Here is a 482429-nt window from a genome sequence, read left to right on the forward strand (position 1 = left end):
TCTGAATCTGTAAAAAGCAACAGAGGGTCCTGTGGCACCTTTAAGACTAACAGAAGTATTGGGAGCATAAGCTTTCATGGGTAAGAACCTCACATGCAAGGCACTGCATTTAGCCGTATGGAATGGAAATCTATCAACCTCATGAAGAAACTTGCACAAATACAGACAGACATCATCTTCCTTTCCAAATGCAAACGGATGGACATCATACCAATTGATTACTTGCATCTGAAGAAGTGAGGTTCTTACCCACGAAAGCTTATACTCCCAATACTTCTGTTAGTCTTAAAGGTGCCATAGGCCCCTCTGTTGTATTAAGTTTATGTGTCATTGTAGGCCCGGGATTGCATGTAATTCATCAGTTGAGGTATTTCCAGTAGAGATAAGGAGGTGTTAGTACCATTATACAAGGCACTGGTGAGACCTCATCTGGAATACTGTGTGCAGTTCTGGTCTCCCATGTTTAAGAAGGATGAATTCAAACTGGAACAGGTACAGAGAAGGGCTACTAGGATGATCCGAGGAATGGAAAACCTGTCTTATGAAAGGAGACTGAGAAAGAGCTTGGCTTTGTTTAGCCTAACCAAAAGAAGGCTGAGGGGAGATATGATTGCTCTCTATAAATATATCAGAGGGATAAATACCAGGGAGGGAGAGAAATTATTTAAGTTCAGTACCAATGTGGACACAAGAACAAATGGATATAAACTGGCCATCAGGAAGTTTAGACTTGAAATCAGACAAAAGTTTCTAACCATTGGAGGAGTGAAGTTCTGGAACAGCCTTCCAAGGGGAGCAGTGGGGGCAAAAGACATATCTGGCTTCAAGACTAAGCTTCATAAGTTTATGGAAGAGATGGTATGATGGGATAGCCTAATTTTGGCAATTAATTGGTCTTTGACTATTAGCGGTAAATATGCCCAATGGCCTGTGATGGGATGTTAAAATGGTGTGGGATCTGATTTACTACAGAGAATTCTTTCCTGGGTGTCTGGCTGGTGAGTCTGTGGTGCTCACATGCTCAGGGTTTAATTGATCGCCATATTTGGGGTCGGAAAGGAATAGATTGGCAGAGGCCCTGGGGGTTTTTCACCTTTCTCTGCAGCGAGGGGCAAGGGTCACTTGCTGGAGGATTCTCTGCACCTTGAAGTCTTTAAACCATGATTTAAGGACTTCAATGACTCAGACATAGGTTTGATACAGGAGTGGGTGGGTGAGATTCTGTGGCCTGCATTGTGCAGGAGGTCAGACTAGATGATCATAATGGTCCCTTAAATCTGACCTTAAAGTCTATGATTCTATGATTAATTCCATGGGGCAGGGTAATCACAGCCCCTCCAGGAATTAAGAACAGTGGGAATGATTAGGCAAATTCACTCAGGATGTAACACCTCCAGAGAAGTACCATGGGGGAGGCTTACATATAATAGCTCAAACTGAATTCTTCAGAGACCAACAGACAAAGAAAGGACTTTTAAATAGCCTGAATTTAAACTGACTCAGGGCCTCCTTTCTGATCTTGCAAATGGACAAAACATTCTATCCGGGGGAGGGCAATCCTTTCTAGGAACAATTAGAAGGACTTTGACCCCATAAGACTGAGGGGTGACCTCTGGGAAGCTTTTAGCGTGCATCTCAGAAATTGTATTGTTTTTTGTTTTTTCTGTAATGCTTTTACCTTAAGAATAAATGTGATTGCTTATAAAGGGCTGTATGGTCATTTATAACTGCTGGCAATTATGCTGTTCATAAGTCTTCAGAGAGAAAGTGATGCACAGACACTGGCCTGGTTAGGCAGTCTGGCTTGATGTGGGTATCACAGTATAGGCAGGGAACTGTGCAGCCTGAAAAAGCCCTGGTCAGGAGGGAGAAAAACATGGGTCTCTACTCAACAGAGGTGATGGCTGAGGAGCTGGGAACCTAGAGTGGGTGCAGGTGCAGTTGCCCCGAACTGTGACACTGGCTTCCCTTTAGTGTTTTCTTATTAAGAACCACCCGTGGAGCCTGATAAACCACTCACTGAAATCAATGGAAAGACTCCCATTGACTTCAGTGAGCAATGGATCACGTCCTTGATATGCTTGTGTCCATGGCTTGCAGCAAGTAGACTGCTATGCTGACAAATGCCTGTGATACAATAAACGTTGTTGGAGCAGCATTAAGGCTCTGTAGGATGAGTGGTGGGGCAGTGTCAGAAGCATATGTCTAGAGACTCTTCAAGCACTTCTGGAGGGAACAGTCTGTGAACCAGCTAGAAAAGACTGTCAGAGCAGCATGAGGAAAACCACAAAGCAGCAGCCAGTTCCCAGTTAAACCACTTTCATTAACCTTCACAGTCGCTGTTTGGTAAAAGAGAAGTGTTTACTGGATTCTCTAAAGCCAGTGAGCCAGAGCATTTGTTTGTGGCTATTTTAAGAAGAAATTTTGTTATGAATTATGTAGATTTGCATATAAACATAGCTTCTGACATGTGTACTGAAGTAGCCAAAATATCTATGTGCCATTATTCAGCATTAAGTGGATGGATATGAGAACAGCAGCAGTTCAAAATGTTGGCAGGCTATGTCTGTACAGTATAGGAAGTCATTCATAAATTCAACACAAGTAACTTTGTGGGAGTGATCTCCAAGAGATCACAAGTCTGTAACATTTTTCTTGTGCAGAGATCACAAGTCTGTAACATTTTTCTTGTTTGTCCATTCTTTTGCAATGCCACTTCTTATAAACCAAGGCCTTCAATAGGAATTCTGCCCACATATTAGATGAAAGAGGGTGTGGGCCAACCCATGTGGGCATGAGACACTTTCTTCCAGTCACTAGCATTGTTTACACTTAATACAAGCATGATTCTCTCCGCCCTTCAGATTTAAAGTGGTCATATTTCCCAGCAAGCAAAATCATGATGTGATTTCACTAGATTAGTCAAAAATTTCTCTAGCAATAGTTCTGATAATTTCCAGAATGTTTGAACACTGAGGGTTTGAAACCAGAACCTGCAGAGCTAAAATATGAGCCTCAAAAGCACTTAGTAGTAGGCTCACTAATCTCTTATATGAACCAGTCACTAGAGAGGAAAATGGCTCCATGTTTTCCAAGCAGGGGTTACATGTGCACAGATTCAAATCACATGGGACAAAACTGATCAAAGCCCTCTACATTTTAAATAAAAGGGCAAGGGATTCAATTACTCTGTACTTGATGGGCACATGATGAAATGGACAAGCTGCAAAAGAATTATTGTGGAAGCTGGGGTCTAATGTACTTCACTCCCTGTGGCTAGATATCACATATAATCTTGCTGGAGAAGTTTTGCTTTGGTTTAGGGATAATGTGACTGATATATGGTGGTTTCCAGTTTGTGATATAACTATTTTATATGGTTATGTTAACCTAAAGTGGTTTGGATTTTAGCTCTTTCTCCCTCTGTTTAAAAGCATGTATAATTTAAGCATAAGTGGAACAGAGAATATCTTCTATGGAACTTGAAGGAGAAAAAACCCACAGCATTAACTGAAAAGAGGATTTGAAAGGGAACTGCTCAGTATCCATGCAGACTCACCAGCTGAGTGTCTCCTCATTTGCATACAGAAGCCTAAGTCCATGTGTTCTGTAAATGCCAGAGGCAGCTGGCGGGTGGAAGGAGATCACCAATCCTGGGTCTCAAAGCTCAACTCAGGCTGCTTTAAACAATTCCTATGTGGCTATGCTCAAAGGGACTGCTCTACCAACTGGGGCTCACTGGAGGGCAGTATCCTCAGGCCACACCCTCAGAATGTCCCTCTGCAGTAGGTGCTTGGAATTGGAAAGGAGTAGACTAGATACCAGCTCTGTGCCACCCAAGAATGCCCCCACGCCAGGAGAATCCCCATTTGGGAAGAACCACTGGCTTTCCTGCCCCTTTGCACTGCTGTTGGAGCAGCACAAAGGACCTGGAGTGGAGCTCAGGACTGACCTCAGAGGGTATGAAATACTCTGTGTTTGGGATTGAAATCAATGGGACTTAAGCATGTATTTAAAGTTAAACACATATTTAAGTGTTCTGCTGAATCAGGGCCTTGATCCTGAGCTTTAACTATTTTTATTTTCAATTCTTTTCCATTTTTTAAAAGTTCAAATTTTAGGTACAGCATTCCTGTGGTGATTGACTTTTATTAAGATAAGTTTTTTGGCAGTACACATATATCCTAAGACCAGGAGAAACAGATTTCAACTTGGGGCAATGGGTTGCAATCGAAAAACTTCATTTAATTTATGGTTTAAAAATGGGCAAAGACATCGGATTTAAGTGTTTAAATAGGAGCGGAGCTTTCTGAAAATCTGATCTAAGAGCCGGTGTGTCAGAGATGACATTCCTAATGGGTTAGAAATACTGTGATTTGTAGCTTTCTCCCAGTTCCTTCTTGTAAATGTGAGTCATTATTGTCTCCTCTTGGAATGTCACCCAAGAAAGTCCAATGTGGAGTTACTTGTATTCAATAGGTGGCAGTCAATATGTGAACTGGTTTCTGGCTGTAAAATTGACTTTAACAATTTAGAGACCACTGAAACTCTGTAGATCTTTGGGGGAGGAAGTAAAGAAAAATCAAACTGCGGTATACTGTATATTTGCTGCAGACCTGAGAACAAAGAAAACAACCTTGTGGGACAGAAATAATTCATTACTGCTAACTTCCATTTGTTTCAAAGTGTTTTGTAAACGTATTTGTCAATGCTCTTAAAAAATCCTATGTGGACTAACTCATGCTTCTCTGCACCAGAGGAGCAAAAAGGAAAACACGCTGGGTCAGATTCTGCTACTCTTGCTCATGTAGGGTAGCATTCAAGTCAATGTGACTATTTATGAAGGAAGGTGGTTCGCAGCATAAATAAATATATCAGATTGGGGGCATTTGTACTCTTTAATTTTGTGCAATACTTAGATTGCACAGGGATTGGTGCATTATAAAAATGTAAGATTAAATAGATAGGGGCATGGGATTATTTAGAATGGAATGAATTATAATGTTCATGTATCTGAGGGAGTGATAGCACTTGGTTTGAGCCAAGTGATAGTGAACATTATGGAAGCTTCTTCCATACAGCTCTTCTAAGGGTACGTCTATACCCAGCCGCTAGTTCGGCGGCTGGCAATCGAACTTCTGGGTTCGACTTATCGCGTCTTGTCTGGACGCGATAAGTCGAACCCGGAAGTGCTCACCGTCGACTGCGGTACTCCAGCTCGGCGAGAGGAGTACCGCGGAGTCGACGGGGGAGCTGCCTGCCGCGTGTGGACCGAGGTAAGTTTGAACTAAGGTACTTCGAACTTCAGCTACGTTATTCACGTAGCTGAACTTGCGTACCTTAGTTCGATTTGGGGGTTTAGTGTAGACCAAGCCTAACAAAACTCAATCCAAACCCAGGAGACCCTATTATTGTGATTTTTTCCCCTGGGCATACACTAGCAAGGTTTCCAATCATGGAATGGCTGTGTGACATGGAGAGGCTTGTAAAGTTACAATTTATATAGACTTCTCTGTCACAATATGACATTTTACAAAGCTAGAGATGTCATCGTGGAGAGATTAGGGCTTGTTTTCCGAAATCCAGCTTGAAAATGTTGAAAAGTAATTGAGTGACTATGTTTTAGAGATGAACATATATTAAAACCCATGTTATGACCCCAAATCTTGATCTGGACCTCAGATCTGAGTTCATAGCTTGTACTTATTTAATGGGCTGAATCTAAACGCTGGATCTGAATATCCAATTCTTTGACAAATTCTGGATTCAGATCCAGATGTAGAATTAGTATCTAGGGTTTGATTCAGGCCCATTTCTACTATTGTTTCCCCAAGAAGCCTTTCCATTACAAAAAGTTGGAGCCAGGGTAATTTTCCAGTGGATCACTTTAATGTATTTACAGGAAGGTCCAACATAAAGGGATTTTAGGAACACAAAATGCCATGTAGCACACTAGCCTTCTTTTTTTTTTTTTTTTTTTTTTTTTTTTTTTAAGTTCTAAGTCTTTTTCTCTATCCTCACAGATTCCTTCCTTCAGAAAAGATCTAGATATTTCTTGAACTCCTTTAGGCTCTTTGCTTCAATCATGTCCCTGGTAATTTACTCCATATATTATCCTTTGTGAGAAGTGGCCCTTCCCTACTTATTCTGAAAGCCAAATTCTCGACTAAGTTCCATCAGTTTTACACAGGTGATTCTTGAGGAGTCACACCAGCATAATACTGACGTAATACTGTGGATAATCTGGCCCTGGATTTTTACTTCTTTTTAATCCCCCTCATCAGAACATCTTTTTCATAAACTTTGAGTGAAGAGCTGATAAACATAGAAACTGAACATAACAAATAGCAGGGTTAGTCAACTTGTCAGCAAGGTATGGAAGCAAACTCGAACCTGGAAATCTGCTCATTCAGCATCTGGGTCAGTTTAAGTAAAAACTAGGCAAGACGAATTATCAAAGGGATCTCTGGCCCATATGACCTTGTCCTTTTCTCTAAAAACTTTCTGTGAAAATCTATTTAGTGTCATGAAGCATATAAAATGTAAAAACTGCCTTCCCAAGACTCAGAAGTCTTAGATTTAGAAGTGCATCAGAAGAGGACTAAGGAAAATGAAAGCCAGATGTTACTTCAGGAGCTACAAAAACAGTATGATCATCCATATGGTTTCATGAAACTTCAAAAGATGGCTCAAGGTAACAGGTGGTTACTGTGTCTCAGTGTTCCATATTTGGAGCTAAAATAAACACTTCCTACGCTTATCCTTTAATACAGGAACTCCATTTATAAAATGGACCATATAAATCCAGTGATCTGATTGGTCACTGACTAAGCTATTGAGAGGTCAGCAGGAAGGTTTGGAATTCATTTACTCAGTCACACAAAATATCACTTTGCCCAGTTTCAAAAAACAGATTTTAGTGGTGAGGAATGAGCTGTCAGATGAAAGCACAAAACAGAGAATAACAGTTTTGGAAATTTTAAAAATCTTTTTCTGTCTCTTCAGGAGCAGGATATAGATGGGAAGCGGAAAATTGTATGTCAGGAAGATAAAGGTGAAAATGCGTGTGGAACAATTTCTTTTTTGGTAAATGACTCGTAACAGTTTTAAAACTCCCCATTGCTGGAAAGGAGAGTTGACAGCCCACTGGAAGGACCTGGCTTCATAGTTATCAGAGAGGGAGATTTGGAATACTTAGGTTCCCGAGAACAACAGGCTCAGATCCTGACAGAGTGATATAACATGCTTCTGAGACACACACAAGTGCTGGCAAGACAGAATGAGTTTATTTCTTGGCTCTAGTCACCTGACCTGGGTCAGGGATTCAACGGTTAATGCCTGTCAGATGATAGAAGTCAATACTAGAACAAGTGGGAAGAATGAGAAAATGTATTGTAAAAAAAAATCATCCCTTTTTTCATCAAAAAATCAAAATTCAGATTTTTTCAGTGAGCTCTGGTCAGTACCACACATCTTACTGTGTCCAGGGTTTTTAGGTGAACCCTTAAAACCTGTCAGCCCTTTATTGACATGAAAGATCCCAAGATACTTTTGACAAAAGTATCGGGGTTCTACTGATCGCCATATTTGGGGTCAGGAAGGAATTTTCCTCCAGAGTAGATTGGCAGAGGCCCTGGAGGTTTTTCGCCTTCCTCCACAGCATGGGGCAGGGGTCGCTAGCTGGAGGATTCTCTGCGACTTGAAGTCTTTAAATCACAGAATTTGGGGACTTCAACAGCAGAGTCAAGGGAAAGGGGTTGGGTCAGCTTTTGTGGCCTGCATCATGCAGGGGGTCAGACTAGATGATCATAATGGTCCCTTCTGACTTGAAAGTCTATGAGTCTAAGAGCAGGCATTTACTTCATGACTTTGACCAAAGAATCATCCATTCCTCCCCACAAATCCACAGTTGACTGTCTGCTGGTTTCCCACCCAGAGGTGGCTCCATTTCAGAGGAGCTATAAGTAGATACATTACATGAAAGGTGCTCTGTATCGGTGCAATATTATTACTCCAAGTTTCCTGGGCATAACTCAGGTCTGGGAAAAAAGGGCTCTTGTGCTAGAGAAATGGGACCGTTATTCAGAACTGTTGTTCTACCTCCTCTAATAATGTGCAGAAATTACCTGGGTAGCATCAGTTTGTCAGTGAGGCAGGCAGGAAATCGTTTATTTATGACAAGAATAGTTCCCATGCAACCCCATCAGCTAAAAGCAGATTGTATTGGGTGTGCGTCTGGCCAGAATTTGAATCTGACTGTTTAATGGGAAAGTCACCATGGAACAATGAAAATACATTTTTTTAAAACTGTAAGACAAGGCAACAGACTTCTCCAACACCACCTACTTGCCTAATTGCTCACAGTGCTCATGGAGATTATGCATTACATCACCTCTGCCAATCCTTGGTAACTCACAAAGTACTTTAGCAATGCTTTAGAAATTGAAACACAAGAGAAAAATCATCCATATATTTTTTTCCTTGACCTAAATCTCCCATCCAGCAGACGTTTCAGGCTAGTTTGCAGGGAACTGGAATACAAGTTATCTCCTCACTGCACAAGTAAATGCATTCAGGCACTCCAGGTCACGCATTGCGTTATGTAGTGTAATACATCTCTGGTGCTTGAGACTCCAATGCACACCCTGTCATGGGTTGTTATTAATTACCTATAGCACACACAAGCACCAAGGGAAACTGGGACACTGTGCAAGGCAGTGTCTGGTAGATCCAATGAGATAGTACTCTGATTAAATGAGATGAAGGTCACTGAACACAGCAGGCTGCATTCTCTACTTGATGCATGCTCCTAACTCCCATTAATAGTAATCGAGGGGAAGCTGTATTGCTGGCCGGACTAAGCGAGTCTTAACTGATAAGGCAAGTTTGTTGTTGTGAGTGGGAAAGTTCAGGATTATTTTTCTATACAGGCCAGATCCCCCCAGGTGTCAATTAGTACAGTTTCAGTGAAGTCAATGGGGCAAGGCTGATTGACACCAGCTGAGGATCAGGCCCTTACTATATAAATATGTACTCCAATTTTCCTGTCTGATTTACACCTCCTAGAAGCCAAATTAAGTCAGTGGGATTGCATGCGTTGTAAATCCAAAGGGTTACTGTTTTTTCCAGAGCATTTCCCCTTTCCATTAATTGCAGTCATAGCCAATCCAGAATTACTCCTAGCGTATGTGTGTTAGTTAAAGATAAAGGAGACTTAACTGCACATGGTAGAGCTGCCCAGAAGATTAAACTCTCCTGTAAGGTTGTGTGAGGGAGGGAGTAATTTATGTATGTGTAGATTGTGGTATGTAACCACGGGTCTGCATTGCATGCACCGGGGAGCTGCCCTGCCCCGCCCCGCCCCGCCCCAGGGAAGCTCTGGGAGGGGTAGTGTCTGAGAAAATGTGCGAGCAACAACATTTCTTGGGATGGTGCCGCCTGCTTCCTGCAATGTACCTCTGCAGGTCTGTGAGGAAGGAGAAAGGAGGACCAATGTTTCCTCTGCCCCTTCTTTGGGATGGACTCTAGGGCATAGAGCGAGGTTGACTAAAATAGGTTGAACAAGTTGAATCTGAATCTGAAGGAAGGATTGAAACTGTGCAGTTCCCCTCATGCCTAACCCCAGTCTGTTCATGTGCCCAATTGCCCTGCTTAATAGGGTTTCAACCTGTGGTGCCATCAGTGGAACCCACAATCTTTTGACATATGCATTATTTTCTAGCCTGTATTATTATTTCTTATGGGCGTTATGGTAACGGTTAGATGCCCTAGCCAAGATCAAGGCCCTATTGAGATAGACTCTGAACAAACACATTGTAAGAGACATTATTTGCCCTGAAGAATTTACAATCTAAATAGACAAGACAGACAAAGGATAGGAGAAAAGAAATATTATCCCCATTTTATTCATGGCAAACTGAGGCAAAAAGAGATTGTGATTTGCCCACTCTCACAATGGAATATGTTAGGAAAAGTCAGTAGGCTCTACATACTTAATGTATCATGCTGGTGCATGTGCAAGGTGGAAACCTCTCACAACTCATGTCCTTTCATGATCTGATTGACTAAATGCAGTTCACTGGGGAAGTGACATTACCTACAATGCTTTAAAGACTCCCAGAGTTTAAAAGGCACTATATATAATCCAATGCTGTTCTTGTTTACGTACTCTGTGCCTAGTCATGCACAATCTTCACCAGATAGTGTGTGGACCGTGTTCTTGACTTTCATATGGCTGGATACTTAGAAATCTTAAGCAGATAACTTCTTATCTCCAGCTTTGTTTACCTACTTGAAATTTAGTCTCCAGCTAAAAGGTAGTTAACTGGTTGGTTGGTTGGTTGGTTGTTTTTTCCATAAAGAAGCTTAGCTAGTTTGTGTTTATCTCACACCTGAAGGCTTTACATTTTCTGGTAGACTTATTTTCTTCTCACACAGAAATGGGTTTGAGCTGCCCATGTAAAAACATATTCTTTATAATGAACTATCATGCCTTGGGTGCAAATAAAAATCAAACCATTTGGGTTTAATAGATGTTTAGTGAAGAGATGTGCGTGGTATATATATATATAGGCTGAGCATATGCATATGCATCCGAAGAAGTGGGCTGTAGTCCACGAAAGCTTATGCTCTAATAAATTTGTTAGTCTCTAAGGTGCCACAAGTACTCCTGTTCTTTTTGCGGATACAGACTAACACGGCTGCTACTCTGAAACCTGTCTTCAAGCATTTAGGCTGCTTTGTCCCACCTTCACGAAAACACAGACAGTGTTCAATACAATCCAAAGTATTCAAAAATCATGAGATTGGTTTAATAAATAATAATATTGACACCTAGCTTTTGTATAGCATTTTTCATTCGTAGATCTCAAAGCACTTCACAATCTTTAATATATTTCTTGTCACAACACCTCTGTGATGTAGGGAATTGCTCTTATCCCCATTTTATTGATGGGGAACTGAAGCACAGAGAAACTAAGAGACATGCCCAAGGTCACACTAGAAGTCTGTGGCAGAGCAGGCAGATTTTTTTAACATTAATAATTGCTGGGGTTTATTTGCCTTCCAGTTTTTTGAAACTTTGTGGTTCACTTTTTCTTCACAATTATGAGGGCTAGAAACTTTGTTTTTTACAATGAAAGCTGAGTTTCTCACATAGTCATGTGACTCCAAGAACTGGGACCTTAAGAAAAACACCAAATATCATGGAGTTAGAAAAAAAGACACCCCCTAGCATTGTTTGGCTGCTTTTTGCAGCTTAAAAAATAAACACACTTTTCACCCCAAAACCCAAACCAAAACAGAAAAACAACCCTGTGGTGATATGAAAGAAACACGTGTGTACTATACCGGCCTTTCCTTGTAATGCTCTGTTTCAAAAGCCTTATTATTCAAGAGCTGCTAGACCAGCCTGACACTTCCAAACTACTTGTCTCTCTAAGGGTAGCAGTGTGGGAAGCCTCCCTGTTCCAGACATCATGTTCCAGTTAACAAGAGTCAATCTCCCCTCCTGCCCATATCTAAACAATTGAGGAAGTTGAACACAAAGTTATGTGGTCAATTAGTCAAACACAACATTTCAAAGGACCTCTTGACCTCTCAAAACTGGGCAGGAAAGTGGAGGGATGAAGCAGAACAAGTAATAAGAGACCTCTACAGGTTTTAATGCCTTGCTCCTTCAGCTAAGTTCTGCTCTCACTTGCACCAATGATGGTTTATTCCAGAAAGTACCCTCACAACTCTGGCAGTAAGATATTAAGTGAACTCAACCAGTGAAACACGAATTAACATATAAGGACAACTTCCCTGAAACTCCACTCTTTGGCTGAGGGCAGCACACTGTTCTCTCGCAACTTCTGAAAACGGCTGGCCTTACAAATTAACCTTTGCATTGGTCTCATACTCCACACTTTGCAGCAGGAGTTTAAAGCTGCTAACAGGAACTGCCCCTTGAGAACAAGGACAGTTGGTGAAGACAGTAACAGTCATCATTTTTCTCCAGGTGGCTTGTGTATTCTTTTTTATTTCTATTACATTTTCCTCTGGAAATTGCATTAGTCTGTTTTCCTGTGTCTATTCTGAACCTTTCTTAATTATATTTTATCAGTGTCTCCAGTTAAGTGTCCACAGTTATCTGAACGCAGAACCCCAGTGTAGCATTCCTCATTTTCATTTACTGTCAACAGATGCATCTCACTCATGCATAACTTTGCTTTTGGAAAGTGACTCCGCACTTACTACATGTTTCCCAATGTATTTCATTTCTCTCTCCCAGCTGTATCCATTATTTCTCCACTTACAGTAAATATGAAATGTTTTTATTCTTTAATGCCTAGCCCAGTTTGGGCTTTTGCCTTAAACCTGATTACTTTTATGTATGTAATATGTATATTCATCAGCATTTGATTCACTTACTTGAGCTGGTATCTGCAACAGTTCACTGGCCAGGCTTACAACTCAGAGTCTGGGGCTCACACGCCCAGGTTAGACTGTTTTTTTTATTATAGGTCAGATTATTAACAGGAAAGTTGTACATGTATTGTATTTTATATTAGAGGAAATTGGGAAAAGGTCTGCACTCCAGTAACAATCAGAATGCTGATCTGGATTCTACTCCAGAATATATCAACATCAGAGCCAGTTTGGGGATCCTTCAGTAAGACTACTCAGAATTTTTGTCCACTATAGCCCGAAAGCCTTCACTGCCCCAGTACAGCAGAACGAGTCAGTTATTCTAATGGGTAACCACTCAGCAACTATCCCAAATAACCCGCTTACTCCTCTTGGTGACAGAGATGAATTACTTTGGCAGTTTTATGGGGTGACATCTGTTTCCCCAGATGTCCATGGTGGTGGAGGGAAGCCAAGTGCTGACTCATTTGCTTTATGACGCTGCCGCTCAAAGTAAAATCTAACACATTTTTTATGTTGGGTTTAACGAAAACGTCAATCAACAAAGCACCTACAAGCAATAAAAGGTTTTTGCAATGGAAACGCACCCTACCCTTTAAAAGACAATTCCCCACTATGATTGTTCATAGCATCTGAAAACAATTTATTGACCTGACCACCAGATGTCATTGCAGTATCAGTTTGAGAGGAGTTAGCTGACATTCTTGGACATTTCTGAAATAATCATAATAAAAAAAGAATCCAAGGAATAAAGGGAAGCCCATCTGTGTTTTACAACCAGAGTGGCACAGCAAAACAATGCCAACTGTGTTTATTGGCTCTGAAGCAAGTTGCAAATTATTTTTGCTGGTCTCTTTCCAGTGTAAATCTGAGACCCAAGGCAGGCTAAGCAGTCAGAGCCAGGAAGCATCACTAATGCAGCCACGAAATCCAAGCAACTAAAATTAGACGGGTGAGTGACAGAAAGGCTTTGGTAGGGTACACCAAGGGGATATGAATTGCTGACCTCTTCAGAAAGCAAATTTCACTAAATGTACTTGGTTTGGTTTTACTTAGTTAATCTGATGCTAGGAAAGAAGCAGCCTTGTCAGCCTTTGAGACTTAAAGTCCTCAGTTTCAATGGTGGATTAACCACACTGCTCCCATTAGTGTGCTCCAAACCTCAGCTTGAGGCATCTCTAATAGGGTGACCAGATGTCCCATTTTTATAGGGACAGTCCTGTTTTTTGGGACTTTTTCTTATATAGGCGCCTATTACCCCCCACCCCTGTCCTGATTTTTCACACTTGCTGTCTGGTCACCCTAACCTCTAAGAATGCGTGGAGCTGGTTGGATCGCCAAGTGTCAGAGGAACTGGGGACAAAGTATTCCCAGCTGAGAGGATCTAGCTTCAGAATGAATTTCCAAGAAGGTTAGACAAATGCAGAGTGTAACTACCTCCAGGAAATACTGCACAATCTTCCTTATTTGACAAAGCTTTTCTACCATAACCAGAATGCTATGCAGCATGTCTGCCCTTGGGAGCAACATGCCCAGTCTTTGTTGTCCATTACTCCACTGTTATATAATTAGTAACACCCCTTTCGAATCATCAATTGATTTGAGTACCATCAAAATTCACAGGGCATCCAGTACACAAATCAAACTCAGAAGCCAATTACATTGATATTCTCTTCCTGAAGGATTTTACTTTGCAGACAATTTATTCATATATCCCCATGAATAAAAACAGGAGGCCTGATTCTCTAGTCTTGCACCTTGTGTTGTTATTTACCCCTTTCCAAAGTGGGGTAAAATGCTACCATTCTGCTCTGACAGCATTTTATACCCACTTTGCACCAGTGCAGGGGAGAAACAGGCTCAATAAATGCAGATACCAGTTGCCACTCCAAACACACTACTAGTAGTAAATCTTTATATTATTGTAGCACCAAAGGACACAGCATCCTTTACGCCACTAACTCCTGTGGTAGATTGTAGCAAGGGGCATGCACTCTGTGTTGGAGACTTCTCCATGCAGGTAAGTAGATTTTATGGTTACTTGAAAAAAAGTCTTACAATGATTTCTTAGCATGCATTGGGCTCTGCAGTGGATTCTCTGGAGGGAGTAGCTTTGTTAATTTGTCTGTCTGGGAGTGCAGAGGAAACGTCCCTACAACAGTACACATATCTCACTGCATTTGGGCCAGATAGGTAAACCCTCAGGGCCCGATTCTCCTCTCTTACTAGTGAATATAAGGAGGAGTCTGGCCCTAATCCAATGCCCTTTGAAGTCAATTGGAGTCTTTTCACTGACTTCAATGGACTCTGGATAAGGCTTTGACAAGCATTTTTTTTAATACCCCCTTTCCCTCCCTCCTCCCAGCCAATACAAAATTGCTTAGGAGAAGTCAAGGTTATACTGTCCATTTGGAACTGCGGAGGGGACGTCTACATTAGCTAAATTGGAGTTTGGCCTAGACCAGGGGTCAGCAACCTTTCAGAAGTGCTGTGCCGAGTCTTCATTTATTCACTCTAATTTAAGATTTCGTTTTTAGAAGGTCTCTTTCTATAAGTCTATAATATATAACTAAACTGTTGTTGTATGTACAGTAAATAAGGTTTTTAAAATGTTTAAGAAGCTTCATTTAAAATTAAATTAAAATGCAGAGCCCCCCGGACCGGTGGCCAGGATCCGGGCAGTGTGAGTGCCATTGAAAATCAGCTTGCGTGCCGCATTTGGTTGCCTACCCCTGGCCTAGACTTTAAAATACCCTTCTTAACTGTCTGGTCCTTGATTTTTGCCTATCATCTCAAAGATACCACTTTCTGTAGCCTAATAACCTCTAGCTCTATGCTGGGCCAGTGACTCAGAAGGAAGAGTGCCACCCACTGACCCACCAGCATTATCAATAAAGTGGAGATGGGCCCAAATAAAATAATCCAGTTCTAAATATACAGTACCCGAACTTTGGGAAAGTTTACCTCAGAATCCCCTGCTTGGCTTCTACCTCTAATAAGCGGAATGAACTGGATCTGAACTGGATCTGAACTCAGGAGAAGTTTGGATCTAAATCCAGGTCTGAACTTTGAGGTTTGGAAACCTCTCTGAAATAAAGTAACTTTATTTAAATAGCACCCGAGGCTTATATGTGCAGCTATTCAGAGAAAAGGAGTATGGTGGGGCTGGAGGAGGAGGGTGATCTAATTTTTAAGCAGCTGAAAAAATAAGATTAGCTGTCTCTGTTGTTGATTCTTCTGTTACCCTAGCACTGCCTTAAACATTATAAAGTACAATGAATCAGACCCTTCCCCATATTTATTGTTCTTGTCTCTGCTCTGATCACTAATGGTCAGCACTGTTCCTTTGGTCTGAGCAGTGATGCATGGAGATACAGTGGCCAGCACTGAGGTCTGCCACTCTGTTGGAAAACATCCAGGCTTTCTGGACCTGCAGTTACTCAATAAACTGTCGCTTTGCTGTTCCTAATGTTTTGCTGCCCTGGGCAACTACCTGTTCTGCTTATGTTGCAGAGCCAATCTTCCATGGAAACGCTACCAGCCCACCCACAACTGCAGCTGCATTAGACCATCCACTGTTGCAACATGAATCACAGGAATACGGATTAAGAATCTGCTTTGAGTTTAGACCATCATCTGTAAATTTATGGTCAGCAAAGCTGAGGAGGGAGGCAAAGGTCAGCCGCCTTCATTTCTCTCTCCTTCCTGAGCGCCAAACTGGCCCTCATGCAAGTAAGAGCATCTGTGGGGCTGCTCTAAATTATGCCAACTGCAATGGTCCCCTAGTGGTGGCTCAGGATGACTGGAGTGCATCACACACTGGCTCCACCTTCTTCCCCACACCACAATATATCTGAACTGTGGATGTCTGTGGATGCTTTAAATTCCCTCTATGCTGCTAGAGTGGTGCAAAGTGGATTTAGTCAGGATTGAAGTGCTATGTGTTTGAACTGAATTGTCTCTCTGAGAATGTGTAAGCTTCTGGAAGCAGGGACCAGATTTTCCCCTATGTTCTGTAAAGTCTTGAACACAATAATGATGATAAAAATGCAATTATACTTCATGACCTGGCTTTACAAATGGCATTGTGAGTTAGCATGGCTAGTGGCTCAATAACAATTTTGCTCTGTCTACAAGTAAAAAGATGGCCTTTTTCTAACTGCCAGCCCCACAAACTCCACCTCGGATCTAAAAGTCCAGCTGGAGTCTTTCTTGCTCTGACGCCACTAGTAGCTAAGTTCCTGTTGCAGAATCCTTAACAATTCTGTTAATTATGAAGAAGCTGATAAATATTACAAGCATTGTAAGGTGCATGAGCCAGAAAAATCCAGTTCAGTCTCTCTCCATTGGGCTCTGCAAAGCTATCAGGATTGGAATAAAATATATTATTGTCAGAAAAGTTGGTGTACACACAGTCTGCTGAGTAAGGAAGTGTTGTTTCTAACATACAGCTTCTGGGCCAGATTTTGATTTTTGTTACATAAAGGGAAATCTGGAATAACTCCTTTGGGTTATTTGAGTTTTACACTAGCCTAAGTGAGGGAGCAGAATCATGCATTTTAACCATAATTGCCCTTTATTAATAACAATACTAAATGCTGCACAAATTAACATAGTGACAGATTGAGAGTCCGATGTGCTTCTGTATAGAATTCTGGGAGGGGTGTGTCATCTGAACTATCATACAGAAGACTGAAAGGCATAAGGGATGATATGTATGAACCATACCTGCAGTGTGATAGGAGTCATTGCTATAGGGGACTGACAGCCATGGTCAAGAGCAACAATAGAAGCTGAATGGAGACTTGGCCCGTTGCTTGTGCACGTATCTCACAACCTTTTAAGGCTACAGTGTGAGACTTAAATGAATCAACATGATGGACACTAGCAAAAGAGGAGATGGAAAACATGGTGCAGAGAAACAGTTGTGTCTAATGTAAAAAGACTTCTCCCAGAGGACCAGATTCTGATACCCTTTACTCACCTTGAGTGGCATCTTCCTCCACAAGAGGTAGCCACCTAAGTCGATGGGAAGTAAGGTGCTATGTATTGTATGTGTATCAGAAGCAGGCGCACGCAGATAGGAACTGAAGCGCACTGTACATTTCTGTGCGGTATTTCATGTGTGCACAGGATATACAATACATCTGGAATAACTTGTTTCTCAGCCTGTTATCTCCTTGTGGGTGAGAAGTTTGCTGTTTTCTAAAGCCAGTTGACTTCATTCAAAATGTCTTCTGACTCTGTCTCTTTAATTTTATTTCCCCCTGTTTTTTAAAGGCGATCTTTTCTCTTGAAGCAGAGAATTTGCCGGGAGTATAGATGAGTCACAGATACTGTATTTCCTCTTCTCCAGAGCACGTTGCCATTCATGCCAATTACAGCTGCCTGTGATCAGCCGTACATTCCAAAATATCCGAGGGGGGAGGATATGCCAAATCAGCCTGAAAGGTAAATGACTGCAAACAAGAGAGAGAGAGACTCAGCCAGAAACAGCGAGACAGAGCTTTAGCAGGACAGCTAGATGCAGGCACTTATTGCACAGCATTTGATGGTGCTGTCTCAGCTGATAATGTTCACATACTCAGAGGCATTCTGGCATACCTCTCAACACCCAGTCGGGTGTACTGCAGGCAGCACTAAACACAAATATCAGAAACAGGAAGGGCAAATGTCCAGAAAGCTCTATTAGTTTTATGAGTATAGAACTCCCTTCATATAGGGCTGTTCTTTGAGACAAGCATTGTGTAAGGGTAATAAGGTGTATTCATAATGGATTCTGAGGAACAGCTGTCAAGGTTGTGGTAGGGCTTCAAATCAGTGTGACTCAACAGATATCCCATATCTTGGAACTCACCTTAAGGATTGCAGCTGTGTACATTTTAAATCTTTATTTTAATTTTTGGAGAGTTTACTTAAAAAAAAATCAAACCACTCCCACAGCTTGCTTTGTGTCCCAAATTCCTGCATGTGTGCAGTGACAGCAGATAGGGTGCATACCTGAGTTTGCTTACATGTAAGATACTGTGATTTCAATGGGACTGCTCAAGGAGTAAGGTGCTACTCGGTATGCATGAGGGTATCAGAATCCAGCCCATGGGGAGTTTTTTAGTTGTGTGGGTTTTTTTAATTTAATGCTGCAGCAAAGGTGGGTTTAAAATATGTCTATTGCTGGAGTCCTTAAGGGACAGAGTTTTAGGACCAGATTTTCCTAACCTGAGCTCTCTTTTTGTGTCCAAAGTAAAGTATGTAGATGCAAGTAACTGCAGGTGTGAAATGTGAGGCCCAATGAACAGCCAACTGAAAATCAGGCATGCATATAGGATAATTGACAAGATATGGTAAGTCTGATTGTATCACTTTCAGTGTATCTGAGAGCTTTATGTAGGGGCCCGTCTTGTAACAGAGAGCACCTCTGCAGTGATTAGTAATTCCTCTGAATAGGCAGCTGGCGCCCCAGCAACAGTCTGTGTTTGACCTTCATCCATAACCAGAAGGAGATGCTTGTTACGGCCTCACTGTACTGCACTAGTTATTCCAGCAAATCCACTGGCACTTCAGCCCAAAGTAGGCTCTGTACCTGTTATCTGGAAGGAGGATAGCAACTAATTTTATGGTTTGACTCCCTCACCAAAATAACCTATCATAGTTCAGAGAGGTAGCTAGGCATTGGAAATTTGTACACACTCCCTGGCTTCTGCTTTCCCCCCACACTCAGTATAGCCAGAATACCCAAGATAGACCTACCAGTAAACAAAATTCTACCTTGTACCCTATGGGACCCTCTCCTCTGGGGCTATGTGGGGCTTGAGGGGAAGAGGTGGGAGAAAAGAGGAAGGAACCACAATCCACAGAATTCCCCTCTCCATCCCCCTGGATATCACCACCTGAACTAGGGCTGTCGGAAGGAGTTTTACTAAATCTCCATGCCTGAGCATACTTTGGAAGGGTGATGAGGGGGGAAAAGGTTGCTTTGGCCTTTGTTTGGCTTTTTGTGCAGGTGCAGGTGCAGCATCCCACTGGATTCCAATCCTCCATGTCTCCCTTCCATGAGATCTCCTGGTTCTTAGAGAAGGTACCACCCAAGCCATCCCCAGGAGGGCAAGTTTTGAAGGTAACCCTCAGATTCATAATCGCTGTGTATCCTCCATTTGTGGGAGGGAACAACTTGGTTTCATGTGACCACCAATGCTATGGGTACAGCAAGCTGCACGTTATCCAGCCAGCATGTTACTCAGAGGCCTTGCTAGGTGCTAACATATATTGGCCCTCAAAAATTAAAATTGTCCGATGGTATTTTGCGGACTGCCAACCAAACAAATGCTCAGAAGGATGCCTGCAGTTTCCAAAGGGTTGACTCCCAGGCCTGGTCCACACTAACCCCCCACTTCGGACTAAGGTACGCAAATTCAGCTACGTTAATAACGTAGCTGAATTCGAAGTACCTTAGTCCGAACTTACCGCGGGTCCAGACGCGGCAGGGAGGCTCCCCCGTCGATGCCGCGTACTCCTCTCGCCGAGCTGGAGTACCGGCGTCGACGGCGAGCACTTCCGGGATCAATCCGGGATCGATTTATCGCGTCTAGACCAGACGCGATAAATCGATCCCAGAACATCGATTGCCTGCCGCCGGACCCGGAGGTAAGTGTAGACGTACCCCAAGAGTGCCATTTGAAGACAAGACTAATGAAATCTAAATGGGGAGAGGACGGTTTGAAATCTCTAAACTGTGGCTGGAGAGCCCCAAATAACACTGCATGCTCACAGGTCACAGGTCACAGCCTGAGAGATCAGTTATTGTCAATTACTCCTTTGTTCAGCAAGAGACTTAATTTCAGACTTGACTCCATCAGCCAGAGCCATGGGACTGTTTCTGACAGTATAAATGGCAGAGTTATCAGAAAAAGTGCCCTGTAGCTGCGCAGAACTTCATTCCCTGGGCTCTCCTCTCCCCTTCAGAAGAGTTCTCACTGTGTAGCCTTTTTATGGACCCTTTTCTTTTAAAGGTCTTTATGGAGCTATGGTTGGCTTATGCCAGCTGAGGATCTGGCCCTTAGAGTTAATTCTTTGGGCCAAGTGCTTGAAGCCATACTTGGAAAATGGGTTAAACCTGCTGTAAAATAACCTAGTGGATGTAAAAATCTTTACTGAGTCCCAGGAGGGGAGGGGAGCCTTATCTAAAGAACAGCTAAGTTCAAAGGAAAGAGAGTGAGTTAGAAACTAGCATGTGGGTTTGAAAAAAAAAGCTAGACAGGCTATGAATACAAGCGAATCCTTAGCTACTAGTACAAAGGTAATACTCAGGGACAAGTGCTGGCCTTCAAGGGTATTTGATTTGTTAACTCTCAGTTCTTTAACTCACCCACAAGAATGAGGCCGTCCAAGTTTTCAGGACATCTGCTATAACCTTGTACTGTACGTCTATGGCTAATGGCTGACACATCTGACTTCTCACAGCCTTAGAGCAACAGTGTAGCGCTAACGGCAGCAGGCTGTTACAAATCCAACTCCCCAGTCAGCTTGAGTGTCAGTCAAGGATTTCACAGGAAAATGAGTAACTTGGAAGCCGACACCACTCATGGCTTCTGTTTTTCATTTTGGGTCAAAAGCTTCTTTAAACCCTCCGTGTATCTCAGAGCCAGCCCCAGCCATCTGGATACCTTATGGAAACCTCCCATTAACCTTCCACCACACTCAAAATGGACTGAAAAGGACAGTGCCAATGCTCTGTACAGGGAAAATCATTGTAAAGCAATTGTATGATATGTTGAAATCCTACATTGATCAACTGTGTGGAATGGAAACATTCTAATTTGTGCAAAACTCCCTGCAAATCCACCATACACAATTTAATGTCTCTCTCTCTTTAAATCATGAATCATAGGCTGACATTTTCAAGCTTGGGTGTTAGGAACCTAAACAAAAGTGGCCTGGTTTATTTTCACAGTTGCTGAGCAGCCACAAACGCCCACTGACGCCTCTGAAAATCAGGTGACTTATTTACATTAGGTGCTCAATTATGGATGTACATGTCTGGCTTAAGGTATGTGCATTGGCCGCAATACTGTTTCCCATTATTATGCCATTCTCCAAAGCTTTACTGCTTGGCAAACTCATCCATTACATATTGTTACTGAAAAATCAACATTGCAACTACTTTCTACACAGTTGCTACAGGTGTTCACACTAGTGAACTATGTCTTTTATTATTAATTACAGCATCCACAGTGTGCTAAATGCAGACAGACATGGAAAGTGACAGTCCAAAAGCCTATGTTCTATGAAGAAAGAAATGGGGTTAGGTCTGGAAACAGATAAAACATACAGACATTTTATATAGGATTACGATTATATAGGATTTATATAGTGTTCCTCTATCTAGTCATTATTAGTTGGCTAGTTTCTTGTAAACATACCATCAGAAGTAAGTCTCTCAGAGACAGCTCAGGAAGGATATCTATGCCTAGGAAGCAGTGTGAAAGACAACATGGAGATGATGATGGCAGAAGTGAACAAACTGGATATCAGACATTTGTTGGGCTGGAGGTGGGGTGGAAATGAGATAAGTAAAGTAGAGGGGGGGAAAGCTATGCAGGGCTTTGAAGACCAGGACAAGAAGGTTGGTCGAGAAAGAGGGAACCAGCTGAGGGTTTCAGAGAGAGAGATGAAATGGTCAAAACAACAGGCAAGGATGAAGATCTGAGCAGCTGGTTTTTGTATGCACAAGGAGGTCAGTGTGGATGTCAGGGAGTCCAGTGGGGAAGAAGTGATAGTAGTTAAGATGGGAAGTGTTGAGAACCTGAATGAGAGTTTTAGCTGAAGGGGCAGAATAAAGATGGAGTCTTGAAATGGTATAGAAGAAAGACGAGTGAGATTGGGACCCAGAGTGCTCAGACACCAGGGTCATAAATGCCTGAAAAATGCTGGTAGATGAAAGAGTCAGTAGGAGCTTCAGCTACTCGTTATCTCTGCAAATTAGTTGTCTGATTTTCAAAGCTGTGGAGCACCGGCAGCTTCTACTGACTCCCAGGGGACTGTGGGTGCTCAGCACCAGAGGCCAGTTTTAATAAGTGTCTAATTTGGAACTCAACTTTGAACATTTTGGCATTAGTGCCTGATTCTGCTCTCATGCTTTTCACCATGACTCCAAAAGGTCAGTATACCTACTAAGTGCTTCTAAAGCCTTTAGGCACCTAGGAAATGTCTGGAACATCAGCAGGATCCACAACGTTGAATTAGATGCCTCGGCTTCCGATACAATAAATGGGGAGAGATAGGCACCTAAGAATGGGATCCCCAAAAGCCAGCACACTAGGCCCCACCCCTCTCACAGATTTAGGCACCTAACTCTGGGCTGGAGAAAGGCCCCTATCTCTGCTTCTGATCCCCAGTCAGGAACCCCTCTCTGGGAGTCAGGCAGCTTAAGTACCTAAACTGTTTCTTGCAACCATGAGCTAAGTGCCTTTCTCAATCAGGAGAAAACCCTAACCACTGAGCTATGAGATATTCTGATGTGGAGTTTGTGTCGGTGTCAATTGGCAGAGACACAAGGGATGTGTAGGGTTTTACATGCATCCCCTGGGTCAGATATATACATAATAGTTCTCCAAAGGCTGCTATGTGAGGTCTCTACCAAGAGCCATGAGCCAATTGGTCATCATAATCATTGTGAAATGTATGGATGGATAATATTTAAGGAATTATGTATCTAAAGTAAAAATATATGTTCTTAAAATCTGGGATGCCTATGTGCATAATGAGCCAGATACCAGCTGAAAGATTGCAAAATCTACAAGAAAGAAAATCTACAGGAAACGGCAATCTACAGGGGGATGTCCTGTTTATGATAAAAACCAAAGGTATATCAGGAAATACAAAGAAACACAGGGTATCCTTCACCGAGGAGACAAGCTAACAGCGTGTTTGTCTTCTGAAAGGAGGGTCACTGGCTGGAAGGACTTTGGGTGAGCATTTCTCTATGAGACATGAGAGTATCTAGTTTAAGTCTAGGCTCTAGAATGCATGTTAGGATTTCATTTTATATGTAACCATTTGTTTCCAATACCTCAACTTGCTGTCACTGAAATCTCTCTGCTTTGTTAAATAAACTTTTACTTTATTTCACTATAAACACCTCTAAGTGCTGCGTGTTAAGCGGATCCGTGATTTGGGGTGGAACTGGTAAGCTGGAGTGTTCCTTTGGAAGCAGCAAATCTGTGACTACTGTGAGTGTCCAGTGGATCAGGGGCTGGACATTCTAGGGAGATGCTTAGAGGGCTCAAGGGTTGGAGTGTGCCTATGGCTAACTTGTAGAGGGACAGCAGGGCCTGTGTAAGTACAGAGGTGAGTGCATGGGTTGCCTGTGGCCAGTGGAGTTGGGGAGCTGACCCCCAGCAGACACAGTCAAGGCTTCTTCATGCTAAGGGAAGGTGGCAGGTGCCTCACAGCCACAGGTACCCCTGGGAATCATCACAGGTCTCCCTTACTCTCACCTGTTGAAGGCATTCTACTCTGGATAAATAATTAGAGTCATTAGAGCAGGGAGACTGGACCCTGGGTCAGGATGTACAGTGATTCTCTCTCTCTCTCTCTCTGGCCCAGTGACTATGTAAGTATTTACATAGTGAAATAGCCTCAACTTTAGAGATTGAGAGAGAGCCCCAAATCAGAATATCCCATAGCCCCGTGGTTAAGGCACCCTGATGGGAGACCCCTGTTCAAATCCTTTCTCCCCTCAGACAGCAGGTGGAATTGAACCCACCCACATCTACCCCAGCCTGGGTGAGTGCTCTGACCATGAAGCAAGAAGGTATAAGGGGGGCAGTGGCACCACCACTATCTGGAATGGACAAGAAAGGCACACGAGTACCTAACTCGCTTGGATCATGCTGGGGCTTAGGCATCAGAAAGGTGTCTGGACACCTAGAGGGAGGCACCAATGTGCATGCCTGCAAGCAGAAACATAAGCAGCTGGGGAACTTTTACAGGGGAATTATAAGAGCCAAGTGAGTTTAGGCACTAGGGATTAGGTGACAACCAAGCAGGGGTTTCTTGGATCACAGTGCTACATAAAACTGGGACTTAGGTATCTACATCTGGGCTGAGGCATCTAAATACCTTTCTGGATCTTGGCCAATGTTTTGACTGAAAGGAATCTGTACCCTAATCAAAGGCTGCAGCTAAACTAATGTGAAGGCTTTAAAAGGTAAGGAGCTTTCTGGCACTATCTGTTGGCTAACAGGAGGAATTATTGCTACAGAGAGAGAGCTTCATTTGCATAAGCTTTCTACCCAGAATTCCTCCAATCACAGTCACAGTCACCATAACTATTCACAAACTCAGAACGGGCTGGGTACTGGAACTGAAGTACTTGCAAAGAAAAAGGTTTCTATGATATATTAAGGATTATGATGAAGGTTACATAGTACTGAGGCTTGTGTGTTATGGGAAGGACTGTTGATATTGCAGATTACTGTAGTAGAACTGGCTGAGCTCCAGTTAGGTTCTTCCTAACTAGTTGCTAAATAAAGCTATAGTTACTATAACTGGGTTAGGTATTGGAGCCTGAAGATAGGACCCAGCAGTACTTTCCAAGGAATTGGACAGAGGCCTTTCAGAATGTACCTCAAGACTTTTGGATTATGCTATCTACTGACTCCAAACCGTGAGTTGGGGTTAGCAGATGTAGAAGGGGGAAGTGATGTGGTAAAGGGATGTTTGCCTATTCGATGTTCCTACTGGTGGGTGGGGAACTGGGTTATCAGCCTACTGCAAAAGTTACTATGGGAGAGTATTTTACCTATCCTTCATATATACATATTGTTGCTTTATTTTCCCAAATAAAGTTTTCCTTGTTTCATACACAGACTCAGTACTTGGAAGTGAGGAAGTTTTGCCTAGTAAGAATGCCCAAAGAAGGTATGTAGTGATTCCAGAAATTCTACCTTAGGGCTTGAGCTAGTGGTGTTTGTGAATTTTAGGAGGAACCCATAGCTATTTGATCCCAGTCCCTGCTGCTCCCAACAACACCTGGCAAGAGGAATATGTAACAATTGCTAAGTGATAGTTTCCTGCCAATACTTGAAATTTGGCTTTGTTCACTAAAGAATCCTTTATTTACATAGCATTCAAATTTATTGCTACTATTTTATTTTATTAATTTCTTTGAGTGTGAGAATAAGGTTGGTGCTCATGAAGGGTGCCAGACTGACAGCCCTAGAAACTGAAGAAGTAAAGCAAATAAGCACTGGCAGAGTGAACTTCCCCACATTGCCAGGAAAATTGACCTCAACCTTGAAAAAGAAGAACAATTGTCTGCTCTGGTGATCCTGCTACAGCTATAACAGTCCCTTTGGACCATGGGAAGCTAGCACAATTTAGAAGAGCTTTCAGGTCCCAGTATAAAGGGGTTCACGGGTGCAGCCAAGAGAGAATCTGCTCCATAGTTTGTTTTTCCATAATCCACTCCTCTGTAGAAAAGGCCAAGCTATACAGACTTAAAGAAAATCTTCAGATTAGCAAATCAGCTGTCCCTTTGGCTCAGGCAGTAAAATCAACACTTCATTCCTTCAAATAGCCAGTCATCTAGGTACATCTATTAGTGTGGATTATCTAGGTCTCACTGTATCTCCAGACTGTGTATTATTACAGCTTTTACTCTGATGAAAATACGATGAAGCTGATCACTGTAGCTCACTCCCTTGCACCTCTGCTGCCCCTTTCATTCCCTGGACACTATCTTTAAGCCTTGGTGGTGCATTAGCAGCAGTTTTCTTCAGTGTTTGCAAGTGTGAAGTGGAATCCCAGTGATCCCAGAGCAGTGGATTTAATATTTCTCCAGTGTTAGCAGTGATGGAAGCCCAAGTGAAGACCAGCCACCAGCATTTTAACCATTCTTTCATCTAGGCTACTTTAACAGTGGTTAAAACACCAGCAGCAGTCAGTGCCTTTTCTACACTACTGCTACTGCAGGTGAAGCTGCAATGGTGGGAAGTTTTAGGAAAATAAATCTAGTGAAGACAATGCCAATCGGTCAGTGACTCAGCTGGGGTTTAAACTCAGAGGTCCCAATTCCCCTCTGCTGTTATGCTGGCATAGTTTCAAAGTAACGCCATTTAACTCAATGGGGCTACAGTGCTGCAAACACAGTGCAAGTCAGAGGAGAATCAGGACCAGGACTTCCAAGCTCACAAGCCCTTTGCTCCGGCTCCTTGAGCATTGGCTTCTTACCACTTTTACCACCTTGGATGCCTCGTAACTGCAAGGAGACAAAATGGGGACTGTAGCTTTGTTTGAGATGAGGGAGATGGATTCCAAACAGGGTCATCCCATGTAATAAAGCTAGGCAGATAATAGGGGCATTCATGTCAGCAAATAGTGTCCTCTCAGTGCCAGGTGATTGATGCAATATATTGACCCTTGGACACTCCAGGATTGGCACCTGGATGCTTAGATACCCCAGATGAAGGCAGGATTTGGCACACCTTTTCCCCCATCCCTGCTCACAGCCCCTTCATGTGGTGTGTTTGTGTCTCATGCTACTAGTTGCTGCTGTAGATGCACCACAGAATGAGCATGTGAAGGATCTCATGTGTCAGGTACCTGTCCCTTTAAGACTTTTTGTTTATATACTGTGTGTGTATCTATTGTCATGAACCCAAAGTTCTCAAACTAAGATGCTTTTAGAATTCTAGAATGTAAGAACTTTTTGACCTTCCTGTTGTGTGTTGATTCTATTCTTTTCTTTCAAGTGAAAAATTGAAGCATTGATTAAAAATGTACATATGAAATGTGGAGATCTCCTTACAGACTTTAAAGGTTGTTTGGCACAGGAAATATTGCTTCCTGTAATTGAATATGGTGATATAATTTATAGCTGCTCAGCCACAACTTTGCACAAATTATACATATTACACCCCTGCTTAATTAGATTTGCTGTTTGGAATTCTTTGTGATCAACTCACATCACCATAATCGTTTGACCAAAATCAGATGGATTTACCCCTTGAGCCAAAGTGACTTGATGAAGTGCATTTATAGATTGCTAAGTATTGCTCTGGGAACGGTATTTTAGCAATATCTTTCTGAATGTGGATTCAGATCCTCTGATACGCTACCATTCAACGGTGATGAGGATAAGGGCCGTATCCTCAGCTTGTGTACATTGGCATAGGTCTGTGGCTTGACTTCAGTGGAGCTATGCCAGTTTAAATCAGCTGAAGATCTGCTGATAAAGAACAAGTGAACATTGTGACGTTGTGCAGTCTATAGGGTTTTATAAAAACTTGATAATAAGTCAATATAATGTAACTGAGATAGTTTTAGAGAAAATACGGTAATAAGTGAATGTAAGTAACTGGGATATGCCTCACGCAAAAGGTCTCTTGTAAGGTATCATTACAAAGCTTATAATCTACTGAGTGTGATCATCTGATTTGTATAAATGTACCACTCTTGTATCTAAAACTAGAAATATAAAATGTAACTCTGAGGGCCTATTGTAATTGTGTAAAGTGTGGACCATTAATGATGGTTTGGAATCTTGATGACTCCCATTGTCTGCAGATGGCTGTATTTACCTGTGAGTCTTCCTGTATATGTGTGTGCTGGCAAGTGAGTAATGAAGTCTTGCAGTGACATGTGATCATGTCACCTGAACTGGAATCCATCTTTAACCTGGTGCTTTTCCAGTGAGGGGGGGGTGGAAACCCAGAGAGACAAAGAGTTCCCGCCTTATGCAAAAGATATATAAAGGGGGGGAAGAGAACAGAGAAGGAGAGAAGCCATCATGAAGAATCCCCCAGCTACCACCTGAGCTGCAACAAGAGCTGTACCAGGGGAAAGAATTGTGCCCAGGCCTGGAAGGTGTCCAGTCTGAGAAAAACTTACTGAAACATCTCTGAGGGTGAGATTAACTGTATTTAGTTTGATTAGGCATAGATTTGCGCATTTTATTTTATTTTGCTTGGTGACTTACTTTGTTCTGTCTGTTACTACTTTGAACCACTTAAATCCTATTTTCTGTATTTAATAAAATCGCTTTTTATTTAGTAATTTACTCAGAGTATGTATTAATACCTGGGGGAGCAAACAACTGTGCATATCTCTCTATCAGTGTTATAGAGGGCGAACAATTTATGAGTTTGCCCTGCATAAGCTTTATACAGGGCAAAACGGATTTATCTGGGTTTAGACCCCATTGGGAGTTGGGCATCTGAGTGCTAAAGACAAGCACACTACTGCGAGCTGTTTTCAGATAAACTTGCAGCTTTGGGACAAGTGATTCAGACCCTGGGTCTGTGTCTGGAGCCAGACAGGAGTGTCTGGCTCAGCAAGACAGGGTGCTGGAGTCCTGAGCTGGCAGGGAAAGCAGAAGCAGGGGTAGTCTTTGCACATCGGATGGCAGCTCCCAAGGGGGTTTCTGTGATCCAACCCGTCACAGTGGCGTAGTCGAGCAGGGTCTGTGCACAGCTGATTGCTTTGAGATACTGGTAGTGATTTTAAGTGAGTTTTAAGTGTGGTGGCTGGAGAACAGACAAAGTGGTTACTGGTTTGTTATTTTCTGTTTGCTTATTTCGGGAAAGGGAAGTAGGGACAGAAAAGGAAGCAAAATAAGTAAGAATGAAGATCAAAAGAAGTTAAAACTACACAAGTTGCAAATTGCCCAGAAAGACTGAACAATGGGCGCTGGGAATGTCTCTGTTAACTAAGAAGCCCCTGAGCTGAGTGCATCTCAGTTTCAGTGAACTGCAGATGGGTGTGGCCCAACCTCTGTCTGTGCTGAAGCTGACTGGGGTGTCTAATTTAGCAAGACAGGAGTGGAGGGGTGCCTGTTCTGGCAGGAGGGTGTTCTCTGTGGTATCCCAGCTCATCAAGTGATGGTCTCAAGGGAAGACAAATGGAAATTGATGTACAATTTGCCTGTGGAAAGCCTGACCTGGAAAAAGAAAAGGCTGCTCACCAGCCTGGACTTAAGAGACAAAGCAATTAAGACCCAGAAGCATGACCTGACTGTAATGGAGTGGAAGAGGTGCACAGAGACATGTATCCTGGAGCTGGAAGTTGGGGTCCTGGTGACTGCTGCGGTGGGAACAAACCCCAAGGACTCTAGCTGGAAGCAAACCCAACCTGAGTGAAAGGGGGGGGATTTTGCTGGCCAGCGAAAGGTCCCTCATAGCTGGAAGCTGTGAGCCTACAGCTGGGTCAGGGTCTCTTTCCCTTTTGGGGGACACAGGAGTGTCTGCCCCATAGGGGAGCCCAAAAACGAATTTTAGGTATACTGCCTCCGCCATGGTCAGTGTCCAAGTCTCTGGCAGTAAGTTCAGGAGGAGGGTGTGACGTTGTGCAGTCTATAGGGTTTTATAAAAACTTGATAATAAGTCAATATAATGTAACTGAGATAGTTTTAGAGAAAATACGGTAATAAGTGAACGTAAGTAACTGGGATATGCCTCACGCAAAAGGTCTCTTGTAAGGTATCATTACAAAGCTTATAATCTACTGAGTGTGATCATCTGATTTGTATAAATGTACCACTCTTGTATCTAAAACTAGAAATATAAAATGTAACTCTGAGGGCCTATTGTAATTGTGTAAAGTGTGGACCATTAATGATGGTTTGGAATCTTGATGACTCCCATTGTCTGCAGATGGCTGTATTTACCTGTGAGTCTTCCTGTATATGTGTGTGCTGGCAAGTGAGTAATGAAGTCTTGCAGTGACATGTGATCATGTCACCTGAACTGGAATCCATCTTTAACCTGGTGCTTTTCCAGTGAGGGGGGGGTGGAAACCCAGAGAGACAAAGAGTTCCCGCCTTATGCAAAAGATATATAAAGGGGGGGAAGAGAACAGAGAAGGAGAGAAGCCATCATGAAGAATCCCCCAGCTACCACCTGAGCTGCAACAAGAGCTGTACCAGGGGAAAGAATTGTGCCCAGGCCTGGAAGGTGTCCAGTCTGAGAAAAACTTACTGAAACATCTCTGAGGGTGAGATTAACTGTATTTAGTTTGATTAGGCATAGATTTGCGCATTTTATTTTATTTTGCTTGGTGACTTACTTTGTTCTGTCTGTTACTACTTTGAACCACTTAAATCCTATTTTCTGTATTTAATAAAATCACTTTTTATTTAGTAATTTACTCAGAGTATGTATTAATACCTGGGGGAGCAAACAACTGTGCATATCTCTCTATCAGTGTTATAGAGGGCGAACAATTTATGAGTTTGCCCTGCATAAGCTTTATACAGGGCAAAACGGATTTATCTGGGTTTAGACCCCATTGGGAGTTGGGCATCTGAGTGCTAAAGACAAGCACACTACTGCGAGCTGTTTTCAGATAAACTTGCAGCTTTGGGACAAGTGATTCAGACCCTGGGTCTGTGTCTGGAGCCAGACAGGAGTGTCTGGCTCAGCAAGACAGGGTGCTGGAGTCCTGAGCTGGCAGGGAAAGCAGAAGCAGGGGTAGTCTTTGCACATCGGATGGCAGCTCCCAAGGGGGTTTCTGTGATCCAACCCGTCACAAACATGAACAGGCTTCTCAGTGATACTAAAAAGAAATTGTTTTACTATTTAAAAAAAAAAAGAAATCCACTCCTTTATTGAACAATATGTAGATTTAAGCTAAGGAGATTCACTTGTGTATTAAGATTATTTTATCAGTTTTTAGTGACTATATTTGGTGGGAGGCCATTGTAACCCAGCTCTGCTACATTTAATCTGCACTGCTTTCATTGCTTTAATGAGCTCAGTAAATAAATGTGACTAGAGATAGCCATCAGAAATGTTAATAGGAAATTATTCTAAGAAAATTACTAGCAGGATAGGGAACCTTTTGCACATTGGTTCAAAATGTGGTCCAGGTCACGGGTTCAAATATGGTCCAGGCTGATAGAGGATATAGCAGGATATGGTGGCTATCCAGATGCCAGGTTGAGAGGCGCTGTAGAAAAATCAAAGACCGTTAGATCCATATCTGAAATGAGTTGGGGGTTTCAGTACAGTTCCTAATGGACAATCCTATGTATTTAACAGAAACCCGCGTTACAACTAGTAAAGCTGCTTTGTTCACGCTCCAGCAAACAGGCTTGGAGACTGCACTATAGTTCACACCTATAATTTCCTTCAGGGCAAGGGTCAAGTAGTTTGGCAAGGGAGTGTAATGAGGTTTGCAGTGCTGCTGTGTAAAGAGAGGACTTTGGTCCTCAAGCCTGTCATTCAGGCACCTTCCATCAACAGTGCACTAATTTTATGCTAACAAAGGGAGTGCCTTTTCCAAGCCAAAGTTTTGTTTACAGAGCTCTGAGAGATCAAAGTGCTTTAGAAAAACCTGGAATTTCTTGGATTCTCCAGTCCCTTGAGATAGCTCCCAGTCAAAGGTTCTGCCCTTCATGTTACAAGTTTTGTTATTGTTTGCTCAGCATCGTATGTCACACGCTGAAACAGCTGATACATAATCCCTTGAGATCCTGGTGCACGTGTACATACGCACACGCACACACAGAGTTAAGTTGTTGTTTTTTAAAAGAGCTATATAGGTAGTGTACATTAATTACATTAGCATAAGTATAGAAAACAGTTACTGGGCTATACAAGTGGCTCTTCATTGGCTCTATTCTGTGTTAGTTGACATATAATGAGTCATAGCACAGTAATCTCTGAAATAAAAGAGTACATTGTTTGTTCTGGAACAAGTTTCCTTTAGCTCAACTCTTCTTACATTGTAGCAGAGAACTGTTATGATAGATGCTTTATCTATTATTGTTGTTCTATATTTGTTAAGCAGCAACATGGTGCTCAGCATTGACTAAGGTACAGGGAACCAGATCCTCAGCTATCCCAGACTTCTGCTCAGCAAAACTGAGGCTGGGGTGGGCAAAGGTGGTCAATTCAGTTCCTATTCTAACTCTGTGCAGCCTCGCTTCCTGCTGATTTGGATCAGTCTCCTAGGGGCCATTCTGCTGTTCTGGGATGGCTGGAGTGTAGCATGCTGTGGCCGTGCCCCATGGCACCCTGGCACATATCCTGTGCAAGAGGGCCAAGAGGGAGGAGTTTGATAGCCAGATGTGTAGTGGCTGGGGATGTAGGTCCTGTAAGGGAAAAAAAGAACACAATAAATACCAATCCCCTTCACACTTTGCTTCTTTGTTGTTCATACAGGGCCTCATACAAAGCCTTTTGCAGTGTAACGACACAAACAGCTCCCTCTCCCAATTCCCTACTGTAGCCCAGTGCTGCTGGCAGTCGGGCGGGGGGGAGAGAGGGGAAAGCCGAGAACAGCAGAGTGCTGCGGGCAGTCAGAGGAGATTATGCACCCTCCCTTAGCTATGCATACCTTCAGCCTCTGGTTTTCAGGATTGGGGGGGAAAAAAACCAACCGAGAACAGCTGAGTGCTGCCGGCAGTCGGGGGGGGGGGGGGGGGGAGAAAGAGTGGAGTGCAGCGTCCCGACCGAAGATCAATCGGGATGCGGGACAAACACCTAAATATCGGGATGGTCCCGATTTTTATCGGGACGTCTGGTCACCTTAGGCCCTAACCATTGGCTTTGATGGGTATTGGACCAGCAGGACCTGAGACTTTGACCTCTTTGGCAAAAGCACTATTTCCCCTCTGCTTGGAAAGCACCTAGTACTTTGTAGGTTAAACAGCCATACAAATAATAAATAATGATCGTAACAGACGAGACCAGCAGTCAAGTGTTTATTTACTTGTATTTGTTCTGAGTTTACTTCGGCTAAAGAATTTGTGCAGAGGAAATGGTTGTTACGTTATCCTCTGGAACCTGGACATAGGGAAATAACAAATTATAACCGTGTACAAAGTCTGCTACAGAGCCAGTAACATTCTGGGAACAATATCAGGCTGTAATCTGACCTTTTTTTTTGGGTACAGGTTCCTTTTTATTATATAGCAACTTTATTCATCATGACTACATTCTGTACTGGCTCCTTTTCTTCTGTTCATGTTGATTATTTTTTTTGGAAAAATGTATTCATACTTAGTTTTTATATAGCACTTTTCATCCTTCGCGTTCAGAGTGCTTTACAAAGGCAGGTGACTATCAGCCCCATGTAACAGATGGAGGGGAAAAGAGGTACAGAGAGGTGAAGTGCCTTGCTCGAGGTAACACAGCAGAGCAGTGAAAGAGTGTCCCTCTGCAGTGGCCTTATTCAGTGGCCCACAGCTTTCAAGGAACGTTATGCAGACAGACCTTTATTGTTTGCAGACGATACTAAATTGCTCAAGATAGTTAAGACCAAAGCAGACTGTGAAGAACTTCAAAAAGATCTAACAAAACTAAGTGATTGGGCAACAAAATGGCAAATGAAATTTAATGTGGATAAATGTAAAGTAATGCACATTGGAAAAAATAACCCCAACTATAGATATAGTGGCATTAGAAAAGGTTCAGGGAAGGGCAACTAAACTGATTAGGGATTTGGAACTGGTCCCATCTGAGGAGAGATTAAAGAGGCTAGGACTTTTCAGCTTGGAAAAGAGGAAACTAAGGGGGGATATGATACAGGTATATAAAATCATGAGTGGCGTGGAGAAAGTGAATAAGGAAAAGTTATTTACTTGTTCCCATAATATAAGAACTAGGGGCCACCAAATGAAATTAATAGGCAGCAGGTTTAAAACAAATAGAAGGAAGTTCTTCTTCACACAGTGCACAGTCAACCTGTGGAACTCCTTGCCTGAGGAGGTTGTGAAGGCTAGGACTATAACAGGGTTTAAAAGAGAACTAGATAAATTCATGGAGGTTAAGTCAATTAATGGCTATTAGCCAGGATGGGTAAGGAATGATGTCCCTAGCCTCTGTTTGTCAGAGGGTGGAGATGGATGGCAGGACAGAGATCACTTAGGTGTTAGGTTCACTCCCTCTGGGGTAAATGGCATTGGCCACTGTCAGTAGACAGGATACTGGGTTGGATGGACCTTTGGTCTGACCCAGTATGGCCATTCTTATGTTCTTGGTGGGCGGAGAAAAATGTACCTGGAAAATGGAATCCTATTTATTCTTATGATCTTTCCCCAAGAGTCACAAGCCACGTGTTTATTGTTAATGGCTAAGAAACAAGCAGGAGTCACTCTCTACCTAAAAATTATATAAACTAGTACTGCAGGGCGCACACAGTCAGTCTCTGCTTTCCCCTGCTGTTGAATAAGTTCCTGACTGAGTTGTCCAGTGTCATGTGGGTAATACTAAATTCTGGAGCAGCCCCAAGACTGAGGCCAGGAGATGCTGGGGTATTACACTGCAAAGCTTTCTGGTGATGGACAGCTTCCGTTGCTCTGATTGGTCTAGGTTTACTTGGTCCTGCCATTGCACAAGGGGCTGGACTTGATGACCTCTCAACATAGGCACCAACTCCGTGGGTGCTCTGGGGCTGGAGCACCCATGGGAAAAAAATGGTGGGTGCTTACCACCCACCGGCAGCCCCTTTATCAATCCCTCTCCCTCCCCATAGTGCCTCCTGCCTGCCGATCAGTCCATCCACCTTCCTCCCAGCGCCTACCGCCTGCTGTAGATCAGCTGTTTCGTGGCGTCTGGAGGCATTGGGTGGGGAGGAGGGAAGGTGCAACATGCTTGCAGGAGGGGGCGGAACTGGGCAGGGAAGAGGCAGGGTGGAGCGGGACTGGGAAGAGGCGGGTGGGGCATTGGGGAAGGGGTGGAGTGGGGGTGGGGCCTGGGCGGAGCCAGAGGGAGCATCCCCAGGCAGATTAGAAACTTGGTGCCTATGCTTCTCGAGGTCCCTTCCAGCCCGACATTGCTCCAATTCTATGATTGTCATAGGGTTAGGGGGATTCAGAGTAGTATTTCTCATTCAAATATTTTTTTCAAGAAATGTTTTCCTTTCGGATCCTATTGTTTTGTACTTTATGAGCATTCACTGCATTTTGTGTCCATTCCAGGCCCCCAATGGAAAAACCCATTGAGTTCACTAGGCATTGGATGAAGCTCTACAAAACGAGAGCAGTGCAGAACAACAGTCAAAGGGCCAGAGTGAGAAGCACTGGTATCAGTCTGACCAGTCTGTGCAAGTTACACCACTTGGGTGGGTGCAAGTAGACAGTGGCATTTAGGAAAACCTAAATTTCCATTGTAGGTGGTTCAGTGTCCCATTCGTGTGTAAACAGGGATTTCAATTGAAATCTATTCTCTAACTAGTAATCTGATTGGTATTTTGGTGGTATCACTGCAGTATCTATACACAACATGAACCCACATGCAGTTACAAAGTGGTTAGGGTCTGCAAATGTCTGACAGCACATTATCTAGCTGGTCATTTATATTACACTGCACAAAATCCACATCGACTTCCCTCTAACCTTTTGTCAGTCACAAGGTGTGACTGTGTATGGCTCTGGCTGGCTAAAATATGTGCCCGTAGAATTTTAGGTTATTAAAACTGAACTAGTCACACTATTGTACCTTGCTTTTGAGTATCAGTTAGCAGAGGAGCTGCCAAAGAACATTCCAGAATCAGACGAAATGGAACAAAGGTGGGCCAGCCTGAGTTTCAGGTTTTATATTTTGTTTAATTTGAGGATTTTTTTTTAAAAGGTGAAATCAGGTAATAGTAAAATCCTACTATCGGAATAAAAATAGGGTGGGGGTTTCCACCTAGGTTTCACGTCAAAGTTAATGACTTTCTGTAGAAGTTTGTAACTTCTTCAAGGAGCTTACAAACGACAATTAAGGTGCATTTCTAGTGTATAATGAGCTGGCATGCATCATCAGTGGCATTGACTATGACCACGCTGGAATGCTGCTTTAGTCACGCTCTAACTTTGTAAACAAGATTTCTATACCACATGAGGTGGAGGGACTTTGGCAGCAGAAAGGGCTCAGGCAGCTCCTTTGTCCAATGACCATTTGAAAACCTTTTACTTGCAAGCTGGCTATGAGCTAGATGTTAGAAAAATTAAACAAATGGCTTTCTGATTGGACAGCACTGTCAGGAGGCTGCCCGCATAAAAGTGCAGATGTTTGCATGGGACACTTGCACCCCACCCCCACCCCCAATGATTAACCCTAGTTTTGACATTTGGATATGGTAATATTATTCCTGTATTTAACCCTAAAAACACAAAAGGGATTCTTTACAATTACAAGCCATTCTGATCGACATTCATTATGGCAAGCTATTGGTAATTGCCTGCTAAATCAGTGCTTATCAGTGACCAGGCCCATGGTTATGCTACCTCTGTGGCTGCTTGGAGAACTACACATCCAGGCACCCCAGAGGTGCATACATGGGCCACGGGAGGGAACAGCTGCATGGTGCCGTGCATGTGCTACTCAGCCTACTTGGGGGCTTGTGGTAAACCTCTGGCGATTTCTGCTGCCCGTTCTGCAGGGAAGCAAAAGCTCTGCCCCCCCTCTTAGCAATCCCAACAAACTCTTCCCTGAGGTTTGACTCCTGTGGGTATTTCCCTGAGAGGGGCCCACCCTGCTTTGGGAAATCACCCCAACTCCCTGCCTTCAATGGGGTGAGAGAATTTTAGCAAGGGACTTCCTGAAGCCACCAGGAGCTCCCTTTCAGCATATCACAGACAGTGCAGCTGTGGGGCTTGGGGACATTTCTCCTCTAGTCTGAAGGAATGTGCTGATGGCCATAGAGATGGAAGTAGGAGCGGGAAGGAAACATCAGTGCTTCATGGAGAGGACCAGAATTAAAAGGGTCCTCTTTTCACATTATCTCTGATAAACATGCCATACAACCCACTAATGGCCTGATGGTATAAATGAGGAGAAACCTGTTTAGTTTAAATGTAGTTAGGAATTCATTCTGGATCTTGAAACTATTCCATCTGTCTTCTAGCCATTCTCCTCCCTCCACCTTGTCCTTCCAAACTGTCCAAGTGAACCTTAAGCTCAGGGAGCTTCCCTCCATTTTGGCTACTCCTTAGCATCGCTCTGGTGTCTGGGGCTTTAAGATGTGAGGCAGCACTGTCAATGATGGACCGTCGCTGCCTGGAATAGTTGTTAGCAGATGTGTGCATTTTCTTATTGCCACATTTACACTAAGAGGGCTGCTCCGTGAGGTCTGAGCATTATGGAAAGAGAACTCCTACTGGGCATAGCAGGGCAGTGCACCCATTGTTATTCCCCTCTATGTGCTGCAGTACCTCACACATGGCAGGCCACCTCTCATGCGTAGGAAGTGGAGACATAACATAGCCCTCTCTGGAGTGCCAGGCATCCCTGGGGGAGTAGGGATGGAGCAGTCCCTGCATTATTCTGAGTGCCGGGAATGTAATTCTGCCCAGCCCTCATACACGCCATGAAATGGGGCTCCTTCCCACCCATACACACTGCACCCTCTGCATAATGGTCAGGCACATGTGGCTGAGGGGTAGGGGAGCAATTCAGCCATTTCAGTCCTGTGATGAACGTCCTCTTGCAGGCAAGGCTGAAGCTGGGGCAACTGCAGGACAAAGATCTGACTCATATTTTTGGTGGCCAAGATCTCTCCTTTCTCACTGATTTTAGGACAGAATTCTTTCTCGTATGCTAAGATTGCATGCTCGTTGAGACAGGGACTGTCTCTTATTCTGTGTGTGTCCTGCTCACAATGGCATGGGCCCTAACCCTGGCTACTGCACCAATAATACTTTTATTACTGCTAATGGGCTGACAACTCTGGTTCCAGGCTAGGGAAAAGTCTAGGTCGCCACAAGATGCTCAGGATGGATGAGTTAGTGTCTGGTGTGTAAGAACAGAACACTTTTCTCTTCTTGGAAGATGAACTATGTCCCATATGGTTTATTATGTTTGGGCTTTTTGGATGAGACTTTAAAAACCAACAGGCTGATTTTTAAAGGTATTTAGGCTTCTAAAGATGCAGATAGGTGCCTACTGGGATTTTCCAGAGTGCCAGGACGCCTAACTGCAATTTAAGTGCCTACGTACCTTTAAGAATCTGACCCCAAGCTGCTATTGGCTCTGCATAGACACTAAGGATTCCATGGCCTAGTTAACAAGAATAGGGCTTGTCCCATCATCCTTAACCCAAATCTTCCTTTCTCACCCCCCACCCTGTTGTTCTGGATGAATGTCACCCTCACCCCAGAGAAGGCTGCATTTCAGTGGTGTAAGTGGCCCATGTATAAACTAACCATTGCATATGAATATGCAAGGCATTGCATAGGACTTGGGGTGAGAAGTGCTATAGAAATGTAAATTGTTATTGCTAAGTGATTATTGCTTACTAATATATTTACCTCTATGAATTAGGGATGGGTGAACCACTCTTGGTAAAATAAGAACTGACCCAAACCCAATCTAAATCTGAACAGAGCATTTTACCCAGAGGAGCTGATATTCCTGCTTTCCTGGCCATATGCCAGCTCCGGTAATTGCATTTTGCTTCCCTAAACTTTCCCTGCAGTTTCAATTTGATATGCTATTCTTCTTCACTTCCTTCCCTAAAACTCTGCCTTGTCCCTTGCATTGTATTTCAGCAGTGAGTGAAGTATTCCCTGTCTTTCATTTACTTATCTCACAAGGGTTTGCGAGGCTTAACCAGTTAGCACTCAATCCATCTCCCATTAAAGTCCATAGGAATTTTTCCAGTAACTTTGAGTTGGTTCTAGCCCTTGTGTGAGTTGGTTCTAGCCCATCCTTAACTCCTATTGATTCCAATGGGATTTGAGGGTACTAAGAACCTCATAGAACTAGATCTTTAGGGTGTGTCTACACTGCAATTAAAAACCCATGGCTGGCCTGTGACAACTGACTCAGGCTCACGGGGCTTGGGCTAAGGGGCTGTTTAATTGCAGGTGTTCGGGATCGGGCTGGAGCCCAAGCTCTAGGACCCTGCAAGATGCCAAGCTGCAGATTTTTAATTGCAGTGTAGACATACCCTTAGTGCCTGTAACGCACTTTGAGATTCTGGAATTATAGGTGCTCTAGATGCACCTCTTGATGGTATATAAGTAGGAACAAAAGAATAATCACACTGCATCAGATCAATGTCCATCTAGTCCTGTATCCAACACTGGCCAGAAAGAAGGTGTAAGAAACCCTGCTATTGGTAGCTATGGGATAAACTGTTTGTCCTGATCTCCATAAACTAGAGGCTGGCTTATGCTCTGAAGCATAAGGGTTTATATCCCTTCCAAAACTCTTGTTTACTTGTAAAATATTTACTGTTCTAACTCTGCATATTCCTGTGATTTGTATAAGTGACCAAACCTCTTGGCCTCAGTGATATCTGGTTGCCAGGGGTTCCACAAGCTAATTGTGTTTTGTGTGAAAAAGTATTCCCTTTTGGTACTAATTACAAAATATTGATACATCATTAAAATAATCAATGTGAGTGCAGTCATACAACACCAAGTGGGGGAAGGGGATTCATTAGGAAAACAGTTTTCAGTCTCAAGATTCCAAGAGGTGATTCATTATAAACACAGTGAGTGGAAAAAATGATTTAATTAAAAAAAAATACCTTGCCTATATCCCCTTCCATAAATGCAATTCAGATCATTTCCCCCTCATGAAATAATCATGGGCTTCTTCTGCTGTACATGCCAAACATGTTCACTCATCACCAGATGAAATTTACCTATTAGTTCAACTTGCACTAGAATATTATTCAGTGCAGCCAAGTCCCCCCCTTTGCCCATTTTGTTCCACAATGCTCATTACTCAAGGTGAATGATGTTGTCTCTGTGTGTAGGATAGCATGCCAATGCTTTGTCTCATTTTCAATTTGTATCTCATTACAGTCCTCCAGGTTTCTGTTTGTTTGTAGTCACCTACATCCCCCGATTGTTTGTTAACTTTTCTTTTAGCTTTCTCTCCCTGTCTTTCAAGGATGCAGGAAACATCTCGGCAGTGGCAGAGCAAGGATACCAGTAGTTAGATTATTTTGCCAAGGGAAATGAATACATGGAGTTTAACATTAATGAGCTGATTCTGAAGAGTTGCATCTAAATCAGCACTTGGAGGCTGGGGGGGGGACGGGTGGAGAGAGATAAAATATGCATTTGGATAGCAAAAGAAGTCATATTAAATAAGGGAGAAACTACTCTAGCTAGAAAGCTTAAATATTTGAATTGTCCTGTGTCTTAACATCATCCATGAAAAATTATGGATATTACTGAGGTGCCATAGAACCTGGGATCTGGATTTTTGACCAGGCTGGGTTGGCTCATCCCTCCCCCAGCTATGACTCTTCAGACGCTTTCCTTGTCTATGGCTTTGTTCTATCCTCCCTTCTTACAAACAGCTGAGATTTCAGTCTTCCTCCGTCCCACCCCACAAGCCTCTTGACGCCTCCCTACATTTGTTGATCCCGCTAGGGAAGGCCCATCTCTGGAAATGCTCACAGCTCTGCACTAGCCTCTTGTCATTTCCTCTTCTCCCTCCCGCCCCCATTATTACAGAGGGTATATTTTTCAGGTGTGCTGAAGCTCTTTCATAACAGTGCCCCCGGTTTGAGAGCCTGTCTTGTGGACTCCCCTGCCTTCCCATTTTCAGTGGCAACAAGAGCTGTTGCTCCCAGGCAGAAGTAGCGAGGGCAGTATTTATTCATGTTAACTCCTTTAATACAATGAGGCCCAGACTTTCAAATGTGACTAGTGATTCTGGATGCCTCCATTTTTAGTGCCCAGCCTGAGACACCTTTAAAGGGTCCTGGATTTTCAGAAGGGGAGTGCTCAGCACTTTCTGAAAATCTGATTTCTGGAAGGTGTCTCGAGTTGGTTGTCCAGAAATTGAGGCAACCAAAATCATTCGTCACTTGAAATCTGTGCGTATGTGGTTTTTTTTCAGAAAGTTAATCATATTGACTCAGATCCTCAAAGGTATTTAGGCACCTAATTCCCATTGATTTCAATGGGAGTTAGGTGCCTAAATACTTTTGAGGATCGGCCCATTGTCCCCTCCTATTTTTTCTGTCCCTGCCACCCTTCTTCTTTCCTGCCCTTGGTCAGGCCACATTCCCATCTACTCCTCCCTCCCTGAACATGCTTATTTCGCCTTGCATGCAAATCCCTGCCACTTGATTCCCTTCTGCCAGACACCTGAATCTCTTCTCCTCTCCCGACCCCTCTCACTCCTCTGAACATCCTGCCTAGCTGCACTGTTCCCTTCTCCCCCGGAAACCTGGTGGTTCCAAACTTTCCAGGAAGTTCCTGTTTTTTCTCTTCCTCTTCTTGTAGCAACAGCCCCTAGCAGCTTTTACAGCATTTTTGCAGTGAGGAACTTGGACACCTGTAGAAGCAGCTGGACGGGAGGGGAAAACAACAAACTTCATCACTATGTGCCTGCAAATTCTGCAGATCACCAGCATGTGGTCCATGCACAAGAATTTGGGAGTCTCTGTTTCAGCTTCCTTAGGAGCTCTCCGGGTAAGGGAATGCTCTGGAGCTGCAAGATGTAAATTAGACACGGGCCCAAACCAAAACTGTAAATCTGTAAACCCTGCATTTTGGGTGGGGTTTAGAATCTGAACGTATGTCTGGATCAAAATGTCGTGTCTGGCCTTATCTCCATAATGAGCTGAACCAACCCCTCAGATCCATAACCCCAGAACATGGGAAGGTTTCAGAATTTGAACTGATATCCAAATTCTCCTGTTCAGGCCCATTTTCTTTAAATCAGTTGGAAGCAAGGCGGAGGAACTGGCCTGGCTTGAGAGAGCAGCAGATGTACCAGAGAAGAAAGCTGCCTCCATGGGATCAAAGATATGGGGTCTTTGCAAGTAGTGTCCTGGGTGGAAGGGAAATGGAAATTTCAGGGAGATAAGGGGGTTACTGGGAGGAAGAGACCTGGAAGCCAGGGTCACAGAGAAGGATAGAGGTCACCAGAGGCCTGTGGTTTGGTCACAGTGTAGGGGTTGGAAACATGCTTGAAATCACAGAAGGTGATTTCTAGGCCCCAGTTTGGGGTTCTGTTCTGACTCTCTTATGCTGCTTCTGCAGCTTGAATGGGCTGACAAGCAGCTGATCTTCCCCCAGGAGACAGAATCCACACTTGGGGCTGGTCTACACTCGAGGGGCGAGGGGGGGCGGGGATCGATCCAAGATACGCAACTTCAGCTACGCGAATAGCGTAACTGAAGTCGAAGTATCTTGGATCGAATTACCTGGGGTCCAGACGGCGCGGGATCGATGGCCGCAGCTCCCCCGTCGACTGCGCTACCGCCGCTCACTCTGGTGGAGTTCCGGAGTCAACGGTGAGCACGTTCGGGGATCAATATATCGCGTCTTAATGAGACGCGATATATTGATCCCGGATAAATCGATTGCTACCCGCTGATACGGTGGGTAGTGAAGACGTACCCTGTGTAAGGATGGGAGAAGGGGATGTTTCCACTCTGCTCTGCACTCCAGCTGTTCTGACCTAACTGGTGGTTTCTCACAGACCATTGCACCTCAGACTTGTTTGAGGAGCCCCCTGAACCTGTCCCTGGCAGGATCCCCAAAAAGTTCTGAAAAGCATCCTGTTCATATTTGTGTACATCCCTGCGGCATTACCCAGTGAAGAAGCAGTAGGATAAATGCTATAATTTCATCTCAAATGCCACGTGTGCACCATTTTGCAAAAGACTAACAGAAAAAACTGTCCAAATTGCCTTTTTTGGGGGTGGGGAAAAAATTGTCCAATGATGACTTATTTAATCAAGCCTGCTAAAGAAAAGGCAGAGATGACACAGATGATGAAAACCCTGCTATAATTTAGATTCAATAAAAGCTAGGGGAGGGAGGTTCTAAATCGTTTTTCAAGGTTAATGGAACAGAAGTAATTTTTCTTTTATCCTGTATAAAGCTCTTGTCTCCTGCATTTGAGGCCTCTGCTGCCCTCCCGGCCCCACTTATAGTGCTATACAAAGCCAACATGTCTTCGCCCCCTTAAACAGAGGGAACAGACCGACCCCAACTATAGATTTTCTTTTAAAATCTATATTGGCTCTATTCATCCCACTGGACTGTTATCAGTGTACAGTCTGCAGTCACTGCACATGGCTGGGACTGGTCTGACTCAGAGACGCTGGGAATAGGGAATGTGTTCCTGTTGCCTCTTTTGTTTCTTCTTGATTGGCCTGAAGCCGAGAGTTGTGGAAAGTGTCTGGCAGCTGATTTTAATTTCCCACTGCCCTTGTCAGGATGGTTTTACAATAGAAGAGCAGCCAAGATATGTATCTCTGTTCTCCTACTGCAGCTCGTGTTGAGATAAAGAAAAGAGACTACTTCAGCAATTAAAATGGGAAGACATCTAGGAAATATATTACATCTCCGTAGCTCCTGGCCTCAGAGGCTCCATATGGGCTCTCCCAGCTGGGCATCTGTGGAGTTTTGGCTCTAATTCAAGAGACACAACTGCTAGTCATTTGTGTGTTTCTAGGTCTCTATCTCTCGCTCCTCCCCTTCATACCACTAGCCACTCAGGACATCCCCATACAGGGTGGTTTAGTACCTACCAGCCACAGATGAAAGTTGGCTGCCAGCTCCAATAGCTTCAGTGGATTCTGCTGGTAAAGCATCTAGTGACAGTGGCAGAAAACCCCCAAGGGAATTTTGTGTGTGTGTGTGTGTGTGTGTGTGTGTGTGTGTGTGTGTGTGTGTGTGTGTGTGTGTGTGTGTGTGTAAAATCAACAATTAGAAATGGAGGTTGAGGTAATTGGGCTTGATTGAAGGGAGAGAGACTTTTTCTAGTGGAAAAATAAGCACTTAAAAATGTTCAGCCAGCCAAGGGCAATTATCTGGCTAGTGATGCACAAGCATAGGGGGCAGTTAGTCCAGTTTAAGCTGCAGATGCAGTCAGGAAAGTGACTGGAAAATGGTATCAGGTCTGTTTCTGCTCCCTCTGCATAAGGAGAAGTTCCATGATTGGTCCCTGTCAGCATGGGATCAAGCTCACTGTATGCTATCCCCCCTCATTATTATCCTCTCATGGGCTTCTCAACAAATTTATTCAGTTAGCAAAAGTTGTTTTCTTCAGAGCTGCAGCTCTGCAAATGCAGCCTGGGATCTGAAAGTCAAGCTGGTTCTTTTTGCATCTTACAGCGTCGCCAGTAGTAAAGAACTGCTGGCAGGACTTAGCTGACAAATCTGTTCACGTGAGAGCCAAAACAGTTCCCAGTTTGCTCTCCTATAGCTGTATTGGCCCTAACACAAGATACTCTTGTTTCTGTTCTGAAAGTAAGCAGATATAACTTGAAGACACATGCAGAGGATAAAGGTTGAGTAAGCTGATATTAATTTTACTGTCACTTTTCCCAACACAACCAAGAATAATCATAGTTATCCCCATTTTATAGATGGGGAAATTGAGGCACAGAGAATTTATATGACTTGCACAAGGTCAAACAGCAGGTCAGTGGCAAAGCTGAGAAGAAAATGTAGGCCTTCTGAATCCAAGTCCAATCCTCTCATCACAGTTCCTCGGCTTTACTCCGTTCTTTCTTCTCTGAAATTCCTACTGAGGTAAAAGTAATTAAATAACCATTAAGAAAGGACCTATGGATTTATCTCCTCACGACAAGGCCAGGTACGTCGCTAAGGTCCAAGCCCCTCCTCAGCTTTTGTGCTGCATAAAGCTGCATGCCATTTTACTGGGAATGGCCTTTAATCTTTTATTTCCTTTATGGCTGTTATTAATAGAGTACTGAAGTCTCTCTTTTTTTTTTGGTCTCACTGATGCCGCTTTGTTTGTTTCCTTTTAAGAGCAGCACAAGGGTATTGAGAGCAGACAAATTACATTATCCTGATAATTAACCATCTCACCAATGTAGTGGCACCACGGCAGTGGTAATGCTCTGTAACAATTTGCATAAATTAGTTTCTGAGTCCCATGAAAGCAATTTCTGTAGCATTTAGGAGGAAAATAAGAAAAAGGGGGGCTGGAGTGGGTGGGTCGGGGGATAGATTATTTTAATTCAGAACAGCATTCAGTAAAAAGGAAAAGAATGCATCCATGAAAGTGCTGTGAGCCTCATTAGAGTGGATAAGCTACTGCAGAAATGGGTAGCAGCCAATTTGGATCTGATCTTCAGAGGTACTGAGCATGACATTTTGATTAAAAAAACTAGAATAATATAAAATCAACATGGCACATATTAAATGGATTGAAAACTGGCTAGCTGATGGGTCTCAACATGTAACTGTAAATGGGGAATCATCAATGAGCAGGAGTGTTTCCAATGGTGTCCCATAGGGATCCATTCTTATCCTTCTGCTGACTTGCTTTGTGACTTTGGGCAAACTGCTTAATTTCACTCTGCCTGAATTTGCCCACCCGTCACATGGGTATATTAATAAGCACCTATGTCAAAGAGATGATGTGAAGATTAATGAATTAAGGTTTGGAAAGTAATTTGAGATCTTCAGATGAAAGATGCTGTAGAAGTGCAAAATATATTATAATTAGAGACCGCAAGGATTGAAGGGGGCGGGGGGGAGAAAGCCTGAAGCTGTTTAGCACCAGGAAGGGAGAACTTCTATATTAGAAATTACCTTTTGAAACTAATAAAAGGAGATACTACTTCTAAACTACAGTCATATTTCTTAGGCTAGCTGGAGAAATAGCTTTGCTAATTATTTACTCCAGTCAGTAGACCTGATACTAATCCTACTGATACCACCTTCACATTGGTGTAAATCCATTGATTTCAGTGGCATTACCCAGAAGCAGCCCAAAATATTTCAGAACAGTATACAATGGTTGTTAAAGGCATGGGCCCTGGTACTGCAAAGGCTTTCACTCACAAGTAACTTTACTCTTTGAGAAGTCAATGGGACTACTCACATATGTAAAGCTACTCACATCCATAAGTGCTGGGGCCATGGTATGCAAAAGCAAATGAATTCAAATGAGTTTCACTATTGCCATATAACCAAAAACAATAAAGCAACAAATCCTTGGGGAGGAATGCAGCAATAAACAAAAAAATTGAGTAACATAAAAAAGCTTAATAACTGAAAGCCTGCTGTGATACGTTTCATTATGTAACACAAAACACAGGGATTAAGCTTGACCTTATATGCCTCTGTAAATCAGTTTAATAAAATGTAGGATTTTTTTGCCTGTGTCCAGTTCAAAGCTGAGAGGATAAGATACTGACTCTTTGGAGGCATTTTAGAGAACACAAGTGGAGAAGAGATGGTATAAAAATGTGCAAGTACAGAATAGAATGCGGCTCCATACTCCAGGCATCCCAGAGTGAGCAAGGGACTCATGTTAGGTACGTCTGTGAACAGGGATCCTGTTAATTTTAAAATCTTAATTAGTCTATAAAATATGGTCTTCACTGCATGTCTTAGAGGGCCTATACTCATTGGCCATAGCAAAGGGAGGTTGAGGTTAATCAGATTCCTTAGAGGGAGGAAAGAACCTACCACACCCTGAAAAGCTAGTACAGCCTGTCAGTCCTGGAAGGAGAGGCTGACAGCTGGGCCTCATTAAAGAGGAGAAGCCAAATCCTCATCTTCTGTAAACTGTCATAAATCCATCGAAGTCAATGGAGCTATGACTACACCAGAGAGATAAATGACTAGACTTTTAAAGAAAAGAGGTGTGCTTGCTAAAGTGGGAAGGAATGCATTCTACCCATTTCCTGCCTACAGAATTCAGAGGTGAGCAGTTCTGGCCTATGACTTTTTTTTTTTTTTAATTATGGAGATATATCTATTTATCTCCTAGAACTGGAAGGGACATTGACAGGTCATTGAATCCAGCCCCCTGCCTTCCCTAGCAGGACCAAGTACTGATTTTACCCCAGATCCCTAAGTGGCCCCCTCAGGGATTGAACTCACAATGCTGGGTTTAGCAGGCCAATGCTCAAACCACTGAGCTATCCTCCCCCAACTGTTCGGGGGCTCTTAAGGTTCATGTAGTTCCCTGGGGTAGCTGGTTAAGATGGTTAAAAGTAGCATTTTTCTTCTGCATAGTATAGTTTCAAAGCTGTATTAAGTCAATGTTCAGTTGTAAACTTTTGAAAACAACCATAATGTTTTATTCAGAGTTACAAACATTTCAGAGTTATGAACAACCTCCATTCCTGAAGTTTTCTTAACTTTGAGGTTCTACTGTCCTCTCATTGTAGAAACTAGGTTACCACCTTTGAAATGTAAAAAATCAGCACGCCTGCCACACACAAGGCAGGCAAGCCCACCTCAACTCCATCCCCCCAACTACAAGGCAACTCTGCAAACTCCCCCTTCAACAGCCACTTAAAGTATCTAGAGACATAACACATATAGATAAGATTGATAACATTGCATGTCTCCTCACTTTCATATGACTCAAACTCTCTCACACACACACATTCATGGTCCATTTTGGTCAATTTCATGGTCACAGGATTTTTAAAATTGTAAATTTCATTATTTCAGCTATTTAAAACTGAAATTTCACTGTGTTGTAATTGTAGGGGTCCTGACCCCAAAAAGAGTTGTGGGGAGGTCACAAGGATATTGTAGGGGGGGTTGCGGTACTGCTACCCTTTCTTCTGCGCAGCTGCTGGTGGCAGCTGGAGAGCAGCGGCTGCTGACGGGGTGCCCAACTCTGAAGGCTGCGCCCCACCAGCAGCAGCGCAAAAATAAGGATGGCCTGGTATGACATTGCCACCCTTACTTCTGCGCTGCGGCCTGCACAGCTGGGCCCTCAATCAGCAGCCGCCACTCTCTGCCTGCCCAGTTCTGAAGACAGCAGCGCAGAAGTAAGGGTGGCAAGGTATGGTATTGCTACCCTTACTTCTGCGCTGCTGCTGGTGGGGCGCAGCCTTCAGAGTTGGGCACCCAGCCAACAGCTGCTGTTCTCTGGCTACCCAGCTCTGAAGGCAGTGCAGAAGTAAGGGTGGCAATACCATAACCCTCCCAAAAATAACCTTGCGACCCCCCCCCCGAAACTCCCATTTGGGTGAAGACCCCCAATTTGAGAAACGCTGGTCTCCCCTGTGAAATCTGTATAGTATAAGGTAAAAGCACACAAAAGACCAGATTTCATGGAGGGAGACCAGATTTCACCATCCATGACGTATTTTTCATGGTCGTGAATTTGGTAGGGCCCTAGTTAGTGCTTAAACTGCAGCAGTGGGATCACTGCAGCATCTTTAGCTGGGCACTGAAACTTTTAACATTAGATATCCCAGTGTATTGTGGTGATAATGTAAATCTTTAGACCCATGTAAAAAAAAACCCCCAGCAGATTGATTTATTTTTATGGCAACTGGCAAATCCATAAAAAAAAAACCTGACCAGGCCGGTCAAATAAGGGCAAGTAGGGGTAACCCTAGTAGAAACACATGAAGGGGATGGGAGGAATGCAGAAAATATTCTAGCTCTGTGCTACCCAAACTATTTGCTAATATGATTTGTTAATCTGGAGCAGTTACAACACATTATGACCTGTTTAACACCTAGTCCGTGACTGAAATGTCCAGAAAAGCAAGGTGTTGAAACTGTGTTTAGAAATGCATGACATTGAAAACATATGTTTAAGAGCCTATTATATTCTAAATAGCTTCTTGTCTAGTTGTTTACAACCGTAAACTATGAGATTAATATTGCTGTGGGGAGCACTCTCCTGTCTGAAGGTTGTCTGAATTTTCCACAGCAGTGCTATTGAACTGATCACATTTTTGCTTTCTCCTGGCAAAGACAAACATACAGATGCTTTTACTCTGACAAAAATCAACTTCACAGAAATAATAATTTACACCTACCATGACAGAGTCCCTTTCCAATATTAATCCTTAGAACATTCCTTTGTTAAGTGAAGGCTAGGACTATAACAGAGTTTAAAAGAGAACTGGATAAATTCATGGTGGTTAAGTCCATTAATGGCTATTAGCCAGGACGGGTAAGGAATGGTGTCCCTAGCCTCTATCTGTCAGAGGGTGGAGATGGATGGCAGGAGAGAGATCACTTGATCATTGCCTGTTAGGTTCACTCCCTCTGGGGCACCTGCAATTGGCCACTGTCGGTAGACAGGATACTGGGCTAGATGGACCTTTGGTCTGACCCGGTACGACCTTTCTTATGTTCTTATGTAAGTATTAAAAAGGAAATTGCTTTCCAGTTGGATAATGACTTGCCTATGTATTTCTCCAAATGCTTTACAAAGGCGAGTAAGCATTATTTCTCCCCATTCTTACAGCTCTGGGGGAGGGGGAAACTGAGGCACAGAAGTTAAGAGACTTTGCAGTTTAACAGGGAATCAATGGAAGGAGTGGGAAGGGAACCTAGGTCTCTTAACTTTCTGTCTAGTGTGTATCCATTCTGTTTCCCCATTCTAATGTATCCATTTTGTAGATGGGTAAAGTAAGGCCTTGTCTACATGAGCACTTATTTGTGGCAAGCTGTAGTGTACATCTACCCAACATTAGCCTGCTGCACTCTAGCTGTCCATGTGGATTCCGCTGCTTTGCACTGTAAATTCCCTAGTGTGCTAGAGCGGTGCGGGAGTAGAGCAAAGTGCACTACGGAACTGTCACTTCACAGCAGCAAGGTCCACATGGACGATTAGTGTGCAGCAGGCTAGTGCAGGGTAGATTTACACCCCAATTTGCTATGAACTAAGTGTTTGTATGGACAAGCCCTAAGTCTGAGAGGCCACGTATGATGTGACCCCAAGGTTCAACAACGAGTTGGAAGCAGCATTTGAGCTATAACCCAGGAGTCCTGACTCATTGTCCTGCTAAGAACCAGAGCCACTTCCTTCTTCATTCTTAGAACTTTTGAAAAGATGCCAAAATCCATTGTTTAAGAAACTGCATTTTGAGAGATGTTGTAGCGAACATCTCTATAGTATATGGCGCATTTACATCTCAGAGCTGTATGGATTGTACCATTGTGTGGGGGTACATTCAGATTTGATTGCTGTTCATTATTTCTGGGATGCAAGCTTACCAATCACGTTCTTTGACTCCCCTCAATTAGTGGTGTTGTATTATAGTTTCATAGGTTTTTAAGGCTAGAAAAGACCATAACTTATCCAGTCTAATCTCCTGTATATCACAAAGGCCATCAAATTTCAGCCCGTTACCCCTGTATTGTGCCCAATAACTTGTTTAACAAAAGCATACCTTCCAGAACTGGATCCAGTCTTTATGTGAAGACATTAAGAGATGGGGAATCCACCACTCCCCTGGGTAGTTGGTTCAATGATTAATCATCCTCACTGTTAAAAATCTGTTCCTTGTTTCTAATTTGAAATGATCTGGCTTTGACTTCTAGCCATTGGTTCTTGTTATGCCTTTTCTGGTAGATCAGAGAGCCCCTTTGTGACGGGTTCGGTCACAGAGATCCCCTTGGGACTGTCACCTGATGTGCTGAAACTACGCCTGAGCCCATTTTCCCTGCCAGCTTGGGACTCCAGAACCCTGTCTTGTTGAGCCAGACATGCAAGCCTGCTGCAACACAGACCCAGATCTGGTCTGTGCCCTCCAAAGCTGCAGACTTTAACCAAAACAACGCAGCAAGTGCTCCTGTCTCTAGCACCCAACCACCCAGCTCCCAATGGGATCCAAATCCCAAATACATCCATTTTTACTCTGTATAAAACTTATACAGGATAAACTCATAAATTGTCTGCCCTCTATAACAGTGATAGAGAGATATGCACAGCTGTTTGTTCCCCCAGGTATTAATTACTTACTCTGGGTTAACTAATAAACAAAAGTCATTTTTATTAAGCATAAAAAGTACGATTTAAGTGGTTTCAAGTAATAACAGACAGAACAAAGTAAGTTACCAAGCAAAATAAAACAAAACACAAGTCTAAGCCTAATACAGTAGGAAACTGAATACAGGTAAATCTCACCCTCAGAAATGTTCCAATAAGCGTCTATCACAGACTAGACTTCTTCCTAGTCTGGGCCCAATCCTTTCCCTTGTACAATCCTTGTTAGTTCCAACTCAGGTGGTAACTAGGGGATTTCTCATGATTGCAGCCCCTTTGTTCTGTTCCACACCCTTTTATAGCTTTGGCACAAGGCGGGAATCCTTTGTCCCTCTCTGGATTCCCACCCTTCCTTCTAAATGGAAAAGCACCAGGTTAAGGATGGATTCCAGTATCATGTGACATGTTCACATGTCCTTTGAGCCCCCTTCAATTCTTTCAGGACAGGCCCGCAGGTATGCAGTGGAGGCTTGTAGGTAAACAGAGCCATCTACAGTCAATTGTTCTAGTCCAGGGGTCAGCAACGTTTGGCACGCGGCTTGCCAGGGTAAGCACCCTGGCGGGCCGGGCCAGTTTATTTACCTGCTGACGCAGCAGGTTTGGCCGATCGCGGCCCCCACTGGCCGCAGTTCGCCGTCCTGGGCCAATGGGGGCAGCGGGAAGCTGCGGCCAGCACATCGCTCGCCCGCGCCGCTTCCCGCCGCCCCCATTGGCCCGGGACGGCGAACCGCGGCCAGTAGGGGCCGCGATCGGCCGAACCTGCCGCGTCAGCAGGTAAATAAACTGGCCCGGCCCGCCAGGGTGCTTACCCTGGCGAGCCGCGTGCCAAACATTGCCGAGCCCTGTTCTAGTCAATGGGAGCCATTAACATTCCAAGCCACCATTAATGGCCCACACTTTGCATAATCACAATAGGACTTCAGTGTTATACTTCATATTTCTAGTTTTAGATACAAGAATGTTACATACATGCAAATAGGATGAACACACTCAGTAGATTATAAGCTTTGAATTGATACCTTACAAGAGACCTTTTGCATGAAGCATATTCCAGTTACGTTATATTCACACTCATTAGTATATGTCCATAAAACATGGAGTGCAACATCACACCCTTAATACTTGGTATTTTCTCCCTATGAACATACCTATAAACTGTGATCAAGTTGCTTCATAATCTTGTATTTGATAGGCTAGACAGATTGAGCTCTTTAAGTCTCTCACTACAAGGCATTTTCCCCTCAAAATATTTTTGTGGCTTTTTTCTGCAGTCTCTCCAATTTTTCAACATCCTTTTTAAAATGGAGGTACCAGAACTGTATGCAGTACTCCAGGATCTGTCTCGCTAATGCTGTATACAGAGGTAAAATCACCACCTCATGCTCCTCTCTTTATGCATCCAATTATCTACTAGTTCAGCATCAAATGCAATGTAGATGAAAAAGAGGGTTCCTCCCCTACCGCCCCAAAGATATGTCATAGCTTGGAAACAGTAAGATGCACACTTTTTAAAAGCAGAAAATAAAAAACTACTGTATGGGTTATGGAAACTAAACTAGCACACACAAAAGCCAGCTCTTCTAAAATAGCCCTGAGGCATTTCATACTTTCCCACACGTTTAAAAAGTATTCCAATGATGATAGTTTACTGGCTGAACTCTTAATTCTCTTACAGTGATAGCTCTTCTCTCTAGCAGGTTCTGCCATAGTGGCACCCAGTTCCCAGCAAAGCTCAGTTAAAGGGGCTTTGAGTAAAGATTGGCTGAGCCACAGCCCACCCTTCCCCCACCTCCCCAACCAAAGCAAAGGAAAGCTCTGTAGCCCATCTGTGGTCACATCAGTGTTGGAGTCTCTGGTTATAATCCATGAAGTTCCTGAACTTCTGACCATGCCACTGCCCACCCCATCTTCTGACCTCCTCTTTTCACTGACCAGTGGGTAAGTGGTATGGAGCTCACCTCATGCTAAGTCTCAAATGCCTCTCCATGCCTGCTCTCCAGTCACTTAATAACCTCATACAGTAGAATCGGGATTGTTTTACTGCACTGGGAGCCTTCCACTTGTCCTACCCTCGGAATTACTTAGTATCTAGTGATGAAGTACTAACAACAAAGGAATCCAGCCATGACCAGAAGCAACAAATTCAGCGAAAACTACACTGTTTCTGTCTTGTCTCAAGCATTTGACAGCAGGCTTCCAGAAGACCCCAGAACCACGGGCACAATTATGAAATGGCCAGATTTTCAAAAGAGCTCCCCACTCAGCAGCTCCCATTGTCGTCAGTGGAAACTGCTGAGGACTTTTGAAAATCTGGCTATTTCATGATGGTGCCTAAATCGGATCTAAATCCTTCTGAAAAGCAGGCCAATAAGCACCAGTCCCTATCATATCCAGGGGACTTCTTGGTTTAACTGGAGGTGGGCAAAAATTGATAAGGATGCCCATTCTCATGAAATTTCCAACCCAGATTTATAGCCATCAAAAGTGTGGGTGCTTATCCAGTCCCTGAAAAGATACAATTGGCACAAATAAAAGTTAAGGTCACTTTTTAAAAGAACCACCAGCAGTCTCATTTTGCCCTCATCTTACTGGTTTCTTCCAGAGCCCCAAGTTCTTATTTCTCTAGAGTTTATGAGTCAGAAACGTGATCCAAGCAGACTATTATTTATTACAGGGAATGATGGCAGCTGTTGGTAGTTGTTTTTCATTAACCGTTAAATAAAACCAATAAATGCTCTGATGCACTATGAAATGGCAGATGGCAGCTACAGGGAGAACACCTCAACCAGTGCTCTGTGTTCATCTGTCCTTGGAAAAACCATCCAAATGTGAAAGAGAAGAAAAATATTTCCCACCCACATACCCCACTCCCATATAATATGTACATGTCTGAAAATGTAACACAAACTACAGCAGCCAGACTAAGAAAGGCAGCTTGTCATCACAGCGAGGACAAAATTCTCCCCTCCAATTCACAATGCCCGCCCTGCTCTTTCCATAATCTATTCCACATTCAACTCCTGTCCAGAGCTTTCATTGATACCTCAGGCTGGATTAAAAACTTTAGAGTGGGCCTGGGACTCCAGAAGTTTGACTCCCCTTTTCTCCTCACACCAGTAACTTAGGCTACTTTAGAACTGACCCCATCCACATCCAGACCCCCACCTCCCACTTGGGCTGCTTATCTTAATGGTTAGACATACTTCATGCCTCTTAATTCAGTGATTTTTATTGGATGGAATATGGGCTTCTTGACTTTTCTGTTGCTAGATCACTGATGGCACTGAAATGTAGTTTCTTGTGCAGATGATTTCCTAAACCAAGAGAGTGAGGTCACACAGATGGATTTGTCTCATTGAGGTCAATTCTTTCGAGTACTGAAAAGGAATATTTGGCACTTGTGATGTACCAATAGGAATAGAGTAGTATAATTTCTGTTTCTACCACAAAATACATTATCAATATAGAGCAGGAAGATATTGCTGGTACAGCAATACCAAAAAGTACAAACACTGTTCTAAACACTGTTGTGATGCTTACGAGATGTTATCCAGAGAGAGGCTGTAAACCACTTCTCAGACTTATTTTGTAGCATGTTGATATTTAATGATGTAATGAAGTTATGACTTTATGTTCTTTTTACATTAAGGGGTGAGGTGTATGTAGTATATAGCAATGAGGTAGTATCCCTTTAAAGAGTTTGTTAACCTGGTAGTGGCGCTCACATCGTTCTATCTTTTGGAAACTGCCAGAAACTAGTCAGAGCAGCAATGTGTATGCAATTAGATCTACTGTATCTGTGTACAGCTGGCAAACGTGGTTATTTGGGACCTGACTGTGGCAGAGTGGTTTCTTCATATTGTCATTGTTGTGAAATGATCAAATGACACAACAATACCAAATTGGATTTCCAAATGTATTTGTAGATTCATCAGGTCACTAGTTTCTCTCTGATGGAAGGGGCAGAAACTAAGTTAATCACTGAAACTTTCTGAAGTTTGCTTGTACAAAGATGGCAAGTGAACAGCGGCATTTCACAGTCAAAACCATGATGCTGAGTGGTATTAATCAATAAAATGGGCATAGAGGATGTAGGGCTGCAGTACATACTGCCCCATTGTGGCCACTAGTCCAACCCTGGGTCAGAATAGAAGCTGTAGCTCTTCTTCACCCATTGCATGTGAGCCATTAGATCGGCAGAATTTGTGACACCACTAACCTGGGCCATCCCCATTGCCATCCACTGTGTGGCCACTCTGCCAGGGGCTCCCGACAGACAACCCATCATGCAGAGGGTCTTGCATGTCCCCTGTACATTACAGAGCATTGCTCTCAGTGTGTTCACTAACACAACACGTGAAGCTAGATAGAACATATAGGTAATTAGCATGATGTCTGTAGCACTAAAACAACAAGCCTTCTGGTCCCTCTCAGCTGTTCAGGAGAAATGGAGACCAGCTGATGGCAATGCGGTCAATGTATAAGGGACTGTGAGGGTCACTAAGCCCTCAGCCACTGAAGGGTTTTGTGTGTGTGTTCCAGTGAATCTTAGCACTTTACACACACCAATGGCTGTAGCATCCCTGTGAGGTAGGGAAGTACCATTATATTGTCCGGCCCACGTGCTGGGGGCAAGTGGTGCTGTAGCCCTCAGAAGACCGAATCTTGAACCACTGCAGTCTGAGAGATTAACCAGTAATCAAATCACCCACCCATCAAAAAGGCTACAATTATCCCCATTTTATACTAGGAAAAACTAAGGCAGTGAAGTTAAGGGCAACAGTTTCCTGTGTCCATAAATTTTCGTCTTTGAGCGCTCAAGGTCTGATAGGCCTAGAACCACAAAAGTATTTAGACTCCTAACTTTTATCTGAGCCTTAGTGCCCGATGTTCACAGATGCTGAGCACCCATAATTCCAATTGAAGTCAAGGTGGGTGTTCAGCACCCCTACAGATCCTGAATTAATAGATAGGCCTGATGATCACGGCCTAAGTGTCTTGAATAAGGTAACAAAGAGAGCTGGTGTTGGAGCTATAATTAGAACCCAGGAGTCCCCTTTTCACTGATATTACTCGAGTGCATCTTCTTGTGGTCAGAGGTTGTGCTGGTTGCTTAGCAGAGCCAGCTCATTTGGAAGGAACTGGCTAGGAGAGAACATTCAGTGGCCCTGGTGCTACCAATGGCAAGTTGCGTGGAATTACACTAGCTGTGAAATGATCCGGGGTCCTCTCAAAAATAGAAAGGACTTGTGACCCTGGTTTTCAAGATCCTTAAAGCTGGGCTGTAGGAGGTTGTAAGTGTGAGAAATAGCGATTATTCCATTACTTTTAGGAAAAATCGGTGCCAAACTTTCAATCCTAGCAATATGTTGGCTTGCATTTTTAAGGCTATCTCTGCAAGGAAAAGGATAGAAATTTACTCTGGGGGGGAAAAAAAGAAAGCAGAGCTTAACAATTTCTCATTATATGAGCCTAGAGAATGTTTCACAGAACAATACAATTGCGTTTCTCTTTGTACTTGGTTCTCATTAGCTATAAGCCTATGTTGTAAGTAGCTATGAAACAGTATGCCTTTGTTTTCTGAATACTGCACCTTTAAATTTCTAAGAACTTTGAATGCATGTAGAGACAGCTGCCATATTTTCATCAGAGATGCTGCAGCTGTACACAGTGTGGGTTGCACAAACACCCTGGGTGTTCTTTCACGGAAATTTTATTATTGTTCTAATAGTTCCAAATCAGCACACTTCTCATGTCTTTCCATAACAAAGAGCAACTTTATACATTTTTGTAGGTCAAGGTTAACAATGAGATAACAAAATAAAGTTTCCCTGAGGGAGAGCACAGTGAATGTCTGTCCTCCATAACAGGCTCTCTGAGCACAAAATGGTTCATAGCAGCAAAAAGGGTTGCTGTCTTTAAATTTAAAAATACCCCCCCCCCCCCACACACACACACACACAATGCATCAGTTTTATAACTATCTTCACTCCACAAGCAGAGGTGAAAGTAAGCCGGTACGCCCCAGTACGGCATACCGGCTTCCCCAAGTGACAATTTAAAGGGTCTGGGGCTTCCAGCAGCGGCTGAAGCCCCAAGCCCTTTAAATTGCCACCAGAACCCCACTGCTGGAGCCCTGGGGTAGCGGCAGCGAAGCTCTGGGGGTTATTTAAAGGGCCAGGGCTCCCGCTGCCTCTACTGCCCTGGGCCCTTTAAATAGCCGCTGGAGCCCTGCCGCCGGTACCCCAGGGCTCCGGGGGCTATTTCATGGGCTGGGGCAGTAGAAGCAGGGGGGTCCTGGGCCCTTTAAATAGCCCCCAGAGCCCTGGAGTAGTGGCGGAGCTCCGGGGCTATTTAAAGGGCCCAGGGCTCCCGCTGCCTCTATGGCCCAGCCCTTTAAACTGCTGCCAGAGCCCCTGGCTGCCGCTGCTACCCCAGGGCTCTGGCAGGCTCCAGCGGCTATTTAAAGGGCCTGGGGCGGTAGAGGCAGGGGAGCCTTGGGCCCTTTAAATAGTCCCGGAGCCTGCCGGAGCCCTGCGGTAGCAGCGGCAGCCGGGCGCTCCGGCAGCGGTTTAAAGGGCCCAGGGCGGTAGCAGCGACTGAGCCCTGGGCCCTTTAAGCTGCTGCCGGAGCCCCCAGCTGCCTCTGCTACCCCGGCGGGGGAGGGCACTTACCGGTACAAGGCGGGCCAGGGCTGGCTCTGACCCCCCCATCCCATCCCTTCCGCCTGAGACCCCCGCCCCTTCCGGGGGCCAGAGCCAGCTCCAACCCAGCCCCGTACCGGTAAGTCCCTATTTCTACTTTCACCCCTGTCCACAAGTGATTAAGTTCAAGCATGCTTGGGTTCAGGTTATGGCCTATTATAGAGATGGTTCTGCACTGCAATATTTGGATCCAGATGTCAATTTTCAGAGGGTTCAGGTACAGGGCCCATCTGTTTCCTGTTATGTACTGAGTTACAGCCCTATTACATTCCTACAAAATTATACATTCAATCTGCATCTAAAAAGCTCATCATGATCAACATTACATTAGTACAATGAAGACCCAAAGACAGGATTCCCGTCTTATTAGAAAGTATTGCTCTTCCTTTTATGTAGACCCTTATCAGACTCTCTTCCTTCCCTAGCATTTAGTTGCTGACTCTCAAATCTGAGAGGTAGGAGACCAGCACCAAACAAAACACGCTTTACTTAACAGCCCCCCTCATCCCACTGCCATCTGATATAGTGCAACCTGTCTGCACCAATGAAGTGTGCAGCCATAAACCAGAATAATGGTGCTCATATGACTACCTGCATGAATGAGGGCCATAGAAGCCTATGGCCTCCATTAGTGTTGCAATTTGTTCAAAGCATGTTAATGCATGATAACAAATATGCTGATCTGAGCCCAGCTCATAACTCTTGGGTTTAAAATTGCTCAAATGCATTTCCTCTGCTGTGGCTTTTTGGTTAAGTTTGGTTGAAGGTGCTTGTGGTTGGTTTTCACAATTGGGAAATTCCAGCCTGCCATTTCCTCCTTCCAGTCTTAAGTCTCCAATCAGGGGCAATTATGATAGCACGTTATGTAAATATTAAAGACAATCACAGGGTTTTAATTAAAGCCAACTTTGTATCTTTCCCCCACCCCTTTCAACCCCCTTTATTTTGGCAAGAACACTTAATCAGCTGCCCCACATTATGCATGCACCAGCCCGTGAGATTCAGCAAGGCCAGGATTCTCAAGGACAAAAGAATATACTGAGCTCCAGCACCTCACTTTGTTTTCTCCAGCCATCTTTTGTGGTGTGTCATGGGAAAATTCTAATGAGTCTCTCCATGTTGCTGAAGGAATTCCTGTCAGTCACAAGTCAGTGGCTTTCTCTACTTCTTATTTTCAAGACATGACTACTCTCTCTCTCTCTCTCTCTCACCCGTGCCCTCTCATGAAGAAGGAAAGTTACTTTCAAAATGTAGAGTATTTGGATGGATTGGAATGGCCCAGGCTGATATCAATGTATAATCATGCCCTTTGATTATGAACTCATTTCTCTCCCTTACAAAAACAAACAAAAAAACTCCTTTCAGTTTAAGAATAGGCTTATTGGCATCACAATATACTGAAAAAATCCACTTTCACTCTACCTGGGCTCCGTTGTATTTATCATTCCATTTAAAAAAAAATGTTTCGGATGTGAAACTTTGCATCTGACGTGAAATCTTAAGCATCCAGGGGAATTTCGGGCATGGTGGAAATTGGAAGGGATTTGGTATTCCTTCCCCTCTGTAAATTTCAAAGCTAGCCAACACCCTGCTGAAATGTATGGGAGTTTCAAGAAAGAGGAATATACTGTATTTCTATGCTCCCCCTAGGACAGGCAGCTGCAGGCTGACTGAGATAATCTTTTGTCCTACCTCTCTGCTATTGGTTTGAGACAATGATCCTCATTTCCAGCTCCTGGATCCCTGTGTTGTAACATAAGTAGCACTGCTCCATGCTCCATAACTACAGCTAATGGGCTAGAAACTATTTCAAAGAAGAATGATTCCAGCATGTTTCAGATTAGTGTGGTGTTGAGGTTCAAGACAAATGAATTGTTTCCTGTCTTTAGTGGAGAGCTGCTTCTGATCTGGGAGTTGGCTGTGTGTGTAGTGGGAGGAGGGAAAGTGGGACCGCAGAAGGAATAAAAAGTAGATGGGGGAGGGGAGTGTATGCAGGGAAGCTGTTTTGCTCTTTACAAGCAACTTTCTATGTAAAGAGATTCCACTGCCAGAGTTGCAAGGAAACAGAGGCTGCTCCCTTAGGGTTTGACTGAATCTCACTTACGTAAGTAACAATTTGAATGAGTACTGCATTATACCAACAGGAGTCTGTCCCAGACAATCAGCTTTTTTTTATTAGCTGACTTGTAAAACGTAGTGGTATATATATTTAAAACCAGCTTCTAACTCAGCCATTCAGAAACCTGTTTATTCATAATAATGCAAGATCCTGGATTAAAAAAAAATCCAGTAATTCTCAGTTTTGGTTGGCTAACGCACACACTAGCTTTGTTTCCCAAGCAAATCAGAATGCAGCAGTGTAATGATACAGTGGGCTTTGGCTTAACAGGGATGAAGTCCATGCAACAGATCACTGATTCTGAAAGGTCTTCCACACTGCTTTTGAAAATAAACAGTTTGGCTTTGCCTTGCCATTTATGTAGCAGCATCATGAAACCATGGGATAATATCCTATGCACTAGACATGGGAAACTAGAATTTTACTGCATATATCTAGGATACCAGGAGAACTCTGCTCTGGCAGTTGGTAAACACAGGGCGAATAAAGAAGGGAGTACAGCACTGGAACAAAATCTACAGATAATGGGCAAAACTCTGCTTGGAGTCTGCAACCCATGTAAACCAATCAGTGTCTGAGAGATGAAATCAAGAGATGATATTAGTGTAATGAGGCAGAATTTAGCTCAAATTTTCAGTGCTATTGTAATTTTTTTACTTAGGTCTTGTCTTCACTGACAAAAAGGTCTGTTTTCACTGCAGGATAACTACTGTGTGTTATCTATCCCACGGTAAAATCCTAATGCATAAAGGGCACTGACTGTAGTATTACCATAACATAAACTAGGAGAGGTCAACCATGGGTGGAAGTAGACTGAGTGTTGACCTCAGTTAGCAATCTCATGGTAAAAACTACAGGTGCTTTGTCTCCACTAAGATTTCACAGCATGATAATTATTGCAGGTTAATTATTCCATGGTTAAAAAAAAAATACACCTTTTTTTTTTCCAGTGAAGACAAAGTCTTGGTCTCTCCAGTGGCCAATCCTAGCAAAGATAAGTGTCTGCCCCTTACTGACAGCTAATGGAGTTACTACTTTAGCTGTAATGGTATTGGCTGGTTCTTAAGGTCTGAGGTTTTGATCCCATTGGTCTTGTGTTTATTTGGATAGACTCTTACAGATATTTTGCTGAGACTGCTCTAACATAGGTAAATATTATACTTCTCAATAGAAAATGTCAGACAAGGGAGAATAAGTGAAGAATTTAATTTATAATCAGAAAAAAAGAGTTAAACAAAGATCAGTGAGACTAAGCTGATCTAAAATATACAGTCTGTAGGCCTTTCACGTGTATTTTTTGGTAAATGACTTTCTTCCTTTGAAAGGGCAGATAAAAAAAGATTACAACCACTATTAAGTCTTTTCACAGTCTTATCTTTAGGGCTAAAACCACTGCCACTCGCTCTCTACACCTAATCTGATTTTTATGGAAAGGTCCTCAGAATTAAGTTGTAAGGAAGAGAGAAAATCTCTATCTCAGTAATAAAGTTACAAAATGGTTAGCCTTTCAGAACTTGGCAGTGCCTGCCTGCAATGTATTAAACTGTTTGGTTGGGATTTTAGTGCTTAGCTCTAGCTAGCAGGTCTAATGCAATGAGACCCAGAAGAATTTTCTTTGTTGCAATAAGCCAACGCCTCCACTGCAGGGAATAAGGCCATGTCTACCCTACAAAATTAAGTTGACCTAACTTATGTCGGCATACAGCCGCCGCAGTAATTACATCGCTTTGCTCCTTGTGTCAGCAGTGCATGTCCTCACCAGGAGCGCTTGAATCGATTGTACTGTCAGTGTGGGGCATTATGGAATGGCTCCTGCAAGCCAGTATCAGTCGATGCCAGCAACATAGTATCTACACTGACGCTGTGTCAACCTGCCGCTCGTGGAGGTGGTTATTAAGTTGGTGAAGCAGGGCGGTTACATCGGCGGGAGCAAAATTTAAGTGTAGACACTTCTGTAGTTAGGTCGATGGAAGCTGCCTTGCATTAGCCTACCTCTGTAGTGTCAACCAGACCTGAGTTTTGGAGTAAAACTGAACACAACAGCTTAGTGAAGCTTTACAAAAGAGGTTTATTCAAGTAATGCAATTAGGAATAAAATCTATACATTGAAATCCAAAAGGGATCACTGCGATCATCCACTATGACCTCCTGCACAGCACAGGCCTAGAATTTCCCTGAAATAATTCCTGTTTGAATTAGAATCTCTCAGAAAAACATCTAATCTTGATTTTAAAATGGCCAGTGATAGAAAATCTATCACAACCCTTGGTACGTTGTTCCAGTGGGTAACATTCCAGTGGACTGTCACATAGCTGGTGTATGAAATCCTCTGTGCCCTACCAAAAAGACAATCTAAATGAAAGCGCCTCAACATCCTCTGCTGAATCAGTAACAAAAAGGTGCCCCATAGAGAAAACACAGGTACAGCTTACAAGTAGGCCACTATGGACCCCAGTATGAGGATAAACTAGTGGTGAGGGAACATGAGGAGGGCAAAGGAGGAGGGAAAAGTGGTCTGTGTGGGGGAAAGAGAGAGATGTTTAATTGGCATGTGTTTGGGATAACCACATTAGTATCAAGCAGACCATCCCAAATTCATACCAATAAGAAGTCATATCCCCCAATATCTGTTTGTTTAGTTACATGCCACAGATGTGGTGAGGAAGGAGGGGGGATCATTTTAATAATAGTTTTGAATTTTAAAACAAATATAGCCAGAACAATAGAAATTTGTATATCCCTCTGCTTGTAAACCCAGCCTGACTGAGGGCTCTTAGGGAGAGAAATTATAGCTAAGGAATTTGGGAAACCTGACTGGGTAGCACCTTATACACACATTACCGAGGGCCAAATGACTGCACTGGATACAACACAGATGAAAACTGAGGCTGTAATATGTATTAAATAGAGCTATCTGAAGAGAGTTAACAGCTTTTAAAAGGATTTCGATATTTCAAAAATTGGTTTTGTTCTGATTCCAAAATTTTTGAAATTCCCTGCAAAAGGGAAGGGAGCCCCAGTTCCAGGGCAGTCCATCTGGCTGGCTGCCCCAGAGCTCTGGTCTCTTGAAGCCCTGGCGACCCAGATTCTAAGGCAGTCCAGCAAATGGACTAGACAGGAGCCAGGCAGTGAGCTGGCAGGAAACCAGCCAGATTTCCAAACGTGCCTGATATGCAGAGTTCTTTCAAATCCCTACCCTGGGTTCCATCAGAACGTCATTGAACTTGAACCATCTCCACAGAACGCTTCAGTTTTGATTAACTGGCAAATACCAATGAAACATTTTTTCATTGGATTTTTTCCAACTAGCTCTAGTTTACATTTTAAATCAGTATTTCTTCCTAGACAATTGGGCCCCCACAACTCAGCTGTTCACCTCTCGCTAATATCAGTGTAATTCCATCAACTTCACTGTAGTTACTTTTGGTAGAACTTGGTACAATTGAGAATAGAATCAGGCTCTTGGGGATGTAAAGCTACTCTCTCCTTAAAATCCTGCAAGCCCTACTCAGAACAGTCTCCCATTGATTTCCATCAATGGGATTACGGAGTGCAAGATTGAGTCTGGCATCTAAATCTAGGATTTACAATCCTTTCTGAATATAGATAATTACTACATGTATAAAGATAAAAAGAATGCACAACATTTTGCTTCAGAGTTCTTCATTTCGTGCTAGCAAACTGCAGCTACGAAGGGTTTTTACAAATACCTACTTGTGAGGGCTAATGTATTTCTTCCAACTCAATAGCAGGCAGATTCTGAACTATCTCACACTGGTGTAAATCAGAAGAAACGCAGTCAAAGCCAATAGGGATATATCGCTGTAAGGGAGATCACAATTGGACCTTCATTTCTCACTTGTTTATTTGCACAATTAACACTTTTCTCAGCTTCAAGTTCCCGCCTTCCAACTTCAAGAGCTGAACAATCCAAATTCCTCTGCTATGATCCCTTTGCTCTTCAAAAGGTGAAAACTGGACGCTGGTGTTGGCAGAAGTCCTTTATTGCAGCCATACAAGACACTTAGCGCGGTGGCCGTGCAGTGGCACATAGAGGCCAAGTAACATTTGCAGGACTGACGCTAGGTTTTGGAGGCTCCCACAGAGGTTATTCCTTGTGGGAAAAAGTCTCATTCCTCCAATCTCCTCCCACCTTCTCACCTTCAATCCCCTCACTCCCCTTCTTCCCTTCTCATTCCTTTCTCCACTTAGCATCCCCACCTCCCATGTAAGACCAGGAGTCCCTTGCTCTCACTCCCATGATTACTCCACCTAGTCCTCACTGCCTCACCTTCTGTTTAACTGTTATTCCTTGTGTCCAAAGATTACAATGGCTGCTCATCAGAGCAGCCTATGTGCGGATGACTGGGAAGTAGCTTGCCAGTGGTTCTAATGCCACCACCACCAGTAATCTGGATGGCACAGTCTCATATGACTACAGGCTGACTGATCCAGCTACAGACCTGTGGTTTTTAGACTCCGAAGACCATCCCTAGGTGGCTGTAGGTGAAAACTATCAAAAATCTATGACCTGGGGGGGAATCAAGCCTAGCAATCAGCCTTGCAAATATAAACTGTCTTTGTCAGGAAACAGGCCGGAAGTAAACTTGTAAATGAGCAAAAGGAGAGAACACTGAGCTTTTACATCCCCCCTTGGTGCTTATACTTATCAGGGAACCAGGACTGAAGACTTTGCAGGCCCCAAAGACTGCCTTTCATTATACAAAGAGCTTAATTGTTGGCTAAGCTTTTACATTTCTGGTTCACAGGTACAGTGTGTCTATGCTGGCCACATTTGATGAACAGGTGGCTCATCAATATTTATATTGGAGGTCCTTATAAATAACCCATCAGATTTCCATGCTCATTCACTAAGCTTACAATTCTAGCACCCACAGTAAACCCGGAACGCTCCCATTTGGATACAGTTTATGGAGACAGATTTGTACATTGCCTGAAATAAACAGCATCCAGGTTGCAACCAGCTTTGAATGCTGTACAATCTGCCTGCAGAACTATTCTGTCGTGTCACTGCTGTGCTGTATTGCTCACAAATATGTCCTTTGGGCATTGGGTACCTAAGAAAACTCACTAGACCTGAATAGCCACTTTAGGCTTTAACATTGTTGACACTATAGAAATGAGTATATTAGCTTTCCTCGTTACAGAATGCGCAACACCAACACAAAAGTCAATGACAATTGTAGAGAATAATTAGCGTGCTCTATGCTCTATGACTCTATTTATTTTGTATATGGTGCACTTTGTTAGTTGACAAGGGGCTCTCAGTCTCCTACTGATGTGCAGATGAGGGTAATCTATTGGGGTGACTCCTTTACTCTTAACAGGAAATGCCAAACCAAATCCTAGTGCATCAACTGGGAGAGTGGAACCAAAGGGCCAAATTCTATTCTTAACTACACTGGTGTAAATTTGGAATAACTCGTTTGAAGTCAATGGTGTCCCTCCACCTTTACCCCGAGTCAGAGGCAACGGTTAACTCTTGATAGTGGGAGGGGGCTCATGATCACGTCTGAGTATGAGGTGGCTTGTATGACCTTATACCCAGCAATTAAACAAGAAATAGTAATTACCTGGAGGAGAAGCTTAATTCTCATTATAGAACTTCACATTACTAGCTCATCACGGGTCATTTGAGCTGAAAAATCAAGACGCTTATGTTTGATCAATACATATTAATGACTCTAAGCATCTACAGGTTTCATTAAAACACTGAAATAATGATTTCTGTTTAATTAGACAATTATTTTTCACTATGAAATAGATTTTCCAGTTTCAATACTGTAACTTTCCACGGTATAAATCACTTGCAAATATTTTTTGCTTAAAGAATTAATTTAAGCTGAAGAATTGAAAGTTCTTAACTTGAAGTGCATTTCCCTCAGGAGGAACAGCAGCAGAGCCAGGAGCGCCAGGGCAGCAGTGGGAGAGCGAGTGCCTTGGGGAGCAGCTCATGGCAGCCGAGCTCCGCGGGCACGGCCAGCTCCAGGGGGCATCACCAACCGGCACTGGGCTCCTTGGACAGAGAGGCAAGAGAGCATCAGTTTTGCAGTTTGGAGCTGTACTGCCCGCCCAGCTGGGGAGCATCCGGCTGTGCAGAAGCAACCCGGCTTGGGGAGCCAGGTAAAGAGGGCTGCCAGGCAGCCAGCCAGCACCCTGGCTCCCACAGCGTGGCGAGCCAGGGGCCCGAGCAGGACAGGTGGCTCCCACCAGCTTCCGATCAGCTGGCTCCTGGCAGGAGGGAATGTTTTTCAAGCAGTTTGAGAAACTCTGTACTAAAGGGAAGGCAGAAATCTGGCACGTGACCCCCTATTCTCCCTCCCTCCCCCCATGCATTGCCTCTGCACTGAGTAACTGAAATCTACTTCTCTGAGTGTTTTCCTTGAGGCTTTGTTTACACTATCTATTTTGTGGTTAATGTCTATGATATCTTTCTGTCCCTTGGCTGAAGCCCCTATCCTAATTCTTACTGACTGCAGCAGCACCTCCTGCTGTGTGCAAATCTGACCAACCTTGTATGCCCTTGCTGTTGATCTCAGTCTTTTCTCTCTCCTTCTCTGTTTTCCATTCTACACACTAGCACAGCCAGCTAGAGTTAATCTTAAGGACTTTTCCCCAGAATAGCATTGAATATATCCTTCAATGTTGCCATATAAAATGTACTGTAAGTATGTCTACTTCAGATACATTTGGATACACAGTAAGCAGAAACCAAAATGCATAGTTTGCATCATAAATCTATAGCTTACACCCAATAGAAATAACATAAAGATTGGCTTACAGAGGTGGAAAAGCTTGGATATACACACACATGCACACGCGTGCACACACACATGCACACACACACAGAGGAGATAGGCCTAAGCTGCAGAATTTGGGTTCAGATCTGGATCCAAGATGCCTCAGATTTCAGCGCTGTATGGAGCTGGCACATTTGTTTGGCTCACTATTGAAATATGGGCCAGCCATGAAGTTTGGATTTGATCTTTCTTGAACTTTGGAGGTGTTTGGAATCAGTTTTTGGTGCTAAACCATCTTTACTGGCAACATATATGCAGGGACCATTTTACACCTACTCTATACTCATTTTGCACTGATGTAAATGACATTTCAAGGTGTATTGCAATGGTGAATTGTAATGTCTTCACGTCCAGTGAAGGGTAAGGGCCCAGGCAGAGACAGACACATCCTGGAGGTGACTCCATGGCTGCGCATCCTAAGTATCACCAGATGGGCTTCAGCTTCCTTGACTATGGGATGCTGTTGAGCAGAGATGGGGTCCACTTATCAGGGAAGGGGAACACTATCTTTGGATTCAGACTGCTAAGCTAGTGAGGCGGGCTTTAAACTAGGTTCAACGGGGCAGGAGACAAAAGCCCACAAGTAAGTTCAGAACATGGAGACCAGGGTGAAGGGTCAGAATCTGGGGGGAGCATGGGTAATCATAGCAAGGACAAAGAAGAGACAATAGGGAATATAGAAGGGAAGGCTAATGAACATCTTAGATGTCTGTATACTAATACAAGAACTATAGAGAACAAACAGGAAGAATTAGAAATACTAGTGAATTATGACATAACTGGCATCACAGATTGGTGGGATAATTCACATGACTGCAATATTGGTAAAGAAGGGTACAGTTTGTTCAGTAAGGACAAAGCGAGGTGTTACCTGGTATATCAAAAATATATACACTTGCACTGAAGCCAAGGTAGAAGTGGGAGGCAGCCCAGAGGACTGTAAGAGGGCAAATATAGTACCTATCTATAAAAAGGGAAATAAGTACAACCCAGGAAATTATAGACCAGTCAGCTTAACTTTGGTACTTGGAAAGATATTGGAGAAAATACTCAATCAAAGTCTCTGGGTAAGAATAAAAGGGATAAAAAAAAAGAGGGAAGGTGATGTCGTGGTGGGAGGTTTACTATAGACCAGCAAACCAGGAAGGAGAGTTTGATCAGGCTTTTTTGAAACATCTAACAAACTCATCCAAAGCACAAGGCTTGGTGGTGATGGGGGATTTCAACTATCCAGACATTTATTGGGAAAATTACAGCAGGGCATGGATTATCCAACAAGTTCTTGGAATGCGTTGGAGACAACTTCTTATTACAGAAGGTGGAGAAAGCAACTAAGGGGGAGACTATTCTAGATTTGATTCTGACAAACAGGGAGGATCTGGTTGAGATTTGAAGGTGGGAAGCAACTTGGGTGTAAGTGATCATGAAATGACAGCATTCGTGACTCTACAGAATGGTAGGAGGGAAAACAGAAGAATAAAGACAAGGGACTTCAAGAAGGCAGACGTTAGCAAACTCAGAGAATTGGTTGGTAGGATCCCATAGGAATCAAGCCTAAGAGAAAAAAGAGTCGAGGAAAGTTGGCAGTTTGTTTAAAGAGACATTATTAAGGGCACAAGAGAAAACTATCCCAGTACGCAGGAAAGATAGGAAGTATGGTAAGAGGCCACCCTGGCTTAGCCAGGAGACCTTAAACAACCTGAAACTCAAAACAGAGCCATATAAAAAATGGAAACTAGGTCAAATTATGAAGGATGAATATAAAAAAACAACACAAGCATGTAGGGACAAAATTAGAAAGGCCAACATACAAAATGAGATTAAACTAGTTAGGGATATAAAGGGTAACAAGAAAACATTTTACAAATACATAAGAAGCAAGAGAAAGACCAAGGACAGATAGGCCTATTACTCAATGTGGAGGGAAAGACAATAACAGAAAATGCAGCAATGGCCAGAATGTTGGTTTTTTGTTTGTTTTTTCTTTTCAGTTTTCACCAAAAAGGTTATCAGTGATCAAATGATTAATATAGTGAACATCACTGTAAATGGGGTAAGATCTGGGACTAAAACAGGGAAAGAACAAGTTAAGAATTACCTAGACAAATTAGATGTCTTCAAGTCACAGGGCCTGATAAAATCCATCCTAGAGTACTTAAGGAACTGGTTGAAGAGAGCTCTGAGCCATTACCGATTATCTTTGAGAACTTGTGGAGGACAGGAAAAATCCCAGAGGGCTGAAAAAGAGCAAATATAGTACTTGTCTATAAAAAGGGAAATAAGTACAATCCAGGAACTATAGACCAGTTAGCTTAACTTCGGTACCGTGAAAGATATTCGAACAAATAATCAATTTGCAAGCACCTGCCTAGAAAATAAGGTGAGACGTAACAGTGAACATGGCTTTGTCAAGAACAAATCATGTCAATCGAATATAACATCCTTGTTTGACAGGGTAACAAGTGTTGTGAGTGGGGAGAAGTGGTAGATGTGAAATAGCTCAACTCTAGGAGGCCTTTTGATACTGTCTCACATGACCTTCTCATAAGCAAACTAGGGAAAATAGCCTAGACGAATCTACTATAAGATGAGTGCACATCTGATTGGAAAATAGTATTCAAAGAGCATTTATCAATGGTTCACACTCAAGCTGAAAGGTATATCAAGTGTATTCACACAAGGATCTGTCCTGGGTCCAGTTCGATTTAATATCTTCATAAATGATTTGGATAATGGCATGGAAAGTATGGTTATAAAGTTTGTGGACAATATTCAGTTTGCCAGCACTTTGGAGGTCAGGGTTAGAATTCAAAATGTTCTTGACAAACTGGAAAAATGTTATAAAGAGGAGGGTGATAAATTATTCTCCTTAATCACTGAGGACGGACAAAACATAATGAGCTTAAATTGCAGCAAGGGAGGTTTAGGTTGGACATTAGGAAAAGCTTCCTAACTCTCAGGGTCGTTAAGCACTGGAACAAATTACTTAAGGAGGCTGTAGAATCTTTGTCATTGGAGACTTTTAAGAACAGGTTAAACAAACACCTTTCAGGGATGGTCTAGTTCAGTGGTTCTCAAACTAGGGCCGCTGCTTGTTCAGGAAAAGCGGCTCCCACTGGCTGCGGTTCGTCGCTCCAGGCCAATGGGGGCTGCAGGAAGGGCGGCCAGCACATCCCTCGGCCCCCATTGGCCTGGAGCGGCGAACCGCGGCCAGTGGGAGCCGCGATTGGCCGAACCTGCGGACGCGGCAGGTAAACAAACCGGCCCGGCCCTCCAGGGGCATTCCCTGAACAAGAGGCGGCCCTAGTTTGAGAACCACTGGTCTAGTTAACACTTAATCCTGGATTAGTGCAGAGACTGGACTAGATGACTTATTGAGGTCCCTTCCAATCCTACATTTACCAAATTGGGAGCATCTGATTGATCTGTGGATAGTACTGTGTTATTATTTATATATTTATTTATTTAATTCATTTGTATTACCATAGGGCCTATAAGCCCCAGTCAAGGACCAGGACCCACTGTGCTAGGTGCTGTACAAAAACAGAACAAAAGATGGTCCCTGCCCCCAAAGAGCTTACAATTGAAGAAGAAGATAGGAGACAACAGATGGATACAAACAGGGACGTGCGAGGGAATAATGAGATAATTTTGGTCAGCATGGTTGGCACACCAGCAGCCTAACCATTGTCAAGTTTTTTGTAGGCAACATGTCAAAGGAGAGTTTGAAGGAGGCTAATGAGGTAGCTTTGCAAATGTTTACGGGGAGTCCACCCTCTCCCCCACCAAGAAACAAAGGAGAGAAGAGTAGATCTCTTACCCCCATACTGCATTTCTCCTCTCTTCCAGTCTATCCATTTGACTCATCGTTCTGCAATATGCCACAAGGTTGTCACATGGAGTCTATGCAGCCTGTCATTGTGTCATGGGGAAAGGGTTTTGTGGTTTGAGAGGACATTGGATGTGAACCTCCTGACAGGAAAGATCTTCAAAAGGGGGAAACTTCACAGGGATTCATTGAAAAGAGGTCTTTAAAGTAGTAAAAATAATGATCACTCTGACGTTTTAATAAGGTCTCACAGCCTCTGGCAGTATCTCCACTGATAAGCGCCACCAACAGAACCACTTCTGAGAGAGCAAATTGCAAAGAGCAAACAAGGTCTGTCCATTCTCCTACCATACATCCACTTGTGAATTGTTCCTTCTGGGGAAGGGTCTTGTAACAGAGGAGGCCATACGCTGTCAGTGTAGACCCCATAATAGTCAGCATCAGGTCAGCCAATCAGGAATAAGCCTTGGTTCCAACAGGCTTTGATTATAATTAATTAACATGATGCTGAACATGATTTGGCCTGGTCTACCCTGACCATTAACCTGTGGTCAACATTGTGACATCTAACTCAGTTGTTCACATGTATGTTTAAACACACTAACATCCTGTACTGTACACAGGGTCAAAGAATAAATCAAATCTCACCCTGCCATAGAATTGCTTTTGTGAAATTTGTGTAAACACACACACGCGCACACACACACACACACACACACACACACACACACACACACACTCCTGCTCAACATACTGTCTCCTGTTCTGTGGAAAAGGGCTAGATCTGCCTTTCAGGCAGCTCTCAGGGTTTGAGACAGCTATGAAGTCTATTTTCTGGGGACCTTTCTGAAAGATTGATCAGAGGTGATCCATTTCACCCTCCAGTATGCAAAGTTGTAAGCTCTCTGGGGCAGGGAACGTCCTTTTGTTATGTGTGTATGGTGCCTAACAAATTAAGGCCCTGACCCTTGACTAGGTCTTAGGTGAAGCTGCAATACAAATAATAATGATACATTTTCTAGCAGACAGATCTGAGGGAGCACAAATCTGTGTGGCAAGTCCTGAAAAACTGATTAAAACCCAGGAGATCTTAATCAATTTAGAACAACAGCACAAATTTAAGACCACTGAGGGCATTTTGATTTGTAGGTTTGGGAGAATGGGGGTTTCCCTGCCAATTTTAATCTGAATGCTTTATGGGGAAAACAAAAGGTACTTCGGCTTTTGATCATCATGAAAGTTAACTGTTGTGTAATGCTGGGTCAGACAGATGAGGAAATATAGACTAGGATCTGTATTCTGTGTATGCCGCATAAATGTTACAGCACCTGTTATGAGATGTATGTGCTGGCTTAGGCAAATATACAGTGTTTGCTATTTCTTTTCAAATGATTACTAGTAAATCAAATATATACAAATGGCATGTGGGTTCTGATTCTTTAGCAGAGTGTATATATGTCATCAGCTGGCTTGTTTATTACAATGGCAGCATTGGTGCTAGAAAGAAAACCTTCAGTACTTTGAATGTGGAAAAGCCTGTAATATTTCAAATATTTCTAACAAATCTAGGGAGCAGGGAAGACTTGAGTTTGATAAAGAACAATTCTATTGTCCTCTGAGGCTTCTAGTGGCTGTATGATAGGCCAAGGCACAGCTGAGAAAAGAACTGGAGGAGTGAAAAATTCCCATTAAAGAGCTCTGGCCTGGCCAGAGCTTTCTTGCTTCTGGTGAAAGCAAAGAACAAGTCAGTGTCAGACATTAACACATCATATTCAGGGCTGACTGGGACACTGCTACATATGGCAGACCCACCAGGCAGCTTGTCTAAATGATAAAACAAAGGCCTATACACGCGTCTGCCAGACAGCTTTCTGACGCATTACCATCCATCCCTTCCACACTGAATCAACAACTCCAGACATCCCTGGAAAATACTGTACGTGTCTACAGTGGCTTCTATCCTAAAAGAGAAAAGTCCATAATACAATTGGGGGGGGGGGGGAACTCTTCTAAAATAGCTGAACTGCTGTTGGATTTGACACCCTCAGCACTTGGATTTGATACCCTCAGCACTTACGTGGGATACTGATTACGAAGAATCGTTCTCTTCCATCATCCATTCTTTTTGTACTACGTTAGGGTCTAATCTTGCAAGCTGCTCAGCATTTCCTGCAAGGTGCTGAATATCCTCTATTCCCCTGGGCTTCAATGGGACTTGATGATGCTCAACACCCTGCCGAAGGTGCCCAACCTCTCACAAAATAAGATTCATTGATCAGGCGAGATAGTCGAAACACTGCAGTGTTCTGTGCTTAAGGCTTGTATTTCTGTTGGGCTGGAACTCCTTTAGAGAGGCTGCATTAAATATTAAACAAGTAAAAATCCATCCTTTTCTTTGAGATGGGGTAGGAGAAGGGAAAGAGAAGCAAGCTCCGTGGTTGGCTACATTTGGGTAATCCAAGAGTTTAAGCTTGACTGTTAACCCTTGAAATGCCAGTCTCAGGAAACAAGGAAATGTCGTAGGATCGGGACTTGTATGAAAACAAAGTCTCTGCCCTTTCAATCTAGGTAGCCCCCACTACATGATCCTTCTGCTCAGGTCATTCTTAAGTGAAGAAAGACAACAAATGTTGCTTTTTTTAAAAATTGCATGTAGAGCAGCTGAGTCTGTTTTTCAAAGCTGAAGAAAATCATTCTGGGTAAAACTTTCAAAAGTACCTTTATCCTATTTTCAAAAGCAACAGGCACAGAGCTAGCTACGTTCCATTGATTTTCTGTTAGAGGGTAAAATTTTCAAGAGCACCTATCTAAACCTGATTAGAATCCAGTTTCACTCCCTTAGCTAACAGTGTTGGTGGTTCTGAAGACATAAATGACATCAGTGGGCATGGAATTCCCATTTTATTTAGTTGAATAACAAACACAAATGCCATGGTCACCGTTAAATTGCTTACTTGTAGCATATGAAAGAAAACTTATGACCCTTCCTCTCCAGAACCACTGGTCTCTGCATTTTGTGCTAACATGTGCTCCCATTAGTTGGAAGTCACATAAAGGTGCTTATCTACTTTCTAGGTCAGCCACTAAATGGTGGCAAAGGCACAAACATCTGGGTATGTCTGATTCCAACCAGCAAAGTGAAGGAGTGGAAGTAAAATAGCTAGTCTCTTAGCCGTGGTCTACACTGGGGGAGGGATAGATCTAAGTTACGCAACTTCAGCTATGTGAATAACGTAGCTGAAGTCGACGTACTTAGATCAACTTACCGTGGTGTCTTCACCGCGGTGAGTCGACTACTGCCACTCCCCCATCGACTCTGCCTGCGTCTTTCGCATCTCTGGAGTACAGGAGTCGATGGGAGAGCACTCAGGGGTCAATTTATCACATCTAGACTAGACGCGATAAATCGATCCCCGCTGGATCGATCGCTGCCCACCGATCCAGTGGGTACTGTAGACATATCCTTAGTGACCATTCAAGACACTTAGAACTTTCTGCCCAACATACTTTGGTTTTAGGCAAGAATGGCATCGTCTGTGGTGAGGACAACTGCATCCAAGGGGAGCTCAGGAAAAGTGGAGAGTGGCGGCCACAAGGAGCGATTGCAGCCCTTGATCCTGTGCCAACCAAGCCTGGCAAAACTTAAAGCAGGCCTTTAGCTGCTCTAACTTGTGCCACTGGTGAAAGGCCTCTATGGGACCTTATGCAGGTGAAAGATAGATGTAGGGGAGCTTTGCTGTCCCACATGTCCCTCTTCCCCCTATGATATGGGGAGGAGGGGCAGCTGGCACAGGACCTGGTACCAGTTATGCCAGTGGGAAGTTCCCATGTTGGAAAGGGAATTCTGCTCTGGTCAACTACAGCCAAAATCCACCCATTCTGTGCCACTTGATCAGCTCAAAGTGCCAGAGTCCAGTCCCCAGAAAATTAGGCATTTGTCCTAAAAACAGTGCTAGCAACAATGGGATCTTTAGTGTAGACTGGCCGCAGGCAACTTTATACTATCATTGTCTAGATCTGTTCTGAGCATGGTTAGATGAGACAGTGATAAAAATGTCTATGGTTTGCCTACGTTAGCACTCCTATCATTGTTAGCAGGAGTGGAGCTGCACTGGTTCTAGAAATGCCTAACATTTTCAACATAGATGGAATCAAAGAAACCAAGTATAAGTGAAGAATGGTGACAAGTGGGGAAAATGCTAATCATTGTTCATACTTCTGTGACTTCCTGACTGACGTCTGCTGTTTTTCCTTTGAGATTTACTCTAATATGCTCTTTGCTTTCTGCATTGGGTATTGTATTGCTTTCATTTAGCATTGTAAGTGATATATATTTGCTTTCTTGTTCATATAGAATGCAACTCTTAAGGACAAGCGTTGTCTAGCTAGGAGGAAAACTACTTAGTGTTTTTGGTTCCATTCTGCTAATGTTCTATAGACTTCATGGGTTTTTGTTCTCTTTTAAAATCTGTGGGTCTAAGTTTGGCTTGTAACTCACATATAATATAAGCTGACAGGAGCTGTGTTTTCAGGAGAATGATTACACAGAATAATTCATAGTTTTTTCTTCTAGGCAAACAGACACATTTTCAAACTGCATCTTTCTTAAGATGACTGATTTCATTCAGTGTCCAGATCAGTAATGAAGCATTGTGATATTCAGAGTCCAGAGGGCCCCTGACAGCTGCTCTGGTCATTTTGGACCACAGATGTATGGAGTACAATTTTTTTGTCCATAGTGATGAATAGTTCAAAATGATATGTAGTTGGGGGGGAAAGTAACATGCGGCTATGTGAAGGGTGCACCTTAGTGGACCGATCACAGGATTCAAACCCTAGCTCAATGGTCTTGAGTAAATAACTTTGATTCTTCCTCAAATCTGTAAGCAGGGCTCACAATATCTACTTGCTTTCCAAAAGTGTTGAAAAGATCAACTAGTTAATCTTTGTGTAAAGCATCTAGAAAGTGTAAATGTGAACAATTATTTCCCACAGGAATACTGTGTGTTGGGAGTCCTTCAGCTATTCTACAGGGCTAGTCTCAACTCAGTACATATACAGGCTTGTTTAAGTAGAGGGAAGGGATTTATAACAGTGTGTTCCATGAAAAAGGGAATTAACGCTATGCTATGGGAATACTGGAACTTGCTGATGGTGTTGTGTAAGTGTGATGTCTATAGAAACTAAATATGAGTGGGCAACTTCAGGAGACTGGCCTAAGCATTCATCCAAAAAACAGACTCTCAAATATAAATAAAAATATATGGAGATATACCTATCTCATAGAGCTGGAAGGGTCCCCAAAAGGTCATCAAGTCCAGCCCCCTGCCTTCACTAGCAGGACCCAGTACTGATTTTGCCCCAGATCCCTAAGTGGCCCTCTCAAGGATTGAACTCCCAATCCTAAATTAAGTTTAGTAGACCACTGCTCAAACCACTGAGCTATCCCTCCCCCTAGCTTTGCTAGTGTCTGAAAAATTTTTGTTTCATTACTTTTTCCTTTCTTTACATGGTGATGGTATTTCCTGTTTGCAACACAGCTGGAAGCAAGAAATGCCTGAAATTTTGTTAAAGTCAGGTGTCAAAAATCTCCCATCAGAGTTTTGTAGACTTTCTAGGATAAACCTTTTCATGTTTATCCAAACCTTTGCTTCATAAGTTCACCCGTCACTAACAGGAGCATTGTCAAACAATTATAATTTTTGTTTGTTTTATTTTTAGATAGTCACCTGCAAACACACCCAAGTCCTTCCTTGTGTCCTCTTCCAGGTGTATGTATAATAAGTATGTATTAATAATACTTCTAAGGCATTTGTGCCTGCACTACCTGCATGCATTTTTCTGAATTTAAACGTGCAGTACCTCAGTTCCCACAAGGAAGAGGAACAAAGTTCCTCTCTCTTTCCCCTTCAAATAAAGCAGTTTAGTCTATTAGTCTTCCTTGTAAAAAGAGTGGTGGTGGTTGTGTTAAGGGTTTGGTGGAGGAGGATATACTCAATTAGTGTCCACCCAACTTTGCTTGGCCATGTGTTCAGCCAGCTAATGCAGCCTGTGAAGATGCATGTACTCATGGGAACCCCTGTCAATGGAGAATGGGAAATGGGAGGGAAGAACAAGAAGGAAGAATGTGCTGCTGGGACAGGTTGAAGGAAATTCTGCTACCAAAAGGGTTGAATGCCTTTGAATGGCTACTGCCACCCTGAGTCTGTCATGCTGTTGGTGTGCTGAAAGTATGGCACCTAGGCTCACAGTCAAATGGGCTACATCCCCCATGTCTGTGGGAGACTGCACAGGAAAAAAAGGAGGCACTTAAGGAGAGTTGGCTGACGGAGAACCACCTAGTGGTGGACTGAGGATCCACATGTTGTGAGGGCCCCAGAAAAAGGGGTCTCAAAGCCAGGTGTATCCTAATGGTATCCCCACTGTTGTCAGTGACTCGTGTAGCTAACCATCTCTTTCATTGGAATGAACAGAATCTAATTCCGAGGGGATGACAAAAATAGAGCTATATCGGCCCTAGGCAGCTGAAGGTCCCGCTGCCGAAATACCGCCACGGTCGCCTCCCCCCAAACTGTAGCGCCCTAGGTGACTGCCTAGGTCGCCTAATGGGTTGCGCTGGCCCTGCTAACAGGACATAAAATAAAGATGACGCCCTGGGCCTGTATGGGTGGAACAGCCTCTAGTAAGCGAGGGCTTGGCTTGCAACAGTTTGTTTGTTTTGTTTTGTTTTGTTGTTTTTTTGTCCCAGAGTCAACTGAGTCAATATATAACAGTACATGTAAATCCAGGAAGCTTACAGGAACCTACTACCAGTGGAAAACCTCATAAAAAAATCTATGTTGGTCTTGGAGGTTAACACAATGCAAAGCAGAAGGCAGTGGAGTTACTCGAGATTTACCCTGGTGTAACTGAGAGCAGAATGTGACCCACTGTATCAAGACCATGGCACTGGGGATTGGGGCTCTGCATTCTAGTGTCAGCTCTGCCCTAGACTAAATTTGTGACGTTGGGCAAGTCACCTGTCTTGGCCTTATTTTCTCTATCTCCCTGTAAGGTTTATCCTTGTATTTCCTGTATAAGGGACATAGAGACAACAGCACTTTTTCAAAGCTCCTTGGCTACTGAGCATTGTTTGGTGCCTTTCACCCCAATAACACATAATAATGCATGAGACTTTCGCTCATTAAATGTACCCTAGATCACAGCTGACAATAACTTGCCCCCTAAATTAGCCTAGGAGCAAATACAGCCTTATCATTTTATTAAATGTAGCAACAATAGAGAGAGGAGATCACTCAGCTACAGCACCTCCCAAACCCATCACATGAAGATTTGGAACTACGATAATAAACTGATGTCCCACAATGGGAGGTAATCTGCTGTTGGCAAAGAAACAATGTCACCATACAAGTTATTCAGAAGGTGTGGCACTGTTTCACAAAGATGAATAGGAGTTGCTCTTTTTTTCACCTGTCCTACCCTGGCCAGGTTGTCATGCTAGATATTTGGAACATGACTACATGGTTATAGTCGATGGCATAACCAGGTGATGCAGACAGATGAAATTATTATGTAAATTACACAAGTACAGAGGAAACTGGGACTGAAACACTGAGCCTTCAGCTCCAAAAAGCTGCAGGTCTCTACCAGTTAAACTGAAGGAGAAATCGTAAAGCACACACTAGTAGTAGGTCTCTGATCTTCTCTGTGACCAGGCTCTAGAGGGTAATATGGCTTGCTTATATACAAAGAGCCAGTGTATTACTACAGGAAAGATGGACAAAGGCAGCCTTTCTGGAAGGGACAAAAAGCAGCTTAGAAGCACCTAGAAAGACGGACATGTGACACCAAGTGTCAGATGGTGCAGGCAGTAAAATTCAGCTACATCCTGAAAGCACATGGACCACAAGGTGCAACTAAATGCTACATTTAGATGGATAAATTTGAGGAGGCCTGTGCTAACCATTCCAGCATAAGAGATGACGTGAGTGATTCAAGATTCTGCGGAAAATATTTGGAGCTAGATTCAAACCAAAATACAGTTTCAAACGCCCCTGAACTTTGGATTGTTCAGATTCAAATATGGATCAGACCTAGGCAGCTGAAGCCCATGTCTAACACACATATCTAGTTTATACAGCATATTTAATTTCTATACCTTTGAATAGCAGAAGAAAAATCTTTCTTCAAAATTTATATTTTCACTGTTAATTTTATGGGCTTCAGTATGATGGGGTTTTTTTTTTTTAAAAATCCCCTATAGGGGGTTATTAACATTTTTTTCTGCAGACACTTTAGTGACAGTAAAGACTAGGTTTGCTTCAAACTCTGCTAAAGACATAAATTACTCCTATTTATAGTCAAGGAGAGAGTGAATTGTTTTGGCACAAGGGCCTTACAAATTTCACCTGAGGCCAGCTGTAAAATGATAGGTGATAACCCACAAGTGAAAAGTATCAGAGGGGTAGCCATGTTAGTCTGAATCTGTAAAAAGCAACAGAGGGTCCTGTGGCACTTTTAAGACTAACAGAAGTATTGGGAGCATAAGCTTTCGTGGGTAAGAACCTCACTTCAAGTGACTTGAAGTTATTTAAGTTAAGTGCTAAAGTTGATACAAGAACAAATGGATATAAACTGGCCATCAACAAGTTTAGGCTTGAAATTAGAGGAAGGTTTCTAACCATCTGGGGGGTGAAGTTCTGGAACAGACCTTCCAAGGGGAGCAGTGGGAGCAAAATACCTAACTGGCTTCAGGACTGAGCTGGACAAGTTTATGGAGGGAATGGTATGATGGGACTGCCTACAATGGCGTGTAGCCAATTTGCAACTGCTAGTAGCAAATATCCCCAATGGCAGTGATGGGACATGAGATGGGGAGAGCTCTGAGGATTCTTTCCCAGGTATCTAGCTGTTGGGTCATTCCAAAATGGTCAGGGTCCAACTGCTCGCCATATTTGGGGTTGGGAAGGAATTTTCCCCTGGGTCAGACTGGCAGACACTGTGGGGGAGAAGGGGTTTCGCCTTCCTCTGCAGCATGAGGTACAAATCACTTGCAGGTTTAAACTAATGTAAATGGTGGGTTCTCTGTAACTTGAAGTCTTTAAACTGTGATTTGAGGATGTCAGTAACTCAGCCAAAGGTTATGGGTCTATTACAAGAGTGGGTGGGTGAGGTTCTGTGGCCTGCAATGTTCAGAAGGTCAGACTTGATGATCATGATGGTCCCTTCTGGCCTTAAAGCCTATGAGTTAGGTTCCTAGGCTCCCTATACAAGGAATGCAGAGAGAGAGAGAGAGATGCCTTGGAATAGGATCCAGAAAGCCAGCGCTGGGAGAAGGAGCTGCCTACACTAGCCAATGGGAGATGCCAATGAGAGGGATGTACCCAAATAATCACCCCTCTTATGAAGATAAGTGCCTAAATCTGGGCTGCAAGGAGACACCTAGCTTGCTTGCAATCCACAGATCCTGGGGAAGATGAGCACTCTTCCACTGAAGTCACCTGTGGTGCCTGAAAAGGTAGGCGTTTGCAGACTGTTTAGATCTGCTTAAAACAGCCAAGGAGGCGAACCTCCTTTATAACCTTTAGCCCAGTGGTTAGGATACTCACCTGGGATGTGGGAGACCTCTGGTTCAAGTCTACTTTCTGCCTGATAAGAAGGGTTTAGAATAGAGATCTACCACCTGTCAGGTGAGTACACTGGACTATGGGACATGCTAAGGTTGGACTCCCTCAATCTCTCCTACTGAAGTTCCACTTTCATTAAATAATTGAATGTTAATTGGGCCAGAGAAAGAGCTCCAGTGACTCTACAGTCATTGTTCTCGTCCTTCTCCTTTCCTCCCCTCCCCCCAAAGCTGTTTTGTGCACATCTAGGTAGCCCCTGAGCAAACCTACCATATCAGGCCCCACAGGCAGGTTAGGTGGAGGAACGCCCATCTTCTCCCAGTGTGTGGATGGCAGTGGGGGTTAGATCGGAGATAGGCATCCGGACTCCTAGTGGGAAGCAGAAACGGAGGCGCTTAGGGAATTTTTACGGAAAAGGTAGGTGTCAAGTGAGTTTAGGCACCTACAGGGTTAGGCAGCAGCCAAGTGAGAGCTTTGTGGATCACAATAGAGCCTAAAAACAGGACTTAGGTGCCTAAATGCCTTTGTGGATCCAAGCCAAAGATACTAATTAGGGAGGGGGGTGGCAACAATCAGATGTGAAACTAGATCCAAATCTGAATGCTCCCCCAAGGGGTTGTTTGAATTCTGGATCTTGCTCAGGCGCTTATAGAGAGAGCTCTAAATTGGAAAGTTTAGATCCAAATGATCTGCCTGTCCATTAGTCCATGGATTTGATCCAGTATGAGCATTCAATCCTGGGGTTCGTCTTTAATGCTGCTGCATGTAGGTGCATTCTGTAACAATATATAGGATTGTAGTGTTTTTACCCTTCTGGTCATTGATATATCGTGAACTGCAGACTTCAGAGGGGGGAAACTGGACAAAGAGGAGGAAAATGTCCTTGCCTTTCCCTGAATGGTGGCTGAGAACAAGCGCACGCTGCCATGAAATGTAGGTGCTGCTTGACTGATAATTCTAGGCACTTGAAAGGGCAGCTTGCGCTTTTAGTTCACATGTGGCCACCTTTTCCTGACCTTGCCTGGATCTCAAAGCTGCCTTAATCCCCTCCTCAGGAGACTTCTCTAGCAGTGTAATCACTTAATTTACGCCCACCCAGGGTTGCTGTCAAAGGGAGTCTGTGAGGAGTGACTCTTTACTGCTTTTGTTGGGGAGTGGGAGGAGAGACCGCTTTAGACAGGAGAGAGAGAGGGAAGGAGAGAGAGAAAAGGTCATGGAAAAGAATTGCCCAAATATGTCCTTTCAGTGTCAGTGTATTCCAGGGAGTGATCATTATAATCGCTGGGCATATCTGGACGTGACTATACAGTGCATGCATGTGAGATTTATATGTGGAAAGATGGAGGGCTCACAGAGTGAAGAGGAAAAATCAAGACCCCATGCTCATTACCACCCGAATGTCCTCATCTCTTATAGAAAGGGAAGCAGTCTGAAGGACTTGGCATTGTCTATTCTATATGCGAGATACTTTACATGCCACACACCATATGTCTCAACTGTGTATTATTTTACAATTAATCCTGGGCTTTGAAAAAAAATAGTTGTTTGTTTGTACAAAAGCTTCTTCTGTCAGGATCGATATGTGGCAGCACAAATTGAAAAACAAACGTAGCCTAAAAAGCAATCATTTGCAATGGCACTGGGGCACACACAGAATTGGAAGGTCTGCCTGTATTGGAGATTAATTCATGAAAAGAAAAGAAAAAAAAAACCTTCTGAACCAAAGAGCCGCTTGCCTTTTAAAGTTTCAGAACAAATGTGTCCTTGACAGACATATTAAGGGTCACTACAAAAGAGAAGTTACCTTGCCAGAACAGGCAGGCAGCTAGAAATATGAGGAAGCATAATTTCCCCATCTGCAAAGATCCACAAGAGGGATGGAAGAGTGAGTGACGGGGTCAGCCACCTGTGTGGTGCTGTCACCTTTTGAGGGCACTCCATGGAGTCGGAATCGGTGAAGAGCAAGAAGAAGGGCTACAGGAATTGAGCAGATTGGGGGTTGGATGAGCAGTGGGCAGCCCTGGGCTGGGTGGAAATGTACATTGTCACAATCTCATTGAGCCCCCTCCAAGATAGGTATCCCTCTGTACAGAAGCCTGAGGAATCAGCCATGGTCAGAGGAGTCTCTGCTAGTAGAAGCTGCCAGGAGCACAGAGCCAATATGGAGACACAAGGCCTCCAATTGATGGCTTAGCCTGCAGCAGGGCCCTAAAGACCAGGCTCATTCCATGGCACAGGGTGAGGAAGTAAACTCCTGCCCCCCCCACCCCTTCTCTTTATGAGAAACTCTTGTGAGCAGGGCCCTCATAGATAATTCTTCCCCTTTATGTCAGGTGCTGTCAACCTCAGCCTATGGAGTGGAGCTGTCCTCCACACACCTGTGCTTGTCTATAAACAAGTTAGATAGCTATTCCTTCTCTTGCTCTAGTTCTTGCCCTGCAAAGGAAGGGGGAGAAAGTCACAGACAATAAGAAATAAATCAAAACCATTCCAACCCAACATTCTCTGCTTTCCCCTCCCCCCCACCCCCCCCAGTCCAAACTACCTTCCAAATATCTGTATAGTCGGATTTCATGTTAATATATGGTTTATAAAGGGGGCTCAGGACTGCAACAAACACTGTGCAAAACTACCACAAAAGGCTCCTGAAAGGGAATTCGCAACCCCAAAGAAGTGCCAAGACACTCCTTAAACAATGACCATTAACAGCTGCAACTAATTTCTGCAGCCCACACAGTGGATTTCTCTGCAGCCTGGATATTTCTGTGTGAATGGAGAAAAGCTGGGAAAGGAGAGACCTTCTCTCTGCATCTGCTCAGTGTTCAACCATCTTATAATCACATTTCTGACTTAGGCAAGGTAGGACAAATTCAATGGAAAATTAATTGGAAGAGGCCTTCATGTCACAGAGCTGAAATTAACCAAGAAGTTTTAAATTCATCCTGTTTCCAAAGGCCTTCTCTCCGTACTGCTGCTCCCTATGGCCCTGTACAAACCCTCAGTCTGTGGACGGGATGAGAAATACCTGATTTCTCTTGTGGCTCATCAGACTAGACTAGAACTGCACATACTTAGCTGGAATGGACAGACATCCCCCACAGAACTCTTTCCAAGGGCCAGACTGTGTGAGGTCCTCGTTTCAGCTCAGCAAGTAATTAAATCCTTGTCGGCCAAGGATGCTTAGCTCACTGCAGCCTCCTACCCTTGTTTTTGTTTTTGTTTGTTTGTTTTGTGTTTTAAAAACAAGTAGCAATTTTCTATCCCTGTTCTGCTTTAAAAAAGCAAAGGGATTATATGGAATTAATTTCCCCACCATTGCCACCGTCACAGCAGGAAAATAAATGTGAATCCTCCCCAGAATGCAGTGGGGAGTGAGTAATATTTTTCCTACCTTTGTTTGGGCATCTTTCAAAGGATTAATGAAAAACATTGTTTTGTTGTTGTTGTTTGTTGTTTTTTGATAACTGGTCATCAGCATCAAAAGTTGTTTACTACTAGTCAATGTGTTTTCTCCTAGAGCCCCTGCTTTGCTTTCGCACTTTTAGAAATGTGACAATAACCTGGAAGGTATGTGTGTGAGGGGGTGGGGAGGCCATAGAAATGCCGGCGTCTTCAGTCGCCTTCCTCCTCAACACTCCCCTTCCTCCATCCCTTGAGGCTTCCACTGCTCTCATCACTTCTGTTTTAGGCTGATTTAAAAACAACACAACGCAATTTTATATTTCGAAATGGGCCTATATCAAAATCCTGGGCCTATATCAAAATCTGAATGCTCCCACCGAAAACAACTTTGAATCCTAATCCAAAGCCAAACTTTTTTGCTTAATTCCCTCTCTGCTTAAGGTGGGGGAAGACTGAGCGAGTGGTTGAGGTGGTGGACTGAGAGTCAGGAGACCCGTGTTGAATTCCTGGATCTGCTACAGGTTTCCTACGTAATCTTGGGTAAGCAACTTTGTCCATGCCTCTGCTCCCTGCACCTAAAATGCAGATAATAATCCCTACCTCATGGGGTGTTGGAAGGATAAATTCCTTCATCTTTTGTAGGGCACTTGGACACAAAGATATGGGGAGTGGCCACATAAGAAGTTAGTTCAATACACTTACTCTGTCACCATTCTCTTCCCTAAGAGTTTGAACAATATGGGGACACCTCACATAAGGAGTTCAAGCAGTGCTTAATTCTTGAAACCAGCTTTGCTTAGAACCAGCCAGGTATAGCAGCAGATACACAAGCTAATAACCCTGATATGACTGGGCATTAAATAACAATGGGTGAACTGCAAAACACTTGGCCATTGGGATTAGTTTAGCTGCACTGCAAATTTGAATATTCTCTAGGTCTCTTCAAGTCCCTAAAATTGGAATGGAAATCTTTGAGGACAGCATGTGTGGTTGAGATTTCTGATGCTTTCAGTATTCAGTCATGGAAAGAATACCTCATGTATAGCCTTTCCCCTCCCCCCAGTATTTCAGCACTTCTCCTTCTTGGGCAGGCCAGAAACCAGAAGCCATATCTGGTTTCAAAGGCTGATTTTCTGAGTTTGATTCTAGAAACTGGTTGATGAGCATGGAGTACATTCTTATTTTTCCTAAACTAGTTTTGAGCCATAGAACCCCCTGCAGCAGAGGTTCTCAACCAGGGTATGCGTTTCCCTGGGGGTATGCTGAGGTCGTCCAGGGGGTACATCAACTCATCTAGATATTTGCCTAGTTTTACAACAGGCTACATAAAAAGCATTAGCGAAGTCAGTACAAAGTAAAATTTCATACAGACAATGACTTGTTTATACTATTCTATTTACTATACACTGAAATGTAAGTACAATATTTGTATTCCAAAGGATTTATTTTATAATTACATGGTAAAAATGAGAAAGTCAGCAGTTTTTCAGTGATCGTGTGCTGTAACACTTTTGTATTTTTATGTCTGATTCTGTAAGCAAGTAGTTTTTAAGTGAGATGAAACTTGGGGTACGCAAGACAAATCAGACTCCTGAAAGGGATAAAGTAGTCTGGAAGGGTTGAGAGCCACTGGCCTACAGGAAACACGTACTTTTCACAACCTCAATTTACATCAATCAGCAAACAAAATAACAAATGATCAACATAAGATTCAACTTCAGAAGCTCCTTTCTAGCTGTGTTTACTGGGCTTTTGCATGCAATTGTTGAAGCTCCAATAATTGTTTTCTTTCAGGAATTGCTCTCCCTCTTTCTTCTCCGTTTTTCAATCCACTGCATTGTTCAGTAAATTAAATGTCCAATGAAGCTGCTTTTTCACTTGCTTGTAAAATCACAATCCAGTCCAAGTTAATATTTCAGACAGCCACTAAACATGTCCACACCAGTGATTGATACTGGGTGGTTTTTAAACAACCTAATGAATACATATATTGAGAGATATGCATTTTATCACATCAGGCTTTGCACCAGTTCCTTTGGGATACATTTTATGGATGCAATAAGATTTTTACAGCATCTGGAAAGCCTCAGGTACAGAAAAGTAGATTTATATACAATCTAATTTTACAAATGTGCTGCTCAATCAGTGGTCACCAGGTCACCAGAGCTGAATATATGCTGCAAGGATTCAAAATAACCTATTTAAAGGAATTGTCCAGGTTTAATTGCAGAATTACTAGTTAAAATCTGGAGAGTGCTGCAGTAAAATATGTGGTACAATACACATTTTAAAGATATTTTATATGTGACTGATCATGCCTATCAATTTAATTCAGCTATTCCCTCAATAAGAGATAGGGGTATTATCAAACTTGGAAGGTCCAGGTATGACCTCATTTCACATTTGTAATATGTCATAGATTGACATTTTTATCATAAGCACAGATAGTCAAATACGAACTTACATTCCCATTATAACCTAACCTTTCTCAGTTGCTCATAACTTTCTTGAACAAAATCTTTTTGGGTTCACTCAATAATGGAAATTCCTTGAACTAGAGATACTTGCCCTGTAGATAACACAAAGACTGACCCTGATTGTCACTTACACTATGGCCACTTTCCACCATTCTAGAAGTGTAAAGGGATTTTTAAAGTGGGTACAAATATAATTTACTCCTACTTTAAGATCCCTTTGCACTGCCAGAGTGGTGGAAAGTGGCTTACTATTAATGACAGTCAAACCCTCTGTCAGGGTCATCAGAACTAAATGGACCAAATGCTGCTTTCAGTTGAAATAACTGGGAGATGCATTTGTGTAATTCTACAGCAGAATTTAGTCCCAGATAAGGCTGGGCTAATCAATGACTATGCAAAATTGGAAGGGACATAGCAAGCTATGGATATTTAAAGGCCTGATTTGCCTTTCATGTTAGTATAACATCATTGACATAAATAGATTTCTTCCTGATTTACACTGCTATAAGTGAGAGGAGAGTCAAGCACCCCAGAGAGAGAGAGAGGGGGATTGTTTAGCAGAGTGCAAGGGGTTGCTAGGAATAATAGGTGGGCTTCTCAAAATTGCCTCAGTGATTTGTGAACACAAGTCCCATTAAAAGTCAATGACATGCCAATGTAGAACCATTCCCCACCCTACAGAGTCATAGAGTTTCAGGCCAGGAGGGAACAGCAGTTCATCTAATCTGAACCTCCTATAAATCACAGGCCACCAATGCCACCCAGCACCCATACACTGAACCCAACAACCAAAATTAGATCAAAGTATGAGAGCCCACAGGAGCCTAGACTGTTATGTGCCACAGGCAGAGCATGGGGAGTGGGTTTGGGAGGCTCTTTCTAGTAGTTGCCAAACAGATTACACTTTAAGGTTGTTAAGAGACAATGCCAGAACAGGAAGCTTTAATGGCTGTAACCTGATCTTCTTGAGAGAGCTCCAAAACTCAGCTGAACCTGGAGGGCGTTAAGTGGTTGGTTTAGATAGGACAGTGGACTTGGGCCCTAGTCAGCAAGATTTCACCCCACACACAAGCAAGAGGACAAATCCTTGAGGCAGATGCATTCACAGGGACCAGAAAAAGGGCAGAGGTGCAGCTAGCCCCATCACCATGACACCCTTCAACTCCCCATCTGTTTTGATTTAGCTAGTTTAGATGAAGAAAAAAAACCTCTGCACCTGCTGCACAGCTGTTTTGTGCCTTGGAGGGAGAGGATTCCAGCCACCAAGCTTCCCTATAGAAGTTACTCATTCAGGCTGCACCCAGGGCACGGGATTTTGCACTAAAATCAGAATCAGAATTCTGAATTTCTAAATCTACTGATTTAAAATCATTCATAAAATTAATATCAATTATTGAAATCACATGCACACAGCCCTACAATAACAAAGTAATGTAGAAGACTGCAACGTAAGAAATAGAATTTATTTCAAGATTCCAAGGGGTTATTATAAAACACTATAGGTAAATAACAGTGACTTCTTTTAATTATGGTAAATACCTTGACAGTGCCCTTATAACAGTAAAATACAACATACTGAATAATCCATTTTGATCAATTACATGCAGCTAAGACACCCATCTGAAATTCTCCCATGGCTTCAGTTACTCCAGCTCTTCCATGTTAAGGCATTTCCCATCCTATTCCGTGGATTCTTCTCCATGGACAAAATCTTGGCCCAGAGAAGTCAATAGGAGTTTTGTCACTGACTTCAGTGGGACCAGTATTTCACCCCAGATGTTTTCTTTGCTTTAACATCTTCCTGCTCTGTTGGGTTCCTTGTAATACTTTATTCCATTCCCTGTCACACACTCCATTAATTTCCCCCGTCACTGACAAACAACTATTTCTGGCATAGACAGGAGGTGGCAAAGGATGTTCAAATCCTTGCCAGGCAATGTTTTCACACAAGTGATTGTCTGTCGCGACTAGTGCAGTCATTGTGGGAGATACTGTGCCCGCATTCATTGCAGCAATCAGAAGCTAAAAATCCTTCACAGAAAATGGTTGGTAAAAGCCTCTGGTTACCTCTTGTTTGACTGCGAGCTGGTACAGATGAGTCTATTCATCCACTCCTTATGCTAGACGAGGCTGTGCTAGGATTTCAATTTAGTTCTCGGATTGATTTTTCTGCTGTGCTAATCTAATTGCTGCCCAGATGTATAGCTGGCTTTTCAAGTAGCAATGGAAGAACCTAGATCACTTTAGAGATTTAAAGTCACTTTAGGACAGTCTCTTCCCCCCCAAAAAGTGCTGCTAAACTTTTAAAACTTTTGTAAAAATATTGATCATCACAGGAAACTATTTGGACTGTTATACAAATGTGTTAAAATCCAATCATGGTACATCTCATGGCAACAAACTGATGAATATGGATTTTAACAAGTCCTAGATTTACAACAGTAAATTTTGCTGGCTTGATCCCCCAGTGTTAAATCCTTCAGCAATGCGCTGTTGCCTTGGCTATCTCTTTTTAGCATCCTTCTCCAAGGATGCCTCATTAATCTCTCTCCACTCCTAAAGGTCTCCCAGGTAAAATCTGTCTCTGACATTTTCTCTCTGCCTCCTTGGACATTTATCTTCAAATCATGGCTCCCCCTTTTGTTTGGTCAGGACAATACAACAATCTGACTGAAGACAATGTCTGGTACAAAGAGGAGAAAAAATAGATGTCCTGGAAGAATAGGGTCCCCCAATATAACACAGTTTAGGAACCAAATGGTTAATTCCACTCTGGATGTAAGGGAGGTAGGAGTGGCTCTGAGGGGAGAGAGGGCCTACATTAAAAGTTACTGAGCACTCTTGATCAATAATTCACATAAACAGTAGCTTCTAAAAGATACAGTAGTAGTATATTTTTAGCTGTGTTACTTTTAACGCTTAACAACTTTCTCACCAAATTCTGAAATGTTTACATTCAGGTTCTGCAAATTCTGATATTTTGCAGAACTTTGGTCAAAAGCAGAACCCAGATCCACACTTGAATTTCTCTGGGTTCTCTTAGTCCTAATCCAGACACACTCCTAGTCTCCTGACTCTGGCACAGACCAGAAACATTGTACATACCGTGTTTTGACTGGTGTAGAAATTCAATATGTGACGGGGTACAGAATATATATATACACATACACACACACAGTCTAAGATTATTGTTGCTATTATAGTATGTTTGCTATTTTCTTGATCAGCTTGTCAAGTTCACACATCTATTTTAGTACAAAGAACCATATCCTAAGATATCAGGAGCAGATGCATGCAGACAGCTATTTCCTCTTTGGGCACCCATTGTAATTGTTGCAAATAGCGTGTGTGTAATTAAAACACTATTCTTAGTAATTAATTTCTGTACCTTGAAGAACTTTGGAGTGAGACATTTTAGAAGCTGTATAGGCACAACTTGCCCTTTATCCCTTCTAGGAGCCGGCAGTGAATCTCTAAGAAAACTCCATGTGCTTGTTAAAACTGAAAATCTCAATCTGTCCACAAACTATTCACACACACAAAGCTATTATACAATGACCTCAGGTTGAGACCAAAGCAATGAATTCAGGGAGAGGCCACTGAATGAGGAAAGACAACACATCTTGTAGTACTGTAGTGTTCTGCAGTATTTAGCGCATGAGAGGGTGCCTTAAAGAATAATTAAGATGACATCCTGTCAACGCTAAATACTGCAGAACAGCTGGCATATTTCCCCCTGGACTGTGAATTTCTGAACGTTAGTGCTTTGTCATCCCAACCTTACAGTACTCACTCTCTCTCCATCTCTTTGTAAATTACATTAGAGATTGATCTTCATATGGAAGCCAATATATAAATGCATTTGATTATTAGCTTTCATTTTGTCAAACTAACTTGATATTTTTATGAGATTATAAATTTGGTTAATAAAAGTAATAGCATTGACATAATGTACTTAGACTTCTGTAAGGTGCTGGTACCGCATAACATTTTGATTAAAAAACTAGAAAGATACAAAAATTAACTTTGCACACATTAAACTGATTAAAAACTGGCTAGCTGATAGGTCTCAAAATGTAATTGTAAATGGGGAATCATCATCAAGCGGGTGTATTTCTATTGGACTCCCACAGGGACCAGTTCTTGGCCCTATGGCATTTAACGTTTTATCAATGAGAACATAAAATTGTCACTGATAAAGCTTGCAGATTACATAAAAATTGAGGGAGTGGCAAATATTGAAGAGGACAGGTCACTGATTCAGAGCAATCTGGATCACTTGGTAGGCTGGGCATAAGCAAATAATGTGTGTTTTAATATGGCTAAATGTAAATGTTTACATCTTGGAACAAAGAATGTAGCCTGTACTTACAGAATGGGGAACTTTATTTTGGGAATTAATTAGCTGAACATGACTTCCCAGTGTGAGACTGCGACCAAAAGAGAGAATATGATCCTGGGATGCATGAACAGGGTAATCTCAAGTAGGGGTGAAGAGGTACTTTTACCTCTGTATTTGGGGCTGGTGTGACCGCTGCTGGAATACTGTATCTAGTTCTGGTATCCACAGTTCAAGAAGGATGCTGATAAACTGGAGAGGGTCCAGAGAAGAATGACAAACTAGGGATCCGTTTGCACTGATGGGCATCCATTTACATTTTCAAGTCTATCTCTAAAAGGAAAAGATATAGAAGCTTAGGACCAGAACTTCAGCTGGTGTAAATTGCCATAGCTCCATTGAAGGCAGTGGAACTACTCTGATAAACACCAGCTGCAAATCTGGCCCTCAGTGTTTTAACAAATAAAAGCTGAGATTCTCCTTTACAATCCTCCAAATTAGGGTTGGTCCCATAACTATAGTCACTGTGGCCTACAATGGCCTGCTCTGTGGCCCCGATTCTGCATAAGCAACAATCCTCAGTTTCTATCAGTACATTTTTTGTCAGGGATGGTCTTCTACTGTAATTCATTTTGTACAAATCAGGATCTGGTATCTGTAAAGTAATTAAACACCAAGGAGTTAGAGGAGATAAATATTTCCAGTGAATTACATGTTCAAAATCCTCAATTAACCTGTTAGCTCCAGGTCATGTGGAAATAGTCTCCTAGTTATAACCAAAATATGGCACTGCTATTCTCAAAAGTTACCAGAAATTCTATGACTAGGATATAGGACTAAGAAGAATGAGTGAATATCTAAAAGATTAGCAATTTGGTTTGGATAAGCTCCCACACAAATCTGGCTGCTTATCCAAAATGTATCCAAATTACTTTGGTCTGAAACTCTTGCAAAAACAGGCTCTGCCAAGAAATTTGCAGTAGCTTTGGTGTTGGTTCAATCAGAAGTAGAAGTGTGGGAAATATTTCCAACAAGAGGAAAGGACTGAAAATTAGAGGGGGGTTTGATTTGATTTGATTAGCTCAAGTTTGCCACTTTATTTTTTTGGCTTGAAAATAACCCCTTTCCTAGGGACAATGCATCCCTCCTGACCAAATGGTCTAATCTTTTTGAGGCAGAGACTGTCACTTATTTATATTACACATAAAAACAACTACATTAAAAGAACATTTTTAAGGTTGCAAAGTCAAGCACTCCAAAATTAGGAAATGTCAGAATTAAGGCAACCTTAATTCAGCCCCCTTCTGTTTATGCATTATAATACAGACTTTAAATACATGTTCACATACTGTTTTTTCTACGGGACCCTGGCCTCATTCAGTGCACAGAATGGATGACACTCACTTACTGAGCAGCTGTTCAATACTTTCTTTTCTCCTCATTGTTCAATGTGTGTGACCCTAGACCTTATTTACTGCACACTAATCAAACCCTGCCTAGATGACAGAACTATTAGTTTTCTCATGGGCTTTTCACAGTACCCCTGTGAGATGAGGTAGTATTATCTCCATTTTACAGGTGGGGACTGAGGCACAAAGAGATTAAGGTCAAAAGCAACCACTAATTTTGGATGGCCGAGATGCTTAGGACCTGATTTTTCGGTCTACTTCAGGGGTTCTCAGACTTTTGTACTGGTGACCCCTTTCACATAGCAAGCCTCTGAGTGCGACCCCCCTTATACATTAAAAACACGTTTGTATATATTTAACACCTTTATAATTGCTGGAGGCAAAGCGGGGTTTGGGGTGGAGCCTGACAGCTTATGACCCCCCCCCCCCATGTTATAATCTCGCAACCCCCTAAGGGGTCCCGACCCCCAGTTTGAGAACCCCTGGTCTACTTGGCATTAGATAGGACTTTATATGTTCAAACCACAGCTCTCATTGACTTCTGTTGCAGCTGTGAGTGCTCAGCACTTCTGCAAATCAGACCCCCGGGTCTCAAAACAGGTACCTAGAAAATAAGAAACATACAACTAGTGACCAGTTTGATTTAAGTGACTTGCCTGCCCAGCACCACAGACAAACTCTGTGGGAAAGCCAGGGATAGAATCCAATTTCTAGGGCAACTTTCAACCACCTTAACAATGAGACCGTCCTTTCTCTTCCTGCAGTCCCTGCCTCATTCACTACACACCTTCCCACTACTGCAACAAATGAGTTGGGGGGTACTATAGAAAGCAGCCTCCCTCACTATACAACTCTGATGCAACCGCAGATGCTGTGCACTGAATGAGGCAGGGATCCTGCGGGAAAAGTAATATTTGATCATGTTTTCCTTAGTCTCTTGGAAACAGCGGAACTGTTTTCACTGAAATTAAAATAGGAATAATAATAATAATTAATCATTAATAATGCAGCTTGAGACAGACAGTATGGGAAATGATAGCCCAAATGCCTATAGTTTGGCTAAGTCTTATAAGTAACTTAAAAAAAAGGGTTATTTCAGACAACCTTAATAATAGGGGGTTCTGTCATCATCATGCGCACCAACAAGAGAGACTAGTACAATGAGGTTCCAGTCCTTATTGAGGCCTTAGGTTCTACCATCATACAAATAATAATTCCAAAATCAAAGGGCCAAATTCTGCTCTAGTTTCCACCAGTGTCAATCTGGAGTGACCCCAATGGAGTTAGTCCAAGGTTACTCTGGTGTATCAGAAAGCAGAATCTGACTTAAAATAAATTAACTTTTTGGCATATTTTCAATAGCAAAATAATCATTTTATCTAATTTTATCCTTTACTTTGGAAATTGCTCTTCCCATTTGTCCAAATTAGCCTCAGTTTTCTCATCCATCAGGTACACAATAAAACATAGTTAGTTTCCCATATATGTGTTGCTGGGGGGGATGAGGAGTGGACATAGGCGCCAACTTCTCCTCCTCCCCGTGGGTACTTGACTCCACCCCTTCCTTGAGGGCCTGCTCCTGCCCCGCCTCTTCACACCCCTTCCGTGCCCCCATTCCAACCCCTTCCCCAAAGTCCCCGCCCCAACTTTGCCCCCTCCCTGCCCCTATTCCAACTCATTCCCCAAATTCCCGCCCTGGCCCCGCCTTCTCCCCTGAGCGTGCCATGTTCCCACTTCTCCCCCTCCATCCTGGAGCGTGCTAATGCTGCTAAACAGCTGTTTGGCGGCGGCCGGGGGGAAGCACTGGGAGATAGGCGGAGGAGCGAGGACGAGGGGGAGTCAGGGGTAGCTTGGCTGCTGGTGGGTGCAGAGCACCCACTAATTTTTCCCTGTGGGTGCTCCAGCCCTGTGAGTGGAGGGGTTGATTGACTATTCTGGAGGGGACTCATTTATTATTATTTCTGTGGTTAATTTATTTCTTGGAATGGGAGGAGTGGTCCGATTTCATGTTCGCGTGGAAATTAGTTATGGAAAGGCACCCCAGATAGAGCACACTTTTTAACATTTTCTAATGGGTAAGTAGGTAAAAAATTAGGGAGCAGCATGAGGCATTTTTTCCATCTAATCCTTAGAGGACTTAATGTGATTCCTTCAGCTCTCCTAGCCTGTGCCAGCCCAAGGATGAGAAACTACACACAAGATTCAACCTGGCTTCTCTTGAGAGGCCCAGAACAATCAGCACATTGCACGTAGCAGGCTGGGTTTAGTACTTTACACTATTTTATGTTAATATTGTAGATCCTGATGATCAGAAGGGAGAAGAATCACGTGTCCGAGCTGTAACCAGGCAACTGTATCGAGCCGGGGATTGTATCCTACATTGCAGTGACTCTGCAAAGGATTTAGGAATCCTTGTGGACAAAGGGTTGAACATGAGCTCCCGCTGTGATGCTGTGGCAAAAAGGGCTCATGCAATACTTGGAAGTATAGACAGGATTTGGAGGAGGGAGGTGATTTTATTTATGTATAGGACATTGGTGAGATCAATACTGGAATACTCTGGCCAGTTCTGGCATCCACATTTTTAAAAGGGTGTTGAAAAATTGGAGGGCGTGCTGAAAAAAGCCACACAAATAGTTCAGGGGCTGGAGAAAACACCTTGCAGTGAAAGACTCCAGGAGTTGAATGTTTTCCGCTTATCAAAAAGAAGACTGAGAGGTGATTTGATTACAATATTTAAGTACCTTCACAGGGAGAAAATATAGGGTACTAAAAGCCTCATTAACCTAGCAGGGAAAAGCAGAACAAGAACCAATGGCTGGAAATTAAAGCCAGCCAAATTCAAATTAGAAATAAAGCACAGTGAGGGAGGTTAACCATTATAATAAACTACCATGAAAAGGGGTGGATTCTTGGTCTCTTGAAGTTTTCACATCAAGACTGGATGCCTTTCTGGAAGATGTGTTAACCAAACACAAGTTATTGGGCTGAATACAGTAGTGATGTATTCATCATTCATCAGTAAATCAGAGGACACTCGTGCAGTTAAGAATCCCTTCATTAAAGAGTCTTGCACCAGTTTCCAATCTTGGCTATTCTGAGACACTGATTGAGCCTGACTGTATAACTATTTTAATGCAACAAATATCGCCATGGTATAACCCTTAGCATTTCATTAGCTAAGGAAGGAATATCAGAGAGCAAAGCAATGTTGAGACAAACATCTTCACAGATACGTTGAATGACAATTTTGCCCATTTCAAAATTCTCTGGCCCTTTATCCATGGGCAGCAGCATTCTCTGGGAAGGGAAATGTTGTTTTTTCTTTCATTTGGCTATCCCCTTCCTTTTATTTAGGCTCCATTTTTGTTAAAATAGGTGGAACTCTTTTGGCACCAGCACATTAATATTTGAAGAAGAAAGAATGTGGACTTTGCCTCCTTGTTTTGTTGCAGTCAGTGAGCAGTGCTGTTAAAAGCCCACATGTGCCAGCTCACTGCTGTTGCAGAACAAGGAGAATGTCTGGCAGCTTTCACTATAATGAGGGAGTAAGAGGTGCCTCCAATTCTTCCACTCCTGGTACAGGTTTAAACTGCTACCGGAATATTAGATCAAAAATTCAGGGCACACTGACCCAAACCATCCCTACCAGCATTGGCAGGAGCTGGGTACCTCTGCTCAGCCTAGTTCTGAATGTATTTTAGTTCTGCAGCAGACTGCCTACTGCGCTAGTTACTTCATTACATTATGGACACTGTTGATGTAGAGCATAATGGACCGTCATAAAGATACAATAAAGGACATTAATTATCCTATGAGATATTATATTATGCATTTTATCGCCACAGACCCGGGATGGCAAGTTGTGTCATGCAGTGTCTAAACTCCAGTCTCCTGCTGAGTCCACCATGACAATGTAACTGTGCAGAAAACAGGCCAGATTCACCCCTGGCGCAACTCCATTGAGTACAACAGAGCTACTCCAAGGATGAAACTGGCCCAATGGCTTTAAGGAAATTTCTTAAGCAACAGCCTCCTCCTCAGAATAGAAACTGAGGGGTGTGTGCTCTGGGACTGAAGACTATTCCTGTGTAACGGAATAGTACTGTATGATATTGTCTCATATTGTTCCATGTGTTATGCAGGTACTGCCTCATAAGGAAAGAACTGGCACAGTAAAAGAATGCTTGTTGCCATATGCAAGTAATTGAATATTGTCTCTCCCCGGTGTATAAAGAGGATATAAAGTATGTCATCAATACAGCAAGAGATTTTGCAACATTATCTATGGTGGGGAGACACCCTGACTGTTTTCTCTCTCACGTGATTTCACTTTGGGCCATGTGATTGGATGTGTAGGTGCAGGGTGGGGGAAGGGAAAGAACAGTCAAAGCTAGCATGCATTAATGATCTTTTTAATTCCCCCATTAATGTCTGTCACCATCACTCTCTAATGCAGTGCAGTCATTGCTCATATGATGTGATGAGTGATAAGCCAGTGCATGGCACTTTGAAAAGCAGTGAGGCAGATTCTGAACATCTGAATAGAATTACAGGCAAATTGGCTGAAGCTTGGCAGTATTCAAGCAGCAATCTGAACAGCTGTGGCCGGCATTCTCTGTTGTGACTACTTTCTGTGGTCCTATGTGAACAGCACAGGGCTGGAAGTGTATCTTGCAGATGCAGAAAATCTATGTCAGATTTTTTAAGTGGGTCACTTGTAACAGTCTAGAATTTCACTTCTCTTTTTTCAAACAGTCGCCACAGCTTTGAGGCTTTCCTTCAAAAAGATTGGTAACTTGCTCTAATGTCAGCTTTCTCCCACAACATCATTTGAGGATGTTATCTTTGTAGTATGCCTGTTTCAGAGTGTAACAGGCCATGTCCATTAATGCTGTGCCATTTACTCTAACATGGCTCAAAACAACACGAGCATCCTACTCTTTCAAGCTTCTAAAGAAATATTGAAATTTAAAGGGAAGAGGGGGACCAAGCTTAGTCCACCCAAGCCTAGCTTTTTCTCCCCACCCCATCCGCCATCCCAGAACACTGCCTGTTGGGGAAAATACAGCTGCCTGATCTTAACAGCTGAGCCTCACTTAATGTTCTGGAGAAAGGAGAACATGTTTCATTAAAGGCTGATGGAAATATGAAACAACTTAAACAGGGAGGAAGTTTTATCATGATGGGGAATGACAGAGTGAACCCAGGGCCCACTGCAAGCACAGGTAGTTTGGGTATACACAACATACTCATGCTGCTTCCAAAATCCACTGAAAATAAGAAGCGCAATCACAGAATTGGGTTTGTTCGTTGGTCCTAGAAGAATCACCCTCCTCGCCACTCTCCCCAGTCTCAGTGAGCCTGACTCTGTTCTCGTTTACAGACTGTGGTGTAAATCTGGAGTAACTCCATAGAAGTCAAGTACACTATAAAGGTGTAGGGAATTGGGCCCAGAAATAACAGATGTGTTACTCTGGCTGCTGCTATGATGTAATTCCTGGCACTGCCACTTCATTCAGAAGGAAGTGCTAAGATGCTACCACAGGAAACATCAATGTATGGTGATAAGTTTGGAAGAAGAATAGGTATCTTGCATCACAAACAATCCCCAGATTAAATGCCATATAGGCTTCATTGCATGAGCTAAGGGAGAGATGTTATAGTGGGCTTTGGTTTTGTCCCCTCCAGTGCAATAGCTTGGTTTCAGAGGCTAACCTAATTGCCCAGGCCCTATGTGAATCTATGTGGTAACAGGTTTTAGAGCTAATGTCATGTAAAGCAACATTAATATTATAAAGCCTGTCTTTGTAGTATTATTTTATTTATTTGTTTTGTGGTAGTGCCAAGAGAGACAGACTACATCAGGGCCCCATTGTGTTAGGCACTATACAAACATATAGTAAATGATTATCCCTACCCTAGGAACCATGCAATCTAAAACATTTATACTAGGTTTATGTTTAATGGCACAGTTATACAGTACCTTTCATCCCAAATATCAGAGGGGTAGCCGTGTTAGTCTGAATCTGTAAAAAGCAACAGAGGGTCCTGTGGCACCTTTGAGACTAACAGAAGTACTGGGAGCATAAGCTTTCGTGGGTAAGAACCTCACTTCTTCAGATGCAAGTAATGGAAATCTCTAGAGGCAGGTATATATCAGTGTGGAGTTCACACCTCAACTGCTAGCAGAGCACCTCACCCTCCCTGATTGAACTAACCTCGTTATCTCCACACTGATATATACCTGCCTCTAGAGATTTCCATTACTTGCATCTGAAGAAGTGAGGTTCTTACCCACGAAAGCTTATGCTCCCAGTACTTCTGTTAGTCTCAAAGGTGCCACAGGACCCTCTGTTGCTTTCATCCCAAAGAATCCCTAAGTACTTCACATTAGACAATATCAGTGAAATGCAGCCCGGTCTTGGGTGGAGCGCAGCAACCAGCAAATACATAGCATGCTGCACAACAGCAAGGAGATTTTGGCCAAAAGGTACAAGAGCCAAAAGAGCACTAATATCCATACAGTATAAACAATGGTAAAGTATTTAAGGTCTCATCTGAAAAGCTCTCACATTGTAAACTTGGCTCCATCTACCTCAGACAGGTGAAAGGAGTAATTGGTCCTGCTGGGAATTGAAAGACTGGGTACTGGATCCCTGTTGCTTTCTGAAGAGTAGCCCATCAAGGCACATCTCTAACTTACATCCTTTCCCCACTAGCATCTCTACCATTCAAAATCTCTCTGCATTGTAGTCCCAAATCACTGTTCAGTGGTTTATGTAACTATGCTTCCAAAAATGGCTTAAAATGCACTGTAAGCTGAAACATTCAAGGTCTGAGTCTATTACATAATAGACTAATAGATTTCTGTATTATTGTAAAACGCTCCCTCCAACAGTGGCTGTCAGGTTTCAGATGATCCCCCATCTCTCCCCCCCCCCCACACACCCCATATCTTAAAAACCAGGTTGAGGCAATGTCTGCAATCATTCCAGGTGTCAGACAAAATTGGTCTGAAAAAGTAACATGACTGATACTAGTATATGTCATTCTTTTTTCAACTAACAGCAGAATATGGAGGCTGGGTTGAAATTCATTTGAGATGAATGAATTATTATTAATAATGTTCATTGAATTAAAAAAAACAGATTTGTAGTTCTCATGACAGAAGGATTTCAGGAGGAAGATGAAGTTTTACTAAATGGTAAATTTCTCCCACATAGGGTCAAGGGAACTCTGTGAATCTGGAATACTTTTGTTGGATAATGTAGGAGCTACAATTCCCTCCTGCCTCCTATGGACCTGACCAGGGGTTCCAACCTAGCCCATAAACTAGTAGATCTTGTGGTAGCCATGAACACAGAGTAATCTGCATGAACACCCTGTACCTTTGCATTGGTCCTGGTCCCTACCAGCTCCCCTTAGAATCCATGTCACCCTCACCATCTGCTGACCTCAGAATCCTCCCTAACAGGGTGAAGTCTAGTCTGTGGAAGGGGAACGGTGATAATGCTGATCCTGTCTGTATTCATTTAACTTAACTACAAAAGATCCATAGGTTTGGGGGAAAGGGAGGACATGGCAAGAGAGTAAAGCCCTTTCTGGTCTTCCTCACATTCCGCCCATGCATGGATCCCAAGTCTATGGAATCTGTGCAGAGGGGCTTCTGTAGGGTCATTAGAGGGAGAGAATAATGTTGCAGAAGCAGTGATCTCCCTTCCCTGCCCCCTGTAGCCTGAGTTGGAACCTGCTAGATCCTTGTAATCTCCTCTCACAGAACTAGAGGGTACAATGTGGCCCAGAGTGGTCAAGAATATGTCATATTTCAGGTCAACAACTAAACTTGTACAGAATAAATAGCTTCACATAGTCTGAAAACCTCACTGTTAGCCTCATTCGCTTGCCTTTCCATGAAGTCCTGGCATGTCAGTATGGGAGCTGGCTTCTTGCCGAGTTTGCTGAGAAAAAGCCACGTACTATCACTGCAGAACTTCAGTATGAATGATACGTGCATTTCTGGGGGCAGCAGTGCATCCTTAGATTTGATCTGTATTTATTTGGATTGTCTTTTGAGATTATGCTATGGGAGGCAACCATAAACACATCTGGCAACTAGTCCCTACCAGACTTTGGCACTATTTTAAAATGTAATAATTGACTGTATTTATTGTTAATTTGTATTATTTCTTTGTTACGCATCAACAGCATGTTTAGTGCTGTACAAGACATACCAAAAGGCAGTCTGTGGCACAAGGAACTGACAGTGTAAAAGGCACACCCAGAAAGGACCAGATGAGACACGCTAGATGATAAGAGCCCACATTAGATTGTAAGTGCTTTGGGGCAGAGACCATCTTTTTGTTCTGTTTTGTACAGCACCTAGCACTGTGGAGGTCCTGGGGGCCTCCAGACCGCAGTTATGTAACATTGTGAGTAGGGAGGACATTGGAGTGGTGTAGGCTAAGTTTTGCTGGTCTTATGAAGAAGTGAGCCTTTAGGAGGGATTTGAGTAAGACGTGGCTGAGGGCCTGGTGTAGTGGGGTTTACGTGGTCATTCCAAGCACAAGGGGTAATGTGAAAGGCAGCACAAAGAGCTGTGTACCTTGTGCAGGTACTTATACCTGTGAAACCTGGCCATGCAGTGTGCTACCAAAAAAGAAAAGTAGCATTTTATACTCAGTTTGCACAAGGGGTTAATAACTACACATGGGGCATGATAAGGAGCATTAGGGCCAAAGATGAGAGTGGCAGAAGGAAACTAAGGGGGTTCTGATGCTGGCACTGACAGCGCAATAGGAATGAATCTATCCCTCCTCTTCTCCCTCCCCCTCACATTCTCTCCCTTCCCCTGCTTGATTGTGCTACAGCAACACCTGTGAGATGTAATTAATGACTAATGCTTACGTGCTTCTTTGCCATAATGGGTCCATTCTTTGTTCAGCAGCGGAGTGAGCCTGAGACTGCGTGCGTGTCAGTCACGGCAGTGTGGGGAACGCGATGGTCCTCACAAACAGTTTGGTTTCAACTTGCGTAAGTTTTGTCTTCAAGCCCTCCGCAGTATCCATCGTCCTCACATGCAAACCCCTCAAAACTGCCTCTAAGAAATGTCCCTTAATTGCAAACACTCCTACCTTTTAACAGAGTTCTGTGTTACAAGACTCAACATACTGACATTTCAGCCAAAGAGAGCAGAGATTAGCATTACCCACCTTCAAATGCTCCATTCCAGAGAATATGGGCTTGATTCTCCTATCCCACTGATGTAAACCAAGAGTAAATCTACTGATGTCAATGGACTGTAAAAACTTTGTATGCAGGGCAGGATTAAAGAATTTTGGGGCCCTGTGCACTATGGAAATTGCCCCTGCCACCGTCACTCACATTTGGCCCAACTGTCCTTCCCCCTCCACACACACACACACCCCCCCCCGCATGATAGAGGGGCGGCCTGGTCAAACCCGAGCCATGCTGCAACCCTGCATGGCATGAACAGGGGCCACTCAGCAAAGCACTCCCACCTCATACATAGAGCCCGAGTGCCCTTCTCTGCCCGCCCCACACACAGACCTCTCCCCAGAATGTCCTCCCACTCCACATATACCCCAACAACCCTCAGGCCCCACATGCATCCTAGGAGTCCTGACATACATTCCGCTCACCACAACCCCCAACACCAGTCCACCAGCCACAGCCCCCAACATCCTGGCCCCCAAATTCATCACCTCCAACATCCCCCATTCTCCCCACAACTCCCTCCACCTCCCTCTAATCCCCCACTTGCCTGCAACCCCTCATCTTGCAGCCCCCCAATGTGCCCCATTCACCCCAGTCCCTCCCCAGTTCCCCAGGGACCTTCCTGGCCTCTCACCAGCAACCTGCTCACTCCACCCCCCACCCTGCCAGGCTCAGTGCTCCACTCCCATCCTGGGCTAGGAGGGCTCCTCCTGGTCCTGGCTTCCCAGCAGCTCCGCTTGCTCCCATCACCTGTCCTGTACTCCCACAACACAGGCCAAATTTGAGTGAGTGGCACTGTGGCCTGGAGCGTGTGGAGTCACAGCACTACTCAGGTTTGGCCCGTTGCAAAGCCACCCATAGATCTGATGGTCAGGGGGCCCCCTTGAGATGGGAGCCCTGTGCAAGTGTACTAAGTGCACATTGGTTAACCCGGGTTGTTTGTATGGGAAAGAAGAGGTAGGCCTGTGTTTGTATATCCAGGCTGCCTGCTGTACATTACCACTGTGGTCCCAACAGCCTGTAACCCAGACTCTTGCAAAACCTCAAGCAAGGCCTAAGGGAGTAGTTCATCCTAAAAGGGTAGAGCACAAACCAGTGCAGCTGTTTTCTTAATCTGATGGAAGGGCTGCAAGCGGCCCTTCCTTTGGCTGTCACATGACTTTCTCAGTGGGTGGCATGGCAATCAAGTGCTTGATTGTTTGTTTTATAAGAAGCTTTAAACCCCTTTGCCTGACTTTGTTTAAATGTTTGAGTTCTTAGCACCGTCTTTCTTGCCATGTGATTTATGATTGTGTGTTGACCAGATACATCAGTATTAGCATTATTGCACACTACCTAGAAAACTTAACAGGCTGCTGAGATGAGCGCCAGACACACTTCCTTTAGAATTGTCTATATTCTGTTTTTCAACAAAACCAGGTTTGTCTGTGTGTGATTTATAAATGTTCTTATTATTGAAACTGTTCACAGCAAAGGGTCAGTTTCAACCAATTTGCATTTTGAAAAGTCTTTGGGGAAAAAAACGTTGTCAAAACATCCCATTTTTACACTTTCAATACAAAGCGTAGCATTTTTCAGGTTAAAACACCTTTGTTTAGAAATTTCAGTTAATTGATAGTAAAATGTGTTTAAAAATGGTAACAAGCCATTTCAAAATTACCAAACTGAAATATTTAGATTGACCCAATGCTAATTTTTGTTTGGATTTTTGGTTTGGAATATGTTTTTTGATTTCAACTTTTCATCCTGATTTTGGGGGCGGGAAAATTTTTGAAATCTCAAAAATTCTTACAGGAGGGGAAAACAGTTTCCTGACCAGCTCTAGTAAGTAGTTCTTCTAAGAAAAGAGCTATATTTCCTCTGGGGAGGAAAGGCACTGAAAAGGCTTTCTCCAAGAAGTGAAGTGGAGCCAGACCTGGAAGAGGAGGTGCTCTTAGACTTCGAGGAGCTAGACTGGAGCCAGCCCTGCCTGGAGAGGAGGGTCTGGATCCAGACTGTATAGGAGAAAAGTCCACTAGACCAAACCTGCCAGGAGGGAAAGAACTGAAACAGAAGGGAGAAGTCAGTCACATCTGTCCTGGCTGACAGGGAGGAGCTAGACTGGAGAAGACCAGCCCATCCAGTTCAATTGAAAATGGAATGAGACTTGATGGGCATGACAAGCTATATAAGTGTTCCACAGTGTAAGAAAAAGATAGACCCCTCAGGTGACTGTCAGAGGTCACCCAAGTAATCCAGACAGACCCTCTTTCTCCTCCTCCTCCTCTTCCCCCCAGGTGGAGAAATAAGAGAGAATTGTTTACAAAGTTTAAATTTTCATTTGATTTGGAGGTTCAAAGCCGTGTGTTTTCGAGGTACCTGTGAGTATCGAAAAGAGTTTTAACCAGAAAACAATAGTATTCCATGCAATAGCTGTGTTGTTCTTTTAAATAAGTCTATGATATTACTATAAGTCACTTAGAATGTATTTGTATGTTCTACAATGGGATGACTTCAGGCTAAAGCTTTGTATAGAGAGGTGACTTGACCACCTGTACAGAATTCCCTTTTGCATGTGTTGGTGTAGAAGTAAACCATGGTACATGAGAGAAGAATATACTCAGTGAATACTTGAAAAACTGCTTTTTTTCTTCTTCTTTCCTTCTCCTGCAGTAAAATGTAATCAGAACTTCTGTGAATGCTCTGGCTTTTAAAAAAAAAAAAAAAAAAAAAACCCAACCCTATGGATCTGTTTTCATGAGAAATGATTTGAGAAGGCTGGGAGCTTGTTCTCTACATGTTATCCCTTTATAGATCACACTTAGTTTAACTTTTTTTATGAATTTGATGATTCTCTGTCCTTTAAGAGTTTGTAAAGCAACCAGTGAAATTATAGACTCCGATCTTGACCATGGTGCTGAGACATCTAGTTGCTAATTAGAATGTTCTATACTGTACTTTGTTAGTTATTTTTCATTTTTCTTGTGCATTGAAAACATCCAAGGAGTTGTAAGAGTCAAGTATTACCTTTTATGGGAATTGCATTTTCTGATACGATCTTTCCTTCTTTTTTATATACAAAACCTATTCATTAATTTGCTTTATGAAGTGAGGGCTTTGAAGGGATATGGTCAAGTCATTTAGGCCCAGTTGTAGGATTTATTTTTAAAATGGTTTTATGAAACCTAAAGCAAATGGAAATATTTGTGTCACCATGCCTTAATGGGTCACAACTGAGAATACCAAGCTGCTTGGAAAAAAGGCAGACACACCCCAAAACTGGTGGTTATTCTTCCATGAAATATACCAAACCAGCAACAAAAGTAAACTTGTGTCTCACCACACTGGCTATCAAGAAGTCAGAAATGCAGCCTCCTTAGCTATTCCAATCCTGGATTCAACACCCAGACACTAGACTTAATGATGAGTGGTTATTTAAAACCAATTTCATCAAACAAAAGGGTTCGTCTGATCCCAAAGGAGCAGCCACACACCCAAGTCAATATACAACTCAGATCTTGCCCAATAATCACTTTGTTGCCAATCCTTTAGTATCTAATATTTAAAGGTTTATTTATAAAAAGAAAGAAAGGTAGAGTTAAAATTGGTTAAAGGAATCAAATACATACAGTACTTGCAAAGGCTTGTAGCAGCGATGAAATAAACTGCTGGCTTGTTAAGTCTCTGGTTGCTTCCAAATCATTGGAAGGTCCTCAGTCCTTTGGTTAGGCTGCTCCCATTAGTATAAGTTCATAGTCCAGAGGTTTGAGCAGTAAAGAGGCAAAATGGAGATGTTTCCTGGGCCTTTTATAGCTTCTTCTGAGTGAAGGGAAACCCATTGTTCTACATTTGTGGAAAATTACAGGTAACCAGATGGAGTTTGGAGTCACACGGGCAAGTCATATGTCCATGCATGCTTCGCTTAGTCATACCAGAAGCCATTACCCATACTCTAGTAAAAAAAAGTCCTCAGGAAAGTCCATTAAGTGTAAATAGGTGTCTTCCATGGTTCATTGTGAGTTAAGTGTTCTTTGATGGGCTATTCAAATTGAATAGTCCCTTCACAATGTGCTGGCTAAATACCTTGTTGGTGTCACCACAGGAGCAAATATTTGAAACAGAGGTACATAGTTAATATTCATAACTTCAGATACAAAAATGATGCATGCCTATAAATGGCATAATCATATTCAGCAAATCATAACTTTTCCATAGACATCTCACATGCCACACTTTGTACAAGATTTGTTGCAATTATATAACAGTGGCAGCAACAGTGATCTACATGGTCAGATTTTAATCAGATAATGTCACAATTTCTATGAGCAAGTCTTGTGACACTGTAGTAAAAGCACCAGCAGCGGCTGGGCTACATTAGTTGTTAGTGCCAGTGAGAGAATTCCCTAAAATTCCCCATGTAGACAAGGACTAGTGTTCCCAGTATGACAACTTTCATCAGAACCAATTTCACCATCACTACCCTTAGGGCCCATCCATTATGACAACTTTCCCTCTCCTGAGGAGACAGAAGTACTGTAACCAACATGTTTGAATGTGCAGCCTGTATAATGCTCCCAAACCAGCTTGGAACAAGGGACTGAACATCCGACTCAAACCCCAGATCTGTATTATTGCTCGGCTAATGGGCCAGCTGTGCAACTGCTTTTCATACAGATTTCCCGAGTGTATTGAAAACTTGTCCCAGAGAGACTTTTCTTTTTATCCACAGAACAGGCACAACTGCAACAGCAGTGGCAAAAGCCTCCTAATGGCATTGTAACTCAGACACCTTCAGGAATTAGAGGGCACTTCAGTCTCCACATTCATTCAGCTCCTTTCGAAAAGTCCTATACAATTCAGTAGAAAATGATAGCCTTGCTATTGGGTTTCTGAGCCATCCTATAGAATTTAATGGAGACCTATCTCTTCTATAGGATGGTTCAAAACCCTATAGAAAAGTTATAATTCTCTATTAAATTCTACAAAGGTTCTTAGACCGATTGCTATAGATTCCTATTCAATTTCTATACAACTTCATTGGTCTCATTTACTTACTTATAAATACATTTATTTATTTACCCATGGAGGTCTTTTCCATCAGTGGAGTCCTTGGCATTTCTGCTGTTCATGCCAACAAGAGTACCAGTGGCCAATTGTAATAACTTTTCTGTGACCCCTGTCCACTAGAAACTGGACCAACTCTAGAGTCCACCAACTCAATTTTACCTAGATTCCCAAAGGGCTGTCATATAGTAACAATTTCGGGCCACTGCCAACCAGGCCACATTCAAACCAGTGACTTAGGGTATGTCTGTACTGCAGCTGGAGGTTGTAATTGCCAGCTCGAGTAAACATACCTGCATTCGTTCTAAGGTAGTGCTCCAAAACAGTGTCGCTTTGGCAGTGCCAGGAGTGGGAGGGGATAGCTGCCCCAAATATGCACCTACTGTCTCAAAGGGATCATACTTAGGGCAGCTAGCTCCTCTTGCCCCTTGTGCTGCCACAGCTACATTTCTATTTGTAGTGTTCTAGCTCGATCAGAACTAGTTCAGGGATGTCTCCTAGGGTTGGTAGTCACACCTTCCAGCTCTAGTGTAGACACACCCTTACAGGTAAAAAGCTCTGGGCTCAGTCCTTCTCCCATTGAAGTCAGTGACACAATTCTGACACCGTTGGGGCCCGAATCTCTGTTCTGTTCTAAATCCCTGACCCTTCAGTTATCCTTTTGCCACACATTTGAGCCTGATCCTAATTTATACTTAGGCCCCTTTATACTGTTCTGAGAGTGTAAAGAGGCCTTAGTTAAATAAGAATCAGGCCCATCTGTGCCTAGTACAAAATCCCAACAAGAAATGGAGGAGAGAGTTGGGGCAGCTCAAGATGTAGAAAACTGCCATAGTAAAATATATTTCTTTTGTGGAATGGTGAGACCAGGAAATGTGCTGTGACCGGAGAACCGAATAAAATATCCCTAGTGTATGGAATCTAATGAAACAAGCCAATAAAAACACAGCATTTTCTTCATGTTTTTCTTCATGTAATTGAACACACTTTTCTTTGAGCTCTTTTTATACCAAATCAGCACTGAAATACAAACAGCCAGGTGCGTTAATCAATCTAAACAGCTCACCAGACTTGGGTTGTATGTATAAATGTACCTTGGCTGAAGGGATGAGATAAGTGAAAAATAAATCTTCTAAAACTGGATGCTGAAATGGAGTATCAAAAAAATAGGCCTTTTAGCCACTCCCTGGGTTAGAAAACTATAGGGCTGTTGTAACTTGGCATAGCTCTTTTGAGTCCCTTAGAGCTACACTGATTCACACCCCAGTTGCCAACTTTCATGTGGTAAATAAGCACCCCGACTTTCACAATAAGCCAAAAATCAAGCTAATCCCGTTTCAAAACAAGGCCAAAACAAGCCAATCCCTAAGAACCCCAACACTCTATGTGACTAGATCCCCCTGGCGTGCAGTCTGGGACTGTGGTGGGCCCACTGTGCATCCCTGACTCTCTCCCTGCCTTGCCCCTGCTTGCCGGGAGCTGATAAAAAAAAAAGAAGAAAGCAACAAGCTACAAGCCAAACAAGCTACAAGCCAACAAGCAACCCACATGCCAGTTAAGGCCAAAACAAGCCCAATTTCTGCATTTTTTTTTTTTTTTTTTTTTTTTTGCGGGTTTGGCATGTCTGATTCACACTCAATGAGGATCTGGCCCGTGGATTCCAAATTTATTTATTTATTATTCATCACTTAAATATGCTCAGCACATTATTTCAAATCTCATGTACAGCAAATTCCACTAACCAGAATTTCAAAACTCTATCAAATGTTTTTCAGCTAGGTTTTAACCTTTTAAATAAGCTCCAAATTCCTTAACGTATACTATTATTGTACCTTACAAATACTCTCATAGCCCAAACCAGAAAGGCATTGGAAAAAATTAACATAAATTTGAGGGCCACAATCTAACTGCAAATAAACATTGGCCTCAGTCAGAGTTATGGGTCTGCTGCATCTGAGCACAGACTTTATTTTTAGGTGCTTAAGTGGTTTAGTTGTAGCTGGTACTCACTGAAATACTACCCCGACAATTTTGAGATGATAGGGACCCTTTGGAGGAGTTATGAACAGAACAGAGGTATGCAGGATTACAAGCAGTCAAACAATCAACTAGGGTTGCACCATTTCAGGGAAACCCTTCCTCCCCAGTCTGCTGGAGAGGAATCTAATAACACTTAGCGTTTATATAAGGCTGTACATATCCAAAGATATAGGCAATTCACTTGGCCTAGGTTCAAACCCACTCGAACATTTTGAGTTCAAAGATTAGACTTTAACACACTGCACGTAGGAGAGACTACAAGAAAAGACAAGAAATCCCATGAAGAAATTGGGTGAAAAATGGAGCTGCGAGAAAAATAAATACAGAGGGACTGGGAAAATGGAGCCGAAAAGATGGGTGAAAAAAATCATATGAAATATGTAGCACACGACTGCCTAGCTGTAGGGGTATGTTCTATCCCTAATACTTGGCACTGTCTTCCTTTTAACAAGAAGCGTATTTTAATTGACTTAACCCCGTTGGCAATGGGAGGGGGAGGAATGTGGGTTTACATTAAAAGAAGAAAAAAGGTTCATGAACTCAAGCTAGTTTTGTGAAGAGGGCATGAGGTTAGCAAAACTCTGTGAGGTTCACCCACCTCTAGTACAAACATTAGCTACTGATAGTGACCACCAGTCTCTTCCACCTCTCACCCTGCTGCCATGATTGGAGGTGAGATGTTTTCCTCCTTCAGTCTGGTTGCTCCAGTGGGAGGTAGAACCGCAAAAGAACCAGGCCACAACTGTAGTAGCTTAATGACAAGCAGAGTGGTGTCAGGATAAACTCTTTATTATGAACAGGAACTATGTACAGAAATGAGATAACAAACTTCCTACTACTCTGCGTAGGTGCAGCCTACAACTGCCCTATCCTGAGCTCATTTATTTCTGCCCCAGCAGGAGTATCCCAGGGAAACCAAAGACTGCGTGAAGAGTGTACAGGAAGCATCTCTACACTTCCTGGAGGACTTATTCTATAACCCAACAGCCCCTGGCTGGTTTCTGAGGCTGGCCCTGACTGTGACATGGGAGAGTAAGAACAGGATGAAGGGAGTTTAGCAAACAATAGAGCTTGTGCACGGCTTGCCATAATGTCAGCAGTTCTTCCTGATTCTTGGGGGGTGGGGGGTGTTTCAGTTGGCAAAAGGAGACTAAACTATGGAGGATCAAGGGAAGGGGAGTGGGAATGGACACTGGGAATGGACACTGTTTTGGAGACACGTTAATCCCTGACTCTGAGCTAAATAATGCGTTTTTGAGGCACCTCTTCTGTTCCATGCACTATGGTTATCGGCATTCTTTGAGGGTGCAAAGAGTACCATTCTGCTGCTCTTAAATGTCTCCCTGGTTTATTTCTAATGGCTGACTGCCAGGGAAGGACAGCAAGTACTCCAAGGGCCCTTCAGAGACTAAGCTGGATGTATGCTTTAAAAAAAAATTAGTGCTTGGTATTTAAGATAATATCACTCCTTATTAAGCCCACACTCAGACCAAATGCCTTCCTTCAGTCCACATGTCACTGCTAAGATGGCAGAAGGGCATCTTTCAAGTCTCTCAGTAAGGGCCTGCCAAATTTAATGTGTGCGTAGCAGCAGCAGTGACAAGAGAATTGGGGTTGTATATGAGCATACTTGCAATTCTTTGAGGATTGGGCTCTGGTTTTGTTTTGTAAACCACAAGTAACACTTTCCTGACACTGCAGAATTTCCACCGACAGTCACCTTTCTCATTTGCATGTGTTCCAATAGCAATTCGGCCACAGAGACCTGGGTTCCGAAGTTGAGATCACCATTTCCCTATTGACTGATTGCAGTAAGCCCACTAATAAGTAGTAAAAGCTATAGATTGATTAATTAAGTTAAACATTTAGTGAGAAGTTTCTTCAAGTTGAAAATTCTTTCTCCTGGGCCAAATTCTGCAGTCCTTTCTCAGGCAAAACTCCCATTGACTTCAGTGGGGGCAGAATTTCGCTCAGTGGGAATACTGCCTGTGCAAGGACTACAGGATTTGGTCCCTTTTAAGCTGTCTATAAGTGTTTCGTTACTAATGACAAAGATGGCCACCAGTTGGCCTCTGTTGACTGATTGCCTCTTTGAGATAGAACTGAGGACTTTCTTTTTTCAATATCCCCCCTTTTTCCTAAAGAAATAAAGTCTTCTATAAAAATGGAAATTAAATACATAAATAGTGTCTTAATACAACATTGCCGGTGCACAGTTAAGGGCCAAGATTTCTAAGGTTACTAGTGACTTGGATGGCCAACCTTAAAAGAGCCTGACTTTCAGAAAGTGCTCATCGCCTGCCCTCTGAAAATTATGCCTGTTTCGGATGCTGTATGTTGGGCAACCAAAAATGAAGACCTCTAAAGACCCTGCTCACTCTTGGCCAAAGAACCAAAAGCCAGGAAGTTCTTGCTACACTGCCTACATTTTCCCTTTCTTACCTTCTTCTCTTTGCTCCAACTTAAACCTCAGGTATCACACTAAATATCTCTTCTAAATCAGGGTTCACACTCTTAAAATATTTATGTCCCCCACTTAGTGTGTATACTTGGCTCTTTTATTCTCCCTTATTAGGTTGCTGATTCAGCAAGGCACTTAAGCAAGTGCCTGACTTGGAGCATGTGTAGTCCAATTAAAATCAAAGGGACTATGTCTATGCTTAAAATTAGGCACACGCTTAAGCACCTGACTGAATCAGGGCACAGTTAACCACTCTAGCCCTGATCTGTCTGTTGTTCTTGTCTGATCTTTCTCCAGTTGCCCCATGGTGCCCAGAACTGAATGCAATGTATTCCAAGGGCAGCTGCACCAGAGCTATAGAGAGAGGGGCTGCTTCCTCCTTTTCCACAGAAGTGAGGCTTTTGCTTATGTAAGTTAAACTGTAAGTAACTTCCCCAATCTTTGGACATGGGGAGACAAAAAAAATTTTCTTTATGGAAGATCATTACTCTTGGCTTATTCAGACTGAAAGTACCCTTACTAATCAGGGTGTCTGCTGACTCAGAACTCGTTGTACATAGCCCTTTGTTTATTATCTGACTGTTTTGATACAGATCTGATGTTCTTTTTCTTTCCCATCTCAAAAGCATGCTTTTCAAAGACCACAGTGTGTTGACAAATTAACAGGAGAAAATGGAATTATTTAAGCAAAAACACTGCAAACCTTTGTCATGTTGGTCTATAAATACAGCACAACAGTACACAGCATCTCATCGGATCAAATGTTTGCAATGAAAAGATGTCTGTGAATCTATTTAAAGGGGATTAAGATTTTAGCTGTCTGGATTCTGGGTCATTGGTTTACCATCTATATTATACTGTGCTATACTGTCTATCTGCTAGACAGATTTTGCTTTAACATCTATGCTTTGTCATAGTGGGCTGCTAATGCTTACCAGCCTCTGTAAAACACTTTGAGATCTATGGATGAAAAGTGCTATACAAATGCTAAGTATTACTATTATACTATATGATCTGCCTGGCTCCCATTTCTCTCTCACACACACACACACACACACACACACACACACACACACACACACAAGCTTAACATCTATATGATATTACAACACAGACACACACACAGTTAATATCTATATGGTATTGCAACACACACACACAGAGTTAACATCTATATGGTATTGATGTAACATCTATATGCAGCCCTTTGTGACACCCAGGAAGGGGCGTTCCTCTAAAAAGCCATTGTTTCTATTGCCAGGTTAAACTGGGATGGAATTATGGATAGCAGCGCCAGTATTGCATGTTGCTATTATAATATGCGCACACATGTACTGTCTGTTTTCTGCCCTACTGAAGGAAGCTGTAGACATGCATACATTCAAATGTTAAAACAGTAACTGATTATTCCATTGTGTGAAACTCCAGTCAGAATAAGAATTGCTCAATAGAACTAAATATTTGGTTTTCCTCAAAGAATGTAAACAACAGGTGATAAATAGAGAATAATGCATCCTGCTGAATAGAACAATGTAATTACATACAAGCTGCCATACCATATCAAGCCCTTGGACAACCTAGTCCAGTAGCTCTGTCCTTCTGCAGTGATCGCAGCTTCAAAGGAAGGTGAAAGAGAACATAATGCAGCTGCTTTTCCAACCCTCATAGACTGCCATCTTACACTATTGCAATAGAACCTAACCCTACCAAGCTCTGAGCACTCTCAAGTCCTACTCATTCCAGTGGAACTAAGGGTGCTCAGCACTTGCGGACTGGGCCCACCCGTTGAAGTTATATAGCTATTTTGCATCCTAAACTATCACCAAACATGAGGGAAGTAGTATCTCTATTTTACAGAGGTGTTAACTGAGGCACAGAGAGGTTAAATGAGTTGCTCACACTCAATCTGTCAGGAATAGAAGCCAGGTGTCCTGGTTGCCATCCCCATGCTCCCTCCACTAGACCGCAGCTGCCCCTTGCACAGCTCCCTCCATGCACACACCTTTTTGGGGGGGCATTCAAGTGAAGCTCAGGTAGGCTGTATCATCCAGCATAGGTCAGAGGAAAAAAAGGTTCCTGCTTTCATTGTGATGTGTTTCATCCTGTAGACCAGGGTAATCAATTATGTTTTGTCAAGATACAAATTTCTTGGTCAAGGTATAGCCAAGGTCCAGACTCCAGAGAAAATAATAACAAAAGAAAATTATTATAATAATAATTAAATAAAAAGAAAATGGGGTCTGTTCAAAAGCATTCAGTTGGCCAGATTTGGACCACAGTCTCCCTATTGACTACCCCTGCTGTATAGCACACTTAGGAGAAACTTTCCCATGCACTTCACTGGACTTTCTTCTGATCCCTTTGCAGAGGATAGTTATGGCTCATAATAGGAGTCAAATATGAAAACAGCACATTAATTAAATATAACCGCACTACCCTTAGAGTAAATAGCAAAAATTTCTAATTACACCTACAGTCTCTCTGAAATATTGAGAACAAATCTCTTAATACTATGACTGCCACCTGGATATTTCTTTCACTGCAATTTCCAGCAATAGCTACCACCTGGAAAGGGGTCATCCTATTTTCTAGAAAAGGGAAGAGGGAAATGCTCTTATGCAGTATCTGTAATATAAAGGGGCCAAATTCTGCTTTCAGTGCAAATTGCGTGTCCCAGGGAATGAACAGAGATTGTCATCACAGTGAACAATGGAATAGAGTTCTGAGTTTCATTTGTTTGGGGGAATGATCTGATCCAAGAGGCACACATATCCCCTTCGCTCTGACACATAGAAGTTATGAGATAACGAAAAACAAATTAAACAGCCACAACCCACGATAGCGGTAGCTGAGACTTCTGCTTTTCTGCTAAACTCCGCTTTACTGTTACTTCAGTCTCCCAACCCACACCTATTTGTCTCTTTCATCCAGGGCTGGCTCCAGGCACCAGACGAGAAAGCACGTGCCTGGAGCGGCACATTGTAAGGGGCGGCATTCCGGCCAATCTTGGGGCGGCACATTCCGGCCGCCCTGCCGTGGTTCTTTTTTTTTTTTTTTGCTTTGGCAGCCCAGTCTGCAGCTCCGGAGCCCCCGGCTGGCTCCCCACTCTCCGCCAGTCCCAGCCCAGCCCTGCAGGGGCACGGACCCCAGCCCAGGGGGGCAGGAACTAGTGATCCCCGCCGCTCACTGTGCCACCGGACTCCCCGGGACGCGCCACTCCCCACTGCCTGCGCTGGCCTCCGCCTCCCACACCGCTCTGAGCCCAGCCCGGCCGAGCTGCCTTTAAAGGAGCAGCTGAGCCAGCACCTCCTGCAGCCCCCAGGGGCTCTGTCTGCCCGGCCAGGAGAGGCACCCCAAGGCCGGAGGGAGGAGCCCCTCTCGCCTGGCTGCGAGAGGGCTGCAGCGCCTGGCTGCCCACGGGTGGAGGGAGCGGGCGGGCACCGCCCTTCACCCCCCCTGTGAGCCGCCTTGACCGCCCTCCACGTGCTCCCTGCGGCTGCCATTTTCTTTTTTTGCTTCGGCAGTCCGGCCGCTTTTTTTTTTTGCTTGGGGCAGCAAAAAAGCAAGAGCTGGTCCTGCTTTCATCCACCTGTTGCATCCTGTCTGACATTGAGATTGTGAGTTCTCTGGGTCAAGGACTCTCTTCTTTGTTATTTGATAAGCATGTTTGTATTGTATTTAAAAAAAAAAAAAAGCCACATCCTACCAAACCAAGGTACTTTGCTGCACATGTTTCTCCCTTGGGGGGGGGGGAGGGGGGAGAAGAGAGAACAAACATCACATGACAGATGTGTAGTCATGTTATTTAATGTATGACTGGAATGCACTCAGATACTACAGTGATGAGCACGGTATAAAAACCTATACAAAACAGAATAGAATTGTCCTTAACTCTAAGGAGCCCTGATCCTTGATTAGGATTCATAGGTGCTATCATAATATATTTTATCTATGCAAGCTGAGGCAACAATAAGAAAAAGTATCTCTCATATTTCAGGCTTATGGACATGTGACTCCATGGCCAGAAGTCACAGCTCCCAATCCTTGTAAAATCTTTTGACTTTTTCTAATCTGTTTTCTACTTTTTCCTAGTTCTCTTACTTTAAATGAGAAAGGGATTTTAAACTACAGTTCCTTCCCCCCTTGCTCCAGGACTTGCCATTAACTGCCAAGCTACTCATTTTCTGTCTCACATTAGTGACACTCAATTTCAGATTTCTGCCTCCCACCTCATTAATACTTTTACCCAAGGTCTTTGAAAAGTTCAATGATTGCTACTTAAACACAAAGACAGACAGGTTCCTTGCATCAGGCATACTGGCTTCATTGTGAATATGTTTTAATTCATGATGATATGCTGGGTTAAGATAATATAACAGGCCCATGGCCACCTATTATAAGAATTTGACAGTGATAGAAAAGACAGAACTCAGATCTTATTTATAATACCACTTGAGCTAAAGGATTGGTGACCAACAGAACTGAGCCATTAGCTATGACCAGTGTACAACCTATGAGACAGGATCTGCAGTTCTCATTCCAATGCGCAGTGGGCAATGGTCTGGCCATATGCACACCCGTGTGTGCACACACACTAGCCAGCTCAATACAATTCCATTCAATTGTCAAATTATTAATTTGCACTAATAATACGCCCTCTTCCCCAAGTACTTCCTCACAAGACGGGAAAATCCAGTCACTGGCCTGGGAACAGTGCAACCTCCTTCCCCAAGCACCATGAGGGTGATCCAGGTTCAAAAAAGACCACAGCACACTTGTCCACAAACTAGAATGGACAGCCAGTGATGATGCTTGTAAGCTGCTTGTACATTTTGTGGGAGGAATGGAAGTTCTGTTTGCTATGTTCTTGGCGCTCCAGCTGATGAGCAGCATGGATGACATTCACACGCCTTCCACACCTCGCACGGAGTTGAAAAGAAATGTCTGTAGCGCTACCTTTCTGTAGTACTCCTTGTGCTTATCCCCTGGTGCTTTCAGATTATTCTCCACACCCATATAGATCGTGGTATACCACATCTTTCCTTCCTATCACCTTCGTTCTATCCCTTATCTACCTACCTCCTGCTGGTTGAAGCTGCTGGGAAGAAAGAGCCAAGGGAAGAAAGAGGGGTGTGAGCACAGACATTCCCAGGAAGTGGAGAGTAACAAGGAGCAGGCAGAGTTAAGAAGCAGAAAAGGGTTCTGTATGCAAAGTGAGTAAAAGCAACTTGAAGCAGAGCGAGAGAGAGAGAAGCTTCTGGAATAAGAAATAATTCCAAAGAGCAACTGAAGAGAAACATGAAAGAAAGACCAGACACCTCAGTGTTGCAGATAAGTGCCCTGGTCATGTGTAGAGCAACTTATCAGGGATGTTGGTTTGAGTCTAGGGGTAATGCATCATCCTGCTATAGTATAGCTAGCGAGCAGAATTTAGAAATGTGATATTGGATCCTTTACTGCCTAAAATGGCAATATTATTTAAAATGTTACTGGCCACTTTTTAATTAAATATGAGTTTTAAATAAAGACTTTTAAATGCAAATGTTATTAAATTGTTCAGTGACAATTTTTTTTTTTCAACCTACGGTGGGGACGGTTGCATCTTTGAAAAGGAGGCCCCGATTACTGCTTAGAGAGAGGGGAATTCCTGGTTAACCTAGCTGTCCTATTTCATGGTAAGAGATTCCTGCATCAGTGGTAACAGTAGCGAGATAACAAATAAATAAAGTCATTCTGGTAAAGATAACATGTCATTCTGCTATTTCTTGTGCCTGGTTGTGTAACTCAAGAGATCATTAAGGGCCAGATCTTGTGAAGTGCTGAGCATCTAACATTGTGCTGTGCGTCATTTCAGGCCTGCAGCAGCCTGAACATGGGAAATGTGGGAAGCCCGCTTTGTCTTCCCTTCCTCTGGGCTGAGAGTTCTGGCCTGTGCTTCCAAAGGAAGCCACATGGAATCACCTCCATTATTTTTTTACAGGTGAACAGTAGCTTTACTGTGGGCAGAGCTCTGCTCTGACAGATGTTCTATGGGGCGGGGGGGGGGGGGGGGGTAGAAGCAGAGTTAAAAAACAGTGAGGCAATATAAAGAGGTGATACCTTAAAAATAATGCATGCTTTGGGGAGCATCAGAGCTCATTCGTAGTGGTCCTATCTGCCTGATGAAAGCTCCTGAGCAGGTGCAGCATCAAAGACAACAGGATGCTTCTAAAAGTGAAGAGAGTTAGTGAATTTCTCTTCAAGGGCTTCAGAAACCTGAAGAGATACGAGACTTAAAATGCCCAATGAGAACAAAAATAAAGAGAGAAATCACACTTCAGGACCACAAGCATCAGGAGTACAAGTGGCATAGAGGACATTATTTCATGCACCTAGCATATACCCTGCAGATGAACCCTGCAGAAGAGTCAGCTCTCCTAGATCTACTGGAACCTCTGCATTCACAACTAAATACATTTGCAAGGCTGGCTGATGAGGCCAAGGTAAAAACATGGCAGGTCAGCTAGAGAAAATGGGAAGAAGTTTCATTTGAAAATCCAGGCAGCAAAGAGGTTTGATCACATTCCTGAGAAACAAGAAAGGCTTCCGAATTTTGGTTCAGTATAAGGCAGCAAGTGACAGATGCCCACGGCTTTTAGAATACGAGACAAAGATGCCACAACATCAGAATCCATCTGATCCCAGTAGAGAATGAAGGCAAAGATGCCATAACATTGTTGGAACTGTTAATAACAAGACCCTGAAAAGTGGGGAGTGTTTTAGACTTAACATGAATTGAGGGTACTCAGCATCTTGCAAGACAGGGCCCTAAGGTATTAGACACTGACCCTGAAGAAGATCCCATATATGGCGAATGCTCATATCCCCAAAAGGGGAAAAGGCAGAGGAAGGGCAGACTGGGAAGGACTATTATTGTGATGTTGCTAGAGTTAGTTGATCATGACTGAGTATTCCATGAGACTACAGAAAAATCTGAAATAAAATAAGAAGCTGAGAAACTTAATTGTTTTTCCTCCAGATCTCAGCCTTATTGGCTAGGGGACAAGAGGTGAACTAACTGTCTCTTATAAAACTATTGTGTGGATGAATGTGTCTGCATCAGTACTCTAGCCTGCTTCCTTGTGAGTCATACAGTGTATATTTATTAGAAATAGGCCCAAGGTACATAGTTCAGATGAAAATCTGGATGAAGATCTGGATATTCCTGACTTTTGAGGGGCGAGGATAAATGGATTCAGGGTTTTCATTCATTCTGTTATAAAAGAGATATGGTCCAGCTGGGAAGTTCAGATCCAGTTTTCAGTTTCCACAAAGTTCGAGGGTGTTAGGATCCAGGGTTTTGCACCAATCCGTTTTCTAATTACACCAAATCAGATTCAGTGGGCCAGATTTTCAGCTGCTATAAATTGGCACATCTCCACTGATGTCAATGACCAGTTTAGACCAGCTGAGGATGTAGCCCAGTATGTTCTGGAAAAGGGAGTCAGCAAAGTAAAACAAGAAATGGCTCTGGCTAGTTCTGAGAGGGGAAGGCCTGGGAGCAGTATTCAGATGGTGCCGGGGGGGGGGGGGGGGGGGGGGGGAGGGGGAAGGGATATAGGATGGAGATCACACCTCTCTGTTAGAGCTGGTCACATTTTTCAAAGAAACATGGGGTTTTGAAAAAAAGATTTTATTTTTTTTTAGTATTTTTGTATATACATTGAAAAACCTGAAAACAAACTTTTTCAGCTTTTGACCACGGAAAATAACAACAAAAATCGTTTTGGGGGCATTTGGGTTTTTTTTATTTTGTTTTGTTTTTTACAGAAACCTGAAAAAATCAATGATTTTTTAATGAAAACAAACAAATAAAATGTTTTCAATTTTTTTTTTTGTGTGTGGAAAATAAAATACATTTTTCACTGAGCTCTTCTCACTTTATTTCCCCAATGCAAGCACTACCAGGTAGACTATTTATATTATATTATTATCTTGTTTTAGTACATTTCTGTGCAATGTGAAAAATCCTAACTGTTTATCTCTGCCCCAGCCCCCTCTCCCTAGTTCCTGCTGCCTGTGCAATGGGGGAGGCAATGGTTTAAATCCCCTTATTTAGCTGTGTTGATAACAATTGTGTTGGCGTTAAAGTGTGACTTGTATACTTTGAGCAAATAAATCCCTGTACCGGATTCAGTGCAGTAGTAAATTATTAGTGATGTTTACATAATGATGGAGCAAATAATGATAAAAATACAGTTAAAATGAGAAATTAAACCATATACTTTTTTTTAAAGTTTTCCATTTCAACTATTAAATTCAGACTTAATTAAGGCTTACTTTAGTCCCTAACTTATGTTTTGTAAACCCAGCTCTAAGAGGTTCACATTGGAGATGGGTGGGTCTGACTTTGTGGCGTTTAGCTTAGAAATGGGCACAAATCAGAATGCTGGATCCCATGCACCCCAAGCTTCACAGCAGCCTCTCTCCGTGCCCAGCTACACAACACTTATCACCATGGCAGGGGACCTAGTTACAACACTGTTGACTCATGACCCCGTCATAACATGATTTTATTTTGCTACCTTAACTGCTAAAGCCTTGGTCATGAATAGAGCCATGTCATAACTGGTTCTTAGGCCACAATGTTTTAACCAAGTCCCCTGCCACAAATATGTACTTGCAGTGTAGGTAGGCCCTTAGTTCTGACTTCTTTGGAGCTTTCACCCCATATACTCTGCCTCTTCAGTGATTTTTCTCATCTCCCTCCACAGCTGTAGCCAACAGTAGTTGGCTCTGCCGTTCCTGTTACAATAAATAAGCCATTGAAAACAGCGTTTTCTCTGCCTTATCTTTTTGACAGATCTGAGAGTTCTGCAGGCCAAGTAAGCCTGGCAGATGCAAAGGGTATTCCCAGCACACTGAGTCAGAAGACAGAACCAGTAGCCCCAAGCTGCAGGCAGCTCCTATCCAAAGCAAAAGCACAAGGGGAAATGGCAATCTGCAAATGCTCCCTCGACAGTATTGGTTTATTTTGGGGGAGGCTCTCTCTGCATGAGACTCCAGACTGTCAGTATTCTAAATCATGCATAATAATGGCATTGTACCCATCCAGGCAAATTTTTCTTTGCTGTAAGAAAGGAATTGTAAAATTTTGTTTCTAAATATAGCAAAAGGCTCGACAGCAGTTAAAGTCTCTCTGTGTGTACATTCTAAAGAATTGCACAAGCTCTGAGCAACATAAGCAATGACATTACAAAAGTCAAATGTCTGCTACACATTAGCTACCCCTGACTGACCACCTTAATCTTGCTCAGACATATGACAAGCTAGCTAAATAATCTTGGCCCTCAGTGAAATGCTACACAAATTAAACTGAAGCCACGTCCCACATCCCAGGCCCCCCAAGATAATCATCATGCTATCTCTTTTGGGTATTGTGGAAGCAGAGAAAAGAACTGACAGAAGGAAACTGCAATGCATGACGTTTGTTAGCAAGAGTCAGGCTAACTGTAACCCTGTTAACGCGAGATTTGTAGAAGCGAGGATTGTGTGAGGCGGGTGAGAAAGAACTGTGTAAGAAGTTATGATGACCTCAGCATAGATAAAGTGTAGAAGACCTTGGGTAGATAAGGTATAGAAAATAATTGTATGTTGGCAAGAGTCAAAACAACTGAGGAAATGAGATATCAAGATGGCCTATGTATAAACAAAATGCCGCTGTCCCTCATTATTTCTGTAATGAAAGGTATAAATGCTTGCTGTAATTAGTTACCAGAGAGAGAGACCTGTCTGCTCTCCCTCTGCACATGTGAGAGTTAATAAACATCTGACTTGTTGTACCTAACAAAATAGTGAGAACTCCGTTTTTCTCCGACAATTTGGGGGCTCGTCCGGGATGGCAACGCCCGCAGAGGCACCGGCAGCTGCTACGGATCGTTCCCCTTTGAACCCCATGGCGCCACAATAGAGGTAGGAGACCTTTTGAAATCTCTATTGGGGTGTCGGAGGAGGACTGTCCGTGGGGCCGTCTGCCCCTGTTGGGCTCACGCCATCCGAACTTATTGACTGTGCAGCAAGGTCAGATGCTGAGCGGCGTAATAGGGGAATTGTTTGCCGCCCCCTGTAAGCATATGCTAGGTGCATAGGGTTTGCACCTGTGTTGAGGGGTTGTTACCGCCTCAAGAGGGGTTTTTACCGCCTCAAGTGATGCATCGAGGTACTTGGGAATAGTACCTGGAGGTACTCAGGAGTAGTACCTGGTATAAGGCCTTGGTGTGTGTGTGGTCTGTGTGTGTGTGTGTACACAGTGTGAATTGAGTGTTACCGGAAGACGCCCAGAGTACTCTGCGAAGTCTTTTGGCTCGTGACCAGAACTACTCTAACGCAAGCCCGGTAACTAGAGGATCTTTTAGGAGATCCGACCCATGTAGGTTGACTCGGCCTGGCATCGTCCGGCGAGGAGGCTACCTGGGTCTAGGAGTGTGTGCACCCATCTTCCCTCCCCTTTTCCTCTCCGTGTGAGCCACTGACAGTCTGACCATCTCACTGGATGCAACAGAGTAAGCGGCGCTTTCTCTCTGAGATTAGCCGACGCTCTTTGCTGAAGGGAGGTGTAGGGGGTCATGGCTATCCTCGTTAGTCACTCCTGTGTGAATACCCTGTAGGGAGAGTCCTTAGTTTATGAACCGCTAGCGCGGACAGGGCATCCTTCCCCTTTGAGTGTGTGATTGGAAAAATGGGTGGGGGACAGTCTAAGTCTTCCCTTTCACCCCCTAAGGGTACCCCAGCTTATTTCATGTACGTACATTATGGTACTAAAACCTGCAGGTATTTAGAGAATTGAAATCATTACACGCGTGAAAATTCATCTAAACAATGCCCACTAGAAGGTACCTTCAATCTAGATAAGATCATACATCTCAGAGGAGCTTTTAATCACAAAAAAGCCTCTGACACACAATGGGAGCAATTTGTCTATTGAGGAAAGGAACGGGTTAATTTGAAATTCAGCTTGGTCCAGAGATAAAGAGAAAGTTAATCTGCGTTCAAGGTCAAGAATCAACGCAGACCAGGCTAAGTACAAAGAAAAACTGCTTTCGGCCCCAGCTGACTGTGAAAAAATATAGACATAGTCAAACCAAAGGCAATACAAGTTACAGTGCGGAGATTACATTTGCAAAGCTTAACTGTCCAGTGAGATCCAACAGTCTGCCTTTGCGACCCTGGAGCTGGCGTGGTTTGGGGAAGCTGAAGAAGCCACAGGCAGCCGGCCTGGACTGGAATCACTGAAAAGACGCCCCAGGAGACCTCAGGGTGTAAAAGAACTGCCCTCCCAAGAGAGGAAGCAAGTTGGAGATTGCACAGCACCTTCTCTGAACGTTATACACAGATGTGGCCAGTCTGGACGTACGTGTGTGAGTATGAAAGTGTGCCTACTCTCAGCCGCAGTAAGTCTGAGAACCGGAGAGGGATTTAGCATTCCTCTTTCCACCCCGGCTGACCGGGAAGGGTGTCAGGTGGATCTACCCCAGTCGTAGCAGGACTGGGCAATAGAGAAGTTGGAGAAAAGGGAAGAATTGTTTACTTGATAACTAGAATTGAGCAATTAAGAGCATAGATCATGAACCAGGCAGCAACTCAAACCTACGCCCAGGGCAAGTTGCAAGCCTTGAGACAGGACTTCCAGGCAGAAAAGGAAGCACTAGCTAAGCAAGTACCGGTCCTTCAGGGACTTGTCAGAATTTAACCATTTGTGTTTGCATATGCTGTAAGAGCAGTGTGATTGCCACAAGAGAAAATTGAATAGTTAAATGCCAATGGGTCATGCGTTTTGCCCAAGTGGCAAGCCTCACGAGGTTCAGCGAGAAAAGCAGGATCGGGCCCAAGCGGGCAGGCAATAGATAGAGAGATTGGAGAACAGGTTGGAAACTTTGAGGGCATAGTGGAAGGAAAGGAGTAAGTAATTATAAGCATGGGGGATTTCAAATCCCCAGGATAATAATTGAAATGGTAAAATGTGTGTAAGACAGAGTCTTTGTACCAAGGTGCAAGGCTCTCCTTTCTTCTGCTGAATAAAGCAACTCTTCCTTATCCCTGTCTGGCTGTTATTGGCTCTCAGCTAGGTGGACCCGATATTTTGGTGACAGTTACTGGCGACTCCGGTTAATGAATTTCTGTCTTATACATTTAGGTGTTAGGTGTGTGGATGGAACTGAGCCTCTCATTCGTAATTCCTCAGAGTGGAAGCCATCACGTGCAATGAAGCTCTGAGGTTGAATTGGGATCCTTCTGTCCCGTCCCCTGTAGCGGTCAGTATTAGTAGAAATTCCTGTAATAGGATCCTATTAGGCCATAATTCCCTCTGTTCTCTGTGTAATTCTCTGTTAGAGTGTCAGCAGGCAGATGGGTGGGTCTCTGGTAAAACCCTCTAAGGATAGCCCTTTGAATTATATGTTAAGTAAATGGCTTTTACCCATTGTTCAGGAAAGAATAAAGATTTGAATTTGTTTTGGGGTAACAAAATAGCAGATAAAAGATCTGGTAAAAAGAGAGAGAAGGACAGTGCTCCTGGCTCTGTGTGGTCGAGCTGTCACTTTACTAGGGGTGCATGGAGATTTTGTAAGCACAAAAGAAACAGTTACACCTTGTGTAGAAATTGATGTGGCTAGTGTTGTGGAAATTGAATTGTGGATAGGATGTGCATTTTCCCCAGAACATGTGCAGTGTATATTGTAGCAGAGGTAAAAGAAATGCAAACCTACCAATATAGGTTGTGTTGTCTCTTTCAGATCACTGGGTGTTTGAAAGCAGGAGTTAGAAGTAAAAGGCAATCAAAAGTCTGGGAAAGTTAATTGTGTCCCTTTTTACATAAGAATTTTTAAGCTGTGGATAGCTTTGAATCTGGAAGCAAGCCAGAAAGCATCTGTATTAATGCAATTTTCTAACTAATAAGGTAGAAGCCACTGAAACCTGGGCTGCCTATGAAACAAATACAAGGAAATATGGGATAATTCCTCTGTTTTGTCTAAAATCAACAAGAGTATGTGTATATAAAGGAAATATTTTAAGCAATGACTGACTACCCAGAAGGGGTAGACCTCTGTTCTTTTGTCTTTCAGATCATCAGAGAAAACGGATGCCAGCTGAACAGCATTCAATGTACCATGCATTTACTGGTACAATAGGAATTATTTTTGTGTTCTTTGTCCTGTCTTGTGGTGTTTGTCTTGTGGCCAAAATTGTTGGGTTTAATATTTTCATAAGACCGTCTAGTTCAAAATTAAATAGAAGGGTTAAATCAAAAAGCAGATACTTGTTTTTATTCAACTTGGAATACAAAAAGTGTTTGGATAAATCAGGAAAATGTGATATACTAAAGTCTAATACAGTTGCTTAAGTAAGAAAAAGAAACTTCATTGGCCAGATTTTTTTTTTTTTTTTTTTTTTTTTTTAATTGAAAAAATTGTTGTTAAAATTTGCATACCAACAGTCTTTGGAAGCAAGGACATGGAAGGTTAACCCACTCCCCATATTGCCCATGGGATCCTTCTGGCTACTTCAGATTTCTAGCCAGAGGGCTGGGGAGGGAGGAAAGCTATTGGACACCTGAGGTTGTACCGAGTGGACTCCTCAAAAGTGGGTGTGCTTGTCCTGGTTTGTTGCTCCAAAGCTCTGTAATAAAGTTATTTTACTGGAAGGGTGTACATGGCATACATTGAATAATAAGACTAATGTACTGTATAATGGCAATGTGTATGTGTTCATTGTTGGGAAAAGGTGTATGAGTGAAAAGTGGAAGTTTCCTTTGTAGGTTAAAAGAAGCCAAGAAGGGGAGAAGGAAAAAGAACAGAATGAGTTAACTGAGGAAAAATAGCTAGCAAGCTCAGTCCAAAGATAAGATGCTGGCACCATCCAAGGACACTGCCCACAGCTAAGACTTGGCTGATAGCCAAAAAAAAGGGGGGCCTGAATGTGCCCAAGCAACTATGAGATTTGCAAAACACTGCCAGGCATTAATGAAATGTGTTAGGTTTCTTTTCTCACAGGTAAGAGAAGTGCTACCCAAAAACCCTAGCACCCCTGCCATTTATTGAAACAAGGAGACTGAGTCTACGTAAAGTCCATCAACGAAAGACTGCTTTGGCTCCACACTGGAAAGGCCCTTTCCAAGTCCTGTTAACCACCAACACCGCTGTGAAGTGCCAAGGACTACCTGCCTGGACCCATGCTTCTCACTGTAAAAAGACCCCTCCACCTCGGGAGGACTCTCCGACTGATGATAAGCCTATTTCTCCTTCTAGCTCTGCTGTGTCTTCTGGACAGCAGGAAAAAGAAAGAAAGAAAAAAGACAAGGTGAAGTGCTAGTAACCTCTCCCTTGTCCACTGACAGACCTACTGTGCCTCTGGATTTTTCTAGAAGAAGCAAAACCATTACAGGGTGATGTGCTAGTAACCTCTCCCCTGTATGATGCTAAACCACACTGTTTCAGGAAAAGAGAAGAAGGAACACTTGCTTAATTGAAACCACAAAGTCCAGGGATTCCTGACTACAAGAGACATTAAGAACTGACCCTGGTGAAGAAACAAAGAATTATACACTGGCAGGAAGAAACTTGTGGGACCCATGCTTGGGAACGTGGTATTGATTGGATTTTGGGGTTTATTCTACAGGCTGCGCCCTGTGTTTTGGATAAGTCCTTCAGCATGTATTGCCCTCCCTAATTGGATTTTAAATGATAAGTACCAAAGGCACCTTGTTGCCATTGCCCTTGCCATCTCCTCCATTACACTATTACCCCTGTAACACATTCAAATACAGACAATGCCATATATTTGATAAAACCAATGACTAAGGCCTTCACACTTTAGTGATTTATTTAAATATTGTTTGAAAAAATATATTTTTAAGGTTCAGGATATCCCATATAAGCGAACAATTGAATGGATCAGTGGAGATAAAAGTATATGATATCACTACCAGTGAACCCCAAGAATTTATAATTGTTCACAGGGGGCTGCCATTAGATTAGCACAACAGAGGGCTTGGGTTATTTCCTCTAGAAAGAAGAGAGACTTGACCGGATCCCTGTGGGATGGGGCCAATAGTGCAGCAGCAGTTTGGAATATTTTTAAGAACCAGGAACATGATGAGAAATTGGGACAACTAGAGAAGGCCATAGGCCTTGTTTCTGGAGCACAACTAACCCAGGTACAGGCTGGAGTTGATGAGTTACATGTTATTTCCGCCCTTAGTTCAATGACCCAGAAGTTGCTGACAGAGATGGTATTGAATATCACTGAGGCTGGGAAGGCATTGCAGTGGGATCTAGCAGGCTCAGAGATTCAGGATTTCTTGAATGACCAGCTAATGGCCATTCGGAATGATCTAGAGCACCAGGCTTGGCCCACTGCCCTTACAGACACATCAGGAGTACCATCTGATCTGTGGCCATGGAAACATACTTGGAAACTTTCTGGGTGGAAGTGCGGACGTTCTCAGTGCTCCTTCCAAGCATATGGACCGGTACAGGGGTGTGGGCTCCCACAGACCGTATCCTGCCGGGTCCATGGGGAGGATGCATGTGGGATTGGGTAATTCACCTAGACATCTGGGAAATTAGACCTCCTGGTATGCCCAATCGATTTTTAGTCAGTGCTCCTGGGATTACATCTGACATTTGGATGGGGTTAGGGAGTCAATGGACATTTTGGCTGTTACAACCCCCACAGCTTCAGTGTACACGTAAACTGAAGCCAGGAGAAGTTGTCACTGTCTATGACTACGTTTGCTGGGAGGGTAGGGGACAAGGAACTACCCTGACAGGACACTTACTTTTTAAGCTAATGATAGCTGTGTGTATGTTAAAGCCACCACATTGCAAGACATACATTTTAATCTCATTACCACTGCAGGCAATCATATCATTTACTGGCCTGCAGATAGAGTTTTTCAAATAGCCCTTAGGTTCCAGATACCCTTTAATTGGACTAGCTTACTATCTGATAGATTTCAAAATTTGCTTTCATTGTTACCTGAGATCCAGAAAATCTCTGAGGTACAAGGGCAAATTCACATGCTTCAAAATGTATATCAAGTAGAAAAGTATGCCTTTCACACTGCTTATAGAGTATCTATCTTATGTACTAAATATGATGTATTGTGCTTTATGACAAAGGCTGTACAACAACCCCATTATAGTATTGCTATGGGAATGTTATTGCTTGTATTGTTATTAGTTAGCTTAGGATTATGTTATTGTTGTTGTAAAAGACGTAATAATAGTAATACCTTTCATGTTCATGCTAATCATGCATTGTCATTGCATCCAATCAAAACCCCTAAGGTTGAAGCATCTGATTTAGAATCAGAAGTCCAGGACTTGATGCAAATAGAGATTTGAGAATGTTTGTTGTACTAGAAGTACAAAAGGGGGGGTTGTGGAAGCAGAGAAAAGAACTGACAGAAGGAAACTGCAATGCATGACGTTTGTTAGCAAGAGTCAGGCTAACTGTAACCCTGTTAACGCGAGATTTGTAGAAGCGAGGATTGTGTGAGGCGGGTGAGAAAGAACTGTGTAAGAAGTTATGATGACCTCAGCATAGATAAAGTGTAGAAGACCTTGGGTAGATAAGGTATAGAAAATAATTGTATGTTGGCAAGAGTCAAAACAACTGAGGAAATGAGATATCAAGATGGCCTATGTATAAACAAAATGCCGCTGTCCCTCATTATTTCTGTAATGAAAGGTATAAATGCTTGCTGTAATTAGTTACCAGAGAGAGAGACCTGTCTGCTCTCCCTCTGCACATGTGAGAGTTAATAAACATCTGACTTGTTGTACCTAACAAAATAGTGAGAACTCCGTTTTTCTCCGACAGTATGCATTTCAGTAAGAGACACAGCTGTGTTCTTGTGATCTATACAGGCTTGATGCTAGATGGTACTAAGCACCTCTTGAGAAGTGATGAGTGCCTGCAACTCCCATTGAAGTTAGTTGAAGGCACTCAGCACCTCTCAGGAGACATTCAGGATCTTACAGGATTGGCCCTTTATGATATAGGTATGAGTGGTAGGGGGATAAGAGGACAAATTCTGCTCCCTGTTATGCCAGTGCAACCTCAATCCCAGTTAGTAGAATTGCACAGGTGTGACAGCAGAATTTAGCCCAAGCGTTCGAAGCTGAAGAGTTTACGGTATCATTGTAGATCAGAGCAGGGCGGGCTTTAGGCCAATTGCACCAATTCCCCCGAATCGGGCCCCGCGCCTAAGAGGGCCCCGCGCCCAGTGGCAGGGCTGCCGGGGTGGGGGCAAGTGGCCGAGAATCCCTTCCCTGGCTAGAGGCTCCTTTTTAATTTTTACTCACCCGGCAGCGCTCCGGGTCTTCGGCGACACTTCAGCGGCCTCGTAGTCTTCAGTGGTTTGTCCTTCACTCGCTCTGGGTCTTCGGCAGCACTTCGGCAGCAGGTCCTTCAGTGCCACCAAAGACCCGAAGCGAGTGAAGGACAAACCGCCGAAGACTACAAGTGCCGCCCAGTGAGTACAAGCCCTGGTTTTTTTTTTACGTGTTTTTTCTTTTTTCAGTCATCCTTGCCGGGGCCCCGTCAAAACTGTTCGAATCGGGCCCCGCACTTCCTAAAGCCGGCTCTGGATCAGAGTCATAGCGAATGGGCAACAAATAAAGAAGGTGTGGGTAAAACAGTAGTAGCTATGTGTAAAACAGAGGTTCTCATTGCCCTTGGGGGTGCAGTGAGAGAGATATAAATACTGGGTGCACTGTTGATTTTTAGTGAGATACATTTGTGGAAGGGGTGAGGTGGAATTTATGAAGAGGTGAGTAGTGTTGCAATAGAGGGTAAGAGGTGGTAAACTTGGTGGGAAAAGTGATTTTAAAGAAAGGGTATGAATGTATATTATATATAGTTTATCATTTAATTTTGTGTAACATGGAATTACAACTACCTTACAGTAAAATTATGTTTTATAACCTAATAATGTTTCATATTTTTTCAAATTATTAGCCTAATGTTTTATCAGAATATAGATTTTATTATAATGGTAAAAAGATAATTATACTGAGGAGCACATCCTAAGTTATTAGGTATTGCTGCCTAGAGGCGTTATGCATAATATTACAAGACATGGAGAAACTAAATATGACAGAATATAACTCCAGATAAGAAAAAGCAACATACGACTAGCTAGACCAGCACTGGTCTTATTATCTGGCCTTTATATTTAATTTCTGGCCTTTCTGTGTTAATGCTTTTGGATAAATTGAAAAGTGTATATTATTTAGTTCACACTTTTATATTCATGAAACCATAGGGGCCAACTTAAAATGTAGTAAAGTTGCATAAAAACTGAAATTATCTAGGAGTGGGGATGAGATTTTCATTGATTTTTATCTACTCCTTCCTCACTATCTTCTGCTCCATCCTCCTTCTCCTCCAACCCCTATCACCTCTTCTTATCCGCCAAAGAACGCTCTCCAATCTCCTGATCTCAGCCTAGTCCCGCTCTCTCCAGAAGATAACCCCAGTGTATTCTCCTTGACAACCATTCTTGACCCCCCAAAAATATCCCATTTTCTGTCAAGAACCATTTTGTTGAAAACTCCCCAACCTGCACTAGTCATTACAATGCCACCAAACAGCCATATTGCACATACTGCATCTGTATACAGCAAAATATGACAATTATTAAATATAAAACTCCTTTGATAAATGATGGCTGGCTTTACACACTATACAATTGCATTAAGTGACACTGAAAACCAGAGTTTCTTTGTCATTTTGGGCAATAGTGCAGGAGCAGTAACCTATCTCAAGCACTCAAGGTCTTAAATCTCCTTCAAGCCAAAAGATATAAATCTCCCTTTCAAGTGGTTGCTGGCTCATTCTGAAGCATTGTAGCATATGTTCCCATTAAGGGCAGCATGACTCACAGAACAATATTTGTTGGTATAAGGCGTGATGTCTGAATTGTAGAGCCATTTGGATGAAATTGCATTTAGCAGAGCCATGGAAGGTGTTGGGAGATATTGCTAACTATATTGCTGTGGAAGTTCACTCGGTGTTCTTAAATTACTACTGTCGAGATTCTTGCTCTGTACACTGAAACATTTCTGCATTATCCATGCAGCAGGGTAATGGCTTTAATGAACCACTGCTCCAATCTAGAATGATGATTTGTCTTCCTAACACCCATCAGACCTTTGTTAAGCTAGTCCTATGAGGCTTATGTAGTTTTTGCTATGTGGCAAGAATAAGGAATGTAAATTGTTTTTAAAACTCTCCTCATTTTCAGAAATGGCTGAATTAATTTTGCTCAAATTTGCAAAAATATATTCACACGTAGACAAAGACTAGATTTGGAAAGTTTCAGCTTGACATGTGAAAAGTTCACAAAGTTATGAGCAACTGCAACGGGGGTGATTATAATGAAAAAGCCTGGGCAACCTTAACTATAGCTCTTGCAAAAGCACCAGCTGTATTGCTGGTATAGTTTTAGCTTGGTACTGTTTCATTGTTTCTCTGTAAATATATATAGAAAGAAAAGGTGTAACATCTTTATTTTAAAAATTATTAGTAGTAAATATTTACTCTGCAGTAACACCTAGTGCCACCTCCCAAAATTGGACTTCCCATTGTGCTAAGTACTCGACATTCATATAGTCAGAGACTGTTCCTGCCCCAAAAGGAAGCGTCGTTTCCCCCCATTTTACAGATGAACTAACGCACAGAGAGGTTAAATGATTTGCCAGAGGTCACACAGGAAGCATGTGATCGAAACATGAATTGCACTCACATTTCTCAAGTCCCAATCCAGTGTCCTTACCAGAAGACCTTCCTTGTTCTGGAATGTCATCAGCTGAAGTGGAGCAGATCTGCCTTGCTTAGGACAGCAGTGCATTCATGTACTCCTACAAACCATGAAGCTTGGAAGAGCTGAAGTCCACCAAAGGATAACACACTGCATCACAAGACCCTTCCCTAAAAACACTAACCACCAAACAAAGGTCATTCAACCCATAATATACAATCATTATTAAAATCCTGGGTGAAATCCTGGCCAATGCAGTCAATAGCAAAACTACCAGGCCAGTATTTCATCCCATGTCTTTTACATGTAAGACAGAGGATACCAGTATGATCTTTTCTTCTAGAAGAGCAAAGCAATTTTTAATCCAGGTGGCATTTGTAATTTAAAAGACAAAGCTATATTTTATTATTTATGCAACTAGGTAACATTTTGACCCAAATAGAGTCTTACTGGGAAAGCAGCTGCCTCCAGAAAAAAGAGGGAAAACTGGCACTTCCGGGCAAGAATTGCCTCTTTTCTGTGTTCCCCATTCATCAAATGCAGGTAAAAGTACTTCCCTGCTTCACAAGGACATTGTGTAGTGCTCTGAGACTATGGTGACAACTCCTGTGTCTAATGAATTTATGAGCAAGAGCTGAATGGGATTTACATCATTTGTAATAATTCTGGGCCAAAGGAAAAAAACGGGCAATTAATAACTAAGACCAGGAAGTCAGTCATACATACACCTGATATATTGTCTGAGTTTTGCTAATATGATTTTTATGGCAATATATGATTGTGTCCTTTCCCAAATAAAAAGTGTTTGTGGTTTCCTATTCCCAAGGACGCCAGAGAGATGAGTGGGGTTACATCTCAGGTTCCTAAAACCTGGGAATGGCTAAGGTTTTAAGCAGCAGAGTGAGCCAATCTTTGTATATATTATAAACAGAACCTCTAGACATCATCTCAACCTGGCTAATGACACTTGGCAGGAGGGTTACACAAATAACTCCCATCGAAGGCAAAGCTAGTTCTTTGCATTTTGTGGCGGAAGAATCGGGGGCCCCTACCTTCTGATGCTACACGTCTACAGAGCGATTTATTGCACATCCAGGTGGGGTGTAAATCACCAGCACTCTAGTCTGCCGCACACTAATTGGCTGCAGGGACCCTCCTACCAAAGACTAAAAGCTCCATAGTGCTCTGTAGAGTCACACCCCGGCTTGCCGCCCACTACACCGCCATACAGACAAGCCCTAAGCCTTGTGCTCTAGCTACCAGACATGCTTCCTCCCTGAAGCCATTCTCAAATATGGAAGGATGGTCTTGGGGTGAAGGCATAGGGCTTAGCGTCAGTAGGTCTGAGTTCTATGCCCAGCTGTGCCCCGGTGTGACTTTGGGTTACAGAGTCATTTAAGCCAAAATTATTAAACATAGGTGCCTATGATTAGTCACTTGAGTACAGGTTTCCATACCTAGCTGTAAGCACTAAGGATTGAAAATATTGGCCTCACTGCTTCCATTTCCTCCTCTGTAAAATGGAGGTAATAACACATCTGTCTTACAGGACTGTGGTGAGACTGAATAGCTACAAAGCTCGTAGACATCCTTGGCTGGAACTATTATTATATACACAAGATGCAACGATGACGCTTGTAGGCCTGTGCAGGTTTATATAGCCCGGTTCAGAAGCGCAAGAGCAACTTAATACATATGTCTATGAAAATGAGTGGGTTAAGCCATAAGTTAGTGTTGCTGCTGAAAGAGCTGCTATTTAGCACAACCTCCCACCTCAAGACTGGAACAGGCAGCCTGAATGTCACATACACTGTATTTATATTACTACATTAAGCTTTGTAGAAGGTCATCTTTATGTGCAGATGCTACAGACAGAGCAGCACAGATGTAACTGTTGCAAGGCACTAAATAGAACCGAGATGATTATTTTATAAAAGCAAAAAGAACGAGGAGTACTTGTGGCACCTAAGAGACTAACAAATTTATTTGGGCATAAGCTTTTGTGGGCTAAAGCCCACTTCATCAGTGGAAAAAGCAGTATTTCAGCTTCAAAGACGCCACGCTCATTCCAACACTGGCAGCAAGCCAGTCACAAACAGCAGGCAATTAACACTCAGTCAGGGATGCCCAAACTTTGTCCAGCCAAGGGCCTCATTGGCAACTCACCAAGAGCCTCAGGCTTGCACCTGGTTTGCATAAAATAGAGCAGATTGCAGTTGACTTAGTCTTTACTGTAGAGAGGTGATCCACAGAAACATTAGGTCCCAGCATGCAATGCTCTATCGCGATCAAGCCACAGGACACACTGTAGAACCAAGCTTATATTGGTTCTACACATTTGGTCCCTAGCCTATATTCTGGCTATCAAGGACCTATGTTAACTATTGACCAGAGGTACAAGGCTCTTAAATATGAGCATGGAATTGCAGCAATAGTTAATCCTCTATTTTTATACAGAACTTTGGACCCATACAGTGGGGAGAATGCTGCTCAGAATATTGTTTGCAGTGTTGTTGTAGCTGTGTTGGTCCCAGGATATTTGAAAGACAAGGTGGATGAGATGACCTGCAGAAGAGCTCTGTACAGGTCCAAAGCTTGTCTCTTCCACCAACAGAAATTGGTCCATTAAAAGATGTTACCTCAATCACCTGGTCTCACTCACAATATTTATTTGTATTACCATAGTGCTTAGGAGCTCCAGTCATGAACCAGGACCTCACTGTCCTAGGTGCTGTACAAACAGAACATAAAGATGCTCCCTGCCCCCAAAAGCTTACCATGTAAGTAAAAGACAAGAGACAACAAGGGGAAACAGACAGACAGTGAAGCACAAGGGAACAATGAGACAATATCAGTCAGCAAGATAGGCAGTGATCTCAACACAGCTGCTGCATAACCATTGTCAAGTTTTTGTAGACATCACCACAAAAAAGAGAGAGTTTTTTCTTTACTCCTTTTCACTGCTCCATGGCCACTCCAATTATTTCCATGTGGCATGGAATGTCTGTAAGGGGGAAAGTTAGCAGCTATCTAGAGAAGGGGAATATTCCATGTAGCTGTGTAGTATTTTCCCTCTGCATGGCCTCATGGCCCATCTTCATGGGGCTTTTGCTGTTTTATAGCCAAAATCTGCCTCATTTACACCCATGTGAAGTCAGTCTGTACCAAATTATGTTCTGTTTCATCTATGAACCCCACTTGGAGTTGCACTTGTGTAACTGAAAGAACAATTTGCCCATTGGCCAGATGAATCCTTGCTGTAACTCCACTGCTTTTCATGGACTAATAAATCCACAAGTCTGGCCCATTATGTTTAAAATGGCTGTACCATCCTAACCATGTTATTTAGCAAATATTCCGAATTATATGGCTCCAACTGCAAAGTTTCAATTTTCTGTTGGTTTCTGCAGCTCAACTGCAAATGTAAATCAGTTTTCCTACAGAAACTCTAATTACCTTGCCTGAAGTTCATTGCATCACAAAGCATGAAGGCCCATCCCCTTCTACACCCATCTGTGGAATATGGGTTTCCTGGTTGATTTCCTTGGAGTAGAACTGAAATTATGCCAAGAAGACAACAACTTGATGTCCCCAGAATCTCAACCATGATGCTTAGAACATGCTCATTGTTCTATCTATCCACTGAGTCATTGACAATTGTGATGAGCAGAATGACTCATTTTCTCTGTTTTTGTCACTTACCTATACTAGCCCAGACAGACAAGTCATGGTTGACGAATGAATGAATGTGAACACTCCCAAATGCAGAAACAAGTAAAGGACCTGGACTTGAAGTCAATGGGAGTTTTGGCATTCACTTCAATGGGAGTAGGCTCAGGCCTAATACAGATGAAGTCTCAAATTCTTCTGTGCTGTTCCTGGGAGGATTTCAAATGCATTGTGGGGGAAAGAAGTCAGGATAGCTGTTTGCTCATTTTTTAGGGTAAGTAAACAGGCTGACCTTTGGATGCTCTCAATCTGGCTCCACTGTGTTTAGCCTAGTGCAGGTGCCCCTCTGTGGTGGGACAGGCAGTTTTAAGTGTATTCTGGTTGTGCATCTATCCACATACATGCAGGCACTCCACATTTTCTTAAAAGGTTTGCCATGGCAAAATATATGTTTATAATGCCTCTTTTCACCCCAGGATCTCAAAGTGATTTGCAGAAGTTAATTCCCACAATACCTTGTGAGGTAGGTAGGTGATATTTTATAGATAAGTAAACTGAGGCACAGAGTGGTTAACTGGTAAACTGAGGCATAGGATTTTCCCACGGTTACACAGCAAGTCATTGGCAGAGTGGGGAACAGAATCCAGGAATCCTGACTGTTAGTCCTCTGCTCTAAACACTGTTTCTGCCCAGCAATCACTTGCAATCCAGTTTTCTTCATCTCCCTCTCTGTTTACAGTAGGCATTGCCATTTATTTTCTTGTGTAAATGTCAACATATGTAATCATATGTTAAGAACATCAGTGTCTCAATGTTGCCACAGACAAGGGTCTTTCTATGGAACAGATGGTGCTTCCATTATGATTAAACCTTCCCATCTAAACTCATTTTGTGGGCTTGACCATTTGTCCTGGTAGGCGGGTAGAATACCCAGCTGTGAGTGGGCACAGTGCCAGCTTTCCTAACACTTGAGTGGAATGATCCCACACCAGCAGCATCAACTGCGTGTGTTAAAGACAAGCTTGCCAGTCATCAGTACGTCTGTCCATCCTGAATGTCTCTTCCATAAGCGTAGATACAGCCCTTTCCGATCAGAGCTGATTTAAACTTTGCAAGACAAAAGGAAACTTGCACAGTCAGGTAAGGGAAGATTTTGTCTCTTGTGAATGATTGTGTCAGTGAAAGGGAAAGGAGTATTTTAATGAATTATTTACTACCCCTCTTCCCTGTGGAACTGGCTAAGCAATGGATATGCTCCCTGCTGAAGAAGTTGAAAAGAACGCTGTTGTTCAGAAGGATTGTGCAATGTTGCTGCTGAACACAAGCAATACAAGCCTTAGATTTGTCTTTAAGGGCTTTTTACTCGTAATGTGGGCTATGCAATTGTTGGATGCCTTGAAGGAAATTTGCAAGCTGATAAGTGATGAGGACACACGATAGAGCTGGATAGGAATCCTAATGGTTTCATGCATTTTAATTATTTCATTGATATTAATATGAAAAATACATCTCCCTTTTCCTCAAGGTTAAAAAAAAACACTTCAGAGGAGTCCATGATCTTCAGAGAAATGCAGATTTTCTCAGTGGAAGAACAGAGACATTTCCTGAATGCAATGGCCCTGCACAAACTTGACCCCCTCAGCCCCACCCTCCCAGGAGGTAAGCTGAAGGCAGCAGCAGCAATGCTGAGAGGCAAGGAAGTGTGTTACCGAAGGAAGCAGCTTTCAAAAGGATGAATTTCCAGAACAGAGACAGACTGCACAGATTCAACCTCTTGCACTGAACTGTCACAGTGATCTAATTATTGTAACTGACGTGTGTGACATCTGGAGATGTGCCAGAGCTTCAAAGTGACTTAGGCAGTCAGTGAACCATACCCTTCACCAGCTCATGACTCCTGCAAACACTTACCCATCCATCAGCTACAACAGTGCCAGGAAAGATAAATTGATTTATCCACTGGTAATTTTATCAGCTGCAAACACAGGATGTCCTATGACAAAGTGGTAGCCCTGGTATTACTACCCACTGAGCCTGGGATGTTTCCATACGCCATTTATAATGGGAACCAAAGTCTACTTCAGGATTTTCCTATTTCACTCCCAAGACAAAAGTATTAATTAGCAAAACATACATGCCCTACTGTGATGCAGCAGCAGATACCCTCCATGCATTTATTCATTTGGAATAAAGAAGGGTGCAAGTGAAAATGTGTCTCCTGGCAAGCAACTCCAGCCTAGCCCTTGCCACTGCACTGAGGCTGGTAACTACCTAAGAACAAACACCCCCCCCCCACAGCTTTCTCTCTACATTTCTGACATGTGAGTTCCCCACATAACATGCATGTTACATATTACAACATGTGATGTATATCATGCGATACAACTCAGTACCTTCTCAGCCAGATTTTCAGACATGCTGAGCACCTGCACCTCCCACTGACTTCAGCTGAAGTCGTGGGTTTTCCGAAAGGTAATGATGTAAATGACGATCTTTTTGAAACAGGGATGGTGTCTTCCTCCTTATAGACAGTGTTAAGGACACTGTCAGCATGCAGCAAATAAATGACATTAATAAATGATAATACCTGTTATCATGAGCCACGGCCTGCTCTTGACTTGAGTAAGATTGAATGGGGGGTGAAGTCAGGATATAGACTTGACCAATCTGTCTTCCGTACGAGTCAGTATGATTCACTGTGACATGGCAGAAGTGAGTCTCTAAGAGGGACTTAAATGTGGACAGGATAGGGGCTTTGCAGGCGAGCTCAAGGAGGTTGTACATGGGAAGCTATCTGGATGTAGGCATAAAAGAGATTGTGTGAGAGACTGACAAATGGGCAGAAAAGGATGGGAGCACTAGCAGAGTGGAGGGCATGGGGGGCAACACAGTGCTTTCCAATGGCGGATAAGTAGAGATGGGCAGATATACAGAGAGCTTTGAAAGGGGTGACTACAGCCAGTTGAAAAATGAGACGTAATCTCTACAAAAATTTCAACCAGTTTTTTCATCAAGGAAAGTATCATCGAAATTGTGAACTTTGAAAAATGCTGACCAGCTGTAGTGGTGACAAGAAGCTTAAATTTGATGTGACATTGAATGAGGAGCCAGTGGAGGGATGTGAAAGGAAAGTTGCATGATAAAATAGGCTGGCAAGGAAGATGTGTTTATTGGCTGCATTGTATAAGGATTGAAGGGGGATAGAGTGTGTTTTTGAGGGACCAGAGAGGAGGATGTTGCAGTAATTAAGGTGCGATAAAATGAGGCTCTGGAACAAGAGATTTGGCTGTGGGGGTGGAAAGAAAATGATGGATCTCGGAAAGTTGAGAAGGAAGAAGCAACAGGGTTTGGATATTACCTAGATGTGTGGAGCAAGGGTGACGTTATCTTACGCTCCCTCTTAAAGACAACAGCTCAGTTATATCCTACTGAACTTCCTTGTAAGGGGGTGACCTATCCCTTTTAAGGGTAGGGGGCTCAGGGCTAGCTAACCCTGTCCAAGGCATGGCCCTTTAAGAACAGGTAGTTCAGGAAAGGATCACTTGACCAAGCTGAAGGAGGTGCCTGAGTCACGTGTCCTTAAACTAGCAACATAAAGGGAGGGTGCTAAGAAGGTAAATGTAGTACAAATTCAACCTCAGCATGTCATGAGCAAATTGAATTGGTGTGACAGAATGTGAGGAGAATGTATTTTTCAGGTGCTTCTATACCAATGCTAGAAGTCTTGGTAACAAGCAAGAGGCATTGGAAATTCTCATTTATAAGAAGAAATTGGATATAATTGGTGTTACTGAAAGCTGGTGGGATGATTTGCATGATTGGAATGTTAAAATCTCTGTTATAACCTGTTCAGGAAGAATTGAGTGGATAAAAGATCGGGGGTGGGAGCACTCTGCATTAAAGACACTGGTACCTGTTCAATGTTATTGATAACTTCGGACCATAGGATGTTGAATGCATATGGATCAATGTGCTAATTCACAAAGCCCAGGAGGGGATACCAGTGGAAGTCTGTTGCAGACCACTGAATCAAACCAGTGAAAAGGATAAATTATTCGTTAAACACCAGTTGTTACGGGGGACTTCAGTTTGGGAGACATGCTGGTGATCTCATGGATCCAGCAGTAAAATATCATTAGAGTTTCTGAAAATTATAGATGGCTGACTAACACAAAAAGAATTGCCCCCAACATGCGGTAACTGTATTTTGGATCACATGATTACAGACAAAGATTAATTAATAACTGAACAGAAAAGTTGGTGATTGCCTAGGGACCAGTGATCTTGACTTGATTACATTCAATATGGGGAAACAGAGGACAGTCACAACCAGTAATATATATATACTTGGTGCTGCAGAAGGGCTAATTTCCCAAAGCTAAGGAAAATTATGAGCAAAATTGGGAGGAAAAATTTAGACAGAAAAATGCCAATGAAAATTGGGAGCTCATTAAGAAGAGTTTACTAGATGTCCAAAACGCCATGATTCCAAAATGAAGAAAGAGAACAACGTTGGCTAAAAAGCCTATCCTGATTCAGTTGTGAAATGACAATAGCGATTAGAAATAAAAAACAATATATAACACATGAGGAAAGGGGGAAATAGTAATTGATATGTTAGAGATTATGGAGAGCAGAAAATCAATAAGAGAAGCTAAAAACATCAGGGAAAAAATCCATGGCTAGCAGGGTTAAGGACAATAAGAAGGGGGTTTTAAGGATATTCGAAACAAAAGAAATACTAGCAATGGTATCGGACCATTACCAAATATAGATGGTAAAACTGTTAATGATGCAGAAACCACAGAAGTGTTCAATAAATATTTCTGTTCCATATTTGGAAAGAAATAGGATAGTATACTTGAATCATATGAGGATGATGGAGTATCTTCCAGTCCATTAGTGAGCAGGAGGTTGGGCTAGATGACCTCCTGAGATCCCTTCCAACCCTGATATTCTATGATCTCATTTCTATGAACTGAGGAAGATGTTAGGCAATATCTACTAGGGATAAACATTTTAAAATCAGCAAGCCTGGATAACTTGGTACTCCGGATTCCTAAAAGAATTGCCTGGGGAGATCTCTGACCTGCAGATGTTCACTTTTAATAAATCTTGGAATACCAGGGAAATTCCAGAAGGCTGGAAGAATGTTGTACCAATATTCAAAAAAGGGCAAGCGGGATGACCTGGGTAACTCTACTCCGGTTAGCCTGACATCAGTTCCTGGCAAAATAATGGAAAAGCTGATATGGGATTCAAGTGATAAAGAATTAAAGGATAGGAATGTAATTAATGTCAGTCAACATGTTTTTATGGAAAATAGGTCTTGTCAGACAAACCTAATTTCATTCTTTAATGAGATAACAAGTTTGGTTCATAAAGGTGACTGCATAGATATAATATACTTAGGCGTTTCTGAAGTTTGTGACTTAGTACCACATGATATTCTGATTAAAAAATTACTGCTATACAATGTCAATAGAGCACACATTAAATTGATTAATACTGGCTAACTGCCAGTTGTCAATGGTGAATCATCATCAAATGGGGGTGTTTCTAGTGGGGTTCTGCAGGGATCAGTTCTAGGGCCAATGGTGCTCAATATTTTGATCTGGAAGTAAATATAAAATCACTGCTGATAAAATTTGAGGCTGACAGAGTGGTAAATAATGATGAGGACAAGGCATTTATATGGAGCAATTTGGATCACCTGGTAACCTGGGCCCATTCAAACACAATGCATTTCCACACGGAATGCAGGGCCATACCTACAAAATGGGGGACTGTATCCTGGAAAGCAGTGACTCAAAGAATCTAGGAGTCATAGTGAACAAGCAACTGAACAGAAGCTCCCGGTATGATGCTGTAGCAAAAAGGCTAATGTGTTTCCTGGATGTATAAACAGAGGAGTAGCAAATAGGAGTAGGGAGGTGAGTTTACCTCTGTATAAGACTGGTAAGACCAGTATTGGAATACTGTGTACAGTTTTGGTGTCCACATTTTAAAAATAATGTTGAAAAATTGGAGCAGGTGCAGAAAGAACCACAAAAATGATCTGAGGCCTGGAGACAATGCCTTATAGTGAGAGAGACTTAGGGCTTGGCTACACAAATGCTTAAGTTACAGCAAGCTGGGGTGTAAACCTACCTCACACTAGCCTGCTGTGCTTTAACTGTCCGTATGGACCTTGCTGCCATGCACCAAAACAATTCCCTCGTGAGCGTTGATCTAGTCCCCGTTTCAAAGAAGGGTAGATCAAGGAACTGTTGGTGCAGGGCAGCAGGGTCCACACAGATACTATGGGGCAGGCTAGTCCAGGGTAGATTCACACCTCATCTTGCTGTGAACTAAGTGTTCATGTAGACAAGCACTTAAAGTACTCAGTCCATTTAGCGTATCAAAAAAAGGTTGAGCTGTGACTTGATTACAGTGCATAAGTACCATCTTGGGAAGAAAATACCAGGTAGTAAAGGGCTCGTTAATCTAGCAAAGAAAGGCAAAACAAGAACCAATGGCTGAAAGCTGAAGCCAGACAAATTTCAATCAGAAATTTTTAACAGTGAGGGTAACTGATCCCTGGAAGCAATCACCAAGGGAAGTGGTTGATCCTCCATCTCCTGATGTCTTCAGTCAAGACTGAATCCCAATTTGGAAAATATGCTTCAGTCAAACAAGTTATTAGGCCCAATGCAGGGGTAACTGGGTGAAATTTAATTGTGATATACAGCAGCTCAGACTGGATGTTCTAAGGATCCCTTCTGGTCTTAAACTCTGTGAAACTATGAAAGTGACTACCTGGTGGGGACTACAAAAGAGTGCTCTTAGCTCAGTCGGGAAAGCCTAGAGTTGGGAGAGACCCCCATAGAGGGTCTCCTGTGGTTGAGCCAGGCTGAGGCTGAAGGTGATTGACAGATTGATGGTGGGTTGGAGAAGCCTGCCAACGTTCAAGCACAGCCTAAAGAAGGAGGGTTGGGGAGACCCTGCCGCAACGGCAGAGTGAGTTTGAGCCTAGGAACCAGGGGCTAAGAAGAGACTTAGGGGAAAGTCTCACCAGAGAGGCCTAGGGCTGGAGTTGGATTGGCAGAGCTCCCCTGCTCAGAGGAACTGAAAAGCCAAGTGAGGAAACTCTGAGGAAGGAAGGGACTAAGCCTGGAAGGGCCATAAGAAACTGTATGTTTCTTTTGTGAGGAATCGATCAATCAGACCCTCAGAGGAAGAATGTTATGTTTACAAAAACTCCTGGCTGTGTGTGAGTTAACTGCAGAACCAAGGGGGGAACTGAGGCGAGGTGATTGCAGTGTCGCAACACAGGATGCCATGTTCTGGGATCGCACTCTGCACCATTTCCCATCCCAGGTTTGAAGGTGCCTGTTACATTTGTAGATGTCCTAAGGTAGTTGGACCCAAAATCTGGAAGTCCTTGGTTCAGTTGTTCCTCAAGCAAAACTCAAGTACTGCATAGCGGGAATATTGTATGAGAAAGTATTTTCCTAATTAAACCCAACTAGTTATTAAAGAAGCTTCCATCTTCTTGCCATGGAAACTAGATCTAAATGGGCTCCAGTCTCTAAAAGTTTCCTTTCACCTCAGATAAAATATATGTTTAGAATGAATGTATGTGTTATATGTTTGCCACAGTAGATTATTACAATGGGCTTTAAATATCACTAGGCAACGCTCTTCCCCTATATCTGGAGTAGTGCTTTATTGTTCTGTTCAATTCTTATGAGGTCATCTACTTGAAAAGAAGTTCCTCTCTATTCAGTAGTGGTAATTACCTGTACTGTCATGTGACTTGTTCCTCCATTCACAATCCAGGACTTTTTTGCAATGTCTATTGCATAGTTAAGGAATGAGAAACAACACCCCATGTAGTTGTGATTAGTGGGAAGGAGAGGAGAAAGAACATGATCTAAACTCCTCTGATTCCATGGGAGTCTTTCCATTCACATAAGTGGGAATTAGATGAGGCCTAAGGATCTTATCAAATTAGGAATGTGAGATAAAAAGTCCTAAGCAGAGTGAGAAGGGGAATGCAGGAAGAGAAGGAGAGAGCGGGAGAAGACCAGTGGAGAAAATCCCACCCAACATAAAATTAAAATAGCAAGTTAGCAAATAGCAGCATGAAATTTTTTTAGTGTCTTATATTTTGTCATTTCATACAGCGATTTATACTCAAATACAAGACATCTCTGTAGCAAGCTAAACATTCCTACCAACGGGGTTTAAAGTTTGCACAGCAGGAATCCAGACTAACAGGGTCACCTCACACCTGACCCATGTAGCAGCAAGCCAAACAATTACTGTTTGGAGTAAAATCTCCCTAGAATCTGAAAATGTGTGAAGTGGAATCTTAAACCTTGCTTTCTCATCTCGTTTAAAAAAGAAAAGAAAATAAATCCTCAAACACATAGAGAGACAAGTTCAAATGCCCACTGTCATTTCTGCATGCGCAAAAGCTCAGGCCTTCTCTGAAGGGTTTATTTTATTCAACCAATAGGTCTGATTTTTAAAATTAAAATAGTGTATCTCCCTCACACTTAAAATGTTGTAAAGATTAAAATGTGACAATAGCTCAGAATACTGTAAGCCTTTGAAATGCAAAATATCAACACCAAATATAATAATTTGCACTTCTGCACTGACTTTTATTGTAAAGTACTTTGCAAACATTAATTAAATAAGCCCCCTCCATATTAATGTCCCCATTTTACAGATTGAAAATAGAAGCTCACAGAAATTAAGGCCATGCAGAGAGCTGGTGGCGAGTGGGGAATGGAATTTGAATCCTGACTTGCAGTCCTTTGTTCTAAGGCCTAGACCACATCTCCTGCACAATTTGGCTACAGGTTTCCTGCCAAACATTGCCCACTTTAAACACTATGCTGGCCTCCTGCAGTGTCCACACTGGTTAGCAAGAAAGTTGCAATGTTGGAAAGTGGCTATAAATGCCCTGCAGCAGTCTTTCTGCCATTGGGGACCTTCAACTGAGTTTATGCCACCAGAATTCACCTCAAACACAGGCTGAATTGGAGCCAATGATTATATTCATCTGCAGAGCTTTTGGAGTTAATCTCACCTCAGGGGGAGTTTTGTCTGCAAAAGGATCTCAGGATTTGGCCCCTGGTAAGGTACAGCAAGAATGTAAGATGAGGTAGAGCTACTGGCTGATAGTGTGGCTCTTGATGTAACTGCAGTGTGACCAAATGAAACATGTTCTGTGAGAATGGGTTATAGTCCAGCACTGCAGTTTTTAGAGCGTTAGCAAAGCTGCTCTACAAAAATGTCCAAAGCTTATGCAAAGGGTCTCGATCCATGCTGCTTCCCCAGAAAAAAAAATACATACTGCTCAAAACATTTTCCAAACCATGAAAAAAGCTATTTTATAGCCTCCCCCCGCCCCCCCCCCCGCATGGAATCGGAATGGTATAATTTTTTTCCAACACTTGTCTCAAACTTTCACATGTGGCTGCTCTTTCTCATTCCTAAATTCCACATCCAGCTGCTATGGCTGTACCTTATTTAAAGTCAGTTGGATGCAGTGATGGGTATCTTCCTACACAAGGGAAAGATATGAAGAGGTTTTCAATAAGTTGAGCTGCCTCAATGTGACTACAGCCCATGTGGATCCCAGAACACTTTAATAATAGTCCATTTTAACCCAGAGCCCAATAGGACCCCTAAAAGTGTCTGCAATTGTATGTTCTTGATCCAATTAAGCCCAGGTGGAGTTGGAGATCAAAGAGACAATAAATTACATGAAAACTGGCAAGCTTGTGCTAGTGGGAAAATACTTGCCACTGTGTACCAAGGATCACATCCAAGAATTGCCAAATTGCTAAGATGACATTTGTTTTAGCCCAGTGGTTCTCAAACTTTTTGTATTGGCGACCCCTTTCACACAGCAAGCATCTGCGTGCGACCCCGCCCCCTTATAAATTAAAAATACATCATTTAGCATTTAAATAGTGTTAAATACAAATATACAACCCTATTGTTTTAAATGAGTTTATCTTTTCTCACCACTCTTCAATTAAAACTAAAATACATTTTTATTGAAGTATTGTTATAAGCAGAAAAGTTATTTTTGATAGTTACTGTTTAATACTTGGTGGGGGGAAGAAACTTTGTCAATATAATTTTTCACAGCAGATTTAGTGCCCCATTGACACCCAGAGTTGCCCATCTCTCTAGGGCCCTGATCCTGCAAAGACTTATGCATGTATTTTATATGAGTAGCCCCATTGAAATCAGTGGAACTACTCACAGTACACATATGCGTAACTCTTTGCAGGATGAAGGCCTAATATGTTTAAAAACAAAATGCTCTGAATCTTTATTTTTTAAATTGTCCTTTTATTAACATATGAAATGACTGATAAATCTGGTGGTGTTGATGGGGGCAGTTCCATGGATTTTTTTGCTTCTGGAGAACAAGATGTTGATTTCTTTAATGCCCTCATGTTGAAGAGTTCAGTTTCAGAAATGTACCAAACAATGGGGTTTTTTAATCCAGATTTCAGTTCTTGTGAGTTCACACTCCGTGAATCTAGCTTTCAGTCCCTGGACCAAACTGCAAAACCCAAACTAAAAAACAACGAGGAGTCCGGTGGCACCTTAAAGACTAACAGATTTATTTGGGCATAAGCTTTCGTGGGTAAAAAAAACACTTCTTCGGATGCATGGAGTGTAAATTACGGATACAGGCATAAATATATATTGGCACATGAAGAGAAGGGAGTTACCTTACAAGTGGAGAACCAATGCTGAAGGCCAATTCAGTCAGGGTGGATGTGGTCCACTCCCAGTAATTTATGAGGAGGTGTCAATACCAAGAGAAGGAAAGTTGCTTGTGTAGTGAGCCAGCCACCCCCAGTCCCTGTTCAAGCCCAAATTGATGGTGTTAAGTTTGCAAATGAATTGTAGCTCTGCAGTTTCTCTTTGAAGTCTGTTTTTGAAGGCTTTTTGTTGAAGAATGGCTACTTTTAAATCTGTTATTGAATGTCCAGGGAGATTGAAGTGTTCTCCTACTGGCTTTTGCATGGTACCATTCCTGATGTCTGATTTGTGTGCATTTATCCTTTTACGTAGAGATTGTCCGGTTTGGCCAATGTAGATGGCAGAGGGGCATTGCTGGCACTTGTGACATATATCACATTAGTAGCCCCTGATGGTGTGGCTGGTGTGGTTGGGTCCTATGATGGTGTCACTAGAGTAGATATGGGGACAGAGAAGGCAACGGGGTTTGTTACAGGGATTGGTTCCTGGGTTAGTGTTTCTGTGGTGTGGTGTGTAGTTGCTGGTGAGTATTTGCTTCAGGTTGGGAGGCTGTCTGTAAGCGAGGACTGGCCTGCCTCCCAAGGTCTGTGAGAGTTGGGGATTGTTTTCCAGGATAGGTTGTAGATTGTTGATGATGTGCTGGAGAGGTTTTAGCTGTGGGCTGTACATGATGGCCAGAGGCATTCTGTTATTTTCCTTGTTGGCCCTGTCCTGTAGTAGGTGACTTCTGGGTACCCGTCTTGCTCTGTCAATCTGTTTCCTCACTTCCCCAGGTGGGTATTGTAGTTTTAAGAATGCTTGATAGAGATCTTGTAGGTGTTTGTCTCTGTCTGAGGGATTGGAGCAATTGTGGTTGTATCTTAGGGCTTGGCTGTAGACAATGGATCGTGTGATGTGTCCTGGATGGAAGCTGGAGGCATGTAGGTAAGTATAGTGGTCAGTAGGTTTCCGATATAGGATGGTGTTTATGTGACCATCACTTATTTGCACTGTAGTGTCCAGGAAGTGGATCTCTTGTGTGGACTGGTCCAGGCTGAGGTTGATGGTGGGGTGGAAATTGTTGAAATCCAGATGGAATTCTTCAATGGCCTCCTTCCCGTGGGTCCATATAATGAAGAGGTAATCAATGTAGTGTAAGTAGAGGAGGGGCGCCAGGGGACAAGAGCTGAGGAAGCGTTGTTCTAAGTCAGCAATAAAAATGTTGGCATACTGTGGGGCCATGCGGGTACCCATAGCAGTGCCACTGACTCAAACTGAAATTCACACCCAAGTTTTTCCTGGTTTATAATCACAATTTTTTCAGGCTCTGCTTGATATCTGGCTCCGACATGCTCAAAATTCAACCCAAATTCATCTGAAACTGCTTGGTGAATTTTGCCTGATGGCAGATTTCATTACACAGGCTCTAATTAGAGTATCAAATGTGATTCATATCCATGCAATAGTAATAATTATTATACATTTCCTTATTGCTAGGGACCAGTCAGAGCCTAGGAACTTCAGAACCAATTTTAGACTGTCCCATCCATCCTACCACACATGCAATGAAACAATGTTTGGTGGGACTTTGGGGGTTAACTGGAATAACAAATGCCCTGTGTATGTGACAGGTGTGCTGGAGAGCTGTTGTTTGATTGACTAAAGCTGACCACACAGGGAGGTCTGTTGCTGTTTTCCTGCTGTTTGTGTTGAAATGAACAAACGGGTCTGGATTGTGAATGAAGGAAAATAAAACAAGCTTGCTTAGGGCCCTGTCCTGCATTCTGAATATTCCCACCGCAGTCATTGGGAGTTTGAGGTGTTAAGGAATGAAGGGTCAGTTCTTCACTGTATCCTTTGCTGACAGAAGATGGATTGGGCCTTGGTTTGGGCTAAAAAACTGCTTACAAAGGGCTCACTGTGTCAAGGTCAAAAGTAAACATCAAGCTGGGATTTTTGGGGGGGGGGATTTTTCAAGAAGTTTATAGAGCAGCAAACAAGTTTCATGGGGCATTATTTAAACAGTTAGCTACCTCTTTAGCAAATTCATTTATCAGGACTCCTCCTGAGTGTCATTGTTGCTGGAGAAAATATGAAACTGCACTTCATTCAAGTTCAAGAGGCTTTTGAAACTTGTTTAAATAAATAGGCTAAACTTCAACAGGTAATCACATACCTAACCTCTTCAGCACCACACCTGATGACCGGGCTCACAATTATTTGGACGTCCTTTAGAAGAGGATGGTTTTGAGGCAGCTACACAAGGTTGCTTCATATCTGGTGAACAGATTCCTACAAAGTGCATTTCAAAAATGTCACTGCTCTCACATGTGTCATTGCATGTTTTAAGTCCCCACCAATTGTGTAAACATGGACCACCACTATATGTTTGGACCACAATATATATATATTTTAATTTGCTAGCATATGAAATTGTACCTTATCAAAGACACGTACATATAAATATAAAACAATATTGATATGAAAGTGAATCAAATAAAAACCTTCTGTGGAACTATAAGCATTTATAATAAATATATAACATTTATAATGTTTATAACTTTTATAACATATATAATAAATATACAACATTTATAGGTTATATTAATCAAATTCAAGTCAAGTATGGGTCTGATATTTTCTTAAATATCTCTGGATGTTCTCTAAGGTAACAAAAAAAGATGAATGCAGGAAGAAAAAAACATTCCTTCCTATTTATAATCTAGTCTTTCCTTTCTCCAGTGCCTTATGGATCTTCTTGCTTCTGATAACGCTACTTCCATAAAAGTCCTTTGATGTGGAATTACATGGCATTTCAATGGGTTGTCAAGTGTATCGTATGGGTGTCACTTTCTTTGATGTCCACCAGACACAAGGCAAAGGAAACAATGACAGGTACTACCACCAGGCAATCAAGCGCTTCATATAGGAATTCACCCAGTTTGGGATTGTTATATAAAGAGTGTAGCCTTGGAACTGCCACATTTTTTTCTGGCTTTTTTAAAACTCCTTTTACTGCCTTTAGTCAGCATACATAACATATTTTTTTAATCTGCCATTAAAAGAGATTGTAACAGTACAGTACGGTATAACAGGAGGGGACTCCATCCTGCATCAGCCATAGGGCAAGTGTTTTGCTGCAGTGAAAAATAATTTCATTAAATATCTTTGCATACTGTCCACTTGTAGGAATACTTATTCCATACAAGCCCACTGCAGAGATTCTTGCATTTCCCACTGAAGCAGCTGGGAGACGGGAGTTTGGATTAGATGGACCATTATTCCAATCCAATCTGGCAATCCTTTGTAAGTATATAACTCGGATGTGTTTGTGAAGCACGTAACTCTAAATATACTGGATCCAAAAAGAAAAGTCCATTTTAGCATCTCTTTTCAATGAGTATATGTGTTAATCTAGATCCAAAACCTAAGCAGCAATGGGCAAGTAGAGAAAACATGAAGATGATTCTCTGAGCTGTCCATGCTCTCACGGGTACTTAGAATTCCCTTAGTTCACCTGACACTCAGTACCTCTATACTGAAGAAAAAAAGAAAAAAAAACACGGTGGCAGCAAATCTCAGAGCCTGGGTTAACTCACTCAGGCTTGTGCTACAGGGCTAAAAATAGCAGAGTAGATGTTTCTGTTTGGGCTAGAGCCTGGGCTCTGAGTCCCACCCCCTCTGTGATTTTCTGGGGTGTATTAAAAACAAAACAAAAAAGCCAACTACTTCATTATAATCTTCCACTGCTAGTCTTACCAGGAGAAGCTAAAATAATAAGTCTCATCTTGTCTAATAAAAAAAATTACACAACTATTGTATTCTCTACTAATAGCCCAAACACTTTATCAGCTTTGTAAACAGTAGTGTTTGGAGCCATTACTCTAGATTTTTCTAGTACTTTTTATTTTATAAGGGTAGATATTGAGTCCAAAGAATCTCCCCTGATTTTATCTGAATGCTTGAATTTCTACTTTAAGATTTTCCCCCAAGTATTGAGAGTTCTCCAAGAGAACAGAGGCCTATAGATCAAAGCAGTTACTTTTAATTGCACAGATGATCAAGTGGCTGTGTAAGGTTAAGAGAACGTACAGAGTGCCCTGGTAATTTAGCTGGACATATATGAAAATTAAAAGCTTGAGTCACTACTTATTAGCCTTAGATGTTCATTCTTTTCCCAGGGAGAAAGTAATTTATGGCCTAACTGGTCTGAACAGTAAATCCAAGTAACAAGGATGCAGCCAGAGATTCCTATTACAGGGTTTACTATCCCTCATAATTGGCTGATGGGGTGTGTTGAAACTACATTAATCATCACCCTGGCAGAAAGCAAATTAGAAACTCTGTGTTCTATAGACAGGCTTCCCATGTTACTGAGTGAGTTAAATACAAAGCATGTGTTACTGGCATCAGTGATTTCAAAAGTGGGTGTTTCCCTTGATGTAAATGGTACTTAATAATGTTCCACCTTTGACTGAAACTAAGGCACACCCTGCCATGTGGTTCTTGTCATTTAATTAAATTTACTCAACCTGAGCTCATTAATATCATGTAATTTTCAGATTAACTCTTGAAACAGTGTTGGCAGAATGCAATAGCCCAGTAAGGGAAATCCCACAGCAGGTGCTCCTGAACTGTGTTCACTACAGATTGACTGAAACTGAATTACCTAGAGAGAGAAGGTGGGTGAGGTGTTCTTTTATTGGTCCAACTTCTGTTGGTGAGAGAAACAACCTTCCTTCCACAGAGCTCTTCTAGTACTCACATGGCTACAACTACAGTGGCTGCCCACAGAGTTACTGCTCTCTCTTTGTTGTACCAAATGTATTTGCAGACTTGAGACAGACATTTTGAGGGGTAGAGACACAAAGCCAATGGTTTTGCAATTTGACCAGTTTGACCTGGCTAAAGTTAGAATGCCAAGCTAAATTCATCCCTGTATAAATAGGTGTTTGCTTTAAGGGAATTTGCAGCCATTTGTGAATTTGAATTGGTCATTTCTAGAAATACCACCCTAAGCAGTAGTTATGGGAACAGCCTCATATGAGATGATCATTCAAAGATACTGTAACTCAGGCATTCATAATAACAACTGGCCTTTTCGAGACCACGGTAGCCCATCTCTCATTTCCCTATTTCATTAATTTAGTCACACACACACACACACACTTTGATGTAAATTTCCATGTTGACAGTTCCTGATAGGGTGACCAGATGTCCCGATTTTATAGGGACAGTCATGATTTTTGGGTCTTTTTCTTATATATGCTCCTATTACCCCCCACCTCCTGTCCCGATTTTTCACATTTGCTGTCTGCTCACCCTAGTTCCAGAGAGTGGAGTCTGTGGTTTAACCACAGAGTAAGTGCTGTTACCCAGCTTGTAATGCAAGCTTCCCCACACTGCCCTCCACCCATAACCCTCACGCCCTATGCTACAGTGACTTTTTTTAGTGATGAGAGGGTAGTTCAGGCTCCAGTCTCATTCAGTCCTTGGTCTCTGTGCTGAGGCTACCAAAAGTACAGCACCTTCTATCCAAGGGTCTCAAATGCTTCCCAGGGCAACATTAAAGGCTAGATTTTACTTGTCCCTGTGTGGGTGGGAAAGGAGGAAAAGTCACAAGTAGATGCTGCCAGCCTCCCACCCCGCTTTGCAGATGGACTGATCTGGGTATGGTGCTGCTGTTGCCACTAGCCTCCGAAAAGGCTATGGGGAGAAGGAATGGAGGGGTGGAGCCCTGACCCCACTGCCTCCACAGTAGCCAACAGAGCTATCCAGGCACAGATGTCCTCCTGAGTTCTAGCAGGCATTGTGCTTGGATCTCCCACTGGCATGGCTGCACCCCTCCTCCAAAGAGGGGCTAGAGCTTAATGCTGCAATGCACTCCTATTGGTTTAAACTCCTGTGAGGTAGATGTGGTGAGTATTACTCACCCCATGGAGCAGATGGGGAGATTCAAGCACAGAAAACCTAAGTGACTTGTCCAAGATCACAGAGCCAGTTAGCGCGAAGGCTGGGCTTACATCCCCAACTCCCTTGTCCCCCATTCACATGCTCTAGCTACTGAACCCTATGACCTCCCTGTGACGAGATGGGTGCTTGTCCACGGGGAAGAAGGGTGACAGCACCAGACTCCTTTCACCTAGGCCTCCTAACAGACAGCAGATGGCCACGGTTTTTGGTCACCACCATTCTAAGCTGCAATCAAGTCAGCAAACAAGAGGTGAAAGGCATGATGGCTCATTACCAGCCATCCGAGCAATCTAGTTAAAAACTGTTCATTTTTCAGTGTCCCCCTCCCGCCCCCACGCCGCCTTCTCAGCAGTTCACAGCATGGGGGGGACAGGCTAAAGAACAATGTGTGTCTCATACCCAGAGCTGACATTTTCACTGAGAAGTCTCTCACATTTGGCCTTCATCTTACATTGTAGCTGTTATTTATGGAGATAATGGAAACCATGCTACCCAAAGCAAATTTGCAGGTGCTCTGGACCTGTAAAGGTATTCTGTGACTAAATGCCTTGTTACTGAAAACTGCCCCGTGTTGGCACCGTAACACAGAGGTCCTGCAAATCATGTGCAAACATCTTTCTTCACAATGGTCTTTCTGGGTGGGAGAGGTCAGGCATAATTTCCCCTTCCTTCAGAAGATACAGGTGCCCTAAAAATTTATCCTCAAAATTACAGCCATCCCTGTCGGAATTTCAACTCTAGATGCCTAATCACCATCATTATAATACTTTATAATTACATTTGGCACCTTTTATCTGAGGCTTCCAATTTACTTTACAAACATGTAACTAAATAAGCCTCCCCAGCACCCCTGCTGGGTAGGTTGGTATTAATATTATAGCCATTTTACAAATGCATAAATTGAGTTGCAGGGAGATACGATCTTCAAGTCAAATATTGGGCATATGTAAAGAAGGCCTAGACTCACAGGCAGCGCGTCAGAGAGAAGGCTGCAAAGCATAATCTGTTAAAGGGAATTTCTGCCTTCACTGAACAGGCAGAACTAGGTGTAGCGAGGGACATAGATGTGACAGGTTGGATCATAGAAACCCCTTGGGACTGCCACCTGATGTGCTGAGATTACTTCTGAGCCCATTTTCCCTGTCAATTTGGGACTCCAGAACCCTGCCTTGTTTGAGACAGACACGCTTGTCTGCTGCAAACCCAGACCCAGGTCTGAACCACGTCCCCCAACAGCTGCAGGCTTAACTGAAAACAGCTTAAGAAGTGCTCCTGTCTCTAACACTCAGATGCCCAGCTCCCAATGGGGTCCAAACCCCAAATAAACTCATTTTACCCTATATAAAGCTTTATACAGGGTAAACTCATAAATTTTTTGCCCTCTATAACACTGATAGAGAGCTATGTACAGCTGTTTGCCCCACCCCCCATGTATTAATGCATACTCTGGGTTAATTAATAAGTAAGAAGTGATTTTATTAAATACAATAAGTAGGATTTAAGTGGTTCCAAGTAATAACAGACAGAACAAAGTGAATTACCAAGCAAAATACAATAAAACACACAAGTCTAAGCCTAGTACAGTAAGAAAACTGAATACAGATAAAACCTCACCTACAGATAAAACCTCACCCTCAAATGTTTCAATAAGCTTCTATCACAGACTGGACACCTTCCTAGTCTCGGCATAATCCTTTCCCCAGTACAGCCCTTGTTCAGCTCAGTTGGTAGCTAGGGGATTTCTCATGATTGCCACTCCTTTGTTCTGTTCCACCCACTTAAATATCTTTTGCATAAGGCAGGAATCCCTTGTCCCTCTCTGGGTTCCCACCCCCCTTCTAAATGGAAAAGCACAAGATTAAAGATGGATTCCAGTTCAGGTGACATGATCACATGTGACTGTAAGACTTCATTACCCACTTGTCAGCACACACATATACAGGAAGACTTACAATTAAAAGAGAGCCATCTACAGTCAATTGTCCTGGTTAATGGGAGCCATCAAGATTCCAAACCACCATTAATGGCCCACACTTTGCATAATTACAATAGGCTCTCAGAGTTATATTTCATATTTCTAGTTTCAGATACAAGAATGATACAGTCATACAAACAGGATGACCACACTCAGTAGATTATAAGCTTTGTAATGATACCTTACAAGAGACCTTTTTCATGAAGCATATTCCAGTTACATTATATTCACACTCATTAGCATATTTTCATAAAATCAGAGTGCAATGTCACAATAGATTTAGGGTTCGTCTACACTGGCAAGTTTCTGTGCAGTAAAGCAGCTTTTTGTGCTCAAACTGCAGACGTGTACACACTGCCAAGCCACTTTGAGCGCAGCAACTCTTCAGTTGCAGCGCTGCAAAAAAACAACCTTGACGAGAGTCGTAAGGGTATTTGCACAGAGGCTCCAGCACTCTATTGCCAGTGTAGACCCTTGATTGCTTTCTGCGCTGTAATTGGCCTCTGGAGCTGTCCCATAATGCCTCACGTGACCGCTTTGCTAATTGTTTTGAACTCGGCTGCCCTGGATACATGTGCCCCTCCCCTTTCAAAGCACCATTTCTGACAGCTGTTGTGTGCTGTGCTGATCTGCTCCAGGACACAAAGCAAATCATTAATGTGGAATGCTCATGCTTGAACACAGAGGCAGGTGTGTGTGTGTGTGTGTGTGAGAGAGAGAGAGAGAGAGAGAGAGAGAGAGAGAGAGCCCATGGAGGGAGGTTGAGGCTGATGTTGGGGTTCCCCCCCTCTCTCTGCCTCAGGACTGGTTGCTTCCTGCTACTGTCTGAACTTACAAGACAGCATTCTGACACACTCTCTCTCCCGCTCCATACGCAAACACACACTTCAATTGAAAAGCAGCTGGCAATCGTAGTAGGATTCCCATGGAACAATGGGACTGGGAAACCTGCATCATATGACCCTGTACCTGCCCCATGAGGCATTGCAAACCATTCCCAAAGCACCCTGTGGCCAGTTGTATAGTGGGATAGCTACCACAATGCACTGCTGTCTTTGCTGTTGCAAGAGCTGCTAATGTAGATGTGCGCCACTGTCACAAAGAGCATAGTGTGGACACGCAACAGCAGTTTAGCTTTTTAACAAAAGTGGTATAGCTTGTGGTGCAGAAACTTTCCAGTGTAGACATACCCTTACCCTTGCTTCCTTCTGAAACAAAGAGCTCTGTGTGGGTGGAGTCAGCCAGCACTTTCTGTGGAAGGCAACATATCCCCTGTGCTCTGCAGTTCACAGTAAGAAGTGAAAGCCTCAGCTTACTTGCCATGCTGTGCAAAGTGCTCAAAAGAGGTGCCCATGCTGCTTCTCAGTCTTGGGCACAGGGTGAACCTCACTGCTGTGCACTGCAGCTGCACACATGGGGCCTTATCTAGCTAAGAATATGTTATTCCCAATTTTCAGCAAAGGTGCAGATGTACCATGTGTAGTGTAGAGAAGGCTCAGGCATATTTACTGAAATGAAATGATAATCAGACTCTGATGATACAGTGATAAAAACACTTGAGCCCTCTCTATGCTAGCACTTAAACCACTGCTATTAGCAGTGCATCAGCACTCGTACTGGAAAAAACAAGTATACCGCCTACAGCAGATGCACCCACAAGACATGTTATCAAGAAAAAATGGGTACGGGAGAACTGAGACAACTAGAATGCCAGGAGTCCAAGTGAATTCCATGCAAAAAATATGGAGGTATTAGTACTTCCAGAAATTGTGGATGCAGGAGATCATCTAGGCTATGTGTAAAAATGGGTTCCACAGATTCTTAACCTGGATACAGCTGATATATGCACAGGGCTGGCTCCAGCATTTCTGCCGCCCCAAGCAAAAAAAAAAAAAAGCTGTGATCGGCGGCAGCAGTTCAGCGGCAGGTCCTTCGCTCCTACAGGGAGTGAGGGAGCTGCCGCCCCCGAATTGCCACAGGTGCCGCTCCTCTCCCTTGGCCGCCTCAAGAACCTGCTTGTTAAGCTGGTGCCTGGAGTCGGCCCTGTATATGCATAGTGAGCTTGTCATATTGCATGTAGATCACCTGAGAAAACTGAAAATAATGACTTCTGTGCCAACAAAACCATCTTCATCACTGTCACAAACATATGAAATGAGAGTTTTTTAATTGCACTGAAGAATGTAGATTCTCTCTGCATCCAGTCAATCAGTGCTCATAAGCACTGATAGAGGAATTTAAGTGCTAGTCCTTTTCCCAGTTAAACTGGAGATCTACTACGAGTGTTCACATTATTTTTTTATGCTATGAAGACTTCACATAAAAAACTGCTAGAAAAAGTGCAAACTTTCACATCACGTGTGCAGGCCCTGGAGAATTCTCTCCGCTTTGCATTAGCAGCAGTGCAGTTCCACCACCGGTAGCAAGGTTGGGAACGCTAATTTAGACCAGTCACGGTATTTTTATATGTTATCTAACATTACTTGGGACAGGTGTGGTAGACGCAGTGGCATCATTCCTCCTGCCAGTGGAGGTAAAGGAGTTGTCAGGTCTGAAGCTGGCCATTACAGAGAGCCTATTCCATGAAGGAGCTAGGATGTACTTTGGCCAGACTGTCATCTTCGTTGCATTCGTCAAAGCTTGCAAACGTTTACCTTCTGTTATTTGACATTACTATTTCTCCTTCCTTGCTTTCACTTTCCATGCTATGGTTCAGGTTCTGCTTTTCCACTTCTTCCTGCTGACCACTGTGTGGTGCTATTTGTCTCTGCCATAACTGCTTGGTACCATATGGCCTGATCCTGCAACCCTTAAACACCCTAATAGCCCTTACCCACCTGGAAGATTCTAATAATAATTTCTCATGAGAGTAAAAGCGTTGTAAGTCTGGGCCCACTTTTGTTTGTTTACCACATCTCCTTCTATCTGCATGTAGTACAGCCTGCTTTAGGGACTGCCCATTGACCTTATATGGTCTACCTGCAAATCTACATTCTGCATTGCATAATTATTTCACCACCTTTATTATACATTTATGAGGTACAACACCACACTCAGTGCATGGCTTCTTTCAAGTCTTCCTTTCTTCATATGTTCTACACATATACACTTTAGCGCACACATGGGGACAATCAAACTCAAGGAGTATAATGAGCAGCATCTGTGCTGCCACTCCCTTGTCTGCTGACAATACAGGAGTATTGCATTTTTGAGGTTTTAGCTTATATTCAGAACTAAAATTACACAGCACGAAGGCTTTCAGGATAATGCACTGGGTTCTCTAGTCATTCGAGGGACACTCGTTTCAATCTGTTTAGATATGAAAATATCTTTAAAGAAAGGTAAATCCCATGCAACATGCTTCATGTTAAATAAAAGATTTCAGATAGAATTAGGCCCAATCAAAATCCTAAAAACAAACAGATCATTGAGGAAATTCAATTCCATGTCTGGATCCAAACCTGGGTTTTGCTTGGGCCCATCTCTAACTTTGGTATTTTGGGGGGCTGGGTGAAGGAAAAGGAAGGAGAAGGTATCAAAGAACTAGTTGTGTAGCTGAAGACCCAACCAATGGCATCTTCTGGGGATGTGCCATGAAATTTACTTCCCTCTAAAGGAATGTAATTAAACAGATTGTCATTGTTTCCCTAATTAGATTAGTGCTGAATTTTTTGCCACTCACTTTAGTGGACAGTAGGCAGACTTGCAACTGGTCTATAGAATGGATGAAAATTTGAGTTCAATTGTAGATTTAAAAATTCAGTCTCCTAAGGTCAAACTAGCCCTGGTATCATTCCATTACATCAAGGATGAATCTGGCCCCTTTGTTTATTTAATAGATTGAGGGACTCAGGTAGACCTAAGTATAGTAAAGGTAGTTTACAATCGCTTTGGTCCTTTGCTTTTCAACAAAACAGAGTAAACCATATTTTCATGGATCTCCAATATTTTTCCTAATACACTTTTAATGGACTCCAGCTGTTAAGTATGGCAATGAAGCATTTGAAGTTGCATCTGCCTCATTTTAACCCTGCTCCTATATATTTTGAGCATACTTCAAAGTTTGCTAACGCGCTTCAATAACATTTATAAATGCATAGCATGTCATAATTACAAGTGGCTAACTAATTTCTTAGAATATTCCAGACAAACAATGTCCAAGCCAGGATATTTATAAAAGCATAGAGTCATAGAAACATATGGCCAGAAGGACCTTGAGAAGTCATCAAGTCCAGCCCCGCTGTGCTGTGGCAGGACCAAGTAAACCTAGACCATTCCTGACAGGTGCTTGTCCAACCTGTTCTTAAAAACTTCCAGTGATGGGGATTCCACAATCTCCTTTGAAAACCAACTCCAGATTTTAACTTCCCATACAGTTAGAAAGTTTTTCCTAATATCTAACCTAAATCTCCCTTGCTGCAGATTGCCTTCAGTGGACATGGAGAACAATTGATCACCATCTTTCTTACAACAGCCCTTAACATATTTGAAGACTCTTATCAGGTCTCCCTTCAGTCTTCTTTTCTCAAGACTAAACAGGCCCAGATTTTGAACCTTTCCTCATAGGTCAGGTTTTCTAACCCTTTTGTCATTTTTCTTGCTTTCCTCTGGGCTCTCTCAAATTTGTCCACATGTTTCCTAAAGTGTGGCACCCAGAATTGGACACAGTACTCCAGCTGAGGCCTCACCAGTGCTGAGTAGAACGGGGCAATTACCTCCCGTGACTTACATATGACACTCCTCTTAATGCATCATAGCATCACATCCAACAAAGCAAATTCACATTTCTAGGGCCACTCCCAAAATGTTTAGGGACTGAATGAACTGAAATAAGCAAAGTTCTATGTGTAAAGTACCCAGTTAGATATAAGGAGTGAGGTCAACTGAATGAATGGCTCAGATGGGATCATCTTTCACCTCTAGGTCACCAGCTCAATTCCATCAGATGTTGGCATTGTTGCCTCTGCCATGGCGGCTTGGTATCACAGATCTCAATCCTGCAACCCTTGGTTGCAGTTGGTTGTTTCCAAGTTGACACCTAGAAAGCATTAGAAAGACAGAGAATGCAATGTACAGCTGCTGGTGGAGAGCAGTTCCGCTAATGAATACTGAAACTAGCACTAAATCACACCTTTGCTGGCAGCCACGACAGAGAGGCAATGAATGGGCGTAGGGATTGAGCTGCTTTCTCACACAGAGGTGGGTCCTCAAAGTAAGGGTTGCAGTATATCAGCCAGGCAGTCTGAGGAGTGGGAAGGCTAGAGTGGCTTCACTTAGTGTTATCATCACTGTACTTTGGTTAAATGGAGTTCAGCCTCCAGGTTGTTTCATAGGCAGTGTACATATAGAAAAGAAAAATATATTACAGAAGAATCCAAAGGGACTGCTTGCAGTAGTTCAAGTTAGTTTATTCTCAAGTAGCGTTCTCTTCAAATTCTTTTTATTGTACATGTTAACTAAAATGAAGAAACCAGGCTTAATTCCAGAATGAACATTCAAATCATCTTTGGCCAGATCTTGAAGATCTCCATTTTTATTCAGGCAAATTTCCCTAATGGCTTCACTGGGACTTTTGCCTGAGCAAGGGCCAAAAATTGAGAAAGTTCTGCAGGATTTGGCCCCTTAAAACAGCAAAGCTGGCCTTAAACTTTCATTAAGAAGTACACTCTGGTCTGCCGTCACAGGCATGAGCCCCCTGTGCTTTCCACTTTCTTTTCTGCTGATGTGCAGTGTTCTTATGCTTGCCAATGTCATGCAGCTGGAAAAAGAGGCATCTTAAATAAAGATGTGAAATTTCACGCTTCCATTACCTTCTTGACATAAAGCTATTTAAATTGGCCCAGTGAGGCAGGGGAGGAAAGCCTGAAGTTGCAATCCCTTGGGTGGCATGTATCTTCCAACTCCTCAGGGAGCCTTCAAAAGGCGCAGGTAGCCATCAGTTCTGTGCTGCTGGCTTTCTGAAATGAACAATGGAATGGAAATGTGACACTTCCACCTTCTCAAGGGGATAAGGCTGTCAGCTGATGAAGAGTGGGGACACTGCAGAGGGACACACTGCCCTACCAAGATCAATGCTGGGTATCCCATTAGCGGAGACAGATTGACAGACTGAAGGGAATTCAGAGAAAAACAATAAAACCGACCATGGCCTGGGAGGAAGTTTTATGATGACAGGGTTAGAAGAGCTAAATCTCTCTAATTTGGCAAGAAGACTGAGGTGGGTGTGGGGAGAACATTTTAAAAAAAACATATTGGAAAGTGTATAACACCAAAGGCCCAATGACAGGGCACACAGATCCTTTGATGCCCCCTGGTGGGGACACTGCTGCTTCACTGCACCCCAGCCCACTTAAGGGATGCCCTTTAGGTCAGGTCCTGTGGAGCCACTTTGGTGTTTTTGCCGGGCGGGAGGGGGGGTACTCTTTCTCAGGCAAGGTTCAGAGTCAGCTCAGGCATGCACTACCATCTGGGAGATAATTAGGTGTAGCTGAGCATAATTAGGCTCAACATCTTAAAAGGAAGTTGTGTGCCTCTCAGCAGAGGAAAGGACATATGTATGTGCTCAGCAGACGTCAGGGCAATGAGCTCTGAGGAAGAAACTAAGAGCGACCCTATTTGCTTTGTACGTTGAGTTGACTGTCTGTAAAAGCAAGGGGAAGGCAGTGTAGTAAGAGATCCCAGGCTCTGCCACAGGCCTGATTCTCAAATTTCAGGATATGAATAACTCCTGTGAAAGGCAATGGAACTTCATTTGTATCCTGTGGGGAAAAGGAGCCCCAAGAAGTGGTGAGGTCTGGTGGTGGTAGAGTGGAAAAGCAGAGTGGGACAATGAAGTGGAATAAAGAATAACAGGCTGAATTTAGGAAAAAGGAACACTTGGGCTGACTATCATCCCAAAACTTCTTGATAGTGAGGCATAATGTATTAGAGTGAGGAACGGCTCCCAAGGGCTGTGGCAGACACACACACCCCACCCCCACCCCCACCCCCACACACATTGCATAGGACTTTTAAAATTAGCAGATATAGTTTGGAGAACCATTCTGTAGGGAGAAGGGCTTGATGACTTAATAGGTCTGATTATGTAGATTAACAAAAGCCAAAGTAACAAGCACTCATTGCTCATTGACTCATCAGACAGCAACATTAGCAGCACCTGTCTCAGGTTGCCACTAATACCATGCTGTATGTCATGTGCAAGATGTGTTTTTTTTCTGAATAGTTCCTTGGTGACTGCATATGCTAGTAGCAGGAATAAGTCAGCATTGTGCTTCTCTTATTGGGTTTTGGCTGATGGCTCAAAAGCTGGGGAAGTAGGGATCCTAGTAGTAGCTTCAGTCACAAGCCTCCCTTCTCTTTCTATTCAAGTATCTGTGCAATGGTGTCTAAATGGGGCCCACAAGTACTTTGGGGTCCCTCTTGGCTGGGTCTCCTCAACAAACTTTTCTTTCCTTCCAGTTATTCCTACCCACCAGGCCCAGCTCCAGCTTTTTTGCCACCCCAAGCGGTGAAGCCAAAAAAAAAAAAAGATAAAGCCGCGATTGGAGGCACTTCGGCAGCAGCTCTACTGCACTGCTTCATTCTTCCTTTGCTGGTGCCTGGAGCCGGCCCTGCTACCCATTACTCCACCCTCCTAGATCTCTTGCCTTCTCCTCTCCAATTCTACTTCTCTCCTCCAACTCAAACCCAGAGCTCTCTCTCACACAGCATTCTTACTCTGCCACGTTAAATGAGAGATGGACACCAGGACTTAATCTGAAAGGTAACCACTCGCAGGGTAGGGCAGAAGTGGAGATGGCTATCTGAAGAAGAGACAGCCATATGGAATGCATGCTCTGGAATTCCCTCTTGCCCCCCCCCCCTAGTTGCTGGAGGTGTATATTATGTGGCTAACAATGGCAGATGGAAGAAACTGCTGTCTTTACTGAGCGCAGGTGTCGAATAGTTTTCCTCCTCTTCCTTCTCCATATCCCTCTACTGCCAATGAGACCTTCCCCTGTCCCTACTACTCCGTGTGTGTGCATGCACCAGAGGTGCAATATGCTCTCAAAAGGAAATGATCTAGTTGCCCCTACCGTGGCAGAACTCATGTCTTAGTGACACACCATTGGGCATTAATCCACTACTGGACCTATAGCAATGGGCAGGGGGAAGATACCAACAATACAGGAAAAGGGAATGTCTGATATGGAGAAAAGACCAACGTCCACCCATGTCTGTCCCTACCTGCAATTGCAAGAAATTGACCCTTGTCCGGTACTACAGAGAAAGCTGAAGGAAAAGCCCAGGTCCCTGTGTATATGCCATAGGGTACACCTGTGTCAGTAGCCATCACTGAGGTCACTCCCTCCAGCATCCATAAAAGCATTGTGCCTTCCTCTGCCCCTGACAGACATCCTGCCTCTGCCCTTTGCTGCTTGGGCAGTTCATCTCTTTCCCCCCAGCTCTGGCTCTTTGAACCATGATCGATTCCTTAACTGGTTCAAAAACTGCAAAGGCAGAGGTATGTTAATTATGTTTGATTCTACAGTGAAACAAAATCTCTGCCCAGTGTACCTAGGTGACAGGAACTGCAGAGGTGGCAAATTCAGCAGGCACCAGAGTGGAGCCCACACAAGATATTCAACCAGAAATACCAGCTGCTACCAGCACACGTGACATAGTATATATGATCTCTTCTTATGTCCAAAACAAATATTTCTTTTGGAGTGTGTGTTTGTCTTTCTTGATTGTTTGGAGATGGTGTTAAACAACTAGGTCTCAAGCAGTGTAAGGGTCACATGACATGTGGAAGCTTTGGCAGCCACGTCTGCTCTAGTGACGAGCATAGTGGAGGCCTCATTCTCCATTGCCCTGTATCTTCGACAGTCTCTTACACCAATGCAAAATGAGGGTAAAAATGCTGGTATCCAGAGATGGTGGTGTTTGTAGTTGCCTTGTGCTAAAGTAAATGACTACATGTGATGCTGAGCAATGGTCCAGAAAATCTGAAGGTATCAGCAAAGATGTGTCTTGGAGAAACTCAATGTCATTCCCTATAAACAGAACTGTTCTCATATGGCTATAAAAATACGGTTATGGGACTCAGTGGCGTTGCTGCAAGTATTGGAAATGAATTGGAACTGCAACTGATGGACCGAATGGACGGTGTCAAGCTTTAGAGGCGCCCAAGGTCACAGAGAGAGAAAACCAGGAAGGTCCAGTCAGCCCTGTCATGCTCAGAAGTCTTAAGACAACCTAAAAATTTTAAACAGATTTTTAAAAATATCTTCTAAGTATTTTCTTCTTTCTCCTGGCCTAGCCATCTGGCTACAGTGTGTAACAAGATGGCCCTTCCTCATAAATATTAATGGGGGACTGGTGCATCATACCTGGTCAGCTAAATTACACCACTTCTCCATTGGTATGTAAATAGTCCTATGGTCTGAATCACTCTGTTTGAAAAGAAGGTGGCTGCAAAAATGCTGCTTGTTGTTCCGCCCAAAGGTCGAATCCCTCCTAGGGCAAAAGGGGCGAGGCTGCTCCAGGGAGCTATGATTTGCACCTCCCTTTGCCAGTGGGGGTGAATTTGGCCTCAAATTCTACTCCATAGTGGAAGGGGAGGAACGCAGCTTTTTTCGCCCTTGCATAACTAATTGTCAGGTACAGTGACATAATGAGAGAGACCAATGCAGGAATTTAAAGAGGATTCTCAATCTTAAATGTCACTTGTGGTTAACCACAAAATGCTGAAAGCCCTGCATTGCACAAAGCCACTATAGTAGCATATCTGGGGCTTTACCGAATGAAACCTGCTGTTCTGTCTGAAAGAAAATCCTGGAAATCCATATGTGTTCTTAAGCGCTAGGTTCTCTCCCAACACGTCATTGTTTGTTCAGGGACCATTGCAGGCAGGGAGTGGTAGATACTGAATTAGAGCAAATAATGCATCTTCAATTCTGGGTCTGATTTTTCTCTCACACCACTTCCATGAAGCGATACCTGGTTTATGCCAATGCAAATGAGAGCAGAATCTGGCCTCTTGGAGACTGATCTTGATTATGAGTGTGAGCCATCCATGACTTCTCTGAAATTTAGAATGAAATCCTGTGGGTGCCCCATGCTGAAAGTGGGTTTAGGGAGTTCCATCCCACCCAGATGCTAACAGCTGCCTGAGTGTGGGAATCGGAAGCTAGAACTCTCGGCTGCAGTCCAAGGTCTATGCGGTTGTAATCACATGGGGGCGTGGCCACCAGGTACACTCTAGCACACCTGCTAGCTTTTGGCAGCAGAAACTGTGAGGAGCACATATTATATATTTCATCGACCTGTGTCAGGAAAACACTCTGTGCAGCTGCTCCTCCACAACACTCTGCCTTGTATGTGCAGAAAACGTCCTCCGAGCATCTTGACTGGTTACTGTGGTTCCACTCCCAGCCTTCCAGAGAGGAAAGAAGCCACAGTCTAACCCTTCATATTGTAGGGACTGAGCTCATATTACCGGTGACTGCAAAGGGCCTGATCCTGCACTGATTTTAACGGGACTACTCATTACTCAAGGTGATAGCGTCAGCCCGTTGGACCCAGGGGAAGCTGTATCCACACATCCAAAGCAATCTTTTAAATGTAATATTATTTAACATGTTTGTTTACAGTTGCGCCTAAAGACAAACCAAGAATGGAGCCCTATTGTGCTAAGCACTCAACAAACAAAGAGTACCTGACAGTCCCTGCCTCAATGAGCTTACAATCTAAATAGACCAGACAGACACAGGGTGGGGGAAGGGGTCTAATACACAAGCAGAGTGAGTAATGTGATGGTGGCAAATGTCATGTTAGTTCCACAATTTTGGTGGAAAGGCAGTTGGGTTTACTTAGGAGGGGATCAGCTAAATGGAAAGGTATGGGATGGAGAGTGGGGGTGAGGAGGACAGTGCCGGGGAGCAGAGGGTAGGACAGATAGGTGTGGGGTGACGAGACTTCTAAAGTTTGAATTAAGCTAACCAGAATTAAGATGACTGTAATCCCGAATGAGAGTATCCACACAGGTTTAATGCAGTTTAACTAGTTCACTTTTAATTCACCCCTGTGTTTAATTCAATTTAACTTTCCTGAGTGTCCCCATGTAGACAAGCCCTGGGGGTGAGGAGTGGGGATGATTGGAGCAAACATCCAATCAGCACAAGGCAGAGAGAGTCCAGTCAACAAACTTCTCCAAAGGTCTTTGTTTTGGCTGCTTCTGCCCCTACCAGCTGGAGTTCCTGGCTGGTTCCTCTGCAGTTTTCTCCCATATAGGGTATGTCTACACTGCACACTAAGCCTGGGCTCTGACTCAGGTTTGAGCCCAAGTCCCACTTACGTCCACACACAGATCAGTCTGACTTGGGTCAGCAACCTCTCAGGACTCGGTTCCTAGGACCCTCCTGGGAAGGTGGGCTATGTTCCCCACTGTGACTCAGGTCCAAGCCCTGTCATTTTGCTGAGGGGATGCAGCTCAAGCGGCAGACCTCAGTGAGAAGGTCCCTGGAGTGCAGTATGGACATGTTAGCATGGCTATGAGATCTGGGTCCAGCGACTGTAAGCCCAGGTTTACAATGCAGTGTGGATGTTCAAACACTGGCTTGGAAACACCAAGCCCACAAGACCAGGTCCCAAAGACCCAGGTTTACAATACAGTGTAGATATACCCCTGGAGGGGAGGAACCACTTGGTCAAAGTGCCCTCCAGTGGCGGAGGGTCGTCTCTGCACATTTCTGAGTCCAGAGGCGTTCTGTGGAGCGTGCGGCCCCTGCTGGGCCATACTTTATCACCAGCTCACCACTGCAGCAGTCTCTGCTTCAGAGGCTTCTGTCCCTACCATCTGGATACTAGTGGCCTGATGTTTTTAAAGGTGCTAACCATCTGCTTCTTCCATTGACGTTAATGGGATTTGTAGGTGCTCAGCACTTCTAAATATCAAGCCACAAAGCATTAATCTTCACTTACCTTTTCCTATTTTGTAGCCTGTTAACCAAGCAGGACCTCTCAAAGACACATTTCATTTTAAAATGATACTTTTGTGCCATCTTTTCCAAAGCTCTTTTGGATTTGAAGCTTTCTAAGGAGAAAACATTTCTCCTGCTTAATGCTCTTTTTCCAGCATAATATACATTTGTACCATTCAATTTCTTTTTCAAACTGTTTGAAGTTCAGCGGGAAGGAGGGAACCTTCACCACAAGGGAACATAAAATATCTTGAGAATTGTGGGGCTGAGGCAATACAGAAATAAATTACTTTGACATATCTACATGAAAGGTTAGAGCTTGCTTGGTCTAAACCAAACTCCAGTACATGAAAGCAAGAATACATCACAAATCAGCCTTAACCTGATGGAAACTCAGGGAGGGAGGAGAATTTGGAATAGAGAAAACACAGTTAGACGTGTCACAGCAGCCAAGTAATAGACAAGATTACAAAGAGATAATTAAGGGTCTGATCCTGCACTCTGTACTCATTCAACACTCTGCTTGATTTCAGTGAGGAGTGTTGCCTGAGCAAGGTCAACGGCATTAGGGCGTAAGGGCTATTCCTAGGCTTGAGCAATCCAAATACGGATCCCAGAGGCACCCCTCCCCTCCCCCATTCTTCCACACCCGCAAGGCAGCAAGGAAAACAGTAAGGAAATTGGCTGGAATCACTAGAATCCTTCCCCATCTTCCCAGGCAGGAAGAAGAATTGGGGAGCAGGGGGGAAGATGAGAGTAAAATGGAGACAGACAGAAGTCAGTGTCCTTATGTGATGGCCTGATCATCAGTATGTTAGGTTGCTATTTGACAGCATTGGGTTGAGATGATGCATTATCACTACACAGCTATGACAAACATGGCACAAGGATGTCGCTATCAGTGCTGTGCGAATAACTTTTTTTGATGCACTGGCAGTTGTGAAAAATAATTTTAAAAAAACTAATTTGAGGTTGATCCCAATTTTTTTATTTTTTTTTAATTTTCAGGGAACCAAAAAGTAAAAATAAAAAAGTTTTGGGTTGAACAAAATGTTTCATTTTGATTTTGAGTTTCTGTTTTTTTAATGAAATTGAAGGAAATTTCTAAACAAAGTTGTTATGAACTGAAAAATCAAAATGTTTCATTTCAAAAAAGTCAAAGGAAAACTTCTGAACTTTTTCAAAAACAAATTTTTTTACATGAACAATTCAGCAAAACTGACACAAGTTTGTGAAAGTTTTAAGTGTTCCCGACTATCTTTTGCAACAACAAAAAAAGTTACAACTGAACATTTTACCCAACTCTAGTCTCAATATGATTATTTTCTGGTTCACCTGAGACTCTGTTTGATGATGAATTGGCTCTCTGGCTCCTTGAAGCTCAGTGTCACTACTTTAGTGGGACGAGGTAGGTGAGGTAATATCTTTTATTGGACTAACTTCTGGTATTAATAAAATAAAACACCAATAAAAGATATTACCTCACCCACCTTGTCTCTCTAATATCCTGAGGCCGACACGACTACAACAACACTGCATACAACTGCTTTAGTGAGTCAGTTACAGTAACTCTTAACACAGCCACAGATAGCTGAGGAGACAGAAGTGAGGGAGAGGGTAAGGGGGAAATTCTTGGGAGGCTGGAAAGAAGGTATGGAAGGTCAAGGGCAGCTCTGAAATCCAGAGACGTCAAAGGTCAATATCCAAGCTGAAACAGGGGAAGACTTGGGAAGCTGAATAAAAGGTTGTGGCAGCCCTAGATAGAAGTGATGTGAAAAGAGTGTAATGCAGAGGAAAGCTTATAGAGGATGTGGGTCAATTTATACACAGCTCACCCATCTTTTGTTAGTTTCTTTATCAATGGTCTTACGTGAGGGTCAATTTATATGCCAGTGTGTGTGTATGTGGTAGTCACTCTCAGTGCATGATGCTGCACTTAAAAATAAGTTTTAGCTCTTATGTGGCTGTGTGATGTGGCTCTTTACATACAGCAGTCCTCAAACACTGCACTTTGTAGGAGAAACACTGACACATTCATATCAGATTTATTAGAAGAGTGCACAAGGTAATAGGTAACATATTTTCTATGGTTAAAGCACTTTGCTCACATTCAGTGACCAACCCTGCCTTATACACCTTGACTTTTCAGTGACTGTGTTGCCTGTGTAGCCTATAGGAGGGTCAGGAAACCAAACGTTCAAGTAACTTGTTGGCTACTAAAACAAAACTGTTTTACAAATGTGACTAGTGGTGAGAGTGGGGAACCAGGAGACAGAACCCAGAATGCCTAGTCCTAGCTCTCTGAGGCAGGTCACCTAACCTCTCCGTGACTCAGTTTCTCCAATTGTTAGATGTGGCTGTTTGAGGACTAATCAGCTAATCTTTTTAAATGTTTTGAGATCTCTGGATAAAGGCACAATTATTATTATTGTGCTATTTAATAATAGAAAGAATAGATCACAGGTATTGGTAGTGAAACTGTTGAAATTACAGGTGACCTGCACTTTAGAACAACATTTGAAGCCTACTGAGCAGGTTTGTGACACCAGCCTTATCATTTTTCATGTCTTTCCTTAGGTCCATTCCACTGCATTTAATGGACTTTCAAAACACAACAGAATTGGCAAGTACAAGGAACTTGAGCAACTGTGCCCTTAAAATCCCTGTACAGCTGTCCAATCGAGTCTCTCTAGGCTCAGATTAAATACAAAGATAAAAAAGTGTCCATGTACCACTCTGTCTTTGGAATGACATGTAGAGAATCTGGGCTGAAATAAATCAAGAGATGATTCGTACTCCCAGTTAGTCAGTGCCAGGATATGTCCTAGCTGAGTTTTTGTGCCAAGATCCTAAGTATTTGTTATTTAATTATTTATTTTATGTATACAGGTGACTTCATAATTTCTACTGCTGTTATCGAATGTGGTCTCCCAATTTAAGGCTGGTGATGGGCAAATCTAAGCGGCTGATTGATGCAGTTCAGATGCTAATATGAATCTCAGCTGGACCTACTTACTCTGGAAATCCACCCAAAAATCTCAGGAGAAGAGATTTTCTTGTGCAGAGCCAATCTTACAAAACTGAAGCCAATCACTAATGAGGAGGCTCGTAAGAAACTTTCCCCAAATTATCCACTATATGGTTTCTTGCACCTTCCTCTGAAACTGGTCACTGTCGAAGACTGGACTAGGTGGTATCATCCTATCGGGCAAGTCCTATGTTTCCACGTGTGGGAATTTCCCAGGGATGTGTCACAACCTCCCTGCCCTCACCAAGATGCCCCCACACATCCCCACTCAATCCGCTTGAGGCATTGAGGCTTCCTCCCCACCAGTCAATTTCCTTCAGGCCTCCTTCCCTTCTGATATACACAGCAATCACCTACACACCAGCTCTCCTCTACACATCACTTTCCAGAGCAACTCAGGGTTGCCTCCCACAATCACAATCCATCACCTCTGCCAGCATCCTCAGGAGATACAATCTGTCCCTGTGTTGCATGGTGTGCCTGGGGGATGGGAACTCTGTGCCAGCCATTAGGACAAAGGTGCAGATAGCGCCCCCCAGTGCACTGGTCCCACTTCACAGGTTGCTGTGGAAGCCATCATCCCATCTCTTCCTTGTCCCTGCCTGCCCCTTGTTTTTGTGTGATTGGCTCAATGGGGATGGAAGGACACAAAGTCCCTGCTCAAAGGGACAACTAATGTGAGCAGCCCTCATGCAGGTTCTGGGTGGCAGAGACTTCTTGTATACCCCTCTGCCTTACTGCAGTTATGCAAGGGACCCTCTCAACCTGGTCTTCAGGAGTTAAGGCCTTACCCAAGAGACTTCAGGAGGTCAATGGGACTATTCTCTTGAGTATGAGCTTCCAAAATGGGACCTCAAGTCCTCGTTGCACTCAAAGTATCATCCACCTACAGATGAAGAAGACTGAGTCACATGGTAAGACTGCATCTAGGGCAATTAGGATGGCCTAATGGCTAGGGCACTGCTATGGCACTTGGGAGACCTTGGTTCAATTCAAGGATCAGCCCAAAACTGCCTGTGTAATCTTGGGTGAATCACCTAGGTTAGGTTTAATTTGCACTGCATGTAGAGTACAGATGCTGCACACCCAGCTAACGCTGGTATAAATAGCCATGTAGACAGTGAGGCATGGCTTTGTCAAGTTGAACAGAGTGCCCGCCAAGCCTCCCCGCTGCCAGAGCCTTTTCCCACAGCAGTGAAAGGCTCCAGCAGTGGGGAAAGGCTCTGGCAGGGAGGAGGCAGAGGGAAAAGGCTCCAGCAGCTCCCCACTGCTGGAGCATTTACATGCTGCCTCCCACTGCCAGAGCCTTTCACTGCCATGTGTAGCGACACACCACAGTGACAAGCATGGACGCAGCCTGCCTTTCACAGCAGCATGTAGCTACACATGTAGTTCATGTACTCTACATGCCACCATAAGTGTAGACGTAGCATTAAACTCTCTGTGCCTCAGTTCCCCACTTGTAAAAGTGGGATAGCACTTCCCTGTATGATGTTAAATTTCATTAATGATTTTGAGGTACTATGTGATGAGGGCCATATAAGTAGCTAGCTAGATATAAAGAATCCGGGGGCATGCATGCACGAGGGAGAGTCCCCCAACTGTGCATCCCTCCAGGAACTCTCACTGGAGTGGTGCACCTCCTCACTGCCCTGCCTGTGCCTTAAATTTAGCCTTCATGTGACTTGCCCAGGGTCACACGAGAAGCGTATGGTGGAGCCTGAACTAGGTCTGGCTCCCGACGCTGTGCTCTAACCACACAATCATCCTTCCCTCCCTATATAAATAAACCACTATTATAAATAAACTAAGATCTTGCAATCTAATCCTGTGGTCTACAGGGAAAACTTCCATTGAAAATAATGGAGTTTTGCCTCAGTTAGGATATTTTTGCATAGATAATTTGACAAATACTTTTCCTTGCCACCCACCCCAATTTTCCCAGCTTTTAAAGTTGGTGAAATAATTTGCTAATGCATTCACAGCATAGTTTTGATGAATTTTGCAAAGATTTTTTAAATAAAATATCAAGGCACTTTTCCCCAAGATTTGCAGCGAGCTAGTGACTATTTTACACTGTGCTATGTTACTAAGAATAATTCCTTACTCCATCACGCTTTGCAGGAAGGGAAGTAATGTTGGCTTCTGAGGCTTAAGAGGGAGTTACCTGTTTATTTTGAAAACAAATATTTATCTCTGCTATTCCTGACAGAACATCAGCTTTTCTGTTCCACCCTTAGAATTTAACGTAGGAGGTCCATGCACTTTTGCCCAATTTTACTGAACTGCTGCACCATGGAGCTTTATGTGACATTTATTTAACAATATTTTTAGGTCAAGCCAAGCCAGTTCCACTGCTATCCTGAAGGCTAGATGGAAAGTCATATGACTGTTGTTTCTGTAAACATGCAGTTGATTGAAAAATACTCTTTCTTCTCACGTATGCTAGGCCAGTAATACAATTGGGATTACCTTAGCTCTTTGTCCAATCTCTCTTTTGTGCTTACTATTTCTTTTCTGCAACAATACTCACTCTGGGTCAAATCCTCCTTACTCCTCCCCCCAGAAGGCAAAATCCAAGTAAATGGAGGAGGTCTAAATAGAAGTGGAAAGGGAATTAATCCTCTTCACATCTTTGGCATATAGCCATTGCACTGCGGCCACCACTATGCATCCCCTGGGATGAAGGATGGTGTTGTGGTTACACACAGGACAAAGAGGCAGGCAATGTGAGCTCTATTCCTGGGTCTGCCGCTGCTGACATCATGGGCCTGGTTCCACACTGCCTTGAAACCTGTGGAATTACTTTCGCCTTTGCAAAGTGTGTGTGACCTGCTGCCATTCCAACCTGGTAGCCTTTTGTACAGGTGCAAATGACTCCTCAGGCTGCAAGGCAATAAAAATCAGGATACTTGTGTGAACTTGAACCGCTAAGTAGCATCTACAAACTTAGAAATCCAAAATTACTGACCGCTTTTGAAAATGTGGGCTTAATCTCCTTGCCCCTCTGTTTCTTGCTCTGTGTAATGGAGATATTTCCATGGAAATGGCAGTAAACTAATGGACTGTAGTAGCAGCAGGATCCCTTGTATACATGCTGCACGAGGGATGTAGGTCTCTGAATCTGCAGTTTCACTGTCCATTTTCCTACCCCTGCCTAGTGCATTTCACTGCAGCTTCAAATCTGTGTTGCCATGGAACATGGAAGCAAGGACGCCCTGCATGGCAACTTCACACCCTCTCTCATACAATGGAATGGAACCTGTTCCACTGCATTTAGGCCTTTTGCACCTGTGGAGCTTTTAACTCTATCCTAGTATTTTCCTTCTGCACGTCTCTTTAAGGGTGGGGTCTGCTTGATCACTGTCACTGTGGACACATTTTGTGTAACACAATTGTACTCTGGGTAAAGATGTGTGTATCAGCGTGTGGTATGTCAGGACATCAAAGGAAGTGGGAAAAGAAATTCAGGTTTCTTTCTTCCTTTACCTTCTTGCCCGAGGCTTTTATTTCTCTGTTCTAGCAGCTCACTACTGTGACATTCCCCTGGTGCTTTCTGGAACTGTGATCTGCTAGGTCACTCCAATCCTCGACTCTGGGAGCCAGCCTTACGCTGCTCTGCTGTGAGAACCCCCACTCCTGGGCTGTTCACGCACAGTCTCTAGCATGTAAGCTGCTCCCAGCTACGTGAGTGAGCACTTTTGGCCAGCCGCTGCTTGGATTGTGCAACCAAATAACACGAGACAATATCTCTGGTCCCAGACACAACCCTAGGAACCTCCGTCTTGCATTCTAAGCTGATCTTAATACTTTCAGTGCCCTTACAAACTTAGATGCTTCTCACCACAGGCTGGCTCGTTGCCCTTCAGCCAGGCTGTCCTCTTTGATCAGCGCTTCAGTTGCTTGGTGGTGATGTCTGCAGATGGAGATGGAAGAGGAGAGCATGGCAAATGTCTCTCCCTTTTATCATGTTCTTTCTTCCCTCTTGGCTCTGCCGCCCCACTTCAGAGTCAGGTGAGCATTACCTCATTGTAGTCCCAGACTGCCGAAGGGAAGGGGGGTGACTCATTCGAGAGTCCAATAGATCCTTTGTTGCTGCCTAGGCCAGTGTCCTTTGTTCCTGTGAGGCTGGGCTGGGTTTGTCCCATACATGCCCTGATGAGGTGTGAACTGCCCCTCTGCTCCTGGAGAGTTTTGCCTGGGCTCGTTTTAAGCCATGAGGACACATTTTCAGCCTCATAACTATATACATGAAATTACAACCTATAACATTACTATGACAACAATGCTCAGTGCATCATGAGCCTTCCAAAGACACCCGACATAACAAACTTTACACTGGATACCACACAGTCATATTATAAGGATGAACATGGGGGTGCAGGCTGTTCCCCTGAGGTACAGAGTGTCACAACTACTGAACTCTCTGCCACTTTCCAAAGATCAAACCACGGGTCAGCATGTCTATAGTCAGACAGTGTAATGATGCGCACTCACCACCAGTGCAGCCCCCTTGTGTCAGGGTGCAATGTTGCAGTGATTTTAGTTTTGGTGCCCTCTGCAGGCCATCTGTCTTTGAACCCCACCCATCCCTCTGGCTGAGAAGCAGCTAGTCCAAACCCCTACTGGGGTAAGAAATGTCCAAATGAGGTCCATATCTCAAAGAATCCACCTGTCCTTGGGGCACTGTGCTCAACCCTTTCCTGGAGATCCACTGCCTTTTCCTGGCTCTGGTATCAAACACTGTCCCATCCAACCTAAGTCTTCCTGAGGCCTCTGGCCTCCATCCGTCTCTGGTTCTTTGGCCCCTCACAGGAGCCAGTCTGCCTGCCTGTGGCTTCTCACTCCTGACTGAACTCTCAGCCTATTTATCAGGCCCAGGTGTCTGTTGAATTATCACCTTATCCTGCCTTAGTCCCACCTTCTCTGGCTGACAGGTAATGATCTAATTACCACCCAGGTTACGTGAATATGACTAATTGGGCCTTTTAGCCCTTTCTTGCCCATGATGGGGGGTTTCATTCATCCACCCCTCCAATAGGATACTCTTCAGGAGTTACTGTGCTGGTTAGTGCAGCCTTTTCTGTCCTTTCACAGAGGATGTCCTTTTCCCAAAGATCTGTCCAATTTCTTTCCTCTTCAGTCCCAATGGGTGTTTGTACCTGTCTAACAGGGTCTGGCCTCCAGTTTTTCTGCCTGCCATGTGGCCAGCTCCTGTTCGAGCAGTTGGCAAAAATACTTTTCCTGTTCCAATTCTATTTTTGTCTGGACTAATTCCTGTTCCCATTTCTCTGCTTCCATCATAATCTTCTGCCAGGAGGCCTTCACTTCTTCCTGCTCTCGCCTCCTCTCTTATATAATTGCACCTCCAGGCTTTGAAGGCACCTTAAAGTCTCTGGTTGGGCCTTTCAACATCTCCTGCAAGAACTGTCTAATCTTCCCGCCTGTTCAGCAAAGCTAACCAGTCCCAAGCCTATCAGCTCAGTGGGTACCCTGTGTTGCATCAGGGCCAGGAAACTCCACTAGTCTCTGCTAGGGTGACCAGACAGCAAGTGTGAAAAATCGGGACGGGGGTGGGGGGTAATAGGAGCCTATATAAGAAAAAGACCCAAAAATCAGGACTGTCCCTATAAAATCGGGACATCTGGTCACCCTAGTCTCTGCCCACAGTTCTGGGCCAGGGAGTTTCCTGACCACCTCAACCTTCCGCCAGCCCTGCTGACCTCATACATTAATGTCTACCTCTGTCATTGGGTACGCATGTGTCTCACCACGCACACAAGAATTATGTATTGGCAGAAGTCTGTCCGCCTTTATTAATTGGAGACTGTTCCCCCAGACTAACATCTGCTTGCAGCTGGAGTTGACTTTTACTACCTAGTGCCCCTAGTCGAACAGGTACTATATATGGTAGGGTTCAATACCTATTAAGGGAGACTTGTAGGCACAGACTTGGCTCTAACACCCTGGATAGTTGCATTGCATAAGGGGTGTCTCTTTTTATATGGACAGACTTACTCCAGTGAAAACAGACCATATAGTGTTCTTGTTGGCCCCAGTGGTACTTTGCAGATTTGTGGGAACTGCTGAGATGTTGATAGGTCCTTGCAACTTAGAAGCATCTCAAAATTTCTCTCCTCGTACGTCACCTTTGACCTCTGGCATTTGAGGTTCTCCAACAACCCATTTCCCACAGTACAATATGCTTAATTTAGGCCCTCACTTGGGCAGTTCAATGTCATCTGAGAAATAAGGAGTCTCACCATGTTTCTAGATAGGCTTCTGTCATCTCTACAGCTTCTTCGGAGGGGAGTGGTTGAAACCTTCTGATACAACTTTGGGTTCCAGCAGGCAAGACCCTTAGAAACTGTTATAAAACATCAAATCCAATGCTTTATTCAATCAGTTAATTTTGGGAGGCAACCGCTGTGTTTCCAAGTCCTGTAGGGACTGAGCCACCACCTGGGTTGCCCTCCCAGAGGGAGAGATTCTACTCTAAAGTGGTGTCTGTAGGTTTCCAAAATTAGACCTAAACAGTCTAAGATGGCCTCTTTTACAACAATATGAGGCTTTGCTTGTTCACATGAAAGGGCATGGTACATAGCTTGTGCCTCTCGACAGAGCCCCACCCCCACCTGCCAGCACTGCCACCTGCTCAAGCATGTCTAAAAACACCTCTGGATTATCTCCAGGGCCTAATTTCGACAGAACTAGTACCAGCCTACTGGGGCTCTCTTCCCCCAGAGCCACCCATCTGCCAGGGCCCCATTTCTCAAGGCTTTGGATAAAACACTCTTGCTGTAACTGTTGGGCCTCCTGCTGCTTCTGTTGCCCTTGTACAAACCATAGTAACAACATGTGAGTCTGTCTCCTGCTGTGCTACTGGCATGTGAACTACTTCCTCCATTTAACCAACTGAACCTCCAATAACATTAATTTTTTTTAAAAATCTCAGACTATCTCTCATTCCTCCTTCTTGGGGGGGGAGGGGGGTCACAGTCAATCCCACTCTGGTACCATGTGGAATGATGCACATTCCCACCACTCCTTATGTAAGGGAGCAATGTTTCATGGGTTTTAGTCTCCAGTGCTCACTGGAGGCCATCTGTCTTTTAGCCCTATCACTGGCAATAATTCTGCATAGCTCCTACACTGCTTTATCTTACAGCTTTTTCTGACTTCTCACCATGTAAATTATACCCACTTAGACTCCCTTGCATGTTGGGGAAATGACTGTAAGGAGCTCTGTGGCATTCTAAGCTAGCGTAAAGGGTTGTAACTTATACCACTGTACAAATGCCCTCTGAATTTGGCCCCAAATAAGTCTCAGAAATCAGATGATGTTTATATCCCTTATTATTCAAAGTGCATATGGCTACTCATGCCATGAGTAACTTGCCATGTCTTTTTGGTAGCAAGATCGATCTTGTTGTCATGCAAGGTGCCATAAATAGTAATTTTTTCTCCCTGATTCCTCCCAACTTTTGACAGATTGCACCCCCCACATATTTGGTTGGCTGACCTGGGCAATTTTCTACCTAGCGCCATCTTTCTGTTCTAATCTGGAATGGTATCACAATAAGTACAAGATATTGGCCAGTGCTTTGGCTTTTGAGGCTACTTGTTCTAGCTTTCTGGACCCACCCCAACAAGGTGATGAGCTTCTGCTGACTTCAGTGCTCAGCACCTCACAGAACTGGAATCTTTATCACTCTGGGGCACACAAGCCATGAGACCACATGGCCCCATGAAATTATTCATGTTTTGCCCTTGACAAGCCGGGCTCTTCAGTCTTCATTCTAAAGAAGGCCACACTATTGAGGATTCCTTGTCAAGTGTCACATATAAAAAGCAGTAGGACAAGACAAACTTACATGTATCCAGTTAAGCCAGGTGCTCAATAAAATTTTTCATTTATCATCTCATTGTTCTGTTTGTGAGCTATTAACATAAGCAGTAGGTCAATGAGTTTAAAAAAAATTACCCATTGCAGTCACAAATTGCCTGAAATAGCCGTTAGCTAAATTGAAGCCTCAATTTAGCTGAATAATTCCTGAGTACTAATGAATAGCTAGCCTACCTTCCTACGGGATCCTGTTTCTCAAAAGAAAATTGCACTTGAGAACGGGTAAGCGCCATCAAATACACTCATGTAATCACAAGCTAGCTCTGCTATATGTTGGCTTACGGCTGCTTCAGGCCATTTTGTTTCATTGGTCTATTTGTCTCTAAGGCCTTTTTCATATCACAAAAAATAACAATGTATTTTGTTCTGAAATGATTTTTAGTGTTGGCTTTGGTGATGACAGCTATACCTCCTGATACATGATAATATTATGCATGAACCAGGATATAAATTTTTCCCCACAGGCTAATTTATATTTAACAGTCTTTGCTTCTCTTCCTTCCCAATTTTGGTCCTATTTACTGTCCTCCATAACAAATTCTCTTAAAGTGATAAAAGTAAAGACCAATTCACAGCAAACAGATGCATATAATAACGCTCTGAGTGTGTTATATATTTCTCTGCTGCCTGTTCTAATATATTTAAGAGCACAGGACAAATCAGAGGAGTGTACTGAAAACAAGGTGACTCAACTCTGTAGAAATTCAAAAGTTTAACTTCTATTCCCTTCCACCTTGATCTACCGCCTACTCCAGCTCTATTTCCTCATTCCCCACATCCTCTTCAGCAACTTTCCACTAACTGAAACCTTGCATTTGTACAGCATTTTGACTGCAAGGATTATTTTTAAGCAAGGGTGGATATGGAAAGGGGGGAAATAGTGGTATTCCACCAAGCTCTCTCCCCGCCCCAAATAAGCTCCACCTACTTGAGACACCAAAATGAGATGCCACTGACAGTAGGTCATGCAGATATTCACAATATGATCTGCTAGGCTCTAGGCTCTTGGCTGGCACTCCTCTGTGGGTTTTAAATCCACCTATGGATTCTGCTAAGTTCCTCAGGGTCAGCTCTCCACTGGTGTAGGGTTCAGATGTCCCACTGGACTCCTTGAGCATGGATCCTCCTCACTGGAGCTTGATTCCTTTATTGGTGAAAAAAATAATTAGTAGTTCTTCCCCAAGTGCCCCGCACTCGTGATGTAAATACCAGACACAGTAGATTGTGTATATCTTCATAATATAAGCTGCCGTTTCCTTTCTTACATGCTTTGATCAGCAATGTAATAGTTAACAATCTTGACACTTAAATTGCCATAATTGGGGCATCTGCATTCACAACTACTGAGATGAAGGGCTAGTTCACACACCACTCAGAATTTTTCAGATAGCTTACAAACAGACTCAGGCAGATACGGCTGCATTGATCATGTCTGGGTCACATTTGAAGAGTTGCTTTGCAACCATGCCCTTATTTAGATGAGAAACAAGGTATGTTTTTCACCTGAGTTAGCTCAGTTAGCTCTGTTCAGTTTAGCTCGGTTGAAAATCCCACTTGTCTATATTGGTTTTCAATGTGGGGTTTTCAGCCTAGTTAAGCATGAAAACTGCATAGCTTACACCCTACCAAATGAATGCAGATTTAGGCTAGTAAAAGGATAGATGAATGATCTTGTCATTCAGTCATGAGTCTGGAAGTAAGGAGAGCTGGATCTCTTTGTTGCTAAGATACAGATGCTCCATGTGACATTGGACAAGTCACATAAACTCCCTGGGCCTCAGTTTCCCATCTATAATACAAGGATAATATTTACAGTAGAACCTCAGAATTAAATTAATGGAGCTATCCTATCTCCTAGAACTGGAAGGGACCTTGAAAGGTCATCAAGTCCAGCCCCCTGCCTTCACTAGCAGGACCAAGTACCAATTTTGCCCCAGATCCCTAGGTGGCCCCCTCAAGGATGGAACTCACAATGCTGGGTTTAACAGGCCAATGCTCAAACCACTGAGCTATCCCTCCCCCCTAAACACCTGAGTTACGAACTGACCAGTCACCCACACACCTCATTTGGAAACGGAAGTACATAATCAGGCAGCAGCAGAGACCAAAAAAAAAAAAGGCAAATACAATACAGTACTGTGTTAAACATAAACTACTAAAAAAATAAAGGGAAAGCAGCATTTTTCATTTCTGCATAGTAAAGTTTAAAAGCCGTACTAAGTCAATGTTCAGTTGTAAACTTTTGAAAGAACCACCATAACATTTTGTTCAGAGTTACGAACATTTCAAAGTTGTGAACAACCTCCATTCCCAAGGTGTTTGTAACTCTGTGGTTCTACTGTATCTATGTCACAGGGATATTTTGATGATTTAAAGCTATTTGTTAGCCTTAGATAAATGGAATTACAGAAATGCAAAGCATCCATAACATCCCACTTCTGCCTAGGAGCCAGCCACCCCTAAAAACCACAAGCAGATACACTCAGAATCCACTCCCACGACTGCCTATTATTGTTGCTGCTCTGGTGCCTCAGATTCAAACCATGACATCTTAACACTGATCTATGAAATGCCAGTAAACTGAAGCATATCATTTGTTATTTTAACTGTGGTGATGAAATGCATTTTTAAATCAAGCAGTAAGGTGCCACCATAATAGAAAAATTATATGGCACTTCTTGGCCTAAAGAAAAGATGCTGTTTGTGATGGTAAATCAATATAAATGCAGGAATACTGAAATTACCTGTGGAAAACATCTGCAAGTTTTTTGCTTGCTACAAAATTATATTCCTATAAACTAGTCTTTATTATCTGTCATTTTCCCAATTCAGTTTTAAAGGTCAGGATTAAAATGTTCAGCTAGGCTGGGTTGTTTGGAAGGTAGAATTTTCCACAGCAGATTTATTTCTACATTGTCAATAAAAGATGAGCAATAGTGTCCAGATCCATCTTAAATTATGGGAGCCTTTCTCTTGAAAAAAGCATCCCTGCCTAGAACGGTAACATAAATTGCAGTGAGTTACATCAGAGCTAAGATCTAGGGAGAATATGTTCTGTGAGATTCTCCAATCCTGAACGGCCTCAGACCATAAACAAAGGAATTGGAGGGGGCATCTCAATATGACCATGGAGAGAGTGATTGCTGCAGAAGAAGCAAAAGAACTGAGCGATGCTCTGAGAAATGCACCAAGACATTATGGATTTGCTCAGGCAACAATTTCAAATGTTGCAGTCACAGAATTATTGATCTACATGCCCAAAGACATCAGACTCAGCAGCCTTTCCAAACTTTGGAGAACTACACTTCCCAACATACCAGGTGGCAGCATAGTATACATCCTTACCCCTACTACTCCACTCCTGACAACAAAGAGAACAATAGCCACATGTGAAAACCACAGGTTGGTTTATATGTAATCACAGCCTACTACACTGTAGTAGCTTTTACATACCTGGACATAAATGTTCACTGTTTACTTCCTGTTTTTACTTGGGATTTTAAAGTATGGCTCACCCTGTTACAGTGTCAATAAAACTTTTTTACCTTTGAAAAAAAAACAAAAAAACCCACCCCTAAATCTGCTCTGTAATTTGCATTTCACTTCTGTCCACATATAACTTTATACTCACTGCCACTTTCTGTTGTAAGTCAGCTAAAAGCCTGATCCAACTTCCACTGAAATCACTGGCAATATTCCTGTTGAGTTCTGAGAGAGCTGGATCATGCTCTAATGTGATTGAGGAAGGAGGGAAAAAACCCTGAAATTATATCAGTGCCAGTTTGGCTTGAAAGTGACATTTCCCTCATAAATCTCAGTTCCTCATATTCCCATATGGACCATTCTGCCTGTGCCTTTCTCAACTCCCTGCCTTAAATGTAAAAGCAGGAGAATAGGGGGGGTTACAGTATTTTAGGCATACCATTATCCATGTTTATAATGCTTACATGAACTATGTTAGGAGCCCATTGACATGGCCAGAGGTTCTCATGATTGCACTCAGCAACCATCGAATTATTTAAATATTTACTCCAACGGCCATTTTTTGGAGGGAACAGGAGCGTTAGCAGAGGAAAAAGTAACTTCCTGCAATAATTCCTTCAGAAGACCTATTTCCATGTTTGAACCACAAAAAAAGTTAGTTTTGTTTTGAGCAAAGGTCTGGGGTTGTTGTTTTGTGCAAACCAGTCCAACTATCCCACCTTTAATCCAATAGCACACAAAACTATGCTCTCATTGCTGACAGTCATGCCCACCTTTCTGAATGTGCTAATTATTAATCCATTCCCATTTTCAGGCCAAGACTCTAACTTCAGGTGTGTGGTGCACATCACCATGTCATTTAAAAACCTGCTTCACACACAGTAGTGAATTTGTCAAAATCCTGCTCTGTATTCTTCCTTGCTTGCACAGGTGCACTGACCAGGGGGAAAAAGGAGGACTGTGCAGGAAGCCTAGACACCCAGGTCAGGAACAATGCTCCCTGAGCCACAAAGAGTATGTCTACACAGCAGAACCAAAAAAACCACAGCAACAAGTCTCAGAGTCAAGTCTACAGGATCAGATTCATGTTATGGCACCAAAAATAGCCCTTGGTGCTTAGGTTCTGAAGCCTGGCAAAAGGGGTGGGTCTCAGAGCCTAAGCTCCAGCCCAAGCAAGAATGTCTACTTTAAGCACCATAGCACGAGCCCAAGTCTGTAGATCAAGGCTCTGAGACTTGCTGCTGTGGGGCTTCTTTTTTGGGGGTGGGGGGGCAGTGTAGACATACCTAATGGCTGGAGGTGATGCTACTGCATCCAGCAGCACTCCCTAGGCCCAGAGGGGCAATCACTTGAGGCACAGTCAAAGACAGGCAAAGGAGGAGCTCACAGTGCACCTGTCTGCCGGGGGTGTTAGAAGCCCTGCTTTGACTATTCCTCTCCCCTACGCCCCATAACCATTCTGCCTTCATCTGCCCTGTGTAGGCAGAATGCCTCAGAACTCTAGTACTCTCCTTGCTAGCTGGCTATCCTGGATGCCACAGCTAGGCACACACATAGTCCCAGCACATCTCTGGCAACACCAGTTATTTACCCCAAGGTTCCCATCTGGGCTTCAGCAATTAATCTGTGCCTCTAACTAAAACACACATTGTGCGATAATTCTTTACGTTAATCCTCAGTGTCAATAAGCTAATTAAAGACTCCCAGGCTCCTAGGACACAACATGCACCTTCCTCTTTTGAGGAAAAATTAAGTGCTACACACTAACTTATATACAGATGCAACCAAACACTCTACTTTTCCAAATCATGGAAAGGTACAAGCATGTAGGGTTTGATTACTAACTGTATCTCTAGCGTATTACGCTCTTAACATATTTTATATTTGAAACAGTATAATCAGAGGCACATGATTACGTGTTTGAACCTGCAAACCTCCCCTCTTCTCTTACAAGTGCAAACCTCTAGAACAGTGGCAGAAAAAAATTAAATGCATTTATAATATACAAATCCTGCAACAAAGTCATAATTCTTCATAATAATAACCTCTACATCAACTATTCAAAACTAGCCCAGAATGATGGTCCACTGGTCAGGGCCCTAAGCTAGCCCGCTAGGAGACCTGGCTTCTAGTCCTGCTTGCCCACAGCCATCCTGTGTGACCCTGGTGAGTCGCTTGGAGTATGCCTACACAGTGAAGAAAAACCAGCACCTGACCTGCTCCAGCCAGCTTGGGTTCATGGGGCTCAGGGTGTGGGTCTGTTTCACTGGTGTGTAGACTTCCAGGTTTGAGCTGAGCTTGAGCTCTAGGACCTTCCCACCCCACAGGATCCTAAAGTGTGGGCTCCACCCTGAGCCCAAAAGTCGATGCAGCAATGAATCAGCCCTGCAAGCCCAAGTCAGCTGGTATGGGCCAGCCACAGGTGTTTAGTTGATGTGTAGACCTACACTAGGTGTTGCTGTGCCTGAGTTCCCCACTCTGCCTAACAGGGGTGTTTATAAGGCTAAATACATTAAAGATAGTGAGGTACTATGGTGATGAGGGCCATACAAGTACCTATGACAGATATGCCAATAGTGACCAAAATATGTTGTTGAATTCTTCTGTGGCCTTTGTGGAGATAGCTTGCAGACTTGGTCCACCGCCAAAGTGTGCAATAATTGGTGCCCCTGTAGAGTCATGGCAGAGAAAAGAAGGACTGGGATCCCAATTCAGCAAAACTTTTAAGCACATGATTTACTAAACTGGGGGCCTGAATAAGAACAGAGATGGAATTATTCTCAGAAATTCTTGAGCTAGTTCCTTCAGGTCAGGGTTGAGATACATTGACAGGGCAGGGTAAGACGCTTGTGCTGCCACTGCCCATGCAGTTCTGTGGACACAGAGGACTTCAGTCTCAAGGGCACTTCCCTGGGCTCTACATTCACAGAATCTTTATTTTAAAGCAGAAAAAAATACCTTCTAAAGGCCTATTTCAACCTCAGTGATGTCAGTGGAAGCCTTTCCATTGATTTCAATGGCTTTGGATCAGGTCCTAATAGAGCAGGGGTTCTTAAACTGGGGGTCGCGAGGTCATTATATGGGGGGATCGTGAGCTGTCAGCCTCCACCCCAAACCCCGCTCTGCCTCCAGCATTTATAATGGTGTTAAATATATAAAAAAGTGTGTTTAATTTTATTAGGGGGGGGTCGCACTCAGAAGCTTGCGATGTGAAAGGGGTTGCCAGTAAAAAAAGTTTGAGACCCACTGTAATAGAGCAACTTTTCTGTAGCTAAAATACCAAAGTAATATATTTGACTAGCTTCGGTAAACTCTCATCACAAATGCAGAGTTAAACATCTTTGTGTGACTCTCTGCGTTTTTGGTTTAGATTGCCATTTTCTCCCCGGCACAACCATTGCATTGATAGCCCACAATAAAGACAAGGGAACTGCAAGAGGTGCCACGCATTACTGGATTCACAGAAAACAAGCAGCAAATATTTCTGGCATATTGAATAATATCTAAACTATCCTGACTTTCACGGATTGGAAGGTGAAGGGTTGGCTCAAAACTGCAGGAGGCTAAGAAGAAAGCCAGTGACCTGCAGATATCAACAGATGGGCATGGCGGGCCTCATTTATAAGAACACTGAGCAATGCAAGGAATTCAGAATAATCAAATCAACAACCTGAAGAATAAGGGAGAGGAAGGAATGTCTTGATCTGCAGGGAAGAATTCTGAAATCGACACACAAACACAAGCCTGACTTCCTGCATTGTGAGAATGTTATTCTTCCAGCATCACAGTCCTGATCGACTTTGTTCTCTTCCCCCGTTCTCCTTACCTCATGATATTATTGGACAAAAAGGAGGCAAATAGAGAGGGGAACTGGTTTGGGATGAGTCTGACACTTACAAAGCACCTTACTTTGTCATTGAGGTAGCTGGAAGAGTTGCAAGCAGTTACCACCATTTTATTGTAGAATAATAACAATAAAAATTATCATAATTCTTATCACTTACAAAATGTGTTTATAGTCTGGTCATTTAGTAAGTGAAATGTGCTTTATTTAATAATGTATAGCAGTGTATATAACATAGCATTGGTTACAAAACCTTGCTACAATTGTTGCCAACTAGCCCCACTTAAATAATGTTCATCTGGCAAAATAGGAGCATCTGTTCTAGTCTGAAGGCCAAAGATTTAGCCAAAATTTAAAAACAGTCCTACAGCTACAGTAATTGTCTCCATTTTGTTTTTAGATAGTGAGGCTGGAGTTATTTTCACTCCTTGAATGTAGATCTCTCCTCTGCTTGTATGACAGCTGGTTCTGCCAGCCCTCTAAAGCTTCTACAGAATTAGAGTCAAAATGCATCTGCAAAACACAGGGAATTACCTATTTTCTGAGTCTTTGTGATTTGTTTTGAATCCAAAAGATCAGTATTTGTTCTGTGCTCCATGAGGAATTTTCCAGATTACTTTGACTGATTGTCTATACAGTTACATAATTCTTGTCCCTATCCTTCTCAGAGTTACACTCACATCTCTGCCTTGTGCTCATAAGTGCTGCTTGAGTCCACAGATATGTACTGTGCTTGGAATTCTGTCTTTTGGAATAATAAAATGCACCTTTGATTCAGTTCATAGTAGGACATTAACACAGTGGGCCATAGACTGCCATCAGTCCGACTCCATGGTAGAACTTGCATCGATGTCAGTGGGAGTTGTGCCTGTGGATTGGGGGAATGGAAGCATATGGCGTTCAATCACCATGCTAGTGTTAGAAAAATGTTTCATTTCAGCAGTGACAGCTCTTCTCTGCTCTCTCCTTTTCTGTACAGGAAAGAAGAACAGGTGTAACTTGTTCTGTGGGACAATCCTATTCCAAGACGAGGAGATGCATGCTGATTTTTCCTCAGGACAGTACCAGTGTAGAATAATTTAAATTAAATTACTGATTTAGCTATGGGTGGGGGAGGGTTTCCTCTGCTTGGAGAGTGGAATTCAGCCAGTTTCTAATAGTCTAGCTCCGGGGGTAAATTGCTTGCTCCAGAGCTTGCTACCTTTTTAGAACACAGGCTGGTTGTTACATGATAGACCGCCAGTGTAAATCCCCCAACCCCCGCCACTGGCTAGCATAGGCAAGGCAAGCTATACATACGCAGACCATAGACACAGTACCTGGGGGCACACATGTCATGTAATTTAAAGAGGATGTCAGGATGTCATCTGCCCCCTGACAGATATAGCCCAGAACTCAGTCTGCCTTCTCCTAAGTATGTACTACAGCAGCTATGCAGGCTTTTTCCTGTGTTTCAGAATATGATTTATGGCTTCTCAGAGGTTTCAAAGGTCCCTGAACGGTTTTTCTGTTATGTAGTGTATAGGCCTTTTATTTTAATGTAATAAAGCTACTAGGTAACTATTTATTTCTGTGATTAGCTTTATACCATCTTGCAAGCTTTTAATTACTTAATACCCTGCTTAACTCTTTAATTCAATGTGTTTTGTCCTTTTGGTTACCTGGGGAAAAAATCCTTCTTAAGGGTCCTACTCTGGCATTGACAGCCAGAGCTTGCATTGGTGGGGGAAATGTGGAGATAGTAATCAGGGCATTTGGGCTGACTCAGGAACACATGCCAGAATGGAAGCTATGGCCTCCTTTTAAAAATGGAGTTTATGATCTTCCCTATGCTGGTCCTGCTGTGCTGCTAGGTCAGGGGTGGGCAAACTATGGCCCACGGGCCGGATCCGGCCCCTCAGGGCTTTGGATCCAGCCCGTGGGATTGCCCCCCCGTGGTGCCGCGGGCCCCGCGCCGCTCTGCAGATGCAGCCGGCACCACTTCCCTGTGGCCCCCGGGCCAGGGGGCAGAGGGCTCCATGCGTTGCCCTCCAGGCACTGCCCCCCACAGCTCCCATTGGCTGGGAACGGGGAACCACGGCCAATGGGAGCTTCAGGGGAGGTACCTGGAGGCACGGCAAGGGCAGCGCATGCAGAGCACTCCGCCGCCTCCCCACTCGGGCCGCAGTGCTTCTGGGAGCGGCGCAGGGCCGGGGACAGGGCAGGCATGCAGGGATCCGGCCCCAGTGCACGCCGCTGCCACCCCGGAGCCGCTTTAGGTAAGCGGTGCTAGGCCAGAGTTCGAGCCCCCCAACTCCCTGCCCTGAGCCCCCTGCCTGCACCTTGCACCCCTCCTGCACCCCGACCCCCTGCCCTGAGCTCCCTGCTGCACCCCTCCTACACCACAACCCCCTTCCCTGAGCCCCCTCATACACTCCGCACCCCTCCTCTGCCCCAATCCCTTGCCCTGAGCCCCTTCCTGACACCGCACCCCCTCCCACACCCCGCACTCCCTCACGCATGCCAACCCCCTGCCCTGGCCCTGCATACAATTTCCCCACCCAGATGTGGCCCTCGGCCCAAAAGTTTGCCCACCCCTGTGCTAGGTGTTGAGGGAGTGGAGGAACTCTGGCCCCACTGTTGTCCACTTTGAAGCAACTTAGTGCTTCTGTGAGCACTAGAGACTGCTGTTCCTTGCGCATCAGGAAGGCAAGGACTAAGATTGTGGCTGCCTTTTGTGCAGGTGAGAAATTCTTGGCCTCCCTTCCCACTTTGTCCATTCACACAGAACTAGCTGCAATCCAGATCTAAATGTGTGGCCTAAAATGATACTCCTGTACAAACACATTATAGCAGTCCAAGCTGCAGTGCCAGGCACCATAGAATGGGCAATCACCTAAGACACTGAAAACTAGGAGACATCCTTGGAGTTACAGGTGAATAATTATCCCCAGCTATTCAGGGCACCAAATCCTGGCTTGTCCAGGAAATATCTGACATGTCAATCTTACAATACCTGGTCAAATAGACATTTGGCATTGCTGATTTCCCCAGATTGAAGCATATTTGATTATCATCCAGTAAGCATTGTAGCCAGCCAGGTTAGCTTTTAAAAAGTATTTTCCCAGATTAACAACCTTAGAGCTGACAGAACAGGAGCAACAAAGCAGTGGCAAGACAAGCTTCCCCCACGCTGCCCTGCCAGTGCACCTGAACCCCGCTTTAGAAAGCCCATCTCTTTGGGTGGAAGAGCAGCTGGTCTCCTAGTTTAGTCAATCCTTAGCTTCCCTGCTGACACTGCCAAGAAGGATGGGTGATGCTGGCCTTTGTGGTATGTACTAGAAACCAGGCTGAGCACAACAGCTCATTTCTTATAACCCACTGACCAGCCATCAGGTAGTAAAGAGCCAAGTTTTTCTCTTGGTTACGTAAGTGAGAGGAGAATTTTCCCTTTTTCCTTTATGTGGTGGTGTTTTGGAGTGAAATATATGTCAATTTATTGACTTCATTTTACTAGGTAAAAATCTTCCTAGTTTGGCTTCCAGGACGGGAGGCTGATGGAGGAAGGTGAACATGTAAAGGCAGCTTTTCCGTTATTTAAAAAAATCACTTCTGGCAGAACATGTCTTTTGGAGGTGATGTGTTGAAGGGGGAGGGGGAGAGGGGGTTGAATAAATAGAGGCACTTACCTTTGAAGCTCTCCCCATGAAAGAGCCTGTTAATGAACTGCAGGGAAGATTGCTGCCATGCAGAGCACACAGAGATTCAGCCACACCCTGGCCCTGATTCTGGGTTGTGTCTAAGCTGCATTCAGAACAGTTCAGGGGAGGGCAGGATTGACAGGTGGCTTTAAGATGATTTTGCATCGTTTCTCCCTGTCCCTTTTCCCCCACTCCTACAAAACAGTGGGCTGCTTGCTGGTGTAAAGCAGAGTACATTCAGGGCTGCTTTATTTTAAGGCTGCTGCAGTGCCAACACACCAATGAGGCTATGGCAGCAGCCGGGAACAGTTGACCAAGCCCTCTTTCCCCCACTCAAGACCACTATGCTGGAGGTTATGAGGGAGGTGAAGGTACAGTCTGCTCTGTGCTGCTGAAGGATTCCCCAACACAGGGGAGGACCTTTTACTGGCTGGTTCTGCTGGGATCATGATTGTTTGGCACAAGTAGTTCAGCATGAAACAATGCAACACAGCTGATAATCTGGCCAATAGGCAGCAGTGTGCTACTATGGACTCATAGACTTTAAGGCCAGAAGGAATCATCATGATCATCTAGTCTGACCTCATATTAAATCCCTAAACAATTTCTTGGTTCCTAGGTAGACACACTGAAGTTTGAGATTTAAAGGGGACCATGCAGCATTCAGGCACTTTCATACCTTTTTGACTGCAATAGGGTCTGAATTCTTCCCTCCATTACTCTCAGAGTCTACATTTTTAAAATAGTCCTTCCTGATTTCTTTCCGGAGAAAACCCAAGCTACAAAGTTCTGGTCCAGATCTCAAGCGTCAAGTAGATTTGAATCTGATATTCTAGTTAAGATCCATCTTAGAGAGACAAGCCTACAAGGCAAAGTTCAGATCCAAATCTGGATCCAAACTCCCCCAATGTTTGAGGATGAGTGGGCTCAGCCATTCCCATTTGGGCCACCTCTCTATCAAACAGAGCCATTAATCCATATCAATTCTACCCTAGTATTCGTGTGCATGCTGACCATCTGAAATAGTCTTAATGCACAGTACAGTATTAATTGTATATTGATTATATAATGTATGAACAATGAATCAAGAGAATTGGAAAGGAAGATTCTTAAGAACTGACATAAGCTACAGTTTCTCCAACATTGTCACAGTACCCTCCCCTTAGATATGGAGAAGGTATTCACGCTCCCTGGGATGGAAGGGTTCTAATGCAGAGGACTCTTTCACAGGATTGTTTTCATTTTGCATTGCATTTTGATCTTGTGGTCAGAGCTGGCTGTTAATTGTTTCTTCTCTTTTTGGCTCACTTCCACTTACAACTCAGCAAGAACAGAACACTGCACGGAATATTCAGTAGGCAGTAAATGGCTCTGCATTTGATGAGTCCTAAATAAAATTGATGGAGGGATATTGTGATGAGGTGTGGGATCCAAGGAAACAACAGGCTCACACCCCATTCCTGAGCTAAGGTCCCCTCCCTCTGCTTGCACATTTGCTCAGGGGAAGGGCTATAACCTAAGAGTGGCCAGCCGTGCGGCTGGTGGAGAGGCGCGTCCAGCAGGGCAGCTGGCAGAAAGGGCCAGAGCAGAGCCCTGCAAAGAGACACAGCAATCAGCCATTGGGGCGATGAGTGAGTACCCAAGCAGCGGAGCATGTAAGGTGCCTCCTTAACCCCTCTTCCACCTAGGGTGGGAGGTGAACTCTGCAGATGAACCTCCGAACTGTGGGGCTGCATTGGCCAAGGACAGCAACTGTGAGTGGGGTGCAGAGGAGGGACGGGCACATGAAAGGGACTTTTGAGTTGCTGGACTTAAGAACCTGAGGGGAAAAGGACACTGCCCAACTTACTTGGCGGTGGGTCTTTTGCTCATCATTTATGTTTATGAACCCTCTTTGCAGTGTTTCCCCCAAATTAATGCTACATTATTTCCCTTTCATTCAAACAGTTTTTTGCTACACTCAGACTCTGTGCTTGCGAGAGGGGAAGTCTGGCCTCTTAGAGGCGCCCAGTGGGTGATGTGTAATTGTCCCAGGTCACTGGGTGGGGGCTCAAGGCGCTTTTGGGTTGTATTGTTGAAAAGGAACCCCTAGATACTGAACCCGGCCCTTGTTGCTGCTGGCTCCACCTGGCAGAAGGGTTACATATATAGGATGAGCAAGAGCAGTAACAGAAGGAAACCTTGCAGTGTAACAGAACTGAGCATATGTCTACACAGGGCTACAGAGCAATTTTTCAGCCCCAAAGCCCAAGCCTCGTGAGCCCAAGTCAGCCAACCCAGTCCAGCCGGGGCGGGGTGGGAAGGGTTATCCCCATGTAGACATATAAGGGCAAACTTCTACCACCCTCTGGGATCTTCCTGAAAGAAAAGAGCAAATCCACTTGAGTGACCCACAATCTGCAAACAGGTCACAAAACCTGCTGGCCAATGGTCAGCAAAAGCTCATTGGTTTCTGACAAATCTGAAAGAATCAGCACAAAAAAGAATATCTGAAATTTAAACATATTGCTTTGCTTGAAAAATTACTAAGGCACCAATCCTGCCAAGAGCTATGCATGTGCTTTAATTGCACATTGGTGACTTATTGACTTCAGTGGAGCATTGCATGTGTGTAAAACTAAAAACTTGTGGAAGTGTTTGCAGGATCAGGCCCTAACTGTGGAACTGCTAAAGTGACACTAACAATTATCATTTCTTTGTATTACCGTAGCACTTAGAAGCCCTAGCCATGGACCAGGACTCCACTGTGCTAGGCAGTGTACAAACACATGACAAAAAGAGAGCTCATACCCCAAGGAGCTTACCGTCTACGGACAGGCCACTTCTCACTGCGTAGTTCATAAAGTTATGGAGAGTATTACTGAAGGAGAAATTGCAGTACCAAAAGAGGCAGAAATTAGGAGATTGTCTAGCAATATGAATGTCCTTTATCCGATACTCAGAAAAGAGTAGCTCTTCAGCAGCCAAATCCTCCTCCTCCCCCATTCAATGTTGGTGGACTTAACGCTAAAGCATATTTCTGAATGCTCCAACTCATTGTATATGGGACATTGTCAGAAGTAGAGATGGCTGAATACTGGGTAAAAAATTCAGATGCTAGGACATTGGTTCATTTCTTACTGCTGTGCATTGATTGATGACACTTTGAAACTGGACTTCATGTTTCCATTGAATACACGGAGTCAACATTGAATGCATGTATTTAGTTCCTAATATACATCTTCAGCATCACTTATGGGTACTGATCATGAATGCCAGTATTCAAAGTAGAGTGTGTGTGCTCTTCCTTCTAGAGTAAATATGTGATCAGTTTTGAAATTGGAATATTGAACACCAAAAAGCAATATCAGATACTTCACCCATAGATTGCCATTTTGTCACTTGTGATTTCCTAGAATGTTTTGGAACATTGACTAAATTTGGGAATAAAGGGATTGGTTTGCAAACGTTTCAAAAAGCCAAACATTTTTATTTGCTGATTATTCTTTAACTAACTCTGGTTGGAATAGAAATTGACTGAATATTTTAAAGATCACATTACCAACACCTGCACTGTCTGTGTCATAGGCTCTCATACTGTAGACAGGGGAGCACTTGCTGGTTGTTAATGTGTCTGGTTAAAATTGGCTTGTTTCTAAAATACAGAACGCAGTGGGCACCACTGGAGGTCTTACAAATTATTTAAAGAAGTACTATCCTATTTCTATATAGTGCTAATCATGTAAGCTCAGATCCATAAAGGGACTTAGGTATCTAACCCCAGATTTAGGCACCTACATTCCATTTTAGGCACCATTGTGATCCACAAAACCCCCGCTCAGCTGCCACCTTTCCTTGTAGGTGCCCTAACCTCACTCAGCACCTAAGTTTCCAGGTTAAAAGTTCCCTAAGTGCCTATGTTTCTGTCTCTGGACACCCATCTCCTGCCTAAGCCGCAGTGTGCTCCATGAACCAAGGCAAGATTGGGGTATGTCTGCCTATTGGGCCTGATCCTGTAGGCATGCTCAGATGCTGTCTAGCTCTACGCAAGACCTGCTGTGGGGGAGGCCAACACTAACCTCCCTTATAACTTTGTAGAGGATGTAGGAGGTCCCCCTCTGTCTGATGACAAGGGATTTGAACAGGGACCTGCCAGCTTTCAAGTGGGTGCCCTAACTGCTGGGCTATAGAGTGAGTCTCACTCTTTCTGTGGCCCAAATAATATCTAATTATTTAATTAAAGCTGAACAACTTAACCAGGAGAGACTCAGAGCGAGCCACATTGGACTGTCCTATAACGTAGGGGTTAGTTAGAGCATTCACTTGAGAGCTGCCAGAACCCTGGTCTAATCCCTTCCCCGCATCAGGTAGAGAGTGACTTAAACCAGGGGACTCCCACATTCTGGGTGAGTACCCTAATCTTTGGACTGAGGGTTATAAGGGAGCTCTTCCTCCTTTCTTCCCCCCAACTGCTCCTCCCCAACCCCTGGGCCATTTTGTGTGGCGTTAGATGCCTGCCTAACTCAGTCTCACAAAAAATGACTGAGCACCTAAGTCATCAGAAAGAGGTGCCCCCCTGCAGCCCAGAACTCCATGAGAAGGGCTGGACTTAGGACATGTCCCTCTCACCAGTATCTCTCATGGGGTTGCTTAGCTGGTGCCCTGCCTAGTGTGCTGGCTTTGTGGATCCCATTCTGAGGTGCCTATCTCTCCCCAATCATTGTATATGGAACCTAGGCACCTAACTCAGGCTTGTGGATCACAGAGTGGTCCTGATAATTTTCTAGACGCCCAAGACCCTTTGTGGATCCAGGCCATGGTGCTAGCTGCACCTTTTCCTTTACTGTTATTTCTTCTGTTGTCCAGGGTCAATGAAGATGCAGTGTCAAGTATCAGAGGAGTAGCCATGTTAGTCTGAATCTGTAAAAAGCAACAGAGGGTGCTGTGGCAGAGCACCTCACCCTCCCTGATTGAACTAACCTTGTTATCTCCATACTGATTTATACCTGCCTCTGGAAATTTCCATTACTTGCATCTGATGAAGTGGGCATTCACCCACGAAAGCTTATGCTCCAATACTTCTGTTAGTCTAGGTGCCACAGGACCGAAGATGCCGTGGTGACTGAAGAAGACTGATGGAAGTGAGTGGGAGAAAAGAAGCCATCAGAATTAGAATTTGGGGAAGGAAACTAGTTTGATAGTTAGTGACAATAATAACTGTATGTACAAAACCATCTACAGCCTGGTGCAAAACCCTTGAAGTAAAAGGGAAGACTCCCATTGTCTTCAATGGGCTTTGAATCAGGCCCCCAGTTCTATAATTGCCCACAGGGATAGGGTGGGATCCTGAAGAGGCTAGTGATGAGAAGGCTGGGAGGTTATCCAGGAAAAGATTTCTCTTTTAAGAAGTGGTATACACTGTGATAAACCTTGAGGAGGCTTGGTCCAACTGGACAACCGTTGTCTCCCTATACTTCATTTCCTTCCCCACTTTGGGCCACTCAGGAGGTGTTCATGGTTGCTATCTTTTTCTATCTCTCTGTCAACTTCTAAATCCCATACAGAATGAAGTTAACATGTAAGTTCTTCTTATCCCCATTTGATGGTGAAGCTCTGCTATTTTTAGCCACAGTTTCTCACTCTCTGCAAACAGCTTTCTCACATCTCACAAAGGTGTCATTGGACGGGCACCAGTTCCATTTAGACACTGCATGATAGCAGCCCATCCACACTAAACTCTCTAGGACACCCTGTTTAGAAAAGTATTTTTTAATGTGAGCTGGGTTCTAATGTGTGGTGTTATTGTTTGTATTATTTGAAACAAAAACAGGTTTTTCCCATTTTAATTTCTATCCTTTAAAAGCAAAAGATATGAAATTACCAACAAAACAAAAAGAAAAGCTGCTGAACAGAGAGGGCAAAGTGTTCACATATTAACTGAATAGAAAAGTCGCTCTGTTAATATAAAATAAATCAGTGTTATTGTTTATCTGCTATTAACCTTGTAACATCTATCCTTAATAGGATTCAGTTATTGCAGTTAACTGGAAAAAAGATCAGGTAGAAATCCACCCAAATTAATTTTACTATTGATTTATTATTATTTATTTATTTGTATTGTGGTATCTCCTAGATTCCCCTGTCAGGGACCAGGGTTGCACTCTACTAGGTACCATACACACAGAACAAAAAGATGGTCCTTAAGTCTAGAAGATTTGTCTAAGGCACCAAATCTGCTACAATGATTAGTCCCATGAATTTCAAGGAGACTGCTCGGTGTAGTAAAGTCAAGCACAGCATAAGTAGTTGCAGGATCAGGACCTAAGTACCAGAGAACAGACAACAGCTGGATAAAATAAACAGATAGGTGGAGCACAATATAACAACAAGGCCAAATTGATTGGCTCAGTAAGCAGCAACCAGAGTGCACTAACTGTAGTAACTGAAAGTAAGGATCAAACATATACGTTCTATTACTTGTTTTATGATCCTTATAAGCACATGAATTCTATGTTTTATATTTATGTTTATATTCCATATTTTATATTTTTATTCTGATCCAGCCAGCCATATCTACATAGTACTGAATCATAACAAAAATGAGCAGACAGCATTCATCAGGGAAATAAATACTTTCCTCTAATGTCCCTAACAAATAAAAAGATGGGCATAGTGGGGGACCGGGGGAAGATGGAATAGACTCTAGCATATTTACATAAAGTATTCTGGCAGCACATCAAAGTCATTTCACTGTTCTGTAGGCTATGCCACTGCAGTAACAATATTTATTATCCCACAGATTATGAACTCACTTTTGTTTAGGAAGTACTTGATTTTTACAGTATACATTAGACAAAACTCAAAGTGAAAGCACAGTTCTAAATGTACACTTTATTATTGTATATTTTAGTGGTATAGAATAAATGATCACTCAGGGATCAATTGTTAAAGGAAAGACATGTCTCTTACCTTTACAAAGTTCAGGGCAGAGAAAGGGGTTGTGGTATAAATATGTCCTGTTCAGATTTATTTTTTATTCAGCTGGCCCAGCCTGGAGGATGAATTTCAAATCCCATCATCTCTTCTATACAGAATTCTGACAGATTAAGGAATGAGAGAGAAACTATTCTGTCATAAGAGAAAAGAGCTCATGCTGGCTTTGCAATGAAGATGTGATAAAGCTTTGGGAGGGATGTGCATTTTTATACTAATCCTTGGCAGGGAGACCATTATCAGGGAGGGATCAGCATACATGTAGTCAGATGAGATGCAAGGCTATAATCAAGCTGCCAGGTGATACTTGTAATACAAATCACATAAGGAAAGATCTCCTTGTGTAGGTACATGATTTTTTCTATTCTATGGGAATCATAGACATTAAAAATGGGAAAGACATATTTGATCATCTAATCCATCCCATCCGCCCCTGAATTGTTTACTACAGCATATCTTTGTCCACTTCTGAATGATATGTATGTGTTGCCACATGGGAATTTGCATTTTCAAGAAAACTTTCCTATGAACTTAATCATATGCTTAAAAAAATAATATTTAAGAAAAGCATCAAGACCTAGAGGATATGTCTACACTGCATTAGACACCTGCAGCTGGCCCGTGTCAGCTGACTCGGGCTTGCGGGGCTCAGGCTCACAGGCTGTTAAATTGGAGTGTAAAAGTTTGGGCTCAGGCTGGAGCCCAAGCTCTGGGACCCCGCAAGAGAGAGGGTCCCAGAGATCAGGCTCAAAGTCGAAGCCCAAACGTCTACACAGCAATTAAACAGCCCTTTAGCCCGAGCTCCTGACACGGGCCATTGGCAGGTTTTTAGTTGCAGTGTAGACATACCCTGAAAGATTATACAACTTGACCTAATTCTGCCCTCAAAAACCCATTCAACTCCATTGACTTCAGTGGAGTTGAACAGTTTTAACTGAGGGTAGTATTTTTCCCCCAACTTGTATATGGCCATAAAATAATAACAATGTGTTTCAGTATCTAATTCAGAAGTAGGACAGTAATTGAAAATGACAGTTTCATGTCCGAACACCAATTGGATTTCACAGACATGCCCAGAACACGTTCCGCAGCTCTGTCTTTCTTGTAAAACGTGTTGATAGGGTTCCTGAATAGAAAAAGCTTGTAAATTAAGAATGTTTCTAGTCTATTGTTACAGAGAAGCCTCTCTGCTTCATCATCATTCAGTATTTGTTTAAGCAGAGTGGTGGACTGGCCTTTTGTACCTTGTGACAACCCTGGTGGTGTAGTACTGGTGCCAGATACCTCAATGAAATTTCTGCACTGGGGGGAGCACTCCATGAGGCAGGAGATGAAGGTGGAGAACTGGAATGTTCTTTAGACAGTTCTGGATGTGCTTAGAAGATAAGGCTATTTAAGATGTACTCTTGAGGCAAAGGGAAATTAGGGTACACTTCTTGGGTTTATTTTCATAGTCACAGATTTAAGGCCAGAAGAATTTAGCTAGTCCAACCTCCAGTATATCACAAGCCATCAAATTTCACCCAGTTACCCCTGTACTGAGCCCAATAATTTATGCTTGGCAAAAGCATATCTTCCAGAAAGGTATCCAGTCTTGATTTGAAGACATCAAGAGATGGAGAATCCACCATTTCCCCTGGTAGTTTGTTTCAATGTATAATCAACCTCACCTAAACATGTGTACCTTATTTCTAATTTGAATTTGTCTGGTTTTAACTTTCAGCTATTGGTTTTTGTTATAACTTTCCCTGCTAGGTTAAAGAGCTCTTCAGTACTTGGTATTTTCTCCCCATGAAGATTCTTCTACACAGTAATCGAGTCATCTCCCAATCTTCATTTTGATAAACTAAACAGACTGAGCTCCTTGTGTCCCTCACTGCAAGGCATTTTTTCCAGCACCCAAACAAATTTTGTGACTTTTTTCTGCATCCTCACCAATTTTTCAAGATTCTTGTTAAAATGTGGATGCCAGCACTGGAGACACTATTCCAGAACTGATCTAACCAAAGTTATATATAGAGGTAAAATCATCTCCTTGCACCTACTCACTTATAAATGGAGACCTGAGGTTGAGCAGCCTGAAGCAGCAAGTCAGCATGCGTCACTCAATACTCCCACTCTAGGACTACCTATGGTTGCCCACCCCAACTATTCAAAAAATCATGTGTCAGACCCCCCAAAATCATTAGATTTTTTTTAAAAAATAAACGCACGGTCTTTTTATTGGCCTTTGTTTTTGAGCCTGTAGGGTTCACATTTTCAGGCTTTAACTGCAACTAAGAGGGCTAAAAACTTAGGGTTTTTTTCCCTCATTGAAATGAATGCGAAGATTCTCATGTGATCATATAACTGTAGGATCTGTGGTTTTAAGGTAAATACCAAACATTACAAGATTCAGGATAAAATCAAAAGATTTGGCAACACTGCAGAGACTTATACACTCCATGAAGAACTAGCTTGACTGTGGAGGAGTAACAGCTTCCTCCTTGCTGAAGGTCAGAAATAAAGCAGTAGATAATTATGTCTTGCAGTGGAGTGGATCACCTCCTGTGGTGGAACTGAGAAGTACACAAAAAGATCTGATAACATGGGGCAGCCAGTCAGGTCATAAATTGGAGAGAAGAGTATTTGCAGGGCATGAGACCAATGCGAGAATGGGAGGAGAGAGATGACTGAAGGAAGCAGTAGGGTCTTGGAGCCAGGACTTTGATGGGGAAAGCAGAAGTTGTGAAAATAAATTAAATAAATAAATAAATTAATGGAGATATCCCATCTCCTAGAACTGGAAGGGACCTTGAAAGGTCATTGAGTCCAGCCCCCTGCCTTCACTAGCAGGACCAGTGATTTTTCCCCAGATCCCTAAGTGGCCCCCTCAAGGATTGAACTCACAACCCTGGGTTTAGCAGGCCAATGCTCAAACCTGACTTTGGTTCTGGCCTCTGACTCAATCTGTGACCTTGGGCATCTATTCCTGGCTACCAACTAGTGCTTTAATGCCTAGGTGTACCTTGTGGCTGGAGCAGGAGTCACAACCACTCACTCACAAGTGATTAGATCACTCATCTGGGAAATGGGAGACACCCCCCTCCCAGTTCAAGTCCCATTCTGCCTAATGAGGAGAAGGGATTTGAACAGAGGTGTGCCACCTCTCAGGTGAATGCCTTAACCAGTAGGATAGGGAATATTCTGATGTGAGTTTCCTTCAATCTTGCCTATTCAGGTTGTTCTACTTTAATTAAATAACTGAATAACTCTTTAGCCTTGTAGTTAGGGCCCTCACCTCAGTGGTGGTAGATCCTTATTAAAATCCCTTCTGAACAAGCAGATGGTGGAATTGAACTAGGGGTCTCCCACATCCAGGTGAGTACCCTAACCACCGGGCTAATGGTTATAAGGAGGGGCCTCCTTCACCTCCCACCCCCTGCCAGCTATTTTGTGTGAACATGACAGAGGCGCTCAATCTGATAAGCAGCCTCTGAGCAAGCGTAGTAGATCAAGTCCCTCATGCAACTTAGGTGCCAAACACCTCCCTTCCCCCAGTTTGTGAATCACAAGCAGAGATCGGCACCTCCATGTAGCCAGGGCTTAGGTGCCTGTCTCTGTGAGAGGGGTTGGGCTTAGGACACGTCCTCCCATTGGCTAGTTTAAGTGGGGAGCTGCCTAGCGTGCAGGCATTTAGATTGTATTCTAAGGCGCCTAACTCAAGGTTTGTGGATCACAGTGGCGTTCCTGTGACTTATTTTTTTCTAGGTGCCGAACTCCCTTTTGTGAATTTGGGCTTTAGATATTGTTGGCAAATTAGCCTTTCACAGATCATAGAATCATAGAATATCAGGGCTGGAAGGGACCTCAGGAGGTCATCTAGTCCAACCCCCTGCTCAAAGCAGGACCAATCCCCAACTACATCATCCCAGCCAGACTTTGTCAAGCCTGACCTTAAAAACCTCTAAGGAAGGAGATTCCACCACCTCCCTAGGTAACCCATTCCAGTGCTTCACCACCCTCCTAGTGAAAAAGTTTTTCCTAAAATCCAACCTAAACCTCCCTCACTGCAACTTGAGACCATTACTCCTTGTTCTGTCATCTGCTATCACTGAGAACAGTCTAAATCCATCCTCTTTGGAACCCCCTTTCAGGTAGTTGAAAGCAGCTATCAAATCCCGCCTCATTCTTCTCTTCTGCAGACTAAACAATCCCAGTTCCCTCAGCCTCTCCTCATAAGTCATGTGCTCCAGCCCTCTAATCATTTTTATTGCCCTCCACTGGACTCTTTCCAATTTTTCCATATCCCTCTTGTAGTGTGGGGCCCAAAACTGGACACAGTACTCCAGAGGAGGCCTCACCAATGTCGAATAGAGGGGAATGATCACGTCCCTCAATCTGCTGGCAACGCCCCTTCTTATACAGCCCAAAATGCCGTTAGCCTTCTTGGCAACAAGGGCACACTGTCGATTCATATCCAGCTTCTTGTCCACTGTAACCCCTACGTCCTTCTCTGCAGAACTGCTGCCTAGACAGATGTCTCCTGTCTCTTTTAAATGAGAATTTATAACTTACAACTGGGTATCTAGGTTTTAGGAATCGCTCATCACCATGGTATCTGGGCCCTGGGTGGTTGGTAGAACTAAAGCCTAAGTCTTTGTTCCCACTCTTACACCTGCAGTGAGTTTGAAGCCAGCTAGAGAAGTGTAAGTGGTTGGAGGGAGTGGATGCAGATGGAGTTCATTAACCTACCAAGTCTAACTGCCATGTGTAAAAAGAGTAAGACAAAAGTGGTGAATTTGGGATTGATGAGACTAGACTCAACTCACAAAAAGACTTTGCTAATTTTGTGGGGCCTGAAAAGCGGGGGGAGGGCCTTCCTTTGGACCTTTTCTAGCCTATGGAAAATACAGGGCTTTTAGCTGGATTTTGTTTATACCCCTGAACAGGAGAGGAATTAGAACTTTTGGTTTTCTTCTGGTTCATTCCTCACATCACTGAGAAGAGAGAGCCAGTTTTGTGGCACACCTCATGATTCCGGATTCTTTATCATTCATTCAAAGTGCTGAGAGACTTGCTTAGCCAGTTCTTCAGCTTGTGCTCATTGGTGTGAGATACTAGTTAATTACTGTTAAATTAGTAGGTGATGAATAGGTTAGATAAGAGATTTAATAAGTACTACTACTCCACCCAAACCAGTATTCCAGGCATTTCTTCTAAAGATACTATTATAGTCAAGCCTAATAAACATCATCTAGCAACTTTAAATGGTAAAAATGAATATTTATTTATTTAGTCAATGAGAACTTGGTCAGTGCAACTACTAACTGACAAATGAGTTCCCACCAAGCAAATAGGTAGACACTTGTGCTCATCCAGGGTGAAAGTAGCACATTAACTACTCATTAAGTTAAATGGTTTAAGGTTTGAATGTTCTTTCCTACAGTACATTAAGGTTCCTGTTCAGCAAGGTATTTAAACATGTGTATAAGTCCACTGAAATCAGTGAGGCTACTTATGTGTCTAAAATTATGTATGAGATTAAATAATTGCAGAGTTAAGTCTTAAGAGACTAGAAGTGATAGTGAACTATAAATTAGTTATAAGTTTCTATTTTAATATAGTGACAAAAATTACCAATGTAACTTTGGATTCCATGGGTGATATCCTGGCCCCACTAAAGCCAACAGGAGTTTTGAAGTTACATCATGTAATCAAGAGGTATAGCTTCTCTCTATTGCTCTAGTGCAACTGTGCTTGAGTTATTGTGCTCAGTTCTGGGTACCTCATGACCAGAAAAACATGGCTGAATTGGAAGGTATTCAAAGATGCATAACAAAAATTGTTAGTAGAGTAGAGGGATTAATGTATGAGAAGGTTGAATTCAGTTATATAACTTGGATTAGCAATGAGCAAAGGAGCACATGAAAATGGTCTATCAGGACTTGAAAAGTATAAACACAAAAAGATAGGAATTATGTAAGTATAATAAAAGCATAAGACACTTGAAAGCTACACCAAGTTAAAGTAAGACCTTAGAGCTGTCTCCTGCTGACAATGAACCCCACCATCCTGTCAGCCTTGCTGAAATATCTTCACACTTCTCTGATGCTGCTGCATCTGCTCCTGAGGTCCCTGTAGTAGTAATTGAATCAAAAGGCACATACTATATTCAAAGCCATTATTTACAGCCATTAACTAATTGACCTTTGAGCACCCTTGTGAGATAAGTAGGTATTATCATTATTATTACTCTGTCTCTATTGATAGTAAAATGGAGACACAGATTCAGTAGTTTGCCAAAGCCACATAGCAAATCAGACCTCAGGAGCTCCTGGTTTCCAGCCTTATGCTCAGTCCATTGGACTGTGCTGGTAAACATTCCTTTCCCCCGTAGCTCTGCCAGTAGTATTTTGGCAGCGGCTGTAACTGCTTTATGTTGACATTGTCCAAAATTGCTGGCAAGATTGGGAAGGGATGTGGGACTTGATTAAAATACAGGAGTGCTATGGATTATTCTTTGACTAGTCCAACTCCTCCTTCCACTATTCCAAACACACTTTGTGGGTTTTTTGACAATCATAGGTTATCTAGCCAAAATGATGGAGAGTCCTGCTTCTGCCTGTAGAAATCTGTTAAGAATGTCTGTGACATGGTTGCACTCAGAAGTTTGCTGGCATCACAATGTCAGTTAGGATTGTGTTTTTATATATATATTAAATATATAATTAAAAAAAAAAAAAACACATCCCAAATCAACATAGCTATGCCAGCAAAAGCTCTAAGGTAGATGCAGTTATAGGTAGTCCCAACCACAAGAGATCAAAAATCATGAGTCAGATCCCCCAGAAGCATGAGATTTACTTTACTGATTTATTGTCTTGGTTTTCTTTGCACTCCTTCTGCAAGAAATGTAAAACACTCTGGGATGTGTCCTTTGGCCAGATTGTGGCTACACGTGGGCTGATTCTTAGAACGTAATTTATACAGAGATAATATTTATCTGTACAGCATTTTATAACATTTGAGACACAACGGAAAATATGTGCACCAAGTGAACCAGCTGAATTTTAATTTGAAAACAAATGGGCTGCAGCATGAATGCCACCACTCACTACTGAGGGCAAAAAAGTGTGTATGAGACTTTCACCGAGTACCTCTGTACTCTACGGAACGCTACCTGAGCTACAAAAGAGGTAACTAAGAGTTCAGATCTGCTCTCTTCTGACTGCTGTTTAAGTCCCCATGCAATTCACTACTAGCAAGTTAAAGAAGCATGGTTTGGATGAATGGACTATAAGATGGATAGAAAGCTGGCTAGATTGTCAGGCTCAACAGATAGTGATCAACGGCTCAATGTCTAGTTGGCAGCCGGTATCAAGAGGAGTGCCCCAGGGGTCGGTCCTGGGGCCAGTTTTGTTCAACATCTTTATTAATGATCAGGATGATTTGGATGAATTGCCCCCTCAGCAAGTTTGCGGATGACACTAAGCTGGGGGGAGAGGTAGATACGCTGGAGGGTAGGGATAGGGTCCAAAGTGACCTAGACAAATTGGAAGTTTGGGCCAAAAGAAATCAGATGAGGTTCAACAAGGACACGTGCAGAGGCCTGCACTTAGGAAGGAAGAATCCCATGCACCGCTACAGGCTGGGGACCAACTGGCTAAGCGGCAGTTCTGCAGAAAAGGACCTGGGGTTTACAGTGGACGAGAAGCTGGATATGAGTCAGCAGTGTGCCCTTGTTGCCAAGAAGGCCAATGGCATATTGGGCTGTATTAGTAGGAGCATTGCCAGCAGATCGAGGGAAGTGATTATTCCCCTCTTTTCGGCACTGGTGTATCCACACCTGGAATATTGTGTCCAGTTTTGGTCCCCCCACTACAGAAGAGGTGTGGACAAATTGGAGAGAGACCAGAGGAGGGCAATGAAAATGATTAGGGGGCTGGAGCACATGACTTACGAGGAGAGACTGAAGGAACTGGGGTTATTTAGTCTGCATAAGAGAAAAGTGAGGGGGGATTTGATAGCAGCCTTCAACTACCTGAAGGGGGGTTCCAAAGAGGATGGAGCTAGGATGTTCTCAGTAGTGGCAGATGACAAAACAAGAAGCAATGGTCTCAAGTTGCAGTGGGGGAGGTCTAGGTTGGATATTAAGAAACACTATTTCACCAGGAGGGTGGTGAAGCACTGGAATGGGTTACCTAGGGAGATGATGGAATCTCCATCCTTAGAGGTTTTTAAGGTCAGGCTTGACAAAGCCCTGGCTGGGATGATTTAGTTTGGTGTTGGTCCTGCTTTGAGCAGGGGATTGGACTAGATCACCTCCTGAGGTCTCCTCCAACCCTAATATTCTAAGATTCTACCTTTATTAATGACTAAGCCTATGGACTCCAACTTAAAGAGTTAAGGAAAAGCTATACTCAAAACTTTAGCAGTGTTCAGGCAGAATAACTTCCCAATAGGGTGACCAGATGTCCCGATTTTATAGGAACAGTCCCGATTTTTGGGTCTTTTTCTTATATAGGCTCCTATTACCCCCCACTCCCTGTCCCGATTTTTCACACTTGCTGTCTGGTCACCCTACTTCCCAAATGCATGGAATGTGTGACAGTTAGATGTGCTGATCTGTTGATATAATTGATATAAAACCACATGAGGTCACCACTACGGTTTTTCATTAGAGTGCAGGTTTGGTGGAGTTTTGGGTGCATATTCCTTTTTGATATCTGAAGATGGAAGGAAAAACCTTATGGAGTGTTGGAGTGTATCATCAACAGCATTGCAGGCAATGTGAGGGTGAAAAGGAATACACAAGTCTTTGCTCTTCTTATTTCCATTCTTTAAAAGTTTTGGGTGGATGGAGTGTATCCTGCCATAATCTTAACTGTCACTCAAGATAATTTTTGTTAGCTAATATTGAAATAACTGAACCTACTTACATTTTTCTACTAGTTTAACAACCTCCTTCTACTGCAGAATTTGTTTTCCTTCCCTTCACTTTGTACTCCAGAGATTATTCACATTGTATCAGATGCAGTGGATTGCTCTTATAAGGATAAATCTGGGTCTGCTGTGAGATCTTCATAGCCAGTCACTACAGGCACATGAAACTATGAGCCTCCTAAGTCAGACATATGCAGAAAAGCAAAATATCCATTTTTGCAAGGACAGAGTGAATTCTGTGAGGCATTTTAATGCTAAGGCAGGCCAGTCAGCTTCTTATTAGCTCTAGCTGGCATTCTACAAGCTGTAACATCCCTTACCTGCAGTCAAATGGCTCTCGCTTGAAAAAGATGAGTATCTTGTCTGATCACATTGGACGAAAAGCCTCAATTACCAAAAGAGAGAGGCATAAACAACATCAGCAATCGAAAGTGCTTTAGAAAGTACAGTTTGAGTCACTTAAATACTCATGGCGTGAAATCCAGAGTTTTAGTGGTACATATAAGTAAATTTCTACCTACAAGTGGCAATCAGTAAAACCAAAACTAAAGCAGAAAGTAGTAATTAAGAGGTTAATTATGAAATGGTATATTAACCTAAATGATAAAGAGCGGGGGGTTAAAATTAGTATTGGTACTTGGAGTATAAGAGAAAGAAAAGTTGCTACAACTGATTAGTAGGAATAATAAAGCCCTCTTACACTCAAAATCCAAAGGAGTTATTTCAGAAATAATTGATCAGATCATCCATCCACTATCAGTGAAAGATTTTTGTACCATTTCTCCCACATTACATCAGTGAAAAAAGGTGACAAGGAGATGAGATGCCAACACAATTTGTGAGTTAGACCCTCAGCTGCTCCAGCACAGTTGTGCTTCTGTGTTGATTACTAGAAGCTGAATCAGCTGCCATGCAAGTGTCCCTTGCCAAGAAATGAAGATTTTCGAGCTACTTTAAGATTAGTGCTATGGAGCAGAAGGATCATTTCCCATGGCTCAGGGTAAGAGTGTACCCTGAGTGGGAAAACACTAGTAAAGGCCAGGAAATTCATCAAATTTCTATTTGTGGAGTTTCCATGTGCTTATCCCATTGGGGAGGGTGGGCAGCATTTGCTCTCCATGAAGCAGAGAAGTGGCTTTGCTCTCCAAATTTGCAGATGTCCCAAAGTCCAGAAGGAAATAAAGAGTCTCTTCAGACATCCACCAAAGTCTGGGGCTTTTACACTTAGGTCCAGTGCCATCGCACCGATCACTGGGTTTCTCCTTGCCACTGGCCCAAGTATGCCCACAAGTATGCCCACACGCTCCCTCCTGAAAAATATTGCTAAGCCCCCCTATGTGGTCAGTATTACTCTACACTGAAAAATCCCTAGTTCTGATGGGGAACTGATGCCACTGGGAGCAGCCAGCCTCCTGGCTCCTACACTTCTCCACACCCAGCAATAGTTCCTCCCAATCCATGGACCCCCATCCTCACAGCATACGTGTGCTATGGGATCAGGGCTTCTGTGGGATCAGGGAAAGTGGGGAGGCAGCTGAAATGCTACTGCTCCCACCCTTCTAAATTCCAGAATATAGCCCTCCTCTTCTCCCCTGGGATTTGTTGCCTTTCACTCTGATGGTGAGGAGCAGAATAGGGCCCGTGGGAAGGACTCTGAGCCACATTTTGTATTAGGCACGTAGTGGGATTTTTCAAACGCACCTAGGTGTCTAACTCCCTGGAAATCATGGTCCTGTGCTAGTGTCTTGCTGCAGCTAGCAGATGCAGCAAAAGACTCCAAAACCATTTTAAAAACAACTGAAGCACCGAGAATGAGTCTCACATAGTTTTAATTAAAGAGGAAGTGCACAAAGTGTTGCATTTGCAAGAACTGAATAGCTCACCTGTACTATATTAAATCTACACAGCGATTATTTCTGATTTAGAGATGAGTGGAAGAAGAAGGCTGGTGGTCTGGCACTGAGGAGTAAAGCCCAGTCCATCATCAGCTAACGAGGTATTGAGAAATCACAATGACTTCTCAGAGAAAAGATCTGAAGTGCTGAAAATGGTAAGTTTCAACTAAGAACTCAAATCAATAAAGGAGCTCAAAGATGAAAAGGGAAAACTGGGAAGTGACTGGAGCCAAATTTGCTTGCAGGCCACTTGGAAAGGGCCAGTCTGCTTTGCTAGTCATCAGAAGAAATTCCTCAGGACACCCAGATTCCAGGCAATGAGCAGTAAGGGCAGGCATTTGTCTTTTGGAAAACTAGTGTAACCATTCTGGGAATTTCAAATGAATAAATAGTGTTGGTTATATATACTTCTCCTCAGGGCCTGTCCTCCAGCCTTCTTGTAGCTTCAATTTATAGTCTGGCTCTAATGAGCTCTTAATTAACTCCTCCTCTGCCTACTTTAGCGCAGAGTTTGTTATAAAGCTGTTGGCGCTATAGAGTCTATGGGTTCTTGTATCACACTCATCACTGTAGTAGCTGAGCAACTTCCAGTTGTGCATTAAGCAACATGACTACACATATGGCATGTGGTGTTTGTTCCCTCCATGTTAAGGGCTGTTACAAAGAGGACTGTGATCAATTGTTCTCCTTGTCCACTAGAGGTATGACAAGAAGTTATGGGCTAAACTGCTGCAAAGGAGACTTAAGTTAGATATAATTACAAATTTGTTCCTGATAAGGGTAGTTCAACTCTGGAATAGGCTTCTAAGGGAGGTTGTGTAATCCCTGTCATTGGAGGTTTTTAAGTATAGGTTAGACAAACAGCTGTCAGGGATGGTCTGGGTTTACTTGGCCCTACACTGCTATGATTCTATGACCCTCCCACCAGGGGGAGAAGTGTGTGCAGTGGAGTGTTTATTATTTGGTAGGGTTTAAAGTTGTTTTAAAATATACATGTTTTTATTGGAAAAGGCAAGGTCAAAGAAATGCATCTTATTCCCTTGGAATGGAAACTGGTGAGGTTTTGTGAGTCTTAGTTACTAGGGGAGTTCATTCCACAGTCTCAGACCAACCCCAGAAAAGGTTCCATCTCCTGCACAGATGGTATTGCAGAGACTTCTGTGTAATTTCCCCTCTATTTCTCCCCCCGCCCCTGCAAAAAAAAAAACCCTAAAAGACCCTCCTCAGACAAACAAATATGAAGTCGGTAGGCCAAACCATTTAGATACTATGTGCTAAAAAAAGTTTGGTTTTTTGGTTTTTTTTTTTAGTCAGCAGACATTTTGAAATAAATGCCATACACTTAAAACCTCTTTTCTGATTTCCACACATACACACCCAAAAAAATGTTCCAGAAAGACTGTACCCTTGAATAGATGTGGCATGTGAGATTTTCAGTGGGATCAGTTTCTTTTGGGGGAAGTTGCAGTTTAGAAAATCAGTTACAAACCTAGCTTCAGCTTTAACTATGCAGTAGCTATGCTGTCCTATAATGCCCAGATCATTTTTCTTATTGCATGTTTAGAAGCAAACAGTAAAGAATTTCAATACCTGCAGTTAGTTTTACTTTGTTTTGCTAATGGCATTGCCCTCTTGCTCTGTCCAACTGTACAAATTTTAATTGTTTCATTTCAAGTTTATTAATTTTTCTGGTGAAAGGAACAGTAACCCCTACCATGTGTTGTGGATGCATATATCTGGCAGATACATATTCCAGAAGGAATTCCATTAAATGTGGCCCTATAAGTGAGACTCTACAAACCCACTGATGTAGTGCAGAAAAGTATACAAAAATTAAAGTTCAAATAACCATTGTATATCAAGAGTACTGTGCAGTGTAATGGAAAAACATACTTGTTTTCTCTTCTAAATATTTAGTAGTGAGGATAAAACCATTATATCTCTACTCAGAACTGCATCTTTATATATCTGCTGTTTCATACTACAGTGCTGAGAACATAATTATAAAACAGAAAGGATGAAGTCCAGCAACATATTCAAAGCAGTGTAAGTATAAATATGTCCAGTGCATACTTCTCCTTCTCTTGCCAAATGAGGTGTTAGTAAAATTCCAATTCAGGTAGGGTCAAAATGATCTTTCTCCCCAAATTACACAACAATTTTAAGAGAGGGAGGGGAAGAATCTAAACTCTTTTCCTGACTTATGTCTACAATAATAACACAGCAGTGAGGATCTCTTAGGGGAATACTGATAATCATAAACAATAAGCAGGTTCTCACTAGCTCAGTAAAAGAATCATAGTTTGGACCACAGAAGTCAAACCTTAGGATTACATGAAGACCCAAGAAAAACAACTGACTAGCTGGTCTAAACTTGATCATGAACCTTGGATAATTGTGGTGTTATAATAAATATGCTTCTAGTTTGCCTCATCAACTTTCAGTCCATTGGAATCTTAGCCGAGCATTCTGTTTGTGCCTATTTGTGGTTCAAAAATACTAGTCTTTGCTTCACTTTGTCAAGTCTCTATCAGAAGATCTTAACATAATTGCTATAACTTGACTTAACTATGTAGCAAGTGGCTAGTGAAATGCTTGCATTTTGAATATCAAGATATTCAATTCATAAATGAGTCTTTATAAATATATATCTCATTAAATACCCAGCACTTTTAAGTTATAGTGAGTAAATTGTTCCCCATTCTGTTTACTTATTGTCTAGCCCCCCGCCCCTTTTTTTTTCTCCATTTTCATTTTTAAAGGTCTTTTTAAGACAGATGGATATTTAAATATTTCTAAAGCTACCTCTATTTTGTCCACTGTAGGTGGGGAAAAGGGAGATGAAATGTACATCTCATTCACCAAAGTGTCAAACTTTTCTTTATCTAAAATATAGATTTTTATCTAGTAGAGAAGAGTAAGAAAAAAGATGTATGCATTTTTGGAGGTGGAAAAGACACAAACTTCAAAATCGTTTTCCTTTATTGCTCCTGCCATGTGATTTGTGTGGTTTTTTTATTTTGTTTTGTTTTGTTTTAAATACATCAATACTGAAACCAGGCAGCTAGAGACATGATTATAAATCTGAATCTGTATATCCTATGTATATCCTTAGTTGTGCCTGAGTAAGCAGTTAATGTTAACACAGCTGCTCTGCACATATGTAATGTTTTCTGATCCTAGTGTCTTTACCATTAATGCATTCTATAAAATGTACTAGACATGCATTGTGCCAAATTAATATTACTGGGGTAACCTTCCCTTTTGGAAGTTCCTGATTCTTGAGCGCTTGACTCAACATTGTGTTATCACTATTCTGTTGCATTTAAATTAAACAATTGATTGATCTAGCTTTTTATGTACATTAGAATCACTAAGATCCCTCCTCACTTTGCTAGCAGGCTACAGAACAGGTTTATATGCCCAATGACTTAATTGGAGGTCTGATTACCGTAAATATGAATGTATTTCCCTAGGTATATGCTAACTAGAACAGACCTTCTATGTTCCCTGCAGTGTAAAGGTATATTCTCAAAGTTACTGTAGTAGTTATCTCCAGTGGTAACCCTTCTGGGTGTGCTCTTTGTCCTTACACAGCTCATGCCCCCCTTTCTCATTTTCAAAATCAGCTTTTCAATATTTTATGTGTAGTTATCTCAGCCTAAATGTCTTATTTGGCAGGATTTTTTAAAGAACATATTCAGAAAACATTGTATTTAAGCCAAAAGCACTGAGGAAACAAGTTAAATTAACAAAATATCTGTCTATATAATCACTCTTGGCACATGCCTCTTAGTCTCAATGCAGACAAGCCTATCCATTTTATTTGTATAAAAGGTGAAATCCTCTCCTGTGCCAAGGGTCAGTACAAGGCCTATGCATCATTTAAGACCATGTGCTGGCCCTCTGAATAGGGCTGCATTTCAGTCAAGCAGCATTTTTATGGCTCAGCAACATTATTTGTTCTGTATAAAAATACCAACATTGAAAGAAGCTGGCTAGTTTGCCAGGTCTAGATTGGTTTTCTTTTTCACTCAAATTACACATATGAATCATGTTGCACAGTAATTTTTATCTAAGTCCTTCAGGGCCCACTTCTGCTTCCTTTGGAGTCTATGGCAAACTTCCCATTGACTATAATGGAAGCAAACACTTAAGCAGGTGGGAGTTATAAGCCTATGGAAAGAAATACAATTATAAGAAAATTATAGCTTGACATCTGTGGAAACTAAAAAGAACAATTCAGATAAAAATGAATTAAACGTGAAAAAATCAGATCTGAAGGCAGAGCTTACTGAGAATTAATATATTGTCTCTTTAACACTTAAACATTAGATTAGATAATAAAAATTGAATCCAATAATAAGTCTGTCTTGCACAAAATCTGATACATTTTAAAATCCAGCTTCATAAAATGTCTTGTTGACTCTCTACAGAGATTGCATAGGCTGTAAAACACCCTCAAGTAGGTCATCTTTTTAGGAATTTTGTCTAAACTTAGTCTATCTGACATTTCACATATGACATCATAAGCTTCTTAAAATGAATAGAATTTTCTTTCTCTCACACCCCTTTTTTGGGGGGGAAGGGGGCTAAAGGCCAACAAATAGCTGATATCTTGCAATTTAAAAGTGTAGACCAAGATTTTCAAAAGTGACTAGTGATTTTGAGTGTCTCCCTATTTGGGTGCTCAGTTGGAGACACCTTAAAAGACCAGCTTGGTTTGTATTTGGGGTTCTTCCCCCCCCTCCAGAATGTGGATACTCCCCTCCTTCTGAAAATGAGACCCCTTGTCTCAAGCAGAGCACACACAAATTTCACAGAATGACCAGTCACTTTTGAAAATCTTGGCCATGGTTTTTCATTTGACACTATATAATTCTACTTTATTTACCAAAGGAAGAGCGTCCTACTGGTAACGAACAGGTGTGAGTTTAAAGTTCTAATTTCTAGTTTGGAGTCTGCTACTGACATCCTGTGTGACCTTTAGTAAGTCACTTAAAGTGGGATTTTTTCCAAAGTACTCACTGTAGGCAGAACCCTGTTCCCATCAAAGTCAATGGGAGTTTTACCAGAGACTCCAATAGGAGAAGAATTAAGCCAACTTTGAGTGCTTTGTAAAATCCCACTATTAATCTTTCTGCGCCTCAATTTCCTCCACTATAAAATTGGGATGTTGGTACTGATCTACTTCACAGGAGTGTTGTGACATTGTTTGCAAAGTGCTTTGACATCGCTGAGTGGAAAGTGCTAAAGAAGTGCAAAGTATTATAACAATACTTAAATTATATTGTGATGGTGCATTAGAAGTCCTTAAATAGATTTCAGAGTAGCAGCCGTGTTAGTCTGTATCCGCAAAAAGAAGAACAGGAGGACTTGTGGCACCTTAGAGACTAACAAATTTATTAGAGCATAAGCTTTCGTGGACTATAGCCCACTTCTTCGGATGCATATAGAATGGAACATATATTGAGGAGATATATATACACACATACAGAGAGCATAAACAGGTGGGAGTTGTCTTACCACCTCTGAGAGGCCAATTAATTAAGAGAAAAAAAAACTTTTGAAGTGATATGGTTGGGCCATTACAAACATTGAAATCTATCTCCCCTTGTAAGTATTCTCACACTTGTTATCTAACTGTCTGTCTGTGCTGGGCTAGCTTGATTATCACTTCAAAAGTTTTTTTTTTCTCTTAATTAATTGGCCTCTCAGAGGTGGTAAGACAACTCCCACCTGTTTATGCTCTCTGTATGTGTGTATATATATCTCCTCAATATATGTTCCATTCTATATGCATCCGAAGAAGTGGGCTATAGTCCACGAAAGCTTATGCTCTAATAAATTTGTTAGTCTCTAAGGTGCCACAAGTCCTCCTGTTCTTCTTCTTAAATAGATTATCATTTCTCCAAAATATTTTGATAAGTGGACAAAATAAAAAAAGACTCTCAAGAGGAGGAGCCCAAGTAGCAGTTTAATGGAATGTAGGGGCTGTTAAAATCTCTCCTGTGGCATCTCCTTACATGTTTTCTCCCATCTAATACATTTTGACTCTTCTGTAATCATAGCAAGAGGAGCAGGATTTCACTCAGAATTTACATTGCTCCCTGTCACTAGGGAGAGAAAAAATAGAACAAATTAATCTAGTTTATGGTAAACCAATAATAACTCAACAGAATTTATTAAATTAAAATAAGCATCTTTGTATGAGGTCTCATTTTACATTAGTGAAATAGCTTAATTTTCTAAATGCATAAAGTCATTATTGGCTATAATTAAATAGGCTCAAGGAAAACATCCTTATGGAACGTCTTTTTTTTAACTATAATAATTGGAGAGAAACCAATAACAAATGAATAACTGTATACTATTTATAAATGCTGCTTATTTGTATTTCCATTCAATGTTTAGTATGTTCCTTGAAACCTTTGTATATTCATTCAAACTTTTAATTCTACAATAGTCTTATCGCAGCATCTTATTTACTTGTCTGGAGTGGTTTCCCCTCTTTGACCAGAAAACTAAACATCTAATTGTTTTTAGAGACTTTCTGGACTTGCCAAAATATCAACTCCAGCACATGAAAGGGGGCAGAAGTTCACATTGTGCTATGGCCATCTGGGGCGGCATGTGTTATAATAAACTACTTGAGCAAAGTTATTCATCTTATTTGCTCTCTAGAGGCTCTTTTTATTGGGATAGAAAAGAGATCTCCTTGCCAAAAAGGAGAGTGATGCTCTCTGCTGAGATTTGTGCCAAGATTCTGATAGAGAAAGCAGAGTTATTTCATTTTTATTATTGTCTCTACCAGTCTTTTAAGGGACTATTTCAAGAGTAAACAATATGAACAGATTAAAATTGTGGAAAAAATCTGCAATGCCATGGCACCTACTGCTATTAAGTATACACAAATTTGGATCCTTAGGTGATGAAAATTGTGCCTTCACTAAAGTCAATGGAGCTATGACCATTTACACCGGCTAAGGATCTGCCCTATATCTGCTCTGTGCCCTCTTATATCAACTAAGGATCTATCCCAGCCCATTCTTCAATATTGTTTCTGAATTTTGGCTCTCCTGGAGATTTGGGACCCCATGTCTTGAGGCAGGGGATAATAGGTCTCTTCTCAAATTGGCCACAAGCAAATTAAATTAGGTCAAACACACACTATTTTGAACAAAAAAAAATCTAAAATACAGAGTTTTTGAATTCACAGATTTGACTCTTAGGGCTTGCTATGAATGTCTGATGCACACATGCATATCTTTTTAGAATGAAGAATAGTGGGCATTACAAGGCTCCCCTCACTTTACATCTTTAGCTGTCTCTGCGCTGGATTCTTGTCATGCTACAAAAAGAATGTCAGGTGACATATGCAAGTCCAAAAATGTGTCAGAAAGACTCATGGTTTACAAAAACATGCCAAGTACTAACCCATGACACCATTCAGTCCCACCTTTCTAAGCCGCCACACTTCTGATGAGTAAACTGGCAAATTGTACAAGTGCTACCTGGACTAGGAAAAGGCACATGAGCCATTATCTATGGACACTCCATGCACCATTCTATGCACTAGGCCTTACCAGTGACGTTCCTTTTTGTTTTTCCTGGTGAACAATGAAAGGCTACAAGATGCTTGGGAAAGACTGCCCAGAAAGACAAGCTTCAGTGTAATGAGTCATCTGAGCAATATCATAGGGCAATGTCACATGGATATGTGAAATTCCACTGAAAGGAACAGCTGCAGTCCTGTGCCACAGAGGCATTTACTGCTCTGAAAAGGTTCTATTTCAATGACATGTGCAAACTCATCCATATGATGTGGTAAGTGAATTTAAGGGTCAATTTTACTGAGTGCTATATGTATTGCACTGATGACAGAGACCCACTGCCTATCCTGCACATTCATGAGGTGGTGTTGGTTGGTTTTGAAGGTATTGATAAAACTGCTTGACTGCTGAGGTTTTTGTGGCAAAGAGGCTAAACTATGGTAATGCCCTTTATTTTGACCTACCCTTGAAAGCTGCACCCCAGAAAGCAGCTGCTGCAGAACATGGCAAAAAAGCTTCTCAAGATCGTTGGCTTTCAAGACTCATGATGCTTTCTCTCCTCAGACTGCACTGGTTGGCTGTAAGTCAGCAAGCGCACATCAGTTTTACATTTGTATCAATATTTAAAGCCCTAAATAATATAGGGGCAGCTCAAGTAAGGACTGTGGCCACTGAGATTAGTAGAACTGGTACCACCAACTGCCCCAAGATACAATCCTGAAAAGTATAGGGGAGAAAAGAGGAAATGTGGCCTCTTCCACTGAGGATCTACTGCTCTCTTAGGTCCTGATCCTGTGAAGTGTTGAAGACCTCCTGAGGTGATTAGTGCTCTCTCTCCTCTGGATTTCACTAGGATTTGAAAGTACTCAGCATGAAAAGGACCAGGCCCTGGTTCTCTCTCTCCTGTATAGCGAATAATGTACATCTGTTATTTACCAGGGAAAAACTGAAATTGTTTCCACTTGAATTCTGACTTTATTTTGTTGAGTTTTAATATTTTGATTGTGTGTGTGTGTGTGTGTGTGTGTGTGTGCGCGCACGCGCGCGCGCTTCAGGAAAGAGATGTAGGGGTTTGTTTGTGTTCCTCTTCATTGTGGAAGTTGTAGCCCAATCTATAGATTATGGATTCATGGGCGGCAGGTATCACAGGCCAGGGGAGTCTAACCCCCCCCCCCCCCAAACAGCCAGGCATGATCCTGCCCGCACTCTGCCCCGAGAACCCCTCTTGTGTCCTGCTCTTCCCCCAAGCTGCTCCTCTTCCTGCCCTTGCTCAAAAGGAGGTGAGTGTGAGGCCCAGCTCTCTGAGGGCTGAATTGGCTGGGGCAGGGCTCCTCCTCAGGACATGGGGGAGAGGGCAGAAGGGCTGGGGGAGGGGAGGGGACTTGGGCAGAAGGGGTGGGACCAGGGGTTAGCCTTCCAGAAGGGGAGCTTCACGCACTGCCCATGTATTGATTATTTAAGAATCCCCAGTTGTCACTTTGAGGTTTGACAGGTTCTTGTCCCAATATCAGGCCCAGTATTATTCAAATTATTCTATAGTTGGGAACCCCTATGTGCACAGTTGCAACATTCACACTACATGAACTATATATAGTTTATTAATAATACATTTAGCACAGTCACAAATATCCCAGTAAGGTAGATAGAGATACTACGGAATGTACATCTGCACATCCATCACCATCCCTTGTAGAACAACCTGAACCGTTAGCCATCATCTTCTTCATCATCTTCCCCCTCATCAGCAGTGGCCATCATTCTAGCATCTCCCAAGGACTGCATCTCCTTCTCTGACTGCCCCTAGGCTGGGATGCAACTTTTATAATATGTTACGCTGACGCCACTATGTTTGATGCATATTCAGTAGGGGATTTTTCCCCTTTTCCTTATTTGTATATCCTCCCCTTACTAAGGTTGGAGTGTCCTTCTCCTATAGGTTAGTACAGCAATGATCTTCAACTTATTATCATATATGTCAACTTGTTGCCATGACATTCTTGTGGTTGGGTCATGTTCCCGTGGTCAGAAATTCCCCTTAAACACTCTATTTTCAGCTCCCCAATACTGGGGGTTTTCCGTTGGGCCGTTTATCTGTTCAAAGTTCATAGGCCTCAAGCCTTATGCTAACTTGCTGAAGCTAATGTCTAACAGCATACAGGCCTGTAGGTTCCTTGCATTACTGCCGAATATAATAAAAGCAGAATATAACGCAAAGCAGTGAATATAATAAAGGCAAGCTAGCCCACTGGGCTACAAAGTGTATGAGGGCATGTTGCCCAATTACTTGTGATTTTGTTTTAGTTACGTATTTAGGGCACGTACAGATCTGAGGGTTTGGATGGCAATGAACTGGACATACCGGAAATTATATCCACCAATGATAATTACACTAATACCACATAAATGATTACACCTAACTTTGAAGGTGCTAGAAATTATATATGAAACCTCGTTTGATACAGTAGGGAATAGCTATGATTTTTGCCTCATCAGAGCCAAACTCATTCAGAAAACATAAGCAGGTTGCCCAGTGGTGTCTGGTGTTGAGATACTAATAGAACTATGTCCCCTTGATTAAATCTCCCCCTCCTTTCTTTAAACAAACAACCTGTTGTGGCAAATGCCTTCTTTTCTCCCTTTGCTCAATGGAGACAGCTGGGGGTGGGGGGTGAGGGAGACGTGGAGGGGTTGGAAGCCTTCAGTACAACACTATGGAGTGCAATCTCAGAAGGAGAGGCAGGTCAGGCTGCTGGTTTCTAGACACTAAGAGCTCTTCCCTCTATAGGAAAAAAATAGAGCAGTGCTGACATTGGAGGCTGCTCATGGGCTGCCTTTTCAGTTCCCTGTGGGACAGAATTATAGCAGCCCCGGTGCCTAAGCACAGGCAGAGCTCCAGGCACAGTAGGAGGGACTCTGGAGAGCTGAGGCAGGGAGTGTGGAGCTGGCTGCTTCAAATTGTAAGGAGGCAGCAGGTAGGAAGAGTGTCTGTAACCAGAGAATGAAAGGAAGGGATAGCATAGAGGAGAGAGCAATGGTAGGAATTACAGCAGAGGCGTGATTGTGGTGGTAACATTTATTTTTGGGGGAGGAGGGAAGGGCCCCAAATGGTTTAATTGACTTTTTTGAAGGGAGATCACATGTGATTTTTGCATACATATGGGAGAGTGGGTATTAGAAATATACAGTTAGAGAGGGAAAGGTTATCTAAATGCCAGCCAAGGCCCTACTACTTATTTTGAGCACCAGCTGCTACCGAGATTGTCCAGGTTGCTGGATGCTCCAACTTCACACCTGCCAACGTCTTCTGCAGGGGCAAAACTCCATTATTTGCCAGTTGTGTTTCTCATACCAGTGCAGCATAAATTCAATGGCGTCTGAGGTCTGATGCAGAGTTGCTATTGGGTTCCCGTCAATAATTACAATTTTACACCTCCTTGCTGTGCAGAAGCCCACAGAAAAGTGCACTTTTCTGACTTCTGCACCCTATCAACAGACATTCTCTACACAGGCATACATATCTTTCAAACACACACTGTGATTCTTCGAGAGACCATGGTTTGTAGTACCTGCTCACTATTAATATTGTTCCCAGCTCTGCATTGCTATTGATTGACTGAGTGCTTGCTCTCACTGCCTTAAATAGATGGCCTGTTTACCGCCTTTAATTGATCGCTAGTTCATCATCATTTGCTCACTGTCCTATGCCGTTAGCTGACTGCTATTAATTGCCATTTATCTACTGTTGCTATTCATTGCTGTTTACCAATTCTAACTCATGTGCCTGTTTATTTAATTTTCTTTCCCCTACATGTCTGCTGCCTTTCCACCTTGTCCCCTAGTCTCTCCCTCTGTCAGCCTCTGCCCTTTCTTCCATGTTGTGCATCTACTGCTCTTCACCCTGATTGATTGTCTCGCACACCCCCTCCCCTCTAATTGCTACCTTCCTTCCTTTCTTCTTTATATCCTCTTATCTCCCTTCCTCTCCTCCCCTTTTCCCTCAGTTGCTCCCACAAGGTGGAATGTATGGCATTTGGACAATCATAAGCAATTTGATAAATGATTGAACAAGATATAATCATTTGTCATTTCTATAGTGCTGCTGCTGATGTTCCCTGTAGTGCTTGCAGGTGAAGAAGAGGAGGGGAGGAAGGAAAAGGTTTGACTACAGTTCCAAAGTCTATAAGGAGAATTTATAATAAAACTACAATGTTAGTGGTTTGTAACTGAAGCATTTTCAGTACCTAATCAACTCGTTTGAGTGGTGAGGAATAACAATAGTTCAATGCAGGGACTGTGATTCTGATTAATATAATGGTCTCTTCTAGCCTTAAAATCTATGAATTGTGTGTGGTGAGTAGCAAAGCACCTAAGAAGAATCTGAAGTGCATTTCCACACCTAATCCCAAAAACATAATCTAGTAGCAGAGAGTCTTCTATATAGTTTATTCCTGCAATCCTTCAAACTTGTCTCTAAATTGTAAGCACATAGCCCTCGTAGTTTTAAATAGGCAGATTGTAAAATCTTGTAGAAACCTTCTTTTCTGCAGGGAAACTACTCTTCAGCCAGATGTCAGAAAATAGGTACCATGGAAATGCTGCCAGCAGTGGATTTGGGTAAACATACCCTTCTATCAGGTGACCTCATGCAACACATGAAACCACACAAGAACAAATCCATCAGAACTTAAGGGCAGGGCCGGCTCTAACTTTTTTGCTGCCTCAGGCAAAAAAGAAGAGTGCCGCCCCCTCGCGAGCGCCACGCCGCCGTACCCCCACCGCGAGCACCGTGCAGCCGAATCCCCCCCAGCGCCACCAAAATCCCCGCTCCCCCGAGCACCACGCCGCCTGAAGCCCCGCCCCCCAGAGTACCACGCCACCCAAAGCCCCGCCCCTCCAAACGCGGCGCCGCACGAAGCCCCCGCCTCCCCTCCAAGTGCCATGCCAAGCCCCCACCCCCTCCGAGCGCCAAGCCTCTGCCCCCCTTCCGAGCGCCGTGCCAAGCCCCCGCTCCCCTCCGAGCGCCGCGCCAGCCCCCACTTCCCCTCTGAGCGCTGTGCCAACCCCCGCCCCCCGAGCGCCACGCCAACCTCCAACCCCCCAGCGCCACGCCAAGCCCCCCTCCGAGCGCCGTGCCACCCGAAGCCCCCCCCCGAGCACCACGCCACGGAAACAAAAAAAAAAACCCCAGTGCTGCCCCGACGAACCAATAAATAAAAAAATAAAAACCCGAGCGCTGCCCCGCCCTAAGGTGCCGCCCCAAGCATGTGCTTGGTCGGCTGGTGCCTGGAGCCGGCCCTGCTTAAGGGATGGGTCAAACATTTGTTGCACACAGTGGGCTCCCAGCTGGAAGAGCACAATCCAGAGCAGTCAGCACCAGCATGTGTGTGTCTCTCTCTCTCTCACACACACACCCCTTCCTTCACATCTGCTCATAGCAATACAAGATTGTACCAATTTTTTCTGCCTGAAAATTAGCCCTATCTAAGCAAAAACACAGACAGAGAGAAGAGTCTTCTGTACTTTTAGTCAGTCTGTGGGTATAGCAACACACAGCAGGCTACAGCTAGCATGAGGCAGAGCCTGTGCATGATTCTTAAGAGAGCACAGCCCAGCTTAACCCACAAAGTTGTGTATTTCTATGTAGAGCTGCTTAGCTGCAGGGAGGTTGTCTCCCACATCCCAAGTGGTCTCAGCTTTATAAGGTGTTCACAGTGACGCGAATAGAGTGTATTTGCAGGCAATGACTGTCACTGCAGTAACGCATTGTCTGTCGTGCAATCATTTCACTGTCAGAAAAGAAGGAATAAAGAGCAAAGATAGCAGGCAGAGAAAGATACTCTGAACACTTCCCTTTTGCCTTCCAATAGTGTCACCATCTAAATGGGTCATGCCTGCCACAGTCATGCCACTGAATAGAACAGCCCAGGCAAAGGAATCAAGTAGGTCATCTACCCATGAATCCCTGCCAAACTTAAGGTGCTTTTATTAGGCTACAAGTTTTAGGATGGTGTGGATTGTCCTAAAATACCAGTGCAGATCTATTGCTCACAGCATCTTTTTAGATCTTGCAGTTCTTTCTGAATATACTCATTATCATGGGAGTCAGTCAGACACCAGTATATGCTATCTTGTATGTGTGGAAAAAGGAGATCTTTAACATGTTAAACTGATGATGTGAAAGCCCCAAGTCTGAGTACTATAGTGCCAATACCAAGTAGCCTTTAGATCTCAAAGCACAGGGTAGTAGTTTATGAAAGACACTGGACCCAGATCCTCAAAGGCAGTGAGGCACCTAAATACCTTTTGAGGCTCTGAGTGAGCCCTGGTTACTCTTGGCCAAAATGAGAAAGAGGGGTTGATTCATTCATGATACCCCCTCAACTTACACTCTGTGTCTAGCTGTAGCTTCAATTTCTCTCCAGTCCAAACCTTTGAGAATAAAGATTGTTTCTACACTGAAAAATTGGCATAGCGAAATATCAGATAATTCTTTGTGAGAGAATGATAGTTGGCATGTACAAAAAGGAGCAGACTAAGATACTGGTAAAGATAACTTGAGATCCAAGGATGAGAAATGCTATACAAGAGCTTAGTGGTGGTGGTAGTAGTAGTATTTTTATTATTACTGAAGGACAGTGAACTATTTTAACTTTATAAAACAAACGAGAGTAAACTATTTGTGTATAAAAGCCTAATGCTTATATGTCATCACTTCCTTGAGTATTAAACCTAAATCATCTTGTTAAGGTAAGATGCTTGAAATGGAATGATCCCTGCATTCACAGAGTAATGGACTAGATAAATGAATAGGACTTCTCCATTTCTAACTTCTAGAACTACTACAATAACCTCCCTTTCTGAGGAAAAGAGGCAACGTGGACACTGGGTGGAGTTTTTTGTGGGTTGTGGGGGATTATATCTTGTTCAATCATTTATCAAATTGCTTAGGATTTTTGCTATTTTTTATGCACTGTCTTGTTTTTTGCATTTATAACCCTGATTTAGAATAAGGCCTCAAGAGTACAAGTCTATGTTCACTATTCCTTTTGATATCTGGGATTATCCTGACTTGACTGGGGCAGTCCCACACTATAAGCCTAGATCATGGGGCATTAGCAGGTCCCACAACCTCTTTCTGGCGCCTGTGAAATATCATCACTCATATTGCAATTCATCATGATAACATTTTGATGCAATGTCATCACACAGTTGATGCAATGTGGTCACATTTTAATGTAACACAGAGGTGTGTTGCACTGATAAAGAGCATCACATTGTACCATGATGTGCAGGCTCAGTGTTGACATCTTGATTCATGAGCGTACCCCTTTGGAGAAATTCAAATGAGTGGCAATGCTAGTACAGCGTGTAACATGCAATACTCCATCTTGATCTGGAAGGTCTGTGCTTGGATCAGAGTGGAAGATTTCATGCAGGACCTGAAGTCTCCATGGCTCTCAGATTTTACTTATGAAGGGCTAGATTCTGATATCCTCACTCATTTAGAAGCACATCACTATGTGAGCAGAAGCAGTGGAGTAAATGGGACAATTCATGAGGTAAGGTCCTTCGCCATATTGAGGTGTGCATCAGAAGCTAGTCCTACACAAGGAAGAATGGACTTGTGGTTAAAGTACAGGCAGAGCCGTCAAGAGATCTGAGTTCTGTTCCCACCAATACCACAAACATCCAGTGTGATCTTAGGTAAGTCATTTAGTATCTGTGTGCTTCAGTTTCTCCATCTGTAAATTTGGGATCAACAATGCTTCCACGCCTGGCAGGGGAGCTATGAAGTTTAAATAATGTGTTTGTGAGGTGCTTGTATTCTGTAATGGTGGGTGCTCAAAAATGCCTTATAAATAAATACAAATGTAAAATGAGGTTGTCTTCAGTCTGATCCATGGTACACAAGTTAGATGCAGACCTCAGATTTTTGAAATTGTCAATGCTCTTGTCAATAAAGCGCACAGAAAGATTGATACTTTGGAATTATTTATGTGAGGCTATGAAACTGGTAAGAAGAAATATCTGTCACTGCCAAATAACTATATATCAGCATTTTGTTAACTCAAGGAGGTCTTTGTGGCTATAAAAAAAATCAGATATTTTTGTCATAATGCAGGTATTTAATTATTTTATTATGCATCTAGCACTGTGGCATCAGGGCATATAAACAGAGCAGTACATTAGTTTAAAATGCCCACAATAGACAGCAAAGCAGTCCTCCCTTCCTTGAATTCCTCATGTATACGTATTAGTTCTATGTAAAAGTTTTGCACTAACTGTTGTTAATTCAGTGACAGTACTATTTAGAAAATGTCATAACTTAACTACAAGTGTGATTTCTTTTTTCAGGCTTGTAATGGCAAATAATACAGGTTTTTTAATTCTATATATTGTAACATGGCTCTCCTAGTTTAATTCAGTCACTACAATTTATCTCCATTCTATACAATTGTGCCATATGCAATCTACAAGTATCAAATCAATTTATGCCTTAACAAGCTTTCTGATAGGATGACTGAGTTTCCCATCCTTTAGAGTTCAGTTCTGCAGGTGTGGGCTTCATCACATCTGTATGCCCTTGATAAGTGTTATGGCACATCTCCAAAAAGATGTGTTTTAACCAAAAGGAGGGAGTTTTAGCCAACTGGGCTGTTCTTATCTCTCATCTGAGACAAACAGATCTTGAGATATGGATGCATTTATACAGATAATGCGACAAACCTCCATCTTTTCTCATCCCTCTGATGTCAGAGGAAACTACAACAGATCAGGCTCATCTCTTTTACAGAATCTTGGATATGGCATGTGCTGGATTAGATAGCAAGTTGATAGGCCCCATTTAAATCCTAAATGAGACAGATAAGATGGATAGGTCAGAACTTTCCGTTGGTCATCAATATCCCATGCGAATATAAATTGTGAGCTGTAAGATGATGTTTCAGTTGTATGTTTAGCTTTTTCCTCTAGAGCTGTTCCTCTCAGTACCATGTGTCAGAAAAAAACATGAACAAACAGTGTAGTTCCTTTGCTAGTCAACTTATGTCTCTTCAAAAAATGACAAATGAGTCTGTTCAAATGAGATAGCTAGAGATACAAAAGGAAAATCCCATCCTGGATATACTGCTGGATACTACAGGTCAGGTGCCAGGGAGTAGAACTGGCCAGAAAACAACATTTCTATTTCCTTTTGCTCTAAAGTGGAACAAAAATGAGACTTTTTTGAGACAGAGAGAATGACACAGACCCATCTCAGAATAGTCAATAGCTCCATGGTTAGGGCATCCATGAGGCTTGTAGGAGACCCAGGTTCAAGTTCCCACTTCACTTATTCCATCTTGGATATGAGAAACCCTCCTGGTGAAATTTTTGTCCAAAAAGATATGTTTGATATGGTGTTGATAAAGCAGCATTTTCCCTCAAAAAAAATTGGTTGAAAAATTTCCAACCAGCTCTACTGGAGAGGCCTGGGAGCAGCAGGAGGATAGTGAAGTACAGTAGGCTGTGGAGCACAAGTGAAGCCACTCTGCCATCTCAGGGCTGCACTACTCCAGCAACTGCTGTGAACAGCTGGTGTAGTTGTGAATCCACTAGCCCCAGCCTACCCTCAGAGCCTTCCAGTGTGCTACAGTTCAGTTCTATTATAGTAAAGAACAGAATTATCAGACACATAGATACACAGGTTTCAGAGTAACAGCCTGTCTGTTACTACTTTGAACCACTTAATTCTTACTGTCTGTATTTAATAAAATCACTTTTTATTTAGTAATTTACTCGGAGTATGTATTAATACCTGAGGGAGCAAACAACTGTGCATATCTCTCTATCAGTGTTATAGAGGGCGAACAATTTATGAGTTTGCCCTGCATAAGCTTTATGCAGGGTAAAACGGATTTATCTGGGTTTAGACCCCATTGGGAGTTGGGCATCTGAGTGCTAAAGACGAGCACTCTACTGTGAGCTGTTTTCAGGTAAACTTGCAGCTTTGGGACAAGTGATTCAGACCCTGGGTCTGTGTCTGGAGCCAGACAGGAGTGTCTGGCTCAGCAAGACAGGGTGCTGGAGTCCTGAGCTGGCAGGGAAAACAGAAGCAGGGGTAGTCTTTGCACATCGGGTGGCAGCTCCCAAGGGGGTTTCTGGGGGTTCTAGCCCGTTTTGGGGTTCCTGGTCCCCAGATGCTTGCAAACAGGTAGGGATGTAGTATTGCTAACAGAATGCAGGCAGCAATACTCGTTAACGTGGAGGTATCTTGGCATTTAGCCACCAATGCCATGAGGCGGTGTGCCTCAGTTTCCCCTTCTACACAGCAGCATAGGCCTGTTATGCTTTTGCTGCTTTTTACAGGTATGGGCTGTAAAGTAACATGCTGGTGGGGCTGTCCTGTCACCATCCCCAGCATGTATAACAGCTTATTCCACAAATCAGATATGTTCCACATCTTTAAAGGGTTTACCACTAGTGTGAATTCTTTTGTTTTAACCCATAGGTGAATTAGCAAAAGACACAAGGTTAACAGCAAATCTACAGTGGACAGGCTCCGTTCACTCAATTTGACTTGTTTAGCATCTATTGCATTTTCCCAGTTCTCTGTGCCCTCTGGTAGACCCTCTGATGGGAGCTGCCACCCGATGTGCAAAGACTACCCCTGCTCCTGCTTTCCCTGCCAGCTCAGGACTCCAGCACCCTGTCTTGCTGAGCCAGACACTCCCGTCTGGCTCCAGACACAGATCCAGGGTCTGAATCTCCTGTCCCAAAGCTGCAGGTTACCTAAAAACAGCTCACAGGAGTGCGCTTGTCTTTAGCACTCAGATGCCCAACTCCCAATGGGGTCTAAACCCAAATAAATCCGTTTTACCCTGCATAAAGCTTATGCAGGGCAAACTCATAAATTGTTCGCCCTCTATAACATATTCTTTTTGTAGATACACAGGACATGCTGGGGAAGAGTCAAGGTGTTTTTTGGTGAGGCATGATTTCCCTTTACAGTCTATTAGAATTCTTTAAAGGGGTCAATGTGGACAAGCATGATCCAAGTATCAGAGGGGTAGCCGTGTTAGTCTGAATCTGTAAAAAGCAACAGAGGGTCCTGTGGCACCTTTGAGACTAACAGAAGTACTGGGAGCATAAGCTTTCGTGGGTAAGAACCTCACTTCTTCAGATGCAAGTAATGGAAATCTCCAGAGGCAGGTATATATCAGTGTGGAGATATATGAAGCATGATCCAGTGAATATAGTGTACTTGAACTTTCAGAAAGCCTTTGACAAGGTCCCACACCCAAGGCTCTTAAGCACAGTAAGCAATCCTGGGGTAAGAGGGAAGGTTGTCTCATGGATCAGTAATTAGTTAAAAGATAAGAAAGAAAGGATAGGAATAAATGGTCAGTTTTCAGAATGGAGAGAAGTGAATAGCAGTGTCTCCCAGGGATCTCTACTGGGACCTGTGCTATTCAACATATTCATAAATGATCTGGAAAAGGGGGTGAACAGTGAGGTGGCAAAGTTTGCAGATAATACAAAATTATTCAAGCTAGTTAAGTCCAAAACTGACTCTGCTGAGTTATGAAGCGATCTCACAAAACTGGGTGACTGGGCAACAAAATGGCAGTTGAAATTCAATGTTGATAAATGCGAAGTAATGCACACTGGAAAACATAATTCCACCAATACTTACAAAATGATGGGTTCTAAATTAATTTGTTACCACTCAAGAAAGAAACCTTGGAGTCATCTGCTGTGCAGTGGCAGTCAAAAACACTAACAGACTATTAGGAACCATTAGGAAAGAGACTGATAATAATGAGACAGAACATATCATAAAGCCACTATATAAATCCATGGTACACCCACACTTTGAATACTGTGTGCAGTTCTGTTGCCCTATCTCAAAAAAGATTTGGAAAAGAAGAAGAAGGGCAACAACAATGATTAGGGGTATTGATCAGCTTTCATATGAGGAGAGATTAAAATGACTGGGACTGTTCATCTTAGAAAAGAGATTACTAACGTGGAATATGATAGAGGTCTATAAAATCATGAATGGTGTGGAGAAAGTGAATAGGGAAGTGTTGTTTACCCATTCACATAACACAAGAACCAGGAGTCACCCAATGAAATTAATAGGCAGCAGGTTTTAAACAAACATAAAGAAGTATTTCACACAACACACAGTCTATGGAACTCATTGCCAGGGGATGTTGTGAAGGCCAAAAGTATAACTAGATTAAAAAAGGAATTGGATAAGTGGATGGAGGATAGGTCCATCAATGGCTATTAGCCAAGCTGGTCAGGGATGCAACCCTATGCTCTGAGTGTCCCTAAACCTCTGACTGACAGAAGCTGGAACTAGTTCTGTTCTGTTCATTCCTTCTAAATCATCTGGCACTGGCTACTGCTGGAAGACAGGACACTGGGCTAGCTGAACCATTGGTCTGACCCAGTATGGGCGTTCTTATGTTCTTAAATACAGCTCCCTGGTATACATGGGTGTGAGAGAGAGTCTAGCCAAACTGCCCAAATCTTGCAAGCCTCTCTCTCTCTCTTTCATACACACATAAACACAAACACACACACAAACACACACACAGAAATTGCATTGTCAGGGCTGGTGTCCAAGCTCAAAGATTGTGTTTCCAGGAGAGATTGGGTTTAGCATTTGCCCCCAAAGTTGTAAACTTATCCCTGTGGGTCTAAACTAATAGACTGTTGTTGGAAGACAGTAATGCAGATCCTGTTTCTATTCTGAATTATTACTGGCAGCATGTAACTATGGAAGAAAATCATGATAAAATGAGCAAAACCTCTGGAATCAATTCTAAGCAACAACAGCAAATACCACAACCTCTAATTTAAAAGAAAAATACATAGGGCCAGATTTTGCAACCCTTAGTCAAGTTGAGTGATACCTATCTCTGCTATTAGTTCCCATGGTTTTCATGAAATAATCCCACAGGGACAAACTGTTAACTCCTTACTCCCATTGGTGAGATCTACTCCCTCCCACTCTACGGATGTTTAAAGAAGGTTAAATTGGTGTAATTTACATGACAAGAAGCGGGAAGAAATGTCAGGTGTTACTTTCAACCATAGTTGGTTTAAAAAAAAATATTTCAGACAAATATTCAAGAAAAAAAGTACATCCACGGCACCAGAAATAATGACGGGGGGAGGCGGAGATATTCCATTTGATAGGTCTTTTCAAATAAGTAATCAAATGAAAAAGATTCTACACCAGCTACATGTTGTGAGAACTAACCACTGTAGACAGGAAGATTCAACACAGTTGGTTTTGATGGTTTCCTGCTGTGGTTTTCACTTCTACATTTGGTAAAGTGATGTAACAGTGATTTGTTCTTGTTCCAATACCTTTTAACATTTTTTCAAAGGTATTTGTTTTGCTTTTTTTTGTGCCGTATGCATTTTGCAGTTATTGAGTATTTGAACTATTTAAGACTAAACTCTAACCAAATTGGGAGGTATCATTTTGAGTTGTCAATCCTTTACATAAGCAATCTTAAATGGCATACACAAGCCAAAAAGTAGGTGTGTGACATGTCTGTCACATCACTAAAATGCAGGCAACATTTCTACAAGATGTTGAAGCCCCTCTATCATATCAGGAGAACAATTTCCTGTTCACATGCGATATTCTAAAGGAAAACAAAACAAAAATTGCACCCATTTTCTTCATCCAGAAGCCAGCAACTAAGAAATATATAGCAAAGGAATATTTCTCAATATACCCTTCAGAAAAGTGTTAACGTCTTAAATTACAGATTCTGCTACAAGGAAACTGGATACAATTACAGTTTAAAGAGTATGAAAATTTCCAGGGTCTGATTGTGCTACTCTTACATTGGGAAGCACTTATGTACAGGAGTAGTTCAGCTGACTTCATGAGAACATGATCATTAACGTGAGGAAGGGTTGCCCAAGCAGGCCCTTAGTGTAAGTACAGAATTCCACTTTCTTAAAATCCCCAGAGGCCAAAATTCATATAGTGTTTCTCAGTATCAGTGCTTGCATTGAGACTGTTGCACTACATTAGAAAACATGTGTAAGTACAAATAAGTCCAGACATTTCTATAGTAAAACAGCAGCTGAGAAAGCTTTTGTGTTGGTGTTATGATTTGAAATTTTTAAAATTCCCCTTTTCCCCGGGCTCCCTTTAAATTATATTGGGACAGATATGGCAATTTCTTGCAATATCCTGGACAAACCCTATTGAATTAAGTTTATGTATCATTGTGGGCCAGAGATTGAGTATATTTCCATGAGAGGAGAAGACCACAGCCCTCCAGGAACTAAGAACAGTGGAGTGTGATAAAGCAAATTCACTCAGCTTGTAGCACCTCCAGACAGCTACCACCACCTGGAGAGAGGCTCACATATACTGGATCAAACTCAATTCTCCAGGGGCCAACAGACAAAGAAAGGACTTTTGGTTAAATAGCCTGAGTTAAAACTGACTCAGGGCACTCTTTTCTGATTCAATAAAAGAACAGGACTTGAGGTCCAAGGGGGACCCTAGTCCTTCTGGGAAAGGTTGGAAGGACTTGGTCCAGTCTGTGTGCTTATTCTGAGCTAACAGCTGTTATGAACTTGTAACCACAGAAAAAACCCTTAGTAGGGTTTGAATGACTGTTTATATGCCAGGGCCCTTGTTGGAATGAAGGGTTGATCTCTGGTAAGCTTATTAGCATGCATATAGCTTTCTTTATTGTTTTTAGTACACCTCTACCCCGATATAACGCAGTCCTCGGGAGCCAAAAAATCTTACCACGTTATAGGTGAAACTGCATTATATCGAACTTGCTTTGATCCACCGGAGTGCGCAGCCCCGCCCCCCCCCCCGGAGCGCTGCTTTACTGCGTTATATCCGAATTCATGTTATATCGGGTCGTGTTATATCTGGATAGAGATGTATGTTTTTTCTGTAATGTTTTTACCTTAAGAATTAATGTGCTTACTTAGAAACAACCATGTGGTAACTTGACTGTGGCAATTACACTGTGTGCTATCTCTGAAGGGAAAAGTAAAGCAGGCCAGCTTAGGAAGTCTGACTTTGCTGGGGAATTCACAGCGAAGGCAGGGAGGAGTGCAGCCCAGGCAGGAGGGAGAGAGATGCATGTCTCCACCCAACAGAGGTAACAGCTGCAGAGCTGGAGATCTGAAAGTGAGTACCCTTGCAGGGGGAATACAGGTGCAGTTGCCCTTAACTGTGACAAATATATACATATATTTAAAATATATCTGTTTTTCTGCTCCACTGGTGATGTTTAGAAGGGTCTTGTGGGTGTACACAAGAACAGCGACACCAAATGGGCTTGGGCCCACCTCCCTCTTCTTCTGCTCTGTGCACATCTGCCTTCAGTTTCCGCTTTGCTGCAACTGTTACTGGTAAACACCCTCTGGCAGAACTTGGAGACAAGAACATGTACATGAGCTTTCTCCAGAGCCCTCTACAAAAATGCTGTTGTCAAGCTGGTGCATCAACACAACAATACTGTTAAAAGAATAATCTAAACAAACTGAGAATATAGAGAAGTTTCTTTCTGCTGTAATGATCTTGGGGTGACTTGTAATAACAGAAGGCACAAAATGTGATTTTTTTTTTCAGATGATGCCCCTTTATTCAAACAAACCCACAGTAACTAGATATCACATGTATTCATTTCTGATTCTTTGTCATATTCCTTGCATGAGTTTGTCTTGTTAATAGCTGTGTAATAAATGATATAATTTTAGAACTGTGCATGAACAATATTTAAGGGAGAAATCTCTTGGAAAATTGGCACCGTTCCTTTTTAAATAGCCTGCCACATGTGGAAGCAAGGTCATATCTGTTCTACACTGTCAGTTTGGACTTGGAACGTAAAACGATTCAAGAATGTCCAAAGTCCATATAATTATTATTTGTTAAATATTGACTAATAGCTCAACCCCCTATAAAATGCCAGGAACGTTGGGCCCTGAACCATGGAGCTTACAATCTAAACAAGGTCTTGTAATTTTTCTTAAGATTATGTTCACATGTGCTACTGCAGCCTTGCAACATTTTCATACAAATTGTACTAGCCCAGGCCCAAAATTGACTCACCTGCCCTTTGTCACAATGACTGATGACAATGGAAAAACTGATGATATTTTACTCTAAGTAACTTGCATATCCAAGAAAACTATTTGTCCTGCCCAAGTGGGCAAATTATTATTTTTCAAGCCTATGTTGTTGTGAGGGCATAGATGGTCTATGGCTAAGCACATTTGTACCAGTTTAATTCAACTAGTGAAAACCTCTGTATGGAGATCCTTACTTTGATCTAAGAGTGATTTATTTTTGTTTAGCTTAAATCTGTTCCTAATTAACTTAAATCAAAATAAGCTGTGTTTGAACCAAAGTAAGTGTGTCCACATAGCCTTTTACACTGCTTTAAATAGGTTTCAAAATCACAAAAACTTAAACCGGTGCAACAGTACGTAGAAAAGCCATAATAAACAGAGCTGGGGAGCAGGTGTGAGAACCAAAGACTAATTAAGGGGAGCTGGAAAAGCTTTTAGGTTGATCAGCTGATATCCACTCAGGTCCTCAAAGGTTCTGTGCAGAGATGACCCGTGCCTGACAATAGTGGGGGGGAGGGGCAAAGTGAGGGCAGCCAGCATCAGCAGTGTTACTACAAGCCAAGCAACAACTCTGGTGGGCCACATGACCCCCCAGAACCCCTCCACACATCGCCTCTGGAAACTTCTGTGTGAGGTGATGAGTCATCCCTGATCTAGAGCCTAATTAAGACATATGCAGTGATGAGCTATTCCTGTGTTAGGCTCCAGCCAATCCACAAGCCAGCAGCTAGTCTGGAGACTCTCAGAACAGACATATAAACCTCTCAGGCTAAACAGCAGCTCAGTCTGCTCAATGTCATTTTATGACCTAGAACTCTTCTCTGCTAGATAATGGTGACAGACTCCATAGGCCTCAGCCTGCTTTAGCTATGGTCTTCTTCCAGTCTTGTCCCTAGTCCTGATCTGGCTCCAGCCTAGCTCCCAGCCCTATTTTTGCCTTGTTCCAAACCTGCTTTTGACCTCTGATTTTAGCTATGACCCTTGGCTCTGACCCCTAGGACTAACCACCATCGCTCTGACCTCTAGGCCTGACCATACTCATCTTGGTTTCTGATATTCTGGACCCATGTTGCAGGAAATATGACTCAATTTATTAAGCACATTAAAATACTTACATTTTCTTGATTTTATCTTTTATCACAAGCTAAGCTATTAATATTAAACATAACTGGCCATAAAGCATTACATCTATCAACTCAAAATCAGCTCAAGATAAACTAAGTTAGTCTTGATACTGGTTTGGAATTACATCATCAAATTAGTTAAATCATCAAACTAACACCAAAGATAATCATACTTATACATTCTAAGAGTCTCAGAAAGTAGCTGTCCTTGTTGGTTATAAATGCCAACTAAATAATTTAATCATAGTAAATAGAATCTTTAATTTCAGTAGTTGAGTATCTTTTACTGAAATCAAACTGCCTAATGTTTAAATCACAACCTCAGAGCCAATTATAAATCATCCTTTTTAGAATTCTATTCTTAAGTGGTGGCTAAGGACCAGATTTTCAAAGGTATTTAGGTACCCAAACATGCAGAGAGGCACCAAGTAGGATTTTCAAAAGCACCTAAGTAGGTTACATACCTAAGTCCCAAGAGCTACTTCATAGCTTTGAAAAAATCTATCTGGTCCTAACCCTTTCCTCCCCTACCCCCAATTAAGATATTTTAATACAGACTTTAATAAAACACTCTTGATACGCAGAAGTTTGACAACTCTTATTCACCAGAAATTGGATGACTATTTCAAGGGTGTCAGGACTTCTAAACACAAAACACACTCTGATGAATGATCTTATCAGATACTATTTAGGGCTGTTTAAATCTGGGGAATTTTCCTTTTTGGTGCCTTCCCCATGTGAACTTATAGGTGCTCATACACACATGCATGCATATAACACCTTCACACCCTAATATTAGCAACTATAAAAAGGTTGGGACATCTCCCAGCCAATAAAAATAGAAAAAGGAAAATAAGATACTTCATATAACAGGGTTTTGCAAACGATTCTGCTTTTCAGATGTCTGGGCAATGTGGGCACAGGGAGAGACTGGTCAAAGGTTGTCATAGCCTATTTGATGAGGTTTTAATTTCCTTTCCTCAAAGGGGTCTTGGGTACTGTAGAATATCATTCTTCCCAGAGGCAACTTGCTCACCTGAAAAGAGAGGTTTCTCAGCTTTACCCTTGATTCTTATAGTTTGTCTTATACTTCTTATCTTATTCCACCTTGCAGATCCTCCCTTCAAGGTCTTGGACAAATCATATGCAAGGCCTATTTTGGAGTCCTGCAACTTGGTCCAATCAGGTTCAAATTAGGTCATCCTTAGCTATCATCAACTTGGAGAAAAAAAACACTTAGATCAGCAAGTTAAAAAATATTTGGTGTTTTTGCATACCACAGAGACTGACATTTGTGACCTGTCCCTTCCCCCAAAACTATCAAAAATCTGGACACAGGAGACCAGTTTTGAGGATGTTGGCATGGTCTGATCCAGGTGAGATGATGTGTCACAAGTTTGACAGAAAGTTAAACATAAAAATTGTATAAAAAGAACTGATTGAAAAAGAATCCTAGCAGCAGCGAGTCACTCAGCATTCTTCCACAAAATTAAAAATAGATTTGAACAGTTATGATCAGTTATCAGTTTCATCACCTCCATTAGACAAAGGATTTACAGTAATTTTTCTGTTTTGGAATTGGGCTATAAGTCAAACTGTTTATCTTCTGGAATCTTTATGCTGATAGAGGAAAAATTACAAGCCCATCAAGATTAAACCCATTTAAATAATAATTTTTAAAATGTTACATAAGATATATAGTCCTATATAAACTATTCCTCTCACTCAAAAGATCTAGGTTCCATAGCTAGTTCTGCCGGTAATGACTGGGAATAGTTGTAACAGGGACAGTAGAAGCTTCTCCTGTCATGGCATTCCGGTTGGGAACTGCCTTTATTGGGATGTCACCAATTTCAGGTGCCTGTTGTAACAGAATGTGCTGTTGTTTGCATGAATCTGATTAGCTTGTTTTACACCACTTCTTTATAGAAAGACTTACGTTTGGAGTTAGAACGAGCAGATGAAAATAAAATCAGTTCTAGTAAGAAATGTCACCCTAGGGGCTTAAGCAAGACATAAAACATAACACCTGTGGCTTTTTTAAAAATAAGGAATGGAAAGATAAACTCCAGCTAATTATATGTACAGTCTAAGTAGCAGAGATAACTGAAGCTGCTGACAGGGCTGGGCTGCCATAAGTACCTTTATGGGGATCCTAAAGCACCAGCAGATTAGAGGGCAAGTTTCTTCCCTTATACGCAGTGGGAACAGATGAGCAAACAAAAACATGCTCATAGTCTGCCAAAACTGAGAGAGAAAGAATCTACAGGATTGGGGGACCCAGACAAGTTGTTAGAGGAGCACAGCTAAAGGACACAACCTGAAGAAGTCTTTAAAGTAGTGGTTCCCAGATGTTTTTGTTTGACCCTCCACTTGAGATAGCTTGGCAGATGGGCACCCACCATTGCTTTCTTGTACCATGTCCTGACACAGTTATTACCAGCTCTTCTATTTCTGCCCATTGCCTTTCTGTTTTTCTTTCCAGTTGCTTCTCCTTTTGTCCATTTTCTTCATTCTTTCCTGTCCTATTTTTAGCCTTTTTCTTTATTGTTTTACTTTTTTGCATTTCTTATGAGTCTTCTTTCCATTCTTTCCAGCAGCTCCAATTCCTCTCGCCATTCTTCCACTCACTAGGAGGCCACATGCTCCATTGGTACCCCTCAAGACTGAGCCAAGTGACATTGCCATAGTAGCAAAGACAAGAAGCTTGGACTGGTGGGCTACTGAATGAACCTAGAGTACTATACATGTGAGCTTCCACAGCTGGCTATACTAGGGTCTCAATAAGGATAGGGAGGCAAGGTGGGTGCCTTACAAGAAACTACCCGCTGCTTTACCTGCAGTAGCACATTGCAGTGTGTGTAGTGGGTGGCTCTGTGGTCCTTCAGCTTTCCTCAGTCATATTAGATATTAGAAATGTATATGCGTGTAAATATATTTTTTCACTTTATGTGTGTATGTGTATATATAATGTATATGTATATATATGATGTGTATAAATATAAATACACATGTTAAATTTATATATTAAAATACATGTTACAGGAGTAGCAATCATTTCTCACTGGTTTTTCACTTTAGCTACTAAAGAGTCACATCAGATCTTCAGCTGGTGTAAATCCATGTAGCTCCACTGAAGTCTGTTTGCCTTTTATTTTTATGCATAAATATAATTCAGAGCTGAGTCATTGAAAGTTGTACTGATTTACAGCAGCTGAGGATCTGAACTAAAAAACATAAATCTACACTTACTCTGATACTTATTTCCTGGTGTCACAACAAGCTGAGTCTAAATTAGGCTAATGAATCTATCTGTATATAATATTTTACATTTGGTTACTAAAATTAATTTTTAAAAGATGCTGGTAATGTATGAAATTCCTCAAGGGAGAGAAACAGAAAACTGTTAAAATTATTACTCTGTTGCTAATGACTTCTTCCAGTGCTTATCTACAGGACTATAGCTATGCTTATCTGATGATAGACTCAGGGTACTATTATGTATTGGTAAAGTAATTATTTTTATTGAATTAGTTAACAAAATAACAGGCTGATTTGTTCCAGGCTAAAGGACAGGTCAATTTGTATTGAATTCACATACTTTTTTTTTTCTTCAGAGCTTCGTAAGTTAGCACATTCTCTTTATAGGGAGCCATAAAATAAATAAGAAGATAAAAGCAGCCATATTGGGTCAGACCAAAGGTCCATCTAGCCTACTATCCTGTCTTCTGACAGTGGCCAGTGCCAGATGCTTCAGAGGGAATGAACAGAACAGGCAGTCATAGAGTGATCCGTCTCCTGTCATCTAGTCCCAACTTCTGGCAGTCAGAGGCTAGAGACACCCAGCACAAGGGGCTGCTTCTCTGACCATCTTGGTTAATAGCCATTGATGGACCAATCCTCCATGAACTTATCTAATTCCTTTTTTAATTCAATTGTACTCTTGACCTTCACAATATCCCCGTGCAATGAGTTCCACAGGTCGATTGTGCGTTGTGAGAAGTAAGAAGCGCAATAAGACAGTGGTGACCCAGCCCTCTTAAATCATATATTCAAATTAATCCAACAGGCTACTGTACAAACATCTCAGAAAGCCTGGTTAGAGTGCAAATTTTTCCAGTATGCTACTAAAGAAAAATTGTAATTTTTTAGAGGGAATAATAATTAATGAATAGCTTATTTCTCTCTTCTGGAGTCTAGCAGAGGCCTTGGAGCCCAACACTTTCTTTTTATATGACCGTATTAAGCTTTTATTTTCCTAAAATCAGTTTCAAAACTGGTGTAGCATGTTGTGAAAACTGAAAAGCTAAGGCTCTGGCTCTGTATATCTGCTTTCCAAGGATACATTGAAATAACTAGGGATTCAGAAGATCTTGTGCCTTCAGAAAGTATTTACATTTTCATATCTCTGAATTCCCCCCTTACTGTACATGGGATGTAGCTTTTTATGAGATTGGAGGCCTAAAACTTGGCAGCTGAGCAATACTGTGAATTGCAGTAATTTTTAAACAATGACAGTACTCTCAGATCTACAGTAATTCTTGTACTGTGTTTAACAGGTAATAAAGCATCCTATAATCCCTGACAAAAGAAGAGTTGTCATGCATACACAGTCTGCATGGTCACTGTAGTTTGTGATCCATTGAAAGTAACTATAGCAGCAACAAACAGGATGGCTTTCATTAAGGATCTCTTAGCATTTCCATTATAAATGTCACTCAAGTTTTAGAACTCATTTGTAAAGAGTCTATCTCACAATGTAATTTGCCATACAAAGGCTCAGCCTAAAAGCGTGACATTTTAAAATATGTTTGATCCATTTTTATTTTGACTTTATGTATTTATTTTATATAATTATGTACAAAAGAGAAGTTTGTCGGTTTGAGCCTTGTCGCACTTCCACAATTTCAAATCAACTCTGATTTTAGAATCAAATTAATTACAGTACTGCAGATACAACCCTTTAAATATTTTAAATTATTTTAAAAAGATGCTTTATATTTAATACTGTATTTAAAAGTCAGTTACTGCGCACATGCAGTAACATTTTAATAATATATATTTCTGTATTAATCTTATAACTGCACTGTACTCTGGATGGAAACAATAACATGCGTTGTAATGGTTCAAGAGGAGAGTTACAGTCAATGGAGTAAATTATATGGCCTTTTTAATCTAGCAGGGAAAGGCATAACAAGACCAAATGGCTGGAAGTTCAAACCAGACAAATTCAAATTAGAAACAAGGCACAAATTTGTAACGAGTGCGGATAATCACTGGAACAAACTACTAAGGGAGTTAGTCCATTGTCTATCTCTTGAGGTCTTCAAGTCAAGTCTGAGGCTATGTCTACACTAATACTTTTGTCGGTATAACTTATGTTGCTCGGGGTGTGAAAAAACACACCTCTGAGCGACATAAATTACATGGACAGAAGCGCTGGTGTGGACAGTGCTGTTGGCGGGAGACACTCTCCCGCCAACATAGCTACCACCACTCATCGATGGGCGAGCTCTCTCCCATCAGCATAGAGTGGCTACAGCACAATCTTACAGTGGTGCAGCTGCATCGGTACAGCTGTGCTGTAAACTTGCTAGTGTAGACATGGCCTCATCTCTTTCTGGAAGATATGCTTTAGTCAAACATAAGTTATTGGGCTCCATACAGGAGTAGCTAGATTAAATTCTATAGCCTGTGTTATACAAGAGGTCAGACTAGAGAATTAAATGATCACTTCTGGCCTTAAAATCTATCAATCTCTGGAGTCAATTTTCTAATCCACCCCCTTCCAAGGGATACTCCTGCTCCGCGAGAGGAGTACGCGGAGTCAACGGGGGAGCCTGCCTGCCGCGTGTGGACCCGCGGTAAGTTCGAACTAAGATAGTTCGACTTCAGCTTCGTGAATAACGTAGCTGAAGTTGCGTATCTTAGTTCGAAGTGGGGGGTTAGTGTGGACCAGCCCTGGGAGTCAAGGATAGAAATCTCCCAGCACTTCCTGGCTATTGACTTCAAGGGTGGCTCTAGATCTCAGTAATTTTAAAAAATAAACAATCTTTGTCCATCTGCCATAAGCCATACATTGAATGCAGTGCTGATGTAACAGTGTTGGTCTCAGAATATTAGAGAGACAAGATGGGTAAGGTAATATCTTTTATTGGACCAACTTCTGTGATGAGAGAGAGAAGCTTTCCAGCCTATACAGAGCTCTTCTTCAGGTCTAGAGAAAGGTTCTGTGTAAGCTCGAAAGTTTATCTCTCTGATCAACAGAAGTTGGTCCAATAAAAGATATTACCTCACCTACCTTGTCTCTCTATAAACCATACAGTCATGGAGTGGAGAGTTTCCACAGTGCTATGCACTGAACTCTCATGGCTTTGAGCAGTTGCTGCTTGGAGACATAGGCCAAATTTTTCAAACTCAGGGGTCTATAGTAAGACATCTAAATCCATATTGAAGATTCAAAGGTGACTTCAAGAGCTGCAGGTGTTCAAACACGTCTGAAAATCAGGCCATTAGCACAGATACCTAAATATGGATGTATGGCTCAGACTCTGAAAGGTATTTCAGCACCTAACTCCCATGGAAATCAATGGGCATTAGGCACTCAAATAGCTTTGAGGACCTGGGCCCAAGTTTGAAAGTATTGGCCTTCCTGTCCTGAGAACTGGGAGGAGTGTAGTTCAGGAGATCCTTCACCCAGAAGCTTGGATAACTCTACAGTTTTTGTCTAGAGAGCAGTGGTTTTTATTTTTGACTTTTACAACAGCTTGGCCTTTCCTCTGAATAGCTCAGTCTGGTGCAGAAGCAGGTTGAACAGCCTCCTATGGGTTGTGCAGTTTAGAAGATTGGATTGTTTGAACTGGATCAGATCCTAACTCTGTGTGTGTGTAATTTTTTAAGTGACTACATACATTTTTACAATGTGAACTGCAACAGCATCTAAGTCAAACAATACATTTAAAAATGTGTAAATGCATGTTTACATGATAGGTGTTGATGATTTTGAAGGCACTTGTAGAATAGAGTACGTAATCTGTTTTAAAACTTGTATAAATAAACCATAATGTATCCTTCAGCAATATCAAGTAAGTACAGTACTACCCATTTTAAAAATTACCTATGAATCTATATATTGTACATGACAGACTCTGATGGCTATTAACAAAAAGATCTAAGAGCCCTGGTGTAAGCTTTCATGTACTTCCAGGAGATATTTTGATTTTTCTAATGGATGTTGTGGCATATATTGTAACATTTGCAGTAGAGAATACTATAGTTAATGACACAAGTGACTATCATTATAACAGGATCTGGTGGCCGCACCAGATTACCAGAAAACATTATTAATTATTATTATTATTTATTTGTAATGTGGCAATGCCTAAGAGGCCCAATCAGCCATTTGAGCTCCATTTTGCTCGGTGTAACACACACATATAATGAAAAGATGGCCCCTGCCTCAAAGAATATGCAATCTGAGTGTATGTTGAGACACAACAACAGACAGTGTGTGTGTGGGTAGGGGTGGGATGACAAGGTAACAGTGGAATACTCATGATTAGCTCATGGAACCCCAGCTACCTAGCCTTTTGTTAAGTGGTTTGTATGCATCTGGACAGAGATGAGTTTGGAAGATGACAATATAGTAGCTTTGTAGATTTTTACAAAGAGCTCCTCCCATGATTAAGGTATGGCATGGGAAGAAATGTGAAGATGTTTGAAGATTAAACTGGACTAAATTGTATTAAAGGCTGGGATAATTAACAATGCAGAGTCAGGGGGCAGCCAGTCGAAAGCACATAAGAGATAATCACTAGGATGGGACTAAACTGTGATGTTTCATTAAAGTTTGTGTTTGATACAGTGGAGCCAAGGAGGAGTGAGTGGAGACATTTGAAGGGGGAGAGAGTCTGCTGTAATTGAAGTGGCAAGCTAGGAATTCCCTTCTTTGCTCTTATGTAGATGTAGGAGGCCATGTGATCAGGTAAGCCCATTGGCCTGAAAACTCAGTCATGTTCTGTGAGAAATTGCAGTAGCAGATTTACCATGGAGCCACTGGCACCATGGAGCCGGGCCCACACTCCAAGGGGGCCCCGACCAGGCCCACTCTTTTCCGCCCCCTGCTCTCTCCTGCGGGGGGCACAAGCTTGGTGCTCCTGGCAGTGAGGCTCCTGTTGCAGTAGGGCAGCCAAGCTCCCCCTCCCCTGCCTCTTCTCACAGCTTGCTCCCTTCCCGCCCTCCCCCCCCCCCAGCGCCGATCAGCTGTTTGCCGATCAGCTGTTTGCTGGCAGGAGGGTGGGGGAGGAGCACAGCCACAGCATGCTAACCTGGGGAGAGGAGGCAGAGAAGAGGTTGGGTGGGGCCTTGGGGAGGGGGGGGTAGAACGAGCAGACATACTCTGACTGCAGAGCTGCACAGCCAAGCTGAAAAAAGAAGATGCTGCTCAGCTCCCGGGACTTTGCAGCTGGACACCACCTTCTGGGTCCTAGTGCTGGTTGAGCTCCCTTCTGTGTGCTGGGAGCCATCCTTTATCTTGTACAACAGTGAGTGCCCATGGTTGGGCAGGCAGGGCAGGGGGACAGAGGCAGTGGGGAAGGAAGGGGGTGGGATGGGGAGGAGATGGAGTGGTGGGGAAGGGGCATGGGATGGGGAAGAGAAGGGGATAGGGCAGGGATCAGCAACCTTCGACACATGGCCTGCCAGGGTAAGCCCCCGGTGGGCTGGGCCAGTTTGTTTACCTGCCGCGTCCGCAGGTTCGGCCGATCGCGGCTCCAGGCACATGGGGGGCTGCAGGATGAGGGATGTGCTGACCACGGCTTCTCACAGCCCCCATTGGCCTGGAGCAGCAAACCACAGCCAGTGGGAGCCACAATTGGCCGAACCTGTGGACGCGGCAAGTAAACAAACCGGCCCGGCCCACCGGGGGCTTACCCTGGTGGGCCACATGCCGAAGGTTACCTTTCCCTGAGATTGGGGAAAAGGGGGGCCCAGCATGCGGATTCCCTTGGCAGCAGCTGGGGCTCCCCTGTTAAGCAGGCCCATCAAACCTCACCCTGACAAGCCCCACCTTGAATCTGTACAACCCCGATGAGCCCCACCAGACACCCTCCCCACTGAGCCCCAACCACCTACACCTAGATCCCCACCCAAATGAACCCTGTAGATAAATCTCTGTATTAATCTTCACATAACTTTCATATGACTTTGTATTATGCCTCTCTATGTAACCTTGTATTAAGCCTATCCATATATAACCTCTAATTTTCATATGACTTTGTATTATGCCTCTTCATATAACCCTGTATTAAGCTATTTTCATATAACTTTGTATCAAGTCCTTTGATATAGGAACTTTGTATCAGATCCCTATGTAGAAAAACTTATATTCAACTTTGTGTTAAGCCTTGGTATAATGTTATAGCCCCTAAGGATAGTTAAAGTAGAAGAAAAATGTCTTTTTGCTAGGAGTAGAATAAGATTCCCCCTCCCCACACTCCCTTAATCAATTGGCATGTTGAATGAATGAGGTGTGAATGAGCAAGGCGTGGAACGCAAGCACCTCCAGACAGCTAGTTGGAGAGGGGATGGAAGCCAGACCCAAGGACAATCAAACTTGTCAAGTGGGCTCACTAAAGAAGAGCAGACATATTGACGGCCTCGGAGGGGGGGAGGGGGATGGTTTAGAATCAAGCACCTTCTTTTGGAAACACCCTCTTTGAACAGCACCTTCTTTTGGAAACAACCTCTTTGAACAGTATTGGGACAACACCCAGAAGGAAGCAGCACAAAGGACCAACGGACACAGATTTTGAATCTGGTATAGATTTGCATGAGAGGGAAGCTGCTCTAAATGTGAGGTGTCTTGCAGAGGACCCTGGGGTCTTGTCAACATTGGAGCATTGATCCAGATCGGCAGAAGCCCAGCTCCACCTCTCCCCTATCTAACTCACCTGGCCAGTGAAGTTAAGGGGAGCAACTAGTTGGCAATAACAACAAGACAGAGTGTGTTTGTGTGTGTGTATGTGAGTGTATGAGTGTAATATAGATCATATGCCTATGATAAGTGTTGATTGATGCATGTATTACCAATGAATGTGGTGTTTGCCTTATTCCCCCTGAAAAGATCCTGTGGGGGAGGAATAGCTCAGTGGTTTGAGCATTGGCCTGCTAAATGCAGCATTGTGAGTTCAATCCTTGAGGGGGCCACTTAGAGATCTGGGGCAAAATCAGTATTTAGTCCTGCTAGTGAAGGCAGGGGGGTGGACTTGATGACCTTTCGAGGTCCCTTCCCATTCTAGGAGATGGGATATCTCCATTAATTTATTTATTTTATTTAATTTAACCCCACCTCCCCTGCACCCAGATTCCCCACCCCCACCCCCACTGAGCTCCAACCACTTTCACTTGGTCCCCCCGCAGACTCCCATTGCCCCTGCACCTGGAACCTCCCTGTGCATCCAGATCCCCCACTGAGCTGCCTGCACCCAGACTTCCCCTCACAGAACCCTCTTACCCCCATCTGGATCCCCCCACACTAAGTCCCTCTGCACTTGGATCCTGCTGCTGGGCTGAGCCTCCCTGCCCACATCTGGTGTGCCTGGCGCAAAAGGGGCAGGGCCCCAGGGTGTTTCTGTGGCAGGCATGGCCCTTGTGCTGTGTCAGGGTCAGGTTCAGTCTCACTGCCAAGTCTCTGTTCCAGGGGGGCGGGGGAGGCTGCAGGGTATTCTCCCTCCTCCATGCAGCCAGTGGCCTGTGCTCCCCACTGCCATGGTGGAGCTTCCACATTTATTTATTACTAAAAAAAAATCAGAATTTTAAAATATTATGCACAGAATTTGATGCAGAATTCCCTCAGGAATATGGGGCGCTGTACAGCTGTGATGGTGGGGCTGTGAAGGGGGTGCTGGACAGTAGGGGATCTGTGGGTGGGCAGGGGGTATGGTTTGCAGGGTGCTGTGCAGTTGTGGTGGGATGTCAGCGGGAGGGGTCTCTAGGCAGGGGGTGCTGGGCGTAGGGATCTGTGGGGGAAGTCTCTGGGTGAGGAGGCGCTGGCATAAGGGCAGGGCACTGGGCCCAGGGGCAGTGTGGAAGGGGCACGCTGACAGCGCAAGGCTGGGCGGGCCAGTGTGTGTCTACCAGTTTGGGGTTTGTAAACAGTGCCCTTGTGCTGGGCTGAGTGGGGCCACTCCTGCTTTGCTGCGTCTCATTGCCCCCAACCACCCCCTCGCTCTGCAGACCTGACCACCCCCCATCACATGCCCTATTTCCCCAATGGGGGCCCACAAATATGTTTGGCACCGGGCCCACAAAAAGTTAATCCGGCCCTGAGAAATTGTATTAGGATACGCTAAAAAGAAAAGCTATATACTTTGTCAGGGGGTTGGGGGAAGTCTTTAAGAAGGTAAGACATGACACCAAGTTGTTTCATGCGTGGGGTTTCCCTGGAATTTGTTGTTGTTGTTCTTTTCTAAGTATGAAAACAACCTTTTGTTACTCTTGTAACCAAAACATTCTAAGACCTCAAGAATGTTTAAGGGATTATTAAGGAAAATTTGCCAACTGAAGGACAGTTCTTTTCTTGCTGAACCAGCTGATTCACTCCACCAGTTTACACCTATGATTTCACATATAATAACTTTCTGAAACATTCTCTTTTGAGGCTAAAACTATGCTCAGGACCAGATCCTGCAGTCCTTAGTTGAGCAAAAGTATCATTGACTTCCCTGGGTGTTTTGCTGGAGTAAGGAGTTCAAGTCTTGTCCTCATTCTTAGGCCAGTGGTAAGTTATTTTTGAAGAAAATCCCTTCAGTCACTTTTGGGTTAGCTGTTGAAGGAACACCCCTGCTTCCTGCCCATATTCTACCCGCTCTCTCTCTCTCACACACACTTTTTCTCCATTAAAAAGATATGTACGATTTCCTCTTGCACAAAGAACTCAAAAGCTGCTGAGCTTTCGAACTGCACATGTTATCACTGTGTGAGTATATAAAATGCTTTTAGTATTTTCATAACGGCATGTTAGATACAGTGGGTGCTTTAAACAGCGTTATATTTTAGTCAAGTAATTCAAGAGCTGACAGGAAGCAGGGCAACCTGGAACAATCATACATTGCTGCAACTAATAATTTAATTTGACCTTATTGACTGATGTGTCACTGTCAATTTAAAAATAAAATCTCTGTCTAAATATTTTTACCTACTGTTGTTACAAGTAGCACCTAACATAACACAGAGATTAGAGGTTATATATTTCTGGTGGGTTTCTTCCCTAGTTTGTTTACATTGTGTGTTTGACAGCACTGTGTATAGAGTCTTTCTCTCTTTTCCCTCTTCATAGTCACCTAATTTCCTCTGTTGTTTATATATGTCTTTCACAAAGCAACAGGGGAGAGTAAAACATTTTAAAATAAGAAAATTGCAGGGAGCCTTGGGAGTAAGGGGAGTACTTGAAACTACTTAAACATTTGTAAAAATAGATTCATAGAATTTAAGGTCAGAAAAACCATTAGATCATCTAAACTGACCTCCTCTATATCACAGGCCATTCAATTTCCCCCATTTCCCCTATATTGAGTTGAAGGGATAGCTCAGTGGTTTGAGCATTGGCCTGCTAAACCTAAGGTGTTGTGAGCTCAATCCTTGAGAGGGCCACTTAGGGATCTGGGGCAAAATCAATATTTAGTCCTGCTAGTGAAGGCAGGGGGCTGGACTCAATGACCTTTCAAGGTCCCTTCCAGTTCTAGGAGATGGGATATCTCCATTTATAAAAGAATAACTTGTGTTTGGCTAAAACATATCTTCCAGGAAGGCATCCTGACTTGACTTGAAGACATCAAGAGATGTAGAATCCTCCACTTCCTGTGACAGTTTATTTCAGTGGTTAATGACAATGAATAACTAGGATTTGAGCCATTAAAGGGCCAAATTCACCAAGGTACTTAAGAATGTTTCTGCTTTCTAACTGTAGTCCCACTGAAGTCTGCCATGCCCTTAAGTACCTTGTTGCAATCAATGGAACTATTCACATGCGTAAGGATAGGCACATGCTTAAGTGTCTTGTGAATTCAAGCCAAAGAATTGACTTCAATGGCAAGCAGAATTGAGACCTTGGACCCTGATCCTGCAAACACTTACATGCCTGAGATGTGCCATTGCCAATGGGATTAATCAGGTGCATAAATCCTTTCAGGGTGGGGCTCCTAGGCTAAAGCCAGAGCTGTGCAGAAGAGCTTTAAGTGGTCTTGAGTTAGGAGCTGTTGGAGAAACCAGCTTCTGGAAGTTGGTGAGACTGCTGTTTTTATCTCTAAACTACCTGGGATCTTTTTTCTTTGTTTCATAAAAGTTAAGCATTTTGCTTAGGGAAATCCATTTGACTGCTTTGTGGTTCTTCAATGTACAAAACTAGGTATGATATTTTATTAAGTTGTGTGATTACCTGCAATTGTATGGCATTGCCCCCCCCAAAAAGTGAGGATGGTTGAGTTTAAAACCTAGAGTTCCACAAAACACAGTTGCATAACTTGATTGTGGTCACCCCCTCCATTTAGTTATTTAAGAAAAAAAAGTCAAATTAAATGCAAGCCCCTACATTGCTAGAAGCATAAGGCTGCAGATTTAGACATACTAAAAAGTCACACAAAATAAGAGATTTTTAATGCAATATTAACTTGCCCACATAGCACATATGTAGTACTCTTGTTTAGTAATTAGGCTGATAACTGATACTTTGATGTATACAGTGTGTTCAATTAATGTAGGTGAGTTAATGTTGCAATGAAAAACACTTTTTCCCCATACCTGACTTCTGTAAATTTATACTGTCCAAATGTGCAGTCCTTACTCGGCTCATCTATTGACTTCAGTGGATGTTTTGCCTAAATAAAGGCTGATGCTTGATGCCCTAAGTTTGCAATTTAATGTTGCTTTAATGTAGGAGTTGCATTTCATTATATAAATTACAGCACAAACACAAAAGTGGGTGGCTTCAAGTAGGGTTAGGTCATAGTTTCACTCTGAATTTCTTCATAATCTCCAGCAGTGTACTGATTTATATGGTATGGCACTAGTGTCTGAGGTTCTGTGCTAGAACATCTCTTAAATATATGTACTGAATTCTGACCACTGGCACTATGGCAGCTGGTGACTAGCAGACAGAATCTCAAAAAGTGGGCAGCCCTCCAAACAATGCCCTACTCTTACCCAGTCCTTAACTGGCCCCCAAGAACTTACAAGTAGCAGAGAGTGAGCAGCAAGGGGCAGGAGCAGAGATGCAGTTACTCCACCTACACAAAAAGAAGAACAGGAGGACTTGTGGCACCTTAGAGACTAACAAATTTATTAGAGCATAAGCTTTCGTGGACTACAGCCCACTTCTTCGGATGCATATAGAATGGAACATATATTGAGGAGATATATATACACACAGACAGAGAGCATAAACAGGTGGGAGTTGTCTTACCACCTCTGAGAGGCCAATTAATTAAGAGAAAAAAAACTTTTGAAGTGATAATCAAGCTAGCCCAGTACATACAGACAGTTAGATAACAAGTGTGAGAATACTTACAAGGGGAGATAGATTCAATGTTTGTAATGGCTCAACCATTCCCAGTCCTTATTCAAACCGGAGTTGATTGTGTCTAGTTTGCATATCAATTCTAGCTCAGCAGTTTCTCGTTGGAGTCTGTTTTTGAAGTTTTTCTGTTGTAATATAGCCACCCGCAGGTCTGTCACTGAATGACCAGACAGGTTAAAGTGTTCTCCCACTGGTTTTTGAGTATTTTGATTCCTGATGTCAGATTTGTGTCCATTAATTCTTTTGCGTAGAGACTGTCCGGTTTGGCCAATGTACATGGCAGAGGGGCATTGCTGGCACATGATGGCATATATCACATTGGTAGATGTGCAGGTGAACGAGCCCCTGATGGTATGGCTGATGTGATTAGGTCCTATGATGATGTCACTGGAATAGATATGTGGACAGAGTTGACATCGGGGTTTGTTACAAGGATAGGTTCCTGGGTTAGTGGTTTTGTTCAGTGATGTGTGGTTGCTGGTGAGTATTTGCTTTAGGTTGGGGGGTTGTCTGTAAGCGAGGACAGGTCTGTCTCCCAAGATCTGTGAGAGTAAAGGATCATCTTTCAGGATAGGTTGTAGATCTCTGATGATGCGCTGAAGAGGTTTTAGTTGGGGGCTGAAGGTGACAGCTAGTGGTGTTCTGTTATTTTCTTTGTTGGGCCTGTCTTGTAGGAGGTGACTTCTGGGTACTCGTCTGGCTCTGTCAATCTGTTTTTTCACTTCAGCAGGTGGGTATTGTAGTTTTAAGAATGCTTGATAGAGATCTTGTAGGTGCTTGTCTCTATCCGAGGGATTGGAGCAAATGCGGTTATATCTTAGAGCTTGGCTGTAGACAATGGATCGTGCTCCACCTACACAGTAGGAACACTCTCCAGGTGGAGCTGATTTCTGAGATCTTGGCCAGTAGGCAGCTCTCTTTAAACCACTGGTTAGTCTGTTTTACTCTGTTCCCTGCACAGACCACTGTAACTGCATTTGTCTTCAACCCTGCATATTTGATGACTTTAGCTACATGTATGCTGCCAAAACTTAACTGCAGCTGCTTATTTTTTCTTCCCAAGCCCCTCTGCCTTCGCTCTTCTCCATTATTGTGGCTAACACAACTATTTTCTTACTCACTCAGCTTAGGGGTAATCTTTAACTTCTCTTTCCTTACCACACACCAGGACTGTTACCAAGTCTTGCTGCTTTCCCCCCTTTAATATTTCAAAAATTCTGATGCTTGCTTTCTTTCCCTCTCAACAGCTCAGACACTTGTCTACACACTAGTAATCTTGCTTCTGAAACCACTACCACCGTGGCCTCCCTAATATGCACACTAATTCCCTGTCAATTGGTCTGAAATGCAGCTGCTAAAATCAGACCATGGCACTCCCCCCTCAAATATCTCCATTATCCACTGTATAAGTTTTTAAATTTCTTGGTCTCACCACCTTCAAGACCCTTCATAAATCTGCCCTATTCTACATCTCAAACCTCATTCTTATTATATATCCCCTTAGGAACCCCTTTTGCTACCCCAGCCTTGAGACCTGCATCATGACTTTCTTCCATGCTGCTGCTTTGTGTAAAATGACCACTCCACCCCAATGTGCCAGGTTGCGTGCCCTCTCTTTGTTCAAATCATTCCTAAAGACATTTCTTCTGAGAGTCTGACAAACAAATTTGAGGGAGAAAGAAAATAATAATCTAATATAAATTAACAGAACCATAACTGCCCACTTTCAATATTTCAACCATCATCATTTTTAGTCTCCCCCCCCCCCCCGTTCTGTTTATTGTGCTCAGTCTTATCAGGACTAAAATTAGATTGTAAGCTCCATGGGGAAGGGCATGTGTCTTATTTGTTCAGTAAAGTGCCTGTCACACATTGGGCACTGTATAAATAATCACAACAATGGCTTTTTATGATAGTTTAATTACCTAATCATCTATGATTATTTTTTTTTTAGTAAATCAAACATTACATTGTTCATGTAAGGGAAAACAAAATTTGAAAAAGCAATTTTACATCTTGTAAAAAAATACTCCCCTTAGAGCAGTTTTCCTTTTCCCTTTTCTTCTGTTGTTTCTGCCAGCTTTGCTCCATTATTTGTCATCAACTGTTTGATGATTTGTCTAATTTAGAGTCAAATCCAGTTGTCCCATTGACTTAACTGAAGCTATTTTATGGGAGTAATTTTAGCAGGATTGGGCATTAAGCTATAATATCCTCCAGCAGGGACCTTGTCTTCTCATTTTTGTATGAAGCATCATGTCCATTTATGGCATGATATAAGTGATAAAGGAAAATAAATCTCAGAACAGATTCCAGAAAATTGTTTTAATAGTCCCAAATAACAGCAGGTGATATTTAAAGGAAGATGACTTTTGATAACAGCTCTGAAACTCTGTTAAATAATTCCATTTATTATTATTATCCTTATGGTCTGGCACAGCAATATTGGGATCAATTTACACCAGGCACAGAACAGCCTCCTTCCTAATCCTGAAGTTAAACAGTCACTATTACTCATTGCAGGTCTTGAGAACAACTTGGTTTCATGAGCCTGTAGGAGGGGTGCAGACACAAAAGCAGCACTCCACTCAGCAAATGTAATCTGCAAGCAAAGCATACAGCTGTCTGCTCAGGCAGTGGTGGGTGCACAACTACTCTAGCATGAAGTTTATATGGTCTCTAGCTCTCTGCAGGCACTGCCAGAACATCCTCGGTTATCTGGTACAGCTGGGCTGCTTTTTTAAAAAAAAGCTTTTCTTGCTGAGAGCTAAATTTTCCATTTTGCTAAAGGACTAAGAAAGGTTGCTGGTATTAGCAGATTTATGAGAGTTTTATAGTGGACTATGGAGCTTAATTTTTTCTCTTACAATTCACCAGAGCTTCCAGAAAGCCTTCTAAAATCTCCCAGAGGTCACTGCTTCAGGGCCCTGTCCTGGGCACAAGTTCCCACAGGGCTGTGCAACTGCAAAGGTGTGAAACAGCACAAGTATAGAGGTAGGGCAAAACTGTATCTGACCTGCACCTGTAAAACCACCATAGACTACCCACCATTGCTTGTACTTACATTGGTACCATCGCCCACTTGCTAAAATCACAATTATTTAATTCTCTGAGTACTAGAATCTCCACTTTAAAATAGGCCAGCCAATGAAAACCTCATCAACAAAAACAATCTGAACTGTTTAGCTAAGGAGAGACTTGAAATACTCTGGCAAGTACATTTCACAGCTCTAGCACAACAGATACTATATTATTTTGTTATTTTAAATATTGAACAAAACTGAAAAAATGTTTTGATAATAGGGCCAAGAGCGGACATTCAAGGTAGGGTTTTGTTTACATTTTCCAGTGCAAAATAAATAAATAACATTGCAGTACTGCAAACACACAGTACAGTATGGATTGTAACTCCACCATGAAAGAAAATGTGCTGGATTTCAAAATCTAGTACAAGTACCTATTGAACATATATATCCAATAGATTTTGCAAAAAAAAAAAATATATATATTATTTTTTAAAAACAAAAACCTGGCCCTTTAATGTCACCACAGATTTCTCTCAGGTTGTGAAAATTTATATCAACACTTTGCTCTTATACAACTGCGTTCATGCAAGGCTACCAAAGCTGGAGAAATGTTATTAAACATTGCAACACCGCTGTGGGCCAGCAAAGTATCATTCTCCTCAATTTACAGGGGAGAAAGGTTGATTGAGAGAGAGGTGAAGTGACATGCTCAGGGCCACATGGGGAGCTAGTGGCAGAGCATCAAAGAGAGTCCAGGGATCTCCCCCTCTCTCCCAGCCATGTGCTCCAATTGCTGGGGGGCTGGTTTGTTCAAAGCGTGAGATTGCCAACAGAGCCAGGAAATACAAAGACCAAAACTGTTATTCCTTCTGATAAGGACACAACCACTCTATAAAACCAATCCTCTCGGTGATCGGCTCAGGGAAAGGGGTGGGGTGGGTCCGCCCTTTATCACTAGGAGTTAAACACAGCGCCCCGATCCTACCCTGAGAACTGGGCGGCGGATCCCTGCTCCGCCCCCGTCGTTCGGGTCGCGCACCGGGAGCGGGCCCTTGTTACCAGGCGCGCCCTCTACCCCGGCGCCGGCCGGCACGCACCAGCGGCGCGGGATCCCGGCCCGCGCGAGCGCATCACCCCAGCCCCCGCCCGCTGCCCTGGCTGCAGCGGGGCCGAACCACCCGAGGCGCGCTCCCGCCGCAGTCGCCGGGCTCGGGGCCGCGCAGCCGGGCGCGGGGAGGTGAGCGGCGTGGGAGGGGAGTGCGCGCAGAGGCGGCGGCGCGCACGGGACGGTGTGTGTGTGTGTGTGCGAGGGAGACACCGGGGCAGGGGAAGCGGCTGCGCTCGGCTCCGGGAAGACGCTGCCGAGCAGGAGGCGCCGCCCCGGGTCCCCCCCTCCCCGCGTTATCCCTGAGAAGGAGGGAAAGCGCCGGGCGCGCCCGGGGACTGGGATAAAAACAATCAAATAGCGAGAAGCGCCCCACACCCCCCCGGACCAGGAGACCCCCCGGCGGAGAGGCCCCGGCACCGAGCGCCCCGGAGGCAGCGGCGGAGGATGTCGGGCGGCGGCAGCCGGGAGGAGGAGCGGCGCAAACTCGCCGATATCATCAACCACTGGAACGCGAACCGGCTGGACCTGTTCGAGATCAGCCCCCCCACCGAGGTGAGACCCCCCGCGGCCCCCCGCCAGGGGAGGGCCCGGCCCCTCCGCTCCCAGCACCTGCGCCCGGCCCAGCCCCGCGCCGAGAGCGGACCCCCCCGCCCCATGGCCCGGCCGCTGGGACCCCTCCCCCCGCGAGGTGAGACGCCGCGCCCGGCACAGGCCGCGCCCGCCCCGCCCCGGGTCAGCCTGGCGCGCCCCTCCCCGATACCCCGGCCCCTCCCCGAGACTCTCCTGGGGGGACACGGGGCAGCCTCCCCCGGCTCTGCCCAGAACCGCGGGGCGCTGTTGGGAGTGCTGGGGTTGGGCAGGAGGAAAGCGGAGGAATGACATAGACCCCCGCCCCCTGCCCGAAGGTGACTCTTCCCCTGGCCGAGGTGGGGCTGTGCCCCGGGGGGGACGAGGCGGGAGTGATTTTCGCTTTTAAAATGCCCCGAGAGTCTCTGGGGCGGGGGCAGGTTTGCGACGGAGAAGAGACGGGAGAGATCACAGGACACCGCACCCCCCGGCCCAGTGGGAACAGGGAGGGACCCTCTGGGAGAGGTGCTGCCAGGGGCTTCAGGGTGATGCAAACAGGAGGACTGGTTTGGGGGGCTGTGCTTTGTAACGCTTAGAGATGGGAGGGCAGCGACTGGCGAGGGAAACGCTGGGAGTGTGTTAAATGTTTCGCTTTGTGCGGAAAATGCCCCTTTTAAAACGCAGCTTCCTTTACTTCACAGCTCAGGGTGAGCTGTTGGTGAAATCTCCTGTGTAGCTTTCAAAGGGCGTGACGATGGAGCCTTTTTGGCTCAATGTGTTTGAAAACTTTGAGGTTGCCAACGTTCAGTTTAAAGTAAATATCGGGCAGATTCCTAGTCCTGAGAGTTCACATGTTGTACCGGAAAAACACAGTGGGTGATTTCTTCCTAATGAAATGGGCGTTTTTTAATGACTGGAATGAAGCTGGAGTTGTTTTTTAAAAAGTAACATTCAAGCCACACCCCACCGCTACCTCTTGTCATATTCACATCAGCTGGTCAGTGTTGTGTGTCTGGTTTGAAAGGGTGTGGGGTGGGGGAGGGTTTGGGTAGGTAGGTTATAGTCCTATTTGTCTGACAGTGAGGTCCCTGCTCATAGGGTGGAGGCTGATCATGTGCATGTTCCCAAGGAAAAGAAGGAAATTAACACTAGCTTTTGGCCTGGGCCTGTTTGTGGTTGTTTATTAACAAAGGTCCCAGAAAGAATCTTGCCTTCTTTAAATTGCAGTCCCATTTTGAGTTCCAAGTACAGACTAATATAGAGGTGGGGAAACCATGAAAAAGCTAAAAGCAATCTAATATCTTTAAATTATTAGAGCTTGAAAAAAGTAATATATTTAATTGGACGTGGTCTGTTCTATGCACTGCTGTGAACTTTTCTTGTACTATTAATATTACCAAGATAAGTGTTCTGTGTAATTTGTGGTATCTTGCCGCGTTTATCGTAATTCCAGCTCTTTGCTTTTTATTCACTAGGTATTACAAAACACATTGATATCCTATAAAAAGAACAGGAATACTTGTGGTACCTTAGAGACTAACAAATTTGTTTGAGCATAAGCTTTCATGGGCTACAGCCCACTTCATCGGATGTATCTAAGTCTCTAAGCCACAAGTACTCCTGTTCTTTTTGTGGATACAGACTAACAGGGCTGCTACTCTGAAACCTGATATCCTTATCCTTAAAGTAGGTGCTACCACTAATGCAGTTTTCATAGCTTGTTTTGGGAGCAAAGCACTCCTCCAATGTGGACCTGTTTATTCCTGGGGCAATTCTGTGCACCACGCAATGCAGAATTTGTGCAGAATTAATGTTCTGCACAGAATTTCATTTTTTCCTCACACAATTGGCACAGTGGAGCTGCTGGTCGCCTCTAGGGGCTGGTGGACCTGGCAGACCCCGGCTCCCCAGCTCACAGTGTGCCTGCGCGGGAGACCAAGACAGGTTGTAGTTCCTGAGTTTGCCAGCCCCGCTTGGTCACATGATGAGGAGCTGGAGCTGGCACGCGGTGCCCAGCGGAGAGAGGCAGGAGCAACAGATGGGAGCTGCAGGGAAAGGCTGCTACTTTCTGGGAGGGGAAACTAAGGGTAGGTGTGGGGGGGCCTGTTGGAGGTGGGGGGCATGACTTGAGCTGTTCCGCAGGCGGCCGAACCTTTAAATTGTGCCGTGCGTCCCCCCCCTTTGCCCCCCCGCACCCCCCACTATCAGCAGGTATGGGTCATCTCTGCCCGGTGGGACAGTAATGAAGCTGTGCAGAGTAGAGCCTGTTGCGGGGCTCTGGGGGAAGGGGGAGCAGGAGTCTGGGATGGAGGGGCCCCACACAGCCCCCCACCCTCCTTCTCCGCTATACCCCCGTCAGAGCTTGAAATATGGTAACTCTTACGGAGGCAGGGTGAAAAAACAAGAATCAACTAAAAGACCCAAGGGGCAGAGTTTTCCCCCCAGGTGTGCCTAGCTGTCACATGTAACACACCCAGACTGAGGTGCCCAACAAAAGCATAACAGAAACTGGGTTGTCATAGGGGTTTCTTTAACTCTCTACTGCTGGGGCAATCTTTTTTTGTTGTGTGCATTGTTACATACATACAGACAGATACTTTGAAATAAATTACCAAAATAATTGAAACTGGGGAGATTATATTGCGGTGTTTTGACAAATAAGATATGCAGATCTTCTGGATGCAGAGTTTTTAATTTTTTGTCATAGAATTCCTCCAGGGGTAACCTATAGGTTGACACAAAATATCAGTAGTTGATTTTTTACCTATTCCCTGTTGTCTCCCCCAGTGTTTCATATCTCATCTTTCTTCCCATTTAGGGCAAATTATGTTTGTGCAGTGTTATTGTGCTAGTGACAGCCAGCTTGAAAAAATCATTTCTTTAGGTTGGCTTTGCACATTTGCCATGGAGATTTACCAGTCCTTGCATATAAGCTATTTGATTGCCCTTTACCATGATTGTAATGAGAAATTATATTTTACTCACTTTGGACAAATAAATTTGCAGTTTAGGCCCAGATACTGCAAATGTACGTGCTTAATTTTACTACTGTTAGTAGTCCCATTGATTTGATTGTGAATTGTAGTGCTATTTTATAGACATGTAGGCTGGGATTTTCAAATGAGCCTGAAGACAGTACAAGCTCGTGTGTGGACCAGAAATAATCAGTTTTAATTCACACCTGGTGGTGTTTCGGTGCAAGTCTGGGTGGACACTCTTATTTTGGAATGTATGTTATTTCAGTGCAAGTTTGTGTGGATCAGTCCTAAGGGGATTAGCTGTCCAAATTCCATTGACCGTTTTCACTCCCTTTGGGCTTTTTTGAAAATCCTAGTTGTAAAAATGAAACAAGTCATCCACAGGGTTTTGGACAGTGTGATCCATTGGGTAGGGTATAGAATTTGGGTTCTATTCCCAGTTCTCCCTGGCTTGCTGTTTGATCTGAGCAAATTACCTTAACTTCTCTTGGCTTCTGTTTCATAGACATGCTGTATAGATTTTTTTTTTTTTTTATGTGTGACGTTTTGCTAAAGGGCTTTAAGTTCTATAGATGAACTTTTACTATGTGAAATACAATCAAAATACTTCACAACTTTCAAGATGTTTTGCCAAGTAAAGTGAATACTGCACACTTAGGGGTTCATATTTTGTTACACTGTGAACAAGCCTCTTTAAATACAAATGTTTTTACAGAAATACTGTGTGGACTTATTGAAAGTAAGGTAACATTTACACCTAATAGCATTGTAGGTATTTAAATATCTTTTTTAAACATTGTGTGTTTCAGAAATCTTTTAGTAGTCCATGTTACTTATTAGTGCCCCAGATGTACAGCATGTGACACTTATAGGTATCAAATAAGATTAGGTTCCTGACACAAGAAGTTTACAAATTAATATAAAATACTACATGTTATGACTTAATTTAATATCAGTGCAACTAACATAAACTGAATTCTTATGTTGTCAAGATCGATGGAAATAGTGGAATGCTATAATTTCATAGTTCTAAGGAATTTTGCTTTGCTGTGGTTTATGAAACATTGAGAGACTTGCTTGAATTTGGATTAAACTACAATTAATAATTGCTTTTAAAAATATAGTTTACTATTCAACAACATTTTAAAGAATGCTAGGTCATCTAAGGCATGGCAAGTTGGTTGAGACATCTGGACCAAATAATGTGTATATTGTGGTTTGAGGAAATCAACAAAGAATCAAGAGTCAAAAACAACAATTCTCTTCCAGAAAGAAAATGGAACTAACAAATTCTTGTACTCTTAAAATTTTGCTTATTTGTTAGTCTATTGCTTGGTTTCTGTCTTATCTATTTAGAATTTGAGCTTTTTTGGTTTGAGCATTGGCCTGCTAAAACCAAGGATTGTGAGTTCAATCCTTGAGGGGGCCACTTAGGGATCTGGGGCAAAATCAGTACTTGGTCTTGCTAGTGGAGGCAGGGGGCTGGACTCAATGACCTTTTGGGGTCCCTTCCAGTTCTATGAGAGGTATATCTCTATATATTATATTTTGTGAACATGTCACATTATGTGCTTGGCTATCACCCAGCACAGTCGTGCTTTGAGCTTGATTTGGTACTTTGGGTACCATAAACCAGATAAAAATATTATTCAGTAGCAAATATATATTTTTTAAACTGTGTGTAGGTGGGGGGGGGGGGGGTGCCATTACTTAAATTCACTTCACTATAAGAATTTTTCACTGCTAAGCAGCAGCGCAGAGTGGTAATACCATACCTTGTCGCCCTTACTTCTGCGCTGCTGCCTTCAGAGCTGGGTGGCCGGAGAGTGGCAGCTGCTGACTGAGGGCCAAGCTCTGCAGGCAGCAGCACAGAAATAAGGGTGGCAGTACCATACCGTGCCATCCTTACTTCTGCGTTGCCCCCGGCGGAGGCTCTGCCTTCAGAGCTGGGCTCCCAGCCAGCAGCCACCGCTCTCCAGCTGCACAGCTGTGAAGGCAGCGCCGCCACCAGCAGCAGTGCAGAAGTAAGGGTAACAGTACCGCCACCTCCCCTACAATAACCTTGCAAACCCCCCCACCTCCTTTTTTTGGGTCAGGACCCCTAAAATTACAACACTGTGAAATTTCAGATTTAAATAGCTGAAATAATGAAATTTACAATTTTTAAAATGCTATGACCGTGAAATTGACCAAAATTGACAGTGAATTTGGTAGGGTCCTACCCAGTGGTTAGGACACTCCACTGAGAGGTGGGAGACCCTAGTTCAGATTCCTCCTTCACATCAGCCAGAAGGGGGAACTGAACTGGGTCTCCCACATGCTGGGTGAGTGCCCTAACCACTGGGCTAAAGGTTATAAGAGAGGCATCACCACCACCATCTTGTCATTGTCCTCCTCTGGCTATTTAGTCAAGCTAGCCAGGGTCAAAAGAAATATTTCATTTAACCAAAATGAATTTTTTCTTGACTTTTTTGATTCAGTGACACTTTTTTGAATTTTCAGTTTTGGTTTAGCTTGACCTGAATCTTCTTTTGATTTTTTTTTTTTTCGTCAGAACTGCCAGCAAACTGAAAAATCAGTTATTTGCCCAGCTGTAATAGTGTACCTCCTTTTTTGTAAAGCGCATTGAAATCTACTGATGAAAAGCAGTATGTGTAAAAACTAGACATTATTATCGTCTTGATGACAATACATCTTTAACTTTACTATGCATTTTATTCTCAAATTAAAGTGAAAAAGGCTAAAAGGATTGTGGTTTTCATAATATTGATAATTCAGCTTTCTTATCCTACATAGCTATGTTACATATTGAGTTAGATTTATTTTTGGAGAAACGTTTTAGAGCAGTTTTAAGCTTGCCCGAGGGCTGCTGAGTAGGATGGTTGTCATGAACCAAAATTTATTTTATTTAGAATTTCCAGAAAAACTATTTTAATCTAATGACATTTTCATTCATAACATATATTGTAATTTTCATGTGTGTAAGCTTATGCACAACTTTGGTTAATCTTGTATTTGTTTTATGTTAAATCTAGCTTCTGAAGTCAAATAGATGGTCTTCATATTTAATAATTACTGTTTTTAAAAAGCAAACTTCTGAAAAATTGTCTGGTTTCATTTAAGTCAAATATTAGAGACTTTTTGCCTGCAGATATCAAATCTGCCTTTGTAGGTTCAACAGCAGCATATGTTAGGCTAACTCTGACTGGTTCAGATCTCAATATTGAGGGGTTTTGTTGTTGACTTGATTTTTGTTGTTGTTGCTCATTTGGAGACCATGTAAGTGCAAACAGAAACTTGGTCTAGGCCAGGGGTAGGCAACCTATGGCACGCGTGCCGAAGGCGGCACACAAGCTGATTTTCGGTGGCACTCACACTGCCCGGGTCCTGGCTACCGGTCCAGGGGGCTCTGCATTTTAATTTAATTTTAAATGAAGCTTCTTAAACATTTTAAAAACCTTATTTACTTTACATACAACAATAGTTTAGTTGTATATTATAGACATATAGAAAGAGACCTTCTAAATACGTTAAAATGTATTACCGGCACGCGAAACCTTAAATTAGAGTGAATAAATGAAGACTCGGCACACCACTTCTGAAAGGTTGCTGACCCCTGGTCTAGGCAGTGTATATATGTGTATATATGTGTGTATATATAATATAAAAAAATAATTAGGAAAAATGGTGAGATGTTGATTGGATGGCATGGGGAGGGGATTGGAAATGAGATGTAATTTTTTACTTTTAGGCGATGGATTCAGATCTGACCCTGTGTGACTGATAGAGGTTAAAAGTCATTATCATTTGAGGGATGTCTGATAGAGCTTATATGAACGTGAGTTGATAGGCCTTTAGAACACTTAAGAATTTTTCAAATGCATAATTCCCAATGCATGCAGCTCCATTAATGGTAGCACCGATGGAAGCTGAATTATAGACAAGTCTTGTGCATTTTTTACCACTTTGTTATCCAAACCTGTGGAGAACAAGATAAGACAACATGGTGTCAAAAACATTTGTATCTTTTTTGTGCTTTGTGTACACTATAACTTCCACCCCTTCTACCACTTGAGGAGCTTCACTAGCTAGAAATTATGGGTCTGAAAAAGCTTAAGGCTGTGTTTTACTTTAAGATTGCTTTCAGAGATTTCCAAAAACAGAATGAACATGGAAAATGAATTCTCTTTGCAGGGAGTCGCTGAAGATTGAGTTTTAGAGAAATTGGCAAAGTGGAAAATCTTGAAATGCAGCTACCTGTGCTGTACCTATTCTTTTAATGAATAGAAGACTTTACAGAAATTTCAGTCTGACCTCTTTTACCGTTTTACAAAAGATAAAAGTGGTGATACCTTTTAAATTTATTGTTTAATGATTTTTAGCTCAGTTACATTTAAACTTGTACTATGGAATTACTCATTTGGCTCACCATTGATTCACAATTTTGCATGAAAGCTGGGTTGAAAAGCTAATTTAGGGAAAAACAGGTGATGATAGTCTGCTTGATTACATTACACAAGCTTCTTATTAACTGAGTAAAGTGAATGTGTAGTCTTTGCAAACCTAACATTATTGTAAGCTGCCTTGAGAACCATAATAAGTGTAAGTTCTTGACCGCTATGTAAAGCATAGCAAAGGCAACATAGCAGTGGCCTGAAGGTTTTTCCTTGTAAGAAGATGCACTATGTGTCTCTCTGAATATTTCTTATGTAAGTTACTTCTTGGGTTAGTGGCTAATTAATTCTGTAAGGTTCAGACAAATACTTCTTTAAAGAATTCCCTCCTGATGGGTGAATCTGTTATTGACTAAAGTGCTACTGACTCAATTGAGAAAAATGAGCCCTTTTGAAATATTAGGGTGTTATGTTTGTACAAATGTGCTTTTTCTGACAATAAAACATGAGACTTCTTGATGTCTTCTATTTAAAGCAGGCTTAACAAAATAAAGGAAATGGAAGACACTTTTAAATTTTATGTATAACTGTGCCCCAGTAATGCAAAGATATCAGAATAACAATTTTTATGTCCCTCCTAATCAAAAAGAAATGTGCCCAACCAGATGGGTTATGAAGATCATCTGAAACTTAAAATAATTTTAAGAATTGAACAGACTGACCATATTTCATCTTGACTTCTTTTAATTTTAGTAGTGTAGATAGCGAGTATATGTCTGTGAAGGAAAACACTCTTGCATTTAATGTTGTTGTGTCAGAATATTTTTTTATTTGAACAGATGCTTTATTAACTAAGGAAAGTAAGGGGGTGACTCACAAAACCCAGAGAGGTGTGTGAGAGAGAAATTCCAGTTTGGCAAGTGTTATGTTGCTGAAGGTGGAGTAGGAAGCCACAGGATGAAGTAGTAATTTAATGATATGCCATGCTGTCAGTGAAGTTAGGTATGTAGGAGGGCAGATCTGTTTAAAATAAATAAATAAAAAATAAAACATAAGTATTTTAAACTTCAATGGAAGTCTCTTGAAATATTTTTAAGCAAAATATACTTGTGCCTAATATATGGCAGAATTTTTATGCATAATACAGTTGTGTAAAGTTCATTTCGGTGAGCTAAAAATATAGGAAATGTATGAGAGATTTTACTGTTAGCTTGTAAATGAATTAGTAGAATCTATTGACTTCTACTATTGAAATTGTTGCCCCATTGTTGATATGGTCATGCATATACCACTTTTTCCTCAGTATCCATTTTGCGTTAAAGATATTGCTGATAGTCAGCTATATTAAGTGTTAAAAGGATGCTTAACCACATTAACTGAAGACGAGAAGAGATTGCTAGACATGTGAAAAGGTTCAAGAATTCCCAAATAGCTGGAGATTGAAATTTCACTGCTTCTGCTCATAATGGCAAATATGAAACTGTTATGACTATCAGTGTCACTCCTGCTTTTCAACATACAGTGTCACCCGCTCCTCAGATATGCAGTAGTCATAGTTCTGTGCCCAAAATATGGGTAATTCCAGGCAAACACCAACACAAAATTTAAGGTTGAAAAATAAAATACTCCAGAGTCAAGAAATGCAGAGGTAAGGCAGAGTGTTCAACCTTAACTCTGCCCTGTTAGATAATTTGTCTTATAAAATATAATCTTGTGGTAGTGCTACAGTCAACTTACTTGTCCATGTTACCACACCCCTGTTATCCTTTCTGAATCACACTGCTGGCTCTTTCTGCTCCACTGCATTAAATCCAAGCTGCTTGTTGTCCCATTCGAAGCCCAGCACAATACTTGCCACTACAGTAGAACCTCAGAGTTATAAACACCAGAAAGCAACAGAGGGTCCTGTGGCACCTTTGAGACTAACAGAAGTATTGGGAGCATAAGCTTTCGTGGGTAAGAACCTCACTTCTTCAGATGCAAGTAATGGAAATCTCCAGAACACCAGAGTTATGAACTAACTGATCAACCACACACCTCATTTGGAACCAGAAGTATGCAATCAGGCAGAACTAGAGACCAAAAAAAAAAAAAAAAGCAAGTACAGTACTGTGTTAAACATAAAGTACTAAAAAAACCCCAACGAAAGTGTGTTTTTTACAAGGTAAGAGAACTCTATGCCTGTTTAATTTAAATTAAAATGGCTAAAAGCAGTGTTTTCCCTCTGCATAGTAAAGCCTTTAAGCTGTATTAAGTTGTTCAGTTGTAAACTTTTGAAAAAACAATCATAACGTTTTGTTCAGAGTTGCAAATATTTCAGAGTTATGCACAACCTCCATTCCCAAGATGTTCGTAACTCTGAGGTTCTACTGTATTTACTTACCTGACCTAGTCTCTTATTGCCTAATCTCCTCTACCCATTCTGTTCTAACCATTGCTGTGTCAATATACAATTTGTTTTGATTCTTGCAACTGTTTGTACCTTTCCCTGTGCTGCTCCCTAGGTAAGGAATTACCTTCCTGAACTGCTGTCATTCTTTAATTGTTTAAATCCCATCTTAAACCCCATATTTGCCACAATGCCAACAAGAAATGAATTGACCAAGACTCCTATTTAATGTTAAAAAAATATGCTACGCATACACTTTCAGGAACTATGTAATCTTGTCTGCTCTCTCCTTGTCCTCTACTCTTTTGTAACATCCTTGTTATAGTTAGATTGGAAACACTGGGATGGGAACAGAGATGTATTTGTGCCTGGTTGGTTGGTGGGTGGCTTTTTTTTTTTTTTTAAATGGGACTGTATGTTGCCTTGTGAACGTCTTGAAGATGATTTATTCAGCATCTAGGAGACAACATATAATCTCTCAGTGGAAGAACGACGTCTTCACAGTATGATTTAACAGCGTTGCTTACCCCTCAGTCATTGAGTTGCAGCCAGACCTCAGTTTTTCTTCACTGGTATGGTAGTCTGCCCCCCTGGTTAAACTACCCCTTTAGCCCAGTTCCTTATCCTTGTTCCCTCTCAACCGGGAACCACACCTCAGGTCCTACCCAGACCTTGGTCACCACATCACTGGAGAAGCCCTATGAACAAGCTACAGTTCCCCAGTTGTCTATATTGAGCAGAAGAGAGTTCTTTTATTATTCTCTGTTCCAAGAGGCCTTTCTGTGGTCACATGTTTTCTCTGGAAACTACAGCCTTCAGAATACCTGTCTGTAAAGGACCAAACTGAGTAACAAAAGTGCTCACCCTACGGCTGTGGACTTAAACGCCTCAACATACCATGTTATGTAGGATAACTGGAAAATCTGCTGTGTCAGGAAAGTAACGTCAAAAATGTTCCCAGAGTTTGTCTGAAGTTTTAAATAATTAATATTTTGACTTGTTTTTATTTTTGGGTGAATCATAAAAAAAGAGAAACTCGATGAGAGCATGTTACTGTGTGATTAAGGACGTTATATACTCTTCTCATGTAGACTAAGAAACCTATAACATCGGTTCGAGTCATGAACCTTTCTGGAGCAGAGATTACTACTCATGGCTACTTAGTTCTTGCCAAATAATCTAGTTGCTTCTTAGTGTGGTCCAGTATATTTTTGGATTGGATGTAGTCCGTTACACATAGGCTCCTGTGATTCTGCTGCCAAAGATTCTGCCATTTGCAGAATCAAAGTTTCATATTCCTAATGCACATTCTAAACAGAGGGGCTAGACATTTACATTTTTTAAATGTGATAGTTTTTTTTTCTTCTGAATCTACAGACAGCTGGGAACAATAGCTGTGAGCTTTATGATCTGCCTAACTCATTTCAATTTAGTGTTCATTCTGAAACCTAATTTCCATTTAACTGTCAGCATTAATCATTTCACTCTCCTACATTTTAACAAATCACCCAGATAGTGTTTATGTAAAACTATTTATTTTTATTGTCGTGCCTAGGAGCCCCAGTCATGGATCAGGACCCCATTGTTGGATACAGTGATGGATGTTTGGGGCAGGAGTGGTAGTTGAGTAGCTGGTTGCTGTCAGAAAAGATTGAGGTGGGGAAATATTAGTTCAATCTTCACAAAAAATGTTCTTGTTTATTTGCCCAAAAAGTAAAGGGGAAGCAAATATGTATTTCATTTTTCTGATGTCAAAACCCTGGGTGGTAAAAATAGAAACTGTCCCTTACTCAGTAGATTAAAACCTCCCGATTTCCTGTGACAACTTATAAAATGCAGTTATGTGGTGTTAATATCAAAATCTTCTTTACATAGAAAATTTGAGGGTGCAGGAAAACATTTTCAAAAATTGAAAATTTGTTAAAACATTTACTGTACTAATTGTTTTATTATTTCTTCATACAAGTTCAAAACCAAAGGATTTTATTTTAATTGGAAGCAGAATAATTATTGCAGAATAACAATTACTCTTATTCTGGAATAGAGTGCCCTTATGGGAAGCTATTCAGGAATAGATAATGAGGAATAGTTTATTTCACAATAGATATGTCGGTCATTTCCCCCATGTAGACAAGGTCTACATATTTGCAGGATTAGGACCCAAGTTGTTTTCTTCGCTCATATGTCTGTTTATTTTTACTTTTTGTTTTTAACATTTTGTAACTAGAGTTAAGTAGTAAGTTACTGACAGATCTTCCATTAGAATTTCTTGATGACCTTTTTTTTTTTAATGTTTGCCCTTGTTATGTTCTGTCTTCCAGTGCATGGGTGAAAACACTTATCTGCCCAAAGGTGAGAGCACCTTCATAGTAAAACAAATGAAATAGCAAATGATTCATTTGTAGGTTAGGCAAGTATATGTTGCCAAAATAAGTTGTCCTTGGTTGTCCTAGCAAGCTAGACAGAATTTAACTACTTAATTTTAATGGACCCCCCACCCCGCCTAGCATTTTTAAAGTAGCTGCCCCCCTCCCCCGCTAGCTTGACAAGCTGCCTTTTGTGTTTAAGTCCACACTGAGATGTTTTCTTACTGTTAAATGTAATCTTATTGGTGTTTTTAGACTTTTAAACAGTGATTTATTATTTTGCATTATGTATACTATGGTATTGCCTGGGAGCCCCAACCAAGGCGCAGGGCCCTGTTGTCCTAATAGCTGTACAAAAAAGTGAGAAGGAAGACATTTCCTGCCCCAGAGAGCTTATAGTCTACATTTGGTACAAAAGGACACAATCTAAGAATTATACTCTTACCAATAACTTAGATTAACATTTTGAAAAATCTTTTTTCTTAATGCCATATAGTCTGTTTGCTTGCTTGTACTCAAAATGCACATTTTAATGACTGGTCACTTCTGCTTTGTGGTTCACAAGCATTAGAGCAATGCTGTTTAGGTCCAGACCTGGAGAAGGATATTCAATTAAAAGTATTCACAATCAAACGGAAGAAAAGAAAATCTTTCTAATATAAAACACTGTAAATCTTTCCAAACATTTTTGGTATAAACTACGTGAATGTATATTTAATCTAGTAAAAAGCCAAATCTTGTAAAGAGCACAGGTGAAAGAGATACTTCTTGATATATTAGTAACTATTCTATCAAGCCCACATTATTAATCTTGGCTCAATTAATAAAAAAGTGTCTGAACAGTACATATTTCCTAGAGCTGCATTCTCTGAGAAATGTGGAAGGCAGGAATGTAGTAAATAAGATTTTTTTTCCCCCCACATTCCAATTATGGAAGAATTAAATGTAAGTATCTCTTCTATTTTATCCATATTTAAGATATAACTTTTCATGAGAAATGCGTTCTATAGCAAGCTACATTTGTACGGAGGGCTGTCTCTTCCTGGGAGAAGTACTTTTCATACTTACAACCTGAAAAATTAGTCAAATTGTGTAATGGTGTTTAATTGGCATTTTAAAGTTTACATTTTTTTAAAAGATTATTTTATAAATCTGGCAATTAAAACAAATCACTTAACCCTGATAATTTCTGTTTTGGTGGACTAATTTTTTTTTCCTTTTGTAGATTTAGGGGCAGCATTGTAGCTTTTAACTTACAACAAGGAAACTCAAAAGATAACATGAGTTACCGTATATGCTCGATCATAAGCTGGTTTGTTTATAAGCCAACCTCGTCCCCCCTCCCCCCAACTGAAATAAGTAAAAATGGAAAATTTTTTATAACCCGTTCATAAGCCGACCCTATAATTCAGGGGTCAGCAAACTTTTTGGCTCTCGGGCCATCAGGATAAGCCACTTGTGGGCCGAGATGGTTTGTTTACCTCTAGGGTCCACAGCCACAGAGGTAAACCTAAGTAAAGAAAGTGTCCCGGGGCGCGCCAGCTGCTTACCCTGATGGGCCGGGACAGCAACTGGTGGGGAAATTTTATGGGGGGGAGGAAGCTGGGAGTCAGGAGTAACCCCTGTAACCACCCCCCACGTGACCCCACCCCTAGCTTGGGACCCCCACACTCTCCTCATCCCTTCCCACTTTATCTGGGGAGGATGCCTCTGGCCTGGCTGGAGCTGCTCCAGCAGGCTGGGCAGTGCGGCTGCAGTCTGCTCCGGTGGGCTGGGTGGCGCTGGGCTGGGCCGGACGGCGCTGCACAGCTGCAGCCTGCCAGCCCCGGAGCTGCAGCTGCTTTGGAGGCTGGGGGAGAGCAGCGTGGCCAGAAGTGGAGAGACTCTGGCCCCGCCTCTTCCCTTCTGGTTCTGCTGCCTCTCCTTGCTCCCTCTGTTGGGGGGAGGGGCTGTGTTCCACCTCTCCCTCTCTATACCTGTTCATAAGCTGACCCCTTCTGTGGTGCTTCCCTTTTTTACTAAAAAGATTCGGCTTATGAACGAGTATATACGGTATTTAATCTTAATGTGACATACACTGTCGTCTAATTCCATTAGTTTTGTTGAACACTCCCTTTTTAAATTAAGAGGAAAGAATTTAAAAAAGAGCTGAACAATTCCAAAGCAAGGAATGAAAGACGAGATCTCTCTATCTAAATGAATGGTATGGAGTTGTAGAATTTGTTGAATATTTCAAATTGTGTGTAGTATATGACCTTAGTCATTGCAGGGCACACAAGGTGTAATTCAAGAGCTTTATGTTGGCCTTGATGCTCTAGTCTGTCATTTTCAGACAGGTAAGGATTGATATACTGTGATGTTTTGGGGGTCAGCCCAAACTGGTAAGGTGTTGTCACTGCCTGCCCTGTAGCCTTGGGTGTATTTGTGCTGTGCAGCCTTGATTCAGACTCCTGGCCCCAGCAGGTCACCTTGCTTACAGCACAATACCCTCACCCAGGTTTTGGTTATTCCTCACAGGGTGACCCCAATACCCTCCTAGTCCCAGATTTCCCCAAAGCCATCTGTCTTGTAGGGTCCAGCCCTCTCGCAGAACACTTAAAGAAGTTTAGTTCGCTGCTCCCTTAAAGAGATGGTACCCAGCAGCTGATTACCTTAACTGGGGTTAACAAACCCTCTCTTGTAATCAAAACACTGAGTTGGTTTATAGTAAAAGTAAAACAAGTTTATTAAACAAAAAGACATAGGTTAAAGTGATAGAAAGTATAAGGAATAAAGACAGAAAGGGTTACACACAAACAAAAGTAAAAATATGCTTCTAAGACTAAAACCTGATATAACAAACTAGATTCTCTTTTTTCAAAGAAATATTTCTCACCAAGGCTCTCTTCCAGCATGGCTGACCACACTATCTGGCCAGGACCATTCACAAAGCTCAAAGTGCTCAGTTTCTTTGTCACTTTAGGTGAAGGATACCAAAATGGCTTTTTCTCTTCTCATATTTTCCCAAAGTTAATTGACCCTGCTTCAAGAGGCAGGAAGGCTGCCTGGGGGTGCAGTCTCCATCCCTCATTGAGATTAAATGGTCATCTTTTCCCACTTGCTCTCCTGATGGCTCGTTTACTTTGCCCGTAAATATGCTTTTCTTTGTCTTTGATCATACCTTGCTTAATTTACATTGGAGATGCATTCAAGCAGGTAGAACGACATTCTTCGGTCTGGAGCAGGTGTGGCTTAGGCTTTACTTGCCAAATACATTTTAAGAACCTACTTCCAGCACACCTCTATAAACTCATTTGTGCATTTACCATACATCTGTCAGGCAAGAATACTAATGATCAGTGAGTTATTTGCTTTCCAGTTATATATTACTACTTGCTACCTTTTGGGTATATACCATGACAACAGTTCCCCAGCTGTCGTAGGGGGGCCGTTAGCATCACACATGCATTCTATAAAAAAACCATAATAGGAATAAACTAGTTTTATGCTCTAGCTTGGAGTACTAGTAGGTGTAATCAGTCCACTGGAACCAGTAAGAAGCATCTGTAAAGCTAGTCAACCTTTTGTAGAGTAATTGACACACCTCCATTAAGGTATTTTTGAAGTTGTTGAAGTTTAGGTTGCAATCTACCATTACCTTTTAGCCTTTTAACAGGAAAAATGCAGTGTTTTTTTTTAATCTCTTGTGTCTCCTAGACCTCTTGTCAGGATTTGCAATAAGAAAGGAAGTCTGGCTTGTTCCTGTGTGTTCTGGTTATTGTCTCTGTCTAATCTGAATATAAAGGGCTTTGACCAAAGGTGGTCTCCAGAGAGAGGATTGTTGGTCATTAAAACAACAGTTTAAACAGATTTATAAATAGATTAGAGTTGCTATTACAACATATTATTGATTCTTCTATACATAGATTTTTCTAAATATGTAAAACTGTTTTTAGTGGAGATGTAACCCACTCAATTTGATGTTGTCATAGCATGGCCCTGCCTATTGGCATATAACATTGGAGGTAATCCTAGCTCTTACTTGTTAATTAGTAATTCTTTGATGAAATGATTGCAATTTTTAGTATAGCAAATTCAACAGTATTCTCCATATGAGATACCACATTTGTATTCTGAAAAACAGGTTTCTCAGTGGAAACTAATCAAAGGTGTGTAGTTCTAGAATGAGAACAAAATTAAGGTTATAAATAAAGGTTAAACATACATGAATTTCTTCAAGCTTGAGCTTTTAAGGTGAGACTGAGTTGTGTTCAAATACCATGATGATGGGTGGCAGAACAAAACTTTGATAGCAGTAGACCCATTCATAAGTGTAGTTTATATATGTTGTAGGTAAAACAACTGTATCTCACAAAAAAATGTATAAGCTAATATAACTGACTAGGAAGTAATTATTTACAGAAGTAATTATTTATAATTTAAATGTGGGATAATTGATGTGAAAAGCAGTACAGTATTAACATGTAGATTTAAAACGGAAAACTGAGTACTGTAATAAGTACCGAAGGAAAATGTACTGCAGCAGTCTGCATGTGGAAATGTGAGGTTTTAAAAAACCTATTAAAACTCAGTTATTGGGGAAACTAAGTGTCTGTTTTAATTTAAATAAATGTGCCACTTCCTAGTTTCCTGATGAACTGTTTGATTGTGCAAGCTGTATATTGTTTATATATCTCCCCATGTGGAAACTCTTATACTGGAATTGTTGTATCCACATGGAAGTTGTATCAGTGTATTTGTACTGGTTTGGTTCTGTTGGTAAACATCCCTGTGTAGAATTAGTCAGGGTGAAAAATAGTTGCTGGCATTCCCCTGCCTGCATTGCCATATCCTACAAATGTGCACATCCTGCAGCTTAAAGAAATAAATACTTGTCCAGGACACTGCATGGGGGGAAAAAAAAAAAAAAAGACAGCAGGAATGTGGTTTAATTAGGCCACACCTGTATTAAATAAGACATCTGGGAACTATGGACCAATAACTTGTGCAGGTCATCCTTCCTTTGTAATCCACCAGGTCCCCATGTCATTGTTGGGGACCACACTACTTTCCCTATGTTCTAGGATTACCGTGGTGTGGCTATGTCCTTGCCGTAGCAGACCTTAGGAACCCCAACTCCACTCCTCACTTTGTTTGGGAGATCCCTTTTCCTAATCCACTTCCCGTTCTGGTTTGTCAGGGAGCCAAGCCCTCTGCACTGGGCACTGCCAAGTTCTGGCAAAATGGATTTTACAACCTAACCTACCCACTGGGTCCCTTGGCTGCTGAGAAGAAGGCAAAAACCCACAATGCCCAGGCTGATTTGGCAGCGAGGGAACAATTCTTTCCCAGCCACAGAAAGAAGACTTGCTGTGGTGCCCACTGCAACATCCCCAAATCCAGTCCTACTCTCTCCTCTTCCCCATTTTGGGATTACATTTTCTTCCCAGTGCAGAATGGTGCCATAGGGCAGTGGGGAGAGTGTATAAGCCCTGTGTGTCTCTTGCTCTTGAATCTTTTTACGTTTCCTGGCTTCTCTTTTCTCTGCGCCCCCCTCCCCCCCCGGCCTTTAATAGATCATGTTGTAACTTTTCTGATATTCTTTTCAGTGTTTTTCCTCTCTCTTTTTTAATTTCCTCTCTGCCCCCTACCTCCCTGTATTTAGTCTCATATTTACCCTCCTTCTTCCCCCCCAGAGTATCTTTATCAATATTTCTCTTTTCTAACTCGCACCTAATTCTCTGTTTGCAACCATCACCTCATATAGAGCTTAGAAATGTTACGACAGATGTGGCAACTAAATGTCTAAATCTACAAGCCGAAGAAAGATATGAAAAATGACACACACCCCCCCACATTGTCTAGGGACAACAACTAGTTCAGGGGTCAGCAACCTTTCAGAAGTGGTGTGCCGAGTCTTCATTTATTCACTCTAATTTAAGGTTTCGTCTGCCAGTAATACAATTTAATGTTTTTAGAAGGTCTCTTTCTATAAGTCTAGAATATATAACTAAACTATTGTTGTATGTAAAGTAAATAAGGTTTTTAAAATGTTTAAGAAGCTTCATTTAAAATTAAATTAAAATGCAGAGCCCCCCGGACTGGTGGCCAGGACCCAGACAGTGTGAGTGCCACTGAAAATAAGCTCACGTGCCATAGGTTGCCTACCCTTAAACTAGTTGAAAACACTCTTCCCTTCCCCGCCTCCCCTGCCCCAAACTGCTGTCAAAGGTTTTTGGGTTCATATGAAGGTGCTGTCTCTGGGCTGTCGTCAGGAGTTTCATGTTTCATATTAGTCTTTGATTAATAGGTGGCTAATGAATTTGAAGCGCCACCAAATCCCTTTGGCTGCTAGAAGGAAGGAGGAGCATTTTCACTCTTCTGCTCCTACTCCCAGAGCTTTTGGACCACAGCGCGAGTTGGCAAAGAGTTTCTGCCCTTTCTTAGCTTTGATTGCTGTACCATGGTGTCTCTCTGAAACGCTAAAACAGTGATACTCAGACCTCAGTGGTTCAGGAGTCAAATTAGCAATCAATGTTACCCAAAAGCGCTATAGCAGTGTGAATTCATTCTTTCTTAAATATATATATATATAAAAATTATTCTCAGAGCAGAATGACTAAGTATTATTTTATCAACTACAATTGGTTAATAATGTTGTAAAAGCATCCTGATTGGTTAATAACGGTTAATAATTAAATCAGTGTTTTAATATCATATACTGCAAAGAGCCATAGGAGACACATTAAAGAGCTGCTTGTGAGCCTCAGTCTGAGTATCACTGCTCTAAAGCTTCTCCCGTCCTCCCTTTTTGAATTTCTTCCTTTGTGGATAGCTTTGTTGTCTGCCTTCATTGGTGTTAATAGCTTTCTTAAGTAGCAGAAATCATATTGACCTGATTCTTGTCAGTGTTATGGCCTCCCAAGGGTTCTGAATAGTAGCAGTAAAAACTGACTAGTATCTTGTCAACATTTACTCTTTTGCAGCTTGGGAAAATAATGAGCAGCAATAAAGATACTGGAACTGTCTGCCTGGTGACTTAGAACTTCTGGCCTTGGAATATATGAATCTAGTCTTCAGAGTCTTAAATTTCCCTGTTGGAGCCCTAATAATTGCTTGGCTGCCTTGCCTTTGAGTTCTCCTGTTTTGGCCAACCTGGGTATTCCCTTTGGCGGTTCAATGAAACTATTATAACTCGGAGCAGTTGAAATGGTTACTAATTTGTCTTCTACTTAATGTTCTGAATTATTTAATCAAATATTGCTTTCTGTGAAGTGTTCTAAGTCAAAGCTCCTTTGTGACCCAAATATCACTTGCAAATAGATAAAGATCACGGAAATTGTTAAATTGAATGCTCCTGAACTTTGCTTTCTTCAGGTGATTCTCATGTGTATTCCACAATAGGTGTGCATGCACCAGTGTCGGAAGTTTTTTCTCCTAGCAGTATCCGTAGGGGAGCGCCCCTAGCAACCCCTGAAGTGGCGCCTCCATGGTGTGGTATAAGTGGTGCTGCGCGCTCCTCCCACCCTCAGTTCCTTCTTGCTGCCAGTGAAGGTGCTTCGGAACTGCTCTGCTCCAGCTTTCTGTAGCTCATCCCCAGAACTCTTGTTCGTTCAGTGTATGGTACCTGTAGTTAGTTAGTTTGAGTAGTTTAGTTTAGCTAGTGCACCCGGGTCGGGGCATGCCCCATGCCTTGGGTTTTAAGTTGTGCGACACTTGTAGGTGACCTATGCCAGTGAGTGATCCGCACGCGGACTGTTTACGCTGTTTGGGGGAACCCATCTCAGCGATTGCTGCAAGCTTTGCAAGTCGTTTAAGTCTGACTGAGAGAGAGAGACATTAGGCTCCGGGCTATCCTGATGGAGTTGGCGTTGACCCCGACTCTGGCGTGCTGCTCTGAGTTGGCACTGGGCACCGCGGTGTTGGTGCGTGATGACCCTTCGGCGCCATCTACTAGTCGGCACCACTCCCCGTCCATGGGGTACGCTAAGAAGAGGCCTTCTTTGCCGCGGCATCCGAGTAAAACTGGGGCAGAGGCTAGATCCATATTGGGCAGTCCTCGATCCACATTGGTCTCTAGGCCTCTGACTCAAGTCAAGCAGAGTAGCCTGGCCTGTTTGGAGCAGGCTTCCCTGGATGCCTTGTAGGCAGCCAGGGACGTTATGTCCATGCCGGTACCAGGAGCACCGTCAACGTTGGCCCCACGCTCCAGAGGCAAGCCGCCACTGGGCTCTCCGCAGTCACCCCCGATTCGGTACCGGTCTCGGTCGAGGGAACGTTCCCAACACCGTTCGCCGCTCAGCGACTGTTCCGTGCGCAGTCCACGTGGGTCGCCATCGACTCCCCCCAGGTTGTCTGTCTGGGTTCCGTCTGAAAGAGTCTCCTGGCACTGCTCCGCCACAAGGAGCGAACACCAACGGGACCGAGGCAGATGACGCCGTAGGTCCTAGTCTCAGAGGGCCTATCGTAACCGGTCGCTACACGAATGTCAACGCCCGTTCCTGTTCGTTATCTCACTCCAGGACCCTGCCACGGCACCGCTCCTGCAGCCCTCAGTGTCGATTGCTGGCGATTCGCCATCGCGGATCTGCCCGCTGGAGCTGATCGCTGAGCAGCTGTTACTGATGGTACTGAGGTCGCGGTCTCGAGGTTGGCACCGCTCCCGGCGCCACCGCTCCTCCCAGTCCAGGGACAGTGGCAGCTCATACATCAGCCTGGCCTCCCCATCCATAGATGGGTCAGGCCAAACAGCCTGCTCCGCTGGTGCCACAGCAGGTGCAGTGGCACTGGGCCCCGTGGCTGCCATAATGGTACCAGTGTGCACCGTGGCCACTGACTCAGCCCCCGGTGGGGGCTCGCTCGGTGGCCGGAGCCTCAGAACAACCGTCAGCATCCCTCTCCCGGCCTCCGAGGAAGTAGTCGGTGTGACGCACATCCTCAGCGCCATGCCCGAAGACCGACCAGGTGGTGGATCCTCCGGTGACGGTGGACACGCAAAGTACTGCGCCTGCCTCCTCGCCCTCCCCTGATGAGGTGATTTACGGCCCCTCCTTCCCACAGGAGGACTCTAAAGCCCACCAAGAACTATTGAAAAGGGCGACATCAAGCCTCCTCCTTCAGGCAGAGGAGGTGGAGGAGCCCTCGGACTCCCTGTTTAATGTCCTATCCGCCTCGGTACTGGGCAGGGTGGCTTTGCCCCTCCATGAAGGGGTGGCGAAAATTTCAAATGCTCTGTGGCAAAACCTGGTGTCGTTGGCCCCCATCTCTGAGAGTGGAACGCAAGCATTTTGTGACCGCCAAGGGGCACGAATACCTATATACTCACCTTGCCCCTAACTCCATGGTAGTCGAGTCAGTCAACCACAGGGAACGGTGGGGCCAACCAGCCCCTACTTCAAAAAATAAAGATTCAAGGAGGCTGGATTCATTTGGAAGGAAAATTTATTCGTCCTCGAGCTTCAGGTTATGGGTGGCGAACCATCAGGCTCTCCTGGGCCAGTATGAGTTCAATCTGTGGGGCTCTTTGCCCAAGTTCGAGGACTCCCTCCAGGAGCATGACAGGAAGGAGTTCAAAGCGCTGGTGGAGGAGGGTACAGCGGCTGCCAGGGCAACCCTGCAGGCAGCGTTGGATGCAGCGGACACGGCCGCACAGTCCATGGCCTTACCCGTGTCCATGAGAAGGGCGTTGTGGCTCCTGCTCTCTGGGCTGTCTAGTGAGGCGCAGATCTCCTTGCAGGACCTTCCGTTTGACAGCAAAACTCCATTTGCAGAATGGACGGATATAAAACTGCATGGCCTGAAAGACTCCTGCACGACTCTTCAGATTCTGGGTCTCTATGTTCCGGCTCCGGCTCGACCTAAGTTGAAGCCACAGCAGGCTCCCGCCCAGACCACCAACTCTAAATACGAACCTCCTTATAAAAAGTCATGGGACTATAAGAAGCGCCCTCGATCTGCAGGACGCATACTTCCACATCCATATATTCAAGGGGCACAGACGCTTCCTCCGTTTCACGGTTGGGCAGGAACACTACCAATTCGCGGTCCTCCCATTTGGCCTGTCCACTGCCCCCAGGGTATTTATGAAGTGTATGTCAGTGGTGGCGGCCTACCTCAGGCGCTGTGGGGTCCAGATCTTCCCCTAACTGGACGACTGGCTGGTCAAGGGCAGCTCCCGGTCGCAAGTGTGGGATCACGTGGTGCTTCTGTCCATGTGCGCCACTTTGGGCCTGTTGGTAAATGACACCAAAGTCCATGTTAGTCCCGGTACAAAGCATGGAGTTTATCGGGGCGGTCTTAGATGCCATGTCAGACAGAGCTTGCCTCCCTCCCACCGGACAGGTGTTCGAGACCCTGAAAAGGCTCATTGACACGGTCACAAAGTTTCACAGCCAGAGCGTGCCTCCAGTTCTTGGGTCACTTGTCGGCGTGCACATATGTGGTTTGCCATGTCAGACTCAGGATGAGGCCCTTCCAGCTCTGGTTGGCCTCGGTGTTCTCCCAGGCCAGAGACAGGATGGACAAGGTCCTCACTGTGCCAGAACCGGTGATCATCTCCCTACGATGGTGGTCCTCTCCCAGGAACATGCTCCACGGGGTCCTGTTCAGAGGCAGGCCCCCGTCGATGGAACTGGTGCCCCATCATCGGATCTGGGGTGGGGAGCCCATGTGAGGGACTTTCAGACCGAAGGTTGGTGGTCTGCGCAGGACCTGGCCCTTCACATAAACGTCAAGGAGCTCAGGGCGTTGCGGCTGGTGTGCATTCACACCTGGAGGGCTGGGTGATCAGGGTTTTCGCGGACAACACGGCCTCGATGTTTTACATCAACAGGCAAGGCGGGGCCTGATCCTCTGCAAGGAAGCCCTCAGCTGTTAGACTTCTGCATAGCCCACAACATTTGCCTACAGGCCTACCACCTACTGGGCGCCTGGAACTTGTGGGCAGATCGCTTGAGCTGGGACTTCTCCTCTCAGCATGAGTGGGCCATTCACGCAGAGGTGGTGTACAGGCTTTTCCAAGAGGGGGGAACCCCAGGTGGACCTGTTTGTGACCTGGCAGAACTGTCGCTGTCCTTGGTTCTGCTCTGGGGTGGGGGCTGGAATGAGGCGCTATCTCCGATACCTTCCTCCTGTCCTGGTCAGGCCGGTTTCTATGCCTTTCCCACTGATAGGCAAGGTCCTGGAAAAGATAGAGATGGACAGGGCCCGGGTCCTCCTGATTGCCCCAGTGTGACCCAGGCAGCATTGGTAGGGGACCCTTGAGCCTGGCGGTCACTCTGTAACTAAACAGTTTGTATTCATATTTATCATTTAGTTGATAACATTGATCTTTTTGTTGTATGTGATAGTTATCTAGGACAAAAAGCAGCCGTGGGCCCTTCATATTTAGAATGATTTGACAATTTATCATCTCATGTTTTCACTTAAGAAGAAGAAAATTCTCTTCCTGACTCACAAAAGAACAGTGTTCTGCTTTCAAGTGTGTTAATTTATTAAATTCTAAAAAGTCACTATTAAAATTTCATGTTGGTGGCTCACTAATTAAACAGTCATTTAATTGCTAATATGAAATCCTAACCCTTGTTAAATACCTTGAAATTAGGGCTGTCAGTTAATCGCTGTTAACTCAAGTGATTAAAAACAAATTAACTCGATTAAAAAATTGTGATTAATTGCAGTTTTAATCACACTGTTATACAATAGGATACCAATTGAAATTTATGATAAATATTTTGAATTTTTTTTACCTTTTCAAATATATTGATTTCAATTACAACATAGACTGCAACGTGTACAGTGCTCACTTTATAGTATTTTTGATTGAATATTTGCACTGTAAAAAGATAAAATTAGATTTTTTTCAGTTCACCTCATACAAGTACTGTAGTGCAATCTCTTTATTGTGAAAGTGCAACTTACAAATGTAGATTTTTTTGTTTGTTACATAAATCAAAAACTAATCGCTAAGACAAAGTTTGTTTACATTTATGAAGATATGCTGCCTGCTTTTTATTTACAGTGTCACCTTGAAAGTGAGAACAGCCGTTTGCATCGCACTTTTGTAGCTGGTGTTGCAAGGTATTTAAGTGCCAGATATGCTAAACATTCATATGCCCCTTTTTAAGCTTTGGCCACCATTCCAGAGGACATACTTCCATGCTGATGATGGGTTCTGCTCGATAAAGATCCAAAGCAGTGTGGACTGACACATGTTCGTTTTCATCATTTTGAGTCAGATGCTGCCACCAACAAGAAGGTTGATTTTCTTATTTGATGGTTCAGGGTCTGTAGTTTCTGTGTCAGTGTTGCCCTTTTAAGACTTCTGACACTGTAAATAAGAAGCAGGCAGCATATCTCCCATAAATGTAAACAAACTTGTTTGTTTTAGCAATTAGCTGAACAAGTACACCTCTACCCCAATATAACGTGACCCGATATAACACGAATTCGGATATAATGCAATAAAGCAGCGCTCCAGGGGGGTGGGGCTGCGCACTCCGGTGGATTAAAGCAAGTTCGATATAACGCAATTTCACCTATAATGCGGTAAGATTTTTTTTGGCTCTCAAGGACAGCGTTCTATCGGGGTAGAGGTGTAGTAAGACCGAGAGGACTTGTAGGCTTTAAAGTTGTACATTGTTTGGTTTTTGAGTGCAGTTATGTAACAAACAATATTTGTAAGGGTATGTGTAAACTACGAAATTAGGTCGATTTTAATAGAAGTTGATTTTTTTAGAAATCGACTTGATACAGTCGATTGTGTGTCCCCCCACTAAGCGCATAAAGTCGGTGGTGTACATCCACAGTACGAGGCTAACGTCGACTTTCGGAGCGTTGCACTGTGGTAGCTATCCCACAGTTCCCGCAGTCTCTGTCGCCCATTGGAATTCTGGGTTGAGCTCCCAGTGCCTGATGGGGCAAAAACATTGTAGCGGGTGGTTCTGGGTACATGACGTCAGGCTCCCTTCCCTCCCTCACTCCGTGAAAGCAATGGCAAAAAATCGTTTCTTGCCTTTTTTCCTGGGTTACCCGTGCAGACGACATACCATGGCAAGCATGGAGCCCGCTCAGCTCACTGTCACTGTATGTCTCCTGGGTGCTGCTGGCAGACGTGGGACCGCAGTGCTACACAGCAGCATCCCCTTGCCTTGCCTTGTGGATGGCAGACGGTACAATACAACTGCTAGCCGTCGTCGTCCCGTGGGTGCTCCTGGCCGACCTCGGTTAGGTTGGTCAGGGGTGCCTGGGCAGACATGGGTGCTCCTGGCTGGCCTTGGTGAGGTCGGTCGGGGGCGCCTGGACAAAAATGGGAATGACTCCAGGTCATTCTCTTCTTTAAGTTTTGTCTAATGGAGATTCAGTCCTGCCTGGAATATCATGCCAGCTGGAGGCTTCTGCCTCAGGCTGCTCTCCCAGTCGGCAGCACCGTGCGGTCGCACCTATTCCAGCCACCCCTTGCTCCCGTGGCTCATGAAGCCTGGACAGTAGTAAGGAGCAGTTCAACTATAGGCTGAGCAAGTGCATAATGGTGGTAGAATGTGCCTTTGGACGTTTAAAAGCGCGCTGGTGCAGTTTACTGACTCTTAGACCACAGTGAAACCAATATTCCCATCGTTATTACTGCTTGCTGTGTGCTCCACAATATCTGTGAGAGTAAGGGGGAGACGTTTATGGCTGGGTGGGAGGTTGAGGCAAATCGCCTGGCCGCTGATTATGCGCAGCCAGACACCTGGGCGGTTAGAAGAGCACAGGAGGGCGTGCTGTGCATCAGAGAAGCTTTGAAAACCAGTTTCATGACTGCCCAGGCTACGGTATGAAAGTTCTGTTTGTTTCTCTTTGATGAAAACCCGCCCCCTTGGTTCACTCTACTTCCCTGTAAGCCAACCGCCCTCCCTTCCCCTCTTTGATCACCGCTTGCAGAGGCAATAAAGTCATTGTTTCAAATTCATGCATTCTTTATTAATTTGTCACACAAATGGGATAACTGCCAAGGTAGCCCGGGAGGGGTGGAGGAAGAGGGAAGCACAGGGGTGGGGTAGTTGTAGGGGAACCTCTTAGAATGGCATGCAGCTCATCATAGAAGCGGCATGGCTGGGGCTCTGACCCGGAGTGGCCGTTTGCCTCTCTGGTTCTTTGGTAGGCTTCACACGGCACTGCTGCGGGTCCCTGTTATAACTTCTGACCTTCATGCCCTTGGAGATTATTTAAAATATTCCGGCATTTCGTCTTTTGGAACAGAGTTTGGATAGCACAGATTCGTCTCCCCATACAGCGATCAGATGCAGTACCTCCCATTCGGTCCATGCTGGAGCTCTTTTGTGATTCTGGGACACCATGGTCACCTGTGCTGATATGCTCTGCATGGTCACCTGTGCTGATCAGTTCGCTACGCTGGCCAAAAAGGAAATAAAATTCAAAAGTTCATGGGGCTTTTCCTGTCTACCTGGCCAGTGCATCTGAGTTGAGAGTGCTGTCCAGAGCGGTCACAATGGAGCACTCTGGGATAGCTCCCGGAGGCCAATACCGTCGAATTGCGTCCACACTACCCCAAATATGACCCAGCAAGGTCGATTTCAGTGCTAATCCCCTCGTCGGGGAGGAGTACAGAAATTGATTTTAAGAGCCCTTTAAGCCGACAAAAATGGCTTCATCGTGTGGACGGGTGCAGGGTTAAATCGATCTAACACTGCTAAATTCGACCTAAACTCGTAGTGTGGACCAGGGCTCAGTTGCACTTTTGTGGTAAAGAGATTGCACTACAGTACTTATGAGTTGAATTGAAAAAATTGATTTTATCTTTTTACAGTGCAAATATTTGTAATAAAAAATACTATAAAGTGAGCACTGTACACTTTATATTCTGTGTTGTAATTGAAATATTTAAAAATGTAGAAAACATCTAAAATATTTAAATAAATGGTATTCTATTATTTAACAGTGTGATTAAAATTGCAATTAATCACAATTTTTGTAATCGGTTGGCAGCCCTACTTAAAATGCTTTACAAAAGAAATACTAAAACCAAACTATAATAATTTGATAAACAGGCAATCAGTTCAAACAGTTCAGAGTTTATATTTATTTGAACTTAACTGACGTAGAGAAATTAACCTTCAAGAAAGCATACTTTTCTTGGTAGTATCCAAAATTAGTAAAGATCTACCCCCAGTATTGCTGTAGTGCTAATTGAAGATACCGCAACAGTCTCAAAGCTGTAGCAGTTTGATATACAAAAAAGGCTTCAAAAGTCAGTCAGAAATAAGCTTCTTTGTATTACAAATTCAGGCCAAGTCTACCATCTTTTTTTTGGAAGACTCTTTGGACAACTGGTAAGGTAATATTGCAGCTACCAAGCAAGTGAAACATGAATTGATTGGCGAAGTGACTGCTGTTCAGGTAATTTAACAAACAGAAGAAAATTTTTTTGTTAGAGCCAACACTTTCATCCTTACAATAAGTGCTGAGAAGGCTCCTGATCAGCAATATAAAGTCTCCTGGTGAGAGCCCGTCAAGGAGAGACAAGTGATCAGGAGGAATTCCTGATTTTCAACAGACAAACCCACAGAATACTGTGTGTGTGTGTGTGTGTGTGAGAGAGAATATTGTTATGGCCACCTTTCTGTATTCTCAAGAAGCAAAAAAGAGCACAAACTCATTGTTTTTCTTTGTAGATTACGTTTTAGTGCTAATTTAAAATGCTTCACTCTATTGATGGGGAAAATAGACCTATGATGGTTTAATCTTGAGACCCCCTTTTCAGCTAAAGTAACCTTGGCTTGCTGGTAGGATTCCTTGGACAGTGACACAGATTAAATTCCGAATTACTTCATGATGCATGAGAAGATGCTGTAAGAACTTGCATGGTAGCTTCATTGAGTAAAGTGGAATTGTTGTTTTATTACAGGGTGTATCTGGTAACTTGGGCCCTGCTTCTGTTTACACTTGCCTTGTCTACACTGCCACTATACAGTGCTGCAACTTTCTCGCTCAGGGGTGTGAAAAAACACCCCCCTGAGGGCTGCAAGTTTCAGCACTGTAAAGTGGCAGTGTAGATAGTGCACCAGCCCCAGCACTGGTAGCTACTCCCCTTGTGGGGGTGTCTTTTATTTAATTATTATTATTATTTTTTTTAAAGCGCTGGGAGAGCTTTCTCCCAGCACTGGTGCCGCAACTACACAGTCATGTTAAAATGCTGACGTCGCTAGTGAAAACATACCCTAAGTGTTTGCAGGATTGGGGCCTTGGAATGTAACTTGTCCTTGGTCTACATGCCATTGAAATGGAAGTATAATACTTTTGAATAGAGGGTTATTTAATAAAACCTTGGCTAAAACAATTTGTTTATTTATTAAACATTTTCTTCTGTTTACATATGATAAAACTTTAAGAGCAGATTTATTATTTTAGGTTGCATATAATATAGTATTGTGCTAACAAGTGAAATGGTTTTCAGATCCCATGGAGCTGAGCAAACCAAAGATGTTACTAGTGCAGCTGAGAGTAAAATCACTGGCAGGGAAGAGTTAAGCCAGCTGCTGAGTTCAGGATTTAATACACAATGGGCACTGGCAAACATTTTCTTCTGGTGGCTCCTGATTAACTTGGCTGCTGTTTAAGTAATCTGTGCTACATGATAAATCATGTAATTGACCTATGTTGTACCAATTACACAGATATGTTTTATGAGATTTTTCATGTTAGTTTTAAAGTTCACAACTCATGCAATAATCAAATGGGCAGTTTTTAGAGTAAATGCTTTTTCTTAGAATTAAGGATATCCCAGCACAAAATGATTTGCGGGCTATATGTAAGTTTGTGAGAGCTATGCAGAGGAACATTCATGAACCTCTTTTTTTTCAGCTTATCATTAATATGGCTGACATCTGTCAAAAGGGGAATGTTCCAAGAGTACATTAAAATTGCAAAAAAATAACTTCTAACACACCGTGTCTTTGATGCATTTTTGATTCTATGATTTATTCTTAAACATTTGTGTTAAAGCTAAAGTATGTTCCATAAATGTTTTGTTTATAGAATTGTTTAGTTTCTTTGTCTCATTAAAATGAAAATATGTTTAGACTGGATTCTATTTCTGTGTTAGATTCTATCTTGGATTCTCTGAGCGCACATTTTGTTGATGGAACAAACATGGAAGCTTCCATTTCATTGTCAAAAAAGTGTAAAAGGTAGATAAAGCACATGTCATCTTAAATGTGAAAAGCAACAGTTTGGGATAACATTGGCAATGTGTAGAGAAGACGACTTGGGGAAGTCTTGTATGAGGATCATTATATGGAAGTATCAGTGAATGGCCTGATACTGCAAGCAACTCCATGTGCACAGGTCCTCACATTTGTGGGGAGCCCCAATAACACAATTGGCAGGGGGCTACTCAAGTAGAATTGGGACCTGGGTCCTTACAGGTGACCTGTAAGGGAAGATCAAGCATGTACCTGTTGGGATAAATAATACATTCAAAGTTTTTTTTTTTTTTTTTTTTTTTTTTTGGTGATGGGTGGTGGAGTGTTTTTTCCTGCTTGTTTTTTCCTTTAGTGACTTAATCTCGTCTACCCAAGATGATGGGAGAGCTAATGGAGTTATGACATCACAAGAGGCTGAAATCTGACCAATTTGAAAGGACATGGGTCTTTTAGTTTGGCAAAAAAAACTTAGCCTGACCATACCCCTCAACCTGCCAAGGATCAAATATGGGCTACTGTGTGTAATAGACCCAAAGTGATGGACACAAGAAATTGTAGCAAATTTAAAATGACATGGTATTGCATTCTGTTAGCATAAGCAACACTTTCGTTAACCTGAGTTTCATAATTTTTTGTTTCTGGTGTAAATAATATTCAATAATAAAAGTGAGAGGAAACTAAATTTTTGTAGACCGTAGATAATTTTGAACATAAGAACGGCCATACTGGGTCAGACCAAAGGTCCATCTAGCCCAGTATCTTGTCTTCCGACAGTGGCCAGGTGCCCCAGAGGGAATGAGCAGAACAGGTAATCATCAAGTGATCCATCCAGTCACCCATTCCCAGCTTCCCATTCCAAAAGAGGCTAGGGACACCATCCCTGCCCATCCTGGCTAATAGCCATTGATGGACCTTTGCTCCATGAATGTATCTAGTTCTTTTTTTGAACCGTGTTATGGTCTTGGTCTTCACAACATCCTCTGGCAAAGAGATCTGCAGACTGACTGTGCATTGTGTGAAAAAATACTTCCTTTTGTTTGTTTTAAACCTGCTGCCTATTAATTTAATTTGGTGACCCATAGTTCTTATGTTATGAGAAGGAACACAAGTTTGGGGCTAAAATGAGTCACCCCCCCCCCCTTGAAATCAACATTTGAAAAGTATGATTCTTGACTAAAAATTCCTTCACCTTTCAGTTGTTCAGCTTTATCTCTTGTGAAGTCACAGTTTCACTAGTTCTGCAGTTGCCAGTGTTAGTTTAAATAATTAAATCACTTAGGAAGATAATGTCACTTTTTCTCTCTCTCTTTTTTTTTTTTTTTTAAAGACTATTTGAAGAAACTGATGTGAAATCCTTTATGGTAGTAGCTTTTGTGCTCAGATACGATCTTCTAGTTACCCAACTGTTTTGTAGTGTGGAGTCCCGTGGACCACTTCATCTCTTATTCACTTTCATGAATATCATTTCAACGTTGACCAATTGAGGGTGAGGTGAACGACATCACCCCGGGCACAGTATTCCCCGTGGCACTAGAGCCAATGTGCGAAGTGTCTACTTCTGCACCCCATGTCGAACTGGCTAATTTGCTGATTAGATTATTCCTGATCCTTACTTTTGCAGCAGTCTTTTAATGATCATGGTGTAACAATGCAGTTCTGGTGGGACCCAACTGAGAGTGCCAATTCAGGACAAATCGCTTAAAATAGGGCAGTTACTAGGGCAGCCCTAGACTGGGGTTTTTCCACCTCTAAGGCAAACCAAACCAGCCAGACAAAGAGGACTTTGGTCTCATCCCATTGGCTAACCACAAGTCACACAAGCAATTCCCTTAGACGCTCCAGTTTCCCAGTATCACCACCAGTGCCACTCGTTACGGGGACAAATGGTTATGAAAACCAATATCCCAATAAAAGAAAAAGGGTTCTCTGGATCCCAAAGGACCAAGCCCCAGATCAATATACAAATCAGATCTTACCCACAAATCACGCTGTTGCCAATCCTTTAGAATCTAAAGGTTTATTTATAAAAGGAAAAAGATATAGATGAGAGTTAGAATTGGTTAAATGAAATCAATTATATACAGTAATCGCAAAGTTCTTGGTTCAGGCTTGTAGCAGTGATAGCATAAACTGCAGATTTAACTCAAGTCTCTGGAATACATCCCCAGTTGGGATGGGTCATCAGTCCTTTTTTCAGAGCTTCTCTTTGTAGCAAAGTCCCTCCAGAGGTAAGAAGCAGGATTGAAGACCAGATGGAGGAGAGGCCTCAGCCTCTTATAGTCTTTTCCAGGTGTAAAAACATCTTTGTCCTTACTGTGGAAAATTACAGCTAAATGGAGTCTGGAGTCACATGGGCCAGTCCTTACATACTTTGCTGAGTTGCAAGGCGTATTTGTTCCAATGGGTCAGTTGTATAGCTGATGGTCCTTAATGGGCCATCAAGCAGGCTAGGCAGAGCTAACACCAACTTGTCTGGGAAGTTTCCCAGAAGCATAGCGTAAGTTTGAAATACAGACAGTATAGAGCCAGTATTCATAACTTCAACTACAAAATTGATACACACATATAGACAGCATAATCATAATCAGCAAACCATAACCTTGTCTTAAACACCTCATTTGACCCCCCCTTTATACAAGATTTAGTGCCACTACAGGACTTTGGTTGCAACCATGTTCTATATGGTCCCAGTTCAAATAATAACGTGACACATGGAAAGTCGAAGAGTGGTCCATCGTGACCTCAAGATAGAGCAGTTTTACTTCATGTTTCAGTCGTTTTCTGTAGAGGAAAACATCTAACTCACATTTAGCACTTGCATTGTGAAGGTGGAAGATGCTCACAACAGTCTTGGTCACACTTGGTTGGAGGTGCCAACTGCTACAGTAGGCTGGCATCTTGGCCAGGTTGGTGTTCAAGACGTTCTCCAATTTGGTGAAAGAGTGCAAACGGGTTCCACAGCAGATGTCATCTGCTTAGATAAACTTCTAGGATTGTGTCAGTGGTAAATTGTTTATGCAGGGATTGAAGATGGTGGGCACAAGCATGGAGCTGTTGGATTGTCCTCTCCATGCACCTGTTCAATCTCCCATATGTATCACAAAACGCCAGTCATGAAGTAGAAGTTCAACCATGTCCACCATCCATACTGGGAGAGCTCTTGATAGTTTAACCAGAAGACCAGAGAGCCATACTGTATCATAGGGCACTGTCAGATCCAAGAAAACAGTTCTTGTCTTCAAGTTCTGTTGAAACCCATTTTCTATATATGTAGCAAGGGCTAGGACTTGGGTGCATGTGCTTCAACTCTTCTGCAAGCCAGCTTGGTCAATGCCGGGAGTTGTCTCCACCTCTAGAGATATACTCTGGAGGATAAGCTGCTCCAGGACTTTGAAGATGACAGCAGAGAGATTGGGCAGTAGTTTGCCACATTGTGTGGGTCCTTTCTGAGTTTTAGATGGGTGATCAGTTTTGACATCTAGATTGTTAGCAGGTTACCCTCATTAACAACCCACATCAGGAATTTGGATAACCATTGACCAGTGTTGGTTCCAAGGTGTTTCAGGAACTCTGGTGAAATATTGTCATATCCCGCCGTTGTTCCAGGTTTGGTGTTGTGTCTAATTCAGAGCTTATGAATGGCGCTATTAACTGACAAAGCGGATGTAGTCTGTATACATCCAGTAAACCACAGTTTGGGAATTACTGTCCAAGATAGAATGGATCTTAGATTATCAGGTAGGCATATAATATCATTTGGGTTTTGAAAATTTTAAAAGGTTATAGCCATAGTATTCTATGCAAAGGTGAATAGTTCTAATCTGTACAAAAGAGTTCCATTTACTTGATTTTCTTCTTCCCTGCAAATTATTTTCGTCTGCATTCACCTTTGGTGTAGTTGTTTGCATATTTGGTTACAGCAAATACGTTAATTAGCATGGTGTCTGATTCATGGATTGATATTGATTTTCCTGCAAAATACAGCAATCTAGAGAGGCTGAAAGCATGTGTCGAAGAAATGTCAACTTTAACTGTCTGTTAAATAGTGTAGTCGTATTTCTGTCACCTTTAAAATATAAATTGAGACATGAAATATACATTTTAGAAACAGTTTTATAGACCAGATGTTCTCAGTTGCTCCTGAATGTTTTTTATTTAAAATGTTAAATACAGCATATTAGCTGCTCCATCCTTGGGTACTTTCAAATGCTTAAATCATTGTCCTAGAATAAGATGGTAGTTCTACTTTACTGTAATACTTTAAAGTGGTGGAGGTTTAGCAATTTAAGGGGAGTCCGTTGAGTTGATTGGCTAGTATTTCAAAGTATGGGGTTGGTAAATTAACCTCATTTCTTCCTCTAAAATAAAGCTATTTATTGTCTCATACCCCTCCCTAACTTATTTCTGCTGGTCTCTCTCCATTCTTTCCTTCCTTAAAAGCAACACCTAGCAGCCATCTTCTCTCTGATTCAGGAAGGATGGCCCTTCGTTGATTGGTCTTACTCTTTCAGTTGGTCTGAGGTCCCTATAGAATAATGTGAGAAACCTCTTTCTAGTCTGTGTCTTAATATGCTGCCTTAGTAACAATTCAAGTGCTCCCTACTATATGAAGTGAAAGAGCAAGTTTGGTACTCAGTTGATGCTGTAGCTAGCCTAGTGTGTGTTAATCCACCCTTTTCTGTGTTCTTCCTCTTTCTTTCCTTATCCCCACTTCATTATCCCTTTGTTCCTGCTTTCTCAGCTTGTCTCTTGTGTTTATCATGTCCCACAACTTTCCTTCCTCTTCTTCAGGATCGCTTGCACTGCTGCTCTTTCATTCAGATTTCCCTATGTCCCTGGAAAACCGCACAGTGAAGCTGTGTTACACTCTGTTGCTGAGTCTACAAGCCATCAACTAAGTGCTGTGAGCAGAAGTAACAAGAGCATTCCAGGAAAAACTTGAATGAATGGTGAGGGGACACTGGGGAAAATGTGGCAAACGAAAATACGCATCAGTTGTAAACCCCCCATTTAAAATGTTATATTTTATTTTGTGCTTTTTTAATATCTTGAGGGAACCAGGTAGAATGGTCTCGTATGACCCAGCCACTTGTCCTTGCCCCTAAGATGGAAGAAAAATGGTATTTTGTTCCAGCAAAAGGGGCGGAATTTCTCTTTTTTGCCCTCTTGCTCCTAACTCTTTAGTTGTCCACACTGTTGTGGAGAGGTCTAGACAGTAGCACACTAGATCTACTCCAGTTGATAAAGAAGGCAAATGGCTCGATTTTGTTGGGAAGGAAGATGTTTACTTTTGCTAGCCTCAAGTTCAGGGTAGCCAACTACCAAGCACTGATGACTAAGTAGGACTATCTGAACTATTCCAAATTCTTGGCGAGAGGCGGAAGGAAAGTCGGGGGAGCGGCGGCCGTCGATCCCGCGCCATGAGGATGCGAAGTAAGTGATTCTAAGTCGATCTAAGATACGTTGACTTCAGCTACTCTATTCTCGTAGCTGAAGTTGCGTATCTTAGATCAATTCTCCTCCTCCCCCCACCCCCACCCGTGTAGACCAGGCCTTAGAGACAAGGTCTCATTGCAGTTACATTCTAAATTCACCCCCAAAGTAGTTGCACAATTTCACTTGAACCAGTCAGTTCTCTTACCTGTATTCTTTCCTGTGACAGGGTGGACTAGGCCCAGAGGCTGCCCTGCTGGAGGCCTCCGGGTCCTGCCACACCCGTCCTAGGAAGGGAGCAGTAGTGGAGTCTTCCAAGCAGCCTAGAGTGGCTGCAGTGGAAGCAGCCACATCAGGGTTCAGGAAAGCCATATATAAAAGGAGCTGCAGCGCTAGAGACAGTCAGTCAGTTCCTTGCTGGAGCCAGAAGTGTGCAGATGGTGCTCCTGGCTGGTCAAAATGAACTGCAGCACCACAGACTGCTCAGTGTTGGCAGAAACTGGGGCAGTGAGAAAGAACTCCTGTCTGGCTGCTGAGCCTGAACACAGAAGATCACTGAGCTAAAGATGAAGCATTGATAAAAGATGGGGCCATGGGGAAGTGGCTCAGGGAACTGAAAACAGTCGCATTAAAGGGTCATGGCAGCACGTGCCTGGTACCTGGGCTGGGACCCCAAGAAGTGGTTTGGCCCAGGTCCTCCACATTAGCCACTGGGGGAAGGCCTGAGTATTGGACTTTGACACACCTCTGGAAGGGGACCTGAACTTTTAGTGGCTCCACAGGGGCCAAATAGGCCCAGAGAGTGTGAAACCGTTGCCTCTGGGAAGGAAGCCCCGGGGATATGGCTCAACACCATGGCTGGGACTGTGTAAAGACTGAGACTGCTTAAAGACTGAGAGGTGCAGAGACACACTCGGCCAGGGGGTGCTTGCAAGAGGTGGATGCCACACTGTTACATTTCCAAAACGGTATACATCTGTGGAAGAGAGGAGGCTTCATTCCCTCGATGTGCAGTGAGCATAAAGCTTTTTACCCAAAAAGAACAAAACCAATCAGAAAATCTCCCAGATTGCTTATTGCCATAGTGGAAAAAGCTTGAGGTCAAGCTAAGTCCTCTCAAAGAATCTCTAAATGGATCTTGGGCTGTTTTTTACTGTCAGCTGTCTAATTTTCCCCTCATGGTGTGTGAGCTAACTCCATAAGAGCATAAGCAACGTCAGTTGGATCATTTCAATACTTGTGTCTACTTGACATTTGCATGGAGTTCCATCCACACATTTGTAAGGCATTATGCTTCAATACAGGACTACTCCACTGACGTATCCTTTGGAACAGTGATCCTTCAGACATCTGCATCTTCACACCCTTTTCCTATTTGAATATTTCTAGTCAGACACCGGCAGCAGACTACACATAGGGATCTGCACTAAAAAAGAGAAAGTTGCTTACCTTTGTAACTGGAGGTTCTTCGAGATGTGTGGTCCTTACCTATATTCCACTATCTTCCCCCCCTTCTCTGCCTCAGATCATCCTTGGATTTGCAGTAGAGAAGGAACTGGAGAGGCGGTCGATCCGCCCCACCCTTCTTCTTCTCAGTTGGAGGCATGAGGAGAATAAGGGTGTGTGCATGGACTAACAGGCACTGCTTTCAAGATTCTCCAGCTCTGGGCACATGAAACTCATGCACACCCACAGTGGAATACAGAGAGGGATCACTCATCTTGAAGAACCTCCATTTACAAAGATAAATAACTTTCTCATTATCCCTGTCTTCTCAGCATCTTTTTTTGTCTTAACTAGACTGCTTTCTAGCCAGCCAGCCTTCATCTATACCTCAGTTTTTACCAAATATTTGGGGAGCATTTGACCGTATTAGTTGTCAGGTGAAAGTCGTCATAGTAATTTCCTATGATTAGTGATCAGACCATACCAGATTATATTACAGTATATGTATTCTATCCTTTGGAGTAATAAACTAATTTTCTTATTTCTGTCAAATATTATTAAGAACAACTACTGGACTTTTAGATGTTGAGTATGGCTCTTCAGCTTTGTTTGATGCACTTATTTTTTTTCTTACTAAGATTTTCCAGTATAGTCTGTGTACTTACTGATGACTTACCTGGTTTTTCTTGCAGTATTTTGGAAGAATAAGTATTTGCCTTTGTACTGAGTGTATTAATCTACCTGTAGATTATAGCTAAAAATTTAAGAGGTTCTATTTTTGTCAGTTACACTGATTAAAATCTCAGGGTTTCACTGGCTTTTTTTTTTTTTTTTTTTTTTTATTTAATTTGTTTCTGGAAAGTGCTGAATTGTTAGCCTCCATTCATTTACAGATCAGGTACAGCAGAGGAAGTGCAAGCTTCCATATACAACACCATTGGTGTGCCCTGTTCCCTGACATTGGAGGGACTCGCTCTAGGATTTAGACTAGTTCGGTTTCTCTGTGTATTCATTCAGTCTTTGGTATCTTACTTGAGCATTAGGGTGCCAAAAGTAGCAGGTGTTTTTTTTTTTAAATTGGTGATGTGACAAGCAAGCAGCCATGAAGTGGTTACTTTTTGGCTCACATGGATTTGTCTGCTCACCCTATTAATGGTAATTAAAAAAAAAAATCTTTATTTAATAAAAAAAATCAAATACTGAATCAGGCTACTTGCTTAGTTTAAGCACCCAACTTTATAATTGTTTTAAAGATTTTGTGATTAATACTGTTAATGAGCTAGTTAATTTCTGGGATCATCTTTACAACTCCCCAACATATTTATGGACTAATATCAAACCTATGTTCTCTTCCTATCCAGTGACACAACTAGGAAGACAATTGGCATAAGACTAAACAAAATATAAAGTACAGATTAACATATAAATGGAAAGGAAGAGAGCCATTTTATTACATTTTGAAAATAGACATTCTTATTTAAAAATTAGTGTCTTGCATGGCTATTTTCTTCCTCCCATCTTATAATCAAGTCATTTCAGTCTTTCAAAGAAATTTTGAGAGGATTTTAACCTGAACAGGCTTTCAGTAAGAATACTTTCTAAGTGCCGGATCTGCAAATAATAAACTTCAGGCCACTATTAATTAAAACATTTGCTGTGCAAATACCTGAACTCCAGTGTTTGAAAAGCTTAGGCCAAAAGGTTGTTATAATTTCTGATGAAATATCATTTGACAAATTAGTCACTAAAAATGATTTGTGTATGCACACCACATGATGTCATTTTCTAGATTATTTGTACAAGTTATGGAGAGAACAGCACAGGAAACCGGGAGTTTTCTATGTAATCAAGTGGTCAACTGCTGTTTCCTCTTTAGGGAATAGATGTGGCCATTACTGAGTCACTAAATTTGCAATGTTGCCTTGAGTTTGGAAAATAGTCTTTTAAACAGTAGCTTCACTAAGGGTGAGAAAATGTAAGGTCATGGATGAACTATTGACGATTTAAAAAAAAATTAAATAAAAGGTTTTGATTAGTGTAGTTACGGGGACCTCTAAGTTCTCTTGTTGATTTGTGAAAGGTTTCTGATGGTTTGATGTCTAGAAACTAGGCTAACAGACTTAATTGACTATAGATGTAATAGGTTGTAGTCCAAATTATTTGCAGCAGGATGCACCTTATTCATCGTGTTTTGTTTTTTTTTCTATCAAGCCTGCTTTCCTCAAATCACTGAATATTCAATGACCTGTATTAACGTTCCTCTTTTTTTTTTTTTTTCTTTTCTTTTCTGTTGGACTCTTAGTACCAACATATCCTGGTGTTGCAGGTAAATGAATACAAAATCATATACAAGTAATAAATCTAAATAATAAAAACAAATTCGGTAAGATAGTGCATAAAATAAAATGTATGATGATGTGACATCTTACAAAGTTTTGTCGGTATCATGAAGTAATTACATCACATGACTGTTATTTGAACTCATGTCAATAAAACCTTTTTATATATAAGCCTTGAAAAATGTGTTTGTGTGAGACACAGTAAGGGTAGATATTAATAGCAGCTTTGTTTTCTGCAGGTCTTAAGATATGAAGAAGGGCTTCTTATGATAGAAAACATATTTTTCTAATATTCTTCTGTTGTAACTACCTTGTTACACAACATTTTAAAAATTTCTACCTAGTAGTTGAAGCAAAATTTTTAAATAATGCAAGGATAAACTTATTTCTTGTAATGTCAGTATTACACCTTTTTGTTCTCTTTGGCAATTAAATATATACTACTATGTTCACACAAATATGCTATTTGTTTCCCATTCTTTTCACATAAATCTGCAAATTTAGTAGCATACTATTTTTAAAAGAAGCAGGATTGTAAAAGTCCATAAATAGAAATGAAAGATGATCGATCTCTTCTATTGCAAGATTCAAATTGTGTATTTTAACTTCTGTAATGTTATAGGTAGTTTCTGACTGGTGGAGTAAGTATCAATCTGAAGTTTGCTAGTCTTTCATCAACAGGAAAATGACTTGTTTTAGACAGTGGGAAGGAGGATCTCTCACATCCAGTTTGACAGTTCCTCTTGAAAACTGGCCAGATATTGATCAGACTCAGTAATGTAAAGGATTGCCCTAAGGGCCACATCCTCAGCTGGTTTAAATTGCTGTATCATCATTGCCTTCAGTGGAGCTGTACCATGTCTCATCAATAGTGTCTCTAACACAGAGACTCCAAGGTATCAAAATCCTTGGTTTTCTTCCTATCTGTTGCTAGATGGGCGGTCTCCTTGTCATGTAGTCCTTTAGCTTTTATTTTTTTCTACCTTGAGTTCCATTCCAGTATCACCTCTAGATTTTCCCTTCCTTTCATTACTAACTCCCCAAATTGTCAAAATATTCCTGAGTGAACTTGGATCCATCCCATAAAATGAAGCTATAGAAGTTTTTAGGAATATTTAAGCTACAAGGTGTGAAATGTATCTGACACCTTCCTGATTGGGGAAACTCAACGAAGGCCTCCACTGTTAACAGAAATAATCAGCTCCTATTTTGGAGACGCAAACCTGTCATCCACTCAGAAAAATACCATAGTCTACCTGACCTTTAAAAAGCCCCTACTTGATGCAGAAAACTGCTGTAACCTCTGTCTCTTCTCCAGCCTGTCCTGTCTCCAACCTCCTGTTACTAGACAGAATCATTGGGAAAGTAGTGCAACTAATCTCTGACAGCATGTGGCACCAACATCCTGGATGCTTCAGCCCAATACACAATACAGCAGCAATGGATGAAGACTATCTCTCAGTGCTCATGTTGCTTAACTTCTGCGTACCTTGCCGCTCACTTGCAAGCAAAGTACTATTAAACATGTTTTTTTTGACCTAGCTGGATTAAATGGTGCAGCACTACACCGAGTGCAGTTATTTTTCTCCAAGAGGGCCCAGAGTGTGGTGTTAGGCAATGAGAGCAGTTCTCCAAGGTTTTCACATGTGAAATTTTGCAGGGATCTTTCTGTCCCACCTCCCTCCTCAATATTGTCATAAGACTCTTTGAAGAGGTGGTGAGACATTACTTTTGCCAGTGATGGGCTGATGATACCCAACTGTGTATCTCGGTTTCCACAGTCCCACACCATCAAAAGGATATCATAATGCTGACAAGAAATCAGCTCCTGGATATAAATCTAAACCCAGGCAACATAGAAATGATACTAGTCCCAAGAGACACATTCTATGAATTAGCCAGGACACTGACTTTCCCTTCCATTGAAAGTTGTTGGTTTCCCATTGTCAAATAGTGCAAAGCCTTGCGGAGTTAATCTGGATGTGGTCATCTGGTGTAGCTGATTGGGAAACAAAACTTTGCTTTTTTACCTCTAGATTCCTAGTAAACGATTACTATTAAATATTGACATAATATATGAGTGCTGAAATACAAAATAACCTCTTAGAATTCACAACACATGAATGGTTATATTTATCAAAGGATATGCTTCTTGGCACTGCATTACCTTTTTGTTTTTAATACAGATACGTTACTGGAGCACTAGCTTCCAGCAGCATGGCTCAGTAACAAATACTTTTTAGTGAGGAAAAAAGTGTAATTTTGCTTTTCTGACCAGTACTGGTTAAATGACAGACCTTCTACTTCCCGGTCTCCTAAATTGGGAATTACTGGTTTTCTCTTGGTTAGTAAATAGGTTGACCATAAAAAAGTGAAACTAAAAAGCTGACATTGAACTGCATCGCTAGTTAATAGATTAGTGATGTAGGTTATGCTCTGTGAAGAATTCTGATTCCTATCATGTGTAGGTATATAAATTTGCCCCCCTCTTTTCATTCTCCAACTCCCCCCTCCCCCCAAAACCACCAAAAACATATGGTTCTAGCTTGATTCCTACTGGCAGAGAGCAATAAATACCAATATGTAATTTCCTCTTACCTTAAACGAAATCAGAAGGAGCAGTACTATTTTTAATGCTCTTGAAGAGTGCACATTTCCTTTTAACATGGTGCTAGAGTGTTTTTTTTTCCTGGAAACCTATTCATCTTGCATAAATTGATACGAGTAGGCCAGATTCATGTTGGAGTGTGAATACTTGAGGATTCATGGGGTGTGTTTTTATTTTTTTAAATAGGTTTCTCTTAGTTTTGTTAGTCAGATAACACAAAATGGTTTAGCATGTCATGGCTTGTCACTCATTCCTTCTTTCAGCAGATCGCCTCTAATGTAATTGGTCTCTCCTAACATAATCTGGGAAGTCTAAAGTAGTTCCTGAGCTTGTTTTGCTCTGTGGTAGTTTCATGACTCGTTGAGCTAACCCCATAGCTAAGCAGGTTTAATGTTGCTTGACACAAAGGCGAGCATCATATTAGTTTACATGCCGGGGCCTAAAAGGAAAATGTCTAAGCATTGAGAATGTGTTTTTTAAATGTAATATCCTCTAGAGAAGAAAGCCTGGTTGGGATTCACTGGAGAACCTTGAGATGTATTGTGGATGACGCTAAGCTTGGGGTAGTAAAAGTACAAGATGAAATAACTTTCAAAAGCATCAGTGCTCCCTAAAATCATGTGATAGGTGGTATTATTTATAACAAACTATCTCTTATATAATTCTTTTCATAGCAGATCTCAGTGTTTTACAAAGGAGATTAGTATTATTGGCCTCATTGTACAAATGAGGAAACAGGCACAGAGAGGGGAAAGCCTGGATCCACAAAGGGACTCCTAGTCACTTAGTGGAATCGGCAAACCCTGAGGTAGGTACGTAGGCTGCCTATACAATGCTATGGAAGTGATAGGTGCCTAAGAATGGTATCCACAAAAGACAGCACACCAAGTAAGGAGATGCCTGAACTAGCCAGTGGGCAATGCTAAGGAGAAAGGTCTGCCCTGAGCCCTCCCCGTATTAGGGAGTTAGGCACCAGTCTCTGCTTGGGATCCACAGCTGTGAAACCCTCTCCTGAAGTCAGGCATTGTATGTGCGTACGCCATTTCTTACATGGACAATAGTGATGCATGCCTAACTCCACAGAAAATGGCCTTGGGTGGGGAGGAAGAGGTGGCCTCCCTTATAATCTTTAGCCCAAGGGTTCTCAAACTGGGGGTCGGGACCCCTTAAGGGATCATGAGGTTATTACATGGGGGTCACGAGCTGTCAGCCTCCAGCCCAAACCCCGGTTTGCCGCTAGCATTTATAATGGTGTTAAATATATAAAAAAGTGCCTTTAATGTATAAGGGGGGTGTTGCACTCAGGCTTGCTGTGTGGAAGGGGTCACCAGTACAAAAGTCTGAGAACCCCTGCTTTAGCCCAATGATTAGGCTACTCACCTGGAGTGTGGGAGACCCAGGTTCAATTCCCCTTTCTGCTTCATGAGGAGACGGACCAGAGAGAGTGACTCCATAGCCAAGAGGTTAGGGCACTAAAGAGGAGAAAAACCCCTATTTGGCCCAGATCCGCAACGGATTTCAAGTAACTTGCCCTAGGTTACCCAGTAGTTTAGTTACAGAGCTAAGAATGGAACTCAGGTTTCCTGAGTCCCAGTCCAGTGCTCTGGACACTAGGGCATACTTCTTCCTGTATAGATAGTGCATGTTAAATACAAATTGGTTGAAAATGAATGAGTTTATCATAAATTAAATTAATAAATTGTACTGCGCTCTTGTGGTTGGCATTTGATATTTACTAGTGTAAATTACATTTTTCCTTCTTTTTAACACAATTTATAGGAAGAACATCTAAATATAATAGATTTAATAAATAGCATTCTCTGACTTCGGCATGTTTGAGGGTTTTTTCTTGAAATTGCTTATCAGTACTATTTAAATTTTCTATTGAACAGAAGCTATGCTTGAAACTAGCAGATAATGGGAGATTATTGCTCCATCCGTACTTCTGTTTGAAAAACTAAATATTAGACCTACTCAAAGTAACTGTCATCATCATTTGAAATCTTAGCCAATAAAAAGTTTGGGAAAAGGTGTTAGCAGAATTATTGGATAGCCTTCTTGGCCAGCTGTCTTTTCCAGCAAACAAATTGGAGGTCAGTATGCAAGGTTCTGAAGTAATGGGCGAAGTGTCACTTCAGTTATTGCATACATAATTAGAAGAGTAACCTGAACTTTGGCTTGAATAGGTTATGGCCTTACAGAATTCCCAATCCCCTCTAATATAAAATCTGCTGGTAAATATATCTGAGTAAGATATAGGACACAGCCTGTGGGATTTGTTAGGGGAAAGAATTAGGAGCCATGGAGATCTGAATGCAAAAGAAGTCCATTGATGAGTAAGATAATCAGCTAATGAGACTTGCTCCTTGTCTGGAGAATTTGAGATGGTCATTGTAATCAACAACCAGGGGATAGTTTTTAGGACAAAACATTTCTGGTGCAATATGGAGAGTAAAAAATATTTCATTTATGGCCGTGAAATAAAGAATGCCAAATCAAATACACAATGCTGGTATCCTGATATGTTGAAGATTATACAGGTAAGTATCTGGGGAATCTTGCAAAAGAAGCAGAACTAACTTAATATTTTTTTTGTTAAATAAACAAGTTAATTGGTAATGTAAAGGGAGATCTTTTTAAATGATGTGTAAGATTATATAGCATAATTTCATTTGCTTGAGATTAGTTTCCATGTTGGAACTGCGGAATTTATTTGGTTTTAGCATGATTGAATAAGAATAAAATGTACAATGCTTCAGAGGAGTGTGGATTGGGAATTTAGAATCAGTAATAAAGCCTTTGTAGTCACTGTTTAAAACAGTTGTTGAAATGTAAAAAAACAGGAGCCCTTCTTGGGGTAAATATAATTAACTGAAGCTATACAGTATTAATCAAGTTGATGCAGAATGACTGAAGAAATTGCTGCCAATGATTATACAACAGGATTAAGTAGGTTTATGGAGGGAAGGCTATAAGCAGATAAAATTTGCTAAAGTATTATAGCTACTGTATTAAAGATTTTTCAGGCTAACTCTACCCTAAGGTACTCTAGTATTGATATCAGCAACCAAAAAATAATTTGATAGTGAATGACATTTTACTATTTTGTGCAGGATGGGGTGTGACCTTACTTATTTTAAGTATGATTAGTATGTTAAATTCCTCCAGTTGATGTTTACTGTCGGGTCACTGTTTTTAAAAACCGTCTAAAAGCATGCTTACTAGGTATGTCCCTAATTTTTAGTAATTGTAATGGAGGAAATAGCATCTCTTTTTCTCTACATTCTATATGTTCACATGGTGACCAGAGCTTCCAACCATGTTCCACTGCATATTGTGTTCAGGAGAGAATAAACCTGGTTCCCCATCTCAGCAGTACCTCCCTGCCTTCACTAGCAGAACCAAGTACAGGTCTGTCTCATCTTACGCGAGGGTTCCATTCCGTTCCGCGGTTAGCACGTAAAGCGAAAACCGCGTATAGCCAAAACCCCATTGAATTCAATGGGGGGCGAAATCACCCGCACTACAGGTAAAACATTAAAACTGTTGTTTTTCTCTTTTTTTGTTTTGTTTTTGCCGACCGTGTAAAGTTGAAATCGTGCATGTTAAATGTGCGTAAGATGTGACAGACCTGTACTGATTTTGCCCCAGATCCCTAAGTGGCCCCCTCAAGGATTGAACTCACAATCCTGGGTTTAGCAGGCCAGTGCTCACACCACTGAGCTATCCCTCCTACCTCTGGACTTGACCTTTCAAGGTCCCTTCCAGGTCTAGGAGATAGGATATCTCCTTTAAAAAAAACAAAAACACAAAAACCAACTCCTCCTTTTTCCTTTCCTCAGTTTGATGTCTGAAAGAGGAGGTGGCATGCCTGTCTGTCTGATTTGCTGTTGCTTGCTTTGTGTTTAACGTTCAGGGAGTCATATCTGCATAGAAACAATGCCTGAACCTGTTTGAGTGAGCTAAACTAACATAACTCAATCTTAATGAATTTCACTTAATGGTGCAGATCTCAGGGTGTATGTTTGTATGCAGAATTGAAATTATACTACTTTTGTTTTGTGGTTATCATGAACATTGAGAGGAGACCCACAAAATCAAAGGGAGATACAAAAGACGACAGATTTTAGATGTGGAAGAAAGAAAGCAGTAGTGATTCTAAAGCATTTTTCGGAACTGTTGCTAACACAATTTGTGCCCCAAGGATTGTGTAGTCAAAATATTGGAGTGGTATTGCTTTTGGGAGCCCACTGTACTACCAATTACACATGTAGCTATCAATGGTATAGCTTTTACTTGGCTCTTTTTTTAACTAGTTCGGAGCTGAATTTGAGCCGGAGTGTGGTGTAATTGGGTCATCAGAAATATGGGAATCTGACGTCTAATTGTAAACCACATTCTGACCTGCTAGCACACAAGTTTTGCAGTTTGAATGAAGTATTGTACATAAATGCCTCTTCAGATAGTTAAATCAGTAAATAATAAGACTTAATGAAACTGGCTAATAATATGGCTCTTTGTTAGATTAGTTTTTGGCAAGATCTTGACCTACCGCATTAAATGGTGAAAGCTTATGTTACACTTTAACAGTGTGAACAGGGCAGTGGCAACTTGTTCTCAAAATAACCTACACACTTTAGAATCCTGGGGAATCCTGGTCCACCTTATAGCTAGTCATCAGGTGGAAAGAGGCAACCTATGACTCAAGTCTCAAACAGAAGAGGCTAGGACTGCTTAGAGCCAAAGCCACAAAAGAAAAAAGGATAAGACATAGTTTACACTTTGTTTCATGAACTAATGTATTTACTTAAAATACACGTTGGTATGCAAAAGTATGGAATTTGTGATAAAGTATAATGAAGGGATTAATCTTTCTTAGAGGTCCACACTCCAAAGGAGTGAGTGATTCAGTATATCTGGTGTGGTCAAGCCTTCAGACCTTTTTGAGCTCACTCCCTGCTGCTGTTTGTTCGGTCTACTCCAGGAAAGTCAGGTGCTTGTTTATTAGGCTTGTCAGCATTCCTCCGTGGAACTCCTGACTAATTAGGTCTGGCTGCCAGATAGCTTACAGCCAGAGTGTCAGGTACCAGCTTCCATGCAGGTCATTAATGCTTGCAGAATGTCTTGCTGTACATTTTAATGCACTGTAATGAAGAGTCCAACCTGTAACACATAGATATTTGTAATTCACATAAAATTAATATACTACTACAGACTTAAAGCTCTGATCAATCACTCTGTTTTCTGAGTGTCTCAGTGGAAAAGAAGTGTAGTTGTAACCAGAGGTCAAAAGAAAACAGTGCCACTTACTCATGAGGACATCACATCTGTGCTTTGTCTTATTACAGTACTGTTGCATGTAATCTAATAGTCCTGAAGCTAATACTGTAAAAATATATAGTGCTGGTTACAAAGAAACTAAATTATGTGGTGCAGAATTAAAGGACTACTGTCTTCTGAATGTTTGTCAAACCTATGATATTCAACTTATTTCATATATTAAAATATAATTAAAATATTGAGAATGAAATATTGATCACTTGTGAGTGTGTTGGTGGAAAATTAAGTTAATTTGAGCTATTTTAGGAATTAATTGTAAAGCACAACTAGCTACACTGGTACTAGCAGCTGCAGTCACTCCTGACGAATGAAGCTGTAGTATTGCTGCATGCTGTAATTTGTATTTGAACAGTGCCTGTAAGCTGGATATGTGGTGTGAGATGTTCTGTTAATGCTATTCGTTCCCCCCCCCCCATGTAACTGGTTTAGTTACTTGTGCCCTCCCCCAATCTGCTATATTTGAACCATGTTAAGATTGTTTTTAAAATGGTAGCAAAGGTTTGAGAGCCTATAATGTCCATCAAGTACTGAGATACTCTTTAAGACTCCGATCAAAAAAATAAGGAAAGATCAAAGGAAATTCTTAGACTGAAAACTAAGTGACACAGTATGCATATTGGTAACGTTTAATCATACACAATAGTTTTTAAAAGTCAAAGTGAGGAAATTCGAAGTTAGTTATGCTGAAAAACAGAACAATTTCTGGGAAGTATGAAAATGTAGATTTAAGGTACCCTGAATAACTTTAATTCTGCTCTTGTATCTCTGCTTATCCTCCACCAGTATGCCTGTGCACTTTATATTTTTGGCATTCATAATAAGAGCCATGTGGCCCTAATACAGTGAAATAACCACCCTCTTGTTTTTGGGAGGCTGAAAAATGGTTAAGGGATGGATTTTTGTTTTTCCCCAGGATATCTTGTTTCTGTTCCTAACTCTGACAGTCTGTGTGACCTTGAGCAAGTCATGTAACATCTTATAACTCTATTTTCTCATCTGAAAAAACAAGGTAATGAATTGCAGGGGGCATCTTTACTGCATTAATATTTGCAAACTGTGTTGAGATCATTGGATAGAATTAACTGTATAAGCACAAAGTAGTATTGTGCTTCTGATATACCAGAGACCCAATCACCTTCCTCATATGCTCCTCACACATCAGGGGTTGGAAGTTTTACAACCATTTTAACCCTTTACTATCCACAGAGTTACTTGCAGCTGCAGACATCTAAAAGTCTCTATGCTTTTAAGTTCCGTTACCTGTATTCTGCATGGTAAACCTCACTGAATGTGGTTTCATAACTACAGCTGCAGGCAAAACACTGACGCCACACCCTTGAGTGACATAGTTAAACCGACCTAACCCCACGTGTAGACAGTGCTATGATGACATACAAGATGTTGTCTTGTTGACGTAGCTACAATCTCTCGGGAAGATGGTTTATCTATGCTGACTGGAGAACTTCTCCCGTTGGTGTAGGAGTGTCTTCACTCAAGTGCTATAGTGACATAGGTGCACTGTACGTGACGACAAGCCCTGAGATATAAAGGGTTTAAAATATTTTGCAGTTTTGTTGGAAACCTTGGTGTGTGTAAGGCAGTGGTCCCCAAACTTTTCCTCTATGTAATAGAATGTGTCTACATCCCCCTGGGCCGGGCATAGAGTTGCTGTTGTGGCCAGGGGCCAGCAGCCAGGCTGCAACCGGGAGTGGAACTGGGGCTGCAGCTGGGGGCTGGAGCAGAGCTGGGAACAGAGCAGGACTGGGTGGTGCTCCCTCCCCACCCTCTTGTGGGGGCTGGCCTGTGCCCCCTGATGTTCCTCCACACACCCCTAGGAGGGCGTGCCCCACAGTTTGGGGACCACTGATCTAGGTAGTATCTTCAGAGCTTATGGTGGCATAAGCATATGCTGACACATTTTCTGCTAGTGTAGGAACTCCACCAGCCCAAATGATATTAGCTGCGCCAACAGAAGCACTTAGTCTACACTGGGATTTTTGTAAGCATAGCTGTGTCACTGGGAGTGTAGTTTTTCACACCCCCTGACACCTATGCTGATACAGGTTTTAAGTGTAGACTTGGCCTAAGTGTTTGGGATTTAACAGGTTACACCTGTCATAGACCTGTTGTGCTCCCCTTCCCTCCCTCCCATGAAGAACACCCAGGGTAGTGCATATCTGGTGGCAAAGTTAAGATACACTAGTTTTGCATTTCCATACTTTCAGTGTTTTGTGGGTTTTTTTGCAAGTGTAAACCAACTTTTCTGAATTTTCTTGCTTTTGTGTTACTGTATCTGCTTTAAAGTAGTCTGCTTTTTTCCTACCGTAAGTTAGGCTTTGTCTATGCTACCACTTTTGTTGGCAAAACTTGTCAGTCAGAGGTGAAAAAAACACTCCCTGACCAACATAAGTTTCACCAACAAAAGCACAGGTGTGGACAGCGCTGTGTTGGGAAGAGTTGCTCTTTGCCAACATAGCTACTGCCACTCGTTGGGAGTGGCTTAATTATGCTGGCAGGAGAGCTCTCTCCTGCTGGCATAGAGTCGCTACACAGGAGACTTTACAGTGGTGCAGCTACAGCAGTAAACCTGTTTCACTGTAAGGTCCATAGTGTAGACATAGCTTTAGTGATATATGCTTTAAGTGCTTTACTCCAGTTTAATGGAAGTTTTTTGTCTGGGGAAATTAAGGAATAAAATCCCATAGTAGCATGAGGGTTTGCAGCTAAAAAAGTGTGTGTAATCAAAACTTAAAATATGTATTTGTGGAATTTTAAGTAAGAACAAAATAATTACTCTTTCAAATTTTAGTCTATTGATACTGTGTATGTGTGATAAAATTCTAAGAAAGGAATGTGGTTTATGGAAAAATGATTGCATCTGCATAAACTGTCAAGTCAGGTGTGTTAGTCTAAGGCCTGTTCTACACTACATAGGTCAACATGAGGCAGCTTATGTTGACCTAATTATGTCAGTGTCTACACTACAGCCTTGTTCTGCTGATGTAAGTGCCCTACAACACCGGCGTAATAACTCCACCTCCATGAGAGGCGTAGGGCTTACGCCTGTATTTGGGGCGCTGCAATGTCTGTGTAGATACTGTTACTTACCTCTGTTAGCTCTCTTGTCAGTTTCACGGGAGCTGTGTAGTTGACAACAAAGCTGGGCAGCTAGAGCCCAGCTGCCCCCTGCTCCTTTGGAAAGCAGGGCGGCTGGACCGTCCTCTTCCCTTTCCCCACTCCCAGCAGGGAGGTGAGAGCAGGGGGAAGCCTGCCAGGAGCCTATGAGAGTAGGCTCTTAGCTCCCCTCACTGCCCCTCTTACTTCAGTGAAAGCGCTACTGATGAGGAGACGCACCATGAACCCACGGAGGGTAGTTGTGGACATGCACTGTGGCTGTAAGTTGACCCTAATGTAGGTTGACTTAAGTTTTTAGTGTCGATATGCCTTTCCTTCAGCTATTGAATGGTTAAGATACTTAAGGTATTGTGCAATGCCATGAGGGAACCAGGCAGCCTTTGCTGATGGGTGCAACATTCAAATATGTGGCCTACATCTTCTAAATGGCTGCAGTGGCAAAGAGGGAAAGTCACGAAGGCCCCACTTACAGTCACCAGCAGCAGTGCTTCTGCAACACACCACCTCTCCACACCTGAAGCAACTGAGCTTGACCCAAAGATGGCATGAAATGTCAACGCCAAGTGGCTGAGCTATTGGGTCTGTAATGAGATTAAAAATGGCTGTGTTTGAAGCTTGTTCTTGCTACCTGGAGGTGATACTGAGGTTCCTTAAGGAAAGTGTCCAAACGAGGAGCCTTGAGTTGGGATGGTGGGTTGATGGATTATAAAAAACCTCTTTAAACAGGGGTAGATGTGGCATGTCTTGCACCTTAAGGAGCAGAATTCTGCAAGGCGACTTGTTGCCTGTGTCCGAAGGGGCAGTGTTGAACAGGACCAGCAATCAGGTCAGGTGGGTCAGTCTTATAGTACTTGTTATATGCATGGTTTCATTTAGCTAAGCATCTACCATACTAGCTAGTCCTGGGTGAAAAGAGCTGAAGCACCCCATGGAGCAATACTCTGCTACAGAATAGCACAAGGCAAGCTCAGTTTCTCAATACCTGCTTGTTGGCTCCCCTAGGTAGAATCAGCTAATTTGCTGATCAGGTTGTTTCTTGTCTTTATTTTCACTGAGATCTCACTGAGATGTCCTTGAAAGTCAAGGTACGGGCCATTGTAACACCTCAGTACATAGGCTTTGGGTCATGGTGCAGACTGTCCATTCAAGCAGATGTTGAGCTGTTTGTTGGCCTTTGTGTGATATAGATGGAAACAGCTGGAGACTTATCTTTTTGGTACTAGATTTGTCTCCGTTTTTTACAATAGTGTGCCATCTTTCTTGTCAGCTTTCAGGACTTTCTCTAGGTGGCTGAAATCTTGGTCTTGTATTGCCACAGAGATGTTATCTGTGTAGATAAAATGCCTGGCAGCGGGTTTGGGAGGATCATTTGTGAAGAGATTGGAAAGTGTTGTTGCTAGAATTGAGCACTGAGGGTAGACCATTGTTTTGGGACCTCCGGGGAGCTGTGTGATGTTTTGTTTTTTGTTGTTCAAAGTGAAACTTGGACCAGGCAGCCTCTTACAACAGTTTCAAAGTCAGGATGACCCACTTTAAAAGGACCTGTATGCCAGATCATGTGGTATGCAGCAGTAAGTTCTAGAAATATTGTGCCTGTCTCCTGCTTATCTGGAATCCATTCTCTGTGTTGTGCATGGTCTCGGCACCATTTAGGTTTAGCACATCCACTACTTTGTGGATGGAGATGGGTGGAGGACCAAACCTGAGTGTCATTATGACCCCATGTGGTAGGTAGCAACATGACACTGGTTTGGCCCTCTACCTTTGTTTCTATCTATAGAGGGAGGATCTGCCAAACTTGAGAGGTGCTACAATCATGTGGGTCAGTTTGTAGTGCCGATCGAAGTTGGCCCTCTGCCTTTCATTCCATCTACAGAGGGACTTGTCACAGTTCAAGGCAATTCTACCTCTATTTCCTCTCTGTGGTCCAGCAAGGGCACCCTCTCTAAGCTTCCAGCTCCTCAGCTATTGCATCTTCTGTCCATGGTATTTCCATGCTGAAGAGTTCCCTGACGATACTGTGACCTTTGCAGTGAATGACAGACTCCCTGAGAAGGACTTTTTTGCTTCTTTCCTCAGTGATGGTACACAGTATAACTGCCACAGTAAATTTAACACGCAGCCATTTATAAACAAACACATTTATTCTTAAGGTGAAAGCATTATGGAGAAAATATATTAAAAGCAATAAAACAACCTACATGCATGCTAATAAGCTTACCAGAGATCAACCCTTCACTCCAACAAGGGTTCTGGTTGGTGATTAGTTCTTTAAACTCCACTCGGATTTTTCCTGTGGCCAATAGTTCATAACAGCTTTCATAACTTTTGCTCAGAACTAGTCCCCAAGTCTTATGGGGCCTCAGTGGGCAAAAGACCTTCCTACTTTTCCCAGGAAGAATTGGGGACCCTCTTGGGCCAAAAGTCCTGTCTGTTTGTTGGATCAGAAAGAAGGCCCTGAGTCAGTTTTAACACAGGCTGTTTAAACAAAAATCCTTTCTTTGTCTATTTGTCCCTGGAGCATCCAATTTGAAACAGTATATGTGAGCCTTTCTCCAAGTGGTAGTAACTCTGAAGATGTTACTTTCTGAGTGAATTTGCCAATGGCTACCTGCTCACTCCTTTATCTATCTTGGAAGACAGCCTTCCTTGTAGCCATCACTTCAGTAAGGCGTGTTTCTGAAATCAGAGCCCTCACATCGGAACTTCCGTATACAGTCTTCCATAAAGACAAGGTGCAGCTTCGCCCCCACCCTGCCTTTCTCCCCAAGGTGGTATCAGCTTTTCATGTGAACCAGGATATCTTCCACCCGGTCTTCCATTCTAAGCCGCACGCTATGCGGCAAACTCAACATATGCACTCTCTGGACGTGTGCAGGGCCCTCACATTCTATATCAAGCGTACGAAGCGGTTTAGGAAGATGACTCAACTCTTCGTTGCAGTGGCTGACCGGAAAGGCCTACTGGTCTCCTCGCAACGTATCTCCTCTTGGATCACGTCCTGTATTCGTGCTTGCTACGACTTGGCCGGTGTTGCGACGCCACGCCTCACCGTCCACTCCACGAGGGCTCAAGTCTCCTCGACTGCTTTCCTGGCCCAGGTTCCAATCCATGAGATCTGTAGAGCGGCAGTTTGGTCATTTGTTCATATCTTTGCTGCTCACGATGCGTTAGTACAGCAGTCTAGAGACGATGCTGCATTTGGCTCAGCGGTTCTGCACTCAGCGATGTCTCACTCCGACCCCACCGCCTAGGTAAGGCTTGGTAGTCACCTAATTGGAATCGATATGAGCAAGCACTCGAAGAAAAAACGGTTACTCACCTTTGTAACTGTTTTTCGAGATGTGTTGCTCATATCCATTCCAAACCCTCCCTCCTTCCCCACTGTCGGAGTAGCCAGCAAGAAGGAACTGAGGGGGCGCTGGTTCAGCTGGGGTATATATCCAGTGCCATGAAGGCTCCACTCTACGGGGCTCCACAGTCGACCCACCGGGTGTTGCTAGGATAAAAGTTCTCCGGAGATTGTGCATGCGGCACACACACACCTAATTGGAATGGATATGAGCAACACATCTCGAAGAACAACAGTTACAAAAGTGAGTGACTGATTTTTTACCGGGTTTTGGAAACAGCATGGATATTTTAAGCATTAGCCTTGGTTCATTGGATTTGCTGTTGGTACACACAGCATATTAAAATTAAGTTAGTACAGTGAGTAGGTAGCATAAAAATAACTTAACGAGGCTTCATACGTCAAATTCTCACTATAAGAACAGTAGAGTATAACTTTTAGTGGGTTCACAACTTGCTGAGGTGGTAATTTCATTATCGTCCTTCATCCAGTTTAATGATGATTAATTGAAAAAAGCACTGTTCCAGAGGACACTAATTCCCTGTCATTACTTCTAGATTTGAGATAAATTAACTGTTAAAAACTATCAAAACTTAATCATTGTGGAAAATAGCTTTAACCAACCTGTTGGTTTTTTTTAAATTTACAGAAAGTCATCTGTATTTAGTAATTTATTTCTTTGACAATATGTGAAAGTTATAGGAATTACGGGGAAAAGTATACGTGTCCAGGAAACAAATACTGAGATTTTAAGCTTAGTTGATTCTCTTGTATAATTCATAAATAAATATTATTTCTTTTGACTGGGGAATGATCCTCTAGACCACTCTTTTTTATTTTTATTTATTTCCCCCCCCCATATCCAGGTCTGCCACTTCTGCAGTGGGTTAAAGTTTCTGCTCAACAGTTTGTCAGTCAAAACTGTTAGTCAGTGCTAGGACTTGGTTCAACCTACCATGGAAACTTCTTGAGGTGGTTCAGTACAGTGGCACAACTTAGAGGCAATTATGCAGCCATTTGTTTGGCTGCTTAATTATATAATAAGATGCAATTAAATAGAAATAAATGGTGTCCCTGTCCTATTATAATGTGCATACATGCAAGGGGTTGAAACTAAGGTTGCTGTATAGGTTGCTGGGTAACCAAGCTGTTGTGACTAAAATCTCACCTGGCATTGCATTGGATAACTTAAGTGACGGAGCTAGATTTAATCAAACTCCAACACCATTTAAAAAAATTAACAATCAAAAAATTCCTCATTTATATTAAACTTTAGAAATGTTTGTTCAGTAGGTAATGTGGCGGTGGTTGAAAAAAGATATAAGCAAGTAAAATAGAGCCTTAAAATGAATTGCCAAAAAAAGTATAAATATTACTACAATGCTATAATTACTCCTTCAGGAATGCACACAGTACATCAAGAGGTAGAAATCTAATTTTTGTCACTCAGGTATTGTAAATCAAGTGAAAGCTGTGTGGTGATGAAAGCTCCATATTCAAAAGATGTGAAATAGACTGCAGTTTGCAGTTGGTAGCTTTTTTCAAAGGGGTGTTGGACATTAAACTGGATCAGAAACATTGAGCAGGTTGTTGAGATATTTCTTTTCATGTTCGGATTTACTATTGGGATAGATAATCAAATGCTTACAGAATGTAATTTTAACTTGCTGTACTTGTTTAAAAAAAAAAAATCTTGAGTACCAGGGTTACAGCTCTTCAGGTGAATGACAGGCAGTAGTACCAAAGAGAAGACAAACTTTCAGTACCTAAACTAATTTTTGCTTTCTCTGCCTGTTTCCCTAATATGATCTGGCTTGAGGCATACCCGTAGCTGTTGCAGTACCACTTTTCTGACACCTGAAGCTCTGTGACAATATCTTCTGTCTGTCTGCAAAGTGTAGCTTCTGTCCTGACTATGTTTCCATCATCCTCTGTGATGAAAACTGATGCAAAGAAGTAGTAGTTTAACTTTTCTCTAATGATTGTATCCTCTTTTTTGAATGTTCTTTTTATTCCCTGGTAGACCAGGAGAGCAGATGACTGCGACCTGTTTAGTAGGCTTTCTGCCTCTGAAGTTAAAGAATTCCTTGGTTTTCTCTTCAGGTGCCCTCTTAATTTCCACCTTGCATTTTGCCCTATCGTGGTATGTTGCTTTCTGTTGGTATCTTTTCCACTGTTTGAATAAACTTTATTTTCCCGATTAACTATATATTTTCCTTGTCTTTTCTGCTTCCTTTTTTTTGTCCTGTCTGCATTTATATTGTGCAGTTACATTGGCATCTAGGCACCAATTTTTTTTTGTAACTCTGATATAGTATTTTTAGCCTCCATACTTATTCCAGGGTTTTTGATTTCCTAACTCTAGTCTTCAAACTTTAACTAGCTTCCTTCTCTTTAAAGGATATGTAGCATACAGTGCATTGTATTTTTATTTTTGTTTTTCAATCAAAATATAGCTAGATATGCGTCTGCTATAATAACTTGGTAGAGATAATATTTTTAGGTTGGTCATATGAACAGAATAAGAACTACTTCATATTTAAAAATTGTATCTAGATTTCTAAACAATATTTTACACCTTTTGTCTGCTATAATCAGTTTCCTTTGCTATGTACTCTGAGATTGAATCACGGTGCACTTGGCTATAGTAAGCTACTTTTCCTGTTAAAAGTATAATGTTGAAGCTGTATTATTTTTTGATTTGCTGCTATTGGGAGTACTGTAGTTTACAACTGAAACTGCAGTTTAACAGGAACAACCCCTAGGTGGCAGTCAGTCTTCATATGTTTAGTACTCCTTTATTGATGCGTCCTTGTGTGTCAAACCTTCTTTGGTAAAAACAGGCTTACCTCAACTAACTTAAGCTATGGTGCCTTAGATGTTCAAACTTTATTGAAAATTGTTTGTTATATAATCCCTTCCTTCTTCAAGGATGCTAAATCAGACATTTGTGGACTGATTTCTAAATGGGCTACATCACCAAAAAATGCAAAGTGAAAACTGACCACATGCCATAGTGCCCCTAAATTTGGCTAAAGGATTTTGTCTGTAGTTCTCTTGAATAATTTTTTTAAAAAAAGGTTAAATGCTTTATGAAATTTTAAGGCAGAATTTAATCAAGAAAATAATTTTATAAAGTGGATTTTAAAGAATGTGAAATAGAAAATACTCTTCTTATGAAGATTGTCAAAAAGATGTGTAATCCTGTGAGAATAATGGAAGAGCCCATATAGTACTCTCTATCTTTAATAGGCATTGTATCTTGTATTCTGGATTGCTTCTGGGGTGATGAAATTTTCTGTTTGAAGATGTTTATGTTCAGCTGTAGCTTATATAACACTTAAGTTTTTGGTTGAAGTTCTTTTTGAAAATGATTTTCATAACTCTAGGGTCAGTTACTTAATACGATGATGATTGTTGTCTCTTGTATATAGATATTTCTGCCAAACTATTATCATGAAATAAATTCTTAATATAATGCGAGGTACATGGAAAACAGCCCAATGTCGCTAATGATTGTGAAGCTGAACGGTGTTAGCAATCGTATGAAATCTTTGCCGAATTTACCTAGTTTAGGCAGTTATATTATGAACCTGGAATTAAGAACCCCCAAATAAAGCTTTATTCTTTGATACTGCTTTTAAACCAAGATGAAATTGAATGTTTAACATCACTGTTGATGGCTTGACAGAGCAGTCATGATGTTTATTTAATTACAATAACTTACATTCTGTTGTGCTTAATGTTGCAAGCTTTCCTATAGAGCAACTAATTAGTACTCAGAGGGAGAAGGAAGACAAACAAGGTGTACCTTTAAGATGACATTTGTTTTAATCCATTGTAAATATTAACACCTGAAAAGACGTAAACAGCTGGAAGATTTCATGTGTGTAATTCACATCAACGTTGTATGCAACTTCTGTTAGTAACAACACCTATGTAACTGCATGAATAAAAAGCTGCATTTAGTGTTTATGCCTTAATGGGGGAATCAAATCAGTTTTAGTATAGCTGTTCTTTTCCATTATATTTCACTTAAACCAATTTATTCTCCATGACTGTAATTATGATCAAAACGCATCAATATTCATACACCCTTGTCCAAGAGCTCTAAGAAAGTTGAAATGAAGAACACACCTTGAATTAAAGTGATGTAACTTTAAGCAGAAAAGGTCTTAAGTACCAGTCCCACAATTGAATCTTTATAGAGATAAACCCTTGTGTCCATGCAGAACCTCGCTGTCTTCAGTGGAGCTGGATTCTGCTTCTGTGGGTCTAACTGGCAGACATGGTTTCTGAAAGTTGTATCTCTCTTCAGAAAAGTGACTATTTAAAAAATACCACCTTCTTATTTAGATGTGCTTCCTGTATATTTTGGGTCATATCTAATGATTTCACTTCCCCCACCCCAACAATAAAATGAAAAAAAAATGCTGCTAGTTAATTCTGCTAGTGTTGCACAACATGTGTGGTTATGTGGGAGCAAGTCAAATTCTGTTGTGGTGGTGTGTTTGGTGACCATAATGTCTCCCCATAAATACAGTGCAATAGACCCTTGGGAAAATCTGCAGTAGTGTTACTGCTCTCATTTTGGTAATCACTGCAGTATATTTTTGTATTGATAAAATCTAGTACATCCTATGTTTCCCTTCTGTGCTAGGAGTGATTATTGTGTTGTAAATTATAAATAGCAGTTTTGGAGCAAATCAGCTTTGTGGAGATGGCCCTCTTTTTTTGGGGGGGGGGGGTCAACTTTAAAAATGTAGCTGAAGCTATTTCTGCAGTTTTACTACGTACCAGCCTTTTGCAGGGGAAGGAGGCTAACCCCGTCTCCTTTCAAAAAGAACGGTTAGATAGGCAACTAATAATTTTAATACATCAAATAGATGACCAAAATGTTTTGACCTTACTACTAACCAAAGAGAATATAGTTTAGGAAACTGGGAGGGGAAAAAAGAAATGACTACAATTCTATTTTAAATCGTTATTTTCCTTTAAAAGTATTGTTAAAATTAATGATTTACTTCATTTTAAAATCAGTCCACCTTAGTTGCATGGAAAAAAAAAATGATGTTGAGTATTTTGAATCCTGTGAATGGGTTCAGAAATATCTATGTAAGAACTTTTAAAGTCACATTTTGAGACTTCTGGTTGTTCAAAAGGTCTCTAGCTTGATAATAAAGCTGCATTGTTTTTTAAAAGCTGGCTGAATGCTACAGGTAGGCAAAAATCATTGTTTTAGATGGAAGAGAGTTTAATGCAATTACCACAAATAGTACTATCCACCTTTTTTCAAGTCCAGTTAGGATTTTTAAAATACTTGAGTTTAGAGATGGTATACACTGAAATCTAGCCTGTCTATGAAGTGATGTAGCTGCTGTTAGTGAATGCTAAAAACATTCTGATTTATCCATGATTCAAACATAAATGTTGATGCATATGATGGCTAAACATCCTTAGTTTTAAAATCTTGTAAAGATCATTCCTTTTTCCTCTGTATCGTCAGTGGTAGTCTGAAGGTCGACTGAATCAGTGCATATTTGTTGTTACGGAGAGAGGGAGGGACTAATTCCGTTGTAATCTATCAAGCATTTTTTGACAGGTCAGATATAGTGCAGGCATCCCATGAGTTTTCCCAGCAATTTCTCCAATAGGAGTTCTATTGTTATGCCAGGCTTTGTATGTGTGGTGTGTCCTGAAATTAATTTGTATTAATTTTAAATTAAGACTAATTGTCAGTTAAAAAGTTTGATTATTGTATTTATATTAAGTTTGCAGAATATTTGGAAAATATATTTGTCTGAATAACCGTCATAGATTAGAAGTTTGGATTTTAGTCCTGTCCTGTTTAGATCTCTGCAGAGCCAGAATTAGGGGAATGGATAGAGTTGAGATTAATGCTGTCATTGCAGTAATACTTGCATGATTACCTGTTAGATACTGGGAAGAAAAAATGCTTACTATGACAGTTGGGGCTAGGAAATAGTCACCTAGGAGGCAAAAATAAACCAACCAAACAAAAAACAACTCCGCTCGCCAGGGCTGATGCCAAAAGTGTGTTCCCTGAGGGGCGTCCCAGCAGGATTCTGGTGGCAGTGTCCCAAAGGGAAACTCATACGTATATGCTGTGTTTTAAAGGAATAAAATTTTGTCCAAAGTTTGATCTTGTATGTATTAATCTCTAGTTCAGATATCATTTAATGATACCGTTATTGTTTTGTAAGTAAAAAGTGATTTTTTTTTTTTTTAAATAGGCCTATTCGTTCCCCATTATTTCCATTGGCTCCTTGGAATTATGTGCTCCAGTCTCCTTATTCACTATCCTGTTCTAGCTGTTGAGAAAAGAGAACATCCTTGTCACATCAGTTGCTGGAATGGAGTGCTCTGCTTTCTCATACATGAGCATCCAGAGATACAGATGTGCGATCATAGAATATCAAGGTTGGAAGGGACCTCAGGAGGTCATCTAGTCCAACCCCCTGCTCAAAGCAGGACCAATCCCCAAATGGTCCCCTTAAGGATTGAACTCACAACCCTGCACTGCTGAGTATAATCAGTCTGACTGCTGAAGCCTTTTTGTTCCACTTTTTGGGAAGTCCAGGTTCCCTCTACAGCTCAGACCACTGTATCACATTTAGACTCCTTTCAACTCCTGCCTCAGAGTGCAGACATTTATTAGCACCATTCGCTCCTAGAATCTCTCTTTTTCTGGCTATTTGCCTATATTTTCCTGCTCCAAAGGAGCAAGGGGAATTGGAAGACCATCAAAGACCTTTTTCCCAACAGGGTTTTTCAAGCAGGGAAATATGTTGAACATACACAAATTCAGTTAGCTATGAAATATCTCAAAATCATCCATTGACTTGTTAATAGTTTATTTACACTGCATATTTAACACACCTTTATTCCTAGATTTCATACTTGACCTATATTCTCTTGCAGTTTTTTGGGGTAGCATCTCTTTTAATGACTGATATCTACATTGCCATTGGCTGTCCCCAAGAGCACAGCTCACCTTTCTGCTGAAAGTAAGGCCTTGTGTACACTGCCACTTTATAGCAGTGCAACTTTCTCACTCGGGTGTGAAAAAACACTCCCCAGAGCCCTGCAAGTTTCAGCTCTGTAAAGTGGCAGTGTAGACAGTGCACTAGCACTGGGAGCTACTCCCCTCGTGGGGGGTGGGTTGTGTGTGGTTTTTTTTTTTTTTTTTTGGTACACTGGCTGCCCTAGAGCACGGCTCATCAGAGATGGAAGTGCTGCTAATGTAAACACTCTCTGCCACCTGAGGAATTAAATGAGTCCACAAACCAGCGCTTTCACCGGTTCCCTAATACCGGTGAAACTTGCAGCGCAAAAACTCCGCAAGTGTAGACATAGCCTAAAGCACAAAGACGAGATGCTGTTTTTATGCAAACACCCATGGTAACACAACAAGACACCCCCAAAATTGTTTCTAAACAAAATATTTTTAAAGCCTTTCATGAAGCTTCATTGTGTGTTGAAATCTTTTCTGTTGTAGCACAGCTAGCTTGTATGTGATCTTTTTGTTGACACCTGTACATGCTTTGTCTATATAAAGATACTGATCTTTTAAAAAATATTCTCTCCTGTGGCACATAGTATTTACTGCTGTTTTTATTTTGCAGTAAAAAAGTCATAACTGAAACTATAAAATATATTGTTTTGAATGTGAGAGGCAGAGCTGACTGGCTGTGGCAATATTAATCACAGTCACTTTATTATACAGGAAACAGGAAGAAACTTGGCAGATAAATGTTACCTACGTTTTTCTGTGCTCATTGTAGGGGACATGGGGTATATATTTTTTTATTTTTACTTGAAGCAGTAAAATCCAACATTTGTGTTCACATTATCCATGTCTCCATTGTTTTACTAATATTATGGTGTGAATTTTGAACCTTTTATGGAAGAGGTTAGTAAAACATTTTGTGCAAATTGCTGTGGTTTTTTTTTTTTCTGCTTTGTAAAGGAAGGTTATTAGTACTTGATGTATATCATACTTAATTAGATTTTGGCTTTATTGGGAAAGCAAAACTTATCCATTGTGGGTGTGAGTGGTTTAAAGCAAGCCAATTTTAACTCTTTAGATCGGGGTAGGCAACCTCTGGCACGCGGCTTGCCAGGGTAAGCACCCTGGCAGGCCAGGCCAGTTTGTTTACCTGCCACGTCAGCAGGTTCGGCTGATCAGGGCTCCCATTGGCCAATGGGGGCTGCGGGAAGCGGCGCAGGCTGAGGGATGTGCTGGCCATGGGTTCCCGCCGCCCCCATTGGCCTGGGATGGCAAACCGCGGCCAGTGGGAGCCGCGATCGGCCGAACCTGCCAATGTGGCAGGTAAACAAACTGGCCCGGCCGGCCAGGGTGCTTACCCTGGCGAGCCACGTGCCAGAGGTTGCCAAACCCTGCTTTAGACAGTACAAATAGACTAATCTTCAATACAGTTAATCACAAAGTGAAATTTTTGTGGAAAATCAGTTGCTTTTGTGTTGAAGGCATAACTCAATAACAAAGAGTATCTGTGGAAGAGGCCACAGATTACTTAGTGTACACTTAACAATATGGTACGTTACTTTGTCCATTGGCACATTTACTTTTTTAAAGTTCTCATATACACATCTGGTACACACTTTTGATACACTATTTTTATTAATTTCTCCATCTAAAGCATTGCTACCGGAGAAGTTTAACTAACTTTGTTGATAGTATACAATATATCAGCTAAATGAATGAATGGATCCAGATAGAGAAACTTTCTCTAATCCTGCTGGAAGAAAATTGAAGTTTGCCAGAATGTAGGAGAAGAGATTAAATTTGAACTGGAATGATAAATTTGAATAGGAGAGGACCCCTTAGTGCACAGACTAAAAGGCTGTGCAGCAGTTAAAACGCCATGAGAGTCCGTGCTTTTCTCAGGTAAATGGATATGAAAAAATTCCTGCTGATCTAAAAACAAAACAATCTTTTGTGGCAACTATTTTCATTTTATCTTTTCCTCTTCCCTTATTCCAGGCCAGAAGTATATTTCAAGAGGGAACTTATCAAACTAATGTGTTTGCATGGACAGGCTGATGGGGGGTCCTTCAGTTTTAATCTGTCTCCCTCCTTTTATTAGGGGCTGCCATTTTTCTCCTTTTAAATCTACCTTTTTACGCTATAATTAATATGGTGCTTTAAAAGCTTCAAAAAAAGCTTTCCAGTTTTGCGTTAGATAACATTACCATAATATTCTGTTTACTTATATAGAATACCTAACTCTGGGTGCATCACAAATACAGAAGTAATGTTTATGTGTAAGGCAATTGACATTAACCACTATGCCTATGTTAATTTCTGTAGTGCATTAGGTGTGCATGGTTCTTTACAGACAGATGAAGGCATGTCACTACCCGAAGAAGCTTAGGGCTTGGCTACACTTGCAAGTTAGAGCACATTAAAACAGCCCCAGGCGCCCTAACTTGTGACCCGTCCACACTGGCAAGGCACTTAGAGCGCCTGAACTCTGCAGCTGGAGCGTTCCTTGTACTCCACCTCCACGAGAAGCATAACGCTTGCTGTGCCTCGGCTGAAATGTCCCGGCGTCACTGTGAAAGAGGTGTTGCATTACTGCGCTCTGATCGGCCTCCGGAAACGTCCCATAATCCCCTTAAGTCAAATGGCCACTCTTATCACTGTTTTGAACTCTGCTGTAGGAATGCGGATGTGCCCTTTCAAAGCTCCGTTTCTGACATCTGGCACGCTTATCTGTTCTAGGACAAAGCAAGCCATTAGTGTGGAATGTTGCTTGTTGTGAGTGTGTGAGAGAGAGAAGTTGGGGGAAGGGGGTCTGCTGCTGTCTGAATTTACAAGATGACATGCTCTCAGCCCCCGAAAAATCCACTCTCCCCCTCCCCCCCCCACACTCCTTGTCACACTCTATCCCACCCCCCCCCCATTTGAAAAGCATGTTGCAGTCCACTTGTATGCTGGGATAGCTACCACAATGCACTACTCTTTGTGGCGTTGCAAGAGCTGCTAATGTGGCCACACCAGTGCACTTGAATCTGACAGTGTGGACACACTGCAGCGCTTTCCCTACTGTGCTGTCCGAGGGCTGGTTTAACTCACAGCGCTCTATATCTGCAAGTGTAGCCATGCCCGTAGTCTGTTAATGGGGGTGGGGAAGGGAAGGGAGAGCAAGGGGAAGTGTGCTATAGAAAGAATAATGATCACAGAAAAAATTGGTACTCTCTGGTCACATATACATCTTGTTGGATCAAGTTTTGTCTTTTACAGGTCTAGAGCATAACACATTCTCTGCCACTAACATCTTAGAATAAAAACATAATTTTCATGAGTATTTCAGTCATCTGTGATTCAGAGAAAATATCACCAAGGTTATGACTGTTCTATTTCTACCATGGTGTCAGTGGAGGCTCCTGTCAGTTTATTATATAGGTTTAATGCTACATTTAGGTTTGTCTTGGTGGTCATCTGCTGTTAACTCTTTGGGAGCTAAAAGTGCAGTCAATAGTTATATTAAATTAATTAATATTCAAGGTGTAAACTGGCTCTTGGCTCAAAACTTTAGACAACAGCCTCCCAGAAATTTTTTGGCAAGGACACCTGGGAACACACTCTGTTACAAAAATCATTAGGATTTTAATATCCATGCAAAACAGACAGGACCTTGGTGTTTCTCGTTTGCATAAACTGTCTATTACTCAGCCTACTCTGGAAGGAAGAAGGGCTGAGTTAATTCTTCTGCATTTAAAACTGATGATTCTTGGGTGTCTATGTATTTAATATCGAAGGCATAGCTCATAAAACCATCCCTAACAGTATGGAGTATTTAAAAAATAAACACCTGCATTTCTAGAATATCCCAGGCTTTTCCAACTTTCCTTTCCTCTGCTTAATGAAATGCAGTGTGCTTAGAATACTTCAGGAAAATTTTTAATAAATTATACAGACATAAATCAATGGTGTATGGTTGGAATAATTTTCTCCATTCCCCAGGGAAAAAAAGCCTTTCAGTCACCAATCAGAATTACATTCACTTCTTTTCATTACAGGATTTGGAGTTTCATGGCGTAATGAGATTTTATTTTCAAGACAAAGCAGCTGGAAACTTTGCAACAAAATGTATTCGTGTTTCTAGCACTGCCACAACGCAAGATGTAATAGAAACCCTTGCAGAGAAATTCCGACCAGATATGCGAATGTTGTCATCTCCTAAATACTCACTTTATGAAGTGCACGTCAGTGGAGGTTAGTATATGCTGTCTGGGTCTCGTTCCTGGGTGGGTGGGGGTGGGGGTGTGTGTTCTGTGTGTTTTAAAGGATACAGAAAGATGATAAATGTTTCCTACTAATTACCATAACAAATTATTTCGGTTTCTTTGGCACTTAAATATAAAACTGCAAAGGGTTCTCAACTGGTGGTGGTAGTATTTCAAAATATAATGGGGTGTAACATAGACACAATTTGTGTAAATTGTGATAGTGTGACCTTTTTGAAAATATTATACTTATCCTTTAGGTGGGTGATGTCAGTGGTGTGGGAATACTCATTTCTAAATAAGACCTTCATTCAAAAACTACTAAGTTAATATAAATGCAATACACAGCACAGCTATAGTTAAAGGAACACAATCTAGTGAAGGGACACTGTTACGTTAAACACATTTCTCTCAGAAAAGGTTTATCTGCTTTTACAAGTAGTATCAAATTTTACAGCAGGGGTAGGCAACCTGCGGCATGCGTGCCAAATGCGGCACACGAGCTGATTTTCAGTGGCACTCACACTGCCCGGATCCTGGCCACTGGTCCGGGGGGCTTTGCATTTTAATCTAATTTTAAATGAAGCTTCTTAAACATTTTAAAAACCTTATTTACTTTACATACAACAATAGTTTAGTTTTATATTCTAGACTTATAGAAAGAGACCTTCTAAAAACATTAAAATGTATTACTGGCATGCAAAACCTTAAATTAGAGTGAATAAATGAAGACTCGGCACGCCACTTCTGAAAGGTTGCCGACCCCTGGTTTACAGTAACTGAAATACGGGGGGGGGGGGGGACGGGGGACGTTTGTTGATGCATTTGGTGTATCGTCAGTTTTCCTCTTCCAGTTGTATACTGAGATTCTCCTGTTGTTCTCCTTTCAATAGAGAAATAGTGCAGCGAAGTGCTGCTGGTCGTCCTGGGAATTAGCTCTTTCCAGCACACAGAGTGCCCTCTGCTGGCCGGTGGCTTGCCTGCGGTTGGCCCTGTGTCCCTCCTGGACCCTTTACCTTGGGGTTCTGCCCCAGAAGTACCCCCACGCTCTGGGTCTCCCCTCCCAGGGGAACCCCCAACGCTCTAAACCCACCTTGCCTAAGTGGCTACTGCCAGTCACCATCTAGCCCCCGCTCACTGGGGCAGACTGCAGTTTGTAATGGCCACTCATCATTGGCAAGAGGGTAGGACTTGCTGCCTTTGCCTATCCCCAGGCCACCCCTCCACAGCCTCAGTACCTTTTGTAGACCTTCCCCAGCCTGCAGCCTGGGGGTTTACCAGGCTGGAACTCCCAGCTCCCTTTGCCCTTCCCCAGCACTGCTCCGCTTCAGGTACCTTGCTCCCAGGCAGCTAGCCCTTCTCACTCCAGGGCTAGAGTGAGACTTCGCCTGCCTTCTCCCCAGGAGCCCTTCTTATACTGGCTCAGGTGGGCCCTGATTGGCTGCCTCAAGCCCACCCATGATTGGCTCCCCAGGACAGCCTTTTCCCAGGGCCGTTTTAACCCCTTCAGGGTCGGAGTGGGGTGACTGCCCCACTACAAATAGCAATAGAGGAAAGAAAAGATTTTTAAATAGGAAAGGTTGGTTGATTGATTTAAATCAAGGCAATTTAAATCATCAAGTGGAAAGCCTTTTTAAATCAGTTTTAATTAACTGTTCCATTTGTACTTCAGTTATTTTCTAAATAAAGGTGCATGCTCATTGGTTGACAAAAATATTTAAATATTTTGATTTACAACTAAATAGGGCCTTTACATTAGATTTGGCACATCTTTTTGCCACCTAGGAGGGAACACTATAGTTGTATACATTTATTTAAGCAGTTACATAGCTTAATATTTTCAGATTCATAATAATTGTACATTTTAGTATGTTAAAAAAAATGGTGTATGATATTGTGATGGGTTAGGACCCCCTCCCCCATATTCTGGGATGCCACCTGATATACTGGGGTTTCACTGAGCCCCTCCTGCACACACAGGTAGGTCCACACCTAGCTGCAGACACTGACTGAAATCAGCACTGTGTGAGAGGATTCACCCAGCACTCAAGTGCACCTCCCCCCCCCCCCCCTTGGGGAATAAACTCAAAATAATACTGTCTTGCGCTGTATAAAAAGATCTGCACAGCGCAAGATCATAAAAATTCGCTCTCTCCCTCAATGTGAAGAGAGATGGACAACTTCTTGCCCCCTTCCCCCCAGTTAGAAATTGCACAAACTGGGTTTAATAATCAAACACATTTATTTACTATGAAAGGCAGATTTTAAGTGATTATAAGGGATAGCAAACAGAACAAAGCAGAAACAATGAGGAGTCCTTGTGCCACCTTAGAGACTATCACATTTATTTGGGCCTAAGCTTTCGTGGGCTAAAACCCACTTCAGATGCATGGAGTGAAAAAATACAGTAAGCAGTATATGTATTACAGCACATGAAAAGATGGGAGTTGCCTTACCAAGTGGGGGGTCAGTGCTAATGAGGCCAATTCAACTAAGGTGGAAGTGGGCTATTCTCAACAGTTGACAAGAAGGGGTGTATATCAGAGGGAAAATTAATTTTGTAGTGCTAACAAGGCCAGTGCAATGAAGGTGGACGTTGCCCATTCCCAACAGTTGACAAGAAGGTGTGAGTATCAGCAGAGAGAAAATTACTTTTTGTAGTGACCCATCACTCCCAGTCTTTATTCAGGCTTAATTTGATGGTGTCCAGTTTGCAAATTAATTCCAGTTCTGCAGTTTCTCGTTGAAGTCTTTTTTTGAAGTTTTTTTGTTTGTCTCTATGCAAACGAATAAATGGACATAAAGCAAACATTAAGAATTGTAACATTAAAAAAACAGTAGGAGAACACTTCGATCTCCCTGGACACTTAATAACAGAATTAAAAGTGGCAATTTTTCAAAAAAAAAAAAAAAAAATACTGGCTACTGATGTCAAAAGCTGGTTTAGCACTTCCAACAAACTCTGGTTCCAGATGCTTACTTTGTGATGTCTACCAGTTCAATTGGTTGTCTTTCTTTATGACTCCATCAGCAAATACGTACTGCTTGAATGGTTCACTTGCAGCCTTGAAATTTATTATGGTTGGCATGAGTGTATGTATGGGTGATTATTAGATGCCCATGTCATAGTAACAGCATCTTCAGCAATTAGGCATTTACCCCGATACTTTGGGTTGAGAATATTGTCAAGAAAATGCAGTGGAGTAAGTGCTTGATCCAGCCACTTCTTTACTGCATGCAATTAACTTTGTTGTTGGGTATTTCTTCTTGTTGAAATGTGTGACTCACCTAAGCATCGGACACACAAGTAGCGACCATCAGCGATTGAAATGTAGAAAGAACATCATCAGCAATACAACAGCAATTTTTCTGCAACTTGTCCCAGGCTATGGAAATAGATTTTAGTTTCTTCTTCAAGTGCTGTCCCTGTGGATATTCTACTTCAGGTGTCAGTGCATCCTGGCGCCATCAAACAGATTTTTGGTAGCAGTGTCTTGTCGGGGTGTGCAGTAGCAGTCTTGTGGTGCCACTGGTGCCTCATCTAACACACGCATGTCCGACCCCCTTCAGTTCCCTCTCAACCGTCCTTGGCTTGAGACTGAGTTTGTTAGCAGTGTCGCTGAAAACCTTAAAATAAGATTAGATTAAGTTAGATATCTTCGTTTTTACCCTTGTTTATTAACAGTTTATTTTACCTAGTATAGTTAGCATTAGTTAAATCTAGTTAGATTAGCCATTTAAAAAAAAACCTCATTTTTCCCGTACCCCCAGTTTTCACAACAGGGACGTCTCAAATATGGCTGGCTCTCCAGGCTTTAAAAGATGCACTTTGTGCAAGGATGCAGTGCCAATCTCTGATGGCCACTACTTGTGTGTCCGATGCTTAGGTGAGTCGCACATACCACAGAAGTGCACTCACTGCAAGAATCTTAAAGCTAGAGCAAGGAGAGACAGGGATCTTCTCCTTAAACTCATTTTAATGGAGAAATCCCTCACTCGAATATCGGACCCCAGAGAACCCGCAACAAGGGACTCCCCAGGCACATCCTCCATGGACAGATTAAGTCCAACTCCTCTACAAAACCGAGGAAAAGGGCCACGTCTCCACCAAGCCGAGAGCCCTTGAAAAAGAAATGGTCTCTGTCGAGATCGCTGCCTGCGGTGCCAACTTCCTCCAGCGTGAGCACCTTTGATGCATTGGGCACCTGCGACACCGTCCACTCTGGGACCTCTGCTGGCAGGAGAAAGGAGTTGAGTAGTAGGCATAAAGTGACCGCCTCCACCATGGAACCGACTACCCCTAAAAAGGGCATGGTACTGCAACTTCTCCACCTGTGATGGCTCCCCCTCTGGCATTGGTCACACTTTCACCTAAGGCAGTGGTGCAGAAGGGTACGGTATCGCATACAATGGCATCGATCTCCCTTATGCACAGATCAGATATGGAAGTGTCCTCTGCTCCCAGATCTCCGCTGCTTTGCACCGCCTGCTCGCCAGTACCGATGGCGCCAGACTAGCCAGAATCCCCCAATGCTTCACCTTTTTCCAGCGATGAGGACGATGACATGGAGGAGGCAGTTTTCTCATCTGGACATTGCTCCCCATCAGGCATGGAACCTCATTATAGATCCAGGGAACAGAGAACCAGGGACATGCCCCCAAGGCTCGCTAACTCTGGATGTGTCCTCCTATGCCATTCCCCATTCAATGGCCACAATGGAGACCCAGGGGCAGTCTATAGGTCTCAGTTCTACAGACCTCCCACTTGTCACAGGAAACCTATATGTTCTGCAATGACATCAATACCCAAGCCCTCTGAGGCGACAGAGGAGGTGGGGGAAGACAGGGATGGGACCATGGAACATGAAACATCCCCTCATCATAACTCTTCCTCCCCTGATGAGGCAGTAATGTCTCTGCCCCCCACTACTCCAGATGACTTCAGACACTTTCAGGAATTATTCAGGGGGGTGGCACAGAGCCAAAATATTTTTCTTGAGGCAGAACCAGACACACAACACCAACGCCTCAAGATCGTGCACACTTCTTCCATGACAAAAATAGCATTGCCCATAAATGACGCTTAATGGAACCTGCAGGAATGGTGTGGCAAACAATGAGCGTTTGGACAGGTAATACTATGTGCCAAATAAAGGTGTGGACTCCTCTTCTCATACCCACAACCTAACTACTTAGTGGTAGAGGTGGTCAACCAATGGGGTAAACAACCTCAATTCAGGTCCATGTCCCAAGAGAAGGATTGGAAGAGATTAAACCTCTTGGGGCGAAAAGCTTACTCTTCAGCTACTCTTCAATTACACAGCGTTACTCACTAATACAACCATGACAATTATGCCAAAATGAACAATTTCATCCAGGAAATTCCGGAGGGGAAAAAAGACCAATTCCAAGCCATCATCAATGAGGGCCAACGTATTGCTAGAACAGTGCACCACGCATCACTTGACGTGGCAGACACAGCAGCATGCACGACGGCGACAGCAATTGTCGTGCACAGAGCATTCTGGTTACACTCATCGGGTATCCCAAGGGAACTTCAGAACAAAGTATAAGACTCCCGTTCAACAGGGACAAGGTCTTCTCCACTAAGACGGATGAGGTCCTCCATTCCATGAAGGACTCTAGAGCAACACTGAGGACCCTCGGGATCTACATTGCCCTACCCAATCTCAGGCTATGATGTCCCAAACACCACCAAACGAGGCAATTTTGAAAAATTGTTTGAGGGTCTGCCTGACCTCACCCACCACCAGCGCCAATAAGCTGAGTATCACAAACCTTTGGTTATCAGTATAACTGTTATATCATACATGGGTTTCTATCACCACAGGCCACTAGGTTTTAGAAATCATTCGAATAGATTATACCATCTCCCTTACCTCCATCCCACCTACCCACTCCCCTTCTCACAAGCACCCTTTGAGATAAGAAGTACATTGCCTTCTACAATAAGGGGCCAGGGAACAGGTTCCAACAGAACTCAGAGGAAAGGGAATTTATTCCCATTATTTCCTTACTCAGAAGGAAATGTCCATGTCTAGTTGGCAGCCGGTTTCATGGCGATCGGGGGAGGTCCCAGATGACTGGAAAAAGGCTAATGTAGTGCCCATCTTTAAAAAAGGGAAGAAGGAGGATCCGGGGAACTACAGGCCAGTCAGCCTCACCTCAGTCCCTGGAAAAATCATGGAGCAGGTCCTCAAGGAATCAATTATGAAACATTTAGAGGAGAGGAAAGTGATCAGGAACAGTCAGCATGGATTCACGAAGGGGAAGTCGTGCCTGACTAACCTAATTGCCTTCTATGATGAGATAACTGGCTCTGTGGATGAGGGGAAAGCAGTGGATGTGTTATTCCTTGACTTTAGCAAAGCTTTTGATACGGTCTCCCACAGTATTCTTGCCGCCAAGTTAAAGAAGTATGGGCTGGATGAATGGACTGTAAGGTGGATAGAAAGCTGGCTAGATCGTCGGGCTCAACGGGTAGTGATCAATGGCTCCATGTCTAGTTGGCAGCCGGTTTCAAGCGGAGTGCCCCAAGGGTCGGTCCTGGGGCCGGTTTTGTTTAATATCTTTATTAATGATCTGGAGGATGGTGTGGACTGCCCTCTCAGCAAGTTTGCAGATGACACTAAACTAGGAGGCGTGGTAGATACACTAGAGGGTAGGGATCGGATACAGAGGGACCTAGACAAATTAGAAGACTGGGCCGAAAAAAACCTGATGAGGTTCAACAAGGACAAGTGCAGAGTCCTGCACTTAGGACGGAAGAATCCCATGCACTGCTACAGACTAGGGACCGAATGGCTAGGTAGCAGTTCTGCAGAAAAGGACCTAGGGGTCACAGTGGACGAGAAGCTGGATATGAGTCAACAGTGTGCTCTTGTTGCCAAGAAGGCTAACGGCATTTTGGGCTGTATAAGTAGGGGCATTGCCAGCAGATCGAGGGAAGAGTCCAGCGGAGGGCAACAAAAATGATTAGGGGTCTGGAGCACATGACTTATGAGGAGAGGCTGAGGGAACTGGGATTGTTTAGTCTCCAGAAGAGAAGAATGAGGGGGGATTTGATAGCAGCCTTCAACTACCTGAAGGGGGGTTCCAAAGAGGATGGAGCTCGGCTGTTCTCAGTGGTGGCAGACGACAGAACAAGGAGCAATGGTCTCAAGTTGCAGTGGGGGAGGTCCAGGTTGGATATCAGGAAAAACTATTTCACTAGGAGGGTGGTGAAACACTGGAATGCGTTACCTAGGGAGGTGGTGGAGTCTCCTTCCTTGGAGGTTTTTAAGGCCCGGCTTGACAAAGCCCTGGCTGGGATGATTTAGCTGGGAATTGGTCCTCCTTTGAGCAGGGGGTTGGACTAGATGACCTCTTGAGGTCCCTTCCAACTCTGATATTCTATGATTCTATGAGAAGGAAAATGGAGGTTGGAGGCCCATTTTAGATCTCAGAAAACTCAACGAATTTGTCCGTACCCACAGATTCAGAATGGTCACACTGAACTCAATCATTCCTGCACTGGAAGAGAGGGACTGGTTCTCAGCCCTTTACCTACAGGATGCATATTTTCACATTACCATCCATATCGCTCACAGACAATTCCTACGATTTACAGTGGGACAGGATCACTTCCAATACAGAGTATTGCCATTTAGACTATCGATGGCTCCATGAGTTTTTACCAACCTTAGCGGGGGTAGTGGTGCATTTGCGCAAACAGGGAATATTGATTTTTACCATACCTGGATGACTGCCTGCTAAAAGGCCCTACCCAGACAGAAATGTTGCACATCACTCGACAAGCTATATTTCTTTTTCACTCCTTAGGACTACAAATCAATGAGCAAAAATCTACCCTAACTCCAGAACAACAACTGGACTTCATAGGCGCACCCGGAGAAACTTCACCTGAAGGTGTGGTTCCTGCATGGCTCCACCAAGACGAACTAACCTGCTCAAAACAAGTAAAATAGGTGTTAATAAACAGCAGGAAATCCAACATGCATACCCTACTTGCCTCCAAAAATGGAAAAGATTCTTCCTATGGTGCCAGAAACAAACAAACATATCTGCAAGCCAGGCACCACTGCAACTAATTGTGGAATATTTATTATCCTTAAACTCAAGGCTTGCTACAAGCTCACTTAGAGTTCAACTCGCTGCCATCACGGATTTCCATCAGCACGGCAGATGGTACTTCGATATTTGCTCACCCAATTACTAAGTGATTTCTCACTGGAATACAGAACATGTACACAGAAATCCGAGAACCCATGCCAGCATGGGACTTAAATCTGGTGCTCAGAAGTCTAACCAGAGCATTATTTGAACTCTTTGCCATATTCTCATTACTTCGCTTATCTATGAAAGTGGCATTCCTCATCGCCATTACATCTGCGTGCAGAGTCAGTGAGGTAGGGGTTCTCATGGCTCACTCCCTATACACAATTTTCTTCAAGGATAACTTAGAACACATCCTGAGTTTATGCCTCAAATATTGTCTTTGTTGCATCTCAACCAACTGATTCACTTACCTACATTTCATCCAGAACCACACACTAACACTCTAGAGGCGGTCCCACACACATTAGATGTTTGCTATGTCTTATCCTTTTATCTAGACATAATAAAGCCCTTCCAAAAATCACCTAGACTTTGTGTCAACAACAGAATGATGAAAGCTCTGCCATATCTATGCAAAGATTATCTAAATGGATATCCAACTGTATCCATATGTGCTCTTCTCTACACAACACTGAAGCCCCTCTGGGCACCAGAACCCACTTGACGAGTGTTAGCTATCTCCTTAGCTGCTACCAAAAATCTCCGATTGACGGTGCTGGGATGCACCGACACCTGAAGTGGAGCACCCACAGAGGGACATATCTCAAAGAACCTCAGTTACTTCAGAAGGAGAGTAACCCTCTCATGTTCAGCATTGAAGTTGATTGCTTTGCGTGTGATAGTTTCATCTGTTTTTGTCACAATTTTCTTCACAAATTGTAATCAGAATAGGTCAGTTTTAATAAATAGCTCAACACAGTCAACCACCGAATTCCAGCATACATCTTGGGGAGAATTAGATTGGATCTTCTTGCTCTCTTCAGCGAAGCCTGGAGCAAAGTGGTTGTTACAGAAGCATTACAATTTCAGCAACGTTTTCTTTTATCCCTTGAGCTGTATTTAAGTCTTTGGTGAAAAGATGCATCAAGTGAGCATGGCATCTATATGTTTTAAGTTTCAGGGTCCCTTCATTATCTTCTTCTAGATTCTCCTCATCTTTGCTACATTTGCAGCATTGCCTGACAAAGCTTATACACTGGACACTTGAATTTTTGTTCACAATTTGAAATAGCGTTTACTGCTATTTCTTTTTAGCATTCTTCTGTATGGGCATTTCCTGATGTATCAGATGTTTCTGTAAGATAGACAAACCCATCTTCTTGTTGTCACACAAGCACGCATTGAATCTTTTTGTATATTGCTTTATCCATCAAGACGCAGATCAACAAATTTACCATCAATGTTTTTCGCACACTGTTCAATTTCCTTCTCATATGCTGTATCCAGCAACCTTCCAGGAATGTCTGCTTTGCTGGTTGGAGTGTAGTCTGGTCATAATGATTGAACCACATCAATGAAATGTTTGTTCTGAACAAGATGAAAAGGAGAATTTGTTGCACAAATGAACCAAGCAGTATTGCTGGAATTTGCTGTTCCTGATTATGAGCTCATTCATGATTTTTACTGGATGATGAAGAAAACTCTTTACCTTATTTTAAAAGAAAAAAAAAATTACTGTGACATATGTGTAGTTACAGCACTGCTGTCTCTGAAGTTGTAGATATTGCAAATGATGCATGTTCATACTCCTATGTCTAAGCTTGACCCTGAAACAAAAAGGTAAAGTCACACTCACTCACTATTACTTAGTTCACTGCCCTTTTTTTTAAAGGATTTGTACCATTATGTAATGGTAAATTATTCTAAACCCAGTTTTATAGGGAAAATAATGAATAAATCATAAGGATTTCTAAATGTTAAAATTCATAAATCCCTAATAAAACTTTACTTTTTAAACAGAAAATCTTTACCTAGAATGTTTGTTTATACTGAGCAATAAAAATCAATTTCAGAAGTCCAGCAGTAACAGTAAAAATGTAATTGACAAACGGTCCCACCACAAACTAACATGCTTAACAAACTAATATTTTGAACACAAACATTTTGAAATTCATAGGCAAGTAATCCACCCAAAACACAGATCTAAGACAACAAGTTAGAGCGACAAGGTGGATGAGGCAATATCTTTTTTTTTTTTTTAAACCAACTTCTTGAGAGAGAGAAGCTTTCTAGCCGCACCTGAAGTTGGTCTAATAAAAGATATTACCTCACCCACCTTGTCATAGACTCATAGACTTTAAGGTCAGAAGGGACCATTATGATCATCTGGTCTGACCCCCTGCATGCTGCAGGCCACAAAACCCTTCCCTGGACTCTGCCGTTGAAGTCCCCAATCCTGTGTTTCAGTGACTTCAATCGGCAGAGACCCTCCTGCTAGTGATCCCTGCCCCATGCTGCGGAGGAAGGCGAAAAACCTCCAGAGGCTCAGCCAATCTACCCTGGAGGAAAATTCCTTCCCGACCCCAAATATGGCGATCAGTAAGACCCCGAGCATGTAGGCAAGAGTCTCTAGCCTGACCCCTGTTGGCCATTATACTATTTACGTACCATTGCTTGGTTTTCCTTGGCTACTATGTTTTACCATTAAACCATTCCCTCCATAAATTTATCTAACTTAATCTTAAAACCAGACAGGTCCGTCGCCCCCACCGTTTCCCTCGGAAGGCCGTTCCAATATTTCACCCCTCTGACGGTCAGAAACCTTCGTCTAATTTCAAGCCTGAACTTCCCCACGGCCAGTTTATATCCATTCGTTCTCGTGTCCACATTAGTACTAAGCTGGAATAATTCCTCTCCCTCCCTTGTATTTATCCCTCTGATATATTTAAAGATAGCAATCATATTCCCCCTCAGCCTTCGCTTTGTCAGACTAAACAACCCAAGCTCCTCTAGTCTCCTTTCATACGACAGGTTTTCCATTCCTCTGATCATCCTAGTAGCCCTTCTCTGCACTCGTTCCAGTTTAAGTTCATCTTTTTTAAACATGGGAGACCAGAACTGCACACAGTATTCCAAATGAGGTCTCACCAGCGCCTTATACAACGGAAGCAGGACCTCCTTATCCCTACTAGATATACCTCGCCTAATGCATCCCAAGACCGCATTGGCTTTTTTCACCGCCACATCACATTGTCGACTCATAGTCATCCTGCGGTCTACATTGTCTTTCTAATATCCTGGGACCCAACATGGCTACAAAACTGCATACAATAATTTGTCATCATTTACTAATATAGTAAGACATGGTAGGCAATCCATAAGAATGGTGCTGTCAAGGTTCCTTCACCATTCTGAACTTTAGAGTACAGATATGGGGACCTGCATGTGAACCCCTAAACTGAATTACCAGCTTAGATCTGGTTTTGCTGCCACCATTCCCAAGTACTAACTCCCTTCCCTGAGTAGCCTTGAGAGACTTCCTCACCAATTTCCTGGTGAACACCGATCCAGACCCTTGGATCTTAACCCAAGGAGAATTTCCATCCACCCACCAATTCCTGGTGAGTCCAGATCCAATCCCCTTGGATCTGAAAACAAGGAAAAATCAATCAGGTTCTTAAAAAGGCTTTTAATTAAAGAAAGAAAGGTAAAAATCATCTCTGTAAAATCAGGATGGAAAATAACTTTACATGGTAATTAGATTTAAAGAGCCCAGAGGAACCCCATCTAGCCTTAAGTTCAAAGTTACAGCAAACAAAGGTAAACTCTCTAGGAAAAGGAACATTTACAAGTTGAGAAAACAAAGATAAACCTAGCACACCTTGCCTGGCTGTTACTTAAAAGTTTGAAATATGAGAGACTTGTTCAGAAAGATTTGGAGAGCATGGATTGATGTCTGGTCCCTCTTAGTCCCAAGAGCGAACAACCCCCAAAACAAAGAGCACAAACAAAAGCCTTCCCCCCATCAAGATTTGAAAGTATCTTGTCCCCTTATTGGCCCTTTTGGGTCAAGTGTCAGCCAGGTTACCTGAGTTTCTTAACCCTTTACAGGTAAAAGGATTTTGGAGTTTCTGGCCAGGAGGGATTTTATAGTATTGTACACAGGAGAGCTGTTGCCCTTCCCTTTAGTTATGACAGGTGAAAAAATAAGTTTACTAACCAGTTGATCCAGATTGTTCAGACATGTCCTCATAATCATCATCAAAGTTATTGCATTGTGAGGAGCATTTTTATAATGTTTCATTCTGACAACCAGGCCTTGTATCTCTTTATTGCATTGTTTACATTTGGCACTGTTCCTTTCTTATGTAGAGGTATAGGAATTTCTTTAAAAGATTCCCAAATAGGATCTTTATTATGACCTGCAGCCATGGCAGTTTTTTCCTTCTAAGTCCGTTCTAAGTCTAAATCAACTCTAGAGGCTGCACACTGAAGAATGTTGTATCTTCTTCCCACAGTGTCCTGCCTTGACACCAATGTTCCTCCTGTCTGGCTGCACATTCTGCTCTTTCTCCCTTGTTACATAACCCCTAGCCCTACCCTACCCCTAGAAAAATAAAAACAACAATCCAAGATTTCTGCTCTTGTAACTGCACTGCAGTATAAATAAAACAGAGCAGAAGGCAGTTGAGAAATTAATGGATTTCTGTTTGTTTATATATGTATTGGTGTACACATGCAAGGAGACAGATCAAGGCTGTTTCCAAGTGCCCCAAACTATCCAGAAGCAAAGGCTGGTAGTCACTGGGCAATCACTGTTTTTCTATAAGCTGGAAAGTGGGTTTCCAAGATGGGTGAAGTCATAAATAATACTCCATTTGAAACTGAGCCAATCAGAGCTCAGCTAGGGAGAAAGTATAAAATAGGAGTATGAGACCACTCAGGTGGGCTCAATGGATGATCCTGATGATGAGATATATGATGGTGTCTCTTGGAGTCAGAGGCTGGGTCCCAAAGCCTGTGGTGACTTTGCCAGTCTGTTGCACAGCTCCTGGATCTCCTACTAGGTCAAGCCCTTAATACAGTACATGACCTATTGTGCCATATTGATAAAACTTGACCTCAAAAGTTACATGTTTCCTCCCCACTCTTCGCTGCACCCTCTCCCCCCAATTTTTTATTTCTATAGAAAAGCAACTTTTAACTCTGTTTTCGACAGAGGCACGTGGATTTAGCATATTTTATTTTTATTATGTTCTAAGAAATCATAAGTTTAGACCAGTGGTTCTCCAACTTTTTTTAAGTTAAGCTTTCATGTGCAATTTAAACTCTGCCCCCTTACATATGTGCATAGTGGATTTTTCACTTTTTTTCATACTCTAAAATGGCTTGGTTTATTTTTGTTCAACCTTCCCAAACATATTTGTGTTTGTGCAGATTGGGTAAATTTCAGTCTGAAAGGTGAATGTTTGTTTGAAAAAGTTAAAAGGTCTTTTAAAATGGCAGTGCTTTTTCTTCCTGAGGCCGCTCAACATGCTATAAAAACTCCATGGCCCACCTGTGCCACAATAACTGGTTTTCTACATATAAAAGCCAGGGCCAGCGTTAGGGGATAGCAAGTGCCTCAGGCTGTGGGGCTTCTGCGAAACTATATTGCTCAGGCTTCAGCTTCAGCCCTCAGGTTCTAGGCTTCAATCCCATGCGGTGGGGCTTTGGCTTTCTACCCTGACCCCAGCGAGTCTAATGCTGGTCCTTGTTGGCGGCCCCCCTGAAACTTGCTTCTGGGCTTGGACCCCTGGTTGAGAACCACTGCTTTAGGCATTCTTATCTATAGATATTGCTGTGTGTTCCACCTATAGTTACGCATGGGAAGTTTGTACGTCCCAAATTTCACTGTCTGTCCTACAAGTTCCACAGATCTACTTACAATGGATCTTCAGTTTGTGCAGCTACAGGAGTAAAAAATTAACCTCTTAGTCACTGGAAAAGGCATAGCTCCCTGAATTGAGAAGCCCTCTATAGCTGCAGAAAAGCATAAGCAGACTTGCTGCTGCACAGCAAATCTTTTTTTAGAGAGAGAATCAGTTTAATCCTAATTTTGTCAACTCTAAGACAAAGTAACACACCATAATTGTCTTGAATCTTGAGGTGCTGAATTAACCATTAGTTATCAATTTTCTCTTTCATATTTTGAAGAAGAAAGAAGATTAGATATAGATGAGAAGCCTCTTGTTGTACAGTTAAATTGGAACAAGGATGACCGAGAGGGGAGGTTTGTTCTCAAGAATGAAAATGATACACTTCCTCCAAAGGTAAAGTAATATGCAAGGTGATGGTTTTAGTTCTTAGGAAAGTGCTGTTGTGATTTTTGTGACTTGTTCAAATTCAGTAAATATTTATTTAGATTTATAAAAGTGTACCTGTTCATATCATAAGTTTAAAAATAGCTTAAGTGCTTCAGTATAACTTACATTAACCTGCTAACAGTACAGAGAGACTGAATTCTAAAGCTGTGAAGATCTTTCAAAGAATTCCTTGCCAGTAGTCCCTTCTGGTTTACACCACTGGGATCCCAGTTTGAGCATTTTTGCTGCTCCCAACTGTGTAAGTATGGCATGACAAGAGAGTTAGTTAGTTACTCTCAAACTTACTTTAAAGGCCAAAACAACTACTTAAACTTTACCAGCAAATCTAGTGGCAGGCAGTGTAGATTGTGGAGAACTAGTTTAATATCCTTGCACCCAGAGGTCTGCCATTATGGGCGGCTGGTATAATAGGCTGGGGGGGGGCGCTAAGCCTCCCCAAATGGGATGCGGGGCACTTCAACAGCTGCAGGCCAGTGGGGTGCTTCGAAAGTGGAGTGCTATCGCTGAAAGCGCGCTCATGGCTCCACCCACTCTTCGCACTGAGGCCCTGCTCTAGGCTCCCACTTTTCCCCTGTGGCCCAACCCATACTGCTCTTCTTCCTGTCCCTGCTCCACCTCTTCCACTGCGGGCCTGCCCCCCCCCCCCCCCTGTGTCTCGTACTTCTTCACACACACACCTGTCTCTCGCGCTTCACCACTTCTCTTCCCCCCCACCCCCCCACCTGCTGCTCATGCCTGTTTGCCCCCTGAGAAGCAGAGACGTGTGGGCAGCAGGCAGGGGAGGGGGCTGAGAGGCGCAGGCAGGGGAGCCTCTTAGGGGAGGGGGCCGGGCTTGGGGCGGTCTGGGGGTGGAGCGTGGATGGGGCCTTGAGGGACAAGGCCAAGTGGGGGTGGGTCTCGGGGCAGAGCAGGGCGTGGGCTATGGTCTGGGTGCCGGTGGCCCTCCCCACTTCTAGGGAGCCTCCGGTGCTCAGGCCCAGCCTCACCTGATGTGAAAGTCACGGGTCGCGCATGGTTGCCATGTTTTGGACTTGCTTCACCTAGTTTTAAGGTGTTGGTTCTTCTTCAAAAGATGGTCCCTATGTGTATTCCACACATGCATATGCATGCGCACCATGTGCCTGAGTCCAGATTTTCTTCAAAGCAGTGTCTGACCCACACACACGCAGTAGCTCTCCTCGCTCTCCTGACAGAGGGTATAAGAGGCTGTGTGGGTCGACGTCACTCCAGGTCCTTATTACTGACACGTGGCTTGAGTTGGAATTATGTCCTCCTTTGCTATTGCAGAACCTGTACAAAATTTAATTGTAAATAGTTTATATCTTAGCTTAATTCTAGTCAGTACATAGTTTAGTGCAGAATAAAATACCCCCGGTCCCAGGACTGTGCCTAGGGTCCTGGGATTCAAGAGCTATCTCCTGCCATTGCTCCTTTTCTCTCTGCAGCAAGCGTCAACGGTGCCTGTACCATCTAGGGTAAGACACCTATGATTGCTAAGTGCAGATTCACTCCCACCTAAATATATGAGCACTCTGACCAGTCACTGATGAATTACATACAGGGTGACACCCGCAAATTCCTGGTCCCAGTTTTCCCCCCAGAAATGTGTGTCTTGTACTCTCCAGCACACTCATGAACAATGCAAGCTCTTGGAAAGTCTGTCATTTCATCAAAAGAAAATATTGCACCAACCTTGTTATCCCAAATGGAATTTCCCAGACACTTTAATCCAAATATGTACTGGTTAAGATAAAACATTAAGATACGTTTATTATCTACAGAAAGGATTGGTTACAAAAGAAAGTAAAAACGCAAGCTAATTCCTAAACTTTAACAAGCTAATAGGATTTAGAGCAATATCTTTCTCTCACCACAAGTTGTAATAGTTCACAGGCTGGATTTCCTTTCAGCCAGGGACCCTTCTCCCAGTTCAGAGTCCTTCAGGTGTTCATTGATGTCATGAGCAAAGAGATGGGAGGAGGGAGAGGTGAGTTGGAGGTCATTGTCTCTCTCTCTTTTATACCACCCTCCCCTTTTTGAGGATTGCCCTCCACCCGGCCCCCGCCCCGGGGTGTAGGCAACACATAGTCCCTTGTGGACGCGAGGGTTGAACGTTCCTGTGATGCAGTGTACATTTCTTGTTTACACCTTCCCATTGCTGAAGAATGGCTGCTTAAGCCAGTGATCATTCTTTAACACCTGTTTCGGATGCTAGTGTGTCTTTGTCTCTGAAAAACTGGTTTGGACTTGCTTGTCTTCACCTTGGAGCATGTTATAAAAGTGATACATAATAGCTTCTCATACAATGCTGGTAGACACATTTTCATCAGTTTGAGTTTTCAAATATCTCACAAGGCGTACTTTGTACAAAATGTATCATAGTCTTGTAAAAGTGGTCACCATAATAGTATATACCAGTGGTCCATGTACCTCTGGGGGTAAGCAGAGGTCTTCCAGGGGGCACATCTAGATATTTGCCTAGTTTTACAACAAGCTACATAAAAAGCATAAGCGAAGTCAGTACAAACTAAAATTTCATACAATGACTTGTTTATGCTGTTCTACATAGTAAACACTGAAATGTAAGTATATTTATATTCCAATTGATTTATTTTATAATTATATGGTAAAAATGAGAAAGCAAGCAGTTTTTCAGTAATAGTGTGCTGTGACACTTTTGTATTTTTATGTCTGATTTTGTAAGCAAGTAGTTTTTAAATGAGGTGAAACTTGGGAAGATGCAAGACAAAACATTCCTGAAAGGGGTACAGTAGTCTGGAAAGGTTGAGAGCCATTGGTATAGAGCATCACAGCTTCCTATGAGAGTAAGAGCCACTTGCATTGGCATAAGGACAGATCCCTGCAGCGGACTGTCCAAAAGAAATGCTTTTGCTCCCCAATCTGGTCCAGATCGTTTCCTCTACCAAACCTTATTAGCAAAATACTATTTTAACTCTTACATTAGGCTTGCAGAATTTAAAGGCCAGCTACCCATGAAAGACAGAGCCCAGTTCCAGTCCTCTCTGGGTGAAGGGAGGTTGGTAGCAAGAGTGGTTCTGTCTTCAGGATACAGTAGATGCTGCAGGTACAGCATCCAGATCTTTAGCCACAAGACTGGTCATGCAAAGTGACTTGTCTTCAATCCTCGGGCTTTCTTAGAGAAGTCTTAAAAGTAGGGTGAAATGTAATAGTGCAAAGTGCTAGATCATACATTTAGGGACTAACAGCAAGAATTTTTCTTGCACACTGGGGACTTATCAGTTGGAAGTGACAGAGGAGAAAGACCTGGGTGTACTAGTCGATCACAGGATGACCGAGCCGACAATGTGATGCAGCCGTGAAAAAGGCTAATGCAGTCCTAGGACACAGCAGTTGAGGTATTTCCAGTGGAGACAGGGAAGTGTTAGTACCATTATGCAAGGCATTGGTGAGACCTCATCTGGAATACTGTGTGCAATTCTGGTCTTCTGTGTTTAAGAATGATGTATTCAAACTGGAACAGGTGCAGAAAAGGGCTATTAGGATGATCTGAGGAATTGAAAACATTACCTTCTGGGAGGAGACTCAGAGCTTGGCTTGTTTAGCCTAACCAAAAGAAGGCTGAGGGAGTGAGATGATTGCGGTCTACAAATACATCAGTGGGATAAATACCAGGGAGGGAGAGGAGTTATTTAACTTAAGCGCCAATGTGGACACAAGAACAAATGGATATAAACTGGCCATCAACAAGTTTAGGGTTGTAATTAGGCAAAAGTTTCTAACCATTAGGGGAGTGAAGTTCTGGAACAGTCTTCCAAGGGGAGCAGTGGGGGCAAAAAATCTAACTGGCTTCAAGACTCAGCTTGATCAGTTTATGAAGGGGATGGTATGATGGGAATGCCTATGATGGCATGTGGCCCATCGGCGACTCCCAGTAGCAAAAGTCCCCAGCTGCTGGAGATGGGGCACTAGATGGTTAAGGCTGAGAGTTATTATAGGGAATTCTATCCCAGGTATGTGTGTGGTGGGTCTTACCCACATGCTCAGGGGTCTAACTCATCGCCATATTTGGGGTCAAGAAGGAATTTTCCCCAGGTCAGATTGGTGGAGACCCTGGGGTTTTTCGCCTTCCTCTGCAGCATGGGGCACAGATCACTTGCAGGTTTAAACTAGCATAAATTGTGAATTCTCTGTTACTCAGTCTTTAAACCATGATTTGAGGGCTTCAGTAACTCAGCCAGAGGTTAGGGGTCTATTACAGGAGTGGGTGGGTGAGGTTCTTTGGCCTGCAATGTGCAGGAGGTCTGACTAGATGATTATGGTGGTCCCTTCTGGCCTTAAAGTCTGACTGAGGTCCAAAATACTATCCAAGACACTCCCTCCCCCCTTTCAATAAGTCCAACCTTTTTAATGAAAAGACAGACAAGTCTCTTCATTCTCACATGGACTCAAGATCCACCTTGTAATCCCTTGGGATTTATACTCCAGCCCCAAAGAGGAAACACCAGAGACAGCACTTTCAGCTGTGACCACAGGCGCTGGCTTCCTCTGGGCCCTGAGGGTGCTCAAACCCCCCGCTCTGCCCCAGGCCCCAACCCCACCCAACCCCTTCCCCCAAGTCCTCATCCTGCATCTTCCCGCCCAGTTCTATCCCCTCCCCCGAGCACGCCCCATCCCTGGTCCTCCCCATCTCTTCTAGCGCCTCCTGTACGCTGTGAAACAGCTGATCACGACGGGCGGGAGGCGCTGGGAGGGAGGCGGAGAAGTTGAGTGGTGCGGTCAGATTATATAGGAGGCAGAGCTGGCTGCTGGTGGGTGCCAGCCTATGGCTATGACTACCCCATTCATATATCTTATTCTACCAGCATCCACCTGAACCTCTTCGTAAGTGACAGAGGATTCAGAGGTCCCGTTTCTCAGCTCCATCCACCCTACACCCTCCACATCCTCTCAGCCTCAGGTGAGAGGATAGTTTTGACATGCACGTTGAGATCCATGTATCACCACCGATGCCACCTACATCTCCTCCTGTCATCTTTGGGGGGGGTCATCTTATTTTCTTCACCCACAGTTGGAACAAGATCACCACAGGCAGTTGAGTTCTGCAGATTGTCCATTAGGGATACTCTATAGAGTATTTCTCCTTCCCTCCTCATAAACTATCTTCCCGAACCCCCTTCCAGGATCCTTCTCACCAATTGATTATTCAGTAGGAAGCAGAATCCTTTTTATTCCGGGGAGGGATAGAGAGCATCCCTCCTCAGTACCGGGGGAGAGGGTTCTACTCCCTATATTTCCTAATTCCCCAAAAGAACATAGCGCAGAGACCCATCCTGGACCTTTGGCAGCTCAACAACTTTATCTGAAAGCTGAAATCCAGGATGATAACAGTAGCATCTATAATCACCTCCCTTCAAGAGGGAGTGTGGTATGCAGCTCTTGATATGAAGGATGTATATTTTCACACGGGCTTTCACCTATCACACAGGAAGTTCCTGTGTTTCATGATTGGTCAGCAGTGCTACCAATTCCACGTCCTTCCCTTTGAACTCATGATGGTGCCCAGGGTGTTCATGAATGTTTTTGCAGTGCTAGTGGCCCAGATGAGACATTAGGGATATATGGTATTTCCATACCTAGATGACTGGCTTCTGGTAGGCCAATCCCACTAAGAGGTTATATCAGCAACAAAGTTATTTTGGGGCCTCCTTGCCATCTTAAGTGTTTGCATAAACGAAGACTTACATTTGTCCTGCACAAGGACAGTAAATTTTATAGAAGCATGGCTGGACTCAATTTCTGTGAGAGCTTTCGTTCCTGCAGACAGATTTTAGGCAACGAGCAACCTGATCTCTTGCACCACCCGCAAACCTCGATCTACCGTGTGTCAGTGCCTCTCCCTGTTAGGCTATATGCACCTATCTGACATCTTTCATCAGACTCCATTTGCGGTGCCTACAAGCTTGGCTCCACTTGACTTACACCTGGGCAGGGTTGTCATATCTTTCAATCAATCCCCTCCCATGTTGAGAGGAGAGGAAGCCAGTATTCATACTGATGCCCAGCCATAAGGGAAATCAGTACCTCCCTGTATAGGTGTTTTGGCCTCACCAGATCTCCTTTCTAGAAATATCAAAAATTGAAGTGGTTTTTGAAAAGGTTCCCAAGCAATTTAGTCAGCCTGCCACTCGCAGTGGCCTGCAAGGATCTCCTTGTCAGAGGCAGTCTGGGAGCCTTTTATTACTGATTGCTCCTGACATATTGTTTTAGTATTACTTGTTAATGCTATGTTGTTTCCCCAAAAATGCACTTGGGTACAATCTTATCAGGAAAAGAAGCTGCAAGAAATATAACCTCTGCTGCAGGGAGCCATTGAACCTATGTCATGTGGTGAAAGAAGGAAAGAACTTTTTCAGATCCTTCTAAATAAAAAGACAGGAGGGTATATTATACAAGGGGGGAAAAAAATTCAAAGTATGCATCCAACTTCATATTTCCATTAAAGTATAAAAGAAGAGAGTAAAATTAAAATGCCAGTAAGTACTGTAAGTTAGTTGGGAAGGTGGTAGTGAGTTGCTGCACCTGCTACAAGGTTTGTAATAATTTCAGTCAGTCTTTGAAGAATGTGTTTAGTTGTTTATAACTTAAAAATCAAATGCTTAATTGCTAATGGTTCCTTCCCCTTCTCCCCGCCCCCGGTAATGGGGGGTGGGGTGGTTGCTTTTCCTGTATCTATTTCCAATATGGCGTTACTAAGTGTTTTAGCTTATGCTTTACAAACTTGAACTACCAAATCTAGTTTGTGATGTAATTAGAGATCATTAGTGACTTTGCAGTAGACCAAGTGACAAAAGCAGTTTAACTTGATTCATTTCAGAAGGCTCAGAGCAATGGGCCTGAAAAACAAGAAAAAGAGGGAGTGATCCAGAACTTCAAACGGACTCTATCAAAGAAAGAAAAAAAAGAAAAGAAGAGGCGAGAGAAAGAAGCATTGCGGCAAGCATCAGATAGAGATGATAGACCTTTTCATGGAGATGATATGTAAGTTTATTTTAATTTTGATGAGTTAATTATGATATAAATTGGTTTTATTATTACCTCTCAAAAAATTAAATAATAAGTAACCACTTAACATTGGGGGTGGAGAGGGAATAATTTAAAATAAGATTTGGCTACCACAACAGGACGAAATTTTATGGCAGTAACTCCTAAAGTGTGCAACAACCTGTAAATTTCGCAGCGAAATTGTTTGTTGTCATGAGACATCTTTCACTCCTGACTCTCTCTTCCCATACGAAAATCCACAGCTGTTGCTCATAGGTGAAAATACTTTTCAGGAACTTCTTTTGAAATGATTATTTTCAAAGATGAGTTTCTCCTTTTGCGCTCCAGGTAGCCTGGATCCACTCCCTGGGCCTTCACTCTTGGGATCTTGTCCAGGTGATCCAGCTCATGTGCTTCCGTTAGGAAACGGAGGAGCTTGTAGCAGGCTTCAGCGGCTCATCTCTTTAGCTCCCTGGTCTTTGGCTGTTCACTGTTCTCCAGGCTGCTTACCTCACCAGCCTACAATTCTGGCTCCTGCAGTTCTCTAACTGCAAACTGGACTCCATCTCTAACTCCCCCATATATTGCTGCCTAGTTCAGTGGAACAGTGCGGGGAGCATACACTATTAATCCTTGTATGGAACTTAATTTGTTGGAAAAACTGGAGAGCAAAAGGCAACGTAGGCAGGTGCCTGTAGAGCTCACAGACAAAAGAAAATGTTGGCTGTGATGACCAAGAAACTTAAGTACTGTAGCTTATGTCAATGTGATAAACTTAAGGCTAAAAGTTTTAGAAATTAATACCAAAAGTTAGGGTTCTGAACTCTCATATTCTGGCACCTAAATAAAATGCCTGATTTTCAAAAGTGCTGCGCATCCATCATGTCCTATTGAAGCAGCAGACAGTGATTACTTTGAAAATCAAGTCACTTGTTCAGGTGCCTAAATATAGATTTAGGTGTCTAAGTTTAGGCATAAATTTTTGAAAACGTTTGCCTTCCGCTTTGCAGACTGAAAACTTGTAAACCTAATCAGGGATTTACAGGAAAAATAAAATCCAAAATCATACACTTATAACCTTTAGTGTTACATTAGCATATAGCATTAGCTTTTGAATTTTCAAACTATGAAATGAAAAAGTTAAGGTTCTCTTAGTAATGTTAATTCAGTCAAATTTCACGCACATACGTTGTTCTGAAATCCTGTTCTTTAAAATGTGTGCCATAACATTTCTCATGTTTCTAATCCACAACTATTTACTTGCTACCCATTTTATTTTGTCCAGAGGGAGCTATGAGAGTTCCTTTTCCATTGTTACCTGCTACAAATGCGAACCCATTGCTTGATTTCCTTTTGGAGCCCCAGTCCACATCTTCTTTGGAGGACAGCAGCAATTTCTTTTTTTGTTGCCTCAGAACCTCATGTCCTGCAGAGTTGTTTTTTCTTCTTTCCTTTTTCCCAGTTTTTGGACCTGGATATTTTGTTGGGCATAAACACTTTCATCTAAATAGAATATTTGGGGTCATTCACTTCATAACAGCACTTTTCTTCCCGGTCAGTAGGAGCCTGAAGTACCTCACAGTGGGATTTAAAAGCACCAGTTTTCTCCCTACTCCTGCTTTGCAGCTTTATTTGCTGCGGAAATTTAATAAACACCTTGTGTATTCACGTAAGCCTCATTGTGGACATTTCAAAGAAAATATTTGCTCAGTGCTCACCTTTGATGAAGAAGCAAAATATTAGAATGTGTAAGGAATGGAATAGAAAATAATGCTGGAATATTATTCCTTTTTATATAGGTATATGTATGTGTATATATGTATGTGTGTACGTATAGTAGTATATCTTCCCCAGAATATCTTGTTCAATTCTGGTTCTCTTATTACAAAAAGGATAGAGCAGAAATAAGAGTTTGAGAGGGAAGTGGGGAAATAGATGCCTGGTGAATGCTATATGAGGCGTGATTGAAAAGACTTGTTTAAAGAGGAGTTAAATAACAAGAAACATGAACTAGGTACACAAAAATAATGAATGGTATAGATGGTGAATTAGGCACACCTATTTACCCTTTCTCATGATACAAGGACCAGGGACAATCAGTATCATGGAAAGGCAAATTTAAAACTGCTAAAAGAAAATTTTTTACACTATGGATAACTGCTGTGTAATTCACTGCCATAAAGTATAATTGAAGCAAAGAGCTTATGAGGATTAAAAAAAGGATTGGATACTTATATGGATATTAACATCCACATCAGAACAGGATAAAAAAGGAGATCTAAACTCTCATGCTTCAGGGTGTAAGTCAGCTACTTACTGTCGGATGTTAGCAAGAAACTTCACCTGTAGACATGTTTTCATAATTATTCATTATGATGTTTCTTGCACTTGATTCTGAAGCATCTGGTATGGCCACTGACAGAAACAGGATACTGGAGTAGATGGACCTTAATCTGATACGAAAACTTCTACAAGCACTTTGTGAACGTCAGGAATAACTATATGATCTCAGAGATAAAGCTCTGGGCTAACATTGTGTATGGGGAATAAATTTGGCTAGTCAGATGTAGTTTGTATTGCATCAGAGATCTTTGACAAAATCGTGGCTACTTTGTAGAAGACCAGAATCTTCATGCATTTTGTGGCAACCAGGATCTTCAACACCTGCTTTTCTTGTGAATCAGTTGAATAGTTTCATGGCAATCAAGATCTTTTAACATATTCCTGAATGAATGAAAATATATAGGTTCATGGAATTGTGCAGAAGGGACAATGGGATTAGAGGGAAGAGCCTGATCTGTGTACGGGGTAGGCAGGATGTGTGGGTGGGATTTGGGGAGGAGGTGATGGAATGCCGGCATTTTTTCAGAGACAGGTTTTAGTGGTGCATTCTCTGTGGTGTATCGGTGCTTGTGGTATTGATGAATTTTGTCTCAGGGTGAGGAAATATACTACTGTTGGTCATCTTTAAAGCCTTGTTTTTTTTAGGCTTTCATAGATTTTTAAGGCCAGAAGGGACCATTGTGATCATAGTCTGACCTCCTGTATGCCATAGAACTTCCCCAAAATAATTCCTGGAGGGATATCTTTTATAAAAACATCCAGTCTTGATGTAAAAATTGCCTGTGATGGAGAATCCACCAACCTAGCTTCAACCTCCAGTCATTATATTGTTATGCCTTTCTCTGCTAGAACGAAGAGCCAATTATTAAATATTTGTTCCCCATGTAGGTACTTCTAGACTTATCAAGTCACCCCTTAACCTTCTCTTTGTTGAGCTAAATACATAGATTCAAGGAGGTCAGTCACTATAAGGCGTGTTTTCTAATCCATTAATCATTGTCATGGCTCTTCTCTGAATCCTCTCCAATTTATCAACATCCTTTAATTTGTTAAACATATTATGTAGAGAGCAAACTTATCTCCACAATACACTATTCTTGTGTATTAATATTGGAGTTTTGTTAATAATGCAATTTCTTAGCACAATTTTAATGTTTTTTATATTAATATAAAGAAATTATTGGTTGACATGTCAGTGGATTTAATTGTTCATTTGAATTATTAGTAGAATACAAGTGTTTCATTTTGTCCAGAGTTCTCTGGGTTTTTTTTGTAGTTTTGCCTTCACATTCAAAATAATCTTTTTAGCATTCCCTAATGCAATTTTGCTTGAACTTGGTTTTGTGATTCAAGTTGAATGCAATAAAATGAAAGTTGAGTAGCAAACACATACCAACCCTAGTTGCTTCCAGATGATCTACAACACTTGCAGACCAGAATAAAATTAAATATGTGAAAATCTGACACGCATTTCATAATTTAATTTTTTTTCTAGAAAGACCTTGATTCTCTTGTCTTTGTAAGATGACTAGTACTAATATACAAGACTCTTGGTTACTATTTATTGTACATGAACGCAGGCATGTGAATAATAGTCTAACAGAGGCATAGTAAGTGAAAACACTGTCCTTGTATAGTGATGTACTCTGACTGTCACGGTACAGATCTGATTGTTTAATAGTTCATGTGGTAATTAGGATGTGTTTAGATATTTCAAAGTATTGAATAATATATTTCCTTTTTTTCTTTTTCTTTAAATTAATTTTACAGTGAGAATTCTCGTCTCGCAGCAGAGGTGTACAAAGATATGCCAGAGACCAGCTTCACTCGAACAATATCCAATCCTGAGGTAGTCATGAAACGACGGCGACAACAGAAACTAGAGAAGAGAATGCAGGAGTTCCGCAGCTCTGATGGCCGGCCAGACTCAGGTAGTGATTCAGATTTGCTTCTTGTATGTTTTAATTTAATGATATACTACTTAAAGGAAGCTTAGCCCTTTTTTCACATGGCCAACAATTCTTGAAACTTTCTTTTATTAAATTAGTCCAGTGAAATCTAACTTACTTACTCATACTAAAGCCAGTTTCTATATCTGGTAACTGATTGTTTACTTTGGTCTCGTTGCTAGTAACATCTTCCCAAACAAAACAAAACAAAAAACACTTGCTAGAGTTTGCAAAAAAAAAATACTGCCAAACCATTAAGTAAAAATTAGTTCTGTAAAATTCCTGGACTTCAGTGTATCAACGTGTGTGGCAGTGTTTGGGGTTTCAGGTAAACTAGGACACTGAAGAGCTTAAATTATATCTGTTTATCACAACTCTCCTGTGTGTAACTGGATTTAGCTGTCAGAAAGGTTGTAAGATCTATTGTTAGAATGTGTGGTTTCCCATTCATGTCATTTATATTTCAGAAAAGGTTTCTGGGAAACAGTTTTAGTTTTGATGCAGCGATTGCATGCTCATTCTGATCTCAGGCCTTTTCTTTAAAAGGAAGGAGAAATGGATCTCTCAGGGAAATATGGAAGAAGCTGTATACTGTTGTTTTATAAGCAGAGTCTTTCTCAGATACATGAAATCAAATATTTATAGTAACAAATGAGAATCCCTTTATATAATGTGCTAAAAGATAGCTTTTGCTATTTGGGTGAGCACAGCATTTGTATGTAGGGATGGGCAAGAGATGGAATCTATGAAAGGAGGAATTTGTAGAGTTTTGGTGTTAAGGTATACCAAAGAAGTCTGTTCAAATGTTTAGGACTCTTAAATCTGTGATTGCATATCCCTTTGCTCAGATAAAATAGTAATTACATATATTTTCAAGGTGGAACCCTGAGGATTTATGCAGACAGTTTAAAACCAAATATACCATACAAGACCATCCTGCTGTCCACTACAGATACTGCAGACTTTGCAGTTATTGAAGCACTGGAGAAGTACGGTCTGGAAAAGGAAAATCCCAAGGATTACTGTATTGCTCGGGTAAGTAAAGCTGTTAACATCAAAACACTCCTGGTGCTTATGTTTGAGGGGTTTTTCTTTCTTAAAGCAACTTTTAAAAAATCAGCACAGTTTATCAAAGTTTGTTGATATTTTAATCTTAGAACTTGTATCTTGTCACTTAGATATGTTAGTAGTTCTTAAGCAATTCAATTATTTTCATTTTCATAAATCTTTAAAACGGACCTAAACCTTCCAGCTTGATAACATTTTTATTGCTGCTTTGTTGCAAAGCAGTGTGTAACTGATGGAAATATATTTTTATACTTAAATTGATACTGCAGTCTTATGCAACTATATCAAATAAATTTTAGTAAAGTTTATAAATTAAGGCCTCAGTCCTGCCAACACTTAAGTTTGTGAGAAACTTTGTGAAAGGTTGGTTGCACGGAACTAAATGGAATACTCAATACATAAGTGTTGGCAGGATCAGGCCCAAGTCTGACAAAGTAAACATTTTGAGATATATTTTCAGACGCTGTTCAATAATGTATAATAAGAGAGCTGTTCCTGAAGCTAAAATTGAATTTCAGTTTGATATTTAATTTTTAGAAGTTGAATATATATTTTAAGGATGTCTAATTAAAAAACACCCTCAGCTCATTGAATGATATGAAAATGAGACAAATAGGTTTCTTTTAATTAATTTGGAAAAAAAAATCAAACTTTATATAGAATTTGTTTTTAATTTACCTATTAGCTGAGTGGTGTAGCTTCACCAGGGAGTGTCCATAGGCAACACACTGATTAAAAATACAGCTCCATCTGCCCATTCCAGCTGTTGGGTAAGGAGAGGATGGTGGTGGGATTTGAAATAAGGTGCTACGTCTGGGCCTTGTTTGTGAACTCCATCCTGTATATCGGCCTCTGGCTAGTACCTGTTTGATTTAAATTTGAAGCTGTTACTCCTCTGGTTGGTAGAAGGGACAAAAGGCTTTTCTCCATTCTTCTTGCCTTCCCCAAGACTCACTGTTTTTTGATGGGAAGGGGGGAAGGTGTCCTCTCTGCTCCACTTTTAGGCCTTGTCTACACTGCCACTTTACAGTGCTGAAACTTTCTTGCTCAGGGATGTGAAAAAACTCCCCCCTGAGCAATGTAAGATTCAGCACTGTAAAGTGGCAGTGTAGACAGTGCACCGGTGCTGGGAGCTGCGGTCCCAGGACTGGTAGCTACTCCCCTAAGGGGGTGGGGTTTTTTACAGTACTGGGAGAGCTCTCTCCCAGCGCTGGGGCCATGACTACACAGCCACATTAAAGTGCTGCCGCAGCAGTGCTTTAATCTTGGTAGTGAAGACATACCCTGAGTCTCCTAATTGTTGTGAATGGAGAGTGGGGAGTGATCCCTGCCATTCTAATCTTCTCCAGGCTCTGCTTTTGGTTTTTTTTGTTTGTTTTTTTGTCTAACACTGCCATGCTCATAGCTCTCAGTGGCATTATCAGCTTGAAACTGATTTGTGACAGTTTCATGTGTTTCTACCTGGGTCTAAATAGCATCAAGGAATCTGACTAGAGATTTTTGATTCGATTTTCTGATGTTTGAGAGAACTGTGAATAGCTGCAGAGATACTGCAGCCTAAGACTGCAGCTTAGGAAGATGGCACTGAATCAGTTTCTCTTTGGTTCACTGTGGAGTGTCTTAAGAAAAAAAAAAAAGTTTATATTTTGCAGAAGTAAGTGTCTTAAATCTTGTATGCATGCCAGAGAAATATTCCCTTACGATGGTGAATTTTTCAAGCCTTATCTTGTATGATTAAAATAAAGAAATGTAGTCTAAGGACTTTTGCATGAAGTTCAGCAAAGATTTTGCTGGTCTTACCAAAGAAGCAAATTGCTGCTTTAATTTTGTAGGCTTGTGGAAAAGCATTAATGTGGAAAGTGGAAACTTTCCCCAGAAACTCGACTCTTCTTTGTATATCTAGTATGCTTTCATGTGTTTTTAAGGAGGTAACTGGTGATTTCCATAGATAATTATATAATTTGTTTTGTGCTGTATCCTTATAAATGTGGCAGACCTGCTTTTCTGACTCTTTAGAGTCATTGTGGTTGGATAATATATTGTACTCTTCACTAACTGTTCTGAATCTGCCACACTTCTGACACTATAGTATATGAACTTAAATGTGGAAGTGATTTACTATTAGACTGAAATAACTTGAAAACCTAATTCTAGCTAAATGTTTTATGAAACTGAACTTTCCTGTAAAGAATTGCTTGAACTCTTTAATTAAAAAAAAAAAAAGTCCTTGATTCAGCTTAGACTACATACATTATTATTTTCCTGACGGAGAGACATGTGAATAATGTGCTAAATAGATTAAATAAATAGATTTGGTTTCATTGTAACTTCTTTAGTACTGTTTATAGGAACTTTTAGTGAAATCACAGCTATCTGTCAGCATCCGGTGAACAATTTCTCCTCTTCCTCCAGTGTTGTAAAAGATTGTGCTATATTGAGATTTACCTTGAATTTATGATCTTCATTTAAAGCAATCTTTGAAAAGCTGCATTAAACTGAACTAAAGTAACATCACTTTTTTTAAACGTTTTCCTCTCCTAGTGTTTAGCATTTTGAAAATATGGTTCTTTGTCTTTTTGTTGATAGTGTTGAGATGTCTTTGGGGAGGATTCAAGTGGTTGACATTTACTTAGCTATCTAATTGGATTTTAAATTATTTTACTGAGAAAAGACCCTTTATAATGCTTCATAAAATATCCATAATAAAGTTCATTTCACTTGTTCTGAAGTTTCACTTGAAAGACCAACTTCCATATTTTGCCAGTGCTGACTTTTTGTTGGACATGGCTCCTTGGGGCTGTATTTATCATTTTTCTTCTCACATTTTGTTAGCCTATCTCTATACTGCAACTTTACCAGGTACAAGAATGGTGCCGTTCTAACTAAACATTAAGTGAATATAAGTTTTTGTTTCAATACTAATTTTTCTTTGTCTTTCAGCATGTTAATTGTGAGGTTCATTGCATATCATGAGATTCATTGCACACCTCTCAAGGTGTCTAATTAGACAATTTTGTCTAAGCTACCTGTGCACATTAATTTGAATGTGACCTAAAACTTGGAAAATATTGTGTGGCATACAAGATTCTATTTTAGGATGTATCTGGATTATATCCTTAATTTAGGATGCTTTATTTCTTTTATTCCTTATCCTCAGATAAATTAACATTTTTTTGCCTGTAACGCACAAAATGAAAGCACACACATGCTGAGGGATCATTTTCAAAGAAATTACACTTTTTGTAGATGACATGAAATGTTTTTGTTCTCCAGCATGTGAATAACATAAATGTTAGTGGCTGTTTTTGGGTAGCAGAGTCAGTGACCTTTAATTCTATCATAGTGATATGAAAAAATCTTACTATCACTGAGCTGATCTTTGTGATGATATAAGATTATAAATCAAAATTTTAATTTATTTTTAATAGATCACTAGTAACATGGCACACTGGCTTGTTGACAAAAAGTGGCAGGGCAAAATAACAGTCTGTGGAAACTTAGTTACATTTTTAAAAATATATATATTAGAGCAGTGATCCCCAAACCGTGGTATGCTCCCCCTAGAGGTGTGTGGAGGAATATTCGAGTGGATGCAGCAGGACCTGGGCCAGCCCCCCACAGGGGGCTGGGAGGGAGCACCACCCAACTCTGCCTCTAACCCCCTCTCCTCCCTCACCCCACTTTTGCCCCCAGCTCCACCTTCAGCCCAAGCTCTTCTGCTGAGCCAACTGTGCATTAATGGAGGGGCGTGCGTACAGATTCCATTGCCGGTAAGGGAGGGGTGACAGGAAAAGTTTGGGTACCACTGTATTAGAGGTATAACTAGTAGCTTTTCCTGCAGCTTAAGTTGCCGAACACATCCTATTATAAGACAGTTTTTTATAACTTCATCAAATTTTGGCTGTTCAGGTTGAAATTTTCCATGCTGGTTATTTGTTTTAGGCTGAATATTTTGGGGGAAGTTTCAGCTAAAATGGTTCAGACATTTCAGAAAATGAGGTTAGGAAAAAAATTATTTTGTCCATGTTAAAAAAATTCTTACATCCATTTCAATGAAATGCTGTAATGCTGCTTTGCTTTGGAGTGGGGGCTTGCCACAGGGGATACCCTGGTATCAGTGATGTACCTCTTGCTGCCCCCATGAAAATCCACTCAAATTTGACCCAGTTATACACCTCTGAAAAAACCCACAGTTAGCACATGATAGGTAGTGGTTTGTTAGTGGCTTGCAGTGTTTTCTGAAGATTCTGACAAAGGTAATCCTCCACCAGACTATCAAGCAAACTTTAAGATTGCTTTGCATTGCCAGAGTGGCACAAAGTAGCATTAAGAGGGCCAAAGATCTAGTGCAGTACTGTACATTAATTGTGTTGGTCAAGATAATTATATGGTGCGTGTGTGTAGGGGGAATTGTGAAGTGAGAAGTAAGAGTGTGTGTGGGAGAGGATAATAAGCATGTGTTTGATTCTGATTTACAAACTGCGAAGACAAAATTAATTGCTTTGTCAGAGGATGATAGTGTATCGTGAGTGAAATTTGTTTTTCCTTGGTGCCATGAGAAGTGTGATTGACCCTAGTTCAGCAAAGGGAGAGAATCAGAAAATAGGTTAATGTGTTGCTTGCTAAGGTTTTTTTTATATTTCTAGTTGCATAATTCACTATCTCAAAATAGAAGCTGTAGTGAGGAAAATCCATCGCTAGGTCCTCGGTGCAAATCTGATAATTTTTCAGTGGAAACTCATAGTTAACTTTCCTTTATAGGTTATGCTTCCTCCTGGTGCTCAACACTCTGATGATAAAGGTGCTAAAGAAATTATCCTTGATGATGATGAGTGCCCACTTCAAATATTCAGGGAATGGTCTAGTGATAAAGGTATATTTAAAATATTATACAGAAATGTAAGATAGTCCAAGCCATCTGTGTAAAGTAGGAGGTTCATTTGAATTATATTTTGCAGTGTTCAGTTGTATTGTATTTGTTCTTTTTTTTTTTTAAATAATCCATGTCCAGAATTTTCCAGGGTGAACTTCAAGGCCGACAGTAAAATTTTCTTATTCTTTATGGTTAAATACATTCTCAAAATGTACAATAAAGTGGAAGAATTTACTAAAGTCCTTAAAATTGACTAGTGGGGTAAAATAAATGACGCATTAAAAAAAAATCTATGGTTTCATGAACCTTAAATAATTTAACTTAATAAAAATACAAGGAACATATTGAATATGCTATGTTATAAGCAATATGAAGAACATTTACTGCTTTATGGATGTTCTATTTGTTTACTCATTGGTAGTAGGACTCAGTGGACGTGTATAATGTTGTGTTGTTTTAGGAATACTAGTCTTTCAGTTGAAAAGACGGCCTTCTGACTATATCCCAAAGAAAACCAAGAAACAAACTGATGGAAAGCCATTAAAGGGGAAGGAAAGAGTTGACGGGTCTGGCTATGGCTCTTGCCTTCCTCCTGAGAAACTACCCTACCTGGTGGAATTAAGCCCAGGTAAGAGTTCTGATTTATAACTGATGGAGTTTTTGTAACTGATCTCACTTCAGATTGAATTATAGATTTGTTATATTGAGCTTTCAGATTTGGTACTTTAAGTACAGTGATTAAAACACTTAACGGATATCACTTCAGTAGCAGATTTTCTCTGAGCTTTTACTAGCTAGCTACAAAAATGAGCTTTAAAGTGTTGCAAAGGAACCTTTGTTTGATATTCTTTAACTTTCCATATTTTTAGAAGATTCATCTAAAAAAATAAGTTGTTCACTGAAGGCAGATCACAAAGTATTAAAAAAAAGAAAGCATAAACTGGAGTTTTGTTTGGATTTTTGAGTGCCAAACTTGATAGATAAATCACTGTATTTAGATTTCTTATACACTTTTATCACCTTTTAACACCTTATTTATAGATGTCTTTCAATATTACAACTTAATATGAAAAAGTAGTTGTACATAGGGTTGCCACCTTAAGTAGAATAAATTGAGACTTTCATAGAAATGTATTCCTTTTGTGGTTTACAAGTGTATAGATTGTATACATATTTGAGGCTTCAGATTGGTAGAAGTAGTATCATGTAACTGGTTCTACTGTAAACACGACTTCTTTTAAAAAGTTGGTTGCTAAAATCTGAATTACCTAATTGCTTTACCATATACTGCAGCACAGTTATTAAATCATTACTATGGACTGTGAAATACTATACATAAAAGTATACTTGCATGTATTTCTCTGATTTTTCTTTAAAATCATTTGTTTTATTTTCTAATATACAAAAAACATCTACATTCGGTCTCCAAATGATTAGCAAAAATGAGGTTTTATTGTGCAGATTTTATTGCCACTGTTCAGGCTGCTCCATGAACAACATCATAATTTTATGAGAAACATCCTGAAGTGCTGGTATCTGCTGTTTCTTCTTTGAGTAGTGTCCCTATGGGTGCTCCATGTCAGTGGTTGTGCACTCCATGCACCTTGGATCGGAGATTTTCATTAGCAGTGTCCGTTCAGCCTGCACATGTGCCATTGATATCTTTGTGCCCAGCACCAAAGCTATATCAGGCTGCCCGGGTGAACTGCCTTCTGTTCCTTATCAACTGCCTTTGCTGGTCCACTTGGTGTTTGCCTTGGCTTTTGCTGTGCTTTTTTTTATCCCAACTTACTAGCTAGTTGGTTCTTAGTTTGTTGAAGTAGTTTGTAATTTCTTTTGTTTAAAACAAAAAAAAGTGTCCACCCCCCCCCCCCCCCCAAGATTGTTGTGGCATAGCTGGGCTGTGAAGTTCTTATAGCATGTTGGGGGGGGCCTCAGAAAGAAAAAGGTTGAGAACCCCTCCTCTAGAGCTGTGCGCAGACACAAAATTGGTATCCACATCCGATGTGCGATCTGCAAATGTGGTCCATGGATATCTGCGGATTTGCAGGGCTCTAGAAATCTTCCAGTCACTTTTCAACTCCTCTTCCAGGACACCAGTTCACTGCTGCATCCCAATCTGAATGTTCTCTGCCTCAAGGTTTGTCTCCTTGATGGGTCACAGGACTAGAGTTATCCTGTTCTGCAGAGGTACAGCACATATCATTATATAGTAGGAAGAATTCTACCAGATATACTTGCCTTCAGAAATGGAGAAGTTTTGTTCACTAATGTGAACTCTAGGGCACTGTCCTGACTTCTGCCCCTCTTCCACTTGTTCTGGAATACCTGTTGCATCTAATGAAAACAGTACTGTCACTTAGTTCTCTTAAGGTTCATCTGGCAGCCCTAATGGCCTTTCAGACCACTGTTGAGGGGTTCTCCCTATTTGGTCAGCCTGCAACTGCAAGGTTCATGAAAGGCCTGGGAAATCTCTTTCCACCTGTAAAAGTTCTTGCCCCTATTTGGGACCTTAATCTGGTTCTTTAAAGTCTCATGAAGCCTTCTTTGAACTGATGGTGACCTGCTCCTTACTGAATTTATCTATGAAAACAGCTTTCCTAGTGGCTATTACCTCAGCCCATAGAGATGGAGAGACTAGGGCCTTAATAGCAGACCCTCCTTTCACCGTTTTCTACGAGGATAAGGTTTCCTTATATCTGCATCCAAGGTTCCTTCTAACGTGTCATTAACCTGCCAGTTTTCTTTCTGAAACCGCCTGAGTCCTGTCTGGAGACTGTGCTCTGTATGCTAGATGTCAGAAGGGCGTTTATCCTTCTACCTACATAGGACTAAACCATTTCCTCAATCGCCTAGACTGTCTGTTTTGTTTCCAGACAGATCCATGAGCTCTGCTGTTTCTACCCAGGTGCTAACGAAATAGATTTCAGGGTGTATTATAGCTTGTTACAGTGTTGCCAGCATTCCAGCTCCTGCCTGTGTGTCAGCTCACTGGATGACTCTACTTACATCTATGACTCGACTTAAAAATGTAGCAGTTGCTGAGATCTGTGAAGCTGCTACATGGTCTTCAGTACATACCTTCTTCAGACATCATGCTTTAGTTGATGCCTCTAGATCTACTGCGGCAGTTGGTGGTGCAGTCCTTTCCTCTGTAATGGACCCAACTCTGAAGTGCTCAGGGCAAGTCCACACTACCACTTGAGTCGATGTAACTTATGTCACTCAGGTGTGAAAAAGACACCCCCCAAGCGATGCAAGTTACAGCGACATAAGCACTGTCCACGCTTGTGCTATGTCGGCAAGAGACACTTTCCAGCAGACATAGCATCTCCCTCTCGTGGAGGTGGAATAATTTGCCAATGGGAGAGTTCTCCCCAGTTGGGATAAAGTGTCTTCACCAGACCCGCCACAGCGGCGCAGCTGCATTGGTGCAGTTGCGCTGTTGTAGCGCTTCTAGTGTAGACCTGCCCTCAGTGATGGAGAAAAGGAACTAAGGGCAGTTTGCCCGTGCAGCCTGTTATAGCCTCTGTGTGGGGCATGAGCATATCAACACAGCACATGGGCATGCTGAACGGACATCATTGCTAATGAAAATCTCCGATCAAAGGTGCATGCAGCGCACATGCACCTGAAGTGGAGCGCCCATCGGGGCACACATCTCGAAGAAGTACAGTTACTGCACTGGGTGAGTTACTTTTTCATAGCATATCAGGGTTTTTTTTATTATTATTATTAAATGTATAATTTGTTTTTTCAGTGTATCTTTAGTGTTTTAGCCTTTTAGGGATTAAACCTAGATTTAAAAAAAATATTATTTTTTGTTAGTATTAGTTATTTGTAGTTCTGTTTTACTGGTTATGTAATTTGGCTGTACTGTTTGTGTATTTGAATTGGTTCTTTCAGTAGATGTAATTTGATGTATTTGTTCTGGAATTTGAAAGTTGTAGTGGATGGGACACTTTGTATTAAGTGATTTTTGAATCAGTTAACCTTTTGGCTGCAGTATTCCTGTGGTACTATTTTAAATTATGATTGTGTTTAAATTAGTAAAAATTCAGATAATGGCTGGTGAGGTCAGCATAACATGTGGCACATGCCAGAAATGTGTGTTTTGTTTTTGTTATTTTTAGGACTAAAGTTAATGAGACTTGCCTTTGAATTTCATAAGAAATTAAAATGCTTAAAAACAATCCTTTTTTTGGTTCTGATCTAAATTTTCTGCTTATGGAGCCTAGTTGTTTTAGTATTAAAATACTGTGCATCTGGCCAGTGGAACGAGACATCCAATAATCAATAGATAAAGAATCTTAAAATGAGACAGGTGGCAACTCTGTATACAGTTAACTAACTACAGCCTTTGCACTTTGCTTGGACACTGATCTATTGTTTGTGCTTTCTTCTAACAGCTAATTGTTGGCTTCTTAAACAATAATAGAAATTAATCCATCCACTTACTTTTCAGGATTAAAGTCCTTGTAGGTTTTCAAGTTGAAAGAGTTAAATGCACTGCATCCTTTTAAATTGAATAAGCATTGTCTGGCTACAGTTTCACCCTTTCCTGTCTTTTCTTTTCCTGCCTTCTTCCGCATGTTCTGCATGGTATCTGTCCTGCTGGTGCTGCCTTCACCTGGGTCCTGTGCATGTGTTTCTAACCCCAGGGAGAAGGAATCACTTTGCCTACTACAACTATCACACTTACGAAGGTAATGCTGTATTTAATACTGTTCTTTCTCCCTACTCGCTAAAAACAGTGCTGGCAAAAAATAAAAAAAAAACATTTTTTCTCAAAGAATGAAAGAGTATCCTTTTTTTGAAATGGGCAATTTATTATATGAAACACTGATTTTCCTGGATATATCAGATTAATTTTAAATAGTCTAATTACTGGTGAAGAGGTGTCAAATAGGTCTTCAATTAATCAGATACTATTAACCCAAGAGCTAAACCTTCCAGCTAAGGCTCACAACTGGATTTCATAAGGCCTTTCCCTGTGGTTAAAGGGCAGCACTCTACTGTGAAGGAAAATGCTCCCTTATTTAGCTTGTTGCAGAACACAAGGGGAGTGATTTTTTATTTTTTTTTTAAACCACCTTCTCCCTGACTGTAGAGGGGGGAAGGATTTTTTCTGAATGCTCTCTTGGCTGTCCGAGTGAGGATGAAGTATTCAGTAATCTTTGCTGCTTAGGCGGATGCTTGGACCACTGGAAGAACTCTCTCTTCTGTCTTCCCTATAGAGTCCCAGTGGCAATCTTTGGTATTTCTCAAAAAGCTGGATACGCTACTCCCTGCTCTATATGATACGTCTATTAGGCAGAGCATTGATCAGAGGGACTCACCCACATAGATTCCAAGGCCAGAAAGGCCCTGATCATCTAGTCTGATTTCCTGTTATTACACAAACCATAAAACTTCCCCAAAATAATTCCTAGAGCATATATTTTTAGAAAAGCATCCAGTCTTGATTGAAAAACTTGATTTGATTTTAAAATGACCAGTAATGGAAAATCCACCTTAATAGTGGTAAAAATGTTCCAATGGCTAATTACCTTCAGACTGTTAAAAATTTAAGCCTTATTTCCAGTCTGAAATTGTCTAGCTATTGGATCTTGTTACACCTTCCTCTGCTTGATTGAAGAGCACAATAGCAAATATTTGTTGCCCATGTAGCTACTTTTAAACTGTAATCAAGTCTCTCTTTCCCTCCCCACCCATTAACATTCTTGTTAGGCTCAAGGAGCTCAGTCTATTTAGCTTATCACTATAAGGCATGTTGTCTAATCCTTTAATCATTCTCATGGCTTTTCTCTGGACCCTTTCCAACTTAACATCCTTCTGGAATTTTGTACACCGGAACTGGACACAGTATTCCAGCACTGGTCGCACCAGTGCCAAATATATGGCTAAAATAACCTCTCTACTCCTACTCAAGATTCCTTTGTGTATACACCCAAGGATCTCGTTAGCCCTTTTGGCCATAGTGTCACATTGGGAGCTCATGTTCAGCTGATTATCTCCAAATCTTTTTCAGAGTCACTGCTTCCCAGGACAGAGTCCCCAATTCTGAGCTAAGGGAAATATATCTAAACATACGGCCTTTATGATTGCTGCCAAAAGATTTTTGAAAAAAAAAATTCTAATTTAATAATTACTCAATGTAAAATTCCATGAGGGATGAGATGAGGAACCACAGCAGGGCTGCACTCAGTTATAAGTCTCCAATTTTAAAGCTCTGCTCATAACCTGCTTTACAAATCATTGCAGTGTTCTTTGATTCTCCTGTTAATGTAACACAATATGTAGTTACAGCCTATTTTGCCAAACAGGAGAAGCGTGCAAAGCAGCTTGCTTACTACTTGAGAAACTACTATGGTAAAGCCTTTACTAATACACCATTTCCCAATTTATTTAGCAGTTCTCTTATTTTGTCTTTGTTCCATAGAGTACTTTAAAGACAGTAGTGGTTTTTTGTTTTGTTTTGTTTGTTTTGTTTTTTATCAGCAGTGATATTACAGTGTATAAGTGTAGTATCTTTGCTTGGTGAAATAATAATCCCCTCTGCAGACATTTGGCATCTGGCTCCATTGTTTTATGGAGCTTACTCCAGTTTCACAGAGAGCATTGTCCCATAGAGTTGAAAAGCCTCATGAAATCTTGATTACAGAGAGTAGATTTCATCATGGAGGAATAACTCGTATTACAATTGCAGGTTTTCCACTCAAGCAGTTTTTGTTCTTTAAAATATATTACTTAATGTATTTTTCACCAATTCCTACTATAGGAAACTATATTTAAGATTGTGGAAGACGCCTTTCCTTTGTTGAAGCTCTTCGTATATTATACGAGTCTGTATATTAAGCTGTTTTCCAATGTTCAAAGTCTTCTGTTTTACAGTAGAAGTTACCTCCTCACTGGGTGTGTACTATTGTCACAGTCTTAGCCATCTAGACTGTTTTGCCACAAGGGCCTGGCAGACTTTATACTGACTAGATTCACGCCACAATTGCAATTACTGCCTGATAGTTGTGCATTTTGCTGCCAGACGTATCCCTCACATTCTGTCTAGTGTATAATCTTGTTAGCCTTACAGCTGTTGCATTCACAAGAGCAGTTGACTAATCAGTTGGGATGCAAAAATATACATTAATTCTATCTTTGGTACCATCCCTGGTGCTTTTCCTCACTGTATGTTTCGCAAATATAGCTCTCACATAAACAATGGGAAGCTATTAAGGATAAGGGCCCAGTGACCAAATTAGAAGTGGGAGGTTGGGATCTGGAGCCAGATGGGCACAGGGAGTAGTTGATGTAGCTGAAGATGCAGAATGACTGGTGTATATAGGAGACTACTGTATACCCTCTGAAACCTGGATTGTGATTTTGCCAAGTAATTCCTTCTCCCACCCAAAGAAAGAATTTGCAGATGAGTCTCCAGTTCTTGGGACTCCCTCACAAACCCAGGATTCGATTGATGGGCACAGGTCATCCAGGCAACACCAGTAGCTCTCCAGAATTCTTCCATAACTTGTCTCAATTTACCAGAACCATTTATATTGTAATTAAACATCTTGTAATGGTGAATTGAGAAGAACTATGGTAATATTGTTTGCCTGGTTCCATCAGATACAGCAAAATAAGAGGAGGAAAAAGACATCTGACTGCTGCCTTGGTTCAGGTCTCCTGACCAGGCTGGTCTCAAAGACCAAATTTCCTAGCTATGAATATGCTTGGTGCTGTGGAGAGAAATATTGTCAATCCCAGCAGCTCAGAAATCATGATTTAAAAAAAAAACAAAAAACTTTTCACTTACGAGCCTTTAGAATTCATGTTTTCAAGATTTGCTCTGCCTCCGGAGGTCTAGAAACTAGTTTTAAATAAAAGCTGAGACTCTTATATAATAACTGAACTCCAGGAGTTCAGGCTTTAAGAAAATCATGAAATATTGGGAGAACTGGCAACACTGACAGAGGCAGGAGGTAGAACTAAGGAGAAAGCAACAGAGGGTCCTGTGGCACCTTTAAGACTAACAGAAGTATTGGAGCATAAGCTTTCATGGGTAAGAACCTCACTTCTTCAGACGCAAGACTTGCGTCTGATGAAGTGGGCATTCACCCACGAAAGCTTATGCTCCAATACTTCTGTTAGTCTTAAAGGTGCCACAGGACCCTCTGTTGCTTATTACAGATTCAGACTAACACGGCTACCCCTCTGATAAGGAGAAAGGGACGTACCGTGGCTGAGAAAAGCTGCAGAGACAGCCAGGCATGCTACTATCAACACCTTAGCTCAGTGGTGATTCTCTGTTTACAGTTACATTTTGAGGCCTATCAGGTAGACCGTGTTTAATCCATTTAATATGTTACATGTAAATTGTATAGCATTCTATCTTTTAATCAAAATATTTTGATGTACCAAGTCAAACAAATTACAGAAGTCTAAATATATTACATCAACACTATTCCTTTATCAGCCAAACTTATAATCTCATTTAAAAAAAAAATCAAGTGGGGCCTGGTTTATACCTAAAACTTGCATCAACCTAGCTGTGTTGCTGAGGGCTGTGAAAAATTTCACACCCTAAGCACCATAATCAGGTCAACATAATCCCTGTTGTAGAAGTAGCTAGATCCACAGAACAATTCTTCCATCAACCTAGTTACTGCTTCTGAGATGTTGACTGCCTACATTGATGGAAAAACCTCTTCCGTCAATGTAGAAACATGTACACTATGTGCTACACCAGCAAAATTGCAACACCATAGCTGTACCACCATAATGGCTATAGTATAGACATACCCTTAGTTTGACAGGATTAGCTGTAGTTGATGAAAGAGATTTAAGATAATCAGAAGTAAGACACACTTCAATTGAAATAAAAGTATCCACACAAGTTTGAGCAGTTACATTTACAACTAAATCTGTATGTAGAATTTAATCAGAAAAATATGAATGATGATTGGAAATTGTTTAAGAACACTTTATTAGGTTCCCAAAAAGTCTCAATGCCACAATCAAGGAAGAAGACCATATTGGTTAAAAAATGCAACCAGGTTTAGAGGGGATGTGAAGGCAGCTATGCTAGAGAGATAGAGATATAAAACAAATGGAAGAAAGGGGAAGCTGATAGTAATAAATATAAATCAGAAACAAGGAATTGTAGAAAACTGATAAGGAAAGCAAAGGGACACAAGGAGAAATTGATGGTCATCACAACTTAAAACCAATAAGGAGGTGTTTTTAAAAGTATGTTAGAAACAAAAAGAATCATAACAATTGTATTGATCCCTTACTAGATGAAAATAGTGGAATTATCAATAATACGGCAAAGTTAAACACGTTCAATAAATATTTCTGCTCTACATTTGGGGAAAAACCAGGTGATGTAGTCACATATAACACTCTTTCCAGTCCACTAGTATCTCAAGAGGATGATAAACAGGTGTTTCTAAAGTTAGACTTTTTTTTAAATGAGCAGGTTATATAACGTGCATCAAAGAGTATTTAAAAGAGCTAGCTGGACCATTAATGTTGATTTTCAGTGAGTATTGGAACATCAAACAGGAATATCAAGGTGGTTGGTCCCTCAGGGATTGGCTCTTGTCCCTGTACTATTTAACAGTTTGAGTAATAACCTGGCAGGAAACATAAAATCATCACTGATAAAATTTGCAGATGACTCAAAAATTGGAGTGGGGTAAATAATGAAGAGGACAGGTCACAGATACAGAATGATCTGGAGTGTTTGGTAAACTGGGTGCAAGTAAACAATAGGTATTTTAATATGGCAAAATGTGTGTGTGTGTATATATATGTGTGTATATATGTGTGTGTGTGTATATATATATATACACACACACATACACACACATACATTTTTTTGTTTATTATATATATATATATATATATATATATATATATATATATATATATATATATATATATATATATATATATATATATATATATATATAAGCCATACTTACAGAATAGGAAAAGCAGTGACTCTGAAAAAGATTTGGGAGTTGTAGTGATAATCAGCTGAACATTAGCTCCTGGTGTGATGCTGTGACCCAAGGGCTAATACGATCCTGGAATTGCAGCTGGTATTGGAATACTATGTCCAGTTTTGGTGTCCACAATTCAAGAAGGATGTTGATGAGTAGAGCCACGAGAATGATTAAAGAATTAGAAAACCTACCTTATAGTGGTAGATTCAAGGAGCTCAGTCTAGTTAGTTTAATAAAGTGAAGGCTAAGGATGACTTGACTGCAGTCTACAAGCATCTATATGGGGAGCAAATATTGATAATTGGCTCTTCTGTCTTGCAGAAAAAGGTATAACATGATCCAATGGCTGGAAGTTGAAGCTAGACAAATTTAGACTGGAAATAAGGTGTAAATTTTTAACAGTGAGCGTAATTAATCAGTGGAACAACTTAGCAAGGGTCATGGTGGATTCTCTGTCACTGAAGATTTTTAAATCATGTTTGGATGTTTTTCTAAAAGATCTGCTTTAGAAATTATTTGGGGAAGTTATCTGGCTTGTGGTTTATACAGGAGGTCAAACTAAATGATCACAATGGCCACTTTTGGTCTTGGAATATGTGAATCAATGAAGTAAACCTGCCTGGTTTAAACAGAGGTGTGTGTCCAACATTGCCTTTTGCACTGGTCTAACTAAATCAGTTTAAAATTACACCTTTAAACTGGTGCTATTCTGTGCATAGCTAGCTAAATAATGATGTATATATCCAGAGTATGTAATACTGAATGGTAGTATACTTTGTTTCAAGAGTCTACCTTCCTCAAATTTATAAATTCAGTGTGTAGTATCTTTGAATTGGTAGTTATGAAAGTGGCTATATATCAGTGGTACAGTGCACTGATTTTTTTTGTAGCATGATTAAACAAATATATGAACATTTTGATCAAAACTAGTTTTGCAAAACAAATAGTGTATGAAGTTCCATCTTTCATTTTATATTTTTAAGCTAAAAGATGAATGACAAAGCAGTAGGAAAGTTAATAGTGCCTTATATGTTATCAGCTTACTTGTTGCTATATTTTAATAAGTATCCGTGGTGGGCATTGTTGTGGGTTTTTTTTAACTGTGCAGTACATGCTTATTACAACTGGAGCTGGTCAGAATTTGGAATTTTGTCAGAACAAAATCAATTTTTTAAAGATTTCCCATGAACCAGGGGAAAAAAAAAAACAAACACAACAAGAAACCACTGAAACATGGTGTTTCTGAAACTAAATATGCTCCACTGATCCTGGACAAAATTAGTTGAATCTGAAGTGTTTTGTGAAACTTTCAAGTTCAACAGATCAGTATTTTCAGCAAACTAGTTCATCAGAAAATTTCCAACCAGCTCTAATTACAACTTTATCTTGTTAGGCAGTATGTTAATAAATCAGAAATTTTCATAAATGACTATTCCCTGAATAGTTTTAGGTGACAAGATCACGTTTGCAGATTTAATTAGCTTTCTAGTTGTGGGCACTTTGTAAGAATGTGTGCATGCAAATACAAATCTTTGAAGAAATTAATACTATTAAGAAAGTCATAGAGAAAATATCTTACCAAGACATTTGAAACGTGTAAAATGCCAAGTTAGAAAAGATATACAGGTTCATTCCCTACACAGTGATCTAGAAAGGTCTGAGCCACATAAATAACCAAGTTTAAAATACACAAAAGCTAATTGGATCTCCCTTCCTAAAGTTTATACTTTCATGTTGGCTTATGTCTGTATATGCCAAGTTAGCTCTAACCAGCGGTCTACAGTGAAAATCTGTAAGCATTTTTCTGCACCAGTGCATCTCTGCTAGTGCTACCAATTATGGCAGATGTAGTGCAGATAGGGTGCAGACATCTTTACCATGCTGTTTATTTGTCTACACAAGTAAAAATTTTAGACTATACCATCATGTATCTGTATGTGTATAAAATAAAACAGAAATCAGTGTTGTACATTTATTTATTGTGCACCTTCTACTATTTGACATGCAGTGTGCCCAATAATGCACATCTCCCTAGGAATTTTACATTTCAAATTTCAGAGCTTCAAAAAAAAATTGAGTTTTTAAAATTAGTATCGTGCCAAATAAATATAATTTATTATTTCTCAAATGTATAATTCAATCTCAAATGTATAATTCCACCTTGACACACATGCGTCCCTCCCACCCTTCCCCCAAAAAACCTGCATGGTCTGAGTTCCAGGATGAACCATATTTCCATTCTGGATCAGTGACAGGTTTAAAGTTTGATACCTTTGCCCTATTAGGGAAAGGAACAACTTTCTTAAACTTAAGTTTTTGGGAGCAGGGATTGTATTTTATATATGTAAACTAGACCTAACCCATTGTAATAATGAACACCATTGGAATGGGACTGTTACTCATAGACTTTAAGGTCAGAAGGGACCATTATGATAATCTAGTCTGACCTCCTGCACAGTGCAGGCCGCAGAATCTCACCCACCCACTCCTGTAACAAACCCCTAACCTATGCCTGAGTTATTGAAGTCCTCAAATGGTGGTTTAAAGACCTCAAGGTGCAGAGAATCCTCCAGCAAGTGACCCATGCCCCACCCTGCAGAGGAAGGAGAAAAACCTCCAGGGCCTCTGCCAATCTGCCCTGGAGAAAAATTCCTTCCCGACCCCAAATATGGCGATCAGTTAAACCCTGAGCTTGTGGACAAGACTCACCAGCCAGCACCCAGGAAAGATTTCTCTATAGTAACTCAGTTCCCATCCCATCTAACATCCCATCACAGACCATTGGGCATATTTACCTGCTAATAATCAAAGATCAATTAATTGCCAAAATTAGGCTATCCCATCATACCATCCCCTCCATAAACTTATCAGCTTAGTCTTGAAGCCAGATATGTCTTTTGCCCCTATACTCCCCTTGGAAGGCTGTTCCAGAACGTCACTCCTCTAATGGTTAGAAGCTTTCCAATGAGAAATGCTGTGTTTGCTTTTATCTGTTGAAAATCCGAGTTAGACCTTAACATTGTGGAATTACGATGAATGGAAAAGTACTCTTCAGAGATTTCTAAAGTTTTATTAAATCTAGTTTTCTCTCTCTGTGCAGCCTGTAAAGTTGTTCTCGTGATAACCAAGACACCTGACTTTATTAGTGGATGGATTAAAAAAAAAAAGTACTAATTATTTTTTTAAGAAACTATAAAATATGTGGCATATGCAAAGTGATATAAAAGGTTTTATTGGCTTGGACACTCAGTGAGTAATGAAGATTTCTGTAATTTAGATAAACGAAAACTTTGAACTCCATACCTTGTATTTGTGTGTGTGTGTGTGTAATTATATTTTATGGTGTGTATGTCTATGTAGGAAATACCTGACGGAATGATGTAAAGTTTTACTAGTAAGAATGTGTGATATGGGTTCACTATTCACAAGAGAGAAAATCATGAATGCGAGATATAGATCATCCCAAGCAAGTGCCTATGTTTATGCCTATAAGTATTTTTTCTATGGCATACATAACAGAAGAACTATTTTAGAAATATCCTAAATAATAAATCTCTAAAATCCTTTTTCATTACTCCCTGCATGAAAATGTAGGTGTTTTTGTTAGCATGATTAAAATTCTGGCCGCAGATGACATCAGTAGCAAACTTTCATTGACTTCAATGGGGCCAGGATTTCATCCTGAGTCCAACAGTAGTCGGCTCAGCGGAAGCTGTAAAAACCTTTAAGTAAACTAGCACTGCAGAATATTGAGTTATTGGTCTTTAAAAATGTGGTATTTTTAGGTGTAGAATAGTTGCCACTAGTACACGCCTGAAACTTGCATCTTCAGGGCGTCAGTCGGTGTCATTTGGAGCTGTGGTGTTGGGAATTCTGAATTTGGGAAGAGGAAGTGGAAACACTTGTAGATTTCAAAACAAAACTTTGCTGTTTTGAATTTTGTAATGTAAAAATAAGTCCTCGGGAGAAGTATTAATGGGCAGAGTGCAGGTGAGATGATCAAAGGTGTATATGATAAATACTATAAATGCTTGTAGTTTTCCTTGAAACATCATATGGTGAAATTTTAGATTTCTGTGATTTGCTATTGTGTAACTTTTCCCCATTTAAATTAACAAAATGTGCACCTTCAGAACTACTGTAGTTACCAAAGTTAACATAGTAAATTTCAGTGGGATGCAGTGACTTGAGTTGTGCATTCCTAGTATCAAACATATGGTTAGCTTTTTGCCAGTTGTGCATGCCACATTTGAAGGAATGTAAGAGGTAAATGAATGTTCTCTCCTTTTTAGCACATTGTCTTGTTTCTTTCTATTCTGCTGTTTCTCTCATCCACCTTAACATTTTTTCTCTCCTCTTCTACATTATCACTTAACCCTTCTCCTGTGTCTTCCTTTTTTTTTTTTTGGCCTGAATGTGGCTTTCATCAGCTGCTGTGCTGTCTTCTGTGTGCTGGCGGATAAGTGTAATTCATTAATATCCTGTACAATAAAGCACTGGCATATAGTATTTCAAAGATGTGTATGTTTGCGAACTTCGTGGGCAGTGCAGCTAGCAGTATAGTGGAAGTAAAGCACCTTGGATGAGGAGAGCAACCTAAGAAGATGAATCTGCAAGGGAAGTGCCCTTTAAGGATATGGGCTTCTAAAACAGTCATATATTCAGTGGTTTGCTGGTAAAGAAGAACTTGGATATCAAGAGAAACTTGAAAAGAAGTGAGATTGTTTACCTTAAAAAAGAGATGACTAGAGGGGATGTTATAAAAGTATATACACTGAGTGGTAAAGAGAAGGTAGATGAGGTGCTGCTGTTCTCTGTATTTCAAAATGCAAGAACAAGGACGTTCAACTAAATTGAAAGGTAGCAGATTCAAAACTGATAGAAGGAAATACTGTCTCTATACAAAGCATAATTAGACTATGGAATTTATTGCCACAAAATGTCTTTTTGCTCTATTCTTGGTTTCAAAAGGGATTAGACAGTCATGGATAATAAGAATATCTGAAGTTTTGATAATTAATGTGAAACAAAAAAATGGAATGAATATATGATTTCGTGCTTCAGGGCTTAGACCAATATCTATTGGAGATTGGGGATGAGAGGGTAATCATCCCAAATCTGCTTACATTGGGGCTTCTTGCAACTTTTCTGAAGCATCAAGTACTGGTTGCTGTCGAAGACCGAATACTGGGCTAAATGGATTGTGAGTTGATCTAGTCTGGCAGTTCCTGTATTCCTAGACAGAGACCTGAAAATGTAAGTTAACAAAAGCTCAGGAATTAGGAGTGATTTTTAAGGGGCTTTCAGGAATCTGCGCTACACTGTAAAACTTAGTTCTGGACTATGAATAAATTTTCAATTTCTGACTGATAAAATGTTGTCAAATTAATCATGGGTATGGAAGAATGTGGATAAACACTATACCTACCTCTTGTTTTCAGATGCTGAAGCATAAAATTGATTTGATTGCTATAAAAGATGTGTAGTGGGGCTGTTTAAATGACATGTATTCTAGACGTACAATTGTTCCCCAAACTGAGTTTCAATACAATAATTTTGAGAGATTTCCAGTGGCTTTTGTCCCCATGAAGATCCCATATGTATTGGTTTCCATTTTAACTTACAAAATCACCACTCCCCCATTGAAGAGCATTTCTACGTGTGCTGTAATTTGAATAACATTCTCTAGTGTTTTTGTGTACAGACTGAAATTAAACATAATTGGTATGCTATTTGTAGGCAACAATATTTTTCATCTTGTGGCCCGCTGTGTGTCCCATTCTAGATATCAGACAGAGATTTTGAACTTATGCACTCGTTTTTTGGGGGGGAAAGTAAGATGCATAAGTTGCCATTAGCATTAAAAGCTGTAATACTTAGCTGTAAAATGAGTTTGTGTATATGCATGAAAATCAATGGTAGATGGCTAGAGGAGATGGCAGCTAAGTTCTCTCCTCTTCAATATGTCTCACTAAAAGGGGTGCATATGTATGTGCGCACATTTGGTTTTCTTTGGTGGGAAAGGGAGAGTAGGGGCTAGTGTGTACATTTTAAAGAGAATAATATTCTTAGGGTCTCAAGTTCCTCTTTTCTCCCCCGTTTCATTTTCTGCAAGATCAAAATGTAGGTCGCTGGGACTGAAGATAAGCTCAGGAGGAACATTACTGAGGTCATAGTTCTCTTACAAATGTATCAGAATTATCATTTCTGATCCATGAGGAAGAAGCTGACTCAGGCATATGTTTAGTAGGGTAACCGTTTTTACAAGGATCTTTTTTATTTTATTTATTTATGTATGTATTTATTGGCTTTTTGACTTGCTTCAGCATCTGGTAAAGGGGAAAAAAATTGGTCTCACAGGCTACCTGATACAGTGATGGAGGTATTGATGGCAATATGCATTTCATTAGAGGTGCTGTGATAGACAAGGCTTAGACCTATATCTGTGGTGCTGACATCTACACATTTCATTCAAATATTTTTGAAATCCTTATTTTTTTCTTTCTCTGTTCGTATATATCAGAAGCCTGAGGAAAATTTCTTCCTCTATACTGTAAGCTACTATTTAAGCACAAATGGAAATATACAGGAATATGTACAGTAGAAAGCTCTAATGAAAAGATTATTTTCCTTTCTGCAGTTGCTAAAGCAATTTTCTTTTGCATAGGCTTTCCTATTTAAGATTTACCATCCATATTATCTTTTTTCACATAAACGTTAGCAACTCTTCAGTGTTTCTAACAAAGTTTAAGGACACAAATTAGATTAATTTTTGGTGAACATTAATTCAGAATTAGGTGTTTTGAGTTTTGTTTTATGAATTAGAAATCAAGCTATAATATTTGCAAATCAAGTGCTTTACACTTACTCTACAGATGGTTCTGACTCCAGAGATAAGCCAAAACTCTATCGTCTACAGTTAAGTGTCACTGAAGTTGGAACTGAAAAATTTGATGACAATTCCATCCAGGTGAGGAAAAACAGCCTCAAGTGAAAGAGCTGATCTGAACTTCAACCAGTCACGTGTGTAATCCTGGGAACTAGCTCAGCTCACTGAGGACCATAACTATTTAATTATTTAACCCCCTCAGCATGGGCCTCAGGCTTTCCTGTTAGTAAGCATTAATTCAAAATGCATTTAAAAAAAGCCACTCTGTACCTACCAGTTTACTTCATCCTGAGCACATCTGGCCGAAGTGACTTACCTTTACAAGTCAGAAGAGCATATAAATCTAAATGCAAACACAAATGATTTTCTGTTGATCGGAATGCTTTGATTTGTTTTTTCCGTTTTGCTTAAAGAAGAAACTGAAGGCGTGATCCTTTAAACACAAAAATGAATACAGATAGTCCTTGGACTTGCGACACAATTGGTTCCTGAAAATTGCGTCGTAAGTCAAAACGTCGTAACTCGGAACCGCAATGCACTCCATTGCATGCCCGAGCATCGTAAAGTTGAAACCAATTGTTGTAAATGAATCAGAATGCCTCAGTCTTTAATGTATTTATCCTCACAACAACCCTGTGATCTAGGGAAGTAAAATGGGGAACTGAGGCACAGAGAGACTGTAACTTGTCCTGAATCACACATGATGTTTGTGGCAGAGGAGTCTCTCATGTCCCAGGCTACCACCCTAACCACTGAACAATCCATCCTCATCCACTTTACTAGTGTGTAAGTATTTGCAGGTTCAAGTCTTTTATCCACAAAAGGCCTCGGGTGTTGCAATGTCTATCTTTTAGACCTCTTGAAAATTACTAAAAAGAAGAACAGGAGTACTTGTGGCACCTTAGAGACTAACAAATTTATTAGAGCATAAGCTTTCGTGGACTACAGCCCACTTCTTCGGATGCATAGTGGGCTGTAGTCCACGAAAGCTTATGCTCTAATAAATTTGTTAGTCTCTAAGGTGCCACAAGTACTCCTGTTCTTCTTTTTGCGGATACAGACTAACACAGCTGCTACTCTGAAACTTGAAAATTACTGGAATTCACAAACCATGAGTTTTAGTTGCCTAAAATGAATGGGAAGATAGAAGCACCTGGAGAATGGGATCCACAAAAGTCAGCTCGCTAGTTGGGGAGCTACCTAAGCCCCGCCCCTCTTGGATCCGGGCTGCGGGGAAATGCCTATCTCTGTCAGTGATCTGCAGCTGGGAACCCCTCACCAGGAATCAGGCAGCTTAGATATCCAAGCAGTTTCTTGCAAGCAAGACTTAGGCGCCTGCCTAACTCCACACAGATGGCTGGGGTGGAAAGACCTCCCTTATCCCAGTGACTAGGGTACTCACTAGGATGTAGGAGGCCTCTTCTCAATTTTCCCTGCTGCCTGATGAGAAGGCATTTGAACAAGGATCTCCCATATCTCAGGTTAGTGCTCTAATCACTGATCTATGGGATAATCTAACATGGGCCTTCTGTCTCTCTTGTTGAAGCCATTCCACTTTAATAAAATATTATTTGGGCCGGAAGCTATGAGAATCACTCTCTAGTCCAGTGACTAGGTCATTCACCAAAGAGCTGGTAGACCCCTGTTCAAAGCTCTTATCAGAAAGATGAGGGAATTGAACTGGAGTTTTCCTGTCCCAGGTGATTACCCTAACTACTGGGCTAAGGGTTATAAGGGAGGCCTCCTTCCCCTCCTCACTCTCCTGCTCCCCCCCCCCCCCACCTTATGTGGAGTTAGGCATGCTCAAAGCTTGCCTACCAGATCAGACCGCACAGGCAAGGTAGGTGGATCAGTGCCTATCTTCCCCTAGTTTGTACTGGGATTGAAGTGTCAGGTAGCTGTGTGCATGCTCAGAGGCAGAATCTTAGGCACTTAAGGAACTTCTATAGCAAAAATTTAGACACCAAAGGAACCTATGGGGTAAGGCAGTTTTGTGTGGATCACAGTGGTACCTAAAACTCAGACTTTGGCTCCTAAGTCCCTTTGTGGATCTTGCAATTCAATTATGAGCAGCATATTTATAACAGTTTATTAATAATGTGCAAAGTATATTTTGAGTGGAAATATTTAGCTAAAATATGCTGCAAAAACACGTTATGGTTGTCTTCACTTGGAGCAAAGCTTAAGCTAAGATTAAATTACTGATGCTTTAATTGATAAATTTCTAATGAAAATTCAGAGGCAGGAGTAAAATATATCCATATACTGCAATTAGGGTGAATTGGGGTACACAGTTATGCTTTGTTTCTGCAGTGATTCTGAATTAGTTAATTTTAGAACTATTGAATATTTGTATTTCCAGTTGTTTGGTCCAGGAATTCAGTCTCATCACTGTGATCTCACCAATATGGATGGAGTTGTTACTGTTACACCAAGAAGCATTGACGCTGAAACTTATGTAGAAGGTCAGCGTATTTCAGAGACCACCATGCTGCAAAGTGGCATGAAGGTTCAGTTTGGATCATCTCATGTATTTAAATTTGTGGATCCCAGTCAGGACCACATTATTCCTAAAAGAACTCTAGATGCAGGTCTCATGATCAAAGGTCCAAGGCACAAAACTGGGTGAGTACACAATCCTATTTTTTGAGTGAAAATAATATAGAGCCTTCAAATAATAAAATAATATGGAGTCTTGAGTGTAAGACCATCAGACTCTGAGTGCCTACTCTTAACTGTTCTAAGTAAAATTTATAGTAGAAATATAACTATTATAATACTTTAGCTCCACCTTGTGAAGTTTTTAGGACTTGCATATGTTTGTTTCATTATTAAATATAGAAGTATATTTTTCTCATGACACTGATTCACCAGTCCAAAATGGGGGGGGGGGGGGGGGGAGAGGGAGAATTATTAGAACCCTAATACATTTCACGACAGCTCAGTCAAACACCAGGAACATAAGAAATTTACTGACTTTACATAGTGAGTCTGGTGCTATTCTTTTTCCTTAGACAGTAACTTCGGAAGTTTCATTAGACTAGATGTGAATAAACAAAACAGAAAAAGATGTACTTTTTGGGTGCGTCTCTGCTATTTGCCACTTACACTGGATTTTATCAAGAGTTTCTAAAATATCTGGATTCCCCCTCGGAAATGGATGATTGCAAAACTCCATTTGAGATGTCAGAATAGGGAGCCCAATATTTTACCTTGTGGCCTTGTCTTCCAGATGTGTAACAGTTGCTCCTCTTTTTTCTGTGCCTAGAGTCCAGCAATCCTAAGTTTTCACCTATTATTTGTGCTCATATTATTTTGATGGGTGCAGTATTAGATACATAGATTAGATATGAGGACAAATATTGCCTGGCCTTAGGGCTTCATGTTCATTGGAAATGAAAATATGCAGAGAGCCGCAGGATTTAAAACCATACAGAACTACTTGGAAGATGTAAAATATTGATGATCTGCTCTCTTCTCTGACTGGTCCAAAGGAAACTACTAGAGTAGGATGTTCTGGATTGAAGAAATTGAGGCACAAAAGCTGATTATGTAAGAAATTATCCATTGTGAAACACATTGGTGAGAAGAGGCATATTATGTTGTCATTGAATTACTAGTTAATTTTAAAAATCTATACTTTTACCACAGTCATCTTCCTATTCTGGATTTTTGTTTAAAACTCAAAGTATACATGGGCATTCAGTATAAGAAGTTAGGGAATTTTGTGAAAGCTGCTTTTCTGTGATCTTCATTATGGATGAAAAGTTTTTATACCTTAAAAGGCATTGGTCCAGAATCAGTCAGGTTTTTTGTCCTTTTTTGTGTGATTCTCCACCCGACCCACTATATCAGAGGAAGTCAAGTCAACTTTTGAAGTATAGGTTATAGATGTTACATTCCTTTCAGGGTCACAAAATACAATAAACCCATCTGACACCTCTTGGACAGTACCATACTTGTGAATTTGTATGGTTTTAAAAAAGATTCACGGTCCAAAGATGGAGCAGCTCATTGAATGTGGAGAGAGAGTTCCTCTCCTTGGCAAGCATTCAGAAATGTAATCCTAACAGGGCAAAGAAATAAGTGTCTCCCCTTTGTAAAACTTGTACACACAGTTTTAATTGCGTAAGTTAAATAATTTTATGTTCTTCAGCTAAATAAATCACTGGTAAAAACTACTGTTTAACGATTATTTTAAATTATGATCTGAGGAATGACATTAATAAACAGTCTGTTGTAGTATTTGAAACTCATAAATTCTTTTGCAAAATGGCTGTACTCACTTATTGAGTCCTCTCTGAGATCTGTTGCCATGCATATTTTCTCAATTCAGATCAGACCAAAAGTCTGTAAAGTTGATAATTTTATAGTTGATATGCAGTTTTTTTCTCTACAGGACTGCTGCAGTAATTAGAAAGTAGCACCTCTTTTTGTGACTGGGTATCTTTTCTCAGGTCCAGAAATATCAATTGTTATAATTAATCTCCATTGTCTATCCTCATAGAGTGGGTATTGGAGTACTGCTGCAACAGAATCCTTTATGTGCAGTGGGGGTACCCAAAACACACACAAGGTTATATTTTCATTGGCTTCTCCCCTGTGCTGGGATTTGGCTTCAAAGTCCCTAATTTTGTCATCCTGCAGACTCCCATTGGTTATAGGGGTGTCTAATTATGCTTTTGAGTTTTTCATGCTAGAGAAGTTTGTTGCCAGGGAATATAAGGTGATACAAGGTAGGCCCCACCTCTAGGTAGTAATCAGATGTTTGATAGTTCATGGATAATATTTTCATTGAAGAATTAATGTTTTATAACGGTGTTATCAAAACCCACGAAAACATACTTGTTTCCTATCCTGTGATCCGTGTAATGAGATTTGTATCATGTAAAGGTTTCCATTTTAAGTGTGTAGCCTTTTTTATCAATCAATAGGCAAAAAGGATTGCACGTCACTAAAAATCGATGTGTGTGTTCTGGTTCATTTGTTCAAATTAGTCTACCTGCAGAAGACTAAAGAAGCTCACTGCAGGCTGCTCTCCTAAAACATAGCAAATTGTAAAGCAGTTAAGGGTACACCAGACTCTCCGGGCTTCAAGGAGTGTTGTGTTTCCAGCGAGGCGATCCCAGTTGCAGACAAGCACTCCCAGTGCATTCGCTGCGTCGGTGAGGGCCACAGCCAACTAAAGTATTCCCTCTCTCAGCAGCTCTGACCGAGATCCCACAAGGACACAGAGCTCCACCAAAAAAATCATCTTTATGGAGGCGGCTCTCTGACCCAAGCCCTTCAGTGAGCATGAGTCTTCCCCTTAACCTTTGACTTGGAAAGAGAGTGGGTCAAAGAAACTATCTGGGGAGTCCACTCCCAAGTCGAAAAAGAGAGTGGTAACTCCCTTCAGCAAGCCCAGGAATAGCCGAAAGCGATCACCATCTCACTTGGTTAGTATCCTCAGCACCGCCGGCACCAAGATCGTCTGGCACCCATGCCTCATGGCACACTCAGTGTCCAGTACTGTTGATAGGCTCACAGACCCTTTGGGCTTGGGCACTGAATCTTCGGTACGAAAACACAAGAGCAAACTCCCTAAGATGCTTCTGGTATGTGAGCTGTCATCGATACCATCAGCAGCATTACGCATTCGGCACCGGAGAGATTGGTACAGATGAGGTCCCCATCTCCCTGGCACCACCACCAATGCCAGGACATTCGGTACTGGCAGAATTCCATCAGGCTGGTGACCTGGCTATGTTGGAAGCTCCTGACTCTCAGTCCCTTGGTACTGGAACTGAGTCATGGCCAATCATTTCCCCGACAATTATGCCATGCCCCTCTGATGTCAAGTGAGGGATCGGACAATGAGCTAGATGGGGTTTCTCTATACTCCTCCAAAGCTCTATATGGGACACACTATCAACAGGATCCAGGAATGTACCACCAGATGGCACCACCACCATCTTGGTATGGTCATCCATGAGTATCTTCACCAGGCCCTATCCCTCCGCAGTGGCCTCAAGGGCACCAAGCATCACCTGAGAGCCTCCCAGGCACACCCCCTCAGCTACAGCATTGTACGCCTCAGAATCCCAAAAAGTGGAGGAGCAGGAGGTGGACACAGAGGAGCAAATCACAGTCAAAGCCATATCCTCTTCTTTGCTGGACAAAGCAATTATGCCATCGCCACCTTCCATGGCGGATAACTTCCGCTTGTTCCAAGAGCTGGCGAAGAGAGTGGCGGACACGCTTTGCATGCCATTGGAGTTGGCTAAAGATACGCATCACCAGCCTATTGACATCCTCCATGCTTCATCTACTTCCAAAATCACATTGTCAATCAACAAGGCCATCCTACACCCAGCTAAGATGGTGTAAACATCAAAAACAGACTCCAAAGAGAGACTGCTGAACTTGAATTAATATGCAAATTAGAAACCATTAACTTGGGTTTGAACAGAGACTGGGAATGGTTGGGTCATTACACTAATTGAATCTATTTCCCCATGTTAAGTATCCTCACACCTTCTATGGGCTATCTTGATTATCACTTCAAAAGTTTTTTTTCTCCTGCTGATAGCTCATCTCAATTGATTGGCCTCTTACAGTTGGTATGGCTACTTCCACCTTTTCATGTTCTCTGTATGTATAAATATCTTCTTGCTGTATGTTCCAGTCTATGCTTCAGATGAAGTGGGCTGTAGCCCATGAAAGCTTATGCTCAAATAAATTTGCTAGCCTCTAAGGTGCCACAAGTACTCCTGTTCTTTTTGCGGATACAGACTATCACGGCTGCTACTCTGAAACCAGCTAAGATGGTGTGGCAAACCCCGGCCTCAGTGACTCCAACATGCAAGTGGGTGGACAAAAAATTGATTCCTTTGCGGGGACATCATGAATTCCTATTCACCCACACACCACCAAATTCCATCGTGATGCTGTGAACTCTCATGGCTGACAGAACCACTCTTAAGACAACGCCTATGACAGAGACTGGAAGGCCTATTCCTCGGCCAACTTAGTTTTGAATTGCCAACTACCAGCCACTCACGGCAAAGTATGACTAGACGAATTACAATAAACTACACAACGTTATTGATAAGCTCCCAAAGAGCTCCCGGGATTTCTTCAAGGCCATCATCCAGGAGGTGCAACTGGTAGCAAAAACATCTTTGCAATCGGCCCTTGATGCTGCTGACACGGCTGCCAGGACCGTCTCCACAGCTGTGGTACTGAGATGGGAGTCGTGGCTCCATCTCTCGGGATTCCCGAAGGAGGTGCAGACCATGGTGGAGGACCTCCCCTTTAAGGGTGTGAAGCTCTTCGCCAAGAAGACTGATGCCTCTCTCTTTGAAGGATTCCAGGGCCACTCTCAGGTCACTGGGAATCTCCACACCAGGGCAAAATTCATTTTAACCCTCAATACCAACAGAAGCCTTATTCATTCCAATTCCCATAACAACCGAACTATGAGCCCCAGCAGAAAAAGGAAAAGTTCTCAAAGTGAAAGCCATCAGGCTCCCACTCCCACTTTTTAGGGAGGTCAAGGCTCCGCGAGACCTCTCTCCACTACTATCTGTGACCATCCACCCATTTGGCCACCATTTGGCAGCGTTCCACAGTGCCTGGGAGCATATAACCTCAGACAGATGGGTCCTAGAGATCATCAGTTGCAGATATTCCATCCACATCCCCTCTGTGCCGCCTCCAGAACACCCTTCCCCATCGTGCCTCTTTAGGGACCCTTCTCATGAGTCTCCTGCAGCAGGAGATAGATCGCCTCATGCAGTTATGAGCCATAGAACCATTACCTCAACATTTACGAGGCAAGGGATTCTATTCTCGTTACTTCCTATTACCCAAATGGAAGGGAAGTTGGAGACCCATCCTGGACCTCAGAGCTCTCTTACTACTACGTCTGTTTCACCGTACACACACACACAAACCAAGGGAAAAAATATTTCAATAATCGAAATTTACAGATAGGCAAAGTAAGAGAAGTGCTGTTTAAGAATTTATTAGAGTTCTGTTTAAGGATATTTACTTTTTGTCAACATTGCATGTCAAAATATACAATTTATTTCAGTGGTTACAAAACTTTCACTTCCTGAATCTCAACATCTACTGTCATTAAATTTTCTTGTCTTACCACCCTGTAGTTTCCTGCAGCTGTGAATATTTAAATAGATAAAATTTGAAAAAAAAAACACCTTAAAACCCACACTTTTGCGCAACTGTGAAAATTTAAATCAATAAAAACAGAACAAATGCTTAACAGTAAACATTGATATTGAAACATCAAAATTATAAAAAATAAAAATCGAATTCTGTCAAGCCTATGTATAAATGTCCTATCAATACTTTAAATACAAATATTAAAAAATAAGGCGGTATAGCAGAGCTATTTGGTTTGCAGTGTACCTTAGCTATCCTGTACCATTGTTTTTTATACTGCATATTTGTAATTTCTTCTTGAAAGTTACTAGAGGTTTTTTCGGTCTTAATCTTCTCAGGGTTGTTCAGGAAACAACATTTGATCTGGAGGGAGATGTTCACAGTGGAACAGCATTACCAGCGAGCAAGGTATCAAACTGTAATTAGACTGGTCAAAAATGATTACATTTATAGTTTATATTCCCCATTTGTTGTTAAAGCTCACCAATGATGAAATATTGTGTGGTTCTTGAGTGGCCCTAGGTAAGCTTTTTGGATGAGTGACTATCTTTTTATATGTCTGTATAGCATCTAGCATACTTTCTGTTTAAGGAGAGAAGAACTTTTTTAGGAAAAGAACTGCAATTTTTAAAAATACTTTGAAACATGTCAGAGCTTTGGAGTATTAGCATAAGTTCTCAAAGAAATGGTTTACTGGACAGAGGACAGGTTACACAGTTAAAGGTGCATGAGTAAATGAAGTGGGGAAGAATGCATTGTAAAGCCACCTGTAAGACTGAAGCCCATAATGCTGATGATAGCTGACCTATAAAGAGGGAAAAAATGGATGTGTGCCCTTTTATGCTTCTTTATGATGTATAAAGAACAGCAAGATTTTTTTTTCAAAAATAGGAGTTTTTTTTTTAACATTAGAAATTCAGGTTCTGTCTAGCTTGGGGGAGGGACTGAATATTGGAAAACTAGTGAAATAACAGCATACGTCAGAAGTATAAACACTGAGCAATTGAGAGGGGAAAGGATTTTTAATCAGTGTTTAAAAACTTTTATTTTATTTTATTACTGAAGTTTTATTTAACTTCAGTAACTAACATTTTGAAGAAAGGCAGCCTGTTATTCCTAGTTTTTCAATTATTATATATTAAAACTGTTTTAAGCAAGAATCTGTAGAATCTTTGCATCATTATAAGCACTGTTACTGGCTTTCTGTTAATGTTAACTTCGTTGGTTTTAAAATTCCTGCCAATACGTTGCCAAAAATATGTTTCTAGTTGGCTGTTTTGATGTTTTGAATAGCTAGTATGAAAATTTCATTGTGGTGATAACACATGCTGCATTGCTGTCTTCTGTTTTGTAGTCTTCTCTGTTCACTGTCCCCTTCTGGCAGCCTTGAAATAAGTTTTTTTCATAGTGATGAACGTAAGACTTGGCTGATCTAATGCATGCATGTTAAAGATTTGTCTTCCTGTTTGAGTTAGAGCACCAATAGACTGGATAGTGACAGAACTTCATCAGCATCCAGCACAGCTGAACGAGGCATGGTGAAGCCAATGATTAGAGTGGAACAGCAGCAAGATTATCGCAGGCACGACGGCAGGTAGGAAATACATATTCTATCATTTCTGATATTGTCAATTAAACAGATGTCTTTTCTGGAAACGTGAAGCAAGGTCTCATCAAGATGTATTGAAATAGTACGTGTCTGCCTGGGAAAAAAGTTTTTAACCCTTTCCAAAATAAAGGATGAAATTAAGAGAATATTAAAATATCTTATTTTTATCTTAGTTTTGATTTTTCTGTAATTTATATCACTGTTTTTTCCAGACAAATTGCTATTTTCTGAATTTGTTAGACCGTTGTTGATTTTCTTTTTTGATAACTTAAACGCATCTAATGGAGTATTTTAACAGGTACAGAATTTCTTGTCATCTATTGGTTGGGCATCCACATTTGTCAACTTTGGGTTGATGTGTTTTTCTGTCTGAACGTGGGGCACAACTGTAAGCTTCTTTTAGTCCTTGTAATGCAGTTGGCAGGATTTGTTGACAGACAATTTCAGCCTCTAGTCATTTCAGTCTTCCCTAATTTGTAAAACATTTATCAAAACCTGGTAAAATAATCAAAGTATGATGTTTGTCTCTGTGAGTCTTCATAAAATCTGTTCTTAAGTTTAAGTTCTTTTAGTGATGATCCCTATATGCAGAGACGTATCTTGGGTAGGGTGAATTGGGTGACCGCCCTAGGCCCCGCGCTTCAATAAAATCATGACTGTCCCGATACTTAGCCCTTTGTCCCCACGTCCTGACCAATGTACAGTCTGGGCATCATTTGTCCAGATATTCAGGTGAGGAGGCGGGTGGAGAGGTAAGGCGGGTGGACATGCGGGTTGAGGAGGTGAACGGGGAGGCAGGCAGGCGGACGGATGGTGAGGAGGAGAGCAGCGGACGGATGGCAAGGAGACTAGCTGGGAGGCAGGGGCTGAGGGGGTGGGTGGATGGCGAGGAGAGCAGCAGGCGGGCGGACAAGGGAGGGGGAGCGCCAGACCGCTGGTGAGGAAACTAGCAGGGAGGAGAGCGGCAGACGTGGGAGGGGGCGTGCCAGCTGGCGAGGAGGCGAGTAGCAGGTGGGCAGGTGGACGGCGAGGAGGAGAGCAGCGGGTGCACAGGCAGATGGCGAGGAGACTAGTGGGGAGGCTGATTTGTCTTGGACCCCGCCCCCGCCAGGGACGGCCTATATGTGTTCTATTTGAGGTGCACATGCACTCAATGTATCCAAAACTGGAAGACATTTGCTAGCAGTATCCACTGGTCCGTGCCTGTAACCTTCTCCTGTGCACCAAACTGAGGGCTTGCGTGGAGTGACTATCTCTCCAGTTCCTTTCTACCACCCGTGGGCTGAGACAACTTCTGTAATGTCTGCGGTGTTAGTTAGAATTCTTCAAAAAGTGTAGTTGTAAATAGCTAATGAAACCTGTTTTTAGCTAACTTACAGTTAGAGTAGTTGAGTAGTCTTGGGGGTGGGGGGTCTCCCTATCTGGACATCTCTTCCCCACCCCCCGTCTGGACATCTGGAGTGATTAGTATGCCCATGTTTCCAGGACTCAAAATCTGAGTAGCCTGCAACTGAGCTTTCCTGGTTAGCAATGAGCATGATACATGCCTCTATTGTCCCGGGGAAGCTCATATCCTATCTGCCAGTCCTTTTCTACGTGAACCCATCAAGTTATGTACAAGCCAGGCATAGAAGATTCCTGCTGGAATGTGTAGTGAGACCCCAGTCTGATCCTGGCCCGTCAGATAACCCTCCACCTCCGGTGTGTCAGGCAGAGGCGCTGAGAAGCATCCCTCCGAGCACAGTATTCTCCAGCTTTGGGGATAATCAGACCAGTGCTAAAGACTGTTCCAAAGAAAGTTTCCTCCTACCCCCTCATAACAAGTTCACAAAAAATTGTGAGAAATCCCCTTCCAAGCCCTCATTCAAAAAGAGCACCTCCTCTCTGACACTCTCTAAGGGCTTGTTTACGTTGGCCCACTAAATCGGCACCGCTGCGATTGATGGGAGAGCACTCTCCTGTTGACTTCAGTACTCCATCTCTCTGAGAAACAGAATGTAAGTTGTCGGGAGAGCGTCTCCTGCCGACATAGCGCAGTGTAGACCCCACGTTAGGTCGATGTAAGCTCAGTTGCTCAGGGAGGTGATTTTTTCACACTCCCTGACTTATGTAACTTACGTCAATATAAGTGGCAGTGTAGACCAGGCCTAAGTCAGGTGAGACTCTGTGCCCTAGTACCCAAGTGTCTGGAACTTATAAGCAGCATAGTACCAGTTTCCCAGAACTGAAGAGCAAAAGTCCCCCCCCCCCCCCCCATATTGGGACTAGCCGAAGGGGCGCAGGGATCATCCTTGGAACTGGTGAGGAAAAGAAGGCAGTGGATGCCTCCTATACTATTGATGCTAATGAGGAGAGAGGAGTCGTCAGTTCTTCTTCGTGTGCTTGCTCATATCAATTCCAATTAGGTGTACGCGCGCGCAGCGTGCACAATCGTCGGAGAATTTTCTACCCTAGCAACACCCGGTGGTTCGGCTGTGGAGCCCCCTGGAGTGGCGCCTTCATGGCACTGGATATATACCCCAGCCGACCGAGCGCCCCCTCAGTTCCTTCTTACCGCCCGTGACGGTCATTGGAACTGTGGAGCGCGGCATAGCTGTTTTCCACTCTCCCTAGCTTTACTCGTTAGTTCTTGTAGATAGTTGTTGGTTATATTCTTTAGATTAATAGTTTGTTGTTAATAGTTTGTAGAGTAGTTATAAACAGTTAGCGGGGGTTAAGGGAGCTATTATCCCCCTTTTCCCCCCAGCGCGCAGCCGGGCTCATGCCCAAGGCTCCTGGCTTGAAGCCATGCACGTCCTGTGCTAAGCCTATGCCAACGGCAGACCCTCACGACTCTTGTCTGAAGTGTTTAGGGGAGTCTCACTAGAGAAGTGCAAGATCTGCAAGGCTTTCAGGCCCAGGACCAAAAAGGAGCGGGACTTTAGACTTAAGCAGCTCCTTATGGAGGCGCACTTAGCCCAGATCCTCCTTCGGCGCGCCAAGTCCCAGCGCCGAGCGCCTCGGTGCACAGCGCCCCAGCAGCATCCTCCAGTACTGCACCGCGAGCTGACGCGGATAAGGCCCCACGGCAGCGTCCTCCCTCGGCACCGCGTCCCTCGCAAGCCCCTCGGCGCTGTTCCCTGTCTCCGGGGCATAAAAGACCCCGCAAGACCCAGGACGCTGCTGTCCATCAGGCACTGGCTCCCCCCGCACCGGTGGTAGAGCCGCGTCCAGCTTCGGAGCACCAGAGGGTGCAGGCATCGTCGACACAGTTGACTCTGGCACCGGGTGTAGAGCCGTTGAGTCCGGTGTGGACTAGCTCACCGCCTCGTCCTGTGATTGAGCCCTGTCTTCCTTCTACACCGGAGACTTTTGCAACGGCGAAAGATCTCAACCCGCGGCACCGCATGCCCTTCGTACTGTGCAATCCAGGGGCAAGCCTGCCCTGATAGGCTCTCCATCTCAGAGCGTGGACTCGCGGCACCGCTCCCGGTCTCGGAGCAGGTCCCGATGCTGCTTGCAGTCCCGGCACCGATCTCCATCTTGGCGCCGGTCGTACGCACGGCCCAGATCTTCCTCCCGGCACCGGTCTACTTCTCGGCACTGACTCGAGCATTGGTACTGGTAGGAGTCCAGATGCAGTTTCCGGCACCGGTATGAGCGCCGCTCCTGTTCGCGAGGCCGCTCCCGGCATCGAGTCTACAGATGGTCTTCGTCTTCGCGATCCAGATCTGGATCCTGGTACCGGCATGGCCATTGGCACAGTTCTTGATCCCGGTACCGCTCACCGGCACCGTACAGAGACCACTCGCCTGTGGACCAGCACCGCTCGGCACTGTACCAGGATGAGCCCCTGCAACCACGCTCAGCACCGCCCTGGCCCTCAAGATCGGTGTCTCGCTTGTCGGAAGGGGCTTCCCGATCAGCATACCCTGCTCAGGGTCAGGCTGCAGCCAACTTCGGTCATTGGCAGGAGGGGGCAGAGGACCCTAGACAGGACCCTGCACATTGGTCTTTCTGGACCCCATGGGCATATCACCAAGCTCAAGGGGCTCCACCAGCGGCCTCTCGCACGGCACACTCTGAGCCCAGGGTTCCTGAGGCCACCATCTCCCGTCCTCCCCCAGGGGGCATGGAGGCTCCAGAGCCGACACCCACGCAGGCCTCAGACCCCGGTGTAGGGGATCCTGCACATCAGGGACCCTTGGAGCCGGACCCTCATATGGATCCTTTACCCCCTGAGGCGGCGTCCTCATCCTCTCCAGATGAGGCGGTGGTGGGTACAACAGCCTCAGGCCTACCTCCAATAGACTTCCGTGCCCACCAAGACTTGTTGCGTAGGGTGGCACGGAACATGGACCTACAGGCTGAGGAGATGGTGGAGGTGGAGGACCCGTTGGTGACCATCATCTCAGCTGATGCCCCATCCCGGGTGGTGTTGCCCATTATTCGTACGATCCAGGCTAACGCTAATGCCATATGGCAAACCCCAGCCTCCATCCCTCCCACTGCCAGAGGTGTAGAGAGGAAGTACTTTGTCCCCTCTAAAGACAATGAGTACCTCTATACACACCCTCTGCCGTGTTCACTGGTAGTCTCCTCAGTGAACGCAAGAGAGAGTCATGGTCAGCAGGCGGCAGCGCCCAAATCGAAGGACGCCAAATGCTTCGATTTGTTTGGATGCAAGGTTTACTCAGCGGGGGGTCTGAAGCTCAGAGCTGCAAACCAACAGGCGCTCTTGAGTCGGTACAATTACAACTCATGGAATTCCATGGGTAAATTTAAAGAGTTGGTCCCCCAGGACTCGAGGGAAGAGTTCGGGGCCCTAGTGGAGGAAGGTAAAAAGGTGGCTAGGACCTCCTTGCAGGCCTCCCTCGACATAGCGGACTCGGCCGCCAGGACACTAGCATCTGGGATAGCCATGAGACGCGTCAGGTTTCGGGGTTACCGCCAGAACTGCAGCAGACCCTGCAAGATCTGCCGTTTGAGGGCCAGGGGTTGTTCTTGGACAAGACGGACTCTCGGTTGCAGAGCCTCAAGGACTCCAGAACCATCATGCGCTCCCTGGGGATGCATGTCCCAGGACCCCAGCGCAGGTCCTTTAGGCCCCAGCCACAAAGGTTCTACCCTCCTCCTCCTCGTCCGAGACAGGACTTCCCCAGAAGGTGGGGAAGAGGTGGTAGACGCAGGTCGACCGGCCCTCAACCCAGTCAGAACCAAGGCCCTCCTAGACCACCTTCAGGACCTAGGCAAAACTTTTGAAGGTGCGCTTGAGGACAGCGTGCCAGCCACTACCCAGGATCCATTTCGTTTCTTTCAGGATTGCTTCTCCTGTTTCCACCGTGCTTGGTCCCTTATAACCTCGGACCGTTGGGTCCTTCGCACGGTGGAGAGGGGATACGCTCTCCAGTTTTCTTCGTTCTCCCTCTCCCCCCTTCCCGTCCCTCTTCAGGGACCCTTCTCACAAGCATCTCCTTACACAGGAGGTTTTTGGGCTCCTGTCTATGGGGGCCATAGAGGAGGTTCCCCCAGAGTTAAGGGGCAGGGGGTTTTACTCCCACTACTTCCTGATTCCCCAAAGCAAAAGGGGGTCTGCGACCCATTCTAGACTTACACGGACTCAACAAATTCATAGTAAAGTTGAAGTTCCACATGGTCTCCTTGGGGACCATCATCCCTTCCCTGGATCCTGGTACGCCGCCCTCGACATGAAGGACGCATATTTTCATATAGCAATCTACCCCACACACAGGTGCTTCCTTCGATTTCTAGTAAATAATGTGCACTACCAATTTGCCGTCCTTCCCTTCGGCTTGACCGCGGCTCCGAGAGTGTTCACCAAATGCATGGCTGTCGTGGCAGCATACCTTCGTCGACAAAGGATACAGTTGTTCCCGTATCTAAAGGACTGGCTGGTGCGCGGCCGCACCAGGAAGCAAGTTCAAACTCACGTCCAGATAATGCTACAAACATTCCATGACTTAGGCATTCTACTCAACAGAGAAAAGTCCACTCTGGAGCCAACCCAGAGAATAGAGTTTACTGGGGCAGTCTTAGACTCCAGACTCGCCCGAGCTCTTCTGCCAGACACTCTGTTTCACACCATCACAAACATCATCCAAGGACTCCAGGTTTTTCCGATCACCACAACAAGGACGTACCTCGGCCTGTTGGGACACATGGCCTCTTGCACTTACATAACCAGGTATGCCAGACTTCGGCTTCGCCCACTTCAGGCCTGGATATCGTCGGTGTACCATCCTTATCGGGACAGCCTGAACATGGTGGTCACGATTCCGAACTCGGTCTTGACCTCTCTCACCTGGTGGCTGGATCACAAGGCGGTTTGCGCAGGAGTGCCATTTCACGCCCCACAACCCTCCCTGCACCTGGTCACGGACGCTTCATCTCTAGGTTGGGGTGCTCACCTCGGGGAGCACCATACCCAGGGCCTGTGGACAGCATCCCAACTAGCTCTGCACATCAATGTTCGAGAGCTGATGGCAGTGCGCCTAGCCTGTCAGGCATTTCTTGGTCTCCTACATGGCCGTTGCGTGTCAGTCCTCACAGACAACACCATGACCATGTTCTACATCAACAAGCAAGGAGGAGCCCGCTCGTCTCTCCTATGCCAAGAGGCCATTCGCCTGTGGGAGTTCTGCATTGCCTCCCTGGAGTCCTCTCTAGAGTCCAGAACACTCTAGCGGACCGTCTCAGCAGATCCTTCCATACGCACGAGTGGTCAATTCGCCCGGATATCATCCATTCCATCTTCCAGATGTGGGGATTTCCCCAGGTCGACCTGTTCGCCTCATGAGGCAACAGGAAGTGCCACGTATTCTGCTCCCTCCAAGGGCGATCTCCGGGCTCCCTTTCGGATGCTTTCCTCCTATCGTGGAGAGACCAGCTGTTCTACGCTTTCCCTCCATTCCCACTGGTCCACAGGGTGCTGCTCAAGCTATGCAGAGACAAGGCACGTATGATTCTAGTCGCTCCAGCTTGGCCAAGACAGCACTGGTACACCACGCTTCTGGAGCTATCGGTACAAACTCCGATCACGCTTCCCTTGTGCCCAGACTTGATCTCTCAGGACCGTGGCCGACTTTGTCACCCCGACCTGCAATCGCTCCACCTTACAGCGTGGATGCTCCATGGCTGAATCGGATAGAGCTACGGTGCTCACATCCAGTGCAACAGATTCTGCTGGGAAGTAGAAAGCCCTTTACACAGACCACTTACTTAGCCAAGTGGAAATGGTTCTCCTGTTGGTGCGAGCAGTGGGCCACGCCCCCCTTGCAAGCGTCTATTCCTCTTATACTTGAATATCTCCTATCCCTAAAACAGCAGGGCTTGGCGATATCTTCGGTCAGGGTTCACCTGGCAGCTATCTCGGCGTTCCACCCAGGAGAACACGCTTCCTCGGTCTTCTCTAACCCGATGGTCGTCAGATTCCTCAAGGGCTTAGACCGGCTATACCCACAGCAGCGCCAACCCGTTCCGGCGTGGGATCTTAACCTGGTTCTCTCCAAGCTCACGGGGCCCCCGTTCAAGCCATTGGTTACCTGCTCACTCCTTTACCTATCTTGGAAGACAGCCTTCCTTGTAGCCATCACTTCAGCAAGGCGTGTTTCCGAAATCAGGGCGCTCACATCTGAGCCTCCATACACAGTCTTCCATAAAGACAAGGTGCAGCTTCGCCCCCACCCTGCCTTTCTTCCCAAGGTGGTGTCAGCTTTTCATGTGAACTAAGATATATTCCTCCCGGTCTTCCATCCTAAGCCGCACGCCACCCGTCAAGACCAGCGTATGCACTCCTTGTACGTACGCAGGGCCCTTGCTTTCTATATTGAGCGTACAAAACCGTTTAGGAAGACGACGCAACTCTTCATTGCAGTGGCCGACCGGATGAAAGGCTTACCGGTCTCCTCGCAACGTCTCTCCTCTTGGATCATGTCCTGCATTCGTGCTTGCTACGACCTGGCTGGTGCCCCGACGCCGTGCCTCACCACCCACTCCACAAGGGCCCAACTGTGACGGGTTAGATCACAGAAACCCCCTTGGGAGCTGCCACCAGATGTGCAAAGACTACCCCTGCTTCTGTTTTCCCTGCCAGCTCAGGACTCCAGCACCCTGTCTTGCTGAGCCAGACACTCCTGTTTGGCTCCACACACAGATCCAGGGACTGAATCACTTGTCCCAAAGCTGCAAGTTTACCTGAAAACAGCGTACAGAAGTGCGCTTGTCTTTAGCACTCAGATGCCCAACTCCCAGTGGGGTCTAAACCCAGATAAATCCGTTTTACCCTGCATAAAGCTTATGCAGGGCAAACTCATAAATTGTTCGCCCTCTATAACACTGATAGAGAGATATGCACAGTTGTTTGCTCCCCCAGGTATTAATACATACTCTGAGTAAATTACTAAATAAAAAGTGATTTTATTAAATACAGACAGTAGGATTTAAGTGGTTCAAAGTAGTAACAGACAGAACAAAGCAAGTCACCAAGCAAAATAAAATAAAATGCGCAAATCTATGCCTAATCAAACTAAATACAGATAATCTCACCCTCAGAGATGTTTCAGTAAGTTTTTCTCAGACTGGACACCTTCCAGGCCTGGGCACAATTCTTTCCCCTGGTACAGCTCTTGTTGCAGCTCAGGTGGTAGCTAGGGGATTCTTCATGATGGCTTCTCCTCCTCTCTGTTCTCTTCCCCCCTTTATATATCTTTTGCATAAGGCGGGAACTCTTTGGCCTTGTCTACACTACGAGAGTAGTTCGATTTTACTTGCATCGAATTTTTGTAATCGATATTGCAAAGTCGAACGTGTGCGTCCACACTAAGGACAGTAATTCGACTTTGTGCGTCCACACTAACGGTGATAGCGTCGACATTCGAAGCGGTGCACTGTGGTCAGCTATCCCACAGTTCCCGCAGTCCCCTCTGCCCATTGGAATTCTGGGTGTAGCCGGCAATGCCTTCTGGGTAACAAAATGAGTCGAGGGTGCTTTTGGGAAACTGTCGTCATCCGTCCATCACTCCCGCCCTCCCTCCCTGAAAGTGCCGGCGGGAAAACAGTTCGCGCGCTTTTCCAGTCATTGACAGCGCGGACGCCACTGTACTCCGAGCATGGAGCCCGCTGCGACCATCGCTGCAGTTGTGGCCGCTCTCAACGTCTCGCAGCTTATCATAAAGGTTTCCCTGAGGCAGATGCAGAAAAGTCAGGCAAGGAGGCTACGGCACCGCGGTGATGTCCTGAAGTCTGAGAGTAGCACAGACCTGTCAGAAAGCAGGCGACCCAGCGCCGAGGACATCACAGTGGCAATGGGTCATGTTGATGCCGTGGAACGGCGATTCTGGGCACGGGAGACAAGCACTGAGTGGTGGGACCGCATAGTGCTGCAGGTCTGGGATGAATCCCAGTGGCTGCGAAACTTTCGCATGCGGAAGGGAACTTTCCTGGAACTTTGTGAGTTGCTGTCCCCTGCCCTGAAGCGCAGTGACACCCGGTTGCGAGCTGCACTGAGTGTACAGAAGCGAGTGGCCATAGCCCTGTGGAAGCTTGCAACGCCAGACAGCTACCGGTCAGTCGCGAACCAGTTTGGGGTGGGCAAATCTACCGTGGGGGTTGTTGTGATGCAAGTAGCGAAGGCAATCGTTGATGTACTGCTGCCAAAGGTAGTGACCCTGGGAAACGTGGAGGCGATCATAGATGGCTTCGCAGCGATGGGATTCCCAAACTGCGGTGGGGCCATAGATGGAACTCACATCCCTATCCTGGCACCGGACCACCAGGCCACCCAGTACATTAACCGAAAGGGATACTTTTCCATGGTGCTGCAAGCACTGGTGGACCACAGGGGACGTTTTACCAACATCTACGTGGGATGGCCGGGCAAGGTTCATGACGCTCGTGTTTTCAGGAACTCTGGTCTGTTTAGACGGCTGCAACAAGGTATTTACTTCCCGGACCACAAAATAACTGTTGGGGATGTGGAGATGCCTATAGTCATCCTCGGGGACCCAGCCTACCCGCTAATGCCCTGGCTCATGAAGCCCTATACTGGCGCCCTGGACACTGAAAAAGAACTCTTCAACTACCGGCTGAGCAAGTGCAGAATGGTGGTGGAGTGTGCTTTTGGCCGTCTCAAGGGGAGATGGAGAAGCTTACTGACTCGCTGTGATCTCAGCGAAACCAATATCCCCATTGTTATAGCAGCTTGCTGTGTGCTCCACAATCTCTGTGAGAGCAAGGGGGAGACCTTTATGGCGGGGTGGGAGGTTGAGGAAAATAGCCTGGCTGGTGATTACTCACAGCCAGACAGCCGGGCGATTAGAAGAGACCAGCGGGAGCGCTGTGCATCCGGGAGGCTTTGAAAGCAAAGTTCCTGAGTGAGCAGGGTAACCTGTGATTTTATAGTTTGTGTACTGAGAAGCTAAACCTGCCCCCGTTTCTTTACCCAGGTAATGTTGACTATCCTATCCAGTTACATACCCCCTTCACCCCCCCTCCAACACACGTGTCGAAATAAAAATAGTTCTACTTTGTTAAAGCACACCGTTTTCTTTAATACTGTTTTAGCGGGAATTTTTTAAAACTGGGACGCAGACTGTGGTGCGGGGCGGGTCTAGTGTTGTGATGCGAATGCAGCTTCTAAACTCAAGGATTGACAGGCTCCGCTGCGGTGGGATGCTTGTTTCAACGGAGCCTGTCACCCCTCCTGATCGGGACTGTGTGTATGGGAGGTCTATTTGACTTTGTGGCAGGGGGAGGACGGTTACAGATCCCATGCTGTGTGGCTCTGTGATCCTGTCTAAGGACCGGCGCTTAAGATCTGTAACTGCCCTCTCCCGCCACAAAGTCACAGAGCAACCCACCCCCCCCAACATTACATCAAAACAACCTCCCAGACTAACCGGGGCAACTAGTCACTGCATCACTGCACTGTGTATGTGCCCTGCTGCTGTGCCTGCCCCCGACTATGTACCCTGCCAAAGGAGACTGTCCTGTCCAATTTCCAACCCCCTTTCCCCTCCTCCTCCAAAAGAACATGATTGAAACAGTAGTTAACAGAAACGAATTTTTTATTATCAACTACACATGGCATTGGGAGGTGAAACTTGGACGTGGGCTTGTGTCAGGCGGGAAGGAAAGAACTTTTCAAATTTTGGGAAATGAGAGCCTTCTGCTACTAGAGCTCTCTGCAGGGGTGGAGTGAGAGTTAGCAGGGACTCTGCCGCCTCTCCTTCTTTGCACTTTGGGTGAGGTGGGTATGGGACTTGGTGGCGGGGGAGGGCGGTTAGAGATGGACTGCAGCGGGGCTCTGTCCTCCTGCCTCCGTTCCTGCAGAACATCCACAAGGCGCCGGAGCGTGTCCGTTTGCTCCCTCAGTAGTCCAAGCAGCGTTTGAGTCGCCTGCTGGTCTTCCTGCCGCCACCTCTCCTCCCGATCCATGTTGGCTTGGTGCATTCGGGTCAAGTTCTCCCGCCACTGGGTCTGCTGTGCTGCCTGGGCTTGGGAAGAGGCCATAAGCTCAGAGAACATGTCCTCCCGTGTCCTCTTCTTCCTACGCCTAATCCGCGCTAGCCTCTGGGAGTGTGATTCCAGGCTAGGTTGTGAGACAGTCGCAGACGGGGCTGTGGAAATGGGAAAAAGGGAGTGAATTCCTCTGAAAGATAAATGTAGTTGTGAACAAAGAACATAGTCTTTCTCTGTGAACAAGACCATGCACAGCACCTTTCACATGCGCACTCAGCACAAGGTCGAATTCTCGGCCTTCGCATTCTGTGCCTGGGGTCTTGAACAGCACATTTGAGAAGCGAGGCAGCACAACGGAATTTCTGTTGCAGGCAGACATGGTAAGCCGTACACTTGTGGCAGTTTAAAACTTTTATATTACCACTGGCCTCATTTCACATTTAAATCAATGTCAGTCCCTGCTGCCAGCAATCCGGCAAGCGGGAACTCTGCCCCTGTCCCACCCCCTCGCGGCTGTCCCCGGGAATGATCCCTTTCGGCTGCCCCTCTCCCGCCTCCACCGCGTGGCTGCAAACCAGCGGTGACAGTTCTGTAAAGGAACGGGAAAGCAGTCCCAACACTAACATTCCCCTACCTAATTAAAAGCAGGTCACCATGGCCGACATCACCCTGATGAGGATCTCCGAGAGCGACAAAGAGAGAATGCTCCGGGAAAGCCTCCAAAGACCAGGGCCGTATGCCGCCCTGCTGTGCAGAGCAATGATCCCCGAGTACCTGATAATCTCGTGGCGCGGCAACGTGTCGTACTTCGGAGGACCCAATAAGGCCGCTCTCCCCAAGAACCTCATGCAACGGCTTTCAAGTTACCTCCAGGAGAGCTTCATCGAGATGTCCCAGGAGGATTACTGCTCTATCCCCGCACATATAGACCGCATTTTACTGTAGCTGCAGTAGCAGGGAATACACAGTAGAGCGGCTTGTGCAGGACAATCACTGAAAACCGGACATTGCTAGATTTCTTTTCAAAACTTGCACTGCCCCTTACTAAACCGTTAAGCGCCTAGGGCACACTAATCATGAACAACCCATTCTTTTAATTGTTAATATTCCTGTTTTGTTAAAAATAAATGTTTAGATGTTTACAACACTTACTGGCTGATCCTTCACCAGATTCTGTGTCCGGGGTAATGGCTGGGGACGCTTCGTAGGGGATCTCTGTAAGGGTGATGAAGAGATCCTGGCTGTCGGGGAAATCAGCGTTGTGAGAGCTGCCAACTGCCTCGCCCTCCTCATCTCCTTCCTCATCTTCCCCGTCCCCTAACATGTCTGAGGAACCGGCCGTGGACAGTATCCCATCCTCAGAGTCCACGGTCACTGGTGGGGTAGTGGTGGCGGCAGCACCGAGGATGGAATGCAGTGCCTCGTAGAAACGGGATGTCTGGGGATGGGATCCGGAGCGTCCGTTTGCCTCTTTGGTCTTCTGGTAGCCTTGTCTCAGCTCCTTGATTTTCACGCGGCACTGCGTTGCATCCCGGCTGTATCCTCTCTCTGCCATGTCTTTAGAGATCTTCTCGTAGATCTTTGCATTCCTTCTTTTGGATCGCAGCTCGGAAAGCACGGACTCATCGCCCCACACAGCGATGAGATCCAAGACTTCACGATCAGTCCATGCTGGGGCTCTCTTTCTATTCCCAGACTGCACGGCCATCACTGCTGGAGAGCTCTGCATCGTTGCCAGTGCTGCTGTGCTCGCCACGATGTCCAGACAGGAAATGAGATTCAAACTGGCCAGACAGGAAAAGGAATTCAAATTCAAATTTTCCCGGGGCTTTTCCTGTGTGGCTGGTCAGAGCATCCGAGCTCGCACTGCTGTCCAGAGCGTCAACAGAGTGGTGCACTGTGGGATAGCTCCCGGAGCTATTAGCGTCGATTTCCATCCACACCTAGCCTAATTCGACATGGCCATGTCGAATTTAGCGCTACTCCCCTCGTCGGGGAGGAGTACAGAAGTCGAATTAAAGAGACCTCTATGTCGAACTAAATAGCATCGCAGTGTGGACGGGTGCAGGGTTAATTCGATTTAACGGCGCTAACTTCGACATAAACGCCTAGTGTAGACCAGGCCTTTGTCTCTCTGGGTTTCCACCCCCCCCCCCTCACTGGAAAAGCACCAGGTTAAAGATGGATTCCAGTTCAGGTGACATGATCACATGTCACTGCAAGACTTCATTACTCACTTGCCAGCACACACATATACAGGAAGACTCACAGGTAAATACAGCCATCTGCAGACAATGGGAGTCATCAAGATTCCAAACCATCATTAATGGTCCACACTTTACACAATTATAATAGGCCCTCAGAGTTACATTTTATATTTCTAGTTTTAGATACAAGAGTGGTACATTTATACAAATGGGATGATCACACTCAGTAGATTATAAGCTTTGTAATGATACCTTACAAGAGACCTTTTGCATGAGGCATATCCCAGTTACTTACATTCACTTATTACCGTATTTTCTCTAAAACTATCTCAGTTACATTATATTGACTTATTATCAAGTTTTTATAAAACCATATAGACTGCACAACGTCACACCCTCCTCCTGAACTTACTGCCAGAGACTTGGACACTGACCATGGCGGAGGCAGTATACCTAAAATTCATTTTTGGGCTCCCCTATGGGGCAGACACTCCTGTGTCCCCCAAAAGGGAAAGAGACCCTGACCCAGCTGTAGGCTCACAGCTTCCAGCTATGAGGGACCTTTCGCTGGCCAGCAAAATCCCCCCCCTTTCACTCAGGTTGGGTTTGCTTCCAGCTAGAGTCCTTGGGGTTTGTTCCCACCGCAGCAGTCACCAGGACCCCAACTTCCAGCTCCAGGATACATGTCTCTGTGCACCTCTTCCACTCCATTACAGCCAGGTCATGCTTCTGGGTCTTAATTGCTTTGTCTCTTAAGTCCAGGCTGGTGGGCAGCCTTTTCTTTTTCCAGGTCAGGCTTTCCCCAGGCAAATTGTACATCAATTTCCATTTGTCTTCCCTTGAGACCATCACTTGATGAGCTGGGATACCACAGAGAACATCCTCCTGCCAGAACAGGCACCCCTCCACTCCTGTCTTGCTAAATTAGACACCCCAGTCAGCTTCAGCACAGACAGAGGTTGGGCCACACCCATCTGCAGCTCACTGAAACTGAGATGCACTCAGCTCAGGGGCTTCTTAGTTAACAGAGACATTCCCAGCGCCCATTGTTCAGTCTTTCTGGGCAATTTGCAACTTGTGTAGTTTTAACTTCTTTTGATCTTCATTCTTACTTATTTTGCTTCTTTTTCTGTCCCTACTTCCCTTTCCCGAAATAAGCAAACAGAAAATAACAAACCAGTAACCACTTTGTCTTTTCTCCAGCCACCACACTTAAAACTCACTTAAAATCACTACCAGTATCTCAAAGCAATCAGCTGTGCACAGACCCTGCTCGACTACGCCACTGTGACGGGTTGGATCACAGAAACCCCCTTGGGAGCTGCCACCAGATGTGCAAAGACTACCCCTGCTTCTGTTTTCCCTGCCAGCTCAGGACTCCAGCACCCTGTCTTGCTGAGCCAGACACTCCTGTTTGGCTCCACACACAGATCCAGGGACTGAATCACTTGTCCCAAAGCTGCAAGTTTACCTGAAAACAGCGTACAGAAGTGTGCTTGTCTTTAGCACTCAGATGCCCAACTCCCAGTGGGGTCTAAACCCAGATAAATCCGTTTTACCATGCATAAAGCTTATGCAGGGCAAACTCATAAATTGTTCGCCCTCTATAACACTGATAGAGAGAGATGCACAGTTGTTTGCTCCCCCAGGTATTAATACATACTCTGAGTAAATTACTAAATAAAAAGTGATTTTATTAAATACAGACAGTAGGATTTAAGTGGTTCAAAGTAGTAACAGACAGAACAAAGCAAGTCACCAAGCAAAATAAAATAAAATGCGCAAATCTATGCCTAATCAAACTAAATACAGATAATCTCACCCTCAGAGATGTTTCAGTAAGTTTTTCTCAGACTAGACACCTTCCAGGCCTGGGCACAATTATTTCCCCTGGTACAGCTCTTGTTGCAGCTCAGGTGGTAGCTAGGGGATTCTTCATGATGGCTTCTCCTCCTCTCTGTTCTCTTCCCCCCTTTATATATCTTTTGCATAAGGCGGGAACTCTTTGTCTCTCTGGGTTTCCACCCCCCCCCCCCCCTCACTGGAAAAGCACCAGGTTAAAGATGGATTCCAGTTCAGGTGACATGATCACATGTCACTGCAAGACTTCATTACTCACTTGCCAGCACACACATATACAGGAAGACTCACAGGTAAATACAGCCATCTGCAGACAATGGGAGTCATCAAGATTCTAAACCATCATTAATGGTCCACACTTTACACAATTATAATAGGCCCTCAGAGTTACATTTTATATTTCTAGTTTTAGATACAAGAGTGGTACATTTATACAAATGGGATGATCACACTCAGTAGATTATAAGCTTTGTAATGATACCTTACAAGAGACCTTTTGCATGAGGCATATCCCAGTTACTTACATTCACTTATTACCGTATTTTCTCTAAAACTATCTCAGTTACATTATATTGACTTATTATCAAGTTTTTATAAAACCATATAGACTGCACAACGTCACACGTGCCTCACCACCCACTCCACAAGGGCCCAAGCCTCCTCGACTGCCTTCCTGGCTCATGTCCTGATCCAGGACATTTGTAGAGCGGCGGTTTGGTCATTGATCCACACCTTCGCCGCTCACTATGCGCTTGTACAGCAGTCCAGAGACGATGCTGCATTCGAATCAGTGGTTTTGCACACAGCGATGTCTCACTCCGACCCCACCTCCTAGGTAAGGCTTGATAGTCACCTAATTGGAATCGATATGAGCAAGCACTCAAAGAAAAAACGGTTACTCACCTTTGTAACTGTTGTTCTTCGAGATGTGTTGCTCATATCCATTCCAAACCCGCCCCCCTTCCCCACTGTCGGAGTAGCCGGCAAGAAGGAACTGAGGGGGCGCTGGGTCGGCTGGGGTATATATCCAGTGCCATGAAGGCGCCACTCCAGGGGGCTCCACAGCTGACCCACCGGGTGTTGCTAGGGTAGAAAATTCTCTGACGATCGTGCACGCGGCGCGCACACCTAATTGGAATGGATATGAGCAACACATCTCGAAGAACAACAGTTACAAAGGTGAGTAACCGTTTTTTCTGAAGACCATGGTCCACCTGAAGTTGGTACCATCGGTGTCACCAATGGACAGAAGCCTGGTCCATTTTCCAGTATCAAGAGCCAGGTACACTGCCCTGGAGAACACTACTATCTACACAGACTCAGTCACCAATACTGTTGGGTCTGTGGTGGTGGTATACTGTTGGTTCGCTGTTCACTGATACCATAACTGGAGATTCTTAGGGATGTATGGTCCCTATCTGAATTCCACTACCAGCTCTTCTTTCACTCTGCTGCAGCGCCTTATCCTAGGGCTATTCTGGGTAACTGGAGAAGTGGTTGGTCTACACCATGTCTTCCTTTTAGTTCCATCTTTTAGCAATTTAAGATGGTTAGTGTCATATTGAGTCATAAGCTATTTTTGAAGCCTGTGAAATGGGCAGATATATTCTCCTGTTTTTTACATTTTAGTTAATGAGCACTTGTAGGGTAAAGACACTGTTAGTGGTTAATTTCTCAACGAGGGAGACAATATGGCTTATGAATTGAAGTGGCGCAGTTCTATATGTAATGTACTAGTATTAACACCTCATAGAAAACAAATATGTAATAGAAAATTGTTCTTCTCAGTCAAATACTGTCTTTCATAGATTTCGAAGCCAGAAGGGACCATTGTGATCATCTAGTCTGACCTCATGTATAACATAGGCAATAGTACTTCCCCAAAATAATTCCTAGAAAAACATGTTTAGAAAAACATCCAGTCTTGAGTTAGAAATTGTCAATGATGCAGAATCTACCCCAATCTTTGGTAAGTTGTTCCAGTGATTGATTACTCACTGTTTAAAAATTTACATCTTACTTCCAGTCTGAAATTGCCTAGCTTAAATTTCCAGCCATTCAATTATATTATACCTTTCTCTGCTAGATTGAAGAACTGATTATCAAATATTAAGCTAAGTAGATTAAGTTCCTTCAGTCTATCACTCTAAGGCAGGCTTTCTGCTCCTTCAATCATTCTCATGACTCTTTTCTGAACTGTCTCCTAGTTATCAATATTCTTCTTGAATTATGGACACAAGAACTAGATGCGGTATTCCAGTAGTGGTCAACATCAGTGCCAAATACAGTAGTAAATTAACCTATCTACTTCCTACTCAAAATTCCCTTATTTATGCATCCAAGGATTGCATTAGCCCTTTTGGCCAGAACATTGCACTGGGAGCTCATGTTCAGCTGGTTATCCACAATGATCCTCAAATCTTTTTAAGAGTCACTGTTTTTCAGGATAGAGTCCCCCATTCTGTTAGTATGACCTACTTTCTTTGTTCCTAAATGTATACATTTACATTTTGCCACATTAAAATGCATATTATTTGTATGCACCCGGTTTACCCAATGATCCAGATAGCACTGTATTAGTGATCTGTCTTCTTCATTATTAACCACTCACCCAGTTTTTGAGTCCTCTGCAAACCTTATCATTATGATGATATTGTTGTCTTCCAGGTCATTAATAAAACAGTTAAATAGTGTACAGCCAAGAACTGATCCCTGTGGGACCCCACTAGAAACACGCCCATTTGATGTTCCAAGACTTTCTGAAAATCACCAATGATGGTCCAAGAAGCTTCTCAGCCAGTTCCTTTAAAACTCTTGGATACAAGTTCTCTGGCCAGCTGATTTTAAAACGGTCTATCTGTAGTAGCTGCTGTTTAACATCCTCCAGAGATACTAGTAGACTGGAAAGAGCATTATCATATGATATGACTACATCATCTGCTTTTTCCCCAAATACAGAAGAGAAATATTTATTCAACACTTCTGCCTTTCCTGCAATATTAAGTCTACAATTTCCAACTAGTAAGGGATCAATACTATTGTTAGGATTCTTTTTGGTCCTAATATACTTAAAAAGATTCCTTACCTGTGCTTGCTATTGATTGCTTCTTGTCTCGCTTTGCTTCCCTTATCAGTTGTCTACAATTCCTAGCTTCTGATTTATATTCATTACTATCAGTTTCCCCTTTCTTCCATTTATCTTTTTTTATATAGCTGCCTTCACTTCCCCTCTAAAATAGTTTTCTTTTTTAAACCAATACAGCCTTCTTCCTTGATTGTGGCGTTTTGGATATCTAGTAAAGTGTTCTTAAACAGTTCCCAATTATCATTCACAATTTTCTGATTAAATTCTTCCTCCCAGCTGATTTGGCTCATAATTGTTTGTGAAAATGGTGCTTTAAAAGAGACTGTGTGTGTGTGTGTGTGTGTGTGTGTGTGTGTGTGTGTGTGAGAGAGAGAGAGAGGTCTACCACGTTGGTAGCAACGCTTTCAGAATTAGGAAATTGTCTTCTATATTATTTAGAAAGTCTAAGGATGTTTTAGTACTGGCAACATAAGATCTCCAGCATATGTCACTGAAATTGAAGTCCTCCATGATTCTGCAGCTTTTTTCCCTATACATTATAGATAGGTGTGTAAAGAGCCAGTAATCCTGTTCCCTAGTGTAATTTGATGGTCTGTTGCAGGTGCAAATGCCATTTAGTACCCCATCTTGTGCTTTGTCTGTTAGGACATTGATCCATAAGCATTCCAGATGATTTTCTTCCAAGTTATGAGTGACTTGGAAACGGATTATGACATTTTTTGACAGAGTGCCAGTGCCACTCCCTCTCCCCTTTGGCCCATTTGATCGTTCCTAAATAGGTTATAACCATTGATTATAATGTTCCAATCATGCAAATCATCCCACCAGGTTTCAGTAATACCAACTAGAAAATGAATTTATGCTTATAAATATAAAGAGCAATTCCAGTTCCTCTTGTTCGTTACCCAGACACCTAGCCTTGATGTCTAGACAGTTCAAAAATTTCTTCCCCATGTCCTTTGATTAATTTCTTGATTAATTTTGTTCTCAACATCTCATTTTTGTGCTAAGAGTGCCCATTTTTCCCCTCTTTATTGTACCCTCCCCTTTTAAAAAAAGTTTTATGCCCTCCTAACTACTGTAGCCAGCCTATCCCCGAGGAGATTGGTTCCCTTTATACTGAAGTGGAGACCATTCTGTAAGGGATCCATCCAAACTATACAGCCCTGTCTCCCCGTAGAAGGTGAACGAATGTTGCACAAAACCCCAAACCCTCCACCCTGTCCCACTTACCTAGCCAGTGTGGTTTGCTTTAAGAATCATTTACCTTCTGTCTTCCTTCACTTGTGGGACAGGAAGGATCTCAGTGAAGATGGTTGGATATTCTTCTTCAGCATGCTTCCAAGTTCCCTGAGGTCATTCATTATCTGTGACATCTCATCATGCTGTATCATTAGGGCCAATATGAACATCCATCGACTTCAGAACCCCATCCAATCTAAGTGATGTCTTGTGTCTTGGCTCTAGGAAGGCAGCACGCTGTCCTGTTGTCTTCCTGTTCTTTGCAGAATGTTCTCTAGATTCTTCTGAGTATTGAATTCACTACAAGGCTCATCTGTCTTCTGTGGATGATTGGAGAACACTTTGTCAACAAGCTTGATTTTCTTACGGATTAGGCCAAGCTGCAATCCACAGGTGTGGCCTCCATTCCTTTGGACCAGCTGGATCTTGTGAGGTATCTTCCACAGTTTCCATGTTTCTAGTATCAAAAGGAAACGTCTAACTGTGTGGAATTCCTCCTTGTCCTCTTTACTCTGATGGCCACAGCCCGAACATCATTGTCTGTCTCCAGCTGTATAGAATGCTGCCGTGACCTGTTGCCTCTGATGGTTATAAACTTCCAGGCCTCTTTCTCTGATTTCCTTTCTCCCCAGCTCCTTGGTGGCCAGCTTTTTTCTTCCTTGAACCTTGAGTACTGATATTTCCTGAAGCTGGCTGTCTTAACAGTAATTGAAGTATAGCCATGTATTTCATGATGTGAATGGGGGGAAATTAATAAAACGTTTTAGAGATTGTAAATAATGGCGGCGGGGGGGGGGGGGGGTGAGATCTTAAACACCATTAAATATCCTTTATGTAGGTGGTATGGTTAATGCTGACTGGTTCAAAATTTAATGGAACTTCAATATTTCTGTAGTACTGCCAGCAAATCTGTCTCAATCTTGTCCTGTAACCACCTTAAAGTTGAAATGACTTTGCTGAGCAACCTCATAATAAAACATTTAATAGACTGCATGAAATCATGTGTCTCTGCCTTAGTTCTGGGTGAGCTGGAACAATATTTTAATGTATAAAAGTGTAAGGATTGTTCATGTGTTCTCAAAGCAAGCTATAGCTAGTCTATCTAATTTTAGACGTGCGTTGATGCTGTCTCTTAGGGTATGTCTACACTACGAAATTAGGTCGATTTTATAGAAGTCTGTTTTTAGAATTCGATTTTATACAGTCGATTGCGTATGTCCACACCAAGCGCATTAAGTTGGCTGATTGCGTCCTCACTACCATGGCTAGCATTGACTTACCAAGCGGTGCTCTGTGGGTAGCTATCCCACAATTCTTGCAGTTTCCGCCATCCATTGGAATTCTGGGTTAAGCTCCCAATGCCTGATGGGGCAAAAACATTGTCGTGGGTGGTTTTGGGTACATGTTGTCAGTCGCCCGTCCCTCTGTGAAAGCAGCGGCAGACAATCTTTCACGCCAGACACCAGGGCGATTAGAGGAGCACAGCAAGGCGCACTGCACATCAGAGAGGCTTCGAAAATCAGTTTCATGTCTGGCAAGGCTTCGGTGTGACAGTTGTGTGTGTTTCTCCTTGATGCAAACCCACCCCCTTTGTTGATTTTAATTCCCTGTAAGCCAACCACCCTTCCCCCTTCGAAATAAAGTAGCTATTGTTTTGAAACCATGCATTCTTTCTTAATTTAAAACAAAAAAATTTGATAACGAACAAGGTAGCCCAGGTGGTGTGGGGGAGGAGGGAAGGACAAGGCCACATTGCTTATTGTAGCTACACTAAAAATCAAACTGTTTGAATGACAGCCTTCTGTTGCTTGGGCCATCCCCTTTAGTGAAGTGGTTGGGTGCCCCAGAGCCTCCCCTCCGTGTTCTTGGGCGTCTGGGTGAGGAGGCTATGGAACATGGGGAGGAGGGTAGGCAGTTATACAGTGGATGCAGCGGGGGTCTGTGCTCTTGTTGGCTTTCCTGCAGTTCCAACACACACTTCATCATGTCCGTTTGCTCCCCCATTAGCCTCAGCATCGCATCCTGCCTCTGCTCTTCACACTCACTTAATTCTTTCCTGGCCTCTGTCACTGAATGCCTCCATGCATTAAGCTGTGCCCTATCAGTGCCGGAGGACTGCTTGAGCTCAGAAAACATGTCATTGCAAGTGCGTTTTTTTTCACCTTCTAATCTGCGATAACCTCAGGGATGGAGATGATGGGGTGGGGGGGGCGTAGAAACATTGTATGCTCTACGATTCTGGGGGGAGTACATGGTCACCTGTGCTGCTGAAAGAACAGAAGTACTTGTGGCACCTTAGAGACTAACAAATTTATTTGAGCATAAGCTTTCATGGGCTACAGCCTACTTCATCGGATGCATGTAGTGCAAAATACAGTAGGAAGATAGATATATATAGATATATACACACACACACACACACACACACACACACACACACACACACACGAAACAATGGGTGTTACTATACATACGATAAGGAGAGTGATCAGTTAAGGTGAGCTTTTATCAGCAGGAGAGGGGGGAAAAAAACTGTTTGTAGTGGTAATGAAAATGGCCCATTTCCAGCAAGGAAATATGAGTTTATATTATATGATGATGGCCCATCCATTACACAAAGTAAAACTATTTCCCCATGCTTATTCCCACCCCCACCCCCATTACAGTTCCTCATATCTCCTTGTCAATTGCTGGAAATGGGCCATTTTCATTACCACTACAAAGTAAGTACCACTTACTTTGTACCAAAGTACCACTACTTGCATTACCACTGCAAGTAAGCTGGGTTCTCTTCTGTCTTGGTGTAACACAATTGTCACTGAGAGCATGAGAGAATATTTTAATATGATGCATAAGAAGAAAAGTACCTAGCTTGACTTTTAGATCCTAGATTAAATTTGTAAGTCTGACAGTTAAAAAAGCCAGTTGAATTGCGAACTTGACATATATGATAAAGAAATCATTAAGGCAGTAAACACTAAACCCTATAATGCCAACTTTAGAGTCACTTCGCAGGATAGCACTGTAATTTAAGTTAGATGAAGGTTAAGGGGAACTTGATTCATCACTCTTAGGGCTGGTCTACACTGGGGGGGGGGATCGATCCAAGATACGCAACTTCAGCTACACTAATAGCGTAGCTGAAGTCGAAGTATCTTGGATCGAATTACCTGGAGTCCAGACGGCGCGGAATCGATGGCCGTGGCTCCCCTGTCGACCGCGCTACCGCTGCTCGCTCTAGTGGAGTTCCGGAGTTGGCGGTGAGCGCATTCAGGGATCGATATATCGATCCCGGATAAATCGATTGCTACCTGCCGATACGGCAGGTAGTGAAGACGTACCCTTAGAAATAGGAAATGGATTCCCAAGCTGCTTCTAAAATGGCTGGTGTAGTTGCTTCATAACAGCTCGTTTAGTCTATCTTTACAACTAGGCTAGCTCTTTAGGCTGACTTTGATTAACTTTTTCTCCATGTATCCCTGAGTTGGTTTTTTTTAATAGTGATATTTGAGTCATGTCAATGGCAGGTGGCAGACTGACTTGATCATTATAGCATACTGTGAAAAGGAGGACATTCATTAATAATATACGCTATAATTCAGGTTTATTGTGATCTGTTGTCTTGCAAGCAAGTACAGCGTGTGAATTTAAAAGGGGTGGGAGGAAGCAGTTGAATAAAAGGAAAGCATATTTGCAGTATACACTTTTTTGGAAAATGTTGTATAAAGGTTCAAAAACAAAGCCCTTGGAGAAGAACACATCATTTGATAGCTGAATTAACTTTATCTATGTGAATTGGTTTTTTTGAATATATACCTTCTTCCTTTAGACCTCAGGACATGGTTGGGCCAGAACTGATATTACCTGCAAGCATCGAATTCAAGGAAAGTTGTGAGTATTTAATAAAGCTTTAACTATAGTTTAAAATAAAATATTAAATATAACAAGGTAAAAAAACTGAACTTTTTTTTGTTAAAGTCAATCACTTTAAAAACTCAAAAGGAAACTTAGCAGTAAAGTTTGGAAATCACTTAAAAAGAGGTATTTATTTTACCAATATGGCTGGCTTGGTGGAGAGGGGAGAAAAATTATTCAAGTAGTAGATGGGTCCCTATGTAGTTTATTACAAGCACATTGGAATTCCCTGTCTCCAAAATAAATTAAAATAGAACCAGAGTTGTTAATAGAAAAGAGATATCAGATTGAAACCATCCCCCTTACAAAAAGTTCCACATATACTGGCTTGTAAGTTAATAATAAACTAGATCTTAGTCAAAAGGCCAGTTGAGTTAATATTCCATAAAGGGTATCAAGTAAAACGTTAGCTTTGATGATAGTTTTTTTTACTGTCAAAAATATTGTAGACTCTTGGCTATGCCACATTATTATGGATTTTTAAAAACTTCCAGTTGTATAAGAAAAGTTCAGGCCAGTGATTGTCTGAAACCTCACAGCACTGTAAATTGGACATTTGATGAGCAAATAGAGAAACTGTTCTGACCGAAATGTATTGTAAGAGAGCTTTTGGAAGGGCACAGTGAAAAGGGAAATTGTATTTTATTTTATTAAAGTACAGTACTGTCCCTGGAGTAGTTAACTTGATACAGTAGAACCTCAGAGTTACGAACACTTTGGGAATGGAGGTTGTTCGTAACTCTGAAATGTCTAGTATAAGAGGGGTAGCTGTGTTAGTCTGTATACACAAAAACAATGAGTCCGGTGGCACTTTAAAAACTAACAGATTTATTTGGGAATAAGTTTTTGTGGGTAAAAAACCCAGGTTTTTGTGCATCTGAAGAAATGTGTTTTTTTACTCATGAAAGCTTATGCCCAAATAAATCTGTTAGTCTTTAAGGTGCCACCGGACTCCTCACTGTTTTTCTGAAATGTCTGTAATTCTGAACAAATGTTATGATCGTTCTTTCAAAAGCTTACAACTGAATTTTGACTTAATACAGCTTTCAAACTTTACAATGCATAAGAAAAATGCTGCTTTTAACCATCTTCATTTAAATGAAACCAGCGCAGATAGTTTTCTTACCTTGTTAAATCTTTTTTTAAACTTTCCCTAATTTTTTTAGTAGTTTAGGTTTAGCAGAGTACTGTTTTTGTTGGGTGTTTTTGTCTCAACTGATTGCATGCTTCCGGTTCCAAATGAGGTATGTGGTTGACGGGTCAGTTCATAACTTTGGTGTTCATAACTCTGAGGTTCTACTGTACATAAATGCGAAATAACGTAGAACTATTTCCTCCTACATAAAGTCTCTTAGCTTATATCTGGATGATTTATTGTCCTACTTTAGTAGTTGCAGTGCATAGTTTAGACAGTTAGGAACATATGAGCTAAATAAAACAAAAGAAACTCACCTTCTCATTTCATTGAATTATGAAGTTTTATTTTATTCTTCCAATCCTCGGGTGACTTTTTTTTGTCTGTTTCCACAGCTGAAGATGCCTTCTTATCTGCCATTATTAATTATACCAACAGCTCGACAGTTCATTTTAAATTATCACCTACTTATGTTTTGTACATGACATGTCGGTATGTATTGTCAAACCAGTACAGACCTGACATCAGTCCTACTGAGCGTACTCACAAAGTCATTGCAATAGTCAACAAGATGGTGAGCATGATGGAAGGAGTTATACAGGTGAGTTTTGATCTGCAGAGACAAGTCAAAGGAATTTAAAATATATACATAAATTTCTTCAGAAAAGTCTTTTTTCCCCCGCTCTAGGGTTTCACTCAAAAGGTTGCTGAGCATCAGCTTGTAATGTATTTATTTCTCTTGTAAAGTTTTTTTTTCTTGTGAGATAGTAAACTAAATTCCCTTTTAGCATTGCATAACTAGATGCTAATGCCATTATTCCATTGATAAAGACCTATATGAGGAGAGTAAAGGTGATTTTTTCCATCTCCACATTGTTGCCCCATTCCCCATAGCAAAAAACCAACAAAACAAAAAACCCACCACACCCCAAACAGTTCTAAAATCAGTCTTTCCATTAATTATTTTTGATTCTCAACCAATTCTGATGTGACTTGTAATTGATTTTTTAGTAATGCCTTATAAATACAGGGATTTACATTGATCAATTGAGTGTTGTATAGAAAATACTTAGCTTAAAAAAGGAATGTAATTATTGAACTTTGGTCCTGTTCCTCTTACTACGTACACACAAAGATATTACAGCGTTTAGTATTTTTATTTGATTTTTTTCTCAAATATACTGATTTGATACCGACACGTCTTGCACAAAGAGAAATTTAAGATATCAGGGTAAAAGTTTTAGTATATAATATGAAACCTGATCCTGCATTCCTTGCACATATAAAAATCCCAATGAAGCCTATGGCATTCTTGCTTTTACAAGGAATGCAGGATCATATCCACAGTCTTGACTTTGAAATCTAGACAGGAAAATCTTGTTGTTGAAATATGCTTCTACTGTATTTAATTTTACCATAATATCCTGAGAAAGTAGTTATAATATTTTGTGTTATTACTAATAGCCCTAACTCATCAGTTGCAGATTTTTCTCAGCGGGAGCATTAAAATCCATATTCTTTATAATACATAAAACACAAGATTACATAAGTGTTTTCTTAAAAATTATCAATAAATGAATTATTGTTATATACTTACATTTGTGTATTATGATTTACATATTTCATTGGTGCCTAGAGGCTCAGGGCCCCATTGTGCTAGGCATTGTACAAACATAACAAAGAGACGACATCCCTGCCCCAAAAGAGCTTGCAATCTTAAGTATACAACTATAAAAAACAGATAAAACAAATAGATGGAGCATAATGAAATTGCTGGTCAGCATGAAAAACTGGTCACAGCAAACCAACTGTTAAACTTTCGTAGGCATTACAGTGAATAAGAATTTTAAGAAGGGAGGAGAACAATGAGGTGGCTTTGCAGATATTTACAAAATGCTTCTCCCGTGCATAAGGTGGCATTGGAGAAAGTGCAGTAGTGTTTGTAAGAACTTTTTTATAAAAGGGAAATCAGGACTTAACATTTGAAGAATGCGGACAGAGGCTGATGTCTCAAAACAATAAGGGATAATAAATGGGGCATTCATAGACCCTGAGAAGCCTTAAAAGTGAAGACAATTAGTTTGAGTTTGATGTGGTGATGTAGGGGTAGCAAGTTGAAGGATTCAAAGAGTGATGATGATTGAAGTGGTGAGCCAGGAAAATGATCTTTTCAGCAGAATTTTGAATGGATGTAGGTGGACAAAGAGGGAATTCATCTTGGCCATAGAGGAGAATGTTGCAGCAGAAATGATAGAAATAAGGAGATCCTAAATAAGAGACTTAACTGTATGAATGGAGAGGAAAGGCTTGATTTTACACACGTTATTCAGGATGAAGTTGCGGGCTTTAGATATGGTCTGGGTGTGAACATCTACAGAGAGGCCTGAGTCAAAGATGATGTCCAGGTTTGGCATAAGTGACAGGGAAGATGGTACTGTTTTCCACAGTGACTGAGAGAGGAGCAGCAGGGGGAGGGTTTGAGGGGCAAAGATGAAGAGCTCTGTTTTGGCCATGTTAAGTTTAAGTTGGTGGCTAGACATCCGTGAGGAGTCAGAGAAAAGGTGATACTTCAGTTTTGGTGGAAGGAGGAAAGTCAGGAGTGGGGAGGTAGATCTGAGACACATCAGCGTAGAGATGATAGCTGAAATTATGAATGAGATCACTCTGAGACAAGGCCTGAAGGGAGAAGAGGGAATCAAGGATTGAGCCCTGTGTAAACCACCCCTCTCCCCACCATAGAAGAGGGAGGATGAGGATAATCCTCTGAACGAGTGATTACAGAGGTAGGAGAAGAACCAGGAAAGGACGGTCATGGTAGCCAAGTGAGGGACAAGATTTCAGGAGGAGCATGGTTAAGGAGGATAAAGACAGAGTATGTTAATTCTGAGCTTTGACCAGAAAGAGTTCATTGGAGACTTTGAGAGCCATTGGTGGAAGCTGGTTTGGAGAGAGATACAGGGTGCAGTTGGAGGAGAGGCACTCTAGACCATATTTGTACAGCGAGTGGGGCAAGAGAAGTAGATGGGATGAGATCACTGGAGCCAAATGGAGAAGCTAGAGGAGGAAAGCACACAAACATCTGTGCCAGGGACTGGGAAGAGGAGATACTGGTCAAAATTCTGATTTTTGCCGATCAGAATTATAAAGAGACTTTTAGTGTAATTTCCAAAAGCTACTATCTTAAAATTTTGTCAAGTATTTTCAGAATCTTTGGTAGTAAAAATGATAAACAGCACAAAATATTAAGATTTCATATGATGGGGAGTACTTTTATGGAAGGGTCTGAAAAAGTCAAGTAATGAAGTTAAATCTATATTGGAATAGCAGAAGGCAAAATATAGTTAGTGTAGGTTGCATGTTGCAGAATTTTGTAAGTTTAGTGCAATATTTTATTTGACTCAGTATTTTTCGTTGTGTTAAAAAAACCTCAAACCATTGTTTTAAATTGAAAACCATGTATTAATCTGTTTCCCACTTTGTATTTTATTTTTTAATTTTTCCTTTTGTCCCTGTTTGTGTTTGTACATTGTCTTCATTTCAGTAGTGTGGGCAAGCTCTCTGGAATTAGCATTCATTCTGCTACAGAGAGACTTGGCGGATGCTCTGCAGGAAGTCTGTTGCACTGACTCTGAAACAGCTTGTGGTTCAAGGGCATTCCTTGAACTAATTGGCACTTTGGTTCTTTGCTGTCATATTACTGGGTCTACCTAAAATATAAGTGGTCTCAGTTGTGTGTCAGCCACTGATGAAATATATTTAGGTGTATCTGTGAACATAAGTGTTATACCTTCATATTTAGTGTCTGATTTCTAAAACTACCATGATTGTTCACAAGTTTCTTTCTTCTATTCTGTTTGATTTCCTTCGTCCGTTTTTCTCCAGGAGGTAGACCAGGTTGATCAGGTAGGATATACTGCTGGGAACTGATCCTAGCTATGTTGGCTTAGCTCAGTTTCTCATGCTGCTTCCATGTCAAAATACAATATTCAAACAGCTGGACTGAACAGTTCATAACACTCATTCAGCAACTGGAACATGCAGTACTAAAATTCTTTTTGACTGTGCAACCTTTATCGGCATTCCATAATTTCTGCTTAACGCACTTCAGTGTGGATATGAAATGACCAAAGTTCTTTTTCTTCCCTTTTTCTTTTTTTTTTTTTTTTGTCTGTGGTTCCTATTCTTTGGATCTCATCTGAGGTTGCCTAGCCTGGCATTTGTGGTCGGGAGATGGTGAGATAGATCAGTACTCGATACTGAGCTGCCTGGTGTCAAAGCCAGTGACTAGCAGTATCAGGGTGGCAGTGGGTAACAGCTAATATGTGCTTACGCACACACAGATTACCAGATAATGCATACAGCTAATCTTTTAGCATTGCATAACTAGATGCTAATGCCATTATTCCATTGATTTCACTAATGGCAACTGGACAGAATTTTGTACATACTGTATATATTTAAAATGTAACTTATTTGTTGGAAGAATTGCAGTATTATCATTTGTTATATATAGAAAAATATTTTGCAAATATCTGGTATCTGAGGTATGTTTGAAATGGGAAATGTACTGGTCTATCTTTGGAGCTCTTAATCTAATAATTTCTGATCAGAAAGGACCTGCCCTATATTGTTTGCTACTTCTCTTTTTACTTACAGAAGCAGAAGAATATTGCTGGGGCACTTGCCTTTTGGATGGCAAATGCATCTGAATTGCTCAATTTCATTAAGCAAGACCGAGACCTTAGCCGAATTACTTTAGATGCGCAAGATGTTCTGGCACATTTGGTTCAAATGGCTTTCAAGTAAGGGATTTTTTTTTCAGAATTTTGTTTCTTTTGTATATTTGCCATATGGAAGTATTAGGCTTTATTTCTATACTTAGAAAAAGTGCGCAGTACTTTTCAAAAGTTCTAGATGTCATGATTCTTTAGTTATATTGAAACCAGTTAAAGAAATGCATAGGGAGTGGACAAGCATTCAATTTTTAGTTATTTCATTGAGATGGATCGTTTGGGCTGTAGTGAGAATGTAAATTGCATCACTTTCTCGTGTTCCTTGCTAAGCAAATTCTACAGAGATCCTGCCCTTCTGAGTGGTTAGGTGCTAACTCGATTTGTTTAAATCTATATACGTATCTTTTTATAATTGTGTACAGTAGCTAGCCAAATTTTTACACATCTGATCATGAAAATGTTGAAATACCAATCAAAGTTGCTATTAACTACATACACCTCTACCCCGATATAATGCTGTCCTCGGGAGCCAAAAAATCTTACCACGTTATAGGTGAAACTGCGTTATATCGAACTTGCTTTGATCCACCAGAGTGTGCAGCCCCACCCCCATGGAGCGCTGCTTTATTGCATTATATCCGAATTCGTGTTATATCGGGTCGCGTTGTATCGGGGTAGAGGTGTATTTGTTTGACATTTTGGTCAGTATCTGCAGCCATATATATAGCTTAATCCCTAGATAGGTTGTTTGTGGATTAATCAGTAGTTATCTGCAGCAGCCATGCATTGTATTAGCCCATAATAATGGCTGGAGCTATCTCGTTCCATAATTTCCTGTACTATGTATTTTTGTTTGATCCTCCTCCAAAGCTTTACATTGGTGATTCCTCTCTCCCCCCCCTCCCGCCTTTCTGGCCATCTGATGTCTAAGATAATTGCTCAAATAACCTAGGAGTGTAGATAAGGTCTGAATGAGTTTTCAAGTTTCAGCATCAAATAGTAAGACAGATTTTACAACAGCATTAAATATTCGAAGTTTAGTTTGGAGGGAAGGGTTTCTGTTTCTTAAGATTGGCTTTAGGGTTATGAAGGCATGTCTGGCAGATCAGGTGGTGATGTACCACATTATTTAAAAGGGGCGGGGGGACTGATGGCCTGGGGCTAGAGAGTGAGTATATATGTATTCTTTTATGGAACGTGACCTTATCTGTGGGCTTCTAAACTTTGCCATTACCTAGTATATTCTCTGATTTGTGGGCAAAGACATCAGACCCATGAAAATGGATCCATGCAGAACATTATTTTCAGATAGCAATTACTACAGGTAACTAATGATGCTTGGAATAGCAACTTATAACAATCAACTGTGTAGATCAATATTAAACATAAGTTGCTTAGTGGTTGTTCAGTCAAGCTAGAATTTCTCCTAGATCAGTGTTTTGCATTACTGTCTCGAAATGCTTGTGTACAGATCTTCCAAGTGACTTTCTGTTGTCTTCATACATTAGCTTGCATATTGTACAGATTTTTTATGACTGAGAAAGAATGACCATATTTTTTTTCCCCTGTAGCTTAATTGGTTCTAACTACAACAGTTATTCACACGCAGTCACCATCTTTTTGGATATATTTTATCCTCCCATTGTAACTTCTAAGCTTCCAGGAGACTAGTACTAACTCCATGTAACTTGAATATTTTCTTTTTCATTTATGACACATGAATACAGTAGTGTAATTGAGAGTAAATGCAGGTGAACAGAATTTACCCACTTCTGATAGGGGGAATATGGAGTTTAGTTTAGTTTATCCACTTTTTACCACTACACAACTGTATGAAATATTAGCAACATAAAAAATTGTCTGCTCTTAAAAAAATGTTAATTCAGTGGTATCATCAAAAAGTGTACCAGAACTTGTTGAAATTATTTTGCAATGAAATTTTTAAAAATCAGGTACTTTCCATTATTAGAAATGTTTTAAGATGGAACAAGAAGATAGGGATGTCATACTTTATTTAAGGAAGCCATAAAATATCATTACATAAAGACTTGAGGAAAATATTGCAGCTTGATTCCAGTCAAATAGTTGGGTTTGAATTTTAGCATTCTGCAACACACAAAAATGATGTTATGAATGAAAAACTCTCTGGCTGAAAAACAATGTTTAGAAAAAAAGTCATTAATATAAAACTGAAAGAATTTTAAAAATCAAGTGTACCTTTCCCTTGGTTTCTCCAAGCTGAGTGAAATGCAAAGAATAAACAATATAAAAAGCTACACAATATCAGGTTCTCATATGCTAGCTCAGTGCTAGAATGTTTGGATTGTAAATAATACTTAGAGACATTGTTCTTTTACAGTACTTTCACTGGAATTTAAAAAAAATCGGTCTACATTTTTATGTAAGGTTATTTTCACAAATTATGGGTCAATTTTAGCCTGACAAAAACTCCCTTTAATTAAATACATTCATGACATTCACATAAATGAGTATTTGAAAGTTTCAGTCTCAGATGTCCAAAAAATCTTCTCTACATTTCTTAATGCTTGCTGAATTATTAGTTGCATGTTTCTAGAAAATTTGTATTAGATTTTGGTCACACTGTATCATTTCAAGGAGTATTATTTTGGTTCAGATATAGTCATAAGCATAAGACTGAGTTAGGCATTTTATAATTTTTACAGCAGGTTGCTTATACTTTTTTACTTTGGAAGTATGCAAAATAAGATGCATAATTAACATGTACATGTCTGCAAAAATGTGTTTTAATTTTTATCTAATATTTTAAAACAAGGTAGCAGAAATGACCATACGGAGGATAAAACTTTCAGGTGTATTAACTTTTACATACAAGATGAAATAGACACACAAAAGGGAATAAAAATATGAGAAGGTGATAGCAAGAAACTGAAGAAGGGGAGGAAGTGAGGCGAAGGCACTGGAAGGAGTCATAAACTGACCTACAGTTCATTCTGCTGTTTCTATAAAGTCTGCCCATATATCAGTGAATAATCTATACAGTTTTTCTTAAAGAAGATCCTTTATATCGCTAGCAGTGCAGCCAGACCAGTATACCAATTCTCAGTCATTGGACTGGATTTTTATTTCCACTGAAGAACACGTTTTTTAGTCACTATCAGGGTTCTGTACAGCTATTGCTTCTTAGAATAATCAAGGTTCCTTATGGTACCTACTAACCCCAGAATAATAGGTAGTCCTTTAAGTACAAATGTCAGATGACATAAAGTTAATTTTACTCTTGAGCTCCTTCCAGAATTGCATTATACTGGGGCAACTCCACAGAGATTAAGCAAATTGGCACCTGTTTCCTAACAATGTCAGCGTTTATTGCTACTAATAACGCCAGATTTAAATAATTTATATGGGGGTCCAGTATGTATTTCAGATAACAGATTCCATGTAAGTAAAGCAAAATTTCTTATATTGGATAATCAAAATTGTGTTCTTTTTCAGATATTTAGTTCACTGTCTTCAGTCAGAGCTTAACAATTACATGCCAGCATTCCTTGATGATCCAGATGAAAATAATCCTCAAAGGCCTAAAATAGGTTAGTCTTGCTTGGTCTTTTTGTCTTGCTATTAAATCAATAGTCTATAGCAGGGGTGGGCAAACTTTTTGGCCTGAGGGCCACATCTGGGTATGGAAATTGTATGGTGGACTATGAATGTTTACGGTTCCCAGCCAATGGGAGCTGCAGGGGCGGCACTTGGGGTAGGGGCAGCGTGTGGAGCCCCCTGGCTGCCCCTATGCTTCCGGGAGCCATGCAGAGCCATGGCACATGCGGAGCAGGGCAAGCCCCGGACCCCGCTCCCCATCAGGAGCTCGGGGGCCAGATTAAAATGTCTGAAGGGCCGGCTGTGGCCTCCGGGCCGTAGTTTTCCCACACCTAGTCTATAGCCACTGTTAATGGATTGAGTTGGTCTACCTTACCATTGATGTGAAATTTACATGTTCTCACTAACACCTTAGTTGTGGGTAAATCCACTATATATGGATAATAGACTAGACTCTTTGGGATGGAATTTACATGAAAAATACTCTTTAAAATAAAGGTAAACTCACATTAGATAATGTCTTGGGAAAAACACTTGAAATGTTTGGTTAATCAGTGTTGTAGATAAAGAAATTAGCTTTTGGAAAGTGGGGAGTGTATCTATGTAATAGAATACCAGATAATTAGCATTTACTGGTATGTCTTCCACTGACAATGAGCATTTACTGGCATGTCATCCACTGACAAAAATGTTAAATAATATACTCAGGTTTGAACAAAAACATTTACGTTCTTGTAAAATAAAATATAAAGTTTAGATCTTTTGGATAAGAAGATTGAGATTAGAACATTTTTCTGTGTTGCGGAATTTTTTTAAAAAAGAGAAAAATATTGATTAAAAAGCAGTTTTTCACCTAGCAGTTTCTGTATTTCCTTTACTGTTCTCTCAGATATTTGGCTTGAATAAGGGTTTGTGTCATTGTCCAGCTTCCTCTTTTGCATGATCCTGAAGTACAGTCAGTTGCTATGGTGATGGGTGCCATATAAAAACCTAGATAGTTGTAAGTTTTCATTTGACATTACAAATAGTTGTATGGAAACAAGAAGAAATTTCATTGTTTTAACTGGGATCAAGTAGGGGTGTAAGAAGGACTATGCGCAAAAAAAAAGCTTTTATTTAAAAAAAAATACAAACTAGGAAATGTGAAGAAAAATGAGAAACTAGGGAAAGGCTTTGTTTAGTGCATATTAAAGCTTCTTCAAGTGTGAAAGCCCTTCTTTACAATTTAAAAACTATTCAACCTTCATTTTGATCTTTGCTTATAACCTTTAGCTGGCAAACATCATCTCAGGAAAAATGTTTAGTCATCACAATTATAATATTGTATATAAAGAAAAGGTACAATATTCTGATCTGACTGCAAATGTGAATATGTTCTCACATGGTGACCTGCACTGTGGAGCGAAAGAGTATGTTTACATCTTTCTGAGATCTGAATTATATAAAGCTTAGTAGGTGGTAATGTGAGTCTGCACTATACAGTCAGATGTGACTCTATTGCATTTTCCACATTAAAGTCTATCCTGGTATTCACTGTGTTTAAGTACTAAGTGTTTGCAAGTAACTTTTATAGGTTTTAGCATTGAAACATTTAGGGGATGATTTTTGTCAGTCACATGACTTATTTAAATTTTTGAGCAAAGGTGAAAATAGTATAGCTGATTTATTTAATAAGAACTTTAAGTTCTAGTAATTCCATATGTATGTTTAAAAAAAGAACACAACTCCCCTGCCCCCAAACAACTCCCACCATCTTTGGGCATTAATGATAGTGTTTCTTCATCTGAAAAGCTAAACATGCTCTACAGACTATTAATAAACTTTCTTATCAGGAAGTCTCTAGCACTGTTTTAGTTACCTGTTTGAGTTAAAGCTAGGAGGGGGAGCGCAAAGTGTCTATTTATAATGTAGATGTAGAAAGATGGAACTAAAATAATAATTAAAAAAAAAAGCACCCTGGACATTTGTGAGCAAGAGGACATTTTATGTAATTTTAACTATTTTATGTGCCATATATTAATTTGGGCTTACAATACAATCCTTGGCTATATTCTGTTAGAAGTGGAAAAACCAATAATTATTTGTCTTCTGCCAAAAAAGCATGCTATTTATCACTAGTATGGAATAGCTTAAATGCGTTTTATGCATAGGAACCATAACTTACAAGAATTTTTTACTGTATTTATTTTGTGTTGGAATCTAAAGAGTATAATTAGTTGGTTTCTGTAATTGTATACCGTATTTTCCGGCGTATAAGACGACTGGGCGTATAAGATGACCCCCAACTTTTCCAGTTAAAATATAGAGTTTGGGGTATACTCGCCGTATAAGACTACCCCTCTTCCAAAGCACACCAAATAAAAATTAAAAAAACATCAGATTTGATTTCAATATGGTAATTTTGATTCAAATGCTTATGACATGCAGGTGCTTAGCAGGAAAACTGTCACTTATAAACATAAGGCTGTCATCAAACATGTAAACATAAAACAGTGCAAGTGGATTAAACTTTTCCTAATTCACTCTAAAGCTGAAAGGAAGGATAAGACAATAAACCCATGGGAGCTGCCATGCTGTTTGTTTTCTAAGCTGTCAACCAAACTGGAACTGATGATGATAGGAGGAAGATAACAAACAATAGAGAGAGAGCAAGTGCCGGGCAAGTCCTTGGCGAGTTAGCAACGCCCATCATAACTGCAAGCTACGGTATTTTTACAGGTTTTGCTGGCGTGACAGTTTCCCTTTAAAAGCCTTCAAAATCCTCCTGTTCGTCATCTGATATCATAAGTACATCAATGACATCTTGTGATACATTTGTAAGGCAGTCATCGTATGGATCGAATTCCGTATCAGATGGTGTGGTCTCAGCTTCGGCTTCCTCTTCATCTTGCCACAAGTAGTCGTCCTCCATACCATCTAATGAATTTGATATGCCACACTTCTTGAAAGACTTGATTACTGTTTCTGCATCAATATCATTCCAGGCTTTTATGACAAACTTGCACAAAACATCCAACTGTGGAGCACGCATGTTTCCTCCTTTTGTGAATGACTTTTCGCCGCTAACCATCCATTCACTCCACTGTTCTCGAATGCGATCTTTAAATGGCTTGTTTAGGCACACATCCAGTGGCTGTACCAACTATGTCAATCCTGCAGGAATAACTGCCGCATCTGTGTTTAGTCTTGCAAGCCTTTGCTTGGTGCTGGGAGTTAAATGAGCCCTGAACATATCCCACACCAGTAGACTACATTTTTGAATAAGTCCACCTGGTCGCCTGCTCCATACATTATCAAGCCATAGCTTTACCCCTTCTTCATCCATCCAGCCTTTTTCATTCACATGTACAAAACAACCAACAGGGAACTTGAGTTTCGGCATTGTTTTTCTTTTAAAAATAATCATTGGTCTCAGTTTGGCGCCATCAGCTGTGCATCCTAGTACCACTGTAAAACTGGACTTCTCATGTCCTGTTGTTTTAATTAAAATTGTTTTTTCACCTTTTTGATGGACAGTTTTATTTCCAACCATATCAAAATTCATTGGAGTTTCATCCATATTTCCAATACTACTTAACGCATAGCCATGTTTAGTGCGCTGTTGTATTATGTATCGATGGAAACTATTTACTTTGCTATCAAGATCTGCAGGTAATTTTTGGGCAATTTTCGTCTTTTGCCTCAGTACCATATTATGCCTTTCCATGAATCTAGTACACCAGGATACAGTGGCCTTAAATCTGTTGCTGTGATCTGGGTTAGATTTGGCCCACTGAAGTGCAAACAAACTTATTTTATTTCGTGTCACTACATAACCGTTTTGGCGATGCTCATTCACCATGTCTGCTACATGTTTTTCGAGTTCTGGCCAATGTGGGGTGCCTCTTCTTAATGCACACTTACCCCTTGGCATACTCTTTAATGCTTTTTCATTTGCTTTCCAGTCCCGAACCATCTTTTCTGTTACTCCATATTGTCTTGCAGCAGCGCAGTTATTATGTTCCATGGCAAAGTTTACAACTTTAAGTTTGAAACTGGCTTCATATTTCTTTCTTCTTGCTGGTGGAGCCATGATGGGGTTTTGACTGTTGGACATTTGTATACTGTACTGTATGTACTGGTGCTGTACTGTATGAACAGGTACAGATACTGGTGCTGTACTGTATGAACAGGTACAGATACTGGTGCTGTACTGTATGTGGTACCCAGTATACAACAACCAGCCAATCACGGCAAGCGATGTACCTTACCGGCGATTGGCTAGTTGTTGTATACAAAGCCTGCTTGGATTGGTCAGCTCTCCCTGCCTGCCCAGCCCTCCCTGTCTCCAAGACTATCAGAGCGGTAGCGCAAACACGCCTCTTTCACCCGTCTGGCCTGCCCTTGTATCCTATTACCTCCTTCTCTGCCTCTCAGATCTCGCACATGCGCGCCTGCGCCGCTTCACTGCAGTCCTCAGGAGCGAGATCTGAGAGGCAGAGAAGGAGGTAATAGGATACAAGGGCGGGCCAGACGGGTGAAAGAGGCGTGTTTTTCTGGGCACAGCACCTCTCTCTCTCTTTTTGCCATACCCCGGGCGTCCCGGACGCCTGCAGCTTGCTCCGCCCTTGCTGCTTTCATGCGGCCGCGGCCGTTTTTGAGCTCCCCCCACCATATGCGGTGACCGCAGATTCTCCAGTCCGGCTCGGAAGTTTCAGCACCTGGCGTATAAGACGACCCCCGATTTTTGAGAAGATTTTCCTGGGTTACAAGGTCGTCTTATACGCCGGAAAATACGGTAGCTTAATAAAATGCTATGAAGATTCAACTTTGCTCACTTGGCTTTCTATTTTTAAAATAGATTTTTATCAGTTAATAAGTTCTTGGAAAATATTATGGAATAAACAGATATCAAATGTGTAGGTGCCATTCTGGAACAGTGTTCTAAATTGTCTTTCATAATTCATGTAATAGTACCTAATATCAATATTAAATTCCATTTGGATGCCTGAACCTATGGTTTTGTTAAACCCTAAATACTAATATGTACTAATACATTCTTTTGTCTCTGTAGATGATGTCTTGCATACACTAACTGGAGCTATGTCCCTGTTGCGACGATGTAGAGTGAATGCTGCACTGACTATACAGCTCTTCTCCCAGCTCTTCCACTTTATCAACATGTGGCTTTTTAATAGATTGGTTACTGACCCAGATTCAGGATTGTGTTCGCATTACTGGGGAGCCATCATCCGTCAGCAGTTGGGCCATATAGAGGCCTGGGCAGAAAAACAGGGCCTAGAGCTGGCTGCTGATTGCCACCTAAGCAGGATAGTGCAGGTGAGTATTGTTGTTCTTGGTTCTCAGTGAAACGTACTCCTCATAAGGTTTTTTCAAATATATAGCATGATTTAATTGTGTAAATGTATTCTAGAACCCCTGGTTCAGTGTGTAGAGTTGTAAAAGCCTCTGTATATTAGTGCAATCATTTACTGAAAATGAACTGAATATCTGGATGTTTTTTTCCCCCAAGAGAATTTCTTCCTAATATACTGAGTTTGATTAGTTTGCATGGATATAGTAGCAGGAAAATTAATGTTACCTAATTTAGGGTTCCCTTGGTTCCTGAACTAAGAGGAAGAGTATTTGTGTTGCAGAAGAGAAGAGGGATTTTGAAAATTTTTGCAGCAATTCTGGCTTCTTGCTTCATGGTGTCCTCTGCTCTGCCTTCTCTGTAGACAAAAGGAAACGGTGAAATAAATAACTATGGTTATATTCCATTCTTAAATTATAATTAAGTCTCCGGTGTGTTTTTTTTTTTTTTAAGGCAACTACACTACTTACCATGGATAAATACTCACATGATGACATTCCAAATATTAACAGTACCTGCTTTAAGTTGAATTCTCTACAGCTACAGGCATTACTGCAGAATTATCACTGTGCTCCAGATGAACCATTTATCCCAACAGTAAGTCATTTAATGCATTGTTCAGCATTTCTGGGGAAAATACTTTGGCTATAGAGTTTAATCACCACTTGCCTGTAAAATAGTAAATGTATTGATTGAATATCACTTTTATAGGTGTAGTAATAAGAAAGTGTTAAAATCTTTACTGTAGAAATTAAATGAAAGGCTCAAATATTTTGTTTTCTCTAAAGAGTAGGTGAAAATTCTTCATCTGAGTAGTATTCCTTTAGAACAGGCTGTTGGAAACATAATCAGATGAACAAATGGATACATACAACCTGCTGCCCATGCGTGGCACAACATTCACATTGCTATTTTTAGTGTGCTAACTTGAGCTGAGCTAGCTCAAGTCTGTCTGCCTGTGCTGGGAATCACACCTCCCACCCGCAGTGTAGCCCTAAGATCTTAGAATAAGCCATAAGTCACAGGATAGCTTTTTCTCCTAAGAAGGTTTTTTATATTAAAAAGGTAAAAGTTTAAGCAATGTTTTTAGTGTTCTAAACATTTTATTTTAATAGCAGCAACAAATATGTTAGTGTGCATATGCAAATGCCTTTTGTTTAGTAGTGTTCTTGCACTGAACCATTTGTAAAGTCTTCATAACTAGGGTAGAGCTGACTCCACAGCATAATTTTAAATGTCTACCAATTGAAAATCTGTGAATATGGCCTAAATTGGAAAATAAACACAATTTTCCATACTCTTTTTTACTGCAGAACATAGCTTAATTTAAACTGCCATTTTACAAGCAAGATTCACCCATCATTTTTTATTCATTCATTTGCTGTTAGAGACCCGGAAACAATTGATTAAATCATCATCTTTGCATTAATAACACTGTTTGCTTTTTTCCTTTTCTTTCTTTTTTTTAAGCAACCTTTGCTGGTAAGTTACTTTATAATGGTATCCAGGATACCATAATTCAGTATATACTAGAAAAGACTCAGTACACCGGGACATATCCCTAAAGTCTGAGAAGAAGTCCTAGATTCTAACAGAAGAGAATCCCAGTTGCTCTGAAGTCACCCTCATTGGATACTTGGGAGATCTGAAGGAGTTAGGATTTTTCAGATCCAAGACTGCGTGTTAGTTTTTTGTGTTTTGGAACCAGCACCTATTTGGGGCCCTACTTTGTGGTCTTTCAAGGCTCTGCACTGTGAGTTGTTGAGTGATGCAAAGCAGTCTTTGATCCTGAGTCCTCCTCACTCTCTAAAGCTCTTGCGGCCTGCTTGAAATTTGCAAAAGCTGTTGTCTAGATTTCAAGTCATGCTTTCATGAAGCTCTGTTCTCTTAATTGTAAATCCAGATCAGATGCTGAATGCTTGTCTACAGCGGCACTTCTGTAGATCTCTTCAATGTATATGCTGCCTACACCGACGGGAGGGTTTCTCCCATTGGCATACGTAATCTGCATCCCTGAGAGGTGCTCGCTAGGTTGAAGGAAGAATTCTGTGAACCGAGTGCTATGTGTACCTGGAGTTAGGTCAGTTTAACTATCTCGCTTGGGGGGAGTGTACATTTTTCACACCCCTGAGCAATGTAGTTGGGTCAACCTAACTTTTTATAGTAGACCAGGCATTATTTTGAGACCGCAGTAGTTTAGTCTCTGTCTAATGGTACCGTCTATCTTACATATAGTTTTATACTGTTGCCCATCATTGTCATATCTGAGTGCCTTCCATGTAAAATTGATAGCAATAGCAAAGTCTCTAATGTACTTCATGAAGTGTCTATCATTTTTCCCCTTTTTGGGGTGAAAATATGCTTACGGTAGGGTTTTGGTTTTGATTTTTTTTTTTAAGGTTGATTTGGTTCAACATTTTGTATTGGTTGATGGGCTTTTTTTGCAAGGGGAGTGTTCCATTGTTTTTAATGTCATTCTTACGGCACAGAGGTTTCGTAGTATTACCTAAAGACAGTCAGATTCTGGATTTGCCTGATCTCCTCTGGAAATTTGTTCCATATCTGGATCCCCTCAACTGAGAATCCTTTATCCTTAATCTCGAAGTGGCAGGGAAGACAGGAGCAATGATCTCTGGGAGTCTTTGACGTCTCCAAACAAAATTTAAGATCACAAGAATTGGCGGCACTGACCTTCAGTATGCAGATGACTGTCATTCTTACACACACAGAGGCTGACCTGCAAAGCATCCTAAATCTTTTTGCAGATGCCTATCATAGTCTGGATCTCTCTCTCTCTCTCTCTCTCTCTCAACATCAGGAAAACCAAGGTACTCTTATCAGCCCTCACCTGCACAAACTACTCTTTGTACTCCATAAATCACCATCAGTGGAGACCCCCTAGAAAATGTGGACCATTTTCCATACCTTGGCAGCCACCTCTCCCAAACAGCTAGCATTGACACAGAAATTGAATACAGGATCCACTGTGCCAGCACATCCTTTGAATACAGGATCCGCTGTGCCAGCACATCCTTTGGAAGACTACTCAAACGAGTCTTCGATTATAGGGATTTGCAAGCAGGTACCAAGATTTTGGTTTACAAGGCAGTTGTCATCCCCACCCTTCATTTCAAGTGGCTGTAGTGGTTCCAACAGCACTGCCTCAGGAGGATTCTCAGGATCAGCTGGGAAGATGGACACACTAACATCAGCATTCTCTCTGCAGCCAACATGAGCACTATAGAAGCGCAGGTCATGAAATACCAGCTCCGCTGGACTGGCCACTGTGTACATATGCCTGACACTCCCCTCCTGAAGCAAGTACTCTTCTCTCAGTTAAGTCAGGGAAGAAGGGCTCGCGGAGGGCAGCGGAAGTGTTTCAAAGACATACTGAAAGTACGTCTTAAAAAGGGAGGCACCAACCCAACAAACTGGGAGGACTTGGCACGGAACAGAACACAGTGACACCACACCATACACCAAGCCACAGCTCACTTTGAGGAGAACAGACGTGCTCATGAGACAGAGAAGTAACAAAGGGGGAAAGAGAGGGCATAACAGTCCAGCCAACAATTGACTCCTCCAAGATTACACCTGTCACTTCTGTGGGAAAATCTGCAGTGCAAGAATTGGGCTCCTTAGCCACTTAAAAACTCACTAATGAACCCCCTTGGCAGACGACATCCTCGCATCGAGGGATAGCTGAAGAAGATTCTCATGTGCTTTGTCTTGATCTCTGTGATCTATGTTGTCCCAGAGAAGCTCAGCTGTCAAAATGGTTCATAGATCAAAATTTGATGTATAATTTAGAACTGGGGCTTGAGCCATTAATTGCTTTGAAGATTAGGACCAAAGCCTTAAACTGGCATTGAAAGCTGACCAGAAGCCAGTATAACAGGTTTTCAAACTGTGGGTCAGGACCCCAAAGTGGGTCGCAACCCCCTTTTAATGGGGTTGCCCGGGCTGGTATTAGACTTGCTGGGACCCAGGACTGAAGCCCGAGCCCCACTGCCCAGGGCCAAAACCAAAACTCAACTGCTTCAGCTCTGGGTGGCAGGCCTCAGGTTACAGGCCTCCTTCCTGGGGTTGAAGCCCTTGGGATTCGGCTTTGGCCCCCTACCCAGGGCGGCGGGGTTCGGATTTTGTCACACCCTCCCCCACCCCCTCTTGGGGTCATGTAGTAAATTTTGTTGTCAAAAGGGGGTCACGGTGCAATGAAGTTTTGAGAATCCCTGCAGTATAAGGACTCGAGTACCAGTCTGATGTGCTCACCGCGACCTAAGCCATGGAGAAGGCCGGCAACCACATTCTGTACCAGCTGAAAGCTGTGCTCTATCTTGACTTTTACCTTCAGATACAGTGAGTTACAGTAATTCAGCCTGGAGGTGACAAATGCATGGATCATTGTGGAAAGGATTTTGTTCACTAGGGAGCTCGAAGAGAAAGAAGGCATTTTTATGTACTGATATCTGGTCATCCACACTTAGTAAGAGTCACACACTGTTTAGCTATTCTCAGGATTATCACTGCTATTAAGTTGGTCCACTGCGGAGGGGATCTGCAGAGACAGTCATAAGAAAAAGAATTACTTGCCAGTAACAAGAGTTTTGTTCTGTATATCCTCATTTAAACCCCCCCCCCCCCTTCCATTCTACTTTGGAGTGTTCAATATCAGAGAGGTAGCTGTGTTAGTCTGGATCTGTAAAAAGCGACAGACTCCTGTGGCGCCTTATAGACTAACAGACGTATTGGACCATAAGCTTTTGTGGGTGAATACCCACTTCGTCAGATGCATGTATTCACCCACGAAAGCTTATGCTCCAATACGTCTGGAGTGTTAGTCATTTCTTCTTGATTTGGAGAGGAACTGAGGAATGGTGAGCATGGTGGGGTCTTTTATATCTGCTTCTTAAACACTATCTGTGGAGCATCTTGCCCATTTAGAACATTCACATTTCAGGTTAAAATTTTCCAAGGTTTCTTTGGCCTGCAGTGACATTTTTAGAAGATTGAGTATAAGAAGAGAGAGTCAAAATGTCTTATTTATTTTTTAAAATGTTGTGGTGTTTGAACAGCTCTAGAGTGGAAGCAACTAAAGAGAGAATCGTGGCATAGAGATGGTCTTCCCTTTGAATGTTCCGATGAAAAGTGAACACTGTGACAATTGGTAGCTTTTGAATTTCTTTTGCTAAGCTCATAAAAAGCTCAATTAAGGAAGACCTCACTGTGTATACATATGTTGCTAATTTAGCTGCACAGTGAAAAGCGTTCTGAAGTTGTACATGAAACTCTGCAAGATATGAAGGGCTGCTTTGCACTATATAGTGTGTGCAAGTGGGAGCATCACTCTGATGTACCTTTGATTATTCCAAAAGTTTTTATGATATGGGCCCCTTTGGATTTATTTACTGTGGTACAGGATAAGGGCCCTCCCTCCAGTGAACCTTCTAAGAACTGTGGGACTGGGCATTCTGGTAGCAAATAGCTAACTAGGCCCAGATTATGGAATTGTACATGATCATCAACTTTTTGTGAGCCACTGGAGCTTTCATATTCTGGAATAAGCAGCCCCTTTTAATGCATTTCCCCCCTATCTTTCTTTTGTACAAAAAAGGACAAAATATTGTACAAAAATTATTAGACCCAAGACAAGAAGTGTCATAATTAAGGTTGCCATGTGCACTTGACTGTGCATATGCATTACAGTATAGTTTTTAATTGCATGATCACATACTAATTCTCAAATGCAGACCTCATGTAAAATGTCTAATATATGTTCATTGGTGTATTGACTTACGTTAAAAAAGAGACTATATTAGAAGATGCTACACAGGGTTGGAGAATTATGTTGTAATATATAGGCACGTGTGTGGCGGTAGAGTTGAGGTTTTATGTGCAACTTTAGCTTTGTAATTTCCTGAATTTTGGCTGCTTAATGATACAATCATAACGTTCTCTTTGTTTGTTTGTTTATCTCTCTCTATCTAATATTGGAATTAATTTAGCCCTTTAAACATAACAATGTCCTTTTGTCTTATGTCCAGGAGTTGATCGAGAATGTAGTGGCTGTAGCAGAAAATACAGCTGACGAACTAGCTCGTAGTGATGGCAGAGAAGTCCAGCTAGAAGAGGATCCTGATCTACAGCTGCCTTTTCTTTTGCCAGAAGATGGCTATTCATGTGATGTTGTCAGAAACATTCCAAGTGGTTTACAAGAATTTTTAGATCCACTATGCCAGAGAGGTCAGTCCTGCTACTATTAAACTGTATATTAATGTTATTTTTCTGTAGTATAGTAAATGTAGAACTTGAGGTATCTTTAGAGGTATTTATTGTGTTTTTCCCCTCAATCACAAGTGTTCAATCCTTATTTAATTATCCTTTGCTTTACACTTTCATTAAACTATTTAAATTTACCCCACTCACATGGTATGTAAAACTTCTATATACTTTTCAGAATTTTACTTTCGTATGACATTGTGTATCCCCTTGGCATAATGCATGTTTATTTCAGGCTTCTAAATAATTGAAGTGAGCTTCTGTGTATTGGCAGTGTGTGTTTAGTAAGCACTTACATCAAGGTCTTTATACATGAACCTGTAGAAAGAGAGAAATGTTCCTTGTATGGCCCTTCCTTTTGTAAAGGGCTACCACTTCGGATCCTACAGAAATGAAAAATAACAGGAAAGACAGGAGAAACATGGCATGAAAGAATTGGGAGAAAGTGCATAAACTGAAAGAGGAGGGGAAAAGGGCTTAGTGTCTCCTTTGTGTTCCACCAAGTCTTTCAAAGGCACAATACTACCAAGAACTGCTGCTTGGGTTATACAGCCAGTCCTCTCTCTGTAGAACACTTTAAGCTCAAAGCAGTCATAAATGACCCCTTAATGTTTGCTAAGCACATTGGGTTCCTCCGGTGGAAGATGCTATAAAGAACTGTAAGGTTGTGGTGTTAATCATGTGCTTGTGACGGTGTAATTCTTACATGCCTGTAATCTTTTGTTCAGCATACACCATTCAAAACATGTTAACAGATAAGGATAAATATTGCTGTGTGGTAGTAATGCACCAGCAAAACTGTTATTTTTAGCTGTTTCACCAGCTAATTCTTCTAGTGAGTGGCACATGTTCACTTGTGCTTTTTTCCCCTCTAGGCTTTTGCAGGCTGACACCTCATCCACGTTCACCAGGCACTTGGACAATGTATTTTGAAGGTGCAGACTATGAAAGTCACCTGTTACGCGAGAATGCTGAGCTAGTAAGTATTCATTTTGGGGTAATTCAGAGCGAGAGTCTATAAATGATAACCTGCAGTGAACCATATTTTCTGTGTACTCAGTTTTTATCCTTATTCCAAAGAATAGATGTCACTGATGTTTATGTGGCTTCTTAGCAAAGAAAAATAACAATTTGTGGAAATGTTTCAAGATCAGCTTATATCAGTTATTCTCTATCTTTGTCATAGCATGTCTATCATAATGTAAACAATTTTTCAATGGGGAGCAGAAGGCAAAGGGATTTCCCTCAAAAATACTATTAAAAGATTAATTTTGAAAGTATATTTTTAATTTATATGTACAGGGCAACCTGTTCATTTGTTTACTTGTGTATTCTTTTCTGCTTTGGGCTGTGTAAACCAGCAGTCACCAACTAAATATTAATATTGAATATTCATTAATCTAGCACATTCTTCTGTTTTTTGCCAAATCGTCAGGAAAATGTGTTCTTGGGTTGTTGTTGTTTTTTTTTTTTTTTTTTTTCACTTTCATTTTCCTTGTTGGAGCACTCTTAGGCAACAAGACTCAGTCTGAAAAACACTTATTTAACCTTTTTGTAAAAGACCAGTACTACTTCAATTAGAAGTTTGTGTCATAGCCTAAATGTTTTGACATTGTTATAATTGCATTAGTTTACCAAAAATATAATATGATGAAATCAAGAAAAGCAGAATTTGCCATCCCCTACTCAACTGCTTCGAAGAAATCATTAGGATGGAATGATAAAGTGCCTGCAAAGTGGGGGATCAGGACTCAAGAAATCCTGAACCCAAAGGTTTTTTCTTCATCCTTTCTAAGGCTGATGCAGCAGTGGCATCCCTGGCAAAGGAAATGGCAATTCCTGCTAAGAGGGATTCCTTCCCAAAAGACCCTATAGACAGGATGGTAGAAATCCTCATTAGACAGGATTTCCAAACTGCCTTTAGGAGCCTCACTGGCAATTTTTTTTTTTAAACCACAATATCCTGGTTGCAATAGCGTAAAGAAGCTTAGCCCCTCAGAACTATGCCAAATTTAAGTTGTTAGTAAAGAAAAAAAAATCTCCTTCCAGTTCAGACAGTCACTATTACAGAGACCCATCCTGCCTTGGTTCTAAAATGGACTTGAGGGCATGATATCTCATTTAAGACATCTGGTGCTAATAGGCATCAAAAAAGTGGGTACAAGAGGTAGTGCAGCTGAGGTACTGTCTTGGGCTTCAGATTCTTCCACACCTAGGGTGACCAGATGTCCCGATTTTATCGGGACTGTCCCGATATTGGCTTGTTTGTCCCGCGTCCCGACCGATGTGCGGTCGGGACACTGGACAAACAAGCAATTTTGACGTCCTGGAGGGACTCTCGCCCCCTAGGCTCACTTAGGGTCACCAGGGCAAGCCGCTTGGCTTCACCGCCGCCTTCAGGGCCCGGGGCCGGGAGTGCAGTGCGGAGGCTGCTCCAGCCCTGCAGCCCGCGGGGCAGTGCGGTGGGTCGGAGGCGGACACGCTCCTGCCGGGAGGGGCCGGGCCCGGCTACCTGGTTCGCCCCCTGCCCAGGTCCCCGAGCTCCCCGCGGCTGGAGAGGGGCTGTCCGGGGCTGCGGGGGCGAGTGTCCCAGCCCTGGCGGGGTGGAGCGGAGCAGCCCCTGCTGCGGGGCCGGGGCGACGGAGCCCGGGAACGGCTGGGCAGGGAGCTGCAGGAAGGGCCCGGAGCGCGGCTCGGCTGGGGCGTGCTCCGGCCGTTTTTGTTTTTTTTTTCCCTCTCCGCCGCCGGCTTTTTTCTTCTCTGCCCCCCCCCCCCCCCCCCGCGGCCTTCCCCCCCCCCCCGCGTCCCGATATTTAATCTGTGGCATCTGGTCACCCTATCCACACCATGTTTTCATCTCCTCACTTCAAGCAGTGACAAAAAGTATCAACTCATCCTGAAGGAAATCTTGTAGGCCTTACAGGTAGGGGGCAGTAGAACTTGTCCCTCAAGAAAAGGTAACATACTTTATTCGTCATAATATGAAAAAGCTCTGGAGGAGTCTGGGCTGTGTATGCTCAAAAGGCTGAAGGGGTTGATGAAGAAAACAAAAGTCAGGATGGAGACCATCTTCCTCTCTCTGTAATCTCTCCAGGAAACCACCTCATATCAGTGGACCTGTCAGACTTACAATATGACACTTTCATCAGCCAAGTCTTCATTCACCCATAGCAGTTGCTTTTTTTAGTACAAAATGTTACTCTTTGGTCTCACTTACTCCTCCAAGAGCGTTCACAAAAATATTGATAATAGATTAGATGGCTTGTCTAGGAATTTGTCTGTACCTAGTTATTAGATGGTATCTCTCTTTGTGACACAATTAACACTAATGGAGCTATTGCAGGGGTCTGTTCTCCATCATCTGAATAGGTGGGATAGTTTGCTTATATATCCCAGTTCCTAATACTTTGAATCTGATTGATTGGCTACTCAGTGATAAATCCTAAAATACATTGGATGTTCCTACAAGGTAAACGGCTCTTCTGGCCTCATGCAGGCATTCCACCATCTCAGACTATACAGGAGTGTGGACAAAAAGGAATAACAGGCAAAGGAAATAAGATGTTTCAGCTCTTTGGGATTAGACCTTTGACCATGACACCTCATGCCTCCTCATTAAATAATGCCATAAATGCAGGCTCATCCAAGTCTTATGGTATTCAGGCTCTTTGGGACAACCTGTCTAGCCAAGCCAAAAGTTAGAAATGTCTTCCAGTAGATAGTGGAATATAGTATAAGACATTACTATTAAGAAGTGGACAAATCTGAACTGCCTCCAGTATTTGGAAACAGAGGGACAGTATCCTGGAAGTCTTGGACTAGTTAGAGATCAGTCCAAAAAGGAAGTAATCAAGTAACACATTGTCTATTTGTCACTAATGTAAGCTAATATCACCCTGAATTACACACACTAAGTAGATCTCATGAGTAAGAAAGTGCCATTTTTCCATTTGCTTTTTTGACAATAATTGTACTTTGTGACATCCATAACAAAGTGGATAATTTGGTTCTAGAGCAGGTGATGAAATCTTTTTGAGCCAATGATTTTTTGAGAGTTAAAATGGAGTTTTACTCCCGGTGGGTAGTCTGTAAAATTATAAAAATAAATACTTCTGAAGATTTGCTTTACATTGACTTAGTTTTTAAGCCTTTGTTTGAAAAGGAGCTGAAAGATGGAAACAGTGACAAAGCTATATGTTCCCCGGGTCTTGTGACTTTTTCCTCTACATAGTGTTTTTGGAGAAATTCGTCACTTCTCCAGTGGGTTTTTAATAGACTTGAAACCTGATTGTGTTCCAATTTAAATCAATAGAAAAACTCCTATTAAATAAAATGGGAGCAGGCTCCTGTTTTGCTGCAGTCTTTGGCATAAGTGTGCTGAGGTAGACTTCGCTTAGAATTTCCTTGCTTTTATTTTATTTTTTTTAATTAACTTTACCACAATGGTGTTACGCAATTTAAAAAAAAATGAAACTTTTGTCTTATGAAACTGACAGTAACAGAGTTTTGCTTCATTTGGACACTACTATGGGCTTCATATGCTTAAGATTGTAGTGTCACCTACATTACCTAAGAGTATATTGGCACCATCAGAAAATACCATGAAAATTACCTACTGCAAATATCCACTGGTGATTTTTTCAAACTTAAATGTCTCGCTTTTTTGTGAAGTATTAAAGGTTTTAATCTGCTCTGAAGATATTAATTGCCCCAGTATTTTTGCGCGTGAATTTTATTTTCTAGAGGTTGGGTTAAAAAAAACTGAAACAAGGTTCAAAGAGCACAGTTATCATAAAATGATTTAACTAGTTTTCAGCTTTTATTTTTGTTAAATGATTTTAGAATTGTAGATCTCTTAGACCTCAGTAAATTTTTTGGTGGACTTTGACCTTACCTTTGGCAGTGATATGAGCACAGATTTAATGCTGATAACCTCTGTCTAAACTAATACTAATCAAGAGTCACCGGTGTTTAAAGTGAAAATGATTTGTAAAAGGAGTTTTTGCGTGTCAGCAGGTATTCCATCCAATCATTCATTGTTTATTTTATTGATTTAAACTATTTTATGCAGCTCTCGTCATACTTAGTTTTGCTGTTAATGCAAACTTACATGTTTGTCTCTCCCCGTCCCCCACCTCCATTTGATAGGCTCAGCCTTTGAGGAAAGAACCTGAAATCATCACAGTAACATTAAAGAAACAAAATGGAATGGGCCTAAGCATTGTTGCTGCTAAGGTATGAAAACATATTGCAGTAAAATCATCAAGCAACACTTTTTTTACTTAAACATTTCCTTAAACGTGTCCTGGGAAAGTATATGTTGCATACCGTATTTAGCCTGCTAGGTTCCTGACTATGAAATGCTGGTCTACACACAACACACAATATGAACAAAGTAAGAGAAACAACTATTTAAATCAGAAAATTTTAATATTGAAGTTGTGTCCTATAATGAATTTTTGGATTTAATTTTGTAATTTGGCACTCTTAATATTGACTATATCACAGTAATTGTTAATATATTGCATTCATACTTGTATTTTTTTTTTAAAGTTAAATATTAATGCTACCAACCCTTTGTATTTGGATATTTTGGGTTTGAACTGAGTATGAAAAGATAATTAAAACCGATTCACTGCTAAAAAGTAGCAGAAACTCTTTAGGATAAGGAGTAATAAATGCCAATTTTTATGGAAGTTATTTTTATATGTATTACAATTTAAAAATGAGATAATAGAAAAATAAGATTCAAGTATGTAAATGGAAGTTTCTATCTACGCTGTGTAGTGAAGTGTTGTTCTGTGCACTGAAATTAGGTGCCTGTGATTTTAATTTGTTTTGTTATTTCATCTTATTGCTCTTTAAAATACTTTATGCAGAGTAGCTGTAGCAAGAGGAGGTTACCTTTTGAAAGTTTGCCTTATAAAGGGTACTGGCAATAGATTCGTCTTGGCTCTGGTAACATAAAGAATGCACATATTACTCCAGCCACCAGATGGAGGGCTCTACCTATTGGCTAAGTCTGTTATATGGGCTTTATGTAGCAGACACAACATTCTCTTGATTTTTCAGCTTAAATATTAGTGTGATTGATTTATTAATATAACTGTGGTGCCCAAAAGCCCCAATCATGAGTAGACCATGTACAAACCGATAGAGACAGTGTCTTTTTGCTGTGCAGTAGATGACCTGTGTCAAAACAATTAAGTCCCTTGTCCCAACGAGTTTACGTCCTAAAAGATGCTTTTATCTGACAGCTTTTAAGCTGTCAAACATGATTGAGTTCTTGTAAAGATTCTTCTTTTTGCTGAAATTTTGCATATTTCAGAATGTGTTTCTGCTTGATGGTGTTGATTTGATTATTTTGTATTTATTTTTAATGTTCTGTTTCTGCCATGGGGGAGGGCAGGGGGGCTTTCAGGAGTATACACCTAATGATCATGTTGTGACTACAAGAAAATAATCTCGAAATTGGAGACTAAAAATTTTAATTTTGTGCTGTTGACATGTTAGTACAGTAGTAGTCTGAAAGACTAATAGTACATGAGTATTGAGAGTACTCCAATTTATCTTCACATCAGACTTCTGACTGCCAACTGAATTTCAGTTCAGTGTTTGCTCGAGATGGAATTGGAAATGAGAAGTGGAACTGTTTTATTAAATCGATGGGAAGTCCTAATTTAGCATGAAAAAACTTTCTCATGTAAGGAGGACCAGGGATATGAGATGGGGAAAATTGCAGTTTCCACTGGAACTGACTTCCCTGTCGGGCACACAGTTTTCACTGGAAGCATACTCCTAATTTATAGCAGCAGTATACAACTGGACAACTGGCTGGTGTCAAAATAAGTTTTTAAAAAAGTTTATGCTTAAAAAATAATTCTCACCTCTATGAAAATTAGTAAAAAGCAGATGTTCTGTCTCCTTATCCTGATGTTAATCCATGGATATGTAGAAAATATTTTTTGCCCAGCTAATATATATTTCAAATAGCAAAGTGAATAGTGAAACCTATGTTATGTGACTACTTAAGAAACCAGTAGAATATTGGCTGCATAAAAGAGATGATCTTTCATTGAAAGCTGAATCAAATGGTCCTAGAAATAGAATGGAGATATTTTTCAAGTGGTTGCTTAGAACAGAGAATTGCTTATTAGAGCTGCTTTTTTCAGTTTTCCTGTATTATCATAAAAGTAATAAAAGGTGCAAAAAAGTGTACAGGCAGTGCAATTTCCAAGGTTGTGTAGAAAAGAGCAATTCAAAGTAGGTAAATGGTATTTGAGAAGTTGTAACAGTGAACATACTCTCTCATTTTCTGTTACTTCCCTTAGCTATTGACTCTTGGTTTGTTTTGTGTTTGTTCGTTTTTTCCCCTGCAGAAAACAAGGAGGGGGGAGAGAGATTGAGATTATATTTTTTGAAATTTGCCAGGTCTAAAAACAATTATGCTGTGAAATGAAGTTCTTAAATGTATGGAATATCCAAAAAGACTTAGACGGCATGTGTCAGAATGGAATTAATTTGGCGGTTGCACTTACACACCATTGTTAACATTTTGCAAATTGGTTTTGCAATATTTCTCTTCAAAATCGGAAAAGCGATTGACTTTCAAATAATAATGTAAAATTATATTTTATTGTAAGAAATGAAGACCTGTGCCGGAGGTGGAACTCTTGGGCCCTTAGATAATAGGAGTGCTTCAAAAAAGGCAATAAAAACTGAAAATTACAATGATTGGTCAGTAGATGGCACTGTTACAAATAACCCAAGTATCAATTTACTCTGCTGGAGCTACTTTTATACTTCCAGTGCTAAAGTTTAAATTATGAATACAGCTCTGTCTCTGACTTCAGTGACAAAAGAACTGCACTCATTTCATTTCCAATCATCCCAGACGATTGGAAAAAGGCAAATATAGTGCCCATCTTTAAAAAAGGGAAGAAGGAGACTCCAGGGCACTACAGACCGATCAGCCTGACCTAAGTCACTGGAAAAATCATGGAGCAGGTCCTCAAGGAACCCGTTTTGAAGCAGTGGGGAGAGGAGAGGAAGGTGAGCAGGAACAGTCAACCAAGGGCAAGTCATGCCTGAGTAACCTGATTGCATTCTATGATGAGATAACTGGCTCTGTGGATATGGGGAAAGCGGTGGATGCGATATATTTTGACTTTGGCAAAGCTTTTGTTACGGTCTCCCACAGTATTCTTGCCAGCAAGTTAAAAAAGTATGGAGTGGATGAATGGACTGTAAGGTGGATAGAAAGCTGGCCAGATTGTCAGGCTCATCAGGAGGTGATCAACGGCTGGATGTCTAGTTGGCAGCTGGTATCAAGCGGAGTGCTCCAGGGATGAGTCCTGGGGCCAGTTTTGTTCAACATCTTCATTAATGATCTGGATGATGAGATAGATTGCACCCTCAGCAAGTTCGCAGATGACACTAAGCTGGGGGGAGAGGTGGATAGGGTCCAGAGTGACCTAGACAAATTGGAGGATTGGGCCAAAAGAAATCTGATGAGGTTCAACAAGGACAAGTGCTGAGTCCTGCACTTAAGATGGAAGAATCCCATGCACTGTTGCAGGCTGGGGACCGACTTTCTAAGCGGCAGTTCTGCAGAAAAGGACCTGGGGATTACAGTGGACGAGAAGCTGGATATGTGTCAGCTGTGTGCCCTTGTTGCTAAGAAGGCTAACAGTATATTGTCCTGCATGAGTAGGAGCATTGCCAGCAGATCGAGGGAAGCAATTATTCACCTCTATTTGGCACTGGAGAGGCCACATCTGGAGTATTGTGTCCAGTTATGGGCCCTCTACTACAGAAAGGATGTGGCCAAATTGGAGAGAGTCCAGCGGAGAGCAGCAAAAATGATTAGGGGGCTGGGGCACACGATTTATGAGGAGAAGCTGAGGGAACTGGGCTTATTTAGTCTGCAGAAGAGAAGAGTGAGGGGGGATTTGATAGCCTTCAACTACCTGAAGGGGAGTTCCAAAGAGGATGGAGCTCGGCTGTTCTCAGTGGTGTCAGATGACAGAACAAGGAGCAATGGTCTCAAGTTGCAGTGGGGGAGGTCTAGGTTGGATAATAGGAAAAACTATTTCACTAGGAGGGTGGTGAAGCCCTGAAATGGGTTCCCTCCGGAGGTGGTGGAATCTCCATCCTTAGAGGTTTTTAAGGTCAGGCTTGACAAAGCCCTGGCTGGGATGATTTAGTTGGGGATTAGGTCCTGCTTTGAGCAGGGGATTGGACTAGATGACCTCCTGAGGTCTCTTCCAACCCTAATCTTCTATGCTTCATAAAGGAGGGAAGGGAGTGCTGTGCCATCTCAACACTGACCTCTCTCACTTATTGAGTGAAACTGGTTAGCTCTGAAGGAACTCCTGTCTGGTCAACATTTGCCAGTCAGAAGATGACTGTAGTGCAAGGTCACAGGCATTTTTGGAGAAGAGAGGGAAGTGTGCAGATTCTCAGATTGGTGAAGAAAATGAAATCTTTTTCACTCTGCATTTCTTTCTCCCTTCCCAAAACATTAACTACTTTCCCCCCCTCAAATCAGAGTGAAACATTTAAATAACGTATGAAGTAGGTCATATTTTTAAAATGTTAAAATTCCCTTCTGGACTCATACCATATATTCAAAACTTCATATTTCAAGGAATTAAAATCCATGGAAGTTAAGGAGTCATAATGGAAAACTTGCAAAACTTTTACTAATTAAGAACACACAGACTTTAGTGGCACAGTCCATTGTCACTTCTTCCTACAGAAAGAATTCTCTGCTATTCAAAGGATAGTCTGTTCAGGTCGAACCTAAAGTTGTAAGGAAAAGTAACAGAATTTGCACTGAAATTTGCTGGACCTGCTTGTCCTTATGGTGGAGTTCAGTCTGTAATACAAGGGATTGCAAACCCATGTTAAGTTAAGAAGGGGTGAAGCAAGGAATACAAGAATGAAAACATTTATATAGTCACTGAGAAGCAGTATATTTGGTCCTCTTTCCACTTACCGGTAATCAGAGTCTACAATATCAACAGCATTTCTTTTAATTTCAATTTTAATGTTTTAACTGGGTACATTATTCTGACCCCCCAAAAAGTTATAAATGTGATTCAAAATTGACCCTATCCTTCAACTTGTGTAATTTTACATTATAAATGAATGGTATGTTTGTCAATACAGCTTTTGAGAAACCATGTAACAAACAAGTGTGCATGTACAATGAATGAAAACAAAGGTTAGTAATGAAACACCTGTTTTGAGCTCATAAGAGGTTATTAAAATGATTAAGAGTTAGAAAAAATACCTTGGAATGTCTTTTAAAACTATGAATAGTTGTATTCTGATTAATAAGCTTAAATTATACAGGTTGTCCAGTGTTATCCAGAAAGTCTAACTGCTGCTCCACCACTATTGTAATGTTGCATATTTTTCTGTAGTAAAGCCTGTTGTAATTGTGCCTCAAATAGCATCAGCATTGATTTTTAGGGAGATGGGAGTGGTTGAGCATCAGTGGCAGTACTGATTTTTGCGGTTGTGTGCAGAATTTGGTTGCTCTAACCCTGAAAGATGTTGTGATGTTAAAAGCTGCCTGACTCTCAACCACATTGCGGTTACTTTTTATGCAATCCAGATGATTTGGAAGCAGAATGTGCATGCAGTTTACTTTAAAAATATATCACTTTGGGGGGGGGGGGTTAGCATGTGACGACGTACCCATCTGTGGGCCAGCACATTACTTCCTGTTTAATTTGGAGGTTTTTTGTCTTTTGTACAAGAGGTCCCTTTTTGTTTTTCTAGCAGTTTTCAAAGTTTAATAATGCTCCTAAAGTAAATGAAAGTCAGAGCCGCATAAGTGATTACGTAAGAGTCTGAATATTGTATTGGTTATAGCTAGTGTTGATAAATGCCATACAGTGTCATAGCGTCCAGCTCAGAATTATCTTGATGGGTGTCTTGGAAAACCCAGGAGACTGTAGTGTTGGTTGCTGTTGAGGGCTGAGAGAGAAGTGGAGAATTGTTTGTTGCTGGTTTTTTTTTCTTTTAAGGATCTGTAGTCCCGGAGATCAAAATGTGGTTTTCTGTTGTTGGAAGAACAGAATCCATGGTAAGTTTTGTTCAGAGTTCTATTTGGAACTGTTTTGCTGTAAAGTTTTAAACGTTATACTTGTACTCTTGCTTGTTTAAACCTGTCTGTAGGTATTTGTTCTTGTAGCAGCTATTTAATGTAGCATGCAGTTACACAGTTGGGGTAGTGGCTAACTTTTCAAAAATTAGAAGGGGAAAAAATTTTAATGTTAAGTACTTTTCTTTCTATGCACTTCTCAAAAGAAAGACTTGTGGTAGTGACAGTTTTAGATTTTTACTGTTTAAGTAACAGCACTGATTGCAACTATTTTACTTTAAAAGAGCATGAATAGCATGACTTATGATGTCTGCTTGTCATATTAATTGGCTTTAATCCAGATTCCTCTAAAAGTCCCTGTTTACCATTTATAAAGTGTTGTAAGAATAATTAAAATTGACATCCTAAACAGTACTTCTGAGAGATTTTAATATTTCGTGGACCTGGTCTGTGACTAGAATAACTAACAGACCTAGAAAATGTGCTCCAGTGAGTCAAACTATTTCTTGAATTTAAGGTATATTTACAGAGTGGAGAAATTTAGATTGATACTGTACAAAACAAGGCAGGGTTTCAACATCTTCTGTGAGCACAGTAGAACAAAAATGGTTTAGAAGAAGCTGCTGATTAATTAACACAACCAGTGTGTGAAGACTGACTTAAACATATTGTGTTTTTGTACTTTGAAGGATATGGGACTTTTCTCTTCCGTTTATTAAAATTGGTCATTTCTTACAGCCACAAGAAAACTGACTCAGGAAAAACATTTTTCAAAACACAAATAAGTGTATTTTTCTGTAAAAATATGATAATTGGATAAAGTATTTCCATTGAGCTTACTGAAATAAAGTGACCAGCTGATGGATATACAAGCTTTTTAAAAAAAATTACAAGCATTTCAAAATCTGAACAAGACAGATTTTGCCATTAGATACTGTAGAAAAAGGCATTGCCTTTCTAAAACAGATTATTTTGATTGTTATGTAACTTTGTTTTTTTAAGGTTGAATTAATCAGAATATGGGATAAGACATTTTAGACTAGAAAATAAATTGATTGTATTAACTAATCAGTTAGTTGTACTAACGGCTACTGGTTCTTTAACCCAATAAATTACATCAGTATAAGTTGGTGGTGTAAAAAGGGGCTGAAATGGGATTGATTTTAATATCAGGAATTTTGAATAAATTGTGGGATATCTATGCAAATCAGGAATTTCTTTCTGATATTTCACATGTGGCGTAGATAACTTGTTTGTTAGGCAATCCAGAATTATCTGACTTACTAAAAAAAAACTTTCAGAGTATCCGTGTTAGTCTGTATCCGCAAAAAGAACTTTAAAATCGGATTCTTCTGTCACCAATAGTACTTTTAGGATCTGAACTTCTCCAGTATATGCTGACAAATATGTATGAGTATATTTATCATGACTTAGCAAACTACAAAGCATTGGTATACTTTTGTACGGTTCATTATTTCATTGTTGACATAAGCTTCTCTTCTGGTAGAATTCTAGTGTTTAGGCATCCTGTGGATGTGGATAGACTTATACTTGATCAGTCTGTACGTTAGTTTACATGCCTAAAGCAAATCTTGTGTATTATTTGATGTTATTGAGCAAAGAGGGTTTTTCTGGTGCCTATTATTTCAGATCAGGCATCTCAACTACCTATGCTTCTTAATAACTTTTTAGAACCTAGAGCATTTCGTTAGCATTATCACCACAGGGTTTTTGTTTTTTCATGCCTCGGTCTCCTAGAAGTAAGTAATTATGGAAGCTGCCAGTTTAGTTCATGCCATGGGACGTACAAATAAGCAGCTAACATGGTGGTAAGTGACTTGCTTCCTGCCAACCCATCATTTTCCAGTGTTTTTTATAGCTTCTGGTACTGAGGGAAGTTCCATGATAGGTAGCTGCTGCTTCCTATTTCTTTATCTTATAAGCTTATGGCGCCATGGCGGCTCTCTTCCCCCCCCCCCCCCCCAACCCCCTTTATCTGAGGCCACAGATAGGGTTGCCAACTTTCTAGTCGCTCAAAACCAAACACCCTAGCCCCACCACGACTCACTACATTCCTCACTCACTTTCACTGGGCTGGGGCAGGGGGTTGGGGTGCAGGAGAGGGTGAGGGCTCTAACTGGGGGTGCGGGCTCTGGGGTGGGGCCAGAATGAGGGATTCAGAGTGCGGGAGGGGGTTGCAGGTTGAAGCAGGGGGTTGGGGTGTGGAAGGGGGTGAGGGCTCTGGGGTGGGGCCAGGGATGAGGGGTTCAGGGTATGGGAGCGGGCTTGGGGCAGGGGTGTGGGGGGGGTGAGGGCTCTGGCTTGGTGATGAGGGGTTTGGGGTGCAGGAGGGTGCTCTGGGGCAGGGGGGGGCTCAGGGTTGGGGTGTGGTGACTCCCAGTCAGCAGCACAGCAGGGGGGACTAAGGCAGGCTGCCTGCTTGCCTTGGCACCCGTGCTGCGTGCACCCCAGAAGCAGCCAGCAGGTCTGGGTCCTAGGTGGGGAGGGCAGGAGGCTCCATGGGCTGCTCTCACCGGCAGGCACCGCCCCCCTCCCCAGCTCCCCTTGGCCGGTTCCTGGCCAATGGGAATGCAGAGCCAGTGCTCGGGGCGGGGGCAGTGCATGGAGCCCCATGGCCTTGCCCCCTGCCTAGAAGCCAGATCTGCTGGCCACTTCCAGGCTGCAGTGCAGTGCCAGCCAGGACAGGTAGGGAAGGACTAGCCTGCCTTAGCGCTGCAGCACTGCCGAATGGACTCTTAATGGCCCGGTCAGCGGTGCTGACCAGAACCACCAGGATCCCTTTTCCACTGGGTGTTCCAGTTAAAAATCAGACATCTGGTCACCCTAGCCACAGATCTGATCCAGCTGGACAAGTAAGATTTCACTCAATGTAAGTTTCGACTATATATTGCAAATGGGTCACCCAGATGTTTGTTTTAATGTCGTCTGCTGGGAAAGCACTTCTCCCTGGAGCTAAGCTCCTTGCAAAACCAGGTGGATATGCCAATTCTACCTGTGCAATAATAGCTTCAGTATTCAGGCACTTACTAGTATACACAAAATATTTTATTTCATTCTGATTGCTTCCTTTCCCTCCCCACTCCAAAGACTGCAGCATGTTGGAAGGAGGAAAACCACAAAGGAAGAGTCCAAGGATCACAGTCTATTTAGGGTGTTCTGTTTTTTAATTAAGACAGTCACAAACAGATTACATCTGTTGTAAGTACAGAAGAATAGGTGTGTGGGGAAGCTGCTCAATTTATTGTGCAATAGAAACAGCATTCAAAGGTTTTTCCTGTTGATTAAGCCGGAGGGGAAGGGGGCATAGTAAGTGTAGAAGGTTTAACTGGTATTCATCTACTAGGCTTGATCAACTTTGGCATTAAAGACATTTATTTTTCATAAGCCTTTTAGCTACGCACAGTAAACAATAGTTTAAACAAGGTGGGTTTAATTGGACCAGCTTCTTTTGGACAACTTTATTGAACCTATCAAGATCCATGGGGTCCTATACGTGCCTATTACAACTTGTAGTGTACCTCATCAATGCACTAAGTGCCTCCAACAACAAATATGTGTGTGAAACCAGACAATTACTACATTCTCAAATGAACTTGCACAGAAAAATTATAAAAAACAAAACCACCATGTCACCTGTGGGCGAACACTTTTCACAAAATGATCTCTCTATATCTGATCTCTCAGTCCTTGTCCTCAAAGGAAACCAGCACAACGCTTTCAAAAGATGAGCCTGAGAACTTAAATTCATAACTCTGCTAGACACCAAAAATCATTGACTTAATAAAGATACTGGACTTATGGCTCATTGCAACAGTCTATAACTCACTAACACTCCTTTATCAGATGACGGTAAAGGTGTTAACTGCTTATCTGTTTCATTAATGTATTTAGCTGTGACACTGAGTTTCCCAGATCTGAAGAAGAACTCTTGTGTAAGATCAAAAGCTTGTCTCTGTCACCAACACAAGTTGGTCCATTAAAAGATAGTACGTCACCCACCTTGTATCTTGAATATCCTGGGACCAATGCCACTGGAATAACACTGCAAATAGTAATTCTATAGCATCCTGATTGTGATTTCTCTCATTCTTGAGGATCTCAAAGTATATTACACAAGATCTATCAATTATTCCTAAAGAAATAGCTTCTGTCACCAGTGAAAAGTAGTCTCAGCTGGTCTGGAAATTGTTAGCTGTTTAGCAGGACCCAGCAACATTACATGTGACTTTAAACTCCGTCCATCTAAAACTGTCCACCTGAATTGAGATGGGTAGAATGTAATGATCTCAAGTTCAGTTTCAACACCAGGGCTAAAACCCATGTCTTGAAAAAAGTGCTCTGGAATATTTGGATTGTACAACAGAGGTCCTGCCCAATTAATGTCGCACCCACAAGGAAGCACCACCAACCATTAATTATGGCTCAGGCATTAGTTCAGTTCAGTACTGACTCACAAGGGAAAAGTGTCACTGAATCAGTAGTAGTATCATTTCTGGTAAATGGCTTGACTCCAAATATCTCAGTGCTTTACAGATCTGAATATTAGTTGAAAGTGTATGTTAAAGTTTACTAACTGAGGACTTTACTTTTAAGCTCAAAGGGTCTCAACAAATAATCAATTTTTGTATTTTGAAAGTTCATAATTTGAGGTAAGTGAAGGGTTCCATGCAGATTTATATTTTAGATTTCTGTTGCAAAAGCTGGGGAATACTAAATAACATATCTGAACCTTGTGGGGACTGCCATGTGAAAGAGGGTTTTTCATGAAGGTTTAGAAAAGGTTAAGTCCACTGAAGTATTTTTCTCCTCTCACTTTTTCTTTTTTCTCCCATGTCTTTTAAAGTGGGAGTAAAATTCAAGTAGGCAAAACACCCATTGCATACTCAGCTTTAATTTCTGAAATCCAGATTCCTTAGCAATTAGAGAGAAATAGTGGTATTTTTCATCAATAAAGAGGTTATTTGGAACGGATTGATTTCCAGATGGGTGCGATTTAGTGCTGAGACAAAGATGATATGGCACCTAAATCAATGTACTTTTGTCTAGATCAGTAGATATCACCTGCAAAATAACATCTACCTAACAAATTAGAATTAATAGCAAGGCAGTCAAATCAGATGGAAACCAAAAGCAGGTAAAAATTTAAGCTAAGAATGAAGGAAAATAAGATATGTTTGATACTGTTTTTTAATAGAAGAAAAGCATAAGTTTTTAGAGATGTAAAGGTTATTCTTTTCTTTTCTATCTACTTTGAGAAGCAAGTCTTATGAAAATGTAGGTGAAGTCCAGTTAACTTACTCTTTTTTGTGCTTGAACCTGTAGTGTTTTCACTAGAAATTTTTTTTATAACAAATTAACAAATACCTAGTGTGAAATCATGGTTTCATTAAAGTCAATGACAGAACTTGCACTGATTTAGCCCTGCTTTTTATTCCCTTCTCCTTGGGATTGTAAACACTGAATATGCTTCAGCAGATTCATTGGGTGTTTTTGAACTCTAAGAAATTGTGCATGTATGAACTGTGGCATTTTTCTAGCTCTTTAGGGGGTTTGAATTTGTCTGTCTTTCAACCCCGCACTACTTAGTATTTTAACAAAAGTATGTTCAAATGGTAATTGTCATTCAGGTGCATTGTGTGTCTCTTCCAGCTGGTGACGTTGTTTGGTGGTTTACTGGAGGAGGTTTTTTTGCTTACAACTGTACTTTCTCCAATTCCTAAAATGTTTCTGGTTTTTTCAAGGGAGGGGGAAACAAAAGTTTGCATATGTGGAGCATGAGTCAGTTTCAAAAATCAGTATTTTTTTTGAAGAGCACCACATGAAACAAAGCAGCTGTAGCCACAATTAAAGGAAGTAGTTTTACATACAGCAAGCTGGTTCACCTCATTTATATTTGGAGATTATATGGAGTGTGGTTTAGAGTATTTTGTCTAATGTTGATAGATTTCCAAAGTTGAAATTGGACTTGGGGGGACTGAACTTCCTCTGCCAAAGAGTTTTTGACCTTCAAATGCAAGAGATTCCTTTTGTCCTCATTTTAAATGTATAATCAGTAGTTACTGAGTTCGTTTTCTCCCCCCCCCCCCCCTTTCTCCTGAACTGATGGCAAATTAAAAAATGTCAGGGTCACAACGTGTTCTGTACATAGATAAGCAGATTTACATGCTTATTCTTGACCAAGGCTGACCTGTGAAATCATACAACTTTGGGGGAACGTGGGTGTGTGGTTTTTCAGAAGCCTTTTCCTTTATACTTCATAGTAAGTGCATATGTAAACCAGCTGGAGTGTTTTAGTAAACTGGTGTACTCTTAGAATGCTTATAAATATAGCTTATTTAAATACTTGTAGACTTACTGCTTGCCAGACAAGTCAGGCTGAGACTGATTCTCCTGCATAAACTTGCCTTTAAGGATGTTTATAAAACTTCTGATCTTCTGTATAAGCTTACAGAGATTGGAAAATGAGAATTAGTCTTGATGACACCAGTGAATACTACTGTTTCAGAGGTGGTGGGAAGAATGGAGTAAAAATCTAGCTATCAAGCCTGGACTCTTTTATTATAGAGCAGAAGTTATATTGGTTTGCTAAAATGTTCTAGTTACACAGATTATTTTGTATCCCTGAAAAAATGCTCAGTTACTATAATGCACAAAAAATCTAATCCAAAGATGCACAAAGTTTTTTGTTTTTTTCTTTTCTTCTGTATTATAATATCCTCATTTATGAAGCATCCTGAAAGGAAGTAAGATTTTAATTATAAATTCAGTTGAGTAGATTGATCATCTAACATATTTCAGATTAATCTAAATTAAATGTAATAAAATAAGGCTTGTTTTAAACTATTCTTCAAATCACTTATTTTAGGACCAGGCTTACTCCAAGCAAAAGTTTTGTGATTAATCCTTTCAGAAATCCATTTCAAATAGCATGGTTTTTTATTATAAAAAAATTGATTTAGCCAATGTGTTATGCTCTTATATCTACGTTCCTTTCTGTATCATTCCCTCTTTCCTTCCCAAATAGGTTGTAAAAAAAATTCTCCATGACAAGAACAAACAATTTTATTCCCATGGCTGAATGGTGTGCAGAGTGCATACCAATTATTCTACTCACTTTTTAAAATATTTGTGGTGTTATTTTCTTTATCTTCTTTTGGAATGTTTTCTGAAATGTATATTTCCTGTAGATAACGTTCATGATTGTCATTAACAAAAAGGCAGGGTGCCCATCAGACTTCTGATTAACAAAGCTCTTTTGCCTTATGCACTTCTGGCTTGATACGTAAGCCTGATCTTTTCAACCATTTCAATGGGAATAATGCTCAGGGAATGATTGGAGAATTGGGCTCAATACAACTTCAGATGTTTCAATTATATAATAATTGGAAAATGTAGATATCTTTTATTTTAAAGTTGTTTCCCCAGAGTACTAAGCATGTGAATTCTCAAACCATTGAAAGATATCATGGAGTTAAAGCAGAAATCTTCAAGTCCTCTCTCAAGTCACTTGTAAAATTTGAATATATTTCCTGTAACCTAAAGTAGATGTTAATACAGTAACATACTGTAGTAACATAATTCATGTGTGTATTAATGTTTTGCACTCTGTAATCAAGCATGATTCTTAGCTTTACCAGTTTTATTGGCATTTTTAACTGAATAGAAAGCAAGGTGTGTGAAGCTGAACAGGTATAGGCAAACAGTAGTTGTCTAAAACTTGTAGCAACGAAGCATTGCCATTAATTATCTGCAGAAATACAGGTTTAGCTACAGTACCTGCATATGCAAATATATTCTACAGATGCCTAAGTTCACATGTTTGAGACTGTCTAATGCTAGCTTTCTGAACATTTCTTCTGACACCTGGAAAAAAATTTCCATAGTATTTTTCATAATGTTTAGTTCTAACCATAGAAATACCGAAATTAAAATTGGGAAAACTCTAAGTCAAGTCATCTAGTCCATCTGCTGACAACACCGGACCCAGTGAAATGCTATGGACTCAGTGAAATGATCACCATGTGTTTGGTCTGTGCCATTGCACAGTTTTATTAAGAACATAGGAATGGCCCTAGTGGGTCAGACCAAAGGTCCATCTAGCCCAGTATTCTGTCTTCCGACAGTGGCCAATGCCAGATGCCCCAGAGGGAATGAAGAGATCAGGTAATCATCAAGTGATCCATCCCCTGTCGCTCACTCCCAGCTTCTGGCAAACAGAAGCTGTGGACACCATCCCTGCCCATCCTGGCTAATAGCCATTGATGGACCCATCCTCCATGAATTTATCTAGTTCTTTTTTGAACCCTATTATCATCTGGCAAGGAGTTCAATAGGTTGACTGTGCGTTGTGTGAAAAAATACTTCCTTTTATTTGTTTTAAACCTGCTGCCTATTAATTTCATTTGGTGACCCCTAGTTCTTGTGTTATGAGAAGTCGTAAACAACACTTCCTTATCTACTTTCTCTACACCAGTCATGATTTTATAGACCTCAATCATATCTCCCCTTAGCCGTCTCTTTTTCAAGCTGAAAAGTCCCAGTCTTATTAATCTCTTCTCATACGGAAGCCGTTCCATACCCCTAATCATTTTTGTTGCCCTCTTCTGAACCTTTTCCAATTCCAATATATTAAGACAAGTTACTAGTGCCTGAGGTGTAGAGATACTCCTTGTAAATGACCTTAGGAGTGCACACTTGTCCTCACTACCATTTTCTTAACTGAACATAAACTATGCAGTCCCACTTTGATGCACTGTACTGGGGCACTATTTTGGCTGCCTGAGCCAACCACTTTGCACACCGATTTCACTGCTCTACAGCCAAAGTGCTTCTGAAATAACTTTACTAATTCTGGGTCACTGAGAATGAAAATGATGCTTAAAATTGTTGATTGGCTCTAGTTTTCAAGATATGCTATTGGGTCAGTATATACGACCCTTGACTTGGGAATGGCGGAGGATAAGTGAGTTATAAAGGGAAGTATCAGAGGGGTAGCCGTGTTAGTCTGAATCTGTAAAAAGCAACAGAGGGTCCTGTGGCACCTTTGAGACTAACAGAAGTACTGGGAGCATAAGCTTTCGTGGGTAAGAACCTCACTTCTTCAGATGCAAGAAGTGAGGTTCTTCTTGCATCTGAAGAAGTGAGGTTCTTCTTGCATCTGAAGAAGTGAGGTTCTTACCCACGAAAGCTTATGCTCCCAGTACTTCTGTTAGTCTCAAAGGTGCCACAGGACCCTCTGTTGCTTTATAAAGGGAAGGGATCTCAATTTAAATCAGAAATGACTAAAATACATCTTTGACTGGATCTATGAATAAATCTATGACTGGGTTTGGACAGTACTTGCTTTTTAGGCAAAACAATGAATGATGCAATCTGAAGCTGGCATTGCATCATACATGATATGAATTGCATCAGGTTATTCCTAGAAGGATGATGCAATCATAACGAAGCTTACATCACTCTGCTAAACAAATTGCCCTATATCAGCTCTAGAAATCATACAGTGTCATGCTCTCTTATTTGTCAGTGTTTGATTTTGCAAAGGGACACATTTCTGTTTAGCCAAAGTGAGCAGAGATGCCTCGTACTTGTGTGAACAGTGCAGATAACTTCTGCTATGTTTGTGGTGAAGTGACTTTTGCATCACAAAAGCGCAGTCTAACCACTCTGGTTAAGAAAGCCTATCACCTTTATTTTGGCTGCAAAATTGGAAATCAGGACAAGAGGTGGGCCCCACACATATGCTGCAACACTTGTGCAACAAATCTTCGCCAGTGGTTGAACAGGAAAAGGAAATCTATGCCTTTTGCAGTGCCAATGATTTGGAGAGAGCCAACAGATCATACCAGCAATTGTTACTTCTGCATGGTACCTCCAGTTGGGAAAGGTATGTCAAAGAAGCAAAAGTGGACTATGCATTATCCAAACATTCCATCAGCTATACGCCCAGTACCCCACAGAGAAGAACTACCGGTTCCTGATGCACCAGAATCATTCTCACTTGAGTCAGACGAGGAAGAGGATGAAACTTCTGGTCCTGAACCATCAATGTCACAGGACCCACATTTTCTCCCAACCTCCTCCTCTGAACACACCTCATAACAAAAGGTGAACTGAATGACCTTGTCAGGGATTTGGAACTACCCCAGAGTAAGGCAGAGCTGTTGGGCTCCAGACTACAGCAGTGGAATCTCCTGGCACTTGAGGAGGAGATTCCTCAATTCCTAAAATGGTTAGGGTTTCCATTTTCCGTGACCGTCAAAAGGATCTTGCCCCATTCTTCTTCATGGAAGGTGATCTTGTAGCCTGCAACAACATGGATGGTGTGATGGCAGCCCTCAACATCGTTCACGAGCCAGATGAGTGGAGACTGTTCATTGATTCATCGAAGACGAGTCTTAAAGCTGTTTTACTGCATAATAGCAATGTTTTGTCATCAATTCCAGTTGGTCATGCAGTCCATATGAAGGAAACCTATGACAACATGACACAACTTTTGAGGTGCATAAACTATGACCAACATCGGTGGCAGCTTTGTGGCGATTTGAAGGTTGTTGCTCTCTTGTTTGGTCTGCAGACTGGATACACAAAGTACTGCTGTTTTCTCTGCGAATGGGATAGTCATGCAAGAGATTCCCACTACATCAAGAAAGATTGGCCACTCGGACAGTCATTGGAGCCTGGGAGGAAAAGTGTTCAGCATCCACCACTTGTTGAATCAAGGAAGATTTTGTTACCACCCTTACACATCAAGCTGGGTCTGATGAAGAACTTTGTCAAGGCCATTGACAAAACACAAGCAGCTTTCAAGTACCTCCGTGGAAAATTTCCAAGGTTAAGTGAAGCTAAGATAAAGGAAGGTGTCTTTGTTGGTCCTCAGATTCGTGAACTTCTTCGAGATGATGCATTTGATCATGCACTGCGTGGCAAGGAAAAGATGTCATGGAAAGCCTTCCAGTTAGTGGCAATACATTTTCTTGGAAACAACAAGGCAGACAATTACAGGTTGTTGATGGAAAACCTCCTCAAGGCATACAAAAGCCTTGGTTGCAACATGTCACTAAAGATACATTTTTTGCACTCTCATCTAGATTGTTTTTCCACCGAACTGCAGAGCAGTGAGCGATGCGCACGGCGAGCGATTTCACCAGGCCATTGCAACAATGGAGAAACGCTATCAGGGCAAATGGAGCCCATCAATGCTTGCAGACTATTGCTGGACAGTGACAAGAGATGCTCAATTTAATGAATACAAGAGACAAGCCAAGAAGCGCCGAGTAGTCACTGAATAGGACTAAACTATGTACATAATAGTTTTTTGCCTTTTGTTTCATAATAAATTTGATTTATATAACCCTTTTGCTGATTTTTAAAGTGTTACATAAACAGGACAGGTGAAATATTATCATGTAAAGCAACCATAAACACATGAAAAGACCTAGGTTTACAATTTATGATTAAAACTCTACTATCTACACAATATACATAGACATAAAATGTAAAAACTTAAATATCTGAGAAACAGTAGCCAATCAGTTGTTTTAATTGTCATTTGAATTCAGCACATCAAAATACATAATAAATAGCACATTTTATCTCTGAAGCAGACGACTTCTCAAAAATTGTAGACCAGTGTTTTTAAACAGTGACAGCTTTAGCTCCCCCCGGCTAAGTATCCATCACCCTCAAATGATCCGCTTTGGAAGCTATGAGACTAATGACTCCCACTAGAAGTTGGAGCCCATGACCCTCACCTTATTCTTTTGGGTATTTATTCCAGCAGCACAGAGCCCAGAGGGAAAGAAGTTTAGACTTCTGTCCTGTGCCTACCTTTAAGATCTTAATTCAAGGTCCAATCACCATCACTATAGCAAATAGGGATGTGGTCAACCCACTACCATTCTCAGCTGCAAAAGCAGAGTGAATTATTCCATATGGTATATTTTCTAGTTCTGTGGTCAGTCTAGTTTAAAGTGTCCCAAATGGTGCAATTTCTGTGACTTCACTTAGGAGTCTAATTTACAGTTTTATTAATAAATCTCACTGTATTTTCTGCTATTCTTAACTATTCCTTTAGATTAACACCATTATTCCTAGCTGTTACTCTCTTGTACTACTATATTCTTCTCCTTTCTTGGTTTAGATTCTTCAGATATCTCAGGACTGTTGCGTTCCTTTTCTCATAAATCAGTCTGTTTATTCCCAAATAGTTTCTGTATCATTTTTGCACCCCCTCCAGTTTGTCTGTATTTTTAGTAATGAGTCTCTCTGAAATAAGTGCAGTATTCCAGATGTAGCTACATCATGGCCCTAGAGGGCTTCCAAAACATGTTATGTTAAAACACGACTTTGAAGTTACATTAACTAATGTGATGCTAGACAGAAGTGCTTAACTGAATAGCTGAAATGAGGCTGAATATGACTTGTCCTTATCTAGGCTGACTGCAGAGTCATGCACTGTTAGCTAACTCAACCTTTCATGGTTGTGTTTTAATATGTTAACTTTGTAGTGAAGGCTAGAACATATAGGAACTCGTATGATGTGAGTTTGCAATGTGATGATAGTAAAAAGGGCTGATGTAATTTTGGACTGCATATACATAGTCATTGCATCTAATTTGCTGTCATTGTCAACCATAAAACTTTCTCAGCGGAGCTCATTTCTAGATTTCTCTCATGTTAAATATTTGTGTTGAATGATTTTACTCTGTTATATTAGCTTGTATTCTTCCAAGGTGAGTCTCTCATTTTGTGTGTCCATTCTCTAATTTCACTAATCTCTTTTTTGTATTTGTCTTTTCTCACTGGGGCAAATTATCCCAATGTGGCATTACCTGTAAATAAACTTTATTTACTTGCTCTCCACTTCCTCTTCCAGATTGTTAATAATTACGTTGAATTAATCGGTACCTACCACAGTTTATCCCCTGCTAAATTCTCTTATCCCAATTTGACACTGTTTATCATTTAATTATCTTTCTGTGAGTTTTCAGTCCATGTGATTTGCTAAAACTCAAATGTTACATTTGTCACATTCTCTTCTACCCCATTTATTCCTTTACCTGCTTTTTAGTAATAGCTGTTAAAAGGTTTTCATTATTGCCCAGTTCAAACTTTTGTTTCTTAGGTATATAACAGAGGAATTTAGTGTCTTAACCATTTCTATGTTAATTTAATCCACATCCTCACTTATTAGCAGGCCTATTCTCTATCTAGTACTTCCTCCTGTGAAACACATTTGTAAAAATCCTATTCTGTTTCTTCTGACAACTTGCATCTGTTCTAATTTTAAGAACATAATGTGATACACCAAAATCAGTACTGTACTTAATATAGATTTTAGTCGGCTAAAAGCTGAATTAAGGCCACCTTTTTCTTTATATTTGAATAATACAGATCAGAAAAATGATTTGGTCATACTGTCCAAACTGAGTGCTCAAAGGTTATCATCCTCTGTAAGCCTTTAATTTACAAAATTTGTAATCCTTATTGTGCATAAATTAAGTGCTAGGAGAATGTCTTGTTTAAGTAGGAAGCATATAAGAGAGACAAGGTGGGTGAGATAATATCTTTCATTGGACCAACTTCTGTTGGTGAGAGACAAGCTTTCGAGCCACAGAGAGCTCTTCTTCAGGTCTGGGAAAGGTACTCCGAGCATCGCAGTTAAATGCAAGGTGGAACAGATTGTTTAGCCTAAGTAGTTAGCACATAGCGTAAGGCAGGGCTTCCCAAACTTTTTTCTCTGAGGTCTACCTGTGCACTCCACTGTTAACATTTCTTGAGGAAAACTATTAATTTTAATCATTACATACATACAAATTATAATACTGTAAATAAACAATGGACATGTTTTGTTTCATCTTAATGTTAACAATTGTAATTATAGAAATCCCTAGCAATATGCACTTAAAGAAATGCTTCAAGATCTTTGAAACCAAACCGTTTTAGTAAAACTACACTTTAAAAAAAAGTTGAGAGCAAAATGTGTTCAAACAAGGAAAATACAATTTTGTATAAAACTGAATAATCAACACAACAATGTTTACCACATAGTTAAAAAAATTGTGTTGGTGGTTTGATTTTAAAACAACATTTGTCCAACTTTGAACACTATATTGTGTTTTCAATTTTTAGTGTAAAATCTGAATTTCTGTGCTAAGTAAAGACCAACCCTATTCTCTACTATTTAGAAAAGAATCAAACGTAAGTAAAAATATGTAATAACTTATAGACCAGAAGTCATCTTAATGGGATGGATGTGCCTGCTTCTCCTTGCGCAGTTTTTTCAGCTGGGGACATATGTTAGTGAGGTTCAACCTGATCTTAGTTTCAATTTTCAGACTTTCAGCCAGCTCAGGGTGCAGGCAGGGGGTAGCTAGGGGCTGTGTGCTGGGAGGGGTGTACTCAGGTGTGCAGGGAGGGGCTGTGCCCGAGGAGGTGGTGCTGCTGCAGGGTCTGTCCATATGCTCAGTTCGTAGTTGACACAGTGGAGGCAGCTTCGTTCCTTGTGGCTGTGTATGTGCAAGGTTGGGTTGGCCCAAGCTGTCCTATACGGTCACTGTGGCCATTGGCACCCAGTGGTTCGCGGGCAACAAGAGCTACACCTACTTGAGACTGAAGGGCATGGCAGCTGATACACAACACACGTGGGGAAACTGATCTGGACGCACAGAGTGCCTGGCGTTGCTGCTCACCCTGTTCCCTCCCCCCCGAAACTCCGCCCATGATGGCAGATCACCCAGGACTGTGTCGTGGCCCACTTTTGGGCCCCAGCCCACAGTTTGGGAACCTCTTTACTAAGGGACCAGTCAAGGTAGAGTGGTCCTTTAACACCCCTGCAGTCATAGGCCAAAAAGAGGGGGGTTAGTGTGTTACAGCTTGTTGTAATAAGCCATAAATCCAGTCTCTTTTCGGTCCATGATTTTTAGTGTCTAACAGTGTTATGAATTGAAGCGCCCAGGCTCATCTTTTGAAAGGGTTGTGCAAGTTAGGACCTATAGGTCAGACATAGGGTGATCACTTTGTGAGCTTAAATTAGTTGGTATCTTAAATTCATAACTCTGCTAAACACTAAAAATCATGGACTTTAAAAAAAAAAAAAAAAAAAAGTTCACCTTTACTTTCAGCTGGAGAAGTTCTTCACATAAGGTGAACATGCCATTCAGATACCACAGTGATATAGGGAGCAGTATAAGATGTCTTGCCCGTTATAGTGTTGCTGGTGCTGTTAGATGGCTCCTGTATTTCAATAGTGGATGAAGTGTTTTCTGTATATATGCTGTAAAGCATTTTTATAATGTAAACTACGTTCTTTTGTACATGAAACTTTTTATCCATAAAAGTCCGTATTTATGCAGGTTATCTAGGAATGCAGACTAGAATTGTAATCAGTGTGCACTGTATGAGAGATGAACATCTTAATGCTGTACAAATTTTTGCTTCAACTTTGACACTTGGTGCTCAAAGTTGAGAGACTTGGTATAATAACCAACAAACAATAAAACACGTAGCTTCATTTATGCTGCAGTGCATAGGTCAAATTCTCTTCCATTATCAGTCTGATAACATTACCTAGTTTAATTACCATACCTATTTTACATTCAGTCTTATATATTGAACACAGTGTCACTATATTTTATTCAGGAACTATTAAATGCTTCATAGATAGATAATTTGTAACCTCACCAAAAGTCAGCAACACAAATAAAATGTCTCTGTAGATTTTCTTTATGTACGTTTGAAACAAACTTGTGTGCTGTTTAATGTTTTAGAACAGTGTACAATAATTCGGTAATGTGATATTTGCCACTTATTACCCATTCCAAACTTCAAAGCTGTCATTAATTTCAAATAAGAGAACTGTCACTAGATTCCAAAACTGGAATGTAAGGTAACTGACCGTTCTTTTAGTTGTAATCAGTCTTAAATGTTGTACGCTACGTAAAATACATTGTTTCCTTAATTCCCCTAATGACTGCTGCTGTTGTGGAGTGATTTTACAAAATAGGGTCAGTCTGTTATGTAGATAGTCTGAGAAGTAGTTGGTTACTGGCAGTGAAAATGCAAGTAGTAGTTGCTAGTGCCAATTTCAGAGAGCAGGTTGACTAAAATGAAGATATGACAAACCTTTATAGGACAAATAAATCTGAATAGCATGCACAAAATATATTATTTTAGTGGGAAGAGACTTTTTAAAGGTTTCTATTTAATCTTTCTGTTTCTGGCTTCATCAAAAGGCTCATTTAAGGTTTATGACACATTTGGGCAAGCATAAATCAATGTATGGTTTTGAATTAGTGATGCATAACTCATAGTTTCGCCATTTCATGTGAGTTTCGATCTTAATTTCATGACTTGATTCCAGGTGAAACCCAGTGATTTCAATAGAGCTCTGATGGTGAGTTTGTTCACGCCCACGTTTCAGGGATGAGGGTACAAACATGCTTGGATCAAAATGAGAGAAAATATTTGCTCAGACTTTTGTAAGTCAGAACTGCAAAATTCAAGTCAAAATGGAGCTACTCACATGTGTAAAGTTAAGCATGTGTGCTAGTAAATGCAGGAAATCTGGCAAGAACAGAAATGCTACCAAATCGATGATAGCTTATTGAAGTCTAGGATTTTATATAGCATAGATATACAAGATTAGAAAGGCAAAGGCACAAAATGAGCTCAAACTAGCTACAGGAATAAAGGGAAACAAGAAGACTTTTTATCAATACATTAGATGCAAGAGGAAGACCAAAGACAGGGTAGGCCCACTGCTTAGTGAAGAGGGAGAAACAGTAACAGGAAACTTGGAAATGGCAGAGATGCTTAATGACTTCTTTGTTTCGGTCTTCACCGAGAAGTCTGAAGGAATGCCTAACATAGTGAATGCTAATGGGAAGGGGGTAGGTTTAGCAGATAAAATAAAAAAAGAACAAGTTAAAAATCACTTAGAAAAGTTAGATGCCTGCAAGTCACCAGGGCCTGATTAAATGCATGCTAGAATACCCAAGGAGCTAATAGAGGAGGTATCTGAGCCTCTAGCTATTATCTTTGGAAAATCATGGGAGACGGGAGAGATTCCAGAAGACTGGAAAAGGGCAAATATAGTGCCCATCTATAATAAGGGAAATAAAAACAACCCAGGAAACTATAGACCAGTTAGTTTAACTTCTGTGCCAGGGAAGATAATGGAGCAAGTAATTAAGGAAATCATCTGCAAACACTTGGAAGGTGGTAAGGTGATAGGGAACAGCCAGCATGGATTTGTGAAGAACAAATCTTGTCAAACCAATCTGATAGCTTTCTTTGATAGGATAACGAGCCTTGTGGATAAGGGTGAAGTTGTGGATGTGGTATACCTAGACTTTAGTAAGGCATTTGATACGGTCTCACATGATATTCTTATCGATAAACTAGGCAAATACAATTTAGATGGGGCTACTATAAGGTGGGTGCATAACTGGCTGGATAACCGTACTCAGAGAGTTGTTATTAATGGTTCCCAATCCTGCTGGAAAGGCATAACGGGTGGGGTACCACAGGAGTCTGTTTTGGGACCAGCTCTGTTCAGTATCTTCATCAACGACTTCGATATTGGCATAGAAAGTACGCTTATTAAGTTTGCGGATGATACCAAACTGGGAGGGATTGCAACTGCTTTGGAGGACAGGGTCATAATTCAAAATGATCTGGACAAATTGGAGAAATGGTCTGAGTTAAACAGGATGAAGTTTAACAAAGACAAATGCAAAGTGCTCCACTTAGGAAGAAAAAATCAGTATCACACATACAGAATGGGAAGAGACTGTCTAGGAAGGAGTATGGCAGAAAGGGATCTAGGGGTTATAGTGGACCACAAGCTAAATAGGAGTCAACAGTGTGATGCTGTTGCAAAAAAAGCAAACATGATTCTGGGATGTATTAACAGGTGTGTTGTGAGCAAGACACGAGAAGTCATTCTTCCGCTCTACTCTGCTCTGGTTAGGCCTCAGCTGGAGTATTGTGTCCAGTTCTGGGCACCGCATTTTAAAAAAGATGTGGAGAAATTGGAAAGGGTCCAAAGAAGAGCAACAAGAATGATTAAAGGTCTTGAGAACATGACCTATGAAGGAAGGCTGAAAGAATTGGGTTTGTTTAGTTTGGAAAAGAGAAGACTGAGAGGGGACATGATAGCAGTTTTCAGGTATCTAAAAGGGTGTCATAAGGAGGAGGGAGAAAACTTGTTCACCTTAGCCTCTAAGGATAGAACAAGAAGCAATGGGTTTAAACTGCAGCAAGGGAGGTCTAGGTTGGACATTAGGAAAAAGTTCCTAACTGTCAGGGTGGTTAAACACTGGAATAAATTGCCTAGGGAGGTTGTGGAATCTCCATCTCTGGAGATATTTAAGAGTAGGTTAGATAAATGTCTATCAGGGATGGTCTAGACAGTATTTGGTCCTGCCATGCGGGCAGGGGACTGGACTCGATGACCTCTTGAGGTCCCTTCCAGTCCTAGAATCTATGAATCTATAGACCTGCTCGGGGTAAATAAGGGTTTCATAGAGAAGGAGACTATTTGTAGGATCCCTGTTTGTTGTTGAATAAGGCCGGGGATTGCAGGAAGAGAGAGGATAGTTTTATGGTTAAGGCAGTTGAATGCTGCCTTAGTGAGTTGGTTTCTATCCCACCTTCTGCCACAGAGTTCCTGTATGATGCTAGTCAAGTCACTTAAACCACACATTTCACAAGTGGTCGTTAATAGTATGTTCCTCATTTTCTGGATGCCTTACATAAGGGGTCTGATTTGTAGATGTGCTGAGCACTCCCAGCTGCAACTGAAATCAGTGGGAGCTGTGCTTGACCTCATAAATTGCTGTTTAATTCCAAGTAGTTTGATAAATCAGTTGCTCGTTATCTCAGATTGGGCACTTAAAATTAAGGTGAAAGTTTCCACTAATCTGTGTGCCTCGGTTCCCTATCTATAAAATGGGGGTAATACCACCAATTTTAAGTGCTTTTGTTTGCAGCCTTCATTTTCTTGTAATGTAGGTTTTTGTATAATATACAACATTTAATTAAATTTCACATGTGGAATGGAACTGCCCAAAACTTGTGAGCTCTGAAGAGGTTTGAACTATTATACACAATCCTGTGAAACTGCTGTGTGGAGTTAATTTGCATGTCATATTAATATTTTCACCATTTTCTGCTACCCTTTTTTATTATAGTACTCCTACCAGAGAACCTGAACTTAGAAAGATGTGGATCCTGTTAATAAATCTACTTTTTATTGTTTTTATACAGAGATAAATAGTAACAGTAATATTCTTTAATCCTGGTGCATTAATATAAATCCAGAATTTTTGTGAAGTTTAAATAACTAATAAAACTGTTTTGTCGTGGACTCGTGCAGTAGGTTTCCTACAGGTAATCTCTTGGTTGAAAATAAGAACTTTTTAAAAACATGAGTGCTAAAAGATAGCTAGCATTTTGTCAGTGATACTTTTATATGGCTTTTCTAGTTATAGACAAATTTGTCTACTATTTAATAGAAGTTTTGGAAGTGCGGGACCTCTTGGCATTCTTGTTTTTCCTTGGAAAATTTCATTCTTTCGCGTACAAGAATGTTCAAAAATTATATTTTGAGTGGGAGGAAAGACAGAGGAAATGGTCTAAAACTCCGAAGTTAACTTCTGCAGACAGATCTTTGCTTACAGAATTGAGTATTTTGGTCTACAAAAGAGTATTGTAGATATTCTTGTTTTGTGCACATTTTGTATACATTTTGGTATAGATCTAGCTCTGAGTAATTTTGAATTTTTACCTGTAGTATGCTCCTGGGAGACTTTGCTTTCCCAGTCCTGATTTTTTTTATCTATATTAAACTGCCTCACTTTCCATTAACACATACAGTTTATTACTGCAATTCAACTTTTTAGGCAAATTCACAATCTTCATACATAAATGTACAGTAGTTTTTTAATGGAAGGGGGGAGTTAAACTTTTGCCATTGGAAAAAATTCTTTTAGTAGGTTGTCTAAATATTAACTTCCTATTTAGCTATAGCTGATTGACAAATTATACTAGTATACACCGTTTATATGTAAGGGAATACTTTACCATGTTGTCTTTCACTTTGGGGTAAAAGTATTATAATATATCCTGTCCATACAGGTCCAAATGTTACTGTAATGTATCTTTCTTAAATGATACTCAGGGAAATAATATATGGGTCATATGTTTTCATAGTCAAATCCACATTTTTAAAACTGTTCTTTGGGTATAATGACAAGTGTCTCTGTATCTTAGGTACTTAGATGATCCACATCACTGTAGTATCTGAGTACCTCAAAATTTTAAAGGTATTTTTCCATACAATACTCTTGTGAGGTAGACCGTGCCATTTATCTCCATTTTACAGATGGGGAACTGAGGCACAGAGAGGCTAAGTGCCCGCGGTCACACAGGAAGTCTGTGGCTCAGAAGGGCAATGAATCTGGGTCTCCCAATTCCGAAGCTATTAGTGCCCTTCCCAGAGGATCATTTTTGCTCAGTGTTGCCTGTTTGTTTTCGGCTGTGTAAAAGTATTCATAATGTAAGTCCTGGATGTTAGCATCCATGCATTTGGAAGGATGTTGCTTCATATTATTATAAGTGTTGTGGTAGTGCTCAGAAGCCCCAGTCATGCTCCATTGTGATAGGCACTGTACAAAACATGAAACAGCATACTTTCCCCAAAGAGCATGCTATCTAAGTATAAGAAAAGAGGCAGATGCAGACAGAATTGATACACAGGGAAACAGTGAGACAATATTGGTCAGCTTGGTAGGCAGCGGTGTCAGCACACCAGCTGCCCTAACTTGTCAAGTTTTTTGAAGCACAGGGAGGTGGCTTTGAGCATGTTTACTAGGAGCTCTTCCTATGTATGATGTGCAAAATGGGAGACAGCACAAAAGTGCTTGTTGGGGGAAATGTAACAAGTAAGCTGTAAAGGATGGCATCATTGGCAGAGTAGAGGTAGGAGTTGACATCTCAATGAGGGGGCACGGGTGAGGATAGGCTATGAAGGGCCTTGATGTGGTCTAAATGAGACTATTTAAAAATGTAATTTATTTTTGGGACTCTTAAAATTCAGTAGTGTTCTGTAAGTGTGCTGACTTGCAGTTAAGAAGGATACCTGTACACATGGTAGTGCTGCTTTGCGACTGGCAATTGTATAGACTGCAAAAAGATGGTTTGGGGAAGGGGCAGTGAGTTTAGTGCCAGTTGAGCAAGTGATTGCTTTTTAAACTTTCAAGGTTACTCTTGCACAAATGTATAGTTGACTGCTTTTAAAGTGAATATTTATATGACTCTAGGTGGTATATAAAAAATATTCCTTTGTTTAATGTCTTGATTGAGTGATTGGATTTATTGCTTTCTATATTATTTTTTACTCATTCCAGATTTTTTAAAAAAGCATTATTGGGAGTAAGAACCAAAATAAAAGTAAAGCAATTATGATCAGCTAGTAATTTGAATATTTTCGAGTTCAGAAGAATTATCGTGTATGTATTTGAGAATTTGTGAAATCTAGAACAAGAGAAACTTGGATCAACTTGAGTTAACTCCATTTTATTGTTTCCATTAATACATATCCAGTCCTTCTCTACCTCTCCAAAAAAACTCTTAAATTCAGTTTTTAGCATGATTGGCTTGAAGTTAAAATGGAAGTAGCTTAAGCATTATAGAATCTTTTTTTTGAGCAGGAAATACCACAAATAGTACTGCTACCAAAATATCACAAATACATAAATCAAAATGTAGAGATGAATTTATGCTGGTAAATAGTATAGGTGTGTTCCCTCTAACACTGGTTCTGAAACTTATTTGATCACACTCCCCTTCTTTGTGTCTGTAGTCATTTCCCATCCCCCACACAAGTACATATACCACCACCCAGCTCTGAAGGCAGAACGGGGAGTGGTCTCTGCTGGCTGGGCGCCCAGCTCTGAAGGCAGTGCTGCTGCCAGCAGCAGCACAGAAGTAAGGGTGGCCTGGTATGGCATTGCCACCTTTACTTCTCTGCTGCTGCTAGTGGCGGCGCTGCCTTCAGAATTAGGCACCCGTCTAGCAGCTGCCACTCTCCTAAAGCTTCTCATGGCCTTTCCTCTTCTCCTTCTCTCCCCCCCTCCCCAAAACAAATCCTCATGCCCCCTGCCCCCAGTTTGAGAGCCTCTGCTCTATAACAAAGTAACTTGGGATGTTGTTCAGAGGAGGAATATTTTATATATGTATTATCTCAGCTGAAAATATGTTGTCATTTCAGTAGCAATGCCACTGGTAGACTTCAGTTGATAGAGCAGTTTAAAAAAGGCACAGATCACTGTAGTAAATAATAATGTCACATTCCCATCATTATACTTAGCGTGACACTTTTGAAGCTGGTACCCCTATCGTTAGATTAATCCACTGCATAGTAGCTTGCAGGTGAGTGCATGTGAAATGATTGCACAACAGTATGACTTTACTGTATGCTTACACACATCTTCTTCTAGGTTTTTTATAGGTACATTTAGAGAGCAAGAAGGTGGCATTGAGAATACAATTGTACATTTTACAGTAGATTTAAATTTTGGACCTGTCAACTATGAAAGTGAATTTTTTTATTTCATCTCCTTTCTCCTGTATCCATTATTTATTATTTGTGTTACATTAGCACCTAGATGTCCCATTGTGCTAGATGCTTTACAGATATGTAGTGAAAGACAGACTCGGCCCCAAAGAACTTACAATGCACTTTTTCTCCCTTTCCTTTGTCATCTCAAGGTTAAATAAGTCACCTCCAAACTGCTCTCTGTTTCACCAGCCAGATGGCCAGGGTAGCAGTGTAATGCTTTGGTGTACCATGGGATATTGGGGATACAACCAGGCCCTTGTATTGGATTCATAAATATACCTATAAAACTACAAATCCTTTCATTAAAAAAGGATTAAAAGTTAACTGTTAAGCACAGGTTTAATAAACCTGTTTTCTTGTTGGATTATTCCTAGTGTCTTGATTATCATGGAACCAAATAACCTTTGCCTGTACTCTAGTTGCTACAGTTTCAAGAAACCAAATACTAACACCTTTTCTTTCTTTCTTTGGTGTTATGAAGATATGAACTTTTTCCATATCACTGGTTTTGTAAGTTGGGGAAGTTTTAAAATAATGAAACGTCAGAGTTGATATATTAATGTAACAGATTCATGGAGCACTTTCTTACAAAAGAGAAGATTTAAATATGGCCTCATAAATGTCTTTTTATCTGCAGGGTGCAGGTCAAGATAAACTTGGAATCTATGTCAAGTCTGTGGTAAAAGGAGGTGCTGCAGATGTGGTTAGTAATGTTTGTAAATATTAAAGTTGTTAAAATCTATCAAATAGTCAAATTTAGAGATTACTTCAATAAAAACATTTGTAATTCTCTTCATTGGACTAATAAAATAAAATTAGTACAGACACCGTTCTAATCTAATTTACATTTATCTTGATTAAGCCCGTGTAAGGATTGTGTATATAAAGTGTTTTTCTTCTTGAATGTGTAATTAGGATGGTCGGCTAGCTGCAGGGGATCAGTTGCTCAGCGTGGATGGTCGAAGTTTAGTGGGTCTGTCCCAAGAAAGGTACAGTATTGCTTTCAGATGATGTGAGTTGAAGAAGCGAATACTCTTTGTAAAAATAGAGAGCGAGTGTGTGCAGTGAACGAAGGGCTTGGTTAGTTTTGGGACAGAAATATTAGTTTGACTTAAGAATATTTCTGTCTTGGTTTATATTGGTTCCATATAGCCTCAGGAACAAAAGCTCATCACTCCATTATTTTAGTATGTTCAGAACAAATATTGCTATAGTTGCGATACGGCAGCCGTATAGAAACATCATTGTATTAAATTCTTAAAGTGTATATTCTCATTCATAGTATAAAATCTTTTAAGGAAACTGGTCCTAGCTTTTGTCTTGAAGATTTTGACATGTGGCATTGAACTGTGGAAATTAGGAATAGTAACTGCCTGCATACATTCCCCATTTTATATTCATACATCCTCTAGATGCTGTTTTCTGATTGTCCAAAGAGGATAAGTGACTTACATGTGAAGATGAATAGAAAAGAAATGCTGTGGTGTAACAGAAAATATTGCTGAATGCTTGGTTTAGCAACAGTGACATAAAAAGAATTGTATAGAGATTACTTTTAAATAATGCTATGCTTAGTTCTCTTCTGTTTGACTCCTGTCACAGGGCAGCAGAGCTCATGACAAGAACAGGTTCTGTAGTCACCCTAGAAGTAGCAAAACAAGGAGCAATTTACCATGGTCTGGCAACCCTACTTAACCAGCCATCCCCAATGATGCAAAGAGGTAAAATAAATAACTGATTAACATTTTCATAAGACTGCTGCAAATTTAGGCCCTTTTCCCCAACACTGGTGAAAGGGAGAAATAATCCCTCAACAATCCACAATGAAATATGAACACTTAGACGTAGCATTTTACTCCTGTAATGTACATGAGTTACATAATTCATCTCATAAAGATTTCCGCATGTGCTTCTGGGAGTAATTTGAAGAGGTGGAGAAAACATATATACATATGTTCCTGTTGATAGCAGTGGTTTAGTATTTTATACCCAAAATTTTACATTTTAAACAGATGTAGAATCCATGGAATGGCAATGCAACTTCTCTTACCAAGGAGTGAGCTCAGTTGTACCCATTGTTTAAAGTTATTGTACAGACACCGTTCTAATCATAAGTAAATGTGTTATCAACACTTAAGTACAAATACTATATAATTTATTTAAGTGTAAGAGGAATTTACAATCTAAATAAATGGAATACACAAAATTCACAAAGGGACCAAGAATTCAATTCACTTTTTCTCCCTCTCCAAAAGAACACCGATTGCAAAGATGCTGTGATACTTGTGATTACCAGTAAAATAATTTTAAAACAAAACAGAAGCCATTGGGCCATGTTTGGTCATTGATTTTCACTGAGAATCATGTTGAAATGACAGTTGTTAATTTTCTAGATCTGATCCTTTAAAAGCTAGGATTCTTTGGTATTTTTTCCAAATAATTGCTTTTCTTCCCCCCCCCCCCCCCCCAAATCAAAAATTTCTTTCAGAAGTGGCATTTTAATGACCATGTGGCAACTTTATACAAATTTTGATTGATTAAGTTATAATATGAGAGCTTTTTAAAGATTATTAAAGAATGCTGCAATATAGGAAGGAAAGAGTTAAAAGAATAAACCCTCGTTACTGCAGTTTACATCATGACCCCAGACACCATAAGCCTTTCAGATTAATCAAGAGACTTCTTTCAGTAAAAGTGCATCTGGCTTTGCCAAATATTATGGTGTCTTTGTTTCAAAAACCTTTTTGAAGCCTGTAAATCAAAGAAATCTTGAACTCTCAGCATAACAATATGGGATTGTGTATCTGAAGAATTCTAACTTTTTTAAAATCCAGCATGTTTTACTAGAAGATTCATTTTAGCTATAAAAGTTAACCTTTTTTAAACAAGACTAAAATAGGAAACAGTTGTTCAAGTGGATAAGAACAAAAATTTAAAGGTCTTAATCTGTTGCAGTTTCGGACCGCCGTGGCTCAGGTAAACCCCGACCAAAGAGTGAAGGTTTTGAGCTGTATAATAATTCTGCTCAAAATGGGTCACCTGAGAGCCCTCAGCTGCCTTGGACAGAGTATAATGAACCAAAGAAGTTGTCAGGGGATGACAGACTGATGAAGAATCGAGCTGATCACCGCTCCAGTCCCAATGTAGCAAGTAAGCTAAACTTCACTTCTGTTCTTTATTCATGCAAATTATTAGTAGTCTTTGAAATCTAAAAATGGGAAGATGACTTGATTAAAATGTAGACTACGTTTGAAATACTGACAGTAATAACTGCAACAAAATTTGGGGAAAGTCATTCATTAAAGAGCAATTACAACTAATGCAATTAGTGCTTTATTATTGCCACATTATGAAGTTTAATTGGTTTGTTTTATTACATATGTCAAATTTATGTTACTGATGTTTAACAATGCTTACTTCACTCTCTAATAGATCAGCCACCAAGCCCTGGAGGGAAGAATGCTTATGCTGCTGGAACGACCACCAAGATAACTTCAGTCTCTACTGGAAATCTTTGTACAGAGGTCAGAAATGGCAAGAAAGGGATTGGCTATTAACGTCACTTAAATTTCAATAGAAGTAGTATGGTTAAGCTGAGGTTTTTATTGAAGATTTTTAATAGAATGCCACTGTTCAATTATTTGTATTTATTCTTCTTCACTGTTGCTTTATTTGCTGCTGTTCAGTCAGCAACAGAAATTGTCACAAAATTGTGGTTATTGCGTTGCCATTTGAATTTTTGATTATTATAAGTAAATTTATGCAATAAGCATTGTGCATTTAGTTCCAGAGCACTCAAACCCTGAATTATAATTACTAGTTTATATTTAATTGTTCTTAGAAAATCTTAGAATCATATTTATTTGGTTGAAGCTGGGATTAAGAACAATGCCTAAAAATATACTTGTTAAAAAAGAAATTAGAAGTTAAAATAAAATCTGCAGAAATCTGTATGATAGATAAGTTTTAACCTATTCTCTCTATCTTTTACAGGAGCAGACACTGCCACCAAGACCTGAAGCTTATCCTATACCAACACAAACCTATACCAGAGAATATTTCACATTCCCAGCTTCAAAATCCCAGGATCGAATGGGTCCTGCTCAGAATCAGTGGCCGAGTTATGAAGACAAGCCACAGATCCAGGCAGAGAGTAATCACTCAATTAGTGCTGCAATGCAGGTTAGAAATAATCTGTCAAGAATTTAAAAACCTTTCCCTTCTGTTTGCTGATTGCTGAAGACAAAGAAATTTAAATATTAGGTTTTCTCTTTCAAAACATTTAATTTTTTAAAAAAGCAAACTAAGGTGCCAGTTCCACAAGAAGTTTTAAACACAGACCCCAGTGCCTACGTGTAGTTTTGTTGATGTGGCTTTTTTTTTTTTTTTTTTTTTTTTTTTTTAAGTGGAGCAGAGGAATATCTGTAGTTCAGAACCAACCCAAGATCTATAATGAAATGTATTTACTTCAGTCACTTGTAAACTGGGCCTCTCGTTATAAAAACAGTGCACCAGTTGTACTATTATGGAAACCATTTACCACGGTGTCTTGCATTCTCACAATATTTAATGTATACTCGCAATACTCCTAGGAGATGGAGAGAACTATAATTCTCTATTGTGCTGGTAGACTTGCCCAACGCCTCAGAGGAAATCTGTGGTGGACCACAGAATTGAACCAGGGTCTCCCATCTCCCACACTAGTAGTGCCCACCCACCATCTTCCTCTGTAAAACTACCATACAGCGTCCCTCAGCATTCATAATAAGCACAGAAAAGATTTAGAATTGGGTGCTAAAATCTAATGTAGTTTTCGAAAAGCTTTTCTTTCTTGATTCTTGAGGTAGCAATCCTACAAAAAAAGTAGGAAACTGACTCTGGAAACCTTACTTGTGAGAGTAATCCTCACTCATGCCAATAGTGCCACTGAAGTCAATGCAGTAATCACTTGAGAAAGGATTATAGGTAAAACCTTAGTATGATTGTGCTGATATGTAGTTGGTGCCTATAATACACTTCCAGTTTTCACAGCTGTTAAGAATTTAGAACGCAAACCCAGTGTTCATTTAACTTTCATGAGGGTTTAAGATGGAAATTAACACATCATATTATGGCTAATTGCTGTAAAAATATTTTAGCTAAACATCAACACCTAAATACCCCACATTTAGAAAGCTGATGATAGGTATAGACCTTGAGTTGCAGCTTGAAACCCTGATTCCGCCAGGAAAAATGCATTTTACTAAAGCAACAAATGGCTGGGAGTTTGTTTTTCACAAGTACTTGAAAAGTATGTTAGGTTTTCACAACACATATATCAATCAATGCTTTTAAATTTCACTGTTAAAATAAATCAGCTTTAAAAATCTCACAGCATCAATTACTTTTTAATGAAATCCACAAGCGTTGTTTTTATAGGGTTTTATTTTTGTTTTAAAAAGCATCATTTTTCTTAGTTTCAGAATAATTTCATTATTGTAAAATCATTTTAGTGAATGATCTCTTCTGGTTATTTTTTGTCAAATTAACTAGTTATTCACTTTTAAGGAGCAGTTTCATTTAAATTATATTTGGAGCTGTGGTCATGAAAGTTGCAGTAACTAATGGCTGACTTAAAATGCTGTTTTATCATCTAAATGCATAAGTTATTAGAAAACTATTTGGCTAGGTGCATCTTCCCAGTGCTTCTGACACAAGTAGCTGTGTGTTCAGAGCTACAGAACTAATAGAGCATAAAAAATACACCCTTTCATCCCAAACAAGGCATTCTTTCTAGTTCATGGTTAAGGTCATTGGTTGGGCAGCATGGAGAAGTTTGCATTGTTAGTCTCCTCCAGTGTCACTTATGGAAAGTTTGTACGTTCTTTGTCAATACTGAAAATGTTCAAATCTTCAAAAATATGAATATTTGCTTCAAGAAAAAAGAAAATATTTAAATAGATTTCATCAGCCTAATCATGTTTGAATATTTTTCATATCCAATTGAATTCCCACTTTCTATGCAGTAATAGTAGTTAGTGCTTGACATCTTTTAAAATGCTATAAGTATACAAACGAATAAATGCTTAATATTCCTGTGAGGTAGTTGAGTAAGGTGGGGCATCTAAGCACCCACATCCTCTACCCCAAATGACTCTCAGTGGCAAGAGAGGGGAGAATGCCCCCAATTGGGGGGTGGATGATTCCCCCTCTCCCCCCCTTCCCTCAGCGCTTCTTGTTTGTGTGTCTGTGTTCATGAAAGAAAAATGTTTGCCAGCCCAGCAGCAGGCTGGACTGAAGAGTTATTGCACTTGAGTTACTGTTGGAGGCTGCCAGTGTGTTTGTAAGTGGGTAAGAGCTGATAAGGATAGCCCTGAGAACTTGTGTGAGATGGGGGAGATTGCTGGCATGAGCTCTGCTTTGTTTTCATCATTCCCTCAGTGTAGCTTGACAGCTCTGCCTCAGAGCTTACAAAGTCTTCCTAGGCTTGCATGGTTTAAAAGGCTCAGTGATTTTGTGGTAGTGCGGACATTAAAATCTTGAGAAACTTGCTAGTTATGAAGGTTCTCTACTTTACCAAAAAGAGTAAATGTATTGATAAGAAGGCTTTTTGTCTTGTAGAAATGCATTTTTTGTCATCCATTAGTTTTTTTATTGGATATAAATTTTATTACATACAGATTAACTAATACGCATACTTTATTTTATTTCTTCCAGCGTGCAGCTCATTCCCAGGAAGAACTTCGAGATGATAAAGTTTACCAACCAGAGAGGAATCGTCTGGAGGTGGTTATAAGAAAGGATGTAGAGTACATTGATCGAAAGTCAGACAGTGATCCATGGATGAATTCATCTGTGGATTCCAGCACATCCAGCCAAGAGCATCTGAACCACTCCTCCAAATCTATTTCCCCTGGTTCTTGTTTAACCAAAAGTGGACCTGGCCGTTGGAAAACTCCAGTTATCAACCAGCCAACACCAGTGGCAGTTTCCCAGCCCATCAGAACAGACCTTCCTCCACCTCCCCCTCCTCCACCAGTGCACTACGCAGCTGATTTCGATGGACTGCAAATGGATTTGCCTTTGCCTCTGCCTCCACCTCCCCCTTCAAACCAGCTAGGAACGCTAGCTGCTGCAGAACGTAAAAAAAGAGAGGAGCATCAGCGGTGGTATGAAAAGGAAAAAGCGCGACTAGAGGAAGAGCGAGAAAGGAAGCGTCGTGAGCAGGAAAGGAAATTGGGCCAGATGCGTACTCAGCCTATGGTTCCTCCTGTTTCTGTGCAGCAGGTGAAACCAGAAAAGCCTTCAACATTGCAGAGGTCCCAGGACACTGTCATTCGAGAGCTACAGCCCCAACAGCAGCCCCGAACCATCGAACGTAGAGATCTGCAGTACATCACCATCAGCAAAGAAGAACTATCCTCCAGCGATAGCTTGTCTCCTGATCCCTGGAAACGGGATGCTAAGGAGAAGCTAGAAAAGCAACAGCAGATGCACATTGTGGACATGCTGAGTAAAGAGATTCAGGAACTTCAAAACAAGCCCGACCGCACAGCAGAAGAGAACGATCGCCTGCGCAAACTTATGCTCGAGTGGCAGTTCCAGAAACGACTTCAAGAGTCAAAGCAAAAGGATGAGGATGATGACGAGGAAGAAGATGATGATGTGGATACCATGCTAATTATGCAACGGCTGGAGGCTGAAAAAAGAGCAAGGGTAAAAGGGGGTAATCCTTTCTAGGCACAAGTATAGCAAACAATTATTTAAACTTGTGTTCTTTAGTAGACTGGTTAAACGAAATTTGAAATTGTCACAGGATAAAGGAGGACTGGACTATCTTTATGTCCCTGTCTTTCATTATATAGAAAATGCTAAAGAAAAATATTGTAAACTACCTTGGTTTGGCCAGTTAAGTGGTGTATTATAAAAGTATGAAGCGACTAACTGCAAAGATGAGAGCAAAATCTTTTTCCCTGGCTGTAAAACTTTTCCTTCAGAGAAATGACTATCCCTTCCCCCTAGATAGGGGAAGAGGTAGTTATTGACTGTAATTCCCTCAAAGTAACGTACACAAGTTGATGCCTGGTGTATGCTTTGGAAGTTTTATTTATGGAGGATAAAAATGAAGGCCTTTGGGGAAGGGACAAAAAAGGGCAGTGTTTCTTTAGTATCTTTATTTTATTCTAACTCTCTGATAGCTCTTATTTGGCTTCTTTAGTGGTGAAAGCCCTTGATATTTATAGCTGTTAAATGCAAGAAGGTAATGCAACTGTTTGCTATCTGTTAAAGTTATTCTGGCCTTTCTGTCTTCACTGAGAAACTGTTTCTGTATAGAAACTAATTTTTTTCTTATGAATCATAACCCCAGGAATACTGAATTTGCAAGTTGAGAGTTTTTTTGCTTTGAAGGACTTATAAACTAGTTCCTTAGTTTGTTGAGCATCTTTACTGCTACTTGTCCTAAGAGTTGACCTAATCAGTTCCTTGGTAAGCAAATGGCAAGCACTAAGAAACATCTGTGCACGTTTGTTTGACGTAGAATAACTGTCAGATTGAGAAGGTTTTTTTTCTTCCGGATTCTTTCTGGCAGCTTTTGGCTTTGTATTAACTCCATTGGCACTAATTCCTAAACTTAATCTTTGTGCCTGCTGCTTTCCTTTTACCCTGTGGCTAACTTTATTACTGTTTTGAAGCAATAAATACCCCACACTTACAAACTGATGAAAGGAAAGGCTAAATATATCCTTGGCCAGTGTTGCTAACTTTGTGATTGTAACACATAAGCAGTTACCTATGGGCATAAAATTCCATATAAAACTGCTATTTGCACAGAAAAGTCTGTTAACGTTTTTATTATTGCTTGGCTTAAAAAAACACATCATTAATGGGTTGAGTAGCCAACTGTATTGCATAACATTATATCATTCTTCTCCATAAGGGATGAATTTTAAATATTAGCTGTCAGTGAGGTTTTCCAACATTTTTAGAACATTAGTGGCTTTACACAATCCTAGCCTGAATTATAACATGTAAAAAGTTTCCTACAGAGACTAAAGTTAGCTGTTTGCTTGCTCTTTTTTAAAGATAATGTCTGCACTTCTGTTGTATGTCATTATCTATAATGCCAGAGATGCAAATAAAAATAGTATCTCTAGCATCATCATTAGCTTTGTGTTTTTGAGTGTCTGAATAGCTAATCTGAAATGTTATCACCATTAGGACACTGGGGTTTTCGCTGTTCAGACAGTTCAGCAATCTAATGTCCAAAATTCTTCAATTCCTTTTTTTAATACCTTTCTAAAACAGCTGAAGTATCAAAGCAAAGGGAAATGCTTTTGGCATAGTGCAAATCTAAACTTACCTTTATTTTCACTGTGCATCTTTCTTTTTTCCCTTCTTTTATTACCTGCAGCAGACTGCTGTGCCAGCAATCTCTGTTCTAGATTTGGTATGTTCTTGTTTCTTTCTCTTCAATACCTCTTCCCCGTCTTGATATTTTTGTTTTGTTTTCTTTATTAATAATGATCCAAAATGCATTGGATGTTGTCTTTGCCATTTCTGGGGTGTTCTGAATCAAGGTGTGATACAGTAAGTTAACTGTAAGCATGCATTTTGAATGTTTCTAAATCTCTTCTTACTCCTCTCCTCCTGCTTCTCTTCTTTAATTGTTGTGTTCTGCCCGTGGCTTTGAATTGTTTGCAGCTGTGATCTAATGTGAAACTCTGTATTTGATATTTCTATGTAACTATATATTTATAACATCTTACTAAGCAGTTGGAAGGAACAAATTGTGGGGTGAGATTTTCTCAGTTTCACTTGTTTCATTTTAAGTCCTAAGCCAAAGAAAACTTGTCCTGCCATTCTTCAGAAATTTATATGAACTTGTTTTAGCAGCTTAAATACACAAGATTTTTAAATCCAGTGACACCGTAAATGTACATGGCCTATTACTTTAAAAGGTCATGTTCCCTATCCTCCCTTGTGATGGCTTTGTGTACCAGTTTAGCTTCTCCGTTAATTGGCAGTAAACAATGTTTTCTTAATTTCTGATATTATTCTGTAATAGAATGAAACACTAGTTCAGGAGCTGTTGCCCTGAGTTAGTATATCCAACTAATTTACAAACATAACCAGAAAACCTATCTCTTACTTTCTTTTCCTAAACTGCCATTTCATTTGGATCAATACCATTCATTTACATTTAAAATTGAGATGGAAAAAATCTCTTGTTTAAGTGATTGTTTTAGGGCAGTAATCCCTAAACCAGTACATAAATGCTATTGCCAGCATTGAGAATGAGCAGATAATTGAAAGGTTTCCTGTAGCTCTCTAGAAAAGAAACTCTCACCTTTAAAATTAGTTACTGTATAATTGGGTATAATCTGAATGCAATTCATGTATCTGAACCAATGCTTGGGACAGGTCCTGTAGATACAAATTATTTATACCACTCAAAAGATGAAAAAGTGACTGTTAAAAATTTTGCCCAATTTTGGTATTGAAATGCAAACACTGCTTTATAAGACCAATTTATAAAATGTATGCTTCAGCTAATTTATAACATGTATTTAAACACTACTGTAGTATCTCTGTGCCAGATTACTATTGTTATAACCAATCTCAAAGTCCTCTGGCAGCAACAAAACAGGTGAGCTTTCTCAGTTGTTTTCTGAATGAGACAAGTACATTCAGAAAAGCCCTGGATATTCCAGCTTCTGGTGTTGCCATCTCTCAAGGTTTTATGGCATGTCTTGGATAGTCAGTGTTGTTCTTAAAGCTCCAATTCCTGGAGTCATTGTGTTGAGAATCTCAGCTTTCATTTTTACCATGTTCTGGAGAAGTTTGAAAATGTGAAATCTAAAGGCAAAAAAGCAGAAGACAAATAAAAAGAGCCCCAAATCTATTATTTTAAAAGTTTCATCATTTTTAAGCCAATCTCATGAGTTTTTTTTAAATCTTGTCTGATTGTTTTTGAATGGTTGGGGAGGGCAATATTGAACTTTAGTGATAATACCCCTTACATTTTTGTTGCATCTCTGCCACAATCATTTTATGTACCCAAGATTGTCTGCTTTCTACAGGAAAATTAAGTTGAAGGACATTCATTGTATATTTAGACCTGTAGAATGAACAGTGTAACCTGTATGTTTAAAAAGGCCCTCAAGTGGTTAATGAAAACTTGAAAGCATAAAATGTCAGTTTTCGTGATGTTTTTCCTTTTAAATTCTGTGGGGCAATTATTAATTCTAACTGACCCTCCCCTATATTAAACCCCTATATAAAGATAAACTTAAAATATTTTATAACTTTATTTTTAAAAGTTCCTAACAACCCCATCTTTTTTTATTTTTTATATGGAGATATCCTATCTCCTAGAACGGACCTTGGAAAGGTCATCGAGTCCAGCCCCCTGCCTTTACTAGCAGGACCAAGTACTGATTTTGTCCCTAAGTGGCCCCCTCAAGGATTGAACTCACAACCCTGGGTTTAGCAGGCCAATGCTCAAACCACTGAGCTATCCCTGCCCCCTATCCTAGGTAGGTTAGTTAGTTAGTTTACCATAAGTTAGTTTATTTTGTACAATTTGAAGTCCAGTGCACGCAAGCCATTCCCATGAATTAAGCTCAACAGCTCCTAATACTCTAGCACTGATTTCCTTTTTTTACCCCCCTTGGACTGTCATGTAAGGGAAATAGGCTATCTAGTTAAAGATTAGATGTTTAGTTTATTGAAGCTGTGTATTAAGTTTTGGGCAGAGGCACATCATGCTGCCCTGAGAGAACTGGAGAACATAATTGGTACTTGTGCAGTCTGGGCTACAACACACTGAGCATGTCACAGCAGTACTATGTGAGAAGAATTAGCAGTGTCATGATATAGTCCTCTATTAGAGGGAACAACTTGGAAGAAGCTGCTTGGCTGCTGTCCCAAGCTAGACTGTATTGGAAGTCCAGGTTGGCCACACAGGAAACCAAGGATTATGGGACCAGATGAACTCTTGACATTTTATATGGTAAACTAACCTACCTAGGATAGAGGAGAAGGGAAAGTTCATGCTTCTATACCTAGTGATCTGTTACAGTTACTCTTGTATGTCTGTGTATACGGAGCTTCTTTTCTGTTCTTTACTATTTAAACAAAAAAATGCTTAAGGGAGGTACTGAATATAGAGCAAATGAACTTGTTTTCATATTACATGTAACATGTCTCTCTTCACGTAAGCAGTACTGTGGGTCTTGAGTTGTACTGTGCATCTTGAGAAGTTATATCGACAGGTGTCCCTTTAACTGAATGTCAGACTAGACAGATGTGTAAACTTTAAAAACAAAAAAACCAAACAAACAAAAAATTAGAAAAGACTCTAAATATTCAAACTAGTGCATGAGACTCTTAATTGCAAGAGTCCTATTGATGTAAATGGGGCTTGTGGGTAAATTTTCTCACTGTTTTGAAAATTTAGGAATTAAATGTGCCTTACTCACCGCTTGTAGGGTTAGTATAGTACACGTTGTACACCGTCCCAAAAGCTAATTGCTTCAAGCAGTATGGAGAGCCTTGCCATCTCAACAGTCCTTTCTTGGTGTATGACAACTGCTAAATAGAAGCTAGTTATGCAGGTAATACCGAAATGAGGTGTCATCTTGTAGTGATCACTCGATTCTCTACCACTTCAGCCTTATTTCTCACTCTTGGCCTGTTTCGTAGGATTTAGGTCTAGAATAACCTCTGATTTGGCTGGCACATTCCTACCTGATACAGCTGTCCTTCCAAAATTACTGTGGTCAACACATTGACATCAACTCCAAAATTGGCACATTGCATAGGGTTTTTTCTTCTTCTTTTGGTGCTTTAGAAATACAAATAATATTTCTCTTTAAGTGTTTGGGACAAAGTCAAAAAGTTCTCCTTTATTCTCTCATTAAGACTTATTTTTGCCAATTTTTTTTCTTTGAGTGGAAAAAAAGTATTTTTCTTGAGGACATTTTTTTCTGAATTTTTCATCTCTCCTGCCCTTCCATATCATTATTTGGTACCATAAGATTAATTCTTATGCTAAATTGGTGAATTGTTGTAAAAGGGGGAAGGGAAGAAGAGATCTTTATTCCAATAGGCTTTTAATTGTGATAAGATTTTTTTTATTAACAGATCTATTCTTTTATAACAGATATTTTATAAAACTTGTTTAGTTGCTTTCCCTATTGTACTGAGTGTATTTGAGTCTTCCCTCTACCTTTGTGCAGTGTCAAGAACTATAAAAGCCACTTACCTTTGAACTCCAGTTACAGGAAAGTAACATCCTCTGAAAAATATTCACCAGATACATGCCAATATGAATATTAAATCACTTTTATTTTAAAAAAAATCAGATCACTTTGACGACCATGAACTGGTCTTGAAAGATTGGCACACTCTGATGTTTGTAACTTTGACCATCTAATCAGAGGAATTCTCAGCTTTGAAATGCATGCTTGATAATCAGCTGATTTAGTTATGAATGTAAGGGCATATGAGACAACAGTGCTCTATAGAGGATGTAACCTACAATCAAACCCCCACCAGATACATAGAAGTAAATCCAGAGTTCAGGGCGTTAGCAAAGAAACTGCCAGTTAAGGAAAGATTAATCAGATAAATGAGAAACTGAATATTCTTTAAAAGGTCTGTTTTTACAGTATTTTGCCTAGCTATTTCAATTTTTAGGTTAAATATTTGAACAAGAAATTGTATAGTTATAAATCTGATTGCAGTCATTTAATAGAACAATAGAATCGTTTAGATTCAGTTTAAAAAATTCTATTGCAACATTAGGAAGCCATCACTCAATATTTGACACACTGGATATCAAAATGAAAGTTGAAAGGGTCTTTTGTCTTGAAATGCATATCCTCCCTTCTGTTGGTGTTAATGGGAGTTACATGCTCAAATAGATGGGGAAATAGGGAGAGAAATATCACTGTCTCTAAAGTTCCACTTTCCCACTATTGCTGTATTCTATCGGGGTATGTAGACGCTGGGGTTGTTGCGCAAGGTATAGGACCCTGAAAGGTGGGGGGGTCCTAGAGCTTTGGCTGGAGCTGTATCCCCAGCATCTACACTGCCCTTAAACAGCCCCTTAGCCCGAGCCCCATGAGCCCGAGTCAGCTGGCACAGGCCAGCCACTGGTGTCTAATCACAGTGTAGACATACCATGTATGTGCATAAACTGCTTGACTATGAACAAGAGCAGACTGAATATATTTAGCAGAAAACCACATGTAAACATTATGACAACTTTAGGAAACACAGACCTAAAATCAATTTAATAAATCTTGCTGTGAAAAGTTCAGTGTAAAAATATAAGCTCATAGCAATAAGAAACATGACTCAACTTAGATGGCAGATAATTTCTGTACTTTAGAGATAGTTGATATCCCAATGAGTACACTCTCCATCATAGGCGGCAGTTCCTGACCGCTTCAGTGAACCCTGCAAAAATTTATTTGTAGTGGTGCTAATTTGTCTGATCAGTGCATTGTTATAATTCTGATAGACAATTGTATATACGTTTATCTGAGGTTTATATATTAGCAATGTTAGATTCAAGTAGCCAAAGCCTTGCTTCGTTGTCTGTTTTCCTAGTGCGCATCTGTTGTAGAAACACTGGGAGACTTTTTATTTATCTTTTGAGGGTATTGGTAGACTTGCCACATGAGCCTCTTACTTTAAATGTATTGACGCCATGATTAAAAAGTCAAGATTTTTCAATGCTTAAATCTTGATCTAATTGTTAGCCGTTGAAGCTGTGGAATGTTGATTCCAAATGTCTAATTTCAGTTCACCTGTGAAACGCTTGTTACTGAAGCGGTCTCGACGGTAAGTCAAACTGTACCTCTGTAGGGGTCCAGTACGCATATGTACAGTCATACTAGCAAGGTAGCTTTTTAATAGAGTTCTGCTGATTCATTTTAGTTAACTATATGTAGAATTTCCCATAATGCCAAAATGTAGGTGGAACTGCACAGTTTGTGTCTCCAAAAGTCTCTCTGGTTGTGCACAGCTGTTGTAACAATTCAGCAGTGAAAAGAAAGCAGTACATTCCCTTCTATACATTTCTCATCTTTTATGTGCAACAATTATTAGAAATTCTGCATGGTTTTTAGGGACTTTCAGGGAAAATATAATGTAATAAATCAGAGTTGGACAGGGAAAACATTATTGGTCTGCTGTAGTGTAGTGCTTTGCATTAAACTGGTCAGTTTTTAAAATGAATGCTCCAGGTATATGTGCTCTCTGACTTATCCAGGGGGAGGTGATTTCATAAACAATTAAAGACAAGTCTTTGTTAGTTACAGGATGAAGAGCGCAGACGGCAGCAACAGTTAGAAGAGATGCGTAAACGAGAAGCAGAAGATAGGGCCAGGCAAGAAGAAGAGCGCCGGCGCCAGGAGGAGGAGCGGACCAAGAGAGAGGCTGAAGAAAAGGTTATGGTCTTCTGAGTGCAGCAAGAATTCTTTGTAGGCTTCACCTACTTAGCCTGACCATTAACAATTTGGTTTTGCTGTAGGGGGGAGGTGAATATATTAACATGATGGTAATATTCATGGGCTCAGACCCTCTACCATCCAAAATAGAATAGACAGACCCTGAGTTAATGTCCAGATTCATATCATTCATGGCTTTTGTATTTATTAGTAACTCGCAAACAATAACACAACAGAAATCTCAGGCTTAGGCTTGGTCTACACTGGGGGGGAGCAATCTAAGTTACGCAACTTCAGCTACGTGAATAACGTAGCTGAATTCGACGTACTTAGATTGACTTACTGTCGTGTCTTCACTGCGGTGAGTCGACTGCTGCCACTCCCCCGTTGACTCCGCCTGTGCCTCTCGCCGAGCTGGAGTACAGGAGTTGACGGGAGAAAGCTCAGGGATCGATTTATCGTGTCTAGACGAGACACGATAAATGGATCCCCGCTGGATCGATCGCTGCCCGCCGATCTGGCCGGTAGTGAAGACATACCCTAAGTGTCCTCCCTGAGCTTGGTTGTCACTGCTAGAGTTTACCTTCAGAGCCTTCTCTACCTTGGCTTTCTAGTTTCTTCTGCCTGAAAGAGACATTCCCACACTGCTTTTGTTTGGGTTGGAGCTGACTGACCTGCCAGCCTGCCCCAGCAGTAATCATCCTGGAAATTTAATGCAGGTTTTAGCACCTGAGACTATGGTGACTCAATAGAAGAGCTTTGTATTGCCTTTGGGATTTTTTTATAAGAAAAGAAAAATATATTGTATGGAATTCAGAGATGGAGAAGTGGAGAGAATGCTCCACTGTATTTTTGTTACTTTTGTTTGAATCCGGAAAAAAATTACTAGGAGTTGGTTCTTTTATGCAGGAAGCTATTAGACCTGAATGTGATCCAGCAGGAAATTGGATCTCTGTACAATTAGGTACACTCCAAAACTCCAGACATTTGAATCCCTTAAAAACTCATACATGATGTTTTAAAATTTTTATGATAAATTTCTTAAGATCTCAATCTTTTTATTTGACTCTCAATGTGGTAGATGTAGAACCATCCCACCCACTGTAAGATTTCACTTGAGCAGTGACAATCAGGTTTCTTCAGAATGAAAACTTGGATTTTAGTGAAACTGTGATTTCAGAATGGAGAAGGATGTTTTAATGATAGGAAAAGCTCCTGCTGGGAAGATCAAGTAGGGAAGAAGTTTAAAAGCTCTAAGACCTGTTTTTCAGTGGTCTAGGAGTAATGGGCTGACAATGAGCAAAAGAAAATCAAGAACAGAATAGTTTTCCAAGGGAAGTCATCATAACCCCATCACTGGGATATCTCACACACAACTGGACTCAGCAAAGTAGTGGAAGTCATAGCATAGGAAAGTTAGAGGTGGAGGGTGGATAAGATTGATCAGTAATAAATAGATATTCTCCATCTCTAACTTCGGTGATGTGGTGCATTCTAATGATATTTGGGTCACCTACAGCTGAAAGGCTTTTCTGACTAGCAAATCTGATCTGTCCCAGCGACAGTTACATACAAGTCCCAGACAGAGATTGTTACAAATTTAGTGCCACCTAAATACTCTAGAGCCTTCAAAATGGAAAATAGTATTTCATACATAACCAATAGAAGGGTAACTGGCTCTCACTTCTTTAGTTAAGAAGATTCTCAGGCTGTTTAAGAAGGGTATATATTTACTTATTTTGATTTATATTTTTAAAAAGATGTGTATCCAAAACTCTAGGCACCCTGCCACAAATTACAAGAAGTTTTTTTAAGAAGCTGTACTATACATCCTTAATTTAACAAGAAATAATGTTTTATCGATGTGATTGCAAAATACAAATATTCGATAGTGAATCAAGAAATGATAGAATTTGACCTTCACAGTTTGTAGTGAAAGTCCAGAATAGATCTGTATCTATTAGCTCACAGTGGAGTTCTGACAGGTGTTGATGAAAATTAAGTGTTTTTATTTCACAGAACAATAAACAATCTTTAAACTGGAAAAATATAGGAAACTTTGTTCACATATGGTAGTCACATGGTAGCTTCTGAGAGATGGTAGAGTTCAAATAATACGTACTGTACCTTATTATGCACTTCTGTTTTTCTCAGGTTCACCCAAGAGTTCAGTGCAGATTATTTTTATTATGGCCCTATAGAAACATCATGGGCAGAGCATTTTCTTCATGAATTTGTAGAAGACACTTCAAGAGATTTATTAAAGCATTTTTTTAAAAAAAATTAAATTGCACAAGTCGCAACTTGTCTTTGCATGAAGTTATTTTTCTAATGTCTATAACTTAGGCTTGTAAAATCAGTGACCTCGAAAGCTCTGTTGATGACCTATTCAGGAGGGATAAGGCAAAATTGTACTCTTTTCCAAAGTTCCTTTCTAAGATCACCCATTTTATTTTCATTCTTTTTTAAATACTTTGCAGCTTTGCTAAATCCTTACTTTATCAACTCTAACTTTATGAAAGATGAGTGCAGGGAATTCCTTTAGTCAGTACAGCTTTATTTCTGTTAACTCAAGTATGTTGTCAGCATAGAGTATGCATCAACTCCAGAAATAACTCAGAATTACCATTGTGTTACAGGACAATTCTGTCATTTTCACATTAGTAAATTATACTCTTTGTATAATGATTTGGAGTGGCTTCCTTACTCATTGCAGGGGAATGGAGATGAGGGGAGCTGTTCAGTGCTCTTGTGGAGGAAAATTTGAATCCATCCTATGTTTAAATGTTTCTCTTGTTCTGATCACTGCACTTTTTTTTCCTATGGGCCTACAGAGGCGACAGGAAGAGGAGTATTACAACCGTTTGGAAGCTGAAAGGCGTAGACAGCATGATGAGGCAGAACGAAGATTACTGGAACCTGACGAGCCTGGTCTGTACAGACCTCCGCTTCCACGGGAATATGAGCTCCCACCCCCACCCCCTTCATCTAATGCTCCTCCTCCCCCACCTCAGCGAAACACCTCTTACCTCAAAACACAGGTCCTCTCCCCTGACACGGTTTATACTGCCAAGTTTGTTGCATACAATGATGAGGAGGAGGAGGATTCCACTCTAGCAGGTCAGGATAAGTACTCCAGCACAAGAAAATCTTATGGTGACCTTCCTCCTGCCATCCTTCCGCCACAGCAGCTCTTCCGCCAGCCTCGCCCAGTCTCAGATGGCATCTTTCTTTCCACCTCATTCCAGCCACCCTCGGTCAATGCCAACAGTACTGCTTCCAAAACAAGTCATCCCCCTTCCCCATCAAACAAACCAAGTTTCTTCCATCCCAGCAGCTCAAAAGGTAGAAACAAAAAAATGAAATCAGAATCTTTCTCTACAAATCTATCTGCACATTTCCCACTGTGGTGCTGTAGATATAATCACTTACTCTGTGATTTTTTTTTTTTTTTTTATTTCCCCCCCACACCACCACTTGGTCACTATTCTCAGTGTGGTGATCTAACTTTCATCCTGATATCAATGTGAATGCTCCTATTTGTAAACGTTTTAATCTTTCGAATTTCCTTGTTCCTTACCAAGCTCTCTCAAAATCCCATCTTTCACACAATGAAGGAAAAACAATCAGTTTGACTGTTGCTCAACCAGTTCCAAGTACTGTTGGTTTTGGCTTTCATTCTGTACAGTCTCAGTAATTGTTTCTTATTCTATTTCGTTGGCTGTGCCCTTGCTGCTTCTATACATGTGTTTTCCATGAAAATATAAAATATGTTTTCTGATTGATTAATGGGGGGGCGGAGGGGCTTCTGCTTTCATTACTTGGCACAAGGGGGACTCTTACTGATTTAAATATGGTGTGCAAATGGCTTTCAAAGGACCCCCGTACACTTTAAATCGTACATATTCAAAATTAAGGTGATATTTGGGGCTTATTGACGTAATGAAAACAATTTTCTAGGCAGCATGTAGTAGTCATTATATTTCTGCATTATAGTGCAGGTTACCTTATGCCTGGGGGCAAGAACCTATTTTTCCATCATTAAAGTGCTTTTCTTCCTGCTCCTTCCCTCTTCCCAGCCTATCTTATGTTCCTTTGTAGTCTCCTTCTCTTTCCCTTTACACTGCAAGCACACAACTACACTGGTAATTAGAGCGTTATTAGCAATTTAGTTGCATTAATTTTAGCACCATCCATTGGCTGCAAAGCACTACGGTTTTTCTTCTAACTGTACCCAGAACCTGGATGCTATCACAGACTGAAGTTCAATGCTAGATTTTTTGGATACCATGTCTAAGTAGGAGAAAGTTCATAACATTGAGTCTTTGCGTATGTGTCAGTATTGAGTATGTGTCAGTATGGATCTCATTGTATGTGGGCACATGCGTGTGCATCATACACAGGATTTTTAAAAACAGTGTCCATTGGGGCCGCACATGTATCCTGTGTCTCTTTGTTCTCCTATGTGAGGCCATGGAAGTGGAGTGGCCACAACCCTCCCTCGGTTCCCTCTTACCACCAATGGCAGCAAGACGGAATCCAGTGAGTGTCTGACCTTCTACTCCTAATTATATTTGTCCTTTTCTCAGCTAGTTTTGGTAAAGAAAATCTATTTTCATCCTTCTTATTCTCTATTTTCTTGAATTTGGATGATCCCAAAAAAACAAAATCCATACCCTCCTGTATGGTGGGGCGATGCCTCTCACATCAACCATCATGGTGGACTCTAAATCTTCAGGCTTCAACCCCTGCCCAGCCTGCAACTGACTCATCCGCCTGGTCCATGGGCACGGTCAATGTCTGGTTTGTCTGAAGGACAGTCATAAGTGTTTAGTGTGCAAGTCCTCCCCAAGGACTCCGCATGTCAAGGAACATGTGGCTAAAACTACACCTACTTGAATGGTGGTTGAGCGCCGTGTCACACCTGAAGGAGACTACCACCTCCAAGGTACCAGCGGGGTCATTGTCAACTACTTCTCCCTCAAGCAGACAGTATAGCCTAGGGGCCAGACGTGAAAGGAAAACAGGAAAAGATATCAAAATCGGCACTAGCCACATCACACAGACTATTTTGGCACTAGGGCCTTTGGTTTGGGTTGCTGCTACACCAAGACCAGTTCCAACAAACCCATCATCACACCGGCAGATTCAGAATTGAGACTGATACTTGAGCACAAGGACAAGATCAAAAGGCGAAATCCATATATGACTTCAGACTTTGAGAGACACCATCGTATAAGGAGGAGAACCACCGTTCTTCCAAGGACAGGATGTATAAGACCTCTGCTAAGGCAGGAGTGATGCACAGGAAGCTGGGATTGGCACCAATGAAGGCCTCAGTGCCAGTTAGGGGCCAGAGAGATGCTCTCAAAGTATCAAGATCCCTCCATTGACATCGTTGGTAACAGAATGGCACCTGGCACTGGAGCTGGCTTTGAGGCATTACCCTAAAGCACCACCATTTGACGAGTATTCTTCTTCTTCACCAGTGTCTGATTATGCTTTTTCCTGGTATTGAACAGTGATGCCTCTCCCCTGCTTTTTTAGAGCAACCCTAGAAGCTTGTACTGGAGAGCCTTCTCACAAAGCATCATCACAAAAGAGATGGTAATGGCATTGAGCCAATCAGCCACAACCAGGTCAGTACTGATATAACATGCTTTCCTGGCCATATGGGCCATATTAGGAACCATCCTCTGATGTGTCCTACAGCAGATACCCCTCCTGTATGTCCAGAAAGAGGAGGAGATTAGGCTGTCAAGTGGCATCACTACCTAAGTCACCACCAACAGACTGCATGTCAGAACCCACTGGTGTGAGCAGCAAAAGAACAGTAGCATTCCCATTCTCTATTGAAATAATAATCATTTGTTGTTCAATGAGACTGGTATACTAGCCTCTGCCCCAGCAATTGACTATTTTAAAGCCTTGGAGGCTTTCTTATTTTATATCACTGAGATCATACATACTGAAACAGCACTCCTACAAGAGAAATCCCATAAAGTCAACATTTTGACTGCATCACCTAGGATTGCACTCCTCATCAGTGAGGGCATACTAGAACCATCTAAGGAGCTCTGACAAACCCCAGCTACCATTCAGCCCACATCTAAGTGGGTGGAGAAGTGTTATCCAGTTCCCCCAAAAAGCTTTGGCCACTGTCACTCCCACCCAAATCCAGTATTGTTGGTAGTTGCAATAATGCAGGAAATATCTAAATTGATGAAAGGCACACCCAAAGAGAGAAATCCCAAAAAGCTAGACCTGTTCGAATGTGAAGCCTACTCATCCAACTCACTGCAGCTCCATGTGGCAAACTCCCAAGTGGTGTTTGCCAGTTTGACTTCCTGGTCTGGGAAAAGGTGACTCTCTTCCTGTCAAAAGTATCTTGGGACACTGAGGAATTAAATCATTTAAAGTGTTGCCAGAACAATTCTACAGCTATCCTTGAACACCTCTGACACATCTGCGAGGTTGATTACCAAGATGGTGACCCATAAGGCAAGCCTCTTGGCTGTTAGCATCTGAGATATTAAAGAGATGACTAAAAGACCATAAAAGAAGACCTCCTGTTTGAGGTAATAAAGCTCTTTAGCAAAAGAATGGATGAAGTGGTTCACTTAGTAAAAGACTCATGATCCTCCCCAAGGTCCCTGGAAATTTATACAATACCCCTTTTAAGGATGCCATACAAATATCAGCCTTAGCAGAGACAGTAGGCACATCCTTATTCTCAGGATAGGCAACCAGAGTACCCACCATGAAAATGATGGTGATACTCAGGGAAATGGCCATCTTCTGCCTTCTCTGTGACCCAGCCCATCAACTAGGCAGCACATTTGACAGGAATGTGAGGAGTCACATCAGAACTGATCAGGAGACATCAGCAGTCTTTGGGAGCAGCCTTGCTCCATTCCATTGGGCTTGGACCAATATCATCTCCATCAAATGGGTGTTGGCAATTGCCCACGCCTATGTCATTTACTCCCACACCCATCCCCCATCAACCCTCCTTTCCTGTCTGTCTTCAGAGAGCCTGTTTCAAAAAGTTGCCTTGTTTCATCTAGGAACCACAGATGATGATCCTCAGGATTACATGGCAAGAGTCTTTCTATTACTGATATTTCCTTATCCTGAAGAAGGGGTGTTTTCATCCTACGCTTGAGGAGACTGAACAAATATGTACACCACCTCGGGTTCAGGATAATAAGCCTTGCCTCCAACATCCCATCTCTTCAGGCTCAAGACTGCTTCCTTGCTTTCAGCTGCAAAATGCATACTTCCATAGAGCCCTCCACCCAGCCCACAGGAAGTACCTGAGATTTACAGTCTGACCAAATCCCTGCCAGAACAAGGATCTGCCATTCAGACTCAGTGGTAGTGGCTCCTATGTGAAGGTAAGGCTGGATGACTGGCTGATCAGAGGCAGATTTCAGTGGAAGGCACCAGCAATTCTGGAATGCACTATCCCCATTCACACAGCTAGGCCTCCTAGTGAACGACATGATTGACTCAGAGCAGAAAGAACATACCTGTGTAAGGACAGGTCCTAGTCATTACAAGCACTCATACTTCAGCTAACATCAAACATAGCTGACAGTACAAGCATGTCATCCAGTGTTAGGCCACAAGTTGGCATGCATGTAAATAACACCACTTGACAGACTTCCGCTCTGGCTCATGTCAGTGTACTCCCTGATGAGACATCAGACGGAAAGAAGGTCTCTGTGACGTCATATCACTGCAGAATTGGTTTGGTGTTTGGAACCGTGAAGACATGGAAATGGATACATGTCTCAGTACCCATCCCTGACAAAGACACTGATCATGGATGCACCAGGAACAGATTGGGGGACTCATTTGGGCAAACTAAAAATTAAAGGAACCTGATCTTTAGGCAATATGAGATTTATCTATGAATGTGCTGGAGCTCAGAGCCATCAAACTAGCCTATATGGCATTCCTGCCTGTCCTCCTATTCAGTAGTACAGATTTTCTCACACAACATGACAGCTATGTACTACATAAACAATGGAGCGCTTGCTCATCACCCCTTAGCATGAAGGCCATCAAATTCTGGACCTGTTGCCATCAGAATAGATTCCTTACAGGAGTCAGCAACAATCTAGCAGCCTTCCTGAGCAGGCAATCTGTGGCCAATCACGAATGGTCCCTGCATAGATTCATCATGGGGAGTCCCCCATAATAAACTTGTTGGCCACCAGGGACAATGCCAAGTGTCAGAACTTCTGCTTCAGAGGAGGGCTGAGTCCAGGATCATTGCTGGATGTCTTCCTCCTGCAGGTGAACAGGCCTGCATCTATGCCTTTCCAACAATTCCCAAGAACAAAAGGGACGTGGCCATAGTAGTTCTCATAGCTCCATGTTGGCCAAAGCAGTTTTGTCTAACAGACCTATTACAGATGTCCATTCAACCACCTATCCTGGATCTGATCCCCCAGCACCATAGTCAAATGCTCCATCCAGATCCAAAGTCACTGTATTTGATTGACAGTGTGGCTGTTGACTGAATACAACAGACAGATACTGTTCCCTACAAGAATAGGAGATCTTGATACAGAGCAGGAAGAGGCTCTTGATATGGGTAGCTCAATGTGGTCTGAACCCAGTCCAGCCCCTGAACCTCGGATGCTTGACTGCCTATTGCATTTAAAGCCAGCTGGCCTTACATTCAACTCATTTAAGATCCACCTCGTGGCAACTTCAGCTTACCATCCACCTGTTCTTTCATGTGTTAGGTCTGTCCTCATCCAATAGTATTGAAGTTTTTCAAAGGGCTATTACATATTTACCCACCAGTGAGAGAACCTACCCCTGCTTAAGACCTCAATGTACTCCTCCTGAGGCTCATGGAGCCTCCATTTGAACCTCTCTGAATGCTTCTTGCATCACCTCTCACTAGACAGTATTCCTAATGACTATGACCACAGCCAGAAGAATGAGTGAAGTTCAAGCTCTTATGTCCAAATGTCCCAATATGACTTTCCATAGGGACACGGTGTTGCTGAGACCCCCACCCAAGTTCATTCCTAAAGTGGTCTTGAAATTTAGTCTGAAGGAATCAGCCATCCTGCCCGTTGTCTTCCCAAGCCACACTCTACTATGGAAAAAAGAGAAATGACATTCACTAGACTTCTCCAATACTTGATTACACTGACAAGACTAAGCCATTCAGGCTATCATACTGGCTATTTATAGTTTGACCTTTTTGAATGCCCAGCTAAAGCTATCTCATCTAAAGGATATTGAAATAGATTACACAATGCATTTTATTGTGTTACCAGCTGGCTGGTATACATTTCCCACCAGACATCAAGACTCACTGCACCAGAGCACAGACAACACTCTCTGCCAGTCACTGTTCAATTGATACAGCTGGCAGACCTCATTCTGAGAGGGGATACTTCTTGCCAGTCACCTCCAGTGAGATCCACACTGACACACACTTAAAGAAGCAAAATGGTTATTTATCCTACATTTACCGTGGTTCTTTGAGTGAGATTATAGTTGGTGTGGATCCCAGGATCTGCCCTCCATCCCCACATTGAGCCCTCTGATATGGGCTTTGGGTTGCAAAGGAACTGAGGGAGACATGTAACTGCTCTGCCCTGTATGCCCTGGCAGGGGAACACAAGGCGGCACAGGGCGTCTGCATAGCCCAGACACAGCTATTCCAAAAATCTAATCTTGTATGCATGAGGTGCGTGCGCACCTATAGTGGGATCCACACTAACTACATCACCTCAAAAAATCCCATTTACTGTAGGGCAAGTAACCATTCTTTTTCAAAACATAGTTCCACATCAAAAGTGTTTGGACTCGAGCTGCTGACTAGTGGCTCTTAAGTTGAATTATATTTAAAAGAAAATATGTTTGTAATAAACATTCTCCTTAAATATCAGAAATTCAATCCATGATGAGTCCATCTGTGTGTTCTAAATAGTATGCTGGAACAGACCCAGCCCTAAAGCCTCTTAAAAATTAATAAATTAGTACTTTATTTTTATCCTTTCAAAATATTTTCCTTTTTCTCTACGCTTGAAATTCTCAACTAGAGCCATTTTGAGATTAAGTGTAAAACATGCTGTCACGGAGTCCCCGGGCGATGCTCTGCTCTGGAACCGCTCCCCACAAAGCCAGTCAGGACTTTAGGGAGCCTCCTCTCCCTCGGAGCAGACTGTCTTCAGGGCAAGAAGCTCACACGGAGTCAGACGTGGCTCTCAGCCAGCCAGTAAAACAGAGATTTATTAGATGACAGGAACATGGTCTAAAACAGAGCTTGTAGGTACAGAGAACGGGATCCCTCAGCCGGGTCCATTCTGGGGCCCAGCGAGCCAGACAACCCCGTCTGCCCTCACTTCCCATCCCCCTCCAGCCCCTCTTTTCTGGCCTTTGTCTCTTTCCCGGGCCAGGAGGTCACCTGATCTCTTTGTTCACCTTTAGGTATCCCCTTGCAAGGGGGGGAAGGGCCCTGGCCATTTGTTGCTAGGAGACAGATTGTCGGCCATTTATGCACACTGGAGACTTAAGAAATGCTTAAGGGAAACTGAGGCACCCACACAGTATTCAGAGGAAACATTAAGAACAGTCCCACTTTGTCACACGCTTCCATCATAATATAGCCACTTTAAAATGCTGTTACTTCTCTTTCTGATTTGGTACTTCAAAGGCTGTATATGTGTTTAAGTTGAGTAATTCTGGAACCACTATTCACTCTCCATCCACTCCCACCTATCCACCAACCAATAAGCCCTTTGCCTTTTAATTACATTTTCCAACCCTGCATTCTGCTGACTTTCATATGCCCTCCCTCCCAAAAAAAGAGCGTGCGAAAAGTGGAATCTCAAGTGACAACAATTTTGTTTTTCAGTAAACAATCAGGACCATTTCCAAGTCAGATCCAGTTATATGGGTTTTGGTAACATTGTAGTATGATGCTCCACCTTTAATAACCTTAATACATAACCCAGACAATTCTGATTACTTTATTTCACACTTTTAAAATAGTCTATAGGAACAGGTTAAATACTCCACCTGATTGCTCAAGCTTCTGTGAAGACTGCCTTGTAAAGTATAAAGCCGTTTGCACAAAATGCAGAATTCGTTGTGCAGCTTACCATCTGTCCATCTCACTAGCACTGCCACTTTATTGTTCTTTACGGCTCTTTTCTGCTATAAATGCTAGCACTGGTAAACCACGCTTCTGCAAACTGCACTCTCCCAGCTTCTTCCACTGGATTACTTAAGGAACTGAATTAAAACATTGGTTCCATCAAATTGGGGCATAAAATCTGACTAATTTTAACAAAATTAGATAAGGGTGTGAGAAGCAGACTTCAGACCTAGACTTTTTCAAAGTTGGAGGGGAGGCGGTGGTTAGATATATGGGATTTTGGTCTGAATAAAAGATAATTAATTCTTCATACTACTAAAGTATTAAAAGTGTTTTAAATATGATTTGAGGTACCCCTTTTTAGCTAACTATTGTAATGTACAGTATTAAATTATTAAATGAGTACAATATATGAATATCCAAACTAGTTCTATTCTTTTACTGACATTTAACGTTTTAATTATCTGCGGTTCAAAATACACCAGTGGAAGAAGCAAACATTTCCTTCTGTTTGGAGAAAGGCTCACAAGACATGACATATACTATATCCGGAAACCAAAAATGTCTGAAAACAAATTTGGGAATCAAGACAGTTAATTTGACTGTCCTAAAAATACCGGTGATTTAAGAAACATACTTAAAAGCTGACTATGATGATAAAACTTTTTGATTGGAAACCTGTGTTTAGTCTTGTTGCCTTTGAAGAGGATTAATATATTATGTAGAACTGTGTATCTTATATGAATTTAAAACTAAAGGTGCAGTGCTGTAAGTGTTTGTATGAAACAAGACCGATAACTACAGAAATAAGACATGAATAGTCATCCTCTAAACATTACAGGTTACAGTTTCCAAATATTTTCACAGCCTGGCTGAATAAAGATAAAATAACTTAAGATAATTGGAATTGGCATACTGGCACTTACTAATACTAGTAATATTTATCCTAGTTAAATTAGCTGGAGTCACTATTCTTTCTTCAATAAAACCTTGTGACAGAGTTCCACAGAGAAATTGTAGCTGCGCATAAGTACATCCTTCTAGACACGTAATATTTGATTTCATTTCTGCATTATAATAAATGAGCCACAAGACAAATAACTTTATCATGATTTGATACATGTCACAGTTTGTTCCAAATATAATTTGCTTTCTTACCCCCTAGTTTTATTATTTATCAAGCAAAGTTGCAGTTTTAGGAACAGACTGACTGCTCTTGACTGAAATCATTGTTCTGGCATTCCGGCAAACCTCCAAAACAGTACTTTTGCAAAGAGCACTGCACCTTTTTAAAAATAAATTGAAGCTTGTTTTGTATTATAACTGCCATCCTTCAACTGTAATTTTTATATTATTTTGCATAAGGACCAAATTCTTACACTGGATCTACAGGAGCAATTGTTGGAGCCCATGAAGTTTATCGGGATCCAAGAGAGAAAAGATCTAAAAGGTGAAATGAGGAAGAGACTCATGAAATATTAATCTGTATTCAGACTCATTAGCTGATGATCTCTGGAATATTTTTAATTCTTCATATAATACCATTTTATACCTATATCTATGTAAATCTTTCTCGATAGAGAATTCAAAAGCTCTTATTTAAGCCTAGAAAAGATTTTCAAAGAGAGTGCTAAGAATATGCAGGACAGTGTAAAACAATTTTACAGTTAGTTCTGGGATATCTTGGATTATCACAAAATAGAATTTGGTTTTATATGCTTTTTCATGCATGTGGTATTTTAAAATAAATTAGTGTTGTGATTGTGTGAGTAAACAGCAGTCATAAGTTTGTTTTTACTACCTCAACCAGATTATAAATTTGCACACACAAGGAAGCAAACACAGTACACTTTATATGGGGTTTTTACTAAGCTTGTGAAGTGGACATCTAACACAGACTGCATTGCACATGCATGTGTGGCTAATTTAGCTGCATAGTGTATTGAAGGTTCACATTGGCTGAGGCAAGGATGCTACAGGAGCCTTTAACTTGGTTCCTGCACATTGTAAGGTGAAAAGGTGTTGTGATGGCCACTGTGCACTTTGTAAGGTTCACAGAATAGAGACTCACTCTGGTGAGCCTTAAGTGGAGCCAAGTCTGACTGGGTAAGGGCCAGATTTCCAGACATATAAGCTGATGAGGGAGGAGGACACACGAGAACGGAGTTCTCTCTTGGTGTGGCAGAAATAGTTAACCAGAGAGGTAGGTAGCAGCAAGGATGAAGGAGGAGGCAGCAGAAGTTCTGAGGCCACTCTACACTAGAAACTTTGCCAGTATAGCAATATCAGTTAGGGGGTGATTTTTTTTTTTTTAATTTGTTGAATGGTTGGCCAAAGTTGCCAAAGCACTTTTATCAGTTTATTTCACTCTCAAAACCAGTATGAACTATACTGGCAAAAGAACTTTTTTGATTTATATAAGGAGGGCCTGCCAGTATAGCTATATTAGCAAACCTTTTCTGGTGTAGACTAGGCCTTAGTTACCCTGTAATCCTTTTTGAAAAGTGCCAGGTAATCTCATCCACATGTTCAACTACCAGAGATTGTCATAAATGACCTCTGTTTAATGGCTCATCTGAATGACAGCCCTGTAGTGTCAGCATTAAGAAGAGCCTTGCAGGACTTGATTCTAGATCTTCCAGTTAGAAGGCAAGAGGACACCAGATAAGATTATATGGATGCAAAGCTTTGATATAAAAGGATGTTTAAAATTAAGTTTAGTAACAAACCTTTTGTTTCTTCCAGTCAAGATACAGATTTACCTGGAGCACCAGAGAACTTGACATTCAGGGAGCGCCAACGACTTTTTTCCCAGGGCCAGGACGTATCCAATAAAGTAAAGGCTTCTAGGAAATTAATGGAACTGGAAAATGAGTTGAACACAAAATAAGATAAAAGCACCTTATCAAATGTTACTGAAAGATCTCTAAAAGAAGGGAATGGGATGGGGCTGTTCAAGACGAGGGTGTATTGTCTGTGAAGAGAGAGTTTGATTCCTCTGTATCCAAGACTGTTAATTGAGATTTAGAGATGTTGCAATAGCAAGAATACTGATTACTTTACCAAGAGTTTGTGGTTTATACAATTAAAGCACTGTAAAATTTTAATTCTATGAATCACGTGAAGGTCACTTTTTTCTTTTGTTTTGGGGGTTAACTTTTTCTGCAATAGACCAAGTAGCACTTGTCAAAGATAAGTTCTGTTTCCTGGTCTTTTACAGACATACTTTGTTTTAGCTGCTGAGCAGAGAGAGTGAGAATAGTTTGAACTGCCTAAATTAATCTGTGCACTAGCTGTTAATATCTATAAGTTGTTTGACACAGAAGCCAATCTCTGGGCTGTTTTACAAAGGTCTAATTTATATATACAAGTTTGACATATTGTATGCTGTTCATACAGACTATTAGCATATCAGTACAAACCTCTTATCATTACCTAGCATTAGAGTAACAGGATAAAGTCTTTGAGTGAAACAGTTTTAATCCTGTAGGTGTTTTGTTTGGGTCTAAAATGGATGCATAACAGAAACTGTTTAATCCATAACCATGGAAAAGCATATACATAAATACATCCCTCTTGTAAATGAAGTGTCTGGTTTACAAACCTCCTTAAAAAAAAAAAAAAAAAAAAAACTTTGGAGAGGAAAAACCTTAGGGTTTTGTTTTGTTTAACACTGTATTGAAATAACAGACTATAACAAGCAATAGATAATAGGCTACCTTAGTGGCCCTATCATAGCTAGGACCAAAATGTTAAATGTTCAAGATGGAGGTAATGATTCCAGGTCCAAAGCTAGCAGAACTAAGGCATGCATTTTCCAAGGAGGGTAGAATAGAGAGTATTAAGCAAATAGCCACAGAGCGTCATTGATGGAGTTTGTTATAGCAGCTGAGCTACATACTACTTTTAGAGAAGAAAAATGGCATAGCATACAGTCATGATATTTGAAATATCAGATATGATGTTGCTGGCTGCGAATATGAATTTGTCAGTGAGATGGCTTGACTTATTATCCTGACAGCACACCACCATTATTAATATTGAGAAAGTAGTGCTAGTCAAGCTGTCCATGTATCTGGTTTTACTTGCATCCTCTTATATTGTTATATACTGTAGAGAATCTTCTCAGCAGTTCAAGCTATTTTTACACATTATAATAGCCTTATTTAATTTTAAATTGTTGAATTCTTTTTGTTCCTCCCACTGTTGTTTCTTCAGCTATGCATATATGGCTGATGTTGGGTATAAGGACCTCATCAGAGTTTTTCTCTTTGTGTGACGTTAAGACAAAATATATTATTGTGATTCCAAACAAATTTTCTATTTGCAAAGCCCTAAATTGGGCTTTAGATGATTTTTCTGTATCATATTGTTCTCTTATAAATATATATTTAGGGAATTATGCACACTTCCAAATACAGAGGGGTAGACTTTCACTGCCTTAGAAAAGAAATCACTTTTAATAAGAGTTGTATGATAAATAAATGCAAGTTAATGAAAATTGGAGTGTAAATATTTGTTTTTTTACATATTTCAGGTTTCTTATTTGAAAGTGTGCTTTTACCGTTTCACCTGTTAAATATGAAGTAGGAGATTAAACTGATTCAAAGTGTTAATGAAGGATTTGCATGCTTGCTGTGTCTGTTAATCAGGAAAAGCAAGCCTCTCCCAATTTATCTTGAGAACACTAGCAGCCTTACAGTGACAAATACTCTTTTCTTCAGAAAAAAAATTTATGCTGTGGCTGGAATACTGTTGCTGCTAGAATCTGAAAAGGCTTAGCAAAAAAATACATATAAACCTTCAGTTGAGTGGATTTGGCCGCTATTGGGCATTCGGGTCAAGTGTGAATATGTGTAAAAGTGCTTTTCATATTTGTCTGTGCATTATTATGGAAAAACATGAAAACTGCTGTAGTTTCCCATTTCTACTGTATTTCACTTGCAACCTATTTTTAATAAACTTTGTATTGTATTTAACATTGCATTTTATAGAACTTTCTGTAATTGTTTTTTTATTTGATACTGTATTAACTCATTCATGCCATAAATTACTAATACTCTTTATTATACAGCTACCCTATAGGTATTCAAAGAATAGATACATAACTTGCTTTAAAAAAAGTTGTACAAAATCAGTGTAGCCTACATTAGAGTAAATACTGGTTAACTGATAGATCTCAAAAAGTAATTTTAAACGGGGAATCATCCAATGAGATTGATTCAAGTGAGATCCCACAGGATCTGTTCTTGGCCTAATGCAATTCACTATTTTAATCAATAATCTGGACCAAAAATATAAAATCATTACTGGAAAAATTGGAAGTTGACACACAAATTGGAGGGGTGGTAAACAATGTGGACAAGTCAGTTTTACAGGTTGACTTAGATTGGTTGGTAAAGTGAATGGCATATTTTAATACATCCAAATGGAAAGTCGTACATCTAGGGACAAAGAATGTAGATTGCAGTTATAAGATGGGAGACACTATCTTTCAATGCAGTGACATTGAAAAGGACTTGCGGGTCATGGCTGATAACCAGTTGAACAAAACCTTGCAGTGTATTAAGAACGAACACAATTCTATAAGCAGAGGAATATCAAATAGAGTAGAAAGGTGGTATTACCTCCGTATATGGCATTAGGAGGCCATTCCTGGAACACTGTGAGAAAGCATCCACACTTGAGAAAGTCTTCAGTAAAGAGCAGAAAGAACAAGTAGTGACAGAGTTCTGAAGGTCAATGTATTAGTTTATCCAAGATAGGTGACTTGATCACCGTGTACAGTGTAAATTTCTGTATCTTTAAAAAAGATACTTCTAACATGTAATTTTATAAAACTATTTCTTCCCACTCCCCTCCACGCCAGCTTCCTGTTTCTTATAGAACTGCATTGAGGGAGGTTAGTTCATGCATTTCCTAAGAACCAGAGCCTTTCCAGCAGTTTTCATATCAAATACCACGTATGTGCATGGTGCTTTTCTGTAAGAAATCTTTAGACTAGCCTTGAAATTTTTGGGGGAAAAACGAGCAATGAGAGGACATAAATACAGGCTTTTCTCATTGCCAAAATGAAGGCACAACTTCCATATTCAGAAAATGTTCCTAAAATAACGACCTGTTTGAAAAATCAAACA

The 482429-nt window shown here is 41.9% G+C and overlaps 3 protein-coding genes and 2 long non-coding RNA genes across 47 annotated transcripts; 4 read left to right on the forward strand and 1 right to left on the reverse strand.

Annotated features, from left to right (window-relative positions):
* Positions 1 to 3582: 3582 nt before the first annotated feature.
* LOC122173514 (uncharacterized) lies at positions 3583 to 26864 on the forward strand. 5 transcript variants are annotated; one of them, XR_006173998.2, is made up of 4 exons: positions 3583 to 3960; positions 15925 to 17862; positions 18653 to 19551; positions 20781 to 26864. It is a non-coding gene; the product is annotated as an uncharacterized LOC122173514 (long non-coding RNA). The 5 variants fall into 5 exon arrangements; XR_010599742.1 differs by having other exon boundaries at positions 18653 to 18752; positions 19412 to 26864; XR_010599741.1 differs by having other exon boundaries at positions 15925 to 16088; positions 17768 to 17862; positions 18653 to 26864.
* A 32866-nt stretch (positions 26865 to 59730) lies between these two features.
* On the forward strand, positions 59731 to 95716 carry LOC135982398 (uncharacterized). The gene is made up of 3 exons (XR_010599744.1): positions 59731 to 59858; positions 83993 to 84091; positions 94075 to 95716. It is a non-coding gene; the product is annotated as an uncharacterized LOC135982398 (long non-coding RNA).
* A 152381-nt stretch (positions 95717 to 248097) lies between these two features.
* Positions 248098 to 481271, forward strand: AFDN (afadin, adherens junction formation factor). 39 transcript variants are annotated; one of them, XM_024112024.3, is made up of 35 exons: positions 248098 to 248489; positions 312535 to 312730; positions 327016 to 327131; positions 334042 to 334205; positions 338322 to 338482; positions 339378 to 339535; positions 344330 to 344441; positions 344902 to 345069; positions 349103 to 349147; positions 361324 to 361418; positions 363700 to 363962; positions 369842 to 369911; positions 370979 to 371097; positions 394793 to 394854; positions 396409 to 396614; positions 399896 to 399916; positions 400670 to 400815; positions 404221 to 404315; positions 409376 to 409641; positions 410129 to 410272; positions 415720 to 415918; positions 416830 to 416933; positions 421103 to 421189; positions 450356 to 450421; positions 450634 to 450707; positions 451321 to 451439; positions 452674 to 452868; positions 453151 to 453242; positions 453712 to 453900; positions 456415 to 457413; positions 459110 to 459145; positions 465024 to 465158; positions 467993 to 468503; positions 477658 to 477742; positions 479038 to 481271. In XM_024112024.3, exons 1-35 carry the CDS (start codon positions 248382 to 248384, stop codon positions 479180 to 479182), a joined length of 5751 nt encoding a protein of 1916 aa, XP_023967792.2. In that variant the 5' UTR covers positions 248098 to 248381; the 3' UTR covers positions 479183 to 481271. The 39 variants fall into 39 exon arrangements, 37 of the variants coding, with proteins under 37 accessions (XP_023967792.2, XP_023967823.2, XP_005303994.2 ...); XM_024112055.3 differs by having other exon boundaries at positions 467993 to 468278; XM_005303937.5 differs by having other exon boundaries at positions 467993 to 468089.
* LOC135982402 (uncharacterized) lies at positions 380074 to 383531 on the forward strand. The gene is made up of 2 exons (XM_065588943.1): positions 380074 to 381045; positions 383215 to 383531. The coding sequence occupies exons 1-2, from the start codon at positions 380220 to 380222 to the stop codon at positions 383391 to 383393; spliced, it is 1005 nt and encodes a 334-aa protein (XP_065445015.1). The 5' UTR covers positions 380074 to 380219; the 3' UTR covers positions 383394 to 383531.
* LOC135982401 (uncharacterized) lies at positions 382158 to 384446 on the reverse strand. Its single transcript, XM_065588942.1, has 2 exons — positions 383722 to 384446; positions 382158 to 382727 (listed from the first exon to the last, which is right to left on the reverse strand). The coding sequence occupies exons 1-2, from the start codon at positions 384296 to 384298 to the stop codon at positions 382252 to 382254; spliced, it is 1053 nt and encodes a 350-aa protein (XP_065445014.1). The 5' UTR covers positions 384299 to 384446; the 3' UTR covers positions 382158 to 382251.
* Positions 481272 to 482429: the final 1158 nt, after the last annotated feature.

Source organism: Chrysemys picta, chromosome 3, assembly GCF_011386835.1.
Source record: "Chrysemys picta bellii isolate R12L10 chromosome 3, ASM1138683v2, whole genome shotgun sequence".
NCBI classification, from domain to species: domain Eukaryota; kingdom Metazoa; phylum Chordata; order Testudines; family Emydidae; genus Chrysemys; species Chrysemys picta.

Coding starts and splice junctions, on each gene's coding strand:
- AFDN (XM_024112024.3), top strand. CDS start 248,382: ATGTCGGGCGGCGGCAGCCGGGAGGAGGAGCGGCGCAAACTCGCCGAT. Junction 361,419..363,699: donor TTGATGACAATTCCATCCAG/GTGAGGAAAAAC, acceptor TTGTATTTCCAG/TTGTTTGGTCCAGGAATTCA. Junction 452,869..453,150: donor CTCCAGTCCCAATGTAGCAA/GTAAGCTAAACT, acceptor ACTCTCTAATAG/ATCAGCCACCAAGCCCTGGA.
- LOC135982402 (XM_065588943.1), top strand. CDS start 380,220: ATGGAGCCCGCTGCGACCATCGCTGCAGTTGTGGCCGCTCTCAACGTC. Junction 381,046..383,214: donor GTTTAGACGGCTGCAACAAG/GTATTTACTTCC, acceptor CCTAATTAAAAG/CAGGTCACCATGGCCGACAT.
- LOC135982401 (XM_065588942.1), bottom strand. CDS start 384,298: ATGCAGAGCTCTCCAGCAGTGATGGCCGTGCAGTCTGGGAATAGAAAG. Junction 382,728..383,721: donor ATCTGGTGAAGGATCAGCCA/GTAAGTGTTGTA, acceptor CCATTTCCACAG/CCCCGTCTGCGACTGTCTCA.